Source organism: Bubalus bubalis, chromosome 21, assembly GCF_019923935.1.
Source record: "Bubalus bubalis isolate 160015118507 breed Murrah chromosome 21, NDDB_SH_1, whole genome shotgun sequence".
In the NCBI taxonomy this organism is placed as follows: domain Eukaryota; kingdom Metazoa; phylum Chordata; class Mammalia; order Artiodactyla; family Bovidae; genus Bubalus; species Bubalus bubalis.
Genome location: NC_059177.1, coordinates 50510923 through 51074562, shown reverse-complemented (window position 1 = coordinate 51074562; position 563640 = coordinate 50510923). Strand labels below are relative to the sequence as shown.

At 47.0% G+C, this 563640-nt stretch overlaps 27 protein-coding genes, 2 non-coding genes and 2 pseudogenes across 83 annotated transcripts; 11 read left to right on the top strand and 20 right to left on the bottom strand.

The window, feature by feature from the left end:
• Window positions 1–14380: 14380 nt before the first annotated feature.
• PRKAR2A (protein kinase cAMP-dependent type II regulatory subunit alpha) lies at window positions 14381–85182 on the bottom strand. Of its 2 annotated transcripts, none has more exons than XM_006065144.4 (11): window positions 84667–85182; window positions 58764–58799; window positions 46190–46242; window positions 43663–43746; window positions 37992–38098; window positions 35019–35172; window positions 28724–28825; window positions 27602–27676; window positions 21087–21152; window positions 18735–18876; window positions 14381–18259 (listed from the first exon to the last, which is right to left on the bottom strand). In XM_006065144.4, the coding sequence occupies exons 1-11, from the start codon at window positions 84917–84919 to the stop codon at window positions 18126–18128; spliced, it is 1206 nt and encodes a 401-aa protein (XP_006065206.1). In that variant the 5' UTR covers window positions 84920–85182; the 3' UTR covers window positions 14381–18125. The 2 variants fall into 2 exon arrangements, with proteins under 2 accessions (XP_006065206.1, XP_044789898.1); XM_044933963.2 differs by lacking the exon at window positions 84667–85182 and adding an exon at window positions 74969–75044.
• LOC102400791 (60S ribosomal protein L39) lies at window positions 82232–82423 on the top strand. Its single transcript, XM_044933965.1, has one exon. The coding sequence runs from the start codon at window positions 82268–82270 to the stop codon at window positions 82421–82423; it is 156 nt and encodes a 51-aa protein (XP_044789900.1). The 5' UTR covers window positions 82232–82267.
• A 5475-nt stretch (window positions 85183–90657) lies between the features above and the next one.
• On the bottom strand, window positions 90658–125744 carry SLC25A20 (solute carrier family 25 member 20). The gene is made up of 9 exons (XM_006065142.4): window positions 125526–125744; window positions 116347–116439; window positions 112977–113104; window positions 110050–110140; window positions 93980–94097; window positions 93146–93218; window positions 92663–92772; window positions 91941–92065; window positions 90658–91520 (listed from the first exon to the last, which is right to left on the bottom strand). Exons 1-9 carry the CDS (start codon window positions 125628–125630, stop codon window positions 91458–91460), a joined length of 906 nt encoding a protein of 301 aa, XP_006065204.1. The 5' UTR covers window positions 125631–125744; the 3' UTR covers window positions 90658–91457.
• LOC112581116 lies at window positions 119557–121989 on the bottom strand (annotated as a pseudogene).
• A 6944-nt stretch (window positions 125745–132688) lies between the features above and the next one.
• ARIH2 (ariadne RBR E3 ubiquitin protein ligase 2) lies at window positions 132689–170174 on the top strand. 4 transcript variants are annotated; one of them, XM_025272682.3, is made up of 16 exons: window positions 132689–132928; window positions 135617–135678; window positions 137051–137393; window positions 157621–157688; window positions 158188–158251; window positions 159449–159599; window positions 160505–160626; window positions 161780–161889; window positions 163203–163320; window positions 164261–164311; window positions 164402–164423; window positions 166436–166587; window positions 167422–167565; window positions 168161–168229; window positions 169307–169446; window positions 169666–170174. In XM_025272682.3, exons 3-16 carry the CDS (start codon window positions 137145–137147, stop codon window positions 169670–169672), a joined length of 1467 nt encoding a protein of 488 aa, XP_025128467.1. In that variant the 5' UTR covers window positions 132689–132928; window positions 135617–135678; window positions 137051–137144; the 3' UTR covers window positions 169673–170174. The 4 variants fall into 4 exon arrangements, with proteins under 4 accessions (XP_025128467.1, XP_025128466.1, XP_044789505.1 ...); XM_025272681.3 differs by having other exon boundaries at window positions 132714–132928; window positions 169363–169446; XM_044933570.2 differs by lacking the exon at window positions 132689–132928 and adding an exon at window positions 133013–133331 and having other exon boundaries at window positions 169363–169446.
• Window positions 143620–143692, bottom strand: TRNAG-UCC. The gene has a single exon. It is a non-coding gene; the product is annotated as a tRNA-Gly (tRNA).
• A 2710-nt stretch (window positions 170175–172884) lies between the features above and the next one.
• On the top strand, window positions 172885–186907 carry P4HTM (prolyl 4-hydroxylase, transmembrane). Its single transcript, XM_025272036.3, has 9 exons — window positions 172885–173512; window positions 173681–173762; window positions 181493–181683; window positions 182477–182573; window positions 183924–184086; window positions 184618–184803; window positions 185533–185623; window positions 185821–185944; window positions 186468–186907. The coding sequence occupies exons 1-9, from the start codon at window positions 173180–173182 to the stop codon at window positions 186686–186688; spliced, it is 1488 nt and encodes a 495-aa protein (XP_025127821.3). The 5' UTR covers window positions 172885–173179; the 3' UTR covers window positions 186689–186907.
• Window positions 186908–186977: 70 nt separating this feature from the next.
• WDR6 (WD repeat domain 6) lies at window positions 186978–195579 on the top strand. 3 transcript variants are annotated; one of them, XM_006053226.4, is made up of 7 exons: window positions 186978–187294; window positions 191117–193610; window positions 193691–193774; window positions 194036–194152; window positions 194241–194359; window positions 194451–195046; window positions 195178–195579. In XM_006053226.4, the coding sequence occupies exons 1-6, from the start codon at window positions 187024–187026 to the stop codon at window positions 194909–194911; spliced, it is 3546 nt and encodes a 1181-aa protein (XP_006053288.3). In that variant the 5' UTR covers window positions 186978–187023; the 3' UTR covers window positions 194912–195046; window positions 195178–195579. The 3 variants fall into 3 exon arrangements, with proteins under 3 accessions (XP_006053288.3, XP_006053286.3, XP_025127805.2); XM_006053224.4 differs by having other exon boundaries at window positions 195156–195579; XM_025272020.3 differs by lacking the exon at window positions 186978–187294 and adding an exon at window positions 188553–188773.
• On the bottom strand, window positions 195107–198995 carry DALRD3 (DALR anticodon binding domain containing 3). Of its 8 annotated transcripts, none has more exons than XM_025272031.3 (12): window positions 197892–198995; window positions 197517–197812; window positions 197131–197387; window positions 196947–197026; window positions 196735–196863; window positions 196419–196489; window positions 196265–196326; window positions 196080–196162; window positions 195796–195978; window positions 195600–195719; window positions 195429–195497; window positions 195107–195342 (listed from the first exon to the last, which is right to left on the bottom strand). In XM_025272031.3, the coding sequence occupies exons 1-12, from the start codon at window positions 198045–198047 to the stop codon at window positions 195223–195225; spliced, it is 1626 nt and encodes a 541-aa protein (XP_025127816.1). In that variant the 5' UTR covers window positions 198048–198995; the 3' UTR covers window positions 195107–195222. The 8 variants fall into 8 exon arrangements, 5 of the variants coding, with proteins under 5 accessions (XP_025127816.1, XP_025127817.1, XP_025127814.1 ...); XM_025272032.3 differs by having other exon boundaries at window positions 195600–195693; XM_025272029.3 differs by having other exon boundaries at window positions 195107–195497.
• A 2045-nt stretch (window positions 198996–201040) lies between these two features.
• Window positions 201041–202217, top strand: NDUFAF3 (NADH:ubiquinone oxidoreductase complex assembly factor 3). The gene is made up of 5 exons (XM_025272045.3): window positions 201041–201183; window positions 201262–201454; window positions 201613–201679; window positions 201774–201874; window positions 201953–202217. The coding sequence occupies exons 1-5, from the start codon at window positions 201107–201109 to the stop codon at window positions 202067–202069; spliced, it is 555 nt and encodes a 184-aa protein (XP_025127830.1). The 5' UTR covers window positions 201041–201106; the 3' UTR covers window positions 202070–202217.
• Window positions 202218–202996: 779 nt separating this feature from the next.
• IMPDH2 (inosine monophosphate dehydrogenase 2) lies at window positions 202997–207884 on the bottom strand. Of its 2 annotated transcripts, XM_025272035.3 has the most exons (15): window positions 207690–207884; window positions 207205–207253; window positions 206888–206989; window positions 206695–206769; window positions 206150–206356; window positions 205582–205669; window positions 205310–205509; window positions 205138–205228; window positions 204944–205039; window positions 204621–204692; window positions 203829–203972; window positions 203599–203743; window positions 203360–203503; window positions 203195–203278; window positions 202997–203093 (listed from the first exon to the last, which is right to left on the bottom strand). In XM_025272035.3, the coding sequence occupies exons 1-15, from the start codon at window positions 207785–207787 to the stop codon at window positions 203072–203074; spliced, it is 1617 nt and encodes a 538-aa protein (XP_025127820.1). In that variant the 5' UTR covers window positions 207788–207884; the 3' UTR covers window positions 202997–203071. The 2 variants fall into 2 exon arrangements, with proteins under 2 accessions (XP_025127820.1, XP_006053293.1); XM_006053231.4 differs by lacking the exon at window positions 204621–204692 and having other exon boundaries at window positions 202998–203093; window positions 207690–207883.
• Window positions 207885–208178: 294 nt separating this feature from the next.
• Window positions 208179–250668, bottom strand: QRICH1 (glutamine rich 1). Of its 4 annotated transcripts, XM_025272023.3 has the most exons (11): window positions 249819–250155; window positions 248955–249014; window positions 240838–241167; window positions 223919–224959; window positions 218725–218902; window positions 217985–218139; window positions 216734–216848; window positions 211437–211545; window positions 210929–211080; window positions 210508–210598; window positions 208179–209072 (listed from the first exon to the last, which is right to left on the bottom strand). In XM_025272023.3, the coding sequence occupies exons 3-11, from the start codon at window positions 241144–241146 to the stop codon at window positions 208880–208882; spliced, it is 2343 nt and encodes a 780-aa protein (XP_025127808.2). In that variant the 5' UTR covers window positions 241147–241167; window positions 248955–249014; window positions 249819–250155; the 3' UTR covers window positions 208179–208879. The 4 variants fall into 4 exon arrangements, with proteins under 4 accessions (XP_025127808.2, XP_006053289.2, XP_045019936.1 ...); XM_006053227.4 differs by lacking the exons at window positions 248955–249014; window positions 249819–250155 and adding an exon at window positions 250502–250668; XM_045164001.1 differs by lacking the exons at window positions 248955–249014; window positions 249819–250155 and adding an exon at window positions 250502–250668 and having other exon boundaries at window positions 223931–224959.
• A 1178-nt stretch (window positions 250669–251846) lies between these two features.
• On the bottom strand, window positions 251847–259369 carry QARS1 (glutaminyl-tRNA synthetase 1). Its single transcript, XM_025272025.2, has 24 exons — window positions 259208–259369; window positions 258916–259063; window positions 258437–258546; window positions 258219–258294; window positions 257942–258006; window positions 257337–257390; window positions 257151–257211; window positions 256739–256810; window positions 255735–255820; window positions 255472–255558; window positions 254931–255030; window positions 254738–254816; window positions 254554–254662; window positions 254324–254454; window positions 254125–254217; window positions 253879–254016; window positions 253704–253791; window positions 253471–253614; window positions 253256–253360; window positions 252999–253091; window positions 252757–252884; window positions 252597–252663; window positions 252397–252522; window positions 251847–251985 (listed from the first exon to the last, which is right to left on the bottom strand). Exons 1-24 carry the CDS (start codon window positions 259322–259324, stop codon window positions 251935–251937), a joined length of 2328 nt encoding a protein of 775 aa, XP_025127810.1. The 5' UTR covers window positions 259325–259369; the 3' UTR covers window positions 251847–251934.
• A 2207-nt stretch (window positions 259370–261576) lies between these two features.
• USP19 (ubiquitin specific peptidase 19) lies at window positions 261577–273032 on the bottom strand. Of its 15 annotated transcripts, XM_044933565.2 has the most exons (28): window positions 272823–273032; window positions 271042–271301; window positions 270734–270772; window positions 270423–270551; window positions 270204–270337; window positions 269821–270123; window positions 269478–269700; window positions 269195–269351; window positions 269036–269107; window positions 268815–268930; window positions 268493–268713; window positions 268214–268409; window positions 268004–268137; window positions 267748–267906; window positions 267553–267663; window positions 266989–267099; window positions 266803–266904; window positions 265951–266091; window positions 265726–265844; window positions 265384–265521; window positions 264975–265288; window positions 264765–264875; window positions 264456–264672; window positions 264222–264374; window positions 263965–264125; window positions 263706–263884; window positions 262469–262725; window positions 261577–262075 (listed from the first exon to the last, which is right to left on the bottom strand). In XM_044933565.2, the coding sequence occupies exons 2-27, from the start codon at window positions 271163–271165 to the stop codon at window positions 262498–262500; spliced, it is 4092 nt and encodes a 1363-aa protein (XP_044789500.1). In that variant the 5' UTR covers window positions 271166–271301; window positions 272823–273032; the 3' UTR covers window positions 261577–262075; window positions 262469–262497. The 15 variants fall into 15 exon arrangements, with proteins under 15 accessions (XP_044789500.1, XP_025127798.3, XP_025127799.3 ...); XM_025272013.3 differs by lacking the exon at window positions 262469–262725 and having other exon boundaries at window positions 268493–268707; window positions 272823–273031; XM_025272014.3 differs by lacking the exon at window positions 262469–262725 and having other exon boundaries at window positions 269484–269700; window positions 269821–270120; window positions 272823–273031.
• Window positions 273033–273187: 155 nt separating this feature from the next.
• Window positions 273188–287520, bottom strand: LOC102398665 (laminin subunit beta-2). 2 transcript variants are annotated; one of them, XM_044933564.2, is made up of 33 exons: window positions 287390–287520; window positions 287210–287298; window positions 286916–287088; window positions 286696–286831; window positions 286540–286613; window positions 285955–286143; window positions 285794–285857; window positions 285374–285576; window positions 285165–285285; window positions 284298–284486; window positions 283913–284092; window positions 283681–283793; window positions 283350–283429; window positions 283129–283261; window positions 282788–282946; window positions 282581–282708; window positions 278392–278524; window positions 278016–278208; window positions 277795–277938; window positions 277344–277575; window positions 277097–277260; window positions 276786–277010; window positions 276477–276694; window positions 276282–276378; window positions 275813–276185; window positions 275546–275730; window positions 275231–275472; window positions 274805–275153; window positions 274267–274474; window positions 274028–274169; window positions 273769–273945; window positions 273518–273677; window positions 273188–273436 (listed from the first exon to the last, which is right to left on the bottom strand). In XM_044933564.2, the coding sequence occupies exons 2-33, from the start codon at window positions 287295–287297 to the stop codon at window positions 273300–273302; spliced, it is 5409 nt and encodes a 1802-aa protein (XP_044789499.2). In that variant the 5' UTR covers window position 287298; window positions 287390–287520; the 3' UTR covers window positions 273188–273299. The 2 variants fall into 2 exon arrangements, with proteins under 2 accessions (XP_044789499.2, XP_006053306.4); XM_006053244.4 differs by having other exon boundaries at window positions 287210–287447.
• Window positions 287521–287596: 76 nt separating this feature from the next.
• LOC123330935 (laminin subunit beta-2) lies at window positions 287597–292096 on the bottom strand. 6 transcript variants are annotated; one of them, XR_006547221.2, is made up of 10 exons: window positions 291961–292096; window positions 291537–291793; window positions 291241–291405; window positions 290993–291131; window positions 289993–290182; window positions 289771–289912; window positions 289434–289607; window positions 289075–289231; window positions 288067–288800; window positions 287780–287911 (listed from the first exon to the last, which is right to left on the bottom strand). XR_006547221.2 is itself a non-coding variant. In XM_044933572.2 (9 exons), exons 1-9 carry the CDS (start codon window positions 291971–291973, stop codon window positions 287748–287750), a joined length of 1401 nt encoding a protein of 466 aa, XP_044789507.2. In that variant the 5' UTR covers window positions 291974–292096; the 3' UTR covers window positions 287597–287747. The 6 variants fall into 6 exon arrangements, 5 of the variants coding, with proteins under 5 accessions (XP_044789507.2, XP_044789508.2, XP_044789511.2 ...); XM_044933572.2 differs by lacking the exon at window positions 288067–288800 and having other exon boundaries at window positions 287597–287911; XM_044933573.2 differs by lacking the exon at window positions 288067–288800 and having other exon boundaries at window positions 287597–287911; window positions 289075–289222.
• A 185-nt stretch (window positions 292097–292281) lies between these two features.
• LOC102396042 (laminin subunit beta-2) lies at window positions 292282–304037 on the bottom strand. Its single transcript, XM_025272002.3, has 26 exons — window positions 303072–304037; window positions 302899–302987; window positions 302587–302768; window positions 302314–302440; window positions 302160–302233; window positions 301862–302050; window positions 301730–301793; window positions 300191–300390; window positions 299983–300103; window positions 299712–299900; window positions 299434–299613; window positions 299199–299311; window positions 298530–298609; window positions 298286–298442; window positions 297768–297914; window positions 297439–297597; window positions 297230–297351; window positions 296617–296737; window positions 295724–295916; window positions 295487–295630; window positions 295172–295403; window positions 294931–295094; window positions 294163–294402; window positions 293848–294068; window positions 293197–293293; window positions 292282–292685 (listed from the first exon to the last, which is right to left on the bottom strand). The coding sequence occupies exons 1-26, from the start codon at window positions 303332–303334 to the stop codon at window positions 292282–292284; spliced, it is 4272 nt and encodes a 1423-aa protein (XP_025127787.3). The 5' UTR covers window positions 303335–304037.
• A 152-nt stretch (window positions 304038–304189) lies between these two features.
• Window positions 304190–307973, bottom strand: CCDC71 (coiled-coil domain containing 71). Its single transcript, XM_006053241.3, has 2 exons — window positions 307870–307973; window positions 304190–305900 (listed from the first exon to the last, which is right to left on the bottom strand). The coding sequence occupies exon 2, from the start codon at window positions 305846–305848 to the stop codon at window positions 304463–304465; it is 1386 nt and encodes a 461-aa protein (XP_006053303.1). The 5' UTR covers window positions 305849–305900; window positions 307870–307973; the 3' UTR covers window positions 304190–304462.
• Window positions 307974–308047: 74 nt separating this feature from the next.
• Window positions 308048–316198, top strand: KLHDC8B (kelch domain containing 8B). Of its 2 annotated transcripts, XM_006053240.4 has the most exons (7): window positions 308048–311487; window positions 311899–311962; window positions 312420–312929; window positions 313988–314152; window positions 314482–314706; window positions 314808–314909; window positions 315340–316198. In XM_006053240.4, the coding sequence occupies exons 3-7, from the start codon at window positions 312554–312556 to the stop codon at window positions 315534–315536; spliced, it is 1065 nt and encodes a 354-aa protein (XP_006053302.1). In that variant the 5' UTR covers window positions 308048–311487; window positions 311899–311962; window positions 312420–312553; the 3' UTR covers window positions 315537–316198. The 2 variants fall into 2 exon arrangements, with proteins under 2 accessions (XP_006053302.1, XP_006053301.1); XM_006053239.4 differs by lacking the exon at window positions 311899–311962 and having other exon boundaries at window positions 308049–311487.
• A 705-nt stretch (window positions 316199–316903) lies between these two features.
• On the bottom strand, window positions 316904–355214 carry C21H3orf84 (chromosome 21 C3orf84 homolog). Of its 6 annotated transcripts, none has more exons than XM_025272041.3 (4): window positions 324800–325292; window positions 322833–322946; window positions 317736–317792; window positions 316904–317305 (listed from the first exon to the last, which is right to left on the bottom strand). In XM_025272041.3, the coding sequence occupies exons 1-4, from the start codon at window positions 324824–324826 to the stop codon at window positions 316910–316912; spliced, it is 594 nt and encodes a 197-aa protein (XP_025127826.3). In that variant the 5' UTR covers window positions 324827–325292; the 3' UTR covers window positions 316904–316909. The 6 variants fall into 6 exon arrangements, 4 of the variants coding, with proteins under 4 accessions (XP_025127826.3, XP_025127827.3, XP_006053307.3 ...); XM_025272042.3 differs by having other exon boundaries at window positions 317736–317789; window positions 324800–325291; XM_006053245.4 differs by having other exon boundaries at window positions 316904–317326; window positions 324800–324905.
• IHO1 (interactor of HORMAD1 1) lies at window positions 329470–357816 on the top strand. Of its 2 annotated transcripts, XM_025272027.3 has the most exons (8): window positions 329470–329530; window positions 334077–334147; window positions 339799–339973; window positions 341347–341510; window positions 350313–350361; window positions 350549–350636; window positions 356087–356190; window positions 356533–357816. In XM_025272027.3, the coding sequence occupies exons 2-8, from the start codon at window positions 334092–334094 to the stop codon at window positions 357688–357690; spliced, it is 1794 nt and encodes a 597-aa protein (XP_025127812.3). In that variant the 5' UTR covers window positions 329470–329530; window positions 334077–334091; the 3' UTR covers window positions 357691–357816. The 2 variants fall into 2 exon arrangements, with proteins under 2 accessions (XP_025127812.3, XP_044789504.2); XM_044933569.2 differs by lacking the exon at window positions 329470–329530 and having other exon boundaries at window positions 332589–334147.
• Window positions 357817–358129: 313 nt separating this feature from the next.
• On the bottom strand, window positions 358130–368903 carry C21H3orf62 (chromosome 21 C3orf62 homolog). 2 transcript variants are annotated; one of them, XM_044933578.2, is made up of 5 exons: window positions 368371–368903; window positions 367621–368068; window positions 366849–366949; window positions 365120–365381; window positions 358130–361857 (listed from the first exon to the last, which is right to left on the bottom strand). In XM_044933578.2, exons 1-5 carry the CDS (start codon window positions 368372–368374, stop codon window positions 361776–361778), a joined length of 897 nt encoding a protein of 298 aa, XP_044789513.1. In that variant the 5' UTR covers window positions 368375–368903; the 3' UTR covers window positions 358130–361775. The 2 variants fall into 2 exon arrangements, with proteins under 2 accessions (XP_044789513.1, XP_025127824.2); XM_025272039.3 differs by lacking the exon at window positions 358130–361857 and having other exon boundaries at window positions 364822–365381.
• A 146-nt stretch (window positions 368904–369049) lies between these two features.
• USP4 (ubiquitin specific peptidase 4) lies at window positions 369050–408897 on the bottom strand. Of its 4 annotated transcripts, XM_006053250.4 has the most exons (22): window positions 408668–408889; window positions 406764–406891; window positions 402393–402523; window positions 400904–401030; window positions 400163–400308; window positions 399971–400032; window positions 390465–390605; window positions 389331–389448; window positions 388038–388211; window positions 386160–386318; window positions 384784–385008; window positions 383757–383840; window positions 382780–382874; window positions 380049–380240; window positions 379307–379395; window positions 376094–376321; window positions 374498–374568; window positions 374128–374246; window positions 373645–373794; window positions 372513–372616; window positions 370014–370102; window positions 369050–369615 (listed from the first exon to the last, which is right to left on the bottom strand). In XM_006053250.4, exons 1-22 carry the CDS (start codon window positions 408766–408768, stop codon window positions 369457–369459), a joined length of 2892 nt encoding a protein of 963 aa, XP_006053312.3. In that variant the 5' UTR covers window positions 408769–408889; the 3' UTR covers window positions 369050–369456. The 4 variants fall into 4 exon arrangements, with proteins under 4 accessions (XP_006053312.3, XP_006053313.3, XP_025127807.2 ...); XM_006053251.4 differs by lacking the exon at window positions 390465–390605 and having other exon boundaries at window positions 408668–408890; XM_025272022.3 differs by lacking the exon at window positions 372513–372616 and having other exon boundaries at window positions 369477–369615; window positions 408668–408893.
• Window positions 408898–416715: 7818 nt separating this feature from the next.
• LOC112581307 lies at window positions 416716–416818 on the top strand. Its single transcript, XR_003105840.1, has one exon. It is a non-coding gene; the product is annotated as a U6 spliceosomal RNA (small nuclear RNA).
• Window positions 416819–418869: 2051 nt separating this feature from the next.
• GPX1 (glutathione peroxidase 1) lies at window positions 418870–420030 on the bottom strand. The gene is made up of 2 exons (XM_006053253.3): window positions 419690–420030; window positions 418870–419428 (listed from the first exon to the last, which is right to left on the bottom strand). The coding sequence occupies exons 1-2, from the start codon at window positions 419948–419950 to the stop codon at window positions 419072–419074; spliced, it is 618 nt and encodes a 205-aa protein (XP_006053315.2). The 5' UTR covers window positions 419951–420030; the 3' UTR covers window positions 418870–419071.
• Window positions 420031–421593: 1563 nt separating this feature from the next.
• RHOA (ras homolog family member A) lies at window positions 421594–471780 on the bottom strand. Of its 3 annotated transcripts, XM_044933903.1 has the most exons (7): window positions 471555–471780; window positions 467555–467633; window positions 440310–440428; window positions 431075–431232; window positions 426764–426884; window positions 422876–423006; window positions 421594–422371 (listed from the first exon to the last, which is right to left on the bottom strand). In XM_044933903.1, exons 4-7 carry the CDS (start codon window positions 431228–431230, stop codon window positions 422198–422200), a joined length of 582 nt encoding a protein of 193 aa, XP_044789838.1. In that variant the 5' UTR covers window positions 431231–431232; window positions 440310–440428; window positions 467555–467633; window positions 471555–471780; the 3' UTR covers window positions 421594–422197. The 3 variants fall into 3 exon arrangements, with proteins under 3 accessions (XP_044789838.1, XP_006053316.1, XP_025127770.1); XM_006053254.3 differs by lacking the exon at window positions 440310–440428; XM_025271985.2 differs by lacking the exons at window positions 440310–440428; window positions 467555–467633.
• A 156-nt stretch (window positions 471781–471936) lies between these two features.
• TCTA (T cell leukemia translocation altered) lies at window positions 471937–474012 on the top strand. Its single transcript, XM_006053255.3, has 3 exons — window positions 471937–472382; window positions 472726–472780; window positions 473761–474012. The coding sequence occupies exons 1-3, from the start codon at window positions 472160–472162 to the stop codon at window positions 473801–473803; spliced, it is 321 nt and encodes a 106-aa protein (XP_006053317.1). The 5' UTR covers window positions 471937–472159; the 3' UTR covers window positions 473804–474012.
• Window positions 474013–475336: 1324 nt separating this feature from the next.
• AMT (aminomethyltransferase) lies at window positions 475337–480037 on the bottom strand. Of its 2 annotated transcripts, XR_003105518.3 has the most exons (10): window positions 479588–480037; window positions 479317–479484; window positions 478708–478788; window positions 478265–478396; window positions 477793–477871; window positions 477365–477510; window positions 477098–477278; window positions 476700–476782; window positions 476330–476485; window positions 476086–476228 (listed from the first exon to the last, which is right to left on the bottom strand). XR_003105518.3 is itself a non-coding variant. In XM_006053257.4 (9 exons), the coding sequence occupies exons 1-9, from the start codon at window positions 479675–479677 to the stop codon at window positions 476050–476052; spliced, it is 1212 nt and encodes a 403-aa protein (XP_006053319.3). In that variant the 5' UTR covers window positions 479678–480037; the 3' UTR covers window positions 475337–476049. The 2 variants fall into 2 exon arrangements, 1 of the variants encoding a protein (XP_006053319.3); XM_006053257.4 differs by lacking the exon at window positions 476700–476782 and having other exon boundaries at window positions 475337–476228.
• Window positions 480038–480182: 145 nt separating this feature from the next.
• NICN1 (nicolin 1) lies at window positions 480183–484507 on the bottom strand. 2 transcript variants are annotated; one of them, XM_025271984.3, is made up of 6 exons: window positions 484268–484507; window positions 482864–482980; window positions 482479–482592; window positions 481974–482045; window positions 481553–481657; window positions 480183–481478 (listed from the first exon to the last, which is right to left on the bottom strand). In XM_025271984.3, the coding sequence occupies exons 1-6, from the start codon at window positions 484397–484399 to the stop codon at window positions 481437–481439; spliced, it is 582 nt and encodes a 193-aa protein (XP_025127769.3). In that variant the 5' UTR covers window positions 484400–484507; the 3' UTR covers window positions 480183–481436. The 2 variants fall into 2 exon arrangements, with proteins under 2 accessions (XP_025127769.3, XP_006053318.3); XM_006053256.4 differs by having other exon boundaries at window positions 482864–483040; window positions 484268–484501.
• A 7506-nt stretch (window positions 484508–492013) lies between these two features.
• LOC102403742 lies at window positions 492014–493862 on the top strand (annotated as a pseudogene).
• A 17532-nt stretch (window positions 493863–511394) lies between these two features.
• On the top strand, window positions 511395–560781 carry DAG1 (dystroglycan 1). Of its 3 annotated transcripts, none has more exons than XM_025272352.3 (3): window positions 511395–511546; window positions 545035–545436; window positions 555913–560781. In XM_025272352.3, the coding sequence occupies exons 2-3, from the start codon at window positions 545152–545154 to the stop codon at window positions 558313–558315; spliced, it is 2688 nt and encodes an 895-aa protein (XP_025128137.3). In that variant the 5' UTR covers window positions 511395–511546; window positions 545035–545151; the 3' UTR covers window positions 558316–560781. The 3 variants fall into 3 exon arrangements, with proteins under 3 accessions (XP_025128137.3, XP_025128138.3, XP_006053324.4); XM_025272353.3 differs by lacking the exon at window positions 511395–511546 and adding an exon at window positions 511580–511720; XM_006053262.4 differs by lacking the exon at window positions 511395–511546 and adding an exon at window positions 511727–511862.
• The last annotated feature ends 2859 nt before the right edge of the window (window positions 560782–563640 follow it).

The window sequence follows — 563640 nt, the reverse complement described above, 5'->3', positions numbered from 1 at the left end:
AAACAGTTAACTATAAAATATTTAGGAATAAAATTATCAAGAAAAGTATAGGAACTATATAGGTGAGAAACCTCTAAAATATTATTAAATGACATGAAACTTACAGAACATTATTAAAGGATAAGATAAGAACAAGTGGAAAAATACTAAATTCCTGATGTGGTGTGTGGTCCAGATCTCAACTCTCAGCTCTCTCTCTGAGAATGGTCCTCAGCAGAAGGCAACCACCTCACCCAAGGTTAATCACCGCCACCCTGAAGGTAACCCCTTGGCATCCTAGTTACTATTTCTCCTGCAAAGGTAACCACTATTCTGATTTTCATTACCATAGACAAATTTTGTCCATCTAAAATTTCATATAGATTGACTGATACAATATGTACTTTTCATAGGGCTTTTTTATTCAACATTATATCTGTGAGTTTCATCCATACTGTTGTGTATTGCTTTAGTCTTTTCTTTTCCATGTCTTCATAGTATTCCACTACATGACTGCATATATCACCATCATCCTTAGCTTATTGACTTTTGTCTTCATGCTTGTGGACCCAGCTTTACAAGGTGGTAATTGTCTCTCCAGACATCACATTAGTATGCAAAGCAGAAGAAAATCCTGCTGTTGGCGCCACCCACATCTTTCTCCTTTATCTGGTAAGCAAACACCTTTCCAGAACTCCCAGTAGACTTATATTTATTTCCCAATGATTAAAACTGGGTCATCTGTGGCCACTCCTAGATATAAGGAGATTAAGAGATGAGGGAATGAGGTCAGGGGATCACTTGGGACTGGACACTTGCTGCTCTGGACAAAATTCAGGTTTGTTAGCAAAGATCAAGGGGAAAAGGGTATTGTGAGGCAAGCAACAAAACCTTACAAAGTGAAAAGATGTTCAAATTCATCAGAAAGCAAGGAATGCAAATCAAAGTGAAAACTTTAACAATGGAAAAACTATGGAGACAGTAAAAAGATCAGTGGTTGCCAGGCATTTGATAGGGAGGGAGAGATAGGTAAAGCACAAGAAATTTTTTAGGGCAGTGAAAATACACCCTATGATACTATTGATACAATGGTGCTTGTTGTTTAGTCGCTGTAAGTCGTGTCTGACTCTTTTGCCACCCCCTGGGGTCCAGGGGGTTCTCCAGGTAAGAATACTGGAGTGGGTTGCCATTTCCTTCTCCAGGGGATCTTCCCGACCCAGGGATCGAACATGCAACTCTTGCATTGCAGGCAGATTCTTTACCCCTGAGCCACCTAGGAAGCCCTGAAATAATGGTAGATACACGTTATTAGACATTTGTAAAAACCTATGAAATGTACAACACAAAGAACAGACTCTGTAAACTATGGACTTTGGTTGATGATGTGTTACCACTGGGTCACTGACTGGAACAAACTATGATACTAGTGCAGGGTGTCGATGGTGAGCAAAGCTGTGTGTCGCAGGAGAAGGGGTTATATGAGGACTCTTGGTACTTTCCGCTCAATTTTGCTGTGAACCTGAAACTGATCTAAAAAAGTCTATTTTTTTTTTTAAGAGTAATAATGAGAATAAGTCACTTTAAACTGCAGGGGGCACAGGTTCAATTCCTGGTCAGGGAACTAACATCCCACATGATGCATGGTGTGGACAATAAGAAAAAACAAAGGAAAAAGAGAAAAAGAGCTACACCAGGTCTGGCTTTCAGGGATGTGAGGAAAAATATTTAGCAAACACTGTTGCTAAAGGTAAGATCAGTTATAGCCTTTTTGGAAAGCAATTGTGTGTGTGTGTGTGTGTGTGAGAAAGAGAGAGAGAGAGAGATGCCCAGGCTTAGTTGCTCCATGGCATGTGGGATCTTTCTGGACCAGGAATCGAACCTGTAGCTCCTGCATTGGCAGGTGGATTCTTTACCACTGAACCACCAGGGAAGCCCTGGAAAGAAATTTAACAAGCTCCAATAAAATAAAAATACATATGCTTTTGAACTCTAATCCCAATGTTAAGATTCTCCCTTATAGAAATAAGTATAGTAAAAAGAAAATTGCAAAGTGATGGCCCATCCATGGGCACCGTCGGGACATTTGGTATCTCCATAGTGTTCTGGTTACTAGGTTGTGTAATATATTACCCAAATTTAGTGGCTTAAAACAATATTTCAATTTTGCTCACAAACCTGTCCTTTGTGAAGAATTCAGTAGAGACTGCTCTTCTCTGCTGCATTTTAAAAACTAGGGCTGGAATCATTTGAAGGCTCCTCACTTGAAGTCTGGTGTTTGATGTTGGCTGTCAGCGAAGACTGTTTTCCTCTGGCCACGCTGCATGACTTGTGAAATCTTAGTTCCCTGACCAGGGATGGAACCCGGGCTCTCAGCAGTGAGCACCCCAAGTCCTAACTTCTGGACTACCAGGAAATTCCCTGTGAGTTAAGACTTTACCTGGAGCTGGAACACCCATACGTGGCCCCTGCATGTTCCCTGGGCTTCCCCCACAACAGGGTGGCTAGGTTCCAAGGATGATTGTCCCGAGAGAGAGGAAAGGAAGCCAGACAAAAGCTGTATCATCTTTCTTTCTTTTTTTTTTTTTTTGGCAAAAACAAACTTTGTATTGAAATATAGTTGATTTACAATGTTGTGTTAATTTCTGCCATACAGCAAAGTGATTCAGTTAGAGAGTCTTTTTCATATTCTTTTCCATTATGGTTTATCACAGGATATTGAATAAGTTTCTGTGCTATACCATAGAATCTTATTTTTTATCCATCCTATCTATAATAGTTTGTAGTTGTTAATACCAGTAATCCCAAACTCCCAATTTGTCCCTCCCCCTTGACAACCACCAGTCTTTCTGTACATCTGTGAGTCTGCTTCTTTCACCAGTGAACCAGCAAAGTCGCTCAGTCATGTCTGACTCTTTGCGACTCCATGGACTATAGCCTACCAGGCTCCTCCATCCATGGAATTTTCCAGGCAAGAGTACCAGAGTGGGCTGCCATTTCCTTCTCCATGTATCATCTTTCTAACCTAGACTCAGAAGTCACAGAGTCATTTCTGCTTCATTCTCTTCATTAGAGTCAAAGTCACTAAGACCAGGCCTTATCCAAGGAGAGGGAAATTAGACTTCACATTTTGTGGGAGAAGTATCGAAAAGTGTGGGGACCTGTTTTAAGTCACCATCAAAAAGGAGGACTTGGAATAAATAATGCCACTTGATTTAGGGGACCTACCACAAAGTTGAGATGAGAAAAGTAAGATAAAGAAAAATGTATACAAAAATGATCTAAATATGTAAAACAAAGACAAACCACTCTGTAAATGTGTGTATATAGTATGTATATATATATATACACATACTATATGTGTGTATATATGTATAGTGTATATATATATACACACACACACTATATATATGTGTATACATATGATTATATAAGCAAGGAGAGATATAGGGAACATATTCTGGTAACCACAGGTTCTAGAGAGTAGTGATGATAGAAGGGAGAGGCAGAGGAAGCAAAAGAGAGAAAGACAAGACTGTTCAAAACTAGCAGTGAGGATGGCTTCTCCTTTCTGCATTTAATTACAGGTATATATTTCACTGTATGAGGAAAGTGATTCCTTAGATATGTTTAGGTGGTAAAAACGAATCAAGAAAGTGATGACCACCTTACCTTAAAACTCAGGATAGAGCAGGAGGGAATGACTGGTGGGCCACAAGAGGGGCTGCACGGCCCTGACGGTGTCTTCATCTGGGCTGCACTCCAAGTTTCTGGCCTATGGGAAACCATTGAGTGGAATGTCTTTGTCTTGCACAGCTTTGGTATATTCCACATTTTTAAAAATTAAAGGGTGGTGGGAGGGAGGCTCAAGAGGGAGGATACTTAGAGCCAATTCATGTTGTGCAGTGGAAACTCTCATAACACTGAAAAGCAATTATCCTCCAATTAAAAAAAATTTAAAGAATAAAATTTTAAAAAGAAAAAAAAATGAAAGAAAAGCAAACCTTTCAGCAAGTTCCCAGTAGGAAGAGTGGAGAGCCAGGAGAAGGACCCTGACCTGGGGCCACCAGACCCTCAGATCATCGGATGTCCCAGGTGGAGGTCTAAATCCAAGGTGTTCAACAGGGAGGTAACACCCCAGGGCTGTCCCTGCTGAAACCTCCCAAGGAGGGAGAGAGCAGAACCCAGAGTGGAGCCCTGGGGCATTTCAACCTTTAACTATAACTATATTTAACTACATTATATTTCAACCTTTAACTATAGTCCACACCTGGCAATGGAGGTGGGAAGAAAACCAGGAGACCTGGATGCTCCTGGGAAGGTGGTTCTTGTGGTAGAAGGGAGAAGTCTGCCATGGTGGATCAGGCTGAGACTCCAGAGGGTCGGCTCTGTTCTCAACTGCTCAGCAGCTCTGTCCGCCCCGTTAGCCACCGGGAAGCGCAGAGCAGGGCTGGGCTGTGAGGGACGGGAGGTAGGGCGCAACTGCAGGCAAGTCTTAGGGCTTTTGCCAGTGAAGGGAGAACAGTGGGGCAGGAGCGAGCAGAGCATGTGGCGATCAGAGGAGGAGCCCGGCGCTTCCAACCCATTGCTTCTCTTTTCTGCCTGAAAATCAGGAGAGGCCATTGCTAGGGGAGGGTGAGCAGGGATTGCAAGAGGCTAGAGGACAGGGCTGGACTGTGAGCAGCGTGAGGGGCCTGGAGGTGAAGGATGGAGGGGAGGTGCTGATCAGAGACCTCATCTCAGGGACGTATAAGTAACCAGGCCCCAGGCAGGAATGGGCTGTGAGGTCAAAGAGGCCGTCCGAAGGTGCAGGGGACCAGCGTTGGACCAGGAGATCAAGGCAGCCCTTCTATGCTGGAGAGGACGGCAGCAGAGAGCTTGAGGTATGTGTGTGAACAGCTGTGGCGCCTTGTCTTCCCGCCAGCCCTGGGCTGGGGCTGTGAGGTAGCGCTCCTCTCTGCCAGGGCCTGGGCCAGGGGAGGGCCGGGGCTGGGAGTACATAGAGTTGTTCTGGAATCAGATGTCTCTTGGAGTTCCTTTCCCTTCTGGTTTCTCAAACTGAGCTGGCCATTCTCACTCAACCCTGTCTCCTCCCGCCTGGAGTCCTCCCAGGACCCCTAGTCCTCAACGGTTGGATGAGCATCTCTGAGTAGGGAACATGATGTTCCCACCCGGGCAGGGGAGGGGCTCAAATCCCAGATGTCTCCCTCTCACCCCTGGCCAGCCCTGGGATTAGGCCATGGTGGGAGGGACTGGCTGCAGATCACTCCTAAGATTTTTCTTTTTTTCCCTCAACACATACATCCTTGACACATACACCCTTGTCACCAGCTCATGCGGGGAGTAGAGAGTCTAGTGAGGCAGCTGGAAGAATTTCCATTGTGCTGGAAGCCAGGCTGGTCGGTCGTGGTGGGCCCTGCATCTCTACTCTTACGGTACTTTCACCAGCATGTTGTCAACCTGGCACTTCAACCTAGTCCGGAATGTGAGGCTCACCCTCCTGTTATAGTTTTACCCATGGATCAGGTATGAGGATAACTCACCCTAGCCTGAAATTTTGAGGTCAGCTCTGTCAGGGAGTAGGGGCTGCTTTTCCTGTGAGCTGGTGATGTCCAGCTTAAAGTGAGCACAGCGGGAGACCGCACCAGCCACCAGGCCCCAGCCCCTGACAGTAATTATGCCTTGGCCCAGCCCAGGCAGATGAGAGGCAAGGCTGGGAACCTCCTGGACTGTTGCCTGTGGGCAAAGCCAAGGGCAGGGGTTGTGTGGATGCCTTCCCATGAGTCTACCTCTTTCTTCACAGTGGAGCAAGCCAAGGCCCTAGATGAGGGCTCCAACTCACCGTTGTCTGGTGGGGCCTCGGGCAGGAGCTGTCAGCTGGGTGGAATCATCCTGAGTTCTCAGGCAGACGCAGTGCCTGAGTTTGGGGTCTGTGGGGGTCATATACCCTCTGTCCCCCAGCTCCATCCTGCTTGGGAAAGTGTTCAGGCTTCCAGAGCTGCCAGGGGGCAGAGCCTGTCATCTGGGGTTCAGGCCAATTCCTGGGGGCCTTTCAGCCCATGCATGGCCCCATTTCTCACCCTGGGCCAGCTGCACAGCTCTGGGACAGGACACCCAGGGGCCAAGGGGTCTCCTGCAGGATTCCGACTTGCCTGGAACTAAGGCGCATGTGCCTCAAGAGGCCTCTTCCCCCGCCTGTCCCGCAGGCCTGAGGCTCAGTTGCTCCTTCAGCTGCCTAGGATGGGCTGAGGGCAGGCCTGGGAATGTGTACTAACTACAGGTGTCCCTTCATGCCCAGAAGAAAAACGTCCAATTTAACCATGCTTGAAAGTGCTGTTTTTGCTTATTGGGTGGGCCTGGACTTTAGCTCTCCCTTTTCAGTTGTGTGTTAAAACAAACAAACAAACAAATCCAAGTGCACACCCCTCCTTCCTCTTTCTGGGGGTGGAGGGCCTGGCCAGAGAGGAGATTGCTAGATCCTTGCTCTCAGGAGCACACACAGTAGCCTCTGACCCTTGCCCTGCAGTTCTGCCGAGGGAGGAAGGGCCGTGAAGCCCTGGCCGATACCATCTGTTTCCATTGCCTTCCCCAAGAGTGGACTGGCATGCACCCATTCTTCCGCCTGCGGGGATGGACTGACTGATGAACAGTCAGGTCCTGCTGGCTTCTGAGCGTCGGGACAGCGCCCAGTCCCCCTTTGATTTCATGTTCCAGCCTACTCAGCCTCCAGCATTGTAGTCTTCAGATGGGCTGCACACTGCTTGACCCTGTGTACTTAAAGACAAGCCAGATGACCAGTTTTAGAGGATAGAAAGATTCTCCAGGATGGAGGATTCTGTTGGGGAAGAAGTCAAAGAGGAAGGGGAAGAAATGTCACACACTAAAGACACGGAAGCAACCAGGTCAGCAAGGCATCTCTGGCCAAATTTCATCTGGATATTTAGGGTGACTATGGACGGAGGAGCCTGGTGGGCTGCAGTCCATGGGGTAGCGAAGAGTTGGACACGACTGAGCGAATTCCCTTTCACTTTTCACGTTCATGCATTGGAGAAGGAAATGGCAACCCACTCCAATGTTCTTTTTTTTTTTTTCCACTCCAATGTTCTTGCCTGGAGAATCCCAGGGACGGGGGAGCCTGGTGGGCTGCTGCACCACCAGGGGTTGCACAGAGTTGGACACGACTGAAGTGACTTAGCAGCAGCAGCAGCAGCAGCAGCATGAAGATGACAATTTCTGAGAAGTCCTTACCTGGAGGGAGCCTTGCGTAAAAATCTTAAATCTTGTCTTTCTCTTTGGCCGGCTCCCCAGATGCTTTGGGAACCATAATCATGTGATGCAAGTCAAGGCAGTGAGGGACGCTGTGTGCTTGTGTGTCCAAACTGCTCACTTTAAGAGGCAAAGGGAGGGACTTCTCTGGTGGTCCAATGGCTAAGACTCTACTCTCGCAATGGAGGGGGCCGGGGTTCAATCCCTGGTCGGTGAACGAAATCCCACACGGTAAAACTACTAGTTCACCTGCTGGGACTTCCCTGGTGGTCCAGTGGCTAAGACTTCACACTCCCAATGCTGAGCACCTGGGTTTGATCCCTGGTCAGGGAATTAGATACCACAGGACACAACTAACACTCAGCACAGCCAAACAAGTAAACAAATAAAAGTAAGTATTAAAAAAAAGAGCCCACTTGCTGCAGCAGAGACCTGGTATATATAAATAAATATATAAATAACAATTTTTTAATAAATATTAAAAAAAAAAAAGAAAAGGCTGTGAGAGTCATATACAGAAGAGGAGCATGACCAAGGGCAACCACAGGCACTGGGAGCGTGATCATCCTTGAGGCAGGAGACTAGAGCTGCTCTCTATGTGAGTCCAGAAACACGAGGATAAGCTCCAGAGCACTGGAGGAAAGGTCCAGGAATGCCCTTCAGACCCCAGTATCATAACTCTTGATAATTTCTGGAATTTAAGCACTGTCAGGAATATCCACTGCAGGTAATCAAGATTTTGTTCCATGAGCAAATGAGCTGAGTCAGACCTAACTGTTGTTTGTTGTTCAGTCACTCAGCTGTGTCCAACTTTGCGACCCTATGGACTGCAGCACACCAGGCTTCCCCGTCCTACACTATCGCCTGGAGTTTGCTCAAACTCATGTCCATTGAGTTGGTGATGCCATCCAACCATCTCATCCTCTGTTGTCCCCTTCTTCTGCCCTCAATCTTTCCCAGCATCACAGTCTTTTCCAGCGACTCAGCTTTTCACATCAGATGGCCAAAGTATTGGAGCTTCAGCTTCAGCATCAGTGCTTCCAATGAATATTCAGGACTGATTTCCTTTAAGATTGATTGGTTTGATCTCCTTGCTGTTCAAGGGGCTCTCAAGAGTCGTTTACAGCACCACAGTTCAAAAGCATCAATGCTTTGGTGCTCGGCCTTCTTTATGGTCCAACTCTCCTGTACATGACTACTGAAAAAACCATAGCTTTGACTAGAAGGACCTTTTTGGCAAAGTGATGTCTTTGCTTTTTCATATGCTGTCTAGGTTTGTCATAGCTTTTCTTTCAAGGAGCAAGTGTCTTTTAATCTCATGGCTTCTGTCACCATCCACAGTGATTTTGGAGCCCAAGAATAAATAGTCTGTCACTGTTTTCGTTTTTCCCCATCTATTTGTCATGAAGTGATGGGACCAGATGCCATGATCTAAGGTTTTTTTTTTTTAATATTTATTTTCTTTTGGTTGGGCCAGGTCTTAGTTGCAGCACTTGGGATCTTGGATCTTAGTTGTGGCAGGTAGAATTTTGTTGCAGCATGTGGGATCTAGTTCCCTGACCAGGGATCAAATCCAGTCCCCCTGCACTGGGAGCACACTGTCTTAGTCACTGAACCACCACCAGTTAAGTCCCCATTTTAGTTTTTTTGAATGTTGAGTTTTAAGTCAGCTTTTTGACTCTCCTCTTTCACCTTTATCAAGAGGCTCTTTAGCTCCTCTTCACTTTCTGCCATTAGGGTGGTATCATCTGCATATCTGAGGTTATTGATATTTCTTCTGGCAATCTTGATTCCAGCTTGCGCTTCATCTAGCCTGGTATTTTGCATGATGTACTCTGCACAGAAGTTAAATAAGCAGGGTGACAATATAGTCTTGACATACTCCTTTCCCAAGTTGAAACCAGTCCATTGTTCCATGTCTGGTTCTAACTGCTGCTTATTGACCTACAGGTTTCTCAGGAGGTATGTAAGGTGATCCGGTATTCCTACCTCTTTAAGGATTTTCCATAGTTTGTTGTGATCCACACAGTCAAAGGCTTTAGCATAGTCAATGAGGCAGAAGTAGATATTTTTCTGGAATTCCCTTGCATTTTCTATGATCCAGTGGATGTTGGCAACTTGATCTCTGGTTCTTCTGTCTTTTCCAGACCCAGCTTGTACATCTGGAAGTTCTCAGTTCACATACTATTGAAACCTAGCTTGAAGAATTTTGAGTATCACCTTGCTAAATTGTGCGGCAGTTTGAACATTCTTTTTGGCATTGCATTTCTTTGGGATTAGAATGAAAACTGACATTTTCCAGTTCTGTGGTCACTGCTGTGTTTTCCAAATTTTATTGGCATGTTGAGTGCAGCACTTTAATATCATCTTTTAGGATTTGAAATACCTCAGCTGAAATTTCATCACATTCACTAGCTTTGTTCATAGTGAAACTTCCTAAGGCCCACTTGACTTCACATTCCAGGATGTCTGGCTCTAGATGAGTGATCATACCATCATGGTTATCTGGGTCATTAAGACCTTTTCTGTGTACTCTTGCCAACTCTTAATATCTTCTGCTTCCATTAGGTCCATACCATTTCTGGCCTTTATTTTACCCATCTTTGCCCTTCATATCTCTAATTTTCTAATATATATATTTTCTAATTTTCTTGAAGAGATCTCTAGTCTTTTCCATTCTTTTGTTTTCCTCTATTTCTTTGCACTGTTCACTTAACAAGGCTTTCTTATCTCTCCTTGTTATTCTTTGGAACTCTACATTAGAATGGGTGTATCTTTCCTTTTCTCCTTTGCCTTTTACTTCTTTTCTCAGCTATTTTTAAGTCCACCTCAGAAAACCATTTTGCCTTTTTGCATTTCTTTTTCTTTGGGATGGTTTTGATCACTGACTCCTGTACAATGTTATGAACCTGCATCCATAGTTCTTCAGGTACTCTATCAGATCTAATCCCTTGAATTTGTCACTTCCACTGTATAATCATAAGGGATTTGATGTAGGTCATATCTGAATGACCTAGTGGTTTTCCCTACTATCTTCAATTTAAGTCTGAATTTTGCAATAAGGAGTTCATGATCTGAGTCACAGTCAGCTCCCAGTCTTCTTTTTGCTGACTGTATAAAGCTACTTCCACTGGACATGGAACAACAGACTGGTTCCAAATCAGGAAAGGAGTCCATCAAGGCAGCCTATTGTCACCCTGCTTATTTAACTTATATGCAAAGTACATCATGTGAAATGCCAGGCTGGATGAAGCACAAGCTGGAATCAAGATTGCCAGGAGAAATATCAATAACCTCAGATATGCAGATGACACCAGCCTTATGGCAGAAAGCAAAGAACTAAAGAGCCTCGTGATGAAAGTCAAAGAGGGGAGTCAAAAAGTTGGCTTAAAGCTCAACATTCAGAAAACTAAGATCATGGCATCCAGTCCCATAACGTCATGACAAATAGACGTGGAAACAATGGAAACAGTGACCTTATTTTTTGGGGGCTCCAAAATCACTGCAGATGGTGACTGCAGCCATGAAATTAAGATACTTGCTCCTTGGAAGAAAAGCTATGACCAACCTAGACAGCATATTAAAAAGACATTACTTAAAAAAAAAAAAAAAAAGACATTACTTTGCCAACAAAGGTCTGTCTAGACAAAGCTATGGTTCTTCCAGTAGTCATTTATGGGTGTGAGAGTTGGACTATAAAGAAAGCTGAGCGCTGAATTGATGCTTTTGAACTATGGTGTTGGAGAAGACTCTTGAGAGTCCCTTGGACTGCAAGGAGATCCAACCAGTCCATCCTAAAGGAGATCAGTCCTGAATATTCAGTGGAAGAACTGATGCTGAAGCTGAAACTCCAGTACTTTGGCCACTTGATTTGAAGTGACTAACTTCCAGTCAACTTTCAGTTGACTCACTTCCAGTGACCCTGATGCTGGGAAAGTTTGAAGGAGCGAGGAGAAGGGGACGACAGAGGATGAGATGGTTGGATGGCATCACTGACTCGATGGCCATGAGTCTGAGCAAGCTCTGGGAGTTGGTGATGGACAGGGAAGCCTGACATGCTGCAGTCCATGAGGTCGCAAAGAGTCGGACATGACTGAGTGACTGAACGTACTAAGAGCTTCTTCATCTTCAGCTTCAATGAATATAATCGATCTGATTTCAGTATTGACCATCTGGTGATGTCCATGTGTTGTTGAAGAGGGTATTTGCTTTGACCAGTGTGTTCTCTTAGCAAAACTCTGTTACCTTTGCCCTGTTTCATTTTGTACTCCAAGGCCAAACTTGCCTGTTACTCCAGGTATCTCTTGACTTCCTACTTCTGCATTCCAGTCCCCTACGAGGAAAAGGACATCTTTTTTGGTGTTAGTTGTAGAAGGTCTTGTAGGTTTTCAATGAACTGTTCAGCTTCTTCGGCATTAGTAATTGGGGCATGGACTTGGATTACTGTTATATTGAATGATTTGCCTTGGAAATGAACCAAAATCATTCTATCATTTTTGAGATTGCAACTAAGTACTGCATTTCAGACTCTTGTTGACTATGAGGACTACTCCATTTCTTTTAGGGGATTCTTGCCCACAGTAGTAGATATAATGGTCATTTGAATGAAATTTGCCCATTCCCATCCATTTTAGTTCACTGATTCCTAAAATGTCCGTGTTCACTCCTGCCATCTTCTGTTTGACCACTTCCAATTTAACCTTCAATCATTGACCTAACATTTTAGGTTTCTCTGCAGTATTGTTTGTTACAGCTTTACTTTCAAACACATCCACAACTGGGTTTTGTTTCTGCTTTGGCTCAGCCTCTTCATCCCTTTTGGATCTGTTTCTCTGCTCTTCTCCAGTAGCATATTGGACACCTACCAACCTGGGGGATTCATCTTTAGGTGTCATTTCTTTTTGCCCTTTCACACTGCTCATTGGATTCCCTGGTGGCTCAGATGGTAAAGAATCTGCCTGCAATGCAGGAGACCCAGGTTTGATCCTTGGGTCAGGAGGATCCCCTCCGTGGAAAAGCGAAGGGCTGCCCACTCCAGTATTCTTGCCTGGAGAATTCCATGGACAAAGGAACCTGGTGGGCTATAGTCCATGGGGTCGCAAAGAGTTGGACACAACTGAGCAACTAATACTTTTAGACCTAATTACTGACATTCTAATTCAGAACTTAGATAACACTCATCTGAATTCACAAATGATTATTTAGTATGTTCCTGGCTGATGCTCTGCATTTCTCCAAACAATCAGATAACGGCATGTATTGCTGGCCATCATCTGTGATGGGACATTTGTCTTGAGAGAGAATGTGTAAAGAAAGCAAAATTCATATTTAACATGAATGATGTGAAACAACTCTAATCTCCTTTATCACATTATAAGTAATATAGTTTCAGTTCTGTTGTTAAAAAGTTGATGCACTAAAATCACTAAAGATATATTCAGTTAATTTGATGGCACAACTTTCTAGCTTCCTGTTAGAACATATAATAGAAAGCAAAGTCCTCATATAATGTTCACTTTTCAAGGCAAAGGCTGTGGACCATATGATCCTGTCATTTTCCTGGCACTTCTTAAGTGTTCATAGTAATACCACCACCAAAACCACAAAGGCCAAACCACATTTAATGTTTAAAGCCTCGAAACAAGGCCAGTTTGGCTTTGCATAGCTCAGCAACCAGTTTCTCAGACGCCTATCACGTGGGTGTTTTGTATATTCACCTGTTACTTAGCCCTTTTGTAATGTCAGGTGAAGGCAAGATCGATGTGGAACATGATTTTGTTATAGAATGAGCTTCCTTTGGTCACCAGGAAAGAAACTGTAAATACAGTGGGCTATCACAGAGGCGTTGCTAGTTCTGTTTGTAACAATGCTGTTGTTTAGTCGTTGTGTCTGACTCTTTGTGACCCTGTTGACTGTAACCTGACAGGCTCCTCTGTCTATGGGATTCCACAGCAAGAATAGTGGATTGGGTGCCATTTCCTTCTCTGGGCATCTTCCCAACCCAGGGATAGAAATTGTGTCTCCTGCATTGGCAGGCAGATTCTGTATCTCTGAGCCACTAGGGAAGCCAATAACTACGCTACAGAGAAGGAAGTAATTAATATTGTCAGATAGGAGATGTTCTCTACTGGGCTTCATTAGTGAGCATATCATTCCCCAGCAAGAGACATACTGGATGCCCTTGTATACCATCCCCAAATGATTCAAATAGCATGCTGTGGTGGTTTATTTTATGTGTCAACTTATGGGCCATGGGGTGCCCAGGTATTTGGTCCAACACTGTTCTGAGAGTTTCTGTAAAGGTGGTTTTGGATGACATTAACATTGAAATCAGGCTTCCCAGGTGGCGCTAGTGGTAAAGAACCTGCCTGCCAAGGCAGAAGACAGAAGAGACTCAGATTCGATCCCTGGGTTGGGAAGATCCCCTGGAGGAGGGCATGGCAACCCACTCCAGTATTCTTGCCTGGAATATCTCATGGACAGAGGAGCCTGGTGGTCTATAGTCCATAGGGTTGCAAAGAATCAGATACGACTGAAGCAACTTAACATGCATGCACACAACATTCAATCAATGAACTCAGTACAGCAGATTGCCCTCCCTAATGTGGGCAGGCCTCATCCAATCAGTTAAAGGTCTGAACGTAACAAAAAGCCTGGCTCTCCCAAGAAAGAGAGAATTATCCTGCCTGACTGCCTTCATAGTGGGATGTCATCTCTTCCTGAGTCTTTAACCTACTAGTCTTTGGATGAGAACAATGCTATTGACTCTCAGTTCTCAGGTCTTCAGACTCAGCCTGGAATTGAACTATCAGCATTTCTAGGTCTACAACTTGCCAACTCGCCCTGCATATCTAGGGACTTGCCTGTTTCCATAGCTGTGTGAGCCAATTCTCTATAATCTCTCTTTCTACCTGCCTCCCTTTTTGGCTGCAGGATCTTAGTTCCCTGACCAGGGATTGAACCTGTGCCCCCTGCAGTGGAAGCGCAGAGTCCTAACCACTGAACCACAAGGGAAGTCCCCTTTCTAATTTTCAAGAGCTCACACCCAAATCTCAATAATGTATCCGCCAGATGAATGCTGTGATGGCCTAGAGTCCTGAAAGGAGAGGACAAAAACAACACAAGGTTGCACCAAAGATTCAGACGTGATTTGTCAGCCTTTATTAACCAAGAGCAAAGCCGAGCCCTAGAGTTTCCTTTTAAAAAACCCAACCTTCTTTATGGCAAACAATGATTTTAAGTATATGTTCAATACTACAGAGCAAGAATTGATTACTTTCTAATCACTTATTCTTCAGAGATTAAAATACAAGTGTAAAACAGGTTAAAACAAGATTCTCCCCCGTGATTTAAAAATAATTCTAATTGAAAGACATTTCAAACAGTATGTGTAGAACTCAGGACCAAAAAGACCTTACAACATTTTTACCTTTGAGGTAGCACAATAATGCTGAATTAGATTTCTTTTACTACAATGAGCTCAGAAAAACAATGAGGAATCTACCTTTCACTCAAGGTGGCCTAAATGGTTTTTTGCAAATCCCCCATGAGTTTGGTGACAGTTTTCTCCTATTTTTTTTTTCCCTTGAAGTATAAAGATAGCCCTGCAGTGTGTAAAAGGAAACCCACGGGAAGGCTGCTTCCCATAAAATAGACATTAGAATCATTGAGCAACGTCAGCAGTCAAGACAGGAGGAACAAGAGGTAATTGTAGTGAAAAGCCAAAACAACTTGTATCTTGGCGAGATTGGTTTACAAGTGCATGTCAAGAACAAAAATTCCAACATTGGCCAACTGAAAACAAAATATAAAAGATGACATTCATGGGTCTTTTTCCTTTTGCTCTGTGCAAAAATGCTCTTTTAATTTCCATAAATGAGAAGATTGTTTGTACACTATGACAGGACATGGAGATGCTGTGTGTCCAGGGGGTGCTGGGCGCCAGTGGCACCTCACTGACCATTGTGACTAGAGAATCTGGGCAGTAAGAGGATGAACAGTACCTCTCCTGGCTGGAGAATCATCTCTTGACACTTCGCTGCTGAATTCACTCATTAAACCATTCAAAGAAAAGCTCCGCCCGGATTTCTGAGAATCTACTGCAATCATACATAACACATTAACATGTAAGTATGAAGGATTAAGAGGACAGGGAAGATGAAACCTTCCTTCAGAGAATACAACCAAAAGAAGAGGGTGAGGGGGGTGTGATAAAGTGGGGCCAGTTGGAAAAATAATACTGCAGATTAGACCTCAAGGCTCTCAGGAACAACCTCCACCATGCAAAATCAATAGCAAAGCCAGAACGGAGGGCATGAAGCTCTAACCCATCCTAGAAGAGAACGATATAAAACAATGATCAGAAAGATCTCTTCCCAATAGATGCTCCTCCCCGTGAGGCTCAGCTCTCAGCACAGGGCTTGCACAACATGGTGTGGACAGTAGCGTCCAGAGTCAAACTTGGTCTGCTGCCTTCGACTCCCCGTGCTGTAAGGAAAAACTGGAACACTGTCAGGCTCATGGTGCCTTGGTAACAGCTGTGTCCTTTTCACTCACACTGGTCCCTTGACTCCCTTCCTCAAGCCAGACCCTCAAGGGGCCCTAAAGGCAGTGAGGGTTTGGACTGATGATCCATATGTCCATCTGCAGTTAGAGCAGGAAGACTTAAACCTGATGAACTCTACTTTGTAAAACAGAAACCGTCAGTATGCTGGGGGTGTCACAGAGCTCCTATGAAGGGGAAGACTGAACTGGGATGTGAAAGAGGGCAGGACGAGAAGTCCTACCCCTAGCAGCCTGCAGGAGTGACTGGCTCAGAATTCACAGCTGGCCCTAACTAATGCTGGCATGGGGATAGAGTGGGGGGGTGTAAGGGGGCACGTGTTCACAGAGTCCTTACACAGTCTGGGGGGGGCCGAGATCTCTGCGTCACTCCTGAAGCCCAATGTACCTGTTACCTGCGTGAGAGACAGGCATGGCTCTTGTCTGCTAAAGTGCAATGTCTGCTTTCTTAATTTATGTGATAATAAAGCAATGCCATACAAAAGAAGAATGTTGGAAAATCATGGGGAAAAACCACACAGGCTTTCCCGGTGCTAGCTGCCGGTTTTGGAGTATTAGTTACAACCTTTCCCAATTCTGAGAGCTGCAACACAGGCTGCTGACTGAGAGTCTTTCTGCTTTCAATTTATGGAGAACAAGGAAAAGGGAGAACCGAGCAAGGCGATGATGAGCCGCCGCTCTAAAGATCTCTCAACTATACTGTCTGAGGCAAAAGCAGACAGCCTGGTTTAAGAGGGCAATGGTGACTGCATGGGCTCCATCGCTGTCTACAACAGGGATGACTTGAGCCCCAGCATGTTAATCTCCCAGGGATTCACTGAGATATACAAGTTTAAAAAATTAATATCAGAAAGGGCCTCTTGATTTAATATAAACGTGGCTATGACATCCAAATTTATCTTTAGGTAAATGTCACACTGCTCTTAGGATCTCTTGTAACATCTGATTCTAGGTCATTCTGAAGAAAAAAATTTCATTCTGAAATATATCTAGTTAATTATGATAATTCATCAGAACTCTACCTGATATAATCAAAAGGTTAAAAAAAGCTAAGTTACTTTCCTGTGGGATTAACAACTGGAACCCCAAATATCCCAATATCTTAATTAGAAAGGTCTTTGCAGTAATTTTACGAAATTGTACACTATACCAATTTTTTTAAAACAAAAAGAGTTGATCTTTAGGATGAATGCTTGAGTCAGCTGACAAACTGATATAAAGGAGTATGTGCAAGGGGAATTCTCTAAATAGAGGGGAAAAAATTTTTTTTTTCCATAAAGATAGCTGCTTTTTCTTTAAAGAGTTTAAAAATTGATGGTTCAACAGCAAAGCTACATAACCACTCTGGAGTAGAAGGGAAGGGCTCTGCCAGCACAATGCCATCAGCTGGTAGAAACGACTAGAAACGAGACAGGCAGGAGTGGCCCAGGAACATATTTAAGTCAGATACAGCAATGGCAGTCCCAGACCCTGGCTCTTTATAGATAGACAGCAATCCACTCATGCATACTGCACAGAGATTAAACAAAACGAAAAGTAATGTGCTAAAACAAAAGAAAACACACCCCTCAACCCAGAAAACCTTCCCTGGCTCTCTGCTACCTGAAGAATGTGCCAAACCCCAGTTTTCTGCTCTAACGTGGATTCCGATGACTGATCAGTGAGCTCTGGGGTGCTGACCTGCTGGGCCCTGGGCAGGACCTCTCCCTAAGCATCACTGAGAATTGGGGGACAGCTGTCGTGTGCCACTGTCCGCAGACAGTACAGTGCCACAGGCCCACAGGCCTCCATCACATCTGCCACCACTTTAAACGGTACAATCAAAAAGGCTACAACTGTGAACAAATGTGGACTTTCTCCAAAGACAGATGAGGAGACTGAAGGCTACAACATGTCCCTCCTTGAGAGAGGTTGGGGGAAGGTGTCTACAGTTACACCACAGGTTTGTGCCAACCTGTGGTAACTTTCAAAAGCCATAGTAGCAGCAAGAGAGGAAAGGAAGATGTTTACACTTTGGACTTCGTATCAGGCACTTAAATTGTTGGAGAGACATGCCATTTGGAAACAAAGATGTGAAGACTGGGTTGGAGTGATTGTGACGAGTGGTCTAACAACGGACTTTCAGAAGCAAAGTGGAGGTGTGGGTTGAACCTCTCCCATCCTTTAGTGCTGACTTTCAGGTTTTCTAAGTGCCCACGGCCATGGCAATGGCAGCGGTGGTGGCAACAGCAGGAATGGTTCTGTCATGTCTTCTGTTTGTGTTCTGTGGCTGACCGGAAGTTTCTGGTGTCACACTGAGAAGGCTCTGGGGTGTGGCACACCTACTGCCCGGGATCGATCAGATCCATGCTGGAGCCAAACATCTTCACCAGCTGTTCCTCATAGTGCGAGATGTTCCTCTTCATGATGTCCATGCAGGGTCCCAGCAGCCTCTCGAACGCTTGCACATCCATAACTGTATTGTTAGAAAGAGGTGAGGGAGAGAATGAGTTCTCCACACCAGCAAGTCAAAGTCGCTTCCCTCATGTAAACCTTTCTTAAATATGTCCATTCCTGTCGGAGGAATCAGACTACTGGATACTGGACATTTGAAAAAGACGGGGTGTTATGTGGACACAGCCCTGCTATTGAGACTTTGCGGAGCATAGCAGCACCCATTCTCTCTGTCCCCGCACAGCCCTGGATACCAGTCTGCGTCTCTGCTCTTTCCACACAGGCTGGGGGCTTCTATGCCAGTCTTATTCACAGGCTATTGTCAGTGCTCACGAATGTTTGCTAAAAGAACACATTCACCCATTTCTGGTTGGTCACACAAACTGTGCAAGCATAGATGTGAGAGCTGGTGGAGTAAGTCAAGGCATGTTGATGGGGAAAAAATACTGCATATTAGGAAAAAAATAAATAAATAAGGCACAAAGCATCTTTCTTACCTAAGCACTTCACATCTCCCACTGCATAAGCTGAAGCAGCTCTGGGTTTGTTGGTGACCAGTGCAAGCTCTCCAAAGTACTGCCCCTTGTGGCAGCGCGCAATCTCGACCTCCTGGTTCTCACCATCCTTGTTGACTTTAGTCTAGAATGGGTAGAGAACACGACTGATTCCAGAATCACAAGTAGGCACGCCCAGTTGCACATCCTTGTGGTCCCTTCTCAGTACACTTACCATGATTACCTAGAGATTCGTGTTGCAGAGACTGACTACACTGTGTAAACTGCATGGGCTACTCCCAGGGGCCTGGTTTAACCAAAGGAGCTGGCTTTTACCAAGAGGTGAGGTGTGTGTGTATATATATAAATATTATTGTAGTATATATTATATACTAATTTACATATTAATGTAATACAGTATATAAACCAACATATAATAGTATGTCAATATACTTTAACATATATTAAATGTATGGAATAGTTAATATATTATATGTACATTTAAATATATATATGAATGCAATCCATTTGGTAGATGCTGACTTCTGAGACACAAGGAAAAAGAAAAGGTCTTTTGCTAACTCTTCCTAAATAATGCCAATGCTTCTCTTGGTTAGAGTCACAATTCAGAGCTACTTCTTTTTGACTTAAGGCCCAGCAGGACTCAGACAATACATTACAGAGACCAATTTCATGTTTATGTACTTACATTACAGAGACCAATTTCATGTTTATGTACTGTCTGCATCTTAAACTAGTGGCCCCACTACATTTGTTTAGAAGAGTTAAGTAACTAAAAACTTATAGTAGTTTGAATTTTAAAACAATAGTTTAAGAAATCAAACAGGTTATATTTTGTGCTTTTTGAATTACTGAGAATAATGTACTATATTTTACTTACTATCTAGTTTTTTTTTCCTAACAAATCTATCTGCTAAGCTAAGCAATAACTTGTTTAAATGAAAAAATACTTATTAGTAAGAATTAGTTTCAACCTGTAAGAGCCACTTTATGGCAGGGGCAGATAAATAATTTTTTGAAGGTTAATTTAGCAAAATAAATAAAAGCACCATGCTCACTTACATGGTTGGATCTTCCCTCCTTCCACACTTCTGCCCTGACCTGTTTGCTCTAAAGCTGATCTACCCGTTCCGAGCCAATGCTCTCTCTCCAGTGTCTGTCGTATTCTCTGGGACTGCAGACATGCTCATGTCCGCCTAGTCACTTCTCTAGAGGAGCACTTATCCCACTGTATTGTGAACACCAGCCCCCTGTAGGTTTTGATATAATGCAGATTCTGATTCGGTAGGTCTGGGCAGAGAACAAGACTGAATCTCTGACAAGCTCCCCTTCTTTCCCAATCCAGTGCCACAGTGCTGTTGGACCTACAAACACAATACTATGCTGTGATCAATAGGTGTCAATAAATACAAGAAATGTACGAACATATATCAGTAGTCCAAAAACTATAAGTAAAAAAATTTTAATTAGGAATCAAGCCATCGTATGGCAGTAATCTTATTTTTCTTTCTCCATTCTTGCTGTTTAGTTGCTCAGTTGTGTCCGACTCTCTGAGACCCCATGGACTGTAGCCTGCCAAGCTCCTCTGTCTACAGGATTTTTCAGGCAAGAATATTGGACTGGGTTGCCATTTCCTTCTCCAGGGGATCTTCCTGATCCAGGGATCCAACCTGCATGTCTTGCAGTGGCCAGCAGATTCTTTACCCCTGAGTCACTGGGGAAGTCCTCTTTCTCCACACTTAACTTTTACAAAAAATATTCTGTAAAAGGTTTCACACTAAGTTGATTTAGTATCATATAGTAAGTCAGTATTTTTTAAAATTCTTTATTCTTAAAAAAAAACTGAAACAATATCTAATGATGATGAATTTATCGTAAGAATCACTCTTTCCACCTATAGGTCATTGTGTTTTCTGGGTCTCCCTATCCATCAAATGGCCAAATAATAACTGCCCTAGAGACTCCCTTCCTAGCATGCTAAAAAGGAAGCTTTTTCATAACTAACACTCACAATGTATTCTTTGTTATATATTCAATAATCTTCCAATTTTCTATTAGGGTACTTACCCTTCTTCTTATTGATTTATAGGTCACTACTTCTCATATCCTTAATTACGTAACAGAGGTAAAAGCAACAAAAAAGATATATATACTAAATATTTATCAATGAAAGGGCTTAAACCCTGGTCTGTCAGTCACATATCTCACGTAACAATTATGATTCTGGCACATGAAACACACTTCACACTATTAAAGTAAACAGTTACATTCTGTGCATATACCTGGCATCTGGATCTCCCCTGGAACAACCCACATCATCATACATAAACTCACCTTGCTTTTGATCAAGATGCTCACTTCACCAGACTCTATAATGTAAAAGCTATCAGCCTTTTCACCCTGAAAAGGGAGAGGAGGTGAGGTCAGAGCCATACATATGTACTAAGGGACACAGAAATAGACAATCTTCACATTGCCTGAGTTCCAATTTTATTATTTTCCAAACCTACAAACCAATCGATGGCTAACAATTCAGAACAAAAACAGGAGGATCCTGATCACCAGGGATGTCAGTCCAACTACGACTGACAAACATCTCTCCTTCCTAACATGCAATATTCCCATCTGTCTCTGTGAATATACTCAGGCTGGCAACTGCACAGATCATATTCTTACAGCTCATGTTGGTCAGCTAACGAGACCTATGATAAGGGGTAAGTAGCCAAGTCGGCTGCAGGCAGTATCAAGGTGACTCCTGGCTAACCCTGGGTCATGAAGCCCAGCGATGATCTCCACCATCAAATACAGCCTTCCAGAGGACAGCAAGGAGCTAGAGAAAGCACCGCCTTGGTGAGGCAGGTGTCTTCATGAAGGCTGATGTCACTCTTACAAGCCTCAGGCTTTGCTTTACTTGTTTTGATGTTAAACCACTTAGTTGAACCAGTTATTCAGGTAATTCAACAAATAATTATTATGTGCTAGGCATGAGAGATAAATCAGTGGATAAACAATATCCCTACCCTTGTGAAAATTACAGTCTGGTAGAGTAAACAAACTGTAAATGACCAACATAATGAATCAGTAAATTATGCTGCTGTACTGGAAGACAATAAGGGCCACAGGAAAAAAGTAGAGCAGGGAATGTGGGATCTGGAGTGGTGAGGGAAGAGATGTTATATAGCATACAGGAGCACCTCAGTGAGAAGGTGAGATGCGAGCAAAGCCTGGAAGGAGGTGAGAGGTAGGCAAGCAGATATGGAAGAGGAGGCTCTCAGGCACACATCAGTCTCTGACTTCTCAGTTAACTTCTGAAGCAAAGACCATCTACATTGAATAATCCAATACTAATCATGCGCTCTCATTCCATGTGACAGGTTGTATGTCTTCATAAGACTTCATGTCCTTCATGCATCACACAGGGACCACACACAGCTGAGGCTGACATTCCTGAGTTAATCTAGTCCTAGGTTACCATATAACTATCACTGCTCCATAGCCTTATAAGGGGCTGTCTGTGGATTTCTGTGTTGCTATGTTGGGTAGGTACCCTGCGTCCTTTGGTAGACAGATTAAACCATCCTTTGGTTTGATAGATCACACCAGTCCATCCTAAAGGAAATCAGTCCTAAATATTCATTGGGAGGACTGATGCTGAAGCTGAAGCTCCAATATTTTGGCCACCTGATGGGAAGAACTGACTCCTTGGAAAAGACCTTGATGCTGGAAAAGATTGAAGGCAGGAGGAGAAGGGGACGACTGAGGACAAGATTGTTGGATGCAATCACCAATTTGATGGACATGAGTTTGCGCAAGCTCCAGAAGCTGGTGATAGACAGGGAAGCCTCGCATGCTGCAGGCCACAGGGTTGCAAAGAGTCAGACACGACTGAGCGACTGAATTGACCCTACATCCAGCAGAACCAAATCACCAATAAGTTCTATTCGTGTAATACACATAGCTTTAGGATGTAAGTTGATGAAAGATGGGAAGCCATGAAAGAAACTGAAGAGGAGCCAGACACAGGGCCACCAAGAAGGAAAATCGTTTCTAGGTCCAAGAAGGGAGTTTCATAAAGGAAGATGTGATTACCAGTGTTCAGAGCTGCCAGGAGGTCAAGAGTAATAGTCAAATGTATGGAAACACTCTGGTGATCAAGACGAGAGTAGTGAGCGGTAGAGAACTGGAGAAGTGAGAAGTGGTCAAGGGCGGTGTCTGAGCCCTTTGTTTAGAAAGATATATAACAATCATAATTTAAAGTGCTCATTTCAATGCTGCAGCTTGATGAATTTTTACACTTCCCAGAATTTTTACACTTACAAAGTTCCCAGATGGTTGTTACACCTGTGTGACCACCCCTAGAGCAAATGAAAACTGCCTAGGTGACCCCACTTTTACATTCTTGTGCCCAAATTCCTACTCTTTTGTTTGTGTGTATGTGTTAGTCGCTCAGGCGTTTCTGATTCTTTGTGACCCCATGGACTGTAGCTCGCCAGGCTCCTCTGTCCATGGGATTTTCCAGGCAAGAATACTGGAGTGGGTTGTTGTTTTCTTCTCCAGAGGATCTTCCCAACCCAGGGATCGAACCCAGGTCTCCCGCATTGCACACTCTTTACCGTCTGAGCCACCAGGGAAGATACTCTTCTGTTTGAGGTATACCAGTGAGGAGTAAACCTGAAAAGCCCTGGGCACCACAAGCACCATCATCCCAGTAAAGGCAACTCCAGGTCAGTACATGCGCATGTATGGACTTTCCCCTGTGAACTCACTGTGCGGCTCTGGGCCTGCCCCTCAGGACCTGTGAGTAATAAACCTTGTTTTTTCAAAGTTCCCAGATGGTTGTTGCTCAAGGTGCATCTTGCAATCATAATAAGAACCAGAAGGGCTGGGCCAGCTATGGCGTTGGCTCTGCCAGGGTAAATGTTTGTGAAGGCTCACCGCAAGTATTAACAGCACGGGCAAAGATGAGTACCCCAGGCATTCCTAGCCAACAGCATCACTTTCAATAGGCTGAGGCTGTCCCAAAAGGCTCACTATTAAGATGTCAACTACTCCCCGAACTTATCTATAGATTCAACTTATGTAATCCCAATAAAAAAGCTCAGCAGGTTTTTTTGGTAGAAGTTGATAAGCTGGTTGTAAAATGTATACAGAAATGCACAGACAAAATAATTAAGACAAAGAACAAAAAATTTAGAGGGCTTTAAACTATCTGATTGAAAGATTTACTATATAAAGCTATTATAATCAAGACAACACAGCATTAACTGAGAGACAGGCATAGATCAGTGGAATAAAAGAGACCAGACATAGACCCAAACATATATGGGCGACTGATTCTCATTCCAAGTGTCCAGGCAGTGGAATAGGAAAATGGTGCTGAAGTAACTGGACAGCCATACGAAAAGCTCTAATCTTCTCTATCTTGTAATTAATTCAAAATGGATCACAGATCTAAACGTAAGATCTAAAACTAGGAGACCAGAATTGCATGGTTCAGTTTCGGAGCCACTAGTCACATGTCACTACTGGGCACCTGAACTGTGGCTTGTATAAATTCATAGGTGCTGTAAGCGTAAAATATATGTTGGATTTTAAAGACTGAATATCCTCCAAATGTAAAATATCTCATTATTAAATTGTTATATCACTTAGATGTTGAAATGTAATATTTTAGATACAGTAGGTTAAAATACCCTATTAAAATTAAAGTTCACCTGTTTTTTTTTTAATTTGGCTACTAAAATACTTTAAATTGTTTGTGGCTCACATAATATTTCTACAGAACAGTACTTGCCTAGAAGTTAAATAAGAGAAAATCTTATTGATTATGCAAACTTTTTTTTTTTAAGTAGGACATAAACAGAGTGAATTACAAGAGGAAAAAAATGATAAACTGGACTTGTCAAAATTTAAAACTTTTGCTTTTTAAGGTATTACTAATAAAATGTATTACTAATAAAATGAAGAGACAAGCCTCACAGCCACATTCTGGGAGAAATATTTACAAATCATTTGCCTGGTAAAGGATTTTTTCTCAGAGTACATAAAGAATTCTTACAACTCAGGGGATTCCTTGGTGGCTCAGTGGTAAAAAATTCACTTGCCAATGCAGGGGACACAGGTTCAATCCCTGGTCAGGGAATCCCACAAGTTGCAACTAAGCCCATGGGCCACAACTACCGAGCCAGTGATCCAGAGCCAGTGCTCCACAATGAGAGAAACCACTGCAATGAGAAGCCAGGGCACCACAATTAGAAAGTAGCCTCCGCAACAGCAGAAGGGCTGCGTGCAGCAATGAAGACCCAGCACAGCCATAAGTCAATCAATAAATCTTTTTTTAAGAATTCTTACAACTCAATATATTAAGAAGCCAAATAACCTAATTTAAAATAGGGCAAAAGGTGTACTTCACCAAAGAAAACATATGGATGAAAAGCAATCACAGGAAAAGATGCTCGCCATCATTAGACATTAGGTAGATGTAAAATAAAACCAAAATGAGATATTCACTCTAGGATGGCTAACACTAAAGACCTGGTACTAACTGCTGATGTAGATGCACAGCAGCTGGAACTCGTGAACACTGCTGGGGGAATGCACAGTGGTGCAGACATCTTAAAAAACATTTTGGCAACCTGTGAAACAAATATTTACCATGTGACTCAGCAATTCCATAAAAGCATATATCCATGCAAAGACTTGTATGTGAATGCTTATTGCAGCTTTATTCATAACTGCCAAAATTTGGAAAGACCCCAAATGGCTCTCAACTGCTGAGTGGAAAGACAAGTTATGGTATAATGGAATACTATTCTCCAACAAAAAGGAATAATCCTCTGAAACATACAACATAGACAAACCTCAAAAACATTATGCTAAGAGAAATAAGTCAGACATGAAAAAACTACGCATTATATGGTTTCATTTGTGTGAAATTCTAGAAAAGGAATTTCTAAAGTGATAGAAAGCAGATCAGTGGTTTTCAGGAATAAGTGGGTGGGTGAGGGGATTTACTTAAAATACAAACAAGCAGCTTTTTGAGGTGATTAGAAAAGCTCTACACTATGATTATAGGGGTGGTTATAAAACTCTCAAATTGTATACTTAAACTTGGTAATTTTATTTTATGTCAAATACAGGGTAACAAAGCTGACCAAACAAACAAGCAGACAAACAAAACAACATAAAGTATGGTTTTTGCAGTTGGTCTGGCGTGGGGCCCAGGAACCATAATTCCTAACAATTTCTAACATTCTGATATAATGCTAATACTGCTAGTCCTTAGAGAAGTCTTGGTCAAGAGACACTGCCAAAAGGGGTCTATCAGGTGGGTATCATCTTAATTTGTGTCCATTCTGCACCACCACCTAGCACTCCTAACTTCAAGAACACACATATCCCAGAAGACACTGTGGGTTTTTATACCTCTTGATATACCTCCTGAAGGCCTGGGGCTTTCAGGACAAAGTAGAGGTTCTATGGGGGTAAATTAAAGCACTGCAGGTTCAGAAACAAATGTGGCCAGTCAACACATTCCATCTTGGCAACTCAGCTGCATGTTCTTCCCATACCAGGACACCTGGCCTGGAACAAAGCTCACACCCATGGCCTTTGCTTACACTGTTCTCTTGCCCTGGAAGATCCTTTCCTGACCTCGACTGCTGAAAATGCACTTGTTCTTTCAGCTTAGTTCAAAGGTTGGTTCCTCTTTAAAACCATATGGAATACTTCCTTTTCTACATTCTCATTGTCATTCTTTTCCCTCTCATTATAGCACTTAAATCTGGTCCTACTTGTCTATCTTAACAAATACTTACTGAATCAAACCAACTTCTAATTAAAGGAATTATTAACAGTGGGGCTATCTGGAAAACAAAGGCATTTGGAGATGCCACTTAGACACCATTTATTCGTTAGTCCTTTCTCTCTGGGAGCATCTCTCTCTCCTTCTGCCACCAGTCTGATTAATTTCTGTGGCACTGGTTGGGTCAACTCCACCTCCAGGCCCCAAGGGTGGTCTGGGGATTTAGGTTTGTTCACTCTGAGTCTTCCTTCTATCCCCAAGTTGAGGTTCAAGGAGGGCACATTCCTCAACCCAGACTAACCAGATATCTCCCCAGTGCTCCTTTTGTTTTTTTTAATTAAAAAAAATTTTTTGGCTTCAGTGTGTGGCTTGTGAGATCTTAGCTCCCAGCCTGACCAGGGATTTAACTCATGACTCTTGCAGTTGAAGCATGGAGTCCTAACCACTGGACTGCCAGGCAAGTCCCCTTCCCAGTGATCTTGCCAGAACCACTCACAGAGAAGTTTATAATATGGAAACGGAAATATAAAATTATAGATTTGAAAAATCTATAATGCCTTTTACATATAACTTAAAAAGCAAACATAGTAGATAAGGAAAATTATTACACAGCACTCATTATAATGTTCAAGTCCACTGTGTGGCAATCCTTACAGTACCTGAAGTAACAAAGGAAACAACGGAAACACTAAAGGCACCATACACACCTGGTCAGTCACCGAAGCCTGCTGTGTACTGGGTTAGCTAAGAGACACTCTGGGCCAAACAGAGAGAGAAAATACACAACCCTCTGACCTCCAGGTTTTAACAGTGATGAAGGAGGCTTACTCAGGGTTAAAAGAAAGCGATATCCAAAAGAACAAAACCAGAAGCCTAGGAAAGGTGAACAGAGGCCAGAGGTGAACATCGATGGGCTTCAGAAGATCCTGCAGGAAGTGTACCTGAGTACCTCGCAGCATGAGTTCCCCAGGATGAGTGGCAAATGACACACTAGTCCTACAGGAGGTGACTTCCGAGAAAGGAGCTGCCCAAGGTCTCCACTCACCTGAGTGATTATGCGCTCTCCATCCTTATAGACCTTTTCTCCTATTACATCCACGATCTTCATTCGTTCTGACACCTGAAACAATGAACACACAAATTCTAAGGAAGAGACCTTCAATAAAAGTCACAAATACTGACAGTATCCATAAAACATTGAAATGGGCTAGAATAGTATGAATTACCATTTCATGCCAGTCAGAATGGCTGCAATCCAAAAGTCTACAAGCAATAAATGCTGGAGAGGGTGTGGAGAAAAGGGAACCCTCTTACACTGTTGGTGGGAATGCAAACTAGTACAGCCACTATGAAGAACAGTGTGGAGATTCCTTAAAAAACTGGAAATGGAACTGCCTTATGACTCAGCAATCCCACTGCTGGGCATACACACTGAGGAAACCAGAATTGAAAGAGACACGTTTACCCCAATGTTCATCGCAGCACTGTTTATAATAGCCAGGACATGGAAGCAACCTAGATGTCCATCAGCAGATGAATGGATAAGAAAGCTGTGGTACATATACACAATGAAGTATTACTCAGCCATTAAAAAGAATACATTTGAATCAGTTCTAATGAGGTGGATGAAACTGGAGCCTATTATACAGAGTGAAGTAAGCCAGAAAGAAAAACACCAATACAGTATACTAACGCATATATATGGAATTTAGAAAGATGGTAACAATAACCCTGTATACGAGACAGCAAAAGAGACACTGATGTATAGAACAGTCTTTTGGCCTCTGTGGGAGAGGGAGAGGGTGGGATGATTTGGGAGAATGGCATTGAAACATGTATAATATCATATATGAAACAAGTCGCCAGTCCAGGTTCGATGCACAATACTGGATGCTTGGGGCTGGTGCACTGGGACGACCCAGAGGGATGGTACGGGGAGGGAGGAGGGAGGAGGGTTCAGGATGGGGAACACGTGTATACCTGTGGCGGATTCATGTTGATATATGGCAAAACCAATACAATATTGTAAAGTTAAAAAATAAAATAAAGCTGAAACTCCAGTACTTTGGCCACCTCAAAAAAAAAAAAAAAGAAACCTAACAAGAGAATTGTTTTAACAGCTTTTCTTAAGTTCCCATATACAGACTCATGTTAAAATAGGCTTTACCTCTAGTGATTTAAGAAGCGGCACAGATTCAATAAATGATTCAAACATCTTCCTCTTCTTTGCATTGTTTTTCACTATGATTCTTCTAAATGTCACACGGTCCTGTAAGAAAGAATATGAAAATTCTGGTGAGTGCCCGTATAAGAGAGCATCTGTCATTTAATTAATACTATGCCACAGCAAAGATTAGAGGTCTTTGGGAGGTACTGGATCAACTTGAGTGTTTAATGATATTTCAATTTGAGTCATCACTGGAAGAAAAAGATCTGCAGCCTGGACAAGACAGATGTCTCATGTTGTCACTTGCTGTCAAGTACTCAATGAGTGCCACCTATAGGTCATAAATAAAATAAAAAATTGAAAAAGCTCATAGTCACTATTCAAGGTGAAAAGATACACCTTCAAAAAAAGGAGATAAGACAGTAAGATGGTTCTTGCCCTCAAGGACTTTATAATCTCAATGGGGAAGTAATACAAAATTTATAGGAATTAAAAAAACCACAGTTCAAGACTGCATATGAAATTTGCTAAATGAACTATACAGACAAAGTAAGTCCCATAAGAATTCTGAGGAGAGAGTGCATTCACAATAGTCTGGAGTGATCAAGGAAAATTTTGTTGCAAAAATATAAATTTGTTCAGTATCCGAAGGGGAGGTTTTATAAATTAATGGAGAGAGAAAGTAGGAAACTCAAGATGGAAGGCAGGTATGTGAAACATATCTTGACCCCAGCAAGTCAGGGATTCAAACTCGAGACAGCTAACCAGAGTTATGGTCAGGTACTTCTCCAATACATGTATGCGTGTATGGGGAGGGACATGAGCCAGGAGAATGTTAATTGCTTAGGCTCCTCCAAGGTTAGGCAGTTTTTTATACCTAAGTTAATTGCACCTTTCTTCTACCTTGGGCTCTCAGGAATAGAAAAAAAAATTTTTTGAAAGTATACTAATGACATCCTAAAGGCTGAAAGAATGAACAACAGTAAGGGGGTAAGGGCAAATTTAGGTGTAGGTTTGCTATTTTAGTATTCTTGATGACGGGGTAGGAGTTGGGTGGAGGAAACACATAGAAGACAACTGCGAAGAGATGTCTAAATAGATTTCACTGGCTCATACACCATCAGAGTTCCCTGGTCCACTCCCATGCCAAGTTCCATCTGCAGAAGTCACCTCCTGTGCCCTGTGCTCCTAGTGTAAAACGTGGCAGACTCCTACCCTCCCTTCCTAAACTGACGTACAAATGATGTCTGCTCTCTGGCATTAAGCCAGACTCTGCCTTCATTTTCTTTTCCATCTGTCTGCTTGCAAAGAGCCATGCAATCCCTGATTGCTCTAATGGGCTGCACCACTCGCCACTACTTTTTTGAAGTCCAAGGCTGGAGATGTATTAATATCATTTAAAATGTTACTACTGTACTTTGGAATATCACTCCATTATCTTTAGACTCAGTTTCCATGTGTTTTCTGGGCCAATCGAGGCCAAGGGTGCTGTGGAAAGAGAACACTCAAGATTGAGACAAGGGGAGTTATGAAGTTCCCTTCCTTATGTTTGAGTAGACATTGTCAAAAAACTAGTATTTCTAAATCCATTTATAATGTTACAAAGTGAAAGTGTTAGTCGCTCAGTGGTGTCTGCCTCTTTGAGACCCCATGGACCATAGCCTGCCAGGCTCCCCTGTTTATGGGATTTTCCAGGCAAGAATACTGGAGTGGGTAGCCATTCCTTTCTCCAGGGGATCTTCCCAACTCAGGGGTCAAACCTGGGTCTCCTGCACTGCAGGCAGATTCTTAGCCATCTGAGCCACCGATAACATAACAAAGATTACCAAAATTGCAGCAATGAACTGTATTTCCAGCTAAAGAGAAAACAACTGCTATCTCTTAGAGTGACTTATCTGTGTTCCAATCTTTCTGTGTATGCTTTTACACTTCCCAGAGCTCCCATGCTGAACAAGCCCAGCTCCTGTGACTGTGGAGGGTATAAAAAAGCACCACCCCAGCTTGCAGGGAGCTTCCAATGGAGCTGTGAAGAGGAAACTCCTACTTGTGAAATGGTAGCTCCCTCAGCAAACAGCCTTGAAGTTCAAAGAGAAAAAGAATGCCACCCTTTCCTTTGACTGCAGAAGTTCCCTGATAAAGATTCTACTGACTTTCATGCAAGCAAGACAAAGAGGGAAGAGACTAAGTGTAGCAGTTGCCCCTAGTAAAAGAAAGTGAAGTCATTTAGTCGTGTCTGACTGTTTGCGACTCCATGGACTATAGCCTACCAGGTTCCTCTGTCCATGGGATTTTCCAGGCAAGAGTACTGGAGTGGGGTGCCATTTCCTTCTCCAGGGGATCTTCCTGACCCAGGGATTGAACCCAGGTCTTCCGCCTTGTAGGCAAATGCTTTGCCGTCTGAGCAGTACGGAATCCAATCTGAGAAACTCAGTGGCAACACCAGGTCCTCCCTGCTTTAGCCACAGAAGGCATTTCCAAGACCTTGGGAGGCACAAGTGAGAAGTCACACTGTGGAGGACACTCTGGGGGTCACTCTCCTGAACAAAGTACTGGAGCATTGGAAGGGCTTGGACTGTAAAGCAGGAGAAAAAGACATCTAAAAAGATCACTTAAGGCAGCAGGGAGATGAATCTCACTTAAGATAGCAGGAAGAGGAAGAAAGTCTGCACAGGATAAGGCGAGGAACTAGAAAGGCAGAGCAGGGATCTTAGGAGAGGGAGCTTCAGGAAGAGAGGGGTGGGGAGAAGCCCCACAACCAAGGGGCGCAGGTGTCCCCACTCAGTAGCACCCAACATATGCCAGGCACTAAGGGAATGGCTTGTCTTGTGTCCTTCTGTTTAATTCTCATATCCCAACCAGAAGGCAAGCAGTTTTACAGTTCAGTTTTAATAAATTTCTATTGAGACTTTCAGATTACTTATGAATGGGTTAATTTCCAAGTGTTTGGAGATTTTCCTGTTATCTTTCTGTTACTGATTTCTGGTTTCATCCCATTGTGGTTAGAGAACAGTTCTTTTGAATTTGCTAACTTTTTATATCCCAGGATATATGAAGTTTATCTCAGTAAACATTCACGGGCTTGAAAAGAATGTGTATTCTCTGCTGTTATGCAACGTGTCTTATAAGTTTCAATTAGACCCTTTTGGTTAATGGTGGTGCTAAATCCTATAACCTTCCTGATTTTCTTTCTAGTTGTTTTATTCATTGTTGAGAAAGGGGTGTTGAAGTCTGCAAATACAGTTGTGGATTTATCTATTTTTTCTTTCAGTCTATCAGTATTAGCTTTACATATTCTGAAGCTCTGTTGTTTGGTATATACAGCTTTAGGGCTTCTATGTCTTCTTGGTAGATTAACTCTTTCATTATTATGAAAATAATAGGGTTAGAGTTTGTTGCTTCTGGTAATTTTCTCTGCCATGAAATCTACTTATCTGATACTAACTTAATTTCTCCTGACTTCTTCTGGTTAATGTTTGCATAAAGTATATCTATTACTGTCCTTTTACTTTCAACCTACCTATATTATTATATTTGAGTGAGTTTCTTATTAATAGCATATTGTTGGGTCATTTAAGATAATCCATTCTACCAGTCTCTGTCATTTAATTGGCATATTTAGATCATCTATAGTAACCAATCATATGTTAGGGCCTACATCTACCATTTTATTCAATGTTTTCTGTTCTCCCCTCTCTTTTCTGTTCTTCTATTTCACTTTTCTTGCCTTTCCGTAGGTTACCTGAATTACTTTTTAGAATTCCTTTTGATTTGTACAGCTTTTGAGTATATCTCTTTGCACAGGTTAATTTAGCGGTTACTCTAGCAGTTACTCTAGGTATTATATTTACATATGCAACTTACCATGGTCTACTGGTGTCAACATTTTAGAAGTGTGAGTAAAGTGTAGAAGCTTAACTTTCATTTCAGTTCAGTTCAGTCGCTCAGTCGTGTCCGACTTTTTGCGACCCCGTGAATCGCAGCACGCCAGGCCTCCCTGTCCATCACCAACTCCCAGAGTTCGTCCAGACTCACGTCCATCGAGTCAGTGATGCCATCCAGCCATCTCATCCTCTGTTGTCCCCTTCTCCTCCTGCCCCCAATCCCTCCCAGCATCAGAGTCTTTTCCAATGAGTCAACTCTTCGCATGAGGTGGCCAAAGTACTGGAGTTTCAGCTTCAGCATCATTCCCTCCAAGGAAATCCCAGGGCTGATCTCCTTCAGAATGGACTGGTTGGATCTCCTTGCAGCCCAAGGGACTCTCAAGAGTCTTCTCCAACACCACAGTTCAAAAGCATCAATTCTTCGGCACTCAGCCTTCTTCACAGTCCAACTCTCACATCCATACACGACCACTGGAAAAATCATAGCCTTGACTAGACGGACCTTTTTTGGCAGAGTAATGTCTCTGCTTTTTAATATGGCATCTAGGTTGGTTATAACTTTTCTTCCAAGGAGTAAGCATCTTTTAATTTCATGGCTGCAGTCACCATCTGCAGTGATTAGGACCCTTTGAAATATTTCCTCTACATACAGTGAGAATCACGTAAGAGAATGTTATAACTTTGCTTCAAGCATCTAATCTATTTTAGAAAACTAAAGAGGAGGATAGACTTTTATGTCTATCCATATGTTTACTCTTTTGGTTGTCCTTTCTTCATTCTTGATATTCCAAATCTCCTCTTATCACTTCCTTTCTGTTTATAGAACTTCCTTTAGTCATTCTTTCAAGGTAGGCCTGCTGGTGACAAAGTTTCTGAAGGAAACTTAATTTCTGAAGGATAGTCTCACGAGGTATAGAATTTTCAGTTGACAGTTCTTTTCTTTCAGTTCTTGAAAAATGCTGGGATACATGGCAATTAGTAAGAAAACCTGGGGAACTCACTGTTATATCCTTCCTTAAGTCCTGAAATCCCTCACCAGTCCACCTTCTTGCTTCCCTCTCTCAGGGTCACCTATGTTGGCCTGTTGTATGATATCCAGAGTTTTCTAGCTTTAACAGGGAAGACTAGGGAGGAATGGGGCTATTCTGTCTTAGCCTGGACTAGAAGTTGTCATCTACGTATTTTAAAACTGAGTTTATTTTCCCCCATTATTTCTTGATCTATGTTGAATATTTTAAGTACTGGGTTCCCAAATGTGTGATGTATTTTTCTTAAGCCAGTTTATTACTCATCCCTCAGGACCAATCGTTTTGTTTTGTTTTGTTTTTGTGGCTGTACCACACCACATTCAGGATCCTAGTTCACTGTGGGAACTAGGAATCAAACCTGAGTCCCTGCTGTGGAAGCAAGGAGTTCTAACCAGTGGACTTCCAGGGAAGTCCTGCTCAGGAGCATTCTTAATTCTGCACTGCTGCTGCTGCTGCTAAGTCGCTTCAGTCGTGTCCGACTCTGTGCGACCCCATGGACTGCAGCCCACCAGGCTCCTCCATCCATGGGATTCTCCAGGCAAGAGCACTGGAGTGGGGTGCCATCGCCTTCTCCACTAGTATAGCACAATAAAGTGCTTCAGTATGTCTTTAAAATGTGATTTCATTTGAGGAAATATGTTGATAATTTTAAGGTATACATTTAATTCTGCTTGTAGGAATTCTGCTTGGACTGGTGAGGGATTTCAGGACTTAAATGGAAACAAATTACCACAGAGGTGAATACGTTAAAAACGAAATCTGGAATTTGAACAAGAGGATGATTCTTTTAAGAAGGAAGAGAGTTTTATATTTTGAAGGCTTGATACTGAAGGATGCAAGGCGGGTCATCTATAATACAGGTTAGGACCTTAGCAGACCATGCCTAAGATATTCTGGGAAAGTTCTGTTTCCCAGAATACGGCTGTCAGCCTTTCTGGTCATCTAAATCTACTGATTATTGGCATGGACCAATGAATAAACAGATGGTCAAACACCATCTGTTAGTGAAAAGTTAGTCCTAGGATAGTTAGAGATGGAAAACACTTTCGGCAGCGCTTTCAACGACACTCATTTTTCTAGACTGGTCTCTTCTGTAGTTATCCTTCCTCTCTCTGCTTGTCTGATGAAAACATAAAGAGAAAATGCAATAAGAGCTGACACAACTGCTAGGCCACAAGACCCAGTCTTTTCCATGTAATTTGTAATAAGCAGTCTGTTGACAAATCACTTCAGGGAAATGGAAAAACACATTGGTCAAGACCTTCCAAAGTGTCTTTCAGATAATCAGCCATGAAACATACCGTGAACCAACAGCCAAGGACAGAGACCCAGAAGTAAGGGGGATTAATACCATGCTATGCAAGGAGGACCATTTCTCTAACTCACCAGTCCCCAAAGGGAGCCTTCTGAAGTGGCAACAATGGTAGCAGCTCTCGGGGTGTTGTACATCAGAGCTAGTTCTCCAAAACTTCCATGGTTGTCATACTGACCAACAGAGCGGGTTTGATTATCTTTTGTTACTAAAATATCATAGGTTCCCCTGGAAATACAATAAGAAACAATTTCATTTATAATGGGCAGGTATATATGAATAGAAGGTACATATGATATACAATATTGTTATTGGGGGAATTCCAACAGATTTTTTGCTGGCATATAGAAACATAATAGATTTTTGCATCTGACTTAGTATTATGTGACCTTGCTAAACTCATTAGTTCTAATGAGTGAACTTGGCATTTTCTAGAGGATCATGTCATCTGCAAACAAAGACAGCTTTATTTTTCTTCCTTTCCAACCTGTATGCCCTTCCTCCCTCCCGTCAGTTCTTCTTTCCTCACTCCCTCTTTCTCTTTGCTTTATTGCATCGGCTAGGACCTGCAGTGTAATACTGCATGAAGAGGTGAAAGCAGACATGCTTCTCTGGTTCTCCATCTTAAAGGGAAAACATTCAGTCTGTCACCATTAAGTATGAGGTTAGCTATAGATTTTTTAAAATAAATGCATTTAATCGGGTTGGATAAAAGTCCCTTCTATTCCTATTTTGCTGAGTTTTTACCATGAAAAGGTGCTAAACTTTGTCAAATGCTTTTCCTGTAGGTATTGAAATGACTGGTTGGGTTTTCTTTTGTAGTCTGTTGAAAACTAGGATGTAGAATTGATGAAAATTTTTTAAAAATACAATTTTCTCTCTATTGATTGTTCATTAACAGTGGCTAAAGAAAAACATTCACAATGGATGGCATTTGGAGAAATAGGCACTCTCAATATACCACTGAAGCAAATGGAAATTTCCAAATTTCTCCAAGATAATTAACAACAGAACAAATTCCTTGAAGAGACCCTTTTAACAGTAATTTCATTTCTAGGTATTCTAAAGGAGATAATAGAAGATACTGGAAAATATTTAACTGCAAGGATGCTCACCAGGTAATATTTATAACAGCAAAAATCACAATTTAATCTCCTAACAATAAGATAGGTCAAATATATGTCTATATTCATATTATGCAGTCAATATAAATGATGACATAGAATAATATTGTATCCTATGGCAAACCACTTCAAACAGATTTTTAAAATGAAGTCAATGTATATGAAAGCAATATATATATAAATTTAATAAAGAGTTAACTACATTTTACATGTTTGATTGTTATCAGCTTTGAAGCCCTACCACTCCAATATTTCCTCCCCTTCTGTCTCACATCTGGGAAAGTTGATAAGAAAACCTAGATGCCCCCTCATTTGGTGTTGATGGGAAATCCAAATCACACAAGAGCCTGCCCGTATACAAGAGTACTCTACCTTCTACACCATGAAATACCAAGCCAGTCACCTCTCTGTGCTGTCTTAAGTCATTTTTGAACCTCTTGGGAACCTACCCTGTTCGCCTTTAAAACACTCATTATGAGAATGATCAATCTTTTCATATCCTCTTAGTCTGTGTGTATGGTATGATCAGTCTTGATATCTGAACCAAATCTGGGGTAATGGATCTGACCTAACTGTAAGGCAAAGGGAGGAAAAAAGAAAGAATATACTCTGGCGATAAAATTAGGGCAAAATTACTTTCTTCTCTGTTTCGCTTGTTTTTTTTTCCTTAAATTTCGTACAAAGAGCCTCCACTTGTCTGATAAAAATCACTAGGTATCACATGTTACACAAGAAGCAAAAAAGTGGTGATATAACTTAAAAATTTTTTCTGCCACTACTTATAGAATTCTATGAAGGAAGCCTAAGCATGACAGATAAAAGTAAAAGACTCTTTAAGACGATATCATTTGTATCATCTTTCCTCTTTAAATAAAACATTTCCTTCCTAACTCTAATTGGAACCATTTGTCACGGTATCAAGGGCCCAAAGGTTATCCAAGGAATACATTCTTAAACATTTTTCTGAACGAGCAAAAGGCTTTGATAAGGAAAGGGACTAGTTGAATCTAGTACAGCTACTTGGTACAGATAAAAAGACCATTAAAAATCAGGGAAACAATTGGAAAGAATTGAGTAAGGTCTGCACAGTAGATGAGAGTACTGTATAAAATGTTAATATCTGATTTTTATAATTGGTCTCTGCTTATGTAAGAAAATGTCCTATTTTAGGAAATATATACATGTATTTGGAGATAAAAGGGCTTATACCTGCAACTTACTTTCAAACACAAAGCTAATCTGGTAAAACATTAACCCGGGAACCTAGGTTTCTAAGAATTTTTTGTACTGTTTGTGTAACAATTCCATAAGTGTGAAATTAGTTGAAAGGAAAAAATGAAAAATAACTAATGGAAGACACTGGTGAAGAAACATCTTATTGATCCTAAACTCTGGTGAGTGTTCTTTTCAGGACTGAGAGGGAGTCAGAGGGAGTCCCCCAGATATACCAATAGTAATAGCTCAAGAGGTGAGAACACACCAGGGTGAGCAGGTTAAACCCTCACGTTTCATGTCTCCCAACAGACCTAAACCTGGAACAGAGCCAAAAGGGGCCAGCGGTATGGAGGTTGAGGAAATATACCAAAGTGTAAAATCAGGCTAGGATTGAATGATCCAGATGACAATAAAGTGTCATGGAAAGTACTTCTCTTGGACACTTGCAAATAACATGTTTATAAAGCGCATCTTGCACAGCTCACCTAATTGTAGATAGTGGCAACCCAAGTATGCGCTGTACTCAGGACTCAGGACAGCAGAAGATAGAGAAGGGCAGGCTGTGGACAGAGAGCAGCAAACTTTGAGGAGCTTGTTAACCTGGCCCTAAGTCCTGTCTGGGCTGAACAAGGCACAGGGTAAAGCACTTGCCCTGAACCGCGAATCTTACTAAGTACAGGTGTACAAATGCAAAACACCATCTCCTACCGTTCAATGACATAAAAGTTGTCTCCATCATCTCCTTGGTCAATGACATGCTCATCAACTTTTACCGTCCTTTCAAACATGGCATCAAGGACTTGGGATAGCTGTTCCTGCAGGGAACACACAAGGAGAAATGGCCTTTATGTTTATGAGGAAAAAAATTAACTGTGTTTATCTCAGGTGGTGACTACATGGGAGAAGTCCTCACATCAGACTATCCCCCACATCCAAGCAGAAATGCAAGGGTCTGAAACAAATGCCTTCCTGTGGCCATCCAGCTTTGCATGTCCACATACACAGCCCAGTTGCCAAGCTCTCTGGGGCAGTATTGTTTTTGAAAAAAGAAAACAAAAACCCACAACATTCTACAATTTGCGTGAAAACAGCATCTAAACCATGGTGCCTATTCACCCAGCCACACAAGACTGTCACCTGCCTTGATGACGCATGTATAGCCATGATGGCTCTACTGTATCATGTGTAATGTTGTGACGCCACCTTCCTACAGGTGTTGATCTTAACAGGATCGTCGAATCTAACAGGCTGAGATGTTTCAGAGGTTATCTCATGCAGCAGCACAGCTGCCCTTCCTAGTCAAGCACGTCACTTAATCTGAGTCTGTTTCTTTATTACAAAAAAGTGTTTAATAAATAGCTTCCAGCTCATCAACTTTCATGACTAAAGGATAAAAATCTATGGAAAATATTTATCATATAATAGGTACTTAATAAATAAGCTCTATTACCAGGACTTAATATTGCTATAGATATTTATATACAACACATACAGTTACTTACCAATATCACCTGCAATAACCAGAAGGTAACTGTACCAACAAATATTAAAATAATCAAAACAGTGCTATTCAATTCTAACAATACAGTGGTCTCAGTCTAGGGCCAGCATCCCTCTGTCAGTGACTGCTGAGCGTATGTGCATGCTAAGTCACTTCAGTTCAGTTCAGTTCAGTCGCTCAGTCGTGTCCGACTCTTTGCGACCCCATGAATCTCAGCACATCAGCCTTCCCTGTCCATCACCAACTCCCGGAGTTCACTCAGACTCACGTCCATCGAGTCAGTGATGCCATCCAGCCATCTCATCCTCTGTCATCCCCTTCTCCTTCTGCCCCCAATCCCTCCCAGCATCAGAGTCTTTTCCAATGAGTCAACTCTTCGCATGAGGTGGCCAAAGTACTGGAGTTTCAGTTTTAGCATCATTCCTTCCAAAGAAATCCCAGGGCTGATCTCCTTAAGTCGCTTCAGTACCGTCCAACTCTGTGTGACCCTATGAACTGCAGCCCACCCAGGCTCCTCTGTCCATGGGATTGCCCAGGCAAGACTACTAGAGTGGGTTGCTGTGCCCTTCTCCAGGGGATCTTGCCACCCAGGGATCAAATCTTCATCTCTTATGTCTCCTGCATTGGCCGGCAGGTTCTTTAACACTAGCACCACCTGGGAAGCCCCAGTGACTGTTAGGGAGCACTAAAGACCAGTTTCAACTCACAGAAAGACTTTCTCTTTGGAGGATTGTGGATTGAAGGCCTGGCAAGGAAATAACTTTATTGCTGCATAATTCCATATGATTTAGCATTCTGCTACTTAAACTAATGTATCACCAACAAGCAGCTCCTTAGTTCCCTAGTCCCATGGGTGGTGAATACTGTACAAGCTGACAGATACCATAAAAGAAGTCTTGCTATTCGTGTGTCCACATTCATGTGGAGTGTGAGCCCAGCATTGCCTGAAATCTCCTATTTAAATACAGGTAACAAATTCAAATTTTCACATACAACACAGGCCAAACACATACATCTACACCTGGTGTGTCTGGCCTGTGGGCTGTCCATTGGCAGCCTCATGTTCTGAGTAACAAATCTTCTAGCCTAGAAGATCTTCAAAAACATCAGTGTCGTGAGACATAGAATAAGGTACGGGGGGAGCATTCTGGGTTAGAGGGACTAAAGTCATGCCACAACAACCAAAAGCAACATGTGATTCAGGACTGGAAAACAAAACGAAAAAGCTATAGAAAACTTCCCTGGGAAAAGCTTAATATGGACTGTATTTAGGTAATATTATTACAACAGTGTTAAATTTCTTGGGCTTAATAATGATAGTGTGTTAATGGAGGAGAATATCCTTGTTCTTGGAAAATATAACTTAAGGCATTTAGTGGCTAAGAGCCATGATGTCCTCAATATATTCATAAATGTCTCAGGACCTAAAAAAGCAGTTTATACGTACCTATATATGTGCATACATATACACATAAGACACAGAGTAAATGTGGCAAAATGTTAACAACTGGTCAATCTAGGTAAAGAATATATGCAAGTTTTGATTTTTCCATAAATTTGAAAATTTAAACACAAAAGTTTGAGAAGCAAATTGTTTTTAAAGTGGAAACAAATACACTCACTGGAATGACTAAAATTTTAAAAGACAGATAATATCAAAAGTTGGTAAGGATATAGAAAAACTGGGAATATCATATATTGTTGGAAGGAATACAAAATGGTAAAACCACTTTGAAAAAGATCCAGCAGTTTTTTATAAAATAAAAAATACATCTACCCTATGACTCAGGAATTTTTGTCCTCGGGTGTTTTACTGAAGAGTACAAAATGTCCACAACATTATTATCAAGAGTTAAAAAACAAGAAATAGACCAGGTACCCAATGTCAGAAAAATGAATAAGCAAACTGGCATCTTCATATAATGGAATACTACTCAGAAATAAAAGGGAATGAACTAACATCATGAACAATGACACATTGAATGGATCCCTCGACTTGATTCTCTGAGAAGGACACAATATAATTTCTATAGTAGTCTGGCCAAGATGTATAACCACATTTCAATCGTGAAGAAAGAGCAAACAAATTCAAATTGAGGTATATTCTATAATGTAACTAACCAGCACTCCTCAAACTGTCAAGATCATGAAATACTAGAAAGGACTGAAAACTATCACAAACTGGAGGAGAGTATGGAAAAATAGCAACCAAGTGCAATAAGGGATTCTGGACTGGATCATTAACTATGGAAAAAAAAACATTAGGGAGAAAACTGATGAAAGCTGAACAATGTTTTTAGTTTAATTAATGATACTGTAATAATGTAAATTCTCCGGTTTTGATAACTGTACCGTGGTTATGTAAGATGCTAACACTGGGGGAAGTTAGATGAGGGCCATATGGGAACTCTTTACTATGTTTACATCTTACTTGTGAGGCTAAAACTAGTTCAAAACAAAAAGTGAAAAAAGAAAATGGAATGCTGAACAACATGAAAGAATCTCAAAAATACTGTGCTGAGCAAAAGGAGTTTCTCACAACGGAGAGAAATATTGTATGATTTATTATGTGAAATCTTATATGATTTCATATCATGTATGATTCCACTTACATGAAATTCTAGAAGGCAAAATGAATTTATGGTAGAATAAATCAAAATAGAAGTTGCCTCTGTGGGGAAGGGAATAAGAGTTGATCATGAAGGGGCATGAGGGAAGTTTCTGAAGTGGTAGTAATATTCTGTGTCTTTTTTCTGGCTGCATACATTGTGTGGCATGCAGAACTTTAGCTCCCTGCTAAGTGCCTGCATTGGGAGTGCAGTCTTAGTGTTAGTCTTAGCCACTGGACCGCCAGGGAAGTCCTAAGTTCTATAATTCTCTTTCTTTTAAAAAAATATTTATTTGTATGTATTTGGCTGTGCTGGGTCTTAACTGTGGCATGAGGGATCTAGTTCCCTGACCAGCGATTGAACCCGGGCCCTCTACACTGGGAGTGCAGAGTCTTAGCCACTGAACTACCAGGGAAGTCCCCGAAATTCTATATTCTTGACAGGGGCTTGGATTACTTAAGTGTATACATTTGTTGAACCTAAGTGAATGTACATTTAAAACTCATGCATGCGTTTCATTACATGAAAACTTTACACTAAAAAGCAACAAACAAATACTGAACTCCAGTTCATGATATGAACACCAAAATATTTAAGGGAACTATACTGAGACTATCCAAAAAAAATAAGATGGGTTAATGAAGGGCAGCAAACAGCTGACTGTAAACATTTTACTGGAACACAGCCATACACTTTCATTTATGCATTGCCTATGGCTGCCTTCCTGCTACAATAATGAAGTTGAGTAGTTGTGACAGAAATGTTTCATATTTGCTATGGGCTTCCCTGGTGGCTCAGATGGTAAAGAATTCGCTTGCAATGAGAGAGACCTGGGTTTGATCCCTAGGTTGGGAAGATACCCTGGAAGAGGGCATGGCAACCCACTCTGGTATTCTTGCCTGGAGAATCCCATGGACAGAGAAGCCTGGTGGGCTACAATCCATGGGGTCCCAAAGAGTAGGACACGACTGAGTGACTAAGCACTGCACACATTTGGTTCTTTAAGCAAAAGGTTGCTAACCCCTCTGTTGAGGGTAGATGGTATATAACACAACAAGCATAGCAAAATGTTAATGTCAGAATCAAGGCAGAGGATAAATACATGTTCTGTAAAACCCTTCTCACTTCATTGTATTTGAATATTTTCATGACAAAATGTCAGAAAAATATAATTAAATCTGAAACTTTTATTTTTCAATACCGAAATGATAAAATGATGTTCTTCATCACTGAGAAAAATCTGAATACTAGACTGACATAGCAACTTCCTTTAGAACATCTGCTAGTATAACATTTGCAGGGGTTTTATTCACAGTCGATAAAGAAGTCCCTTTTCTATTGATACAGATGGGTCTTCCAGGGAAAACAGCACACAGACTAATATTTCTTACAACAGCCTTTCTTTCAACTCACTGTCCTTGTTTTATTCAATCTCAGACTAATAAATTTCTGATTAAAGTTCCAGCTATTCCTATAACCACAAAGCTACCAAACAGTCTGGTTTACAGACTCCAGGAATACATCATGGACTCATGTCTGACCAATCCAATTCCCAGAGGGCTGTGGGAATATCTTCAGAAGATTTTATTTGCAGGAACTGGGTAGTAAGAAAATTCTATTTCCCATCCCTCCTGTCTCTGCACATTCTGGGATTCCCTAGCAGGCCCAGCACTTCCGTCATCCATGGGCCTTCAGCACATGGCCCTCAAAGTACTGAAGAAATAGGAAATTTGAAGCATCTCTGTGCTCAGGAGGCAGCCCTATTCTCCATCTTCACCGAGAGAGGGAAGATAGGCACACACAGATCCTGTGCAGAGCCCTATAGACACATACCATTCTGTGTGTCCCAGGCCTGAGGTCTTCACTGAGAATAATCACAAGAGATGCCTCACACCAAGGAGGTGAGAAGCAGTCACCCATTTCCACTGTGTAACTGCTACCAGTAAGGAGGACACCACACTGGCATCTTTAGAGAAATTACTCTGCAGCATAAATAAAGACCCTCCAAACTAAGCCAGAGTCATGCAAACCTGAGCATTTCCTTTTGACATGACCCAAATGCATGGTTCACAAATGGTACTGCCTTGGAGGAAGTACCAAAGCAGGTCAGAGAAATATTAAAAGTCATCTGTGTTTAACTACAGTGCTAAACACAATGCAAAAGAAGCAGCTAAGGTTTTATTGCCTCATATGGCTGTGGCTAAGATGCTAAAAACTGTTAAAATGATGAAAAGCTAAAAGACAAAAATATTTTAAAAGTCAGTGTTACCGGATCAAGATTTTTGAAAAGAAGAATATCTTTGCAAGCTTCCTGAAGTCTGCACCGCTGTTGATCAGTTTTAGGATGAATCACCTGCCAATCGAAAGAAAACAAGGGAAATTTTAATATTCTATTTTAAAATATTACTTAACTTACAAATTAGAATATTTCTTTCTCCTAAAAATGGGAAAAATTAAGAGCACATTTACCATAATTTTAATTTTATACAAATACCAAGCAGTACCCTGATCGTGGACAGGCAATGGGATGGGGGTATGGCTGGCAGCAAGTCAGCTATCTGCTGGGAGCCCCAGAATCCCCATCCATAAAGCAGGAGGTTACATGTTCATTCATTCAATAAACATTTTCATCAACTAGGTGCCAGGCACCATCCCAGCTCTGGGGACAGAGCAGTGAACAGAAGACACAAACACCTGCTCTTACCATCAATAAATACATAAAGGATGGTAGAGAGTGACAGGGCTAAGGAGAAAAATACGGTAGGGAAGGGTGATTAAAAGTGTGTGTGTACGTGCAGGCATGTGTCCAGATGAGGCCTGAGAAGGTGACATTTGTGTCAAGATCCTAAGGAACTGAGGACAACCTGAGGGAATGAGTCATGTGGACATCTCTGTGAAGATGACCTCAAGCAGAAGGAACAGCAAATGAAAACAATATGATGGGTGAACAGCATGTTTGAGAAAAACCAGGAGACAGGTGTGACTGACAAAGAGCGAGGGGAAAAGATCAGGAAGAGACCTGGTTTTGGGCTTAGGTGGAGGGCAATGTAAATCATAGAACTGGAACTTTTCTCTAGTGACATGGGGGCACTGAGGAAGGAAAGAGATCTGACAGATGATTTTAAAGGCTTAAGTTGGTTCCTAAGTGAAGAACAGCCTTGATGGATACAGGAGCGGAAGCCAGGAAGCGTCTGTGATTATCCTAGTGTTAAACTGGGGATTAAGACCAAGGTGGTAGCCATGGAAGTGTTGAGAAGTACTGGAATTTTGGATATGATCTGAAGACCAAGCCCATTGGATTTGCTGAAAAATTAAATGTGGGTATAAAAAATTAAGAGGAGCTGAAGGTGACTTTAAAAGTGTGGACCTGAGCAACAGGAAGGATGGAGCTGCCATTTAATGAGCTGGGGAAGACTGTGAGTGAAAAAGAATGTCTCAGTGGAAATCATCAGGAGCTCACTGTAAACTGTCTGTTGAACTCTAAATGGAGATGGCAAGTAAACAACCACTATATAAGCTGGAGTTCAAACATCAACAAACTTAGTATTACCAGTAATAATACTGGTGCCTACAAAATCAGAGTTGCCATAGAATTAAATGAGCTGATACAGGCAGTGTTTAAAATAGAACCTGGCATTCAGTAGGTGCTCAAAAATTATTACTACTACCACTAATACTATAGATAGTCAATACATGTTTTTTGAACTAAAAAAGAATTATTGCCCAGCATTGCTGTTATAATTGAAAAACCTATTAAGCACCATCCTAAGTATTGTCTTCACCCTAAAAAATCTACATCACTTAATTTAGACCAGAAATAACAAGATGTCAAAAGTGCTAAGTAATTTAAATTTATAATATTAAATAGTCAGTTGAAAAAGTTTTAACTTTTAAAAGTCTTTTCAAAATTTTATAACATCAAGAATGAAAAATTTAAAAACCTACATGTCTATTATATTCACACAATGGTAGCATTTTATTATTAGAATAGTTTAGAAATCTTTTCTAGTCTGCTCACTTTAAGACATATTTGAAAGATCATTAAAGCTTCTTTATAACATCAATCTTTTTAAAAAGATGGTTCAAGTTTGCTTTTATGAAAGTAACTTGTTAACTATATAAAAGTTGAAAAATCTGAGTTTTTGAAAAAGCAACCCCCAAATCAACTGTAGTCTTGCAACAACTACTGTCAAAATCTGGGATGTATCCTTCCAGGCATAAATCTTTGTACAAATAAGTAAACAAGTAAATAGGTATGAAGATGGATAGATATTTAAAAATTTTTTATATTATAAAATGCTGTATAAAATGTACCTCAAATTTACATCATTCCATGTCATTTAAACCCAGTCCTGTACCATCATTTCCAATGGCTTCAGATTTTCTTGATTTGAATGTGCCATAATTCAACCCCTGGAAACCCCTATTTTAGTTCATTTATGTTGCTTCCATCTCTCACTATTATAATACTGCAATAACCTCCTCAGAAAGCATCCTTAGGAAGGACGCAACCGGTAGGCATGTTTTTCCTGCAGGTAACTGCTGAGTCAGCTGGCTCGACTAAGTGTAAAGCTGACGGCCACAGCTAGGCACCCCTTCTTACCATATCCTCAACCAATCTTGCTTCCTATTCTTCTTAATAATTGTCAGTCTGTTAGATAAAAGATGGTATCTTGCTGAGATTTTAACCTGTATTCATTTTAAATATCAGCATGATTAGCCTTGGTATATAGAGGAAAAGGGGAGTGAGTGGGGACTGAAATTATTCTACCTAATACCTTTGCTGTAGTTCTTACCCTTGGATCAGTATCTTCCTCTTCCTCATCAGGGTTATAGGTCTCAGCACAGACTAAAGTTGGAGAGAAAAAAATAAAGAGAAAAATGAATAAAACAGATGTGTATTTTACTGGAAAATAGGAAGTAAACATAGTTTCCTTTTGTTCACTGTTTCTAAAGCTATAATTAACTTTGCAACCCCTTCCTTCAATTAACAAATATACTAAGTACCTAGTAATGCCAGGCATTCTGTTTGTGATGAAAAGTCAGCTATCCAGGGGTTGGTAGACCAAATAGGAGAGAAACCATAAAAAACATCACCTACTAAATTCTATGGTAGTGGCAAGGATAAGGAAGGAAGTGCTGTCTCTGCTGAGCTATGAAGCAGGAACAGAAAACCACCAAATACAGTACATGCAATATAGACATATGGATATGGAATTGGAGTACTCACCAAAAAAAGCAAAATATCTCAACCTCCTTATGTATTAGAATGACTTAAAAGAATGAATTTTAACAAAATGAATATAATACTATTTGTCAGGCTCTGTTATAAATACAATATTATATAATTTAAAGCCAACTCGGTTTTCTTTGTAGGTAATCTGTGTTTGCACCAATGGGCTGCAGGACTTGTCTTTATCATAATTCAAAGATTTAAAAAATGTTAACCAAAAAAAAAAAAAAGCTAACCAAACAACTGTTTACAATACCAGAATATCATAAATGATGTAAGTATGCATTTGAATAATTCAGCTATGAGAAAGATTGAGAAAGACCCCCTCTGGCTAATTAACAGCCAGCTCTATGGGAAAAAAGGCAAAAAAAGAAGGTGAAGAATATACTATTAATATGTAGCAGACAGACTGTCCTTCCATAAAGAAGGACTTCCATGAGAAAGAAGGAGAGCTAAAAATGATGGGGAGAGGGAATAAATAAGTATGAATATATATATACACACACACACATATGAGAGAGATATATACACACACACATACACAAAAGTGAAAGTGAAAGTCACTCAGTCGTGTCTGACTCTTTGCAACCCCATGGACTATACAGTCCATGGTATTCTCCAGGCCAGAACACTGGAGTGCATAGCCTTTCCCTTCTCCAGGGGATCCTTCCCAACTCAGGGATCAAACCCCGATCTCCCACACTGCACTCTTTACCAGCTTAGCCACCAGGAAAGCCCATATAAAAAATTTTAATGTATTTATTTTTCCAAAAGGAAACAAGAGAAGGATAAACCAAAAAGTAGAAAAATTGCTTCTTAGAAGGTAGGTAGAAACAAAAAAGGGACAAAATTTTACATAGTTTTGACATTTAAGCCCTGTTAAAAGGCAGAAAGTGAAGAGGAACTAAAAAGCCTCTTGATGAAAGTGAAAGTGGAGAGTGAAAAAGTTGGCTTAAAGCTCAACATTCAGAAAACGAAGATCATGGCATCTGGTCCCATCATTTCATGGGAAATACATGGGGAAACAGTGGAAACAGTGTCAGACTTTATTTTTTTTGGTTCCAAAATCACTGCGGATGGTGACTGCAGCCATGAAATTAAAAGACGCTTGCTCCTTGGAAGAAAAGTTATGACCAACCTAGATAGCATATTGAAAAGCAGAGACATTACTTTGCCAACAAAGGTCCGTCTAGTCAAGGCTATGGTTTTTCCTGTGGTCATGTATGGATGTGAGAGTTGGACTGTGAAGAAGGCTGAGCACCGAAGAATTGATGCTTTTGAACTGTGGTGTTGGAGAAGACTCTTGAGAGTCCCTTGGACTGCAAGGAGATCCAACCAGTCCATTCTGAAGGAGATCAGCCCTGGGATTTCTTTGGAAGGAATGATGCTAAAGCTGAAACTCCAGTACTTTGGCCACCTCATGCGAAGAGTTGACTCATTGGAAAAGACTCTGATGCTGGGAGGGATTGGGGGCAGGAGGAGAAGGGGATGACAGAGGATGAGGTGGATGGATGGCATCACTGACTCGATGGACGTGAGTCTTAGTGAACTTCGGGAGTTGGTGATGGACAGGGAGGCCTGGCGTGCTGCGATTCATGGGGTCGCAAAGAGTTGGACACAACTGAGCGACTGAACTGAACTGAACTGAAAATGTTTTATATAGTCTTAACAATAAATTTGATAAGGATGGAGGAACCCAAAATTTGAATACAAAGAGAAACAAATGAATCTAACCACATATCAAGTTGATAACATAACAGAGAAAAGGAAAGGGGGTGATTTTAAGTAGCTTCTGAAAATAATAATCTGACCAGTGGGATGTATCCAATGACAAAAAAGAATTGATGTTGTCAGTGGTTCAATAATTCCAAAACTCCTCTGTGTACTACAGTTTTGAGTAAACAAATATATACTTAGTTTTTCACTGGAGAAAAGGGGAATATTAATACAAATACAGAACACAAGATGAGTTCGAATTGGAGATGTCAATACAAGTCATGCTTTTAAAATCTTACCCTTAGGGATGACAATAGTAGACACAATGAATTATGTAATGCATAAAAAAGTTAGTGTACTCATAGACTATTTTGTCAGGAATGTCTAGATGTGATCACTGGTGTTACCCAGAAAGTAACAAACCTGTTCCTTCCTCACAACAGCTTTAGTATACGTCATTATAGCTAAGGAAAAGTTTTTCTTCTAAAAAATCCTCAATTATTTGCAATAACTGTGTGACCTGGCTTGGTTTACTTCATATCTCCACCTTCTCTTCTGCACACTGGAGCTAACAGCAGTGATTCCCCTCTGAGGACTGTTGCAAGGATTCAAGTAAACAAGTGCCTGGCACACAGTAAGGAGGCAGTAAATGTCAACTCGTTGAACTATTGCTATGATCACATTTCATTTGTTCTGGTTTTCTGGAACTTTAATTACCATTATCTTGGTTCTACTCTCTACGTGAGCTCTTTCAACAACTGTGCTCTCTTCAAGGCTGGCTTGTATTACAGATTTTGCCCTTAAAATTTTTACTTCTCTTGCCCTCTCATGCAACTATGCCAAAGCCTTTGACTGTGTGGATCACAACAAACTGGAAAATTCTTTTTTTTTTTTTTTTTTACACCTGTGCAATGGCTCACATTTTTTTTTTTTTTGCTGTATCAACTTAAATATTAATCATTTGTTTATACATTTAAATTATTTTAAAAAGGTGAACATTTATAGCTCACAAATCAACGGAGTGACATTTCCACCCAGATACATTTTTCCATCTTAGTTCCCAGTTTTAACAACGGACATTCAGAACCAGAGGGACAGCACATCAAAGGTAAGTGGCAGCACCTTCTGTGAGCAGCGCCAGGGTGTCTGAGAGATACACTGAAGGTTTACATTCTTCATTAAATAAAAACAATTTATGCAGGAATATTCTTAGACCTATTTGCTTTGTTTTTACATTCTCTATGAGCTTGAAGTTCGGTGGTGGCATTCTGAGCATTAGACCTCTTACAAACGACATCTCTAAAAAAGTCTTAATTAAAGGTCATTATCACTGTCATATGATATTTTCTTGTATAACAGACACTCAGTCTTTCAGAAAGCAAAATAAGCAATTTTATTTGATTTTTCACCCCACCACTGATTTGCTTAATCCAGATCTTGTTAATCACTGTAGAAACCCTATAAGTCATTAGGAAGATGAACTTTGTTATCTACTAGGGGATTTTACAACGAATGCTGCCAAGTCGCTTCAGTCGTGTCTGACTCTGTGCGACCCCATGGACTGCAGCCTACCAGGCTTCTCTGTCCATGGGATTCTCCAGGCAAGAACACTGGAGTGGGTTGCCATTTCCTTCTCCTGGAAAATTCTTAAAGAAATGGGAATACCAGACCACCTGATCTGCCTCCTGAGAATCTGTACACAGATCAAGAAGCAACAGTTAGAACCGGACATGGAACAACAGACTGGTTCCAAATTGGGAAAGGAGTATGTCAAGGCTATATATTGTCACCCTGGTTATTTAACTTATATGCACAGAGTACATCATGCAAAATGCTGGGGTGGATGAAGCAAAGCTGGAATCAAGACTGCTGGGAGAAATACCAATAACCTCAGATATACAGATGATACTACCCTTATGGCAAAAAGTGAAGAGGAACTAAAGAGCCTCTTGATAAAAGTGAAAGAAGAGAGTTAAAAAGCTGGCTTAAAACTCAACATTCAAAAACTGGGGCATCTGTACCCATCACTTTATGGCAAATAGGTGGATAAATGATGGAAACAGCAACAGACTTTATTTTCTTGGGCTCCAAAATCACTGCAGATGGTGACTGCAGCCATGAAATTAAAAGATGCTTGCTTCTTGGAGGAAGAGCTATGACCAACTTAGATAGCATATTAAGAAGCAGAGACATTACTTTGCTGACAAATGTCCGTCTAGTCAAAGCTATAGTTTTTCCAAAAGCTATGGTTTTTCCAGTAGTCATGTATGGATGTGAGAGTTGCACTGTGAAGAAAGCTGAGCGCCGAAGAATTGATGCTTTGGAACTGTGGTGCTGGAGAAGACTCTTGAGAGTCCCTCAGACTGCAAGATCAAAACAATCAATCCTAAAGGAAATCAACCCTGAATACTCATTGGAAGGACTGATGCTGAAGCTGAAGCTCCAATACTCTGGCCACCTGACGTGAAGAACTGACTCACTGGAAAAGACCGTGATGCTGGGAAACACTGAAGGCAGAAGAAGGGGACAACAGAGGACAAGATGGTTGGATAGTATCACCAACTCAATGGACGTAAGTCTGAGCAAACTCCAGGAAATGGTGAAGGACAGGGAAGCCTGGCGTGCTGCAGTCTATAGGGTCGCAAAGAGTCAGACATGACTGAGTAACTGAACAACAAATCAGCATTTTGTAGTGGACCCTTCTAATCTTCATTCTTCTTATATCCTTAATCCACCAAGTTCATTTACAAGCCTTATGTTGTTTGTTAGGGTTTACGTCTTATTTGTGAGCAGGCAAGGAATATGACTAGTTCTTGACCCTACACTCCATTCTTCTGTATGATGGCTAAAAATCTCTATGTATCTACAATAAAGGGATGAGATGATATGTACCACTCTCAATCCCTGATTTCTGAGAGACATTTACTCCCCGCAGTGCTGGTCTAGCTGCCCTCCAGCTTCCTCCTTCCCACTGATTTTCTGAACTAATGGAATACCTGAGAAATGGTGACTCCCACATGAACTGCAGATAGGATGCCCTTTCTTGACCAGCCTATAGGTGTGGGCCATGCCTTCTGTGCTGTACTGCCATCAATACTCTGCCTAACAGGAAACCAGGATCCTTAAATAGATGGAGAAAAACTCGGGAGAAGGGAGTAAGAGAACAGACATCATTCTAATCCCTAAAACAGCACCAGGTAATGTTCTGTAGAGCGCTGCCGAACCCCTGGTAGCACAGGCTTTTGGAGCTGAGCCAGGTAAGGGATGGAATATAATGACTCCCTATCTTTCGCCAAGCCATTCTTGTTTCCACAAGGAAACACGTTTATCTCAGGTCTGTCCTAAAGATTAAGGCAGACACCTTCCTGAGGTCTTAGATGTTACTGCTGTCACTTTTCACATTTTCATAGGTATTTGGGTAGGGGGCTGAGGAAGCTGTGTTGAAGGCAGCTCTCAGATAGTATGTTAAACTGCAAACCTTTTGGTTCTCTGTGATCTTGATTAACACTGTCATTGTCAGCCCAGTTTTCTAAACTAGAAATTTGGAACTCACCATTACTGCCTTCTTTCCACCTGTTACCCAATGAATACATCAAATTCTGCCTCAGAAATATTCTCATACTTGACCTTTATTCAGTCTACCCTGTTACTCCTTGGTCCAGGATTTCAAAATGTCTTCTTTGAAAAATGCATTTTAAAAACCCTCATTTTGGAGATAGGTGGGTACACGGGGATTATTATACTAACTTTTTCTACTTTTGCATATGTATGGAAATTTTTCATTTAAAAAGTTGAAAATAACAAGTCTTTTAATGATGAGACTGACAGGATTTTACTGATAATGACACTTAGTCTTGAGCTCGCTTATTTTCAGGCTTCTTCTGATTTTGGAGGAAAGTACTGTAGCACTTAGCTCATTTTTGTACTTTTAGACATAAATGTAACTGAGGCAACAAATGTTACATCTTGAAGTCTTAAGACACAGCACTATGATTTAAACAAAAGCAATTATTTTCATTAAAATTATTAATATGTTTCCTATTTGTGAAAAATGGAGAAGGAAGTAGCAACCCACTCCAGTATTCTTGCCTGGGAAATCCCATGGACAGAGAAGCTGGTGGGCTGCAGTCTATGGGGTCGCAGAGAGTTGGACATGACTGAGCCACACAGACATTAGTGGAAAAACAGTGTATCTTTTTTTTTTAACTGGTTTGGATGTTTTCACTTTTTTGAACATCAGACTCAGCTCCTTTTTCTTCTTCCTCTGTTTACCTCAACCTCTCTACTTCTTCCTGGTCCTGATCCCAAATTACTTTTCTCATTTTCTATATAAAAATCTATTTTTAGGTCTCTGTAATTGCTGTCCCTTATGGTTCTAAATATCAGGAAGCTTATCTCAGTGTAAAAGTTACTTGGGGAGTCCCAGGGTCAGTGTGATCCCCTCTGCAGCCTCAAGAACTACACTGAATGTCATGAGATACTCAAAACCTACTGAAGACAAAAGCTAAAAGAGCAGCACAGCCTCTCACTTGAGGGTATTAACTTTGCCACCACTGTCCAGCAGATGTCACTAGTTAGTAATAGGGAAGTGTACAAAGTAACAATAGATTATCCAGCATAACTTCCTCCTCTAGATTTTAACTGCTGCTTTACTCATCCAGAAATGTGAATCACTAAAATGTATTTGTGAGAGAAAACCCCTTCATTTCTACCAGGCCTGGTCACTGGCTTCAGGCCCTATGGTGTCCTGCTGGTTCCTGTGAAGAGGTGATACAGCCTGGTATATTAGAGAGTTAGGGTTGCCATAACAAAACACTACAGACTGGGTGCCTTTTTAAATAGCAGTAATAGCGGAGACATTACTTTGCCAACAAAGGTCTGTCTAGTCAAGGCTATGGTTTTTCCTGTGGTCATGTATGGATGTGAGAGTTGGACTGTGAAGAAGGCTGAGCACTGAAGAATTGATGCTTCTGAACTGTGGTGCTGGAGAAGACTCTTGAGAGTCCCTTGGACTGCAAGGAGATCCAACCAGTCCATTCTGAAGGAGATCAGCCCTGGGATTTCTTTGGAAGGAATGATGCTAAAGCTGAAACTCCAGTACTTTGGCCACCTCATGCGAAGAGTTGACTCATTGGAAAAGACTCTGATGCTGGGAGGGATTGGGGGCAGGAGGAGAAGGGTTTTTGGTTTTCCTTTAAGTTTTTAAATTAACAGAATCAAACTAACGTTTCAAACTCAAGGACAGTCAGTGCTAATCTAGGATGAATTCAAGAAATCTGCCTTTAAAGAATTTATGGACTGTCTTCAATTGATGTATTCATCACTTGATGTAGAGGGGCTGTTCTGCTAGAATGTAGGACTTGGAAGCTGCAGGTTTTCAATTCCAGTACTTTGCAGGAGAGAGGAGGCATCAAAGAGGGGAAGGCCTCATCTCGGAAGCTACACACACTACAGTCTGGGAGTGGATCCATTATTCCACATTCACTATTTCTCTACGTCCCCAGTCCTTGGTCTCTTCAACGGTATAAGGGTGTAACAATACTAGAACCTTGTTAAAGGGTTAATAATAGGAGGAGACATTTAAATACAAGGCCTGGCTCAAGAACTGCTAGCTCTCCTCTGCTGCTTTACCTTCCAGGTTATTATTCAGTCAGACATCCTGAGTCATTGAATTCTCTTCTGCAGTGTCTGACAAAGCACATGTATTCACACAAATAGTTTAGCTGAGATCCTTGGATCATATCAGGAGCCCATTCCCTAACTCTCTTTCCAATTTATTTTATTAAAAATTTTTTTTCCTTTGGCTGTACCTCATGGCACATGCCGGAGAAGGCAATGGCACCCCACTCCAGTACTCTTGCCTGGAAAATCCCATGGATGGAGGAGCCTGGTAGGCTGTAGTCCATGGGGTCGCTAAGAGTCGGACACGACTGAGCGACTTCACTTTGACTTTTCACTTTCCTGCATTGGAGAAGGATAATGGCAACCCACTCCAGTGTTCTTGCCTGGAGAATCCCAGGGACAGGGGAGCCTGGTGGGCTGCCATCTATGGGATCACACAGAGTCGGACACGACTGAAGTGACTTAGCAGTAGCAGTAGCAGTAGCATGGCACATGCAGATCTTCCCTGACCAGGGATTGAACCCATGCTCTCTGCAGTGGAAGCAGAGTCTTAACCACTGGCCCACCAGAGAAGTTCCTCCAATTTTATCTCCTCTCCTATGGCCAGAGCAGCTGGGTCCCGTTTATCCTCCTTCAAGTTTTAAGACATTCTTCTACCTAGAATGCATCCTTCTTGGTACTAGCCCAACAGTAACCATATTTTTCAACTTCCAGTGCAATTTCCTCCTTCCAAGAAGCACTTCTTGATTTTTTTTCTGCCTACAATAATTTCTCTTCCTGATTCATGATCCTTCCTGATCTGGCCATATTTACTGACACTGTTCCAAATGTTAACTATACACCAGTGAACAAAACAGATGAAATTCCCTGCTTGACTGGCGTTTATACCCTTGCATAGTGAACTAGATGGTAAATGGGATAAGTAAATTAAAAAAGGAAGGGCACTAAGGAGAAAATAAAGTAGGGAGATAGGCTGTGTTTGTGTGCTGGGGAGGGGCGAGGATTTTAGGCCATACTTAAGGCCTGAGAAGGTATCCTTCACATGAGGGTCTGAAGAATGTGAATGAGCAGTCCACAAAGGTAGCTTTGGTGAGATATGGGAACAAAAGTCTGACTAGAACGGGCTCAAGAGAGAACAGAAGAGAAACGGGAAGCATGTATGGACCACTCTTTCAAGAGGTTTTGCTATAAAGATAGGCAGAGAGAAAGAGTGGCAGCTGGAGAGGGAAGAGTGATTTGTAAACGTTTTATTTTAAGAAGGGAGTGCCAATGATATGCTGCTGAGAAAAACCAGCTGAAGGATGAAGATTATGCAGGATAAAGAAGAGGTAACTGCTGCAAGGATGAAGGGTTGAGATCTAGTGTACAGGTGGACAACTGGACTCACAGGCAGGTGGGGAAGGACAGATGTGGGAGTCTATGGAAATTCTCTTCCATTATTTCTGTTTCTTTAGTTAATTTGAGAAGATTATCTGCTAGGAATAGGAGCGGGAGGAGGTGTTGTAGGTTTGGGGAGAAAGAAGGTATGAAAGACTCATCTAGGAGAACAAGAGAGTGAAAGAAGTATAGAAACAATATACTTGTGGTCATCAAGAGCGTACCAGACGTTAATGATCATGAACTGAGGGCAAGATCAGTCAGCAGGGCTGTGTGTTTTCCCTCCACCAAATACAGATGCGGTGCAGACACAGAATATGTGGGGAAGGGGTTTAACCAGAGTGTGGCTTAGCCAAGCAAATATAAAAGGAAAAGAGAACTGAGGGAAGTGGTTATAATCACTGATCAAGAAATTTAAGGTTAGTAAAGAGGAATTGAGAAAGAATGAAAAGGAGACAGGATCAATGAGCTGTGAGAGCTGGGGGAGGACAGCAAAGGAGCTGTGAGAAGGCAGCGGGCAGTGCTGGGAGGCCTGGACCACTGACTGAGAATACGGAGAGCAGTGATGCTGGTCCTACCACAGTACAACCACAGCAGTGAGTGGTTGAAGTAGGTGGAAGACCACAACCCCGGAGGAGAAGAGGTCAAGGAATGGAAGGACCAGACGCTGAAAGGATTATTTATGTGGAAATGAGAAGGAACCTGGGAGTTATTAGAGGACGACAACAAGGAGGGGCTGTGGCTGGGAGAATATAATGTGAGGTTTGAGGCTGAGGGCTTTAGGGAGGAGAGAGAGAAAGGTCTAGAAGCAATGAGGAAAAACAGAGACACTCACATCTGCCATGAGTGTTACAAGGAAAGGGAAAGAGACGTGACCTTGAGGGCAAGCCACGCTTTAGCTAGATTACGAAGATGAAGACCAAACTCAGAGTGTGGGCTAAGAAATTTACGGGATTTAGCTGAAGACTGAGCAAGAGTTCTAGAGGGTACAAGAATGGGTACTTAGGGATGGGAAGGTTACTACTTAGGCTTTAAGCTATCTTTGGGCATTTTATCACCTTGACTGCTTCAAGTTATGTAAGCTCTGCTTTGCCCCAGTTTCCCCACCTGAATAATGGGGTAATCAGAGCATGTAACTCATAGTGTTAGTGTAAGCATTATATTCAACAACACAAGGCAGGCATTTAGCAAGACCTTAAAAATGTGTACTGAGTACGAAGCCGGCACTCAAAAAACCATTAGCTCTTGCTAACAAGCTATTTTCTCTGCTGCATAATCATTTTTGGTTCTGTTAAGAATTCTTTATTTTCATTTAACATTTGAGTGATATTAACAAGTTTTAACTTTGCAGTAAGACTGTAAGAGTTAAGGGTAAGGGATAATACCAAGCACTTGTCTGCGTTCTGCAGAGTTCAAGGACTGAACCACACTGACAAAGAGCCTACGCAGCAATTCATCTGTGACCCTCTGTGACCTCTGGAGGAGGTGTCACTGCACTCTCCACTTCCTAGGCCTGTCCCACAGATGTCAACAGCTATTATTACTAAACTTTGGGTAAAACGAGGTGCAGGGAAGAACAGAAATGGGAGATGGCAGCTCATAAGTCTCATACTAGCCTTAATTCCTACTCTATTTCCTCTCCATAAATGACTTTTTTTTCTTTTTTAGCTGCACCTCGAGGCATAAAGGATCTTAGTCCCTTTTCACCCCCAACCAGGGATCAAACCCGTGCCCCCTGAAGTGAAAGCTCAGTCCTAACCACTGGACCACAAGGGAATTCCTATTTCCGTAAATGACTTTTTATAGTAAACAACACATTCTTCCATCTCCTTTCAACAGACTTTGGTGTACAGTCTTAGCAAAAACTTTCTGAAAACATAAATGAGCAGATTCTCTCAAAGAAAAGGATTAAGAAGTAGAAAAGGGATTTGGAGCTTTACTAGATATTAGGTCACATGACAATTTAAAACCAAGAAACTTTCCAGAACAAGGGGATATGAAAGAATGATGGGACACATATAGCTCGCATAGCAATTTTGAAACACATTAACATCCCAGCTATACGACCAAATAAACTAGATATATTCAGAAGCTTAGCATTTTAATTATAAGAAAAACTTTCAGAAAACATATTTATCAGCTCTGTGAAAAAATGGGGCCCTTCTCAGCTTAAGAACAATCATGAAATAAAGAGAGATGTATATCAGATCAGATCAGATCAGATAAGTCGCTCAGTCGTGTCCGACTCTTTGCGACCCCAGATGTATATAGTCAATACATATTTACTGAGTACTTGCTGTGTGCCAGGAAGTATTCAAGGTACCAGTCACAGATCAAAATTTTTGAGTCAATAAAAAAGAGCAAAATTAAATTATCTAGACCACACCAGTTAAATGGGAAATGTATTATTAAACTAGTTGCATATAAAAAAATAAAAATAGACTTCCTGTATTTGGAAAATATTCATTTTTTGTTAATAATCAAAGGAATGCCAGATAAAACAATCCGAGGCACTATTTTACTTCTAAATTAAAGGAGTACATTTGTAAGTCAAGAATATAAAAATATATTTAAAAAATAAATGAAAGGAGTCAGCACCGCCTATATTAGTGAGATGGAGGTGAAGAACAGGTCTTGGCAGGGCATCTTTCTCCCTGTAGCCTATTTTCTACTGTCTCTTGAAAGTAGTACAAAGAAGCAGCCAAGGCAATGCTCAGTCTCTGACCAGAGACTGCTACTCCCAGAGCTACAACTGAGGAAGTAATTTAAGGGGCTCAACAACATGAGCAAGAAGTTTAGGCTGACTTCCCTGGTGGTTCAGTGGTTAAGAGTTTGCCCGCCAATGCAGGAGACATGGATTCAACCCCTGCTCTGGGAAGCTTGCACGTGCCAAGCCTATGCTCCACAACCATCGAGCCCAGGCTCCAGAGCCTGCAAACTGCCACTACTGAAGGCCTGGCACCCTAGAGCCCCTGCCTCACAAGAGAAGCCACCACAGTGAGACGCCCACGCACCACAACACAGAGCAGCCCCCTCGCCTCAACTAGAGAAAGCCCACGTGCAGCAACGAAGACCCACCACAGCCAAAAAATAAAAATAAATAAACCTTAAAAAAAAAATTAACGGCAAGCATAATCTAGAATGCCAAAAATAGTAATGTGAAAAGTTGTTTTTAGAAGCCATAATTATGAACATGGAAAAATATCAATGACATAAATGAGACAAACTTACTTTAGTAATCTAAAAATAAGCACATATATATTTAAAATAAAATGAAACAGAACAAAGGCATCACAGGTAATTCTGATAATGTTCTATAATGCTATCAACTTACCTTATTAAAAAGATGAACTGATTTTTATTTAAGATAATCCCATCTTAAAATAGCATTTTAGTAGTATGTTATGAAAAAGAATACATACCTGACACTCGCCGATCAAATCTGCCAGGAATTGGAACTGCAGAACAAAAAAAATAATGTTTAGTCATCATTATGTCACACGACCCATCTTTATTTCCCCTTTTTGTAAAGATCTTTCATAGGAGAACCAGGAAACTCAATACCAAGTGGTGGATCAATTCATATTCTTTCATCATCAACCACAGACAGTGGTTCAACATGATCACATAAAGACAACCTAAAGAATATATATATGTCTTTGAAAACAAACTCTTTATAACTTTAACATGAGTGGCAATTTTATTTCTACTCACATTCAAGTTCTATCTAATTTGTATCACACCAGATAAGTAAGAAGTCTACTAAATTTACTGGTAATGTCACGATATCAAACATTTAAATTTTCTTCTTTTAAAAATAATTACAAGACCTGCTAACTAATAGTATTTACATTTCCTTTTAAAATAATTTAATGAGTATTACACTAAAATAAAAAAATGAACCATTAAGTTATACTCTCCTTCAAAATGGATGGGTTTTCTCTACCCATGGTCAGTGTATTAATTAGAAAAATGTATCACATGTCTTTAAGTTAAAAAAATTTTTTTCTTTTTGCTAATTTTTCCTGCTTCTCACCTGCATCATTCCTTGTGTTTGATGGTTATCTGAATTCTTACTACTGAACTATATTATTTGAACAAGCTGGGTTTTTCTATAGTTGAAGATTAATCTAATTTTAACAAACATACAGAATATGCCTTATTAATCTCCAAAAAACAGAACTTTGAGGGTTACTGAAAAAGAAATTGAAGATGGCTCTGAGAGCCAAACTCTAATGCAAAGTTTCTGAAACAAATACAGACCCAGGAAGGAGGGAAATGCTCACCTTACTAGGATTAGAATTATCATTTTGCATAGCACAGGGTCAAAGGTATGTTACTGGAACAAATAGGCAAAAATCGAAAGAAAATCCCAGTGGTTCCTGAAAGTACCTACAATAATTTGTCACTACTTCCTCAATAAAAGAGTGGATTAAAAGTATAAGCAGAGTACCTAGCACATGCCATGCAGTGTAGTAGACAATTTAGAAAACATTAGTGAACAAAATGAAGATCCCTGATTTTATGAAGCTTGAGAGAGATGCGGGAGAGTTGACTTTGATCATTTGAAAATACACGTCTCATCACTCAGGTAAACAGATGAAAATACACCAGCATAAGCCCTCAATCCAGGCCTCATGGGGTTTCCATAATTAAAACCCCACCAAATATTAGTATACAATCTGAAATTATAAACCACATAGTGATACAATTTAGCATGGGTGCTATCAGGGGATACCTCAAAGGGCTAGACAGAAAAATTATAGACTTATCATAAAATAAGAACTGTATGTTTAAAACAAAGACATAAAGAAGGAATCCAAATTTTTAAATGTGAACTTAAAATCACTATTTCCATCTATCATGCAAAAAAAGACAAAATTATTTTTTAAAATTCCTAAAGCATTCCCACTAACTGAAAGAGTTCAAAAGTGTTAAAAAAAAAAAAAAAAAGTTGACTTGCAGTGTAAAATGTAATTAAAAACAAGAGACTTAAGGCATTTAGCTCGAATGGATCACTGTGTGGATGAAAAGGTAAACAAAAGGGGCACAGACATGCTGCCTGATAAATCTATGTGTTATTTCATTTTAAATTAGTACATGTCTTAAAAACTTTTATAGGGTCAGAGGAAACAGCTGCAGTTGGAAGAAGATAACGCCAAGGCACACAGAGGATGCAGTCAATAACCACAGCAGTCAGAGACCACCCATTCTAATTTCACCACTGCTTAGAGAGCTCAAACACAGCAGATCAGACTTTATGTGAATCCAAGTATTCAACCAGTGTAAATCTGAGAAAATCTTCCAGCAGAAAACAATGCCTAAAATGCTCTCCTTTCTATCATAAACAAACACTGACAGGGAGTAGGAAAACTTAAAATTTAGGTTATCTGATCTGAAAACATGTGCCTCAAAAATATTAACAAATGCAGTCTCAATGGAAACTAAAAATCATTATTACTGATTAAATGAACTCCTAAACACAGACATACTCTGAAAATTAAAACATGGTTTTTTGAGCATGTAGAATATTTTATGTGGCAAATATTAAGAACATCTGGAGAATTTGAAAACATGTCCCAAAGTCTCTCTTAAATTAAAATATGACAGACAAGATAATAGAATTTTCCCATAGCAGGAAATGGCACAAAAGCCTGGAGAACAAAACCCAAGCACGATTAGGTAGCTCAGACGGTAAAGAATCTACGTGTAATGCAGGAGACCTGGGTTCAATCCCTGGGTTGGGAAGATCCTCTGGAGAAGGGCATGGCAACCCACTTCAGTATTCTTGCCTGGAGAATCCCACGGAGAGAGGACCCTGGCAGGCTACAGTCCGTGGGGTCCCAAAGAGTCGGATACGACTAGCGACTAATGCTAGAGCTCAGGATGAAAGATTCTGTGACTCCTGGGAAGGCAAACAGGCACACTCAAAGCCAGACTGGTAGGATGTTAGCAGCACCAGCTGTGTACAGAGGCAGAGAACAGAAGCAGGACATTAACAAGGGCCTTGTGTCTGGGGGATCTCAGCCTAGTATAACATAGCACAGCATAGCAAATCTCAAAAGTGGAATACAGAGCAGCTGTCAGAGCAGGCCCTTTAGCACGGTTAATCACAACATGGAGACTGCCAGGAAGGGCTGCCACCAAGGGTGACATTGTGCTGGGCCCTCATAGGCCAGGGGGTGAAAGTGCATCTCTGGGCAAAGCTTGAGGAAAGCCCCAAAGGCAAGGTTTTTGGATTGGATAAATATCCCAGGGTGCCTGGAAACAGATGAGGGAGAAGTAGGGTGTCAGGGGAGGACCACTCAGCGAAGCAAGAGAAGCCCAAGAAAAAGTGCTGGGTAATGGCTCAGTGGTAAAGAATCCATCTGCTGTGCAGGAGACACAGGAGACTCAGGTTTGATCCCTGAGTTATGAAGATCCCCTGGAGAAGGAAATGGCAACCCACTCCAGTGTTCTTGCCAGGAAAATCCCATGGACAGGGGAGCCTGGCAGGCTACGGTCAGTGGGGTCGCAAAGAGTCGGACATGACTGAAGCAACTGAGCACAACCCAATTAGAGACCCAATCAGTAAACTGTAGGACTCACTTTGGGTTCACAATTAAGAAAAAAGAGAAAAGAGAAGGAAAAGAGAAAAGATAAAGTATCTTCCATGAGTTCACACACAAATTAATTCTGCTTTCTCTGAGGGTCAGAAGAGGGAAAGAATGCTGCTATCCTTTCTTCACTTTTTCTTCCTAGAATCTTGTGCTGGTTGAACAAGGTACATGGTCACTGAAGTTTAGAGCAAAAACTCCAACAGTATGTTTACCCTGGTATGGTAGTTTCTGCCAGTACCTGTGACTATATGACGATAATGAAGTCCATCCTATTGAGCTATTTCTCTAGTCTGTCCAACATCTGATATCCATCTTCCCACAAGCTGCCCAGAGAGAACTCCTAGCAGACCCTGCTGGGCCTCTAGCTATATCATGCACATAAAGACTTCCCTCCAACATCAAACTTCTCAAATGAGCTGTTTTGTGAGCTGACCACTTTTTTTTTTTTTTTTGAGGCTTTTGCAACCTGGCTTCCAACTATTATTAAAGTAGCCTCTTCCAAAATCACAATTTTCCTCTATATTATTCTTCTGTATTGATTATTTCCTCTATCCTTGAGCTAAATAAAAATCATTCAATATTGGTTGGTGCCAAATACATATTCATTCATTCAACAAATAATTACTGAGCCCTTCTATGACAGGCACTGTGCGATCTAGTGGGGAAATATGAATAAAAGTGATTCAGATATGGCCCCTGCCCACAAAGATCTTGAAAGTGAAAGTTGCTCAATCATGTCCGACTCTTTTCAATCCCACGGACTATACAGTCCATGGAACTCTCCAGGCCAGAACACTGGAGTGGGTAGCCTTTCCCTTCTCCAGGGTATCTTCCCAACCCAGGGATCGAACCCAGGTCTCCTGCATTGCAGGCGGATTCTTTACCAGCTGAGCACAAGGGAGGCCCAACAAAGATCTTAGGAGCTATCTAAAAATGACCAATAATTATCATCATAATGATGTGATATCTACTGATACTACAACAAAGGCAAGTACAGAGTGCTCTGTGAGCACATACGAAGAGTGCCTACAGAAGGCCCAGGAGGGTCTGGGTCTGTAGTCAGGTCTAGGCATGGCTGGGATGGAAGCTGAGTGAACTGAGGATTTGGGGAAATGAAAGACATATGATACGGCATGAGCAGTGTGGGAAAGGAACAGAGATGTGGGAGAAGAGGTGAGCAAGGGTCATTTTGGAAGCCAATCTGTGGCAGAGCCATGTTCAGAAGTAATGAACTATAGTTATTTCTATGTCTTTTCTTTTTTGTTCAGCTGGGGGAGAAGAGCAGGAACAAAGATTTAACCTGATAAAGATTCCCTTGGATATGACTGCAAAACCAGAAGGGAATATATGGAGCAGAGTGACCAAGGCTTAATGAGAGAAGTACCAGTTGAGAGAAGAAGAAAGGATTCCCTATTCCAATACTAGGGAGTGGCAGGAAAGTCTTCTAGTAGAGAATAGCCGTCCCTTTGCTCCACTGATTCCCCACCTGAGGGCTCTCTACTTCCCCCCAGTCTTGAACACCTGTGAGACCAACAGAAAGAGGATGGGGGCTCAGCCACCCCCAGACAAGGTGGAGTTGGAGAAAACCACTTGGAAATGATCCCTGTGAGTGGATCAGCTGTGGATACAGCATTTCTGTTCAATATGAAGAAACTGGAGCAAAGGGAGTCATCACAGACTGGATTTTATAAAGATCACTCTTGACTGCAGCTGGTGGAAGGAGGTAGGGCACTGGTCAGATGTGTCGCTGCAGACAGAAGGAAAATAAAAGGAGTCTAATGATCTACAGAAGATTAAAATTTATAATGTTTAGTGATAAACTCAATGTTTGCTCCATAACAACATCAACTGAAGTTATACACCTACAATTATAAAAGAAAAAGTATTCAATATGTGCTTCAGTCAATCTATAAATAAGGGTGCTGCCATGGATCCCCAAGTTATAAAATGTCAGAGTGGCAAAGCATTTATGAATTCATCTAGTCTGGTCATGGCAAGCAAGTTTCATCTCACATGACAACTCTAATTGATGTCACGGGTGCACCTGAATCATCCTGACTCCTTCCTTTCTTTCATTACTCACATCTGCTTCATTAATAATTCCATCTGTTCTCCCACCCACTTTGTTTCTTGAATCAGTCTACCTTTCTCCATATCCACCCTAGCCTGAAGGGCATCATTTCTTGCCAGGATGATTGCAACAGCCTCCAAACCTGTCTTCCCACAGCCCATTTAGCTCTACATCAATCTATTCCCCACACAGTCATCAAAGTGATCTCAAAATTTTGGAAGAAAATCTGGCAGTTTCTGTCAAAATTTTTACTGTGAACTGCCTTTGACCTAGCAATAATTCCACTTTTAGGAATATGTTTTATATATGTATATAAAATACTATATGTAATACTATAATCACTATAGTATTTTAGGTAATAGAAAAAGTGAAAATAAAAGTTGTCTAGAAAAAGAAGTTAAGGATATACTGGTATAGCTAGAGTATGAACTTCTATGCACACATTAAAATTTAGGATGCTACAGATCTACATGAAGTGCCAGGGAGACCTTCAAGATAGATATACTGTTAAGTAAAAAAAAAGTTTGACAATCATTACATGAAATAACCCTAATTTTCTAAAAATCTTGTCATCAAACTTTAACATGTCATAAATTTAAAAGCCAGTTAATACTATAAGCCTGTAACGAAGAAAACAACGTCAATAAAACAGAGCCCTCTTCTAATCCGTCTCTCCCTACCTGCAATTCCTGCTCCCCAGGGGCAACTGCATCAACTCTTTTGGCTATGTCTCCTGAGATTTATTTTACCTTAACACACTTACACTACGAATTCTATGTGTTTTAATTACCCTTTGTATTGCAGCTCTGGAAAAGAAAAGGAAAAGGCTTGCAAAGTAGCAGGACATGGATCCCTAACCTCGTGAAGCCCTCTGTTCTACTGGTCCTGAACTTCAGGCTGCCAATTTTTTGCCACTTACAGACAAACCTAATCTTTTTCAAACTGAAGTATATATAGTTGCTTTACAATATTACATTAGTTTCAGCTGTATAATGGACTTCCCTTGTGGCTCAGCTGGTAAAGAATCCACCTGCAATGAGGGAGACCTGGGTTTGATCCTGGGTTGGGAAGATCTCCTGGAGAAGGGAAAGGCTACCCACTCCAGTATTCTGGCCTGGAGAATTCCACGGACTCGCAAAGAATCAGACACGACTGAGTGACTTTCACTTTCAACTGTATAACACCAAAATGATTCAATAAATTTTATAGACTATATCCATTTAAAGTTGCTGCAAAACATTGGCTATATTCCTTGTGCCACACATTACATCCTCATATCTTATTTACTTTATACCTAGTAGTCTGTACCTCTTAATTCCCTTCCCCTATCTTGCCCTTCTTCCCTCAGCCCTCTCCCCACTGGTAACCACCAATTTTCTATATCTGTGAGTCTGTTTCTGTTTTGTTATATTTATTCATTTGCTTTATTTTTTAGATTTCACATATAAGTTAAAACATATCATATTTCCCTCTCAGTCTGACTTATTTCACTGAGCATAATACCTTCCAGGTCCATCCATGCTACTGCAAATGACAAGATTTCACTCATTTTTATGGCTAATATTCCACTGGGTATGTGTGTGTGTATGTATACATCACATCTGTTTTTTTTTTTTTAGTCCATGATTCATGTGGGATCTTAGTTCCCCAACCAAAAATGGAACCTGTGTCCCCTACACAAGAGAATGCAGTCTTAACCACTCAACCACCAGAGAAGTCTCTGCACCACATCTTTATCTACATTCATTGGCTGATGGACACTTAGGTTGCTTCTGTATCTTGGCTAATGTAAAGAATGCTGCTGTGAACACAGAGGCGTATGTATCTTTCCAAATTAATGTTTCTGTTTTCTTCAGATATATATCCAAAAAACCTAATCTTAGTCAATACAGAAGCCAAAAGGAAATTCTGCTGATCCAAATAACAAACAATGCTGGAAATTATGGAGATGAAATAAATAAAAACATATAACATTTACGTGCCAGGATGGGACTTCCCTGGAAGTCCAGTGGTTAAGACTCTGCACTCCCAATTTGATCCCTGGTCAGGGAACCAAGATCCCACATGCATCTTGGTCAAGAAAAAAAAAGTTATGTGCCAAGATCTGCCCTGAACACTTCATGGTTATTAAGCCACTTAACTCTGATACAAACTTTATGAGGTACTATCAAACTTATGAAGTCATTAAGTACATAAACTTACATTACACTTAGATAAAGAATCTAAGGCAAGAAAAGTTAAATAACTCATTCTACTAACAAAGGTGGAACCAGACTGAGTGCAGGCACTCAGCTTCATAGCCCATGCTCTCAGCCATGGAAGGACAACATCCAAAATCAGCCCGGGGATGCCAGCAGGGTAACCAGGTTAACAATCACATCAGTGTAACTGTGTGAATGCACCTTCTTTCTTGAAATGTCTAAAATGTCTTTTCAAATGATGTTTAAAGCCTCCGGTAGAAATCTGCATTTGGAATCTTGACATGAGACTAATTCAGTTTATCAAATATTAGTACTTACCAACTAATCAAAATTTACTGATGAACCTGGTCCAAAACTGAGTACTTTTCTAAGATCAGCATTAACAGTTCTTTTAAAAACTTTTTTTTTTTCCCACTTAAGTTCACTTTAAGTACAAAGACTGAGTCAATATAAAGAAAAACAGAAGTAACCATAACTGTACTTAGCCATAGCTTAACCTCTCAGGGGGGCCTGGAATTGCAATAGCTAGAGATAAGATGGGAAGAAGAAAAAAAAAAAGCTTTATTTTTCTTAATGTGATAGCCTTATTGAGATATAATTCACATATCACATAGTTAACCATTTATACTATACAACGGTTGTTAGTATATTCAAAGAATTGTGTCTCCATTACTATAATCAATTTTAGATCTTTTTCAACACCTCAAAAAGAAACCCTATATCCATCAGCACTCCCTCCCCATTCCCCCCAATCCCCTTGGCCATAGGCAACCAGTAGTTTACTGTCTCTATAGATTTGCCTTTTCTGGACATTTTGTGTAAGTAGAATACAATATGTGGCCTCTCATAGCACCTTTTAGTACTTCATTTCTTTTTGTTGTCAGACAGTTTCATTGTATGGACATACCACATTCATCTATCCATTCATCAGCTGGTGAACACCTGGGCTTTTTCCACTTTTTGGCTATTAAGAATAACATTACTATGAACCTTCATGTATACACATTTTACACATTTTCATTTCTCTTGGGTATACATCTAGGAGTGAAACTGGTGGGCTGTATGGTAACTCCATACTTAAGTTTTTGAGCAACTGCCAGACTTCCATTTTCCACTCCTACTAGCAGGATGCGAGGGTTCCAGTTCTTCCACATCCTGGTCAACACTTGTTAATATTTTTTTATTGTTATAACAGTGGGTATAAAGTAGTATGTCATCATGGTTTTAATTTGCATTTCTAATGACTGATGTAAACAGTTTTATTTATTACTGCTAAAAATCCTTATTTCTGAAAAGCTAATGATTTTATTCACTATCATCTTAAAAAAAAAAATCCTCTCTCCTCTCCTCTGTGACTTGATGCTGAAAAACAGTTCTCACGTCCATGATCAGTAAGCCAGTCTGGACTTCACAATAACTGCTTTCTTGCTGGCCCTGAATCTTTGTTCTTCAAAGGATTATCTGTTACAATTACTGATAATAGGCAGAAGTTACTGTGATCATTTATTTTTCTTTAGAAACACTAAAGTTAAAATGTTTATCTAAATATTTGTGAAAACATCTGCAGGGGCATATTCATTCTCACTGATTAAATAATGGCTTATCCTGAACATCTTCATTTGCTTTGAAAAATGTATCACATATCCAGTAGGAGGAGGTGTGACAAAAACCACCATCCGACAAGAAAATATAATTCATTATTCAACTGTTTCATTAGCTTCCACTCTGCTACCATTTCTTTCCATTCCTTCAAGGTCAAAATTAGTGTGCATGCTACTTAGAACCTCGGAGCAAAATCTGAGATACGGGAAATGTTTAAGATCTGGCTTATAAAACTGTAGCCCAACAGAATCAAATTTGATCCCCCATGCCATTTTTAGTATAATGGTGATGTACCTCTGCTTCTATTTCCTTCTCTCCCTGCATCACCAAATACTCTTCTGGAAGACAAATGTTTAGGGAAACAGCTTTGGAGGAGGAACCCTAAAGAAGGTTTAATTAGATAAAAAATTCTTAATTATATGAAATTGGGCAGTTGATGATTATGTGAAAGCAGAAAGGCACCTTAGTACTCTCAATCTATCCTGTTCAATTTGTTCAAATACCCTATTAAGCAGAATTTCTATATAAGGTCAACAAACACTCCTCCATGAACACTCAAATCTAATTGAGTTGATTCCCAAGCCTACGTGGTGAAGAAATGAAAGCCTGCAGTGAAGGCACAGGACACCCACTCTCTGGCCTGGATGCCCCTGAGATGGACAGTGAAGGAAGTGCTGAGGCTAGGCATGCTGACCAAAATCGGAGCCGGACCAGGGCACATGTGCTCGACCTTTTTACAGACATGCTCCATTTAATCTTTTTTCTTGAAGACTCTCATCCCTAACGACCAGCTTCACTTCTTTTTCATTTGATAGAAAAAAAATTTACATGGAATGAGCTTTTTTAAAAGTATTAACTACTTTATTACTGTTTCTACCACTTTGCCACTTTTGTGATTGAGCTCATCTTGATTTTGTGGGGTGAAATTATAATACATTTAATGAACTAAACTAAAGGAAGTCAACTGGAAAGGAAGCAGGCAAAGTTGGAACACTTGTATTTTTCTACAGCAATGAGAGAAGTCTAAAAAGTATTCATGCTGACCACCTGTAGAAACTAAGTAACATGAAGATGATAACTCTCTGCATAGTGAGACTTTGTAAGATACAAAATAGATGTTTCTAAGCATTTGAGGTCAGCAAATTCAGAAGTAAATGTTCTTCATGATCAAGGCCGTTTGTCTGATAAAGCACTGTGGAGGTATCCACTGGATAGTAAGATTTCCTCCTGAGTAGAACTCAGACACCAGACGCAGTGGGCCGAGCTCCTCACTCCCTGGGAGGCTGGCGGCTCACCTTTCCTGTCTGTCCCTTCCTCATTCCACTGCATCTCCCTGACACCTACCATAGTTGGTGAGGGTAAGACAGTGAGATGGGTGGGGGACAAACCTGAATCTGATCAAGCTGACATAGCAATGGTCCTCAAACTTTAGGATACATCAGAATTATTGAGAAGACTGAAGGCCTCTTCTTCAGAGTTTCTGATTCAACAGGCCTGGAGTGAAGCTAAGAATCTGTACTTCTAATAAGTTTCCCAGATGATGCTGATGTTACTGATCCTGGAACCTCATTTGAAAACTACTGCTCTAGTGCCAATTATGAAATGAGAGGAAAAACAGGGGATGGCGAACTTTGATGCAAACATCATGGGGATGCAATCAGCCAAACTCTACAAAATAAACTTTATTCTACAAATAATCTTCAAAGGAAACAAGAAAGAGATCAAGAAAGATCCTACAGACTAAAAGAGACTTAAGAGATAAGGCAGTCAAATGTAATTCTTGACCTTATCTGAAGATGTGTGGAGAAGTGTGAACAGAGATTGAATATTTGATATTAAGGAATTATTGCTTATTTTAGATATGATGAAAGTTTTGTGGATATATTTTTAGAACTAGTCCTGAGGGACATAAACCTAAATACTTATGGATAAAATTATTTTTGATATTTAAAAAAAGTAATCAAAGAGGAAGGTGGTCTGAGTCACGAGCTGGGGTCAGGAGAGCTGATTCTGAAAATCTTTACCTAACTTCTTGTTCAGTGAAATTGTGTGGTAGCTTGATACTGGTATAGTAAATACATGGGTAAAGACTCCCCAAGAGAAATTAGCAAACATTATAAATCAAGTCACCGCCCAAGAGTTAACAGAGTTGGGGATAAATAGACGATGGGGGTTATTACACTATTCATTTTACTATTGTCCATCGACATTTTCCATCATCAAAAAAAAAGGTAGAAAAGAAATAACCAGCATTCCTGGGAGGGGATGGGGGAACCAGGGGACAGAGAAATTCTGATACAGTGGTCCATTTAACATCTCTCCAAAAACACTGCCCTAATACACACATCCAGCCAATAAATAGAGTCATTTATTCTGAAACAACCATTGGCACCCACAACCCCCTGTCCCCATCCACTGGACATCTCTCTGGTCCTAAAGTACCCACTGCCTAGAAAACCCATCTCTAACCCAGCCCCAGTGTCCTGCCAAAGAATGAAAATGCCATTCCAAGAGCTGAGATTCCTTCTCTACCACAGAATGCAAAAATTCCATGTGTCTACTACATTACATTAAAAACTCCTAAGGAATAAGTATGGGGACGTTCCTACCACCTTTTGTCTGGCACAGACCTTGTCATATACAGACACTAAATGTAGATGGACTGAATGTATGAGGCCCTAATAAGCCAGAAAGGACTAAAAGCCATGCCCCTCTTCCTGGGTATATCACCTCATCAACTCACATCTGGCCACTAATTTAAGTTGAATTATAACAGAAATATAAAACTACTCTGACACCAACTGGTAAACTTCAATACAATTCTGATGCTAACCCTCAGGGTAGCACCAGAGTCCACGTTTCAGGGACATGGTCCCCAACAAGACTGCCTTTACTCCAGTTGCTAGTTGCACTTTGGTGGTCCTGGGCCACCATCTCTAACCAATTGGCTACAAATTCACAGGTTCCCACAACTCTCAGGTTTGACTTGCTAAAACAACTCACAGGACTTTAGGAGATGGCAACCCACTCTGGTATTCTTGCCTGAAAAACTCCATGGACAGGGGAGCCTGGCAGGCCACAGTTCATGGGGTTGCAAAGAATCAGATACGACTGAGCACGCACTCACACATACCTATTCCTGGGGGTTTCCCTGATAGTTCAGTGGGTAAAGAATCCACCTGAGAATGCAGGAGACACAGGAGATGCGGGTTCTATCCCTGGGTTGGGATGATCCCCTGGAGAAGGAAATGGCAACCCACTCCAGTATTCTTGCCTGGAAAATTCCATGGACAGAGGAGCCTGGCGGGCTACAGTCCACGGGGTCGCAAAGAGTTAGATGACCGAACACACACAAGCAAGCACATACCTATTATTACAGTTTTATTATAAAGGATACAAATCAGTATTGGCTAAATGAAGATACACACAGAGCACAGTCTGGGAGGGCCCTGAACACAGAGTTTCCCTGTCTCTTCTCACAGAATCAGGGTGCTTCACCTTTCCAGCATATCATCAACCAGGAAGTTCTGCCAAGCTCTGATGTTCAGAGCTTTGTTGGGGTTTCATTCCATAACTACGATTGACTGAATCATGGGCTACAACATTAAATTCAATCTCCAGTCCCTCAACTTTCCCCAGAGGTCAGACTGGCTCAAAGCTCCAACGTTCTAATTACATGGTTGATTTTTCTGGTGACCAGGCCCCATCTTGAATCATCTCATTAACATAAATTCAAGTCTGATCCAAGGGGGCTTCAGATCAGATCAGATCAGATCAGATCAGTCGCTCAGTCGTGTCCGACTCTTTGTGACCCCATGAATCGCAGCACGCCAGGCCTCCCTGTCCATTACCAACTCCCGGAGTTCACTCAGACTCACGTCCATCGAGTCAGCGATGCCAATCCAGCCATCTCATCCTCTGTCGTCCCCTTCTCCTCCTGCCCCCAATCCCTCCCAGCATCAGAGTCTTTTCCAATGAGTCAACTCTTCGCATGAGGTGGCCAAAGTACTGGAGTTTCAGCTTCAGCATCATTCCCTCCAAGGAAATCCCAGGCCTGATCTCCTTCAGAATGGACTGGTTGGATCTCCTTGCAGTCCAAGGGACTCTCAAGAGTCTTCTCCAACACCACAGTTCAAAAGCATCAATTCTTTGGCGCTCAGCCTTCTTCACAGTCCAACTCTCACATCCATACATGACCACAGGAAAAACCATAGCCTTGACTAGGTGAATCTTTGTTGGCAAAGTAATGTCTCTGCTTTTGAATATGCTATCTAGGTTGGTCATAACTTTCCTTCCAAGGAGTAAGCGTCTTTTAATTTCATGGCTGCAGTCACCATCTGCAGTGATTTTGGAGCCCAGAAAAATAAAGTCTGACACTGTTTCCACTGTTTCCCCATCTATTTCCCATGAAGTGATGGGACTGGATGCCATGATCTTCGTTTTCTGAATGTTGAGCTTTAAGCCAACTTTTTCACTCTCCACTTTCACTTTCATCAAGAGGCTTTTTAGTTCCTCTTCACTTTCTGCCATAAGGGTGGTGTCATCTGCATATCTGAGGTTATTGATATTTCTCCCGGCAATCTTGATTCCAGCTTGTGTTTCTTCCAGTCCAGCATTTCTCATGATGTACTCTGCATAGAAGTTAAATAAGCAGGGTGACAATATACAGCCTTGATGAACTCCTTTTCCTATTTGGAACCAGTCTGTTGTTTCATGTCCAGTTCTAACTGTTGCTTCCTGACCTGCATACAGATTTCTCAAGAGGCAGATGAGGTGGTCTGGTATTCCCATCTCTTTCAGAATTTTCCACAGTTTATTGTGATCCACACAGTCAAAGGCTTTGGCATAGTCAATAAAGCAGAAATAGATGTTTTTCTGGAAGTCTCTTGCTTTTTCCATGATCCAGCGGATGTTGGCAATTTGATCTCTGGGTTCCTCTGCCTTTTCTAAAACCAGCTTGAACATCAGGAAGTTCACGGTTCACATATTGCTGAAGCCTGGCTTGGAGAATTTTGAGCATTACTTTATATTTCCATTACTTGGGAAATTCTAAGAGTTTTAGAAGTTCTGTGCCAGGAATCTGGGACAAAGGCCAGACATGTTCTTTATTATTCAACAAAAACAAACTGTGAAAACTCCCTAGCCAACTTACAGAAATAAAGCAAGCATGAAAAAAGCTATACAAGACCACTCATTTTAGGGTGTTAAATCCCTCTCTCACTTGTCGGCATTTCAGATACCAATCATCTGCTAGACCTACACAACACTTAAAAATATGGTATGCATTAAATTGAACCATACTCTGAGAATTATCTATGGATCACTATGAACAGGAAAAAAAACAAAAACCCGGAGCATCACCAATCAGACATGGCTTCTCTGTGAGTTGAGAAACGAACTCATTAGTTGAACATTGGACTCTTGGTTTGGTAACAGTAAGACAGAGCAGTTGCCCTGTTAATGATCACAGAGTCACCAAAGAAAAAGCTTTAATAATCTTTGTGAAGAGAATCATCAAGCATTCACAGCATGAAGCAAATTCTCCTCTAATGATCATTTTACTTTTGTTTAAAAATAATGGATGTCAAAAAAACACAGAGGTTTAATAATAACATTGCAGAAAAAAAAATAATAACATTGCAAACTGAACAATAATTCTCCAGCCACTGGTTTACCAAAAAAATCTTCATCCAAATCTTGACATCTTTAGTCACTGTCTTCACACACATTATCTTGTGTGTATCACATCTTAAAACGGTTGTTAACAAATTCCCTGGTAGATATCAGGGCTTGGACTAAAAAACTCAAGCCATCTATTTTTTAAACTTAAATTCACTTAAATAAAATCTCAAATGCAAAAGAAATAATATAAGATAAACATGCCTGTTTGTTTTTTTCTCCTGGCCTCACCTGCAGTAGAGGCATGGAGTCTTAACCACTGGATCACCCGGGAAGCCCCATGATTTCCTTTTTTTAATTTCAAACAGTCATACACTAAATTTTACACTAAACAGGAAAAAAATACTTACATGAGAAAAACATATTGTGACGATACAAAATACCAGAACAGCCCTAGCAGATGTTATCTTTTTTAATTTGAAATATAATTGACTTTCAACATTATATTAGTTTCACATGTATAACATAGTACTTTAATATTTTTATATGCTACAAAATAATCACTATAGTAACTTGCTACCAACTGTCACCATAAAAAATGATTATCATCTTATTACCTATATTCCCTTTGCTGTACGTTACATCCTTGTGAGTTACTTGTTTTATTATTAGAAGTGTGAACCTCTTAATCTCCCTCACCAATTTCACTCTTACCCTGACTTCACGCCCCTATGGTAACTACCAGTTTGTTCTCTGTATCTGTTAGTCTGTTTCTGTTTTAACACATTTGTAAATTTGTTTTATTTTTTAAGTTCTACATACAAGTGAAACCATACAGTATTTGTCTTTCTGTGTCTGACCTATTTCATACAGCATAATACCCTCTAGGTCCATCCATGTTGTCATAAATGGCAAGCTGTCATTCTCTTTTTTAGCTGAGTAATATTCCACCTGTAAATATATACCACATCTTTATCTATTCACCTAACAATGGGCACTCAGGTTGCATTCTTATCTTGCTTCTGTAAATAATGCTGCCTTGAGCACAGCGGTGTGTTTATTTTTTTGAATTAGTGTTTTTGTTTTCTTTTGGAAAAAACCCAGAACTGGGATTGCTCAGTCATACAATAGTTCTCTTTAAATTTTTTTGGAAAACCTCCCTACTGTTTCCCCTTAGCTTAGATGTTCACCTCTGAGATTCAAGTAAGTAAAAGACAAAGCCTTGAATTAAGAGTACACAGAAGTAAAACCTTAAATTATCCTTTAAATTAAATAACAGCTAAAGCAAATAACCTTCCTCTCCCGTTTCTGAATATGAGATGTCCCCACTTTTCCCCTCCATTCTAATCCACCTCCCCACCCCCGACTCTAGGACCCTGCTGCATCAGACACTAGCTCTCAACGGGCTCCTTTCCCTCTGCATGTGAACATGCTTATGGTGACTCTAATGGAACAAAACAGAATCAGAGACCTGCCTTCATATCTGTACTTCTTCAAGCTACCACCAAGTCCTTTCTTCTTCAAAACATACTCACCATTTTTTATCTCAATCTTCTGCAGGCTCTGTCTTCTTTCCTTCTTTATTCCCTCCTTCATTCCCTCCCTCCCTCTCTCTCTCTCTCACACACACACTCCCTGACCCACTGGCACCTGACCTCTTTCATCACGACCCCACTAGAGCCTCTATCCCCAAGAATCACAGCTGAGTCAATCATTTCAACACTGGCTTTATCCAGTTTGACCTCTTCACTGCTTCCAACACCACTGATGCCTGTTTCAGTCACCTTTATTCAGCATAGTACTGAAAGCCCTACCAGAACAATTAAGCAAGATAAATAAATAAAAGAGCATTCAAATCAAAAAGGAACAATAAAACTATTCACAAATTACATGATCGTATATACAGAAAATCCTAAAGAATCCACAAGTTGCAGGGTACAAGATCAACATACAAAAATCAGTTGCAGTTGCATATATTCACAATCAACAAACTGAATATGAAGTTTAGGAAAACAAGTTTTGTGTTTTTGTTTTGCAGAAATGGAAAACCTGATCCTAAAATTCGTATAGAATTGCAAGGAGTCCTGAAAATTCAAAAGAATCTTGAAAAAGAACAAAATAGTGGTGACAGTTACACAAAATAATGAATGTACTGAATGCCCCTGACCTGTATACTTTAAATGGTAACAGTAAATTTTATGTATATTCTACCAAAATAAACAGTATAATGGCATTAAACATAGCCTAAAGTCAAACCCTGCTTATTACATGGTCTTGGATAGTTTCTAGGTCTCAATTTCCATATCTGTAAAATGGAGATAATTATAGTCCCTGCTGCTAAGTCGCTTCAGTCGTGTACAACTCTGTGCGACCCTATAGACAGCAGCCCACTAGGCTCCCCCGTCCCTGGGATTCTCCAGGCAAGAACCTTTTTCAAAAGATTAGGAGGATTCAATGAGATGATGCATAATAAATAATTGAGCACTGAGACTACTAAAGAATAAAGGCTTAATAAATGCAAGCTGTCCTAATCGCAGAACAGTATTTATGGGTAAATTACGTAAAATGTAGAAAAAGAGTAAAAAAAAAAAGTCTCCTCCAGCTGATATTTCCAGAGCAAGATGGAGGAATACATAGTGTGTACACTTTATGAACAATCACGCTGCACATCTGTGATTTGTGCACCTTTTTGCACATATGTTTTACTTCAGAAAAAGTTTACCTGACTCAAAAAGAAAGGTGGCCGCACAATCCTGTGCAGGCACTGTACTGACAGCACTGAACTGTACGCTCACAGTGGTTAAAATGGCAAATTTCACATCACGCACAGCTCACCACGATTCCTTACAGGGAGGTAAAAGGAAAGAAAGCTGATTTTGGTGATTTGGTGATTTGATTTGGGTGGGAGACAGATGAGTGGGAGACCTACAGGATGCATCCAGTTAAAAAGCAATATAAGGACTTGCCTGGTGGTGCACTGGCTAAGATGCCATGCTCCCAATGCAGGGGGCCCGGGTTCAATTCCTGGACAATGAACTAGATCCCACGTGCTGCAACTACAAGTTCACATGCCACAACTAAAACCTGGTGCAGTCAAATAATTTTTCTCTTTTAAGAAGTAATAAAAAGCAAACCCAAGGCAGGGAAGGGACAGTAGGGAAGGAGAAGATGGGGGAACCCAGAGATCAAAATAAATGAAAGTGAAAGTGCAAAAGAGAGAAGAAAGTGATGGATTTCTGGGTTTCTTGCTGAAGAAATCAGAAAAAGGTGACTGCAGAGAAAACAGAGCTGTGTGACAGGTAAGTTAACAACATTAGTTTTAGGTATCATGCGTTTGAGAGATGAATGAGAGGTGACCAGCTGACAAGACAATCATAAATAGGGTGTGTGTCTAACAGCAAGTTTTGATTCTGAAAATTCAGGTTCAAGGCAGGTTCAATGCTTAAGAAGAGAACTGTCACTGAGGGAGAAACAGTAAACAAACCAAATTCAGGGGATCATCAACAGACATTTAAAGGACAGAGGTGAGAGAGTCAAGACACAGGGCAATAAAGACACCAATGCCAAGGAGGGAGAAAGTTTCAAAGAGGGCTGGTTCAACTGTGTCAAAATCCTCCTGAGAGACCCAGCTATGTGAACTGTAGAAATATTATTATTAAGCAAGTCTCAAAAAAGTTCCAATAAGGCAATTTAAACCAACTCCAATTGTTATGTGGTATATACTGTGCAATAAAAAATGCTGGGGAAATATCCTAAGGAATCCACTAAAAAACTAGAGAACTAATAAACAAGTTCAGCAAGACTGCAAGATACAAGGTCAATATCTTAAAAATTAACTGTATTTCTATACATTTGCAATGATCAATCTGAAAATGAAATTAAGAAAACAATTTCATTTACAATCACTTCACGAGAAATAAATTACTTAGGAATAAATTTAATAAAAGAAGTGAAAACTTTATATTCTAAAAACTACAAGACACTTGTGGTTCTTTAATTTAGAAATTATAGAAAATCTAAATAAATGAAAAGACATTCTATATTCACAGATCTGAAGACTTAACATTGTTAAAAGGCAATACTCGCCAAATTAATCTACAAATTCAATGCAATTTCTGTCAAAATCCCAGTTGGCCTTGTTGCAGAAATTGACAAGTTAATCCTACAATTCATATGGAAATGCAAATAGGCAAAACAACTCTGAAAAAGAACAAGGTTGGAAAATTCACATTTCCTGATTCTAAAACTACTACAAATCTACAGCAGTCAAGGAATGCAGGAGTGGCACACAGGCAGATATACAGATCAATGGAATAGAACTGAGAGTTCAAAATAGACTCTCGCATTTACAGTCAATCGATTTTCAATAAGAGTAGCAAGACAATTAAATGCGCGAAAGAATAGTTTTAATAAGTGGTGCTGGGGACTTTCCTGGTGGCGCAGTGACTAAGACTCTGTGCTCCTAACGCAGCAGGCCTAGGTTCAATCCCTGATCAGGGTACTGGATCCCACACGCTGCAACTAAGTTGCAACATGGTGCAACTAAGATCTGGTGTAGCCAAATAAATATATACTAAAAAAAAAAGTGGTGCTTGAAAAACCACATATAAAAGAATGAAGTACCTTACTTCCTAAACAAAAAATAACAAAAATGTACTACAACATAGGGAGGTCCCTGGCAGTCGAGTGCTTAAGATTCCACACTTAAGGGCACAGGGCACAGGTTTGATCCTTGCTTGGGGAACTAAGATCTCCTATGTTGCACGGCCAAAAAAACCCCCAAACAAACCCCAAAGTACTACAACCTAAATGTAAAGCTAAAACTGTAAAACTCATACAAGAAAACAGAGAGGTTAATCTTCATGACCTTGGGTCTGGCAATGGCTTCCTAAATAAGACACCTATGGCACAAACAACAAAAGACAATGATACACTGGACTTAGTAAAAATTAAAAACCCATGCTTCAAAAGACAATATCAAAAAAGTAAAACGACAACCTGCTAAATGCAGAACATAGTTTTTAGTCATATATCTGATAAAGGACTTGTTTAGAATATACAAAGAACTCTTAGAACTTAACAATAAAAACACAAACCAATTTTATAAAATGGACTAAGGACCTGAATAGACATTTTTTCAAAGGTACACAAATGACCAACACACACATGGAAAGATGCTCAATATCATTCAGTTCACTTCAGTCGCTCAGTCGTGTCCGACTCTTTGCGACCCCATGAACCGCAGCACGTCAGGCCTCCCTGTCCATCACCAACTCCCGGAGTTCACTCAGACTCACGTCCATCGAGTCAGCGATGCCAATCCAGCCATCTCATCCTCTGTCGTCCCCTTCTCCTCCTGCCCCCAATCCCTCCCAGCATCAGAGTCTTTTCCAATGAGTCAACTCTTCGCATGAGGAGGCCAAAGTACTGGAGTTTCAGCTTCAGCATCATTCCCTTCAAGGAAATCCCAGGCCTGATCTCCTTCAGAATGGACTGGTTGGATCTCCTTGCAGTCCAAGGGACTCTCAAGAGTCTTCTCCAACACCACAGTTCAAAAGCATCAATTCTTCGGTGCTCAGCCTTCTTCACAGTCCAACTCTCACATCCATACATGACCACAGGAAAAACCATAGCCTTGACTAGATGAACCTTTGTTGGCAAAGTAATGTCTCTGCTTTTGAATATGCTATCTAGATTGGTCATAACTTTCCTTCCAAGGAGTAAGCGTCTTTTAATTTCATGGCTGCAGTCACCATCTGCAGTGATTTTGGAGCCCAGAAAAATAAAGTCTGACACTGTTTCCACTGTTTCCCCATCTATTTCCCATGAAATGATGGGACCGGATGCCATGATCTTCGTTTTCTGAATGTTGAGCTTTAAGCCAACTTTTTCACTCTCCACTTTCACTTTCATCAAGAGGCTTTTAGTTCCTCTTCACTTTCTGCCATAAGGGTAGTGTCATCTGCATATCTGAGGTTATTGATATTTCTCCCAGCAATCTTGATTCCAGCTTGTGTTTCTTCCAGTCCAGCGTTTCTCATGATGTACTCTGCATATAAGTTAAATAAGCAGGGTGACAATATACAACCTTGACGAACTCCTTTTCCTGTTGTTTCATGTCCAGTTCTAACTGTTGCTTCCTGACCTGCATACAGATTTCTCAAGAGGCAGATCATGTGGTCTGGTATTCCCATCTCTTTCAGAATTTTCCACAGTTTATTATGATCCACACAGTCAAAGGTTTTGGCATAGTCAATAAAGCAGAAATAGATGTTTTTCTGAACTCTCTTGCTTTTTCCATGATCCAGTGGATGTTGGTAATTTGATCTCTGGTTCCTCTGCCTTTTCTAAAACCAGCTGGAACATCTGGAAGTTCATGCTTGGAGAATTTTGAGCATTACTTTACTAGCATGTGAGATGAGTGCAATTGGGCGGTAGTTTGAGCATTTTTTGGCATTGCCTTTCTTTGGGACTGGAATGAAAACTGACCTTTTCCAGTCCTGTGGCCACTGTTGAGTTTTCCAAACTTGCTGGCATATTGAGTGCAGCACTTTCACAGCATCATCTTTCAATAACATTAGGAAACTGCAAAGCAAAGCTACAATGAGGTAGCTACTACTTCCTACCCACTGCTGCTGCTGCTGCTAAGTCACTTCAGTCGTGTCCGACTGTGTGCGACCCCATAGACGGCAGCCCACCAGGCTCCCCCATCCCTGGGATTCTCCAGGCAAGAACACTGGAGTGGGTTGCCATTTCCTTCTCCAATGCATGAAAGTGAAAAGTGAAAGTGAAATTTCTCAGTTGTGTCTGACTCTTAGAGACGCCATGGACTGCAGCCTACCAGGCTCCTCTGCCCATGGGATTTTCCAGGCAAGAGTACCCACTAGGCTGGCTATAATAAAAAAGATAAAAAGCGTTAACAAGGATGGGGAGGAATCAGAATCCTCAATACACTACTGGTTAGAATATGTAAAATGGCACAGCCACTTCTGGAAAACAATTAGTTCCTCAAAATATGAAGTATAAGAGTTACCATATGGTGCAAGAATTCTACTACTGTGTATATACCAGAAAGAAATGAAAACCCGTGTCCACACAGGAACTTATACATAGGAGTGTTCACAACAGCATTATTCGTAATAATAAACAAGTGGAAACAACCTAAGTGGCCATCAACAGCTGAACGGACAAACAAAATGTGGCAGATTCACACAATGGAACAGGATTCAGCAATAAACAGGAATGAAAAACTAATATATGCTACAATATTGATGAAGTTTGAAAATATTATGCTAAGGTGAAGAAGCCAGAAGCAAAAAGACCATATATTTTATGATTCCATTTAAATTAATTGGCCAGGACAGGCGCATTCATAGAGACAGAAATCAAATTAGCAATTGCCTAAAACTGAGGGAACAGAGATGTGGGCAGGGGATGGCTGAAGTGTACGGGGCGTCTTTTGGGGGGGTGATAAAAATGTCCTAAAACTGACTGTGGTGACAGCTGCACGTATCTTGTAGCTACAGTAAACCAATGAACTATACACTTTAAATGGGTTAAGTATGCGGTATGTGGATTATGTCTCCATACACCACAAAAGAAAAAAAATGCTGAGACCCACAAATATAAATGTTTTACTGTAATTACAGAAGTGAATCAAGTCTAGATGCCAAGTTATTATTCTTAGGAGGATGCAGTCAGAGCAACTTATTAATAAGTCAATAAAGTCTGAACTCTTCAGGCTTTCCCAAGAATGAACTATTCATTCTAATACTTCATATTTGATGTGTTGTTTGATATCAAACGGTTGTTAAACTAAACCAATAACAATTAATGAAGCTTTTTGAGTGTTTCTAGTAGCATACAGTTTCATAAACTGAATTGGTAGTTAGCCATTCAGGACCTTACTAAGTAAAGTGAAAGTGAAAGTTGCTCAGTGGTGTCCGATTCTTTGCAGCCCCATGGACTATACAGTCCATGGAATTTTCTAGGCCAGAATACTGGAGTCGGTAGCCTTTCCCTTGTCCAGGGGATCTTCCAAACCAGGAATCGAACCCAGGTCTCCAGCACTGCAGGTGGATTCACCAGCTGAGCCACTAGGGAAGCCCAGGAATACTGGAGAGGGTAGCCTATCCCTTCTCCAGTGGATCATCCTGACCCAGGAATCGAACAGGAGTCTCCTGCATTGCAGGCGGATTCCTTACCAACTGACATTGCAGGCAGATTCTTTACCAACTGAGCTATCAGGGAAGCCCTACTAAGTAAAGTCTCTCTGATATATTATGGTTCTAAACTATATATATACTATACATATAGTATATATATACTATATATCCTATTTCTAATTTTAGGTACTGTGGACTTATATGTTCCTAATCACTGGATATGCAATGTGTTCTGTATGATGTTACAGAAAAGCCTGAATGAACTTTTCAGTCATCCTAGTATTTCTTGTCTTTTCAAAAACATGTTTTCTGCATAACATAAAATTTACCATTTCAACCATTGAAGTGTACAATTCATGGCATTAAGTACATTCACAACATTGTGCAACCATCACCCCTATCCAATCTCAAAACTTGGTCATCATTCCAAACAGAAACTCTGCCCTCATTAAAAGGTAAGTCCCCACTGTCCACTCTCCCCAGCTCCTAGTAATCTCTGTTCTGCTGTCTCCATGAATTTGCCTATTCCAGGTACCTCATATAAATGGATTCATACAATATTTGTCCTTTTGTGTCTAGCATATTATACTAGCATAATGTCATCAAGAATCATTCATGCTCCTCCTCTTTTCTCCGCCATCTTATGTGCAGTTGAGTTCTCTCCTCACCATGTCGTCTCACAAGACTTTCAGGATCAAGCGATTCCTGGCCAAGAAACAAAAGCAGAATCGTCCCATTCCTCAATGGATTCGAATGAAAACTGGCAACAAGATCAGGTACAATTCCCAGAGAAGACATTGGAGAAGAACCAAGCTGGGTCTATAAGAAGCCTCACATAAAAAGTGGCACACATGTTAAGACCACTTGTTTAACCAGCCAAATCACAGCGAGAGCATCACTACTGTAATACTTGGCTCCTGATGTTCTTTGTTTCCTCACTATCAGTCTATGAGACTCAGTAATAAATACGAAACGTTGGAAAAAAAAAAAGAATCATCCATGCTGTAGTATATATCAGAATTCCACTCCTTTTTAAGGATGAATAGTGTGCCATTGTACATATATACCACATTTTGTATACATACCACATTTATCCATTTATCTGTCTATAGAACACTTGGGCTATCTTTTGGCTATTGTGAATAATGCAGCAATGAACACCAGCATACAAGTATCTGTTTGACTCCCTGCTTTCAGTTCTTTGGGGGTATACACATAGTGGGATTGCTTGATCACACAGTAATTCTATGTTTAACTTTTTGAGGAAAAGTCAAACAGTCTTCCACAGCAGCCAGGACATTTTACATTCCCACCTGCAGTAAGCAAGAGTTCCAATTTCACTACATCCTCACCAACACTTGCTCTTCTGTTTTTGTTTTTTTTTTTTTCCATAATAGTCAACCACATGGGTATGAAGTGGTATCTCACTGTGTGCGGTGTATTTTTAGTCTATTATCTGTAAATAGAAGTTCACCTTGTGTTGACTGCTATAATTATACTTAGCACAGCCACTGAAGAGATATAAACAAAAAAATTAAATACCAGTAAAATAAAGCACAGGGTTACAAAGATTTAAGTCAATCCAACTTTGAAAAAGATATAAAAAGTGACCCCAAAATGAAGATATGAAACAAAACTTGGAAATTCGGTATTACTCACTTGGAACTAATAGCTAAAATAATAACATTTTGGGTAAACAAAGATTGTTGCAAAGCAATTTACAACTTTGTGATTTATTGTTACGACAGTGAAACAAATGCAGAAGTTACTCCTGAAGTAAATCTTTTAAAAACACATTTATTCCTGGGAGATTGTGGTCACTAACCCTATTTTAAAGATAAGCAAATTTGAAATGAGATAAGTTCCATGGTTTGTCTTAGACCACAATGCAGTTCTGTGGCAGGGGTTTGTGAAATAATCTCTGATTTCCAGGTTTAAGGTGAAAAACCCATAATTTAATGTGTATTAAAGCCAGGGTAACACGGATGAACAATTTCCATTCTTAGCATGAATAAACTACGGGAAGTTGTCCACAGCACTGAACCTTACAACCTCCAAGCGCAATGACCAATAATTAACTCCCCTGCCAGCCTAACTGACATGCCGATTTAACTCAAAACTAGGTTGTTGGGGTTTTTTTTTTCAGTGTGAGCTAGTAAACACTAAGTCTCTAACTTTGTCTCTCAGATGTTTTCATTGTTTTGTTAAATTCTGGCTGTTCAAAACTAGGGTAATTCTATCGTTAAACTGACAAAGTCTATGTTGAAGCCATCAAGGAAAATGGAATTGCTTTTTGACAATCTTGCTTAAATCAGATACAGAAGGGTTACTAGTCTTTCCTGCACCACATATGAGAAAAAATGTATTGTTGACCCTCACCACATTTGATCCAATCATTTTAGGCAAATTAAATATATCTTTATACATATACTGAAGCATCCAAGGCTGAAAGAAAGTGAAATCCTGGGACTTGCTTTAAAATACTTAAGCAAAGGAGAGAAGAAAAAAAGTATAGATGAAACATTTGTGACAGATATTTCAACTGTGTAACGTGGGTGACGGCATATAGGGAGTTCAGGTCACCTTTTCTATTTCTGTCTACGCTTCAAGTTTTGCACGATAACTTTTCACAAAATGAGTTCTTTCCCAAGTTACCGCCCTGGTTAGGAAACCCAAGTCGGTGTAGGCGAACGCCCTTGTCTTCGCAACGAAACCGGGCGAAGCTTCTCCAGCCGAGGTAAAGCGGCCGTGGGCTCCACGCCCCTCCGGCCCCGCGCCAGCACGCGGGCCGAAAGCGCGCACGTTTCACTCGAGCTGAATCTGACAACTCGCTCGCTGCTTTCCGGGGCTGGCATGATCGCCGAGCTCAATTTGGAAGTGGTGCACGCGGGGCTCACGCCGGCGGCTTCGGAAACCCGGACGAACTCCCCGCGCGGGCTCCAAAGTCCCGGCCCAAGGTGGCGGGCCTGGCCCCTCGCAGCCCCTCTCTGGATCTCGAGAGACCCCCGCCCCCCGGCACCGCTCCCTTGGTCCCCGTACCGCGAACCCCCGCCCAGCCCGCCGCCTACCGTCCAAGTCCTCTTCGTCCTCCGACTCGCTGTCCGCCACGGCGTCGGCGACCAGGCCAGCGCCGGGATCGAAATCCTGGGAGCCGGAAGGAGGGGCGGCGGGCGGGGTGGAGGCTCTGGAGCGGGCCTCGCGCAGGCGGGTGAAATAGTCCACCGCGAAGTCGACGAGGTCTGGTGGCCGCTGCCGCAGCACCTCCACGGTGTAGCCCTGAAGCAGCTCCGTGAGCCCGGGCGGGATCTGAATGTGGCTCATGCCGGCGGCGGCAGGCGGGACCGGGCCGCCGGCGGCCACCGCCTAGGCGGGTGCTCCCTCACGCCGGCCTCTCGCCCGGCGCCCCGCGAGGTCTCCTCACGCGCGACCCGGATCGGGCCTTCCTCGCGCCACGCCGCCCTTTGGCCGGGTGTGTGTCTCCAGGCCCCACCACCCTACGCTACTCCGGCCGGCCTGGCGCCGCCGCCGCTGTCACTGGGCAGCCGCCGCCGCCACCGCGGGCACCGACGAGCGGGCGAGCGGGACGGGCGGGGCGGGAGCCCGGGTTGTGACGCACGCGGCTGCGGGCGTGCGCGCTCCCGCCAAGGGCCGGCCCTCAGTGCGCTTGCGCCAAGTGGCCGTCTGCTCGCCGCTACCCTGGCGATCTCCAGTCCAGGCGCAAGGATGAGAGGTCTACCCGCTAAGCGGAGTGTTAGTGCCTCTTATCTTTCATTTCTTCTTTCAGCACACGCTAAGATCCAACCATCTGCCCGCCCTTACTGGGTACCAGGGACATAGCCGAGAGCCAGAGGCAAGAATGCCACCTTACCATCTCGGTGTGGTTCCAGATATGGTGGAGAACAAGGGGACCCTCTTTAGGGGGTGACATTCAAGCTGAGTCCGAGGCTTGGGCAAGATCTAACCACAGGAAGAGCCAGAGGAAAGCCATGTGGGCATAGAGGAAAGACCTGGGAAAGTCACAACCACCCTGTTGGGTGGCATGGTGGCATGACCATAGGACCCTCCAAAGTCTGGCAGGAGGTCTGTGAGATGTCAAAGAAAGAAGGCCTTGTAGACAGTAGCAGTTTCGATGATAGAATAATTTGGGAGCCACAGGCAGATAAATCTGGAAGAATGAGTTCGAAATATGTTGAGAAAAGGGAATAAAGCCTAGTCATAAAGCTTTATGACCACTGTGCCTGTTTCTCTGCTTGAGGATTCCCATCAGGATTCCCAGGACTAGGTCTGCACACCTATATTCTCCCCATACTCTGCCCTGGACCCTGGGCCCTGGGCCAGCATTGCTTGATGGTGTTTCAGCAGATGGCAAGGCACTGTTATCCTTTGTCCCTAGGAAGGGGCCTAGGCAAACTGGAGAGGCCATGCTATTTCCCAAGCTGCACTTTCACCTACAGCAGATTGGAAAGGAAGAGAAAAAAGTGGAAACCTTCCCAGTGTGTCCATAACACAGCTCAGGTGCTGACCAAAGTCCCAGTAAGCATGGGACAGCATTCTGTCTCTCTGCTGGGCCAAGTCAGAAAGTGACTAGATATAGCCTTGGGAATCTGAAAGGCATTTGGGATGGTTAAGCTCTGCCTGGTAATTACGCAGTATTAATTAAAGCCTCACTAGGACCTCTCATTTTGTCTTGGCACACATCCAGGAGCTCAGTGCTGCTGGGAACTGAGCATCTAGAAGCAGGAATACCTGATCCCCACTGGTGCAGAAGCCACCCAGGCCCCAGGCCAGGCAAGCCTGTGATTCCAAAGAGCAGTGTCTCCCTGGACAAGTTTCTTGACTCCTGGGAGAAGTCCTGAACCATCAACTTTGTTAGGGGTGGGGTAGTGTCCAGCTCATTCCCTGCTGGGGTCCTTATTGCACAGTCTTTCAAAAGATTTACTAAATAAATGAATAATAAATTTTCACACAGCAAGAAGAGCCAGTGAGACTGCTCTCCTGACCTCAGTCTCAGAACTAGGATCCTTTGATTCAAAGCTATGTGTCTGATCTCAGAATATAAAGACTTCAGTAAGGATGGGGCAATGAGAAGCTGGGGGGCAGGGTTCCTCAACTCTTCTCTGCTCCTGTGTAGACTGACCCTTCCAAGTTTCCCAGGGGTCAGTCCATACTCAGGAAATCAAGGTGGGACTCCCACTGCCCTGCCACACCTGGGGATATGACCCACTTCAAGAAATCCTACCACTAACCTTTTAGAAAAGCAAATTCGCAACTCCATTCTCTAGTTTGCTCATTTGTCAGGTTTTATACATTTGAAAGGGGGAAAGGCAGCTGTACAATTAGGACTCCAACTTCAGTTGCAAACAGGGTAGGAGGAAGCTACTCCAGGACTGATGACAGAACTGACTGTGGGCAGGTTCTCCCAGTCACCCCAAGGACCCCCTCTCAGCCTCTGCCTGAAGGAGGTTGGTCCTCCTGGCTTAGTCTCAGGTACCCTAGCTTGGCCAGCCAGCCAGCAAACATGGCATTCAAAGGCATCCTCAGACCTGGAGGAAATGAGGACCACAGAAATCGGAAACTGCATAGCTGCTCCTCACCTGTGTCCAAAGCCCAGCTTCAGAGGGAGGATGGAGAGCCAGCCTCCACGTCCAGCTTGACTCTCCTCCCCGTGCACCTGGTCTTCAGAGCAGTGATCCATCTCTGCCCCTCTGGGGAAACCCTTCAATAGCAAAGGGGAGTTCCCAGCACCTTCATGAGGGCCCAGCTGAGCTGGCAAAAGAACAGGGCCTTGGAACAAGAGAGAATACAAAAGGCCCAAGCCCCACATCTTTGATCCTCACCCTTCTGGCATTGCCTTCGTTCAAGCCTGTCCACTGGCACCACTGGGGGTTACCATGGCAACTGAACCCACAGGCAGCCAGTAACTGGGAAACAGCTGCCAACAGCCAGTAATGGTGGGTGGGAAAGGTCAAGAGCAGAGACCCTCGAAAGCAAGAGAAATACAGAGACCATGGTAGATAGAAGAGGAGGCCCCAGAGTCCTGCGAGGTGCTCTACTCAACCCAGATATACTCACCACCCAGAAGGTAGTCATCATTTTGCCCGGGCTGCCACACTACCAACCTCAGAACCGACATGGACACCATGGGGCCAGTTCTCAGAATTGTTTACAACTATGCTTACTCAAGTGGGGCACCTGTCTAGTCTAAGAGCAGTGAGTCTGGTGATAATGAACATGGGTAGGGTACCAACTGCTATTTCCAATGGAACAGTTATTTCCTGTGCTCTTGACAGGTTCATGATTTAAAAGGTTTTTTTTTTTTTTTCCTGACTCTTTCCAGGAAGAAGGGAGATGCTCATAGTCCCCTAGACTTCTCTGGAGGACACCCTGCTCTTGGCCCAGACCCCCTGGTTAACTCACTGTCTGCCCTCTGATGCCCTCCACCTGCTCTGAGGGACTCACCCCCAGCAGGAACACCTCCCTCTCCTCTGCCCCAAGGGGCTGCTTCTCTAAGCCTAGCCCAACCCCCACATCTCCTGGGACTTGTTCATCTGACCCGCTCTACATACCAGTCCCCTGGCCCAGTCTCCCTGCATACTTAGTATCTACCACCACCTGTTTCTATTTTGCATTAGAAGTGTCCATGAGCCTCCAGTGGCCAGAGGGAAGTAAGGAAGTGCACTGTTTCCTCTGCCCTCACCCAAGGCTCCATAGTGCATCCCCCATGAAGCCACTGCCTTTGGTCCAGTTATTTTAATAAGCATCCATGCTCAAGAGAGCAGTTAATTCTTGGGCTGCTTATTTCTGCACTTGTGAGCCATTTATGACCACCACTCCCCCCCCCCCACCCCCCGCCACCAACCCCAGATACTGTCCCTAGAAAGTGTCAGTCTCTACAGTGGACCTAGGGTCTGCCTCTGAGACATCTGAGAGCAAGGACAGAACCTGGGAAGCAAAGAAGAGCCCTGGCTGGAGAGCCACAGGCCTGCATGCCAACTAGAGCAAAGAAGGTAGAAAAAAGGAGCCCTCGGGGAGCCCTTGACCTTCCTTGTGTCTGCTGGGACTCTGTGTGCTGTCCCTGGCTTGACTCAGGCCAGCTGCCCAGGCTTTGATCCTGCAGTACAGGCAGGCTCTTGGAGTTTGGGTCAAGCAATCCCAGGACTGCTGATAAGGTCACAAGCCTTTCTTCAGGCCTGTGGACACTGAGACACCACTCTGTCAGCCACACTCTGATATCCACTTGGCGATGATCTTGGTAGATCAGTTTTCCCTATCTGAGCTTTGGCTTCCACATCTGAAAGTGGAGGTATAAATCCCTACCCATTAAACACTGAGTTTGTTGCTGTTTTTAAGTTGCTAAATTGTGTCCGACTCTTTGTGACCCCATGGACAGTAGCCCGCCAGGCTTCTTTGTTCATGGGATTTCCCAGGCAAGAATACTGGAGTGGGTTGCCATTTCCTTCTCCAGGGGATCTTTCCAACCCAGAGATCAAACGTGCATCTCCTGCATTGGCAGGCAGCTTCTTTACCACTGAGCCACTAGGGAAGCCCAAACACTGAGTTACATCAGGTAAAAAGATGAGAATGAATCCCTGAAGAGGTTAGGAAAGGAATAGGGGGCTCTAGCCTAAAAGAATTGTGGGTAGAGATGCTATGACCCTACAGCAGAAATGGTGCTATTGCTTCTAACAGGCTGAGGTTGGAACAACCTCCCCTTTGTCCTTTACCTTTGACCCAGTTATACTCCTCTTTGTGCTTGGATAAGGCTGTTCGCACTGGCTGCTTGTTTTAACCATTACTGGCTTCTACTTAACGCTGTCTGTAGCAGTCTAAGAAATTCCTTAAGGGGGCCCCAATTTCTCCCCTACCCTTACCCCCATCAAGGAGAGGAGAGATATATCAGGAACAGGTGGCATTTCAAAGTGCATCATAAACAGGAAGTGCCAGCCAGAAGGGGGTCACTCACCATCTGCTCTGCTCCCTTCACACATATGCCTCCAGGGGCTTCCCTTTTTTGACTTCACATCTCTTGAATCCCCAGAGGGGTAAAAGAATCCACCAGCACTAGCATCAAAAAATCAAAATATTCCACTTTCCAATGGAAGCTGTTTCAAAGGGCAAATTATTCAGAAGCAGGAGACTGTAAAAGTGATCCTGAGCCATGGGAATGGCTGGCATTTAGCTAGAATGCAAATGCACTCCCAGGGCCCCCCGGAAAAGGTTGAGGTCTCAGGACTGTCTCAAGGACTGAGCAGTGCCGAGAAGAGCTTCAGGAGACACCTCGGAGGCCATCTCCTCATCAGTGAGAGATTAAACAAAGATACCCTGCAGCATGAGACAGGAAAGCGTAACACTGAATTAATTAATCTTCCCAGGAAGAGAGCAAACAATTTTTATCCTTGAAGCAATTATTTCTTTTTTTACTTGACCATCATCCAGAAATATCTTCCCAGGAATAAAGCTTCCTTCCTTAAACCCCCAAATCTTCAGCTTCTGGGCAAATTGGCCACACCCACTCCCAGATGGGGGTGGGTCCCCTCCCCTCTCACCCATTTATGCTGAGTGATACCTCTGAAGCCAAAGTCCAAGGATCTCTGTGCAGCTGCAGTGAGGTGGGAAGTGCCAGCGGAAATGTGACTGCCAGATGGGACAAAGCCAGAGAAGCCCAGCTCTGGTAGCTTCTCCCTCCCCCAGCTAAGGACGGACTAGCTAGCCTGTCACTCTCCACTCTGACTCCCTCATCTCCCCTGGCTGCACCCAATCATCATCTTCAGCCTGATAAGTAAGGCCAGACATCAGATCATACAGAGACCCCCAAGTGCTATGGGAACAGTTACCAGTCAGATTGCCTTATCCCACCCCACCGATCTAACCCTCCAGGAGCTGGGGCCGGGACAGTCAGGGAAGGCCGGGTGGGCCAAGACTTCTTCCTCTTTCTCTTGCTAAAATTGCTGCCTGAATTCCATCCAGGGAAGGTTGCTAGATGCCTAACAGCCTCCACCGAGGCCCCTGGCTGCTTGCTGAAATGACCCAGAATCAAAAGAAAAAAATTTCACACGTTGTGAAAATTAGAAACAATATTTATTATTTCCTGTCCAAATAGGGCGCTCTCATGAGAAAAGAGTGTGCAAAAAGAGTCTTCCTACACCCTGGGCTTTCTCACTTTCTCACTTATCCTAGCAAGCTGGGATGGTCTATTCAAAACTCTCCTCACTGTGTAGGAGGGAAAGCTTTTCACCAACTCCTGGGAAATTAGGCTACTCTAGTTTTAATTCTGATTACTTGTATGCATTAAACAAAACAAAACCCGAGTGTTAACAGGCTCTCTGCCCCTAGGCACATTTGCTCAGTCTGCATAGACAGACAGATGCAGGCCTCAGGTCCACATTCCCATGTGGACCTGGAGCTGTGCAGGCCAGGATTAGAGGATACCCTGGTGGGTGTTCCTGGCTAGGGATCCAGGAAGGCCCCAGCTCCTAGTCAGCTGGCTGAAAACATGCAGAGTGTCTCCAGTGAGAGGCTGACAGTCCCTCTTTGTTGAAGAGTATTCTGGGTGTAGGAGGGCTAGTAGTCAACTGGCAGACAGCACCCTGGCCACAGGTGGTATGTGGTCTAGAAGCTACTTATTCCACCTCCAAGTCCTCATGAGATCCCTTAAATTGACAAGAGAGGATTCAAGTTGCAAAATGGCAAATTACACCAGGTAGAGGGTGTGATTAAGACAATGGTCTCGACAGGTCCATGCACAGAGCTCTCATCCCACCATCCCCCTCTCCTCACACCTCAGGACCACCTAGTCCTGCCCACTGTTCTTCCTGGATGACAGCTTCTGGCATCCTGAAGCCTGGAGCAGCCTTCAGCCTCACAAGTTGGGCACGGCCCAGTTAAGGAACTTCATGGCAACTTCAAAGCCCAGGAAACAGGCCTGAGAAGGGGTTGGAAGGAAGAGAAAAGCCAACAGGAGTTGTGGCTACTCACAGAGACCCCCAGCCTTGTGCTCAGCTGGCCCTGTCAGGACCAAAACCCGTTCCTAATCTTACCCCCTCCTCAACTCACGGAATCAAGCTGTGCTTTCTCATCCCTAATAGGGAAAGAAAATGCATGTCCCACAACTGGCCACTTCTGATGGCCATGCCAGGAAGTCAAAGCTCCTCACCTTGGAGAATCACAAAGGTAATTCATCTGACAGGTTTAGGAAAGGGGACAAATAAGGAGGCTCTGGCTGAGGGTGGGACTCCAGAAAAACTGAGCCCCCAGTTCAATCTCAGAAGCAAGCAAAATCAGACCACCTGCACTCTGCTCTGAGCCCCAAATGGAAAAAGCATAGCCCCCGCCAGTCACTCACCGCGTTGGCTGGGAAGGCTCGGATCATCACTGCATTGAAGCCCTTGTACAAGGATGTGATGCCTTCATCCCGGATCAGCTCCCTCAGCACATCTCTGAAACCATTAGGATATTTCCCAGGAGGCGCTGTGGGCAGAACCCAACCGTTAAGGCTTCAGGAAGCTTTCTGACCTGACCATGGTGACCTACATGGGGACAATTTTGTAGTCAAGTCTTCCTGCAGGGCCACAGCACCAGGGAGAGGCTACTGTGTGGGTCACCCAGGACCAGTCCACAGACAACACAGTTAACCCTGGAACAAACCAATGTCTGGATTATACTAGTGCCGAGGGAACGGGGAAAAGAATGAACAATGAAACAGTCCTTCCGCTCATGTGGGGGAGGAAGGCTGACGTGACTTCTTCTCTCACTTTTTTTGGGTCACATTGCGCAGCATGTGGATCTTCGTTCACCAAGGATTGAACCTGTGTCCCATCTAGTGGAGTATTAACACTGGACCACCAGGGAAGTCCTTCTCTCAGTTACTTTATCTTTAGGCTGACAAGAAAATGAGTCTCACATTCTCAGGACACAAATGACTACATGGGAGAATTCTGGCCAGACACTCGCTGAGGGCTACTGTGGAGAGGGAGTGTGCCTAAGACCTTAAGAGCTCCGTATCCCAGGGGCAGCCAGTTTGGGGGCCCACTCCAACCCCATCCACCCCTCCTCTCCCCTACTAACCAGTCTGGAAGCGGGACTTGAGCACGTCTGGGGGGATTGCCACAGCCCAGTTGAAGATCCCCGCAAAACCCCCAGCCACCAGGATCCGAGGCACGCTGAGCTCATTGACGCTGCAGAATATCAAACACAGCCCTGGTCACACAAAGGCTGTGAGAGTGGCATTCAGATCATCCCTCTCTGTGCAGACCTGGCAGCCACAGAGAAGGAGGAACTGGCTGGAGGGAGGTGGTCCAAGGCCAAGACTCCTGTGACAAGGTAGCTGCCATTCTTTGGAGGAGGTTTTCTGTACTTGTTTCAAACCCTTGCTCCACTGGGTGAGGCACAGAGTAAGAGGTATTGGTATTAGCTGGGGCTCAACAGTAACAAGAGGAAAGCAGACATGGAGACAGAAGCAGGTCCCATTTCTGCCTTCAGACCCACTAATGGGCAAGGGAAACCTACCGGTAATGAGGGAAAGTGGCTTCTAAGCTCTTCTGTTCTCACCTCTTTCCCTCTGGAGTGAAGATATTTTTCAGCCACTCATATGTCATGAAATACATGCCACTGGCTGGAACATCTGTTAGTGGCAAGAAAGATGTAAAATAAATGACAGAAAAGCCTCACAGATTTCTTGATCTTAGGAGAGCCAACCTTGGCATTGGACCCTTGAAGGTTTCCTGAGAAGTTCCTCAGCAGCACTTCCTATCTACAGTGATCAGAGGTGGCTCTGGGGCCAGCACTGGTGTCAGTGAGCACAAACAAGCATGACATTATTTCACCTTCAGAGGCCCTCTGAGTGGTCCCCACTAATATGCCCACTCCAAGCAGTTTTAACTGGAGCTAACATCCGGCCTTCCTCCGAGCTGCCATCTCAGGGCTATCTCTGGCGCCTGGTGCCACCCCCGTAGGACATGCCTCTCAAGCCAAATAGAGCTCCACTGTTACTAAGTCATTCTTCTTTTTCTGGCTACACCACATGGCACCAGGGATCAAACCCATGCCCCCTGCATTGGAAGCTTGGAGTCTTAACCACTGGACCACCAGGGAAGCCTCGTATGGTATTCCTTTTTCCCACTCATCCCTCCAGCCATGCTTTCCATCTACTTGCTACTGCCACTGTCATGATTTCCACCCTTGGGGGCCAGCCGACCAGAAGGATGGAAGGTCCCCCCATTCTCATGCGTGTCCATGCTGGCCAGAGGTGAAATGGCCTAAAAGCAGGACACACCGTGCCAGCCCTATCAGGGCTGTGGCATGTACGATGCCAAGGCTAATCCAGAGATCCAGGCAAGACCTCCCTGTGGCAAATCCACCACAGGTGGAGGGCTCAAAGGTTACCTCGCATGAGCGTGAGTACAGTCCCCTTGTAGATCCCTCGGATCCCAGCCTCCTTGTATAGCTTCTTCGCGCAGTCCAAAGGACCAGTGTACTTGGTCTCCCCTGAGGAAGCCTGAATCTGAGAGGGCGGAAAGAATCGTCAAGTCAGCAAGAGCAACATCCAAGTCAACAGACTCAGCAGGCTACGAAAGAGTGCATAGTGAGTGTGCCAGTGGTCATTATGCATTAGATCAATGACAGACTTCACTGGCACACCGACAGTTGTTTAGAATGTATAATGTTGGTGGAAGTCACTATGAACTAAGGCTAGGTGAAAATATGACAAAATACATACACACTGATTAGGAAAAAATAAAAAACAGCAGAGGAACTGGAAAGTAAGTTGAAAAATAAATTCCCAAGCATCTTTATCCCCAATAAACGTAGTTGGAAGTTCTAGAAAGGACTAGACAAATATTTCAGTCATTTACTTATTCCTTCAACAAATATCCATGGAATACTAAATCCATTCCAAGCTCTAAGTGATCATGAAGCTTGGTTAAGAGACGGTGAGCTGGAAATTGTATTCAGAGCTCTAAGTGCTTGGACAGAGGTCCTGTGCAGAGCCAGGGGAGGGTCAAGGAGAGGCCCTCTGTCCCAGTCTCTTAATTAATTAAGAAAATTAAATGTGTATTAATTTTTTTAAATACCATCCTTGTAGAGAAGGGCGACAAAAGGAAGCAAATGTAGAAAAATATGGGAAACCTATTGAAAATGTGTTCATTTCCCCAAGAACCTGAGGGCAAGCAGGAGGTATTCCAGAAAAGATCTGAAAGAAAGAAAGCCTGTACAGGATCCAAAGCAAGTACAGAGTCAAGAGGAATCTGAACATATGAGGGCATCAACCAAAGAGTAATTAAAGTTGGAAAGGGAGTTCATATTTAAGACTTCCCAAGGAGAAATGCTTACAAAATAAATATATAAATTCGACAATTTTTGTACATACCAACAACTAGTTGAAGAATAATGGAAAAGAATCTCATTCAAAATAACAAAATATATGTGCATCAAGCCATAGGATTGGCGTAAATAAAACTCTAAAAACTTTCCAAGGGATATAAAAGAAGAGGTGAATAAAAAGAGAGTAAGAGTTTTGTTGGGCTTCCCTGGTGGCGCACTAGTAAAGAATCCATCTGCCAATCCAGGAGACACGGTGTGACGCCTGGGTCAGGAAGATCCCCTGGAGAAGAAAAGAGCAACCCACTCGCATATTCTTGCCTGGAAAATTCCATGGACAGAGGAACCTTGAGGGCTACAGTCCATGGGATCTCAAAAGAGTAAGATGTGACTTAGCAACTGAAGAATAACAACAACAGTTCTGATTAGGAAAAGTTTTCAATCAGGAAGATGTCAATTTATCTAAAAATAATAAACTTAAGACAATATCCGGTTGAGTATCAATGGCTTTTAAAACAAAATATGACTTCCCCAGATGATCCTGCCACAGGTGAACCTGGTATGTCTGAGGGACGGCAGGGTGGCCCATGTTATCAGAAGATGCTAGAGTTGACTCACAGTGACCTGCGGGGACAAAGAGGATGGAGCATGGAGGTGCCATAGGAACAGAATCCGTTCACTGTAATGTATGGTATAGACCATAAACAGGAAACAAGTGAGGAGCACCTTACAGTCACCCAGAACAGTGAGGAAGGTGACCTGGGGCCACCGGTTTACAATGGAGGTGGTGGGAAGGAGTAGACTTGGGATACGGTAAAAGCCAGCTTAACTGTTCAACAAACAGGATGTGTTCAATGAGACAAAAAGGAATCTAGGAGGACTCTGGGGTTTTAGGGCTGAACAACTAGACAGATGGTATTGCCCCCAACAGAGCTGTAGAAGGCTGTAAGTGAAGCAAGGACTGAGGAAGGCCAGGAGTTCAGCTTTGCACATGGTGACTTTGAGGCGCCTATTAGTGTCCAGAGGGAATGTTGGATGAACTAGTCCAGAGTGCAGGAAAAATCTGTGCTGGTGATACAAACTGGAAAATCGTCATCATACAGATTGTGTCTAAAAGTCATGAGACAAGAAGAAATCATCGGTGAGATGAGTGTAATAGCACTGAGTCTCGTGCACGTGAACATTAAAAGATTGAGAAGATGATGATGAATCAACAAAGGACATAGAGAAGGAGCAGCCAAGTAGGTAGAAAGTCAGGAGAGAAGCCAAGTGAAGACAGCTCTTCAAGGAAGAGTAGGGGACCAGTTGAGTCCAATTCTGTTGATGAATCAAGATGGATCTATGTCCAGGTTCAAGAACTGAACACTGGACTTAGTGTAAAAGTCACTAGTGACCTTGATAAAAGTAGTTTTGTTAGTGTTGTGAGGCAAAAGCCAGTCTGATGTATGTTTAACTATTAGAGAAGAGGTACTGGAGACAACGAGTGGGGAAAAAAACAACAAAAATGAAAAACTTTTTCCAAGAGTTTCAATGTAAGAGGGAGTATAGACAGAGCTTCCCTGATGAAAGGATAAAGAATCTGCCTGCAATACAGGAGACAAAGGAGATTAGGGTTTGATCCCTGGGTCAGGAAGATGCCCTGGAGGAGGAAATGGAAACCCACTCCAGTATTCTTGCCTAAAGAATCCCATGGACAGATAAGCCTGGCGGGCTATAGTCCATGGGGTCACAGAGTCAGACATGACTGAGTGACTAAGCACCCGTGCATGAACATGCACAGAGCAAAAACAGGAAGCCCAGAAATGGAGGTGGAAGGTAAAAGAGAGAAGTCTGTATTTTTAAGGTGAAAACAGAAGCAGGTTCATGCCTTTATTGCCAAAGAGAACAATCTACTAGAAAGCAAAAACTGATGCTGACCTTTATTGCCAAACAGAACAATCTACTAGAAAGCAAAAACTGATGCTGAAGGAGAGAAAGAAGAACTGCTGAACAAGGTCTCTGAATGGGCAAGAGGGGTTAGGAGATGGGGTCAAGCAGAAGCAGAAGCATGGGCCATTCTTGGTGGAAACAGGCCAGGCAGCCACAGATGTAGTCAGGTGCCAGTGGGGCAGTGGAGGGCATCTGGTAAAGTTCTCTTCTGGCGGTTTCAGTTTTCTCTGTGGAGTAGAAAGCCAGGTCATCTGCTGAGAGGGTTGGGGTTTGAGAAGAGAAGAGAGGTACAAAGTAGCCACCCAGCAGAGTGGAGGAGTGCCCAGGGACTGTCTCATCTAGGAGCAGAAATCAGGGGGACTTCCCTGGTGGTCCAATGGTTGAGAGTCCGCCTGCCAATGCGGGGGATACGGGTTCAATCCCCGGTCTGGGAACTAAAACCCCACATGCCACGGAGCAACTGGGCCCATAGGCCATAATTACTGAAGCCCGCGTGCCTAGAGCCTGCGATCTGAAGCAAGAGAAGCCACTGCAACTAGAGAAAGCCCTTGAGCAGCAACAAAGACTAGCACAGCCAAAACTAACTAAATTAATCAAAAAAAAAGAAAAGGACTTCAGGCATAAAAGAAAAGGAAGAAGTCATGATGGAAAAGGCTAATGGACGAGGCTACTGAAAAGAAAATAAATATTCACTAACTCAAAATCAATATACAGACTTCTAGCAAGTCTTTATTCTTCCTGCTAAATACCAAACAAAAAAAAAAGCCCTAACATTATTTGTTTTAAACAAATATAAGAGGGCTCTGAGAATTTGGAGAGGAGACGCAGACTTACTAAGGACTTTCCGCCTTGAGCAATGACATCATGGTAAGTTCGCTGTATATTCTCATTTGGAATATCTCAGACTTGAGGCAGAAGATACTGGTGATCCAAGAATGCCAACAGGCACAGACTAAAAAGAAGGCCCAATGAAAGCCTGCATTCCCTAGACAAAGGATCAGAAAAGGAACAGCCTAGAAAGACAGAATATCTTTATACAAAAAACACTCTACTCCAGCCATACATCATAGAAAAAACTCACCCTCACCACATGAGCAAAGACCATGTGGGGAGCCCAACTTCCTCCTTCGCAGGGCTGTAACGAGGTACCCAACGGGCTGCCTGGGTGGAGTCAGAGAAGGCCAAAGAGGGAATGAGGACTTTCATCCCTGACAGCTGTAACCAGGGCTCTCCTGTCCTGTGTTGTCAGTGGAGCCACCAGAACTCCCACACCCACCCAACAGTGAAAAGCAGTGCCCCACCCACAAGCCTCAATAGAGGGCAAGTGGGGCCCCTGCACTTGCACTCACTTGGCAGTAACAAGGCAGCAGCCCTCGCTGCCTACTGGCGTGGTGTCAGAGAACGCCAACAGAAACAGGAAGTTTACATAGGATCCGAAATCTCAATAAAGTATGCAAATATCTGGGTTCCAACTGGAAATTGCACTAACCAGGAAGATCTCAAACGGAAAGAAAAAAGAAGCAGTAGAGGCCAACACCAAGACGACAGAGATATACGAATTCTTTGACAAACATTTTAGAGCAGGCATTGTAAAAATCCTTCAATGACGAATCGTGAATATGCTTGAAATAGATTCAAAAGATTAGAAAGCGACAGCAAAGAAAGAAAATCTTCGCACAGAAATAGAAGATATGAGGAAGAACCAAATGAAAGTTTTAGAACTGAAAAACAGCCAAAATTAAAAACTCAGTGGATGGCTCGCTCAACAGCAGAATACAGGGGAGAGATAAGGAAAAAAAACAAAAAACAAAAAACAAACCAGCATTAGAAGACAAAACAGTGGAAAGTATCCAATCTGAACAAGACACAAAACAAACTGAAACAAATTAAACAGAACCTCAGGGACTGTAACCCCATGGGGCTATATCAGAAAATCTTAATATTTGTGTCCTCACAGTCCCAGAAGAGGAGACAACAGGGTAGGACTTAACAAGTATTCAAAGAAGTCACTGCTGAAAACTCCCCAAATCTGGCAAAACATAAACACAGGCAGCTTCCCTGACAGCTCAGCTGGTCAAGGATCCGCCTTAGCCCCAGGCAAATAGCAGGGAGGGAACACAGCTCCATCCATCAACAGAAAATTGGATTAAAGATTTACTGAGCATGGCCCCGCCCATCAGAACAAGACCCAGTTTCCCCCTCAGTCTCAGTCTCTCCCATCAGGAAGCTTCCATAAGCCTCTTATCCTTTTCCATCAGAGGGCAGACAGACTGAAAACCACAATCTCAGAAAACTAACCAATCTAATCACATGGACCACAGCCTTATCTAACTCAATGAAATTATGAGCCATGCCATGTATGGCCACCCCAGATGGGCGGGTCATGGTGGAGAAGTCTGACAGAATGTGGTCCACTGGAAAAGGGAATGGCAAACCACTTCAGTGTTCTTGCCTTGAGAACCCCATGAACAGTATGAAAAGGCAAAATGATAGGATACTGAAAGAGGAACTCCCCAGGTCAGTAGGGGCCCAATATGCTACTGGAGATCACTGGAGAAATAACTCCAGAAAGAATGAAAAGACGGAGCCAAAGCAAAAACAAAACCCAGTTGTGGATGTGACTGGTGATAGAAGCAAGGTCCGATGCTGTAAAGAGGAACCTGGAATGCATAGGAACCTGGAATGTTAGGTCCATGGATCAAGGCAAAGTGGAAGTGGTCAAACAGGAGATGGCAAGAGTGAACATTGACATTCTAGTAATCAGCGAACTAAAATGGACTAGAATGGGTGAATATAACTCAGATGACCACTATATCTACTACTGTGGGAAAAAATCCCTTAGAAGAAATGCAGTAGCCATCGTAGTGAACAAGAGAATCCGAAATGAAGTACTTGGATGCAACCTCAAAAATGACAGAATGTTCATTTCCAAGGCAAACCATTCAATATCATGGTAATCCAAGTCTATGCCCCAACCAGTAATGCTGAAGAAGCTGAAGTTGAATGGTTCTATGAAGATCTACAAGACCTTCTAGAACTAACACCCCCAAAAAATGTCCTTTTCATTATAGGGGACTGGAATGCAAAAGTAGGAAGTCAAGAAACACCTGGAGTAACAGGCAAATTTGGCCTTGGAGTACCGAATGAAGCAGGGCAAAGGCTAATAGAGTTTTGCCAAGAGAACGCACTGGGCATAGTAAACACCCTTTTCCAACAACACAAGAGAAGACTCTACACATGGACATCACCAGGTGGTCAACACTGAAAACAGGTTGATTATATTCTTTGCAGCCAAAGAGGGAGAAGCTCTATACAGTCAGCAAAAACAAGACCGGGAGCTGACTATGACTCAGATCATGACCTCCTTATGGCCAAATTCAGACTTAAATTGAAGAAACCACTAGACCACTCAAAGTGAAAAGTGAAAGTAAAGTCGCTCAGTCGTGTCTGACTCTTTGTGACTCCATGGACTGTAGCCTACCAGGCTCCTCCGTCCATGGGATTTTCCAGGCAATAGTACTGGAGTGGGTTGCCATTTCCTTCTCCAGGGGATCCTCCCGACTCAGGGATCGAACCCGGGTCTCCTGCATTGCAGACAGACGCTTTACCTTCTGAGCCATCAGGAAGTCCAAGACCACTCAGGTATGACCTAAATCAAATCGCTAACAATTACACAGTGGAAATGACAAATAGATTCAAGGGACTAGATCTGATAGACAGAGTGCCTGATGAACTATGGACAGAGGTGCGTGACACTGTACAGGAGACAAGGAGCAAGACCATCCCCAAGAAAAAGAAATGCAAAAGAGCAAAATGGCTGTCTGAGGAGGCCTTACAAATAGCTGTGAAAAGAAGAGCAGCAAAAAGCAAAGGAGAAAAGGAAAGATATACCCATTTGAATGCAGAGTTCCAAAGAATAGCAAGGGGAGATAAGAAAGCCTTTCTCAGTGATCAGTGCAAAGAAATAGAGGAAAACAGTAGAATGGGAAAGACTAGAGATCTCTTCAAGAAAATTAGAGATATCAAGGGAACATTTCATGCAAAGATGGGCTCAATAAAGGACAGAAATGGTATGGACCTAAAAGAAGCAGAGGATATTAAGAAGAGGTGGCAAGAATACACAGAAGAATTGTACAAAAAAGATCTTCACAACCAAGATAATCACGATGGTGTGATCACTCACCTAGAACCAGACATCCTGGAATGCGAAGTCAAGTGGGCCTTAGGAAGCATCACTAGGAACAAAGCTAGAGGAGGTGATGGAATTCCAGTTGAGCTATTTCAAGTCCTAAAAGATGATGCTGTGAAAGTGCTGCACTCAATATGCCAGCAAATTTGGAAAACTCAGCAGTGGCCACAGGACTGGAAAAGGTCAGTTTTCATTCCAATCCCAAAGAAAGGCAACACCAAAGAATGTTCAAACTACCGCACAAAGGCACTCACCTCACATGCTAGTAAAGTAATGCTCAAAATTCCCCAAGCCAGGCTTCAGCAATACGTGAACCGTGAACTTCCTGATGTTCAAGCTGGTTTTAGAAGAGGCAGAGGAACCAGAGATCAAATTGCCAACATCCGCTGGATCATCAAAAAAGTGTGAGTCCAAGAAAAACATCTATTTCTGCTTTATTGACTATGCCAAAGCCTTTGGCTGTGTGGATCACAATAAATTGTGGAAAATTCTGAAAGAGATGGGAATACCAGACCACCTGATCTGCCTCTTGAGAAACCTATAAGCAGGTCAGGAAGCAACAGTTAGAACTGGACATGGAACAACAGACTGGTTCCAAATTGGAAAAGGAGTACGTCAAGGCTGTATATTGTCACCCTGCTTATTTAACTTATATGCAGAGTACATCATGAGAAACGCTGGGCTGGAGGAAGCACAAGCTGGAATCAAGATTGCCAGGAGAAATATCAATAACCTCAGATATGCAGATGACACCACCCTTATGGCAGAAAGTGAAGAAGAACTAAAGAGCCTCTTGATGAAAGTGAAAGAGGAGAGTGAAAAAGTTGGCTTAAAGCTCAACATTCAGAAAACTAAGACCGTGGCATCTGGTCCCATCACTTCATGGGAAATAGATGGAGAAACAGTGGAAACAGTATCAGACTTTATTTTTTGGGGCTCCAAAATCACTGCAGATGGTGACTGCAGCCATGAAATTAAAAGACACTTGCTCCTTGAAAGAAAAACTATGACCAACCTAGATAGCATATTCAAAAGAAGAGACATTACTTTGTCAACAAAGGTCAGTCTAGTCAAGCCTATGGCTTTTCCAGTAGTCATGTATGGATGTGAGAGTTGGACTATAAAGAAAGCTGAGTACCAAAGAATGGATGCTTTTGAACTGTGGTGTTGGAGAAGACTCTTGAGAGCCCCTTGGACTGCAAGGAGATCCAACCAGTCCATCCTAAAGGAAATCAATCCTGAATATTCACTGGAAGGACTGATGTTGAAGCTGAAACTCCAATACTTTGGCCACCTGATGCAAAGAGCTAACTCATTTGAAAAGACCCTGATGCTGGGAAAGATTGAAGGCGGGAGGAGAAGGGGACGACAGAGAGTGAGATGGTTGAATGGCATCACTAACTCAATGCGCATGAGTTTGAGTAAACTCTGGGAGCTGGTGATGAACAGAGAGGCCTGGTGTGCTGCAGTCCATGGGGTCACAAAGAGTCAGACATGACTGAGCGACTGAACTGAACTGAAACATAGAGATTTAAGAAGCTGACCAAAACCTAAACAGAATGCCCCAAAATAAATCCATGCCAGAGCACATCACAAATGAACTTAGTCGAAAACTGAAAACAAAGAAAGAAGCTTAAGAGTAGCCTGAGAAAAATAACACACATGGATGTGAGTTGGACCATAAAGAAGACTGAGCACCAACGAATTGATGCTTCTGAATTGTGGTGTTGGAGAAGACTCTTGAGAGCCCCTTGGACGGCAAGAAGATCAAACCAGTCAATCCTAAAGGAAAGCAGTCCTGAACATTCACTGGAAGGACTGACGCTGAAGCTGAAGCTCCAATACTTTAGCCACCTGATGTGGAGAGCCAACTCACTGAAAAAGACCTTGATGCTGGGAAAGATTGAAGATAGAAGCAGAAGGGGGCGACAGAGGAGGAGATGTTTGGATAGCATCACTGACTCAATGGACATGAATTTTAACAAACTCTGGGGGATGGTGAAGGACAGGGAAGCCTTGTAGTCCATGGGGTCACAAAGAGTTGGACATGACTTAGCAACCGAAGAACAACACTGAAATATTTAGAATGACAGCAGAAACTGGGGAGAGTAGAAAGGAGTGGCACAGTATCTTTCAGGAGCTGAAAGCAAAGAACTGTCATCCCAGGATCCTATGTCAAGTGAAAATATTCTTCAGGAATAAAAGGAAAAGCAGGCATTCTTAGATGAAAGAAAACTAAGCGACTTTGTCATTCGCAGATATATCCCAAGAGAATGGCTAAAGGAAGTTCTTTAAACAGAAAAGAAAGTTTAAAAGAAGGAACTCTGGAACATCAGGAAGAACACGGTAAGCAAAAATATGGAATATTATATAATGGTAATATGAAGAACATTTACACAGTGAGAAAAGGGCCAATCCACCAAGAAGACATAGCAATTCTAATTGTGTATACATTAAACAAAAAACTGCAAACTATGTGAAGGGACACTAATAGAATTGAAAGAAGAAACAAACTCACAGTAACAGCTGGAGATTTCTAATTCCTCCATCAACAAACAGAACAACTGGACAGAAAATCGTCAAGGATAAAGAATTCAACACCATCAATCAACAGGATATAATCGACATTTACAGATTATGCCACCAAACAACAGCAGCACACACGTTCTTTTTAAATGCCCGTGGCACACAAACAAGATAAACCATATCCAAGGCCATAAAGCAACCCTCAAGAAATTTAAAAGAATGTAAATGATACAGAATATGTTCTTCAATCACGATGGACTCAAACCGGAAATCAATACTCTCCAACGCTTGGAAACTGAATAACACTCTTCAAAAGCAATTCAAAAAGGAAGTCCCAAAGGAAACCTGAAAACACACTCAATTGACTGAAAACTGAAATATATTGGAGTTTGTGGGACATAGCTAAAGCAATGCTGAGAGGAAACTTTATAGCACTGCCTGCACACTTCAGAAGAGAGGAAAGGCTTCAAACCAATATTCTAAGCTTGCACTTCAAAAGCTTAAAAAAAAAAGAGAGAGAGAGAGAAAAGAAAAGCAAACTAAACCCAAAAACAAGCAAAAGGAAGGAGATCATAAAAACAGAAGCAGAAACCAATGGAATTGAAAACAGAAAAATAATAAAGAAAATCAAAGAGGGGAGTTCCCCGTTGGCCTAGCGGTTAGGATTCTGGGCTTTCATTGCCATGGCCTGGTTTCAATCCCTGGTCGAGGAACTGAGATCCTACAAGCTGCGTTACACAGCTGAAAAAAAAAAAGAGAAAGAAAAATCTTTTTTGAAAAGATCAATAAAAACTGACAAACCTCTAGTGAGTCTGACAAAGAAAAAAGAAAGAGAAGTCACAGATTACTAATACCAGGAATAAAACAGAAGATAATACCACAGACCCTGCAGACATAAAAAAGACAATAAAGGAGTACTACAAACAACTTTACACACACATATTTGACAACTTAGATAAAAAAACAAAAACTATCACAATTTTCCCAATATGAAATAAGTAATTTGAATAGGCCTGTAACTTTAAAGAAAGCTGAATTCATAATTTAAAAATTTCTTCCCCCAAATCTCAAGCCTATATGATTTCACTATAAAACTGTACCAATTCTACCAAATGTTTACAGAAAAATCAACACATATTCTATACAGTAGAAGTGGGAACAATTCCTAATTCATTTTATGAAGCTAGTATTACTCTGATATCAAAACCAGACAAAGACAATATAGAAAAAAAATGACAGACTAATATCTCTCATGACTATAGATGAAAAATCCTTAACAAAATATAAGAAAATAGAACTCAGCAATATATAAAGGGGAGTTTATTCCAGTAATGAGGAATTGGTTCAGTGTTCAAAAATCAATGGAAGTAATTCACTATATTAAGAGTTTAGGAGAAAAATCACACGATCACATTAATAAAGGAAGAAAAAACATTTGACAAAAGTCAATATCCATAAAACTCTCAGAAAAAGAGGAAGAGAAGGTAACCTTCTCAAGTTGACAAAGAGTATCTAGCAATGCGGGAGACCTGGGTTCGATCCCTGGGCTGGGAAGATGCTCTGGAGGAGGGCATGGCAACCCACTCCAAAATTACATCTGTGTCTCTTATACTGGCAGGAGGATTCTTTTCCACTGAGCCACCTGGGCTTCCCTGAGATTATATTTAATGGTGAAATGCTGAACACTTCCCCATAAGATTGGGAACAAGGAAAAAATATCCATTCTCATCAGTCTTATTCAACATGGTACTGGAAGTTCTAGCCAGTGAAATAAGGATATAAAAGGTAAACAGATCAGAAATGAAGAAATAAAACTGTGTCTGTTTGCAAATAACAAGATTATCTACATAGGAAATCCCAAAGAATCTACAAAAAAATTTTTTTTTAGAATTAATAAGAGCGTTCCTGAAGGTTCACAAGATACAAAATTAACATACAAAAATCAATTGTATTTCAGGCTTCCCTGGTGGTCCAGTGGTTAAGAATCTGCCTGCCAATGCAGGGGACACTGGTTCAATCCCTGATCCGGGAAGATCCCACATGCCACAAGGCAACTAAGCCCGTGTGTCACAGCTACTGAGCTCACGTGCTGCAAATACTCAAGTCCAAGTGCCCTCGAGCCTGTACTCCACAACAAGAGAAGTCACCGCAATGAGAAGCCGGCACACTGCAACTAGAGACTAGAACCCACTCACCGTGACTAGAGCAAGCCCTTGAGCAGCAACAAAGACCCAGCACAGACAAAAATAAAAATAAATAAATATTTTTAAAATGAATTGTGTTTCTACAAACTAGCTATAAACATGCAGACAACAAAATTAAAATTATAATACCATTTACAATGCCACTTTACAGAGGACTTAGGTGTGTAAGAAAACACATTAAGAGCTTATATGCTGAAAACTACACAATGCTGATGAAAGAAATTAAAGTTCTAAATAAATGGAGAGGTGTAACATGTCTGGGTATTGGAAGACTCAAAATAATGTGTTAATTCTACCCAAGTTGATCTATAGATTCAACATACTCTCAGCAAGAATTTTCTCAGTTTTCTAAATTATCCTAAAATTAACATGGAAAAAACAAAGAAATTAGAACAGCGAGAACAGTTTTTAAATTTTTTATTTTGCTTGGCTATGTTGAGTCTTAGTTACAGCATTGGGTCTTGGTTGCAGTGCGTGGGTTCCAGGGTGTGTGGCCTCAGTAGTTGTGGTCTTCAGACTTAGTTGCCCCGTGGCATGTGGGATCTTAGTTCCTGCACCAGGGATCGGACCCACACTCCCTTCCTTGGAAGGCAGATTTCCAACCACTAGACCACCAGGGAAGTCCCAGTTTTGTTTTGTTTTTAAAGAATAAAGTGGGAGGGATCAGTCTAGACAGTTTCAAGACTTAGCCAATGGCTATACTAATCAAGACTGTGTAATATTAATGAAGGGAAAGTTGCATAAATCAATGAAAGAAAACAGAGTACACAGAAGTAGACCCACACAAATATACTCAACTGATTTTTAACAGAGGTGCAAATTAATTCAGTAGAATAAAGGTAAATCTCCAGGAAATGGTATGGTGCAACTGGATAGCCCCACGGGGGGAAAAAACCCTCTGACCTAATTCTCATACATGATACAAAACTTAACTCAAAATGGACTCACAAACCTACATGGAAAAGGTAAACTATAAATAAAACTTTCAGAAAAAAGCATATAAGAAAATCTTTGGGATTTCAGGCTAGGAAAAGATTCCTTAAGATCTGATGTCCTAAACATCCAAAACCCTACCTATAAAAGAGAAATGATGAACAAACTGGACTTCATCAAAATGTAAACGTTTGCTCTAAAGACTCTGCTGAGAGGATGAAAAGACAAACTATACACTGGGAGAAAATAATATGCAAACCACATATCTGACAAAGCAATAGTATCTAGAATAAAGGACTCTCAAAACTCAGTAATAATAATAAAAAAATCCCAAATAATCCAATTAGAAAATGGGCAAAACACATGAACAGACATTTCACCAAATAGGATACACTGATAGCAAATGAGCACATGAAAAGATATTCAACACCTTCAGCTATTAGAAGAATACAAATTAAAATGAGGTATCACTATACATCTCTCAGGATGGCTAAAATTAAGAATAGTGACAACACCAAATGTTGGTTAGGATGCACAGAAACTGGATCACTCATACTGTGCTCATGGGAATGTAAAATGATACAGTTACAGTAGAAAAAGATTGGTAGTTTCTTTAAACATGCATGGAATTTCCCTGGAGGTCCAGTGGTTAAGACTCTGCACATCCACTGCAGGGGACATGGGTTTGATCCCTGGTCAGGGAGCTAAGATTACACATGCCATGTGGCGTGGCCATAAGAAACAAAAAAAGAAAACTAAACATGTAACTACCATATGACTCAGCAATTATACCTCTGGGCACTTATCCCAGAGAAACGAAGATTGATTTTCCCAGAAAAATCTCTGTACATGAATGTTTATAGCATCTTTATTTATAACAGCCCTAAACTGGAAACAACCCAGATGTCCTTCAATGGATAAAAATTAAACATATCTGTAGTACACCCATACTATGGGACTACTAAAAAGGAATGAAATATTCATACATTCCACAATCTGTACAACTCTCCAGAAAATTTACGCTAAGTTGAAAAGGCCAATCTGAAAAGGTTACATACTGTATGATTCCATTTACACATGTCTTGAAGTTACAAATTTATAGCAATGGAGTTCAGATTAGTGATTGCTGGGGTGGTTAAGAACTGGAGTGGAGGGACTTCCCTGGCATTTCAGTGGTTAAGACTCCTCACTTCCAATGTAGGGAGTGTGGATTCCATCCCTGGTCAGGGAAGGAAGATCCCACATGCTGTGCAGGCAGCCGAAAGAAAAAAGGACTGGTGTGGGGAAAAGAAAATGAAAGTGGCTATTCAAGGGCTACATGAGGCATCGATGGCATGATAGAATTGTTCTGCATCTTGACTGTATCAAATGTCAGTATTCTGGTTGCGATATTATACTACAGTTTCATAATACGTTACCTCTGTGGAAGAACGAGGTAAAGAGCATGTGGGATGTCTTTGTATATTTATTTCTTTTCTTCCCTTTGTATTATTTCTTACAACTGTAAGTGAACCTTTAATTATCTCAAAATAAAACATTTAATTTAAACAATGCACAAAATTAAATGACTAATGCAAAGCATGAAAAAGATTTGCCACATATGATAAGAAATTAATAACCTTAACATTTCCAAAGTGTTTAGGGGTGGAGGAGTAGGAGGTATTAATTATTGGGTGAAGACAGGCTACAAGGATGTATTGCACAACATGGGGAATAGAGCCAATATTTTGCAATAACTGTAAAAGGACTGCAACATCTAAAAATTGTATAAAGATTTTTTTAAATCAGGGACTTTCCTGGTGGTCCAGTGGTTGACTCCACACTCGCAACGGAGGGGGCACAAGGTTCCATTCCTAGTTGGAGAACTAAGATCCCATGTGTCGCGTTTAATATTATTATGATAATATTAAATCAAAACATGTCTAAAGCTTTTATAAATCAAACAAACTGACAAATGAGCAAAGAATACAAAGAGGTGTTTCACGAAGGATAGATATAAACAGCTAATATGAATCAAAGTAATTAAGCTCACCGACAATAAAAAGCAAGAAAAACTAAAACAATGCAAATTTTTCACACAACACACTAGCAGAGATTGTAAATTAGATGCTGCAGAATCTGCTGGGAAGTGAGAGCTCTTCTTCCACTGATGGGAATAGAAAGTGACAGACCTTTCTAGGAGGGCCACTTAGTAACCTACATTACTAACGCACATACATTATGTGCATGTACTCAGTCACCCAGTCGTGTCTGACTCTTTGCGACCCCACAGGCTCCTGTCCAGGGGATTTTCCCAGGAAGAATACTGGAGTGGATTGTCATTTTCTCCTCCAGGGGATCTTCCCTACCCAGGGTTCGCACCCAAGTCTCCTGCATTGGCAGGCGGATTCTTTACCATTAAACCACCAGGAAACCCCAACGTGTGTTGAAAATTCTTTTAAAACTGCGTATCTTTAAATATACTAATTTCAAGTCTAGACATTTATCCTAAGAAAATAATCAGGAACACATGCAGAGACTTATTCATAAAATCTTCACTATGATATATAATTTGGATTATCCCCGGATAAAGGATTATTGGGTAAATTACAGCCCTGAATTGAAATAAAGCACAGAAAATGATGTCTGAGAAAAATAATCACAAAAATATTGTGACAAAGCAAATGAAAAAAGCTGGTTACAAAACTATGGCAGTATGTGACCCCAATTTTATTTCAAAAGATAAATTTTTTTAAATATACATGTTTACTGAAAAGATGAAGAATTCACACAGAAAGTATAATGGTGCTTACCTCATGGGTGATAAATACATTGTTTTCTTTGTGCTTCTCTGCATTACCTAAATTTTTCTAGCAAAGACTATGTACTAAATTGCTTCGGCCGTTAGAAGAAAAAAGCAGTGCTGCTTTTTTTTTAAAGGGAGCCCTGTGTGGTAAGGCAAGCAGCCAGTTCACAGCCTTAGCCTGGGAACAAGCTCAGGCACTCTAAGGGCGCTGAGCCTTTGGGCAGTGGGTGCAGACAGACGATGTTGCCCAAGAGCAGCCTCCCTTCCACCTCTGAAGACACACGACTCACCTTTTGGAGTTCTGAAGTAGCTGCTAACAAAGGTGGATAAGTCTGAGTTGACCCATCACACGAGTGACATTTGGTTCATTTGTTACACTGTCCTGGTTCTTGACTCTAGTACAACTGCTTCCATGTTCCTAAAAACCTTGAAACTGTTTGCACACCTGATCTGAAGCCTTTATAAAGGGTAAAAGGACATACACATCCACCCAAAATTGTATACCCAGTAGAAAAGCTAGCTGCCTGCCTCCAAACAATATCTTCCCCAACCCTGATCACATCCTCACCTGTAGCAAGCACTTGATTCGCTCTCCAGGGGTCATAATTCCTGTGGTGAATACTCCAGACAACATCCCAGCTGCAAATATCTGGGGGTAGCTGTATTGAAAACAAAAACAAAAGGCAAGAACCTGTGACTAACTACTCAGAACAGAGGCAGCCCCAGCAAAGAAAAAAAAAATTAAATAAGTACTCGGACTGGGCGGAAGTCCAGCACAAATAGATTATGTTTCACACCAAAGCCAAGTTCTATGTATATTCTGACGTCAAATTTCCCAGGGCAGGGGTCTCAGTGCCGAGAACAATATGAGCTTGGTCACAAGGCCCACGGGCACACTCAGATGGCCTCAGTCATGGGAGAGGTTCTCCCCTGGCCGGCCATGCAGTGACTATGGATGAGTTTCCAGGCCTCTCTGAGCCTTGATCAGCAAAGTTCAGGGTTGTTGTGCGAAATAGCCTATAATCCAGGATGTAGACCTCAGTTAACCCCAGATCTCCTCCAATCTCCCCTTCTCTGGATCACCAAGAGCCTGATAACACTTTAAGCCAAGACTCACACAGGACAGCGTCAAGGCCAGGGGAATGGCTGTGGCCATATCCACAGGCCAAGTTGTGAGGTATGTGCTGTAAGCTGCTGGGAAATGCCCTGTCATGGATGGCACCCAATCAGGTGTGATGGGTCCTATGGCTTCTGTGCAGGGAATAGTCCTCCAGTGGCCAGAGATCTGGATCCTCACCGCAGCCCTCACAGAATGAACCACACTGAGTATGTGAAGGAACAGGAGGCTCCTAGCATCACTGCCTGTGCCGCCTCTGACCTCTCCTTTTCTTTCCGAGATTAAGGAAAATCTGGTCTCCAGGCAGACTGGTCTCAGAGGCAATGGAGCAGAGTTACAATTTTGCATTTCAACCGAGTTCCCACAATTGAGCACAAGTTGATGAAAAACTTCACCCTCTTGCCTGACCCTCAGGCCCCTCCAGACCCCAGGCCTCCAGAAGCCAAGCCTTTAGGACTATCCCACCCCACAAGGAGCCCAAAACCTGGAGAAGAGATGTCAAATGGAAATAGGGAGACATCCACTTCCAGTCCTGACATCAAGTTTCCCAGGGCGGAGGTCTCAGTGCCAAGAGCAATACGAGCTTGGTCACGAGGCAGGGCACTGGTCTCAATGGCTGTTTTTCCTGTGCACTCACCCCAGACAGGCCTCACACAACTACCTCAGGCGTGCAAGCCCAGCACACAGGCTGTTTGCTCAACCATTGAGAGACCTGCTTTCATGGCTGGCCTCCTTCACAGTTTCAGTTCACACTGCTGTCCCTGAGAGGTACCCTTTCAGCAACAGAACTTCCCCTCGTGAGACCAACATCTGTTCTTCCATGGATGCCCAGACCTTAGGCTGCACATATCTCCTGGGACTGGGGACGCTCCTCTGAACAGGGTCTCTGCATGTACACAGGGTACCATGTAGACAGCCTGCATGGATGGCCCATTCCGCCACCCTTCACTCACCCCAGGGAAGCATCTGTGAGGTCTGGACCCTCGAGCTTCCATCCAAGGTCCTGGTAATGTTCCTTTCTGTACTATGCCCAACACAACAGTGGGGAGGAGAAGGTGGCAGGGTTGACATTCAGGATTCAGAACATGGAAGGATTATGGGGCGGGGATTGGAGTGTCTCAACCTTTGCTCAGGCAGGAAGGGTACTTCTTTGAGCACTGAAGTGATGGTACAGGGAATACAACCCACAGCTGAGGCAGTATCAGTCACCCCATGAAAGTTCTTGGGCATGGCCCCGGTTCATGATAGCTGTGAGCTAGCACATGAGCTAAAACCCCAGGTGCTCAGAGAGGACATGTGTCCACAGTCTATTTGGACTATCACAGCCAAACACATGGACTTCCCTAGTGGCCCAGGGGCTAAGATGCCACATTCCCAAGGCAGGGGGCCCAAGTTTGATCCTTGGTCAGGGGACTAGACTCATCGCAGCCAAATAAATAAAAATATATATTTTAAAAAACAGTCAAACACAGCTTCCAAAGGACCCCGCCCCCTACACTCACATTTGGGGCCACCTATGGCTTTTTATAGAAGCTGGACACATTTAGCAAGTCACGGGGACTCCAGAAATAGTTTCATGTTACGAGCATTTCTATTTACGCCTCGCCCCTTACTCAGCCTGCTGCGGCCTGAAGCAGTGATCGAAATCAACCACAGGGCACCCTGGGCTTCCTCCCTTGAGCTCTAGAATCCAAGCCTAGCCAGCTGCTGTGGGTCCTGTGCTGTGTGCAGCCCCACCCAGGAGGTGTCATCCCAGACTGAGTGTGCCTTGTCATCCCGGTGTCAACTCAGAATGCCCCTGCATCCCAAGAAGCCCATTTTCATTCACTGCTTTGTCAGTTCTGAGCCCTAATTCTACCTCATCTGCCTCTCCATACCCAAATCCAACTTCTGAAAGTCTACTGGAAGGAAACATACTAATTTCTTTCACTGCAACAGAGACATCAATACTTGGAAATAATTATAATCATGTTACGAAAATGAAGGAAGACAGAAGCTGAAACCTTTGCTTCTCCCATCCAGGGGATGAGAAACAAGGCTGCTGCCGTCATTACTGTAGCACCAGCTACCTTCGTGGTATCTGACACACACTTTAGCATTCGGACCTCCCAGTGCTGTGGGGCTGGTATTACTAATATCCCCAGTAAGCAAGACTACTTCACGTAAGAAATGACAACAATCTAGTTAGGGGGGTTGGGGGAGGGCTTTGGGTTTATCTTTTCCCCTATTGGTCCACAGGGCAAAGGAAACTCAAGTACCTCCCTGATGTGGAGAAGAGGACAGCCATTGCCGATCTGACAGTTCTTTCCTGAAACCTGCATCAATCACATCACTGGCGAACAGCATCGAGTGCTCCGGGCTGGTAAGTAAGTACTCACCTGAGCACATCCTCTGGGTGTTTCTGTTGCAGTTTCTTCCCCAAACCAAACCCAAAGAAGCAGACAGCAAACATGGGGGTGACCCCGACGATGGGGGCAGCCATGCCCCGATATAGACCCCTGATGCCCTGCAAGGAAGCACAGGAGGGGAAGCTGTTTACAGACACTACTAACACCTACATCACTGAAGCAGGAAAGTAGCCTGTCCTCTGACCTGTGGCCTCCTTTCCCCAAGCAAGGAGAGCTTTAAAAGGAAGAATCTTCCCACACTTATCAGAAATGGCTGTCTTCTTATATACTGCTGGAGAAACTGAAAACAGCTTCTAGTCTGGAAGGCAAACTGGCAACATGCTGCTTACACCTCCATCAGAAAACTACCTGTCTAGAAACATATTCTAAGGGAATACTCAAAGATATAAAAAAGAATGGCCTCACGCATTTATTAAACACCGCATTTTGGAACATTCCCAAATAGGAGATTAATGAGACAAATTACGGAAACCTCATATTGGACTATCACACAGCCATACAATCACATTGTAACATGAGAAGAGATTACTAAATTGGGAAAAAAAAAAAAAAAAAGCAGGCTACAAAACAGAATGTACAATATGACTTGCTTGGGGGTGAGACATAGGTGCTTAAGAAATTTTTGTATTTCCCAAGAATTAGGACCTGAGGGGAGTTCCCTAGTGGCCTAGTGGTTAGCATTCTGGGCTTTCACTGTGATGGCCTGGGTTCAGTCCTGGGTTGGGGAACTGAGATCACTCAAACCACCCAGTATGCCCCCTCCCAGAAAAGACATAAGATTCTTATTGTTAAAAACAATAGCAAGACTGCACATCAATTTTCACTAGTACATTTAGATAATGAAACTGACTATGTAGTAGCCAATAAATAGACAGACAAATAGACAATCCAACCGAACAAGTTAGTACAACAAGGACAAGGAAGATCTGGGACCCAGAGACCAAGGGTTTGGCCCAAGAGAGGGGAGGGGTGTTCCCAGGAAGGTGTTGGGTACAGCAGGCCTGGGAAGAAGCCAGTCAACATGGGAGTATGAGACCCAGGACTCCAGGAGGAGTTTATTTGTTTTCTAAGAAAAACGAAGCAAACAACAAACATCGGAACAACGGATGATAACTGGCAGTCAGTGTGAAAAACCAAACAAAAAGGTATTCTACAGCACATTTAGGACACAGGATGACAGAGGCAGAGATTCAAAGAGACACAAGCAAAAGAAACCGACACAACTGTTCACCCAACCTCAGGAAAAACAAAAAGCTGTACAAGTAATGAAATGCGCCCTGAAGGACATTACTTTGTTAACAGAGAAAAAACATACATAAAGTTGTAATCATGAAAACAGTGAACTGTATTAAACCACAAAGGATGATGAAAATTACTGGGCAGAGCAGAAAGAGGAGCTAAGGAATGCAAGAGTTAAAACCATCTACCACAAACAGGTAGCTAAAACAGTTTTAAATGGATAAAATACGTGCATGCAGCTCGGTAGAAGACAGCATTAATAACTGAGAGAGCTGAGGAACTTCCCTGATGGTTCAGTGGTTAAGACTCGGTGAACTTTCACTGCAGGGGGCAGGGGTGCAATCCTTGGTGGGAGAAGTTCCCAAAAAGGGAGGAGGAAAAACAGTAATTGAGAAAGTAGAAAGTAGCAACTTCTAGAGGATTGGGGTGGGGGGCTACTTTCTTACAAGTCCTTCTGTAACAAACTAAGTGCTTATATCATTTTAATACAACATAAGGGCTAATTTTTAAAAACATGTTACAGTTGCTCCCCACAGGAACTGGCAGGAGAAATGGGCAGGGGAGGGGGATGCTACTACACGCAGCGGAGGCTCCACAGACCTAGGCTGGAGAACCTGCCTCACTGCAGACTCCAGGCACTCACAACCCATCTTCTTTCTAGAACTAAAGGGCACAACTGTACTTCTCAGCATTCCTCCCAGATCCTGCAAAGGTCTACCACTGCTACAGGCTATAAGCAGACTCTCCAAGTGCAATGTGCACAGAAGGTAAAGAGGGAAGGGTGAATAGGAAGAGAAGGTTCTGAGAAGGATCTGCAAAAGCCCCTCAGGACAAAACCCTCCCAAAGCCCCTCCCACAGCTTCCCACCTGGCTGAGAAGGCTGCCCAAGGCCGGAGGGCCAACAACTCCCAACTTCTCCAGCCTTCCTTTCACTGTCTGGCCCACCCAGTTCCATGCAGTATAACCAAGATCCGTCCAGTAGTACCAGAAAGTGAGCTCAATCTAGCACAGCAAAACCCAGAGACAAGCACAAATATAGACTGAGGAAGCCTTTTTGACGCTGCAGGAAGTTGGGTTTATACAAGCCATTCTCACCAAGCCTCCAGCACCCAGCACATTGCCGAGGCACTAAACAGGTGCTCAATAACATTTGCTGACCAGGGCCATATAATCCTGTCTCTCTGTGAGGGCAGAGAACTCTTAGCAGACTGGAAGCTCAAAGCCTCCACTGGACACTGATCAGACTCCATTCTGGGTTGATGAGAGAAACACAGCCTTACAGAAGAAAAGACGGCACCATCTCCAGCATGGATGATTGGGTAGATTCCACTTCAAAATCTTCCTCCCACACCTAGGTCCTGCAGGAGCCCCGGGGAACAGCTTCTCCTAGACTGAGTCCATCACTTACCAGCATCCCCTCTTTGTCTGGGTGATACCTGCTTCTTACTTCTGTATATTTAATAAAAGACTATATATATTTACTATTTATTCACATTGGAGTTATATTTTAGGCAACAAAGGAAAAGTTGTTAACAAGGTGTTGTTACCTATGTGCTAATGAAGTCAGTAATAAGCATCACTAGTCATTAAAACTTTTTTAAAATTCCATGTTTTCACTCTAAGAAATACCTGAAAAATGATTATACAATTCAATAACCTCACACCAATTTAGTTTCCTTGTCTATGGGTTTGAAGACTCTCTCTCTCTTTCACTCTCTCTTTTTCCCTCAGACAGGCTGACCTCTCCTCCAAATTTTATGTGAACTTCTGACACTGATCCCCCAACTTTGCATTTTCTTTTATTTCATGTCTCCAATTATTCCTCATGAACTCCCTGTGGTCTAAATTCTGCCTTCCAAGAGAGACAGAACCATTTTATTAGCTTCATTCATCCACATAAAACAGTAACTGGAACTCTCAAACACTCCGGAGCGATGGCAACAGAGGGACACAGGATGACATGGGGTGAGAGAGCCAGGCGTGTGGGCTGGACCTCCTGCAGAACCATGCAGTCCCCCGGGTCCCCGGGGAAGTAACACGCCAACCCTCTGAAAATGCGTTCCTCTGAATAGGAGAAAAGCCCAGCACCATGATTCTGTACCTCTCTCATCAGAGTCTTCCGGAAACAGTCAAAGGTGCCAGAATACATGGGAGGCTGTCCAGGCAAACTTGGGGGCTGCGTCTGCAGTCGGACCTAAAATCAGAAGTTAAAACACAGTCATTTCCCAGAAGCAGAACTGCCTGATGGGGGCAACGGCCTGACCATCTGCCAAAATCTCAACAGAGAAAGCAGCACCTGTGTGCACGTCTTCAGCATTCCCCTTATCTGCTGGATTCAGACTTCTCTTTCCTCCAGTTTATTCCAACCTTGTACTCACAAGTCATCAGTAGCATGCTTTTGAAGAGCGAGACAGTTCCTCTGATTTCCTCAGCCATTTACTTTTGCTATTTATTTCTTATCTAAAGGATCCCATGGTGACCAAATGGAATAGGTATGACCAGTTTACAAATGAGGAGACTGGGTTCATTGAGGTCCAGCGATGTGCCAGTAACTAGACCTGGCTGATGCAAAGCTCAGCTCAATTCTAGGCACTCTCCACACTCATCTGAAGTGCTTTGTTGGGGGTTAGGTAACATCCTCGACAAAGATATTTCAGAATGAGGTGGATTTAATATCCTGCTTTCCTTGGTCCTCATCCTTCTCCACCTTTCGGTGGATCCAATGCTTCCAACTTTCTTTAAACATCCCCTCTTAGCACTCCCTCCTTTGTCTCCTTTTCTATTCCAGGTGCCCTCCAAGGCTAAGCAGCCTACTCAGGGGGTCCACTATCCCTTTCAGAAAACACGTTCCAGGGCTTCAACTTATGTTCAGTGATGACTTTTACTCAGCCATCTTCAGACCTTCTCACCTCACCTTTTGGGCTATATTTCACTGCCTGGGGAAGCTCTCCCTACTCAAATCACCTCCAAAATCTCATCCTTTCGATGAATGTCCCATTTGTCCCAGAGCCACCAGTCTACCATTTCTCAGGATTTGAAACTCTAGCATCCAACTACTTCCTGTGTTTCTCCTCTTATTCATGTGGGCACCAAGGCTAATGGAAAGTTCTTTCAAGATGCTTCCAGGATCCTAATTTCTTCCTCTCTCCATCTGAAGTCTTCCTCCAGGCAAAGTGCTTGCCCATTCTTACCCAGTGTGGTAGTTTTCCAAAATGCCCATTAACTCTTTCATACTCTTGCCCTTCAGAAGCTAAACCTAAATCCCTCCCCCTTGGATGTGATCCAGACTCAGTGACTCACTTCTATCGAACAGAATGTGATGATATTGATGCTATGTGACTTCCAAGGCTAGGTGACAGAAAGGTCAGCTTCTGCCTGTGTCCATCTCAGGTTATTTGCTTTGGGGAGTCCGTCACTATGCTATGAGGATACTTACACAGCCTGAAGAGGCCATGTGTAGAGGAAACAAGGCCTTCTGACAACAGCCAGCACTAAATGCCAGCATGTGAATGAACCACACGGAAGTCAATTCTTTGGATGAGTACAGTCCTGCCCAACATCTTTTTGTTGTTTTTGACTGGAAGGGAGGGTTTTTGATTCAGTATTTTTTTAAAAAAACAAACAAACAAACAGCTTTATTATGATATAACTTGTATACGATAAAATTCACCCGTTTTATACAGTTGGAGGATTTTTAGCAGTTGCAGAGTTGTGCAACCTTCATTATAATCAATTTGAGAACATTTTCATCACCCCAAAAAGAAACACCACACCCATTAGTGGTCACTCTTCTCTTCTCTCAGCCACTGGCAATTACTAAGCTACCTTCTGTCTTCGTGAATTTCCCATAATCAATTTGAGAACATTTTCCTCACCCCAAAAAGAAACACCACACTGATCAGTAGTCACTCTCCTCTTCTCTCAGCCACTGGCAATTACTAAGCTACCTTCTGCCGCCATGAATTTTCCTATTCTCTACATTTCATATAAATGAAATCATACAGTATGTGGTCTTTCATACCTGGTTTCTTTTATTTAGCATAAAGTGTTCAAAGTTCATCTATGTTGCAGAATATATCAGTTCTTCATTCTTTTTATCGGTAAATAATATTCTACTACACAAATGAACTATGTCCTGTTTATCTGCTCATCAGATAATGACAAATTACATTTTTTCCACTTTTATTATTATGAATAATGGTGTTACAAACTTTTGTGTATAGGTTTTTGTGTGGACATACGCTTTTAGTTCTCTCGGGTGTTATATGGGTCAAGATTCTCCAGAGAAACAAAACCAATAAGCTATGGAGAGTTATTTATTTATTTGTTTGTTATAAGGAATTGACTCACACAATTATGGAGGCAGACAAACCGCAAGATCTGCAGTCAGCAAGCTGGAGACCCAGGAAAGTCAATGAGATAGTTCTATTTCAAGTGTTAAGACCAGAGAACCAGGACAGCTGATGGTCTAAGTCCCAGTTCAAAAGCTGGCAGGCTCAAGACCCAAGAGAGCCAACGTTTCAGTTAGAGTTCAAAGGCAGGAAAAGACCAACATCCCAGCTCAATCAGTCAAGAGGAAGGAGTTTTGGCCTTTTGTTCTATTAAGGCCTTCAACTGACTAGATGAGGGTCACCCACATTAGGGAGAGAAATCTGCTTTACTTAGTCTACCTTAAATGCTAATCTCATCCAAAAACATCCTCACAGATATACCCCGAATAACGTCTGACCAACATCTGGACACCCATGGCTCAGTTGACACATAAAATTAACCACAACAGGAGAATTGCTACGTCAGATGCTAACTCTATGTTTATTCAACCTTTTGAGGAACTGCTAGACTGTTTCCCAAAGAGGTTGCACCATTTACACCCCCACAAGCAGTTTATGAGTATTCCAAATTCTCCACATCCTTGCCAACGCTGACTGTCATCTACCTTTTTTTTTTTTTTTTTTTTAAATTATAGCCAGTGTTAGGTGGATATTAGGTGGTATCTCCCTGGGATTTTGATTTATGTTTTCATGATGGATAATGATGTTGAACATTTTTCATGTGTTTATTGGCCATTTGTGTATCTTCTTTGGAAAAATGTCTATTCAGATTCTTTGCCCATTTTTTCCTTCCCAATTTTTTTTCTGTCATAAAATACACATTAAATTTACCATCTCGATCATTTTTAAGTACACAGTTCAGTGATATTGGGCTTCCCTGGTGACTCAGCTGGTAAAGAATCTGCCTTCAATGCAGGAGACCTGGGTTGGGAAGATCCCCTGGAGAAGGGAAAGGCCGCCCACTCCAGTATTCTGGCCTGGAGAATTCCATGGACTATATAGTCCATGGGGTCACAAAGAGTCAGACACAACTGAGCGACTTTCACTTTCACTTTTCAGTGATATTAAATACGTTCAAAATGTTGTGCAACCATCACCATCATCCACAATTCTTTTTATCTCCTCCCACCAAACAGTAACTTCCCATTCGCCCTACATCCAGACCCTGGCAACCAGTCTACTTTCCGCCTCTAAGATTTTGTGTACTCGAAGTACCTCACATAGGTAGGATCATAAAGTACGTATCTTTCTATGAATGACTTAGTTCATTGAGCCTAATGGTTTCAACATTCATCCATGTGGTTGCAAGTATCAGAATTTCCTTCTTTTTAAGGCTGAATAATATTCTATTATATGTATAGGCCACATTTTGCTTATTCGTTCTTCCACTTGTGGACACTTGGGTTGCACCCATGTTTCGGCTACTGCGAATAATGCTGCTAGGAACAGGGTGTACAAATATCTCTTCAAGACTCTGCTTTCAGTTCTTTGGAGCAAATATCCAGAAGTAGAATTGCTGGATCATACGGTAATTCTATTTTCCCTTTTTTGAGATACTGGTATACTGTTTTCCACAGCGGCTGTACAATTTAACATTCCCAATAATAATGCATGAGGGTTCCAGAGTCTCTGCATCCTCCCTGACCCTTGTTATTTGGTTTTATTGATAGTAGCCATTCTATTGGGTATGAGGTGGTATCTCATTATACTTTTTATTTGGATTTTCCTAATGATTAGTGATACTGAACATTTTTTCATGGTTTTTTCCAATTATATATCTTCTTTGGAGAAATATATATTTAAGTACTTTATTTTTTCTTCAGAGCATGCGACAATGTCTTTTATTATATATGGGTTTTAAAAATTATTTTTGTAATATCTCCATACACAGGCAAAAAAAAAATTGTTTAGCATATTGGAACTTGCAAACCTGATCACTGCAGAGAGAAGGCAAAATTATCCCTACAGCATGCTTAACCAGGCCAGTTCATCTGCCGACCTTCAAGAACATGGAGATGAACATGATAGACAGACTGGCCCCCACCTGAACCTTCATTCACCACCATTTGATAGCCCTTCTTCAGGCCCAGATCAGCAGCACATTTCTTGCCAACAATCATCAAATGACCAAGAAGACTTTTCATCATCATCTGCTGCTGCAGAAATCTGGGATATATGTTTTTTGGGTATCACCAGAAAATGTGTCGGTGCTTGAGGGGAAATGTCAAGGAAAGCAAAACACTGGTCTTCCTTATAAATGATTTTGGCTGGGATTTCTTTGTGAATCATCTTCCTGAAGATGGTGTCGCTGCCAGGCCGGGCGACCTGAGCCTTGGTGATCTCATCTGCCATCTCTGCCTCCCTCCCGAGTGGCCGGCTGGGGAGAAGGTTGGGAGGAGGCTTTGCTTATTCTTAAATTGGGTTGTTTTTTGTGTTATTGACTTGTAATAGTTCTTTTATATATTCTGGATCCCAGACAGCATCTGCAACTTCACAAGAAATCCTTGAGCCAGACTACCCACCTAAGCTGCTCCCCAAATCCTATCTCACAAAGATCAAGAGAGTTAATGAATGCTGTTGTTGTTGTTTTGGCTGCACTGTGCAGCATGCAGGATCCTAGTTAACCAACTATGGATCGAGCTGGAACCCATGAACCCTTGCAACATGGAGTTGCAACCATTGGACTGCCAGGGAAGTCCGTATTGTTGTTGTTCTAAGCCACTAAGTTTTGGGGTTAAGTTGTTACATTGCAAGATAACTGATACACCCAGTCATTATATTTCTGCAGTCTTTTTCCTGGTCTGTGTTCTACTTCCTAATCCTTCTCAGTTTGCTATCATACTAACCTTTCCAAGACACCATTTTCATCATGCTGTTTCTCTATTTATTTAGGTTGGTGCAAAAGTAATTTTGGTTTTACTTTGCCATTTGATATTGAAATACATTCTTTTTTATTTTTTTTGTTTTGGAATACATTCTTAAATGTGGTTATGTTACACATCTTTAATGTACATTTGATGCTTTATGTTTTTTGCTAACAAATTGTTACTTGCTGTTTACTTTGTATGTATCTTAGACTATGCAAAAGATGTTAGACAAAAAGCAAATTTGAGTGATTTTCTTATACTAGTTCAACATGGGTCATACAAAAGACGAATCACAACACCAACACTGCATTTGGTCCAGGAACTGCTAATGAACACACAATGCAGTGGTGGCTCAAGAAGCTCTGCAAAGAAGATAAGAGCCTTGAAGATGAGGAGCACAGTGGCCAACCATCGGAAGTTGACAACGACCAACTGATGGGATTTGAGCGCTTAAGAATTGATGCTTCTGAACTGTGGTGTTGGAGAAGGCTCTTGAGAGTCTCTTGGACAGCAAGGAGATCAAGCCAGTCAATCCAAAAGGAAATCAGTCCTGAATATACACTGGAAGGAGTGATGGTGAAGCTGAAGCTCCAATACTTTGGCCACTTGATGTGAAGAACTGACTCATTGGAAAAGACCCTAATGCCGGGAAAGATTGAAGGCAGGAGGAGAAGGGGATGATAGAGGATAAGATGGTTGGATAGCATCACCAACTCGATGGACATGAGTTTGAGCAAGCTCTGGGAACTGGTGTTGGACAGGGAAGCCTGCCATGCTGCAGTCCATGGGGTCACAGCGAGTCGGACACGATTGAGCAACTGAACTATACTGAACTGAATTGAGAGGATCATCAAAGCTGATCCTCTCACAACTACATGAGAATTTTCTCAAAAACTCAAGGTCAACCATCCTACAGTTGTTCAGCACTTGAAGCAAACTGGAAAGGTGAAAAAGCTCAATAAGCAGGTGTCTCATGAGCTCATCACACACACACAAAAAATCATCATTGTGAAGTGTTGTCTTATCCTATGCAACAACAGCAAACCATTTCTCGATTGGATTGTGACATGCGACAAAAAGTGGATAGCATACAACTGGTGATGACCAGCTCAGTGGCCGGACTGAGAAGTTCTAAAGCATTTCCCAAAGCCAGCTTGCACCAAAGAAAGGGCGATGGTCACTATTTGGTGGTCTGCTGCTGGTCTGATCCACTACAGCTTTCTGAATCCTGGCAAAATCAGTATATATGAGAAGTATTCTCAGCAAATCAATGAGATGCACTGAAAACTGCAACACCTGCAGCCAGCATTGGTCAAAAGAAAGGGACCAATTCTCTGCGACAACGCCTGACTGCACATTGCACAAACAAAACTTCAAAAGCTGAATGAACAGGGCTACAAAATTTTGCCTCATTGGCCATATTCACGTGACCTCTTGCCAACCGACTACCACTTCTTCAAGCAACTCAACAACTTTATGCAGGAAAAATGCTTTCATAATCAGCAGGATGCAGAAAATGCTTTTCAAGGGTTCATCGAATCCTGAAGCATAGCTTTTTATGCTACAGGAATCAACAAACTTATTTCTCATTGGCAAAAATGCGTTGCTTGTAATGGTTCTGATTTTGATTAATAAAGATGTGTTTGAGTCTAACTATAATGATTCAAAATTCAGGGTCCGAAACCACAATTACTCTTGCACCAACCTAACAAATTTTTCATTCTTGATTTTGTGAGGGCTTTTGTTAGTCCTGCGCTCTAGGCAATGGAGGTGACATGCAAAGCTAAGAAATTTATGGAACATAACAGTAGACATATCCAGAGGCTCCCACTGCTTTACATCCAATATCCCTTACTTGGCCTTCAGATTCTCCATGGTCAGGCACAAACTCCTCAAGTTAGTAGGAGAGAGAGATGAACCAAAAGTTCTGACTGATACCTTTCTTGTGATTTTGTATAAACTCATACCTGCCTCATCATGACATCCATCATTTAGGCCCAGCAAGAACATTAAAGTCCTCCATGGCTGGTCTTCTTTTACAGCCTGGTTCCCACTGCCAAGCCTATATCCACCTTCACTCCTGCCTTCCCTCTGCCTGGAATATCTGGGTCTCCCTACTTCTCCAGTTAGAACTCAGCCAGCCCTTCACCACCTGCCATAAAATCTTTCCAAGCTGAAGAGCTACAGCTCCTGCCTTTCCAGACCACTGTTAGTCGCCTTGGGTCTCTGAAAGTGTCTCTTGGCCAAGCTTTGACCAGAGCCCACCTGGCTCCCTGAGGTCAAAAGGACAGTAGTCAGCAATTTGTGGGTTTGGCTTACATCAAAGGGAGAGTTTCTGATTATTAAAAATGCAGTGAGGGTTTCCCTGGTGGTCCAGTAGTTAAGAATCCACCTTGCAATGTAATAGACGACAGTTCGATCCCTGGTGAAGGAAGTTCCCACATGCCATGGAGCAACTAAGCGCTAGTGCCACAGCTACTGAGCCTGGGTGCTGCAACTAGTGAAGCCTACATGCCTGAGAGTCTGTGCTCTGCAACGAGAGGAGCCTCTGCTATAAGAAGCCTGTGCACTGCAACCAGGGAGCAGCCCCCACTCGCTGCACCTAGAGAAACCCACACAAAGTAACAAAGACTCAGCACAGTCAAAAGTAAAATTAATTAATTGATTTTTAAAAGATAAAAGCTTAAAAACAATGCAGTGAGCATTTTCAGTCATTTACATTTCAGTACACAGATCATCCTTCCCTTCCTGGGAGTGACATCTGATGGGGAGGAAGGGCAAAGGATATGGAGGTAGGAGCAACGCTTGTATTAGGGAGCAACAGGATTTTGTTTTTCTTTAAAGAGAGGCCCCAGATAACTAGAACTAACAAAATCAAGAGTAGAAAGAGAGGCCAGACAATTCTCCCCTACATCAGTGTTGCTTAAAACGACTACTGTTGGGGAAGCCCTAACACACATGGCATTTATCAACTACTGAATAAACATCTGATTTCATGTTTCACAGTGTTCAAACCAGCCCGATGGCTTTAATCTTAGTCTTGTGATAAAATGACCCCAGATCTTCTTCTAGGTGAAAGGTAGCAAAGAGCCTACTGCCCAAACTTGCTCAGAGAACATCACCAAAGCAATTTTCTTTGCTTTGGTGGAGGAAACCCAATTCAACAATCCAAGAATTCCTCTACACAGGCTTCCCACTCTGCAAGACTCACGTCTGCTCCCCATAGGCTCACCCTGGCCATGAACTGTCAACTTTCTCCAAGTGTGTGCAGAGATAAGGTTAGAAAACTGGGATGAAGCTTTGAATGCTAAGTCATAGGGTATGGACTTTGGTCTCCAGTAAGGCCTTGCTGTAAGTGCTGCAGGGTAAAGAGTTGATGTGCAATATGAGGATAACCAGGGAACAAGCCTTGATGAGTTTCCACCTTCCCAGAGCCTCAATCTGACCATGGCTTCCACACCAAGTTGTTGTGAGATCAGCCTGGCCCTGGGCAAAGCTGATCACTTGATTTCCTTGGAAGGGACTCGGTCACTGAGGGCACTGTCGCTTCCCACAGGAGACCGCTGAGGTTAACATGGGGTGAAAGACTGAAGATGGTTAAGAAAGGTGCAAAAGAGACAGTGGCGGAGCACTCTGGCCCCAGAGAAATGTGTCAAAACACGTATCTAGAGTAACCTGCTTTTAGCTCTCTTCCAGAAGAAGGATTTACAGATGACCTGTTTCAACCTTGCTGATGTTAGGGTTTGCAGAAGTTAGAACTTTGAGCAGGCGCTTTTTCTTTACCATCCCCAAAGTAGGGGCCCCAGATGAAAAAAGTTTGCCGGACAGAGAACTTTTTTAAAATCAAGAGTCTTCGGTGGGCGATTAGAGGCTTCTCACTCTGCGCCGTCTAGCTCCTTGGGGCGCAGGAACAGTTTCCTCCACACCCGAAAGGGTCGAGAGGGAGATTCCCCAGACTTCTCACGGAAGCTCCCCCGGACCCCACTTCTGTCCCGGACCAAGCGTCGCGAGAGACCCTGCTTTCCGCGCCCTGCTCGGTCGGGCCTCCTCCCTCCAGCCCGCGCGCCCCAGCCTCCTCGCACCTTGACAGTGTCCAGCGGGTGTCCCACGAACACCAGGCACATGCCTCCAAAGCCGCCGGCCAGCAGGTTCTTGAGCGGGCTAATGGGCTTCACCTCGTCTGCCATGGTCAGTCAGTCCGTCACAGTGCCTGTGGTTTCCCGGCCGGCTCCGCTCCACTGCTCCAGCAGCGGCGCCGGCGCCGCCGACCTTTCACCCACTTTCGGGTGGGCGGGGCATGAGCCCGGGGCAGGTCGGAAGGAGGGCCTAGACCGCTTGCCCGGCCCCGGCTTCCGCCGGCGGCGCTGCTTCCGGCCATAGCTCCTCCTCGATGGGCGTGGCTTGCGGGAGAAGGGCTGGCCCCTACGCCTTTTGGGCGGTATTTTGGAGTGGCGGTTGGTGGGGGTAGACTTCAGTTCAGTTCAGTCGCTCAGTCGTGTCCGACTCTTTTGAGAATAGACTTAAGAAGCAGGGAGACTTGAGGAGGCTAAAGGTCATAGTCAGAGATGCTGGATTGGATTGGATCAGAGAACAGCAGAGGAGGTGATGAGATGTGTTTGGATTCTGAATATATTCTGAAAGAAGAACCTAAAGGAATTGTTAATAACTATAACAATTAGGAGTTAAGTGAAGCCGCTCAGTCGTGTCCAACTCCTTGCGACCCCATGGACTGTAGCCTACCACGTTCCTCCGTCCATGGGATTTTCCAGGCAAGGGTACTGGAGTGGGTTGCCATAAAGGTGATGTTTATGTTTTTGACTTATTCACTCTCGGTGCATGGTATTCAGGTATCCACTATATAACTTGTCATTTCTGTATGTTTGAAATTTGTCAAATTAAAAATTTGTAAACAATAAGCATACCCCTACTCTGTAGCAGGAACCTCACTGCCCAGCTAACCTGATAGCAATCCTCCTCTGCAGGCACTCCCAAGCTAGGAGGAAGACTAGAATGGGGAGGATGGGCCATGTACACTATGGGTGGAAAGATTAGTGACAGGAACAAAATTGGGATCAGGAAGTGATGGGGCCTGACTGGGGCAGAAGAACCTGTAAAGGGAGTGGAAGGCAAGGAGGCTGGGGCAAGGCTCAAAAGTCTGTTTACCCTATGCTATAGGCTTTTTCTAGATGAGGATGGGGAACCATGGAACAATTTTAAGCACAGCAGTGACATGATCATGTTTGTTTTAGAAAATCGATTTGGGATGGATGAATCTGTGTTAGGAGAGAATGGAAGCAAGGAGAACAGTTAAGAGAAAATTACAGTGGTCCAGGCAAGAGGCAGTGAAGGCATTAATTGAACAGGGTGTTCATCACTGGATTGGCCTTATTGGAATGTCCAAGATTCAGGGTTTGGTAATGGGACCATGTTTATTTCACTTGTGACTTCTAACACTCCGGCTGCAGAAGAGGAGCTAACTTAGAGTCAATCTGCATCAGAGCAGCTTCAGGAAGAGGGGCTGTTTGTACAGCCCTCCTGATAAACTCTCCTGGTAGACCCCTCTTGGTAAACTTTGACAGTCCTGAACATGGACTCCACTCAAGCCCACCAAGTTCTATTAAATCTTCATAGGGTAACTGATGATCCCCCAAACAAATGGTCTTCCTGTTTCCTCATCTGATAAGCCTTTACACACTGCTAGAAAACTTACCTGAAATTTAACCCGACTGTCATTCCCTGGCCAAAAAACCTCCTCAGCTCCTCACTGCATCAGAATAGAAGTGGTTCAGGGCAGACAAGGTTTTTCATATTTCATGCTAGCTTACTGCTTCAACCGTGTTTTCCCCTAGACTGTATCTTCCTCTCTGAGCAAACTTAGCTTATACTGGTTTACCACACAGCCAGCCCTGTTATTTAACTGACCTCACCCTCCACCCCCCAGTAGCCAGGCCTTTACATATCCTGTCCCCTTCAGCACAAGGTATCTTTCCTCTCCCCACTCCAGGTAACATACTGATGCAGGAGATCGATACCAAGTTGCCCATATGCTAGACATTGTCCGACCAGTGGTTCTTAGCCATCTGGGAGGTGGAGAATTCCTGGCACCCTCTCCCCAGAAAAATGTACACATGCATATGCTCCTCCAGGTTTGCTATCAGTTCCACAAGCTTCATGTCGGGTGGCATCCCTGACTTGATGGACATGGGTCTGAGCAAGCTCCGGGAGTTGGTGATGGCCAGGGAAGCCTGGCATCCATGGGGTCGCAAAGAGTCTGAGTGACACGACTGTGCGACTGAACTGAACTGAACCACAAGCTTCACAAGGAATGTGAAGCTATCTTTGTGAGGCAAGAGGGCCCCGCCCAGGGTAGATACTGCAAGATGAAAATAGGAGGACAATTGAGGAAGGAGGCTGGGCTCTGCCTCAAGAGGAGAGGCCACTTATTTCTCATTTTTGAAGTAAGGTGACCTCCCTGACTACACATGCACAGAAAGGCTCCTTGGAGGTCAAAAGGGGGAGTGATGCTAGGTGATGCTAACTACCTCTACACCTCTAATGTAGAATCTGCCTTGGCTGAGACGTGTGTGCACATATAAGAGGATCCTAAGGTACACCAATTATGGACTCTGAGCCAGGGAAATCAAAATGGTTGGCCAAAGGAAACCCAGAAACAAACGCTGTATATAAGTGATCATACCACCACGAGGGCATGACTCTGGGACTCTGAGTCCACCCATGTGTCTATCCATACGTACTCTTTTTTTCCTCCTAATAAACACTTGACTTCTCTCACTACTTTCCGTCTTTATGGCAGTTCTTTTTCTGCAAAGCCGAAGAGCCAGGGCCTTGTCACTGACCATTGGTCTGGCAGCTAGGATTTGGTGCTCTCACTGCCCCTCCCCAGCCTCAATGTCCGGCCAGGGAACAAGGCCCAACGTCAAGCTGCTGCAGGCCGAGGCCATCTGAGATCACTTGGCCCTCTCTTGAGAAGCCTTCTTCCTAGACTTTGGGAATCAAACATGAATGAGGGGGACATTCCCTTAGGTCATACCCTTCCCAAGACTGTCCACACCCTGTGACTGAGCAAAGGAGAGATTTAATGCCTGACCACTCTGGCATAGTATCAGATACTCTGACAGGTAGTATTCACACTCCAGTGCTCTCTGCTGGGTTGGCTTCATTGGGCCTGCATCACAGTTTATCTGCGGCCTCTGCCTAATTCTGCTTCCTGCCCTCTCCCTTTACATACGCTGGTCCCTAATAAGTATCTTGTTCCCCAAGCTCCATCTCAGTACTTGCTTCCAAAGAGTCCAACCTGCAACAGTAGTATTCAACATCATTCCTTACCAAAAACAAGATAAAACCAAAAGGAAAAGAACATAAAACTGTAAATTTAAGATTTGAAGCAAACTCCCTTGTAATAGATAAAGAGTAACTACTTTTTTTTTTAAAGCAAACTAGTAACTACCATATTTTTTCTCAGCAAAACAATTTAATGGTGAACTATTAGAAGCTATCCTATTAATGATAGGAGAACAAATAGAGATTTTTTTAATCATGATTACTGCTTAACGTTTTACTGGACTTAGTAGCTAATGCAAAAATATCAATAGGGAGGGGGGAGGGAAAGAAATAACCAACTAAGGAAGAAGTGAAAGAAAGTGAAAGTTGCTCAGTTGTGTTTGACTCTTTGTGACCCCCATGGACTATACAGTTCAGGGAATTCTTCAGCCCAGAATACTGGAGTGAGTAGCCTTTCCCTTCTCCAGGGGATCTTCCCAACCCAGGGATCAAACCCAGGTCTCCCGCATTGCAGGCGTTTTCTTTATCAGCTGAGCCACCAGGAAAGCCCATAAGGAAGAACGAAAGAAGAGTGTGGGTTGCAGGGCGGGGGGGGGGGGGGGGGCAGAGGGAGATAGGAAAAGGAAGGAAAGTAATAAAAAATTTAAATATTAAAAAGTAAGAGTCCTTGGAACTTCCCTGGCAGTCCAGTGGTTACGACTCGGTTTTTCCACCGCAGTGGGTGTGGGTCTGATCTCTGGTCAAACCAAAAAAAAAAAAAAAGAGTCCAAAATATTCCTATTTTCAAGTGATCCAAATGTTTACTTTGAAAATTCAAGAGAATCAGTTGAAAACTGAGCAAATTTAAGTAAGGAGACAGATACAAGAACAGTATCAGAAAGCAATCACTTTTTGATCAGTTCAGTTCAGTCACTCAGTCGTGTCTGACTCTTTGCAACCCCATGAACTGCAGCACACCAGGCTTCCCTGTCCATCACCAACTTCCAGAGTCCACCCAAACCCATGTCCATTGAGTCTGTAATGCCATCCAACCATCTCATCCTCTGTCGTCCCCTTCTCCTCCTGCCCTCAATCTTTCCCAGCATCAGGGTCATTTCAAATGAGTCAGCTCTTTGCATAAGGTGGCCAAAGTATTTGAGTTTCAGCTTTAACATCAGTCCTACCAATGAACACCCAGGACTGATCTCCTTTAGGATGGACTGGTTGGATCTCCTTGAAGTCCAAGGGACTCTCAAGAGTCTTCTCCAACACCACAGTTAAAAAGCATCAATTCTTTGGCACTCAGCTTTCTTTATAGTCCAACTCTCACATCCATACATGACCACTGGAAAAACCATAGCCTTGACTAGACAGACCTTTGTTGACAATGTTAAAAATAACAGATCACAAACAGGAAGAATCAATCCTATTCAGAATAACAGCAAAACCCATAATGTATGCAGGACTAAACCAAAGATCCATGTGAATAAAGCTATATAAATTCATATACACAAAAGGCAAACAAAAGAAGTATAAAGAAACAGTAATATTCCTTGGATGCAAAGACTCAATAATAAGGCTATCAGTGCTACCCTTTAAGTTATTCTTAGAAATTCAGTGCTCTCCAGTGGATTTTCAAAAATGAAAACACATCAACCTGAATCTAAGATTTATACAGAAGAAAAGTTGTATGATATTAGTGAAGAAATATGAGTCTTCTAGATGAGGCCCCAGAGTTCAAGGAGCTAAGACCAATCATTCCCACTATAGGGAATGATTCTGTGACACAGAAACTGAGAGACATTGTATTTTGTTTACATATCTTATATGCAAATTTATTTTGAAGACAGAATACTACACATATCATTTCATATCCTATTTTTATCACTTAAGAGTATATTACAGGACTTCCCTGCTGGTAGAGTGGCTAAGAATCAGCTTGCCAATGTAGGGGACACAGATTCCATCCTGGTCCGGGAAGATTCCACATGCTGCGAGCAACTACTACTGAAGCCCATGCACCTAGACTTTTGCTCCACAAGAGAAGCCACCGCAAAGAGAAACCCGAGCACCAAAATGAGAGTAGTTCCTGCTCCCTGCAACTAGAGAAAGCCCAAGCACAGCAATGAAGGCCCAGTGCCACTAAAAATTTAAAAAAAGAACATTTTTTTGAAGAGTGTATCTCAGACACCCAAGCACAGCCAAAAATAAAAATAAAATAAAAAAAATGGTATTAGCAACAGCTTAATAAACATCTATATAACACAGTAATGTTGAAAATAAGGATGGATATGTGACCCTAAGAAACTCACCTTGGGACTTTCTTGGTAGTCCAGTGGCTAAGACTCTGTTCTCCCAATCCATGGGGCCCAGGTTCAATTCCTGGTCAGGGAAGTATATCCCACATGCTGCAACTACAGATCCTGTGTGCTACAACTAAGACCCAGGGCAGCCAAATAAATATTTAAAAAAAGAAAAGAAACTCACCTTCAGCAGGCAGGAGACAGAACAAATAAGGATAGTACCTGGGATTCCAATATATTGTACATTTGTATGCTTGATATGTGAATGTCCTCATTCACTATTTTGCAAATGCAATAATTATACAGAAAAACTGATTGTTCCCTTTTATTTATTGGGGAGGATTTATTACCAGTAACCTAGAACGAATGCACCTAATTAAAGAGATTTCATTAGCCGAAAATACAGTTTGGTTCCTTCACTAGTGTCATGATATAAAGGGCTATGTTTTGTTATAACAAATAAGTACATCGAACTACAGGCTTCCCTTGTGGCTCAGAGGACGGTAAAGAGTGTGCCTGCAATGCAGGAGACCTGGGTTAGATCTCTGGCTTGGGAAGATTCATCCCAATGTTCTTGCCTGGAGAATATTCTTGTCCATGGGGTCGCAAAGAGTGGCACACGACTGAGCAACTTATAGACAAAGTTTTACGTTGCTAATATATAAAATTCACAACCCTACAACATGTCACTCACTCATTGTTAGTTTTCACTCCAAATTAAGGTGTGTGTGTGGGAGTGGTTTTCTAGTATTTGAATGCACCTGATTTGGGTTGCTGCTAAGTCACTTCAGTCGTGTCCGACTCTGTGTGACCCCACAGACGGCAGCCCACCAGGCTCCCCCGTCCCTAGGATTCTCCAGGCAAGAACACTGGAGTGGGTTGCCATTTGGGTACATACTCCTAATTAAACAGGAAGCTGAAAATCATGTATACAAATACATGCAAGAACTGAAGAGAGTCCATTACACATCAATATCCTGAATATTAGCACATACACGACTCATGCATGGGTGGAAATGGTTTGGGTTATCTATGGACTTGCACAGCGAGGAAGCTCCCTAACATCACTTGCTTCACTCTGGCGTTTCCACGTTGTGCAGCAGCAACTTAAGTGAGGCTTCATGTCTGTCTATCCATAACACTCGACAAAGGCCCCAGAAGGTACTGAAAGGCATAATGGCACTTCCTATACTGTGTGAATACACTGGGCAGCAAGGTAGTTAAGATTCAATCTCGGGTGATTGGGAAGCCAAAGAAATTAGGCAGCGAACTAGGCCACGGAGAGGGAAGCGGAAGCCTGGCGTGGTTCTACGAATCGGCCTAGGTAGAAATTCCCGGCCCGGCTTGCTGACACGAAGACCCAGCTCTCATTCGATCAAACAGCGGCCATGAAATATCAGTCCTTTATCCACTCCACGAACGACTGGAGGTCTTCTTCGCGCCGGACACCGAGTACAGTGAAGTGAGGAGAGTCCGTCAAAAAAACAACAAAAACCCTGGTTGAAAGGATCCAGGCCGGGGGCGCTGGTAGGCGAAAGCCCGCGGCGATGCCGTGACAGCTTTCCAAGAAGCCTCTCCTTTGCTAGCCGTCGGCGCCAGCCGTGCGGCGGGCGTACTCCGGTCGCTGCGCTGGGCTGGAGAGAAGTGTCCGCAGAGAGGCGTTATTACCCAGCGCCTGTCGCGACCCCGGCGACCGCGGGGCGACCCCGGGCGGGAAGTGACGCAACCGCTCCGAGCACTTCCGGAGCTGCGGCGACGGCTCCGCCGGAGGAAGCAGCGCGGGCCTTGACCAGCGTTGGCCCGCCGCCTCCGCCGCCGCCGCGCCTGGGTCCGGTTCTTCTGGCCTGGCCCGACCTGGTCTGGCCCGCCCGGGCTCAGCGGCTGCGGGGCTGCGGCTCCCGGTAAGTGCGCGGCGCCAGTCGCGGCCTTGTTTACCCCGGCGGGCCGGGGGAGGGGGTGGGCTCTCCGCGCACCTCCCTAGCCCTGCCGGGGCTCCACCTTCGTCGCTGCCTGCGAGGTCCCGGCGCCCCCGGCATCTCGTACTGGGTCTCAGGGCTCTCCGCCATCCCGCTGATGAGCTGCCGGTGGCCGAGGCCAGGGCGCACCGGCGCCTGATGTCTCTCGGTCTTTCCGCCTCCCGCCGCCTGCAGTTCGCCGAGAGGTCGCAGGCCAGCGCCTCTGACCGACTGGTGCCGGGCGCATCTAGGCCCTCCCCGCCGGGCGTGCCTGGGAAACGCGGCGCCTCCGGGGGCTCCCCACTCGGGTCATCATCGGGAGCTCTCGCAGTGCTCCCCTCCCCGCGCGGTTAGTTAACGCCTGCCGGTGAGGGGCCCCCTGCGCGTGGGCTCCGTGTCCTCGCGGATATATTCCGGCGCCTGGGATTGGGACCGGCGGCCCTGGAGCTGCGTCGCCGCCTCACCGGACGCCGCTTGTGGTAGCCGCCGGAGAGGCGATCGGGTTCTCGGATGACTTCACCTCAGTACTGATTGTTACTCTGTCCCATAGAACTTTCTGCCACACTGGTCCTATTCTGTACCTTTGCTGTTCAGTAGGATAGCCACTAGCTGCTACACGTGGCCATTGACTTATGGCTAGTGCGACTGAAAATCCAAGTGTCAGGTTTTATTTAATCTTTGAGTTAAATGTAAATGACCACAAGTGGTTAGTGGCTACTCCATTAGACAGGGTTCATATTTTTGTACCAACGAGTTTTCTTCGGAAATGTGGATTTAGTAAATGACACTTAAGTGCTAAATATATCTGGAGTAAACAATGATATCAAAAAGTCTGTTGTCTTGTTCTTGTCAGCCTTATACTGAGAATTCTTCCGTTTGAATTCCTTAGCCCAGGATGGTTGGCAGCTCTTATGAACACGTGACTTTGATGCGGGGTGGGGGAGCGCAGTAATTTCTGTTACTCCTTGCCTGTTTGGGACGTAAGGCTAATGTTTAACATCCGAAGGAAATCAAAGCGTTATCTATCATCTGTTGTGTTAATGAAGCAATAACATACTGGCCCCTTGAAACAGTGTCAGCACTCTTTCAAACGGAATAGGGATATTTAACTTTGAAAAGATTAGTAATTAAGATTTTATTTAAATCTGGACCTAGAGCACCCAGTAAGTATGAAATGGTTTTCCCCTTTTTGGAGGGGAGCCTGAAGTTTTCCCCTGCTTCTTGAATATTTAGCTGGTGAGAAGCCCCAGTCCTGGCAAGAAATCCAGAGAAAGTGAAAACTGTGCTTTTTTTGTTGTGGTTGTAGGTAGCTTTGGATAGTATTCGGCTCTGTGGGAGGGTGAATGGGGCATTGTGAGTCCTCATAGATCATAGATCTGGTGAAAAGTATGATGCTGGATTCTACTGGTTGTCAGCACTGTGGTCCTGGGCAAGTTGCTTAATCTTTTTGAACTCTAGTTTCCTCATGTGTAAGAAGAGGACGATCGCCACTTTGTAGGGTTATAAACATTTAATGAGAATGAGTCTGACCTGAAATTGGCTCTCATTAAATGAAAGCTGTCTTTGGTAGTGATTATTTTATAGATGGGAGCAGTATTTGTAATGCTATTTATGCTTATATGCCTAATAAGCAGTATCTTACGTAAAAATGCAGATAGAAGAAAACAGACTTAAAAAATCAGTTGTTCCTCTACTATTTTGGAAATCGTCTTCCACAATCATTGTTTGGACTTTGGTTTTCATTTAGTTTATATTTGCCTGTCTGTGTTAGAAGTATTTCTTTGAAAGTTATCGCTGGTTTTCCAAGAAATTTAAAAGAATAAAAACATGGACCTAAAATTTTGGATTAAGTAAGTGAGTGGTACTTATTTAGTCTTTGATAGAGGGATCTGTAGCTCTGAGAAAGTCAAGTAGGCCTTGAGCATGTCAGAAGAGTAGTACAAAATGGGTGTTAATATTGCCTATTGGGTATTGTACTAGGAACATTTTTTTTTCCTTTTTTTTAAGCCCTAACCACTAGAAAACTAGGAAATTGCACCCTCCCCCCGTTTTTTATTTTTTGTTTTTTTAATTTTTGTTTTATTTTCTCTTGTGGACTTTTTTTATTTGAAAATAATTTTTCATAAATAAAGTGAGAGCTGAAATATTGACAGTATTCTGTAAGTGTTAGAGTACAACAATGGAGATGACTTTATGATAAAAGCCCAGTTCAAGTCAGTTAAAATTTGCTTTGTCAATCTCTGTCATTTAAGATTGAAATTGTAGTAGTTAACTTAGGAAATCTGAATGATACAAGTGAGGTAGTACACAGCACTCTAAATCAACTACACTCCAATACAAATGAAAGAAAAAAAAGTAAAGTAGTGGACTTTCAAACAGAGGGAATGCATGAGAGGGAACTGGTTACCCGAGGTTAGATTATTATTAGCTGTTTACTTTAAATACTTTCTTTTTTTAGAAGGCCATGTAACTCTTGTCAATATATAATTATGAAGTGGATTTCTGTGGGACTTATAAGAAAATAATTTCTGGTCCTTTGCTGCTTGTTCTTTTAAATGTCTTTATTTTTAAAATTTGTGAACGCAGGCTACCAATTTTACAGTATGTAAATAGATTTATCTTTTTTCATTTTAGATGGAAATTATATGAATGACTATTTAGGTGACATCTTCCTGCAAGATTTTCAAGAATTACAGGTATTTTTAATTTAAAGATTAATTCTTTCTCCTAAAGGAAAAATAGTTAAGTTCAGTTGTGATAGGTGGTTCTAGCATATAACACAATTTGTTAAAAGTCAAACTGAAAATATATTATTGCTCTCTCATTAGTGTGACTTTTTTTTTAATTTAAGCATTTATAGGTAAAATATCGGAGGTAGATTCACTGATATTTTTATAATATTAAAATGTGACTCTGTAGTCCTTTAGACTGGTTTCATATTCAGTAGACATTCATTTTAATCTTTTTTTCATTATTAATTTTTTGGAGAGATTATCTACTTCAAATAGGTTTTAAATTTACTTTGGTATTTCATCCAGATTTGGTTATATAAATTATCTCATTCCATTCAGTCTACATGCTCTTGCATTTTAAGGTCCTCTTAGTTTTAGATTTAAATCACTGTTTGATACTGTTCCTTGGAAATAGTCCCTTGAAATAGTTCTTGTGTAGAGAAGTTAATGGGTATTTGCCAAAATCGTCTCTAAGAGTTAAAATATGTGACTGTTTTACTTTTTCAACTAGTATTTTCTTTTCATTTATATGTAATTGAGTCACATTTTGATCTATGAGGATTTTTCAGTAGCTGTTGCCATTTGATCTTGTTTCTTTACTCTAGTAGATTCTGTTTTTCCCTAGGCTCAATCCTGCCAAAGCAGTATATCTGTAGTTTTCCTTCACTATTGGGTCAGTTTCTTTGCCTCTCAGTACCTCTTTTAGAGGATTAGTAGAACCCTTTAAAGTGGAAAAATCAGTTACCTTTGCAGACAAGAGGAGGATGTTGATGTTGAAGAGCTGTGTGGTTTTTATTTTTTCTTTACTATGCACTTTTTCCCCCATATATCTGAGAGCAATGTCTGTAAAACTCTGGTATTATTTCCCCAGAAATTGTAGTGGGATGGAACTGTGTCCCTATTTATGTTCTGTGTCACCACTCAGTAGGGCACGGTTGGCTGAGAAAATTTAAACATTGGCTCTTTAGCCTCTAGGATACTTCCACTCTGGGCAATCAGCTGTGGGAATGTGCTTCTCTCTTAAGGACCCTGGCAGGAAGGACAACTCTGTGGGAATTTGACTCCTTGACATGGAACAGACAGCCTTACTCTTTCATGCCAGACCCTTCATGTGAAGTTACCATTGTTAACTGCTTCTGCCCCTCCAGGAAAGGGTTTCCCTTTGAAAAGCCTGGGCAGGGAGATGATGGTGAGGTTTCCTGGATGAGAGGAGAGTTGGAATAGGCCATCATAGGGGTAGGACCAGTGCTGTGCCATTTTGGTTCCTGAATGATTTCTGTTACACCTTTTCACAGTGAAAGTAACTAACACATATTTTTTTCTTTTCCTCCCTTAGAAGACAAAAACACTAATGAGTTTGAGAAAGTGGTGAAGTTTGGGGGGAGGGAAAAAAACTGCTTTCCTGATCTGCAACTTGACTGGATGTTAAGATGTCTGTGGACATGAACAGCCAGGGGTCTGACAGCAACGAAGAGGACTATGACCCAAATTGTGAGGAGGAGGAAGAGGACGAGGACCCTGGGGACATAGAGGACTATTACGTGGGAGTGGCCAGCGATGTGGAGCAGCAGGGGGCCGACTCCTTCGACCCTGAGGAGTACCAGTTCACGTGCTTGACCTACAAGGAGTCCGAGGGTGCCCTCAATGAGCACATGACCAGCTTAGCTTCTGTCCTAAAGGTGAGCAGTGTTGTCAGCTCCCAAGTGTAATCCCTGAAATTAAATCTAAATATGAGCTGTTTTAAAGTCTCCTCCGGCCTGGTTAGATGGCCTGTAGCTTGAAACCTAACTGAATTATGTGTTGCATCCTCTGGACACATCTGATATATTTGCGTTGTCTAAGGTACATATCAGAGGACCTCAGCTTCTCAGACTACTAGGAATTAGAAAGGTGGGGTGGAGTGGATTTAGGGGAAATAGACCAGAAATACACAGAAGCAGAGCTGTGTAGATTAACACTTGTTTCAGAAAGTCTTATGAAATTTTATGAGATTTTATCCTCATAAAAGAGGATAAGCATCAGAATCACCCAACAGTGTGTGGGCGATTGATAAATATCTTAAGAGAAGCTCCTAGATCTCCCTGTTTGCTGTGAGGAATCAGTGCTTCTAGGCTAATGAGTTCATTTGTTTCATATACTGGTGACTAATGTCTGATGTTGAAAGGAATTTTAGCAGTAACTAAGAATAAAGTAAGTTCTCATAGCTTGTATTTCATTGATTTGAGGGGGTGTGAAATTGTAAGTAACAGAATTGATGATTATTTTTAACACTTAAACTAGCATGGTTTTCAATGTCTTGCACCTTAAGCCAGGTATTATCCTCACAATGGACATTTTGTATTACATAATATCGAACTAGTACAGAGTAAAACACACGGGACACCATTGACTGTGAATTATCATAGTCGTTTAGACAGTGTCCCAGCACGTTTGTCCTCTCACGTGGACCATCATGTGAAAGTGGGAACATTTCTCCTACTTTACTGTTTTCACTGACCTTCCTTTCAGGAGCTGTTGCATGGATTTTGTTGTTCGCTAAAACTGAAGATCAAGAGCACATTGGCATGATTTCAACCAAATAATGTTCGTTTTGGTATTGAAATGGAAATAACGAAGGTGTGCCGTACTGTAAAAGTTGCTTTATCCTACTAGTCTAGGAATTTTTTTTTTTCCAGGTGATCAGCAAATGTTAACTAATACCTTGGATTTGGATACTTAGGCCTTTATTAGCAGCTAGCTAGAAGCTGAAAGCTAAAGATTTTGTGCAACTCACTTCTAGAAATGGGCAGGTTTCTTCTCTCGCGCTCAGCAGAAAACTCGAAGAATGAAGACCCATTGGAACCTCTGGGTTAGGGATTTCTGCTCATAACAATAGCAGAGTTGCTGGGGCATTTCCCTGGGAGAAAAGAGATCTCAGATCTCTTCCTTTGTCATTATTCCCACCTCTCCCTCTCTGGTCAACTAGTTTCTTTTTCTTCAACCATATTTTACATGGTGTTGGTATTTAAAATTAGAGAAGGAATTGTCGGGTATGTGGTTCTGGACAGTATCAGTTGGCAAAGTTCATCAGGATGTTTCCACCTATGCACAGGAACTCTCAGTTTGTTAAGCCCCCGTGCCAACTTTCTTTCTCTGCTGGAGACAGCAGAGGGGCACAGGCCTTTTCCTCCTTTTTTTTTTAATTGTAGTAAAACCCATAAAATATACCATTTTACTGCTTTCCTTTTTATTAGGCTATCTTGTTGTGGGCCTGGGGAGGCCCTCTCCTTAATTGTTCGGACCCTCACGGCTCTTTCAGGCCTACCTTGTACCCTCCCTGAGTAAGCCTCCTTGCAACCTTCTAGAACACAGTGGTTGGCTTCTGTTGTGGACCCAGGGCCCACATGTTACAACCCAAGTCTATTAATTCATATAGTGCAATCTTCTAACTGCTTGATGTTGTTTTTATGTTTTCACATATTTGGGGATGTTCTCTTCACTGCTTGTCACTTGACAGAGGGCAGAAACTACTTTTTTATCTCGTCTCCCCCGTCATTCCTATCACAGTGTTCATCCATAGCAGGCATTGAATACTTTGGGGGCACTGTGGATTTTGTCAACTGCTGATGATGTCGCTGATTTTATTGGTATGAGCTCGATTCCCTAGTCCGTGCTGCCCGTCCTCTACTGTTGTAAAAGGGCATTATTCTTGCCTGCAAGATCAGGAAAAATAGGACAAAAAGAACCGGGAACAGAGATGAAGGAACAAAGAGAGAAGGAAGAAAGTTGAAACCCCAGGAATGGGTTAAAGGGAAAATAATGCAGAGAGGAAAATAATCCATGAAATTCTGGATGATGGTAGAAAAGGAAGCTGGATTTTTTTTTCCCCTCCCTCACTGAGGAGTGTATTAACACCATTTCCATTCTGGGCCTGGGCAGCCAAGGTCCTGGCTCTTCTGGTGGCTTGGCTGAGTGTAAGGGGGCTCCGTGGTGTTCTAAGAGGTGCAGGAATTTGACCAAGGAGGACAGGCAGAAACGGCTTGGTCAAGAGTACAGGAAGAAGGAATCACACATTCTTCCTCTTTCAGGCTGGCTAAAACCTAGCATTGGTTTTACTTGTGCATTTGAAATTTTTTGAGGTAAGAGGAAGTCATTGAAGTGTTGAGTTTAGAGAATGGTGTTCACGGGTGCTTTAGCTACTCACACTCCTGTTACATGTGTCTGTGAGAAAGGAGCTCAGTAATCGTCACCCAGATCACTGCTGATTTCCCTCACCAATCACGTGCTGTTTGCACACTCGTGACTTATTGAGATATTTCTTTAACACGGTTTAGGTGTTATTTGGCTAATAGGAAATGTGATGTGTGTGTAGTTTCACGTTAGAGCCTCATGAACAGCTAGCTGTCCATGAGCAAAAGCTGAGTTGGAGAAGTGGCATCAGTTAGCCACTGATCGGTGTTTTTTATTCTGTTGTGTTCTGGCAGTCGCCTGTGGATGAGCTGTAGACTAACTATAGTTAAACCTTCTGTTACCTTTTGGGATTTCCAGTCTCTTAGGCAGAAAATTCCCAGCTGTCTGGGACACTGGGCTTTTGGTTTAGTGAGGGCCCTTGCTATCAGAGGGTAACTTCCTATATGTATTCTGCGACCAGTTCTTAAGTAAGATCATTAATTGAGAAAAGAAAGTGCCCAGAAAAATCAAATTCAGGGCTGAGAATAGACAAAGGAGAAAATGCTTACCTGTTATGGGGTAGAGGGAAAACTGCTGATGTTCAAATAATGGCAAAACAGAAGCCTTGTTTAGAGAATGAGCTGTCATCCTACACGAATGGAATAGTTATGAAAGATGAAATGGTTGCCAGTGAGGTGGATTGTGATATAAGAGGGGGAAATCTCTGACGAATATTTTAGTGATATTCAAGTCTTCAAAAAATGAGCAAAGTTACCTGGTCTTTATATGAAACTTACACAAAAAAGTATTGTTGCTGCGATAGATTTGGGAGGCCTTCTCTAGTAATAACAGGCCCTTTTTATTACAAAATGTGGGCTTCCCTGGTGGCTCAGAGGTTAAAGCGTCTGCCTGCAATGTGGGAGACCTGGGTTTGATCCCTGGGTCGGGAAGATCCCCTGGAGAAGGAAATGGCAACCCACTCCAGTATTCTTGCCTGGAGAATCCCATGGACGGAGGAGCTTGGTGGGCTACAGTCCACGGGGTTGCAAAGAGTCGGACACGACTGAGCGACTTCGTTTTCACTTTAACTTGGAAGAATTTCATCATTCAGTGAATCCTGCTGGTACTTGTTCCCTGAATCTCAGGGGGCATTTGCTGTCAGGCTGCTCAAGAAGGGGCTCAGTCACGGTCCAGCCCCAGACAGAGCCCAGGCTGGCTTTGACTGCTGATGGGCTGGAGGTGCCTCCCGCATTGTGCTCCTTCTCTCAGCAGTTTGTTAGGGCTGTGGGCAGGGAAGGTGGGAAGTTGCTGCTCAGAGCCCCGCCCGGGCTTCAGAAAGGAGAAGAAAGAGTCCATTTTGGACTAGATCTGGTCCATAGAGCTGCCGTGAGCTCTGTGAGCTTTATGTTGTTAAGAGAACCTCAAGATGGGATGTGGCAGGAGTGGGAGTAACAGAATTCCCCGGGTCAGTTAGGCATGGGGCCGGGAAGTTACCTTTTGGGCTGAAGTGGAGACTCAGATGTTTAGGTAAAAAGGAATAAAATAGAAGATCATGAATGCCACCTAAAGTGTCTTTACTGTTGAAGGAAAGAATTAGATTTTTTTAAACTTCAGTCCTGAACTGTGCTGCTCACTTTTCTCAAGCCTGGTTTTCTTCAAATAGGGTTAGAGATATAAACTGATTATTGGGAGTGTTTTTACTATAGTTCTTGCCTCACAAATTGCTGTATTAACTGCAGTAGAGCTGGGGAATGTTCCCCAGAAGACTATTCTGCCACCCTCTTGCTTGAATTTGTTTTAAGATCTAGTGCTTGCTGTTCAGCAAATTGTGGCTGGAAAATCTCTCCAACTTCTTCTGTGGGTCATTTTTCCCTTTTGTGGGTGAATCATGAATTACCTTATATTTATCTTTTCTCTCAAGTAGCACTAAGTTCTTATATAACATCTGGAAAAGACTAATTGTATTTATTAAATTAACTTTCTTGTATCCTGGTATAGCTGAATATAAGAACATGTGTTAGTTTTATTTATACATTCATTAATTAACCCCAAGTAATGGTTGTTTTCATGTTACTGCTCATGGGAAAGTGTCTTTAAGCTGGGCCCAGTAACACTATAAATGTTTGTGTGCTGAGCGCCCATCTAATTTCTATTTTTATGATCTGATGTCAGGTTCCTTTGCGTGCCTCTATCTCACTAGAATCTAGATTAAATTCTTGTGTTTCAAATAGTTGGTCATTAGTGGATGTGTTGACATACTTCACCATGCTTTTTAGTCTGGAAGTCTGATAAGTGTTTTACTGGTGTGTAAATGTATTTTTTAAAGGGAGATGAGAAATGTCCAGAGTGACACTGAGAATTGCCTAAGAGCGACTAGTGCTAGAGTTATCCCTGTCTGGCCAGCTTAGAAAGGTTATTGTTATCATTGACTTTGTGCCCTCACTGTGTACCTGGCACCACGTACCACATGCTCCCTGCCTTTTGGAAAAGAAGCTCTCCATGAGATTCAAGGCCAGCTTTCATTCTGGTCTTTTGTTGTACTTGCACACTGCCTTAGGAACTGTGTGATCAAGGGGGTGATTCTAATTCCACTAAAGAATACCATTCATAATTTTGTTAGCCTAAAATAAAAGCTTTCCTCCTTGCTTATTATCCCATAGGTCTTGTCCATATTCACAGATATGTTACTGTTCCGCAATTCATTCATTCAGCTAGTATTTATTGAGCATCTGCTGTGTGTTAGGCACTGGGAAAATAGCTGGGAACAAAATGGAAAAATCTCTACTCTGGGTGACAGTACATTCCAGTATTCATTATGTGCATGTATTTATATATTCTGTCTTTAAAAATGTGAATTTCAAACACTTCCTCTTGTTTATACTTCATCCTCATATGTTGTTTTATGTATAACACATTGTCTTGTTTTTGAACCATAATTTGCTCCGGCTTTCCCCGTCAGGCATTTAGGGGAGTACTTGTGTGTCACAGTTGCGGGGACTGGTTATATTGCTGTGAGCATGTTCATGGGCGCGGCCCGTGTGTTGTTGAGTCTGCGCTACTAGTGGTCAGGCTAGCCTGAGCCCCGCTTCCTCTTCTGCTGTGTAATATAACATGACCATGGGCAAGTTTCTCAACATCTGTAAGCTTCAGTTTCCTCATCTATGAAGTAGTGATCATTAATACCTTCTTCACAGCATTAAGTGAGATAATGCACGTAAAGTGCCTGGCACGTGAGTGTTTAAACATGGTCACGGTAGAAGCAGGGCAAGAGTTGAAGAACGAGAATATTGCTGTCACATGTGTGCTGTGGTTCCTTGGAACACATTCTCAGGATTGTGCGTTTTGAGTCACAGGGTAGGAACCAAATTGCAGAAGGTTCTGGGTGATGTGTTACTGACTGACGCTTCTGAGTGTGCCTGCAGTACTTGGATCATGGACTTGGGGCTCTCTTGCCCTCATCCAAATACTCGGATGTCCTTCTCGTGGGGCCTATGATAAGAAAAGTAAAAATAACACAAACTGAATTTTGAATTGGGACCAGAAAGAGGTTATAGGGGAATATGGTCTTGTCTTTTGTTTCTGCATTTCTAGTTAACTGCAGTGTTGGTCTCGTGCCTGCGTTGATGGCACTCCTTGCTGAAGTGCTTAGCTTGCATAGCTTACTTCATTCTGCGATCCTTTACTAAGGATCCTGTTTTTAAGATGCCACCTTACTTTTTTTTTTCTGCCTTGCCACACACCATGTGGGATCTTTAGTTCCCCAGCCAGGGATCAAACCTGTGGCCCCTGCAGTGGAAGCACAGAGCCCTAACCACTGGACCACCAGGGAATTCCCAAACACCCCCAAGGACTTTAACTTTTGCTCTGCCCCAGTTTTGCTCCCCTGCTGCCCTAGGAAAATGTAAAGGATTTGATTTCTCTGTCTGAAAGAGGGAAGAGTTAGAGCAAAGATTTGAGAAGAGGTATAGACTGAGACAGCAGGAAGCTTTGCATCCTGCTTAACCTGAAATGTGTCCTGCTGTGGCTTGATTACTTAAACTGACATGAATTTCAGAATTCGAAGCTTGTGTTGTGTTCTCTTTTCTCTAGCCTATCATAACCCTTTATAACCATGAAATGGTTTTGCTGTGATAACCACAAGTAATCAATCATAAATAGAGGAAGGAACATGCAGGAAGAGCGAGATGTTTGTTTGGAGAGTTTAACAGGACAACAGAGCTGTTCTTATAGTCGTGAACAAAGAGTGGTCTCTATCTGGGAATGCTGCTCTCTTTGACTAGCAGTTTCTTTCCTGCCCAGTACATGCTCTACCCACATATTTCCTTTTTCCCTTGTTTTAGACTTTTACTGGTCTCTTCAGTGCGCTCACCATCATTTTCCAGTCTTGCTGCCTTTTACAATATTCCAGTGCCATCCAACCTGGCTTTCTGGATTCTCTATCTTTATCGGTGATACCACCATCCACCAGGCTGGAAACTGGGGACTTACCCTTGGCTCCCTTCTCCCGTGAAGCCCTCTCTGATCTCCAGGCAGATTCAGACACTTACTCTGCCCCCCTTTTTGCATGTTTCTTGATATATACTGATACTAGTTGTTTGTATGCCAGGAATTGAACTCTTTGAGATGAAGGTCCGTACTTTTTCTTTGTAAAAACAGCACTGAGCAAAAATGCCTGGTTATGTTTTGATCTCAGTAAGTGTTGCTTGTTGTTGATATGACTGTCTAAATAAGCCCAGGCCAATAATTGTAAAAGTTGAGCATCTAACCCCAAGGCTCTACTTCTGTATGTTTCCGTTTGACGATATGCTTGTTTAAGAGCTTCCATGATGCCAGCTGACTTTCAAATATAGATGGTATATACCTGGTAGGTGTGTGGTTCCTAGCTTGGTGTGCGTGTCAGATTTAGCTTTGGCAGTTCTTATATGGAAGACGTTTGAACTTCGTGCAGATGTAATAAAACAATCTTCAGAGGTGAGATGAGGTATTTGACATTATATTCCTGTGGAAATACAAAAAAAATTGTGAAACAATCCAGTTGAAATGAGGAGTGAGTAGTACATCTTCTTTTGGCTGCGAAAAGATACATCCAACATTTGGAGTGAGCTGGTTTTGTAACCAGAATGGGAGTAGGATGTAAACTGCCCACCTGTACTCACAAATTGGATAGGATTCCTGTGATATTTTTGATATCTAAATATAACTTCATATTTCCTTATCAAAATAAAAGTGGGTTCTTCTGTCCGCATTGATAATGAGTAGCTGTGAAAATGACTAATAGTATCTGCAATCATAAATACAGTGTGAATACTTTAAAGGCTTTTCATTTTATGACACTCTAGTAGAATACAAGTCTTTGCTTCAAGTTGGTTGGCTGCCCTCACATACATTTGTCCCTTCTGCATTTGTTTTTGTTTGGTATTTGGCTCTCTAGAGCAGTTTGATTTGCAATAGCCAAAAACTGGAAACAACCTAAATATCTACAAACAGATGAATGAACAAATAGTGGCTTACCCGCAGAACAGCACGCTCTCATCAATATAAAGAGAGTGGGGTGCTCATACAAGTACCATTGATAAATCTCAGAATATTCTGCATGAGGGGACTCAGGGGTGGTGGTGGGGGGGAATAAGCAATTTATGATTTCAATCATATAACATGCTAGAAAATACAAACTTATCTGTTTTAAAGGAAAATAAATTAATGATTGCCCAGTGAGCTGAGGAGGGCAGAAAGATTATTAAAGAGCATGAGGTAAATATGGAAGTGCTTCTCCATTTTTAAATACCATGAAAATGAAGGTAAAGGCAAATATATGTTGCTGCTGCTGCTACTAAGTTGCTTCAGTCGTGTCTGACTCTGTGCGACCCCATAGACGGCAGCCCACCAGGCTCCCCCATCCCTGGGATTCTCCAGGCAAGAACACTGGAGTGGGTTGCCATTTCCTTCTCCAATGCATGAAAGTGAAAAGTGAAAGTGAAGTCGCTCAGTCGTGTCCGACTCTAGCGAGCCCATGGACTACAGCCTACCAGGCTCCTCTGTCCATGGGATTTTCCAGGCAAAAGTACTGGAGTGGGGTGCCATTGCCTTCTCCGAAATATATGTTACAAACACAGAATAACAAAGAGAACATGTAGGGGGAGCATATGGAACATCATTGCACATGGGAGCCGGTTTGTCCAGCATGTCTTTGAAGAGGTTGTGGACTTTGATCTGACTGACTTAGACTGGAGAAGGTAAATGTGCTGCAGATGGGAGGATTAATTAAAGGTCTGTATGTGGGACAGTCAGCCCTGCCCCCACTTGGTCTCTCTCTTGGCAAAATAATCTGGATAATCTTAGGGACATAAGGCACTTAGAGAAGATCAGATTTAGCTATCTTTATTTGTCATTTTGGGAGCCTTTGAGTCTTGAATAATAGCTGCTTCTGATCGTTCACCCTAAAGAGAAGCCTGGCAGTTGCATGGTTCTGTTCATGTGCATAGAGTTAGGGTTCATTTCCTGAGACTCCCTTTTTACAAATTGTAACATCCACATAAAATTCACTTTTGAAAGTGTACAGTTCAGTGGCATGTTAATACACTCATGGTGTTGGGCAGTCATCTTCTTCATCTAGTTGCAGAACATTTTCATCACCCTCAAACGGAAACTTGATACCCAGTAAGCATGTATACTCTCCACTCCCTGTGTCTCTGGCAACAACAAATCTGCTTTCTGTATCTCTGGATTTACCTATATATGTTATAGAAATGGAATCATGAATATGTGACCTTGTGTGGCTGGTGGCTCTCTTAGCATAAGTTTTTGAGGTTCTTCCAAGTTGTAGCCTGGTATCAGTACTTCATCCCCCTTGTTGCCCTTCATTTTGTTTATTTTGAATGGTGATTCTAACCAAGAATCCCCAGACATTTGAGGAAAACATGCATAATGAAAGAGAAACAGAGAAATTGACTGTAACTGATGTAGACCAATAAGTAATTTTACTTGTTTTTAAAAGTGCACTATGTAGTATTTCGGAGAAGGCAATGGCACCCCACTCCAGTACTCTTGCCTGGAAAATCCCATGGACGGAGGAGCCTTGTAGGCTCCAGTCCTTGGGGTCGCTAAGAGTCGGGCACGACTGAGTGACTTCACTTTCACTTTTCACTTTCATGCATTGGAGAAGGAAATGGCAACCCACTCCAGTATTCTTGCCTGGAGAATCCCAGGGACAGAGGAGCCTAGTGGGCTGCTGTCTATGGGGTCGCACAGAGTCGGACACGACTGAAGCGACTTAGCAGCAGCAGCAGCATGTAGTATTTGCCAAGATACTCAAGAAGATGTGGCTTCTATAAAACAATCAGAGATGCCATCAGGAAGAAAATCAAAGCAGAAAAGAACCTGTGAAGATGAATTATGGGTTTGCCAAGTTAAAAAATATACCATAGATAGATCAGAAGATAAAACCAAGAAAATCTCTCAACATAAAGCCAAAATACAGGCTATATATATATATGTATTTGTGTGTGGGTGTGTGAAAAAACAGAGACATGGAGATCAATCCAGATACCCAGGATTTACCAGAATTTGTGGCAAGTGAGAACAAAAAAAATTGAAGGAAAGAAAAGATCAAAAAAGTAAAAGAAGAAGATTTCCAAGAGCCAGAGGGAGGAACAGTTTTTGTATTGAAAGTGTCTGTCTGTTGCCCAGAAGGGTAAAGAAAGAGCCATTGCCAGAATTGTCCCTATGAAATTTCAGAAAAACAAGAACAGAAAACCTTAAAGGTTTCCATAAAGATATACCAGGTCTCCTAAAAGACATGGGACTCATGTCTCCAGTCTCCAGCATTGACAAGCAGAAGACAGTGGTGCAATGGTCTTCCAAGTCCTGAGGGAAAAGAGTTTTTAATCTACAATTCTGTCATTGCAAAAATAAACTTATTTTCAGATGAGCAAGGACTCCAAAAATTTACTTCTGTACCTTTGCTGAAGTGATTCAAGATGAAGATCAAAAAAGAAAAATAATAATTCAAGAAATAATTAAACTAACTTGGCAGTCTAATGAAAAATCCCATGTTCTGCTTGTAGCAGGCCTGGAAAATGGTCAGCCCAGATTGGAACAGAAACTTGGTGGGATCCAAGAAAAATTTCTTCTGGAATAGGAGTGAGGTGGATTCCTAGCAATAGATAGAATGAAGAAGTTGGAAGATGGTGAGAAACCATAGAACTCGTCATAAGGGGGAAGGGAATTAGAATTCCCATGGAAAGCAGAAAAACTACACACAAAAATCACAAGTCAAATAAATACAAAGCGAACACACCATGTGGCACAAGTACGCGTGATTGGCAGCTGCTACTAATGTATTTATGCCAGATGTACAAACATTCTTTGAGTGGGCCACGGAGAGTGCCATTAGAAGCTCAGGGGTGGAAATGCAACTCTGGTCCTGTAAACAATGTCTTAAGATTACACAGGCTACAGATAGAGGAACTGAAAATAGTGATTTAAATATTCAGAAGTTGGGGCTGGGATGGGAGTGGGTAGGGAGTGGCATAAGTAGGCTAGGTCTGGTGGAGAATTACGGGCATGCTCAGTGATGTTGGTAACAACCAGAAGAACCCAGACAAGTGACTGGGAGAGATTTGTCCTGGCTAGGAAAACTGGGAGAGGATCAGGATGGGGTGGGATGGAGTGGCAGGTATTGTTCCTTTTCATCAAAATGCTTTTTATGAACATTTATTTTTTGTTCAGTGATAATTGGAGTAGGTTAAGAGTTTGCTGTAATTGGGATAGGTTGAGAATTTGATGATTCTCAATAAAACGTGTTTCTGAGTATCTTCTGTTGTTTTAACTTTTAGATAGATGCTAAGAAAGATGGGGGAAAGAACAGTTTAACCTCTACCATAAAATAATTTAAAGGTCTCTTGGCCTTTATTTTCTGCCTCCTCCTTTTTTAGAATGATAAGACAGAAAGCAGGTATGCATAAATAAAACCTTTTCTGCTTCTATTCCATATTTTCTGACACAGCCGCTGAAAACACTATTTTATTTTGCTCTGTTGAGAAACTTGAAGTGGTTTCTCCAGATTCCAGCCTGAACTCTTTCCTGCTCTGCTCCCTAATGTTTGATTTTTGGCTCCTCAAACCTCCTGTCAGCATCTCTGCCATTCCTGTCACATTAAAAGACCTCTCAGTTCACCGTCCTTTTTTTTCCCCCTTTAAACCTTCCTTTCTAGATCCGTATCTGGCCTCTCCTGCTAGATTGTGCACCCCCTGAGGGCTTGGAAGGCTTTGATGCCTGCCTGCCTGCCTGCCGGGGCTCTGGAGAAGGCTGTGGATAGGCAGTGATTTCAGCTGAGACCACAGGAGCCAGGCGGAGGGAAGTGTTAGAATATGGGACCTAGCCCTGGCACAGGCATTGTTCTAGGTCTTAGGTATGACAGAGGAGGGAAGTGGTGTGAAAAACCTCTTCCCCTAGAAAACAACTTCATTCCGATGGAGGTTTATTTACATAAACATATAGGTGTATAGAAACGTGATATGTTTTGAGCATAGTTAACAGCAGCAGTCAGTGGCTCTGTCTTTGAAACATGCTGTTGGAGTTTGCGGCTTTGTCACTAAGATATGCTGGGCTCTGAGGTACCCTCTGGACAAGAGAGGTGATCTGGCTGGAACTCCCTACAAGTGTCTGGTACTCCCTCTCCTTTGCCCTCCTCACAGTCGCCATAGCTGGAAGAGACAGTGCATCATTTGAAATCACATATAGACAAGATGGGCTTGTAGCTACAGGAAGATGGTAGGAGACTTGGCCTTTAGTCCTACTGTGTGTTATTCATTGGCTATGAGCTCCTATCTGCATTTCTTTTGGTTGTGATTAACGGATAGGACTTTGGTTCACTAAAGTAGTAGTCATCCTACCTGTATATGGCTCCTCCCTGAAAAACCATATGGAATTCTAGAAGGGGCTGTAATCTGCCTTTTGTACTAAGTATTTCCCAGAAGATTTTCATTGAAATGCAAACCCGAAAAGATATGCTGGCTGAGATTTACCTTGCAATAATCTCGAGGGTAGTGGGGTAGGTAGGGTATAGCCTGGTTCTGAGTTGATGTTGGAACTAGGTGATGGGTACATGGGTTTCATCATACTCTTCACTTATGTAGATGCCCAGAGTTTTTCATAATAAAGTGCCCTCAAGGTCAAGGAAGGGATGACTTTTGTATTTTTGTTTTATTGTATTTTTCATAAGTAACTGTAGTTAGTCAAGTCTTTAGATGTTTTTGGCATTGATTTTAATGATCAGAGACCATAACAGAACTAAATTAAGGTTAGACTGGAGAGAAATCTTCAAATTAATGTTCATTAATCAGATTTTGTAGAGCATTTATAACATGTGGGTGCCTCAATTACCAGTCAGCTCTCCCTCCATGGAGAGAAAATGCAAGGAAGCAAAGTTAGAATAAGGCGCCGGAGAGCGGACCTTTTAGAGCCCGAGAGTATGGAGGTGTGAAGTACGGGAGAGGTGAAGGCCCACCGCCGAAATTAGACTCGAGGGCTGGGTCTTGCCACTACCACCAGCACCGCTGATTTGCCCCATTCTGGCCTGGTGTTCACCTTCTGTTTTGTCTCTGTGCTTTAACCTTGCTTCTTTCTCTTATTCCTTCAGTACTTTCTCACCTCACCTTCTACCCTCCAAGACTTGAATCCATCCGTCTTGATCTCTTTCGGATAGTTTTCCCATATTACATCCCTTCCTACCCTAGACCCAGAAGCTGGCCAACAGTTCACTCCTTTCCTTCCTCTCTGCCTTTTGGTGAATGACCACTAGTGTTTGTTAACAAATGTGATTGGACCATGAAGTGGCTTAACAACAGGCTGAGGCATGGAGCCCTATTCGGGTAGCCTTAAAAGATTTCAGGCAGTTGGCAAGTAAGAATTCTAAATAAAAATTGAAACTACCACCTGTATTTTTTCAGGCCGTTGATGCTCTCTGCCATCGGCTGCATCCTCCCTATGGCACTGGTAAGTGTGGGAAGGGCTGGTGACAGTTCTGGTGGGCTGCTGAATTTCTGTTTTCTGGGGGAAAAAAATCTATTTGCAAGCTGTGCTGTTAACTCGTCCCCAAGGACTAGACAGCTTGAACCAACTATAGGAGATGAAGAAGATGAAGAAGCAACTAACGATGCTCAGGGTTTTCCTGGGGAGCTGTTGTCAGGAATGGAGGCTTTCAGTATGTGCCTCGATCCTTACATCAAACTAGCATGTCCTGTGCATTATTTGAACAATAAACGTATACAATCCAAGTGCTCTGGGATGTCAAGTAATAACGGTTAATTTCCTGAACTTCTGAATACGTTTTCCCCAAAGATAGATGCTGGCTGTGGATTAGAAAGGATCCAGAATGTTGTATGTACTGAGCGTCTCCTTCCATGGCAGGATTTATTTCCCTCTGGTATTTTAAGTACTTTGTGGTCAGGGGATCAAAAGCGTTTGTTCCAGTGATTAATTTATAAAATTCTGATACTCGAATTTTTCTGGGGAAAGAGTTTGGTGGAAATCAGAAAAGAAATTTGAGGCTCTCATGTACTAATGAACTTCAGGTGGACTCGGGGTCCTGTGATTTGAAAAACAGATTCACCACAGTCTGCTTTCTGCTTGGGGACCTAACAGAGAAAATACATATAAGAAAATTGAAACATAGAGTGAGGAGGCAAGTCATAGGAAGGCTAAAATGTAAGCCAGTAACCAAATTGCTGCTGGAGTTGTGTTTTCTAAGCTCCTGGAATCCTGCATTTGTCTCCTTGTAATGAGTGGGTCAGAGGCCGCATAGATCCAGAAGTTTTATCTTATCAAGATAGTCTCCATTCCAAGTTGACAGGCCCTAATTCACTATTTACACTGTTTCACTTCTCTAGTCTCTGAAGCCCTTAGATCACAGAAGAAAGTGTGTCCAGAATATCTTTTGAAATGCTGAGGTTGTGGATTTGTGGCTGTTAGCCATGTCAGGAATGGCTTGCTGATAACAGCAGTTAAAATCCTCATGTACACGTCACTGCATCTCTGTGAGAAAATCTTAGCTTCATTGGCTGCTATCCAGGATTTCCCCCTCAGGTCCATCTCCTCCCCACCCACTGCCCCAAACCCTGCTTGTGAAGCTGGAATAGAATTGTATGGACACTGTATATATTCTTTATTAAAAAAAAAAACAGAAAGGAGAACTTGACTCCCCAGCAGTCGTCTACGCCTTTAGGTGTCTGCACAGGTGGTAACTACTGGACATGTTTTGAGGGCCTGTATCTGGGAAGTAGCTTTTTAAAGGTCTCTCCCAAACACAAATTAGGGAGGATGACAGAAGTTTGCCTGCAACCTCTGGGAAATAGTGATGTCTAGTAGCCAAGTCCTTTTTGACATTCATGTAGCCAAGTGCTTCCTGAAATAAAGATCTGAAAACCATCTGAGGGTGTTGAGATTGTAAATGTCATGGCAAAGCCAAGCCAGATTGGATGGGCAATACAGAGCAGAGTCCAGGCTGGATGATGACAGGTGTCCCCACAGTCCTTTCAAGCTTCACGGAATGCTCTCCAGAGCCTTCTGACCCATCGTGGGTCAGGTTTGAAGGCACAGGGAATGAGAGGGAAAGGCAAGGAAGGTGGGCTACACTTGACCATGTTCTGACTCCATCTTTGACTCTGAAAGCCTTCTTTGGACCACCCAGGGACTTCAGGACCCTTTAGTGTTTGATGAACTGTATACCACTACTTTCCCTCCCTCCCTCGAGGCTTGGTGTGGGAGGTTTAGAGGGAGCCGGAGTGTTGTGAAGTTACTGGCATTACAGGCCTACTTATACTAAAATTCACATTGTCTAGTCAGTTCATCTTTGGTCAGAACTATGTATGTTCAAAACTCTTGAGGGGGATGTTTTCATTCTGAGGAGTACGTAAAAGATCAAAATGAACTATTTTGATGCAATGGTGTAAGGGTCAACTCTCTGTTTCTTGTGACATTTGTTTTTTCAGAAGATTGCCATTGAATTAAAGTTGGCAAACTTTCCCTCCAACTTCATGAAAAATTTAAAATACACAAAGACTTTTAAAGCATTGTACAGTAGGTATCCATTTATCTACCATCTAGATTATACAGGTGCTAACTTTTTCCTGCGTTTACTTTATCATGTGTCTGTCCATCGATCAATTTTATTTTTAGCATTTATTGAAGTATTACTTACATTCCATTAAACTCATCCATTTTAGAGTGTACCAGTAGAAGAGTTGTAGTAAATGTAAACAAGGGTACAGCCATCACCACAATCCAAGGTATAGAACATTTTCAGCAGCCAAAACGTTCCCTTATATCCATTTGTAGTTAGTCCCCTCTCCCAGCCCCAGGAAACTACTGATCATCTTACTGTCTGCACAGATTTGCCTTTCCTAGAAATTTCATATGAATTGAATCTTATAGTATGTAGTCTTTTGTGTCTGGCTTCTTTCACTTGGCATGTTTTCAAAGTTCATCCATGCTGTATCACATGTCAGTAATGCTTTCCTCTTACTGCCCAGGGAGGATTTTCCATTTTATGGATATGTACCACGTTTTGTTCATTCATTCCTTCATCAGTTGATGAACACTTGGGTTGATTCCAGTTCTTGGCTCTTATGAAATATGCTGCTGTGATGGTTTGTATAACAGAGTTTTGCATGGACATGTTTGCATTTCACTTGGATAAATATCTAGCAGTGGGATCGCGTTTAACATTTTAAGAAACTGCCAAACTGTTTTCTGAGGAGACTCTGCTATCTTACATTCCCACCAGCATTATGTAAGTGTTACAGGTTCTCCACCTGCTTGCTAGCACTTAGGTATTGTCAATTTTCTGTATTTTTCTGTATTTCTAGTGAATGTGAAGTAGTATCTCCTAGTTCTAATTTGCATTTCCCTAATGACTAATAATGTTGAGCTTTTTGAGTTGTGTGAGTTCTTTATATGTTCTGAATTAAGTTCTTTATCAGATATATGATTTGCAATTATTTTTTCTGTTGCAAATCATATATCTTGTGACTCGGCTCGTCCATTTTGTTAATAATATCTTTTGAAGAATGAAATTTAATTTTGATGAGCTCCAGTGTATCATATTTTTTCTTTTAAGGATTGTGCTTTCAGTGTCATAGCTAAGAAATCTTTACCTAAAAAACCAAGATTGCAAAGATTTTCTTCTGAAAGTTTTATAGTTTTCAGTTTCATGTGAACTACCTTGAGGTAATTTTTCTGTGACATGAACTAAGCATTTAAGTTCTGAGTTTTGTATAATGATGTTCAGTTATTCTGGAACCATTTGTTGAAAAGACTGTTTTATCATCTGTTGAATTACATTGGTACCTTAGTAGAAAATTAATCATAAGTGTATGAGTTTACTGTTCTGTTACATTGATCTGTATATATGTCTGTCCTTAAGCCAGTACCCCACTGTCTTAAATACTGTAGCTTTATATTAAGTCTTGAAGTCAGATGGTGTAAGTCTCTTCAACTTTGCTCTTTCAAGGTTGCTTTGGATATTTGGGGTCCTCTCCATACATTTTAGGATCAACTATTAATGTATACCCTAACCCCTGCTTTGATTTTGATTAATTTTGATTGCTGTGTTCTGTCTCTAGCTGCGTTGTCCATTATGGTAGCTGTGATCACATGTAGCCACTGGGCATTTGAAATGTGGCCAGTTGTATTGGTATGTGCCATAATTCTGAATACAATGGACTTTGAGCAATTAGATGGAAAAAAAAGATGTTAAATGTAGTTCATTAATAATTTTCAGTGCATTAACATGTTGACATATTTTAGATATATTGGTTTAAATAAAATATATTTATCAATACATTTTAGTTTTATCAATAAATTTTAATTTTTATTTGCCGCTATGTAGAAACACATTTGTGATTTTTATGTATTGGCATTCTATTTTTTTAACCTTACTAAACTTATTAGTTCTACTGGTAGTTTTGTGTCTTTTGTTTGTGTGTCCTTTTTTTTTGCCCTCCATGCCCTATTAGGGCCTTCAGCACAGTGTTAAATGAAATGATGAGAGTGGTCTTCCCTGTCATGTCCCCGATCTTAGCATTCACTGTGTTGTTACAGAGTATAATGTTTTCCTTAGACACCCTGTATTAGATTTAGGCAGTTCTATTTTTCTTCCTAATTTGCAAAGAATTTTTATCTTGAATGATTCCTTAATTTTGTCAAACGAGTTTTCTTGTATCTACTATAATGATCATTTGGGTTTTTTTCTGCCTTTACTTTGTTAATTCAGTGAATTGCCTTAGGCGTTTTCACATGTTAAATCAGCCTTTTATCAGGGTTATGTTAGCTTCATAAAGTGAATTTGGAAGAAGTATTCTTTCCTGCTCTCCTTTCTGAAAGTGTATTCAGAAATGGAAAAAAGCCTCATACATAAATAAGACTTTTAATTTTCTTATTACATGTTGATCTTAATAGAACCGCACATCTGTCTTGAACGTGACATGGTCATGTGTCCTTCCCAAGTCATTAGTCTATTTTGGCTATCAGTGGTTGTTTATCACCCTTTTTGGAAGAGGTTTGACCTCATTATAGGTTCTTCTTGGGGGGTTTCCCTGGTCCGGGCTTTCACCACCATGGCCTGGGTTCAGGGAACTGAGATCTCACAAGCTTTGTGGCACAACCAAAAGTGAATGAATGAATGAATACTCCTTCTTGATAATGCATACATACGTACATACATAGATACTTTTAAGTCCTTCTTGGTAATACATAATCCTAACTACTCACAGGTTATTAGTTGCTTGATCAAAACAGTCCAGCAGTAGTTTGTCTTGGTTCTGCTGGAAGACTTTTGTTCTCCCCAGTTGAACACATAAGAGGAGTGGAAGACCTTCCTCAGTTACAGAGTGGCAACTGTGATAGATTCAGAGTGTTGCCAAGCTCTTTGAGCATTGTGCAGGAAAATGGTATGAGTACTTGGCTAGTTCTTTCCTGAGCTCAGCTGTCTGCACTCTGAGAATGACAGACTTTTATCTGTAATGTTTTAATATCATATATTTGTCTTGGCCCTCTTGCTAAAGGTAATTTAAGTAGTGCCCCCTCCCCCCACATCACCTGACATCTCTTCCTCTGGGAGACCGCTGCGGGTGACAGTGGGTGGTGAAGTCAGTTCTCTCCTGTGGCCCAAATCAGGGAGGAGGCGGCCTCTCTTCGGAGACTACCTGTTAGCATAAAGTCTTCTAGGTACTCTTCCTTAACCCTGTGCTGCTTTTTGCTCAGAGGGCCCTTTGTATCCTGACTTCCCTGTAGATCTTCCTCGGTGTCCATTACGGGGCAAGGTGCCGTCATTCTACATTTTGCTTTAATTAACGGTCTCAAAATTCCTTCACATTCATAATGGATTAATTGGGGGAAACTGAGTCCTTGGCAGTCTGTGATACACTGTGGCCATACTGTGGGCAATCACAGTGCCTCCTGTAGGAGACTGGTGGGAGGTGCGTGTGCCTACAGTGTTGTATATATTGATGTATCCTCAGCAGTTGGCTTTGAAAGAAGAGATGGACATCTATCCACCTTAATAAAGTGCTAGACATGTATATATTGATGTATCCTCAGCAGTTGGCTTTGAAAGAATAGATGGACATCTATCCACTTAATAAAGTGCTAGACACATTGCTGACTCGATGGACATGAGTTTGAGTAAGCTCCAGGAGTTGGTGATGGACAGGGAAGCCTGGTGTGCTACAGTCCATGGGGTCGCAAAGAGTCGGGCACGACTGAGCGACTGAACTGAACTGAGACACATCCTCTCTTCACATTATCAGTTCTCACCAGAACTCTGCTGGAATATTCTGAGTTGGTCATTAGTGGACTTGTAGTCATCAGTAAAATTTTCAGTTTCAGCGGAGGCCTGTGTCGTATTCCATACATGGAGGGGCTGCACCTGGTATGCTAATTCTGAGGCTTTGTTGCTGTTGCTAGTGCTGTTGAGATCAAGGGATCAGACCAGGTATGGTGTTGAAGTTCTATTTCTTTGGGAAGGTCAAGAAATTTCATTTTGGGAATTGCCTGGCGGTCCATTGGTTAGGACCCCACTCTTCCACTGCAGGGAAGTAAGCTCCCACAAGCGGCGCACTGCAGCCAAAAATAAATAAATAAATAAAATACAACAGTATAATTTTCAGGTTGTAAAAATATAGTTGTAGCCAAAAGCTATTCTCAAGCAAATTTTAACATTTATACCAAATACTTTGTCTGTGTTTTCATGTAGTCTTTATGGATGAATAGTTTTGTTATAGAGTCAGAGGTTTTAACCAGGGGTGAGTTTTGTTTTGTTTTGTTTTTCTGGGTTTATATAAGAAGTTCAAGCCTGGAGAGCTTCTGCAAGTAACATGCCTACCTGGAGGTGCTCATGTATGGCCTCCTACAGCAGCTTCAGCAAACATAAATTACCTTAGGGAACCTACAGCTCTTCTGCTTACTTTGGATTCTAGGTCCTTATTTACTGTAGATAGGATGGTTTTGTGTAAGTTTGAAATCAAACTAATTTCTTTGAAGGGTTGCTAATGAAAACAAAGGTTGAAAAATCGAGAAATCCAGGAAATTGTTTAAGACTCTAAGAGTCTGAACGTAAAAGATAAAACAGAACCAAGAGGAAGATTTAAAAAATCAAGCCTGGACCTGCAGTAGAGAGGAATGTATGCATTTCTCAAAATGTAAGAGCACTCTGAAAAAAAAAATGCATTATAATTTGATTTCTTTTTTTCTTCTTTCTAGGTATCTCATTCAGTTGCTAAACTTATATTAGTTAATTTCCACTGGCAAGTTGCCGAGATACTGGACAGGTAAGGTGTTTTGGGGGAGGAAGAGATGGCACTGTCTGTAACTTCTCTCTGCCTGCCCACCCATTGGTAATAATTGTCTGTGTTATGGAGAATATCCTTACAATGTGCAGAGTACATTTTTAAAACACTGGGTCATATTGTATAGCCTTTTTTCTCTCAGTATATGGTGAACATTTTCCAATGTTTTCAGCATATTCTTTCTGTACCCCCAGTTTTAATGAAGGTACAGTGTTTTACCATATTGATGTTCCATCCTATTCCAAACTCTTGTTGTTGGACAGTGAAGTTAGGTCAGAGTTTTTATGCCGTCATTAATGTTAAATCAGTGCTCTTGTAGATAACACTTGGCAATATCTCCAGTTATTTCTTTCAGACACATCAAGTGGGATTAATACATCATGGCATAGTGCTTATTACCTTCAGAGAGAAAGGTCAGCTCATTTACCACCATACCTCCAGAACCGGAGCTCTGATTCCCTTTATGCTTTTTGTTTTGTAGATACAAGTCTAATTCTGCTCAGCTGCTCGTTGAGGCCCGAGTTCAGCCCAATCCATCAAAACATGTGAGTGTCCCTTCCTGATACACGTGGCTTTTGCTGTGGCTCACACGGTTATTGAGAACCGTCTTACTTTGTTTATCGTGCAGCATCCCCAAGATACTTGTTCCAGTATAGGCCTAAATCTTCTGTTTCCGACGTCATTTGGAAATTTTCCTCATAGGCAAGGAGTGCATCACTGCCTGCGCTCTCCAGCCTCACCCGTCTCCTGCACTTCCATATAGCCTGTACTCTGTCCCTGCCGTGTTCTTGGGGTGCCTGTTCACTGCATGCCTCTTTAACTCTGCTGGTGCCTTCCTTGGCGGAAAATGTCCAGATCCTGTCCCCATCTTTGCTCGTGAGAATGGAACACACCTTTAAAGACCCGAATCCAAGCCATCTCTCCCAAAACCTGTCTCCTGGGAACACTTCCCTCCAAACTCCTTTAATTATGTCTTTCAACCTTTACATGTACATTGCAGTGATTCACTCATAGCTTTTAGCTCCCATAGTAGACTGTAAGTGCTTTTTAAGTTTAGGAATCGTATCCCACAGTGTATACCAATTTCCTGTTGCTGAGAGTTCAGTCAGCATTTGTCAAATGAATGGGGGAGAATTAGGGCTCAGATCACCACATAACTTACACAGCCTCTTAGAGAATTTCCAGGAGCATACTAGACAGAGTATGGTCCTTTTCCTCAAATTATTTTCTGTATCCAGTGAACAACAAGAACCTCATGTTGGGTTTTCACTGGTTTATGGCTTTGGCTGGTGTCCCCAGACTGTCTTTGCCAGTTTGTGTAGCAGAGAATGGGTTCTGGAGCTATTAGAGGCTCACACTTCAGCCCCTAAGAACCTATTGGTTGGGTTTATAGTACTTGTTGAGAAGCAACTCTGTGCCATGCTGAATGAGGGCAGTTTTCAAAAGAAACCCAGTAGCCTCCAAAAGAAGGCAGATTGAATGACCTCTCAGGACCTTGACAGTTTGGAAATCCTGGTCTTTTCAGCCTGACCTTATAAACTACTGTAAGATCTCATTTCCATCTTCTCTCTCCCTCTCTAAATCTAGGGGTTCACCAAGCCTAGCTTCACTACCACCTCCTTCGGGAAGCCTTCCTGATAATATTTTTTTCCACTCAGAACTGGCACGCGCAGAGCCCACACATGGCAGTTGAGTTCTGACCCTTGTTGCAGGCGGGCTCACGTCCCTGTACCTCCCTCCAGGTGCCCCCGGCCCACTCCCCTCACCACTGCGCAGTGTGTATGCAGTTTGTGCGGAAGGAAAACCTCCTCTCTCTGGCCTGTCAGCACCAGTTCTGCCGCAGCTGCTGGGAGCAGCACTGCTCCGTGCTCGTCAAGGACGGTGTGGGTGTGGGTGAGTCCGCCGTAGGGTTCATAACCGGCTGGCGGGAACTGTTTAGCTTCAGCCCTGCCCCTTCTGCTACTCAGGTTTTCTTGTGAGCCTAACTGAAGTTTTCCAAATCAGAACCATTGGTTTCCAAAATGTCAGTCTGAACAATGGCAAAGTTTACCCTAGGCCTGAGCAAGATGCAAGAATTAAGGCTAATGTTTGGGCGTTTATGTAAATGCTGGTGTGACAGCAAGGCTACCTTCTCTTGCCTTTTGGGAGAACTGTCCTTTAAGCTGCCTGCCTTGTCTATCTTGATTCTCAAAGTGGTAGCCATACCTCAGAAACTCCTAGAGGGTTTACTGTGATTTAGGTAAGCACAAATCAGACTTAGTGATGAGTTAAAGGAGTCTTTGTTAAATTATGATTCCATGATATTAACATTAGCATTATATCTGTAAAAGCTCACTGTGTTGACGGTAGTCACATGCACATAATAGTAAACATCACAAAACTAAATTGTAAGTCAAGAACCTGCTGGGATTTTTTAAGCAGTTTTTTTTAATTGGTGCTCTTTGTGATATATACTATTTAATTGGTCTTGTTTTTGTTGTTTGGTTGGTTTTGGTTTTTGTGGGGTTTTTTTGTTATTGTTGTGCTGTGTAACTTACAGGATCTTAGTTCCCTGACCCAGGGCTCTGGCAGTTAGAGTGCCAAGTCTTGACCACTGGACCATCAGGGAATTCCCTATCATTTTAAAATTTGTAATAATATTTTAGTTGCATCACATTGATTTCTCTCTTCTTTGAATAAATTCTGATGCTTCCGGGGTTCCCTATGTAAAACGTGAATTTGTTGGGTGAACTCAGCAGGTGCATTATAGGTGTGTCTTCTGTGATACAGTTGTCCATCCGGTTGTCTTTGTTAAACAGGTGTCTCTTGCATGGCTCAGGACTGCCCACTTCGAACACCAGAGGACTTCGTGTTTCCGTTGCTGCCCAATGAAGAACTGAGAGATAAATACAGGCGCTACCTCTTCAGGGACTATGTGGAGGTATGCCCAGCTGCTGTTGTGCCTGGTCTTCCTGAGCCTCCTTTCGATCAGATGCTCACCAGTTACTGTTCAGAGGAGGCTGCCAGCAGATGCTTTCGATCTGAAGAAAGAGCTGCACAGCTTTTAAAAAGTTTGAAAACTCGAGAGCACTAGTAAATCCCAAGTCTGTTTCTTCCTCACTCTGTATCCTTTGACCTCTTAGATTCCTTCTCTGAGCCTTGGATTCTTTCCTGTGTAGAATGGTCAGGCACACCTGCTTTGTGAAAGTGAAAGTCGCTCAGTCATGTCTGACTCTTTGCAACTCTGTACAGTCCATGGAATTCTCCAGGCCAGAATACTGGACTAGGTAGCCTTTCCCTTCTCTGGGGGATCTTTCCAACCCAGGGATCAAACTAGGTCTCCAGCATTGCAGGCAGATTCTTTACCAGCTGAGCCACAAGGGAAGCCATACCCCCTCTACCTTCCGCAGAGTTACTTCAACAAGCTATTGTATGTCAGGGGGTAAACATAAGTCAGGCATATCTCAGGAGTTGCTGTTCTATTCCCTTCACCTTGTGGTTCAGCCCAAATAAGGGGTGTTGCTTCTTGGGCGATTTGGCAATTTGTTTAAGTTCTCAGAGTGGTCAGTTTTGGAGTCCTTCCCCTTTGTTGGGTTACCTATTCAGGCTTGCTGGCTCCATGCAGCATAATTTTGATCTTTGCCTATTATTCCTAAGCTTATTGGATTGACTGATGGTCTGGGTCGTCTCATGCACAGGCTGCAGGAAAAACAAAAGGCCTTGTTCCGGGTGCTGTTTGCCGCCTTTGGTAGATGCCTGAGGGTTGTTGAGCTCCTCAGAGTCTCATGCACAACTGACTGGGCCGTGTTCCTCTCCAGCCCTAGTCCCTGTGCACTTTCGTCTCAGAGACGCGATTCTGTAGTCCATTCTGTCATCTAAGCTTAGGTCATTCCGGTGAGTTGCTCCCTGGTTTAAGCTAAACATTCAAAGGGCATTTTCAGGACCTGCCTAATGTCTGGTCTTCATGACATCCATCATGAATTCCTGTAGCCCCTTGATGGAAGAACAGGAGGCGTTTGAGTACTCAGGGAGGTCTAATTTGGAGGCACCAGCTAGGGGACGTCCTCATTGTTCCCCCCTTGGTGTGTTCACAGAGTCACTACCAGCTCCAGCTATGCCCTGGTGCAGACTGCCCCATGGTTATCCGGGTACAGGAGCCCAGAGCTCGCCGAGTACAGTGCAATCGGTGCAACGAGGTCTTCTGGTAAGAGTGAGTGTGGATGCCGAGCAGCCCTGGCTGGTGCCTTCTCCTCCTCTCGAGCATCACTGCTGTGGCTCTTGTGAGGGCGGGGCTGGGAGAGGCAGGGCCTTTGGGCCAGAAGAGCAGCGCTGTTCCACGTGGGCAGATGTTTGATGATACTCAGTCTGGAGACAAGAAGGAGACACAGACTCTTAGAGGATGTGCTGGGGTTTATGCTACCAAGACTCAGGGCCCAGAGACTGCGTGTCTGTGTGGAGGTAGATCTATCTGCACAGATAATTCACATATTGCCGTATATGAAAGCTCCAGCCACCAGCACTTTAATCTTTCTCTCTGTTGGCCATTCTGCTAATTTTATAACACTGCAATTCATAAACGTGGTTTACATCTATCTGGGGTTTACTCTATTCAGTGAACATGATGGAACTAGCTGAAGCATACTGAAGGCTTACCAGCGGAGCCACTCTCTCCTGACCACTTTCCCTTCATTGTCAGTGACTGTGTGTGATTGGTACTGCTGTTCCCCTTTCTTATAGGTGAGGAAAGCGAGGTGCAGTAATGGCAGAGCCTTCATTTAGGTCCAGAAGAGTCACAGTGGGGCTTCAAGGAAAGTAGGGAGAAAATGGGGTCCGTGTGCATATGTGCCTGCCTTTCAAGGCACGGTCAAGGGAGTCTGTGACTCAGCAAACGTTAAGAACCACCATTGTGGTTGCTCTCCACCCTTTGTGTCCTACGTTAAGGCTTTCTTTCCCTAGGACATATGGTAGGCTACCTGCCTGAGAGCCTTTAACCAGAAAGTCACATTGGCTTGGACAGAAGGGGAATTAAAAACACAGGAGCCTGGCCTGACGAGTGTCAGGGTTTTTCTTTTCTGATTCTGAGTTTCAGGCATCGTCAGAGGTAACGTGCCCCTCACAGACTGCACAGGTGCCGACAGTGTGCATCCGGTGGGTACCTCGGACTCAGACAAGCCAGGGCTCCCAGGCCTGGATCTCATTCCTGCCTTGGGTTGGAGTTGAGTCCTCTTCTCGGAATACCCTCCCCGAGCCCTTTGAAAAGCTGAGTTCTGAATTTGATATCCTGTTAGGAAGGATTGACATCACCTAAGATATTTAAAACAAATGTCTCATTTGGGTTTATTGAGAGAAGTCCCCCCAAGACTTCAGAATAATCCTGGGTAAGTCAAGGTCTTGGACGCCACGAGAGGTGACATTTTACCTCTTGAAAAAGCTCTTAATTCCAGATCTGTTGGCTTGGACAGAAGGAAAAGGAAAAACACAGGATTTGACCTAACGGTTATCTTTTCTGGTTTTAAGTTTCAAGTGTCGTCAGATGTATCACGCCCCCACAGACTGCGCCACAATCCGGAAATGGCTCACGAAGTGTGCAGACGACTCTGAAACAGCCAACTACATTAGTGCCCACACTAAAGACGTAAGGACTGTATCTTACCTGTCCTGGGTCTGCCCTCCCTAGTGCCACCCAGGGCCATGGGGCTCGTGATGGAGGTGGCAGACCCTTGCCCCGGCACGGCAGAGTTTGCAGCAGTTGATTTTAGCATGCACCAGGCGCTTTTCTTTTAATGAAATGCTGAAATGCTTGGAGAAGTTTGACCTCAGGAAAACTCATTCGAGAAAAACTAGGTTTTACTGAATGCCTCCCCAGCGTTAACAGCCCTGGGAGGGAGGTGGTTGACAGCCACACCAAATAAGTAGCAAAACTCTAATGCAAGCCCAGGCCTGCCCAGTTCTCATTCTGGAAACATCCCACGGGAAAGCATGGCCCGCAGCCCCTAGAGTGGTGCATGACTCAGCACTTGGGGCCCTCGCCGGTGCCAGTCACACACTGAAGCGAGGCACCCTGCAGTGCAGCTGTGACCATGACATCATGAAGTAAGGTCCTCTTCATGGCCATGAAGCACCCGGTGTCAGACTGGTCCCCACTGCTGTCGTCTCTCAGATGGGAGCGAGCTTTAGAGGTGATTTCCGTGCCCTCTTCTGGAAGCCGAAGTTCAGGCAGGCTGAGCGGGCCCCAGCCCAGGGTGGCAGCTCGTAGGCTGCGCTGGTGTTCCTCCCAAGCCAGCCAGTTTTTTACTGACTCAGCTTGAGCTTAATCCAAGCAGCCTCCTGGCAGGGACAGATGGTGGCAGACTTAGCGCGGCTCAGCTTGGAGTGTTTCAGGGCCAAACCTGCTGACCTCATTTCCTTGAATTGCTGTTCCAGCCTCAGCGACCCGCCACATTTAAGTGAGAGGCTCCTCCCCAGAAGTGCTCGCACGATGAGCTGCTGGGCACGGGTGCCAGGAGCTTTGTGTAATTTGTCTTAGAACCGGCCTGATGGTGCGTGAGCCTAACGGCGCCCTTCTGTCTCCTCAGTGTCCCAAGTGCAACATCTGCATTGAGAAGAACGGCGGCTGCAATCACATGGTGAGCAGAGGCCTGTGCGTTTTGCTTGTGTGGCCTGAAGCCTTTGGTCAGCGTGCCCTTAACATGTTCTCTTCTGTTTCCCTCCGACAGCAATGCTCCAAGTGTAAACACGGTGAGTCCCAAGCTTGCTGCACCAGGCCCAACAGCACAGTCTCTGTTTCTTGTGCACGGGTCTCCACTGCTTTTTTTTTCCCCACTGCTTTTATGATACAGTGATCAAACACGGTGGCTTCCGTCACTTACAGTCATGAGGACCAGAGTACAGCAGCTCTAGGTTTGCTGATTTATTATTTCTTGGTCCCTTAAATAATCCCGCTGCCAACTGTGGGATGGCTCTTACACCCTCACATATCCTCAGTCATCCAAGAAGAAAGTTTTAGTGTGTTCTTTTGATTTTTGCCAAGGCAGGTAAGTAGCATGGGGCTTTTCTGTGCTGCCTGACGGACACCGTTTAGAGCAGGCTGCCCATGGTTCTCCTGGAAGCAGTCAAATCCTAGTTTGCCTTTGGGGTTTTATAAAAGTTTTCAGAGAGGGTTTCTGGCCTCCTTCATCTGGCCGGTGTTCCACAGAACCGTTGGTTTTGCTTTCCTTCCTGCCAGCTCAAGTAAAGAAATAAAACTCTTTCAGGTAGAATATGTGTCCAGATAGACTTCTTCCACAGCTGCTGACATGCCACCGAGCTGGCCCTGAGGGTTTCTTTTTGTAAGAGCCTGGCCACTGCTGTCCCTGGGTCCTCCCAGGGTCACACTGTAATCAGAGTAGTGAAGGCGAGGTTTTAGACGGGAACTGTGATGCCGAAGTGTAGAATGAAGATAGGCCAAGAGTAGCGGCGTGTTTCCTTGGTGAAATTCCACCCTGTCTTTTCTGCGTGTGTTTGAATGAGAGGGACGTGCACGATCCACTTAGAACAGTGCGTAAGACATGCATACAGTTTAAAGAGAAATGCCCGCATGCACACCCCAGCACCCACCCCAGTCCTGGTACTGAAGAGTCCTCGGTATGTCCTCTCCCCATCCTTTACTGCCCAGGGTTAACTACCATACCTCGCGTTGCTGAATAGTTTACCATCTGGATGGGCAACCCTAAGCAGTGTAGCAGTATTTAAGATAGTAGCAACCACAACTTAACTGACTGAGGCGAAAGCCGTATTGCACTCTTCCGTGAAGCCTTCCAGGAGAAGAGAAGTGAGCGACCTCTGGGTCTCTCGTTTTGGCTCTAGCTTCCCCAAGTTTTACACAAGCCCCTATACAGAAGTCAGTGAGCCAGCTTATGACAGTGAATCATGGGAAACAGTCTTTACTGCTGTCTGGGTCTCTGGCAGAGTCAGAACACACAACCATGATTGGCCCCTGTCCATTAAGGCACAGTAATTGTTCAGATATATGGCGTCCATAGGGGATCTCTGTTTTCCCCCCTTGGCTTCCTCAGTGTGGAAACAGAGTCATAATTCTGGGCATGAGCTATAGGGTAGCAGTGGGCTTGATAAAAATTTGCTTTTTCTCTTTTTTTGTTGTTTTTTGTTTGGTTGGTTGGCTTTTTTTCCATCACACTGGCTTGCAGGATCTTAGCTCCCCAACCAGGGATTGAACCTGGGCCCTGGCAGTAAAAGCACTGAGTCTTGACCACTGGGGAATTCCCATAAAAATGTGCTTTTTAAGGAAGAAAAAAAGGGGGGAAAGGCTTCATCCCCAGTTTCATGTACAGCACTTAGGACGGGTGTTGAGAGTGGGAGGTCGACAGGAGGGCAGAGGTGTTCTCTGAATGGCCCGGTGGGCTTCAGTTGGACACGTCATCCTGCTGCTCAGGAGGCACTGACGCAGCAGACCAGCGGCCTTTGTATGGTCAGTGTCTGCCTGCGTTGGATTAAAAAGGCACTAAGCGTATGTGTTCTTGAAACGGAGACCATCTGTAGGCTGTCGTTCGGATCGGCAAGGACCGGCTGCTGGGACCGTGGGCCGTGACAGGCATGAGACGTGTCCACGCCCTCTGGAAAGAGGCGGCCGGGGAGAGCTCTGGTCAGGAGACCCCCTCGGAGCCGGCTCTGTCCGCCTCCTGCTGTGCCTGTGCCTGTGGAGGAACGCGGGCTTGTGTCGTGGGTGTCAGTGCTGCGTTCTGTCCCTGCAGACTTCTGCTGGATGTGTCTAGGAGATTGGAAGACCCATGGCAGCGAGTACTATGAGTGCAGCCGGTACAAGGAGAACCCCGACATCGTCAACCAGAGCCAGCAAGCCCAGGCCAGGGAGGCCCTCAAGAAGTACTTGTTCTACTTTGAGAGGGTAGGTGTCCTCTCCTGCACCTGCTTCTCGAGGGTAGGCTTCTTCCACTTGGCCCTGCTGGGCGAAACTCCCAGTGACCGGTGGCCGCAGCGGCGTGTGCACACCGGAGTCAGGGCGTGGAGCGCCGGCCCGGCCCGAGTGCTGCCTCCAGGCGCGGCTCTCGGCTCCCCAGGCACAGCCAACAGGGAAGGACCTGCCAACCTTGTGTGACGCTGAATTGTGAAGGATAAGGAAGGACCATCAGGTGGTCTTTATCCATCCACTGCCACGTTTGTTGTTTGTCTTTAATTGAGGTATAACTGGCTTACAATGTTCTGTAACTTTCAGATGTACAATGTAGTGATTCAGAATTTTTAAGGGTTATACTCCATTTATCAGCATTATAAAATACTGGTTACATTCCCTGTGCTGTTCAGGATATCCTTGTAGCTTATTTATTTCACACACAGCAGTTTGTATCTCTTAGTCCCCAGCCCCCATCTTGCCATGCCCCCCAATCCAGTTCCGTGTTAATAGTCAGATTCAGAGGGCAGGTTTTCCCAGAAGCCCAGAGAGCATGGGACCTTTGGTTTCTAAGCACAAGAGACCTGGGAGTACCTAGCTTTGCTTTGTCCTCGGGGCTAGAGTCCTGTTGCTCTAAGCGGATAGAATGATCTGGCAGGCAGATAGTGGCTCTAGACAGGGTTGGTAGTGTGGGCTAAGGAAGGCCCCCTTGTGCGCTCCCGAGGACACACAGCCTCCTCAGCTAGATGAGGCTGTGGCCATTCTGAACGGCTTTTGAATCCCTGCACCTTCCTGGATGCCTGCAGCTTTCTCTCTCCTCTGACTCCACAGTGGGAAAACCACAACAAGAGCTTGCAGCTGGAGGCACAGACATACCAGCGGATTCACGAGAAGATCCAGGAGAGGGTCATGAATAACCTGGGGACCTGGATCGACTGGCAGTACCTCCAGAATGCAGCCAAGCTCTTGGCCAAGGTTTGTCCCCCCTCAGTCTTCCCATCCCTGGTTCTCTGTGAGGCCCAGACCTCTGAGGGTGGGAGGCACTGTCGGGGGCAGGGCTCACCCCCTGTGAAGTCCTGCATGTGCCTGCTCATGGGTCCACAGCTTCCTGGGCTGTGCCCACTGAGGACCCTGCCCTCCCCGCACATCCAGGGGACTCAGTATTCTGGTGCCTCTGCCTGTGGGGACAGAACCACAGGGAAAACGAGAGCCCTTCTCTTCTTTTGTCCCATCCATGCATCACTCAGAGGAAAATAAGAGATTGTCTTTGGACAAGTATTGAGATAGATGTGTGGACTCTGAGGTCCGACTCAAGAGGGAAGAGCCATTGAGGCAGCTGCTGGTAATAAATCTCAGTGTGGAGAGGAACCATGGGTGTTCTGTGACCATTTCTGATTCAATTTTTGCCATGTTGTCCCCCAGTTCATCTTTTATTTGCCTTGGCCTCATCTCTTTCAGGCCCATGCCCGTAGAGCCAGGCTGATTTGCATGGTGGGGTAAGACCTGTATCAGCACGTGAGGTCCATGGAGTTAGGAGTCATAGACACAGATCCCTTGTGTTCTGTTGCAGTGTCGATACACCCTGCAGTACACGTATCCATACGCCTACTACATGGAGTCCGGGCCCAGGAAGAAGCTGGTAAGGGAAGCCGTCCTTCTGCTCTGTCCTCTTAGCTTCAGAGGGGCCTTCTCTGCCCGCATCTTGCAGGCGAGCAGGGACCAGACCCCTGGCAGCTGGGAGGACAAAATCAAAACAAAACTGGCCACTGGAAAATTTTGTTCCTCGGGCCCCGACTAGGCATTTCCAAAGCAGATCTCAGGTGCTGCCATTTTGTGTACTAGGAAGGCAGGTGTACTGAAGCCATTAACAGCTGTATTTTTTAGGGTGGCTGGCTGAAAATATCTGTGACCACTTGGGAACCAGTGCTTATGTTTGGGAGGATACCCAGCATGCGTGTTCCTAAATACTGTGGAGCTCATTTGCATCTTTGTGTACTTTTCATCTTAGATAGGGATTTTTTCCTCTCCAATTAATAAGGTGATTCACACTGATTGTTCAAATGTTGAAAAAAATTAGGAAAACATTTACATCATCCATCATCCCCCCAGAAAGAAATGAGCACTGTTAGAATTTTCCAGCCTTTGAAAATTAGTACTGTTTCTATAATCATGGTTATATATATGACATTTTTTGTTACAACAGTTTTTGCAGCTGTCATTATTCACCAGGCTGGAAAATGCCATTTTTTAATAGTTGCATAGATGTCCCATTATATGGTCATACCATCATTTGGGGTATTTATTCTTTCTGTTTTTCACTATCACAAATAAGACATTGGGAAACCTCTTTGTGCAAGAGGCATATACTTACTAAGTGAAATGATTTGAAAATTTTGAAGACTCTTGATTTTCAGAAAGGCTGAAAAAAACGAAGTATTCAGGGAGCACAGTGTCAGTGAATGTGCACTTTGACTTGTGTTTGCAGCGGCCATTTCCCCGTATGTTGGGAGCATTCTCCTCCGTGGCTTCGGCCCTTCCCCTTTCTTTGGGGGTGCAGGGCAAGTGCAGCCTGGCCACCTGGCTGCCCTCCGTGGGCAGCCATTGGATCGGCCTCTGGCTCTGGGTACAGGAAGTAGCACTGCCCTCTGAGGACAGCATCCAGCTGTCTGGAGCTCCTGCGAGCCTGAGGTGCTGCCTCTGCCCCTCCCGTCTGCAGGCCCTGCCCTGGCTACCGTCCCCTCTCCTTTTGACCCTCCTGCTCTACCCATACAGTTTGAATACCAGCAGGCTCAGCTGGAGGCTGAGATCGAAAACCTGTCGTGGAAAGTGGAGCGGGCGGACAGCTATGACAGAGGGGTGAGTGACTGCTGTCCTCTAGGACCCTCTGGCAGGCAAGGGAGAGCTGCTGTGGTGATCGGTCCATGGCGGCTGGCCTGGGGGCTGGAGGCTGCCGCTGAGAAGGGTGGGGAGGGCCGTGCTTTTGACACCTCGGAGCCTGTGGCAGGGGGCGGCTTCAGCTAGCCCGTCCTCACGGGGCTGGGCCATGCAAGCCCGTGTCTTGCTTCCCTGGTGCAGGACTTAGAGAACCAGATGCACATAGCAGAGCAGCGGAGGAGAACGCTGCTGAAGGACTTCCATGACACCTAGACTGGGACTCGGGCGTGCCGGCGTGAGGACGATGTGGCTGCGAGGTCTCTCGGCTGCCGTGCTGGATGCTGCAGGCTCCCTGCCTCTCACGACCCCAGGCAACAGCCAGGACCCCACTCCTGAGAGACACTGGCCACACACCTCTTAGTCGATTTCTGGTTTTTTTTTTCCCCTCCTCTTTTTGCTTTTTGTTTCCACCAGGGTAGAGGCCCCGTTGAATTGGCCTCTTCTCAGGACCGTCAGTTCCCCCTGGATAGTTGCTGGGAGGGAAGGAAAGTTTTTCTGAATGACTATTAATAGTATTAGATCATTACAACTTATGTAATTTTCAAAGGTTGTACAATTATACAAAAAAAAAAAAAAAAAACCGGGGGGCAAACAAACCATAGAATGACACAGAACCCTTTTTAAAAATAAACTGGCATTGGAGTGTTTTACCCTCTAGCTATTTTACTTAGAATGCAACATACGCTGTCCACCCCCTTGCCTCAGGATGTCTGCTGCATAAGGGCCCCGGGTGGTACTTGTTTTCCAGATTCACACGCCTTTGGCCACAGCTGGAGCCCCAAGGGAACAGCATGGGTGGCAGATGGTGGAAAATGGGGTTGGCCTGTGTAACACTGTAGTGTGCAGAGAATCACGCCCAGCCTCCTGCCTGGTCCTTGGAGACCCTTCTGTGATCAGGGTACTGCCTCACGTTGGCAGTTAGGAGACATACAGAACAGAATCTTGCCCCCGGTATCATCATGTCCAATGGCACTGCGTGTCTGTGGACTCATTTATCTTGAAAGTGAGCTTTACCTGGGCCTGGCCACTTAGGCCAGAGCCCACAGCAGAGCGCATAGGTGAGCTGTGGTCCTCCGGCCCAGGGGACGTGAGTTCAGCAGAGTTTTCTTTTGTTTGCTGAAGAGAGAGATCCACTTTCAAAGGGAATAATTCCCCCAAAGCCTTGTTTTACCTCGGCCCCTTCTTTTGTGCCAGTGTTCCCGTGGAGGGACCCCGACCAGGTTGACACACAGCTATACCTGATGCTGGCCTGCTGCGCTCTCCTCTGGTGAATGTCGAGGTCAGAGTTCAGCAGAGCCATCCCTAGGGCAATGGTCTGCCTGGCTCAGGGGCTGTGTCTGCACAAACTGTTTTCATGTTAACCGGGAGTGTGTGTCTCCATGACCTGCTCTGGGGGTGGGGTGTGCTCCCCCTCGCCTGGTTTCCAGTGTTGGAGGGCAACACCTCTGGGGTCTGGACTCTGAGGCTGGTGGAGGAGGGGGGGTTCCTAATTTGTTGTCCCCGCTCCTATACCTGGAGGCTGGCCAGGGAAAAGGCCAGTCTTTTCACAGTGCAAAGGAACAAGCGGTTTGCATGGTATCCTACTTGTCCTGAACCTGGTCCTGTGGGCCTTTCAGAAGTTAAATCTGTGATTCCTGGGGTTCCTGCGGCTCTTATTCAGGGCCGCCTCGACCTCCTGGAAGAGTTGCTTGGAAATCTGTGAATAAATATTGTGTTGGGAATTCTTTGATATTCCAACATTTTCACCTCAGTCAGTAATTCCCCCAGGTACCATGTTAGTTGCAAACTGAATCGCTCTTGGAAGACAGAGAACAGTTGTAACTCTTGTGGTCATGGGGTCCATGGTTGGCTGCAGGCCCCCTTTCTCCCCAGTCATGTTTTGCCTCTTCCTGTCATCGCCTGCAAGGAAGGGACCATGGGGTGGAATGAGAGGACAAGTTAGTATAACAGACGAACCCAGAATTGGAAAGCGCTGAGCCAAACGAAGGAGGAGAGTGTCTACCTAGAGGTGGGGTATGCCTGCTCTTTTGGCACATGGAAGGTCCTAGCGTCTGGAATGTTCGCCTCTCCGTTGAGTCCTCTGGTCACCGCCGTGGCAGCAGCAGGACCTGAGTTGCAGCTCTGCACCTTCAGCCCCACCCTGCGCATTGTCTGCACTGTGTGACTGCCACGCAGTGCACTTGCAGCCAGCTGTGACCCCCAGCCTCCGGAGCTGCGAGAGGGTCTGTGCCCAGACCGCAGCCTGCAGCCTTTGACCTGTGGAGAACTTCCTTCCATGCCCCAAGTGGCTGTCTCTATCATCAGGAGCATGGAAAAAGTTCAGGCAGAATGCTTCTGCCCTGCAAAGGAAGGCACAGTGTTTTCACAAATTTACCATATATCTTTGTTTTCTTCAAAGAAAAAGTTGAGGCAATGTCATCTGCTCAAAGTTGAGTGGTTTACTCAAAATAAAGTTTCTGATTATAAAAGTGTGTGTGGCATCTAGAACTTACTTTGTTGGACAGTAGTTTCTCTAGAATCCTAAGGATATTGGTAAGATAGACCCTAAGGGTGACTTGACTGAGTGACTGGATGAAGCCATGTATGGCACAGTGATGAAATCTGCCATGTGAATAGAATCTTCAAGAGAAGGTGGGCCTGCCCCACTGAGAAGCCCAGAAACGGTACACATTACTTTTCTGAGAGGAAGTTGGAGGGGCTGGGGAGCCTAAACAGGGTAAGGAGAAACCACCTGTGGGGACCGTGTGAATGATGTTGCTCTTGTCTGCATATCTCCAGGGTAGGGGGGTGGGGGTGGTGTGGAGCAGAGCACTGGAGAAAAAAAAGACCAAGCTTTGGTATGTCCTCTCACCTCCATATTTGGGCATAAGCTGAGTTTAACTTGCTTCCAAGACGTTTAAGACTCATTTATGGAAAAGTCCCTTTCTCCCTTTCCGAATGTGGCAGCGGTGAGGCAAGGAGTGTTCCCTGTGCACCTGCTGCGTTCCTGCAGGTTACTGTTACCGGTGCCAAGGGTTCCTCCAGGATGCCCCCTGTGGCCGCTCCAGACCGGGTCCCCTAGTCTATGGGACCCCGCACATCAGACAGTTCCTAAAACCTGACTCCTGCAGACCTCCCTGGGAGGTTCACACCTACTGCAGAGTAGACCTTCAAGGCGCTCTTGACCTCCTGCACTGGCGAGCGTCAGTGTCGCCATGGGTCCCACACCATCACTTGAGCAGTAATTGGCCTCCAAGGCGCCCCAACCCGCCGCAGTACTGAGTCATATTTTGGCCCAGCCTCCTTATTGCCACCCGACTCCGGGAGCGAGAAAATGCAGACCATACTTTTCCCGGAAGAGGGAAGTGCGTCTTAAAAAGGAGAAAACTACCACTGGGGTTGCCAGTACCTGTGCATCTGCGTTTGTGGGGGGCGCGGCTTCTGCCCTGGGGAGTGTGCATCTCTGCCTGTCAACAACCCATCTCAGGAAAGAGACACTTTACTGTGGGTCGGGGTCCAGGGCCGGGAGATCTCGAGTGCAGCGCGGGCGCGGCGTCCCCTGGCACCCTCTCCCGGTGACGGCGGCGCGCGCCGGCTCCGCGGCCGTTGTCCTGGCGACGGCGAGGCGCGTGCGACCCGCGGCCCCTGCCCTGGGTGCGCGCGCAGCCTGGGCGCCATGGCGGCGGCGGCGGCAGGCCCGCGGCCTGAAGCGCCGAGTCCACAGTGGCCGGCACGGCATCACAACCCGGCCGAGGCTGCGGCGGGGCTGGGCGACTGCGAGGACGCACCGGTCCGGCCGCTGTGCAAGCCCCGCGGCATCTGCTCGCGCGCCTACTTCCTGGTGCTGATGGTGTTCGTGCACCTGTACCTGGGCAACGTACTGGCGCTGCTGCTCTTCGTGCACTACAGCAACGGCGAAGACAGCAACGACCCCGGGCCCCAGCGCCGCGCCCAGGGCCCCGCGCCCGCGCCCACCTTGGCTCCCCTCACCCGGCTGGAGGGCATCAAGGTGAGGCCCTGCACCACCAAGCCCGAAGCGGCTGGCGCTCTTGCCGGGGGCCGCTCCGTGCGCTGCCCCCGGTCTGCCGCGCGCACCCCCTCACTCGCCCGCCGCCGCTCCCCGGACCCGGGCTCCCTTCCCTCCTCCCTAGCTGCCCGCTGTGCCGCTTTCCCTTAGGTGGGGCATGAGCGCAAGATCCAGCTGGTCGCCGACAGGGATCACTTCATCCGAACCCTCAGCCTCAAGCCGCTGCTCTTCGGTAAGTTCGCCGGGCGCCCCCCGGGAAGGGCCATGGGCTGCGATTCGGTGGCTGCCTTCAGGCTCCTTTGACCACGTGACTTCTGTTTTGAAAATGGCTGCTTCAAAGTAGCCCTGTCTTTTCCACCCAGAGGTCGCCCCCAAGTGAGGTACCCGCCCCCACCTCTAAAATAGGGTGACCACTGACCTTTCTACACTCCCTTCTGTGACTTCTACTTTCTGCCGCTAATCCTTCCATCACAGGGCTGGGCCATGTGACCTAGAAGCTAGTGCCTATAAACCTTTTATTGAAACTGTCTTTGGACCCTCTCTGAGGTGGTTAATGGGGGAAGGGTTGCAGATACTGATAACCAGGTCCTAGCTGATATGAGGGGAAACTCCACTCCCAAAATGGGCCCTCTGGTCTGGTAAGGAGCAGGCTGTCCAAATGTGGATAAGCTGGTGCCCCCAAAACCAGCCTTTGCTTTCTGCGCTCTGGGATTCTTCTTAGGATGGCGTTTTCGTTCAGCCATTACAGTAGGCAGAGCCTTCCAGGGTGACCTCACTGGGAACCGGCACCATAGCTCACATTTTCTGAGCTCTTATGTGCTAGACTTCATGTGATCGTTTGGCTTAATTCTCACAACCCCCCTGTGAGGTGGGTGGAGATCCCACTGTCAGGCTGGTGGGGGTGAAAGCGAGGCACAGCGAGCCCCACTTGCTTGCAGGCTCACACAGCCAGATCAGGGCGAAGCTGGGATTCAAATGAGGCAGGCTACCCCTGGTGTCTGCGCTGTCGAGCCAGCGTGCTAGTTGTGAAGACTCTGAAGTCCTTCAGAGTCTAGTAGTATCAACAAGATGGGGGTCCCTGGACCTATGACCTTGCCCAGGATAGGTTTTCCCAGACCTCATCCTGGGTACCCAGCCTCAGTGACACACTTACCTGCAGATCTGAGGTGTTCCTGGCTCCTGGGGAATGGAGTGGGAAAGGGGTTGTCTGGAGGGAACTGGGGACCGAAGCAGAGCATCTGAGCACCGCTGTTACCCCTGGGACAGAGGGCACTGGTTGGGGATTATCCCAGACCTGTGAGAATGATTTCACACGCTGTTTGAGGGGAAATAGGTTAGGATGTGAGTCCTATGGTGGGAGGGGCTCTCAAAGATTGTTATTGTACAACGCTGAAGTCTGTGCAAAGCACTAGTCGAGCTGCTGGGAACACAACATTGGACAAAATAGGAAAACAAAAAGAACACCTGAAGCTGACATTCCAGCGAGGAGACAGACTAAACAAACACACCTGGTGTGTGTCAGATGGGATAAGTGGTCACAGACAAGTAGGGCAGAATTTCAGCTGGGGTTGAAACCCTGAGTGTGGTGGCCAGGGTGGGCCTTCCTGAGAAAGATATTTGAGCAAAGACCTGCAGGAGCTGTGAGGTGAAGTTGTCAAGGAACAAGTGATCCAGGCAAAGGGAACAACTCTCCCCATTACTGCTACCCTGCTGTGAGACAGACACGATGAGGTGGGTGTGCTTTCTTCTCTCATCCGCCTTTATTGGACCCGTATGTGCTTAATTCAGACGTATGTTTGGTTAAGTGAACCATGAGACATAACCCCTAACCCCCTAACAAAGTTGCGTCCAAGTCCTACAAAGCCGAGAGTGAGAAGCCCAGACCTGAAGTCACCTAGAGTACATGACAGGAAGCAGAAGAGATTTGACCAAAGGTAAACTGATTCTGGTTAAGCCAGCAAATGATGCTGCAGACACATTACAAAGGGCACGATTGGGAGAATCGGGCAGTTGCAGCAAGATCTTCCTGCTTCTGGTCCTCGTGTCCTCCGAATCTCCTACCCTACATCTCAGTCTTGGTGAAAGATGCCCCACATTTTACCCAGAAAGTCTGGGGGCTTTCTGCTTGGTGAAACGAGGCGAGACGAATCAAGAAGAGATCTGTGATCCGTGATTGTAAGAAGTCCAGTTGCGAGACAGGCCAGCCACAGGGGAGAGGGTGTCCAAGGAGAGGCAGTACCTGAACGCAGTGTTGAATGAACCCAAAGAAGGAAGCCTCACCCCAAGAAGGCACAGTGTCCGCTTTCTGGGCCTGTCTGTCTGTCCACTTGCTGTCGCCCTAGAGAAGCAGGCAGGGCCCAAGGAGAAGGGGCCTGCTGTCACCCTCAGGGGCCCAAGATGCTTGGGCTCAAGGGTAGGTGTTCAGGGTGTAAACAGGGGGCTGGGTTTTACCCCAGGGTGCCTCCACCTCTGTGGAGCATTTCCTGTTTCCCACCTCTGTTCTTGGAGACATTTGGCAAATGGGACCTGGGCCGCAGAAGGCCCATTCTGAGTTCCTGGCAGATGCCTGCTTGACTGTGGTAGGCATTTCCCAAGGGTTCAGAGCATTGTCCTGTTAAGGGAGGCATTCCAGTTCCGAGTCACCATCAACCTCTCTGCTTTCTCTCACGTGGCTTGCTTCTCCCTCCGCCTCACACTCATTCTGTATTTAAACAGCAGATCGGATCTGCTCCCTTCCTTAAAATCCTCCACGAGGCCCTCACCTCTCATCTCCCACCACCCCCCTTTCCGTCACTCTCTGTCCATTCTCAGACTCTGAGCTCGCTGCTGCCTTGGCGCCCTTGTATGCACTGTTCCCACCACCGGAAGGCTCAGGCTTGGTTCTCATGGAGGGTGCCTTTACCCCCATCAGGCCTCTGCTCAGGCCTCCCCTCCTCAGTGACCTCTCTCCACGTCAGACTGGCCTTAAGAGGTTTCCAGTCTCTCTGTTGCATCAGGCTGCTTGGTCTACTGTATTTATTTGGCAATTGTGTCTGCCCCTAAAGGTGAGCTACACACGTGGGAGGGCCTGATTGGATTTGCTGTGTGTCCAGTGGCCAGAGTCTACGGCCGACAGTTACTGGTCAGCTGGAGGGCTTCACTGGGTGCCCTCAGTCTCTCTGCACAGAGTGGCCGCCGCCACCACCCTGGGGAGGGGCCTCCTGATTCCGCACCCTCTTCGAGAGCAGCAGGGGGCACTCCCAGTGGGCCAGCCAGAGTTTTATTCCACTTTCTTAACCATCTAAGGTAAACGAGTCATTGACAGCCTCCCACAAAGCACTGTGTTTTAAAACCATGGCCTCTTTATTGTAGGGTTTCCAGACATATCCTTTTTTCAGCTTAAAAAAAACAATTCAGCAGCTACCTAAGACCACTGTGTTCTCTTGACAAGACACTGGACATGCAGAAATAGAGAAGGGATTTTAGTGTATGTGTATGAGTTCAGGTTAGTGAGGAGCTTAACAGTTTTCTGCATGGACCCCCGCCTCTGCTGTTCCACAGGCCTGTTGCTTGGCAGAACTGTGGACTCGGTAGAGGTCAGGAAGATATAACCGAGTCTATCTGGGGCTTGACAAGCAGCATCGTGCCTGGGTGAGCGTCACCCAGGGCTTCGCGCCTGCCCTCAGGCTCAGCGTGGGGTGCTGGTGGCAGTAGCAGGCGTCAGCCAGGCTGGCATCACAGGGCTGGGAGGTGCAGAAAGCTAGTTGTACCCGCCCGGCACACGCAGCTGCCTGCCTTTTACCCGGCAGAGCACTGCTGGTTCAGGAAGGGGCCCCTCATTCTGACCACAGAAGCGGGCTTCTGCCCTGCTCTTGCTGGTCTGGGCAAGCTTGGAGTGTCTCTGGACCCTGGTGTGCACATATCCCCAGAGGGCAGCAGCAGGAGGGGTCTGTGTGTCCAGGGGAGCACATGGTGTGCGGGGCCCCTGCACAGGCTCCAGCTGTCACGTCCCAGGCCCTCCCCACCTGGGTCGCCTCTGTTCTGGGCACTGACCCTGCTGCCGCCAGCACACGGCCAGCCGTAGATTGTGGCGGTCCCCGCTCCAAGCACAGGCCATGGTGACTGGCCGACAGTGACCCTGCACCTCCCCGGTCAGCACAAAGGTCCCAGCATGCCTTGCGTGCAGGAGGCCGTGCACACGTGGCATCTGGATGCTGCCAGCATCGCAGACCAGGCGCCAGCTCCCCAGGGTGGGTTGGGCAGCAGGCCTACCCTCAGCACCTCTAGCTGAGAGTCTGAGGGTCTTGGGACCCTCACCCTTGCGCTGGGAGAGGCTGACCTTCACAGCTGGAGGGATCAGAGGGGCCATGTGATGAGCCTGGCATTTCTGAGTACCCCCTCCTCCCCTCCACCTGGTGAACTGCCCCCTCTTGTCTGATGATCTGCTCTTGGGATCAGGGTTCTGGCGAACGCCTGTCCTCCTGGATGTGGTTGTGTTTGCAATGCCCCGTACTTAGGAAGAGAGAACCAACTTCTTTGTTCTCAGCAGGCACAACATTTGGGCATGCCCTGTCTCTTTTGTCTTAGTGCCCAGCCAGGCGCTGTAATGAACGCACCTGAAAGGGGTTGGAAGGGGTGCTGGACGCCAGGGTTCACCAAAATCGCTGGTGCAGAGTCTGTCTAGGACCTCCTTGGACCAGCTGGTGTCCTGCAACCCGCAGTCCCTGCAGCCGGCGCGTGATACTGGGGGGAGGGGTTGAGTGAGGCTCCCCTGGGCCCCGGGTGGAGGAGGGGAGCCCTCAGCAGAGGTTCCTCCCACTGTCCTCCCTTCTTCCCACCAGAGACCCGTTTACCTGATCCTGGGGAGTTGTGATTTGAAAGGGTGGATTGCAGCCCCTGGGGCCGAGCAAGGGTGATACCAGCCAAGAGAAGCAATGCAGAGACTCTGGTGGGCGGCTCGGGTGGGAGCTGTTGGAGATGACAGGCACAGAGGCTGTGGCTGGTGGGGAAGTGTCTGCAGGGCAGGATGGCTGACTGGGGGTGGCCGTGGCAGGCTTTGATGGGCTTGCAGCTGGCTGCGGCATGGGTACATGAACCTGTGGGGCAGAGGCAGTGGGTACTCAGGACCCGGTTCCTGGATTCCAGGCTGAGGCCTCTGGGTGCTCCTGGCTAGAGGCCCAGCCAGACACTCCATGGTTGCTGAGCAACGACACCCTGGTTACCTAGCAACAGCCCTACAGCTGGCCTGGCTCCTTTGCTTGCTGAAGTCTTAGCCCTCAGCCCATATCTCCCCTCCCAGCCTCACCCCTCCCCTCACCCAAGCTGCTTTCCACCTTTCTAGCGCACCCCCACCTCCAGCTCCAGTGGATGCCAAGTGCCTGGGAGAGGGGTGCGGGGGGGTGGGGGACCAGCACTCTGGGCCTTCACTCCTCACCTTGGAGGGAGAAAGCAGGGCCCTCCCTCGCGACCTGAAAGGCCTGCCGGACCCTGCAGTTTCCGGCCAGGACTAGGGTTGGCAAAGAGCAGAGGGGCCCCATCCTCAGGTTCTGAAAGAGCCCATTCTTGCTGCTGAGGCTGCACCCTGAGGCTCTAGGCAGGGCCCTGCTCTGCAGAGAAGAAACTGAGGGGGCTGCTGTTCTCAGGATAGGTGAGGCTGGGGAAGGGGAGTCAGTCGTGCAATCTCGGGACTCTGGCAGAGAAAAAGCCACCACATGAGCCGTGGTTCCATCTCTTGGCAGGATCCTGTGGGCAGAGTTTGCACACCTCCCTGGAGAGGGTGGTCAGCCCCACAGCCTAAAGCAGCCTGCTCACTGTCCCGGCCTCAACATTCAAGAGCCCTTGTTGATTTGCAGGTCCAGACCAAGGGTGCTAACCAAGGATAGTCCCCTGCCCATATCTCCTCTGTCCCCTGGGCCTCTGCTCCTTCTCTGCTGGCAACACCCTGACCAAAGAGTCCTTCCTCTGCCTGTCCGCCCCTGGCACTGGTAGGCACATGGCAGTGAGTAGTGAAGAGCTACCAGAACTGGCCCCCGCTGGGGAGACGCCCCCCACCCTTCCCTGGAAGCCTCTGCCCCACCTGTCAAGGCAAAGCAGGGCAAAGATGAGGCAGGAAGAGGCACGTGTCAGGGTGGCACCCCCCCCTGGCCAGCAGGGACAACCAGCTGACTGACTGCTGGACAGCCTTGGCCACCATGTCATGGTCCAGCAAGCTGGGTGCCCGCATCTCTGTGTAGCCAGTGCCCTGGCACAGCACCATGGCTTGAGGAGTGGGCATGCGCTCTGCAGGGCCCCAGGGAGCCCCTGCCCCGCCATCACCACTCAGCATCACCAGTGCCACCGGCAGCCGCAGCCCTCGCTCTGTCACCCGGTTTCTCTGCCTGGGTCTCGGTGGACTGAGGTTGGGAAGTTCATAGTGCTATACCCACCCCCCAGGAGCCAGTGTTTGCCCAGCTCCCATGAGCTTAGACCCTCCTGGTTAGGTCGTATGTGCTGGCCTGAACTGTTTGATTTGATTAGCACATGGCAGGGGACTGTAGAGAGAGTGGCATCTCCTTTGGGCCTGTGAATTACTGGCACCTAATAAACTGAAGAAACCTGGGCTTGTGTTTTCTTTCTCTGGTTTACTTTTCTTGTTCATTTATGTTTTAAAGCCATTGGGAGGTGACTCTGTGGATTAGCAGTTTGGTCTAACCCATTGTCCCGCAGCGCTCCCCCCGCTCCCAGTGCGTGGCTCACACCCTTTCCAGGTTCGCCAGGTTGAGGGGATCAAGCCGGCCAAGGGCGAGGGCTTGTATCCTGTCCTCGGTGTCGTTGGATCTGGGCCCTTCTCCATGGAAGCAGAATCCGGCTGTGAGCCTGGGTTCTGCAGGACAGCAGCCTGTGTCACCCTGGCCAAGTCGCCAGTGTCTCTGCGCTTGGGGCTTCTCTGGGGGAGGAAGGGTGAATTCGTGGGGCCTGGTTTTCTAGGACAAGGATACAGATTACAGAGTTGATGACGTGCTTAGGACAGGACACAGAGTCTGTGCTCCCTGAGTGTGATCTGCGGTGATTACTATTAAAAACAGCTCCAGTCCTGGCTGAGTGGCTGTTTTCCATCCCCTTGGCAACAACTGGAACTTCATGCTGAGAGAAAAGCCAGAGGAGCAGCAGGAGTTCTCGGGGGTCACAGCGGCAGCCCAGCTCTTTCTCCAGTTAGTTCCTGGGTGGGCCTCTTGTGACCTGTCCAAGGAAGGCGTCTCTCCCAGGAACAAGAGAATGAAGCGAGGCCCAGGCTCCAGCCTCTGGAAGTGCTGGGATATGGGCTTGCCAGGTGTGAGGTTTGCGATCCAGGCACCACTGAGCTGTTTGAGCCGCTGGGGTGGGGGCATCCAGACACTGGAGCCAGGGCCCCGGCCTGAGTGGCCTTTACTCGGGCTTATAGGCATGGAAGGAGGCGTTCAGTACACGTTTGTTCCCAAAGCAGAGAACACTGGGGCATCTTCTCAGAGCACATGCCAAAAACCCGAGTGACTCTCACTGACCTCCCAGCCCCCTTGTGCAGGAGAGTGGGGTGGGGTGGGGGGTGGCACGGCCAAGAGCACCGGGCGTATTCACTGTGAACACTGCTGAAAAGCATCAAGGAAAGCACACACCTGCCAGCATCCTCTCCCCGCTTAAGGCCTGGAGGTCAGCCCTCTGGCCCTCAGGTTCACCCTGGAGCCTTTGGTCCCACCCCAGGGTGGGTTGGCCCACCCCCGGCGTAGCTCTGGCTCTCCTCCCAGGACTCCCCCGGAACACACGTGTTCTCAGCATCCAAGAGAGAGGCCCCGTGTCCCAACGCTGGCCAGCCTTTGTAGGACAACTTGACCTTGGACTCCGAGTCCAGAGCAGATGTAAAGGGGTGTGTGAGGTCCTCCTGGCTGGGTGACCGGCAGGGGACAGGACCTAGCCCGGGCACCCTGCAGACCGGAAGGCCCTTGGCCTCACCCCCTCCTCTCCTGGCAGAGATCCCCGGCTTCCTGAGCGACGAGGAGTGTCGGCTTGTCATCCACCTGGCGCAGATGAAGGGGCTGCAGCGCAGCCAGATCCTGCCCACCGAGGAGTACGAGGAAGCGATGGGCACAATGCAGATCAGCCCGCTGGACCTCTTCCAGCTGCTGGATCAGAACCACGATGGCCGCCTGCAGCTGCGTGAGGTGGGGGGCCTTGAGGAGCCCCCTGCCCCAGGGTGGGAGCGCCCCCAACTTGTCTTTCTAGTGGCCGGGTTACACGTGCTGCTCTGCCCCAACCACAGGAGCCTGATACCACCTAACCTTGGGCATGAGCAGGGCCAGGGTCCTCCTTCCCTCCCAGAGGGCCCCCTGCTGCCCTGGGAACCCCGGAGGACAAAGGGGGCATCTACTGGGGCCGATGGCACTTACTGCCACAGTGCCTGGGGTGCCATGCTGTCTGCGCTCTGGTTTCCTTGCCACCATTGCTGAGAGCCCCACAGGATTCACTGTCTGTGAGGCGGCAGCAACGAGGAAGCCAGACGTCTGCTTGCCTCTCTACATGCCCCTCACACCCAGGCTTCTGAGAGAGGTCTCGGTGGGGTGTGGGCTCCCTTGCCTATACAGGGCGTCTCATAGAGTCCGATCTTCCTAAGGGGCCCCGTGGACAGTCATCTCCTGACCGTGCCTCTTCCCTCTTCGTACCAGGCCCTGGCCTCACCCACCTCACCTGGGGTGTGTGGGTGGGACGCCGGCCTGGCCTCCCCTTTGCCTCCAATAAGCCAACATTCCTCCGGGTGGAGCCACAGCTCCCCCAGGGCTGAGGATGCTCATGGCCCTCCGGTGTCTGGACTGGGAGCCCGGGCCCTGGCCTTCGTCCTCACCCACGTCCTGTCACCTGAACCCTCCGCCCTCCAGAAAGAACAGGGCAGCTGTGTGTGCCCTGGCGACTCTCCGTCACCGGAGCCAGCCCCCTGAGGCACCATCTTGTGCTGTGTAGGTCCTGGCCCAGAACCGCCTGGGGAATGGACGGTGGATGACTCCAGAGAACATTCAGGAGATGTACTCTGCCATCAAGGCTGACCCTGACGGGGATGGTGAGCTCATATCTTGTCACTGTTGTGTCCCAGAGCCTCCTCCTGCCCCCAGCCAGGTGGCCCCTAGGCCCAGCTGCTAGAGTAGCCGGAGGTGAGGGGCCAGCCGTGCCCTTACCCCAGAAAGAGGCAGGAGCTAGACCCACCCGCTCCCCCTTGGTGGCAGTCCAGAGGGCACCCTCTTGGCCTCGTTGGGCAGCATGTGGGGTACAGGAGGTATGGCTGCTGGCTGGCAGAGGGCAGAGCGGTGGAGTGGGAGTGAAGGAACAGTGAGGTCAGCTTGGCATCCGCTTATCCAGCCAGGCACATGGTCCCCGCCAGCTGACTGGTCTAACCAGGGTTCCCCTTGCCTGCCTCTTGCCTGCCTGGAGTCCTCTAACTGCCGGGGGTGGGTGTGGGCAGGAGAGCTGTCCTAGAAGCACCCTCCCCTTTGGTAATAACCCCCAGGAAGTATCTCAGGCGTAGTCATTTCCCTCATGCCCAAGTTCTGCACCAGTTGAAGAAACAGGACTTGGAAGGATGACCTTTCAATTGGTGAGCCCCGAGTGAAGAATCTGGCCCGGACCCGTGCCTGGAGAGGCACTAGGCTGCTCCCGCTCCCGCTGTGACACACTCACAGCCCTCGAGTGCCCCCACCCTCAGAGAAGCCCCAGCCAAAGCACGGGAGTGTGTCATTGGGATCAACCAGGGTAACTTGTAGCAAAGACACCAAGCCACTCTTCCGGAACCCCTAGAGGGTAGAGCCCAGCTTTGTGGCTTGAGCAGGAACAGGGGAGAGTGTTCTCTTTGGGGAGAGCAGCCTGACTGTCTCTGCTGAGGGAGACTGTCTAGCAGGCAGGACTGGCCTGGGGTGTTCCACCCAGGATGAGACCTGAGGTCATGAGAGAACTCCTGGGGACCGGTTCCAGCTTACATCCTCCAGTGTGGAAGGCCTGGGACAAAATCCAGCACTGAACACTCTCTTTCTTCACCCTCTACAGGACCGGAGGGTGGCCACCACGCTCTACAGAGCCAGGCTGGAGGGCCGAGGGCAGTCCTTGGCCTAGGGTCTTGGCCATATGGCCTAAGCTTCCTATGGAGAGCCCACTCTGGCCAATCTGACGGGGTTGGGCTTCATCCTTTTGGGGGCCAAATCAGGGCTTAAACTGAGGACACGAACTTCTCTGGGTCTTCCTGTAGGGCCTGATGTGACAGAAGCCAACTTCATCTGACCCGAGTCCAGGTTGGGGGACAGGTGCACATGGCCCCCAGTGCCTGAGGCCAGGGGTAGGTAGGAAGGTGCAGCCTCCCCACTCTGCCCTCCCCACACGGGCGTGGTGGGCATTGATGGTGGTGGGGGGATGCCCTGTGCAGGAGTGCTGAGCCTGCAGGAGTTCTCCAACATGGACCTTCGCGACTTCCACAAGTACATGAGGAGCCACAGGGCGGAGTCCAGCCAGCTGGTGCGGAACAGCCACCACACGTGGCTCTACCAGGGCGAAGGCGCCCACCACGTCATGCGCGCCATCCGCCAGAGGTGAGCACCCGAGCCTGGGCTCCCTGATGCAGGGAGGAGACCACGCAGGCCCCCACAGAGGTCCTTGGCTGGGACCAAGAGAACAGAGCTCAGGACTGGAACTCACTGGAGACAGGCAATTAACAAAGGCAAATTAGCCCTAATGGTGGGCAAACAATACACACGTGCGATTAGTACTAGATTGAATATTTGTTTTCTGCTAACTAGAGAAATGATCTCTTAACTCTGTCAACAGGACCCCCTGCCCCTGAGTAGCCAGGGGTTTTAGATAAACAGCATCTTCCTGGAGGGAGTGTCTCCCTCCCCGCTCCTAGGCTTAATGGAAATCTAATTTTTCCCAGCCAGTGAATGTCTCTGGTTCATCAGGAGTTACCCCTTCCTGCTCTTATAGGGCCAGTCCAGGGTGGCTTAGGGAGCTCCCAGGGGAAATAGGGGCAGCACTCATGGCGGGCTCTCGACTCACCTGGCCAGCTCCTTCAGGGTGTCACCCCTGGCACGGGGCCACCCAGCTGAATGCCTGCTGCCCACCAGGGTGCTGCGCCTCACCCGCCTGTCACCCGAGATCGTGGAGCTCAGTGAGCCGCTTCAGGTCGTGCGGTATGGCGAGGGAGGCCACTACCATGCCCATGTGGACAGCGGGCCCGTGTACCCAGAGACCATCTGCTCCCACACCAAGCTGGTAGCCAATGAATCTGTACCCTTCGAGACCTCCTGCCGGCAAGTACTCCCAACTGGGGGTGGCTCCCAGACCCGGCACCCCCCTGACACCAGCACAGCCCTGCCCTGTGGGTGTTCCCCTTGGTATGGGGCCAGGAGAATGCTGAGCATCCTGCTTGAGAATTCCCCCCACCACATGTCTCCCCCAAGGCTGTTTATCAAGGGCTCCAAAAGGGGTGGTCGTCTGGTCTCAGCGGCCAGACCAAGGTACCCACAGACACTGCAACTTACCCCCAGATCCCTCAGGAAGGGACAAGGCTGGACCCGATTCTTTCCGCCCCCCTCCCCAGGTTGTTAATCCTGCCTGCACTGCTGGAGACCTCAGCTTCTCTTGAAGCTGTGTCCCCCTCTTCCCCTGCCAAGGCATGGTTGAAGGTCCTCCCTCTTCATGCTCTGGCTCAGCCCCCTTCTAGTCGCAGCCAGCCGTCTGCATGATTCTGCTGCTTCTGCTAGCTCAACTTTCCCAGCAGGCCCTCAGGCACGGTCACATAGTTTAGCTAAGTGCATGCACCTGTGATCTTGGCCACACCAAAAAAACTGACACACAAAAAGGAACTGGGTCCATGAGAAGTATGGGCTAGGGACATTTGGTACAGACCTCCCCTGTTGTCAGTGATCCCAGCCTGCCCCTCCGGTCCCTGGGAACCTGGGCAGTTTATCCTGCCCACAGGTAAGCCCCTGGGAGCATCCACAGCTGGGGACTTGCTCAACAGCCCCCCTGCCTTACAGCTACATGACAGTGCTGTTTTATTTGAACAACGTCACCGGTGGGGGCGAGACTGTCTTCCCTGTAGCAGACAACAGAACCTATGATGAAATGGTAAGGGCCAACCGGGCTGTTCCTCTGGTGGGATGGCAGGGCCTTGGGCAAACAAAAATAGTACATACGCTGCCAGACCTGGGATGAGGCCTCGACTATCCCCTGGGCACATCCAACTGGTTTCCCTTGAGCCACCTTTGGCTGCCTGGCCCTACAGTTCAGGTGGTTTGAAAACCCCACCACTCTGCCGCCCACAGAGTCTGATTCAAGATGATGTTGACCTCCGTGACACTCGGAGGCACTGTGACAAGGGTAACCTGCGTGTCAAGCCCCGCCAGGGCACAGCTGTCTTCTGGTACAACTACCTGCCTGACGGGCAAGGTGAGGACCTTGGCCAGGCCAGGGATACCTGGAGGGAGCTGCCTTCCTTAACCCAGCCCTGATTGCTACCCTGGTGAGCTGGTTCTGGCAATCCCCCACCCCTTCATATATTTTCTGGGTTTTTTTTGCCCCTACTGCCTCCCAAAGACCATCCTCAGTGACTTCAGCAGGCTGCACCCATGCAGCCTCCTGGGTTATCTGGAACCCTGTGATTCTTTGATGCCCCAGCCTTTCAGCTCACTGGGGCTGAGGACACATGCCCCTTAGTAGCCCAGACTGGGAAGGGCTGTGGACAGGCCCTGCAGCAAGAAAGCTGATTTCAAAGGGCAGTGGTGTTGAAAAGGCATTCGTTGGAGAGAGATGCTGAGCCGCCAAGGAGGCCCTGGGGCCAGATGTTTGCCACGGAAGGTGTGCACAGCTGGGCCTGCCCTAGCCACGCACTTGAGCAATAGGAGGCCAAGCTCAGGCCGGCCAGCCCAGCCTAGATTCCCTCTGGTCCCCTCACACCATCCTCCTCTCCTAGGTTGGGTGGGCGACGTGGACGACTACTCGCTGCACGGGGGCTGCCTGGTCACGCGCGGCACTAAGTGGATCGCCAACAACTGGATCAACGTGGACCCCAGCCGGGCGCGGCAGGCGCTGTTCCAGCAGGAGATGGCGCGCCTGGCCCGCGAAGGTGGCGCCGACTCGCAGCCGGAGTGGGCCTTGGACCGGGCCTACCGCGACACGCGCGTGGAACTCTGAGGGGTGACCATCCCAGTCTCCAGCCGCAGGTCACCCTAAGTCGGGGGCCCTGCTGTCCCCCTGTCCAGCTGCAGGCTGAAGGCCTGGTCGATGTCTAGCCCTACCCCCGCCTCCTGCCGCGATTAGGGCACAGTCCCTACATCCATGTTATTTATTGTGTACAGACCCGTGCTTCCCGGACAAATAAAACTACGCGGCGTTGGAGCTGCAGGGCCGAGAGGCTCGGAGTAGACTGTAGGTACAGTGGGCGGGGCGGGGCGCCGCGGCCGGGGGTGGGGCTTGTTGTACGTCATGTGACGGGGGCGATTCGGCCCGGCCAATCCCAGCCGGACGGCATGGGGCGGAGGGCGGTCGTCATTGGACCTAGGCGGCGGCCGCCCCTGCCTCTGCTACCTGTTGCTACGGGCGCCGTAGAGCTGCAGCGCAGCAGCACGCGGGAAGGCTCGTATCGCGAGAGCTCTGCTCCTTTCTTGGCCGTGGCAGCTGCAGCGGCTCGGGGGACCGCCATGGACGCTCACGAGGACTACGTTTGGCCGCGGGCAACCTCGGAGCTCATACTCCTCCCGGTCACGGGTCTGGAGTGCGTGGGGGAGCGGCTGTTGGCGGGTGAGTTGTGGTTCGAGGCGCGGGCTAGCGGAGAAGAAACAGAACGCTCGCCTGGGGAGGGGCCTTAAGAACAAAGGGATGCCCCGTGTAGGAGGAGGACGGGCGGCGGGCGGGAACCCACGGCATGGCGGGGCTGAAGCGCAGCCTGAGGAGCCCAGGAAACAAAGAGCTGCGGTGGTTCCCGAGGCCTTTCAGAAACTGCAGGTGATGCGGAGAGGGCGGCTGGGGGCGGCAGAAAGGTGCAGGGAAACGCGGTCGGCGGGGGGGGGGCGGGGGAAGGGAATAAGAGACGCTTGTGGACGAGTCGGGCGGGGGCTTCATCGTTCCAGCGAGGATGCGGGGGGAGCTCCGTGATAAAGCCCCCAGTGGGCGAGTCCAGGGTCCGGGGCGTGGCCTTTAGGGGGTGGGCCAAGCCCAGAAGGGGGTGTGGCTTCTCGAGTGTGAGAGAGGGGTGAGTGATGCTCTTCCCTAGATGGTGGGGGTGAAGAGCCTCTGAGCAGCATGGAGTCGCGGGAAACCGAGGATGAGACCTTTCTGAGTAGGCCAGTGCTCGGGGAGGCGGAGGCTGAGGCCCCTCCCGAGATGGTTGGAGTCCAGGAAATCCCATGTCAGTGCCTCTTCTGAGGAGGGTCGGCTCGGGTAGCAAAGGACAGGGACCCGAGGCGACAGAGCCCCATAGAGCGGTGGAGTCCGACTGGAAGCTAGTGCTAGTGATTTATGTTAGAGCTGCTGAGTTTAATAAGGGTCGCAAGGCAGGGCACTGGCTGGCAAGCCTTGAGTGAGCTGCTCCGAGTCCTAAGAGGGGTGGATGTATGGGGGTGGGAGATTAGGGCGGGCGATGACCCAGTTTTGATTTGCTGTGAAGGCTCTGGGAGCCCAAGGTTCCTACCGTGAGCTAAACTCCTAAGGCTCCTGGAGGAGGGAATAGGTAGGCAGAAAACTGAAGAACCACAAGAGTAAACTCGGGGAAAACAGAATTTAAGACAGAATTTGCCACTTTATGGAAAAGAGGCCGTTCTTGGGAGGATTTAGCAGGCAGAGCGGAAGGGCTTGTCTAGGTGAAGAGGCTGGAGAAATGAGCAGAGACCAGTCCATTTCAGCCGTCGATCTGACTTACCTTTAGGGGCATAAAGCCCCATTGGTGAAGCCTGACTGAGAAGTTTTAAGCAGGGCAATGGCTTGTGAAATTTAGTTTAGTAAGCTTTTAAAGTGAATTCACCTACTTCCATTATTTCCAAAGTGACTTTTCTATTGACAGTTCTCAAATCCCACCCCTGTGAACCTATAGCCTGAATCCCCAGCCCTGTTCTCATGTGAGTGCCAGGCTCAAGTGCACAAGGGCCTACAAATTGGAATACTCCTGCTGGTGTTCGAGCTCAGGTGGGGGAATATCAGCCATGCAGGTGCCCAAGCCGGAGAATCTGCCTCTCTCACCCGCCAAGCCAGCCTGGTTGATGCTGCACTTCATACATGTAGCATGTGCGTGTCTTTTTCTACCTTTATTGCCATCATTTGAGGCCATGCAGCTATGCCTCCCCAACCCCCTCAGTAGCATTCTCTTGAGCTCATCCTTGAACCTTTTGTTTCCTGTTCTAGCCATGTTCCCCAAAGCTCGAGCTCATCTCAGGGGCCTCAAAATTGATGCTTCCTCTGGAAAGAAAGGTTCAAGCCCTCTCCCTCCTGCCTGTTCGTCCTTTGACTAACAACTGCTGATTCTTGATTGCTGCACCTAAATGTTATGTTCTCAAGTCAGCTTCCCCTGGCAGTCACCCAGTCTGCTTAGATTAGACCAGGGTTTCCCGGTCTCACCTCTAGTGATTTGTTGGATCATGTCATGCTTTGTGTGAAGGGCTGTCTACATTGTAGGATGTAACTGCATCCTGAGGCTCCACTAGATGCCAGTAGCACACACAGCTCCCAGTGTAACAACCTAAAGTGTCCTCAGACATTGCCATGTGTCTTCTGGAGGGAAAGTGTCCCTCTGTTGAGAACCACTAGAGTAGCTTTCCCATTTTGTTTTTTTGTCTTTTTGTTTTGTTTTTTTAATTTGGCTGCAGCGCATAGAGTGTTTGGTCTTCATTGCAGCTTATGGGATCTAGTTCCCTGACTAGGGATCGAACCCCTCTGCGTGGGGAGCACAGTCGTAGCCACTGAAACACTGGGGAAGTCCCTCCCTCGTTTCACATTCTTAAAGCAACCTATATAGTTCTTTCCTGGAACATATCAAAATGAGAACTATGTAGTGTACCTGTGTGATACTGTTATAGAGCTTAAATATTTGTTTATTTGGCTGTGTCAGGTCTTAGAAACAGACTGTGCTATACAGTAGGTCCTTGTTGGTTACCTGTTTTTTATATAGTAGTGTGTATATGTTAATGCCAAACTCCTAATTTATCCCTTGCCTACCACATTTCCCCTTCAGTAACTACCATGTTTCCCCTTCAGTATCCATAAGTTGGTTTCTGAAACTTGTCAGTTTCTGTTTTGTAAATAAGCTCATTTGTATCTTTAAAAGCTTTCTGGTTGCACCCTATGGCATGTGGGCTCTTAGTGCTCAGCCCAGACCAGGGGTTGAACTCAGGCCCTCGGCATTGAGAGCACAGAGTCATAATTGCTGGATCACCAGGGAATTCCCTGTTTGTAAAACTTTTTGATGATTATTCTGCCTGGTGTATTGATAACCTCGTTGTAGTTTTGATTTGCATTTCTCTGATAGTGATGTTGAGCTTTTCATGTGGGTTTTTTTTTTTTTTTTGCTATCTGTTGTGTGATAGTGTTTAACATCTGCCTAATCCTCAGAAGCAGGGTTTTATTCACTACTCCAGCATATTGTTCATTGTCTGGTTTATAATCAGACAATTAAATTTAAAAAATTTAAATTAAAAAAACAACAAACACCTTTTTTTTGGCTGGACCACACTGCTTGCGAGATGTTCCCCAATGAGGGATCAAACCCAGGCCCCAGCAGTGAAAGCTCCAAGTCCTAACCACTGGAATGCCAGGAATCTCTCAAATAAATGTTTATTGACTGTCAAAAGATTGAGATTGCAGGCTGGGAATAGCATGAGGGATTGCTACTGTCATCTCTAGTTAAGAGGTATGTCCTGGACCGAAGTCACTGTGGTCGATTGGATTTGCAAGCTCTTTAGAAAGTGAAATCTCCAGAATTTGGAGATTAGAGATGGGCTTCCCAATATGGGGCTGGGGTTGGGCAGAGGATGGTAATATTAGGTCACTGGGGTGAGGAGCATGGAGCGAACTTGAGGATGAGCTAGTAGATGAACAAGCCTGCAGGGCAGCCAGGCGGCAGCTGAGGCTCACAGGAGTGTCTGCTTCCAAACTGCGGGCTGCCTCTCCCCACTGTTATTGAATGTGCTCACATCTTCTGAGATACAGAGAAGCTCCTGGAAATCAGGAGGGGTTCTGCTGTGGTCCAAAGGTGGAATGCTTGACTTATCAGTGTGCCTGTTTCCTAGGGGAGGAATTAGTGTGAAGAAGGTCAAGTGAGGCCGAGGATTTGAGGACTAAAACTGAGGATTCCCATCTGAAGCATGAGAAGTTCGGTGGGATGAGGAGGAGATGGGAGTTTGACGAATTCATGGTTGAGCTGAGTGTCATGGGTAACTGACAAGGGGCTCAGAGAGAGCGCTGAGAATACAGCTGAAGCTGAGAGCAAACTCTGAGAGCAAGCTCAAGCCTGCAGGATTGAGTGACCTAATACGTTCATAAGCTACCTGCTGAGCAATTCCCTTGCTCCCTGTCTCTTCTTGGCCCATGAGAATTAGAGGAGGGGTTCTGATGTGGCTCTTCGCCTCTGTCCAGGTGAGGGGCCAGATGTCCTGGTATACACCTTGGATTTCGGTGGACATCTGCGGATGATGAAGCGAGTGCAGAACCTGCTTGGCCACTATCTTATCCATGGGTTCCGAGTGCGACCAGAACCCAACGGAGACCTTGACTCGGAGGTCATGGTGGCGGCGTTTGGCAGCAAGGGCCTCCGAATTGTGAAAATTAGCTGGGGACAGGGCCGCTTCCGGGAGCTGTGGCGCTCTGGCCTGTGGAACATGTCCGATTGGATCTGGGATGCCCGTTGGCTCGAGGGGAACATTGCCTTGGCCCTGGGCCACAACTCGGTGGTGCTGTATGACCCTGTGGTAGGGTGCAGCCTGCAGGATGTGCCCTGCACAGATAGGTGCACCCTCTCCTCGGCCTGTCTGATCGGAGACACCTGGAAGGAGCTGACCGTAGTGGCTGGCGCTGTTTCCAACCAGCTCCTGGTCTGGTACCCAGCAGCTGCTCTAAAAGACGATAAGCCCGTAGCCCCCGACCGACGGGTCAGTGGGCACGTGGGGGTCATCTTCAGCATGTCTTACCTAGAAAGCAAGGGCTTACTGGCCACAGCTTCTGAGGATCGAAGCGTTCGCATTTGGAAGGTGGGTGACCTGCGGGTTCCCGGGGGCCGGGTCCAGAATATTGGGCACTGCTTTGGGCACAGCGCCCGTGTCTGGCAGGTCAAGCTCCTCGAGAATTACCTTATCAGTGCAGGAGAAGACTGTGTGTGCTTGGTGTGGAGCCATGAAGGTGAAATCCTCCAGGCCTTTCGGGGCCACCAGGGCCGTGGGATCCGTGCCCTAGCGGCCCATGAGAGGCAGGCCTGGGTGATCACTGGGGGTGATGACTCAGGCATCCGGCTGTGGCACCTGGTAGGGCGTGGGCACCCAGGTTCGGGAGTCTTCGCGCTCTCCTTCAAGTCCCACAGCAGGCCAGGTGTCCTCAAGGCTGTGACGCTGGCTGGCTCGTGGCGAGTACTGGCCGTGACTGACGCAGGGGCCCTGTACCTCTATGACCTCGAGGTCAAGTGCTGGGAGCAGCTGCTGGAGGACAAGCGCTTTCAGTCCTACTGCCTCCTGGAGGCAGCCCCTGGTCCCGAGGGCTTCGGACTGTGTGCCCTGGCCAACGGGGAAGGGCGTGTCAAGGTTGTACCCATCAACACTCCGACTGCAGCTGTGGACCTGACCCTGTTCCCAGGGAAGGTGCACAGCCTGAGCTGGGCCTTGAGAGGCTACGAGGAGCTTCTGTTGCTAGCATCGGGCCCTGGCGGCGTGGTGGCTTGCCTGGAGATCTCTGCGGCGCCCTCTGGCAAGGCCATCTTTGTCAAGGAACGTTGCCGCTACCTCCTGCCTCCAAGCAAGCAGAGGTGGCACACGTGCAGTGCCTTCCTCCCCCCAGGTGACTTCCTGGTGTGTGGGGACCGCCGGGGCTCTGTGTTGCTGTTCCCCTCCCGACCAGATCTGCTCAAGGATCTTGGGGTGGTGAGCAAGGTTGGAGCGATCACCTCAGCGCCCAGAGCAGGCAGTGGTGAGGGGGAGCCCTCCTTGGCTGAGTGGGGCCCTGTGTCCACCCTCCCTTCTCTGCACGGGAAACAGGGTGTGACCTCAGTCACCTGCCACGGTGGCTACGTGTACACCACAGGGCGTGACGGTTCCTACTACCAGCTCTTTGTGCGAGGCGGGCAGCTCCAGCCAGTGCTAAGGCAAAAGCCCTGTCGGGGGATGAACTGGGTGGCTGGGGTCCGTATGGTGGCCGATGGGAACATGGTCATCCTGGGTTTCCATGCCAATGAGTTCGTGGTGTGGAGCCCCCGCTCACATGAGAAGCTGCACATCATCAATTGTGGCGGAGGGCACCGCTCCTGGGCCTTCTCTGACACCGAGGCGGCCATGGCCTTCGCCTACCTCAAGGATGGCGACGTGATGCTCTACCGGGCTCTGGGTGGCTGCACGCGGCCACATGTGATTCTCCGGGAGAGCCTGCATGGCCGGGAGATTACTTGTGTAAAGCGTGTGGGCAGCATCACCTTGGGGCCTGAGTCTGGGGTGCCGAGCTTCCTGCAGCCTGACCACCCGGAGCCCGGCGAGCCTGTCGCGCCCGGCAGTGAGGGCCCTGGCCTGATCGACATCGTGATCACGTGCAGTGAGGACACCACCGTCTGTGTCCTGGCGCTCCCCACAGCCACAGGCTCGGCCCATGCGCTCACAGCGGTCTGTAACCACATCTCCTCAGTGCGTGCAGTGGCTGTGTGGGGTGTTGGCACCCCAGGTGGCCCTCAGGATCCTCGGCCAGGCCTGACCGCCCATGTGGTATCTGCGGGGGGCAGGGCTGAGATGCACTGCTTCACAATCATGGTCACCCCAGACCCCAGCCCCCCAAGCCGTCTTGCCTGCCACGTCATGCACCTTTCATCACACCGTCTCGATGAATACTGGGACCGGCAGCGCCACCGGCACCGGATGATCAAGGTGGACCCTGAGACCAGGTGAGGTGCACTCCCGACAGCAGCGAGGGCTGGGCACGCAAGGCCAGGCTCCGAGTGACGTCTGTCTTTTGTCCCCGCAGGTACATGTCCCTAGCTGTGTGTGAGCTGGACCGGCCTGGCCTTGGCCCGCTTGTGGCTGCTGCCTGTAGTGATGGGGCAGTGAGGTGAGTGTAAAGCACTGGTCCCCAACCTTTTTGGCACCAGGGGCCAGTTCATTTTTCCACAGTGGGTGGGGGCAATGGGTGGGGATGAGATAGTTCTGTTCACTTCCTGGTCTGGTTCCTAATAGGTCATAAACCAATACTGGTCTGTGGTGCAGGGGCTGGGGCTTCTTAGTGTATAGGACCCAAGAAACCTGGAGGCAAACGAAAGGGTGTACAGATGTTCAGAGTGGCTTCTGAGCTGGACTACCCCCCGCACCCCAGACTCTTTCACTTGCAGGACTCTGGGCGGCGACTGCAGCTGCTGGCTGAAACCTTCCACCACAAGCGCTGTGTCCTCAAGGTGCACGCCTTCACACACGAGGCACCCAATCAGCGGCGGTGAGAGGGCCTGCGTGGCGGTCCCACGTGGGTTGGGGGCCTCCTGTTGCTTTCCGTTTCCCTCACTCAGCTGCTTTCTGGTTTCCAGGAGGCTGTTCCTGTGCAGTGCAGCCACCGACGGCAGCGTGGCCTTCTGGGACCTCACCACCATGCTGGACCAAGGCCCCCCTGCCCTGGAGGCTGCAGCGGACCCTGGGCTGCCCTTCCGTGAGTAGCTGCACTGCCACTGGCTGCGCCCGCACGCACTCAGCCGTGTGGCGGGCTGGGTCCCGACAGCTGTCCTCTCCTCTTCCTCCAGAGCTGGGCAGCCCCTGCCTGACTGTGCAGGCTCACAGCTGTGGTGTCAACAGCCTGCACACCCTGCCCACCCGTGAGGGCCACCTTGTGGCCAGCGGCAGTGAAGACGGCTCCCTCCACGTCTTTGTGCTTGCCGTGGAGATGCCGGAGTTGGAGGCGGCGGTGGGGGGTGCTGAGCTGCTGCCCCAGCTGCAAGTGCTGGAGGAGCACTCCGTCCCCTGTGCGCACGCTGCCCACGTGACAGGCCTCAAGATCTTAAGCCCCAGCCTCATGGTCTCGGCCTCCATCGACCAACGGCTGACCTTCTGGCGTTTGGGGCATGGTGAACCCACCTTTATGAACAGCACAGTGTACCACGTAGCAGATGTGGCCGACATGGACTGCTGGCCCGTGAGCCCCGAGTTTGGCCACCGTTGTGCTCTGGGGGGCCAGGGCCTTGAGGTCTACAACTGGTACGACTAAGACATCCCGCGGTGGCCGGCACGCTGGGCATGGGCCCTGCTCACAGACAGAGTGACTGTCTGTGCCCATGCCTGGTGTGCCCAGAGGGGAGGAAGAGGCAGCCGCGGGTCCCTGACTTCAGAGCAGGAGCTGAAGGTGAGTAGGATGCCACCTGGACAGACCAAGAATACGCCCCACTCCCACCACGGGACAAAACCTTGTCACACAATTTATTTTGGCTCCAGATTGCTAAAAACAAATCCAGATCTGCCCCCCGCCCCTTTCAGTTGCTGACTTGGTGGACATTCCTGGATTCTAAGGCCTCTGTGGCCTTAAATGTGACTCAGCGGAGGGAGACCCAGCATGGCCAGCCCAGCGTGGAGCACTTCTCGCACGGCCCGCAGAAGCTGCAGACGGGCAAACATCTGACCAAACAAGTGTGGCCGAGGCTCCTGGAGAAGAGGAGGAGGCTGCTGGTCTCATCCTTTGCTTTTCCCTGTACCACCCACCCCCATCTGCCCTTTTGCTGTGCACTTACCCCTAAGATGTGTACCCGGTTATAGTATGAGCTGAAGTCCATGCTGAGCTGGACCAGGAACTTGCATACCTAGACACAGAGACCAAATTGAGGCCCTGGCCCACCCCTCCTTTTGTCCCCGGATCAGAATAAAGAACAGTGTGTGCAGTGAGTCTGCTCTTCCGTCCTCACCGTCTCTGTGCGCGCAGTGATGTGAAGCCCTGGGGCGGTGCGGGTCAGGGTCAGGGCTGCCATCTGCCTCAGCAGGTCTGGGAAGGGGAGGATGCTGTTGAAGAGTAGCAACCACTCACCCTGTGGGGGAGAAGGGCGCTGGGAGGGAAAGGCCCGAGCTTCCTACACATGCCAGCTACCCAGGAGGGGTGCTCACCTCATCACGCAGCAGGGAGAAGTCTAGACTGCTCACAGGCGGGAAGGTGGGGTACAGACCTTGTTCCATGCTACACTTGTAACCCTCAAAGAGGGTGGCGAGACGTGCGCAATTATACATGACAAAGGTGCCACTTTTGCTGCCCTTGGTAGAAATGCTGCTGTCAGCCAGGGCCAGGTGAAGCTGAAGAATAAAGGCACAGCTGCACGGGGAGGACTGCCACCGCACAGCCTGTCCCCCAACTCCAACCCCCAGCCCTGGTCTGGCAAGATGCCCAGGCTCACCTGACTCTGGGGGGCTGTGCTGAGCATCTCAAATTTAACGGTGGCCACAGAGAGAACCCTGAAGATATCCGTCCAGGCTGCGTCTGAGAGAGTACGGATCAGTCAGTCTCTGCAGGCAGAGAACAAGGGGCATGTGTGCAAATGACCTCCCCCTACCGGAAGCACAGCAGGTCCCCCAGGTGCACCTTGTTCCAGGTCCTTGCCATGCTTCAGTGATGACGCCTTGCACACCTGGGTGTGCCGGAGCCTGCATTGAGAAGGGAATGAGGAGGACTGGTGGGCAGAGTCCCCCCACCTCCACCGGCCTGGCGCGGTGACCTGCCTTCCAGCCTCACTCACTCGTAGTACTCGGGGGCAGTCAGGGTGCTGGGCGCACCAGCTACTTTCACTGGGCCACAGACCAGGTGCTTCTGTCAGGAAGATAGCAGGGGTCAGCCACTGATGATACCCTCCAAGAACCTAAACGTGTTCCTGGACTCCCCGAGCTTCCAACCTTAAGACTCTGTCTCAAGTCCAGAGCCCTCTCCTAGCGCCTGCTGCATGTGCCTAAGGTCCCCGTCACGGTCAGGTGTCACCTTCTGGACCCATCAGCTAACAAGTGGGTTTTAAGGAGTCCTCTGAGGTTGCTGTGGGAAGGTTACCATCACTAACCTACCTGTGTGAGAGGAGCCTGATGATCCAACTTCCACCAGAGCAGATCCAACTTTTGTTGCTGGAACTCCTCCTCACAGCTCACTACGTGTAGGACCACGTAGCTATCTGCACCAGCATCTGGGGCTGCAGCCTGTGGGGTAGGACAGTCACTGTGGGGGATACACTACACCTGGATTGCCAGAAGCATACCAGGGTGGGGCAGCAGTCACTAACCAGGCCTAGGGAGCTGCCCACGGCCCCAGCCTGCACAGCCTCCTGGAGCTCGGCCAGCAGAGAGAGCAGATCCTCCGTCACTGGGGAGAGAACACACGGCTGAGGCTGGCCCGGGAGTGCGGGGGTGGGGGGGAGGGGGCGGTGGCGGCGTCCCGACTTTCTGGCCCCTAGGTCCCAGGCCTACCCAGACAGCTGTCCACATTGGGGTCATAGCCAGCTGTGCGTCCCCGTTCTTCCATTAGTTCCTTCAGGCACACTAGACCCAGGGTGCCAGGGGGCAGGGCTCCAGCATCACCGGCAGGGGAGAGCTCTGCAATCGCGCGATTCCTCAGGGCTTCGGTCGAGGCTTTCTCTGAGACCTCGGGCCAGTCCACCCGCAGCTGCTGCAGGAAAGTCGTCATGTGCGGGTCCCGCACAGCGGGGACTCGGCGCACACTCACCCTGCGAGAAGCGAGACGGCCGCCTCAACCTGAGCACCTGGCTCAGCCCGCTCCGACTTCCCATTCGCAGAGCGGTGCGGCCTGCCCCCGCCCAAAGCCATCGCGCACCTTCGTTCTGGGCCCCACTCACCTGTGAGTTTGCAGAATTCGCGCCAGGTGGTCCGCCACAAGCACGGCACGGAGCTGGCTCAGGCGGAGGGCGCTGGGGCTGCCGCGCAGCGCCGGGCAGTGCAGGACGATGCGCGGGGTAGGGGCGGTGGGGGCGGCGGGCGCGGCATAGGCGGCCACGGAACAGAGCACGCGCTCGAAGACCACGGACCGCTGCAGCCGAAGAGCCAGCCCCGCGGGGGTCGGCGCGCAGCACAACACTGGGGCCACGCCCGGACCCTGTAGGCCAACGATGGCGTGAACCACGCCCTCGGGCACCTGCGGGAAGCCAGGCAGGTGAGCGGCCGCTGCGCTCCCACCTGTCTCCGGCCCACGTCCCCGCCATGCGCGCGCCTACCTGGTCGTCCCCAAAGCGCGCCTGCAGTGCGCGGCGCGGTGCCAAGAAGTCTCGGGCACGCAGGTGGCGGGCGTGCGTCTCCTTGAACCACACTGGTCCGCCAGGCCCCAAGGCCGAGTTCAAGGCTCCCAGCGTCTCCTCTACCCCGAGGCGCATGGCTACCGGAAGGGGCAGGCGGGACCGGAAACAAAACGTCGAGGCGGGATTTCCGGGAAGGCCAATTGGTTGGGGCGGGGAACTGGCAGGGACTCCTGAGTGGACAGTGGACAGTTGCGCTCACTCCCCTACAGCCGCGTGGTCCACCTGACTAGTCCGGACTAGGGTAAGAAATCTCGGGGTCTACTCCGGACTTAGGGCTCTCTCGCTGTTGCCCGCAGTAGCAACAAGGGAAAGAATCCACGCAATCCGGTGGGGCCCAGGCAAGGTTCTCTCTATTACATTTATGTATTTGTATTACGTTTCATTTCCTCCATGTACACATGATCAATGGGGAAGGAAATAGCAACCCACTCGTTCTCTTGCGTGGAGAATCCCCATGGACAGCGGAGCTAGCGGGCCACAGTCCATGGGGTCACAAAGAGTCGGACACGACTAGTGACTAAGCACACATGATCAAAACGCCTAAAGTTACAAGTGGATTCTGAAATAGGGCAGGTAATATAAAAGCCACGTTCATGACCTACTGAAAAAAAGTCACATTTTAAAGGGAATTTGTGGTCTTCAGTTTCAGGTTATTTGCAAGCATTCCCTCCTTTGAGATAGGGGTTGTCTTACTCCTAATGTGTCCACTCTGATAGAATTGCCGTTTTTCTTCTCTTGAATCTTGAATAATTAGAACCATCATAATAGTTTCCAGAAGCTTTTAATGCTTCTCCTTTAACATGTTGTAGTGTAACAAGGACCCTCCCATTTCCTGGTTTAGACTACCAGCCATTGTGGGTCAAATAAGCAATGTGACCTGAAAAGACCCAGCTGAAGAACAGTTTTCTGAGCGTCCAATTCCTCTACCAACTCTTTCCTCTTTCCCATCAGGGCTGCTCAATGTCTTCACTTAACCGTTGTTCTCTCTTTACTTAATAGGAATGGAACGTGAGGCACTAGAGCACTGCAGCAGAGCACCGACAACCCCCTGACCTCTGCCCTGGAGCAGTGAGTACACAGAGCTCAGAATATAGAGGAACCCAGGGGCAGGAAAAGCCTGGCAAGAACCCCTTCTGCGCTAGGGCTGCAAGGCCCCGCTGGGAAGCTCCGAAAGAGCACTGGGCGGACACGACATTCCCGATGGCTTCTTGGGTGCCCACTCAACGGGAGTGATCGTGTCATTCCAAAGCGCTTTCCATACCTCGTGAGCAAGACCAGGGGATGGCTGCTAACAGGACTAGGGGTCTGGAGGCCAAGCTGGGGACTTCAGCTACTCTAAGTGCATTAAGACCGTTGAGGGTGGTTTTACCCCAGGAAGTGAAGGGCTATCTTTAGCGAGCTGCGGGCTGAGGCGGCCCTGTAGGACTCACCGCCACTGCAGCCCTATCCGGAGGCCCTGGGTCCTCCCTCCCTTGCCAATGCTATCTCGGGCTCCAAAGGTGGCCACCGCCTCGGTTCTCTGACGTCTACGCCTGTCAGTTCCAGCCTGAGGGCTCACCTGAGAAAGAGACGGAAACCAGAGCGACCCAATAAAGTATGTCTGGGGGTCAGGGGCTAGCCCACCCCACCTGAGTCAGGACGCTGCTCAGGCAGGAGAGCAGGGAACGAAATCCAAGCGCAGCTGGAATGCTCTGGAGACAACAGCTGCTTTTGGGATTCCGTTGCCCGCTGTCCAGCCATGGCGGGGCGGGGAGGGCGGGAGAGCAGTTTGAGAGGATTATCCTTCTCCCTAGGAAAATCAAAACCCCCCATTCCTATCCCAGGAGGCGGACCCAGGAGTAGACGGTGAAACCAAGACGAATGGGAAAAAGCCGCTCACCTAGGCCCCCAAACAACAGGTGTGGTGGTGGGGCCTTCCCTGGGATCAGGTCTCGATTCGGATTAGATCCGCAGGGTACAGTTAGCCCTGTTGGTCCCACGCCGGCAGGGCCACTGTAGTGACGGCGGTGGGGCGGGCTTCGGGATCAGCCAAGAGGGAAGCGCGCCCGTGGGGTCGGAGAGGAAGTAAACCCTCCTTGGGGACTCCCCCGCACCCAGGGCCCTTTGTCCGGTGACGCTGCCAGTACTCGGAGCGCTAGAGGCCCAGTCGGCCCGCACTGCAGCGACGGGACTCCCGGAAACCCCTTGCGACCGCCCTCGGTTGTGCCGAGCCTCCCGCCAGCCCGGCCCAGCGGGTAGGAGACGCGGCAACGTGCCCCTGAGGCCAACACACGGTGGGCGCGCGGAGATGCTGGAACCTGCGCGGGCGCCAGCGATTCTCACGCCAGTAGGCCTTCTGATTCGGCTCAAGAGGCGGGGCACGGGATTCTCGGAGCGCGAGCGAAGTGCGCGACAACAGGACGAGGCTCCAGCCACTGTCTACTTCACCGTCTGGTCCGGTCTGGCCCGGTAGTCACGACGAGCAGCTTAAACTTCCCAAGCAACGCGTCCCCTTCCGCTTGCTCCGGGCGCAGAGTTGGAGCCATTTTAAGGCGAAACCCCCAGCCACGCCCCCTCGGGCTCCGGAGAGGCCAATCCAGGCGCAGCCCCGCCCCGTACGACTCGCGGCCGCGACGCCAACGGTCGCGCGGGTGACGGTTAGGCAGGGGCGGGACTCGGAGGGCGAGCGACGGAAACCTGAGCTGCCCGCCCCGCCCTCGGAACCCGAAGCTCTAAAGCCGAGATTAGAGAGAGGCTGGGGGTTGTGGGCGGGCGCCACGCCCAGGCCAGGTGTGCGCGACTCCAACAGGTGCTCGGCCGCCCTCCCCCGGCCCTGGGAGCCCGGCGTAAAGGCTGAGAGCTGGGGGCCAGGCAGTGCCCTGCGGCCGGCCGCGCCTCCAGGTGTCCGGCTCCCCCAGGGCGGCCTGCGGGCACCCGGGACGGGGAGGACGGCAGGTGCTGACACCGGAGCCGCGCTGGGGGACGCGGCCTCTCCTGGGACCGAGGGCGCTGGCCCGCTCCCTCCCTTCTCCCGCGCAGGGCCGGCCGAGCCGCGCGGCGTCCTCCGCGACGCTGGGGGCGCTGCAGCCGCGCTGGGCTGCGGGACGCCGCGACCCCGTTGACCCTGCGCCAGCCTCCCTGCGCGCCGGTCCGCCATGGCCGCAGCGTTTGTGCTTCGGAACCTATACCGCGCGCGACCCGCGCTTCGCAGTCCGCCCTCGGAGCTGCCATGGTGAGCCCGGACGCGGTGTCCCTGACCACCCGCCCCACGGCCGGCCATTCCCGGCCCCCTGACAGTACCTCTCCGCAGGGCCCCGCGGCGGGGACATCGGCTCACGCCGGCGGATGACGAGCTGTATCAACGGACGCGCATCTCACTGCTGCAGCGCGAGTCCCCGCTCGCCATGTACATCGACAGCTACAGCAGCCGCGGCTTCGTGGTCAACGGGAATCGCGTGTTTGGACCCTGCGCGCTCCTCCCACAGTCGGTGGTGCAGTGGAACGTGAGCGCTTCCCTACAGTGAGGAAACCGAGAGCCCGAGTCACGGGCCTGCCTGTCCCTAGCAAACCTGGCTTTTCTTTCATCCCGCTCTGGAGCAGGTACAGGGTCTCTGGGAAAACCTACGTGGGCTTATATTTAACTTGCCGCCTTCCCACACAGGTAGGTTCCTACCAGGACATCACCGAGGAAAGCTTCTCTCTCTTTTGGATGCTGGAGCCCCGGATAGGTATTGGAGGAGGGGAGGGCTGAAGTGCTGAGCCCCAGAAAGGCACCCTCTCGACCGAGCTGGTTGTGGACTAGCCGAGCCTATCCTTTCCTAGAGATTGTTGTGGTGGGCACTGGAGACCGGACTGAGCGGCTGCAGCCCCACGTGCTGCGAGCCATGAGGCAGAGGGGCATCGCGGTGGAGGTGCAGGACACAGTACGTCCGGGACTGGGGATCGTGGAGGGGAGCCCAGGCCGAGCCCTGGCCCGGCTGACGCTAGCTTTCTCTTTGCAGCCCAATGCCTGTGCCACTTTCAACTTTCTCTGTCATGAAGGCCGAGTGACAGGAGCTGCTCTCATTCCCCCACCTGGAGGGACTGCACTCACATCTCAGGCCCAAGCTGCAGAATGAACAACCAGAACTTAACCCGACTTGTTCAGGAGGGCCTTGTCACCTTCTGCAGGATGCAGCGGTGCCCAGAGCTTTCACTAGCCCCTCCCCTTTGGCACTGTAAGACTTGTTTTGCTTACCGGCAAATTAATAACTTAAGCCGCTTGTCTGATTGTCTACTAGCTGTGTTGCTGGCCAGGAGCTGTTGGCTCAATGGGTTCTTGGAGGGGGTTGTGAACCAACCAGGGGGTCATGGCTTGGCCTCTGAGAGGCCAGGGGGCAATACAGGCACCTGTTCTAAACTGTAGGTCTATTTGCTCACATACAGATTTGAGGGGACCTCTGTGCTTCCTCCATGATGTCCCTTAGAGACTTACATTAGAGAATACGTGAAAAGTGAAAGTGTTAGTCACTTAGTCGTGTCCAACTCTTTGTGACCCCATGGACTGCAGCCCACCAGGCTCCTCTGTCCATGGAATTCTCCAGGCAAGAATACTGGAGCGGGTTGTCATTTCCTTCTCCAGGGGATCTTCCCCACCCAGCGATAGAACCTGGGTCTTCCACATTGCAGGCAGACTCTTTACCAACTAAGCCATCAGGGAAGGTTGAGAGAACATATGTGGGTCTAAACCTGGTCCCATGTGGCCAAACTTTGGGCTAGCAGGAGGTCCTGTGGATGCCAGTCCAAAGCCCCATGGACTTTTCCATGACCCTTTGTAAATACCCACAGTCAGATTCTCAGTGTGAGACCAAACTCTTGGGGGCTAGAGCTGGTCTGAACTGCCTTTTGAGTTACCCTAGAAGGAGCTTTTGAATCTAGTTAGCAACCCACACTTCCAGCTCCTTAGAGCATCCTTATCTCAAGGCTAGAGGCCTTCTGTGGAAGGACAGTGGTGTGTGTGTGTGTGTCTGTGACAGAAGCAGCTGCAGAGCCCCCCCTGCTTGTTGACCTCAAAGATCAGGCATCACTTTTTTTCAAACTTTTATTGAAAAATCGACAGGGGTGTGCTGTATAATCGCTTTTCAGAAAAGACGCTTCTCATACCTGTAGGCAGAAGAATCAGCTGTGAATTGAGGGCATGAGGATGGAGGCAGGAGAGAGACCTCTATCCCAAGGACAGAGGAGTAGAGAGGGTTGCCACTTACGAATGGAGGCTGTGGACACCACCTTCCACCTGGGCTGAGGATGTTCTCTTCTCAAACTTGAGCTCCCCAGAATACATCATGGCTCTGAAGAGGGGCAGATGTCAGATGTGGACAGCTGGCCCTGGGCCAGCCCCGCTACCCAAGGTCCCAGCTCCCTAAGCTTACCGAACTTGGGTCAGACTCTTGGCACCAATATCCTGGCAGGAGTGCTGGATGCCAGCAATCAGGTAGGGAACAAATTTGTGGATGGATCCTTTATCCTGAACAGCCCCAGACACCCCCTGGGCCACCTTGATTTTGTCTGCTTCACTGCAGGGAGAACCAGGGAAACATGGGTAAAGTCAAAACATGGATGATGATGCTGGTGCAAGATTAGCAAGGGGTAACTGACCTGCCTGTCCCACCTGAAATATCGGTTCTGGCTGCTGAGATGCTTGTCCATGGCATCAAGAGAACCCATACCACGGTACTTCTTTAGCCGGATTCCATCAGAGAAGAAGTACTCGCCAGGGGCCTCAGTGGTAGCAGCCAGGAGGGAGCCCATCATAACTATGGACAGAAGGAGTGCTGGGGGAAGACCCTGAATGGCATTAGGAAAGGAGTCCCACCAGGCTTCCTGAGTGTTGGGTCTCACCTGTGGAGGCTCCAAGGGCCAAAGCTTTGGCAATATGGCCCACATTTTGGATTCCTCCGTCAGCGATGACAGGAACACCAAAACGCCGCGCGTATTCTGACACCTTGTAAACAGCTGTTGCTTGGGGCCGCCCGCAGGCCAGCACTGTTGAGACACGGAGGACAAATGGAGGGCTGGAGTTAGTGGGGACAGACAAGAGGCTCTGGTGCCACAAATCAGCATCCAGGAGCTCTCAGCTCCACCTGCACCAGCCTGGTTGAGAAGAGTCTTGTCTGGGATGGCTGCTGCCCCATCTGCCTTAAATAATACAAATAGCTGTGATGGCCTCCACTCACCCTTGGCATGTGCGCGTGCATGTGTGCATGGCCCAGGGCAGCCTCAGGCACGTGCAGTCAGCAGCCGGGAAAGCCCCACCCAACTGGTATCAGATGGGGTAGGGGTCACCGTGCAGTTAGTACCCAGAGACCCACCCCTTGCTCCCTGCATGGTGGGCTGCTCAGGCAAGATCAGGGCAGTGGTCGTGTGGAAAAGGAAGCCCAGAGTTGGTCCTGAAGCTGTGCCTACTGCAGAAGATGTGGGCAGAGCAGGGCCTACCTGGAGAAGGGCCTGCCCTATAAACACCCCAGAAGAGGAGGGAGCTGTGTTCTTGAGCAGCTCCCAAAACCATGGTCTGTCATTCACTTTGCCTTGCCCACCCGTCAGCACCACAAACCCCGGGAGCTACAGCTACAGTCAACCAAGCAGCCGGGCAGTGGGCAGCTGGGCCGGGCCAGTGGGCCGGGCCGGACTTACTATAGCAGCCCGTGACAGTAGAAGGGCATTTGGGGCTGTGGGACTTTATGTCTGGAGGGATCTTGGGAGCCGCTAAATAAAACAAACAGACCAGAGTTTAGAGAGGGCACGGAGCAGGAGCGAGGAGGCCAGGCGGGGGAAGTGGCAGGTGAAGGACGAGAGCTTGTCTTGCTGTTACCCATCCAAGGGGCCTGTGTGGCCCTGGGGCTGCCCCTACTGGAGGACTCTGTAGCTCCCAAAAGAGCACTTGGCTCTGAGGCATGTGGGGCTAAGGGCCCTGCTAAAGCCTGGTCTTTGAGGCCCTTGCCAAAGCATTTTCTTACCTTCCTGAGTGATGCAGATGGAGCCACTGCCCATTCCCACCCGCAGGGCATCTACGCCAGCATCAATGAGGTTCTTGGCCTGAGCAGCCGTGACCACTATAGGGAGGAACAGGGAAAGGCTCATGTGAAGATCTACATGGGACCTAGCTCCCCAACTCTCGCCTCATATACATCAGTGCCCCCTCTTGTCTCACCATTCCCTCCAATGACTTGGAGACTGGGGTATTTCTCTTTGATGTACTTGATCATGTTGATCTGGAAGATGGAGTTTCCTTGGGAAGAATCCTGGGACAGAAATGTAGCCCCAGTGAGACTGTGGTATGGCAGCTGCACCTACCACCCCACCTTGCCTGTGCTGCAGCTCACCAAAACCACTACGTCCACACCGGCCTGGGACAGCAAGTCTAGCCGATACTTGTCATCCTCATGAGTGCCAATGGCTGCTCCACACAGCAGCTGCTTCTTGGCATCTTTGGAGGCCAGTGGGTAATCTCGGTTTTTCTTCAGGTCTGTCCGGGCAATGATGGCCACCAGCTCATCATTTTCATTTACAATGGGTAACTTTCCTGAGGGTAGGCAAGACATAAATCAGGACATTGGTCTTTGGTTCCTAAACCCTTCCTACCTTGAGGACTCACCCTTCTTGCTACGCTGCAGAATTTCATTTGCTTCTTTCAGTGTGATGCCTGCAGGGGCTACCACCAAGTCTTCCCTCTTTGTCATGATCTATGAGAAAGGAGAGTTATGAGGAGGGACAATAAGAGATCAAGTCTCACAACAAACTCAAGGGTGAGGTTCCAAACACCACCATGTTTAGACACCTGCATCCAGCCTACCCTCGTCAAGTAAACACAACAGTCTGTCTATTGGCAAGAGAGAGAATTTAGTAGAAACGACACCAGGTACATGGAGCACGTGACACAGAAATTGCCATACCAAAGCAATGACAAAGAAGAGGCTTAAGTTGGTCCTTGAACACTGGCCCCCTCTGGGAGTGGCAAAGAACTGGGGTATGCCTGCAAACATTTTGGCAGATTCAAAGCTTTTGGTGGGGAAGGGATGCAGGAGTCCTATCAAAGGGTCAGAAACTTGAGCATTCATCCTTCCTGAACACTAGCACCCTCAGAGATGCCACTTGGGCAACAGAATAGAAGCCTTCTAATCTTTAGCTCTGGGCTGTCAGGGTTTGGATGTGCTGTTACCCACCTCTCCCAAAAGCCGGTCATGCTCTTCCTCCTTGAGAAAATCAATGTCCCTTGAGGAGATGATGCCCACCAGGTGGCTTCCCATCCGGCCTGTGTCAGTGATGGGGATACCACAGAACCCATGCCGGGCCTTGGCTTCAAACACATCCCTCACGCGATCCCTGGGACTGAGGACCACAGGGTCTGTGATGAATCCCTGCTCATATTTCTGGAAAGGGTGGTGAAAAAAGGTACTTCTGAACCATTTTCATCAAGCTCTTGGTCTGAAGCCTGGGATCTGTGCCAACTCCCCCTTTGGCAGTGCCACAGGATCAAATCACAATCACACAAACACTTCAAACCCAGAGTTAGGAAACATGAGTGGACTGTAGGCACTGTCCACGTGGTCCTCTTCTGCAGCTGTAAGACACAAAGTCTCAGGCTCCTCCTCAGGAAATGAACCCCCACAGTGAGAAAAAAGTGAGGAGAATAGATCACCCATCCCCACCCCACTCCACCACCGTGAAATTCCCAGGAACTCATGATCATGATCCTTGCTGTTCTGACCTTCACTTTCCGAACTTCATTGGCCTGGAATTCTGGTGTACAATTGTGATGAATGAAGCCAATACCACCCGTAAGCTGCAGGATACACAGAAAGAAAACAGGGAAAAAGTGACCAAAAAACTGTGTCATGATTGTATGCCTCTGGGAAAGGCAGATGTGGCCCCTGCTTCTGCCCTCACACCGTAGTGCTCACCGCCATTGCTATGGCCATCCCAGCCTCTGTGACTGTGTCCATGGGTGAGGAAACCAGTGGGGTCTTCAGAGTGATCTTTTTAGTCAGAGCAGAGGTCAGGTCCTAAAGAAATAAAACAGACTAATGTGCAACAGCACTTTATATACCTCAAGGCAGTACCATGTTCCCCACAAAACAGGTGCTCTGTATGACCTGCATGCCAGTAAAACCCTTCCATAGGCATCCACCCCCAAACACAATCTACTGAGGTAGCCGAGAGGGACAACAGCACCTTATCCAACCCTGACACTCAGGATCCTGCTCCTGTCCATACTCACCACTTGGTCTGCAGTGAAGTCGATGTACCCGGGGAGAATGAGAAAGTCACTATGGGAGGGGAATTGGGAATAAGGGTTAGGCTTACGGCAGCCTGCGATGCCATCCTCACAGATCATCTCTGAAGGCATTTGAGCAGAAAGGGCAATGATCTAAACCGAATATCACAAGCAAGGCAGAAGTAGAGAACAAGGTAGAGATGGAGACCGGGGACCTTTTCTGCCACCAGCTGTCATCAGCACCCCTGGCAAACTGACAACTCCATGTGCCCAGAGAACTGAGTTCCTAGGCTGGAAATCCCGGGTGCTACCAAGATGCCTTCTCCATCCCGCCCGCTTCAGACCTGAAAAACCAAACCTCAGATACCAGTGGGAATTTCTGGAACCCTCCCCCCACGCCCAACCTAAGCGGGCTCAATGGAGGCCCCATCCGGCCTCCCTAGCGCGCCGCCCCTCTCCTTGCCCAGGTGAGCCCGCGAGGTCCGCACTTGTAGGTGAGGCCGTCCCCGCAGTTGAACAGCTGCTGTGCCGTGAGCCCGTCGTCCGGCACGTAAGACGTGCCCCCGCTAATCAGGTAGTCGGCCATGGCTAGGCGGGGAAAAGCCGCGTGTCTCCGAGGACTGCGCCGCAGAGGCCTCTGTCTTCTGGGCCGCGCGAATATAAACTCACCGATATCGTCACTGCGCCATGCGCGTCGCTTACGTCAGGACGCAGCACGCAAAGGCGGAGCCCATTGGCCTCTAGGGCGGGGCTGGCAGGGGGAGCGCATGCGCACAGTACGCCCTAACCGAGTCGCCGGGGAGTTCGACTGTTTCCCGTCGCAACCCCCTCCCGGAGGACCTTGCCCTGAGCAATTAAAAGGCAAGGCTTGGCTTCCACTGTCCCGCCAGACTCCTCCCAAATAAAGAGGCGTTGTTCACTAGCATGTTGAAAAGACGTGCTTGTCATTCTTAATAAACAACTAGATTAAGAATACATAAGAGAAACAGAGTGGTATCTTTATATGATACACAAGTGTATGTTACAAGAATTCCATCAGGCACAGAAGCCTCAGGTTTAAGGCCTCAGTGTTAGGCCAGGGTACGGGGGGAAAAAGGCATGGTAAAGTTTTTACTTTAACATCTAAAATGTCACTTGTCATAAAGGAGGGTGTAATAGAAATTGTCTTTAATAAATCATAATTGAAGTTCCCCTCATTTTCCTTCCATTAAGATGCTAGGTTTGTGTCTGAGCATGAAGAAAGAAAAGACCGTGGCTCCCCCGTGGTCAGCGAAGTCTGCCAGTCAGAGTGGAAGCCAGCTGGGGAGATTCCCTGGAGGGTCCATCCATCATTAATTCCATCTTTCTGGAGGAAGGGAAGGGGCCACATTTCTCCTAACAGTCCAAGCCCTTTCCTCAGGCCCCACACACAAAAAAAAGTCAGCCAGCAACTTTCCATGACATCTGGCTCTCAGGAAACCCTGAGCCCCTATGGGCTGAGGAGTCCCCACAGCAGGTTTATGAAGATGCACAAGGGGGCAAAGTTTCCTTTTACATTTGAAACAGAAGCAGTCTGAAAGGCTTCATAACTACACCAATAAAAAAGAAAAGAAAAAAAATGGAGGCCTCTTCTTTAGTGTGAAAGTCTGTCCGTTTTTTTTCCTGGATGGTCTCCCATGCACCATGGCTGAGGGGTCTCTCAGTGCATGGTGCTGGCGCTGGCCACCGCAATGGCCTCCTGAATTTCTCGTATCACCAGGATCCGAGTCAGCATCTGCCCCATCTGCTCTCTGCTGATAGGCTGGACTGAGTACCAGATTGGGCTGTTGGGGGCCACCACCGGCTCGGGCGTCAGGTAAAAGGTGTCATTCCGGCCTTTCACACTCTGGGGGCTGGAGAATATATGGGTAAAAAGCTGGGTAAAAGCGTCATAATCTCAACCTTCCCACCTTGAACCTCCTGGACAGATGCTATCTACAAAAGATGGGAAGTTCTGGAAAGAATGGTGGCATAACTCCTAAGCTCCCCACAGCCAGGGCACACTACCTCTAAGATGTCCCTACTTTCTGCTCCCCACCTCGCACGCTGAGTCTTCTGATTAGGCCTCCCCTGGCTCAGCTACTTGAGTCCAGCCGTATCCAACGCTGAACCAGTTTCACCACCTATCTATCTCCAAGTCTTTGCTTATGCTGTTTCCTCTACCCCATCCATTGATAATTTCTCAACTTCATCTATCTGACTTCTCAGCTTGCTGTGATGCTGTGGCCTCTACCTGGACTCACGCCCACCCCCAATGTTGTGCTGTACTTCTCTTAAGTACTTAGCATATGCCATCCTCTAACAGTTATTCATCCACTGATTCAAAGTTTATCAAGGGCTACTGTGTGCCAGGCCTGCACTAGGTGCTGATGTTAAAAGAAGTGAATAAGACCGAAGAGTTCCCATATAATCAAGTGTAGTTACAGGTAAGAGGGGAGACAGACAGCAATCAAAACAGTTACATAAAGACAAAAGAACAAGCAGTGGTAAGGGCTACAGAAGAAACAGCCAGAGGGAACAGGTAGGCAATCTGGAAATACTTCTCTAATAAAGTTCTTTTAGGAAGAATGGATAGGATGAATAGGAACTAACTGACCAAACGTTGGGGGTGGCATGGTGAGCCCAACAGGGAAAGTTCTGTACACAGGTCTTGAGGAAGGGAGAGTAAGATACCCTTCAGTAGAGAAAAGCAGTGTGACTAGAGAGCCAAGAGCTATGAGGACAAGAGGTTAGCAAGGGAGCGTGCATGAAAGGCCCTGTGGTAATTAGGGCAGTAATTAGGATTACTGTCTTTCTTTGTAGAATAAAAGGAAATCACTGAAGGTTTTCATCTAAGTAACACAGTAAGACCTACCATGTTGAAAGATCTGCTGGCAGTGTTGTGAGGATGATATGCCCAAGTGCAGAAGCAAGAAAGAGCAAAAGCCAAGAAGAGGATCTCCCCTAGACCTACGGTGTAGTGACCAAAGGTCAAGACCAGGAAAACACAGGGCTATATGCTCAATATGTGACAGAGGCAGCCTCTCTGTACCTTCCCCCCTTTACCTTCACCCCCTCTCCACCAAAGTGGACCAGCAGGGAGCAGCCCTGGGCACATGCTTTGGGAAAACCAGTAAGTGTGCTTCTATATTTAGCCTTTTGAAATCTGCTTTTACTTAGCCTGGGAACTGAGAATGCTTCTGTGAGCACATGTGTGCACACACACCCACACGCAGATACACACATGCACACACACACAGGCGCGCACATACCCACACCCACACCCCCAGTCACACTCAGCTTCCTCACCATTTAAAGAGGTAGAAATCGTAGAGCTTGATTGGGCATCTCAGTGGGTTCTCTGGATTTTCCGTCTGCTCTGCATACATGTCATCTGTAACTATAAAACATACCCCCCACCACAGACACGGCATCAGACTGCCTTTACTTAGGCTCAGATTAGGAACCTCAGGCTTTCAGCCATCCCAACTAGGAAATACTGGGAAGGAAAAGGGTATGAGGCATGGGCGGTGAATATGAAAGGAAAAGGCAGCTATCATTTCTGGGGCATCTCTGCTTCTAGAAGAGTTTGACGTCAGTGACTGGGGAGAAGGGAAGGGAGCATTCCTATCTGCAAATCCCCTAGAGACACTTGTCACTAGCCCCCCAGGCACGAGGACTGGGCAGAACTAGTAGCACCTGTTTCTGCAACCCCTGCCTCCTTCCCTACCTTTCTGGCCAGTCTGGTGTATCCCAAGTGCCTTCAGGTACCGAATACTCGTGCTTTTATCCTTGGGATTAGAGGGGTTCTTCTTTGTCTGTCGTAAGACCTTGGAGAAGGCCAGCTTCATGTGCTGGTCCACTGTCTTCAACAGGAAGTATCTGCACCACAAGCGAAAGCAAGGCAAAGGGAGGGGTGCCAGGAGGAGACCATGACTTACCCTCCGCCATCGGTGCTTCAGAGGAGCCGCTGCCCACATTCCCAGAATCTGGGCAGGCCCACACCCAAATACACTGTCCAGTGGAGGAGTCTCATAAAGACTGATGGTAGGGACCTGGCAAGGCTGTCTGCCTTACTGGTCGCCACACAAAATGTAGCCAAGTGGGGTGGAGGGCTTCACTAGCCCAAAGGCTCTCAAGCATGTCAAAGGATCTCAGAAATCCATCTGGATAGTTTCTACCCTCTTCACTGGGTAGATGCTAGCAGTGGCTAAGCATGGAGCCTCTGGAACACTTACTTGGTGTTAAAGAACATGAGGGTGGTCAGCAGGGTGGAAGGGGAGTGAGCCCCGAGCTGCTTGCACTCCCACAGCATCTCCTCAGTCACGTGGCTGGGCAGGACATAGCCTAGGAGGAACAGAGTACTGCTACAACAAGAGGATGGCAGGATGGGAGGCGTGAGGCACAGCGAGCACCACATGGGAGTACAAGTTTAACTGGAGAAGTCTTCCTGGGATATAGCAGAATCATCTGGAAAGCTTGCTAAAACACAAACAGCTGAGTCCCAACCCAAGTTTCTGGGGGAGGACCGAAAAATGTGTGTTTTCAACAAGTTCCTAACACCACACTCTGAGAACCCCGGCCCTCCATTATCGCTCTCACTGGATGTTAATTCTTCCTCTAATCCCAGGTTAATATCAGGTAAAAGGACATCCCTCAGAGAGCTGGCAAAGTATAAATCAACCTCTGCACATATGCAAACTTCTCTGAAAAGAGCATACAGAGCTTTCATCATAGCTTCCAAGGTGTCCAGACCAGGGCCCAAAGAACTGGTATACATGCCCCTGTTTGTCTTTGTTAAACCTCTATGTCATCCATTCTCATTCCCCTCTGGAAATAGAGGAGAATGATATTCAGATCCCTGATAGGTTTTACTTTCATGAGCTAACTGAAAGCTGGACAGGGACAAAGGCAGTGGTTTGATCAAGGGCTCTGGACACGCAGGTCTATACCAAAGATGACACAGGTTGATCACCAAGCCCCCTTCATGTGTTCATAAAACAGTCAATGTCCAAGTGTGTGTGTACCAGGCACCGAGAACATGGTGAAACAGCAGCAAACACCAGCATTCTCCTACAGGAGTTTCAGGATTCTCCAGGCAGGCACCAAGGGTGGCACTTTCTAGAAGCAGGGGAAAACATGTTCTGCCCAATACATTCCTTCTCTCTGGTCTTGACAAAGCTGGCCCTCTGATTTCATTAGTACCCTTCCACCTCTTTAGGGCTCGTCTGCCTCTACTCTTCCATTCTGTGGCCCAATAGCAATAAGATAAACTTCCTCGCTGCTGCTGTTTAGTTGTGAAGTTGTGTCTGACTCTGCGACCCCAACAACTGTAGCCCGCCAGGTTCCTCTGTCCATGGGATCTCCCAGGCAAGAATACTGGAGAGGATTGCCATTTCCTTCTCCAGGAGATCTCCCTTAGTCTCAGACAAATCTTAAGCAGGATGAGTGACAGAAGACGCTCTCCTTGGGGAAGGCTAGCCCTAGGAATGGTCCAGGCATACATTTAGGATTGCTCTATTTTCTCTGGGTTCTCTCTGCCACCTTGTCACTTCCCTACCTTTAATCACTTCTGAACAGCACAACTTAAAGTGAACTTCAGTATCTGAAAATCAGAACTCCTAGCGTGGGCGACAGGAGTTACAGATAGAAACAACATATAAAAGCCTCATAGTTCTGAATCTGAACTGTAAAGTATCAAAATGTTCTATTTTATATTTGTTTTTGTAGTTCTGCCTAGAAACTATGACCAACCCAAGAAGCAATGAGCACCCCTACCACCCAGATGGTGGTAATGAAATACCATTTAACACTGAAAGGAACCAGCCTCCATGGAGAGCTGATTGATTCCACACTGGGAGACAGAAAATGGCCAAGATAAGCCTGGAACATTTTTGGTGAACCAGAAATCAAGGAATACGTAGGGTCATGCCAAACAGACTTAAGAGCCAATTTAAACAGGCTCCAAATGGCCAGACAGAACAATTTGTACACCATTAAAGAAACCAAGTGCAATGAACTGAATCATTAAATATGTTTAAATTAACTTGCTCACAATGATTCTTTAAACAAACAAAGAAATCCCAGCTGAAGGAAGCTGGTAAACCAACTCATTACTGTCAAAACTGCTAAACAAAAAAAAAAAAAACAAAAAACAAAGGAGAAGAAATAAGCCCTCATCCTGCTTCTTCTATATAATCTCTACTGCTAGGAAATCAAAGAGCTGAAGAGGGAAATTTTCTCTTTGTATTTCAGCTAATAAGGAAGTAATAACATTAGAATACCAATGCTTGCAACTCCTAATGAACCAATGGATCCAGACATCATGGGCACCCACCTATGATGTAACCCTGCCAAGAAGAAAACACACAGAAAAACCAAAACCTGATTTATCAAGTCTTTATATGCAACTACCAATAAACTGTAAATACAGGGGACAGAAGAATATGTTAAATTACAGCATGGAGATATTAATAGCAAAAATTAGACTGTAATAATTTAAAAGCCTCATTTCTTCCATAAATAAACTGTAAGAAAAGTTAAGTTTATTTTTGAATTTAATTAAAAGTTATTAAATTAAGATTAAAACTAAACATTAAAAGGTATCTATGCAATTTCAATGTGTGGACCTTATTTGCACCTTGACTCAAACAAAAAAAAGTGACATTTATGGGACAATTGGAAATGTGAAAAAGGGCAGATTTTGATGACATTGTGGACTATTCTTTTTCTAAAAAAGTAAAATAATGGCACTGTGGTACATCAATTATGCTAAAATATTTATGGATAAAATGTCTGGGATTTACTTCAAAATAATATGGGAGGGAGAAACAGATAATGTATAAATGGAACAAGATTTGCCATGGGTATATGGGAATGCCATTATTCTGTTCTGCTTATTTTTATATGTGCTTGAAATTTCCTTAACAAAACTTTTAAAAAAGCGAATTTTATACAGCCACACTTGGTCTGAAAATCCGCAAATCATGTACAGAAATTCACTTACTCAGGTGTCTGTTCTAATGATATCTGCTTAGAGAGGCTTCCTTCCTAACGCCCTTAACACTTTCCCTTCTCTGTGCTTTGTCCTTTGAAGTACTTAATTATCATAAATTAACTTGATTATTTATACAGTCTCCCCATATTAGACTGCAAAGCTTCATTTTTTCACCACTGAATTGTATAATCTCCACCTGGAACCGCCTGGCACATAGTAGACACTCAAAAGACATTTGTTTAAATGATCCTTTTTTTTTTTACCAGTTAAGCAGTAATTATGATGACAGATAACTAGACTACATCGTTTCACAGTATCACCAACCGTATCAAGTCACTGTTGTACACCTGAAAGTACTACGTCAATTTTATCTCATTTTTAAAAACTTAATCAGTATACATTTTATTAAATGCCAGAGCCAGGATTAAAACTCAGATATTTGTGTGGACCTAAGTTTTTACATCATCTGGGTAAATAATAAGAAGCATGACTGGTGCTTCCTAAGGTAACATAATGTTTGGGAATTCAGCCATTCTAACAGATATATAATGATATATCACTGTATCCATGTATGTATGCACATATGTATCAATATTTATGCCAGCCGCTTGCTGAATCTCAGTTCCCCGACCAGAGACTGAACCCAGGCCACAGCAGTGAAAGCATCGAAATCTAACCATTAGGCCACCAGGGAAGTCCCATCACTGTTGTTTTAATTTGCAACTGACTGATGATATATGATAAGTATCTTTTCAGATACTTATCTGCCACCTTCTTTGGTGAATCATGTGTTCAGATCCTTTACCTATTTTTTAATAGGTAAAGGTTCTTTCTTTGTTTTGTTATTGTTGACTGTTAAAAGTTCTTTATAAATTCTGGATATGAGCCCTTTATCTGGTATGTGTTTTGTCAAGATTTCCTCCCAGTTTGTGGCTTGTCTTTCATTCTCTTAATAATGCCTTTCAGAGAGCATAAGTTTTTGCTTTTTAATTTTTAATCAAGTCCAACTTACCAATTTTTTTCCTTTCATACAGTATTCTTTTTATGTTGTACCTAGAAAATTACCACCAGACCTAACGCCACCTAGAGTTTCTATTTTACCTTCTAGGAGTTTTTTAGTTTTACATTTGGGTCTATGATTATTATTATTTTTTTTTTCAATGTGGTTGTCCAGCTGTTCCAGCAGTGTTAGTTGAAAAAACCATCCTGGGAATTTCCTGGAGGTTCAGTGGTTAGGACTCGACACTTTCACTACAAGGCCTGGGGTTGAATCCCTGGTCAGGGAACTAAGATCCCATGAGCTGCAAAGTAAAGCCAAAAAACAGAGAAAAAGAAAAAAGGACTATCCTTTCTCCATTTAACTGCCTTTGCCCCTTAGTCAAAGATAAATTGATTATACTCATGTGGCTTTATTTCTGGACTCTGTATTCTGTCCCATGGATCTGTCTATTCTTTCACCAAAGACCTGCACACAATGTTTACAGCTGCTTTATTTATAACTGCCAAAACATGGAAGCAACCAAAATGCCCTTTAATTGGTGAACAGAAAAACAAACTGTGGCACATTCATAAAATGGGATACTATTCAGCAATAAAAAGAAATGAGCTATCAAGCCATGAAAAGACATGCAGGAACATTAAATGTATATTGCTAAGTGAAATACTGAAGTATTAATCAATACTGAAGTATTCTAACTACGTGACATTCTGAACAAGGCAAAACTATGGAGACAGTAAAACAGATCAGAGGTTGCCAGGGATTCAGGGGGATAAAGGGAAGGACGAATTAAGTGGAACCCTGGGGATTTGAGAGCAGCAAAACTTGTATGTGATACTGAATTGTAGGTACATGTCATTATACACTGTCAAAATCCACAGAATATAAAACAGAAAGGTGTGAACTCTAATGTAAACTACAGACTTTAGTTAACAATAAGGTATCAAATGTTGGCTCCTCGATGTTAACAAATATAATACAAGATACTAATAACAGGGGAGACACGGTGTGATGGAATATATGGGATGCCTTGTATATTCCACTCAGTTTTCCTGTAAACCTAAAACTGCTCTTAAATATATTATTAAAAAAAATTATAATAAACAGCTCAAACATTCTCCTGTGAAACTCATGTTCTTTCCAACACAATATGCTGCCTAGGTTATTCATGGGTAAAGCAAAAATTATGTTCTATATATGCAGAGAAAAGCCCTATATGTAATATAATTAATCTACAGATGAAACAGTTCATAATTTGTAACTTTTGCAAGGATTCTAATTTTAATCAATAATTAAATAGAAAAAAATGGAGTAACCACTCCACAGTCCGCATGCCCCTGTGTCTTTGCCACACCACACCAGCCAGGTTCCCTGGTGAGCCATGCCCCTCCATACTGGGCCAAGCAGCACAGAGACCAACGCTGGGGCCTGCAATGTACAGCCTCCTCACCCACATGCTATTATCACAGCAAGCCACACAAGCAGCTCATCTTTTTTAAACCCAGGTTCAAAAGACATCCAAGGACTAGGAAGAGTCTTACCAAGTGGAGTGACTCGGGGCTGAACGTCCTTCAGAACTTCATGCAGCCACTCCGTAAATCGAACATAATAAAGATCGGAGAAAATGTCATCAACCCGTCCATTCTCAAAAAGATACTAAAAGGAAAATAATCAATAAAAGCTGTTGGTAGACTCTTGACAAGATGTTGAGGGAAGCAAATAATTTTCGAGCAGTACCCTCACATGTCCCTACCCATTCGTCCCCCATAAACAAACCAGCACACTGAGTCAAAACTGCCCAGTGCACAGCACTTCCACAGCATACTTCAGGATGGGAACTAACTCTCACAACACTCTTGAAAGTTGGCCAATGGAGCAGATTTCGAGAATGCTACTTCACCCAAGCAAGGCACTGTCTTATGGTAGCAAAAAAACATGATGCAGGCTCCAGGGCCAGTCTCTTACTAGCTATGGTGTAAGTTATGTAACTCACCTGAGTCTTTTAACTTTGGGGGCTCAGTTTCCTTGTTTGTAAATGGAGAGGACTATGCCTGCCTTGCATGAGTAAGAGAGCATGGAATGAGACAAAGCATATACCGTAATTCACCCAGTGCTCCCAGTGACTGCTAAGAAAGAGTAACAAAATGGGAGATGGGTTTTTCTCAGGCCTCAGCAACAGGGTGAGTCCCAGTCAGCAAGTGTTCTTCCATCACACCGTGGGCTTCTCTACAATAGCATTCAAACACTAGGAAATCCCCCTCTGGTCTCTGAAACTGCTGGTCCTAAAATGAATCTCCCTGTCCATCTTTGTCTTAGATATCTTGAAAATCTAACTACAGTTGTATATTCTAGCTAGACTCTTTCAAATAATTATTTTGCATTAATGCAGGAAACAATGAGAAAATGAACTATATGTCAGCACCAGACTGTTCCGGGAGGATTGCTTTTCTGCAAACTAGATGTTTAACAAAAAGTGTTACATAAATGTTTCATGATTTTTTTAAAAAGTCTCTAATGTAATATATCATATATTTTAACAAACATTTCTCCAGATTGAGGGATTATTTTATTATCTGATTTTCTAAAGTGAACATGTAGATCTTTTCCAATCTAAAAAAAAATACATTTAAAAACATTTCCAATTTTTTAAAAATGTACATTTAAAACCTCATTATATAGTTGGAAGAGAGTATCTTTATTGTTACCACTTTTGTCATATTACTAATCTGACTACACAGCAAATACCCAATGGGAACACAAGGCAAATAGGTTCCTATGAAGCTGTTTCCTACCTTTTGAATACACAGGAAAATATAGTACAGCACATCTGGGTCATAGGGTTCACCTTCTCCATTTCGAGCTTCCCGTGTCATCAGACAGAGCCCATAATTCAACTCAGCCACAGCAGAAGAGATGAGATCTTCCTGGAATCGTAGCAACTGACGCCCTACAACATAAGTCCCAAAGGTCAGTGAGGGTCCTGGCAATAGCCATTTCTTTACTGGTTTCTTATATCCCTGGAAAGAGGCTACAGAGCAGACACCACCCATCAAGGCACTGGGGTGAAAACAATCACTTGTATCTGTGATCAAAACTAGCCTACAAAGACAATAATCCTGTTTGCCCTATTACCAAAAGGGTTCCCTTCCCATCTCACATATCCCCCAATTATTAGGGCCAAGAAATGAAAGCAAAAACACAAAACCCACTCTCTGTAATATGAGGAAGTATGAGGATAATGCTAAGTAAGAGGGGCCCTAAGAACACTCACTAGTTCCTGTCTCCTCCCAGAAGTCTCTGCCCCAGAAATACATATGTACAAAAGTGCCTGATCTTGGGCACACCCCACAAATCCCGCTTGTTTATAGCAGGTCCAGCCTGCCTCTTGTCTTGGATTCAGCACACTATTTCAGATGGAGCGCCCAAGTGCCCAGAGCCAAGGGATACACTTTCCTGCCATCTGTCCTCCTGCTGCTTCAGTGCCACTGCATTTCACACAGAGTCCAACCCCCCTGCCCTCCCGAACACTTACTTCCAATGGGTGCCAGTCTGTTCTGAGCATCCTTCTCCAGCTCAGCATTCTTGGTCTGCGCCCAGTTTTTCCACACTTCAAGCCCTTCTTCTGGCTTCAGAGAATTTGGAAGCAGAAGTTCTGGTGAAGGCTGTGGCTGTGACTGCGGTTCAACTTCAGCAACCTGGACAGTCTGAGCCTGTGAGAGAGAAATCATCAAAACGTGTCAATACGTCATTTGACAAAACTGCCAGAAAAATGCTCTAACTCTTTTAACTAAAAACCTACACTTCTGCTTGCTGTCCTAAACTTTGGAGTCCTGTTCTTTATTTCAGAGACAGCAATGGCTAGTGCAAAGCTTCTTAATCTTAACTGTACTTTTGAATCTCTTATTTTAAAACATCAATACCTGAGCTCCACCCCAGAATCTCTTTTTAAAGAGGTATCAGTCTTTTTAAAATCTTCCCATGTAAAAAGGCAATTCTAATCTTTAGTCACTGCCCAGAGCTACTGGCACAAAGCACTGCTCATCAACTACAATGTGCAAATAAATTTTATTAAAACGTGGATTCTGATTAGGAAGAGCTCACGTGGGACCTGAGATTCTGCATTTCTAAGAAACCCCCAAGGAAGGGAGCTAGTCTTCAGACTACACTTTCAGTACCAAGTGTCCAGACTGTTAAACTTAGTTGCACCTTAAAATCATCTGGGCGGCTTTTAAAAAATATCCATGCCTGGGCCTTGTCCCTAGGGATCCTGATTTAATTGGTCTAAGGTGGTGGCCTGCCATCGGTATTTTTAAAAGCTCTCTGGGTTATTCTAATGTCCAGTCATGGTTGAGAATCATCATGTTCCTTCTCAATAATACTGCTTTGGCTCATAAGGACATTTTCTGAAGACAGGAAGCACTGTCTGAGCTTCCCGCCTCCAAATCAAGAACAGTCCCATCCTCAATGGTCTGAGAGCCAAACTGTGCAGACAAAAGGACAGAGAATGTCCATGACCCTCAATCACAGTCCCCATCAGGCAGGATAGACACCAACACAGATACAAAGCACAGGTTCTTGGGTCTCACAAACCTGTCTACATTGTAAAACAAATTCCCTTGAACAATTTTCTATGCCAGGGCCTACCTAAAGGGCTGAAAAATGCCAAATCATTCAACTTAAAGGCTAAACAATGAATATATGACACATACATTTGCTTATCAATCAATAAAAATAAAAACTGTCCTACTGGCTTTGATATAAGATACATTATTAAACAAGGAGATAAACAAGGAGATAAACAAATACCAGTGCCAGACTCTTAAATGTCTGTCAACCCTGGAGGTCCCCTCCAGACACACTTCTCAGTTCAACCACCATTCTTCTTGGTGAGTCTCCAACACTTGCCCCGTTAGGATCTCCATGTTTGTGGAAATGATTGCTAACTACGTGCCTCTAAGCTAGACCACGCCTTAATATACTCAATGGGTACTGTGTATCTCGGACTGAACATCCCAAAGCCACCTCAAACTACTATCTAGGGAGAGAATTCATCACTTTGCCCACCCAGAAGTATTCTCCTCAGACTTTCCTCTCTGTTGCTCAATGGCAACACTATCTACCCAAGTAAGAAATCTAGGAGTCTGACAGGGTTAGTAGGTGAGAACAGTGCTTCTCTACTGTCTTAGCAGCCAGGTTCTCTTCACAGTGTGCCTCCACTCACTACATGTAACACTCCCAATCACCTTGACAACCAGAATTCTTCCACACACATTCAAATGTCTATCAGTGGGTAGGGGAAACACAAGTTTCATCCAGGTTAAAAACTACTGATGCAAGTGCACCCCTGGTGTAGAGTTTTTCCTATTTAAAATGGAGCCCTTAAAGAGTTGGGAAGTGACATAATCTTACATTTTAAGAATATTATTCTTGATCTATAGAAAATGGAATAGTGGAAGTAGGTGCTTGTGGCCAAGACCAGGATGGTGGCAGTGAAATGATTTAAGAGATTCTGAGAAGTTTGGTGGCAGAACCAATGTGGCTTGTTGATGAACTGACTGTGAGGAGGAAGGGAATGCAGACTCAAGGACTCTGGCTTACATAACTAGGTAGATGATGGTATCATCTTTTGAGATGAATAGTTTTTGATAGTGGTAGAGGAGATGCTGATGAGCTGAGATATCTTTACCAAATGTAGGTAAATAATAAGTGGGCTGCTGAAAGTATAGTAAGGGTCTGAAGGGGAAAGGCACAGTCTAGGGATAAAGAGCTATGCGTCACTGCAGTACATGGACTGCACCCAGGTTAAGACATGGACTCAGGAGCCCACCTATCCAAGGCTGAATGTCAACTCTGCCACTTGCTAAAAGGTGACTTTAATCTCTGTACCTCAGTTTCTTCACTTGTAAAATGGAGATAGTAGTTAGTACATACCTCTTAAGGTTGGTGTGAGAATTAAAAGAGTTATTACATGTAACACTATGGACAGTGCCTGGCAGAAGGTGTCAGGGATTATTACCTTCTGCAGCAGTCATCTAGAGGATTCTGAAAATCATGGCAATGGACAGAAATCCCCTGGGGGGGAAAAGAGCATTAGTACTGAGCTCTGAGAAATACCAACGTGGATGGTTCAGACAGAGGAGATAGAGGCTTTAGCAAAGTCTCCTGAGAAGGACAAATAACCAGTAAGGTGGGAAGAAATAACACAGAAGTCCAGAGGAGAGTTTCAAGAAGGCAGGCTTGGCCTGCTCTGCTGTGTGTTGCTGTGAGTGAGATAAAAACAGACATGCCTGCTGGATCTGGCCATGGGGAGGCAGGTCAACAATGACCTTGACAAGAGCAGACCTGGTTGGTTATGAGCTGGAAGAGAAAACTGGTCAGCGAGTAGAGACAGCCTGTGCAGATAATGTTTGTGAAAACTCTGGGAATAAAGCAAAGTGGAGAAACAGGGGAACAGATGGAGGTGGGTGTGAGGTCAAGGGAGGGAGGTTTTGTCACAAATCTGGTTTTAAAGACAAGTTATAAAAAACCTTTCAAAAGGGGTATGCCAGGTGAAGGAACACATCAGCTTTCCCTAGGGTTCAACTCACATCACAGCACAATTATCTTCACATGGGCTATGAGGGCTCCAAAGGCAGAGGCTGTCTTATTTGTCTCTGTTCCCCAAAACCTAGAACAGAGCCTGATAAGGGGAACAGAGGGATATCTGTGGTGTAAATGGGCAAGCTAATCTTTCCTGCATGATGGGCATTCTTCCCAATATTTCTTTTCCTGGCAATAATCCTTGACATATGTCCCTATAAAGGGACATGTGTGTCTCCTTTGCTAAAGGAGATACAGCCTCTGAAGAACATGAAGAGCACAGGCTTATTAAAATGGACTCTAGAAAAAGATTTTCCAGTTGAAGGGCCCAGATGTACAAATTACTAGCAGAGCCCGCTGAGCAACAAAAGAGCCCTGAAATGCAAACTGGATCATCAGGCCCAGGAGAGTGGAAGAGAGGCTAAAGTTCAGCACAGTGCACCATGAGAAGTCTCTGGGTGGTCTCTCCTACACGTGCATCTATTCCACACACCACTATCTGATTCTTCTGAGTACCATCACTCAGGCAGGATTCTGGAAATTTTCCCACCACAGACCATACCAACTCTTCACTTCAGGAAGACAGTCCCTTTGCCCCCTCCACTAACTCCTCTCCCACAGTTTTCCCTCCTCTCATGTTAACCTAGGCATACCCCTTGTGCCCACCCCTAGCTCTGCATTCATGCTGCGCCATTCTGTCAATCTAAGCTATAAACAAGAGATCAAATGCCAGTTTTTCCACAAAGATGCTCCTGTTTTAACCCAGAACAATTTCTGAATTCCCGCCTGACTTTTGTGTGAGTAGTATACATTCACACTTGATTATGTTGCTCTATAAAGAGTTTATAAAGAAACGGAAACCATGCGTTCTTACTTCCACCAGATTATCAGCCACCTGAAGCAATGACTCTGTCCTATTCTACTCCTAGGCCTGACAGCTGGATTTTAACAGGTCCTTAATAAAGTCACCTAAGATTAATACACTGTTGCCTCTATGAAACCACTTGGCCAGCTGTCGCTTATCCAATCATTTACGGCTTGAGTTTCTGAGTGTGGTCCCTGGTCTGACAGTGCTTTGTTGGTGCCAGCTCCCTGAGATGCACTCCCAGAGCACCTGTGCTAAGGCACATTGCCTTCAGCAGTCTCATGAGACCGGAGGTTCTACATCTAGTCTAAATGCCTGCTAGACAGGGGACCAGAAACTTTACTAATAGTCTTAACAGGCGGACCTATGACAGCCTCAAGAAGACTAACAATTAGCAAAAAGAGCCAAGCAATTTTAAAATTAAAATTTCAACAGGTCTATTTTAGCAACTTATCTATAAATCTAAAATCATTTCAAAAGAAAAAGTTAAAAAACTTAGCTCAACATAGATGCCATGACAGAAAACTCATTAACCATGACTTATCTTAGTATTTTTAAGGAACATAAAAATATCGTTGGAAAGTCCCACTTGTAAAGGTTGCTTATTTAAGAGTCCCAAAGATAATCACTTTTTTCTTTTTTTCGGCCATGCTACAAGGCTAGAGGATTTCAGTCGTCTGACCAGAGATCGAACCCATGCCATTTGCAGTGGGAGCACAGAGTCCTAACCACTGGACTACCAGGGAATTCCCCAAAGATAATCACTTTTAACAGGCCCACCAAGAAATCTTTTAGATCTCCTAATTCACCTATACTGTGTCCAGTGTAGTCCATCTTTAGGTGACAACTAAAGAAGGAACAATTTAACAGCTTCTCCACTGTAATGAGTTTACAGCCTGTGTGTTCAACTACAGAGGTTCCACTAGATCTGTTCATTTGCGATGCAGAAAGCAGCTTCTGGGACAAAAATAACACTTGGGGTGACCCATTAGTCTCAATCTAAAACTTTACTTTTCCTAAAAAGAGATCACAAAAAAGCACTCTGAGCATTTACCCCCAAAGCAGTTTCTGGTCATTTACCTCCAGACACCAGGCTAGAATGCCTGCCTATTCCATAGCCTCACCCCGTTCCCTCTCCCCAATCCTAATTAAAACACTAAATACTGTATTACTACTGCAAGGCCAACATCACTCTAGTAAACAAGCCAGAGGTTGCCAGGCAAGTTCGGTGTGGCACTAGGCCCCAGGGAGGCAGGCTGCCCTACAGGTAAGTCTCACTTACTGAACAAGTAACCTGGAGCTGCTGCTGCTGCTGCTGCTGCTGAGGCGGCGGTGGCGTCTGTTCCTGGGGGGTCTGTTGCTGTGGCTGCTGCTGGGGGTCCCATATATGGACAGTCTGAGCTGTATTCTGGTATGTGCCTGCCACGGCCTGCACAGCCACTGGAATGTGGATGTTGCCATTCATGAACTGTGCTGGAAAGAGAGAGTTTGCAAGGGTCTGCACTACCTCTTCATGGGAGTTTTTCACTACAGATGTGGTGCCCACCATCTTCTCCTTGTCATCCTCCAGCTTCACAGCTGCCAGGGCTGTGGGTGAGCCACTGACGTGAACTGCGTTGTAGGCTTCCTGGGGAATGGCAATGTGGGTAATGCTCTGCTGCTGAGGGTCCCCCCGGGGCTGGGCAGAGTAAACAGGTATGGTCCAAGTTTCTCCTGTAGGGCTAGTAATGGTCCCAGTGGCACTGTACAGGTGGGCACTGTCTACCGTCAGTAAGTCGGGCCTCAAAGACACGTAACTCTGCTGCTGGCCCTGTGGAATGGCCAGTACAGTGGCCACTGGCTGCCCTGAGATGGCGTAGGACACAGTGATGGGCATGTCCACTTTGCGCTTCTTCACTGGCTGGAGGACACTGGCTGTGCCAACCCGCCGTTCCCCTTCCCGAGGTGAGCCCTGCTGAGACGGCGGTGGGGAAAGGGCACCCACAGTCTGGATTTGGATCTGCTGACCCCCAGCAAGAGACTGGCCAGCCACCAGCTGAGCCTGGATCTGCTGGTGCGGGATGTGCTCCTCCGGGATCTCTGGAGCCTGGATCTGCTGGGCCGCCTGCATGTGCTGCACCTGGATCTGGGCCGCCTGCAGCTGCGAAGGGCTGGGGCTCTGCAGAGATGGGGTCTGGATGGAGGGGGCTGCCGGCTGTGCTGCTTGGCCTTGGATCTGCACCTGGACGTGGATGGGCTGCTCAGCAGGCTGGTGAACGGTGAGTTGCGGGGAGAGCTGCTGAGCCGAGACCTGCTGCGGAGACTGCTGTACCTGTACCTGTACCTGCAGCAACAAGATGCGGCAGTGAGTGAACCGGACAACACGGAGAACCCAGTCCCGAAGGGCAGAGATCTCAGGCAGGAGCCCTGTGTACTGTGAGGAGGAGGGGTTGCCATACTCCAGCCTTCTGAGGAGGCCGTAATCTCGGAATATGCTGCGTTCAGAGCAACACACAGCCACCTGAGAGCACGCAAGACTAGCACATGAGAAATATCAAAACCCTTGCTCATTTCTTACCTTCTTTTTAAAAGTCAGCCCTTTTGTTTTCGCATACTCATATAGTAGTATAAGAATACAATGTATAAATATATACTTAGGTGTATATTCAAAAAATAGTTTATCCATGTGGTTAGTGATTGAAAGTGTGGGGACCTTGTTCTAAAGGCTCAGAAAGAGAAGTACATTCCACAGGCATTCAACTCCCAACTCAGGATCAAAACTACTCCCACCACAGACAAACCACAGTAGAGACAAAATACTTGAAATCCCTTTATGAGACATCTCCAATTTTGCTGCTGTAAGACAGGCACAGATTCTTTAGAGTGCTTATTTACGGTACCTTTATTTTACACGAGAAGCCACTCGATTCCTGATAATTTAATCTAACTAAGGTGACTATATCCCAGACAACACATTTCTGATGATAATGCAGTTCATGTCTTACTGCTGTCCTTCAGCATACAGAAAAGCATGAAAAGATGCTACACATAGTATGTAACTTTAAAATAGACCATATTTTTCCATTAGACATTTATCTAAATTATTCTGAATGCATGTAGGAATTAGGAAGGTAGAAAATAAGAAGGTAGATCAGTGATTGTATACATCACAAAAGATAACCAAAGATGATGCTGGGACAATTGGCTGTCCACATAAAAAGAATGAAGTTGGACTTTTTTCTCACATCACACACAGAAAATGGTAAAGGATCTGAACAATTCTCCCAAGATAAGAAAATGGCTGGCAAGCACATGAAAAGTTGTTCAACATCATTAACTGTCAGGGAAATGCAAAGCAAAAGAAGATACCATTTAAACCCACTAGGACAACTGTAATAAACAGATAACAGGGGTTTCCCTGGCGGTTCAGTGGTCAACACTTTCAATGAGGTGGGCATGGGTTCCATTCCTGGTCTAGGAACTAGGCTCCCACATGCTGTGTGGCACAGTCAAAAAATAAAATTAAAAAAAGAAAAAAAAAAAGACCACAATTTTTTTAAGAATAAAAGATACTGTTGGCATGTATGCAAAAAAAAATTGGAATTTTCACACACTGCTGGTGGGAATGTAAAATTGGTATAGCTGCTTTGGAAAAAAAGTCTGGCAGATCATAAAAAAGTTAAACATAGCATATGACAAAGATATGAAAAACAAACCCTATGACCCAGCAGTTGCATTCCTAGGTACATACTCAAGAGAAATAAAAACTATACTCACAAAAAACTTGGACATAAATGTTAATAACAGCATTATTTATAGTAAGTGAAAAGTGGAAACAACCCAAATACCCATCAACTGATGAATAAATAAAATGTAGTACTTCCATACAAAAGAATGTTGTCTAGTAAGAAAAAAATAAAATGCTGATAAAAAGCTACAACACAGATGAACCCTGAAAACATTATGCCAAATGAAGTTAATCGCAAAAGACTACGTATTGTATAATTCCATTTATATAAGTGTCCAAAATAGGCAAATCTCCAGAAATAAAGTAGATTAGTGCCTGTCCAGGAGATAGGGATTGGGGGAAATATGAAGTAATGGCTAAAGCCACAAGCTTTCTTTCTGGGATGATGGGAATGTTCTAAAATTGATGTGATAATGGTTGTACAACTCTGTGAATAGACTAAAAACTATGAAGTTGTACACTTTACATGGAAATGAATGAATTGATATGAGAATTATACATCAAGAAAGCCATGACTAATTAAAAAAAAAAAATCATAGGCAAGGAGGAAGTTATATAAAGAGCATAGACCTTGAGAGCTGACTTGAAATGCTGCTGTACTTTCCTGGCTACAAGTCCCTGAAGCTTCTGTTTCCTGAGGAACAATAAAAAGGGCCTACCTGCTTACCTCCTCACAGAGTGGTCATGAGCATGAAATAATCTTTATTGACATATAGTAGGTGTTCAAACGGAGAAGGCAGTAGCAACCCACTCCAGTACTCTTGCCTGGAAAATCCCATGGATGGAGGAGTCTGGTAGGCTGCAGTCCACGGGGTCACTAAAAGTCGGGCACAACTGAGCAACTTGATTTTCAGTTTTCACTTTCATGCATTGGAGAAGGAAATGGCAACCCACTCCAGTGTTCTTGCCTGGAGAATCCCAGGGACAGAGGAGCCTAGTGGGCTGCCGTCTATGGGGTCACACAGAGTCAGACATGACTGAAGTGACTTAGCAGCTTAGCAGCAGCAGCAGGTTTTCAAAAAGTTGGTTTTCTTCCTCATAAGCAGTATTTCTTTACACCACTGAGTCTCAAAATGTAGTTTCCAGGCCAACATCATCATCACCCATGCAACTTGTCAGAAATATACACTTTTAGGTGGAACAATTAAAACAGAATGGGATCAGCAATCTGATGCATGCTCAAATTTGAGAATCAGTGCTTTACACCAAGGACATAAAGGAAAGTATGAAGCCAATTACTAAAGAAGAGCTGCTTTCAAGTTTTCTGGTCTCAGGACCCTTTTAAAAAAATGACTGAAGACCCCAAAGAGCTTTTCTATAGATAGCAATATTTACTACATTAGAAATTAAAACTAGGAAACTTAGAAAAATATTAATTCATTAAAAATTACCATATAAACCAATAAAAATGTCAACATAAATCACAAATTCTTATGAAGAGTAACTTTATTTGCCAAAACAAAAAATCTGTAAGAGTTGCATAAAATTTACATCTTTGCAAACCTCTTTAATGGCTGACTTAATTGAAGACAGCCGAATTCTTTGTATTTGCTTTTGCAATCTGTTGTGCACAGGTCACACATGGTCTCTGCAAAACCCCACTGTACACTCATGAGAGAATGAGAGTGAAAAAGGCAAATAAATATCTTCATATTATAATAATAACAGCTTTAACTTTAAGGAATCACTCTTAACACTGTAAGAGCGATTAAAATTTCAGAGTGCTGGGAACTACCAGTCCCTGAACTACCCTTTAAGAATCACTGTTGTAGAGTTAAATACACAGTATGTTTTTTAACTATATTATTACTGGCTTAGAAACAAAAGTTCAAAATCTGGTTATTATCATTGAATTGTAGTTCATATTCTTAATGATTTTACTCTATCTCTTTACAATGACTTTTCTTAGAAACCATTTATCAATATTCAATCTTCCAACACAAACAAGTTAGCAAAGTACTAAGGAATCGGAACTGAAGGCATTTACCAAAATGAGGCATTTACTCAAATCAGAACAAACAGGTAAAGATAATCTGATGCTACTTTATATCCTAAGTAGTTAGAATTTACAATTAAAAGAGTAAAAGTTAAAGCACTTTCTGACATTTCCTTACCAATGTCAACATACTGTACAGGGTATCAATTATGTTTATAACCTTTACCCATTAAGAATCATGTCAATAAAAAATTAAATATTACTTGTAATACCTTTCATATCTTTATTTATATAAAAATATAACTTTTTATCTGATTAGGTAATTACTACAGAGTCACTGCAAAATCACTGCAGAGGGCAAATGCAACTATGAAATTAAAAAACACTTGCTCCTTGGAAGAAAAGTTATGACCAACCTAGACAGCATATTAAAAAGCAGAGACATTACTTTAGCCAACAAAGGTTCATCTAGTCAAGGCTATGGTTTTTCCAGTAGTCATGTATGGAGGTGAGAGTAGAACTATAAAGAAAGCTGAAAGTCAAAGAATTGATGCTTTTGAACTGTGGTGCTGGAGAAGAATTTTGAGAGTCCCTTGGACTGCAAGGAGATCCAACCGGTCCATCCTCAAGGAAATCAGCCCTAAATATTCATTGGAAGGACCCATGCTGAAGCTGAAACTCCAATACTTTGGCCACCTGATGCAAAGAACTGACTCATTTGAAAAGACCCTGATGCTGGGAAAGATTGAAGGCGGGAGGAGAAGGGGACGACAGAGGATGAGATGGTTGGATGGCATCACCGACTCAATGGACATGAGTCTGAATAAACTCTGGGAGTTGGCAACGAACAGGGAAGCCTGGAGTGCTGCAGTCCGTGGGGTCGCAAAGAGTCGGACACGACTGAGCGACTGAATTGAACAGAGTCCAGTGAAAATCTGTAAAGTCAGTGAAGTAAAAAAAGTTTTTTAATTTTTACTTGAACTTATGAGGAAATGAAATTAAAACTGAAGGAAGAGCTGAACTTTGAATATTTCTTCACACTAAGAAGCTCTGACAAGATTTCTCTTAAAAAGAAAAAAAAAAAAGACAAAAATCTAATACAGATATTCAGAGCTGATACTGTCTTTATTAACTACTTAATTTTCAAGGTAGGTAAACTGTCTCAGAAAACAAACTGACAGACTGAAACCTTAACAAAAAATTAAAGAGAAAAAAAAAGGCAGTTTGAAACTTAAGCCTAGATTTGAAATGATTCTAAAGAAACACAAAAAGAAAAAAGACCATCCCAAAGATATGCATGTACTAGTAAAGTGATATATTGATGGGGGAGAAGGACATTTCCGGAGAAGGTGAATTTGGTTTTATTGTTTTAAAAAGCACTATTTCTTACCTTCTATCAATCCCTCATAAATCACACTATATTTCAGTTCCCTTCACATCTGAATCCGTACTTTTCATTCAGCAACCCCCACCATCTTTCCCAGAGTTTTTCAATTGCTCTTCTTCCCCTCTGTTGATCAGAAGAGATACACTTTATTATCCATCTGGGCTTTTGATGACATAGTATGTACAATGCTAATTACTTTCTTCTTGAGCATTCTGACTTCCTATTTCAACCTGGACAGACTGCATTCTAAGTCTTCTGTACAGACTTAAGATTTAGATTTCAATTCTGAGCTGGTTCTGTTTCTTTTATTCTCATGACTTTTTAAAAAATTTATTTTTTAATTGAAGGAATAATTGCTTTATAGAATTTCATTGGTTTCTGCCAGACATCAACATCTCATGACTTCTTTCCTACATTTTTTTTTTTGATTGAGTATATTAAGTTTTTAAGATATGTTTGAATGTGGTCTTCAGATTAGCAGCATCAGCACCAACCTGGAATTTGTTAGAAATGCACATTTTCTGGAAATGAAAAAACTGCTGGACAGCTATCTGCATTGCCAAATTCACATCAGCATTATTTACAATGGCCAAGACATGGAAACAATCTTAAGTGTCTGTCAATACAATGAATATTATTCAGCCATATAAAGGGGGGAAATGCTGTCATCTGTGACAACATGGATGAATGGTGAGGGCATTATGCTAAGTGAAATAAATCAGAGAGAGAAAGACAAATACCACATGATCTCATTTATATATAAAAACCTAAAAAAAAAAAAAAAAAAAACCACCCCAACCAAACTCAGAAAAACAGATCAGATTTGTGGCTACTGAGGCAGAGGCAAAGACAAGAGGAATTGGATGAAGATGGTCAAAAGGTACAAACTTCCTAGATAACTAAGCACTAGGGATTTATTTATTTAGTTGGCTATACCAAGTCTTAGTTGCGGCATGTGGGATTAGTTCCCTGACCAGGGATGGAACCCAGGCACCCTGAGCTGGAAGTACAGAGTCTTTACTGCTGGACCACCAGAGAAGTTCTGTTCTAGGGATATAATGTACTACATGATAACTAGTTAACACTGCTGGATAGTGAACGTGAAAGTTAAGAGAGTAAATCCTAAGTTCTCATTACAAAGGAAAAAATGTTTCTTTCTTACTCTGTTATATGAGATGATGGATGTTAACTAAACTTATTGTGGTCACCATTTCATGATATATGTAAATGAAATAATTGAGCTGTACACCTTAAACTTATACACTGCTGTATGTCAACTATATGTCAATAAAACTGGGGGGCAGGGGGATATAAATTCTCAGCAGTGACCCCAGACCAGCTGAATTTGAAGTGGGAGAAGGATGGCCATTTCTGTTTTAAGAAACCCTCCAGGTGATTCTAACGTACCCTGAAGTTTGATAACCAATAGTGTAAAAGTTTTATTGGACCTCACTAGCTTAGGTTCTTCGGAGCAAGCAATGGCATCCCACTCCAGTACTCTTGCCTGGAAAATCCCATGGACGGAGGAGCCTGGTAGGCTGGAGTCCATGAGGTCGCTAAGAGTTGGACAGGACTGAGCGACTTCACTTTCACTTTTCACTTTCATGCATTGGAGAAGGAAATGGCAACCCACTCCAGTATTCTTGCCTGGAGAATCCCAGGGACGGGGGAGCCTGGTGGGCTGCCGTCTATGGGGTCACACAGAGTCGGACACAACTGAAGTGACTTAGCAGCAGCAGCTTAGGTTCTTAACCTGTTTGCAGATGAATAATCTATTTCCTTTTCCTCAGTGTCATTCAGAACCTAAGTAATACAGAGCTCAACACAACATAAGGACTAAGTACTCCAACTAAAAAGCAACGAGAAAAACCAAGAAGTAATACATGTATTACCCCGCTTAGGAATCTTTTCTTCCAATCACTGACACTAAAAACAGTAATATTTTTTGTTCTGTTCTGTTTTTGGCTACTTTGAGTATAAAGACAGTATTTTATGTAAGAATAAACCGGCTGAGTGTGCTGGGTCAATTCTGAAATTCCAGCCCATAAACAATTTTAAAAGTTACTTTCTTATTTCCACAAAAAAAAAGAATAAACAATTCTTCTCTCGTATTTCCCTAAAGCTGCATTTGTTACACATTTTTAGCAATCACTTAAAATGTGGTTAGTCCAAATTACAATGTGCTCACAAGTTCAAAACACAAAAAGATTTCAAAGATTTGTGCCAAAAAATGGTAAAATAATTTATCAACAATATACAACTTGAGTAATGCTGAAATAATATATTAGTTTAAATAAAATGTGATTTTATTTTTTTAAACGTGATTTTAAAAAGTCAATTTCACCTCATTCTTCCCTCTTTTTCCATTTAAAAATTTTTTCTTGAAATATAGTTGATATACATCTTTCCCCTCTTGTATAAAACAGGCTACTAAAAATTTTGGAGAAGGAAATGGCAACCCACTCCAGTACTCCTGCCTGGAGAATTCCATGGACAGAGGCGCCTGGTAGGCTACAGTCCATGGGGTTGCAAAAGAGTCAGATACAACTGAGCAACTAACACACACACACACACACACACACACTAAAAATTTTAGAATAACAAATGTGACTTACATTCAATTTCATCCTCTGAGTCTCACTGAGGAGGGACTCAGGAGAGGACAGTGCTCAGTGTGGCAGAAGAGATCCCACTAAGTGAGGAATCACAGCACCTGGTATCCAAATACACCTGTGCCTTTTAACAACTAGCCCGCAAATCCTTGGCTGAACTTCACTGTTCAAAAAAACGCTCTTCTGAAAGTGGTAAAAATCTTTATCCAAGTATCAAACATTTACCAAATTCTTATTATACAAATGAATAATCTACATATGGTGAGGGAAGAGATTTAAACATGGGTAAAAGGCTAACATGTCCACTGACAGATAAATGGACAAAGATGAGATATATATATATATTTATATATATATAAATACACACACACACACACCAGTATTACTCAGTCATTACAAAGAATGAAATAATGCCATGTGCAGCAACATGGATGGACCTAGAGATTACCATACTAAGTGAAGTAAGTTAGAGAAAGACAAATATCATATATATCACTTCTATGTGGAATCTAAAAATATGACACGAACTTATCTTCAAAACAGAAACAGATTCACAGATATAAAGAACAGACTTGTGGTTGCCAAGAGGGAGGAGGGGGGGAAGAGGCAAGTATTGGGACTTTGGAACTAGCAAGATGTAAAGTATTATATATAGGATGGATAAAAAAGGTCCTACTGGATAGCACAGGGAACTATATTCAATGTCCTGTGATAAACCATAGTGGAAAAGAAAAATATGCATATATATGTATGTGTATGTGTAACTGTGTCACCCTGCTATATAACAAAAACTAACATAACATCATAAATCAACTATACTTCAATAACATTAAAAAAGAAAAGACTGGACATGAAGGGCCAGAAAAGGCAGCAATAAACGGCCCACCAATCTGAAGTGATGATCAGGATCTCCATCAGCTCACAAAATGCCAGTGAGAGAATAGCTGATTTTAGTCCTCTATTTTTGGCTGCAGAATACACATTCTGACTTCTGCCTCCCCCAGGCAGAAACTGGAATCACTCTTTCAACATCTCCCGCAGCTAGAGTGCAGGCCTGTGACCAAGACTTCCCAATTTAGACACAGCATGAAATTTGGACTCAGAAAGGAGCAACATGAGGCAGCAGGAACCACAACCTCCTTTTCTGGTGAGAGCGGAGGACTGTGGCAGAAATGGAACAGATGGCATAAATCCCAATGAAAGACCATGGTAGGACAAGGACCTGTGCCCAAGGGTGTGGCTGCACGTCTTTGGCAAAGCCAGCCAGCAATGTGACCTAAGTCCTTTCCCGGCCCTGCAGCCTCCAAAATCCATTCTCTGACCCTCCTATAAATTTCCTGAGCTAACTACTACCCTTTAGCCAATTCTTCTGAGTAAACTAGGAGGAGGGAGGTGGGGGACTAATTGCCTGATACTTGTAACTAAAAGTCAAAACTCAGATGGATACAGAAAATATAACAAGTTGGAAACTTTAAAACAGTATTCACCTTAGGAGAGGAGGATGTGCAAAGCAGTACTAGAGATCTTAACTGCACCTGCAAAATTTTATGTCTTAAAAAAAAAAAGGCAAACTGCCAACACAGCACAAACACTTGTTAAAAGGTTTGTCTGGATACTTTTCAAATGTCTGAAAAGCAACTAGGGCCCTAGGTAGGAATGGAACTAATGAGGAGAGCAGGAAGAAAAAACAACAGTAGCTATGATTTATTTATTGAAGGCTTACTATGTGCCAGGCGGTGTACTTAAGACGTAGTATTTTATGTAATCCTTAAAATAACTACAATATAAATTATTTTATTCCTATGATATAGATAAGGAAATGGACTCAAAGAGGTTAAATCACCTGCCTGTGACCACATATCTAAAGAATCAGAGGAGGATCAAACTCATCTTTGTCTAAGAGCCAAGCCTGGCTTGTAATTACCTTCTTCCTCACTCTCAGCAACTCTACATGGTGGTGAGGGGTTGCTGCTGCTAAGTCACTTCAGTCGTGTCCAACTCTGTGCGACCCCATAGACAGCAGCCCACCAGGCTCCCCCGTCCCTGGGATTCTCCAGGCAAGAACACTGGAGTGGGTTGCCATTTCCTTCTCCAACACATGCAAGTGAAAAGTGAAAGTGAAGTCGCTCAGTCCGACCCTCAGGGACCCCATGGACTGCAGCCTTCCAGGCTCTTCCGTCCATGGGATTTTCCAGACAAGAGTAATGGAGTGGGGTGCCATTTCCTTCTCCCGGTGATGGGTTAGGGAGTGACTATACCAGCACAGAGGGAATGTGCAACAGCAAAAGAGGAAGAGGGACAGAAGTTGGGATGACAAATGAAGAAGAGCTGCACTTTGATCTATGAACCTTGAGATCTTTACTTTTAACAACAAAAGAGTTGAGTGCTAAGAAATCCCCTTCCTCAAAGCATCCTACATTGAGTAGGACCAGACTGAACCAGCCTTATCTGAAGCCTCAGTTCCTGCCCTGGAGAGAAATGCAGGGAAGAAACAACCAATTCTGTGGGTGCTAAGTAGAATCACTCCTAGAATTCACCAGTGGGTCTTCTCTCTGGCACACAGATTTAATTCCATGCGTACGCTTCAGGAAGTACCCAACTCAAGAGGGTTCTTGAACGTGAAGTTCCAAATGAACCATTTTCACCTAGCTCAGGCAGACCTATCCACAACAGGAAACTTAAACCTTTCCTAGTATTGTACAAACTGTTAAGGTATTTACATGAGAGTGCTACCTTTTGCCTTCAGATAGTACCCCCCTGTCTTAAATAAACATATGCTACTTGATATAATGAGAAATAACAACTTTTGGTCCTTTCTCTGATTCCTCGTCAGAGCTCCTAAGACCTTTGTAATTTTCGAAGTGATAATATAAATGCTAGGACCATATTATGTTCTAAGGAGGTGACTCTTGGTGGGTTCCTGGATGAGGGCTCATCACCTCAAAGACCAAGCTAAGACTAGAAACTTGATACTTTCAGCCCCACCCCCCTTTCTCTGGAAAGGGAAGAGGGGCTAGAAATTGAGTTACTAATCGATCATACCTACATGATGTAGCCTCCACAGAAATCTCCAAAGTAAGAGGTTTAGGGAGCTCCTGGGTTGGTGAATATATCCATGTGCCGAGAAGGTGGTACACCCTACCTCCATGATGAAAGAAGCGCCTGTGTTCACAACCCTTCAGAACCTCACCCTATGTGTATCTTTATCTGGTTGTTCATCCATATCCTTTATCATTTCCTTAATTATATAATAAACTGGTAATGTGTTTCCCTGACTTCTGTGAGCTGTTCCAGCAAATCATCAAACCCAAGTAGGGATAGGAAGAACCGCAACTTATAGCCAGTTAGTCAGAAGTACAGCTGAGATAATCTGGGACTGGCAACTCTGAACTGGGGGTGGGGGTGGGGGGGCAGTTGTGTCAAACTGACCCCTTAACTTGTGGGGATCTGACACCAACTCCAAGCAAATCGTGTCAGAACTGAACTGAATTATACACAAGCCAGCTGGTATGGAGAACTGGTCATTGTGGAGGAAACCACATTTGGGGGCCAAAACTGTTGAGGGTGGTAGGAACAGAGACTGAACAGACACAGTGAGTTTTACTCTGACAGCTACTCTAATTAACCTTTGACACACACCTTTCTCTCCCATCAATTCACTGTAACTATTCTAGGGATATAATTACTTTGTCAAATATTATGTGGCTGCTTCTAGACTGGAAAGATGAGAAATTTATGGGGGCAGAACAAACTCTCTGGGATGGTGACAGATGGTTTTAAAAAAGCAATCTAATTTTATCACTTTTTTTTTAAGGTAATCTAGAAAAGTGCCTCTGCCCTCAAAGCAATAAAGTGTTTTGAAATTTCAAATGACGTTAAGATAGGCATAATTTTACATTCTTATCAAAAGGGTTAGGTTGAGACACAATACTATGGGCAAAGAGTCTTAACAACTGAACTGAGAAGGCAGGCCTGCTCAGCTCCGTGTTTCAGTGGACACGTCGCCTCTCTAGTCTCATCCTTTTACTCAGTGCACTCTACTTACACAGCCATTCTGCTGTTTTTTCAAACGAGCAGGCTCCCCGCCTTAGCGCTTTCTGACTTCGAATGCTCTTTCCTCAGATAGCCATATGGCTCATTCACCAACTCTCTTTGGTCTTAACTCACATGTCACCAGCGTATTAAGGATCACCCTGGCCACCTGCATCTGCTCTGTTTCTCTTTTTCATTTATCACTATATAACAAGATTTTTTAAAATCTTATGTATCATCTTACCCCTCCCAGCTATAATACATGTTCCACAAGGTCAGGAAGCTTCATCTTGTTCGATGTTGTCCCTAAGCATCTAGCAAAGGGCTTTACACCTAAACACAAATACATGGAGGTGTCTAGGAAAGAGAAGAAAAGGTTAAAAAACCATAGTCCTACACAAGTTCAAAGCAAAATATTCCCAAGCAACACCTTTTTTTTTAATTACAAAGAAGTTCATGTTTAATCAAATAATTTAATAATTTAAATAATCAAATAATTTAATAATTCAAGAACTCTTTCTTAGTCTCCTACCCCTTCAATTCCTCTCAGGCTTTATTACTACTATTTAAAGACTACCACATTCTACATATGTTAAAAGCCAGTGATACTAAACTGCTTATAACACTCTACAATCTGTTAAACATCCCACTTTGTCAACATACATAGATCCACCTCATTCTTCCGGCTACACAGGACAATATACTACAGATGTATCATTATTTCCCATTTCCTTTACTGAAAGTGACTTGTTCCCAGTAGCACTACTATAAGTAATGCAGCACTGAATATCCTTATACACACATTTATCTGTGAACACAAATGTAAGGCCAAAGGTATGCATACTTAATACATTTGACAAGTATTGCCAAATTAACTGTCAAGAAAATCCCACTAATTTATCCTCTCATACCTTTACTGCCCTGGGTAAACTCTTCATAAATGTTTTCCTATCTAATAAATAAAACATATTTCATTTTAAAAACTTACACTTCCATAGTCACCAGAAGCATGAAGTGTCTTTTCATATGCTTACTAGTACAATCTGTATTTCTTCCTCCATGAACTACCTATTTATATGCTTTGTTCATATTTCTAATTATTTTTTCTATTTTGCATGTTCCTTGTGTAGTAGAACCAGTAGTTAGGAGCACAGACTCGAGTTAAAACAGCTTGAGTGCAAATGCTAGCTACGGGAAGATGAGTTAACCTTCCTATGTCCCATGTGCTTATTTTAGTTTCAAAAATATACTTTAAAGAAAGAATATATAAACCTATAAAAGATATCAAAAAACCAACATGTGTATAAAATAATTTTATAATTGCTAGGCCCATATTTGAGCCTGCTATCACTCAAAAAGAAAATGTTTTTTCAGTCTTACATAAAGTTGTATCTTTAGTCATATATTTATGCAAATCATCTGGTTTAGTTTTTTTTTTTTTTTAAAAAAACAAACAAGTTTTTATCATATTTAAGACACTCAGGGGGTTTTTTTGGCTGCACTGCATAGCTTGTGGGATCTTAATTTCCTGACCAGGGACTGAACTCAGGCCCTTGGCAGTGAAAGTTCAGAGTCCCTAACCACTGGACCTCTAGGGAATTCCCTTAAAAGGTCATTTTTAATTTTAAATATGGGAGGGGGGGACTGCTATTGCACATATCATATACCACAAACCATATCTCAGCAACTTTTACAGTAGAAATTTATAATAAGATTTTTAGGACTACTTGAATAAACAAAAACAAAAACCCCTTCAAATAGAAAAAAAAATTTTTTTTAAGGAAAAAATGAGGTTTACTCTAACTACACAAATAACTTGAATTAAAATCAATGACCTGTGTGAGAAAGGGAACCACACATAAAACGTAGCCTAACAAGTTAGCCAAAATGTAGATACACAGAAAAAAAATACAATTTTTACCAAAAGAGCATTGATAATTATTACTCAATTACTGTATCAACTGCTGATCAAGCTAAGATTCCATGAGCTGTATATACAATTAAGTTTTATGCAGGAGTTCCCTGAGACCTCAGAATTAGTTCAAAGATTCTTTCAGGGTAAAAAAAGACTGAGGAAAACTATTTTAGAGTTTACTTTCTTCCTTAGAAAGGCTTTTCACAACCTAAAAACCACAAAAACTTTCTATACTGCCCTTTCATAATTCATTGCTTTCTTTTTATCTGACTCTTTAACCCACCTGGACCTAATTTGTATTATGAAAGATATCCAACTTTATTTCCAAAAAAGGAGTAGATGCCTTACTCTACTAATAGAATATATCTTTTCCTCACTGATCAGCAGAGCCACTTTCATCCTATACCTGGTAGCTACTCATTATGTATACCAACACATAAACGTGCTTTGAAATCCTTGGTGAAGTTCCAGCTTCTCAGGTTAGGGGACCCTAAGAACTGCTCTATCTTTCGTAAAAGTTTCTCTCCTACATGAATTCCTCTATCACCTGATGCTGTTTGCTTTCTCTCTTGTAGCAATTTCTTAGATTTAGTGGATTAAAAAAAAAAATCATTCCCTATTATTTTTATTGAAGTATCAGATCAGTCGCTCAGTCGTGTCCGACTCTTTGCGACCCCATGAATCGCAGCACGCCAGGCCTCCCTGTCCATCACCAACTCCCGGAGTTCACTCAGACTCACGTCCATCGAGTCAGTGATGCCATCCAGCCATCTCATCCTCTGTCGTCCCCTTCTCCTCCTGCCCCCAATCCCTCCCAGCATCAGAGTCTTTTCCAATGAGTCAACTCTTCGCATGAGGTGGCCAAAGTACTGGAGTTTCAGCTTTAGCATCATTCCTTCCAAAAAAATCCCAGGGCTGATCTCCTTCAGAATGGACTGGTTGGATCTCCTTGCAGTCCAAGGGACTCTCAAGAGTCTTCTCCAACACCACAGTTCAAAAGCATCAATTCTTCAGCGCTCAGCCTTCTTCACAGTCCAACTCTCACATCCATACATGACCACAGGAAAAACCATAGCCTTGACTAGACGAACCTTTGTTGGCAAAGTAACGTCTCTGTTTTTGAATATGCTATCTAGGTTGGATAGCTACTATATAATTTTATAAGATACAGGTGTACAATATAGTGACTCGCAATTTCTAAAAGTTAAGTTTTAGTGGGATTTTTGATGGCATTTTTTGTTTCCAGCACGGATAGAAAAAAAATTTTTAAGTATCTTTGTAGTCACTAAGAATGGGAAAATCTGAGTCCATGATATTGGAACCTCTCTCATGGATTTTATTATTGTATTTCTTCGTCCATTTACAAGAGGTTTGGGTTACAATGATGATGCTAGTAAGTGATCTCAATTAGCCATCTTGAATATAAAGTCTCAAAAAACACATTAAAGTCAAATTCCAAACTATTTTAATCTTATGAAAAAGATCCAAGCTATAGATAACAGAATAATTTTTTTTTTTTAGAATAATTTCTTAAACTGACAAGTCAGCCTTCTCTTTTTACTTTTCCTGTATCCTTCCTTTCTCATAAAGATCAGAATTAACAACTTCATCCCTCCACGTGCCAGATGTTTTCCTGCTATCTCTTTCAGTCTCACTGAATGGTACTATCCCTACCAACACATGAAAAAACTGGAACTGAGAAGATTAAGATCATATTAACAAATAAGAGGTCAGGTCAAATTCAAACCCAGGAATGTAACGCCAGAGCTCAGGTCCTTCCAATACACCCACTTACTTTGCTAAGGAGCAAAGTCTTCTATCTTACCAAACACACATCTTCACACTCGGCCTCTCCATCATGTTCCACTTCCTATGCTATTCTCCTGGTAGAAATCATCGAGGGCAAAGTGATATGGAACCACAGTAGAAAGTAGCAAGAAAGCAGCATTTGTAACTGGAGGAGACTTTCAGTTTCATGTGTGAAAGTGTTAGTCAGTTCACATAAGGACTCCCTAAAGAAGACAACTTGTATCTTCTCAATAAATGTATTAAGTTTCTTCTTCTTCAGTAAGCTTATTATCAATTAGTATTATCTCTTGAGGCGTATATCAAATGCAGGCCTAGAAATCTATAGGTGACCTGAGTCATGGAACTATACAACTAAATGAAGGTCACTAAAATATAATAGCCTTTCCATTAAAAAAAAAAAAAGTTTAAAATATTCTACTTTTAGTAATGAGCTAAGATGAGCCCTCCTATATTCCTGATCGGCTCAGGGTGACACAGACAAGAAGGGAAGCTTTGGTCATATGCCGTTGGGACATATCCAAATCCAGTCCCAGAAGACCTCTTCATGTCTGTACTGCTCAATTCTCCAAAGTAAATGGTAAGTTCAGTTTACAGAAGTGCCAAATATTTTTAGTGTTAACGATGAAAGCCCTCATGTAAAATAATATGTTTTGAAAAATAGAATATTCTTCTTAGTGAAAATAACCTCTGACATTTGTACACAGATGTGATGCTTTACTAACCAAAAACGCAATGGCAAATTCCATTCAATAGGATGCACCTCAACAGTGATTTCCCCTTTACCTGAACCTGCTGTGGCTGTTGAACCTGGATCTGCTGTTCTGGCTGGGTTTGAGGCTGAACACTCGTGGTGACTGGACAGGCAAGTTCAAGCAAAGACCCGGCCACTTCGGTGCTGTCTGTGTAAATGCAGTTCCCACCCTGCTGGTACACCATGGTAGTGGTGGCCGTCTGCTGGAACTCCTGAAGGGCTTCTGGCCCCTTAGAGGCTAGCGAGTCCAGAAATTCCTTCATCCTGTGTTGCGGGACAGACCGCGCCTTCACTCGGATGTATTCTTCAAAGGAGATGGTGTTCTCCAGAGAATTATTCATATTGCAGAGTCCTCAGGGTTCCTAGGAATAAAATAAATGAACAGAAATCAAAACTATGCCATGGTTTTAACATACTGAAATGCACAGAGCAACCATTCTAGCATTGGATGGGAAATATTCAGGGCAGCCGCATACATAAGGAATCCGAAGTACAATTTTATTAAATAACCTTTTTTTTTCAATTATTGGCATCTGAAATTTGTTTCCATTAACACTTCTTAAACTATCATACTGAAAACAAAAAACAAAAGCATTTGTCACAGTACTGGATGAAATGGGCTGAAAACACACTCTCCACCCAGCACTTGGCCAGGCCAATCCCATCTTCTCTGCAGAATCAAGCACTAGACAGTGAAAGCCACAGGCAACACTACTCTGTAACCATCAGAAGACTCCAAGGAAGGTAGGAGCTGGGATTCCTACCAATATGCTCTAGTTCCACTGCCAACTATGTTTTACACTGAAGGGACACGTATGCCACCTAGCTGTGGCATGACCCTAGACACAAGGGATGTGTTCATCTCCCCCACTCCCTTAAACACCACAAAACCTCATTTTGCTATCAACTGCTCACACTCTTTTGTTGCATAGCTTACTGGTTAAGAGCATGGATTTTGGAGCCCAACTTCTTGGGTTTAAAACCCAGCTCAAACTCTCCTTTGCTGTGTTATCTTGGACAAGTCAGTTAACTATGGTTTTGTCTATAAAAGAGGGATTAAAATAATATTTGCACCATAGACATGAAGATTAAATATGTGTAACGCACTTACAAAAGTACCTGACATATAGACAGTGCCATATAAATATCAACTAATACCACTTAAATAAGTAGGAGACGGAAATTGAATAGTACCTTAAGTAACTAGGTCACTTCTAAAACTCAGAAATCAGTTCTGCAAGTTTTTCATCAGGGTGTTTACCTTAAGGTACAGGGGTGGATAATAGCCCTCAAGCAGCTGGGGGACAACCACGCAATCTATCCGTGAATGCTGAGTGTCCTGTACGCTTTCATACCATTCTCTCTTGACCACTACCACCTCCCAAACAGAAGCAATGAAAGGGTATGAAAGTAACATAAACCAAGTGAGTCTCTTTGCCCAATAAAAGACTCTCAGTCAATCTCAAATGTCTAAAAAAGTGATTTGTTCCCTTGAGCCATCAGACTAGAAATATCAGTCTTTCACTGCCCAGATGCTGTCTTCTGTTAACAGATACAAAGTGGGTGGGTAATCCTCTCATTATTATCTTCCACCTGGCTCTAAACTCTAGTAGACAAGACTGTATCCTGGTCCTCTCTGAATGGCTGACACACGTAGGTACTTATCTGTTGCATCTGGAATTCAGTGTGGAACAAGAAGGATTATGACTCTTTGTTCCTGTAACATGTATAACTTACAACAATAAAATTTTCTGCTTTTCCCTAGTAAATGGTTAATCTATACCCTGAAGGGAAAAAAAAACCCACTATATATTCAGGGCAAGAGACCAAAGGAAAAATATGATCCGTACTCCTATTAATTTCCTGACACTGGTAATACTTCTGTGGGATGCTGTTTAAGTATATAGTATACAAATTATATTCAGGTACTTTCAAACAGAACAGACCCCAGCAAGAAATCTTTTATTATGAGGCCCATAATACATTGCAAATATATTTCTCCATAAATAAAGAATACTATGTATACCTTATCCTGTCTAAGATGCCTAGACCACTACTCTCAGGGAAGCCTCCACACAACAGGAGTGAGGAAACCCCAAGCACAACAGAGTACAGAAAATGCCAAGTACAGGTCAGGGGAGTGAAAGGTGAAGCTGTTGCTGATGGCCTCTTATCGTTTGAAACTTAACTCCTATCTGTCCCTTTCTCATCTCTTCTAACTACCTCTCCTGCCCAGGTCTCCCTTCTCCCTGATGCAGAGACTCTCAGTTATCTTTCCCAGAACAGAAAATTAGGAGGTCTGCTACGAGACTTCAAGATTAAACTATCAATAATGCCCATGGCACATAAAACAGGGGCAGCATCAGGGTTTCCCAGGTGGTGCAGCAGTAAAGAACCACCTGCCAGTGCAGGAGACTTAAGAAACATGGGTTTGATCCCTGGGTTGGGAAGATGCCTTGGAGGAGGGCATGGCAACCCATTCCAGTACTTCTGCCTGGAGTATCCCATGGACAGAGGAGCCTGGAAGGCTATAGTCCATTGGGTGGCAGAGCATCAGACCCAACTAAAGCAACGGCATGCACACACTCAAGGCCAAGCACTTCATATTCAGAGCAGGCCACTCCAGCACAGGTGATCCACAGTCACTAACCACATTGGCACAGACAGTGTCAAACCTTCCCTCTGATGAAAGCATCATAACTGAAACTTCCTAACGAAGCATCTCTCATACTATAGATCTAATAACATTACAAAGTTCACAGTATGTGACCCTAATACTCAAGTACATACAACCTTCTGCTCAAAAAGGGATAAAGGAGAGAATTGTGTGAACCACCATTTACCAGTTCTTTACTATGCCGGTACATATTTCAGTTTTTCACCTCCATTACAGAAGACCAGCAGGGGGCAGCTGAAATTTACACTTCTCCAAATTCATTTTTTTCAATAATTAGTTGTATTCCTGTAAAATACTTAAGAGACGGCTTGAAATGTGAAGATTGTCTGTGCTAGTATGGTAGCTATTGTTTCAAAGCAATTTTTTAAGAAGTATAGAAAATCATGCCAAAAAAAAAACCCTTTTCTTGCTTCAAATCTGGGAGAAGGTAAGTATGAACAAGCACAAAGAAACAGAGTAAGTTAACTTTACAGAATCGGAAACCTTCACACAAATATCGCTTGGTAAAGGTAGTCCACAAAATCTTCGGAGTGACCTTGTTTCCCTTCACTCTTTCAAGTTTCAGTAATCAAGGAGGCTTAAACCTCATCTGAAGTCTGACATTAAGTACAAGCAGAATTATACCAACTCTTCTTCCCAGAATCAAGCTTTCTTCAGTTTTCAGTGTAGAATTCCATCTGGTTTTGTTTCCTATTTTTTGTCTTTGTTTTTTTGAAAGTGAAAGTGAAGTCGCTCAGTCCCGTCCGACTCTGTGCGACCCCATGGACTGCAGCACCCCAGGCTTCTCCGTCCATGGATTTTCCAGGCAAAAGTACAGGAGTGGGTTGCCAACCCAGGAATCGAACCCGGTCTCCCACACTGCAGGCAGACGCTTTAGGGGGGAGGGTTAAAGTAACACACCTATTGTTTTTAGGAAAACTGCTCAAATAGTACAGGAAGGTATAAAATGAAAAGTAAAACCAGCTAAGTATGCTATGACCTCTGCTTTCTGATCTATGAATTTTAAACACTCATCTATCCTCTAGGAAAGGTAAGTTTAGGGCATTTAAAACACCTTCCTCTCACTAACCTCTGCCAGCCATATTTTAGTTTTTGTCACGATCAGTTTCACCACAAGAATAGTCCAAATATAAATGTATTCCCTAAGCAGGACAGCAAATAAAACACTCATCTCTCAGAAAGAATGGGATAAAACCTTGGAAAAGCATCTGCTATAAAGCCTCAAAGTTCATTCTTTAAGTTTCCATCAAAAAAAAGAAAACACCAACAGTTTTAATTAGGAAAAATTCTATAAAACTTAGAAAATGTTGATAAAGGTTCATAAACAAGTTCATTATATTCTTCTCTGTTCTTATGAAAATATTTGAAATAGCCTATGACAAAATCACCTTTTGGTTTATAGCCAGCCATGTATTTTAAGTAGCTGAGACTCTCAAGTATAAAACCCTCTGCAGTGCTTCAAGCTTAGTCTATCGTTGGCTCTAAGCAGAAGCCATTACTTCCAATTCCCATTGCTTTTTCCTTTCACTAAGCTTCCAGAAAGTTCTTCACTGGCTATACAAGTGCACAGAATCATCTGAGAACCACTAAATCAGAGGAAGCTAAAGAATATTAACAAATAATGGATTCGATGCAGAACTTAAAAATTATATAATGGAAAAGCCCAATTTGAAACAACATTTCAATCTGCTCATTTATACACAAGGCTTCATTTCTTGTCCTTTTAACCTGCTCACTTGGCATTATCTACCAGACCAACACATCCCAATAATGAAAGTACACTAAGTCAGCATTTGACCTGATACAAAAGTACTGCTTAGAAGGGGGTGGAGAAAAAGGCTTCAGAAATACATTTAAATATTTGAGACCAGACAGTGATTAAAAACAACACTGAGATAAATTAAGGAAATTCTCAATAGTAGTGATATTTCTTTGTTTTTATGCTCAGAAAAAGTCCACCTTTACCATAAACTTATTCACCTACAATTTTTTAATTTATAGTATATCTTTTATCAAATGCTTTGATTTAGAATTTCTTTTGCATCACCTGAGGTAAAACTCTTAAGTTTATTTTTTTCAAAGACCCAACAACTTGTCCCTGTATCATTTACTAAATTACTGAAATTTCTTTGCCCAATGATTTAAAATGCAACTCTGATTATACACCAAATTCATATAAAGGTCTGTTTGCTTCCAAGCTTTTTGTTGATTCAGCAGATCTTTCTGTAACATAGTAACTTTAAAAAAAATTTTTAAAAGCATGTTAATACCTACAAGATCTACTTTCCCACAACCAAAATGTGTGGTTTCAAACTAAGAAAATGTAATGACACAGAAAGTACATTATGTGTGAAAAAGAAGGCTAATACAATTGTATTTATATATCCTGGTATGGCTTAATTATATACCTAAGAAGAAAAACTGGCATAACAGCAGCTATGCCTGGGTGATGTGGAATAACGGAAGACTTAAATTTCTTCCTGTTTAATACACTCCTGCATTTTCCACAACTTGTATTAAATTAAAAAAAAGTTAAAAAAAATAATCCTTTTTGTACAGTGGTTATACCACAGTAAGAGACACACAAAACAATTTTGGTTGATCATAGTTTGATTTCCCCCCCCCCCCTCAAAATCTGGAACTCTGAAAGACAAAACCATCAAGCTACATAAGTCTGCATAATAATGAAGACTGTTCACTTCAAGATGTTGCTCACAAGATACAAAAGGCTGAGCCTTGGTAACAGAGAAAGAAAAATGGATAAACTTTATGAAACTTCAACTTATAACTCCCAGAGAAACAAGATTCTTAATCAGCTTCAAGGCAAAGACTTAAGTGAGGAGCAATAAATAAACTGATTAACTAAAATAGTTCTGAAAAACATGAAGCTGGAGGGATAGTTGAGTACTCTCAATTTTTGGAAGTGAGAAATGAAGGGGGAAACACTCTGCAGCTCTTTGAGGTACAGTCTGTAACTAAGCATTTGCTTCTGAATGAATACTTTAAGTACAGCTGCTTTGCAAAACAATAAACAGATGAACCAACCCCCCACCAACAGACCCAGGAAATTTTCCCTATAACCGCACATATTTTTATGGGTTATTTCCCCTGTACTTCCTTCTACAAGAACTAAGAGCAGGTCCTCACTATACCACAGTAATCATCATTCCAATTACTTTACCTCTAGTCCACAAGAGGAAAAAGTCACTCCAAAGCAACAATTCTACATTTCTGTTTGCTGATTTTTTTTTTTTTTTTTTCTATTTAGGTACCACGGGAAGGCCTACGTGCTCAGGGGAATCACCCCTTCTTGAGTGCCCTCAAATCTGATAGCTCTTCCTGGCTCCCCCATGCAGCTCTGCAGAGTGGGTCTTGAACATGTGATGAACTAAGAGAAGATGCTCAGAGCTGCCTCAGAGCCCTCCTCTTCCTATTTACCCAACGGTCATGCTTCTGGGCTCCCTCTCAAGGCTCACATCTACTAGCAATGGATCCTGATAGCTTGGTTCTGGTTTGAAGAACACATTCCAAAGGAAAAAAAATCAATTTCCATTTTAAGGAGTCAAGAGTCACAGTCACATTTGTCCTAATTAACAACTAAGGAATCATTTCAAAGAAGTAAATTGGGAGACACTGTTCTATTCTTAAAGATATCAATCCACCATAGGGTTTGTGATAGAAATTAGCCCATTAGGACATTCACTAGACAGAGAAACTCCTCATTTAGGGGTATTTTCACTATGGATCTAGTTTTGGACAACACACTTTCAACCAGGAACTTAAATTCACATTCCTACCAACGACTGACGAAATGTAAACTGGTACAACTGTTTGCATTATCTAAGTGAAGCTGAAAATATGACCCAGCAATTCTATCCCTACATGTACACGACACACACCCATACAAAGGTACATAAACAAGAATGTTCATAACAGTATTGTTAACAGCCCCAAACTGGAGGGAATCTACATGTCTATCAATAATAGAATGAATAAATTATGGTTTGTTCGAACAGCAGACTACTACACAGAAATGGGAATGAATGAACCACAGCTGCACACAATGCTGAAAGATACAAAGCACAAGCACAATGCTAAAAGATACAAACAGCATGACTCCATTTATATAAAATTCAAAATTAAATAAAACTATGTTGTCGAGGGATACAAAGGTAGTAAAAAGAAAAACAAAGAACAGGATTATTACAGAAATCAGAATAGTAACTGTCCCTAGGGAGTGAGAAGCTATAACCAAGAAGGGACTCATGAAAGGTTCAAAAGTGCCGGCATTATTCTATTTCTTGAAGAGGTGCTAGTTACACAGTGGTTCACTTTAAATTTTTTCACTAGATTGTACACAGACCAACTGAATTAATATGTATAGATAGATATTTCACATACACATGCCAAAAAAAGAGCTTTCTGACACAGCCTAGCAGCTCTACATACAGTTGTGCACTAGCCTAAAGTGTGACACCAAAGGACCATTCTTGTCCCCTTTTCAGCAAAGCAAGGGGTTAATCTATCATTTCTTCATGCACTTACAATTAGAAAGCACAATGCAATGTGACAGGAAAAAACTAGCTAAGCATTTAAGTGAAGCCTGGACTTAAAACATCTGGAACAAAATGCAGGGCAACTACCTATAATGAAATGGAAAAGAACAGGAGTTCACCTAACATTTCATTCTGAAGCAAAGAAATAAAAGACCATTACAGAGAGAGGCTGGCCATTTAAAAAGTATACAAGCAAGATGCATGGCACATCAAAAACAAACTAGTATTTGATTCAACTTAAAGAAGGCATGCAAGCCTGAAGGAAGAAATCACTGATTCTGAAGTTGTCATGATGGAGGACAGCCACACCCAAAGCCCCTTAACTTTGGTTACCTTTTGGAGCAATTCAAATTTATATGAAACTTCAATCACTATTTGATCTTTTCTTTAAAATAGCAACATATGTGGAAAGGGGTTGTGGAAAGGCAGAGGTTCATGGAGAGACACACTAATTATGCATCACAGAGGAGTGGAAGTAGGACATCTTGTAATGGGGAAATTTTAGCTAATGAGCTTATGGAAAAGTATTATCTACAGACACCAATTTAAAATGCAGACTTCAAACGTAATGGTTAAAAATTTCAGAAAAAGTAGGCTTAACTGGTATATTAATATTTTTAAGTGTATCCTAGATAAATTTGCTGCTTGTCTTTGAAACATTCTGATCCTTTGAAAAGGTGATGCCTTGTCATGCTAAAGCCTGAAAGTTGCACTGACATAGTTTAAGAGGAAAAAACTGTTCAAGCAGCAAACTGGCTGGATTCGAAGATGCAGTTCTCCCACATACTCAATTTTCTAGCACCAAGTCGTTTCTGGCAGACAGCACCCAGAATGATTGGCAGGATTTGTAATGTTTCAATATTATCAGGAAAAAAACTGCACACATATTCCCAGCATATGAATAATTTTAACTCACCAGTCACCATGGTGCATACATTTCTGCTGCTTGTCCTGAGTTCTTAAGACTTGTAACATTCTGAAGAAGACAGAACAAAGAAGTCCTTCCATCCCCAGCCTCTTTTCAAATTTTAACATGTTCTTAAGATAATATCGTATATTAGGAAAAACTACCCCCATCATTTTCAAATTTGATTGCTAATTTTAGTTTCTCTTAGCTTCTTTTCCCTTAAATTTAATGAAGCAAGACTGTAAAACATAAACTAGCAGATAGTCCGACTTAGAAAAAAGAAGTGTCTATTTCTCTGAACAAACCTAGATTTTCCCTGGAACCAGAACACAGTGCAGGGATTTAAAAAAAAAAACAAAACAAAACACGCTGAAAAGGACTGAAATCCTAAAGTGAAATCAAAAGCGACTTTTCCAGGCAGATTTCAGGAATTTCTGCTGAGGATCTTCAGAATTACGAAAGAAGGCAAAACACTGACTCGGGTTGTTCAATTCTGTTCTGGGCAACTTTTTGGCTGAGCAATAGCGGGCCCTTTAACCTAAGAGAGTACAAGTAAGCCCCTCCCAACTACACAGAGGAAAAGGCTGCATTTCAGGATTTAAAGCGGCATTTTAGAGCTCGGGTAGTTTCACAGCGTCCACAGAAGCGGATCCCCTTCCGGAGCGCACAGAGGTGACGTGTAAGAATTGCGCTTTAATGAAGAATTACTTTCTAATGACAAGAAAACAGGTATCACTGACGGGCCTTCTAGGATTTGCCTTCCCTTTCCAACACAAAGCATCAAAACAAGGTGAGAAAAGTCGAGGGGTTTCGCTGCCCTCAGACAAACAGCGATCGGTTTCAGAATCAGGGTAGCACCCTCCAAGCACCCACCCCGCACATGGGCCTCGGGACACCGCATTCTGAAGAGTACCAGCAATCTCGCCCACTTCGCTGAGGAGCGGGGCCGCAAGCTAGCCCGCAAAGCAGGTTGGTTTCTTCTCAGGCCTAGGCCCCGGCGATCCGGGGACGTCACCTGAGCTGCAAGGGTCCAACCCACAACCTTCTTTAAACTGCAAGCCGCCCGTCCGCCCGCCGCCCCTCCCCGCAGCTGGGGTGTCTTGCGCGCCGTCGCACCGGTGCCGCCACCCAACAGCACGGCGCGCGCCTGCCCGCGACCCTCGACTTCTGGGCGCGCGCCCCAGGAAGCCGCTGCGGCCCACGGGCTGCAGCTCCAGGAGCCGAGATATCCGGGCCGGGAACGCGCACGTCAGCGGCCACGCGCACCGGGAGGGCCGCACAGCGCGCGCGCGCCCGAACGTATAAACAGGCCCGGCCGCGCGCGCCCACCAGCGCGCATTCGCGCGCCGCGCCCACCCGAATCCCCGAGCCGCCCCTCCCCCACCCAGGGGGCGGGGGCGCGCGAGCCCAGGGACGTTCTCGGCTCCGGAGCCGCCCCGAGGTCTCCTGGGCCCAGCGGCAGCGGCCCGCCCGCCCCCGCCCGCCGTTGTGTGGGGTGGGCCCGCTGTCTCAGGCCCGCAACCCCGCTGCATCCCTGCCCCCACTGGAGTCCTCACCCGGCGACGTCGCCGCCGCCGCCACCGCCGCCGTTCTACCCGCCGGCCCCGCCGCACCGCTCGGGGCCCCGGTTCTGCCGTCGCCGCTCCAAGACCGACAGGATTTTCCCCTCACAGCTCCCTGGGCGCCATCTTACATTCAACCCTCACAGCCAATGAGTGCCGAAAGCCTCTCTCGCGATAATTGGCGCGTCGAATCCCGCGAGAATTAAGGCTGCCTCCTGGCCAGACTTAAAGGGAACGCTTCTGCCGAGGAGAGAGGCCGAGCGTAGGGCTGCAGTAGCGGCAAGAGCCTGGGGTGTAAGGCGGAGCGCCCCGCCCTCAGACGCCCCTCCACGTGGGGCGGAGCCAGGGCCGGAGATCGGCCTAGCCTTGGAGCCAGGGCAGGCCGGGGCTTGAAGCTTAGTCTCAGGACCCTTCTGCCGCCTGCCCGGGCCTCCTTAGCGCAGCCTCACGCGGTGCGGAGAGCGGCCTCTTACTTAAGGTGGCCCCCACAACCTCTGACCTAGGCCCGGCGCCTCCAGCTGCTCAACCCACCTGGGAAGCCCCAGGTCACTCTCCTCCAGGACTCCCTAGCATCTGGGACCCACGCCTCACCCTCCATCTGCTGTCATCCTAATTGAACCTTCCGCAGCCCAGTCCACCTTAAAGCGGGCCTCGGGTAGTCCGGTGTTTGTATACAGGGAAAATGTGGATGGTGTTAAAGCTGCAGGCACATGTGGGCCTCACCAGTAGCCCACACTGCCCCAGAGGGGAACAGACTGCCATATACTCTTTCTTAAAAAGGCCTCTGGACCTTTGCACTTGTTCCTCCTTCCTGGCAAACCCCTAGTCTTTTGGGGTTCCCCTCAGGAGGCACCTCCTGAGAATAGTCTTCTGAGGCTCAGGCTGGATCAGGAACCCCGGATCAGTGTCACACAGGCCCCAGGGCCACGTCTTCTGCACAATGCCTGGTCACCCTCTGTCTCCCCAACTAGATGGTGGACTTAGAAGGCCACCACACAGGTCTTCCTCATTCTGCTGTGCCTGGCACATAGTAAGTGCTCAATAGTTTTGGATGATTGGACTAGGAGCCAGACCTCTCCATCTGCCTAGGCATGCAGGCAGACACAAACCTTCTAGGTTCCTCTGACACAGGGCTTCTAACGGTGCAGCAGCATCCAGGACCCACGGTTCCCTCAGACTAGGAGCAGAAGGTACCAGTCAGGCCCAGGCCTCTCCCTCAAGTGCACCGGTGATTTCAAAGCTGTCGGTACTGCTCTGTGTGCAGTATACCTTCCCTCCACCCCACGGCATGACTCCAAGGCCCTCGGGTGCTAGGAGAGCAGAGAGATAATACACAGACTCCAGGGGATTTAGCTGTTCTTTATTGACATGGAGTCTGGGTACCCCTAGCCTCCAAAAGGATGAGGTAGGTCCACAGGACTTGCAGTTCACACTTTTCCTGGGTCCTCCTTCAGTGTGACGGTTCGGTTGAAGACAAGCTGGAGGAGAGAGGGGCAAGAATGACCACCAAGCCCGAACCAGGCCAGGAGGCCCGGGTGAGTCTCACCAGACACCCCACTCCAACCCTCACTTCATCCCAGAGGAGCTGAGCGCCAAAGAACTCTAGTTCTCAGTAACTTTTTGACTTTAGTTAAAGGACTGGCTGGCTCTGGGTCTCCATTTTGTAAGAGTTATAACAATCCCTATGCCAGCCTCCTATCTTGAGGAATAAGTAAGGAAGGGTACATAGAAAATGTTATGCATAGCCTTAACCTCTGAGCCTATTTCCTCAGTGGAACGTGGATTCCACTGCAGGTGGGGAGGATTAAGTAAGGAAATGTCAGCATAGTGCTTGGCGTAGAGAATGGCGGCTACCACCGGCGTTGTGGTGGAAAGGTAGATTCAAGCACCTGTCCCTGGTTGCTGTCTGGATCCACAGAAAAGTAACCAAGGCGCTCAAATTGGAACTTGTCGAAGGGCTTTGCCAGGGCCACAGAACAGTCCACTAACGCAGCCTCCACCACTTGTAGCGAGGCCTGTGGGCAGAGAACTCAGGTGGCTATCGAGCCAGAAAGGCCCACCACCCTCACCCCATACCCCATGAGCCTACCGGGTTCAGGTCACTTAACAATCCACCGGGCACCTCAGCAGGATCCTCGGGGTTCTTGTGCTGAAATCTGTAGCCAGAGTGAAGGTCAGACTGCACTGGGCAGCCACAGCAAGCAATGCCCATCTCATAACCTGCCCCAACCCCAGCTCTGCTCACTCACAGTCGCTCGTAGAGGCGGATCTCACATGTCAGAGGCTGTGATACCCAGTGAATAAATGCCTTGGGCTTTTCACCAGCATCTGCGCGCCTGCAGGTCACCTTGAGGCTTTCCACACAGCCACTGGGGCCCTGGGAAGTCACGGGGCCTGTGATCAGACTTGGACCCCACTACCAGGACTGCACGCTGCACCAGATCCTCACCCCAGCAGGCACTGCAGCAGGAAGCCTGCAGCTGGCTCTCACCTTGACAACATGCTGCAGCTCGATGACGTAGCCTGTATGCCTCAGGCCCACGGGCTGGCCCCATGCCAGGCGCTTATAGCCTGGCTCTGGCTCCTAGAGTTAGGAAGGTGGAGAAACACAAGAGGCTACAAAGGTCAGAAACACAAGAGGCTTCTTCCACCCCTATGTCTGGCAGAGATTGGTTTGAAGAAGGGATGATGGGCCCTCAGGACTGAGCTCAGGAGCAAACCAGACCCTTCACCCCACCCCCAACTCACCTCTTTGAAGTCCGTCCTTTCAATGAAGACAGTGGATCCAAAAGGAACCTGATGGAAGCCCTTGGTCTCATCAGCTGGGAAGTTGGGCACCTGGATGTCCAAGGCCTGGCGCAGAAGTGTGAGTCACACTAGGCACTGGGATGCCCACACCCAAATCCAGGTGCACACCCCCTCCCCTGCCCCCCCCCCCCCCCCACACCTTGAAGGAGACTTACCTTGGTGGCAGGAAAATTGGTGATGACCACCTGTAACGGCTCCAGCACAGCCATGGCCCGAGGGGCTGTGTCATTCAGCACATCACGCACACAGGCTTCTAGCAGATGTGGTTCCATTGTGGTCTGTGCCACTGTCACTCCCACCTAGCAGGAAAGGTCAGCTTCAGTCGCAGCCATGACCACACACTGCTGTGCTCAGCCCCCAGCTGCCCACCCAGACCACTGGGCTATACCCGAGCACAGAAGTTGTTGATGGCCTCGGGCGGAAAGCCCCGGCGTCGTAAGGCTGTGAGCGTGAAGAGCCGGGGATCGTCCCAATCCCTGTGGGCAAGGAGGGGATGAGAAGGCCGCTGGCAGCACATGCTACTAGTGCCGCCAACCTTCGATAAGCCAAAAAGCCACACGTACCGCACAGCGCCAGCCGCCACGAGCTGGAGAATCTTCCTCTTGGAGACGACAGCATAGTGCAGATTGAGGCGGCCGTACTCCCACTGCACGGGACAGTAGACGTCCAGCGCATTGCACAGCCAGAAGTAGGAGGAGCGTCTGGGGGGGGCAGAGTCAGGGCTGGCCACCTCCAACCCAGGACAGACTGCCGGAAGGGCTGCTGGAATCCCACTGGCCCACCCCCCCCCACCGGCCCAGCTCCCTCACCGGGCCTGGAATTCCTTGGTGCAGAGTGAGTGGGTGATGTGCTCGATGGAGTCACAGAGGCAATGCGTGTAGTCATAGGTGGGGTAGATGCACCTGCAGGGCACAGGCAGTGGGCCCCACCATCCAGCCCCGCTCTGCCCGACCATGGCCCACCCCGCCACCCCACAACTCCGCAAGCCCACCCCAAGCTCACGCTCACCAGGTGTCCCCTGTGCGGTGGTGCGGCGTGTACTTGACGCGGTAGGCCACGGGGTCCATCTTGCCATCCTCCATCACCAGCTTCATCCGCAATGTAGCCTCACCCTCAGCAAACTTGCCCTTGCGCATTGCCTGAGCGGGAACAAGGGTTCGGGCTGCAACTCAGCCTGACGGCATCTCATTCCCAGCATTCTGGCCCACCCAGACCCAACTGCACCCCCAGATCCCCACCTCGAAGAGCAGCAGCGACTCCTCTATGGGACGGTCTCTCCAGGGTGAGGGCAGTGGGCTGTGGCCTTTGAGCTCCTCTCCTCGCTGGTGGCACACGTAGGCCTGATCCCTACGAGGAAGGGGTGTGAATGCCCGGCATGGCTGCACCCTGGTCAGCCTGTCTGGCTCCATACTGTGGCCTCACCTGCGGATAAGCTCCACAGCCCAGGCATACAGCTGGTCAAAATAATCGGAGGCATATGTCACCTTGTAAGGGGTGTAACCTGGGGGACAATGGGACAGTATTAGCAACCAGGCAGGAGCACCCAATGGCAGGCTGTGGCCCAGTGAGAGGCCCATGGATAATCAGTTTGGCCCAGGCCCTCCCCAGCCCATACCCAGCCAGGCCACCATGTCGTAGATGGCAGTGAAGAACTTTGCTTCCTCTTTCTCAGGGTTGGTGTCATCAAAGCGCAGGAAACAGATCCCATTGTTGGCCTAGGAGAATTGCAGTATCTGTGAGCTCCCATTATCATCAGCTCCTACGATCCAGCTCATTAAACTGGGACCTTCTCAGAGCTCACCCATGTCAGAATTGAAAATATCTTTCACTCACCTTCCTATATCTAAATGCCCTAAACAAGGCATCTCATACGAATGTGAGATACAACACAGTCTCATCCTAACTCCGAGAAGTGGCACTGGGAATTTCCCCAGATTTGAACTTACTGCCTCACCAAGATATTTTTCTCAATGAGCCCAATTGGGTGGATTCCGAGGTATCTGTCACACATTTCTAGGTATCCCCTTCAAGGCCTCTTTCTGCTCTGGGACACTTTATGGGAACAGCAAGAAAAGTAGGGACAGACACCCCTCTGGTACCTGCTCATGGGAGCAACAAGCAGTCATCCTGCTTGCCAGGTCCCCAGACACACTCACCTTGGCATAGCCAAAATTGAAATTGATTGCTTTGGCATGTCCAATGTGCAGGATTCCATTGGGTTCTGGCGGGAACCGGGTACGAACCTGAGATTAGGGGAATGGGAGCAGAGGAAGAGGAAGCAGGTCAGAGCTTAGACTACACTAAAGGATAACCCTTCCTGGGGAGGCCATCAGGACAGGTAAGGTGGAGTAGCATGTAGGCAGCCCAAACCGCAGGCAAGTGATGATGGCATAGCCTGCCTGCTAATACTGCCACACACCTGTCCGCCGGTGATCTCCAGGTGCTGCTTCAGTAGATCCATGGTATGAGGAGTGGTCACATAGCCCGGGGTCTTGTAGTTCTCACCTGCCAGGGCCAGAACAAGCCTGATGACACCAGGCTACAGCCCAGGGCTTCCAACCCCAGGGACTTGGCTATAAGAATTGCTACTAAGACCCAGCAATTGGTCTAAGACCTTGGAGGCACAAGAAAAAGAACCTCTCTTACAATATTGAGAATGTCAACTGGTGAAGCCATATGGAAAATAGTATGGCGGTTCCTCAAAAAACTAAAGAGAGTTGCATATGAATTAACAATCTTACTCATGGGCGTGTATCCAGACAAAACTATTATTTGAAAAGATACACACACCACTATACTCAAAGCATTCAATAGCCTTGTCTTGGTTACATTTAATAGCCTTACCCTGGCTACGTTCAATAGCCAAGACATCAAAACAGCCTAGATGTCCATCACCAGATGAATGGATCAAGAGGATGTGGTACATAGATACAATGAAATATTACTCAGCTATCAGAAAGAATGAAATAATGTCATTTGCAGCAAACATGGACAGGCTTGAAGAGATTGTCATATACTAAGTGAAGAAAGTCAGAAAAACAAATACCATATGATACCACTTACATGTGGAATCTAAATAACGACACAAACGAACATACCTACAAAACAGACTCACAGACACAGAGAACAGACTTGTGGTTTCCAAAGGAGAGGAGGGGAAAGGGAGAGAGAGAATGGGAGTCTGGCATGAGCAATGTAAACTGTAATACGTAGGATGACGAAACAACAAGGTCCTATGGGATAGCACAAGGAATTATATTCAACATCCAGTGATAAACCACAATGGGAAAGAACGTGAAAAAGAATATATAACTGAGTTGGTTTGTTGTACAGCAGAAATTACTCATTATAAATCAACTATACTTAATAAAATTGAAAAACAAGATCCAGCCCTCCACAGAGTTTTTCAATCTGCCTGCTCACCAGGTTTGTGGAACTTAAGTGCCTCGCCTCGGAGCTGCTCCATCAGAGACAGGGTCTGAACAACAGCCTCACCTGCAGAGAAGAAACAAGGAAAACTTATTCTCTGGATACAGCTATCACATCCAGCTCCAGGAAGTGCTTGTCAATAATATCCATATCCTGTAACCAGAACAGAACCAAGCAGTCCCCTCTTTCTCCAACCCCAGAAACAAGAGATACATAGCCAGACTCCTCAGGCCTCCTCTGGTTAGTTTCTGAGTAAAGGAAAGGAAGGAAACATCAGAAATTCCAGTCTTGCAGCAGAAGACAGACGAGTAAATGACAGCCTGAGGAGACTGGGCTGTAAGGATCCACCAGGTGGAAAACCCAGAAATCAGGGAGCTGAATGCAACAGGAGCCTCAAGCCTCTCACCATTCTCCACCACATCCTTTGCTGTCCTTTGGTCTGTCTCTTCTGGCCGAGCCTTTGCCACCTGAGAGAAGTTCAAAAGTTGGTCACGGTCTTAGGATTATTGGATTCAGATACCCCCTTCCCCAAACTGAAGTTTCACCCTACCCTACCTCCTCCCCAGGGACCCCAGACCGTGCTCAGTCCCACCTTGGGCTTCTTCTCCAGATCAGTCTCCGTCTTGGGACCCAGAAGATGGAGGACCTGAGCAGAGACCAGAGTCAGAGCTGGGACAGGACGCCATGACTTGTCCCACCCACACACCCACCAAAGGGCTCCTGGGCCTATTTACCGGCACCACCTTGAAAAACCTACCTAGCCCATCCCACCTCTGCTCGTCACATGTTTCTGTGGCCTCAAATACTCTTTCCCTCCTGAGGGTCCATATTAGGCTCAGGTGACAGAAACAGCCATTTACACAGAGGAACTGTGGGGCCAGCATCGAGGTAAGCCATCTACCTCAGCCATCACCCTCCTGTGATTCTCTGCCAGCATCCTGAGATGAAGGCCACATCACCCCTATTTACAAGATGAGGAAACTGAGGTTCAGAGTAAAGCAACTCACCCCAAATTAGGCATAACCCAGGAGCCCGGGTCTTTGATTGTTCGCCAGGTGCTCCTCCCTCTACCCTAGGCACTACTATCCACCATGAGAAGAGGAACAGGCTCTCTTCCCCTCCCAGCCCTGTGTACCCCTCAGTGGACTCGACATTCTGGCAGGGCCTTTGCCTGCTTCAGCTCAAAGAGGCACCCACCTGCATGTCTACTTCATGCTTGATCATTTTGCCATCTGCCCACTTGAGTGCAGCCCGAGCCTCTCCTAGAAACATGGACAGAAGGAGATGCAAAAAGGCAAAGCAGGACATTTCCCATCCTCTTTCCCAAGAAAAGGGCCTGGCTGACCTCAGAAACCAGAGCGAGACCACTTCTAAGGTGCTCCTATTCCTTCTCCCACCTCCCTCTCACTCATCCCCAGAAGAAAAGGCATGTCCATCGAGAAGAACATAGTCCCTTGCCCCAGGCCCTGCTCACCCATCAGCAGCCCCATGCTGAAATGGTAACGCTCTACCAGGAGCTTGGCTCGGTGGCGATTTATGGCAGCCTCCACCTACAGAAAGCCAAACCGTGTGGTTCAGAAATGCTCCAGGAACCCACACTCTCACCCTGGGGTCTTCCTGATTGGAAAAGCTGAGCCACTCCTGTTCAGGGTCAGTCCTAAGGAGGCAACTGATGGCTGGGGAAAGACTCACGGCCTCTTCAATCTGTTCTGGGGTCACCACAACGCCCACACCGCATTCCTGCTCAAAGTCCTCAGTGTTGATGGGATCCAAGGGATGACTCCGCACATACTCAAGGGCAGCTGAAAAAGAAGAGCGAACAAATTTGTGGCATCTCAGCTCCAAGAAATAAGAAGACAAGACCCTAATCCATCCAGGAAACCCCAACAAATTTGGCTCCTGGAAAATTAAGTCGTGCCCCTCTAGAGAAGCTCTGAGGCCTCAGGAAAGAAGCATGTGTTCTGAGGGAAATTCCTCATCAGACCTAGGTTTCTCTAAGTCAGTCTCACCGGAGGTGGCCCTCTCCATCTGTCAGTGCCAGGGCCTCGGTTTAGAGGGGAAGGCAGAACTAGTAATCTAGAGAGACACCGAGGGACTTCTCAGAAGCGACAGAAAGGGGTCTGGGCTGAGAGAAGTTTGAGGTGGAAGCGCAGGTCTGGGAGGGGTCTCACCGCTCAGCTGGGTCTCAGTGTGGATCTTCCTACTGGCTATGTAGCTCACGAGGAAAGAAAGGCGCCGGGGATCCCGAAGTCGGGAGGCCAATCCATAGAGCAGGGTCCCGGTAGCCTTGTCGATGGAGGAGCCCAGAGTCTGCTGCGCCTGGGGTCAGAGGAGTCAGAGATAAGCCCCACTCTCAGTAAGAAAAGCCTGGGCAAGACAAGGTGGGCTGCTTGGGGTTGGGACCCGACCCGGCGCTGCGCTGGGGCACAGTCGGCAGCCGGGGCCAGGGACTTAGGTTGGCACCTGGGTCGCCGCCTCGCGTAGCTGCGCGCTCAGAACCGTGTTCTTGAGCGTTTCGCGGGCCTTCTGCTCGCTTAGGCCGAGGCCAGTGAAGAGCGACAAGGAGTCCAGAGCCGCCATTGCTGGGACGCCGGAAACCGAAAGAAAACTTTGGGGCCAATCTGAACGTTGGCATTAGCCCACGGACCAATAGGAGAGCAATGCTGTCAGGGAGAGCCAATAGTGTCCTTCCTTGGCGGGAGGGGGTGGGGCTCTCTAGGGTTACTAGCTCCATTTAAAGGGCTGAGGGCGGCCTTTCCGGGCGCTTCGCTTCCGTCTTCGTAGTGGCGACCGGACTTTTAGGAGGTGCTTTGCCGCGGATCAGGAAACAAACATAGACACGGGCCTTTGCTCTTCGACTTTTCCCTTTCAGCCCTGGAACCCTCGTGACCATCCCAGTTCTGTTCTTGGGAATATGTGAGTCCCTATCATCTTTCTGACGTCGCAGCTTTGGAGTTGTCATGGAAACAGTTGAACAAAATGAAGCCCGGGAAATCCTGTCAAAGATTCCAGAGAATGTCTGAAATAGCCCATATGATGGGCCCCACTAGTCTGGCACTTCACTTCTTCAGCACCCACCTAACCACACACCTGGCCAGGAGGGACCTCAAAACGTTCTGTGATGATTTGGTTTAAAATCTTCTCTGGGAATTCCCTGGTGATCCAGTGGTTAGGACTCTGCAGCTCACTGGTGAAGGCCTGGGTTTGCGTCCCTGGTCGGGGAACTAAGATCCCACAAACCACGCGGTGAGGCAAAAAAAAAAAAAAAAGTCATACTTAGCACCCTTACCAAAGCATGCATGTCAGGAGGACCACAAGATCAGACCTTGAAATTCATATATAGATGTTGAACGGGATGTTTTATCAAAGCTGAGATAAGGTGGGACAGAGGAGGAAACAAGGAGAATAGCCTGATAATGCAGAAGTGGCAGTGGCCATAGTGCTGAGGCTCACAGAAGCCTTGTGTGGTGGCCCGGCCCGGGGAAGGGTCATGGGGCAGGCTCAGCAGCAGCAGAGCTATGGTCAGAGGGGGACAGAGCCCCTTGAGCAGTGCATCCAGCACATGCAGCCCACCAGGGTCCAGACACTTAGGGCTGCACCCAGTGAAGGCCCAGGACAATCCTGTTGCTGCCCACACCTAGCAGACCCTCCTCCAGCAGCCTGTCAGCACCAACACCCAGCTTAGCAATTCCACCGTTACTGCAGGGCCTCACACCCAGCTCTCCAGGCCCCTCTCCATGACCAGTAACCCCACGTGGTCCTTGTGCTATTATTCCAATAGAAAATAACCAACTCTGGTCACAGAGTTAGCTTTCTCCAGGAGCTCCTGCTCACCACCACCCCTAACTCCAGCCCAGGCTGAGGGGTACTAGCAGGGCCCACATGCTGGGCTTATCGTAACACTGACCCCTCAGGCTTGGGGGCAGGGATGGACCACTGCGGTTGCAGGGCCCTGCCCCACCCTTCCCTACCTTACACTCTTTCTGGCTTGCTTGAACACCTGCCTATGACTATTTTGTTGTTCCCCATCCCCCTCCAGCTGGAGATACCCACTCCTAACCCTGTGCAGTTGGAGACGGAAGTCTCACGAGACTTGCCCTTGCCTTGCAGTATGTGTGCACAAAGGCAAGTGTGCTGGGACAAGCCTGCTGACCCACTGTGGGCAAACAGCCTGGGATACCTGCCAGAAGCCAGTCTCAGGGAATCAAGGGAGGAAATGGCCTGGCAGGGGCCTGCACCCTCCCTTCCACAGGAAGCCAGCCAAGATTAGCTCTGGTCCTCTCTGCCTATCCTTTTGGAGCAGGGTCTCCTTCCCCCAAACCCAGTTTTTTTCCTGCTCTATTCTCCCAAGGGATCCAGATGTTTTGCAAACTACAGCAAAGAAATACCTGAGAAAAGGAGGGACTTCCCTCCACCCACATGTCCTTCCTGTTCCTCAATAAGTCCTTCCTGACCTGCTATCTGGTTGTCAGCCCCAGTGCCTACACCTTTTACTCCATGCTGTCAGCTTCTGGAGTTTCATGGGGTAGAGTCCACCTCTTGGGTCTGAGGTACTGATGTTGCCAACCATAGCTGCCTCCAGGCAGGACTCAGAATCAGTGGACTCAAAGGGCAGAAGTCAGGCCCCAAACATCTGCTGGCGCTGGGGGCTTGGCTTTATGACCCAAAGGGCCTGAACTGGAACCTCATCATCTTTCCTCAGACCAGAGCACTTTACAGGATCTTTGACACACACTCACTCACTTACTCTCTCTCTCTCTCACACACACACACACACACAGATGCTGCAAAGGGCAGGTGGCCACAGGACCTAGTGTATCACAGTGACTAAGTCTGCTTATTTGTCATTTATTTTTAAAATATATTTAAACAGCAGCAATCACTTCCAAAATGCCAAAAAAAAAAAAAATTACAGTTTTTTAGAATAAAATTATAACGTTTATAATGCGAGTGAGAAAGAACCGAAGGTACAACTGAGAATCAAACCACGCAGCACTGGGGGTGGCTGGAGAAGCCAAGGCCCACTGGTTGGGGTGGGGGGATGGGTCAAGGTGACAAGAGGTCCCAACTTGTGAGGCTTCCACCCTCAAATCATCCCCCCAACTCCCCATTGACGAAGCCAGTGTCCTCTAGGTTAGAGAAGGAGAAGCGGCAAAGAGCTGGCCCTCTGGGGGAGATCCCACAAACCCAGTCCCCCCACCAGCCAGGGACCTGCTAATCGACCTCCTCCATGTTGCTGTAGGTGGGGGCTGGGCGGTCCACAGAGGGGGCGAAGCGTTCAGGGGCTGTCCGCGTGGGGGCCACCTCGGGGGCCTGGCCAGGGCCTAGTCCCTGCAACAGAATATGAGGACAGGGGTTGGGGGCTGCCCAGTATGCCGCCTGGCATCCCGGGGGTGCTGGCTTGGAGCCCTGGCACCCAGGGGAGGGCCCCAAGGCAGGCGCAGACAGCAGCGGCGTTGAGACAGAGAGACGAGATCGGGCCTGAACAGTCTAGCTTTATTAACACTTTAAATACAAGAAACTGCTTGGATAGGGCTAAGCCCCAGGTCAAGGGTAGGAGCAGCAGGACAAATGGACAGACGGCTGGACGGGATACCCACCCTGGGATGCTCTGCCCCTGCAAGAGCCACAGTCCCCACCCTGTCCCCTCAGAAGCACCCACTGAGCCCCAAGTCAGTCCCCACCACAGAGGCAGGCATGGCCTGGTGGGGAAGGTAGGTGTACCAGCTCACAGCAGCTGCCTGCCGGTGAGCTCATCTCCAAGGGCTCTGGGATACCAGAGGATAGAACACGTTGAGCACAAGGGCCACCAAAGCTGCCACGGTGCCCAGAACAAAGTATCGGAGACAGCCCTCGTCTGGTGTGGTAGGGCCACGTGGCGGGGGGCCCACCCAGTCTTGGGGCCCCCAGGGACCCAGAGGCGCAGGCCCCTCGGGTACCGGCTCTTCCTCGGCCTCCAGCTCCTGCCAAATCCGGGAAGCCTACGGTGTGTGGAAACGGCCATCAGCGCCCAGGGCAGGGGTGAGTGGGGAGGGAGACCCAGTGTCCCTAAGACCCCTGGCCACAACAGTCCCACCCAAGGTAACTGGCACTAACCCCCTACATCCCAGGTCAGGCGGCACAGAGGGCAGGCAGGAGCCAAGTGGGTCACTCGCTGGGTTGTTGAGACAGAGCACCAACCATGACAGGTGAACCCTGAAGGCCCTGTGGCCTCAGGACACCCCCCAGTGGACATGCAGCTTCCCGCTGGGGTGCAGTTAGTGTTGGGGGTTAGCCGGTCAGTGTTTTAGCCCAGGCTCCCCACAGAGGAGACTGGCTCATGGAGGACATAAGTGCCAAGCCCAGAGTCATCTCCCGGCTCACAGTGTGATCACATCCTGATCACAGTCTCAGAGTCTGCGCATAGAGGGCTCAAGGGAGAGCAGCGCCAGGAGGAGACTAGTCCAGGAAAGAGTTGGGGCTGTGCCCACCAACCAGGCCTGGGACCCACGTCAGCAAGAGAGACAGAAGATCCTGAAGGCCCAGCAGGAACAGATGCCCACCTCAGAGAGGGGGACGGCCACACAAGGCTATGGACTGCTGGCGCAGCCCTGGCCTGAGTGCATGTCAGAACTCGGGGACAGTCATAAGGGAGGGTCTGTGGGCCAGCGTGTGGGGAGCAGCAGAGGGAAAGCTGGGAGTGCTGGGTACAGTCCATTCACAGCCCGGTCAAGTCTGTAGCAGCTCCTGGCCTGTATTTGATGCACACACCCCTGGCCACGTGTTGGTGTGTATGTGCCTCTGTAAGTGTCCCTACAGCCAATAATGGCTCTGGCTAAGGCTGCAATGTAAGGGAACCCCATCTGCGGCTTAAAAAGCCAGGGCTTTAGGGGCTGAAGGAGAAGAAGCTGTGCTCTATGCGCCGCCCCCCAACATCTGAGAGTTGGGCCCCCCTAGCCTGCGAAGCCTCCCCGTGCCTCACCTGGCTGGCAGCTGACTCAGCTGCAGGGCCCAGGTCAGGGTGGTGCTCAGAGTGACCTGCCCGGGGGGGCCTCTCCACGGGAGAGTTCCGCCGGCGGTAGAAGAGGACATAGGCGTAACGCGTCACCACCTGGCTCTCGTCTACCGTTGTCACCGTGCTATCGTCGAACAGGCGCCAGCCTACGGCAAGGCGGGGAGAGTGTGAACAGGGCCTGCGCCACCGCCCCTCCCGTCCGTCCTGTCGGCGTGTGTGCCCTCACCCACGTCGCTGCGCTGGCTGCTGCGGTCGTTGGGCAGGCGTGCGCAGGCGGTGTAGTGGCCGCCAATCATGCCCCCGTAGTGGTTGATGACGGCGTACAGGTCATAGCTGGGCAGCTGCTCCTCTTTCTGACCAATACAGAACTTGCCCAGGTCCAGGTTCCTGCGGGGCCAGCCCGAGAGTGGTCAGCCGGTCAGCAGGTGCCCCTCCCAGCCGCCACCACCAGCCCTGACCGCAGGCAGCAGGGCCCTGGCTCACCGGACGGGGAACTCCACCAGGTCGTTGATCTTGTCGCGCCAGATGAAGCTGCGGAAGGAGAAGCGCTTGAGCTGCACGATGAGCACGCTGGGCAGGCGCCACAGCAGCAGCTGCTTGGAGGCCTCGCGGTGCTGTTTGCACTGCGGGCAGTACCTGAGGGCGGATGGGGCACGGTCAGGGGCGGCAGAGCGCCTGGCGCCCCCGCCCCCCACCTGCCGGCCACCCTGGCCTCACCAAGCCTCCTCGGGTGCCAACACCTCCGGCCGTGTGAAGAGGTTGAGGCACTGGTCCAGCGTGAAGTGGCCGGCGCGGGCAGCCTCGCCGGCAGACCCAGGGTCCTCGGCGCACTCCAGCTCCTTGGAGGCCACCAGCACGAACTCCTGCAGGCGCTCGTTGTTGCGCCAGACCAGGGCCAGGCTGCAGTCGTCTCCCAGCTCCAGTGGGACGTCTCCTGAAAACGGGCAGGGAGGGGAGTCACACTGCTGTGGGGAGCCGCCAGCCCAACCCACGCCAGGGCTCCCCCGCCTGCCGGCCTCAGACAACCTTTGTCCTCTAGCCGCTGCTCTCGGTTGGACGCATCAATTCTGTAGATGAAGAACTGGGGAGTGTGGGCACTCAGGGCTTCACTTGGGTGTTGGTACCCGGGCACAGCAGCTGAGAAAGGACACGATAATCAGAGCTCTCCTGACTACCAGGGCCTGAACCAGCTCTCCCCTACCTTCCCTACCCCAGAGCCTTTTAGCAGACTTTTACCTTCAGGCCGGGACACCCTCTCACCAACAGTCAAGGCGCCAACTTCAACAGGCCCACTGGCCACCATCTCAGAAGAAATGCCGCTGGTGCTGGGCACAGGGCCCCGATCAGGGGATGCCCATGCCCGGGTGGCCCCAGTGTCCCCCTCAGCCACAGGGGTCACCAACTGGAGCTCTGGTGGCTGAATGGGGTCCCTGTCACTGTCCCCGGCCTCCAGGGAGCTAGTGGAGAGTAGCGTGGTGCAGCCAGGGCCCTGGGACTCCAAGGCCATGCGGCCGGGCTGGAAGGGCGGCTGGAACACACTCACAGAGTACCTGGCGACGGGCCGCAAAAGCCAGTAAGAATCCCGACCAGCATGGCTGGCGCCTCTGCCTTCCACCCCGCCTTAACCCAGGTCCTGGGCACTTACCGGGCATAGCCCTCTAGCAGCTGAGCAAGACGGGCGTAGGTGAGGCGTGAGGCGGGGACACTAACCAGGAAGGGGTAGCCGATGTTCTCGGGGCGGCAGAGGCCCTTGTGGTCAGGCCAGTGAGTTTTCTGACAGAGCCTGGAAGGAAAGTGGAAGGAAGAAAGGGGCTTCAGCCCTACCTCTGCACCAGGGCCAGCCCAGCTTCCCCAGGGGTCTGGGAGAGTGGCGGCAGATGGGGAAGGTAGAGGACTTAAGACACCCAGGTTTTACGTGAAGAGGGAGGATGGCAGGTGGAAGCAGGAGCAGGGACGGGGCAACACGGTTGTGTGTGGGAGTCCTCACTGGTTGCAGTAGCCCACGCGGTAGCACCGGGTACAGCGCTTCAGCTTCTCATCCTCTGACTGCTGCTTCCGCTGGCAGGCTGCACACTTGGAGATGGGGATGCTGGGCACCTGGGGGCGCTGGGGTGGGTGGCCTGGCTCAGCGAGGGCAGGCGGGGCAGGCAGGCCATCCCTGCCCCCCCCCCCCCCCCCAGGACCCTGGGTCAGCGGGGTGGCCCCTACTCACCTGTTGTACCTCTAGCACCACCACCCGCTCCTTGGCCAACTCTGGGGACAGCAACTCGAAGCAGAGGAGTGTGTCGGACGGGGACACGGTGTCCAGTGAGTGGGAGGGCAGGAACACACGGTGGAAGCGATTCTTAATCACCTGGGGATAGAGAACACACAGATCCGATGTGAGGACGAGCGCTTCCCCTAGCCCTGCTCCAAACCACAAGATCTGGCCTTGATCTTGGGTCACTGGGGACTTGTCAGGGATAAGAAATATGTGCCTCCACTGGCAGCAGCCTCAGTGCCCAATGGAGTAAGGAGCCTGGTGCATACAGAGGATGCAAGATCAGGATTGGGACAGCTATGAACTGTACCAGCTTTCCACACCAAGGGCCTCAACCCTGCTGTCACCCCCGTGGGCCCTGTGCAGACTGCAACGTGGTTACTCTGGAGGGGCCACCTTCCAAGAAGTGTGCCCCAACCTCTACCCCGCTGAGAAACAGGACACTGCCAGGCAGCAGCACACAGATCGGGGAAAACAGGAGGGAGAAGCACGATGCAGAAGAACCAGAGCTGGTGGACAGCTAGTCCTGTGGCCCAAGGTCCTTATCTAATGAAGAGCAGCTGGGGGCCACCACCAAGAGGGGGAATATATTCAGATGATGGCAGGGAACTGAGGGCACCTCACGTGCACCACCCAAGTGCCTGGTTTCAACCACGCCTCATCCCGCAGCACCCCACGTGTCTGTGGTCACATGCACGTCTGCGTGGACACATACAGATGCTAACAACTGCACACATGTTATCTGTGTGCTGCGAACACAGACACACGTCCCTGTGCAGAAGGGGCAGGGAAGGACAGACACACCTCAGCCAGACGCAGGTTCTCAGGCTTCACATGGACACTCTGAGATAGGGAGTCCAACACTTCGCTCGCACTGGAGTTCTCTTTGCTGACGCTCACCAGAAACTGTGGTGACAAGAGGAGAGTGTCCGTCGGGGAGGGAGGCCAGGGTCTAAGGCCGTAGCCCGGAAGTACAGGCCAAGTTCTCACCTTGATGGGCTTGCTGTGGGGCTCCCGGGCGAAATAGAAGACAGGGAGAACCTTTTGCTTCTGGGGCAAGGGCACTGGCAGGTACAGGAACGGGTCAAAAGTGATGGAGACCTGCAAATGCACAGGTACCACTGGGTGGCCGCACAGGGAGTGGAGGGGCAGGCTGCTGGTGCCCAGAGCGCCCGATCCAGGCCCGAGGATGGCTCTCGGGCCTCACCGCCCAGCCTCAGGCTGAGAATGTTGGATAGACCAGGAGAACCGGCAGGAGAGAAGGATCCCTGTTTCTGACACTGGAGGCCTGCTCCGCCAGGCCCCTCCCATGTGCCTTTCCAATTTTTCCCATACCCAACTCCATCTCAGGTCACCCAAAGAGTGCTTTCCCCTCAGTCAGGAAGCCCTTGCAGCCTGACCTCTGCAGCCCACAGGGCCTGAGGCCTCCCCCAAGCTTCTTTGCCCAAACTGTGCTCTGCAGCACCTAAAGGTACCTGTGCCTCTGAGCCCATTCTGAGTAGGCTAACCAGGACAAGCTGGGGGGTGCCTTTCTTTCTAGGGAGCCTGTCACACCTTTGCACACACGGGGCACACCAGCTTCGACTTGTACTGGCCCTGAAACAGGTCCACGATGAAAGAGTCGTTCCTCATCTTGTGCCGCTGCCAGGCTTCCTCAGCCACCACCTGAGGAGCAAAGTGGTGAGGGCCGAGGAGATCCGGGGGCCGGGACGGGCTGGACACAGGCGCACCTCTGCCCCCAACTCTGACCTCATCAGGCCGCCCATCTGAGTCCACAGTCTCCGTGTAGGGCTTATTCTGAATGCGGTTCAAGTCCTCGTGCAGCCCATCCAGCAGGAAAGCCATGAACTCCTGGGCATCGTGCTGGGCATAGCCTGTGAACTGGCTGGCCTTGCTCGCCACGATGGCCTGGATACATGGGCAAGGTGTGAGCCCGGAGCCCCAGCACCGGCTGGCTGGCCCTCCCTGCCCTCTCCAGGAAAGGGGAGGAGTGGCCACAGATCACCTTCAACTTGGAGGGCTGGAAGGCATGGTGGGTGCCCTTCCACAGCGCCCGGAGCAGCACAGCAAAACCGATGGCCAGACGCCCACCAGTCCCCAGCGGGTTGTTGTAGTTGATCTCAGCCTCGAAGGAGCGGTCTAGGGACAGCAGCCCAGCAGAGATGTGAGCGGGGGCAAGTGTCCCCTGTCCCCGGGCTCCAGGTGCTGCTCTCACCATGGAAGAAGTCCCGCAGCTCCCGCGTGTTAGACAGAGACTGAATGACGCTGTTCATGAAGCAGGTATTGCCTAGGTTGACGAGGCCGGTGAAGCCTGGCAGACACACCTTCTTCTCTTCCTCCTCCTCTTCCTCCACACTGTCTCCACTCACCGGGCTGTGGGGCATTGGAGGCACCATACATGTGGGCTTGGGCTGTGGGAGCAAGAGAAGCATGAGAGAGCAGCCCTGAGCTCTCCAGCCTCCAGCCCTAGCCCTCTGCACCCCAAGATTCTCACCGACGCCAGGTGTGGCTCTGACTTTGGGGCTACATGCTCCATGGGGGTGCGGGTGGCCACCCCATCGAGGCCTGTGTCCTCAGATCGAGCCTTGGGTTTCTCCTTCTCCACGGCCCGGGCTTCCTCCTGGCCTGTCAAGGGATGGGGTGTACCTCCCGGTGGGGCTGAATCCAGGGGGGATGGACCTGTCGGCACGGCGACCTTTGCACCACCCACTGCACCTTAAAAAGGGGGAATGGGGGGCTGGTGGTTAGCAGCATGTGGCAGGGGGTGGGGGTCCAGGTCCCAAGGACCAGGCAATGAAAGGAGCTCGTGGGCAGACCTCGTGCAGCCGGGGCCTCCAGGCCCCCCCAGCGCTGGCTCTGCCGCTTGCGGAGGCAGATGTCGATGCGCGAGGCCGTGAAGCAGAAGGTGCACTGCTCGGGCTCGATCAGGTTCCTGCAGGGGAAGGTTGCACTCAGGGCCTCCGGTGGCCAGACGGCCCAGGGACATGGACTGCAGAGCAGCAGGACAGGCAGAGGGGCGGGGCTGGGCACCACCCACCTGAGCTTCACCTGCCAACGGAAGATGGTGTGGGGTCCACAGCCCGGATGCAGTCTCAGGAAGTTTCCGTCCCTGCAGGGGCAGGGCACGAGAAAGAGCGTGAGGCACGCTGCCCTGCCTGAAGCACACTGTCTGCCCCGGGTCTGCCCACCCACCCACCTGGTCTGGAAGATAAGCGTGAAGTCCTGCTCACGGAAGAGCACTCGAGAGGTGTCCCTGCGGATTTCCTTCACGTACACGTGCACCACCACTGAGTCCGGCCCCTTCTCGTACGAATCATTCTTGACAAATGCCAGGTTCACCGTGGACTCGGGCTCTATATTGAGACCACAGCTCAATGCCACCCAGGACAAGTTCCAACCTGTTCCTATTCTACTCCCTGCCCACACACTCACCCACCCACCTTGCAGCTCGAGCTCGGCCTGCCCAACCCCAGCCCCACCTTTACCATCCACCAAGGCTGCAGCATCTGTGGCCACTGCCATCTCCTCCTTGGAACGATCGTCCTTCTCAGGGTCTCTGCTCCGGGCCACAGTAGGGGACACTGGGTCGCTCCTGGGGGCTGCTGCCTTCTTTCCTGTCAAAAGTGCTAGATTCTCCTCTGAGCCCAGGAGGCAGGTCTGGGGGGTCAGTGGTGGTACACGGAGCTGTTCCTCAGCCTCAGCCTATTCATGGCAAGATCATGGGCAGGATCAGCCTTGGGTCTGGCGTGCGGCTCCCTCTCCACTGGAGTCCACACCCTTCCCCCTCACCTCCCAATCCCCAAGCAGGCACCCCACTCTCACCTGGGTGGCCGGCTCAGCCAGGAATTGGGGGGCATCACCCCGAGGCCCAGGGCCATCTCTGGGCCCTTCCCCCTCTGGCCCTCTGCGGAGATGCACGGCCCTCTTGGCGCTGGGCCCTGCCTGGGCCCCAGGACCAGCCCCAGCGCCTACCTCACCACGGCCCTGGGCCCGCTTCTGGTTGCGGGCCTCCTGCTTAGCCCGCCGGGGCTCAGGGCCTGGCTCCAGGGCAACGGGAGATGGCTCCTGCCCATTCTCCTGGCACCGCAACCCTGGCACCAACTCCTGGGTCCCTAGAGGTTTCTTCTGCCAGAGATATAGCAGTCAGGCTCTGTCAACTACACTGGGGATCCCTGCCTCTCCCCTCCCACCACTCTGGGACTTACCAGCAGAGAGGGCCACGTAAGCAGAGGCACCTTCTTGGGCAGTGACAGCTGCAGGAGGCCACCTTTGCGAGCCTGCACTTTGGTGCAAGAACTCTCTATCTCGGCATAGAAAACACCACCCCACTGCCGACCATCTGGCAACAGAGTGGAGGAGTCAGCTGGGGCAGGGGATATCAAGGGGCTCACATACACTGCTGGCCTCGGAGCAGAGGGACGTACCTGGGAGCCGCAGCACACAGTCCGTGTCTGTGAAAGCAGCGTCAACTTCCTCCAGCCGCACGGGACCGGTTCCCACGCGCAGCTTGACAATCACCTCATCAGCACTCTGCCTCCAATCGAGCCCTAAGTCTATACAGGGAGTGACCAAAAGACTGTGAGGGTCTCGGTGAGCTTCTGGTGAGGATCAGCAGGTACCAGACACCAGCCCTAACGGAACTGCTCTAGACAAGGGCTATACCCCCACAGCGCCCACCACCACTCTCCCACCAACCAAAGCACTCTAGCATCCAAAAGGCCTATTCTTTACTCACCCTCTTTGGTCTGCTCCTCCCGAGGAGTGAATGCTGACCCTGACAACAAAGGAAAGAACAGGGAAACGAAGATGGACAGGTAGCCTCCGAGACTCGAACACCCCATCAAACACCATGTTGAGGACTTCAGTCAAGTACTACAAACTTCAAAGCTGATGCTGTACCCAGCCTGCCACTGATCCATCTCTCAGCATCAGATGAGGATGGAAGGAAGAACAAAAAGAGTCGTCTCCCAAACCCCCCATGTGTATGTTCAATAGGAAGGGAGGAGGAGAAGGCCACAAAGGCTCCAGGAATGCCACTCCCACCTCTCCTAGGATCGCCGTCTTTGCTCTCCTGGTTTGCTCGATCCTTCTGCTTTTTCTTACTGGTTGCCTCCTCCAGTCCTGGGGGCCCTCTCCTTGGGCCTGTGGCGCTGGCCCCACCAGACATCTTGAGCCGCTTGGTCGACAGCCAGAGTGCCCCGGGGTCGGCAACGGCGTCTGGGTCAGGGCTACGACGCTTTCTTCCTGGCCCAGCTATCTTGGCAACTCTTTGTGGACAAATTCTCCAGCAAGGAACAGACAGCCTAACGAGAAGGGGACCAGTGATCACTACCAAGGGCCGGAGTTTGCTCCCTGGTTACACCCAGGGCTCGGCAACCTAGGACATTTCTAACCCTCCAGAGCAGTGTCTCTCCAATACCTGAGGCATCCCTGGCTACTCTCAGACGATGCCTAAGGGGGACTAAATAATGCACGTAGGAGCAACCACTTCTGGCTGAGCCTCCTAGATGCTGCCACACAGACCCACAGAGAAAGAAGCCTCACTGAGGAGGAGCCAGGTCAGGGCAGCCATGGCCTGGGACCAGGCTCCTCCATCAATCTGGAGACGAGCCATGGCTCCAGCCCACAGGGCTGGCGCTCTGAACAGGGTGCTCACTTTTCCTTCACTCTCACTGGCTGCTTAGTCACCACCCGAGAAGTAGGAGGTGGAGGAGGAAGCCAGGAAAGGAGACAGACAATTAAACAGCAGGAGGACCAGGCATTGTAGCTGAAAACAGGCCCAGCCCAGGTGCTACCACTGCCCAGGCACGGTCTTCAGGTTAAGGTGCCCCACCTGCCACATGACAGTTTCCACCCTTCTCTGAACCTGGTTCTATGCACTGCTTGCTTTTGTTTTCTTTTTTCCCTACGTCTGAAGAGATTCTGCTCTCCAGCTGCTGTCCTATGCAGAGAGGGTCTTGCAAAAGCTAAGGTGAAAAGGGTATTCTGATGTCACACTTCCCTTTCAGCAATATCTTCACCTCAAGGCGCCCTGAAACAGACATTATCCCCTTCCTTCCCAGGTCCGCCCCCTCATCAGCTCTCAGCCAGAGACTTCTACCCACTTTCCCACAGACCCACAAAGGGATTCTGGGCTGTTTCTCCACCCAATATAAAGTTCTCAAAACTAAGATGAGGGTGGGGATGAAGAAGGCGTGTATCCAGGATCCCTGGCAGCCCCCAGCACGGCCTGAGACAGTGGCAGGACAGATAGTGACCAGTCTGTGTTCCCCAGTGTGAGTGTGGAGGGGGGGGGAGGTGAATGGGGGGAAATGTCGGGGGCGGGAAGAGATTCTTCTACGGGTCAGATGTGGACTGGTGGGCTGGATCTCCAATGACGACAGATCCAGAGTCGAGGGATGGACAGCCTCCGCCTCTTTGCTCCCATGCCCCAGCTGAAGGTCGCGTCCCTCCCCTATCCTCTTGGGACGTTGAGGAGAGAAAGGGGCTGCCTAGAGACCCAAGGTAGCCTAATCCGGCCGCGCCGGGTTACTGACCACAGACCAGCGCCCCAGCCGGGCTGCGACCCAGTTCCAGCCTCCGAACCCCGGGCCCACCACCACCTCCTCTAGGAAGCCGCCCTCACTCGCCGCCAGCCCTCTCGGAGACGGCCGGCCGGCCACAGGCTGAGTGTAACGGCCCCGCCTGCAGCAGTGGGCCCTGCAGGCCGCCAGACTCGAGGGGTGGAGACTGGACGGCCCGTGACCTTGAACAGGCCGCCCCGGGCCCGCGTTGCGGCCTCCCCGCTCCGGCGCGACAGGCGAGCAGCGGCCAGCCCCACTCACCGAGCGAGGCCGCCGCCACCGCCGCCAGCCCTCTTCGGGCCTTGGCAACCCGCTCTCGGTTCCGGTTCCGGCGTCAGGTCGGTTCCGGTTCCGGCGCGCCCCTCCCCCGTCCCGGCGCCGCCGCCACCACCTCAGCTGCTTGTTTTGTTTCGACTTCCAGTTACGGCCGCGGGTGGCTGCACGCAGGACCGGTGACGCACATCCGGCGGGAGCGGGCACGCGGCGCCGGGCAGCTCCGGGGGCGGGCCGAGCGGAGGGGGCGGGGCTCCGGTGCCTGGGCCTCGCTGGGGCCCGGTGGGTGGCCGCCTCTACAGACTCCTCCCAGAGACCCCGCCCTCCCCAAATCAGAGTCCAGACCACACCCGGGAATTCACACTGGTTTATTGGGGGGGGCCTTGCCAGGCTGAGGACTGTTCATGCACAGGCGATCATGCGTGCGGGGTAAGGCTAGGGACCGGGGGGCGCCTCGGGCAGGGGTCACTGGCAGGTGTTGTAGATCTGGACCTGCAAGTTGATGGCCTGAAGCACACTGCGCATCCTGGCCTCCAGCCCGTCCAGCTGAGCCGCTTTGCCCTCCAGCGCCCGCTCATTCTCCTCATAAGTGCCTTCCAGCTCTGGCAGAGACGGGTATCAGATGAAGGGTCCTTCTCCCAGAGAGCCTCACCTTTCTGGGGCCCTCCCACCCCCATCCTCACCTTGCAGCCGCTGCAGCTTGTCTTGAGCGGCCTGCAACAAGCCCCGAGCCTCGTCCCGCAGTTGCTCTGCCCGCGCCTGCGCAGCCAGCACACCCTGGGCCTTGCGCTCAGCCAGGGCCCTCACTGTCTGGTACTGGTCCCCCAGGGGGCCCTGCAGCAGCTGTGGATGTAGAAGCCGGGGGCTGGGTGGTGGCCCAGTGGAGGCCCAGCCTCTGTCCCCAGCCCTTCCATCTGGCTCTGCCTCAACGCACCTGTTCAGCTTCCCGGGCACGATCCTGGGCAATGCCAGCCGTTTCTTCGGCACTCGAGGCTGCCAGGCTATTCCCTGCTCGCTTCAGTTTCAGAGCCTCCAGGAGACCATCCAGTTGCTGAGCCCGCTCACCTGCGGAGCTCAGTGCCTGCTCGGCACCTGCCATCCTCTCCTGCACCTGCCGTGGGTGGGCCCAGGATTAAAGGGGTTTACGCGGTGTGCTCCTAACCTGGCCCCACTGGTGTCCAGGGAGGCCACACCTGGTGTAGGGTCTGCTCTGTGTCCTGTGTGTCAACCACTGCCCCCTGGATGGCACCCTGAGCAGCACCCTGTGCCCGCTGGGCCTCCTCCAGTGCTGCCTGGACTGTCTCTGCCTTCTGTTTCTCACCCTCAGCCCGGCTCCTGGGGAAGAGAGGGAGTCAGAACCTGCCAGTATCAGGATCAGGTGTCAAGGAGGGGGCAGCGGGGGTGCAGGAGGGTCCAAGGTTGGGGATCAGACCGTGCCCGCCGCGCATCGTTCAGGAGCTGCTCGGCCCGGCGCACGTCTCCCACAGTGCGCGCCAGGATTGTGTCCACATCTGCCAGGCTCCGGACCCTCTCTGCAATCTCACCCGCCAGCTGCTGGATCTGCTCAGGCGACGCTGGGATGGAGAGTTCTAGCACCCGGGTGGCCACCATCTCAATGCTATCAGGGTCAGCCCCCTCCTCTGTGGGGACACAGGCAAGGACTTAAGGTCAGAGCTTGGGCACAGGGACACGTGGGAGTATGGACTCAGAGACCACACATGGGGTATGGATTTGCTAGCAGGCAGAAGGACAGTAACCAGAAGCTAGTAACCACAAGGACAGGACTCTACATGGGACACAGATTTGGGGCCATGGACTTTGGGATGACATAAAGGCAGGGCTCGGGGTCCACACATCCTGAGTCCCTGCCCAATGGTGGTCACAAACAGAGGTGCTGTGTGGGCTCTGACTCAAGTATGAACACAGACACAAGGGAAACACCACGTGGCCTGGGCCACAGGGAGGCTCACGGCTGAGGAAGTCTTTCACATTCTGGATAAGTTGCCGCAGTTCCTGGTTGGCCTGCTCCACCTGGCCCCTGGACGCATGAGCCTTGTCCAGGGCTGCCTGGGCCCGCTGCTGGGCCTCGCCTGCCTGTCGACGGGTTTCAGCTACCTGGCTGAGGATGCCACCTCCTTCTGCCAACGCCCGCTGCAGCTCTGCCTGTGTGTGGCGGGCCCGACCCAGCGCCAGGTCCGCCATGGCTGCTGCCCCACTGCAGCTGAGGCCCCCACAGCGGGGCTCCCCCTCCTCATCCCGGCAGCCAGCACCCCCGCAGGGGCTCGTAGCACAGGGCGCATCTCCTGGGGACCCACACACCTGCCAGGCACAGAACAAGTCAGGGCTGGGGGAAGGAACAGCCACACCCACATGTCCCACCCCACACTGAGCCTTACCAGTTCGTTGATGCCTGTCAGACTCAGGGCGTGGGTATGGGCAGAGAGCTCGCCCAGGGCCCGCTGGTTGGCTATGTGCCTGCGGTTGAAATCCTCCCTCCGGGCACTCATCAGGGACTCTGTCCGGTGCCGGGTGTCTGCTGAGTTGCTCACAGGGCTGGGCACTATCAGGGCCGACATGTTGGCACGGCGTTCTGCCTCTGCAGACAGGCTGTGGGCCTGGCGGATGGTGTCATAGGCACCTGAGTTGGGCAGAGGCGGGCAGTCAGCTGAAGATCCACCCTGATCCAACTGCCTCGGGGGTCACCAACTCACCCAGGAAGTTTGAATGCTTGAGCAGGTCCAGATGCTGGTCAAGCTGCCGCAGCGTGAGATTAAGTGCAAGCCAGTCTCGCTCTAGACTACTCAGTGCGTGGTTGGCGTTGAAATTGTCATCCTGCACGTCTGTAAGCTCAGCCTCCAGCCGGGTCAGGTGCTCCGTGGCCTCCCCGATTTCGCGCCTGTGTGAAGTGATACAGAATTCAGCCCTGGCGCGTTGGGCCCCTGCCCCATCCCACCACTCATCCTCGGACTCGTCCGCACCGCAGCTCCTCTGTGGCCTCCACGAGCTGTGCAGTGGAGGCGGCGGAGGCATTTCGGGCAGCCACGATGCCCTGCACAGTGCCCAGCTTCTCCTGCAGGTGCCGGAAGCTGCTCTCAAAGGCACCCAGCACGCCCGTCTGCTGCAGCTCTTGCGTCCACTGCTCCAGGCGCCGTGTGCGGGCCGCCAGATCCTGCACCACGCGGTCCCAGTCCCCAAAGCACGCGTGGCAGGGATGGCAGGTGGGAAAGACTCCCGAGAAGCCACGGGCACACTGGTCGCAGCGCACGCCAGACACGCCGGGGCGGCAGCTGCAGTGGCCCGTGGAACGATGACACTGAGGTGTATCTATCCCACGAGGGTCACAGTCACAGGCTGTGTGGGCAAAGGACAGACCACAGGGTCAGGGTGCCAGTGGAGCATCCTGGGAAGCACCCCCCCCATCTACTCTGGCCCCTCTAGCCCCCTCACCTCGGCACTGCAACCCAGGGTCTCCCCAGTGGAGCTCCTGGCACTCAGAACAGGTCCGTCCACCGAAACCAGCACGGCAGTGGCACTGGCCTGTGAACTAGAGTGGGAACAGGCAGAGGTCAATCAGGTGCAGAGCCGAGACCGGAGGCAGACAGCTGGCCTCACCCACCCAGGGGTCCACAGGAAGTGCCCTACCTCGTCGCATGCGGGGCCTCTGGCTCGGCTCGGGTGGCAGGCACAGGGCTGGCAGCCACGGCCACTGGTGAGGTTCCAGAAGTTGGGGGCACAGCGGTCACAGCTCAGGCCCTGGACGTTGGGGAGGCATGGGCACTGCCCACTGCTTGGGTCACAGTTGCAGCGGTCAGTGGATGGGCACTGCCGGGGATCTGTGCCCAGCAGGTTGCAGGTACAGCCTGTGCCAGCCGAGATGGGAACACCAGTCAAGGGATGCACACCAGTCAAGGGGAGCCCCACCCAGTGGTCCCCTCCCATCCCCACACTCACGGTGACAGCTCTGTCGGGCAGCCTGCCCATGGAAGCCAGGCTTGCAGTGGGCACAGCGCGGCCCCTCCGTGTGGTGTAAGCAGCGCAGGCATTGCCCCGAGTGGGGGTCACAGGCATCCGGGTCCGTGGGGTCAATGTTCCCACTGCACTCGCATGGTTGGCACCCGCCGCCTGGCCTTGATGGGTCCCCAAAGTGCCCGGGGGCACAAGCTTCGCATCGCAGCCCTGCCCACGGTCGGAGGGTGGGGGGAGGCGTGAGTGCTCAGCCCAGCTGCTCCACCCTGGTCCCGCGCCTGAACCTCCTCACTCACCTGTGTAGCCTGCCCGGCAGTGGCACACAACCTGCTGCGAGTACCCATCCCTGTGGCAGGAAGTAGCAAAGTGCCGCCGGCTCCCGGGGCCTTCGGGGCAGGGGCAGGGCCGGCACTGGCCCCCGTAGGGCAGCCGGGGGTCCCCATGGAAGCCAGCAATGCACCTGCAGGGAGGAGAGGGAAACGCTGCATCCTCCCTGAGTGGCATGCCTACCCACCCGCTCGTCCACGGCTGCTCCAGGCTCACCTTTCACAGTGCTCACCCCCAGTGTGGTCCCGGCAGCCCAGGCAAGTGCCAGTGTTGGGGTCGCACTCGTCTGCGTGCCCGTGGCAGACACAGGGCCGGCAGCTCGGGAACCCCCACTGGCCTCGTTGGCAGCGGTCACAGCGAAGCCCAAAGGCACCAGCTCGGCAGGGGCACTGCCCACTGGTGGCATCACACAGGCCGCTGAGCGCCCCCTCGGGGCTGCAGTGGCAGGCTGGGGGCAAGGCGGAGACTGAGCCAGGGAGGGGCTTTGAGGGGAAGCTGGGTGAGGTCAGAGTGGAAGGTCAGGGGATGGAAGAGAAGGTCAAGTGATCAGGGCTGAGGATGTGGGGTCCGAAGCCAGAATGAGAAGGACGAAGTAGCGCCAGAAAAAGGAGGAAGGACAGTAGTGGGGAGGGGGGCAGACAACTGGAGGGATGAGGCCGGTGAATACCTTGACAACCCGTGGGGCCAAAGCCATAGTAGCCAGGGGCACAGAGGTCACAGCGGCGCCCAACCACTGCAGGTTTGCACCGGCACTGACCGCCATGGGGGTTGCACTCGGAGCTCAGGGAGCCCTGGGGGTCACACTGACAGGCTGTTGGGAGAGGGAACAGGGCAGGTCAGGCTGAGCCCCCACACCTCCGCCCCACCAGCCACACCACACACACTCACGCAGGGCTCCGTTGTAGAGCAGCGTGGACAGGCTGATGAGGAGTGGGGCACAGGCCTCAGAAGGAAGGGGCTTGCTGGGCATCAAACCCTCCTCGTGGCAGCGGTAGCGTTCAAAGGTGGCCCGGCGCTCCAGAGAGGCTGCGTCACCCCCGCTAAACATCTCCAGCACCAGGACACGGGGCAGCAGCACCAGCTTGAGAGATGAGAAGGAAGAGTGCGGTTCAGAGCCTGGACCACGTGGGACCACCAGGACACGAAGCTGGGTCCCCCCAGACCTGCCTGTTCCATCCCCAGCCCCATCCATCCGGCCACCACTATGGGACCCAGCCCACAGGCCCCACCATCTTGGTAGGTATGGGAAGAGGGAGGTGTTCACCGAGTCAATGAGTAGGCTGGCTCCGGAATAGGGGGCCTCAGGCTGGGCACTTCCTCCTGTTCGCACCAGCTTGAGATGTAGCTTGTAGGAGATGCCAGGCTCCAGGCAGACAGGTCTGGGAAACACCATGTGCCTGGGGTAGGGGAGGACAGGTATGGGGGTCACCCAGGGTTCCCGTATGCATCTTCTTGGGCCTCCCCATGCCACACCCAGCAACCAAACCACTGGCCAAGAAACAGACTGCACTGGGCCACTGTCTGGGCCACAGCTGACAGCCAGGCAGAGAATCTGTATAGAAGATTCCCATAAACGTGCCTTCACTGGGATCATCGCCTGTGCTGAAAATACTCCATATGGCCTTGCAACCCCACAGCATTTCCCTGGCACAAATATTCAGTTCAGTTCAGTTGCCCAGTTGTGCCCGACTCTTTGTGACCCCAAGGACTGCAGCATGCCAGGCTTCCCTGTTCATCACCAACTCCTGGAGTTTACTCAGACTCATGTCCATTGAGTCGGTGATGCCATCCAACCATCTCATCCTCTGGCATCCCCTTCTCGTCCTGCCTTCGATCTTTCCCAGAATCAAGGTTTTTTTCTGAGTCAGTTCTTCACATCAGGTGGCCAGAGTATTGGAGTTTCAGCTTCACCATCAGTCCTTAATACTTTCCAGTTTTTGCCCCATGTCCTTTTTACGCTTCCTCCAACCACCACCTCCAACCTTTGACCAAGGCTCCTCTTCACCAAGACTGCATCGCCTCCCCCTGCCCCAGGTCATTCCCAGCAGCTTCTAAACGCACCCTAGGGTTCTTCTTCGATTCTCCCTGAAAAAATCTTTACTCAAGATTCAGGTCTCCCTCAGCTGCTGCTCTGTCTTTGTTCTCCTGCCCAACACAGCCCTAAAATGTAACCATAGTCACTGCGTCCACTCTCTAAGCCTCCCACTCCCAGGGAGCCTGTGTCCCAACACGCCATGCAGTCGGCCTGTCCCAAGGTCACCGGTGACCTCCCTGTAGCCAAACCCAGCGGCTACTTCTCTATTCTTATCTGCTGAGGCGTCCAGCAGCATGCAGTGAGAACCGTACGCCTTCCTTCCTCAGACGCTCTTCTCAGTTTCTGGGACCTTGTCCAGACTCCTGACTTCTCCCCATCCCCCAGCTGCTCCCTCTCTACTGGGTTCTAACACTAGAGTACCCCAAAGCTTGCTTCTGCTCCTCCTTCCTTTTTCTGGTCATTTAATTGAGAACCACCTCTTTACAGATAAGTCTTACATCTCCAACGTGAGCCCTCCAGTAATTCCAGACACACAAATCCAACCACCCCTGGCCTTGTCCCCTCATGTCTCAGCATCTCAGAAGTGCTCCCCGCTAGGTCTCCATCTCAGAAAAGAGCCCATGCCACCCAGACGCCCAAGCCCCAAACCCTGGAGTCACCTTTCCACGTTTTCTCCCTTTCCTACATGTCTAACCTGTCAGCTCTGCCACCAGAACCCTATGGAAACGTCCTCTCCTTGCCACCTCAACTGCTACACCTGTGTCCAGCCTGCTGTCACTCGGCTAACTCAGTAACTTCTAGCAGAGCTCCCACCTTCCACCTGGGCCCTTTAGGTCTATCCTCCACTGGGAAACCAGAGGAGTCTTTGTTAAATGTAAAGTTGGCCAAATGTCCATGGTGGGTACAGCCAGGCTCATTATGCTATTCTCTCTGCTTCTATGTATTTCTATTTTTCAGTTCAGTTCAGTCGCTCAGTCATGTCCGACTCTTTGTGACCCCATGAATCGCAGCACGCCAGGCCTCCCTGTCCATCACCAACTCCCGGAGTTCATTCAGACTCACATCCATCGAGTCAGCGATGCCATCCAGTCATCTCATCCTCTGTCGTCCCCTTCTCCTCCTGCCCCCAATCCCTCCCAGCATCAGAGTCTTTTCCAATGAGTCAACTCTTCGCATGAGGTGGCCAAAGTACTGGAGTTTCAGCTTTAGCATCATTCCTTCCAAAGAAATCCCAGGGCTGATCTCCTTCAGAATGGACTGGTTGGATCTCCTTGCAGTCCAAGGGGCCTCTCAAGAGTCTTCTCCAACACCACAGTTCAAAAGCATCAATTCTTCGGCACTCAGCCTTCTTCACAGTCCAACTCTCACATCCATACATGACCACAGGAAAAACTATAGCCTTGACTAGACAGACCTTTGTTGGCAAAGTAATGTCTCTGCTTTTGAATATGCTATCTAGGTTGGTCATAACTTTCCTTCCAAGGAGTAAGCGTCTTTTAATTTCATGGCTGCAGTCACCATCTGCAGTGATTTTGGAGCCCCCAAAAATAAAGTCTGACACTGTTTCCACTGTTTCCCTATCTGTTTCCCATGAAGTGATGGGACCGGATGCCATGATCTTCATTTTCTGAATGTTGAGCTTTAAGCCAACTTTTTCACTCTCCACTTTCACTTTCATCAAGAGGCTTTTTAGTTCCTCTTCACTTTCTGCCATAAGGGTGGTGTCATCTGCGTATCTGAGGTTATTGATATTTCTCCCGGCAATCTTGATTCCAGCTTGTGCTTCCTCCAGTCCAGCGTTTCTCATGATGTACTCTGCATAGAAGTTAAATAAGCAGGGTGACAATATACAGCCTTGATGCACTCCTTTTCCTATTTGGAACCAGTCTGTTGTTGCATGTCCAGTTCTAACTGTTGCTTCCTGACCTGCATACAGATTTCTCAAGAGGCAGATCATGTGGTCTGGTATTTCCATCTCTTTCAGAATTTTCCACAGTTTATTGTGATCCACACAGTCAAAGGCTTTGGCATAGTCAACAAAGCAGAAATAGATGTTTTTCTGGAACTCTCTTGCTTTTTCCATGATCCAGTGGATATTGGCAATTTGATCTCTGGTTCCTCTGTCTTTTCTAAAACCAGCTTGAACATCAGGAAGTTCACAGTTCACATATTGCTGAAGCCTGGCTTGGAGAATTTTGAGCATTACTTTACTAGCATGTGAGATGAGTGCAATTGTGCGGTAGTTTGAGCATTCTTTGGCATTGCCTTTCTTTGGGATTGGAATGAAAACTGACCTTTTCCAGTCCTGTGGCCACTGCTGAGTTTTCCAAATTTGCTGGCAAATTGAGTGCAGCACTTTCACAGCATCATCTTTCAGGATTTGAAATAGCTCAACTGGAATTCCATCACCTCCACTAGCTTTGTTCATAGTGATGCTTTCTAAGGCCCGCTTGACTTCACATTCCAGGATGTCTGGCTCTAGGTGAGTGATCACACCATCGTGATTATCTGGGTCGTGAAGATCTTTTTTGTACAGTTCTTCTGTGTATTCTTGCCATCTCTTTTTAATATCTTCTGCTTCTGTTAGGTCCATACCATTTCTGTCCTTTATCGAGCCCATCTTTGCATGAAATGTTCCCTTGGTATCTCTAATTTTCTTGAAGAGATCTCTAGTCTTTCCCATTCTGTTGTTTTCCTCTATTTCTTTGCATTGATCGCTGAAGAAGGCTTTCTTATCTCTTCTTGCTATTCTTTGGAACTCTGCATTCAGATGCTTATATCTTTCCTTTTCTCCTTTGCTTTTCGCTTCTCTTCTTTTCACAGCTATTTGTAAGGCCTCCCCAGACAGCCATTTTGCTTCTTTGCATTTCTTTTCCATGGGGATGGTCTTGATCCCTGTCTCCTGTACAATGTCACGAACCTCCGTCCATAGTTCATCAGGCACTCTATCTATCAGATCTAGGCCCTTAAATCTATTTCTCACTTCCACTGTATAATCATAAGGGATTTGATTTCTATTTTTACATGATAAAAAGTTTAAAAGAAATAATGATTAAAAAAAAAAGATCCATGAAACAAATACGAACCCCCCAATATAATAAAAACCTTAATCAGGCCAGTTACATCCCTGCTCAGAGCACTCTGACACCCTCCCAAGCCCCTACAGGCACCCCCCATCCTGACACTGAATGGGCTCCCCTCCATTCCTGCCTTGGCCTCTGGAACTTGGGCCCCTGAAGGAGCAGGCCTGGTTCTCTCTACTTCCTTCCTCTGAGCCACACCATGCCCAGCAGCATCGGCAAACAGCAGCCAGGAGGAGCAGGCACTCAAAGGAACAGATGAATGAGCAGTGGGAGCGGAGGGCTGACCCACAACCCGCCCTCCAAACAGTGGTAGGTGCTCCCACTAGCGTCCTCACCTGCTGCCTGGCTGCAGGGTCCCTGGGATGTGGTCGTCTTGGGGCAGCACGTGCCCACATGGGCTGCGGGCAGACACAGGCCCTGGACGCTGCACGGTCAGTTCCATCTCCGCCCACTGCTCTGGCACCTGGGGGGACACGGGATGATGGAGGAGGTGCTCCCACGTGCAGAGGGTGAGCTCTGGGTTAGGTGTTGCAGGATCTAACCTGGGGCTCCAAGCGCAGCAGCACGTCGTAGTCCATGGCTCTTGGTACAGAGGCCACCATGAACTCCAGCACCTGGCCTTCCCGCAGCCTAACAAAGCCCGGGCCGGTCCAAGATGGAGTGCCCCCAGGGGTTGCCAGACGCTCCACCACATCGAGCACCTGAGAGGCAATGCAGCCGGGGGTGGGGGGCTCTTCTGCCACAGCCTGTCCCCAGGCCCCAGCTCTCCAGTGGAGGCCCTGCTCAAGGCAGACACCCTCCCTCCACCAGGCGCCACCCATAACCCAGCCTCTCCATCCATAGTGCCATCCATGCCCTGCCCCACAACAGTGCCCCCGCTTACCTGCCCCCGGGGTTCCTCAGCCTCCCAAGTTAGGTGGTCAAGGAAGGGCCGGAAGTAACCAGGCCGCACCTGCTCGCAGCGTCGCCCCACCATGTGCTGGCGGCAGCGGCACTGACCCGTGGCCTCGTTGCACCTGGGGAACACGTGGTTACTCCAGAGGCTCCGCCCTCCTGCCCAGGATTCTCTCCCCGCCCACCCAGGGCCCCTTATACAGCACTCACTGGGGATCCAGGGCACCACCGATGTCGCAGTCACATGGACGGCAGCCGAGCAGGTCGTGGCTCAGCCCCCAGTGGCCAGGCTGCGGGACAAGAGGTTGCTGAGGGCCCGAAACAGACTCCCCTCTCTGCCCAGCAGAGAGTCCGATGATGACTCTCAGCCTCTACACTCCTTGGGGAAAGCATGGCCCCCAGACCACTGGCTCCCACCCTTGGCCTCTCACCCAGGTTCAGGCCCTAAGCCCTCAGCACCCACCCAGGGGGGCATGGACACCACCCCCCAGCCCTGTGCTCTGAGGACAAGCGCAGAACTCCGGCCCCCCTCCAGTCGCACCAGGCAGCGGTTGCAGCCCTGGCCGGTCACCAGACGCTTGCAGAAACAGGCTCCGCTGTTGCGGTCACAAGGGGTACCCCCCGGCACCGTGCCCCGTGGGTCACACTGACATCCTGCAGGGAAGGAGACATCAGCACTGTGGGGAGCTGGGGCAGTGCTCATGTCTGGCTGGGTCAAGGGTAAGAGGTCCAGGGTCAAGGTCAGGACTGGAATCAGGACAGGAGGCACATACGCTGGCAGCCCAGGGGGTTGCTGGCGCTGAGCCCAAAGAAGCCGTCGCGGCACTGCTGGCAGCGAGAGCCCACCACGTGTTCTTTGCAGCGACACTGGCCCGAGACCAGCCCCAGGGCAGGGTCATCGTGGGGATCACAGCGGCCCCCGTCTTGGGAACCCATGGGGTCACAGTCACAGGCTGGGGGCACAAACAAGTGCAGAGTTACCCTAGGCCAATGAGCCCAGCACCAGTCAAGTCTCAAGCCCCACCCTAGATTCCCAGTCTGGCCCCACCACTCCCCCACCCTCCACCCCAAATCTCTGCAACTTGGCCATAGTCTGGCACATCCTCCGCTCTAATCCGGGGACAGCCTTCCTGCTCCAGGGTTCAGTTCCCGCCTTACAGCGGCACACAGCAGGGTCGCGCAGGTCCTTGGTTGGGTCCCGGTAGAAGAAGGGCCGGCAGAGCTCACACTGGCGCCCGGCTGTGTTGTGCTGACACCCATCACACACGCCTCCGCTCACATTGCCGGATGCCAGGTATATGGCCATGTCGAAGTGACAGCTGTGGGCGTGCCCGTGGCACTCGCACTCTTGGGAGAGGGGAAGGAAGAGAGGGCAAAGGTCACTGGAGGGACCGTGCCCTGAGAGGAAGGGACTTAGGGACCCCCAGTGCCACCTTAGGTCCCTGCCACCGGCCAGAATTTGTGGGTGGGGGTTCGGCTTTCTACTGGGCCCCTCATCAGAGCACGCTGTTGAGAAGGGTTGAAGGAGTCCCTGGGGGCATCGAGACCAGGATGAAAAGTGAAAGTGTTAGTTGCTCAGTCGTGTCTGACTCTTTGCAACCCCATGGACCGTAGCCCACCAGGCTTCCCTGCCCATGGAATTCTCCAGCAAGAATACTGGAGTGGGTTGCCATTTCCTTCTCTAAGGGATCTTCCTGACCCAGGGTCAAACCCAGGTCTCCTGCATCACAGGAAGTTTCTTTAACCATCTGAGCCACCAAGGAAGGCCCCTTCACAAATCTTTTTTTTTTTTTTTTTGGCCACGCCTCATGGTTTGCAGGATCTTAGTTCCCTGACCAGGGATTGAACCCAGGCCCTGGCAGTGAAAGCGCTGAGTCCTAACCACTGGGCCACCAGGGAATTTCTTCCTGATACCCTTCAGACACAATCTAGGTGTTAGGGACTTAACCAACCATCTCTAGGTTGTACCCAGGGCACAGCCAGGCCACAGAGTTTTGGGGCAGTGGGGGCTGGGGTCTCACTCACTCCTGCAGGCATGACTGTGGCGGTCCTCAGCCGGGTGCCAGGGCAAGTCGTGATAGAAATCCTGACACTGCTCACAGTTAAGGCCGCGAGTGTTGTGTTTGCAGACGCAGGCCCCATGAACCTAGGGGGGTGGGCAGGCGAGTGGTCAGCACGGCCCAGCCGGGCCCGCCCCTGCCCACAGCCCAGCTCAGCCAGCCGAAGGCTCTCACCATGCCCTCAGCGTGGGCTGGTGCCCCCGGGGCGGGCGCACACTGTGAGGCGTGTCCGTAGCAGAAGCAGTTGCCACGCACGACCAGCTCATAGAGGGCGTAATAGTACTTCTCGCGGATCTCCCGCCGGGGGTCAAGCAGGTTGTCCCCAAGTGTGTGTAGCCGTGTCAGGTTTACCCGCAAGTTGGTGATCTTCAGCAGGTCTAAGCAGAGGGAAGAAGACTGGGAACCCACTGGCCCACACCCAGCCAGGGGGCTGAAGCTGCCAAGGTCACCTTGGGAGACCTCCTGTCTCTAGCTGTATGAGCTAAACTGGACTTGGCACCTGCCCTAGGAAACACCCAAAATAGCTCCCGAGGCCCCAGATAGTTAGCAGCCGGACTCTGGGACTGTGCCAGGCTCAGAGAAGGGAGCACTCACTCTGGATCCGTGGGCTGTAGGGGTCTGGAATGGGGATGGCAGGGTCCAGCACCCGATAGATGACCTGGGAGGGCATGGAGGCATTGCAGACACTGGACCTGTGTCCAAGGGCACGCCCACCGTGCCCCCTCTCTGCCCCAAGCCCAGAGGCCAGCCCTCACCTCGCCTTCAGTGGATGGCTCAATCTCTGAGTAGCGGGACTCACAGACAACATCGTCCCAATGCCGTGGTGGGGCTAGCGGGACTCCAGGGAAGTCTGCCGCACAGTCATAGGAGAAATAGCGGTACACGCGCCACGTGCGTCCAAAGTCAGCCGAGCGCTCCACCAGCATGGCAGCGGGGCGAAATGTCTGGGTAGGGAGCACGGCTCATCAGCGGGCACCAGGACCCAAGTCCAGCCCAGGCCTGTCAAGAACCCTGTCCAGCTGGGGCCTGCTCTCAAGCAGCTCATGGAGAGGTAGGGGTGACCAAAGTGAGCCAAGAAAGAATCGGGAAGGAAAGCCACCCCGAGTGGGGAAGTCAGGAGCCCCAGGGAGACAGCGCCTGATCCAGCCTGGGATTGGAGCAGCGTGTACACAGGCCTGGAGGTGGGAGGCAACAGAACTGTGGGAGGTGAAAGGGCCTCCCATCTAGCCAGGGCACAGCGTATGAGTACAGAGAGGCTGGACTGAAGATCTGGGACTCTGTTCATGGGCACTGGGGAGCCAAGCAGGGTGCTTCAAGCAGGCTCCCAGACATGCGGGCACCTTGAAGGTCATGATGAGGTGTGTGAAATGGAACTCAGCCTCCAAGTCCAGCTGGATGGTGACCATGGGGACACCTGGGGCAGGAGTCAGAGGTCAGGGCCTTGAGGCTACTTGGTGGGCAGCCCTGCTCCCCCCATACCCCACCCGCAGCCTCACCATTCTCTGACTGCCACCAGGCTGCCCGGCGCTGTGGTGCAAAGCTGGTAACTACATTCTGGATGCGATGGCTGTTTGGGTTGTCTCTGGCAGAGAAGGGGTGCCGGGAGTCACACAGAAAGCATTTCTTCTCATCCTGGGTCGGATCAGGGTCAGGGTCAATGTCTCAGCCACTGCTAGTCCATCCTGACTCGGCCCCCCACCTCTACCCCAGTCCCACCTGCAGGTGACTGACGATGCAGTAGGGCTGGGGGCCGCGCAAACCACAGGTGGAGGAGGCAGTCAGTCTGTCAGCGCGGCCCACCAGCAGGTCGCCTGTGGCAGGGTAGCAGCTTCCCCGAGAACAGCTTGGCACATCCAGGGCTGGGGCCTGGGCCAGGGTGGTGACCAGCACTGGGAACAGGGGGTCAGCTGGTTCTGCTACACTATCCCACTCCCCGCAGCCCCTGATCCAGCTACCCCAGGACCCACCATCACATCCCATCCCCGCCAGGCCTTCACCAGGCCCTCTCACCGCTCAGCAGCAGGCCCAGCTGAAGCTGCCAGGGCCCAGGCTGTCCCGGCAGGTCCCTCCCTCGTCCCCCTGCTGCGACCCACTCCATCCTGAAGAGGAGAGGAAGAGGATGATGGGGGACGAGAGGCCTGGGGCCCGTGCCCTCCTATCCCCTCCCTTGGGGTCCCATGTTGACTCTGCCTGTGTGGGTCCTTGGCTGATTCCCGACTCGGTCCTCTGTCGGTCCAGCGGTCCCTCCACTAGCGCGGAGTCCAGCGACTTTGAGCAAAGTTGGGAAGTATGGCAGGAAGTAAAGCATGGAGCGGATCTCGGGCGGGAGCGCAGCTTCATACAGAAAACCCCTACCTCTCTGGGAACTCTCACTCTAGAAACTAGACACAGACCGGCTCACCCGGAAACCTTTATTGTGCCCCCAGGCCCAGGTCTGCACAAAGCCAGGGGAACACTGGGGTTTGGGGTCCTAGGCCACTGTAGTTCAGGGACAAACCAAGTAGGGGTTGTGGCATAAGCCAAGGAGAGGAGTGTCATCTTGGAGACCTCAAGGGGCCATGGAGACCGTGTCCCCAGTGTCCTCGGTGCTATGCGCATCTCCATCACTTAGGCTTTTCAGTCCCAGGGCTCCAGCATCAGGGGGGCGGTGGAAAGGCGCACTCAGGGTGCCAAGCTCCCCTCTTCCGGGACTGTGAGAAGCTTTAGGACAGCCTGACCGGAAGGACAGGACAACATGAGGGTTTGGGAGAGGTGGAGAAAGGCCATCCCCTGTCCAGGGTCTCTGCCTCCCCCAGTCACTACAACAAGTAGGCATGAGAAGAACTGTTTCCTGATATGAAAAAGGGAGCTGGGCACCGACAACAGACCAGAGCGGTAGCGAGTGAATCCAGATCTTCCGGCTATTCATCCACTCCGGACGTTTCGGCCCGCCGGGAGCGCCCAGATCCGGGCTTGGAATGCGGGCTGCGGGAGCGCGTGTGCCCCACCCAGGCCCCTGGGACCTCGGCGGGGACCAGACTCCGGGGTCTGTAGGGCCCTGTCGGGACAACTTTGAGCTTGCTACATCTGCGCCTACTGTCTTGAGTCAGCTGGAGAGTACCCTGGAGTGGCAGGCCCAGGGAAAAAAGCTGAGGTTCTTTAGGGGAAACATCAAGGTTCACCAGTTATCTGGAGTGGGGTCACCAGACACCAGGGGGGTCACGTGGTCAATCTAAGGGGCTCAGGGATACTAGAGGGCGCTCAGAATTATGGATCACTCAGAGATAAGGCTCTATCAGGATCTCGGGGAGCACTAGATGGCCTCAGGGAGTTGTACGTGACCCCTTCTATTTGTCAAGATCAGCGGACCACTAAATGACATGCTGTCACATGGATCACTCAGGGTCAGCAGGCACTCTGGTGTCTCTGGGCTCTCAAGGTCAGGGGATTCCTGGGTCACTGTGGGGTCATTTAGAGTCAGACCGAAGTCAGCAGGTGCCGTATGCCCTGGCCCACAGCTGCATGTGGCCCAGTAGCTCTGCTGCCCGCTGCTCAAGGGCCCACAGGGTGGCCACTTTCTTGCCCAGTGCCTCCTCGTTCTGAGCCAGGCGGCGTTCCAACCCTGGGGATTAAGGTCATCTGAGCCAGGCTCTGACCTCTGGCCCTAATCTCTGACCCTGGTCCTCATCTCCATCAAGACCCTGACTCTGATCCCAGCCCTAAATAAGCTCTAACACTAATCAACATTTGACCCCTCTGTTCTGGACTTTGACCCCAGTCTGATCCTCATATGAATATGGACCCAACCTGGATCCAGCCCTGACCCTCCCACACTATCCCTCTAACTCTGACCCTGACCACCCCCTGTACCCACCCATCCTGGCCCAGCCACATACCCTCCAGTCTTCTCCAGCTGTTCTGTACCAGTGTTAGCAGCTCTCGGGCCTCAGCTCGCACCCGGTGTGCCCGCTCTCCTGCATCCTGCACCGTGGCCACAAGGCTGTCCGTGCCCTCCTGCAACTCCATCACACCCAGCTGGGCCACCTGCAGCTCCTAGGGCAGGGCTGGCTCTGAAAGCCCACCCACCTGGACCCTACCATCCCAAACACACTGCCTCCTGAAGTTCCCGGGAGGAAGCGGGGCTTTAGAACTGAGACCCTGCCTCAGCCCAGTGTAGCCCAGTCCCACCTAAACTCCAATTCATGCTACTCCACAGGTGTCCCTGAGACCCTGAAGTCCGCTTTTCCCATCTCACCTGGCCCAGGCTCCTGGCCACGCCCAGGGCATGCGTGGCTTGCTCTTCTGCCTCCCGGGCCTGCTGCTGAGTCAGGGCCAAAAGGGTCCTGAGAGCCGCAGGTCCACTGGACAGATGTCCCAGGACTGGGGTCACATCCCCTGCCAGTGCAACCTGGGCCAGGTGGCTGGCCACCTGGGGTGGAGATCAGGGGATCACAAAGAGGTCACAGCATGGCAGGGTATTTAGCACCGTGTTGTCAGAATAGGTCAAGGATCTCAGGGGAAGAATAGAGATAGCAGCCTCTGAACAAGAGGTGTGAAGGAGCTGAAGGGCATGGGGGTGGGGTGTGGATCACCTCCTGTACACTGGCCTCCAGACCGTGAAGTCTCTGTTTCACCACCTGCAGCTCTTGCTCTGCAGCCCTTGCATGAGTTCCCGCCTCAGCCAGCACTCCCTCCAAATCCAACGCTTGGTGCAGAGCCCTGGCTGTACCCACCCTGAAGGATGCAGGCAATCAGTCTGGCATTCCCTTCCTCCCCACCCTCTGACCTCTACCACCAGCCTCCTGGCCCCTCACCTGGTCTGCTGTGCCCAGTGGAGGACACCTTCAGCTTTGGGCAACTCCTGACCCTCGGCATCTGGTGCAGGGAGGGCACCCTGGATCTGATCCAGCAGGAAGGCAAGGCCCGCTGCCCCATCTTGGGGGACGGGCACCACCAGCCCACGCCATGCCACCAGCTCTATGCTCACAGCATCCGCACCTTCAGCTGTGGGGATGGAGGTAAGGATCCTGGACGTGAACTCTGATCCCTGACTCAATGAGCCTTGACCCTAACCTCTCACTGACCCTGCCTCTGATATGACTATACTGTGTGCTAGAGACTGTGTGCATGCTCAGTCATGTCCAGTTCTTTGTGACCCCATGGACTGGAGCCCGCCAGGCTCCTCTGTCCCTGGGATTCCCCAGGCAAGAATACTGGAATGGGTTGCCATTTCCTCCTCCAAGGGATCTTCTCAACTCAGGGACTGAACCCATGTCTCCTGCACTGGCAGGTGAATTCTTTACCACTGAGCCATCTGGGAAGCTCATGCTAGACGCTTCCAACAGCCAATTGTTACATTTTCAGGAATTATATTAAGCACTTGTTAAATAATGTGTGTGTGTGTGTGTGTGTGTGTGTGTGTGTGTGTGTGTGTGTTCAGTCACTCAGTCTTGCCCAACTCTTTGTGATCCCTATGGACTGTGGCCCACCAGGCTCCTCTGTCCATGGGATTTCCCAGGCAAGAATACTGGAGTGGGCTGCCATTTCCTCCTCCAGTTGTTAAATAATAGGTAGGCTGATATCAGTCATGATGGGAATTACTCATACCATGGAAATTGACAAACGTTACAAATCAAGTCCTCCTGACCCCTAGGTCTAACCTGTTCAAGATTCGCTAGCACACTAATGCTCCCACTGGACCCCTGGTCAGCCCTGACAAGTTTTCCTCATTCTAGGAGTATCCTAGCAGGGTCCTGGAGACCCACCTGCCCCTGCCCTCAGCAGTGAACAGACATATAACCAGCAGACATGTACCCAAGAGGAAATGCTGGATGGTTTGCACAGTTGCTTGCACACGAGCCACGGTGGCCACGCCCCAGGGCCCCCTTGCACGATGCCACGTCTCCCAGGCCTGGATTCCTGTGGAGCTTGCAGTGGCCTGGGTCTGCCGTAGCTGGTAGGGGTGGGCCATATATGGAATGTGTCTCTTGTGAGCCCATGGTCAAGGCATCGTACCCTGTGACTCCCCCAGGCCCCCCTCCACAGACCCCACAGCTCTGTACCAGATGCTGGCACTGCTCCAAGGTGATGAATGCTATGTCCAGGCTATGGGAGGAGTTACGGGAGGCAATGAGAGCCCACTGGGAGGTAGGCAGGGCCCCAGGGCAAGAGGAAACACCAGAGGGCACAGGAACACGGGCCAGCCCAGGTCCCTGACCCCTGCATCCCTGCCAACAAGATCAGGGTCCCAGTGAGGAATTTATGTCCTGGATCTCGAATGGCCCTACATTCAGTTTAGCCCCAGGAGAGAGTCCTCTCCTTGGCAAAACATCCCCCAGTGACCCATATTTCCACCCACCACTCCAGCTTTCTCTAGCAGTCCCAGAAGCCGAGGGCTCAGCCTCTGGACCCTGTCGACCAGCCCCTTCAATTTCAGTCGCAACACAGCTGGCCCTTTGGGCCGGCCCGTTGCCCACAGTAGCTGCTCTGTCCACCGCCGGACCTCCTGGGCCTGTCCCAGGAGGCTTTCTGGTCCTCCAAGTGTGGCCACGACCTGGACTGTACGCAGGGCCTCTTGAGAAAGCAGGGCAGCTGAGGAGACCTGGGCCTTAGCATCTGTAGGGGATGGGAATGACAGAGGGGTGGTTCGGGGCTCCACTGGCTGAGGTGGGGTCCATCAGCCTCCTGGGCCCCCCAGATACATAAGCAAAGGCACCTATTCCCTTCCTCCTGGCCCAGCCTTGCCCCCACCCTCACCTGTGGCTCATCTACCTTGGCCTCACCTTGGGCTCCCATGGCCTTCCTGGGCCAGGCCAGGCCCTTGACACAGTCTAACTCCCGGAATAATTCTTCCAGATGTTCACACTGTCCCCTAACCCATGAGTCTCTCTCTGCCACAACCTGTGCTGTGACCCACAGTGTCTGGGCCAATGTGGTTCTTTCTGTCCTGTGGGACAATGGAATATCAGCCTGGCCAGAGATGCCCTTTTGCCCCTGTCTCCTCACTCCAGCGGACTCACCTCACTCACGAACCCAGGACTCAGATAGCCAGCCAGAGACCGTCTGAGTCCCTGACCCTGGGAGGCCAGCTGGAGCCCTCCTCCCTAATGACCCCAGACCCCTTGCCTGAGTCCGGTGATCCACTCTGTAAGTTGTCGCAGGGGACCTCTGGTGGGGGAAGGCGATTCCAGGAGTGTCTGGGCCTGCTGGAGTTTACCCTCCAGGGCCTGCAGCTGATCTCCCCGGAGCCCAGCACCCCAGCCAGGCATGCCCTGTCGCAGGGCGGCCACCTCATGGACCATGGTGTCCAGATGCAGCTGGAGGGGAGCCAGGCGTTGGTCCCAGGAGGCGAAGCAGGGAGGGCAGGACGTGCAGTGTGGGAAGCCGCCTGTGGAGCCACGGGCACACGCCTGGCACCTCGGCCCTGAGATGCCGTCTCGGCAGCGGCAGGTGCCTGTGTGCGGGTCACAGCTGGGCGAGATGGAGCCCTGGGGGTCACAGGCACAGGCTGTGCCAAGAGACAGGGTCAGCGCAGAGAGCAGGTGGCGCTCACCCCAGCCCCGCCCCCACCAAGCCTGGAAGAGGAAAACTGCCCTGTGTGAGCGTGGTGGTCTCTCCTAAGCCACTGCTCGGACGGCCAAGAGTACTGGCATCTACCCCGGCCAGGGGGCCATCCCAAGTGGCTGCCTTTGGGCAGGAAGACAGCCTGGGGCTCCAAGGGCTCTGCAGCCCAGGCTGGGGTCAGCTCGGGTCAAGACTGGCAGGTGAGGTCAGGAGAGAACCACCCAGCATGTCTGCTCCACAGACCCACCTGACATAGCCTTGCCTACACTCTTTCCCTATAGCTGTTTTCATGACTATTACTTTAAGTTTTGGAGGAAACAGCCATGAACACGTTGTGCACTCCCTCAGGTCAAGCCCAGGGTTCCCCTGCCCCTGCCACCCCACCCCAAGGGCCCTGTCAGGACGGCCTCACCCCTGGTGGTGGTGGAGTGTGTGAACCAGTGCGCTCCGCTCACCTCTGCACTCCTGCTCCGGGTCACCCCAGTACCCATCCCGACACCAGGAGCACGTGCGGCCCCCAAATCCTGCCCGGCAGGGGCACTGACCCGTGACCTGAGGGAAAAGAGTGTGGCCAGTCAGTGAAACAACGAGGGAGGGAGAAGGGCAAGAGGGCCCAGAGCAGCACACTGGTGCCGCCCCTCAGCCCTGTCCCAGCCTGGCAGTATCCACACTTGTGCTTGGCCGCAGGCTCCTCCCCTCCTTCTGCCTCTGGTCTGAGCCCCAGGCCAGCCCCCACTTTCCCACCGTCCCCCGACAGGCCCTCTGGGTTCTCAGCTCCTGACAGGCCCTTGTGTGTCCCGAGTCAAGCGCCCCGCTGTCTCCATGCCCTCTGACTCCCTGACTCCCACCCTGTCCGCACCAGGGACCCGAGAACACACTTCAGACCTTATCTCCTTCAGGCACCAAATGAATGGGGTTGGACCTGTGTGGTCTCAGGTTTGCTCACAGCTCACATCACATGAGAGCACAGACACACAGCTGTTCGCAGCCCTGCACACCTCTGTGTTAACACTCACACTGGCCCTAAATCACACCGTGTCACAGGCATGGACATGCACTCACACCCGGCCACAGCTACGTGCCACGCACAACACGGGCTGACTCACTGGGTGACACCCCGGCTGCAAAGAGTGTCGGGCGTGGCAGCTGCAGGGCTCACAGCCCCGGGGCCCCCCGAGGTTCCAGAAGAGGGGGGCACAGCGGCTACAGTCCCGCCCCAGTGTGTGGGGGCGGCAGGGGCACTGCCCACTGACCGGGTCACAGAAGCAGGCTTCAGCCTCAGGTGGGCACCTCACAGGGCTGGTGCCCCGGGGGTCACAGCTGCAGCCTGGGGACAGGAAGGGCTTGACAGGGGCTGAAGAATGCGAATCCACCCCTCCCCCACCTTGGGACGCCCTCACCCACCCCACCCACAAACTCACGCCGGCAGCCCCCTGGGCGCAGGGCACTGCCGTGGAAGCCAGGCCGGCAGTGGGCACAGCCAGCGCCGTGGCTGTGGTGCAGACAGCGCTGGCAATGTCCGCTGTGGGGGTCACAGGCGGCTGGGTCACGGGGATCAACATTGTTGTTGCACTGGCAGGGCCGGCAGGGACTCCTTCTGGGGTCATCTCCAGGCCAGGGGCGCCCAAAGTAGCCGGGGGAGCAGCGGTCACAGCGGGGTCCTGGAGTGGATGGAAGTGAGAGGGGGTTATATTAGGCGTCTTCCTATACCTTCGGGGCCTCTGGGTCCCACTTAACCAGCCAAAAAGTCTGCCATCCGGCCAGAAGAGCAGAGGATAGGATAGGCACACTGTGGCCCATCTTCTTGGCCTACAAGTTCTCCGCCTCTAATGCATTAAGAATGGGAACTCCTGGGACTTCCCAGGTGGTCCAATGGTAAAGGATTCACCTTCCAATGCAGGGGACGCGGGTTCAATCCCTGATCGGGGAACTAAGATTCTATATGCCCCATGGCAATTAAGCCCACGCGCCACAACTAGAAAAGCCTGCTCACTGCACCTACTGAGCCTGTGCATCACGACAAAGACCCAGCACAGCCAGAAAAAAAGAATGGGAACTCCTTGAAGAGAGGAGCCCAGCCTGTAGCTCAAACACACATGTGGCACTGGCAGAGATTTGCTTTGTGGACCTAACAGGACTGTGAACAAGTGAGCAGGGCCGTGGGTTGGTCACTGCCAACCGTGCCTCACCTGTATAGCCGGGGGCACAGAGGCACAGGACATGTCCACTGGTGCTGTCCACATGGCAGGAGGTCCCATGATAGAGGCCTGAGCCAGGGTGCCCAGGACAGGGGCAGGGCTGGCACCGCTGGCCTGAGCCCAGGGTGGGGTCTCCATAGTAGCCGTCCAAGCACCTGGGGGCAGTGGCATGTGGAGCGGGGACCTAGCCCCTCATCCTGACCCCTCCCCAACCCTTCCAGGGCAGCCTCACCTCTCACAATGCCGGCCTGTGGTGGCTCCGCGGCAGTCCTGGCAGACGCCTGTGAATGGGTGGCACAACTCGGCGTGTCCATTGCAGGCACAGGGCTGGCAGCGTGGGAAGCCCCACCGGCCAGAGAGGCAGCGGTCACAGCGGCGACCAGCGCAGCCTGCCCGACACGTGCACTGCCCACTCGTAGGGTTACAGACGGCACTGGCAGCCCCCTCGGGGTGGCAGCGGCACTCTGGGAAGTGACAGGGCGATCAAGCCACGTAGAGAAATGACATGCTGGTCCCAGACCCCACACCCAGGGCCCTGAAAGCTCACCACGGCATCCGGTGGGCCTGAGGCCAAATGTCCCAGGCAAGCAGCGGTCACAGGTACGACCTGTGATGTTAGGGCGGCAGGGGCACTGCCCCCCCAGTGGGGCACACTCGGTGCTCAGTGAACCCTGCAGGTGGCACTCACACACTGGCAGGAGAAATGGCAAGATCAGATGAACCCTGCGGGGCCCACCGCAACCCCCATCCTCCAGTCCCCCTCCAGCCATGGCCACACGCTCACCGAGGCCACCTCCATGGAGCAGGGCTGAGATGCTGCAGGCGAGGTGGGCGCAGGCCTCAGGCATGCTTTGGGGTGGGCTCACCCTCGCTGCCTCCAGGCAGCCCGCCTCATGGAGCTCCTGCAAGCGCCCCAGGGCCCCCGGGTCCACGGACCTCAGTCCAGGCAACTCTCCAACCCGCGGCAGGAGCACGACCTAGTAGGAGGGTAGAGGGTGGAGGGCAGAGCGCAGTAAACCCCATCCCACTTACTCACACCTGCGCTGGAACTTCCATTTGTACACACGTTGGCCTTCACACCCCCTTCCTGCCGCTTTCCTGTTTCTGAGTCTATTTCTCTTTCCTCTCCAGTGGCCCCAGGGATTCCCTGGTGGCTGAGACAGCAAAGAATCTGCCCACAATGCAGGAGATCAGGGTTCGATCTCTGGGTCAGGAAGATCCCCTGGAGTAGGGAACGGCTACCCACTCCAGTATTCTTGCCTGGAGAATTCCATGGGGTTGCAGAGTTGAATATGACTGAGAGACTCACACACACACACATCAGTGGCCCCAAACCAATCTAGGCAATGCCACCCTCACTCCGAATCACTGCATCAGCCACCCTCTAACAGTGTCTTCCCTGCTCCAATCCCTTCCAGGGCTCCCAGTTCCCCAGGACAAGCCCCTCCTCTGGCCCACAAGGTCCTGTGAGGCCTGGTGCCTGCCTGGCTGACCTGCCCTTGGCACATGCGTTTCCCCCTGCCTGGATCCTCCTCCCTCCCTCTCTCCACCTACCTCAGGCCTCTTGGTGCAACTCTAGGCCTCCATGACTCCCTGTCCCTGGGCCCGCTGCACCCACACTGTCCTGCTATAACTTGTGTCTCCCCCAGATGTGGCGGGGAGCCCCTAGGATCTCACTGAATCCAGGAGAATCGTGCCCCCCTCGGGTCTCCGCCCCTCCTTGGTCCGCCACAGCCGCAGGGTCACGGAGTAGCGTGTTCCAGGTTCAAAGCAGAACGGTCTGGAAAGAACCACGGCTCTGCAAGGACCAGGGAGAGGAGTAAGGGTGGGCTGAGGAGGTCATGATCACGCGGTCCAGGAACGCTCCATTTCCACTGTGCAGACGTGGGGTCCGGTGTTTCATCATACAAGCAGTGAAGAAAGATCAAGGTGGAACTAAACCCTGCCCTGTTTTACATTAGGTCCCTGTTTTGAATGTTCTATGACATGTTAGCTTCCCTGGTGGCTCAGTGGTAAAGAACCTGCATTGGCAGGCGACGCGGGTTTGATCCCTGGACTGGGAAGATCTCCCGGAGGAGGGCATGGCAACCCACTCCAGTATTCTTGCCTGGAGAATTCCACGGACAGAGGAACCTGGCGGGCTACAGTCTATGGGATTGCAAAAGAGTCGGACACGATTTATCAACTAAACATGTAACATGTTGGGTGTTTCCCACTTCGTTTGGGTATTGCTTCAGATGTGTTGGCTACTAATAGAGTCTTGGTTTGGGGGTCACAGGGTTCCCCCTACCTGCGTGCATGGGTCAAGGTCGCCTGGAACAGCTGCTCTGAGGGCAACGGAAGGGCACAGCGGGTACTGCGGGGCTGTGACTGGGCACGGACCCGGACTAATGCCTGCCACACTTCAGGTGCCTAGGATCAGGAGCCAGCAGTCAAGAAGCTGCCCCAACCCACCACCTGGCACCACCCACCTACCTGCCTGGCAACCATGCCACTGACCTCGGTCTCATAGCGTAGGACGATGTCATAGTCCAGGGCGCGAGGCACTGTCGGTGCCAGCAGAGAGAGGCCAGCCCCGTCCACCACACGTGCGAAGCCTGAGCCCCTCCCCAGTGCAAAGCCAGCTCCCTGATGCAGGGGCAGGGGCTTCCCTGGGGTCTGGATGCGAGACACAGACTCCTAGGCCCAGACCATTCCAGGACCGAGAACACTCAGGATTCAGGTTCCCATTCCTCTAAGATCCCAGTGACCCACAGCCCCAGGGCTTGGGCCCCTCCCTACTAAGACCTAGTGACCTATGACCCAACCCTGCCCCTCGGAGTCCTTACCCTGGGCAGCTGGTGGCTGTACCAGGCTTGCCTGGCACGTTGGAGGGCACAGCGAGGGTCACGCTGTCTCCAAAGTCGGGGCCCGAGCCAACCAGAGGAGGTCCCTGGGGCTGGTGTACAGTAGGGGGGAGCAGGCCAGGGGGCTCCCTGGGGGCAAGTCAATTGTCAGTGTCCTCCCATACTGTTCTGGCTGGGGATTTTTTTTTTCTTTTGGCCACAGCTTGCAACTTGTGGAATCTTACTTCCCCGAGCAGGGATTGAACCCACCACCCTCAGCAGTGAGAGCTCAAAGTTCTAACCACTGGACCACCAGGGAAAACCTGTCGTGGGAGTATGTTCCCACTCTGTTCAAGTCACCAAACTTCCAACCATGCTGATTCCACCCCTACCTGGACCTGCCTCACCTTCCTAACCCTGTCCGGCCTCTTATTCCAACTAGCTCTCTCTGGACGTGCTCTCCCTGCCCTGAGCCCCAAGGTGTGAGCTTTGATTTCCCCCTGCCCCTGCTGGACACTCACAGGCAGCCGGGGGTCAGCAGGCTGGAGGCTGTGGCCATGCTCTGCTTCAGCAGTGGCCTGGTCGAGGGTGGCACAGAAGTACCCAGACTGGAGTTCCTGGCAGCGGCGGCCATGCAGGTGGGGGCGGCAGAGGCAGAGGCCCTGCCCTGCAGAACACCTGGGCCAGAGTGGGGATGGGGATGGGACACAGTTGACTCCCCAGCCCCCCCCCGCTGGACCCAGACCCCCAGGCCCTGCCCTGTACCTGTTGCTGTAGGCACCCCCAAAGTCACAGTCACAGGGCCGACAGCCTAGAGAGTCACTGCTTAGACCCCAGAACTCAGGCTGTAAAAGAGGAAGGTGGGTGGAGGAAGGAGAGGAAGATGTGGGCAAGGAAAAGACCATCGGGAGCCTGGGGCTAAAAGTATATGGGGACCAGTCGTAGGAAGAAGCTGGTGGGGGAGCTCAGGGCTTGAATGCTCTTCTGTGTCCATCTTGGAAGGCTAGAGGGGCCCTTGGTGGACTCCTGCACGGCTCCACAGAGGGGAGGTAAGAGGTAAGAGGAGGAGGACACAACCAGGAGTAAAATAAAAGTTAAAGGACTTGTAACGTTCAAGGAGAGGCAAGAAGGGGATGCTCCGAGTGCCCCTTCAACCTCTTTTACTGTGAAACACCTTTAAACTCGGCGCACCATACTTGTGCCACTCCTTTTAACTGCTTTTCTTTCTTCTGTTACCAAAGCTCCCCCGTGCTGGCTCAGCTAGCCAAGGTGGCGCTGACTCTGGTGACCAGGTCAGGAAGTGGCACCGACCCACCTTCAAGGCTCAGTCTGCAGTCACACTTGTTACAGCCTGGTACTTGCCAGCTTCTAGAAGCTCAGCACCCCAATTCAAGGTCAGATCAGAAGCAGGGGGGTGGGGGGGTCAAGCCTCACCAGACAGCGGCTGCAGTCCCGTCCAGAGACAAAGCGTTTGCAGTGACAGGCACCGCTGGATGGATCACAGGCCTGAGTGCTGGGGACCCGGCCCCGGGCGTTGCACCTGCAGGCTAGGGCACACAGCTGTCAGGGTGCTTCGGGACTGCTGTGGGGGCCGGGGTGCTATTAGGGCAGTAACTGGGGACAGAGCAAGGAGGATCTGGGGATGGGGGTCACGCTGAGGGTCACTCACGCTGGCAGCCTTCTGACTGGGTGAGGCTCAGGCCATAGTGACCTGGCCGGCAGGAGTCACAGCGCTGGCCCCAGACGTGAACTTTGCAGCGACACTGCCCAGAGAGGAGACCCCGGGTGGCGTCTGTGTAGGCATCACACAAACCTCCTTCCAGGGCACCCATAGGGTCGCAGTCACAGGCTGGGTCAGGAGTCAGAAGTGGGGACAGAGTCAGGTCAGAGGTCATGTGAAGTTTAAGGATCAGGGTCACAACTGGGATCGGGGATTGGAGGGCTCACGTTTGCAGGAGTGAAGGGAGCGGGGGTCCTCCAGGGGGTCCCGGTGGAAGAAGGGCTGGCAGAGCTCACAGTGGCGCCCAGCCGTGTTGTGTTGACATGCATCGCACACACCTCCACTCACGTTGCCAGATGCAAGATACAGGGCCATGTCAAAGTGACAACTGCGGGCGTGCCCATGGCACTCGCATTCTGGAGCAGGGCAAAGAAGGTGGGCATGGAGTGGGCTGACCCATGGCAGGTGTGGCCAGACAGAGCGGGGCATGGCACCTACCCTGGCAGGTGTGGGGGTACCCAGGCTCTGCTGCCTGCCACGGGCGGTCCTGGTACAGGCCCTGGCAGCGTTCACAGTGGGTACCAGTGGTGTGGTGGCGGCAGACACAATGGCCATGCACCTAACAGGGATGAGGGCAAGATGAGTCGGCCCTGGTCCCCTGGCTTACCCTCCCACCAGCCACTGGTGCCCCTCCGGGAGTACTTACCATGCCTTCCACGCTGGGTGGGGACCCAGGTGCGGGCCTGCACTCGGAGGCATGGCCGTGGCACAGGCAGCTGCCTCCAATCACTAGCTCATAGAGAGCATAGTAGTAGAAGGGGTGGCCCTTGAGGCCCCTCAGGGGCCTATCACCCAGTGTGTGCAGCTTGGAGAAGTTCACACGGAGGTTAGTCACACGCAGGAGTTCTGGAGACAAATGGAGAGCCCTCAGGTGCACAGAGGTTGTGATCCCTCTATGCCCAAGGTGGAGGAGGCATTGTGGGGGGTTTCTCCCCTCTCTACATCACTGAAGCCACCTCCTCCAGCACCTGCACTGTGCGATTCTCCCACCCCAACCCCGAGTATACCGTTTTAGGATGACCACATCCCAGTGGCGATTATCCCACCTCTGAGCTGCGTCAGACCTGCCATCACCCCGGGGCTGAGACAGGCACACCCCACTGCTCCCTGGACACCCCTTTCCAGTACTGCTAGATACAGGAAACCTGCTTCCCCAGTGCAGTAAAGGACCCCATTCCCCAGCCTGTCACTAGACTCAGAGATCAGCTCTTCACCCAGCCAAACCACTTGAGGTATGTGTACTTATTGACTGCCCATCTTATTTGTTAAGTGAGCTCCAAGACAGTTACCCTGTTTATCCACTCCACTGAGCACTGCCCAGAAGATGCCAGGCCCACAGTGGGGCTCCACGGGTCCACGGCCCCCTTTCTCTACACAGCTTAACTCAGTTACCAAGCCAAGGCCACCTCCTGTATCTCTTTGCCAGAAGTCCCTTTTCTTCTGATCAGAGGAACACGCTCTAGGCCTTAGAAGGGTGAAAGGTGTGTGTGCACATGCATGCCCAATAGCTGGTAATAATCTAAGTCAAGGTGGGTGGAGATCGTAGAACATAGAGAAAAAGCTACTTTGGGGTTTGTCGTCCTGTTCTGGCCCTCTCCTGGCCTGGTTCTGGGCTGCCCTGCTGGGTTGTTACGTTTCTCTTGTCCTTGAACAAGATTTATTTCACAAGGAAGAGATCCCACCCAGAGACGCGCTGGTGCCACCTGGTGGCAGCTTCCGGAATGCAGTAAACTAAGGCGGGGTGGGAGGGCAGACTGGACCATGAAGGGGCTGTGATGGGGAACAGGACACTGGCTCACAGTTTATGGGGTACAGTGTGATACAAGTAGAGGTGGGGGATAAAGATTGGTCTGGCAGGGCCAGGAGTGATGGGGACCACAGTAGGGCCTCCTCACAAAGGACTTCAGTGATGGGGCAGAAATATAAACTGCTAGCGTGCTGGTCCCTATGCATTGGGCACAGGTATGGGGAGCAGTAACGGGACATGCACGGGGAGCCCTAACAGGGGCCACAGTAAAGGACCAGGATGCGGCAAGGCTGGGAAACAATCGCTGGGGGGCTGAGCTGGTTTGCCTGCCGCTCTGCCCCACTAGTGCACAAACTTGGGCAGGATCTCTCCTCCCACAGGTAGGTTTCTGGTTTTCCTGACACACAAGGAATCCAGGACTGACCGTGGGATAGTTACCCTGAATCTCCGCATTGTTTGTGTTCTCCGCCAGAAAGGTTGGGTCCAGAACTTGGAAAATTACCTGGGAAGAAGCAAGCCTGAGCCTCTGGCTTCATGCCAGGGCCCCACCCTCCTTCCTCTGGGCCTGACCTCTCCCTCAGTGGCAGGCTCGATGTCTGAGTAACGCTGGTCACAGACGAGGTCACTGACTCTGCGGCCAGGGGCAGGAGGGATCCCAGGAAAGAGGCCTGAGCAGTTGTGGGCAAAGTAGCGGAACACATGCCAGGAGTGGCCATGGTCCACTGAGCGCTCAAGGAGCAGAGCTGCTGGGCGGAATGTCTGGGGACAAGAGGGGGTCCTTGGGTCACCAGGGGTACCCATCAGTGGTGGCCATCGGGTCAGGATCAGGAGGCAGAGAATAAGACTTCAGGGTGGGGCACTGGGTCACCTTAAAAGTCATGATGAGGTGGGTAAAGTAAAAGGCATCTTCTAGGTCCAACTGGATGGTGACATTCTCAACACCTGTAACCACAAGGGCTGCTCAGTGGCCAGGCCTTGACCCGAGCCCAGACCTGCACACAGGGGCACACGAGGACCCTCACCACTCTCTGCTTGCCACCAGGTCTTTTTGCCATCAGGGTCACTCCGGGAGACCACATTCTCAATGCCATGGCTTTTCCCGTCCCGAGAATCACAAAAGCAGCAATTCTCCGAGTCCTGGAGAGGCGCCTGAGGAGAGTTACTCGTTGCAAAGTGCATGGTTGGCCCCTACCCTCCTCCAAAACTTCACAGCAATGACCTGAACTCCCGCAGGAGCTGAACTTGTCCAAAAAACCCAAAGATACCACCTCCAGAGGCCATACCCTTCTCCCTACCTGTAGTTTACTGACAACACAGTAGAGTTCAGGGCCATGGAGGCCACAGGTGGATGAGGTTTGAAGGCTCTGGCCACGGCCAATAACCAGATTGCCAGTAGGTGGGTGGCAGTTGCCACCTGAGCAGCCGGGCGGAGGCATCATGTCTGGTACCTCCTGGGCACTTGTTCTGGGAGCTGGGACTTGGAGGTGGCAGGGTCTGAGTAGAGATCCTAGGGGTACCCTCCCCCCACCTCACCCCATCCCCCAGGAAAGCCTGGTGATTTCTCCTCCCCCTCCAAAAGGCTCTCAGGGAAAAAGACCATCTCTCACCCATGGGTGGCAGCAGCAGCAGCAGCAGGGCTAAGAGAAGGGGGCCTAGCCCGGCTGGGGCTCCTGGGCAGTGGGAGCCAGAATCAGGCCTGAGAAAGAGGATGAAGAGTGGGCCCCTAGCTGGGCCGTCCCCAGGATCTGAGTGCAGCCCTCAGTCCCATCCCTGTACTCACATGGTAGCTGAACGCAAGGCTATCAGAGCCAGGGAGCATGCAGGGTGGGGCCACGGCGCAGCTGGGAGCAGGGAGGTCCCCAGAGCCGGAGAAACCAAGGGAGGCCGTGGCTGGGGACAGGATATTAATGGCGGCCACCAGATGCAGACGGAAGGTGGGGAGGGCGAGAGGCACACAGAGCTTCTCCGCCATCCAACGCAGCTGGCGCTAGTGGGGCCACGGTTCAGACTAACCCGCACGGGCAGAAAAGACCTGATTCTCATTCAAATGAGCTTCCACCCCAGCCCTGAAAGGCTGTTCTCCAGGAGCCTCTGGGGAATGTGTCCCCCTCCCCACCAGCCCCAGACGCTGCCTTTCAGGCTGGGCAGCCAGTGAAGGGCTGGCAGATGGGCAGGGAGCTAGTTTTGTCCAGGGCCCAGGGCCCTGCCCCCTCTCCAAAGCAGACAGAACCAATAATGTCTGAAACACACAAGCCCCTGTTGGAAAACGTGCTCAGACTGGACCTGGAAACGGAGCACTTGGAACCCAGGCAGAGTGCACGGAGAGGCAGTGTGCAAACTCTCCAGGCTCAGCAATCGCAGCACTCCACCCACCCAAGAGTGTCCTGGTCAGTGAGGAGACTCTGGCCCTACAACCCAGAGCCACCCTGACCTCTGACTCAACCCCCAACCCCTTGCCACCAACTGGGGAAATTCAAGCTGGACCCTCTCCAGGAAGGAGCAGAACGGAGAACAGGCAGAAGTACGTCAGCCCATTTAGGCCTGGCCCTGCCCCAGACAAGGCCCGACAAGGCCCCAAGGTTTCAGCCACAGTAGACAAGGCCAGCTGTCTGCACCGCCCCTTCCCTGGCCTAAAAACCTGTGGCTGCAAGCTGCCCCACGTAGCCACCTGCTGTCCTCCTCCAAGGGACCTATCTGGGCAACACACCAGGGCAGCCCCAAGGGAAGGTGTCCCACTTGAGTGGCTTGGCCGCCCCCCTTTCACTCACACCCACAATGTTCCCCAGGCTACCAGGCTCCTCTCTGGCATCCTTGTTCATGGGGCTACTTTTCCTATCCGCTCAAGCTGGCCTCCCAGCAGCCACATATGCGAAAAAGACCACAAAGGGCAGGCGGGGAGACTGGAAGGTGGAAAGGTATAAAACGTGATAGGTGGACAGCAGACATACAACTTGAAGAATAAATCACAGTGTGCTGCGCCATGAGACCGCCCCTCCCGTCTGCCCGCCCACCCCACCTCCTCCAGTCTCTGCAAGGAGGTCAGTGGCCCTCAGGGCCCTGGAGAGGCACCCGGAGTCCTCGGGCTTGTGGAATCCATGTGCATTGCACACTGTGTCACTGGCCACACACACAACAGGGCTTGGTTTCCCCAAACGTCGCTGTGTCAAGGAGTCAGGGTGCTGAGTGTGGTGGCAAAGGCTGCAGTCGTATTACAGGGGAAAGGTTCACACAGAGGATCTGCTGAGCCTGCTGCCGCACCTCGTCGTCTGAGGCCAGTCTGTCCACCTTGATGGCCCTGAACTTCAGCAGCCTTGCCGTTCCAGGTCCGAGCTGCACCTTAGGGGATCGGGGCCCAAGCCGTGTTCTCTTCCGGGGAGAAAGGTCCTTTGCTTCCTCTGTTCTTTTCCTCTTCTGCCCCACAGTCTCAGGGCAGCTTTTCCGGCTCCTCCTTGCAGTCCTGCCCTGAATAGACCCTTTTGGCCTGCCCCTGCCCCTGGGCTGGGTCCGAGCCACCTTTGCCTTGGCTCGCATGGCCTTGGCCTTGGCCCTGGCCTGCACTGCTTTGGCCTTGGCCCTGGCCTGCACTGCTCTGGCCTTGATCCGAGCTGCCTTAGCCTTGGCCCTGGCCCGCACAGCCTTGGCTTTGGCCCGGGCCTGGGTGGCTGTGGCCTGTGTTTGAGCCACCTTGGCCTGGGCACGGGCAGCTTTGGCCTGAGCTGCTTTGGTGCCCAGAGCACCGCCATCTTTCACTCGTGGGCCACCGAGAGACCCAGTGATTTTGCAGGTCTTGCTCTGGAGCCCAGAGCCTTGTCGGGGTCCAGACCTGGGGCCTCTTCGAGCCAGACACTTGGAGCCCTTGCTTGTGGCTTTTCTGGGAGCTTTGAGCTGGGCATTCCCCAGCCTCTTCCCTGGACCTTTCCTCACCTTCAGGGGGGAGTCCCCGAGTGACAGGTGCAGTGATTGCGCCTTGCGTTTGGCACCCAAGCAGGCCACAGGGGTTTTGATGGGAACTAGGGCCTCAAGGACAACGGAGAGTCGCATGGCAGGGTAAACACCTGGATAGAGGTGGGTGGGAAAGCCCACCGCCGCACCCTGGGCACGGCCGGCACTTGATTGCTTCAGGGAGCTCAGCAGCAGGTTGGTGGTAGCATGCTTGGCGAGGCCTGGGGTAGACGCTTTGGCCAGCCTGCCAGACAGTGGCATGGGGAGCAGCGTGGCCCGGCCCGCAGGCAGCCGCACGGCAGTTTGGGGAGCACTGGCTGGAGGTGATGCGGCAGCTGGGGTGGGGGCACGAGCCTGAAGTTTTGTCTGGCTTGGGGGGTTGGCTGTGCACGAACTATAGCCATAGACATCGCCGCTGCGCAGGATGGTAGGCTGGAAGCCATCATCCCGCAGGCCCTGCAGGAAGGCCACAAGCTGGGCCTCAGTGGCACTGAGATCCTGGCTCATGGGGTTGAAGACAAGCAGCGCTTCCTCCAAGGCCTTCTTCCCCGCCGTGGAGATCCGTGACCAGGAGTGCACAGCTTTCTCCTCCACATGCTGCACCACCACGCTCATGGCATTAGGCACTACAGGTCTGCCTGGAGATCCACAAACAAGCAGCTGGCACCTCCAAGGCAAGAGGAAGAGAGTCAAGAAGGGCACCACGAGAGGGGCCAGGACAGACAGGTCAATCAGGGCCAGCATTCATAATAATATCCATGGACACACAGGGGCCTGGTCAGAGTGAGACAAACACTCAATGGAGCAAAACCTCAAGCTTTTCCACCTACCAAGGTGAAGCGTGTGTTGGGAGGTAGGTGGTGAACTCATATGGGTCAAACAGTTTCTTCAGAATACATGCCCATAATCAGAGCCATCCAACCTACTGCTGGGCCCTTGGAAAGATCTGAGTTTGGCCAAAATCCTAGTACTAAACTCAACACTGGGAATACAGGCAAATACCTCTGTCTGCCAGGAGCCCTGTATAGAAGGCAAGATACAGATACCCTTAAGGTTCTTGGGACACACATCGGCATACAGCTCGGCTTGCCAACGGAAGGATTCCCAAGAGGAATACCCATGTGGCATGTGAGTGATGAACATGAAAGGACCACGTGGAGATGGTACAAAAAGGGGAACAGCCAATGCAATGGCTCCGAAATGAGAAAGAGTAGGGCAAACCTGCTATGACTTGAATCTGTGGTCAGGGCTGGGAGGGTCAGCTGGAAAAAGCAGTGAAAGCAGTGCAGTTCAAGCTTTGAACGCTGCCTGAATGTCAGCCTAAAGGCCCAGACTTACACCCCAAATTCATGACCATTTCTGGCTTTCAGAGTTCCCAGCCAAGGCACTCAGAGGTACAATTCCTAGCACTAGAGCCATGGAGAGCAACCCCAGAGAAACAGCCAGCCTCTCCTTCAACAGAAAGGAAAAAGATGATGAGTAGCAGGTACTAATAAATTATCTCTAGACAATCAAAGGACTTGAGTTTGAGCAAGCTTCTGAAGATGAAGGACAGGGAAGCCCGGCGTGCTGCAGTCCATGAGGTCTCAAAGAATTGGACACGACTGACTGAAAAACATCTAGACAATCAGGCAGCCTGGGGCCAGGCAGCCAGACCAAGAGCACAAAGTCTGACAGTGGGAGCCACAGACTCCAAGTAAGATGCTTAATAAAGTGGGCCCAAGAGATCTGATACTGCCCATTTGGAGCTTCTGGCAAGAACCAAGTTGTCCCAGGCTTCTCTGAAGAAGCTGCAGGCCGTCAATCAGGACTAATAATCTAGCCCAATCCGGCACTGAGGGGTCCCAGAGGCAGCTCCGCAGCTGCATAGGAGCATTAAAAGATCAGCTGGGATCAGGCAGGTCTCTGGAGCCAGGAGGTGCGTCTGTGCAGCTTCCTCCTCCACCCTAATGGAGCAGAAGTTTCAGAACTCCCTGGAGGAAGTGCCCTGGGGCCCTTTGTTTGGAAATATTCTTGGATCCTCAGGTGTCTCAGGCACTTCCCCTCTCCGGAGGCCATTCTCCAAGTACAGTCCTTGCACATGACTTTGGTTCTTTTATTACCCCACCCCCACCCCCGCCAAGGGGGGTAGTTCCCAGAACGGTGAACTGTACAATAAGGATGTTGGGGGTAAATTGGGGTTCTTCCGCCCAGGTTGGCCAGGGCCCTTGGGAGGGGTCTTCTGGGCTTTCCAAGAGGTTCCGGAAAACAGAGGCTGCAGCCCGACCCCTGACTTCTCAACTATCCCTGGGGCCGGCAGGAGAAACTGATGACAATTGCGGGACGAGAGCAGCCCCAACCAAGCGGAACCAGGGTAGGGAAGATCAGGGGCCTCAGGTTGGGAGTCCGCGTTCCTGGTGCCCAAGCCGAGAGTTGACGCGGGGGACCTTGGAGGCAGCGAAATGTACGGGTAGGCAGTGGGAGCCCGACCGGGTCGCACAGCCCGAGGGTGGGGTCTCTGGGCACGGGGTGGGGGGGTGTCTCATCCCGGCCGCCGGAGGGCGCTGGTCCCGAAAGAGCCGGCCACCCGGCCCACCGCCCTGCCGCCTCGTGGACGGCCCCTCCGCGGCGTGGCTAGGCCCACGGCCCCAACCTACCGGCGACGCCGCGGGGACCCAGGACGCGCCTCTGCACCGCCTTCGCTGATCCAACATGGCCGCCTGCTGCGCACCGGAAGTCACCGCGCTTCCGCTTCCGGGACCTGGCCCGCCCTAATGACCCTTGACCCCCCGAGACCCCGTTTCCCCCAAAGTCTAGGGGCCGGAGGAATAGGAACCAGAGACGACTTCCTGGAGGAGGTGGCAGCAGGGACCGCTCTAAACCTTTGGGAGCCTGTGCAGGAGTGTGAGGGGCAGAGGTGCTTTTAGAAGCCTATGGGCAGTCACAGAGGGTGTCTGGATGCTTCATCTGGGCACTGGTTAATAGCCCTCCTCATTCCCCATAAAACCCCAGGATCCTCTGGCTACTCTATGTTTCTCTGCCTATACAGAGGGGTCTGGGCACCCCTAAAGAGAACAACAGTCCATCCTAGGCCTAATCTTGTGCCCCTAAGCACCTCAGGGCCTCAGCCCTGGTGGTTGGGGTCCTTTGTGCCTTTAAGCATAGCCAATATATCCAGCAGGAAATGCAAACTCTCCTGCTCCTCTAGTCAATGCTTCTAGTCCCCTTGTGTTGGTAGAGAGAAGGAAATTGTGGGCTCTCAAAGGCCAGGGTCTCAGAGGGTGCAATCAGGAAGTCCCACCTTAGCACTCTCAGTCCCCAACTGTGGGTAAGCCCCATTTCTGCCCCATCTATGGTTGAGAATTAACTGTTCATTCTTAGGACTAATTCAGCCTCACCTTCTGCCCAAGTTCTCTTCCACAGCTTCTCCAAAGCCAGCAGTGTTGCCCTCTGTATGCAAGTGGGGCCGGGCCTGTGTAAACAGAATCCACTTCCATGAAGAAGCAGAGCCCAGCCTCCAGGGATGGCATGGGCCTAGATGTGTCCCGAAAAGAGGATACATCTTTAGTGATGTCCAGTCTAGAAGTCAGTGCAAAATGGAGGACAAAAAAGGGTAGGTCCATCCCCAGTCTGTATCCCTTCCAGACATTAGAACTAGGAGAATGGTATGGCTGAGGGAAAGTGGTCTGGGGTACCTAGTTCTCTGAGGGGAGGCTGATCCTTCTGTCTCTTGGCACCCAATATATCTGGGATGGAGCTCTCTGGGATCATTCATCAGGACCAAGTCTGACTTGACCTAGACTCTGGTGGATGCTGACTGGGATCAGATGAGATGAGGTTGAAGAGACCTCAGGGTCATCCCAGGATCCAGCCTTGCTTTCCACTTGGCATCTTTTAGCTATTTATTTGGCTGTGTCAGATCTTAGTTGTGTCTTAGTTGTGTCAGGTCTTAGCTTTGTGTCCGGCGCACAGGATCTTCGTTGTGTCATGCTCTTGTTGTGGCGCATGGACTCTCTGGTTATGGCACATGGGCTTAGTTGCTCTGAGGCATGTGGGATCTTAGTACCCTGAGCAGTGATTGAACCTGTATTCCTTGCTTTGCAAGGCAGATTCTTAACCACTGGACCACGAGGGAAGTCCCTCCATTTGGCATCTTTTCTAGCCCTGAGTGATGGCCCCTAGACCCATATCCACCAAAGCAGAGATCTGGTGAAGATCTAGATGTGAAGGAGGCCACTGGTCTTGAAGGGATCACCCCAGGAGGGAGTCTGTGTGCCAAGGAGGAAAGCTAAGGCTGGGTCTTGAGGAGCCGCTTCCTAGGGTGGGAGAGGAAGCAGGGCCTGTAAAAGACTCCAAGAGGCAGAACAAGAAACAGGAAAAAGCCAAGGTCACAAGGGGTGAAGCTTTGAAGATGCCAGCAAAATTTCAGTTACGAAAAAGATCACAGAGCCCCTCCCCCATTTTTTATGGTGTGCCATGGTGACTTTGGCAAGACCAAGTTTTGAGGACCAGTGGTAGTAGATATAAGGTTGACATTAAGGCAGTGGAACCTGTAAGAGAAGATGACTTCAAGAGTTTGATTGGAAGGAAGGGGACACTGGAGGGACTTCGGGTGCTGGGAGGGAGCTAAAGGTAGGACGCTTTCATGTGCTTAATTGCTGGAAAGGAGAGGGGGAAGAGGCCTGGAAAGGGAATAGTGAGAAATGTTAGAGGGTGTGCAGGAGAGTGTGAATACTCTGAGGAGGAAGGTACCAGTGGTTTGAGTGAGGAGCATGTTGAGAGAATGGAGTGGGAGGATGGAAGCCTTCTAGCCAGGATCTGTAATCAGCCTTGGCACCATTTCCCTGCCGGCCCTCTAACTTCATCTGCCAGGCCCTGAAAGGGACTGAAGACTCTCTGGTCATGGAGAAGGCAGGCTAAGGTATTCATGCCCCGGAGCTCCTCTCAGCCCATTTCTGATGGAGGTTTGAGAATCAGTACCTTAGCAACCCTTGCTCTGATTGGAACAATAATGTGAGGCCCATGTTCTGTGCTGGCTCCCAGAGTCCCCAGCAGGATTTGGTCGCTGTTGCCCAGAGTGGGAACTTGTTTGACACACCCTTAATTGGCTGGTTTCCCTGTCTTCTTGCCACTTCTCTGCTGGCGCTTCCTGTCCTCATTGCCCACATTAACTATGTGCATTTGTGTCTCAGTCTCCAGGTGTGCTTCTGGGGAAAATGAGGCAGACTGTCTATAAAATAGGGACAGGATGGTAGCAAGCACAAACATCCATGAGGACCTCTGCTCTTAGGTGACCACTGACCTGTACAAATGGGCCCCAGCTCACAGACTCAGCCAGTACTTTTAATGCTGAGAAGATAGGATGAGCCAGGGTCTGGGTCTAAGGTAGGTCGGCCTCTGTCACACCAACTTGCTTTGGCCTGACCCCCGAGTTGGCTAGAGGCAGGCACAGGACCGTGAGGATGGACAGTCACAAAGTGCCTTGGGTCCCAGAGTAGCCCAGGCCTTAGGCCCCACGGGATAAGCCCAGAGTGACCTGACTGGGAGGTCCGTGGCCTCTGACTCTTCATCCTTTGCTCAGGTACACTCCCCCACACAAACCGTCCCCACCCAGACCTGTGGAAGGGCCTGTCAAGTACTGAGGCTGGCACCTTCTGCTCCTCCACCCACGGCTAGCCTCGATGTGCATCACACAACCTCTTCTGTGCCCTGTCCGAGCTTGGGGAAGGGAGACCCAGCCATTGCCCCCGCCAAGTCCCAGGCCTTTCCCTAAGAGGCCTCAAGGGGGCGCCGCCGCAAAGCCTGTCGTGGGCTCTTGAGAGCGCAGTAGCGGTGGGCGGGCGCCCGCTCCCTAATTCCCCAGGTTCTCCTGGTCGGACCCTTCACGGGTGCTCCCAGGCTGGGTCCCGCTCAGAACCGCCCGCATTCTACACGTGTCGTGAGGCCCATCGCCGCTTCCTTTCTCCCCGCTGCCCGAGGTCGGAACCCAAATCCTGGGCAGGCCCAGTGTCCACGTGTCCGTCTGTCTGTTCACCCGTGTGTCGGTGACCATAGGTCGGTGCGCCCTGCTCCGGCCACGGCAGGTGCAGGGTTAAAGCAGGGGGAAGGGTTTCCCGAGTCGGGAGGGGGGACGAGGGGCGGACCCCGTCCAGCCCCGCCCCGCGCCGGAGCAGAGCCTGAACCCCGCCGGAGCCCGGCCTCAGCCCCAGCCAGAGCCGGCACCAGCGGAGCCAGAGCCGTGGACCCTGCTCCCGGCGGCGCCGGAGCCCGGGCCGGTGAGTCCCGCGGGAGCCGCGCTCAGGGGAAGTTTGGGGCGCGGGGTGTAGAGCCCCAAACACGCTCGTCAGGACCCGCCCCCCTTCCCCCCCCAAACCGCCCCCGTTACCCGAGCTGGAAGTTTGGGGCCAGGAGGCCCTGGCGCCAGGGGTCCTAGGAATATGGCCCGCCTTGGGAAAGGAGAAGACTGGGAACTTGGGGGTCTGCTGTAAAGTCCAGCTATCCATTCCTGCTGGCAACGCCCTGGACTCTGGGAACCTAGAGTCCAGTGCTCCTAGGTTCCCCAAATCACCCTCCTGCCATTTCCAGACATCAGGTCCCCGGGGACCGGGCATGGGCAGACCCCTGAGGATAGACCTTGAGGTGAAATGTGGGACTCTGGCCTCCAGCCCCTCCCCTCCCGGTTCCAGGACCCTGATCTTGGTCTTTTGTTGAGGAATGGATGGACTCTATGGGATGATTCTCAAACGGGATGTAAGGATACCGAGTCTTTTCTTTGGCAATAGGTGGGAGACCCCAATGGCTGTCCAGAGCACCCTGGAAGCCAGTAAGGGGGAGGGTCCAGTCTAACTCCACCGATGCAGAGCACCAGGGTGTGGACTGTTGAGGGGAAGGGAACGGGGCTAGTGTGTAAAGTCCTATTCTAGTTACTTTACCTCCCGCCTAGACTTAGATTCAACCAGGGAGCAGCTAGGTGAGGGCAAGGTATGGGAGGAGAGTTCCTCAAGCCCCAGAGGAAGCAGGGAAATTGCCTGGGTAATTGGGAGACTGCCCTCCTTCCCACTCCGGGAGGGAATCCACATCAGTGTGGTAGCCAGTGTGGGTGGGTCCTCCCTCTGCTTTTCCCAAGCAGTTTGGGGCCAGGGTGCTCATCAGTATCCTGGGGGGCTGGTCAGTGGCTCTGACTCTTCATTTTCCGTCTCTTCTGTAGGTGAAGACCAAGTCCCTGGACTGGCCCCACACTCCCTTATAGCCCCCTTAGAGTCAAGATGAGGCCCTATCATGCCTTTCACTGAGGCCTGCAGCCTGAGCAGATAGCATGGCCTGCCACTATAGGTGAACACCATGGCTACAGGAGGAGGCCGGGCCTTTGCTTGGCAGGTGTTCCCACCCATGCCCACCTGCCGGGTATATGGCACAGTGGCGTACCAGGATGGGCACCTGCTTGTGTTGGGGGGCTGTGGCCGGGCTGGACTGCCTTTGGACACTGCCGAGACATTGGATATGGCCTCGCACACGTGGGTGGCACTGGCGCCCCTGCCCACTGCCCGGGCTGGCGCGGCTGCTGTGGTATTGGGCAAGCAGGTGCTAGTGGTGGGCGGTGTGGATGAGGGCCAGAGTCCGGTAGCTGCTGTGGAGGCCTTCCTGGCTGACGAGGGCCGTTGGGAGCGTCGGGCCACTCTCCCTCAGGCCGCCATGGGGGTTGCAACTGTGGAGAGAGGTGAGTGGCCTCCCAGGGAAGGTCTGTCAGGTGCCCCAGTAGCCTCCATTCTTTCCTGACTTGGTCTGTTTACCTTCAGAGGCTGAGTGGGAGCTGTACATTTTGCCTAGGTGCCCTGGACATGGATTTGCCTCCTGTAGCCTTCCCTACCTAGCTTTGAGCTGGGCCAGCAGCAGGCCTGACTGAGTTTTCCAGCTGTGAGGTGGGACTCAGAGCCCTGGCTAGCCGCCAGCATGATGGGAGGGCCAGGCCGCCTCCCTGCCCCATTCCTCCTCTCTGAGACCAGAAGGGGTGGCCCAATAGCTCCCATAGTTATAAATAGTCTGGGAGGGGAGGAGGGGACCAGGGCCTTGGCTCAGAGCCCAGCGAGTGCTTACATTCCTCGCGCCACACAAACAAACCTGGGAGATGGAGATGGACAAAAGCCAAGCTGGCCTGGAGGCAGTTGCCATGGAAGCCCTTAGCTGACTGGCCATCTCCCCAAGGCGCTCAGACTTGCCCCCTGCTGACTCTGAGGCTGTCACGGGGCAAGAACCTTCTCTAGTGACAGGACAGGGTACAAAAGTGCTCGCAGGAGGCTCGTGGACAGCACCCTCATCCTGCAGGCCCAGGCTCCTTCTCCCAGTCCCCCAGCTGATCCCACACCCCCTCCCCAGTCTGAGCTCCCTGTTTAACAGATCTCCATTTGGCCCCCACCCCTGGCTTAAACCACTCCCCCCCTTCCCCCATGATAATTCCCACCTTGTGGCCTCCAGGTCTGACCACGGTCCTGCTTGGATGCCAGACTTGGTTGCCATAGCGTCTCCAGGGAGACGGAGACAGATTATAATTAGATCAACTGCCTCCTGCTCTTCACTTGAAGGGGGCCTGGCCAGAGTGGGGATCCTAGCTCTCCCAGCCCCCACACCACGAAGGCAGGAGGGTTTCTGCTGCTAGAGAGGGTTACTTACCATAAATAGGTGTGCCCCAAGCCACCCCCAGGCCTGACCAGGGCAATTGTCAGGGTGGAGGACTGTGGCCAGGCCCAGGGATAGTCTGTGTTACTCTTTTCTCTGCAGATGGTATGGTGTATGCATTGGGGGGAATGGGCCCTGACACGGCCCCCCAGGCCCAGGTTCGGGTGTATGAACCCCGCCGGGACTGCTGGCTGTCGCTGCCCTCGATGCCCACACCCTGCTATGGGGCCTCTACCTTCCTGCATGGAAACAAGATCTATGTCCTGGGTAAGGACCTGGGGATGTGCCAAAGTGGTTTGAAGTCCAGAAGCTTCAAATTTATCCCTATAGGTTAGTCTGGAATGGTGGGACAAGAGCAGCTTTGTTGGGTTGAGTCAGGGTTGCTCTGAGGCTCTTTCAGTGGCCCTGCTAAGGCTGGAAAACCAAAGCCCAGTGCCTAAGGATCTTTGGGGTTGATCCATTCTCTGGTATGCACACAGCTGGGTATGGGTGGCTGGGGCGGGCAGTGGTAAAGGCTCAGCAACCTGGTAAAAGAAGGGCCTGCCAGGCCCACCCCGACTAGGGCTGCCTCCCAGGTGCCCCAATTCCATTGGCAGGGGGCCGCCAAGGCAAGCTCCCAGTGACTGCTTTTGAGGCCTTTGATCTGGAGGCCCGTACCTGGACCCGACACCCAAGCCTGCCCAGCCGCCGGGCCTTTGCCGGCTGTGCCATGGCCGAAGGCAGCGTCTTTAGCCTGGGTGGCCTGCAGCAGCCCGGGCCCCACAATTTCTACTCCCGCCCACACTTTGTCAACACTGTGGAGATGTTCGACCTGGAGCATGGTGAGCAGTGGTTGGTGTGGGCTACCCTCCCACTCTCCATGGGATGGAGGGGTGCAGAGTGCGTGAGGGGGCTAGCCCTCACCTCCTCACCTCTCCTGCAGGCTCCTGGACCAAGCTGCCCCGCAGCCTGCGCATGAGGGACAAGAGAGCTGACTTTGTGGTTGGCTCGCTTGGGGACCACGTCGTGGCCATTGGGGGCCTTGGTAAGTCTCTGTGGGGCTTGGGATAGGAGGGGAGCCCGAGACAGGAAGCAGTAGCCCTCCACATGAGCACCACCTCCTGCCCTTCTCTACGTACTACAGGGGTCAGGACTTCATGAGTTTTCCTTTCCCAACCAGTCAGTGGGTAGTCTACCTGGCTCAGCCTTTGGGGTGTCTCTCAGCACCTAACTGTGGGTTCTGTAGTGGCAGGGGCCCAGAAGATAGAAACAGGACAAATGACCACTGAATGAATGGAGAAGTAGGAATGTGAATGAATAGATGAATGAGTAATGAAGTGGGGGCAATGGGTAGCAAGGCCTTGGGTATCCCATCCTGGGGCAGTGTATGCTGGGCCATGCTGTGGGCTTAGGGAGCAAACGAGCTACAGCTGTTGCAGCCTGTGCCCTTTACACGCTCTGTCTCCTTCTGGCAGGAAACCAGCCGTGTCCCCTGGGCTCTGTAGAGGGTTTCAGCCTGGCACGGCGCCGCTGGGAGGCCCTGCCAGCTATGCCCACAGCCCGCTGCTCCTGTTCTAGTCTGCAGGCTGGGCCTCGGCTGTTTGCCATTGGGGGTGTGGCCCAGGGTCCCAGTCAGGCTGTGGAGGCCCTGTGTCTGCGTGATGGGGTCTGAGTGCCTGATGGGACCTGTCCACAGGAGAAGTTCTGTGCCAGGAGCAGGTGTCTGTGGTTCCTTTCGCTGCTCAGAAAGCTCACTGTGGCTCTGTGGGGTGAGGGAGGCACAGGGCGGGGCACTTGAGATGCTGCCCCTGGGACGTGGGGGTGGCCTTCATCTTTAGCACAGGACACACAGACCCTTTGACCCACCTTTACTCCCATCCATTCGTGGACCATGATGCCCAGCTCCACCCTTGCTCTGGAAACTACTGGGCCTCTGACCAACTGGGAAGTGGGAGAGGGCAGAGTTGGCCTCCTGCCCCACGGCTCGGTGCCTGCCTGGAGTTGATCAGGCCCACCCCAATGGCTATTCCTGAAAACTCCTCGCTGTCAGCCTGCCTGGAAGACCCCAGTGGACCCAGAAGAGTTCAGAGAGGGCGGGAACACAGAGGGGTGTAGGCGTCGATGTGGGGACCTCCAGAGGGCCAGAAGAACATTGACTGTGGGCCCTTCACACTGCTGGCTGTGTGACTTCGGGCAAGTCACTTCACCTCTCTGTGCCTCAGCATCCTCATCTGTAAATAGGGACCTCGGGGACCTTCCTGCCCAGCCTACCTCACAGGGCTGTTGTGAGGACCCGGGGGTTCAGATGTGGAAGTAAAAGTGCTGCTAACTCTGGCTTGTGGCCTCTGCTGTGGACTCCTATGTTACCCCTGTGTCCCTGGCTCTCTTCTGGGGACCTCAGATTTCCTAGGGATGGGGGTCTAGAGGAGCCTTTAGGATCTGGCCTCAACCCTCAAAGGGTTCTGGTGTGTGTCTCAGCCCCACCAAAGCCTGCGCTCCTCTTCTGTGACTTGGATGACCACCCTCTCCCACTGCCCTGGGTGTTAGAGCTCACAGAACAAATACCATAGAATTAAGATGACCTCCAGATCCATGTCACACAGCATCACCTCCGTGGTGGTGGTGGGGGTGGGGGTCCAGTGGGGGTTGGGTCCTTCTGTACCAGCTCTGGGGAAGCTGTCTCTTAGGCATGGCAGTGTGGCCACTCACCAGATGCCCTGGAGGCAGTAGCCTCCCAGAAAAAGCAAAGCTGCCAGCCCCGGCCTCCTCCTCCACTCTTTGCTGCCCACCAGTAGGGGCTGCCAACTCTGCTTTCCCTGAAACCATCCTGATTGAGGAAGGTTCATGGTTGGGTTTGTGGCCAGAACGGATTTGGGGTCCTGGAACCCACCTGCTGTGTCCAAGGTAACCCTCATGGACCATTAGCCTGGGCCGTTAGCACAAGGTGCCACGGCACAAGCAACAGAGGAGGCAGCCAGAGGGCCCATCTTACTGTTCTCCAGCCTCTGAGACCTCTCGGGCTGCAAGCACAGACAGGCCTCTGGGTCAGCCATCCTTGTTTAATGTTCTGGACCAGTTTAGACACTCAGACACCCCAGCATGAAGATAATGCTGCAGCAGCTTGGGTCTGGGGATCCCCTGGAGGTCAGGCAGTGTGTTGGTGACTGGGGTCTGGGGGCCCACATTGTCGCTGCCACAGTGGCCACCCCGGGATGGCTGGCAGAAATTCTGCTGGTAGGTGGTGTTAACGTGGAGAGGCTGGATCTGCACAAAGTGGACAAGGCGCTGGGGGAGGTCCCCGAGTCCTGGCCCTGACCGGAATTCGGTCTGGTAGGAGGATTCGAGGGGCCGCGGCTGGCGCAACTCCAGTTCACAGGGTGCCCAGCGCAGGAAGGTATGCTGCTGCCACAAGCGCTCCAGGTCTTTCCGCCTTCCGATTCCCTGCAGCAGGCAATAGGGGCCCTTCTCAACGGTACGGGCCCTTGGCCCACAGTCTTGGCACCAGGTGATGCCTTGGGCCCCTCCTACACCCCAGCAGGCCTGGTGATGCCTGGCCTCCCTGGCCTGTACCCCAGACTCTCTGAACTGCATCCCAGCCATGCCTTCCATTCCAGAGTGAATGGAGCCCCAGAAAGTCAGTGGCCCCTAGGATGTTTGCACATTATCAGGCAAATTGGTGGAGGAAGCCAAAGCAGAGGGACCTCTGTTTGGGGAATGGCTGTTTGCCAGAGGAAAGAGGTTATCAGGCAGACAGACACTCCTCTGGATAAAGGAGCCTGCTCTGCCCACCAGGTCTTATCCCCTCCACCCTACCTCAATTTCAACCTAGGCTGGAGGGCTGCCCATTCTCCTTCCTCTCTCCAGCACTCACCTTGTCGAAGGAAGTGCGGTTGTCATGCTTGGAGAAGAAGTGTTGCTGTGGTGACTGCTTGAAAGACAGAAAGAAAGAGGGTGAATAGGGAAAAATGATGCTTAGCTGTCCCTAATATGCTACCTGAAGGTCCCATAATGGAGAGACGTTGCCAGGAGCCACCACCCCTAAACTGCCAACACCCTGAAAGGGCAGATACAAATTAAAGCAACAGCTTATTCCTGGAACATCTCATCCCAGCACTTGCCCCCAAAGCAGAAGCCTTTGGGGTCTCTGATTGAGAGAGCAGCTGAGGCATCTTACTGGACATTCTTCATCAGTGGGGCAGTGCTTTAAGTTTCACACCGGGCCTCTAACCCTAGATCGTTCACGACTAGGCTCCAGCTCTCTCCTCTTTTACTGTCTCATCAGTGACCCAGGCTCTTGGCCCTAAATATTATACTACCTGGAAACGGACATTTTTCTCGATAGCTTGAGCTCTCTCCTGAACTTCAGACTAATTAGCCAACTGCCTGCTCCATATTTCCATGTAAATGTCTAACAGACATCTCCAAACACGTGTCTTGGTTCTGGATCATTTCGCAAAACCACCCCACTGACAGGCTGCCCAAGCTCAGGTCATGACAGTTAGATCTTGCCAAACACCCCAGAGGCCGCTTGATTCTTTTCTTTCATACCCTGAATCCAGCGTGCCAGGAAATCCTATTGATACTTCCTTCAATATGTACCCAGATCAGACCACTTCTCATCATGGCCACTGCCTTCTCTGGTCTAAGCCACATTCTTCTGATGCCTGAATACTGCAAGAGCTTCCCACTTGGTGTCCCTTCTTCCAGCCTTGCCCCTCCAGCCTACTGTCCTCTTAGCAGGTAAAATAACTCTTAATATGTAAGTCAGATCACACTCCTGGTTTGCCAAAAATCAATAGTTCCTCATGTTTATAAAAGTCAAAGCCATCATAGTGGTCCATGAGACCCACATGATATTGATTTCTTCACTACCTCCAGCCACACTGCATCCTCACTGCTCTTCAAACACTCTAGCTACTTCCACCTCAGACCTTTGAACTACCTCTTACTTCTGCCTGGGACTCTTCTCCTGGCTGGCCATGACTCCCTCTCACCTGTTACTTGGGAGGCCTTCCTTGACCACTAGAGTTCCATCGCCCCAACCCTGCATTTTTCACCTTCTAACATATTGTATGACTATATATGTTGCTATTCATCTGATGCCCCTGACTAGAACACAAGTGCCTCATGGGTAAGGTCTGTCTTACTCACATCTGTAACTCCAGCACTGAGCTTGGCACTGTGCTCAATACATATTTGCTGTTAAATCAATGAACAAGGAAGGGACTTCCCTGGTGGTTCAGTGGCTAAGATTCTGAGCTCCCAAGGCAGGGGGCCTGGGTTCAATCCGTGGTCAGGGAATGAGATCTCACATGGGAACTAAGAGTTCCCATGCCACAATTAAAGATCCCACATGCTTCAGTGAGGGGCTTCCCTGGTAGCTCAGCTGGTAAAGAATCCACCTGCAACACAGGAGACCCTGGTTCAATTCCTGGGTCAGGAAGATCTGCTGGAGAAGGGATAGGTTACCCACTCTAGTATTCATGGGCTTCCCTGGTGGCTCAGCTGGTAAAGAATCCACCTGCAATGTGGGAGACTCGGGTTCACTCCCTCAGTTGGGAAGATCCCCTGGAGAAGGGAACAGCTACCCACTCCAGTATTCTGGCCGGGAGAATTCCATGGACTGTATGGTTGCAAAGAATCTGACATGACTGAGTGACTTTCACTTTCACATGCTTCAATGAAGATCAAAGGTTTTTTGTTTTTAATAAGATCTTTCATGCTGTAAGACACAGCACAGTCCAATAAATAAATGTTTTTTTTAAATAATATTATTTTAAAAAAGAACCTACTATATAGCACAGGGAACTCTAAGTAATACTCTGTAATGACCTATATGGGAATAGAATCTAAAGAAGAGTGGATATATATACATGTGTAACTGATTCACCATGATGTACAGCAGAAACACAACATTGTAAATCAACTATACTCCAATAAAAATTATTTTTAAAAAAGATTTTATAGATTTTTTTTTGATGCACCACATGGCTTATGGGGTCTTTGCTCTCCAACCAGAGATTGAATCCCGGGCCCTGAGCAGTGACAGGATGGAGTCCTAACCACTGGACCACGAGGGAATTCCAAGACTTTATAGATCTTAATACACACACAAATGGGAAATTTGAATGAGAGAGGTGGATTACATCCGTGTCAATGTCCTCGTGGTGATAGTCTATTATAGATTTGCAAAATGTTACCACTCAGGGAAACTGGGCAAGTCATAAAAGGGATCTCTCTTTACAACTTCTTCCAACTGCCTATGAATCTACAGTCATCTCAATAAAAATTTCAATTAAAAAATCCGGGGGTCTGGGGTATATTCCAACTGCCCCCTCCCCAGATTCTTCCTGCATCTCTATCCTTAGCCACGGAACTGTACACAGCCCTAGAATGTGGATGCCTCGGCTGTTGAAGGCAGCTCTGACTTTGGAAACTCACTAGTCTTACAGTGACAGGATAATCTATCAACTCCCACTGACTTGAGTTTTATTCTCACAACTGTGGGAGCCTGGTGAAAAGTGCAGTCATTTCCTCTCCGCCCAGGCAGTTCAGAGTATTCTTGTCCCCAAGGAGAATTTCATCTGCATCTTTGCTTCTAAACCACCAAGGGCTCCTTTTCCACTCGGGTAGTAAAGCCCATGGCCTCTGAGCAGATAGGGCTTGGGCTAGGATACAAGCTGAAGAGCCCTTAGGGGAGAAGTAGGTTTCCTGGATGGGTCAGTGTTTGCCTGTGGGAGGGCTAGGAGGCCCTGTGGAGGCTGAACAGCATGCAGTTAGGGGGCTACTGAGTTGGGGGGGGGGGCGCTCTGTGGCAGACTGAGGTATGGTGGGGATGGGGCAGAGACAGGGACACACAGCAATCACGGTATGACAGGACCTGCCTCCAACCATAAGGCCCTGGCATTCTGGTCTGACCTGGAGAACATATAAGCCCAGGATCACATCTCCCAAGAGTCAGGCAGGTGAAGGCTAGAAATAAATTAATCTGGTTTAGAAGAAAAAAAGAGTAAAAAGAAAAAAGAATTTTCTTGCATCTGAATGACAAAATTCATATCTGCCCCAAACTAAAGGTAAATGGATGCCACATATTGGAAAGGTTTTCAACAAGAATAGCTGCAGTCAGCTAGCTGACACCTGGTATATCTCAGCAAATAAGGGGGTATAAAATGTGCATCTTCCCAGAGCACTTCCACTAATTAAAACAGCTTTAGATCTAGAGTCAGGAGACCTGGCATTTGTACAACCTAAAGCCCAAGACACATAGATCATGCTATTTGGGGTTGATGATAATGCCAGCATATAACAAGTCTTGACTTTAATCAAAACAGGTCCCCAAATATGTCCCCTACTCTGTTCCTGGGGGGACAGGTTGAGAGGACATTCAGGTCTTTGGGATGAGAGCTACCGCTGAGGACTATAACAGACACCAAGCAGGACGTGCCCAGGTTGCCTCTGTCCCTGCGCTGCCCAGATCTCATCATTCTCTCAGGGGAGGTGGCCCCAGACTGGCAGTCTGGAGTCGCATTTGGGCCTGGCTCAGTACACAGTGAAAGACAGCCCTTCCAACTGAGCACGGTGAGGAAGCTCAGGCTCTGCGGCACGGCAGACTCCAAGACCCTGCTCCTGGCCTGGGAAAGCAATTTGTAGCGAATCCAGATGGCGGAGGGAGTAGGACCTGGCTGGAGGCCGGAAGCAAGAAGCTGCAGTGGGCGGGGCAGGTTCCAGGTACACCTCCAGGTCCCTCCTCCACCCTGCTCTTTCCCAGGAGTCTGATGTGAACTCAGTTCTCACCAGGCTGACTTCCCTTGGACCTGAAAGGAAGCCGGAGAGGAGATGGAGGAGAGGAAGGAGATCTTTCTTCTCCTGGCTCCCTTTCAGGACAGCCCTCCCTTGCCTGTGTCTTACCACTTCTCTCAGGATGGCCCTCTCCACACCACTCTCTCCTGGGTTCTAGAAGCCATGCCTTCCACTTGCCCCTTCAGGCCCAGCAGTACTGGCCACTTTGTTGTTACCACCCTGTGAGACTGCCTTCCCCTGAAGCCCCCAGACCTACCCCTGTATATGAATGCGCTCCTGAGTGCTCCCGTTTTGAGTTGGCTTTTTGCTGTTGGGCCACTGACTGACGCTCAACGCTCTCTCCTTGTCTCTAGGCCTGGAAGCATGGAGGGCATAGGAGTCCGGCACCCCTCTCCTGTTATCCGGAAGCCTCTTGCAGCCACTCTAGGTCACTTCTGCCATCACTCCTTCCAGTCCTCCTTGATCACACATGGAGGTGAACGTGTGCATGCGTGTGTGCTAACTAAATTGCTTCAGTTGTGTCTGACTCTGTGTGACCCTATGGACTGCAGCCTGCTAGGCCCCTCTGTCCATGGGAGTCTCCAGGCAAGAATACTGGAGTGGGTTGCCATGCCCTTTTCCAGGGAATCTTCTCGACCCAGGGATTAAACTTGGGTCTTCCACCTTGTAAGCAGATTCTTTACCTTTGGAGCCACTAAGGAAGCCCATAGGGGTGGATACCTGCCACTTTCCATGCTGTTCTCCTGATCAGAGGAGGCTTCCTTCTCATTCCTGAGCCCCTGGACTATGAGGCTGACTGTGAGCTAGGCCACTGACTTTTAGGGCATCAGGGAATTCATGCTGAAGGACAGTTGTCTGCAAAACTCAAGGCTTACTTCTTGGGTTCTGGAGGCTCTCACTCCATGATCACCCATCCCACCTTGGCCTTGATCCTTCCTCCATTTAGAAGGAGCAGTGAGCAGCACTGTCCAGCCCGGTACCAGCTCTTATGCACCCTATCTGTCGGGGGAAGATCTGACATTTCAGGGACAAGGGCCCAGGCCTCATGCAAGTCCTGGGGATAGGCTGGCCTTGGGTGTCAGTTCAGCTGTGGTTGGGCTGAGGATGTTGCTCTTGCGGCCTGAGAGCAGCAGAATGTGGCCCAGCTGCTTGCAGGGCTGCTTCCTACCTGACAGCGCTGCAGGAACACTGCTGGAGGCTGGGGCTTGGCTGCAAGGCGGTATTCTCGAGCACTGTCACTCCTGAATTGGCCTCTGTAGTGCCCATAGAAGCCACTGTTGTGCTGTAACAAGGCAGGCTTGAGGGTGAATCCTACCCAAAGCCCCCTCCCAAGTCTTAGACCTCCCAGGCTAGAAGACTTTCCTGGGCTTTCCTGACAGAATAAAAAGAATCAGAGGAGGAGGGACACCCTGGAGAGGAGCCAACAGAGGAATGTCTCCATCCATCATTAGAACAGTTGGCCTCAGCTGTGCTGGGCAACTTGGGAGGGTTATGTGTGTAAGCAAAGGATTCCTTCCTTTCTTCTTCTCACCTCCCTCTCTCCTCTCTCTGTCTCCCTTCCCTCCTTCCTCTCCTTCCTCTCTTCCTTCCTCTGTCTCTCTTTCTTCAGAGCATCCTAATATGGGCTGGCAACTTGCAGCAGTGAAAAGACAGAAAGACCCGGCTCCTGTGAACCTTTCTTTTGGGGAGGAAGTAAGACAAGTGACTAGAGTCAGGAAAGAAAGAACATGATGACTGCATCCAGAGTGACAGGCAGCAGGGGACTGCGTCTCATGACAATGGGGGTGGTACCTGAACGTGAGGAGGAATCAGTCACGTAAGGAACAAAGAGCATCCTATGTGTGAGAACTGCAAGTGCCAAGATTCAGAAGGCAGAGAGAGACTTGTGTTGGAAGAACCAAAAAAAAAAAAAAAGAGAGAGAGAGAGAGAAACAACAACAAAAAAAGGCCTTATTGACTAAAAAAGACTGTGAGCAAGACGAAGAAAAGTGAGGCGGTCAGGGAGGGACAGGGCCTGGATTGGATTAGGAACATGGATTCTAAGAGCAAGGGAAGACCTCAGTAATGGAGGGAACCAGATGGGTTCTGAGTTGGGGTGACTTAGGAAGCACTGAGCAGAGTTTTGAGAACAGGGACACTATCTAGTGGTGAGGTCCTTTCCTGAGGGATCTGAGAGGAAGTTCCCTTCCTTATTCTCCCTGCATTAATAAAGGTCACAGGTCCCTGAAGAGCAAAGATTAAATTGATCCATATTCTGCACCTGTTGATAAAGTCATGAACACCTGTTTGTCACACACTTTGCTATTCTGGGGCGAACAGTGCGCCATCTGAAACTAGAACGGATGAACTTTCCAAAAGAAGTACTTCACCAAAAGTGGATACTTTTGGAGAGAATTTCAGAGACAAGGACTGGCAGAAGACAGAAATGAGCACCCATCAGGGGTATAAGAAGCTGTATTGTACTGATGTCATGAGGCTTACAACATGGTTGACCATGTCTTGCCAGGGAAGTCCTGTGGCCCGACCTCATTGTTCTCAGCGCTCCCTGGAGAGGATAGTCGGTCTAGCCCACTCCACAATCACAGCCCTGAGCAGAAAGAACCTGTCCCAAGCTGGCCTCTGGCCATCAAAATAGGCTTCTTATCTTTTCATCCCACTGAGGGCTTAGGTCATCCAACTTGTCTGTCCATCCTTCTACTACTGTCAGACCTTCCTCTCTATTCAGTTTATTTCAACAGTATTTACTGGGCCTTGACTGTATTCCAGGCATGGGACATAGGGCTAGAAGGAAAAAGTCTTTACCCTCAAGATGTTCCCGGTCTAGAGAACAGTCAAACTACACAAGTTTTGGAAGATCAAACAAAAGACTGGGAATAAATGGGGTGGCAAGAGGACTAAGAGGATCACCTAATCCAGGCCTGAGACCAGGACACAAGGAAGGGGGCATGGTGTCAGGAAGAATAGGTCAGCTCTAGGGGGCCCACAGAATGGCAGAGCAGGAACGGGCAGTTGGGGGGTCCTCCTCTAGCCTGGAGGCTAGATAAAACCCTTCTCACTTTACTTCCTTGAGTCATTCAAATTTCAGGTACTACCCCAGGGCCAGGGGCTAGGATTAATTGTAAAGTGCATTCTTACCCAGGAGCCTACTAAAGCACTTTGCATCTTTCCAGGAAAGGAGCAGAAAAGATAAACTTTCCTCTTGTCTTTTTCAGGCTACTTCTGGAGAAGGAGCATCTCAGCAGGTCAATTTCTTGTTGCTTAGTGACAAAGGGAGGTTGTGACTACACAATGCTCCTGATTGTTGAGGCAGTGCCCAGCCTGCTACTCTCTTTGTGCTTTCTGCTTTGTTCTTCTCTTTGAGAGAAACCTGCCCCTCAGCACTAAAACCTGCCTCTCAGCTTGGGAGAGTTCTTATATTGAGAAACATATAAGGCTTCACAGTGGAGTCTGATGAACTCACAATGAAATAGCAAAGAACATTTTAGAGGCAAATCCTGTATTTTTAAAACTGTAACCATACTGCCAGGGATATAAATTTAGAATACATTTCATGGAGTCAGAAGAAATGCTAAAAGGACTGGTGGCTTTTAGGATAAAAATGCTGCTTCAGAATAAGGCTCCGTCAAGTTCTCAGGAGTTTGTGGTAACCGAGAACAGTAACTGTTGGCAGGTGAATGTTACAAGGTCCCAAGTGAAGGAGGAGAGAGCATAACAGTGGAGCAAAAAATATCTGCAGCATGAAAATATCTGACACCATGGTTCCATTCCAAGCTAGCCTTAGGCAGATTATTGTCTCTCTCATTTATAACATAGGCATGTGAACATTTCACTCCCTTTTCTGACATGAAGAAGCTAGTGATGAGCCTCTAAAAATGTGCCGGTGAAAAGTTCAACAACAGGAAACACTCAGTAGGGCTTGTGTCATTGGCACAAGCCCTACTAGCCAGAAAATCCACCCTATTAGTATAGTTACTCTGGAGATCCCCTCCCACATGTATTCACAACTACAGGAAGTTCATTGCTATATCTGTATAGGGGAAGAACTATAAAAAGCCTGAATGGTTATCTAGAGCACAATGAGAAAACTGGCCTATAATTACACAATAAAACATTGGAGTTGCCATAAATCAGCTACAGATACTTGAATCCATAGAGATAAATCTTAAAAATGGTAAGTCAAGTAGTTGTAGAGGGAATTCCCTGGCAGTACAGTGGTTAGGAGTTGGCGCATTCACTGCCAAGGGCCCAGGTTCAATCCCTCATAGGGAACTAAGATCCCATAAAAGGTGAGATATGGCCAAACAAACAAACAAAAAATTGTATCATTTGACACAATTTGATTTATGTATATACCTATGAAACATAACCATGATCAAGAAGCAAACATATCTTTCACCCTCAACTTTATTTTTGCCCATTGGTATTCCTTCTCTAGGGCATTCATTGGCCTCAGGCAACTGCTGAGGATAACTGTCTTTCTATTATGATAGATTAACTTGCATTTTCTAGAACTTTATGTAAATGGAATCATTCAGTATGTGTTCTTTTGTGAATTTGTCTTCTCACTCAGTATAATTATTTTGAGAACTATCCATGTCATTGTACCTGTCAGCTGTTTATTCCTTTTTATTGCTTAGTAGTTTTCCATTGTGTAGATATGCCAGATCTCTCCTCTTGCTCTTTTTTTTAATAATTTATTTTTTTAAATAGGTTTAATCTTTTAATTTTAGGCTCACTGAAAAATGGAGCAGAATGTCCACAGATTTCTCATATACTTTCTGCTCCCACACATGTGTACATTTATTATAAATGCTGATCCAAGAGCAACACATCATTATCACCCAAAGTCCAAGGATTACCTTAGAGTTCACTTCTGGTGAGGTACCTTCTATGGATTTGGACAAATGTATAATATATAATGATGTGTATGCACCATTATATTAGGTTGGTGCAAAAGTAATTGAAGTTTTGCATTGCTGAAAGTTGTCATTTGATATTGGAATACATTTTTAAATAAATGTGGTTGTTATACATCATTTTAATATGTATTTCTTCCTTTATGTGTTTTTGCTAATGACTCATTGTCATTTATTTTATATTTATTTTAGACCAGGGAAATGATGTCAGACAAGAAGCAAATTTGAGCAATTTTCTAACTCGAGTTCAAAATGGTTTGTAAAGCAGCAGACACAAGATCAATGATGCATTTGGCCCAGGAACTGCTAATGAACGTACAGTGCAGTGGTGGTTCAAGAAGTTTTGCAAAAGAGACAAGAGCCTTGAAGATGAGGAGCACACTGGTCAGCCATCAGAAGTTGGTAACTACTAATTGAGAGCAATCATCAAAGCTGATCTTCTCACAACTACACGAGAAGTTGCCCAAGAACTCAACATTAACCAGTCTATGGTCGTTTGGCATTTGGCATTTGGCAAATTAGAAAGGTGAAAAAGCTGAATAAGTGGGTGCCTCATGAGTTGACTGAAAATTAAAAAAAAAAAAATCTTCTCTTATGTTACGCAACAACCACGAACCATTTCTCAATCAGATTGTGACATGTGACAAAAGTGGGATTTTATACGACAACTGGCAACAACCTGCTCAGTGACTGGACCGAGAAGAAGCTCCAAAGCACTTTTTAAAGCCAAACTTGCACCAAAAGAAAGGTTATGGTCCCTGTTTGGTGATCTGCTGATGGTTTGATCCACTACAGCTTTCTGAATGCCAGTGAAACCATGACATTTGAGAAGTATTCTCAACAAATCAATGAGATGCACCAAAACCTACAATGCCTGTGGCAATGGTCAACAGAAAGGGCCCAATTCTTCTCCACAACACCTGACTGCACGTCACACAAACAATGCTTCAAAAGCTGAACAAATTGGGCTATGAAATTTTGCCTCATTGGCCATATTTACCCGACCTCTCGCCAACTGACTACCACTTCTTCAAGCATCTCGACAACTTTTTGCAGGGAAAATGCTTCCACAATCAGCAGGAGGCAGAAAATGCTTTCCAAGAGTTCCTCAATTCCTGAAGCATGGATTTTTATGCTACAGGAATAAACAAACATTTCTCATTGGCAAAATTATGTTGATTGTAATGGTTCCTATTTCGATGAATAAAGATGTGCCTGAGCCTAGTTATGACTTAAAGTTCACAGTCCAAAACTGAAGTAACATTTTCACCAACCTAATAGTATTATACACAATAGTTTCACTGCCCTAAAAATCCTCTGTGCTCCTTATTCAACCCTCCCGCCCCCTGTAGGCCCTGGCAACTAGTGATCTTTTTACTATCTTCATAGTTTTGCCTTTTCCAGAACGTCATACAGTTGGAATCCTGCAGTAGGTAGCCTTTTCAAGATTGGTCTCTTTCATTTAGTAAATAAAATGTATTTAAGTTTCCTCCATGTCTTGTCATAGCTTAATGGATAACTCTTTCTTAGTCCTGAATAATATTTCATTGTCTGGATGTACCACAGTTTATTTATCCATTCACCTACTGAAGATGAAATCTCAGTTGCTTCCAAGTTTTGGCAATTATGAATAAAGCTGTTATAAATATCTATGTGCAGGTTTTTCTGCATGCATACATTTTCAACTTTTTTGGGTAAATACCAAAGAGCATGATTGATGGATCATTGGTAATAGTAAGTTTAGTTTTATAAGAAACTGTCAAAACATACTCTGAAGTGGCTGTACATTTAGCATTCCCATCAGCAACGGATGAGACTTCCTGTTCCGCATCCTCACCAGCATTTTGTGTTGCCAACTTCTGGGTTTTGGCAATTCTTTTTGTTGCTGGGAAAGATTGAGGGCAAGAGGAAAAGGGGGTGACAGAGGACAAGATGGCTGGATGGCATCACCAACTCAATGGACCTGAGTTTGAGCAAACTCCAGGAGATAGTGAAGGACAGGGAAACCTGGTGTGCTACAGTCCATGGGGGTCACAAAGAGTCAGACATGACTGAGTACTTGGGCAACTGGTGCACAGTGGTATCTGTTTTATTTTGTTTCTCTAATGACATACACTGTTGAACGTTTTTCCTGTTTGCCATCAGTGTATCTTCTCTGGAGGGGTGTTCTATCTTCAAAGTTTTTTCCTATTGTTGAATATTTTGAAATACATTTTATGTACCAGTCTTTTATCAGCTAAGTCTTTTGAAACCACATACCAATCAGGTTTTTGTCCACACTACATCACTAAAACTGCTCCTGTCAAGGTCACCAATAGTTAATTCTCATTTTCCTTGATTCATTAGCAGCATCTGACACTTAACTTCCTCCTTGATGGATGGTCCCGGAGGCTTCCACAACTCCTCAGTCACTGCTGGTGTTCCTCCCCTATCCCTGACGACTCCTACTCTGACTCCTTTGCTGCTTTTTCCTCATTGAAGCCTCTAAACTTTGCGTGTCTTGGGACTCAATACAATCTGTTTTCCATTCCTACTCCTTCATTGGTGATCTCAAGCCACGTCACAGCTTAGACAGCCATCTATAACTATTGTGCATTAAGTTGAGAGCATCTGAGAGCGTCTGCATCAGCGAGGGGATTCAGGACAAGGTATGGGTGGACAGCAGGGTATGAGTATGCAGGTGTGAGGGTCCATCTCGTCAGGTGTGTGTGGGCTGGGTGTTGCGCAGCAGTATGTGGTGAAATGTAGGTCAGCGGACCTGGCCCAAGATTAAGGGCTTCACAAACTATTAGGACCGTTAAAACCGTTAGCAGCTTGCTGTGGCGGGAGCGGGCCCAGGGGAAGGGAAGTAACTCTCATTGGTCAGAGCGCATCCTGGGGGCGTGGCCAAACAGTTCAGGCAACCTCCTCTGGACCGAGCGGCCTCTGGATCAGGCGCGTGCCCTCAGAGGTGGAGGCAGGAGGGGGTTGGGCAGGGCAGGCTGGAGTGTGGTGGGTGGGGGGTGGGGAGTCGGGGGATGGAGGATGGGGGGGTCGGAGGACGGGGGACGGGGGCAGAGGGGGCGTCAGGGGACGCGGGGAGGTGGGGGGCGGCGGGGGATGGGAGGTGGGTGTGTGGTGTTAGGATTAGGGTTAGCCCTTTCTTTCTCTGTGAGGAAAGACCACCCTGGCTCTTCAAGGGACTTGACTTCAGCTTCCCTGGGGAGCTGTTTTCCTCAGGTTCTTTGGGGACGAAGGCTTCCCGGCCTGCCTCAGAGACCAGGAAGAGAGTCCGCCCCCGAAGTCAGGGTGAACCGGAACCCAGGGAAACCCACTGGGATTGGTCATTGATTATTATGACCAATTATTATGACCAAAAATTATTATTATTGGAGGGGTCTGGAAAGGACAAGGAATGACTTATTTAGTCTACGATCCCAGAGCATGTCTCCTGGTAGAAGAGACTGAAAATGAGAAAGAGCGACTGAACCGAGGTTGAGGCAGGCCTGGTGGAGGCCAGAAAAACAGACTAGTTTTCCCTGTGGCCAAGTAGAGGCACTTGGAGGACCCTGCACTGCGATCTCAGGATTCTCTTAGTTGAAGATGGGGTCAGATGGGAGGGCTCGGAGCCCCTCAGGACACACCCTCTTCAGCCATGCCAAGGCCCTTCTTGTGGAAATGGTCACTTGCACTGAAACCTTTCCCTTCCTTTTCTGCTTCCTTTAATGGGATTGGAGGATGAGAGAGGGAGGGAACTCAGCCCTTGTAAGGTGTTAATATGTGCGTTTCAATTTTCATTTACCTTAAAATAGCTAAGGTCCAACTAAGAATAACTACCTCTTCATTACTAGTGTTATGCTAGTATCTGTGAGGAGAGGGATTTTTGTAGATGGGATTTCTACCCTCTGACAATATAAAAGCGTGTATACAGATAGCATGGTGACAGGTGAATGCACAGAGGACAGGTAAACTGAGACTCTTGGCACATAAAGCACCAGGTGGCCGTTAAGCACAATTGGTATAACCATGGAATTTCTTCAACCATATTTAAGAAACCCCTTAAGAGTAAGTTAGGTCTGGAACCTGGGGAGTAGTTATTCTAAACCACAAACAACAGGTTATATAAATTACTCTACCAGCATAAACAGAAGTGAAAAACAATAGAGGATTTATCATCTATATGTAGTTTAAGGACCTTGTTAAAAAAAAAATGACCTTGTAGTGATATGTATAAAAGTGTCTAGATTCTAAATCTACACTTTAGATGGAGGAAATTCTGCTAGTGTGGATGGAAGAAAAAAAACACGGACTATCAAAAAAAACTCGGACATACAGACCCCATAAACTGTAGCCCGCAAGGCTGCTCTATCCATGGAATTCTCAAGGCAAAAATACTGGAGTGGGTTGCCATTTCCTACTCCAGGAGATCTTCCTGACCCAGGAATCCAACCCAGGTCTCTCCTGCATTGCAGGCAGATTCTTTACCATCTGAGCCACCAGGAACCCCCAAACATGAAGATCAGGAGTCCCATATTTACTTTATCTCCTTTATTAAAATATGTAATAAAGTCTGTGATGATCCAGGGACTTAAATGTAATAATTGAAAACAATGTGTTTTATGGATATTTGGAAAGTTTTGCTCCATTGTCCTAATTTAGTTCCCATTTACTCATTTAATAATATTTTGTATTATTTGCCAGCACTTATTATTTGCTATGCACAATTTGTAGATTCTGAGGGTATAGCAGTGAACAAAACAGACAAAAATTCCTATCTTTGAAGAGCTTAAAACTACATTCTGGTAGGCATGGGTGTGCATGCTGAGAGACAAAATATGATAAATTAATAAAATATATATTAGGATGATAGGGTAGAGAAAAAGCAGGGAAAAGACATAGTGATGATGATGATGATGATGGTTTTGGCCTCACCACTTGGCATTCAGGATCCTAGTTCCCCGACCAGGGATAGAACCTGTGCTCCCTGTAGTGGAAGCTCAGAGTCCTAACCATTGGACGGCCAGGGAATTCCCATATAAGGGCTTTTGTGTTTCTTTTACTGTGAACCATTGGCTCAGATGTCCTGACCATTTTCTGTAAGATTTGTAGTGTGATACAAAATTTTCTTTTTAAAAATGTTATGTAGTCAGATTTGTCAGTTTTTTTCTTCTGGACTTTTTGAGTCAAAGTTTTCCCCACTTCCAGGCTATAGAGAAATTTACGTTTCCTCCACCCCAGTGCTTTTATGGTTTCATATTTATTTTATCTCTGATTCATTTGTAATATTTTGTAACATATGGTGAACAGACTAGATCTGATTTTTTTTTCATGTATCTATTCAGTTATCCCAACTCTACTTTAAAATGTTTATCTCTCCCCAACAAATCTGAGATACTACCTTTATCATAAACATACATTTCCATTTTCAGAAAGATTTATTGCTGTGTTCTATTCTACTGGTTTGTCTATCTAATCCTGTGCCAATTTATGTGATGAGATGTGAGGAAACATCTTGCATTGTTCCTGATTTTAGTGGGAACGTTTTTAGTTTCTGACCATTAAGTGTAATGTTAGCACAATATTGTAAATCAACTATGCCCCAGTGAAAATTTTTTTAAAAAGGATGATGTTAACTTTGGGTTTGGGGGTAGATGTTTTCTATCAACTTGAGGAAATTTCTGTTTTTTTACTTTGCTGAGAGTTTTTATCATGAATGGGTGTTGGATTTTATCAAACACTTTTTTGTATCAGTATGGTTGTATACTTTTTCTTCTTTAGCTTGTTGATGCAATCAATTAGCAGTTCAGTTCAGTCTCTCAGTCGTGTCTGACTCTGCGGCCCCATGGACTGCAGTATGCCAGGCCTCCCTGTCCATTACCAACTCCTCGAGTTTACTCACACTCATGTCCATTGAGCCGGTGATGCCATCCAACCATCTCATCCTCTGTCGTCCCCTTCTCCTCCTGCTTTCAATTTTTCCCAGCATCAGGGTCTTTTCCAATGAGTCAGCTCTTTGCATCAGGCGGCCAAAGTATTAGAGTTTCAGCTTCAGTATCAATCCTATAATCCTAATGGATTATATTAATTGATTTTCAAATGCTGAACTAGCCCTGCTTGCATCTCCTGTTGTGTATAATTATTTCTATGCATTGTTGGATTCAATTTGCTAATAATTTGATGACTTTGCATCTATGTTCATGAGAGACACTGGTCTGTAGTCTCCTTTTTTTGTAATGTCTTTGGTTATATTATTAGCATAATGCTGGCCTTATAGAATGAGCTAGAAAGTGTCCCTTCTGCTACCTCTTGGGTGAGGTTATACAGAATTAGTATGGTTTTGTCTATAAATGAATTGGTAGAATTTACCTGTGAACCATCTGGACAATATTGCCAGTTTTTAAAATGAATTTTCTTCAGTTTTCATCTCAATGATCTAGCATAGAACCTATTTATCAAGAATTATTTAGAATTTGAGCTAATTATTTAGCCTATCTGAATCTTCACAAGCTTTTAAATGGGGATAACAAAATCTGCCTCACAAAATCATTAAGCTTATATTCTGCAATTGTCCAGCACTGTGCCTAGCACACAGTAGATACTGTGAAAGTAGTACTACCTTTAGCCCCTTGATTCTGTGGTCTATTGACTTAACTTTCTTGCAAAACAAATGCTTATAAACACACAAATGTGTGTAGTGTTTTAGAAAGTTAGAAAACTTCAGTGTAATAAATTTCTCTAAACAAGGTTGAATTATATTAATGTATACCAAACTACCTGTATTTGTTCAGAACTTATGCTTCATCTTATCTAGATCTATACTGGGGATCTCATATGTGTGGGTATCATTTTCTGATGCTCTCAGTGGTAATATACAATCTGATACATATGAATGTTCTGTGGGATCAAGGAGACAAAATTGAAAATTGGGCTTGTTTCATAAAATCCAGGCTTTATGATCATCATATGAACTGTATTATGTAGTATGTTAGATTGGCAGTGAGCGGAATAGGAAACTGCTGTAAGAGGTGTGGGAAGACACTTTTGCCCAAAGCACTTATTCTTCAACCAGCTTATTACTGCCCAAATTCCACAGCTTTCTTGGCATTCCAATATCCTATGGACTGAGAAGAACCAGTCTTTTCGGGAAAGGTTATAGATTAAGTCATTCATTGTATCAGGCAATGAAAGAGGGGTTTATTGGTCTTTTTCTAAAAGCAGATTATTAGTAGAGGTGGCAGAACAAGAAACAAGAAAGCAAAGGATGGCAGGCAAATTTACTTTTTTACAGGTGGCTGGGTTTGGGCTCTGGTAATGTGGGGAATTTGCATGCAATTTAACTGCAAGGAAAAAAAACACACAAAACCTATTTCTGGCAGATATGTAATGGGAATTTTCACCAAGTGGATGAGAATAGAACTGCTGAAATGCCCTCATCTACATATAACAGTCACTTTAAAGTAATCTTTGGAAAAGTACTGTATTAACCTTTTAAATGAATGTTCCTCTCTTTTTAAAAGGAATAATCATAAGACATGAATTTTAATGTCTGGAATATCAAAGATATGTTCAGTATCCCCTCAGGCTCTGGGTAAGTTTTCTGGTTATGTATTATTCTACTTGAGAAGATTGATTTCATGAAAACAGGCTCCCCTTCGTATGGGTTTATAGTAATAGAGTTACCCCGTATAGCTTCTTCCCCTCACTTGTCACCACTGTAACCCCCTCATACTGTCTTCTCCCTTTGCCTATTTTCTGATTATAAAATTAATATCAATTCAGCTATGTGTGCTAATTGAACAATGACTGTCCAGCACCAGACCTAAGGACTTATGAGGCCTGTGAGAGTTAGACGTGGTCCAACATCTAGAAACTCTAACCTCATTTGGAGCAATTGCTATTGGAACAGCAAGGAGCAAACTCAAGACACTGTATTCAGCTGTATTGTACAATTTGTAGGTAACCACTCCAACTGCTAACAGGGCTCATTGAAATATTGCTCCCTCTACCACTCTGCTGAAGTACTTAGATTGGTGTCCTCTACCCATGCAGAAGGGCCTGCTATTGCTAGCTTGGTGGGTGTGCCCCAGAAGTGGTAAATATGAAGGGATTTCCAATTGTTTTTGGCATGCTTTAATCTTTGCATAGTTTTTTTCCCTCCTAACACCTTCCTAAAGACAGCAAAAAACCTAAAACATTGTTCTTTTTTCCTTGAAAAGAAAAAAAAGGCTTACAGTTGATACAGAGTAGGGGAAAAAATATATGTTTAATTCCAGATTGTAGCTTGAAGATACAAATCCTACATGACTTCTGTAGGCTCACAGAGCTGTTTCTTTTCCAGCCCAGCTAATTATTCTCCTTGACCTAAGAACGGAGTCACAGAGAGCTATTTAGCTATTTTGAGCAATGATTATGCAAACCATATTATAATATATGTGTGTAGCCCATTACCTTAGCTAATCTTAGAAAATGATTCTATGAGTCAAAATAATTTCTCTTCTCTATTCTGAACAAGTAGGGTTTCTTTCTTTCTTGTATTAATATATAATGATTCCTTTGGCTTAGAATATGTACTTATGTGCTATCTATTTTAAATTTAGCATTTGGAAAAGGAATGATCTGCCTGTGTGTTTTAATGAAAAGGATGTTTTCTTGGGTTATACAACAGCATTAAGTAACATAAACTGTTATTGAGATGTCTTTCAAGTAAAAACTTGACTATGTTTTGTCTATCCACTTATGTGCTATCTCTGTGTAGACTCAGTACACTGTATTCAAGTGTGATTGTATCATTATCAATATCATTATCCCCCTCAAATGTGAGATTTAGACTGGCATAGGTATCCATGGGAAGCAAGTTGGGGGTCCACAACTAGAAGTATTTAAAACAAGCAAGGATAAGACACTAAAGTGTAAAAGGGAATAATACAGGGCTTAATGGATCTTTCTGTGTGCAAATCTGAGTTGATCATATTCTTCAGTCTGTATGAGACCTATATTAGTCTGCTTGGGTTGCCACAACAAAGTACAATAAACTGGATGGCTTAAACAGCAGAAAGTTATTTTCTCACAGTTCTGGAGATTGAAAAGTCTTAGAATTGAAAGTCCTATGCCAGCATGATTGGTTTTTGGTGAAGACTCCCTTCTTGGCTTGCAGACAATTGCCTTTTTCTGTGTCCTCACATGATGGAGAAAGAATGAGGGTAAGCTCTTTGGTGTGTGTTCTTATCAGGACACTAATCTTATCAGGAGGGTCCCATCCTCCTTACTTCAGTCGCTCAGTCGTGTCCGACTCTTTGCGACCCCATGAATTGCAGCACACCAGGCCTCCCTGTCCATCACCAACTCCCAGAGTTCACCCAGACTCACTTCCATCGAGTCAGTGATGCCATCCAGCCATATCATCCTCCGTCATCCCCTTCTCCTCCTGCCCCCAATCCCTCCCAGCATCAGAGTCTTCCAATGAGTCAACTCTTTGCATGAGGTGGCCAAAGTACTGGAGTTTCAGCTTTAGCATCATTCCTTCCAAAGAAATCCCAGGGCTGATCTCCTTCAGAATGGACTGGTTGCATCTCCTTGCAGTTCAAGGGACTCTCAAGAGTCTTCTCCAACACCACAGTTCAAAAGCATCAATTCTTCGGCACTCAGCTTTCTTCACAGTCCAACTCTCATATCCATACATGACCACAGGAAAAACCATAGCCTTGACTAGACGGACTTTTGTTGGCAAAGTAATGTCTCTGCTTTTGAATATGCTATCGAGGTTGGTCATAACTTTCCTTCCAAGGAGTAAGTGTCTTTTAATTTCATGGCTGCAGTCACCATCTGCAATGATTTTGGAGCCCCCAATAATAAAGTCTGACCCTATTTCCACTGTTTCCCCATCTATTTGCCATGAAGTGATGGGACCAGATGCCATAATCTTCGTTTTCTGAATGTTGAGCTTTAAGCCAACTTTTTCACTCTCCTCTTTCACTTTCATCAAGATGCTTTTGAGTTCCTCTTCACTTTCTGCCATAAGGGTGATGTCATCTGCATATCTGAGGTTATTGATATTTCTCCCAGCAATCTTGATTCCAGCTTGTGCTTCTTCCAGTCCAGCGTTTTTCATGATATACTCTGCATAGAAGTTAAATAAGCAGGGTGACAATATACAGCGTTGATGTATTTTCCACAGTTTATTGTGATCCACACAGTCAAAGGCTTTGGCATAGTCAATAAAGCAGAAATAGATGTTTTTCTGGAACTCTCTTGCTTTTTCCATGATCCAGTGGATGTTGGCAATTTGATCTCTGGTTCCTCTGTCTTTTCTAAAACCAGCTTGAACATCTGGAAGTTCACGGTTCACATATTGCTGAAGCCTGGCTAGGAGAATTTTGAGCATTACTTTACTAGCGTCTGAGATGAGTGCAATTGTGCGATAGTTTGAGCATTCTTTGGCATTACCTTTCTTTGGGATTGGAATGAAAACTGACCTTTTCCAGTCCTGTGGCCACTGCTGAGTTTTCCAAATTTGCTGGCATATTGAGTGCAGCACTTTCACAACATCATCTTTCAGGATTTGAAATAGCTCAACTGGAATTCCATCACCTCCACTAGCTTTGTTCATAGAGATGCTTTCTAAGGCCCACTTGACTTCACATTCCAGGATGTCTGGCTCTAGGTGAGTGATCACACCATTGTGATTATCTTGGTCATGAAGATCTTTTTTGTACAGTTCTTCTGTGTATTCCTGCCACCTCTTCTTAATATCTACTGCTTCTGTTAGGTCCATACCATTTCTGTCCTTTATCGAGCTCATCTTTGAATGAAATGTTCCCTTGGTATCTCTGATTTTCTTGAAGAGATCTCTAGTCTTTCCCATTCTGTTGTTTTCCTCTATTTCTTTGCATTGGTTGCTGAGGAAGGCTTTCTTATCTCTCCTTGCTATTCTTTGGAACTCTGCATTCAGATGCTTGTATCTTTCCTTTTCTCCTTTGCTTTTCGCTTCTCTTCTTTTCACAGCTATTTGTAAGGCCTCCTCAGACAGCTGTTTTGCTTTTTTGCATTTCTTTTCCATGGGGATGGTCTTGATCCCTGTCTCCTGTACAATGTCACAAACCTCCGTCCATAGTTCATCAGGCACTCTATCAGATCTAGGCCCTTAAATCTATTTCTCACTTCCACTGTATAATCATAAGGGATTTGATTTAGGTCATACCTGAATGGTCTAGTGGTTTTCCCTACTTTCTTCAATTTAAGTCTGAATTTGGCAATAAGGAGTTCATGATCTGAGCCACAGTCAGCTCCTGGTCTTGTTTTTGTTGACTGTATAGAGCTTCTCCATCTTTGGCTGCAAAGAATATAATCAATCTGATTTGGGTGTTGACCATCTGGTGATGTCCATGTGTAGAGTCTTCTCTTGTGTTGTTGGAAGAGGGTGTTTGCTATGACCAGTGCGTTCTCTTGGCAAAACTCTATTAGCCTTTGACCTGCTTCATTCCGTACTCCAAGGCCAAATCTGCCTGTTACTCCAGGTGTTTCTTGACTTCCTACTTTTGCATTCCAGTCCCCTATAATGAAAAGGACATCTTTTTTGGGTGTTAGTTCTAAAAGGTCTTGTAGGTCTTCATAGAACCGTTCAACTTCAGGTTCTTCAGCGTTACTGGTTGGGACATAGGCTTGGATTACTGTGATATTGAATGGTTTGCCTTGGAAACGAACAGAGATCATTCTGTCGTTTTTGAGATTGCATCCAAGTACTGCATTTCAGACTCTTTTGTTGACCATGATGGCTGCTCCATTTCTTCTAAGGGAGTCCTGCCCACAGTAGTAGATATAATGGTCATCTGAGTCAAATTCACCCATTCCAGTCCATTTTAGTTCGCTGATTCCTAGAATGTCAACATTCACTCTTGCCATCTCCTGTTCGACCACTTCCAATTTGCCTTGATTCCTGGGCCTGACATTCCAGGTTCCTAGGCAATATTGCTCTTTACAGCATCAGACCTTGCTTCTATCACCAGTCACATCCACACCTGGGTATTGTTTTTGCTTTGGCTCCATCCCTTCATTCTTTCTGGAGTTATTTCTCCACTGATCTCCAGTAGCATATTGGGCCCCTAATGACCTGGGGAGTTCCTCTTTCAGTATCCTATCATTTTGCCTTTTCATACTGTTCATGGGGTTCTCAAGGCAAGAATACTGAGGTGGTTTGCCATTCCCTTCTCCAGTGGACCACATTCTGTCAGACCTTTCCACCATGACCCGCCCGTCTTGGGTTGCCCCATGGGCATGGCTTAATTTCATTGAGTTAGACAAGGCTGTGGTCCTAGTGTGATTAGATTGATTAGTTTTCTGTGAGTATGTTTCAGTGTGTCTGCCCTCTGATGCCCTCTTGCAACACCTACCGTCTTGCTTGGGTTTCTCTTACCTTGGACGTGGGGTATCTTTTCATGGCTGCTCCTTACTCCATCTAACCCTAATTACTTCCTAAAGGCCCTATTTCCAAAACTCATCAAAATAGAGATTAGTGTTTCAACATAAATTTTGGGAGGACACACACATTCAGTCCATATCTAGGTCTATATTGTGATTGTGTATTATAGCGTCTTCTCTCCCTCCAGTCCTGCTCCTTTCTTTCCTGACAGACACACATTCTAGGGGAGTTAATGTATATCCTTCCCATTAATCTTCTACATACTCAATTACATACTTGTTTGATATGTATGATGTAGGCTTATAAATTACATTAATACATGAGAGAGTTCATTACATTTTTATTTTTATTCACTCAAAATTATGTTTCTGAGACTTATCCATGTAGTTATATGTAAATCTAGTTTATTAATTCTGACTACTGAATTGGTTACATGCATAAGCTGTATTTTATTTTTAATCTGTTCCCTTACTGATAAACAAATTCAACCTTTTAAAATGTTCTCTTAATCCCTAAAGATTTTATGACCTTTGATCTCCAAAATGGTGTTAAAGCCCATAATCTTGTTGTACAAGAAATAATGGTGTTAGTCCTTAATGTTTGAATTTCCATCTGATTGTTCCAAGGTTGTTGTAATCAAAATGTCTGGTATTCATAATTTCCTTCTTTCTTTACAGGTAGTACTGGCATGTGCAGGGGACTGGAAGGTCAAAAAAAAGCTAGCATTCTGCCCAGAATATTCTGAAATAATTTTGAATTATGGTTTTCATTTGCTCAGGATGTTTGTCTACTTGATATACTTTTATCTTCTTGCTTAATTTCAGGGCCACTAAGTCATCTAACTGGAATAACAATCAGACTGATTACTCCAGTCTCAGTGATTCCCAGTTCCTTTTTGGATCCCAGTTCTGTCCGGAAGGTTCACAGACCCTGTCAACACCCGTGGACTCTGAAGTCCACTTGAGACATCCAAAACAGTCACAACAGAATTCTCTGGATGTGAGTTTGAATTCCAGAATTTCTCTGCACATGTTCACAGTCACTATGGAGATAAACTGTAAAGATGACTTATTATGCTGCATTATATTTTAGAATTGTACACCTCTAAGGATCACTGCCCTAAATAGATTTGTGTTTGGTGATTCATTTGACTTGGTAGTCTGAAATGGAAAACATTTATATTTGCATTTTCTTCTATTACTAAAGCAACACAGAATATTTCCAGTACTTTGACCACTCCTAGGGAGTGCCAAATATTACATGACATTTTCTAAGGCTTGTCATATTATTGTTTGTAAATATTCAATAAGAAAAAAGAACTTTAGAAAAATAGGGACAAAGTAATATAAGTATTATTCTATATGGACATTTTTTTCCTAAGAAACATCAGATGCTTTGTAGATTTAGTCATTAACTCCTTGAAGGAGGAGATGAGGATACTGAGGCCTAAGTTGATGAATAAGGGCCAGAAAGTGTGAAAGTGAAAGTCACTCAGTCGTGTCTGACTGTTTGCAACCCCATGGGCTATACAGTACATGGAATTCTCCAGGCCAGAATACTGGAGTGGGTAGCCATCTCCTTCTCCAGGGGATCTTCCCAACCTAGGGATCGAACCCAGGTCTCCTGCGTTGCAGGTAGATTCTTTATCAGCTGAGCCACAAGGGAAGCCTGAGGGCCAGAATCTCTTGATTTTTTGGAGATCAGCTTGTTTTCTTTTGTGAGTCAGAAATATATTTTTAAAATTTATTTATTTTGGTCTAGAACCAGATTTAACTTTATACACAGACTTAACTGCATCAGATAGACTTAATAAGATTAGGTCACTACTGTAACTTAGTAAGGTATGCTCTGAGATAAGTATTTTAGTACAAAAATTGGTACCCAGTGATATGAAGGAGTAAGTGTACTACCTGAATGTTTCAGAGTAAGTTTTGCTTTGGAATGCAGGAAATGGCTTACCATGTGCCATTTACATTACATGTCAAACTTATCAGTAAGCCTAGTTCATCAGCAACTGAGCAACAACAACTTGAGTTAAACTTATTAATATAAAAACTTTAACACATTATCTCAACACAGCATAATTTTCTGTTGTTCCCTTTAAACTTATATACTTGATTATAAGCCATTTTAGCTGACATTTTAAATATCTCTGGGCCAGTAAGGCAGAAATTATATTAGTAAAAAGAATTGCTTTTCTTTAATATAATTTTCTGGTGCATATGAAATAAAAAGGAAATACTACATGCTGCATTGGATTTTAGTATTATAGTTTGCACTTAAGTGTAACTCTGCTTTGTATAGAAAATAGTGAATGCTATAAATATTTTTATGTGTGAAATGCTATGATGTTTTTCTTTTCCACTGAACAGAGTGAACCTAGTATTTTCACAAAGTACCAAACAAAACCCCAGCTGCTTGGAGGAGATCCAAAAGATGGAGGCTTGTTTCCTCTTCCTTTGTCTCTTGGAAAACCAAAAGGCCTCTTGGAACAGTTTGAGGAGAAAAAGAAAAGTGCAAAAGAGAAATGTGACAGGTACACAAAAACCCTTCAAGTGGATGAGACAGCTTCTCTTTTCTGAGTGAAATAGCAAATGGAATGTCAGTAGTTGAATAATTCAGTTTCAGCATGATAGCATTCTTACTTTTACAGCTCATCTAGTAATTACTCTTTATTTGCTTTCTTAGGCTGCCACAGTTTTGGTGTCTCTGATTATTAAGCTAAAGGACTTCTTAGAGAAATGCAATATTCAAGTAATGTGAGGTTTAATCTGCTTAAAATTCTGTCCTTTTTCTTCAGATCATCAGACTTAGGAAGTTAGTTAACATTTGTTTCAGGGTCAAGAATATAGCACATGAATTCTTAAATCGTAGTTCAGGCTGATTTTCTCACTTTGAAATGTTGGTATTTTTAAAGATATAGCCTAAATTTTATACATATTCTTATTTGTTTTATATATATAATATATATATATAAGCAAATTTAGGACTACTACATTAATTTGTAAATAAATAAGTTGCAGTCACTGAGGAAATTAACTTGTTCATTTCTCCATAGTAAGTTATTATGAGGACATCCTTAGTTATCACAGAAATTGTAACACCCAAGCAGAAATATACTTCATTATTTCTGTAACAGTAAAGCTGTGTCATTTAGCATCACCACTAATACTTTTATGTTGATTTTGTTGTTGTTCAGTTGCTCAGTCGTGTCTGACTCTTTGTTTTCCCACAGACTGTAGCCCACCAGGTTCCTCTGTCCATGGGATTTTCCAGGCAAGATTACTGGAGTGGGTTGCCATTTCCTTCTCCAGGGGATCTTCCTGATCCAAGGATAACTCATATCTCTGTGTCTCCTGCATTAGGAGCCAGGATTTCTTAAAGAATTCTAGATTAGGAATTATTTAAAAGATTAGGCATATTCTCCACCGTATATCTATATTCCTTTAGTGAGAAAAGCAAAATACTGTATTTGAAGTGTTTGATTCTGCTGGTAAGTAAACATTTCCCAGATGTTGACAGATTTCTTTCCTCTAGGAATCTAGGCTCTAGGATTCATAACAATGGTACAGTACTACATATGAGCAGGTTCCGCTCATCTTACTGCTTCAAATAAATTAGTCTTAAGTTTTTTGTTTTCTGGGCTTTTGGATTATATTATTTTGTTTGATCACAATTTCTGTAGCTAAAAAACTTTTGGAAACATTAAGTTCTTGATATTTCCTTCTTCCCTCTCTTTCCCTCCCTTCCTTCATTTCTTTATTTCATTTTTCATTTCCTTTGCTGTTTTGGTAGTGAAATGAGTTTGTTTATTTTCTTTTCCTTTTTTTTTTTTTTTGGTTGCATGGCTTGTGGGATGTTAATTCCCAGACCAGGGATTGAATCGAGGCCCTCAGCATTGAGAGCGTGGAGACGTAACCACTGGACCACCAGAGAATTCCCAGAAATGAGTTTCTGTTAACAATTATTTACAAGATGGCAAAAAAAAAAATAGTATTTATACAGAAAGAATAGATGATAAGGACACTGAAGATCCTCTTTTCCATTAAAAAAATTTCAAGTTTATGATATTGATTTAAATGCTAAGCAGAAAATCATAAATTTCATAAATTCTGGCAAAAACAAACCCCATTTTAGATTGCTGTTTTCTGTCAATAAGTGCTTGTCAGAAATGTGATGAAGAGTGAGAAAAGTTTAAATGAGAGAGAGAAAGTATACCATTGTAAATCTGGAAGCAGGAAAGTGATAAGGCATGGTACAGAGTTAACATAAGAGATGCTACTAATCAACAAAACATGTATTTACATATTGTGTTTTGAAAGTACATGTTTTCCCAAATGAGTAGAAAGAGCATATGAGGTTAAAAAAAATCTCACAAGAAGCCTTACTCATTCACGTTGCATTTGTTATAACTCTTTTGATAGCAAATAAACTAGCCTGGATAAAAAGGAGGATATATTAGTCCTCTTAACCAATCTGGGAAGGACAGGGAATGAAATGAAATCAAAATCTGTCTCTTTTCTGTGCTTCCCTCCCCATCTATGCTTCATTCTCTCCTACTAGAGACCAGCTTCCTACTAACACAGAAAAAGAGATTCTCACCCCTTAGTTACAATTTGAAAATCCTAGTGAAAGCTTCTGATGGATTTGTTTATTTGGTTATTGAGGGGTGAGTGAAGAGGAGGGTATGACTTGAAGTTCTCATCATAATCACTTTTTGGATGCAAAAAGAAACAATTCTCCATTAGAGGTGGATGCTGGGCATACCAGACAATGGGATGTTCATTACCCAGATTATTATTTTTTAATCAGTCATGTTTGAGAAAACAGATTAGTCTCATAACTAATGAATAACCTAAGGACCACAAGGAAATTATAAAATGAGCCATATTCTTTCAAGATTGGGGATCACCGCAGTGAAATCTGTTCATTCACTCACTCAATAAATGCTGTGCTAGGCCCAGTAGGGCACGCTGGGGATCCCAAGGGGAGGAATAATGGTACCTGTCTTTGAAGTTCACAGTCTTGTTAAGGAAACAGGCATGTGATGGATAAATTAACAAGTGAGCCAGAGTTAATAGTTGTGAGCAACAGAAATAACTATTTAAATGAAAAGGAATTTATTAAGAGGGTATTGGAATGGCTTCTGGTTCTGAGTAAGACAGAATAAGCATACAACATCCTATTGCTCCCACTGAATGCAACCAAGCCCTGATGGTGTGCATGTAGTATCTGAGGACTCTGAAAAATAAATAGTAGCAGATAGATTAAGGAAGGGAACTTGAATTTGAAGTATGATAGCCTACCCTTAAGATTTCTGGGGTTTTGTTTTTAACCAAAATGTAAGATGTTTGCTCTGTGACAGACACTGTTAAGAAAATGAAAAGACAAGCTACAGACTGGAAAAAATATTTGCAAACCACATTTTCAACAAAGGACTTGTATCCAGAATATATCAAGAACTCTTAAAACTCAACAGTAAGAAACAAGCAACTGAATAAAAAAATGGGAAAAAATTTTAGCAGACACTTCATCAAAGAAAACATATGGATGGCAAATAAATACATGAAAAGTTTCTCAACACCATTAGCTATTTTAGAAATACAAATTAAAATCACAATGATATTACTAATATGAGCAGATGATATTACTACTCATCTATTAATGTAACTAAAAATAAAACAGACAAAAATTGACAATGCTGGGCAAGAATATAGACCAAATGGAAATCTTGTGGGTGGATATGCAAAATGATACAGCCCCTTTGGAAAAGTTTGTCAGTTTCTTACAAAATTAAACAATTTACTATCTGCCTCTGCAGTTCTACTGCTAGATATATATCCTAGATAAATGAAAACATGTTTTCATAAAAGTCTATACAATAAAGTTTATTGTAGCCTAGTTCATAATCACCAAGAACTGGGCACAACCCAAATGTCCTTCAGTGTATGAATGGATAAACTATGCTACGCCCATACAATGGAACACTACTCAACAACAAAAAGGAATAAACTATTGCTACACAGCAACACAGATGAACCTTAAAGGCACTCAGTTCAGTTCAGCTCAGTTGCTCAGTAGTGTCCGGCTCTTTGTGACCCCATGGACTGCAGCACACCAGGCTTCCCTGTCCATCACCAACTCCCGGAGCTTGCTCAAACTCATGTCCATTGAGTCGGAGATGCCATCCAACCATCTCATCCTCTGTCATCCCCTTCTCCCGTGCCTTCAGTCTTTCCCAGCATCAGGGTCTTTTCAAATGAGTCAGCTCTTTGCATCAGGTGGCCAAAGTGTTGGAGCTTTAGCTTCAGCATCAGTCCTTCCAATGAATATTCAGGACTGATTTCCTTGAGGATTGACTGCTTTGATCTCCTAGAAATCCAAGGTGCTCTCAAGAGTCTTTCAAAGTCACTATGCTGAAAGAAACCAGTCCAAAGACTATATACTATATGATTCAATTTATATGACATTCTGAGAAAAGCAAAACTATAGGGATGGGTATTATTAGGTCAGTGATTACCAGGGATTAGGGGTGTGGGCTGGTCTTTACCACAATGAGACAGCCTGAAGGATTTGTTTGGGGGATACTGTCTCATATCCTGGTTGTGGTGGTTGTTACATGAATCCTAAATTTGTGATAAAACTCACAGGACTGTGTACACATACATATACAAATTTCCTATGTTAATTTAAATTTTTTGAAGTGTTAAACATTATTGAAAGATCTTAAGTGGTTCATTTTATTAGGATTATGTTCAACTGCATTGACATACGTACTCTCATTCTCGTAATAATAATAGAAGTATTTAAAAGATGCTTATTTTTCTTTAATGCAAAAAATCAGCCTGAAGTGTATGGTCCAGGGCTAGAATGGTAGCTCCATGGACCTCATGGCTCCTTCTAGCAGTGTGAATCTAGCAGATCCCTAAAGTATGATCCCTCTCCGTCCTCACAGTGCTTGGAGCTTTTATATCAGATTTCCAGACAGTTGATGGATGAAGGAAGGAAGAAGGGTATTTTCTGTTCCCTTTAGGATTTTGTTTTTCTTGGTCATGCCATGTGGCTTGCAAGATCTTAGTTCCTCAACCAGGGATTGAACTTGGGCCAACGGCAGTGAAGGCATGGAGTCATAACCACTGGATTGCCAAGGAATTCCCGAGGATGGAACATCATCTACCTAGGTGGCAGGGCATGGCGGATGGAGATTAGGAATCCAGTTTGCAAGGAAGAAAATGAGGCCAATTTAAGTTTCTGCCACAGTCATACAATTGCCAACAACTACCTACCATGGACAACTTGCCAAACAAAGTCTCAAAATCAGCCCCGTGCAGATTCTGCTGCCTACTAGCCTCTGCCCAGAGCGCGCTGGGCCCTTCACGCCACTGTTGTCTGTGTAGTCCACTTTCATCGGTCCCATGGGCTCCATCTTTCTACCATGAGGGCCACAGCCACCAGAGAAAGAGGCCACGGTATTTTTACCCTGACTCCCAATCTGACAAGGTGTATGTGAAAGGAGAGCCCAAGTTCAGGAAAAGCTCAGAAAGCAAGCCCTGGCACTCTCAGCCTCAAGAGGAGGAAAGGGACTCTGCTTCTTCCCAAGATCCCTGATCTGAGGAACTCCTCAAACAGTAAAGAGGATCAGATGGAGAACAACCTAAAATAAAGAAACTAGACTTTTCACTCTAAGTACAAATTTGTAAATGCTGTAGTAGAGGTTTCATCCAAATGCTTTGGGAGCCCTGAGGACAGGCTTCCAGTTCTGACTGGGGGCGTGAGGAAAAACTCCATCCAAGGGAGCACATCTAAACTGAGTAGGAGTTTTGGGCAGAGATCTTGGGTCTGTCAGATTCTCAAGTCTGCCTCTGAATCAGCTTATTCTGTGAACCACCATTAACACTGTTTTATATAATTCTGCTCTATTTTTGCATACTTTCAAAAAATAAAAATGGAATTGTTTCCTATGTATTATTTTCAATCTGTTTTTTAATTTAATAATATTGAACGGTTATATTTCTATTTCATCTATAAAATCATTTCGGTGGCTGCACTGTGCTCTTTTATATGGATCATTTAGAGGGTTAGGTTTTAAATGTTTAATACATATGAGAAATGCCAAGAATATACAGTGAGGTAATGATAATCTTTCAACAAATGATGTTGGGAAAACTGAATCCCTATGCAAAACAATGGAAAAGGATCTTTAACTTATACCATTCACAAATATCAACTCAAAATGGATTAAAGACGTAAATGTGAGACTTGAAACCACAGAACACCTAGAAGAAAACATAGGGAAAAACATTCTTGACATTGGCCTTGGCAATGATGTCTTGGATATTACACAGGTAACAAAAGCAAGAATAGACAAATGAAATGACATCCAAGTACAAGCATCCCTGAGTATACACAGAAGACTGGTTTCAGGAGTCCCTGCATATACCAAAATCCAATGATGCTCAAGTCCCATAGTCGGCCCTCTATATCTTCAGTTTTGAATGCACAGATTTAACCAATTGAAGATGGAAATTTCTGTCCATGTTTGGCTGAATCTGCAGATGCGAAACCCTGGAACGTAAGAGGTCCAACTCTATTTATTGAATGAAAAATCAGCATATAAGTGGACCCATGCATTTCAAACCTATGTTGTATAAGGGTCAACTGTAAAAAGTTTCTGCACAGCAAATGAAATCAACACAGTGAAAAGGCAACCTATGGGACAGAATATACTTGCAAACCATATATCTGATAAAGGGTTAATATAAAACATTAAAGGAATACCTACAACCCAGTCGCAAAAACAAAATAACCCCAAAATATCCTGATTAAAAGATGAGCAAAGGAATTGAATGGACAGTTCTCCAAAGAAGACATTCAAATGGCCATCGGTTATACGAAAAGATGCTCAGCTTCACTAATTATCAGGGGAGTGCTAATCAAAACCACAATTAGGTATCATCTCATACCTATCAGAATGATTATCATTTAAAAAATTAGTAACAACTGTTGGCAAGTATATAGAGAAAAGGGAACCCTTATACACTGTTGATGGGTGTGAAAACTGGTGCAGCTACTTTATTTATTTTAATTTTTTTTGCCACGTCTAAGGCTTGGGGGATCTCAGTTCCTCGAGGTCACACCTGCGCTCTCGGCAGTGAAAGCTCAGAGTCTTAACCACTGGACCTCCAGGGAATTCCCTAGTGCAGCCACTTTAGAAAACAGTATAGAGGCTTCACAAAACATTAAAAACAGAACTACCACATGATCCAGCAATTCTACTTCTAAGTATATACCCAAAGGAATTGAAATCAGGATCTTGAGGAGATATCTGCACTCTCATGTTCATCACAGCATGGCTATTATTTAAAATAGCCAAGAATGGAAGTAACCTAAATATCTATCAATGGATGAATGGGAAAGAAAAAATGGTATGTACATACAGTGAAATATTCTTTAGCTTTAAAAAAGAAGGAAATCCTGTCACTTGTAACAAATGAATGAACCTGAAAGACATTATGATAAATGAAATAAGCCAGACACAGAAGGAAAAATACTAATTATATGCTACCACTTATACGAGGAGTGTGAAATAGTCAAACTCATAGAAGCAGAGAGTTGAATGGTGGTTGTCGGTGGGGAAGGTGTGGGGGAAACAGGAAGTATTACTCAAAGGGTACAAAACTTCAGTTTATACAAGACGAATAAATTCCAGAGAGCTACTATACAGCATAGTGTCTACAGTTAACAATACTCTATACTTTAAATTTTGTTTAGAGGGTGGATCTTTGTTAAGTGTTCTTATCACTAATAACAATAAAGAAAGAGGGTAGAAGGAAACTTTCTGAGGTGGCAGATGTATTTATGGCATAGATTGTGGAGATGGTTTCATGGTTGTATACTTATCTCCAAACTTGTATATGTTAAATACGTACAGCTCTTTGTGTGTTAATCATAGGCCTCAATGAACTAATTTAAAAGCTGAGTCCTGACCACCGAGAAGAGACGACGACTGCAGGCAACCGGCACAGCTGTCATTGTACAAGACTAGGAGTTCTTTTTGTTCAAGATTTCTAAAGCGTTGCTCCACCACCTTCTAGATTTCTGGGTGCTTTTAAGCGGTCTGCTGCCATGCAGATTCCTGAGCCTGTATCTATCACCTGCTTTTTTTATTTCTGCAAATTTTTAGGACCTCATTATCCTTAGAGTTCTGAAATTTTACCGCACTATGGTTTGATGTGGCTCATCATGAACCCATGGCATGGAGGAATTCCTTTTGCCCTATAAACTTGTGTCTTTTGGTTCTGGGAATTTTTCTTTTATTATACCTTGGAAAACCTCCTATTTTCACTCTTCTTACTGTCTGGATCTCCAATTTTGGTCAAGCATTGAATCTCCTGCATTGATTCTCTAATTTTTTTTTTTTTTTTTTTTTACTATTTACTTGTTTATCATCTGTCTTTTTTCTGTTTTCTATCACATTTCCATACTGTATCTTCTGGTTAATTCTATTTGTTTAATTTCTGCTATTTTAATTTATAAGTACCTTTTCTTATTCTTATTATCTACTTTAATAATTTAATATCATTCTGTTCTTATCCTTAGTTCACTAAATTTTTCATTTTAGATTTTCATTGTTTTCAGGTCATGTCTTAATCTTATTCATAAAACTGTATGGTTTATAAGACTCTGAAATGGTACTATCAAATTCCTCTTTTAAAGTCAGTCTTATGGAGCATCCATAAGACTGTGGCATGAAGAGCTGTCCTATTGGGGTTCAAAAATTGATATATGCATTGTATAAAGAAACAAAATCTGTAAAAAATTTTAATGATGAGCCTTGTCTGATTTTTTTCAAAAGTGGGATATTTGAGGAATAATTATGGTAATTTATTTTTCATTAAAAATCAATATCATTCCCAGAATTATCTCCATTCTTACAGACAAAATAATAGTCATTAGACTAATATGTGTCCAGGAATTTTTGACTATCCATAGGAAGTCACTATCCTCTGAAGCCATGTTGCCATAAAAATGGAAGCTGGTGTGTTCTACTATAGAAACCACTTGAATTGCTAAAATTCAACCTCATTTAAGATCCATATAGAGTAAATTTAAAAAACAGAATAAAGTTTTGTTTCACTTTGGAAATGATCACGAAAAGTCAGTGTTCTCCTTTTCTAATCTGGGCACTAAGATTTCTCAGGGTTAAGTCTTCGGCTCTGATCAACCACTGTTTTGATGTTGCACTGGTAGAATCCTGCTTGTTCATGGAATCAGTTTTGTTACCTACTGTTTAAATATTTCGCAAAGGTTCACTTTCTTTTTTTCTTTCCTATTTTAGTGAGACTTTATACAACTTCATTTCCCATATCAAAGAAAGCATTCACAAGGTAAGTATGCCACATTCAAGGTGTTAAAACATCTTACATTTTAAGAAGTTTAATAATTGTATTGGTTTTTGTTCATGTAAAACGGCAGTATTTTAACTACCCTTTTTTTATCATTAAGTGACAGTTTGCCAAGTTAGTAAAATGAGGCAACAGTCTGTGAATTATTTCCTAATTTGGGGTTTCTTAGTTACAGACATCAGTGGAAGAGTCTGAGGAACATCTCAGTTCCAGAAGTCAGTCTATTTTGGATTCTTTGGAAACTGTGGCCAAGACATGTGAGTGTCTCGTGTTTGAGGTTATCTGCAGGGGGCACTGGTGAGCAGTGACCGTGAACTTGCTGACCCTAGTCAGGTTTCTGCCAGTGGTGAGGTTCCACAGAGTGTTTCAGATGAGAGAATGGGTACATAAGATGAGCCCTGAAGGGATGTGGAGCTGAACTGGGTAGCAGGCCCCAGCCCTGTATGGGAATGCCTGGTCCCTCCATGCCTTTTTTGAAGCACCAATCCCCTACCCAGTAACCCAGCTGCTTCAAGGCAGATGGTTCTGCCAGATTTCTAATCTCACCACCTGAAGTGAATCAACGGCATTCCTGAGTCTCAAATGAACTGCTGGCTGTGTTGTCTATAAGGGCTCCCTTGCTCCCTTAGGACTTAGAAATAAAGACACCACTCCTTCAGGAGTCAGAAACATTCCAGTCACCTACTGTTTTGCTTGCTGCCTTCACTTCAATGACAGCTGTTTTGTAGTGAATCACAGCATCTTTCTCAATTTCAGTTACAGCCTGTGGTCTGTAAAGTCCTCTGTTCGGTCAATTAGTGATTTACGTTTAGGTGAAACCATGGTTCAGGCCCTTATTCATCAGAAGGGAGCCATGACACAAGTTTCCTTAGATGAACACTTGCCCTGGCACCAACAGCTTTTCAGCTCAACAGCAAGCTGATGACTGCATCTGCACTTGTTTGCATTTGTCTCTGTGTTTATTTTTTTTTTACTTTAAACAAATTGAAATCAACTTATTCAAATGCCAAGGGATGGATTGCTCATGATTTACAAAAATTAATGCCTTTGTGTAACTTTGAAATTAATCCCCATCTGTCTGCAAAGAAGCACTGTACTGTCTGCTGGCTTCCAACCTGAGTATCCCACACACAGGGCCACTGTGCATTTGCTTAGAAACCAGTTCTGGAAGCCCAGACTGTTACCCTCACAAGAAGATGCAAGACAAAGAGCAGAAGGAAAAAGGCAGCTTCCGGTGTTTAACATGATAAAATAGCTCACTGTAAGTGCCGAAAAGCAGGCATTCTTTTTACTCCTTTTACACTCTTTTTACACGTTTAAAACTGGGTGAAATATTGATACAAAAAGGAGGACTGCAGCAGAGGTGTGGCATTTAAGGCCCAGAACAGGGAATGGAAGTGCTCAAGGCCACAGCACAGGGTCAAGGCAGAGAGAGGAGAACTGAGTCTGCAAAGGGAGACATAGGGATGCCTCGGTAGGCATAGGGATCCTGATTCTGCACTCCTGACAGTTCCTTAACTTTCAGAGCTTAAGACTGACCAGGCAAACAGTAAGACACTGTGGCATTATATTAATTAAAAGCCAGGTCATTTTTAAAAATAGGCACGCAAGTAGCCTGTCCAGAACCATTCCCTTTTTTGGTAGGTAGTCACTGATAGGAACCAGGTAAATCTGCTGTCAAATGGCTAGGCCCAGTCCAGCTCGCCTAGAGCACCGAAGCTGCCAGTCAGTGCATTCTGCAGGCCTTCAGTAGGCACTCACTGTGCTTGGAAGGGGGAAGATTCTATGTGAAAGCACTCTCTTGGTTTATTATGTAATTCCTGCCTTCACAGAATGAGGTCATAAAGTTTTTCCCCAGTCACACTATGCCTGCACAACCAGAAGGATCACTCAAAGCCATCTAATCTAACGCCCTTTCTTCTTCAGTTGAGGACACCAGAAACCAGACGAACAGAATGAATTGCCAAGGCCATCCACAATCCACTTACCTTGGGTTTAGGTGGGGTAATTAGTACACAGCAGTACTTTCAGCTAAGATGTATCAATTCTATTGAAAAGTATGGTCGTTAGGAGAATAAAAAGGAGAGGCCACTATCAAAATCAGGAAATAGCTCTTATGGAAAATAGGTAACTCCACACATCAAAATTCATTCCATAGGAATACACATGCTGTGTGGTGATTAAATCATGAATAGAACTATAAGAAGCATGAGCAACGTTTTTACAATTTTAGAGTGAGAAATGCCTTTCTGAGCAAGGCACAAGAAGAATGAAAGCCATCTATATGAACCATGTTGGAATGGAAATATTTATTACTTGATAAATGAAGATAGCAAGGTGCTTGTGTTCACATGGCTTGCTCCAGGACACATCTTATGGCAGAGAGAGATCAGTCAATGAAAATTGGGAAGGGTACCCTATAAAAAGGGAGGACTGAGCAAACTCCTCTTGTACATGGAGCCTTCCAGACCTTTACTCAGGTGGCTTTCATTAGCACAGCAGGGAGAGCAAAACTATGAAAGGGAATCACTGGCCGTCAGCAGAAAAGCATCAGCATACAACCTCATCTCAGTGGAGCCCTTGTTGAATCTCTAAAATAGAAATAAAATCTTTTTTGAGGATGGCAACAAGGTGATGGGGAGTAGAAGGACCTTCAGTTCACCTCCTTTTACAAGCATGCCAAAATCACAAGTAACTGCTGAACAACCACCAATAAAAAAGACGAATCTACCAAAAAAGGGGGGGTCAAATTTAAAGACATAAAAGAGAAACCATGGGATGGTAGGAGTGGCACACTCACAATATAATCAAATCCCATCCCACCCAGGTGGGCGACCCACAGTCTGGAGAATCATTATGTTGCAGAAATTCTCCCATATGAGTGAGAGCTCTGAGCCCCGTGCCAGGCTCCCCAGCCTGGGAGTCCGGCATGGGGAGGAAGAGCCCCCAGAGCATTTGGCTTTGAAGGGCAGTGGGGCTTGACTGCAGGAGCCCCTCAGGACTGGGGGAAACAGAGACTCCATGCTTGGAGGGCAAAAGCAGCGACTCCATAGCAGCGACTCCCTGCTGGTCTTGGAGGGTTTCCTGGAGAGGTGAGGGCAAGGGCGGTGGTGGGGGACTTAGCAGGGTCCTGCATGAACTCTGGCTGGAGGCGGACATTCTGGGTCCCTGGTACCAAGACCCGGCCCCACCAACAGCCTGAAAACTCCAGTGCTGGGACGCTCAGACCCCACAGAATCATCTTTATAAGAAAACAGAGAGCTTCCCTGGTGGTCCAGTGGTTAACAATCCGCCTGCCAATGCAAAGGACACAGGTTCAATCCCTGGTCTGGGAAGACTCCACATGCCAAGGGGCAACTAAACCTGTGCAGCACAACTACTAAAGCCAGTGCACCACGCACTGAAAGCCTGTGCTCTGCAGCAAGAAAAGCCACCGCAATGAGAAGCTGTGCACCGCAACAAGAGAGTAGCCCCCAGCTCATGGCAACTAGAGAAAGCCTTCGAGGCAAGGAAGACCTAGTACAGCCCCAAATAATTGAATAATAAATAAAATTATTTTAAAAGAAAATAGAAATATTGGCTGTATACTGGCAGTGCACTCAGGGGTCCTGCGGATCTGTCTCTTCCTTCAGCAGTATTTGGATGGAACAGACCTAGAGATGCCCTTTGCTCTCGCCTCTGACCACCCTCCAACTTTTTTTCCATTCACAGATTTAGAGTCAGCCACTCAGCTATCCTTGGCCACCAGGCCCAGCCAAGACCATTTTTTGAGATTCACTCCTTATTACCCATCAACCATGTGAGCTCCCAGATTTGTCACAATTATTCCATCAAGGTGGAGGCCGCTGTCAACCTCCTGGTCAACAGGCGTCTGCAGGCCTCGTCTCCTACCTCTCTCTAGAGGGTGCGGCACACTATTTTCCGCATATTGGCTGAGCAGAAGCACCAGGGTGTTAGCGTCTCTGGAAAATGCAAAACCAGTGTGGTGGCCACTCCCTGTTCCAGGACGTGCCGAAGCCATCTCAAGAGAAGTGGGTAAGGCCCATGACGCTTATGGAGAGGGCTATGTTCATGGAGAAGAACCGGAACCAGGCCTGTGTTGACCTTCGCGCCCTGGGCTCTGCCTCGCAGAACCCGCCTGTGGCTTCCGGGAGAGCCGCTTCCTGGAGAGGCAGGTGAAGCTCATCAAGAAGATGGCGACCACCTGATTAACCTCTGTGGGCCGGCTGGTCCCCAGGCAGGGCTGGGCGAGCATCTCTTTGGAAGGCTTACCCTCAAGTCTCCCAAGCACAGTGGCGTTTGAGGAGCCCCTGTGGTTTCCGCGCTTCTGCCTGAAGCCCCTCTCTGCAGCCACAAGGCAGCTTTTTAACCACCCTGGAGCCCTCTCCCAAGCCTTGGACCAAGTGTAAACAGGAAACCTTTTTGAAGAAAAAGAGATTGTGCCGAGTATGGAAGTGGACTTTAAATGGCATATTTTTCTAAAAAGCTAAAAATACCTGTTTATAACCAAAGCAGAAATGAAATGAGTCCTCTTCTCTGGAAGACACACACACACACATACACACACACACACACGATCTATAACCTATACGTGGGTATGCACATATATTAATACAAAACTCCAGAAAATGTTCATAATGCTAAATCCAGGAAGCGAGATCAAAGTCTACACGGGAGCGATTTGATCATTTTTCATTGGAAGCATTTTTATACTGTTACAGTTTTTAATATATGTTTACTGGCTGTGTCAGGTCTTAGTTGCCAGCACTTGGGATCTTTCCTTGCCACAGAATGGACTCTCTGGTTGTGGTGCCTGAGGCTAGTTGCTCCAAGGCATGTGGGATCTTAGTTCCCCAAGTAGGGATTGAACCCATGTCCCCTGCATTGCAGGGCAGATTCTTAACCACTGGACCATCAGGGAAGTCCCTATGCTGTGATAGTTATTAAAACAAACAAAAAAAATGGATAGATTTTGGAAGTAATGTGCTCAATACAAAAGCTCTTTAAAAGAGAAGACACTAAAAAAAATAAATAAAAAAGTAAAAGAGAAGACCCTGAATGTGTTTCCTAGGAACAAAGAAAGAATATGTGGGACCACAGACTGATGCTTACTGATTACTGAATCTAGACTTGAACACTTTGCTTGCCTTCTTCATTCTCTGCTTTTGTGGCTGGTAATGTTCACTGTTCCTAAGAAACATTGCTATTCATGAACTCATCTAGGGTAGGATAATTACATTTGCTTTCTACTACAAATATCAACATAGATGTCTGGAAAAATATTTCATTAACTGAGTTTAGGAGCAGGGATCCAGTGCTTGAAATAGGAGTAAACAGTCTTTTTCTAATTGGCCAACACATGGAATTTACCATGATCATAACTACATTCTAGGAAGATCACTCTGGTGACAGGGCCAAGAAGGCAGGCCAAAGATGACTTGGTGCCGTCACTGGGGGAGTAGGTTTCAGAGTCCCAGCAGGTGCTGAGGTTGAGTCTGCTTTGGCCAGGATGTCCTCAGGGACAGTGGGGGAACCATCCTGCTCTTGCTTTATCTCCTCAGCAAGGTTGATCCAGATAGGTGCTGGCAGAACAGGCTCAGGTGGCCCATGCCAGCTTCCAGTTCCTCCTTCTCCCCGCACAGCAGCCTAGGCAGGGTGGAGCATACCACAGTCTTCATGTGGTGAATTGTCATTGTTCTGTATTTAGGGCAGGAGACTGCAAAAGCTCAGAGTGGTCTGATGTTGGAAATAGTGCAGGACAAAGGCAACGTGGACCAGGCCATCCTTGAGTTGCAAAAGAGACTCGAAGCTGTAAGTGTTAGACCCTGACCCCTCTCCCCAAGTGTGTGTTTCTGGCTTTGTTACTAAGACCTAGAGACATCTTTAAAATTGCAAATTTTCAGCCAAGAACAGAGGCCACCACAGGCCCCTTGGTATCAGGCCAGGGGAGAGCCCAGCTTCCTTTCTCAAGATTCTCTGGCATGTGGACCCTAGGGCCCCTGCTCCAGAGTGTTGCCATGCTTCCACTCATAGTACCCAGTAGGGTACAAGGTTCGGTTCTGCTGGCCCATCCTTTGTTTTGTTCACACATTTTATTGTGCCTTCTGAGTTGCACTGTCCATAACTCCTTACTTTTTCACTGCCTTTCTTTAGAGACAAGCAGAGTTTATAGAAATGAAGTCCGACCTGAAGCACCTTGAAGTTTTGGTTACCCAGCAGAGTAAGGACTTTCAGCAGCTGTGTGAGCATCTAGGCCCGCTGAATATGCCCAGTGTTCTAGCAGAGTTAAAGCGAGTGACCTCCATCGCTCTGACACCCAAACACGTGAAAGACAGTGCCTCTCAGACCTCACCACCTCTGGCGCAGAGCCTTAGTTTCCCCGGGCAGGACAAATATACCTCTGAGAAGCCAGTTACGTGGCAGGCCCAGGCCCTCCCTGCTGCATGCAGTCTTAGTGTGGGCTCCCCAAGGCCCAGGGAGTTTGCTGTCTGGGGTGAGGGATCAAAGAGGGATGCTCTCCAAGAAGAGGCTGTGCAGCTGGCAGTTGGAACCGGCAAAAGAAACAGGCAAATCAAGGGCAGGGCCGTGCAGACTAACTGCCAGAACTCTGTTACTAAAACAGGCTCTGAGAACTGTGGCTCTGCCATCCTGGGTCACAAGGTTCCTAAAGATAGGGACCCAGTTTTCCAAGGAGACTCGCAACTTATATCTCGAGGATATAAGGACTTAAACAACTCTGCAACCAGCATTAAGAACACCAGCCAAAAATGGCAAGCTAAAGGCGCATCTTCATGTGACCCTTGTGAGCAAAGGCTGGTGACGGAACAGAAAGGCGTAACTGAAGAAAGAGGGAAAAAAGGCAAGCAGCAGCCCAGGAAAGCCCCCAGGAGGAGGTCCCTACGCAGGAAGCAAGAACAAATGCCCAGCAAAACCTGTGTTTCTAATTCTAAATATCCTAGGCCTCCAGTTTCCAGCCCACAAAGGTCCCCCTGGGGACAGCAGGAAACTCTAGCTCAGCCCCTGCAACTTTGGGGCCCTAGGAGCCCCACAAATCTAGTCTGCTCTGCTCAGGGAGGAACAGTCATGCCCAGTAAGACCACGAGGGCAGAGCAAGAGAAGCTCGTGCAGCGCAGCGGGCATTCCTCCCAAGACAACAGCCTGCTTTTTCCCAGTTTCCAGGGGGACCAAAAGATTAGCTGGTTCAGTGATCTCAATGCCCTCAACCCCAGGAGAGAGTCACCTCAGTCCCAGGAGTCAGGGAAGAATATACTCTATGACCTGGGTTTTGATAGCAGTGATGATGGCTTCTGACCAGCCCATAATGACTTTGGCTGATGGTTTTTGGTCTCGTTGGAAAAACAAATCACAGAACATTCCGGGTGGCTGATGGCAGAGTTCTCAAAGCCTGCCTGGAGTCTTCAGGGTCAGAGGCTGGACTTGGATGGGGTGGTGGTGGGGGTCAGTGGAGGGCTGGGGAGCAGATCTGGCATTCTGGGTACCGGGCACTCCCCAAGACAGAGCATAAGGGAAAAGTGCATCCTTATTCATGGGAGTGAAATGTGTGAAGAGGGTGTGAGGAGAGTTGGGGCAGCAGCCCGGGAATCAGCAGGAGGGTATTGGGTCTGGTACAAGGAGAACTGCCCTCCATACGGAACATCCAGTAGAAGGGCTCTCACAAAACTGTTGCTATGGCAGCAGGACTCCCAAACACATCTTTTTGGTCTTCAAAACTTTTCCTTCAGATGACTAAGATCTTTCTGGGCCTCAGGATTTTTTAAAAATTTGTATCCGTTTTTGCTGTGAGAACATGTCCATTTTTTGGGTCAGTGGATGTATTCTGGGGCACACACTAGGTCAGACTTCTTGTGAACAGAGAAATAACAGTGTTAAAGCCACGAAGGAAAGACAGGTGACTCACACTACATGCTGGGAGCCGCACTTGTCACAGCCACGGAGTCCCACTCTTCTTCCCAGCTGTTTTCCCCTGCCCTGTTTTCCACTCCTTTTTAAAAGCTAATGAGAGCTGCTGCAGGCCCTGCATCATTTCTAGAGAACAGTGGGCTTATATGAGACTTTGGCTTTCCATCTGTATCTTGTTAAAGTTTTTGAATTTTTGCAACACATATTTCTTTTGTAATTCAAAATGATCAAATAAAGATAAAACTTTAAAAAGCATATTTCTTTCATTAAGTTTATTGATCTCCAGTTTACTCAAGATCATCAAGATTAAGATGCATACCATCTTTTTATTCCTTCTCATAAGTTTTAATAAACCACACCCTACTCAAACTGTTATGAAAGTAAAAATGCTCATGGATGGACAGCTTCCAGAATTTGCCCATTTTCAATCCAGTACAGGGTTGAAATAGGGCCTTTTTTTTTTTTTTTTGCGGTGGGGGGGGGGGTGCGGGGAGGGGTGCTGTGCCCGGTGGCTTTTGGGGATCTTAGTTCCCCAACCAGGGATTGAACCTGGGCCACTGCAGTGCAAGTCCTAACCACTGGACTGTCAGGGAATTCCTGAAAATGGGGCTTCTAGGTGGATCATAATAGCTCCTGATTTTTATTTTCAGGGGTATGTATCCCACAAAAATTTGGTCGAGTTTAATTTGCCTGTGATACCTTTGGCAGGGCTACCAGGCAACCTAAGCTGCTTTCAGTCTCATTTCCAGACCAACGGCCTCCTGTGTTCTGTGGCCGCAAGCAATGGCAGCAGCCCTCTGTAAGGGCAAGAAAGTGAGACTTGGGCCCTGCCTCCAGCTGCCCTGGACTCTGCGCCCTCTGTGGATCTCTCGGGGCTATCTGTTCACCCCTCTGCTAGCCTCCACTGCCTTCCCTCCTGGTTTTCTTTGCTTATGCCAAGGTGGCAAGGGGAAATGGAACCCAGCCCTTCCCAAACAAGCTACAGCAGCTGTGCAGCAGTTACTCTCAGGCTTGTAGAGCAGAGCAGTCTGCATTTGGAAATGTTTTATTGCTCTAAGTTGAAAAGTTTAATCATTTTACTTCAAAGCTGAGAGCCTGTTGAGAAAACACCACCAACATTTATGACTGTGGCCTTCTCCTTGAAGTTTCCTTCCAACTTTAGAGTGCCAAGGCAGGACCCTCTATTCCTTAATTCTGCTGTGTTATGAAATCTTGTATTTCTTTAGAAGTATTTTATTTTGTTTAAAGTCAAAAGGCCAGAGTGACTCAGTGTTACATGAGCTGGGTGTTTTTGTAGAATAAGCAGTACATTTAACACCTAACAAGGCTGGGCTAATTAAAATTACACTGCCTGTCTCTAGTAATCATCAGGAAAGGATATTATATTTCTTATTTTATTCCTAAGGGTTTTTTTTTTTTTTTTAAAACAAACTATTGTGTTCCTGCCAAATTTGGTGAGCATGACACAGCCCAGCACATCCCTGAAGCAACAACATTTTTGGTTCTTTGGATGCTGATAGAGATGTATGTAGCTACACAGGGGCGGATGTGGTGGGAGGTCTATTGGCCCAGGGCCCACCTAGGGGCTCCTCCCTCTACACAACCCCAGCTCCAGTCTGAGGATAGAAAAGAAGCCACTTGCAGCACCTAACTGTCTTGACAGTCAAGTATCAATTTAAACATCACCTACAGAGAGCCCTCTGAAGGGGCCCGCCCTCCTCATTGCCCATTCCCTTACCCTGTTTTCATTTCTCTCAGGTAGTTCCATCTGAAATGATACTTTAAATCTGTATTTTTGCCCACCTTGCATAGTGGAATATAAACTCCAGAAGCAAGAACAGCAGCTGTAAAAAATAAAAGAACAGCATCCACCTCATCCCTACTGTATTCTCAGCGTCCAGGAGTGGTGTGCCACTAGGAGACACCTGACAAATACGTACTGAGGGCAGGGACAGCTTGCTTTTCAAACAGCTCCTGGCAGCCTGTCCTGAAAGTTGGGTCTCTCCAGTAGCCTTCTGCAACTTCCCTTTTCGTCTCAGATGTTCCAAAGGGCTCCTGACGACAGGTCTCCTGTAAGATGCCCATTCCTCTCTCCCAGGCCAGCTCCCACCCAAAGTACCCAGAAAACCACAGCCTTTTTGCCCTCAAAAAAGATAGCTGCTTCCTACAAGAGCTGATTAGGTTTTAAAATTATTTTTCATGCCAGGCCTTAGGCCAAAACTCTTCATCAAATCAGGCATTTTCCAGCTGGCCTAGCACAGAAAGTCCTTCCCCACTAGGGCTGCAATCCATTGTCAGTAGATTTCCTGAGTAAAACTTTGTTCCCTCTATAAATATTTAGCAGGAACCTAAAATATTAATGTTCTCCCACGTACCCCAGGGAGAAAGCAAATTACCAGAGGCTCAGATTGTCACCGGATGACAAGCCTTTTCAATAACGACCCACAAGCAGGTTCGGTGGCCTCCCCAGTTCCCCTTTCTGGTTCACTGGCCTTCTCTGCCGTATCAAACATCTTGTGCCTTGGTTAAGAGGAGGCTCCCTCTGGAAGCAGGTGAGCCCCTGGCCCGTCATTCAGGAGGAGGGAATCCTTTTCATCAATTTCTTTGACCATTAACAGCTCATGGCTTCTCCTGTGGCAGGATGGTGCTGCCTTACCAGCACATTCCTGGATGCCAAGGTGAGAGGCGCAGATCCCCAGGTGGTCTGTCTCCATCCTCCTGGTCTCCTGACCCCCTTGGAGTCTTCCCTGGGCTTGGAAATGCAGGGTCCAGCAGAATGTTAAGGAGGCAGGGCAGGTGGGCCAAGAGGTGGTTCCCCCACTCCCCTGGTGAGGGGAGCAGGGGGAGGGCAGCCCTGAGACTCAAGAGATGAGAAGGTAGGCTTGTGTGCCTGATTATGCTGGCTGAAGCCACACTGAGGCAGACGCCTACTGACCATCAGTGCCCCCAGGGCTTACCTGGCAAGAATTCAGGCTCTAGTCTTGATCTCTGTGGCTAGACGGCCAGGCCCAGGAATGTAGCGAAACACTGAAATCTGGAAGGGGCTGAGGGCGGGGTCACTGTTTCCAGTCCTTGGCCATGCTTGAATTGTCCTCTTGAAAGAACTGCTGCTCTACTCTCAAGCCTCAGCTGTGGCCTCTGCTCCTTGCTGGACCTTCACTTGGCATTTACTCATCTCTCCTCTTTCCTGTCCCTTCTTCTCCCATCTTTTCCTCCAGTTCCCAGCCTCTCCTTGCTTCTGCAGACCACCTCCTGCCCTAAGTTTTGTTACAAAGTTTACCAATACACCCACAGAGCTGGTTTCTAGTGATTTTGGCCTCGACCCTGCAGGCAGGATGCAGCCAGAGGACCTGGAAACCCCTCCTTACAGAACTGGATGGGCCCAGCTTCTCACATGCCTCATGCTGTAAGTTGAACTTGCAGTTGGCGACTAGCCGGTTCCAAAGCTCCTATTTATTCTTGAAGCTGCCTTGTTTCTATTTTGATTCTGCTAATCCAAACTGCAGTTTGGTGTTTCCACGGAAACAATCCAGTGATTGTTTGGCTTGCCAAGATGAACTGCGGGGGAGAGAACCAAATGACGTAAAACATTTTTAGTTTCTCAAATATCAATGTCTCCCCAAGAAGTCTTTGGTCCCAAATTTTATTAAAATAAATGTTCTAGGCGAATTAAAAAAAAAATCTAGGCTCCTGTTATTCCTCCATCTCAATCCCTAGAGACTGGCTCCCCAACCCTCTGCTCTGAGCAGATGAGCACGCTTCTGCCTGCTGCCCTGAGGAACGTGACAGAGGCAGGAAGATGTCCCTTGGGCACCTTGGGGAGCCAGAGACAAGAGACGGTGTCACCAAGGCAATGACCATGTGGCCATCCCAGCTACTCTGGGAGTGGCATGCCAGAGGCTCAGGGCTCACCTGCTTTACCCAACAGCTGTTTCTACAGTGAGGAAAAGCTCCTCCTTTAAGGAGTTCAGGCTGGATTAGTTCTTTAGTAAATCTGAATTTTCACACAAAGGCTTTGCTAAGCTAGAGGTATACTTGTCTATCCAGCCAGGAGAATCTAAAGCCTCCCTTCTGCCCCACCCCTAACCGAGGCTCGGCCCTCATTCCCAAGTGCCACAGTCCATGTTGCAGGCAGAAAAAAAGTCCTCTCATTTCAGTCTTGTAGGGTTAGCACTGGATCTCTGCTCCCAGCAGCCACCCCCTCTTGCAAAGCCTCTCCAGGGAGAACTAAGTGCTGAGAAACAGCTCTGTGAGACCTCGAGCTTCTGGCCCTGAGGGTCCAGCACTACAGGGAAGGGTGAGCCACTAGTGAGGGTCCTGCTGAGCCTCCCGTGCCAGCCCTGGACCTGCTGCAGTTCCCGGAAACTGTGAAGGTCACCTCTGGGCAGGTATCTGGTGAGGGATGCCCACGGCTGGCTGGCGGAGGTGAGGGTTTTAAAAACAACTCTAATTTCTTCTTTCTGCAGATGTGATTCAGGTCTACTGCAGCATAGACTTTTCAGCATAACTGAAAAGCATAGATAAAAAAGACTAAAACCCTCCTTGTCTTCCTCAGTAACAATGTCACAAACTTGGGATCAATCGCATTTAAAAAAAAAAATTTGCAAATTTTGGAATAAATTCAGATTTACAGGAAAGGTACAAAGATAGTAAGTTCAAATATATCCTTCACTTAGCTTCTCTTAAAGTTAACCTCTTGCATAACTGTGGTGTACATGCCCAAACTAAGAAACTAACATAAACATATTAACAACTAAACTTGAGCTTGTATTTGATCTGTTTTTCCATGAACGTCCCCTCTCCATTCTAGGACGCAGTCCAGGACACCACTGGATTTAGTCACTGTGTCTCCTCAGTGTCTGCTGCTGTGTGACAGATTTTGAGTTTTTCCTTGCTTCCCTGACATTGACAATCTAGGGTACTGGCCAGGCATCCGTGAGAATACCCCCCAGTCTGGGTTTAAAATGAAGCCCCCATCTTGTTGCATCCTGTCAGGGCTGGGTGAGGGGCACACCTGAGGAACACATGGGTGGGATGCATTCATCTCCTGGTTAAGTGGTGTCTGCCAGGCTTGTCCATGTCTCTGCTCTCTTCCCCAGCTCTCTCCCTGGAAAGTGAGTTACTAAGTCCAGCTCACTCTCCATGGGTAGTGATGGGCAGAGACTGGGGAGGATGGGGATTACTATGCCTCACCTCCTCTGTGGGAGACGATCCACATCAATACATATTATTTGGAACTCACTGTTGGGAGACCTGGTGTTCTGAATATCAAGTCGCCTGACATGTGTCCATCCAGACAGCCCCTTCTCCCGAATGCGGCAGCCAAGAGGCTGTAAGCATTTCTTCTCTCCTGCTCCTGTCCCGCCGGCTCAGGGACTAAAAAGTGAACCCCGACACCACCGTCTGCAAGTGTTTATTATCCACTGCAGGGACTGTCAGGTGGCTTGGGAGGAGCCTCTGGTTAGCCCCTCTGCCCTTCACCCGGCAGTGGAGGCCTGTCCCTGAAGTGGCCAGAGGCTAGTTCTCAGGGTCAGGCAGGTGCCTGGCTTTGCACCACTAGGAACTAGGTGCAAGGTCTCCACCTGTGGGGCGCAGATGAATCTCTAGACCTGTGGTGGTGATGGGGTGTTGCCACCAGCCCTGCAGCCTGCCTCGTGAAAATACAGCCTCGTGGGACGTCTTCGGCCCCCGGGCCTTCCTCCCCAGCTCTTTTGAGTTTTATGTTACAACAAACAGCTCTGCACCAGCCTTGTTGCCCCCATCCTCCCCTATGAGCCAAGAGGGTGAGCAGTTCCCTGACACTCAGCTTCTGGGAGATATCATACCTTACTCAACAGTTAATTAGCCTTCCCGGAAGAACATCATGGTTTTGAGAGATGGGTCCAAATAATCCCTGATGGTGTCCTTTCTCTCAAGTGGTGGGGCTGGAGCCAGCCCTGCTGAGCTGCTGCCACCACGCTGACTTCAGAGGGCAGTGGGTCAGCCCCTCCCTGCCCCCGTCCATCTTATCCCAGTACAGTCACTGTCATGGGAACCACCTGTGGCCTCCCAGAGGCCTGGAACGGGATGGATGAGGTTCAGGTATGAAGTGAGTGAGCAGGACCTGTGTTCATCCCTTCCTTCCCCCGTCAGCTGAGGGCCCAGATGTCTGATGTGAGTGTATGGTGGGCTGGCCTCACGGGAATGTCCTGCCAGAACAGGAGCTGGATGCTGCCAGCTCCCTGGACACAAGTAGGCGGCCTCTGATCTGGGCAGGGGCAAGGATGGAGGGACTGAGGCTCTGGCCATGAGGAGGGCATGATGCCAGTGCAGGGGACAGGCAGCCATGTGTGTGGTGTGTACAAATGTGGCAGAGGGCCTGGGGCCAAGGTCCCTCTTGAGGCCAGTTCCTCCACTGAGCTGGCCTGGGATGGCGGGGTCCCAGGGGATCAGAAAGCCCACACTGCTTGTGGAACTTGTACGTTTTCAGGGGCCCATGGAAAAGAACATCAAGAGACACAGCAGAGGCCCACGACCTGCACCTGCCTTGGGTACTGTGTATATTGAACAGCAATCCAAAAAACAGTCAAGACGTTGGGGGGGCGGAAAAAGTGAAAAAAGAAACATTTTAAAGCAACAGAGTTAAAAAACAAAACCACCACCACCAAAAAACTGAGCTGTCAGCTGAAAAAGGGACACCACTAGAAGTTAAAAGTTCATGGTAATTTGGATTCTGCTAAGCCTTTGAAGTGGCCCCTGATGATTGTGACTAACCTGCACAGACATCCTAACATCAGTCTCCTACTGTAAAGAATTCAAAGCTGAAGTCAACTGTCCTTACTCAATTTGGTATTTAAAAGAGGTCATCAAATTGTAGTCCTCTTCCAAGTCCAGAACAGTCTCCACGATATTGTGGTCATCGAAAGCCTGCTTGAGGCTGCCAGAGTCTGCATCCGGGGCTTTCTGAGGGCTCTTGTCCACCAGCAAGGCCCAGGCTTCCTCCTTGAAAGGCGAATCTTCCCAATGGCCACACACACGGTTCAACTCATTTTCAAATTCTAGTTTACCAGCCAATTCTTCAATAGTTCGAATGCTTGTATGGTCTTAAAAATAAAAACATTCAGCATTAGAATTCCAGTGGGAGAATTCTGAAGACATTTCGGGCAAAACTTAAAAACCACAAATGGGTGGCCGTCTCTCGGGAGCGTGCAAAGCCGGTGCTCCTGACCCGGGCTGGCAGGCTGTCGCACTGTGATGTGGGCTTGGTGCCCCCCTTTCTAGTGCAGGTATTTACTAAGTCCCAAATATCCACTGGTCTCCAAGGAGGGTGTACGTGGGAGGATACAGAGATGCATGTGTTTATTCTGGCTCTTGGGGAACTATTCCCTGACCTGAGGACACAAGACACCGTGTGGGGTCTTTTGAATAAGTAAAATGCTGCCTATTGGGATTTCCCTGTCGGTCCAGTGGTTAAGACTTCATAACCTCCACTGCACGGGGTGTGGGTTTGATCCCTGGTTGGAGAACTAAGATCTAACCTGTTCAGGTGGCACTGGTGATAAAGAACCCACCTACCAGTGTGGGATAGATAAGACATGTGGATTGGATCCCTGGGTCAGGAATATCCCCTGGAGGAGACCATGGCAATCCACTCCAGTATCCTTGCTTGGAGAAACCCATAGAGAGAGGAGCCCGGCGGGCTATAGTGTATGGGGTGGCAAAGAGTTGGACATGACCAAAGCGACTGAGCACAGCACTTAGCACAGACGGCCATGGACCACAGCCAAAAGGGAGAAAAATGCTCCCTGTAGATGGCAGGGGCCATGGAAGGAGGTAAGCAGAGGCAGTGATGACTTCTGTTCGCCTACTGGGACCATGGGAGGAGGCTCAGGTCACTAGAGCAATGGCAGGGATCTTGCTTTGTGCCCCAGGGCATGCACCACCCCTCACCAGACCGCCTCCTTTCCTGCCCCATAACCTGGTGACCCTTCAGAGCCAACAGCTTTGGGCTGCTCCCAAGGCTACATATCTCTTAATTAGGAGCTGTCTGGCCACTGTACATTGTGTAAAAATAGGGCGCATGAAGTTCACATACAGAATATACAGATGTGTGTATAGCAAAAGTGTCTACGCCAGGATATACCGCACTATGTCGCCTTTGTGGTGGATGGCAGAATTAAAGGGGAGCTTTGGGCTTCTAACTTTTCTTTCAATCTTGTGTTGCCACCACCCACCCGAGCTGGACTACTCCTCCTCTCTTCATCTCTGCCTATGTCCTGTTTCCGTCACAAATAGACTCATCCACCAACAGCGGCTGCGGTCCTTGGCCTCTGGGGATTCACTCTAACTGTACATTTATGAAACGTTTATGAAATGACTTGATGGATGTGACTCCTCCAGGCTATCAGCTCCATAAAGGCTCTCTGCATGGAGCCTGCTGTAAACCAAACAAATCTACCAAGCCAATGGAAGAGACGTTAAGTATTTTTTATAAGACACTTGCTGACTTGGGGGCTTGGGTGAAGGATCTATCCTTTCAGGGAGAGGATGGAGCAGCCCTCTGAACTCACCAATCATATCAAGCAGATCCTTTGTGACCTCTTGGCTGGAACCACTGAGTGGGATGCCTGTGTCAACTTTCAAATCCTTCTCTGTATCATTCCTGCAGCCCCTGGGAGAAAAGAAAAAGGCAGAGGATTAGATCCTCTTTCAATAAAGTATCGGAGGTGAACTCAGTATTAATCATCTTAAAGGCAAACACTAGTCCTTTAAATTGCCATTTATGTTGTGATTCGAAAACTGGGAACCACTAAGTCAGTGAAGTTGACTAAAAGCATCCTAATGCCCATTAATGTCTGTGAATAAGAGCACAGATATTTGTAATACTGAAACAATTAAATGGCTTCTTCAGTCTCTGCTTCCAGGGCAGCCAAGATGGCAGGAACTGGAAATTTCAGCCCACATGGTCCTCCTTGCTAAGAGATGATGCAAAAATAAACAAATTTTAATTAAGCCTTTAAAAGGTACCTAAGACCGGGCAGTTCGCAACCACCTGGGAGAAGACAAGGTCCAGGGAAGACTTAGAGCCCCCAGTGAGTGAAGTCGCTCAGTGGTGCCTGACTCTTTGTGACCCCATGGACTGTCTACTACCAGGGTCCTCTGTCCATGGGATTGTCCAGGCAAGAATACTGGTGGGTTGCCATTTCTATCTTCAGTAGAGCCCCCAAGGGGAGGAAAAATCAGTGTTATGGACCCAGCTTAGGATTTTCAACAACTTTCCCCCCCCCTAGATAGGAGATTCCCCCTAATTGTAGCTGTTTAAACCCATGAGATTGGAATCACCTTAGACTGTCTTTTCTCCAGATCTCCTCATCTCCTGCTGCTCGCCAAAACGGTCTTTCGGGTGCCAAAATGGAGGAACGCATCAGGATGTTTTCCTTGCTGCTCAGAGGTTTTCTTTTAGGGCAGAGCGCCTGGGGCTTTGCATTCACGGGGGCATGGTTTGGTGCAAAAGCCACATTCTCGTTCTCCGGAGCGCCAGGGACGGGAGAGAATGGAGCCGCAGAGGAGCAGGCTACCAGCGGGTGCCTCCGGCAGAGGAGCCGGTGCACCGGGAGGGGGAAGGAGAGCGGGGCGGCGTCGAGCTCCACCCGCGGGCGGCCCGAGCACTCCTGGGAATGGCTGACTCCTTCAAAGGCCCGGTCAATGGCTGCAGTCAGCTCCTTTCTGCATCTCCTCAGTTTCTCAGACATCTTCCCTACAAGCGACCGTGTCTTTATTACGTAATACACTGGAAATGCACAAAACAATGTGAGAATCGCGGTACAGATGAGGTTGTAAACCGCCCACGAAGGGGTATTTGTCAGTTTCCTTGAGTTTGAGCCACGCCACAGGTCAGAGCCGAGAAACCCACTCTCGGGAGATTTTCTCCTCGCGGGAACAGCTGCGTCCCCACTTCTCCACCGGAGAGGGAGGAACCCGCGATCGATCGATCGAGCCCGGCCCTCCTCCTCGGCTCCCGGCCACCCCCACTCCTCTCGGGCCCCACCCCGCGGCCGCCCAGGGCGGAGATCCAAGGCCGCGCGTCCTCACCCATCAGCCGGAGAAACCGCACCGCCGACCCCGCCAAGCCAACCCCACCAACGGTCGGTCGTCGTGTGCTCTCATCAGCTGATCGCGCGTGTCCGCGACTGACGAGCCCAACCCCCACGGCTCGGGTTAAAGGTCAGACAAGGGACGCGGATGGCCTCTGTTCTTTGAACCCACGCAGCGTGACGGGGAAGCAGAGGGCCCACGCACGCACGGAGGGGACAGCGACAATGGCCGTGAGAGTAGGCCCAGGGAAAGGGTGGGGAAATCAGACCACGGTGGCCGTGGCCGAGGGGCGGGGATCTCACTTCTAACCAAAGTCCCCGGCAGAACGGGAGCCCTTTCCAAGCCCAGGAAAGTTCCTATTCTGAAGCCAACACGGAGAAACGGTTGCAGGAGACCTGGTACCCCGCAGTGTCGTGTCCTGATATAAGTGAGACCTAATACAAGCGCCACACGATATCCAACTGCCTCAATTCATCAAGGATGCTGGGGAACAGAACTGCTAGGTTCCACAGGAGACTGAAGGGCAGGAAACCCTACCACCAAATAGCATTCGGGAGAAGGAAGCTGGAAATTCCTAGGTGACTCAAAGGGAAACAGGAAGGGGCGTCAGTGGCTATTTTTTAGGGTATTATAAACCCATCTCAGTCACAGCAAGGGAAAAGGGGACGACATCAAGTTTACTTGAGGTTGATTTACTGTGGGTAGACCACTGGGAGGACCAGCAACCAGCACCAGAATCCGAAATCCAGGAGGGCAGGGCGGCCCCAAGCTCCATGACAGTGTGTTCCCCTCCACTCTTTGGAATCCGTCAGACATTCTCCACTGTGTGCTCCCCACCGCCAACCCCAACTCTGCAGCTCTACCTGTTTTACAGAAAATTTTTACCACCTGTATAAAAAAAAATAATTCAGCCTCTTGACATAACCCTTCTGAGCAAACAGGGTCTTTTTTTTTTTTTTCTTCTGCTCATAAAAGAAGGAAATTTCCTCATCTGGTTTTTAGACGGAACACTAGCAGTCTTCAGTGTCAAAGGTGTCTCCTGGGGGACGGCACTGGTGCTGTGGTGCAGGGTCACTGGGCAGGTCAGTTGGTGTCCATGCTGTAAGTCTCGTCATCCCCCGTGCCCTGCTGTGAGCTGCTTGGTCTTGCACCTCCATCAGAAGAGCCAGGAAAACTGAGTGACGGCGTCTTATGAAACTCATCGTCTCGACGCTGGTAAAACAGCACATAAGCTGCTTTCGTCTAAACACAAGAGGTACAACATCCATTCACAGGTTCGAACAATCACCCATTCCCCCCAAGCTTTGCTGTCTGTTCAAAACACACCACCCTCAGGGATCCGCCGTCTTGCCCTGTGCATCCACACACTGAAGTGATGGTGAAAACCGTACCACCTACGGCTGGCTCATGCTGACCATGCCCAGGGAGTCGGGAAAGGTAGGAGCCCTGTGACAGACTCAGGAGAGTCAAGTGTCTCATTTAGGAAGGGTCCCGGAAGGAATGGTAGTGAATTCTTTCTCTACTGCACTTAGCTGCCACTGTCCCAGCAGGATGACTCAATAACCAACTAGGCTGGGAGACTCTTCCCAGCTCTAATCCCTAAAGGTAAGACTGGGAACCAGGTATGAGGGCCTACTCACCACTATCTGATCCTCACAGGCCAGGGACACATTGCTATCATCAAAGTAATACCACTTCCCGTTCAGTTTGTTCTTCGCGTATGCAGTGTCTGCCAAAGCAAGAGAATATGCTAGTTGGTCATCAAGAGAGGTGATCTGGCTAGCTCAGTAGGCTGGCACTCAACAGCTCCAAAACATGACACATATCAAGAGTCTGAAATTAAAGGTAATTTATGCTTGTGTCCTAACAACCGAAAAAGAACTCATCCTTAAAAAAAATAAGATCTTCCCTTCTCAAGAAGGCACTAAAAGGGTAAAAATGGAGCTGCGGGGGACTAAGGCTTTAAACTGTAATTTTGGGGAAAACAGCTATGAGCACTAATTCAGAGTTGGGGGACCCATAAAAGGAGCTGATATATTTTAAGATTTAAGCAAAAGAATAGTTGTCAAAAACATGCCAAGTCAAACATCCCCACTGGATCCAGGAAGGCTGTCTACTGTTGTCTCTCACTGCCTCTGTACCTGTGGGGTTTCCCAGTGAGAGACACTGGGGGCTTGGGCGGGCAGAGCTGGGGTGTGAACGAGAAAACTTAAATTTATCTGTCTTTGAAACTCTGAGGCAAGAATCTGTGGCTCAGTAACAATTCCTCACACCAGTCCAAGTATTTTCCAGGGTGAACACTTCCGGTTTTGATTTTACACTTTCCGAGCAAGATGTGTTTACAACAACAGTCCCAGCAGTGATACCCGATTCCTGCTCTACTCAGACTCTCAGAAATGACTGAATCTGATGGAGATCTGGTTTCTGGTCTCGACCTGCTGTGTGGCTCTGGCAAGCTGTTTAACCATTCTTCACTGCAGTGCTTACTGCACCAGGCGGTGGTGAAGAACACAGGACAAAGTGACAGCAAAGGTGCCAAGGGCCTGTCCCCGCTGCCCATGCTTGGCAGAACAGTAACAATGAGTGCTCTCCATCACGGTGTTCCAATTGTGGACCCAAAGTGGGTCTGCACACAACCAGCCTAACCTGGATAAGGAAACTGAAGCATATGGAAGCTAAGTAACCTGCCCAAGCAGTACATTTGTATGTCAAAAGAATTAAAAATGAATACATGGGTCCAGTATGCATGAATACAGATATCAAAATTAATTTGCAGAGAAAAAAAGTGCTATAGGATGCAGTATGATCACAGGTATTGCAAGTAGCCACTCTACAAGAGTCCCAGTTTTTAGACAGGCACAATTTTTCTTTCCCACCCGTTCCTACAGCTAGCTGGTAGTCCTGTGACCAAGCTATAGCCAATGAGATGTATGTAGAGGAGGGGGATTTCTGGGAAGTCTCCTTAAAAGGGAAGGTCATGCCCTTTTTCCCCCTTCTTCCAATGGCCTGGAATGTAGACCTGAGGGCTGGAGAATGAGCAGCCATCCAAAGGCAGGAGGTGATATGGTAAGAATAGAGAGGCAGGAGAACAGACTTGGGCCAACAGAAAAAGCTTACCAGTACAGGGGAGAAGACTGGGGTTTGGGGCAGTTCATAATCCACTGTGAGGGTAAATGGAACCGACACCTCCCATGGTGTCATCTCTTGGGGTCCTGACACGGGGTGTAGTGGCAGTTCTCATGGTGCAGATACAACAGAGGAGACGTGAGGAGACCCAGCTCCTTACTTCAACATCACTAACACCTTTCCATAAGCAAGTAACCAAACAGACTAGTTGAAGTATAAATGTGAAAGCAAACCCACATATTACAGAAATTTCGCAAAATAAAGTAGAGCAAAGTAAAAAAAAAAAAAAGTAAAACGAACATTTTGGTCCCTCTCTTTCTAGGCTGTCCCCTCTCCGATCACAGTTTGCCTTTTGTTTCAATGTACATAGTTGTGATACTACTTTCTGTAATGATGTGATTTTGTGTAGCTGTTTCCCCTGAACACATCATGGGCATTTCCCCACGGTATTAATAACTTTATTTTGCAATGGCTGTGTGCTCTTCCATCAAGCAGATGGACAGTAGTGCCAGCTGCTGATCACCAATGCTGTTACTAATTTTCCACTACTGAAGTTGCTCAGTTGTGTCCGACTCTTTGCGACCCCATGGACTGTAGCCCACCAGGCTCCTCCATCTATGGAATCTTCTAGGCAAGAGTACTGGAGTGGGTTGCCATTTCCTTCTCCAGGGGATCTTCCCAACCCAGGGAGCGAACCCAGGTCTCCCGCATTGTGGGCAGATGCTTTACCGTCTGAGCCACCAGTATAAATGGGTAAATATCTTTGTACATGAAGCTTTTCCCCAAAGTCCAGTAATTTCAGAAGGGTAGATTTACTGGAAGTAGATTATTGGATTAAAGGATATGAACCACCACCCTAGCAAAACAACTGAGGGGCAGCGTGCAACTGGAGGCCTGCAGAGCTGTGTAAGTTAAGTCCTTAGGGCAGTGGCTGGCACACAGGGAAGGCTGGTGACAGATGAGTGGCCAAGGGTGTTTCAACATCTCAGAGGGGAGCAGGTGCCAGTACTCACAGTGGCCAACCCCCATGGCTCCATAGTGATTGGACACAGCGATGAGATCGTACACATACGGCCTCGCTGATGGGTCACAGACAAACTCCGACATGTTCAGACCTCTAAGCACAGAAAACAAAAAGAACCCTTCAATACCTTAAACTGTGAGAAGTCAGAGCGATCTAGCCAGCCCTTTCATGCAACAGGCTAGAACACATGAGGCCCTCAGAGACTGCAGAAAGAACAGATGAAGAGTCCAGACAGAAGGCGCCCTGGGGTCTTGCTCTGACCACTGACATGTTAGGCTGGAGAAGGGAAGCCTCTTGGGGAATTCCAACCCCTGACAAGATGGCAAGGAAGGGCTCTGGGCACAGACATGAGGGCTGTTGCAACTTTGTAGAAATGGCTATTACTGTCAGAATCACAGTGCCATAAAAATGTAAGCTAAATACCAAAACAGGCCCCTCAAAGCATTTTTTCCCCTAATGTTTTATTTCTAAAATTTTAAATATACAGAAAAAAAGGATTTGACAACAAATACCTCTATTTGTTGACTTACTGCCATCTAGGTCCTCCCCCTGATATATCTACACTGCATCTATCTATCTACCCATACACCTGCCCCTGAAGAAAGCATTTTTAAATCTGCATGTTGTGGGCAACACCTACCTTGCTGACCGACTGTGTCACTTACACTCTGTACCCTGGGACCTGAGAGGACCCAAGCAGCCAGCCAGTCCCAGCCCCTGCCCCAAGGACAGGACTGCGGTGGATCTGCACCAACAAGGGCGGCCCCCAGCAATCCAATTCTCCCCAGCAGATTACTCCCTGGTTCCTTGTGCCCCTGCATTACTGTGGTGCAGCATGTTCGTGTGCTGTCCTACTGAGTCTGGGCTCCCAGGAACCAGGGACAGGTAAGAAGACCAGGTTAGTCAAGCTGCATAGGGACTCAAGAGGGGACGTGGTTCTACCAGAGAGACTTCCCCATACAAGGAGGGGAAATGAGCCTAAAATCCTAACTGCTCCGAGCCCGGCAACACACACATCTTAATGCAGGAAAGCCTTTGGTGGCAAAACACTCTATCAGTGCCCAGATGGTCTGCCTGGTTTTTAATTTTCCCCAAAATACCACTGCAGCCCAGGGACCCACCTGACTGGGAACTCCACGACTGTATCAAGCTTATCCCTCCAGTATCTATTGTAGGAGAAACGTTTGAGGTGGACCACCAGGATCTTCGGCAAGGACCACAGGTCAAACTTCTTTGTGGCCTGCTGGTGCTTCTTACAGTTGGGACAGTACCTGAAACAAAAACCTCTGCTGAGTGGGGAGGCGGGGAGCCAGGGAGCCAGGGCCACCTGGGCACACAAGCATGGGGGCGACCCCGTAACATCCTGTCTTGCAACCATCAGACTGCTTCAGGGCAGCAAGGTCTCTAAGCCACCTTCCCACAGAGGGTGATGGCCTTCTGAGGCTGGAAAGCACAATTCACGCAGAAACACCTGTGTTTCTCTGTCAGCCGTGTACAAAAGTGACAGATCCAAATGAAAAGGTTTGTGTTACACAGATGGCCCCAGCAGATCTCGGAGCCCCAGGGTGCCTGGACGCCCCTGCTCAGAGTGGGGAGCTGCCTACCAGGGGTCATGTTCCCCAAGGGTCTCCATGGTAGTGAAGAGCTCGATGCAGTCCCTCAGGGCCACCGCCGTCTTCTTTTTCTTCTGAGGTTGCAACATGCTGACGTGCTTCTCGTACGTCTGTGAGGAACAAAGTGCTGAGCTGGCTGAGGAAACAAAACCTCACCAGGCTAAGCCACCACCTCATGAGCTCTCGTGCCTGGAATATAATGTACTTTCTGGAGCTGCGAGCATTTAATAACAAAATCTTTCGGTGCTTTTCATTCTCAGTCTACAAGATAAGCTGTGAAGCCGGCTGTGGAACTGGTGAGAGAGACCTCCCCAGAGCAGAAACCAGCACGTCCCCTGACCAAGAGTCCTGAGTGACTTACCTCAGATTCCTGTTCGTTGAAGTAACGGCTCCGGGTCTCACTGTCCCAGTCGATGGCTAGTGTGGACCGAGCTGTGGAGGAGGACCAAAGTGTCACTCGCTACAGAAAGGCCAGCAACAGGAGAGGCTCCGCCAGCGACGGAGGGGAGGAGCAGCACGCTCAGGCTGTGTTCTAATACCTGCCCACCCAGCAGCAGCCACCGCCGAGAGCAGCGCTCTGCCTGGGGCCAGCCAACCCGGAACCCCTGGGCCCCAGAGCCTCTGGCAAAGACTTCCTCCGCATACGCTCTAAAGGCTATGATACGCTCTAAAGGCTGTGATACGCTCTAGACTCATGGAACGACACAGAAAGGACGCAGGTCAAGATGGAAAAACAGTGACTAGGTTTCTCCTCTCTTCTTAAACCACAAGAAAACCTGACAAGACAGATGACACAACTGTTTACAGACACTGAATATTAGGCAAAGCAAGAGTGAGATCCCTGAAAGAAGGCAGAAAATAAGGTGATGCCCACATGGCCCACGCTTACTGCCTGGAGGCATCTTCCAGGCCATAGCATAGCAGGAGAGAAAGTAGATTTGATTCCTGGGTTGAGAAGATCCTCTGGAAAAGGGATAGGCTACCCACTCCAGTATTCTTGGGTTCCCCTAGTGGCTCAGCTGGTAAAGAATCCGCCTGCATTGTGGGAGACCTGGGTTCGATCCCTGCATTGGGAAGATTCCCTAGAGAAGGGAACGGCTACCCACTCCAGTATTCTGGCCAGGAAAATTCCATGGACTGTGTGAAGCTGGGACACGACTGAGCGACTTGCACTTCACACTAAACAGAAGAAGCTGCCCAGACACCATGGAGCTACAGAAAGACTGACAGACATAGAGATCCAAAGCGATCTCAATAAAGCTGTTTCAAAAACTCAGTATTTTTAATTTTTTTTTTTTTTTTTTTAAGGGAAGAAAGCAAGGTAGCTAGCTGGAGGACATGTAGCAAATCTCTTCTCTAATGAAGAAAATTAAAGACACGAGATGCTTTTGCAGCTCCCTTCCTGACCCTGGGCAGGCACCTTCATCATCCACATGCACTTTCAACACACAAAACACACTCCACGTGGATGTCCCTTCTTGTCTATAGATCGAATCAGGCTCCAGGTAACAGCCTGTGAAATCCATGAGCATCCTCTAGATGGGCTGCATCTCTAGAGTATTTATTCTCATGGAACAAAAGAAATCTGCATTTATTCTATGTCCGGGGAAATGCTGCCACCTAAGGAGGGTCACGAGAAGTGTTATCACTGACAGCAAAGGTCCTGAAGGGTGGTGGGACTGAAGGGACAGCGTACTTCATTCTGAAGTCATCAAGGACTGAAGAGAAAAGCCTGACAAGAAGGCCAAAGAAACGGTGGCAGGAAGGGCTAGAGCCAGGTCCCGTCTCTGAAACGGTCTTTGGGGAGCTGCCAGCCAAGGATCACTCAAGTGTGTGTCCCCGGAGTCACACGATGACACTACAGAAGCCCAATGTGGTGAGTGCTGAGTACAAAGGATTTTCCAGTAGACCCTACGTCCCCCAAAGCCGAGTCTGCAAAGTCAGAGAAGGTGCTTACAGTTGAGTTTCAGTAGTTTCCCATCAGTGGCAAGGGAATTTATGTCAGCTGTGCCATAGGAGTTCACAAGGCTGAAGGTAAAAAGCCTTCTGGGGCAAGGCCGGCCTTTGTTCTTCTTTTGGGTGGCCTCGCTGTGGTCACTTCCCGGCTCATCGTCCCCACTGCCCTCCGTTTCTGAGAGCTGCTCTCTGCCTTCTTCCTGATGCTCCATTTCTTCTTCATCTTCACCTAGCACACAAATGAGAAGGAAAAAAAAAAACCAACAGTGTAGGGAATATGCCACTGTTTCAACCCTGAAATTTGTACTTCATGCCTAACTGTGGTGCCTCCTTCCAGGTTCTGTCCTGTGCATGGGAAACTATATACACTTCTCTGCATTTACAAGGCACTTAAATTCACACGGACCCTCTTCACAACCTGGTCAGCAGGCAAGAGGGCACTGCTATTCCACGAGGAGGACGCAGGCGCCCAGAGAGGTTCAAGGGACCAGGCGAAGGTACAAACCTCAGTCAGCAATCCTGCCAGTCCTAAATTTGGGCCTCTTAACACTTGGTTACTTTACTGGGCTTCACCTGACATAGTCTGACTCTTCAACTTGATCATCAGGCCAACAGAGAAAAGGACCAAATATTTTTTTTTTTTTTTTGGCCACACAGCATGTGGGATATTAGTTCCCTGACCAGGGATCGAATCTTCGCCCAGTGAAGTGGAAGCACAGAGTCTTAACCACTGGACCACCAAAGAAGTCACCAAAAGACCAAAATTAAACACATACTCAATACTCAGGAAGACAGGCTGGTAAGAAACAATTTAAATGCAAATTTTTAAACATGATAACACAAGTATTAAGTGAAAATCTTCAGTTCCTCCACAGGGAACCTGCTGACTCTCTCAGCAAGTATTTCCTGAATGTCCTCCAGGTGCAGCCGCCATGACAGGTACCAGTAACAGGGCATACAGGATCCTCCCCTCCTTTTTTCTCTTTATTCCTTTGGATTGCCAAGTTTCAGGAGTTTTAAGGGGAATTCCCTGGCGCTTCAGTGGTTAGGACCCAGTGTTTTCACTGCTGTGGATCAGGGTTGAATTCCTCATTAGGGAAGTAAGATTCTGTAAGCCAAGTGGCACTGCACAGCTCTCCCCCACCAAAAACGAGAGAGAGAGAGAGAGAGAATTAAAAAAAGAGAGAGAGAGCTTTAAGAGGCACTGTACAGACACATACTGATGAGTATTTTTCCCAGAAAACTGGCTGGTACATATGGCTGCAATAAAAAGATCCATGATCATATTTTTTGCTGTTGGGCAGCCAAAGGGGAAAGCTTAAGATATCAGGTACGTCATTTCAACAAAGATGGGGACAACTTCAAAAGGTAATGTAAAAGTAACAGGGGAAGAAAAGATTCAAAATAAGAAGTTTATATAATCAGGGAAATAGCAGTAGAAATGGAAACTGATGAAAGGAGGTCAGATGTATATTGTCCGTAAAAATTCACTTTCAAGGACAGTGTGTCTTGGGAGTGTTCATGAGGAAGGAAAAGTCGGGCCCAGGATAATGCAGCACAGTTCCCTGCCAGGCCCCAGGAACAGCAGAGCCATGGATGAGGGTGTGACTTGGGTCCCCATGAACAGTGCTCTGAAATAGCCAGTGTGCACGAGACTGCCAGTCCCAGCTGTCACAGAGATTCCTTCCCTAACCAGCTCACTTCACTCCTGGAGCAGTGGCACTGTGCCGTTTATACCCAGCCCTGCCAGGGACTCAGAGACTCAGCAGGGGACAGCCACCGTGGACCTAACAAGCAGCCATGACAGTAAAGGAGTCAGAATTATTTCAACATTAAACAAGAGTTTGAAGCCTACGCACCAAGACTCACTGCTGGGATTTGAAAGAAGGCAGTAATTCTTCCTAATTAGGAGAATGACAGATGGGATGTCTAAGAAACTAGGCTAAGTGTGTAACAACAGCAAATACTTACATGGTGCTATTATTAACTGAGCATCTAGCATGTGCCAGATACTCTAACCACACTACCTCATTAAACTGTAACTTCAACTCTGTGAAGCTGTTGTCATCATCCCATTTTGCAGATGGATAAACCAAGATTCAAAGGGATACAGCGACTTCTTGAAGTCCACCTCCACACCTCAAGCTGGGAGTCACAGTGCCACAACTTCCAGAGCACCAAGAACCTACAAGTCACCGCAGGACTACCCTCCAACATCTCTGCTTGTGGGATTTCTGCACAAAATACACTCCTCTTTGTCCCTAGTGGGATGAGAACATGATATTCTGGGCAAGAATAGGAGTATGATTATAATAAACACATAAATCACTAGAACAATTTGGAACATCCTGCCAGGACCTAGTCTATGGTTGTTACTTTTTTAATGTCAATTTCTCTTTTCGGGACCGTGCCTGTCATGCAGAAATGTGGGCATTTGTAACTGAGAATTTATATATTCAGCTCTTTGCGAAGCATAGGAATTGGAGGACATTTCCAGTTTTATAGGAATAAAGCCACCAAATCAGTCACCTAGGCCCCCCAAAGCAGGAAGACAACCACAATGCTGGTCAGACACAGCTTACTGTTCAGACAAGCTTGTGAGCACAAGGCCACAGGAAGACGGCAGCGAGGGCTCTGGGTTTCCTACGGTATGGTTACCCTACTGCTAATCCAGCTGTGGCTCTTCACTCTCACAGCAGGAGCTGTCCAGAGCTGGCCACCACCCGTGGCTTCCTGGGTAGAAAGAAACACCCAAGAGAGCCTGTCTCTGCCTTCTGACAGGCTGGGAGGACGCCTGGGGCAGCGGCTGCAGCATGGTAACGGGGAAGGGCCAGATAACAGCTCTGCAGACAAGAGCCAGGCTGTGGAGGCAGGCAAGTGTGTATTCAGCAATCCCAACAGAGCAGAAGCAGATCCTGGCTCTGCTTCAAGACCATGGGCAAGTCACTCGGTCCTATTAATGCTTATTGGCTCCCTGAGGTGAGACCCAGCCTCCACGTCTAAATTCCACAAGGTGTCAAAGGCAGACGATGGGCTCTGCCAGAGCAAAATGGTGCAGACACGGCTGTCAGGTCTGCTCTCTGGACTCAGCCCCCAGCACCCCCTTCCCCCCGCCTGCCCAGAGCCTCCCTCTCCCAAGTGTACAACACCTTCAGAAGAGGGAGGCCAGGAGGGGTTTGGCTAGTCACAGCCTCACGCCGAGGCGAGCGCTCACCTGCACAGCCGCTCCTGGAGCCATTGCAGGCCCCCAGCTCCAAGGGTGAGCTGCCTGACTCATCAGGCAAAGGCTGTTTTATATAGCGGCTTGAAAGAAGAAAGAAATCGTTAGTTGCAACCGTTCACTATTTTTCTCCTCTCCTCAGCTAGAAGTTGTTCCTATGTATTTGGGCATTATATATTCCCATATATTATATACTGAACTATTCACAAAGCAATATATGTAAATAAAAGGGCCTTAAAAATCATGGAATGGCTTAACACTTCAAGAAATTGAGAGGAATCCAAGAGATAAGATGTCTAACTACCAGGTCACTGAAGACTCTCAGAAAGTCTGTTCCTAATCTTTGATGACTGTTACATGGCACCCTCATGTAAAAAAAAAAATTCCCAGTAATGTTAACGATCAGCTTCAGAATGACAGTGGAGTACTTCAGAAACTGTACTCAAATATAAAATACCATCAAAGCACCAGACTTCTCAGGCAGGTGACTGAGAAGTGTGAAGACATGACTCCAGGGACCAGAGGAGCCTGAGGTGCTCGATGTCATGGTGCTTTAGGTATGCCCATGGCCTGTCCCAGAAGCACCTGCCCCTGCCCTCCCAAGGGTCAGCACAATGGTATTTCTGAGAGAAGGGAGCACAGCGGGGCCACACTGGCACTCTGCAGGGGGCAGTCGCTTCAACTACTGGACCTCTCTGATGTTAGAGAACCAGCAAATGGCATTCCCCCCACCAACCTGATGCGCTCACAAACCGCCTGGTACAAAGACTCGAGGGTGAGCTTGTGCTTGGGGACAGAAACCAGCAGTGGCTGCCCGTACAGCACTGCCCCGGTAGAAGTGCTCGACGGCCTAGATTTCCTCTCCCTGAAGTACACGGGAAGCGTGACACACTCAGAGCCGTCCGGGGAGGTGCTGCAGACTTCGTACCTGTGTCAATCACACAAGAGAGCACTTTTAACGGCAGGCTCCGGTGAGCGATGCAGATCCGCACTTCAGCTACATGGCGGCCAGGACTAGGGCTACTAGAACAGAGCGTTCTTCAGTACAGAAGGTGAATAAGGCATTTCCAAGAGGATGCTAGAGGCTGGGTCAGGAATTTCAAGAGGGTCACTGTCTGTCAACACAACGTGAACCTATACCACCGAGGCCCTGGGGCTAACGTGCTCCTCCTTCCCCCAGCCATGGCCTTAAAGTCTGTGCTCCTTCAACTGGGACTCAACACAGACTGCAGCTGGCATCCAGACCATCACCTCAGACACAAAGGCACATGGGGGGCCTGGCCATCAAGTTCATCTTCCGTCACCCACCAAGGAGCTCAACTTTTAGAAAAGGCATTCTTAGCGCCCTGCCCTTTGATCAAACCAAATACTGTACAAGGACGTATACCTAGAATAGAAAGCCAAAGACTCTTCATTTCAAATGAGGAAGCAAATTTATAAATCCGTTTGCCATCTTTGTTCAAAAACACTCAAGTAAAAGACTCAGATTTAATTTTTTCAAAAATCAAGATAACCAACGAAACTGCTAAAAGACCAACCAATGATTTTGAAAAATGTGTCTTACTTAGCGAATACATGGGAGATTTACAGATGTTTTATCCTGGAACAGATGTTACCAAAATTGCTGGCAACCGACTGTAGTCTTTCCCTCTTCCTATAGGGGGAGACACAAACTTACTGATTCAATTCTCGAAAACTAAACACACACATACAACCCTCCCCAGATGCCTGACAAACAGTCCTGACTGCAATATGTGCAGGAGTTCAAAGAAAAACTCACAAAGACGGCTAAGATGTGCTCTAAGGTAAGAACCCTGGGGTCCAGCATAAAGGTCAAGAACGAAGCCTTGAACCGGGAGGCTGGCTCGGGATCCAGTCCACCTTGCCACTCGCTGGCTGTGGGGACCAGGCCAAGCGCCTAAACCTCTGTTTATTCAGGGACAATGGGATCTATCATCTACCGTACAGTGTGGAGGTAGAAACTAAGTAACTCAGTCTCACAGTACCTCACATGCTCATGAAGTATTAAGTGCTCCAACTGTGTTTTCGTAAAACCATTATCAACTTATCATAACAATTTGCTTTCATAATGACTGGCCCTCAAGCCCTTGGAAAAATCCTCTGTGGGTGGTTCGCCAATCTTTCCACAAGGTGATGCCCCAGTTCTTCTCAGTTTAGCTATGTTCGAACATTAGTCTCTGGAGTTGAGGGAGACTGTGTTGAGGACTTGGGGTCAGAAGTGAACAGTCCCAGCTCTGTGGCCCCTCCATCTGTGAAGTACGGGAAGGTAGCTGGGAGTAGGGCAGCAGCCTGTGCTCCTGTGTGGACGGAATTAAGAATCTTGGGTGTGGTTAAGAACGCTTCCTTTTAGAGTGACCAGAAGTTACAGGCCCCAGAAACATAAAGGGAAGGAAATGCCTCCCTTGTGGACTGTATTCCTCAACCCAAACCAAAAACCAAAACCAAAACCAAACCCTGAAAACCTCTCTCAGCAGAGACAAAGTTCTGAGTGAGAGGGACTGAGGAATATGCAACGCGGGTGTGGTCCCCATGCAAACTGCTCTGACAAGCGGCTGCTGGGGGGTGCAGGCAAGCTTCCGCCCCACCCGGAAGAGGGACACACACACACACACACACACACACACACACACACACACACAGTCACACTGAGCAGCCCTGAGGCAAGAGGACTTGGAAGGGGCCGAGATGGGCTGCAGTTGGAGTGCACTATCCCCAAAGGGATGAGAAAATTCCATCTGCTGCTGCTGCTGCTAAGTCACTTCAGTCGTGTCCGACTCTGTGCGACCCCACAGACGGCAGCCCACCAGGCTCCCCCGTCCCTGGGATTCTCCAGGCAAGAACACTGGAGTGGGTTGCCATTTCCTTCTCCAATGCATGAAAGTGAAAAGTGAAAGTGAAGTCGCTCAGTCCTCCGACCCTCAGCGACCCCATGGACTGCAGCCTTCCAGGCTCCTCCATCCATGGGATTTTCCAGGCAAGAGTACTAGAGTGGGGTGCCACTGCCTTCTCTGACTTAAATCGACTTTCCCTGTTATTCTGAGATGGCACCAGTGTGAGGACCCACTACCTATGGCTCAGAGAAAGAAAAACTCCCTTCCTGTACTGTGTCCCTTCTCCTGTCTTCCCATGACCCCTCACAAAGCTGTGACTCTTCTTGAGAAAAGCATTTCTGACAGCAGGATCATCTGCAGGACCACTGAACGGGCCTTCTTAACAAGGAGCAACTGCTGACAAGAGCCTTGCCCATGCCGAGAAGAGCTATCTGGAATGCCTAGCTCCGAGTGCCCGCAGGCACTTAGCACTGGTGGCTGCCCACAGTTCCCTGAATGTCCATCTCATGCGCCCAGGGGTCAAGGCAAACCCACCAGCTGCCAGATCTTCACCAACTAGGCAAAGCCTCTGGAATTTTTCCGCTGACCCCACAGCAGAAACCCCTAAGTACTCACACAAAAATGTCATCCCGAGGCATGATGTGGTTTAAACCTTCATCCATTTGGAAAATCTTGTGGAACCGGTGATTATACACATCTGTGACCACCATCTAAGAATCAATAGGAATAGCGTACTTAATACTCAGGTGCCGATGAAAAAAAAAAGGTGCTGCAGGGATACTGCTTCCAGAGAGATTACAATGTAGCCAGGCCCAGAGCTCAGGGGTCAAGGTCTAATGGAGAGCAGCAAGGCTGTCGCCAGCAGAGAACATGCCAGTAACACCTGTCCCAAGGTTTATGACAGGATCTGCCCTCCAGTGGTGGGAGTGATGGGAAGTGGGTGCGGACCAGAGACCAGTCGTCATCCAGAGTGCTCTGGGGTGCTCCCTGAGGCTGGAGGTCCCCAGGCCATCCTCACACATAGCGGAAAAGAGCAAACCCCAACCACCAAGACCTACAACTTGACACCAGCAGGAGGTGCAAGGGGAGTGGGGAGAAGGGCATTGACCAGGGCTGGGACAGGGGAGGGGCTGGGGGGTCTCCAGGAGGAGGGGTCCTCATGCATGGAGAGGTCTTCACTTTCCCCACCTCCACGTGGGGCCAGGCTCAGGCAGAAGGGCCAGCATGAGCAACTGTTTTAAAATAAAGATTTCCTTTGGGACAGGAAAGAAGGTGAAGCTTCTCACATTACAGATGAGGTCAAGGTCAGGTAAGAAAGGGAGGGGAGGTGACAGCAGAGTCCCACTCCTGGCCCTCTGACCACAGCCAGGTGTCCTCCATGATGGAAAGACTGTTCCAAAGGCCAGAAGGGACAGTCTCAGCCACACTGAGCACAGTGAACGGGGACCAGGATGTCAGAGGCATCCAGATACAATCACATGTGCTGGCCCATAAGAACCAGCCCCCAAAAGTGACTAAAAGTTTGAAAACTAACTCCAAAGGACTATGAAATGCCCCCAATAGGCAGAGAGCCACAAAACACCCCGCCTTACGTTTTCTGCAGCAATGCCAGACAGTTTGGAGACAGCCTCACACAGGTCAGACACGGCCCCCATCAGTGGCACAACCACACGGTACTGCAGAGGAGAGAGAGGAGGGGTGACGAGGGTGCTCTGGAGAGGGGCGGGGAGATGAGCTGGGAGGAGCAGGCACCATGGAGGGTGGAGGTGCCCGTGGTGAGGACAGGGCCAGATGAGCTGCCAGAAGAGCGAACGTGCAAGTCTTTGGCCTCAATGTCTGTCTCTCTATTCAGGCAGCACCACGTAGAAGCTGGGCCATCTCTCTCTCTGCTACATATGGCTTCGTTTTTTTATCTTTTTGGAGATGTTCACTACTTCCTTTTAAAAAAAATGTTAAAATTCTACAAATTGCCAACCAGTCTTTGTCATCTTTCTTTAGACATAAGAAAATAAAACTAGAAGCATCATGCAGTGAGCCACCAGCTGGGCTGAACACCTTTCCATCTAGCCTTTTGCTCTGGCCAGGCTCTCCCAGTTGATTCAGGGGTGAACATGACCAAGGAACTGTTTCTAGTTCCCTAACATTCAGATTTAAGTATTTTGTAGCAGATCAGCCAGGTTCCTTTAGACAAATGAATGAAGCATGGGGGAAAGGGTGACAGCAGAGCCCAGAGGACCTCCACAATACACATTAAAAAAAAAAAATTCTGCATTCATTTGGCTGTCCCGGGCCTTAGTTGTGGCACCCGGACTCTACTCGTGGTGCATGAGCTTAGTGGCCCTGTGGTATCTGAGATCACAGTTTCCCAGGCAGGGATTGAACCTGGGAACCACACAGTGGAAGGCGGACTCTGGATCACCACCCGGAAGTCTCCATGATGCGCTGGAATGCCACGGGATTACACAGAGGTCTGATGGAGGACACAGGCACACGCTCAAGGCAAGCACCAAGGGGTTTCAGAGGCAGCTGATGGAGCTCCTGTGATAACAGATGGAAGCAGCCCCACTCTGGGTCTGTAGGCCTCTCACAAGGGATACGTGAGGGTGCCGACTCTCTTACCTGGGTAGGCCTGCAGCGAGGGTCGGCAGGAACTAGGAAGATCTCCATAACTCGGTCTTTCTTCAAGGGCAGTGGGAGAGTTAGATAGCAAAATGGGTCAAAGGTCACAGAAACCTTAGCACATTCTGGGCAAACCAATGTAGATTTGAAGAGGCCATGGAACGTGTCCACGATCACAGAATCATTCCTCAACCTATGATTCTCCCAGGCTTCCTTTGCCACCACCTGGAAGAAAGGAAAGCGGATAAATAAAACATTCTCAACATCTCCCAGTTCTTAACCTCTGCATCCGGAATGATTCACAGCAAAATCTGAGATGGACTGTGAGGCAGTCTGTGTAGCCAAGTACTGGGTCCAGGCCAGAGGGCCACGACTGCTCTTAGCACACCAGACTCACTGCACATGCCAGCCCAGTCCCACGTGTAACAAAGTGCGAGCGTAGGTTCTGGGACAGAGACGAACTGACAGCACTGTGGACACATGGGCCTGCCGGGGGGGACTGTCTCCTAAAGCTCCCAATAATTCAAAGGCCCTTCAGGGACTTCCCTGGTGTCCTGGCCTTCCAGAGCAGGTGAGTGTGGGTTCAGTCCCTGGTCAGGGAGCTAAGATGCCACATGCCTCTTGGACAAAAAAATAGAAAAACCAAAAACAGAAGCAACAAGTTCAATAAGAATTTTTAAAAAATGGTTCACATTAAAAAACACCGCTTGAATTAAAAAAAAAAAAAAAAAAAAAAGCTGCTTCATGAGCTAGCTCATGGTTTTTCCTTTTAAGATGTGAATTCTACTTTAAAGTATTCACATTGAGGGGACTTCCCTGGTGGCCCAGTGGTTAAGACTCTACATTTCTACTGCAGGGGTGCTCCAGCCTTGAGCCCTGGTTGGGGAACTAAGATCCCACAGGCTACACAGTGCAGCCAAACATTAAATAAATTAATTAATTAAATAAAAATTTAAAGCATTCATATTGATCATACCAATGTGATAGGATAACTTAAATACTAAATTCCCTCTTTAGAGATCCGAAAACCAAGGCAAAAAAATAAAAAGTGCCCTAAATAATATTATTAACAAAATATTTTAACAATCATAGTTGGATATTAATGAGAGGAGTAATAATCCCAAAGGCCCACACTACAGGCACTGTTTTCAGGGGCTTCCCTGGTGGCTCCAATGGTCTGGTACACCAACAAGGAGCATCAGAGGTAACCAGAGTTAGCCCCTCTGCAACACATTTCTCTATGAGACTGCATGTCCACGTCACCAACAACAGTGAGAGAAAACCAGGGCCCCGTCACCAATACTCCGAGACCAGAAGAAGGCCCCTGGAGGTGGCTTCTGTGGAATACTTTTGTCCAAAAATCTCCAGTATCATACCGCATCTGGCCGCCCATTGGCATCCTTCAGCTCTAGGTAGGGTTTTTTCTTCACACGGTTCAAATCTTCATGCAATCCATCTAGAAGAAAGGCTAAAAGCTCCTGAGAGTCTTGTTGTTGGTAGCCAGAAAACTGAGGGGCAAAACGTCCCACCTGAGTCTACAATAAAAGCAACCATATTAGAAGGTTTTCAGTTATAAAGAACCAGGGAAGTCAGATGGGAAACTGTCATCAGAAATAACTTTGCAGTCACCTAGGACCAGAAGGAAGAAGACCCTTGGTCCAGTCATCCCATTAACTTCGCAAGGGCCTAAAGGCAGGTAGTTCTCACTGGAGAGAAGAGGGCTAAGATCTGAAATTCAGAATGACTACAGATTGGGAACCTGAGCCACCACCCTACAAGTAGAGTAATCACTGACTCCCTAACTACATCTCCATGAATCCCTCTCCAACCTCCTCCTTTGGTTCAGTCTCCCTAAGAACTTCACAAATGGTACCTGCATCAGCCAGAGGAATCCTCCTGTACGTAAGAGCCCTCCTAAGGGATAGAGAGCTTGGCTAGAGAGCTTGGGATGGACATGTACACACTGCTATATTTATAATGGAAAACAAACAAGGATGTACTGTATAGCACATGTACCATGTTCCATGTTATGTGGCAGCCAGGATGGGAGGGGAGCTTGGGGCAGAATGGATGCATGTATAGGTATGGCTGAGTCCCTCTGCCGTCCACCTGAAACTACCACAACATTGTTAATCGGCTATATGCCAATACAAAATAAAAAGTTTAATTAAAAAAAAAAAGAGAGAGAGCCCTCCTGGCCATAAATGTCTGCCCTGTACTGTTCTACGTCACTGATCTTCAGAATGCAGTACCCAACCAGTGGCATCAGCAATACCTGAGCACTTGACAGAAATGCACGTTCTCAGGCCCCAGCCCAGACCTATGGAAACAGAAACTCTGGGAATAGTCACTTACACGTGTTGCCCAGGGATTAATGTGCCCAAGAGGATGGAAATAATTTGTTTTCAATTTTAATCAACAATATAAGGTTTTAATTTTCTGCTCGAGCTTAGGTGCTATTTTTTTCCCTCTGTGAATCAGATGCTTCATTAAGTCTCCTTGAACCAAATAGGATTCCCAGATTTCACTACATGGAGGCAAGCCACTTCTCCCTCGGCAGGAACATTCAGAGCAAAGGAAGGAAGAGCTGTTTCAAGTGCCCACTGCAGTTCACCCACCTCCCCATCTCCCTAACTGATGGATCCAAGTGAGAACTGCCCCTCACACCACCTTCCCAGACTGTCAACCGAATTCCCGACTTAAGGGCTCAACTGAAACCACAGCTGGTGTAAGTTCCAGTCTCAGAGAATCTGGAAGAACATCTCAGGTAATACTGGATATTAGGTTGAATTTTTATGGTCTGGCTTAGGGTACCAGCCATTTAAAGTGGCTCAACTAGTAAAGAATCTGCCTGCAATGTGGGAGACCTGGGTTCAATTCCTGGGTTGGGAAGATCCTCTGGAGAAGGGAGCAGTTACCCACTCCAGTATTCTGGCCTGGAGAATTCCATGGACTGTATAGACCATGCGGTCGCAAAGAGTTAGACACTACCGAGCGACTTTCACTTTCACTTTTTTCACCGTAGAATACCGTATTCTGAGCAAGCAGCTTACAATACAAATGATATCTGAAGAACCCTCATCCCAGAGGTGAGGGTTAAGTCACTTAAGGTAAGTATGTGCTAAATGACTGAACAGAAAAGAAGGATCTGACCATGCAGTCTCAGAGCCCATCTTAATGCCAAAGTGCAAGTAAGGGAATACTTCATTACAACATTAAATCACTCTCTCCAAAATAGACATATATCAACCTACTTTGAACATGCGAGGTGCCACATGAGCATCCCTGCCAGACCACATCTGCTTAATGAGCTCTGCGTAGGCCTCTGCAATTTCCCCTTTCATTCCCAGGGGGTTGTCCCTGTTGATTTCGGCTTCGTATTCATCTTTGAGAAAGTAGTCGGTCAACGGTGCTGTGTTGCTTAAGCACTGAAAGAGAAATGATCACAGCTCACACGCCTTCTGGAAAGCACACAGACACACAGGAAAAACCCAGTTCTAAATGAGCAGTGAAGGTCACTCCACAAAATGAAGGTCACTCCCTTCAGATTCTCTGGAGGGCTCACAACAGGAAGGCACAGTCTCTCAAAGGCCAAGGCTGGTGGCCACATAGTGATGAACCTTCCAGGAACACTGTCTTGAGACAAGCTCACCGCCTAAGAACCGTCTCTGAGACAAGCTGAGGGCAGAGGCCGTTGATCCCAAGTGCCTGATCACACAGTTTACTCCTTCACTGTCAGTATATTTACAGACACTGCTTAATTTTTCAGGTGTTTAAACCAGTCTGGTTTTCCTAACACAAACCCCTCCCGCTTGTTATGTGTTACTTTTACTTAGACCTTACTGATTTTGATTTGCTAAAATGTTATCTACATTACTTGCCGCTATTCTTGTGAGATATGGTCATCTGTATTCTTTCCCTATAATATACTGTAACTGTAAGGAGAATTACTTTCAAGTGAAGTCTATGAGTCTGAGCAAATTAACAAACTGAGGGTCATCTTTAGGGACCCCCAAACTTGCAGTGGTGTCAGAAATGAAGGCAGTTATTAGGGACTGTGCCCTCTTAACTTTGTAGCTGGGCTCTAACTTCAGCCCATGACCCCAACAGTCCCATTACACAGTAAGCGCCCAATAAATATTTGGTGGATGAATAAATGAGGTTTCAACCGGCATGAGCTGAGATAGCTCACTGGTGAAGATGGTCAGCCTCAGGCAAGAATACAGTGGCGTGGCGCCAGCCGCCCTGAGGTCTCACCCCATTAGAGACCAACCAGGCATGTACTCCAGTACTTTTTGACATCATTCTCTAAGGGTCAACAAAAGTCAAAATATTTTCACTATAAAACCAAACCAAACTGAGAAGACATTTTGAAGCCAGGAACACTGATGAGGCCATTCTGTACCACCCAGTGGCTATGCACTGGCAGATTCCTGAAGTACTAACCATGGGTCGTTAGGGACCCTGGAGAGGATCCTCCCAACCCACCCCAGCCTCAAGTACTGTGGAGACCCGGTGTTAACTGAGATGGCAGCTCTCCCCCCTACCTGCAAAGCGGAGTTCATGAAGCAGGTGTTCCCCAGGTTTCCGAGTCCGCAGAGCCCAGGTTGGACGTGAGTCAATGGGGACTCCTGACAATTATACGAAGCAGAGAAGCCAGATCCACTGGAAAACACAACCCAAACCAGCAATCAAGTGAGTGCTGCTCACATGCCCTCAAGATGCCTCTTGGGGCTTCACCTGGGCCTCTAGAATTCTCACTTGATAATGACCCCATGATATAAATTCTTTTTACTCCCCTCCCCAGCCCTCCAGCTCCCCCAACCCCCGCCTTGACCTGACATGCTGCTGCTGCTGCTAAGTCGCTTCAGTCGTGTCTGACTCTGTGCGACCCCATAGACGGCAGCCCACCAGGCTCCGCTGTCCCTGGGATTCTCCAGGCAAGAACACTGGAGTGGGTTGCCATGACCTGACATAATAGGTGGTAAGCAAATCCTTAAGGGGAAGAGATGCTGTTTGAATCCTCTGCTCTCTAGCTTTATTATGGAGAAAAAAATGGCAACCGACTCCAGTATTCTTGCTTTGGAAATCCCATGGACAGAGGCGCTTAGTGGGCTACAGTCCATGGGGTCGCAAAGGCTTCAGCAAATGCTAATTCTATATCCCTCCAGAGGGCTAACTGCCAGGTGATCTTGGGGAAGAGCACTGTGGTTACCAAGATGGAAGCCTGCACCTGCCACTACCCACCCGGCCACGCTTGGTCTTGGCAGTGCCTGAGTGTGTGTGCACTCTCTCTCTCGCCTCACCTTCCTCTACCACTCTATCTGCGCTCTATGGCAGGTGCTCTGACACCTGGAAGAAGGATCACAGCCACACAGAGGAGAAGCAGGCAGTCCACGCCCCACCCCCCTGCAGCTGACAGTCACCCTGATAGCCATTCTGCCAGAAGGCCAGCCCATCCCTTCACAGACAAATGCAGTGATGGGAAAACATCAGCTGGTAGGAAGACAAGAACACCAGAACTAGGAAGCACTCTTTACTGGGGGGATGAAATGGAACGAGAAGCCACGTGCAGCGGGTTCTCACGGGGAACCCGAGTCCTGCATGTGCTCAGGGCAGCAGCAGAGGAACTGTCAGGGAGGGCCCGGGAAAGGAAGGCAAGTGAAAGGACCTGCTCTTACCCCCTGCTGACACCGGAGCTGTGCATCCCCGAGGTGTTAGTGCTATCACCATTTGCAATGGGAGAGGCAGACACTGAGGAATAGGGACTTGCTGATGATTTTGGAGAGGTAGTAAAATTTCTGCTAGGCGCAGTGCTTGATCTGGGAGAGAGAAGCAGAAACAACGCTACTGACTTTGTGCACAGAAGCAAGTCCTCTTTAAGGCTTGCTTGAGAAGAAGGTGTCTTCTCAAGAAACACATGTTCTCCACATTCAGTTATTTAAAATTAATTGCAAATAGCCCGTTTTCATGCTACTTCAAGGTAAATTTTTATTGACTTGAGAGTAAAGAAATTAATTGGTCTTCCTGTCTCATTCATCCACATGGTCATACACTGAATCTTTCAGTGAGATAAACCACAAGGCTGACCTTCAGGGCATCCTGGTTTGATTGATAAATCATCAGCTTCCCTGAATTTTAAGAGTTACCAGTGAAAGAGAAAGAAAAATGGTGATAAGAGATGAATTATCTCAAAACTCTAGACCTAAATTAAACAGATGGCTGTAAGTACACCAGAACACGAAAATGGCAATTTAGTGTCACTGTGCTATTCCAGGCAACTGCTTTTGTTTCCTGAAATTTACCAAAGTGGAAAACCTCTCTGTTTCAAACTTCTGTTTCAGTATTTTTCAGTGTCTTATTTTAGATTTATTCCTAATTTTGGACTAATTAACTCAAGGACTAATTGCCCCAAATCTTAAATTGACAACAATTTTATCAAGTTTTCTACCAAAATCCACATAAGACAGGTAGAAGGAAATGAGTTGTCTGCAATGTTTCAAATACCTAGTACAATGATGATTTTCCTTCCAGATTGGGAGTTCTTTTTAGAATAGAGGAAATAATTAAGCTGTGTTGTCCCTGCAGAGAGCCCAGCCTCATGGGATCTGATGTCAACCAGGGCTCCCTGTGAGAAGTGGGGTGTGGCAATAAAGATGAGCAATCCTGTACCCACACTGTAGGCAGATGTCAGGGACTATTGAGGGGCCTCAATGGGTGTCAGGAACTGAGTTCTGCTTCACATTCTGAAGTCACAGCAAGGGAAAGGGAAAGAGGGCTCCCCAGGCTCTCAACCACCCACAGAAATGCACCTTCGCTAATCCTGAAGAGCATTTGCTTCACTGAGCCTCATCTTCATGCTGCAGAGAAGTCCAAGAACTATGGCAGCTCCTTAAGTGAGGCCTGACAGAGCCAAGGGACACACTCTTATGGCACACAGGGGACTTCAACGAACATCCAAGGCCTGTCCCGGGTGCTGCCAGAATGCCCAACCTCCTATGCAGACAAGTCGCTACTCAAGGCTGGGCTCATATAGCAGACTCTGTTAACTCAGGTCTGCAGATACTACAAGACAGTGAAATTCAATTTCTGACATACAAACCTCAAGGCACATGGCTTAACATTCCCTTTTTTAGTCATTGTTTACTGGTAACTTATTTTATTCTCTGAACTTAAGAGGGCAAAAATCCATATAAGGCCGTTACACGTATTCAACATCTGTCAACTTCTTAAACAGACAACTCTTCTGGTTGAAATGAAAGAAAGTGAGAAAAATTTTATTTGACATTCATATACAATGTTTCAGAAAATAGTGCCAGTAGTTTTCAGAGTAAACTCAGTCAAAAAGAAATCCAGGGACTTCCCTGGTGGTCTGGTGGTTAAGAATCTGCCTTCCACTTCAGGGGATGCGGGTTCAATACCTGATCAAGGAACTAAAATCTCACATGCCTTGTGGTCACACGCCGCAATGAACGATGACCCAGCTGAGATCCCACACAGCCATAGGTAAATAAATTAAAAGAAAAAAAGAAACCTAATGATGACTATCTAAGGATATATTTTATATGCCTGAAAACTTACATAATACAAAGTGCTCTTTGTTGTTTTTTAAACTCTACCTTTGACAGACAAATCAAAAAGTAAGACCTCTGTACAGAATGACTTGACCTGTACCTGGGAAACGCTTGGGCGCCTGTCACTTGTCAGGCAACTTGCGAGCACACCCGAGGGCGCTGCGAGCTGGGAAGCAGGCAATGGTAGGAAGGAGCTGACACGGGGCAAGACCTCACTACCAACTGTGACCGAGTCTCATGCCACGAACATTCTGAAAACAGAGGCTACGTCTCCAAATAATGGTCCCTCTGCTCCCAAAAGATACTCTGGCCAAGCCTCTGGTCTCCTGGCACCCTTCTCCTGGGGCATCTCCCGATCCCAGGCACGCCAGGTCGTTACCATCACATCGGAAACAGCACTGGCCCATGGCTCTGTAACACTCACGCCTGCCCCCCCTGCTCCGTTGCGCTCTGCCTGCCTCTCAGACACTCTCCAGGCTGAATGCTACGCTGAGGAGGAGTCCACTCTTTAAGTCTACCCTCTGAACCCAGAGCCCAGCATCTGGCATTATCCTCAAGACAACAACCAACTAGTAGCCACAATCCTCACTGCCTTCACAACATGCTAGGCTGTGATCTTCCCCACACACACCAACACTGTTAACCCTCATCTGAGTGCAACTCAAATCTCCATTTCAGGAACACTGGCCTCTTCTAGCTCTGGGCAAGCAGAGCTAGACGATGATGGAAAATAAATAAATAAATAAAGGGGACGGTAGTACAGAGCTAACTAGGCCTTATACATATCAGGCAAGTAAAGTTAGAATTAAGAGAGAGACAAAAAAATTGCGACCAGATCTACAGAAAACCTTGGCAGAACTAACAGAGAGGTTGGAGTAATCCACAGAAAAGGGGAAAAAAAATAATTGCAGATGCTCACAATTAATCAGGTGGCTCTCACGGGTGAAAAAAAAGCTGAATGGAAACAATTTCATTATGCTTTCCTCTTGCCAGGATACATGGAAAATTGATTTTATGAGTGGGTTGTTTTTCTTTTTAGAAAAAGGATTAAGCCAATCACCGACATTCCCTGTATGATATATTGACTTGACATACTTTTCACATTCCCTCAATTTCATCCTACATCTTCTCTGACAGACAACATGTTACTGAACATGATTTAAAAAAAAAAATTCAATTTGAGTTTGTCTTTTGAATAAGCTGAACGCATCTATAGGTATTCTAATTACTGTTATAGCTGGACTTAATTCAGTCTCCTATGTTTTTTAATTACCATACTTTTCCGTTGTTTTTTCCCCTCATTCTCGCCTTCCATCTCAATTTCCCTTTTAGATGACAGTTTCCTAGCTGCATCCTATGGCACCGTGATTTAGAACAGGAAATACATGCTTTGGTTTGGTGCAAGGTTCTTGGTACACAGCTTCTGAAACTGTTGCAATGTCTCAAGTGGTAAGAGGAATGGGAACATCTTTCGTTACATTTTGGTCTTCTATCTTTGGCTCCTGAAATTGCTCCAAAGTGATAAAGGTGAAAAGTGTCTGTTGTTCCTCCCAACACAGATCTTTCAACATCTCAATTTATGCATATGACTTTTGCAAACTTCCAAAGGATTGGTGGGGGTGGGGGGCGGCTTGCTGCTGGCCAGGGGAATCAACCTTGTGAGGAGAAGGTTGGCTCTTTTGCCCCTACCCCCACACACCCACCTCTGGAGAGGGGAGAGGGGCTGGGGATTGAGTTCTGCCACCAATGGCCAAGCAGTTTAATCAATTCTGCCTGCTTACTTAAGGGTCCACAAAAACCCCTGAAGCATGAGTTCTGCTGAGCCTCTAGGTTGGTGAACACAAGGAGGTACTAAAAGGGTGACTGCCTGGAGAAGGCACACAAGCACCTCACTCTTCTCCTGCATCCTTGCTATCCATCTCTACCACTTCACTGTTCAACAGTTATACCTTTCCATAATAAAGTGGTCAAATAGCAAGCTACCTGAGTTCTGTAAACTTGTTACAGCAAAGTATCAAGCCCAAGAAGAGGGTTGTGGGAACTTCTGATTTACAGCCAGTGGGTCATCAGAAGCACAGGTTAACACCCTGGCTTTGGGAGTGGCATCTGTAGGGGAGGCAACCTTGTGGGACTGAGCCCTGAGCCTGTGGGGTCTAATGCCATCTCCAGAGGAACAGTTGCAGAACTGAGTTAAATTGCAGGACACTCAGCTGGTTTCAGAGAATTGATGAGCATGAGGGAAAACCCTCACATACTGGGTGGCTAGAAGTACTAGTAGAATAAAGTTGTTGTTTTGTTTCTTTTTCCCCTCCCAATAGCTATTCTTCCATTCTTCTTTAGTTTCCAAATCCCGAGTTTTAGCTAGACCCCTTGCAACTGCTGAAAGGCATTTCCCAGCCTCCTTTGAAGCCACGTGTGGTCACGGAATTTGCCAGAGAGATACAAAGGGCCATCTTCTATGTGATTTCTGGGCAATATCCTTACAAGGAAGGGGTATGCCCTTTCTCCTGATTCCTCCTCAGCTACCTGAATGCACATATGATCGGTTCAACTAAAGCGGTCACCCTGGACACTGAGGTGACCACCTTGGAAGCTGAACCCACAAAGCAGTCACACGAGAGAGCAGCCGGGTTTCTAATAGCAGCAGTACTGCACTGTCCTCCTTAGAATTTCTTTTTGGAAAGATGTGTCTACCCTACTTAACAGACTAATTTTCAAGTCCTTCTTCACTGCTAGCAAACCTTTCCTAATCAATACATGTTAAACAAAAGACATAAATTCTACTTTTGTACTTCTGGTAGTTATTCCATTAACTTATTAGGATCTGTTAACTATTTTTCTCTTTTCCCATCAATTACTTCAACTTACTAACTACACTTCCCTGCAAGAGAAGTAGTTCAGGACATTTTCATCTCTCTTTACTGCCTCCTCTCCTCACCTGTCTTCCATGTCAGGATTACTCGGTATTTACTTCTGGATTGTTATTGATGCAGACTGCTTTCTTAAACCTTTCTTCTTAACTATTACTAAACTTTTTATTGAAGTATTATGTACAGAAATATATAAATCATGAGAGTAGAAAAGTGAAGACTTTCTTGGGAATTCCCTGATACTCCAGTGATGAGGACTTGGTGCTTTCACTGCTGAGGCCCGGTCTGATTCCTGGTTAGGGAATGAAAATCCCACAAGCCATCAGTATGGCCAAAAAAAAAAAAACCCTCAAAAGACATTCTTATCGAGTGATGGCAAAAATGTTAATTACTCAGTCATGTCCAACTCTTTGCAACCCCATGGACTGTACAGCCTGCCAGGCTCCTCTGTCCATGGAATTCTCCAGGCAAGCATACTGGAGCCGGTAGTGATGACCTCCTCCAGGGGATCTTCCTGACCCAGGGACTGAACCCGTCTCCTGCACTGCAGGCAGATTCTTTAGTGTCTGAGCCACCAGGGAAGCCATGCACCTATATAATCACTACTGCACTATCCCCCAGACCAAGAAGCAGGACAGCACTACCTCCCATGTGTCCTCCTCACGCTCCCTGCAGTCACAATTTTTTCCAAAGCTAACCTCCATGGTGACCTTGAGACGCACAGATCGGTTGTGCCTGTTCTTAAGCTTAATATCAGGGACTCATACAGTAGGCCATGTTTTGGGTCTGGCCGCTCTCATTGAACATCGCTGATGCGCCCTCAAGGCTGTCATGGCTGGAGAGAATTCTGTCATTTGCACACACCACAATTCATTCTATTTTGGGTGGCTATTTGGGTTAGCTCCAGTTTGTGACTATGACAAGCTGTGCTGTCATGAACATCTTTGAACGTATTTTTAAGTGAATGCGAGATGTATTTCTGTTGGTTGTAAGCCTAGGAGAGGCTCACTGGGCTGTAGAAGATGCACACAATTATTCATTTAGTGCTTGCTGCTGAATCTTCTAAACTTGCTATACCACTTTATACGCCCCACCAGCAGGGTCCAACACCTCAACCACACTTGCTACTACTCATCGTTTTCATTTAGCCATGCTGGGGATGTGCAGAGGCACCGCATTATGGCTTGAACTCACCATTTCTGGATGCTTGCCAAGGCTGAACGCCTCTCCGCATGCTCACTAGCCACAAGGATAACTTCTTTCTTCAAGTCACTGTTACAGGTTTTCTTGTCCCTTTTTCTAAAAGGGGTGTCTGACTTTTTCTTACTGACCTAAAGGGGTTTCTCTGAAATTCTAGGTATAAACAATCTGTCAGACATACACACTACGAATACTTGTCTCACTCTGTGGCTTGCCTTTTTACTCACGATGAACAGTCCTTAATTTAAAAGTCATCCAACTCGATTTCCTCCTCTACAGTTTGTGGTGCTGTGTCTTGTTTAAGCAATCTTTGTTTCTCCCGAAGTCCTTGCTTTCCAGTCAAGAGCACACTTTACTAGCTGTACTCTAGTAGATCTGTATGCTGGATTTTACTGCCTGCTCCCTACCGCCACTTCTCCCAAGAGGTTTCCAAGAGGACCTCTGTGTAGAAAACCTTCCAAGGTCATCTTCAGCCAGAGAAAAAAATTTATTTTATCCTCACATTTAGATAATAGTGGAGTAGCTTGTAAATTCTAGTTTTAAAGTTATCCTACTTAAACATGAGTTTGAGCAAGCTCCAGGAGATGGTGAAGGACGGGGAAGCCTGGCGTGCTACAGTCCATGGGGTCACAGTCATACATGACTGAGCGACTGAACGACAACAACTTTGATACTGAAAAAGTATTCCTTAGGTCCACAGATGCCACTGGGAAATTTGATATTAATCTGCTTCTCACTCATGACTTTCTCTTTCAAACAGATTTGACATTTTTGCTACATCTCTGTTGTTACATTTCAATCGAACCTGTCTTGGTGTGGGCTTTCTTTTATCTGTCGTGTTTAGCACTCTTTACATTGAAGATGTTTCCTCTTTCATGATTATGAAAAATTCATGGTCGCTCCTTCTAACATTTTCTTTCCCTTGCCCATCATTTCCTCTCTGCTCCTGAAATTCCTATTATCTGGACATGGGCAGTTCTACTCCCAGCCTCCACAGTATGCTTTTTTTAAAAAATTTACGTTTAATTGATTTACAATGTACTGCCAGCACTTTTCTATTATCTTCTACCTCCTTATCCCCTAGAATTCTTCAACCTGAGCTTTCGACTTTTACCTTCAGTCTTCAGCTACATTCCTTCTGCAACTCAACCCCGCCCTGAATTCTTTGTTCCCATGTTACTTCTCTCCTTGTTTCTGTTTCATATACCCATTTCCTCTTTTTCGTGAGAATTTTCAGCATTGACTGCGTCCTCCTAAGCAGCTGGGGCTGTGAATTCTGCTCCAACTAGCACCGCCTGTCAATCTATCACTTTCCTTCTATTCTGACTCTGGTTGTCAGCTTCGCACTGTGGCTCCCTGTCAGCCTTTCGCCAGGTGAGATCCACCCGTTCTCATTCACCACAGCCCTCCAAGGGGCTCCCAGAGGCAGAGGTGGAATCCAGCACCCCACACGGCTCACCTCAGTCCCGTCACTCCTCTGAGCCCAGCTACAACGAACTCCGGCTGCTCTTCAACCAGGCCCGCTCGGCCCCAGGTCTCTGCAGCTGCCGTCACCTCGGCCTCACAGAACTGTCAGCTCAGGAAGCACCCCAAGCCCTGCTGATTCCCTTGCCTCCTTCATGACCCTGTTCAAATGGCACCTCAGCGGGGCCTCACTATCATCCCATTTATAGCCAAAGCCTTACACTTGCTCATTTTTCTTCCTTGATTTTCTTCCCACAGTACTTGTAAATCTACAGACATGTGTCTTTCTTATTTTCTGCTTCTTGAGGACAGAAATTTTGTTCCCTTTATTGCTGCATCCCCGGCACCTAGAGCAGTGCCTGGCACTACTGGGGGAGCAGTAAGGTGAGCTGTGCCTTAGGAATTCTGCTCTGAGCTCATTCAGCACTGGACACCCTCTACCAGGAGACTCTAACATTAGGGTGTCTCAGTGAGGCAGTGCTCTTTCCCAAAAGTGGTTTCCCTTCACTGGAACCTCTTAGGTCTGAGGCTCTGGAAGGAGTAGGGAGACACAACAGGAGGAAGAGAAAAAGACCCAACTGCCAACAGTCTGCCTTGGCCCGTACACTTGGGGTCTTTCACTCCAAGCTGTCAGCCCTACCTCAGAGACTAGAATCCAAGCACCTTCTGTCTCCTAAAGACGTTGTCTCAGTTTTTATGTTATTTTCTCTTAGTTCTGTGGCATTTCCAGTTCCAAGAAGGGAGTGAGAAGGCTGCTGGGCTACTGTTACCTGTTTCTTAGGCTGCTGTCACAAATCACCACAAACTTAGTAGCTTAAACAACACAAGTTTATTATCTTATGGTTTTGGAGGTCCGAAGGTCAAAATGATTGTCACCGAGCTAACTCAAGGTGTGGGCAGAGCTATGTTCCCTGGTGAAGGCTCTAGGGATTTCTAGAGGCTGCCCAGCTTCCCTGGCTCACGGCCAGTCGCCTCTGTCTCACGTTTCATTGCTCTGACTCTGCTTCCACCTTCACATCTGACTCTTCTCTGTCTCCCTCTTCTGTTTATAAGGACCTTGTGATTATGCTGGGCCTACCCAGATAATCCAGGATCATCTCCCATCTCAAGATCCTTAATCATATCTGCAAAGTCCCTCCTGCCAGGAACCTAACACATTCACAGGTTCTGGGGATTAGGACATGGACTTTGTTGGAGGGGGTGGGGGGAGACACAATCACTATTCTGCATAACATAGCTATTCCGTCATCTTTTCAGGAATTGGGGATCAGAGTTTCTTACACTGAAGTAAGTCCATGGCTAAGCTTTGGCGGGGGGTCTATAAAACCCTTGAGATTGTTGGCAAAATGCTGCCTTTTCCTGTGTTTCTCAAGAGAGAGCTCGTAGCTTTTGTAAATTTCATAGAAGAGCTACAAGCCCATTACCACAAAACACTCACTGTCCAAAATCTGACTGAGGAAGACAGCAAAGACCAACATTCTCCCAATAACTACTGGGATACAGACACGATTCCCCAATCTTATACTGTATGAAAAATCCACCACTCCTTTCTGTCCCCTTTTCAGAACATGCATTAACTCCACACCACACAAGAACCTCTCCTGAAGACAGGGGTGCCTGGAGTCCCAGTTTAGTACTAGAGTAATTCCCCCAGGAAGTGACAAGGGCAACTATCAGAAACACTCCCTGGGGTAAAGAGTAGGATGGAATGGAACTATTACCTTTAAATAGTTAAGACCCTATGTCTGAGCCCTCTCTTCCTCCATCAAAGCCCCTGCCTATAGGCGGAAAAAATAAATGCCCTTGACAGAAACAAAGCCGCATCTTGGCAGGGCAGCATCCCCAGATCCCGGCCCCTCCTCTTCCCCATCTCCTCCTCAAAAGTAGAGGCTCAGTGCCTGGTTGACATGTCTGACAGCTTTCCCTGGGATGGCTGCCCAGCATGCTGGTTACCAAAAGCCAGGATTACAGACTTTGGATACAAAAGCAAATGTTTTCCATCTGGTTTAAAGCATGTTTTTCTCTGGCGTCTCTCTTATGCCCGTGTGCCCGGCCACAAGAGAGGACACGTCCACTTACTTGGATTGCTGGGTCTGCCTTGGCCATGTGCCATCTTCATTTTGGGGCTCAATTACTAGCACCTGAGTGAAAGAGGAAGCCCTATTAGGAATGTGCAAACCATCTCACTTGCTGACATGCTCAGGACCAAAAAGGTATCTGTCCACACATCCTGGTGGAGCTGTCTGCGGGGGCACGCCTGGGCCCTCCTACCTGACCCTGGTACAGCCCGGCATCCTGCACAGTGTTGTCCAGCTTGCTCAGCTGCTCGTAGGTGTTGCTCATGTATTTGTTCCACAGCCGCGTCTCACGCTCTGCAGGGATGTTGAAGAGCTTCCTCATCTCCTTCTCGATGGTTGCTGGGGACAGGGAGAGACATCACTCTGGGCTTTCTCCCGGTGCAAGGACAACAGCCACCACAGCAAGCTGAGGCTCATCTTCCGTCCTTTCGGACGGTCATGGGATGCTCAGGATCAAAAGATCTGACTGCCCTCAGCCCCTTGGTGACTCCTAAGGCTAAACATCTTGCATGGGGCATCCTTTTATACTCAAATACCCAAAGACAGCCCCTAGGCTTCTCATTATTTGATGATGTGGGTCCCCATTTACAACACAAAAGCAACATGGTATAGTTAGAAGACGAACCTCTGGAACTAAGACAGATTTGGTTTCAAATACTAGGTCTGCCATTTTCTCACTGAGATTTCTTCACCTTTATTACCATACCATAGGTTAAGTAAGCAGAGAACATGTGCAGTGCTTCTTACAATATGATTGCCAGGCTTAGCTGTCCACAAGAGAGTCCTGGAAAGCAGGCGCCCAGGTCAGGACAGGTCACCATAATCCGAGACTATCTGGCTAACAAGTCTAAAGAGGGTGCCCCACCTGCCCACTCATTAGCCACCATGCCCTGCATGCTCACTAGCTTCCTGGAATGCCAGCCAGGGGACTCACCGATGGTGTCTGCCTTGCTGAAATGGCAGCTCAGCACGTTGGTGGGGTCACTGTTCTCACAAAGCTTCAGTTCCAGCAAATATACCTCCACCTTGCAGTGCTTGACAAACAGGCCATGTTCTACCACCTGCGAACGAGAGCGCGGGTGAAGGAGCACTGGTCCCACACCGGGACAGTCTGGGGAAGCAACATGCCTCATCAGCGACAAAAGGCAGAGTCTATGTGACAATGAGTGTGAGCTTTAAAGTCACCGGCGTGTGTCTCAGGAGTTTAAAAATCTTATTTCCACTGGCCCCAGATAGATGAGGTGCCTAAGAAGAAATATTTTCAGTGAGCCCAGACTCTTGCATATTCCCATACAGAAAAGCATTACATTCCTTCACTTGAGATTATGTGGATTTCCTTTATTTAACAATAATCTTTCGATGTTCAGACTACCTGCCCTTTGTTGCAAAACTTCTCCATAACCTGGCTCCCCAAGCCTCACCTCCTCAGAGCAAGTCTCTCAGGGTCACTTGAGATACTGTCTCCTGAGGGCTTGAAGTTCTAAAAATTTCCACCAAATAAAACATAACTCTCAAAGGAAAAAAAAAGTCTTATTTCCACTCATTAGGACCAACCAAGAGCATCGTGATGGAACCAGAGCTAGCAACAAGAGGGCACAACAGGAAAGTCACTGTTCATCTCTAAGTGGAGATCGTGATGATTCCCCTTGCAGGGTCTGTGGAATCAGGGCCTGGAGAACACAGTTAAATCCTTCGGCAGTATGCTCACCACACAGCGGGACTGTCGGCATTAGGGGACACCTGTGAAAGCTGGCCTGCCCCTCACCATTTGATTCCTAACCCCTCTCAGAGTCCCAGGTTTCAGGTTGGAGAAAGAACGTATTCCAGCCCTGAAGAGCGACACTTAGAAGCTTGACCTCAGCACTGCAGCCCTTCCCTGCTCTGCTAAGAAGGGAAACTGCACACCATGCAGAGTGAGGAACGCACCCACTGCCTACTCCTCCACCAGAGGAGATGTCCCCCACGATGGGACAAGCAAACAACTGTGGCAGTCAGGGTGGTGGTATTCTTGTGAGTTCTGGCCACCAGAGCGGTTGACAAGCTGGGTTTCTCTCCCAGGGCCTGCCTTCCCTTATAGATTGTTCTTCTCTCGGCGATTAACACCTGTTTTCCGAGGTACTCAACAATGTGATCAGAGATTCCTAACTACAGGGGGAAAAGCAGTATCAGAAAAGTTAAGTTAAACAAGAAGCAGCACATTACTGTGTGTCCATATGCCCCCAAGTGAACTTTCCCTCAAAGAAGCTTCCAGAATGCGCTCTCACTGTACTTCTGGACACATCCCAAGCCACTGGGCAGCTGTGATGTTTGGAGGCCTCCATTCAACAGCTTAGGAACGTCTATACCCCAGGAAAGCAAAAGCAGTCAGTGCCAGGGAGCACTCACAGACACTGACCAGCGGGTGGGACAACGCGGGTACTCACTTTTCTGACAATGGGCTGCTGGCCTTCTACGCAGCCATACCAGTTTAGTAACTTATTCCAGGCCTCTGCTGGGACCAAAACATAGTCCAATTCATCAATTAAATGTTCCTTTAAGGTCTGACTCTCAGGATCTGAAAAAGGAAAACAGCACATAGCTCACTGCTCTTCTTCCCAGAAATGCTTGTTTTACATGATTCTCATCTACTTTTCAGAAACAAGAAAAGTATTTATGGGAACAAGTACAAAACTCCAAAATTCTGTCACTGGCTATAACATAGAGCAGACCTGGATGATTGTCTTTAGCTGTGATTTCTGAGCAGTTTGTGAGGAACTTGTATTTCTTCCAAAATTGGAGGGAGAAGGAAAGAGAAAAGAGAAAAACCCCGATTTACATTTTCAAAGTGCGTCCAGCTCCACAATTAAAACTGTTTTAATATTTAACAATATTCTGCTGAATGAAACTGCATTGAAATCAGGTATCACCTTTCTTTGAAAGATTTACTAAGCAAGCAAATGAACACGTCAATGAAGTTAAATTTATTTTTACCAAGAGTCATTTACCATTCTTAGTGTCCAAAACTCCAAGACAAAAACTCAGCTGGACACCAGCCATACAGAAAGAGAATTTCTTTAACATGCGAAGCATCCATCTTACACCCCCACATGGAGGCAACTGGGATTCAGAAAAGGACATCCATGGACTTCCTTGGTGGTACACTGCATAGGAATCTGCCTGCCAATGCAGGGGACACGGGTTCGATCCCTGGTCCTGGAAGATTCCACATGCCACCAAGCAACTAAAACCCTCGAGCCACAGTTACTGAGCCTGCGTGCTACAACTACTGAAGCCCGGGTGCCTAGAGCCTGTGCTCTGCAACGAGAGAAGCGACTGCAATGAAAAGCCCGTGCACCGCAACAAAGAGTAGTCTCTGCTCACTGCAATGAGAGAAAGCCCGTGTGCAGCAAAGAGGACCCAGCACAACCAAAAAAGAAAGAAAAGGACATGCATGGTCTGAAATATACTCTCTTAATGGAAGCCCACGGGACTGGATCAAGGGAAGACTGACCACCTCCCACCCAGGGAGTGTCCCTGCTAAGCCTGCGCACATCAACACCCACTCCTGCAACAGTGCCACTATTCTCTCCCAGACAAGTGAAGCCACAAAGCCAGGGAAGCAGACAGTACCCACAATGGTGTAACTCACCTGTACAAGGTAGACAATGTTAAAAATAAAAGCCAAAAACAGCACTCACAAGATGACCAGGGTTTCCTATCTGATTCACCTTTGCCTTTGTCATTTCCAAGGAAAAAGGAAAGACACTAAATAGCCTTGGAGAACAGGAATCCCAAAGTGAGAAGGATGCATGGATAAACAAAATGCCGTATATAAGCACAGTGGTGTATCATTTAAGCTTTAAAAAGAAAGAAATTCTGACAGGCCACAATATGGATAAACCTTGAGGACCTTATGCTGAATGCAAAAAGCTGGTCAGAGACAGACAAATACTGTACGACTCCACTTATACTAGGAATCAAGAGTAATCAGAGACAGAAAGTACAACGATGGCTGCCAGGGTCTGGGAGAAAGGAGACTGGAACTACTGTCTAATGGGTATGGAGATTCAGTTGCTGCTATTTTGACATTTGTATTTATTTCTTTAGGACATGCTGGGTCTTCACTGTGGTGTGCGGGCTCTCGCTATTCCATGCGTGCTTGGTTGTGGCATGTGGGATCTGGTTCCCTGGCCAGGGATTTCTCCCAGACCCCTTGCTTTGGGAACGCAGAGTCTTAGGCACTGAACTACCAGGGAAGTTGTGAGATTCAGTTTTACAAAATAAAAAAGTTCTGGAGATTGGCTTCACACCAATGTAAATATACTTTATACTACTCAACACTTAAAAATATTTAGATGGTGGTGTTTCCCTGGTGGTCCAGTGGTTAGGACTACATGCTTCCAATGCAGGGGGTATGGGTTCAATCCCTGGTCAGGGAACTAAGATCCCACATGCATCAAGGCCAAAAAAAAAAAAAAATTAAAAAAAAAAAAAAAATTTAGATGGTACAACTTTCCTGATGGTCTGGTGATTGAGACTCGGCACTTACACTGCAGGGAGCACAGATTCAACTCCTAGTCAAGGAACTAAGTCCCCATATGTCACAAGGCAAGGCCAAAATAATAGTAATAATAAAATAAATTTAGATGGTAAGTTTTATGTGTATTTCGCCATAATTTAAAAGGGAAAAAAAAGTGGCTCCTCACTGATGAGCCAACTGTTTTCCACAGCAGCTCTGGCACAATTATTCACACTGACAGATCATACGTTTTCTATTCAGCAACAGAAGGATGATCCAGGAGAAGTACTTGAAACAAAAGCTTCACACCTCAACTCCAAGGTCTTCTCTGATTTGCAAATTAAAACTCACAAAGGTTCTTCACCAATCTTACTTGGAGACATATACCTTCTTCATTTCTAACACTAAAACTATGCAGGTCTGGCTACCCATGCTGTGCCCAACAGCAGCCACAGACCTTTAAAGGTGGGAAAGGAGCCAAGAGTTTTTAGCGTCATTAACCCCAAGTACATCAGTTCTACAGGGCTTTCTCCTCTGAGGCTCAGTGACGATTTTCTCAAACATGTCATTCTTATGACACTCAAGGCAAACAAAGGAACTTAACTGGAATTTTCAATACAGTTCACCATTTTTCCTTAAAACTGCATCAGTCAAAGGGCATCATAGTAAAAAGCACACAGGGGTTTTGCGATAAGGACTGAGCCTTTGCAAATTTCTTCAACAGAGCAAATAAAGGGGAAAAAAATGAGAGCACAACTTGGTCTTGGCATAAGGATTCCCTCAGATATACAGGAGGGGCAGAAGTGGAAAATGAGAGAGGAAACGAGCAGACTACATTAGTGAGGATATGCCCTACCCACTCCTTCCCACTCGTTCAAGAGCCCCTTCTAGGCAACTCCCATGACCGTAGGCGGCAGGCAGCCAGACTGGGACTGGCAGGTGACTGAGAGTCCAAGAGCTAAGAGGGCGGCCCTCATTGGCTAGAGATAGGCCATTCCTGCTCTGTCAATGTTCCAGGGTCTGAACGGAATGTACTTCTCGCCTCCCAAGCACACAACAAATGTTTCCAGCCTAATCCAGTGACATCAAATTGAAAGACAACAGAAGAAATGCTTGCCCTCAGCTGAAGGTCGTACGAAATGACTTGAGGGTCCCTCCAGCTCTAGGATTCTCAACACCAATACTATTAAGAGCCTTAAGTGGGATGGGAGGTGGGATGGGAGGTGGGATGGAGGTTCAAAGGGGAGGGGACATATGTATACTTATGGCTGATTCATGCTGATGTATGGTAGAAACCGATACAATATTATAAAGCAGTATCTTTCAATTAAAAAAAAATTTTTTTTAAGCCTTAAGAATTCTCCTTCTCAAATAAAGATGGAAATGAACAAAGTGCAAATACAATACAATGATCCTTTGGGGCAACTTCATGGTATACTTCCACCTACAACAGGAAGAAAAGCCTGTAACATTATTATGTCATTCATATCTCCCCAAAAATAAGGTATACACTAAAGCACTGCTCGTTTTTTTTAAAACACCCAGGATAGTGTTAGGTATCTGAATCAAGCCTCATGCACTGTCTGCCTTCCTGCTGCCTTAACTGTGGGCCCAGGCAACAGATCATCTGTCATGCTTGCACGGGAATCTAAAAGCAAGGCAGAAAAAAGGCCGAGGAAAGGCCAACTGCCGTTTCTATGCATCCAAAGGCACAAGCCAAGCTCAGCCATGTCATACTTCACTTTTTCAGTCACTTCTTCCATGAGGAGCTGGTCTGTGTTCGTAACTCTACTAAACTTCCACCTCCCCTCACACTACTTCTGTGACAAACATGGCCACCACAGCAATGCCTGATGAATGTTGTCAGGTCAACAATTTGTCCCACTGCAAAGGTAACACAGAAAATTCTGGTTCCTAAATTTCAGATTCCAGATGCAGTTTCAAAATAATATCCTATTTCTTTCCATTCCATATAGTAATCTCAAATTTCTAGCAGAACTTGAAAAAAAGAAACGATAAAGAGGGACAGGCAGACATTCCTCCAGACATTCCTCACTAAGACATTTCTGCTTTTACTAAAAGGAGTTAATTCAGGAAAAAAGAAGCTTCACTTCTCTGTGAGGGCCTGCAAACACTTCTGTTATAGACCCAAGTCAAGGCCCCTTGTTTCTATCCTCTCACAGTAAGAAAGTCAGGTTCATGATACCTGTGGCAAAGATAAACACAACCTCAGGCCACCATGACCTCAGTTTACCCAAGTGGACATTTCAGTTAGAAAAGCAACAGGATACTGTACCTGAAAAGAGTCCGGAGTTATCTATCGGGCCAGGATACAGATTATGTTCACCCACATTGTACATATCCCAGCTGTCGAAGCCCACATACTTCTTCCACTGCTTGAACCACCGGCTGTCAATAAGATACCTAGAGACAGACAAAAATGGACTGTACCCAAAAACCTGAGGTTATACGTTTCTGCAGCTGCTCCCTAAATTTTTTAGGGTCCTTCCACTTGGGGGCAAGCAACCCTGCTAAAAAAACACACTTTCAAGAGCAGGAACAGGGCCAGGCCCTCTTGGGCCTGGAACAGAAAGCCTGGTCCAGGGGATGCACTGACTAAGTGAAACGGCTGTTAAAAGAATAAGTAAAAGGAAGGAAATGGCTAGCTTCAAAAATGCTTGCTTAAAGAAATTCTTTCTATGGGGAAAACCTTATTTGCTAATGACCATGTCATTAATTTCATAATGATCTTTACAGAGGTCCTTGTCTAGGCAGACAGTTTGGATACACTGCTTTGCTTCATGTGAAGAGCATTAAACCAATTTTCTTTCTAAAAATAAGGTAACAACATAACACACTTCAGTTTTCCTTTGAGGACCAAACGTGTGTGTGTGTGTGTGTGTGTGTATATATATAATGTATATATACACATGTGCACATATATACATACAGACTTATATAGATATATACACACATATATACATACAATGTCATGGTGTGTTTATCTTATCAAAAAGCATTATGTTGACCTGGTTATATTTTAAAAGTATCATCATGCTGTTTTATTAATACAATTAAGACAGAAGGAGGGGGAAACCTCTGTAGGGGAACAAAGCGTAACAGTTACATTGTTGAGTCCTTCAAATTTTATAACCAACACACTTCAGAGGAGACCAGGCAGCTTCCCAGAGGCCACAAGGATCCATAAATATATCCACATTCTAAAATGCTCTTTTCCCTCTGAACACTTTTACTGTGTCATTTTAGTCTATCTGAAACCTCTCTGCTTCTGCTGACTATTCTTCACGTGTCACCACGATTCGGGATATCAAGTACTTCTGCCTGCTCTGCCTATCACAGCTTGGCCAGCTCAAGGACACTGTAACGACTCAATTCCTAGTTTCTCTTCCCTGTTCGATTTCTCTGTCACTGTAATACAGCCATTATCACCACCACCATCGTTTCTTAAAAAAGGGTTGCTCAACCACATTCAGTGCAACGCCAAGCCCCAGTTTCTGTTTCCACACAATAATACCAGCCAGGAATCTCTTCACTAGCGGAAGTACTGTCCCTGGTACTAGATAATTTATTAAGAAAAACTTACTAACTCAGACTTGCTTGACTAGGCTCTAGGCTAACCCGCCTCTTTCACTCTGAAACGCTGCTGTCATTATTTTTAACATTTGCTACCAAAATAACCTGGGACTCTCAGACAATTGTTCAGCCCTGACCTTGACGTCTGTCCAGCAGCTTACAAGTTACAGAGTATCTACTTCTTATCTACACCTCAAGCACCTGAGGGGGAGGGCACCAAATATCGTTATCTTGATCTTAAAAATAAGAAGCCAGGGTCTGTGAGGTGTGGACGCCTTCGCCCAAAATCACAAAGTGAATCCTCAAAGGCAAAGGACTCTCCTCAACCGCAAGGTGCCCGGGAGTACTCCCCTTCTTTCCATCCCGTAGCCCCAGCCTCCGCTGGATACGCCCCCTGGGGCTCCAAGAAGACCGGACGACCCTCAGCTCCACCCACGCTTTCATCCAGTGCTCTCTTCCCTAAGGGGCGGGGAGTCCAGCCACTCTCAGAGTTACCAACATCTCCCCTGCCCAGCCTCTAGCCAAGCCGGGCAAGAGGGGCCGGGCCTGAACACCCGAGCGCCGGCCCCTGGCCCAGTGGGGCAGAAAGGCGGACCCGGCGCTCACCACTGCGCCCCTCGCTGGAGCGTGGTCCTCATCAAGGCCCCGAGCTCGGATTTCTGGGTCTCCGCATCCGGTCGCTCACGGTACCCTCCGCCTTCCGCCATCTCGTCCGCGGCCCCAGCCCAGCCGGCCCGGACATCCGCCTCGCGCAAAGCGTGCTGTGGACCGCGCCCACGCACGCACGCACACACGCACTCACGTGCGCGCACGCACGCCCCTCCTCGTGTGGCGGCCAGGGGCGCCGGCCCGCCTCTTGCTGTCCCCCACCCCTAACGGCGCACCACCACACCCCCCACCCGCCCTGGCCTCCTCCGCGCGTGCGCGGTGGAGCCGGGAGCGGGGCCGGAAGAGGAGGCGGGCGTCGGGAAAGAGCTGCAGTGTTCTCAGCCAGGCAGACGTCGCGGAGCCAGCGCCGTCTGGCACACCTTTCTGAGTCCAGCCCGGCGATCTCGAGGAGTCACACAACAGGCCCCACCGACCCTTCGGGTACCTCTTCTGGCCTGCGGGGTTATCCTGGTCTTAAATCAACGCAGCGCCAGGTGCGAGGAGTCCTGAAGCTACATTTTCTTGTTTTCACTCCAGCCATTCCGCTTTCAGCGGAGACCTCAGGCGAGCTCTTAGCTGCCCAAACGTGAACTCCTGATCCCTGTCCGGCAGGCCCTGCGGGAATATTCGTAATCATCACTGTCTGAACCCCAGAATCACTTGGCCCAGGCCGAATTCCACAAGCCCTCCAATGAGCTACCTACTTTATTGGGCAGGCAAGCAGCCACAGGGGGGCGATAGCAACGGGGGTGGGAGGAGCGGTCAAGGTATATTCTCCACATCAGGTACCCAGGCTGCTGCTTTGTTGTTGCAACAAAGTACAATAGCCTGAACACCTTATGGCTCCCACTCGACCGTGCCTACAAGAAACACAGCCCTCCTTCTGGAGGGCTAGACTATATGTGTCTAGCACCTCCTGCCCTCAGAAAAATTAGACAACTATGACTCAGTACCTGCCCTTATCCAGTAATCCCCATTTTTTTTTTTTTTTTTTTTTAGTTCTACCAGTTTATTGCTACCAACCCATCACCCTCCACCCTCATGCACACAGGCTCAGTCATGTAACCCCATGGACTGCAGCCCGTCAAGCTCCTCTGTCCATGGACTTTTCCAGGCAAGAATACTGCAGTGGGTTGCCATTTCCTTCTCCAGATCCCCATTTTTTTATGCACCAGGGGCCTATCTCGTGGAAGAACTGTTTTCTTGAGGTGGGGGGCGGAGTGTTGGGTGGCTTTGGGGAAGATTCAAGCGCATTACATTTCTTGTGCCCTTTATTGTTTTTACACCAGCTCCACCTCAGACGGTCAGACATTAGATCGCAGAGGATGAAGACCCCTGCTTTACCCAGTCTAATAGAGAAGAGGAGCGAGTCCACAAAAGCCCAGCACCAAGTCAAGTAGTGTGTGATAACCACCAGTAAAGGGTATAAATCAAAGACTGTAGACCCCGAGCTGTGAAACGGAGCGTTTCACTTGAGTACCTTTTGAGTGTGATCTTAAAAGCATAGAAATGATGGTGCATGTTAAAGGAGAGGAGACTAAAGGGGTTAAAGGAAATTTCTGGAACAAGCAGGGAAACTCATAGAGTGAAGATTAGGCCAGTTGAGCTGGACACAGACTACTGAAAGGGCCTGAGATCTCTGGCTAGAAGGGAGGCTGGTCCCATATATCCTGCATACAGATATTGTAGGAGGTTTGAGAACAGAAATAGCTGAGGGTACTTTACACAGAGGTACAGCCCACAGACCTACTAAGAACCCTTTGGAAAGATGTCTGTGAGGAAAGAGAAAAAACAGGTGCAGAAGAAAAAACTGGCCTGGTGAAGTTGAGGTAGGTCATTTGAACAGATTTACTACCTTTTTTAGGTTGAGTTTTGGCTAATTGAAATTAATATATTAAGCACTATCTCCTAACAGAGGCCTCTTGGCAGCTGGGTAGATAGTGGGGCAAGGTAATTTGGAATTAAAACTGCCTTGGGGGACTTCCTTTGTGGTCCTGTGGTTAAGACTTTGAACTCCCAATGCAGGGGGACCAGGTTCAGTCCCTAATCAGGGAACTACATGCCACATGCCACAACTAAGACCCATAGCAGCCAAATAAATAAATAATAATTTAAAAAAATGCCTTGAATAACTACATAGCAGTTAATCCTATGTGCATAAGAGTTACCATCAAATGATAATTCTACATCTCGATCCTGACACCCCCAAGTGCCCGTCTATGGAAGTTCTTTTAAATTGTTAAAATTGTGATCGAACCAGAACCACTGCTTTAGTCCTATTTATGGAAAATGAAAGCTGGGTTAATGGGCATGACTGAACCTACATTACAGTGTCTGCTTCCCTCTTCCTTTTTTAGCAGTTCCTCCTATACCATTTATGGCATGGGTCAGATTCTTAAGGAAGTAGGACAAGTCAGCACCACTAGAAAGGGGGACAAAACCTAATTATAAAAATGAAAACTTTGGAAAATCTTTTTTGAGCCTGGATCTCTTCAATGCTATTCAATAGCTGTAAAAAAAAAAAAAAAAAGTACACTAATTATGAGTAGTTCCTAAAAATTTATGTTCAAATAACCAAGTGTTGTAAGTTAAAATGCAGGGAATAAAGTGACACTTCATAATCAGAAGATCACCATTATTTCTAAAGTTTTCAAACTTTCATAGTGCGTTTGATTATTACACGTTAAAAACAGAACTAGAAACCATGAACATTTGCGTGCATGTTCCTGCTATTGTGGGAGTGACCCACGGATTTGGGAGGAAAGAAGTTGAGTAATTCAACTCAGGACACACCCTGGCCCCAGGACTGGATTCTCTGTTGGGCTGTTTCCCCTAGGGGAGGGGTATAGGCTTGGTAGGCCCCTCCGTTGGCCCGGTAACCAAACCTCAGAACAGAACAACTCACCCATTGCCATGGGACCTTGGAGCACAACAACAGGAAGGAAAGCAGGAAAGGGAACTAGAGGGAACAGGCCTGACTGACTGGTCACATACCCGCGATCTTGGATGGGGATGATCTAATTGAGGGTTTGTAATGTCTGGGTGTGTAAACTTTAAGCTTTATTTGGTTTCAAATCATAAAGTTCTTTCCTTGGCTGGTGCTATGGCTTACTCTAAACCTACTCCCCAGTCACCCTTGGTCTACACCTGCCTAGCAGTCACAGAGCACGTGTGGCTGTATTCACAAATATTGAGCACCTTTTGATTAGAGGTGGCATCAGGAGAGAAATATTTTTTGTTTCCTCCTTGCCTGTGCTTTTTTAGCTTGCCTGGGGACAGTGAAAAAGAGAAAGGCTCTAGAGATACATTTTAGAAGAATTAAATGTCTTATCTGTGACACTATCACCTCTGTGGTATAAGGGGTTGATTTAATGGGGGAGGGTGATGTTTTCAGGGTGGCTCAGTGGTAAAGGATATGCCTGCCAGTACAGGAGATGTGGGAGACATGGGTTCCATCCCTGGGTTGGGAGGATCCCCTGGAAGAGGAAATGGTAACCCCCTTCAGTATTCTTGCCTGGAAAATTCCATGGGAAGAGGAGCTTGGTGGGCTACAGTCCATGGGGGTCACAAATCGCTGGACACAACTGAGCAACTGAACACATACACCAAGGAAGGTAACAGAGGCAAAAAACTGAAGGAATCTCACAGAGAGGATGTGGGGTCATTTTTTCCCATGTTGGAGACTCATGCTGTTGCACAGATTCCATTCTGGTTATGCTCCTGTCAATAGGCAGCCCTGATTGGGCGAGGGAGGTGTTGCACCCCTGGGCCTGGGTGTGGCAGTGCCTTCTCTTCCTGCTTGAATTCTGTTACCATCAATATCTGAACCTTAAAAAAGTATTTAGGTATTAATTGTGTGTGTTTGCCCTTTGCACAGAGCAAATTCTCAGTAGGCATTTCTTGGGTGAATGAATGAAAGAATTATCCAGATAGTAGTCATTTTTTCCTTTGAGTAATAGTCTATTATGTACTAACAGCCCCTACCCTCCAGGGGTTCACAGCCATCATGGCTGGGGAAGATGTTTTCACGTGTAATTATAGTGCATTGTGTGATAAAAGTGCCAGGGGGGGAAAAAGTGCTAGGGGAACATGAAGGGTGATGCTGTAGACACTTGCCTAGGAAGAAAATAATGTAACATAAGCAACTGGTGTAGGAAACAAAGGTATGCTTAACATCCCTCCTGGCCTCTGAGGATGCATAGTGAGTCTGCCAAGAAATCCTCAGGGGCCAGGGCTTCTTTATTTTTCATTTTTTTAAATTTTTTAGAGAGCTTAGGAATAGGCTGTTTTATTTTATTTATTTTTTGAACCATGCCTTGGGGCATGTGGGATCTTAATTCTCTGATCAGTGATGGATCGAACCTACACCGCCTGCATTGGAACAACAGAGTCTTAACCACTAGAGACCGCTAGGGAAGTCCCAGACCAGGGCTTCTTTAGATTCATACACAGGTACCCAGGCACAGTCACAAGCTGGGGACAGAGGCCGGGGCAACAGATACTCAGGACTGTAGGACGCCATCCAAGGTGGGCTGCATGTGTGCCTGGATACTGCCTGACCCTAGGCAGTTGGATTAAGTGAGCCTGTTCTTGGGTCTCCTGTCTTGGCCTTGCTGGCCACTGCTACCCTAGACCTGGCAGGGGTGCTGGGAATAGGATTTCTATCTTCAGGATGAATGATGGCAAGGCTGCTGGACCTCTGCCCAGAACATCACTGTCATGTCCTGTCAGTTTCAATCCTTCTGGATGCAACTTACAGAATGCCCACCACCAAGTGACCCACTGTTGGGGGCCGGCGTGAGGCACTCCGCCCATGGCAAAGGTCATGAGGAAGGAGGCTTGACATACGCAAAGGCGGGATCGAGCCTCAGGAGTCCCCCTGGAAATCCTCGAGCATCTACCCCCATAACCAGAGCCTGCCTACTTTACTACTTTGTGCTCTCACCTACACCTCTGGCTTTACGGGGGGCTGTCCCCCACCACCTCTTTCGGAGAAGGAGTTAACTTCGAGCTCCAGTTAATAATAATTCCTGGGCGTGATAGGAGTGTTTTAACCTACAAACTCCTCTGAAGGTTCTCTAGCCTGCCTGACAGGCTTGTCCAGCCACATGTGATTGCTCACAGCCTCCCAACTGTGAGAGGCACGAGATGCTTTAAACCTTCTAAAAACAGGTTCTTTAGAAAAGTTAGAAAATTATTAGTATAAGTGTAATGGGCTGATTAGAAATTGTATTGGTGAAGGGTTTTTCATTTGTTGAGCCAATGTTTACTGCTAAGTCTCCACATCCCCTGCCCTTACACACATTAATGAATATATAGAAGAAATAAGTATTAACCTTTGATATTAATCACGTTAGACCTTAGGCTAAGTAAATTCTTTCCTTAACTAAAACCCAATACACCCTCACCCTATAGGAATGTAACTTTATTTGGGTGGTGTCTGTTTTAAGAATAATCACCCCTGGAGAAATAAGTGTCCTGGTTGACTGACCGCTGTCACAAGGAGAGGGTCGTAAATTGTCAGCAGGCCCCCTGGCCAGAAGATGATGTAACACCCCTAAGACCTCTGTATACATTTGTATGAAGCACCTGACTTTGATAAAAGTCAGGACTGCTGACCCCGCGTGACTTTTGCATAACATCTCAGTGTATAAAAGTAGACCATGGAAAATAAAGAATTGGGATCAGTTCCTCGAAAGACTGGTCTCCCCATGTCTCTCTCTCTCTCACTCTGGTTGAGTCTCCATCTGGAGCGCGGAACCCACCATGCTTACTAATTATGCCTGGGCTTCTAAGATCCGACCGGGGAGGCCTCAGTGTCTCCTCTCCTTCGGGAGAACGGAAGGACGCCTGCGGCCTACGTAAGTGGTGCAAGCTTCTTGTCTTGAAGTTTTATTGGTCCCCCGCGTAAACCAAGCTACTCAGCCTCTTTTCTCCACTGAATTTTCCTACTGAGCTATCCTCATTCTATTACTCTTTATATCCTTAATTAACGTTTAATTAAGCAGTTGTTCCCTGACCCTCGCCTACGCCGTCTATCCTTCGAATACCCTGGATCAGCTGGGGCTGGACCCCGGCAACCCACCTCGCTGGTGATTTTGTTTTTGCTTTTTCACGTGACAGGTCTGGAGTTGAGCTCTTGGGTAGGTCAAAGCTGAAGGATGTCCGATCTCAAGTCGGCTTCCCTATTACCCTCAGGGCCAGGGCCCATGAGCCCTCACTCCTCGGGCAAGAACCTCTCTCATCTGAGCTCCCACTTCCCGGTCCAGCAGTTCCCGATGCCCAGTAACTTGTTGAGCAGCGCCAGCTGGGTTTTATTTTAGTGTCAGCACAGGTGCATCACACCTCTATGAAAGCACGCTCTTCCAGCCTATTTGGTGACCATAGTAACAAAAACCTGCCAAATTTGGAGTACTCTGACCTGAATCCCTGTCCAGTCTTTATAAATCCATGCCATGGATGGATTTATTTCTCCTGGGGAAATTGTTAGCCAGTATTTTTCACTCAGTATTACCCCAAAGTTAAAACTTATGAGAGGGACTTCCCTGGTGGTCCAGTGGTTAAGACTCTGTGCTTCCAATTCAGGGGACACAGGTTGGACCCCTAATCTGGGAACTAAGATCCTGCATGCTGCAGGGTGCGCCCCCCCCCCAAAAAAAATAAAATACGAGAAAAGATTGATCAGGCCAGGAATGCCTCTCTGAAAATAAACTTGTTTTAAGTGTTGTCCATTAAACTCCATGGAGACCGAAGAAGGAAGTCATCTGATAAAGGGCTAATTGTGCAAGAAGGGCCTGACCAAATGGGTTGTATCAGATATTGTTTTTTCAGCTTTGCTGGGGTATAGTTGACAAATAAATCTGTAAACTATTTACTATTTAAACTATTTACTCTGTACGTAATGGTGCAATATACACATACGTGATTTACCGGATTTAATGTTTAGAAAAAGTTTAAACTAGCCTTTCTGGAAGAGCTTCTGAAATGGAGGCTTCTGAACCTGTTGCGTAACAGCAGGGCCCAGCCCTTCTCGGAAGACCTGTGGACTCAGTTCTGCTGCCTGCTCCACCTCAGGCAGACTCGCTGGGATTCCTTCCCTTTTACTTGTTAATTCGAGCTGCTGATTCACAATGGGGTGGAGTGGGTGCAGGTCCCAGCCAGTAGCAGTAGGGTGGTGTGTGTTTTCGGGGAAGAGGTCTAGTTTATGCGAAGAAAGATGAACCCTTAGTGGGGCTTTAAACTGAGTCTTCCTGAAAAAGAGAGTTTGAAAAGACAGTTAAAGGAGGCGGGCAACTTCCAAGTCTGAGGAGGAGTAGTCACCAGCCAGCGTCAGCTACATGGGGGGGATCTCAGAAGTTCCTTTCTCTTAGAGCTCAAGGCATAAACTGAAGAAGAAAAAAAAGTGGGTGATGAGGGGTGAGTCACTGGGCACCCAGACTCTCACCCTCTGGGGTGAGACAAGTCACTCACAGATGTCATCGAGTCTTGGTTCTTAAAGGGGCACAGATAGGGTGGGGTCTGAATGGGCAACGGAACTTCGCCTTTGGTCACCTCAGAGGGGACTCAAAAGCTGAGGTGGAGGGGACTTCCCTAGCAGTTTAGTGGTGAAGACTCCGTGCTTCCAATGCCAGGAACGCAGGTTCCATCCCAGGTTGGGCAACTAAGATCCCACACGCTATGTGGAGCAGCCAAAAAGTGAAAAAAAAAAGCTGAGGTGGAGAGGCCTTGAAGCCAGAGGGAGGTGGTAGGCCCATTGATGATGAAGGGAGAGGAAGCCAGAACAATTACTGCCCTTAATGAACTAAGGGCAGACGGAGGGGGAGAACAGCAGCAAAGCTTTCTGCTTAGGGTTGGAAGAGAAGTTCTTCAGAGTTGATTCCAACACAGCAGGGACTTGAGTCACTGATGTGACCATGAAGACTGGGACCCCAGAATCTCTGGACTACATTCTGGAGTGATAACGAAGTATCTGGGTGCTTGTCTGTCCAAACGGAAGCTTCATTGCAATGCTCACTTCGGGAGCAGATATACTCCAATTGCAGTGATAAGAGATTAGCATGACCTCTGTGCAAGGATGACATACAAATTCGAGAAGCGGTCCGTATTTAAAAAAAAAAAAATTGAAAACAATATAGAAGCAGCTTCACTGTGTACACCCCTGCAGAGTCCCTTGTACAGTGATAGGAAGTGGCTCCAGATCCGTCTGTCTCAAGAGATTACTGACAGCAGGGACCACAGATGGAGGGGCTGGAACTGAGCCACACCTGGGAAATGGCAGCTGGCCTCCAAGATATGCCTGGTCCTGAGCCTGGCTTTGAAATTGCAACTGCCTGGCAGGGTCAGAGCAACCAACTGTGTACTCTGTTGACTACCTGAGTGGCAGCAACCAGTAAGCACAGCTTCAGAGCAGACAGAAGCACTGGGTAGACCTATGCAAAGATCTAGCAGTGTTCTGGGGAAAGTTATGTCACATGAGCTGCCAACTGTGTAGAGTAGACTTATATGGTCCTAATACCTGGAGAAGCTATTACCAAAAACAGGACTGGCTGCCTGATGGGCATAGAAGCACCTACTTCTTTTATGTCTGCACTAGATCTTAGTTGTGGCACATGGGATCCTTAGTTGCAGCACCTGGGTTCTAGTTCCCTGACCAGAGACTGTACACTGGCCCCCAAGTTGGGAGCTTGGAGTCTTAGCCACTGAAACACTGGGGAAGTCTCTGGCATCCAGAAGAAGAGTTTTACTGGGAGGTGACCTTACCTGGGAGGTCAATGGGCAAGGACTCAGGAGGCAAGACTCAAATCCGTGTCCCTAATCCAAAATCACTGCAAATGATGACTGTAGCCATGAAATTAAAAGATGCTTACTCCTTGAAGAAAAGTTATGACCAACCTAGACAGCATATTAAAAAGCAGAGACATTACCTTGTCAACAAAGGTCCGTCTAGTCAAAGCTATGGTTTTTCCAGTAGTCATGTATGGATATGAGAGTTGGACTATAAAGAAAGCTGAGCGCAGAATTGATGCTTTTAAACTGTGGTGTTGGGAGAAGACTCTTGAGAGTCCCTTGGACTGCAAGGAGATCCAACCAGTCCATCCTAAAGGAAATCAGTCCTGAATATTCATTGGAAGGACTGATGCTGAAGCTGAAACTCCAATACTTTGGTCACCTGATGCAAAGAACTGACTCACTGGAAAAGACCCTGATGCTGGGAAAGATTGAAGGTGGGAAGAGCAGGGGATGATAGAGGATGAGATGGCTGGATGGCATGACCAACTCGATGGACATGAGTTTGAGTAAACTCTGGCAGTTGGTGATGGACAGGGAGGCCCAGCATGCTGCAGTCCATGGGGTCGCAAAGAGCTGGACACCACTGAACTGAACTGAATCTGGAGTTTGATCAAACTTTATTGAGTTAGGGGAGGATGGGTTAGTATGCAGAAGCGCTAGTGTGGCAGGTTTTGATTGGCGGGCATTAGAACTTGGCCATTTAAGGTATGGTCTTCCTGGACAATGGACCTTTCACTTTTCAAAGTGTTCAGGTTATGGTTATGTCCAAGTTCTTTTGATTCTATGTCAGGGAGGAGGGGTGGAGGTGGAGAAACTTTGATTTCAGGCATTATTAGAGGTTAAAATTTTTCTCCTCTGCACATGCTCTGGGCTGCATTTGTGGTTTTGTTCTGTTGTCTCTGAAGAACAACTCACTATCTTGGTATCAACAGAGGAGGGCCAGTTTGGGCTGGCTCTGCAGTTATAAGGCCACAAACTAAACAAATGTGAATGGGAGCCCAGGGTGTTATTTGTGAAGGTCATTTTGAGCTGAACAGATACTCAGAAAGGAGAGGCATAACTCCAGGGAGGAGGTTAGGCAGTTTCAGCCCTTGACTCATCTTCCTCTTTTTTAAATAAAGACTTTCTTTTGTAACAGGGCCTCAGGATGGCCCTGCTGAATGTCCTGGCAGAGGGAGAAACACTGGGAGAGGAGCCTGGATTCCCACAAAGGAAAGAGTGGATTCCACTGCAGACAGTGTTGGAATATTCATGTTTGGCTAGGTAAGGCCAGCTAAGAAATGGGGGCTTAAGCTCCCAGCCCTAGGACAATGAGATTAGTAGGAAAGGTGTCCCCCGCTGACAATGACACAGGACACACACACACACAGTTCTGCTCACATCTGGCACTTTATTCATTAGAAGCTGTGGTCTGGGAAAGGGGAGGCTGGGATGGATAGGACCAGCGCCCACCTCAGGGGATTTTCCTGGACATCAGGCATTCCTCCACGTAGGTTTAGAGGGAACACCTTCATGGGCAAAATCCCTGGAGAGCAGCGCTGACCGCCAAGCAGCAAGGGTGGGAGGGGCACCCTAGGCAGAGGCCCCCTGGGACAGCAGGGTTTCAATGTCAGGCTCGATGTCGATGGTCAGAAAGCGGCGGCTGTACCTGCGCACGGGCACACCGTCTGGGCCCACCAGGAACTTCTCGAAGTTCCAGGAGACGTCGTTGCGGCACACCGGGGACCAGGTGATGAACTTAGGGTCGGTCATTAGAGCAGTGGCGTCGTCACTTGGCGTGGGCAGAACCTCCCGAAGGAAGGCGAAGAGCGGATGCGCCTTCTCGCCATTCACCTCGCACTTTTCGAAGAGCATGAAGTTGGGCTCGAACCCGCCGCCTGGTCGGACGTACTTCAGGCAATTCAGGATCTCCTCGTTCTTGGCGTTTTCCTGCGAGAGGGGAGAGCAGCTGGGAACCAGGGCTGCGAGGGGGAAGGGAAGCCTAACCGCAAACCTGGAGTTTTCCATGAGTCACCCGACTGTGACCTTTCTTGCGTAACTCCAGGGTGGATTTGAACCTCAGCCGGGAAAAGCGTCGGAGTGCTGCGAGGCGAAAGCCCGCCTCTCCGCGCCCTGGGACCCGGCGGAGCACCAGCGGGCGCTCCTAACCCGGGTAGCACGCCCACCCCCGCTCCGCCCGGTTAGGCGCACCTGATGCCCAAACTGGTTGCAGGGGAAGCCGAGCACGACCAGGCCCCGGGGTCCGAGGCGCCGCTGCAGGTCATTCATCTGGGTGTAGTCCCGCACCGTTGTGCCTCAGAGCGATGCTACGTTCTCAATGAGCAGCACCTTGCCCCGCAGGGAGGACAGGTGGAAGGGCTCCCCGCCGGCCAGAGGGCGCGCGGAGAAGCCGTACACTGTGCGCGGGGCTGCCGCCGCCAGGGCGGCCGCCGAGCGCTGAGCGGCGCACATGGTATCCGTTCCCGTATCGAGAGCAGAGCGCCGCGGACTTGAAGAACAAGAGGGTCAGGAAGCTCCTGCTTTTAAAAGGCGGGCGACCGGGGATCACGTGGTGCAGGCACTTTTCCGGCCGCGGCTCCTCCCCGCCTGGGTCCCGCCTCATCCGGCCTCCGGCCCCCAGCTGCGGGCCCACGGGGCGGGAGGGTGCGGCCGTGCCGGATGCGGACACCGCCCAGACCGTGCGGCGGCGCGGGCGCGTTTGGTCCAGCCCAGGAAGTGCAGCGCGGGCACTGCGGTAGCGACCCGAATGATTCCCGCCCAGGGCCCAGACGGGCTCCGGATTCTTTCTCAGTGGTTCTTCAGGGATTGGACCTGGCCCCGGGAGGGTGACCAGCAACAGGAGCGTGTGCTGTCTGTGGCTGCACAGTCCACCCCGCATGTGCCGTATCACTACTCCCGAAGAACGAGCCCTATTGGCAGGCGCGGGGATGGTGCAGTTGGCGGCAGCTGCCAACGCAGTCTGGGAGCTTTGAAGGTTAAATTGCAGGAGGGTGGGCAGTGCTGCGGAGAAGGGGGCAGGCAGTCAGGGATGGGACTGCAAAAGCCAACTTTCTCCTATCCTTGCATTCTGGCGCAACCCTAGACTGTGCTCTCATCCTAGCCTCCGGTTTCCCGCCTACTTTGACACCCCCAGCGCAGCACTGCCTTTACACAGGGTTTCTGGGTCACTGTTAAGGCCCTGCTCCAGACTCCTGGAGGGGAGCCCAAAAGCATGCAGGGCCAAGGAGACTGAAGTGGATTTCAGACCATCCTCGTACCTAGTCAACTTCATCTGGAGCTCAGGCTTGCCAGTAAAAGACACTGGGAATGGATAGGTAGTAAGAAGAGCAAAGTATCACACTCCTGAGATTTGTCTGGAAGAATGGCTGCTTGGAATACCTCCTACTCCTCAGTAGGCTGTATTCCCTACTCCACCCCCCTCTGAACTTGAACGTGATAAAATACTCATTTCCACCTCCTTGGCTGAAGTCCAGGTTAGTGCCGGTTTGGGGGAGTGGGTGGGCAAGCTGCTACTTTGCCCCCTGAAGGAAAGGTGAGCTAGGCAGAATTCATCCTCCCATTCCCAGCCCTGGAGAGAGCAACACAAACACCAGGATACAGGAAGTTTAGAAAACTGCCTTTATTCTATTAGTAGTTGGAAAAATTAACTGGTACAGAAAAAAAGTTTAGTCAGCTGGAGAGGAGAGAGAAACTGAGGGCCGCCCAAGAGAACTGGCGGCTCCTCTGGGAGGGAACCTGGATACAGTGAGAAGAAAGAGCACTGTGAACTATAGAGCCAGACCCTGCAGTCCAGGTGAAACGGGTTATGCCACCTGAGTGTCTAAGTGCCTCAGGCAGAAGACTGAATTCTTACTTAGCCCAGCTCTGGGGAAGGGGGTACTGGAACATATGGGGCTGAAATGGGGGGACATGGCCATCTTTTATCCGAGAAACTGACAAAACGGGAATTTAAAAAATGAATTTTCCATCTGACTTTATTTTCAAATACACTTTCTTTAAAAAAAAAAAAAAAAAAAAAAAACCAATACACTTTCTGTGAAGATGACAAATATCAGTATTAGGAAATCCAATTATACAAAAAATACTACATCTAGTCTGGGGTAGATATATTTATTTTTGGTAACATACATTAAGCGGCACTAATTACACAGTAACTATAAGGTAACTAACATGAAACCACAGAACTGTAACTTGACCACAGCTGCGTGGATTTGGGCCTTTCTGGCTGAGCACATTTTCAAAAAACTGGATAGCCACCCAGAGTGTTGCCAATGAAATTTGTTAAAAGGAGTAAAGCTCTGAAGTGGTGACTCACCAGAGTACCTTGCAGCTGATAGATGACAGACGGGACATGTTAGTTATAAAGTAGTTACAGCCTAATTCACAAAAGTTACCAACGGTTTCTCTTTCTAGAAAGAAGCAAGAAGTTAAGAAATTCCTTGAATTAGCGCCTGGTGTGTCAGGTGGGAGTGCAGAGGAGGGCTGTTAAGAGCAGTGTCAGAAGGACCCTGGTGGGTCAGGTGGGTTGGACATCATTAATAATCATGGTTGGCTTCTAAATACTGGTAGCAAGATGACTTCTGATTTGTAATCTTAGGTAAATTATAGATAAATGAAAAAGGCCAGTAATCATACACTAAGATTAATAAACAGCACTTCAAAATTAACCGCATGAGGGCTGTGCTTGCAGCAGGGGTTTCACAAGACAAGGCACCCAGATTTTTTCTTCCCACGTCTGGCTTGCAGAGCAGCTCTCGTGGCCATTTCAAAAACCTCCCTCACTCCATCTTTGGTCTTTGCTGAACACTCCATGTACCCAAAAGCACCAATCCTGTTTGCCATATCTCTGCCTTCTTCGGGTTTTACTGGCTCCTAGCAAAGAGAAGAGAGCACTTTAGTTAACAGTGTTACATATAGTAAGTAGGTGCAGAGCATTTAAAACTCCGCTAAAAGACTTCAGAAGCCAAGGTGTCAGCCCCATCACTTTTAAAAGGCTATTAGGGGCTCTCTGTTTGGACTCCCAGGTTGCCTGATCCTTCAGTTGCCACCAATTTATCTCTAGCCTCATGTATACGAAGGTAATAACTGGACAGGGAGACTGAGAGCCTGATAAAGCTCCTGCATCTGACACACTGACTACCGCTGTGCTGGTCCCTTCTCAGGGAGGCAATCTGCACGAGAGAGGCCCCATCCTACAGGACTAGGGAGCCTTAGGGACCCTCTGTGCAGGCCCCAGTCCATGAGGCAGACAGAGGCTTCTGGGACTCTCGCTGAAACAGCCTGGCCTATGCGGGTTTCTGCCTCGTTCCCTGAATCTCCCATCGTGGGTCCAGCGTCCCCAGTGCTGCAGAAGACAGAGCCCCACCCCAGACCCACCTGCTTCATCTTGGCCAGCTCCCGCCTTGTGTGCTCGTCATTTCGAAGATCCTTCTTGTTCCCAACCAGGATGATGGGCACGTTGGGACAGAAATGCTTGACTTCCGGAGTCCATTTTTCTGGTATGTTTTCTGAAAGCAGCAAAATGCACATAATTATAATTCTATCATGAAGAATCTCCAGAAGCCCTAGTTAAATTGTGAAGAAACTTCAGCATCATGCTGGACATATGATGGAATTTCACTGGTTTCAAAACCATGAAAAAGGCAAAATCTAACCCCCTTTCTCTTAAGCACAGAATCACCAGCTTTTCTCAGTCATACCAAGGAGCTCATCTCCTCTGGAGGTGGTGCCAGGTGAAGGCTACAGAGGAGCAAAGGATTCAGAACACGGGGTGGCTCCACAACGGTGCCCCCTGCCCCACCGGCCGGCCATCCACGTCACTGTTGGATGATTCTGACCACAGCTTACAGGAGTCCCCATTCTGCGGCTGTGGCTACAGCTAGCCCAGGGTTCACACACTTTCTCTACACCTTACTCATGGGCCTTCAGAATGACCTACCCTTGGGTTACTGGAATTTCAAAGGGCTTCAGTGGCTTCTGAAAATGAATCATAACCAGTTGCAGCTTCTTGCCAATACTATTCTAATTTAGATAAGGTGGCCTGGGTTCAACCTCCCACACCCACCACCTTGAGCATCTCAGAGTCAGGGATGACGTTACAAAATGGAGATAACTGTAAGACTCCACATGAGGTTATTCTGATTCAATGTGTACAGCATACTTAGTATGATGATCATTTAAATGGTACTGAACATAATCTGACACTATGTTTTAGGTGTAAACTGTTCACTCTCTGACTTCAACACCAAAAGGCAGGAGTTACAATATGGAAAGATGCCCTGCCTTCTGGCTAGAATGTAGAGAAATTATATGAGTAAGGTCAGAAAACTCAATTCAATGCTCCACTCCTCAGCCCACAAGACAGATACTTTCCTCCTTTGCTAGAGCAGCTATAGCAGCTACAGTCAATCACTAATGTTACAACTTAAAACTCAAAGCCTTATTCTAGAACAAAGGGGTCCTTAAGAACCGCAGAGCAATAAAGACACAAGGGCCAGCATATCTGACACTGAAGCCCAACAGCCTGGGTGGTCAATCTTGCTCCTGGCTCTGCAGCCTGTGGTCAGTTTTCAGTGAAGCTGAAACAGTGATCACTTTAAAGAGTAGGTGAGATCACACACATCTCTCTCGTGTTCAAACCATCTGAGAGTTCCCATCTCTCTCATGACCAAAGGCGAGGTCCACACCATTAACCACATGGCTCTGCAACCCTCGCTCTCTGTACAGCACACTGGATTCCTTCCTTCCGCCTGGGGAGTCTTGTTGGCCTCCCTCACCTCTGCTCAGAGGTCTCCTTTTCAGTGAGGCTCCTGACTAGCAGCATGTGGTCATCTTCTAACACTACATACTACCACAGCCTATTCCATTTCCACCACCATGAATGTTATTTGTAACTTTTCCTGCTATCAGATGTAGATTTTGGCTCTTCTGTCTCCATCTAGAATATAGGTTCTGTAAGTAGGTGCTCAATAATTATTTGCTAAACATACAAAATTATTACTCTAATAGTGTCCCTACCTCCAGAATCCAGGACATGTAAAATAAAATGAACTGCCTCTCTTATGTTCACTTTTCATGAATAATTTTAAAATTTAATTTTTTTACCTTTTAATTCAGTAATGGCAATCACCTATAATTGCTCCTACCCTCAAAGTAATCTGATCATATCAGGACACATCACTTTACACAGATTTACAGTGGAGTGCTTTGGATGTCCTTGTGAATTCCATTAAGCTAGAGAAAAGGAATTCTTATCTAGATCCAGAGTCTACTTTTATAAGTCAAGTTTTACTGGAACAGAGCCAAGCTCATTCATGGATATATTTTTTATGACTGCTTTTGTGTTACAACAGTATAGCTGAGTAGTTATGGCAAATTCAGGAAATGCAACAGAGAACACATGGCTGACAAGCCTAAACTATTTACTATTTGGCCTTTTACACAGGATCGGCCAGCAACAGCGCTGAAACCTGCACACCAACATTCTGATTGCTGATCAAACTTGTTATTCTACACCCAGACTCTGGGCCATGGTCTAACATCTAACCATACATAAAAAGCAAATTGCAATGTTTGGTTGACATTAGCTTTTCATTTTCTTGATATAAACTTTTGAGTTCCCAAGACACATTTTACCGGGGCAAACTACCAGTGGAATTCTCTGCTACTCCCTAGCCAAAATAAGAGAACTTTTAAAAGGCCCTTGGCAAAACTAAGGTAACTCAGGTCAGCAAAGGGGCCCTACCTACCTATGATACTCCTGCCAAGACCACCAGTGAAGGCACAGCATCAGCCCCGCCCGACCTCCAGGTGTATCCTGAGAGGGAGCTCAATCTCTCTCTGCTTTCTACCTCTGCGTTCCTCCCTAGAACCTGCCCTCTGGGTGAGGGGATGGCAAAAAACAAGTCATAGTAAACAGACAAGAGGTCAAAAGCCGAAGATTTCCTTGAGACCAGGAGATACAGTGTTCAAAAAAAAAAGTAAGACAGAATAAGAGTAATATTTTGCTCTGAAGGTATTCTTGTCCCTAAAGGATTATACCCTGGATGAGGCGGCAAAGGATGCACACTCCTCATTCCTACAGGATTTAGGCTAAGTTCATCATGTGTATGTTTGAATGGAAGGTGTCCATTTTCTCTCTAAAGTTCAGCCTCAAGGGCCTTTGGAGAGTCCCACCAAAGGAAGCCAGATTAATTTGAAAACTGAAACTAAAACACAACTGTTGAACCAAAGTGAGACAATGGCAGGCAGTACCCACAGTCTCAGTCCTGGAAAGTATCACACAGGAGGCTCCATCTCAACTTGGTTCCTTGGGCTGCATGACGCTGAGCAAACGGTTCTAAGTCTCAGGGCACCCCTCAGTATTGTCATTTACGCGAGTACAAGCAGGACACACAAAGGGTCACTCCACCCTAACCCCCCAGGAACAGCCCAGGCCTCCAGCCAGCCCTCAACTGTCATTTGTGGTAATAATGACAGTGTCTTTGCCCCATCCACTGCCCTGTTAAAACAGGGCACCACAGCACCGAGCAAGACGTTTTATCATCTTTAGCACAAACCGAAAGCAAGTTCTGTTTCAGGCCCCGGTGCTCTGTTTTGCAGAATAAGAGATCAGCATCTTTCACACATCTTTTTTTTCCTTTGGAGGAAAGCAGCTTCTGTAACATGTGACCAGCTGAGCTGGTGTAATGTCAGGTTTAAGTCTCTATCCACGAGCTGAGGGGCTTTATAAAAGGGCTAAAACAGGGGTTTAAAAACACCACTAGGAATCAGCAAATCATCAGTCTAGATGTTGGGAGGCAGCAGGCTCAATATTAAGTACTGAAAAAAGATGTGGACACCCAAAAAAAGCCTTCCCCAAATCTCAGTCCAGAAAATAGCTTTGGGGAATGCCCTGGATATCCAGTGGTTAGGACTCCGTGCTTTCACTGCTGAGGGCACAGGTTCAATGCCCTGGTCAGAGCATGCTGCATGCCCCCCCGCTACCCCTGTCCCCTTTAAAAAAAGAAAGGAGGGCAAAAAATAGCTTTCTATTGGAACCCACCTACTTTACAAGGTGAACATGGCAGTCAAGGGAGACCAAAGCTGAAAAGGGATTCACGGCTCAGGGTCTACAGTCCTGAGACTCTAGGACTCTGGCCACTTATGATCTCCTCTGAAACTCATGTATGCTTTTCAGCCACTTGATGTCCAGAAAGGACCTGAGAAACCAAAAACTGACCACCACACAGGCAGCGACAAACGTCAGGCTGCAGGGCTACTCACCTAAACTATCAGGGCTGTCAATGGAGAAACACATCAGTATAACGTCGGTATCCGGGTAGGAGAGAGGCCTCAAGCGATCATAATCTTCCTGCCCAGCTGTGTCCCACAAAGCCAACTCTACCTATGACAGGAAAAATGAACATAAGAGTGCAGGTTAATCCCACTACTTACTTTCAGAAGAAGTGAAACCACTGTACCTTCAAATGATAGACTGTCCACATAGTAAAATACAAAAATGGTCAGTTTTATTAGTGTCAAGTCAAAAGTAATTTTGTAGCTTATAAGTACTTAATAAGTACACAAATAACATTCTACAGAGGAAAGAAAGTGAATGAACCATAGACAACATCCCACCAGGTATACAAGGCAAGACAGGGAAAAACCAGAACAAGTAACTTTTCTTAATACAGTCTCACTCAACCATTTCCTTCCCTTGTCTCATCACTCTGCTCCAATGAGGAAACAAGACTGTATTTGAATTGATGGATAAGAAAAGTGACCATCCTGGGTGTTGGGCAAGGTCTGAGCTGACAGGAAAGGCCTATGGCTCTGCTTTTACTGCTCAAAAAAAATGTCTCAATGAAAGCATCATACAGGTAGGGGGTACTGCTTTCACCTTGGGAACCGGTTCACTTTTCAGTGGGGGGAGGGCAGACACCTGGACTTAGACAGGACTCCACCACCCCCATGCCCGTCAGGGACTGTACTCAGCCCAGTCACTTCTTACAGTCACAGTGGTTTTTAGCGCTTGTGGCCCAAGGAGTTCTCCCTCCAATGCCTCGAGTAGCCTTCTCCTCCTAACACCTTCAGAGTGTTTCAGTATCTAAATATTATTCCTACCTTAAAGTTGATGGCTAATTATTTCTTCCATCCTCAACCTCTGCCCCAGGATGTGTCACTCACAACTTCCACAAGTCCCACTGTGCCTCTGTCACGCATATTACCGTCAGCTTGGTACAGGAATCCATAATATATCGATGCCCAACCCTCACAATTGGTCTGACCTCAGGATGCTACAGCTCATTCTCTCACAAATCCCACTCCCCTGGCACCCCCACACCTCATGAGCATTCAGTCAGACAGAAGAGCTAACTCTGTTTCCTGATAAATGATTCCAGGGTGCCAAGCCTGTCTCACGTCAGGGCCTTTCCATTTTTGGCACACCTATTCCCTGGCCCATAACCACCTAGAATCCTGGATGGCTCCCTGGGCTCTGTGGGTGCGTACGCTTATGAAAACATTTGCACGAGGCGCCCTCTCTCACCCTGGGGTACTGACTTGCTCTGAGGTAGGTAGCTAGGATATGATACCCTCTTCCAGATCAAGTACCCTTTTTTCAGGGTTCCTCTCCCTGGTTCAAGGGCTTTCATTTTGCCAGGGTCAGGCAGAGCAAGAAAGATATTCACTGATCATTCCTCAAGGTTTGTAAGTCAAAATCCCTATATTTCTTAAGGGTAAAAAGATCCTGGTCATTCCAAGACCCCAAGGCAAAGATGATGCTTCCAAGAGGACAGAAGAGCCAATAGTACCCCCCAAACATATACTGCCACAGACGGAAAAGACTTTCCCAACTTCTGATTGCAGACACATAGCAACCAACAGCTGTCATTCTCTAAATGACAAGATAAACATATAAACAATATACACAATATAAACATATAAACAATATACATTCAGTACACCTTTTGAGAAATGTGCTATGAAAACACCAACCTAAACCTGTTTGTTTCCTTCAAGCCACTGGGTCTTTCTGTGTGTATGTGTGTGTGTGTGTCTGTGTGTGTGGCTGTCTAAATTGGGTGAGAGGTCTGGTATGTGACAGCAGGCCCAAATTTTCACCAGCTTGTCAGAATTGGGCCCTGTCTCTACACAAAACCAATCTTCCTATGAAGCCCAAAGAAACCTGTACCCAAGCATCCACTCAGAGAACTGACTGAAAGTTGAACTGGCAACACTGATGGGCCACCTGCAGGGTATAGGACCCAGACAAAGTTCTCTTAGGCACGAATTCACTGTGGTTTTTTTCATCCATTCGTGACCAGAACGATGCCATGGGGTTCCTGATGGCCTGAGAGCATCCACTGTGGCCCAAATGGCTACTGGGGACACTATAATAGGGGGTGTTGAGTATGTTCTTGTTCAGTCCAATATGTCAAGTGCTTTGGTGCTTCCAAATGCCTTCAGTCACTTCACAGACCCTTGCTATCAACCGTAAAATGGCTTAAATCACTTTACAAATCAAAGTGGCTCCAAGATTAGACAGCTTACTCATGGTCATAGAAGTATTAAGGCACCCTGTAATGACGAACCCTATAATTCAAAGCAGCTGGCCTAATGTGCTTTCCACACACAGTCCCACAAAATGAGGTTAGGTAGTACCAGGACAGAAAGGGACAGCAGGAAAGCAATAGGAGAAGGAAGGAGACAGAACTGTGGAAGCCAATAAATTAGGTGCAAGCACCATGAGACATGTGACAGAATGCCTAAGAGGACTGTGTAGGAAAGTAGCCCATTGTTCTACTTTTCTTTTCAGCTAACCCATTTGCAATGAGAATTTCATTTCTCTTCAAAAGATGGACAGGGACCTGGATATTATTTTGACAACAAAAGGGAGGAGAAGAGGGAGAGACAATTCTAATTTCAGCAGTTTTGCTCCAGTCTTGCTGGTGGGCTTTCAGGGCAGACAGGAGGAAACACTGTCCTCACCGCCAGTGACAAGTAACTGAAGCAAATGCAGCAGCCTGCTTATGTTAAAGTCAAAAGACATTAAAAAAAAAAAAAAAAAACCTAAATGTGAGCATGTTGTTTAAATGTCACACTGTTGGTGGTACAGAGCCGTACAACCCTTTGAGAAGCATAATCAGCAAGAACACATTGACCTAGTAATCTCAAACTTCAGCATTTAATGAAATACTATGACAGAACCATCCATACAAAGGTTCATTTTAGTATTAACCATTTGGCAACAAACTAAATTTCAAATATAAATAAAGCTGGAAAGAACAAATATTCTAAGGCTTCCCCATGTGAAATACGCATGAATGTGGACATAATCTAGATGATAATAACTTAAAATGAATAAAATTGGACTAAGCAAGAAAGTTCCAGGAAAACATCTACTTCTGCTTTATTGACTATGCCAAAGCCTTTGACTGTATGGATCACAACAAACTGTTGAAAATTTTTAATGAGATGGGACCACCAGACCTGCCTGCTGAGAAATCTGGATGCAGGTCAGAAAGCAACAGTTAGAACTGGACCTGAACAACAGATTGGTTCCAAATAGGGAAAGGAGCATGTCACGGCTGTATTTGTCACCCTGCTTATTTAACTTATACGCAGAGTACATCATGAGAAACGCTGGGCTGGAAGAAGCACAGGGTGGAATCAAGACTGCCGGGGAAAATATCAATAACCTCAGATACGCAGATGACACCACCTTATGGCAGAAAGTGAAGAACTAAAGAGCCTCGTCATGAAAGTGAAAGAGGAGAGTGGAAAAATTGCCTTAAAGCTCAACATTCAGAAAACTAAATCATGGCATCCAGTCCCATCACTTCATGGCAAATAGATGGGGAAACAACGGAAAGAGCGAGACTTTCTTTTTGGGGGCTCTAAAATCAATGCAGATGGCAACTATAGCCATGAAATTAAAAGATGCTTGGTCCTTGGAAGAAAAGCTATGACCAACCTAGACAGAATATTAAAAATCAACAAAGGTCTGTCTAGTCAAGGCTATGGTTTTTCCAGTAGTCATGTATGGATGTGAGAGTTGGACTGTAAAGAAAGCTGAGCGCCGAAGAATTGATGCTTTTGAACTGTGGTGTTGGAAAAGACTCTTGAGAGTCCATTGGACTGCAAAGAGATCCAACCTGTCCATCCTAAAGGAAATCAGTCCTGAATATTCACTGGGAGGACTGATGCTGAAGCTGAAACTCCAATACTTCGGCTACCTGATGCGAAGAACTGACTCATTTGAAAAGACCCTGATGCTGGGAGGGACTGAAGGCGGCAGAAGGGGACGACAGAGGATGAGATGGTTGAATGGCATCACCAACTCAATGGAAATAAGTTTGAGTAGACTCCAGGAGTTGGTGATGGACAGGGAAGCCTGGTGTGCTGCAGTCCACAGGGTCGCAAATAGTCAGACACAACTGAGCGACTGAACTGAACTGAAAAGGCAAGAACAGATTTCTCATTTTAACTTTTTGTTGTTATGTACTGAAGAGACAAAGAGACCTAATTCTCTCAAGGCTCTATGAATAGCCTAACATAAAAAACAGTAGCAGTTATTCTGAAAAGTATACTCACCTGCTTTCCATCCACTTCAATATCTGCCACATAGTTCTCAAACACCGTAGGGACATACACCTCTGGGAACTGGTCCTTGCTAAAGACAATGAGCAAGCAAGTCTTGCCACAGGCTCCATCTCCAACAATCACCAGTTTCTTCCGGATGGCAGCCATTGCTGAAACAAGACAAAAATGTTGTCTAAATGCATGAGAATCCATGATAGCTTTAATCTATAGCACATACTTTCTGCCCACGGGGCAGAAGACTCTATTAGCACACTAAAAAAATAAGATAAAATGCTAGTAACACCTTTCCACGTGGCATCAAAAAGTCATACTAAAACCCCATAACTAACATTATACTTGATGGTGAAAATATTGAAAGGTTTCCCTTAAGAACAGGAACAAAACAAGAAAGTCCACTCTTGCCACTTCTAAGGGGGTTGTGGCAATTAGGCAGACGACAACATAAAAGACATCCAGACTGGAAAAGAAGAAGTAAAATTATAAAAAGCTATTAGAAATAATAAATTCAGCAATTTACAGGATACAAGATTAACATATAAAATCAATTGTATTTCTATACCCTAGTAATGAACAACCTGAAACTGAAATTAAGAAAGCAATTTCACTTACAACAGCATCAAAAAGAATAAAACATGAATAAATAACAAAAAAGCATGAAACATACTCTGAAAACTTTAAAAAATATATAGAGAAATAAAAGATCTAAATGGGAAGACATTCATGTTTAAGGACTAAAGGCCAATACTGTTAAATGGCAATACCCTCCAAATCAATCTACAGACTCTTACAATCTATCAAAATCTCAGCCAGCTTCTTTGCAGAAACTGACAACTGATCAGAAAATGCAAATGGAAATTCAATGGACTCAGAACAGCCAAAGCAATTTTGAAAATGAAGAGCAAAGTTAAAGGACTCAGCAAAGCTAAAGGACTGACACTTCCTGATGTCAAAACTCACTATAAAGGTACAGTAATCAAGGCCGTATTGCACTGTTATAAAGATATAAACAATTCCCTGGTGGCTCAGACAGTAAAGAGCACCTGCAATGCAGGAGACCTGGGTTCGATCCCTGGGACGGAAGATCCTCTGGAGGAGGGAATGACTACCCACTCCAGTATTCTTGCCTAGAGAATTCCATGGATGGAGGAGCCTGGCAGGCTCGAGTCCATGGGATCCCAAAGAGACACGACTGAGCAACTAACACTTTCATAGATCAATAGAGTAGATTTGAGAATCCAAAAATAAGCCCTCCCATTTAGGGTCAAGTAAATTTTCAAAGAGGATGCCAAGACAATCCAATGGAGAAAAAACAGCCTTTTCAACAAATGGCGCTGAGACAACTGAACAGATAACATGCAAAAGAAGGAAGTTAGAACACTACCTCACATCACATACAAAATTAACTCACGATGGATTACAGATCCAAATGTAAGAGCTAAAACTACAAGATATTTTTTAAAATGCAGTAAAATACACAGAAAACTTGCCATTTAAACAATTTGTAAGTAAATACTTTAGTGGCATTACATATATTCAACACTGTTGTACAATTATCACCATCATCCATTTCCAGAACTTTTTTCACCTTCTAAAACTGAAATTCTATATTCATTACACAATTATCGCCCCATCTCCCCTATTTCCACTGTTGGCAACCACCATTCCACTGTCTACCTCTATGAATTTTACTGCTCTAACTACCTCATGTGAGTGGAACCATACAGTATTTGTCATTTTGTGACTGGTTTATTGCACTCAGCATGTCTTAGAGGTTTCCTCTCTTTGTAGCATGCATCAGAATTTCCTTTCTTTTTAGATTGAATAATATTCCATTGTATGTACTGACTGATATATACCACATCTTATTTATCCATCTATCTGCAGACAGACACTTGGGTTGCTTCCATCTTTTGGTTAAAAAATACATTTCTCACAATGTATTGTGAACAGTGTATTCACAAATATATCTATTACCAAGAAACAAAGAAGAAAGATAAATTGGACTTCATAAAAAATTTTAAAGCTTTTGTGGTTCAAGAGATAGCATCAAGAAAATGAGAAGATAATCCACAGAATAGGAGAAAATGATATGGGACCTATATCCAGAATATACAAAGAACTCCTACAACTGAATAACAAAAAAGCAGCTTAGGTTGGTGGTCTGACTTGGGATCTCTCGTTGCAGTCAAGGTTGATGTGGACCCACAATATGTAAAGAACTCCTACAACTCAATAATAACTAGACAGACAATCCGATTTAAAACCGGGCGAAGGATCTGACTATATCTATGACCCAGCAATTCTACTCATAACTCCAAGAGAAATAAAAACGTGTTCACACAAAAAATTTACATGAATGTTCACAGCAGCATTATTCATCACCATCAAAAAGTAGAAACAAACCAAACATCTAACAACTGATGAATGGACGTGATTTATCTACACAATGGAATAGTATTCAACAATGAAGTGGGGGGATACTAATACATGCTACAACATGGATGAACCCTGAAAACATTACAATTTGTGAAAGAAGCTAGTTACAAAGAAACACATGTTGTGTCATTCCATTTATATGAAATGTCCAGAATGGGCAAATGCAGAGATAGTAGACTCGTGACTTCCAGGGGAAGGGAACTAGAGGAGGGAGGAATAGGGAATGACTACCAAAAGAATAGTGAGGTTTTTTATAGGGTGATAAAATTTTCCCAAAATGATTCTCAGATGGTTGCGTAACTTGAATATTCTATATACAACTGAATTGTAAACTTTTAATGGGTGAATTATAATGTGTGTGGATATTACCAAAGCTGTTACCAAAAAAATGAAAAGCATGAAGACTCCCTACCTCCACTTGCTACAGCCTAGAGGTCAACCCGAACTCTCACCATTACCCCAGAACAGCACTCCAATTTTTAATTGTGCACTTTGCTGCCCAGCTAAAAGACATTTCTTAGTTTCCCTTAGTCTAGATACAGCCATGTACAAACTCCTAGCCCCTGAGATGTAATCAGCAGTATTCTGTGGGACTTCCAGAAAATCTTCCTTAAAGTTGGAAGTCCCTGCCCTTCTTCATCTCCTTCCTCCTTCCTGCTGCTTAAAGCTGGAGTCTCTGGCTGCTTTCTAAACAGTCATCCTAGAATATGAGTGCCACACCCTGGAGTTAAAGGAATAAAGGATGGAAGGCACCTAGATCCCAGATATCGTGGGAGCCACCATCTCAGCCCAAGACTGCCTACTTCCATACTTCTTTTATGTGAATGAAAAATAACTGTCTTGTTTAAGGTAGTATTTTTCAGGTCCCCATTATCTATAGTCAAACTAATCCTCAATAATACATTCACTGACAAAACCATACTGTCTCAAGGGAACGTTTCTCAAACTGGAGTGGGTGACACAATCCATTGGGGTACATACATGAAGTAAACATCAGAAACTGTTTTTTTTTGGTCTGGAAAACATAGGAAATTTAGCTTTAAAATTTAATGCACATAAACTCATAAGGTTCTGTAATGCAAAGGGCTGACGCTGCTGTCGCTCATTTGTGAGTTCTGAGAACATTCGTGGTGTAGTGCAATGAATATGTGGCTGGCTAAGAATATACATATATATTACGAAGTTTTAACCAACTCACAATATTATCTAGTAATAGTTAAAGACTTATTTTCTGTGAAAAAGCAAAATAAGGATTAGGGACAATACTCCTAATGAAAGCACAATAACCAGCATATACATAAAAGGGAAATGTGCTCAATACAATTCTTTAAAACATAGGACCACACAATGAAAACAGTACTGTAGAGAGACTAGCTCTCTAAACCGTAACTCAGGGACAGAGGAGCCTGTTGGGCTGCTGTCTGTGGGGTTGCAGAGTCGGACACGAATGACGCGACTTAGCAGCAGCAGTAGCAGCACTTCTGACACCCATTCAGCTCCTATATCCCTCCCTCCATTTTTGTTTTTGATTCCTACTTGATTCACTTGTGTTTTGTCTTCCAACCAGACTGCAAATCACCTCAGAGCAAAGGAAATATCTTCTTATTTCTTCACAGCCCTATGTGGCTCCATACTTGAGTGGACATGTAGTAGAATTTAAGCAAGTGAAGGGTATAAAGCAAGTGGAAATGTACACCTTTTCTTTGAAACAGACCAGAGAGAGAGGAAGGTTAATAGAGGAAAGCATGGATGTGGGGAGGTTCCTTGTTTTAAAATAGGCACCCTGCACTTTATGGGAGACTCAAAGAAGGAGCCAATAGACAGGAGAGATGAGGGGGGTGTGGGATACCTATTAAGAAAATCCAAAAACAAAACATTTTTTCAATGAAAAAGGAGAGACAGACTACTTCATTTTCAGTCTCCTATGAAATAATCCAGGGCACAGACGCTAATTTACCTTTTTTAAAAAGTCTTTCCTCTATGTTCAGTCTGACTGCTAACATCTTGATAGGATTCACAAATCATTTTCTGTTTTTTTCTTATGTTCTCAAATTCATGTCACAATTTTACCTCCTAGGCCTATCTTGGTATTGGTGTATGCCCAAAGTCCAGCAATCAGGACCTTATAGGATGCAAACAAAATGTATCTGTAATTTCCCTAAATTATTAAAAAAGACTGCCATCTTTGAATAGTAGCCTTTCTAGAAAGTACTCAGTTTTTAAGAAGTTAATTCCTCTAAATCAAATACAGTTAAGGACACACAAAATAAAAATGCCAAGGAGCAACCAAAAAGGCTCTTGAATATTTTCCCTTAGGGAATATTCTGCCCAGGAAAAATATAAAACCATTCAGCTTCTACTGATGATAAAGAAATCACAAGTGATTATGGGACAAAATGAAAATGAAAGCCTATAATTACAAGGTGATTTCTGGGATGCTGGGAGTCTGGCAACACAACCAGAAGTTGTTGACAAGATGTGAAAAGTACAAACATCAGAAAATGAAACTCACTACTTTTTTTCCTGAAATGACCCAGGAATTTTTTTTTACTCTAGTATCTTTCCTTTCCATGTTGTTATAATCCAGCATCTTTTCAAGTAGACGGCTTGCCAGCTTGAGAAGGAAAATCACACTGAGCTCTCTCTGCAGTCGTATTATTTTCTAGACTCTGAATTGTTTCAGATATAATTCTTAAAAGTTTTGAGTAGACGTTTGTTTTTCCAGTAACAATCAGCTGTAAGATATCTATTTAAGTCACCTGTAATAGCATGCAAGTGAGTATATTTCTTTAGAGGAGTTATGGGGAATATCTGCATCTCTCACAGGGTCTGGCATAAGACAGAGGAATGCAGTGAGCAAGTTACTCCTACTAAGGTCTCTCCTGCCCAGGCCTAACCTTACGGCCTCCAGCACCTTTCAATTTATAGAGTATTGCCACCTGGGGTATCCCACACTCCCCCTTCATCTCTCCTGTCTACTGGTTCCTTCCAGTCCACCATAAGGTGCAGGGTGCCTATTTTAAAACAAGGAACCTCCCTTCGTCCGTGCTTTCCTCTATTAACCTTCCTCTCTCTGGTCTGTTTCAAAGAAAAGGTATATATTTTCAGTTGCTTCATACCCATTCACTTGCTTAAATTCTACCAATGTGCATTCTGCCCAAACTTCTACTGAAACCTTCTCAAAAGTCACCAATGACCTACCTTCACAAAATCCAGTCCTGATTCTCCTTGATATTTTTTTACCACCTTACCTTCCTATCCTTGAACCTCCCTGACAAAATATGCAAAAATAAGCACTGTTTATAATAGCCAAGACATGGAAGCAACTTTAATGTCCATCAACAGAGGAATGGATAAAGATGTGGTACATATATACAATGGAATATCACTCATCCATTAAAAAGAATAATGCCACTTGCCACATCATAGATGGACCTAGGGTGTATCATACTGAGTGAAGTGAGACAGAAGGAGAAATATCATGACATGCCTTATATGTCGAATCTAAAAAGAAATGATACAAATGAACTTACTTAAAAAAAACAGAGAGACTCACAGACTTAGAAAAGGAACTTTACGGTTGCTGGGGTGGGGGTGGGGGTGCGGAGGAATAGTTAGGGATTTGGGGAAGGTCATGTGCACACTGCTATATTTAGAATGGAAAACCAACAGGGACCTATTGCATGGCACATAGAACTATGCTCAACGTTATGTGACAGCCTGGATGGGAGGGGGCTTGGGGGAGAATGAATACACGTATATGTATAGCTGAGTCCCTTCACTGTTCACCCGAAAGTACTTTGTTAATAGGCTATACCCCAAAACAAAATAAAAAGTTTATAAAAGTCTGGAAAAAAAAAAAAAAGCCCCCAATTTTAAGTACATACTTCCTACCACCACTGTATTGCAGTTGGATCCTTCACATCTGAAAAGAGCCCTGTAAAATGCCATCAGAAAGGCAAGTAGCACCACAGCAAAGATACCTGCTGTTAGTGGTTACTATTAACAGGGGACAGTGTACCAAGTATATTGGGCCCAGTCCTGCCCTGTGATTTTTAAGGGCTCGAAAATTCCCAGGATTCGAACTACAGCAGTATCAGTGGTTGCTGCAACCTCTCAACATCAACCACAACAATGACAAATTAAGGTAACCTTGACTTACATGGAGATATTAAGAAGAGGTGGCCAAGAATACACAGAAGAATTATACAAAAAAGATCTTCATGACCCAGATAACCATGATGGTGTGATCACTCACCTAGAGCCAGACATCCTGGAATGCAAAGCCAAGTGGGCCTTAGGAAGCATCACTATGAACAAAGCTAGTGGAGGTGATGGAATTCCAGTTGAGCTCTTCCAAACCCTTAAAGATGATGCTGTGAAAGTGCTGCACTCAATATGCCAGCAAATTTGGAAAACTCAGCAGTGGCCACAGGACTGAAAAAGGTCAGTTTTCATTCCAATCCCAAAGAAAGGCAATGCCAAAGAATGTTCAAACTACTGCACAACTGCACTCATCTCACACACTATCAAAGTAATGCTCAAAATTCTCCAAGCCAGGCTTGAACAGTATGTGAACCATGAACTTTCAGATGTTCAAATTGGATTTAGAAAAGGCAGAGGAACCAGAGATCAAATTGCCAACATCCACTGGATCACAGAAAAAGCGATAGAGTTCCAGAAAAACAAATACTTCTGCTTTGTTGACTATGCCAAAGCCTTTGACTGTGTGGATCACAACAAACTGTAGAAAATTCTTCAAGAGATGGGCATACCAGACCACCTGACCTGCCTCCTGAAAAATCTGGATGCAGGTCAGGAAGCAACAGTCAGAACTGGACATGGAACAACAGACTGTTTCCAAATTAGGAAGGAGTACGCCAAGGTTATATTTTGTCACCCTGCTTATTTAACTTATATGCAGGGTACATCATGAGAAACACTGGGCTGGATGAAGCACAAGGTGGAATCAAGATTGCCGGGGAAAATATCAATAACCTCAGATATGCAGACAACACCGCCTTATGGCAGAAAATGAACTAAAGAGCCTCATCATGAAAGTGAAAGAGGAACGTGAAAGAGCTGGCTTAAAACTCAACATTCAGAAAACTAAGATCATGGCATCCGGTCCCATCACTTCATGGCAAATAGATGGGAAGCAATGGAAACAGTGAAGAGACTTTATTTTTGGGGGGCTCCAAAATCACTGCAGACGGTGACTGCAGCCATGAAATTTTTAAAAGACGCTTGCTCTTTGGAAGAAAAGCTATGATCAACCTAGACAGCATACTAAAAACCAACAAAGGTCTGTTTAGTCAAGGCTATGGTTTTTCCAGTAGTCATGTATGGATGTGAGAGTTGAACTATAAAGAAAGCTGAGCGCCAAAGAATTGATGCTTTTGAACTGTGACGTTGGAGAAGACTCTTCAGAGTCCCTTGGACTGCAAGGAGATCCAATCTGTCCATCTTAAAGGAAATCGGTCCTGAATATTCATTGGGAGGACTGATGCTGAAGCTGAAACTCCAATACTTTGGCCATCTGATGCGAAGAATTAACTCATTTGTAAAGATTCTGATGCTGTGAAAGATTGAAGGCGGGAGGAGAAGGAGAAGACAGAGGATGAGAAGGTTGAATGGCATCACCAACACAATGGGCACAAGTTTGAGTAGGCTCCAGGAGTTGGTGATGGACAGGGAAGCCTAGCATGCTAAAGCCCACAGGTTCGCCAAGAGTCGGACACGACTGAGTGACTGAACTAAACTGACTTAGATGTGGAGTCTGCCTTGCCTCTGCTGTATTGCTTTTGTTTGGGGAGTTTTCTGTTTACTTTTTTGGCCATGCCAGGTGACTTGTGCGATCTTTGTTCCTCGACCAGGAATCAAACTCAGGGCCCTGGCAGTGAGAGCACCAAGTATTACCCACTGGACATCCCGGGAATCTTCCTGTTGCTTTGCTGTGGTAACAGTTACTATTCTATAGGCAACAGGAAAGAACCACAGTCTTCCACTTATAGTCTCATTCACAAAGTTACTGATAACCACATCAAAAAAGCCAATTAGGCCTTCTGACTGTGTCCAGAGGCTTGATACTTTGAGTTACAGCAACAAGGTGAACTCAACAAGGCCACACAGTAGGGCTGTCTGGGCCTGGCACTCAATGATTTAGTGATTAAAACATAAAATACAACTAAAAAAATATTAATTCCTATTGTAAGGTTTCTATTAGGAAACTTCTGTTTTATTTGTTCAAAGACTCAAAACTTATCAAAGACTGGAACTCCGCACAGGACTGGCTGTGCTGCTGAGCAGCAGTGCTGGGAGTGAATTTCAAGAGGTCACCCTTCTGGGAAACCACCACCTTCCTTCCACAGGAGGAAATAAGGGCTGTCTGCACATAAACATCCTCCCTGAACAGCACTGAGGACAGAGGGCAAGAATATCTTTTTTGTAATGTGCAAATCCTGGCTGGCACAGTCTTAAGTACTTGGACCAATGCCCCATTCAAGGGTGACTCTTCTGCTGGTGCTGATGATGAAGCACTGTCCACGGCAGACTTCACTGGCCCCATCAGAGGCTTGGGCTTTTGGAGGACAACCACTGAAAAACACTTCACTGCCACATGTGACAGTGCTGCCTACCGCTCATCACAAGCTACTCCATTTCTGCCTCACCCCATTACCTGACACACAACTTCTTCAAAAAACACACTATGCTAATCATTCTTCTGGTTCTCCCTTTAATGATACTGTGTTGTAAGTTTCAAAATACACTATACTACAACAGATCTTACACTGTTTGATCAGCCACCATGGTCCTTTTCACTGGTGTATCACAAATCACTTGCTATACATTTGACAGGAACTGATTTGATTCTGAACTTCTCCAGAGGCAGATATATCCTTCATTGTACTAAGGAGAAAAGAAGCTTAGAGTTACTATATTTTACTGAGTAAAAGGCCACTAAGTTATTAAAATACATTTTCAAACCGGAACACTGTTCTAGCACGAGGTACCCAGTTTTTGGAGAGGTTACTGAAATGTAACTTGTGCAACTGGGATCGACAACAAAGGATTTACACTCATTGCTGAAGAGCCTTACAAATCAACCAAACTCCATTAGCCTAAATTTCTGCCAGTAAACATATAAATCAGGCCAGGTCTACTAAGCAAACATGTCACAGAAACCCTGTACTCATACTCAATGAAAGGCATGTAGTGTCCAACTGTCAGGGGGCAAGTGGAGAGGGAGAACGCGACACATGTGAAAAGCTATTACAGTATGCGTTACATGTGTGCATTATATAGTGGATATGTGTGTGTGCAACACACATATAAAATCTTTCTTAAAAATATCTCAATTGAAATAAAATTCACATACAATTTATCCACTTGAATTCCATAATTCTGGGTATCTAAGGTACAGCATAATGATTATAAATTATGATACTCTAACTTATATGCAGAGTACATCATGAGAAACGCTGGACTAGAAGAAACACGAACTGGAATCAAGATTGCCGGGAGAAATATCAATAACCTCAGATATGCAGATGACACCACCCTTATGGCAGAAAGTGAAGAGGAACTCAAAAGCCTCTTGATGAAAGTGAAAGTGGAGAGTGAAAAAGTTGGCTTAAAGCTCAACATTCAGAAACGAAGATCATGGCATCCGGTCCCATCACTTCATGGGAAATAGATCGGGAAAACAGTGGAAACAGTGTCAGACTTTATTTTTTTGGGCTCCAAAATCACTGCAGATGGTGACTGCAGCCATGAAATTAAAAGACGCTTACTCCTTGGAAGGAAAGTTATGACCAACCTAGATAGCATATTCAAAAGCAGAGACATTACTTTGCCCACAAAGGTCCGTCTAGTCAAGGCTATGGTTTTTCCTGTGGTCATGTATGGATGTGAGAGTTGGACTGTGAAGGCTGAGCGCCGAAGAATTGATGCTTTTGAACTGTGGTGTTGGAGAAGACTCTTGAGAGTCCCTTGGACTGCAAGGAGATCCAACCAGTCCATTCTGAAGGAAATCAGCCCTGGGATTTCTTTGGAAGGAATGATGCTAAAGCTGAAACTCCAGTACTTTGGCCACCTCATGCGAAGAGTTGACTCATTGGAAAAGACTCTGATGCTGGGAGGGATTGGGGGCAGAAGGAGAAGGGGACGACAGAGGATGAGATGGCTGGATGGCATCACTGACTCGATGGACGTGAGTCTGAGTGAACTCCGGGAGTTGGTGATGGACAGGGAGGCCTGGCGTGCTGCGATTCATGGGGTCGCAAAGAGTCGGACACGACTGAGCGACTGATCTGATCTGATCATATACTTGAAAGTTGCTAAGGAAATAAATCTTAAATGCTGTCACCTCACACACAAAAAATGGTTGTTATGTGACATGATGCAGTTGTTAGCTAATGCTTTGGTGGTAGTCATTTTGCAGTTTAGGTGTATCAAATTAATAGCATGCACCTTAAGTTTATACAATGTCAATTATATCTCAATTAAGCTTGGAAAAAAGTACAAAATAGTTTTTGGCATTTTACATTATTTTTAGAAGTTGTGATAATATATAGCAAAATTTGCCATTTTAACTATTTTATTTTAAATGCATAACTGTGATATTATGATGATTATAAGAAATACATATATGGTCTTTGTTCTAGCTCCTGGCACATAGATACTAAAACCTTAGTAACTTTCTAAGTGACATGAGTAATGGAGAGTTATTTGTTATAATATTTGGTCTTTTGTCCTCAAATAGCTTCAGTTCCTGAAATAGCTCCAGAATGATCAGGGTGAAGAATGTCTTGTTATTCATAACAAGTGCTTTTTAATCATACCTGAGTTTAAGTTAATGAAGTGACTTTGGAAAATCCCTAAGGATGGGGGCTGATTGCCAGGAGAATTAGATTGCTTTATAAACTCCAAGGGATTAGTGTTGTAACTTTCTGTCCACCTCCCATCGCAAGCAGGAAAGAGCTGCTGGAGGTTGATCAATCAATGCTGTTGTTGATTTAATCAATCATATCAGCATAATGAAGCCCTTCCCAAACCCAAAACGTTTCAGAGAACATCCAGACTGGTGTGAGAGTGACACACCCAAAGAGGATATGGAAGTTATGCCCCTTCTCTCATATCCTGCCCTATGCATCTGGCTGCTCTTTCGGTAAGAAACTGGTAAGCTAGTAAGTTAAATATTTTCCTGAGCTGTGAGTCACTCTAGCAAATTAACTGAACTCCAAGAGGGGGCTGTGGGAACCTGGGGTTTATAAAGCAATAAAAGCAGAGCTCTTTGGGTGTAAATGACAGATTCTCAAAATTAAAAGTTGACCTGATTCAGTACAAAATCTGAAACTTTAACCCAAACTTTGCCTGCTTTGGTAACTAAGTCAAGTTTCTTTCAAATTAAATTACTCACCCAACAAAATTCTGTTACTGTTTGTTATCTTTAACCTCAAAACATTAGGAACCCAAATCTAACTAACCAGCTTCACCTCCATATGTCTTACAGAGTGATTTACATTTCTTCAAAGAGATGAGATCTATATTTGGCCCAAGTTAAGGTCTCTGGAAGAATAGAAAACCTGCAACTTAAACCATCTCCATGTACACAGGACAAGAGCTATTGAAGGGTGCTGGTGCTTGTAAGTTGCTTCAGTCATGTCCGACTCTGTGCGACCCCACAGACGGCAGCCCACCAGGCTCCCCCGTCCCTGGGATTCTCCAGGCAAGAACACTGGAGTGGGTTGCCATTTCCTCCTCCAATGCATGAAAGTGAAAAGTGAAAGTGAAGTCGCTCAGTCGTGTCCGACTCTTCTCGACCCCATGGACTGCAGCCCACCAGGCTCCTCCGTCCATGGGATTTTCCAGGCAAGAGTACTGGAGTGGGGTGCCATCGCCTTCTCCGTATTGAAGGGTAATGGAAGACTGATTTGGCAACAGCCATTTAATATTACTAGTAGCCTTTAGCAAGAAAAAAAAAAAAGCTTTCTTGAAATTCATTTCAGGGCACGATCTATAGAAGTTCTCCCCAAATACAGTAGCCTGAGGTCTTACTGCACAGGACATCCAGGCCAGGGTCTAGCATTCCAACTTTTTTCTGGAAAATCCCATAGGCAGTCATCAAAGTAGCAGCAAGATAATCAGCTTACTCAAGCCACAAGCTAGAATTTTTCAAGCTCCTTGTGAGAGCCCAGATTCGGCAGCAGAAGACATGAAGTGATGCCCAGTAATATCTCTGGAAGATGCGTTCTGCTCAAGGCCTTATAGGTAAGAGTTTTAAATCTTAGTTTAGTTTTAAACCTTATAACCTAGGTTTACTTAGACAATTTAGGCTATTCCAGAGTTCTCTGGCTTTACCAGATTGTCTACGTAAGGACCTTTCCTTATGACACAAATGGAGTCAAGTGGAACCCTTGAATACATACCACAGCCTTTCTCCTGATTCTTTAAAAAACTTTAACAATGAAGTGAGAACCCCTTTACAGAAAGGGAAAGTCATTTTCTCAGAGGGAATGAAAGCAAACACACAAGCCTGCAGGCATTCTGCTTTTCTAAAAAAAATTCTGCCCCCTTCCCCCAAATCAATTCTTCTAATACAAATTTTTGATTCCCTGGGTCATGCTGTCAGCTAGGTGTGAGGAAAACCAAGAGTGTAGTAATAATATATGAAGTGAAAACACAAATAAATACCTAGTAGATGGTTACTTCATGAGAGATGAACCTTCCTTGACTTCCTCAGTAACTCTCAACTCAAATTGTACATGCAAAAAAAAGGGGGGGGGGGGGGGGGGGGGGTTACAAAAAAAAAAAAAAAAAAAAGAACAAAAACCAAATCTCAAAAGGTCTTGAGATGTCAGTGGGAGGCAATAAAGAAAACTGAAACAAAGTACAGGGAAAGAAGTTAATTTGGGGGTGGTGGGTAAAAAAAAATTTTTTTATAAGGAATTTCACAAAGTGAGCACATCCATGTAACCACCACCACAATCAGGAAACAGCACAGCCAGCATCCCAGAAGGTGCCTGTGTCTCCGTCCTCCTAAATCATTCCTGGACTAGTCTGGTTTCTTTCCTTGTGGATTGGTTTTCGCTGGGTTTAAATTTCTTTGCTGGATTTTGAACTTTCTTTGGAGTTATTTGAACAATCTTTCGGAGACTTCATCCAGATTGCTTCAATAGCATTTGGTTTACTTTCACTGCTGTGCTGTATTCTGCTCTTAACTGATGATTTCTGCCTTTTAGGAATAAATACTGTTACGGCAAATCTTGCACATGGCTTAGTATATTTACTAAACAATTTTGTGGGTTTCTACCTAAGAGAAGGTTTTGCTTTAGTACATACTACTAAACAACTTTGCAAAGTAGTTGTACACACCCACAAGCAGTAAGTGCTTTCCATTCAATGATTTTCTTCAAATTTTAGCCAACTTGGTGAGTGTGTAGTGATACCCCATTGTGCTTTAATTTGCACGTCTCTGATGATTAATGGTGTTGAACACCTTTTCCTGAATTGACTGGCCATTTTACAAAGCTGCTTTTGTGAAAAACGATTACTTTGAACTAAGAAATTTAATTTTACTAGGGAAATAAGATAGCTATGAAACATACGAAGATGTAGACTGAATTTTTTTTTTAACAGAAGCCAAGAGTAACAGAGTAGGTCAGACTATCAATCACTGAGAAGCAAATAAAACTATTTCAGACTTAGATTCAGTAAAATTTACTCGGGGGTAACTGGTAAATGGTGCTTCATTTTACTCCTATAGCACATACACTGATTAAGAGGTTCTCAAAATGTACCTTGCACCAGCATCACCTGGAGAGAGGGCTTGTTTAAACCCAGACTAATGGACCCAACTCCCAGAGGTTCAGATTCAGTAGTTCTGTGGTAGGGGCTGAGACTTTGCATTTCTATCAAATTCCATATTATGCTAACACCACTAATCTAGGGACCACTTTGAGAACCACTGAAGGCCGAGACAGTCGCCTTAATAGGATAATTTCATTAATTGAAGGCTAGACAGTCACCTTAATAGGACAATTTCATTAACTGAAGACTAAAGACTAAAAAAAAAAAACCAAGGGAGAACTAAACCAATCATGAGTGCCTTACAATATCTGCCTGCTAACCTTCAGTTAGCAGTTATTTTTAATTTCCAATTCAATTTAATCTAGAAGACTCCAGAATGTTGCATACTAAACTCTAGGCACTAAAACAGCTCCAGAAAGCCTTCAGGAAGCTACTCAGACAAAAGTTGAGTCAACATCATGGTTATACAAACATGAGGAAATCTCGGAAGACCGCTGTGTGAAATGAAGAGAACTGAATGTTAACGCATCGCTGCAGTTTACCTACCCAAGTGCAGGAAGCAGCTGAGAAATGTCTGAAGGACCACTCCCACACTGCAACAAGGTAAGCATGACAGGCAGGAGTGCAAACAGGCTGTAGTAAGCAGAGGGAATCATGAGACTTATAAAAAGAAGTGTGAGAAGAGCTGGCCACCACTTATCAGTCTAATTGTAGCAGAGCTTCCTGAAAGTCAGAAAGCTGCTACCCTTGCTTGACATCATCTGTCTCCCAGAGAGTAAACAGACTAAAACATACTAGAACTAAATCGATGACTTTACAGCAACTCAAACGTACTTGACATTTGGTAGCTCTCTTCCTCTGGTGTGTAAACGATAGTCTAAAAAGAATGTGTACAAAAAAATAATAAAAAAGGATAGAAAGATGGTGAAATGTGAACTATAGTGTTTACAACCCCAAGACTTTTGATCAAATATATAAAAAAACTCAGTTAAGGAGAAATGATTCAGAGTGATCAATCCCTCTGAGTTACAGATTAACTGATTCTTTCACAATATCACCAAGATTTGCTTGAAGAGGCAAGAGAAAAGGATACTAAAACCTGCAGGATTGCTTCTTGATGCTTGTGGGGGCAGAGAGGAGGGTGAGAAGAGCGTGTTTAGAAACAGTCTGTGGAACAAATTTGTTTATTAGTTCAGTGCCTTGTTCTGCCCCTTACTGGTTAGCTGTGTAACTCTGGACAAGTTAGCCTTTCTGTGCTTCAATTTGTTTTTCTGTAAAATAAGAATATAGACTCTAACCCGTAGGGCTGTTATGCGAGTTAGATGTGTTCATATAAAGGAAACAGTCTATAAAAGTATTACTTAAGTGCTTCCTATTTCTGGCAATTTTCCTTTTATTTTCTACAAAGTGGTGGAAGACAAGGCTTCTTTACCTTTAACTCAATGCCTATGTTTCTGGGTACAAGTATAGAGAAAAAGAAAGTTGGGAGAGTGGGTTGCAAAAAAGAAAGGTGATTTAGATAAATGGAAAGACATCTGTGATCATGGAACGTAGGTGGCAATACTCCTCAAATTGATCTATAACATTCAATGCATTCCTTATCAAAATCTCAGCAGGGTTCTTTGCCAGAAATTAAGAAGCTGCTCCTAAAATTCATATGGAAATAAGGGACTCAGAATAGCCAAAACAATATTGAAAAAGAAAAATTAAGTTGGAGGATTCCCTACTTTCAAAACTCACCACAAAGCTACGGTAATAAACCAAAAGGCAATTGGTACTAGTATACAGACAGACATAGAAGAGAGATCAGAAGTAAACCTTCACATATATGGTCAGTTGATTTCTAACAAGGGGACATTCTATAAGGAAAGGACAGTCATTCCAATAAATAGTGCTGGAGGAACTGGAATATTCACATGCAAAAGTCCAGACTCTGAGTTTACACAATAAACAAAGTTAACTCAAATAGGTAAAAGAGGAAAACCATAAAAACCTTAAAATACTGGGGAAAAATCTTGTCATTGGATTCAACAATAATTTCTTGGATATGACACCACAGCAAAGTCAGTAAAAAAAAAAAAAAAAGTTAAACTGAACTTCATCAAAAATAAAAACTTTTGTATCTCAAAGAGCACCATCAGAAAGTAAAAAGATGACGCACTTTTCAGGAGAAAGTATTTACAAACCACGTATCTGACATGGGATTAATATCCAGAATATATATAGAACTCCTGCAAAAAAATAAACAACCCAACTCAAAACTGGGCAACAGAAGATATACAAATGGCCAATAAGCTCATGAAAAAGATGGTCAACATTACAAATTATTAAGGAAATACAAATCAAAACTACAATTAAATACCACCTACATCTATTTGGATGGCCAGTATTTTAAAAAAGACAAAGAAAACAAGTGTTAAACAGGGATGTAAAATGCTACAGCCACTACGAAGAACAGTATAGAGGCCTCTCAAAAAATTATAAACAGAATTACCATATGACCCAGCATTCCACTTCTGGGTATTTACATCAAATAACTGAAAAGCAGGACCTTGAAGAGATAGTTGCACAATCATGTTCATAGCAATATTATTCACAATAGCTAAAACATGAAAGCAACCCGAGTGCAAGTGGTATATATACATACAAGGAATTATTCAGCTTCAAGGAAGGAAGGAAATTCTGCAGTCTGCTACAACATGGAGGACATCATGCCAACTGAAATAAGTCACAAAAAAATGAATATATGATTCCACTTACGTTTTAGTCAAAATCATAAAGATACAAAGGGGAATGAGTGGTGTTTGCCTAGGTCCAAGGGGAGAAGAGAATGAAGGATTAATATTAAATGGGTATAGAGTTTCAGATTTACAAGATGAAAAGAGTTATGGGAATAAATGGTTGTGACGGGTGCACAACAATGTGAGTTTTATTTGGCTGGCAGGATCTTTATTTCCCACCCAGGGACTGAACCTGGGGCAGGGCAATGAAAGCCTGGAATCTTAAGCATGAAGCCACCTTGGAACTCTTGACATGAATGTATTAATATTTAATACCCCTGAACTGTACACTTAAAAATGGCTAAGACAGGGACTTCCCTGGTGGTCCAGGGGCTAAGGCACCGAGCTCCCAATGTAGGGGGCCTGGGTTTGATCCCTGGTCAGGGAACCAGATCCCACAAGCTGCAACTAAGACCCAGAGTTGCCAAGTAAATAAATAAATAAATATTTTTATATTTAAGTTTCCACGATACTCTCTTTCCATACATCTCACCCTCTCCTCCCCTCTCCCCATGTCCATAAGTCTATTCTCTACGTCTGTTTCTTCACTGCTGCCCTATAAATAAATTCTTCAGAACCATTTTCCTAGATTCCATATATGAGTGTTAGAATACAATACATTTATCCTCCTCTTTCTGACTCACTTCACTCTGTATAATAGGTTCTAGGTTCATCCACCTCATCAGAACTGACTCAAATGAGTTCCTTTTTATGGCTGAGTAATATTCCATTGTGTATATGTACCACAACTTCTTCATCCATTCATCTGTCGATGGGCATCTAGGTTGCTTCCCTGTTCTAGCTATTGTAAATAGTGCTGCAGTGAACAATGGGATAAGTGTGTCTTTTTCAACCTAGGGTATATGCCTAGGAGTGGGATTGCTGGGTCATATGGTGGTTTTATTCCTAGTTTTTTAAGGCATCTCCATACTGTCTTCCATAGTGGCTGTATCAATCTACATTCCCACCAACAGTGCAAGAGCGTTCCCTTTTCTCCACACCCTCTCCAGCATTTATTGTTTGTTGACTTTTTGATGATGGTCATTCTGACCGGTGTGAGGTGATATCTCATTGTGGTTTTGATTTGTATTTCTCTAACAATGAGCAATGTTGAGCATCTTTTCATATGTTTGTTAGCCATCTGTATGTCTTCTGTATGTCTTCTTTGGAGAAATGTCTATTTAGGTCTTTTCCCCACTTTTTTGATTGGGTTGTTTGTTTTCCTGGTATTGAGTTAACCAATATCAGTAAACAATTAAAAAAAAAAAAAAGGCTAAGAAGGTAAAGTTTATTTTTTGTGTAATTAAAAAAAAAAAAAAAAAAAGGTGACCAGTAGGCCCCAGTCTTCACACTGATTTAGAAGACAGAAGCAAATCAGTTTTAATTTATTTTTTAAATATAAATTTATTTATTTTAATTGGAGGCTAATAATTTACAATATTGTATTGGTTTTGCCATACATCAACATGAATCTGTCACAGGTATACATGTGTTCCCCAACCTGAACCCCCATCCCACCTCCCTCCCCATACCATCAGAAAAGGAGGCTTCCCTTTCTATCTATAGTGACCACAGGCTGGCTATCAGAGGCAATCAGGCTGAGGGCTCCTGTCAGGATTTAGGAAATCTAATCTGTTTCACTTTGGAACAGGCAACATGTAACAAAAAAATATAGATCAAACAAAAGCTAGACTGGAAAAACATATGGCCTATCCTAGGCTCAGGATTTCAAGGAAGAGTTACAATGGCAGCCTTAGAGAAACTAAATAAAACTCTTTCAGGAATAAATAAAAACAAGTCAAGGTTATTAATATGAAAGAGATAATCAAAGGGGAAAATGGGGAATCAAAGTGAAAATTTTACTTAACAGTGAAAAAGTTACCGAGCAGTTCTTCAAAGAGCCCAAAGTGACAAGTGAGTGCAGCTAGCAACTGTTGCAAATATCACTGATTTGGGATTTTAAGAGACATAGCTTAATTACAGTTTATCTGGAACAATGCTGTCACTAAGTCTCATCAGACTCTTTTGTGACCCCATGGACTGTAGTCTGCCAGGTTCTTATTTACACTTTATCTAGAACTAAGGCAAGTAGAAAGATGCTTGAACTAAGGTACCTTCAGTATTCATGAGACATTTCAATGACAATATAGTAAGCACCTATATATGTTTATATACCAACAGTTAATTCCGCATAACTTCCTAAAAAGTTGGCTCTACTAAGCAATTGCTACTGCTAAGTCACTTCAGTCGTGTCCGACTCTGTGCGACCCCATAGATGGCAGTCCACCAGGCTCCCCTGTCCCTGGGATTCTCCAGGCAAGAACACTGGAGTGGGTTACTAAGCAATTAAGTTAACAGAACAAGGACTTCATCTAGAATTAGATAAGAAGGGTCATAGGACAGAAAAATCAGTTTATGGATCAAAGTTCAGAAATTTAATCCTGGATCACAAGGTCACCCACAGACACACACTTGGGTTTTAAGGACTGCGCTGCAGAAGCAACGTTCTCCAACAACCTTCTGTCATTAAAGGTGTAAAAGGGTCCAATTCACTCTAGGTCTATTCCATTAACATTTGCACCATGATAAAATTCTGTAAACAGTAAAAGCCTATTCTGGTCCTGTATACACTTCCCTTCTGCCCAAGAAGCCTCCCTACCTCTTCTCTATCAAATATTTACCTCTCAAGATGACAAAGTTACTTCTTTCCTGATCTCCTCCTCCATTTCCTTTTCCTTCTCCACAAATCTCCTTTATATATTTATAATATATATCCTCATACCTATTTATCATTCTTACTTAAATAAGGGGCTTCCCAGGTGGCAGAGTGGTGAAGAATCTGCCTGCCAATTTGCAGGAGACAAAAGGAAACATGCTTGTTGGGAAGATCGCCTAGAGTAGGAAATAGCAACCCATTCCAGTATTCTTGCCTGGAAAATTCCTTGGACAGAGGAACAGAAGAACCTGGCGGCCTATAGTCCATGGGGTTGCAAAGAGTCAGACACAAATAAGACTCCTCCTACTGACTGAAAGCTAACTTAGAGCAGGGACAGTTTTATTCATTTTTAGATGACCAAGGCCAAGCCAGACACTAGTAGGCTCTCCAAGTGTTTGCTGAATGAATGAACGAAAGCCACCATATAATTTAGCACATGGGCTGCTACACAAGAGAAATAAAAACTTGACTTCAACCCGACTTTGAAAGGAAGTACTAGTGAAGCTCTCCTCAACATGCTTAAGTAAGACTTCTCTCATATCTAAATTATTCATAAGCAGGAAGGAAGTCAAAGACTTCAACAATAGTTATCAACTGGAATACAAAAACAATGAAAAAATATGTTCAGGAAAGCAGAGTCATTGCCTGAAGCATGAATATGAGACAGAATGTTTGGTTTGCATTTACTCCCAAAACTGGTACTGTTACACTTTCAACACCCAACATGATAGCCACAGTCACATGTGACTAATTTTAATATTTTAATTAAATTGAAAAACTCACTTTGGTCACACTGGCCACATGTCAAACGCTCATCAGCCACATATGAGTACTGTATGAACAGACCGATACACAATATATCCATCATCACAGAAAGTCTACTAGACACAATGATTCTAAACAATTCTCCCATGGCTATTTGGTAGACACAAGATTCTTATTCAGTGTTCTGTATTTTTGCATGCTACAAGGATAATTTCATGTTACAGATTTTTCTGGAAAACATTACAGAAAAAGCATCAGGTCATTTAAAGATAAATTCTAGAAGGCACTCCCATCCAATCCCCAGTTAGTTACTCTTACATCCTTTAGTACCTACACTCTTACTACTGCAGCACAATGGTATCACCTCCCTGCCAGATCCAGTGGCCTTATCTCAATTCTTATTTCCCTTACCTTTGATCAGTCTAACCCAAACCGATAGTTTTCTATGGGCCATTCTCTATTGTAGGTGTTAGAGAGCAGACTTATTGAAAAACACCCTTACAGAAAACAAGACAGTAGAGAAGCGTTATGCTCTCTGGTTTAAATGGAGAGAAAAGCAAGCAATTCTGCCAGAGGGCTTCACAAAATGTAACATCTGACCTGACCTGGAAGAATGAGGATTAGTCCCCTGGGAGGAGCTGAGACGAGAGGTGGTGGCTCAGGAATACTTTCTAACATGAGGGAACAGCCTGAGCAAATGACCTTAAACTGAAACAGTCAGAGAGGAGACAATAAAGCTGGAAAGATGAGTGATGGTTCGACTTAAAGGTCCAGAATGTCATTTACGGCAACCTGACTTCTACTCTGTAAAAAGAGAAAACCAATGGAATGGCACCATCAGATCTGTGACTAACAAAGAGAGCCTTTCAACAGCATGAGAAACAGGTAGGAGGTGAAATGAGGGTAGAAACAAGAAGACCATGGTGAGGGTCTGGAGTGCTTTTTTCCTAACCCTACGCACATGTTCTCCCAACCTGATGAAAATGGCACTCAGACTAAGTTCTAATTACAGGTAAAAACAGCACAGCCTTCAAGTGTGTGGAATAGGGAGAGACAGTGATCTATCTACCCACAGAGATTGCTGCCAACATGAAAGAGGTGGACATGAGGAAGTCAGATTTTTGAGCAGAGAAGTCAGAAAGCTATGACAGAACCAGCACCAAGAGAAAAAGCATTTCAAGGAAATGCTCCATATTATACAACTAGCAAAAAGGGCACAGACACAGCCATTGGGTCTCCAGCAGCAAAGGGGTAAAAACCTCTCAACTGGCCAAAGGTGAGGATTACATTGGCCGCACTGTGGTAGATGGAGATGAGGGCGCTGAGGAAGGTAGGATAAAATGCTCTTTCAAGTTAGAAAATACATGTTACAGTATGGACGAACCTTAAAAACTTTATGCTAAATAAAGGAAGCCAGTCACTAAAGACCAAATATTATGTGGTTCCACTTGAAACGTCCAGGACAGGCAAATCTACAGAGATGTGGTTGCCTAAGGTTGGGGACTAGTGATAGGGGAACTGGAAAATGACAGCTGGAGAGTACAGGAGTTTCTTTTCAGGCTGATGAAAGTGTTCTAAAGTTGACTCCACAAATAAACGAATATACTAAAACACACAGACTTATATACACCTTTAATGGGTAAACTGTATGGCATGTGAATTATATCTCAATAAAACTGTTGCCAGCAAGTGGGAAGAAAAGTCTGGAAAGTGTGGCAGACCCTGCTCAGTGCTTCCCTCAAATCAGTCATTTTCTTTCCTGGTCAAATGGCTACCAACAATAAAAACTACATTCCCCGCCTCTGTGGCTGCTAGGTGGGGTATGAAGGTCTCATCAATAGACTGAATGTAGAACTGATGCAGGGGAGGGGAAAACTACTAAAGCAGAGTTCTGAGGAGATCAGAGGGGACTAGCACACAAGCGGCGGCTAGTCCTGGAAATGAACTATGGACTCCCAAAGGACCACGCCACGGGAACAGAGGAGGAAGCAGCCCCTGACAGCCAAGTGTAGGTAAGTAGGTGTAGTGGTGGACTCTTCTAATTGCTTCCATTTTCTCAATTAAGGAAGAGGCAAGATCACTGGTTGACAGTGAGGCTGGAAAAGGGAAAACAGGTTTGAGCTAAGGAGGTAGTGCCATATTGTCCTGAAAATAAAATAAATGGACTAAGGAATCTTAGTGGGATGGCTAGTCACTGTTTAACTTAGGAAAGAGCCACTTTTGAGGTTATGGATCCTGAGTTCAAAATGAGACCAGTCAGCATATCTTTCTCCTGCTCCTGACAATCAGTGAAAAGGGTAGAATAAATGAAGAGATGGATTCAACCAGGGCCGAGGTTTTGCCAGGTAAGATGAAGTGAGAAAGGATATGAGTTAAAAATATATAAAAGGAGGTGACTACAGTGAACTATGAACTCTGAGGAGGAAATTGGGAAGTGAAGAAGATTGAAGGGCAGTAAAAGGGTAGTAAGATCAATGGACTATAAACCCCAGTGGAACTGAAGGATTTCAGTATCTGAGTAGTAAAGGGATTAAGCCATTAAAAGAACACACTATTAATGGAGACAGCAACTTCTCTCTAGGGTTATTGGCAATATTAGAATTTAAACTGCATATATTGGGAATTCCCTGGAAGTTCAGTGGTCAGGACTCCACATTTCCACTGCAGGTGACATGGGTTCGATCTCTGGTCAGAGAACTAAGATCCTGCACACCTCAAGGGGTGGCCAAAATAAGTAAATAATAAACTGCATATACACTGCTTGAACCAGCCAATTCTACTTATAAGAATTTATCTCATAAATATATTCACACGGATGTAAATACTTATGTTCAAGAATGTCTACTTCAGCAATAGCTTTATTATTAATATATTAACAGAATATTAGAAACAACTTAGGGGTCCCTTTTGAGGACTGATTTAAGTATCCATACAATGGCATATGGTATGGACCTAACAGAAGCAGAAGATATTAAGAAGTGATGGCAAGAATACACAGAAGAACTGTACAAAAAAGATCTTCATGACTCAGATAATCACGATGGTGTGATTACTGACCTAGAGCCAGACATTCTGGAATGTGAAGTCAAGTGGGCCTTAGAAAGCATCACTATGAACAAAGCTAGTGGAGGTGATGGAATTCCAGTTGAGCTATTCCAAACCCTTAAAGATGATGCTGTGAAAGTGCTGCACTCAATATGCCAGCAAATTTGGAAAACTCAGCAGTGGCCACAGGACTGAAAAAGGTCAGTTTTCATTCCAATCCCAAAGAAAGGCAATGCCAAAGAATGCTCAAACTACCACACAATTGCACTCATCTCACACGCTAGTAAAGTAATGCTCAAAATTCTCCAAGCCAGGCTTCAGCAATATGTGAACTGTGAACTTCCTGATGTTCAAGCTGGTTTTAGAAAAGGCAGAGGAACCAGAGATCAAATTGCTGGATCATGATCAAACATCCGCTGGATCATGGAAAAAGCAAGAGAGTTCCAGAAAAACATCTATTTCTGCTTTATTGACTATGCCAAAGCCTTTGACTGTGTGGATCACAATAAACTGTGGAAAATTCTTCAAGAGATGGGAATACCAGACCACCTGACCTGCCTCTTGAGAAATTTGTATGCAGGTCAGGAAGCAACAGTTAGAACTGGACATGGAACAACAGACTGGTTCCAAATAGGAAAAGGAGTACATCAACGCTGTATATTGTTACCCTGCTTATTTCACTTCTATGCAGAGTACATCATGAGAAACGCTGGACTGGAGGAAGCACAAGCTGGAATCAAGATTGCTGGGAGAAATATCAATAACCTCAGATATGCAGATGACACCACCCTTATGGCAGAAAGTGAAGAGGAACTCAAAAGCCTCTTGATGAAAGTGCAAGTAGAGAGTGAAAAAGTTGGCTGAAAGCTCAAGATTCAGAAAACGAAGATCATGGCATCCGGTCCAGTCACTTCATGGGAAATAGATGGGGAAACAGTGGAAACAGTGTCAGACTTTATTCTTCTGGGCTCCAAAATCACTGCAGATGGTGACTGCAGCCATGAAATTAAAAGACGCTTACTCCCTGGAAGGAAAGTTATGACCAACCTAGATAGCATATTCAAAAGCAGAGACATTACTTTGCCCACAAAGGTCCATCTAGTCAAGGCTATGGTTTTTCCTGTGGTCATGTATGGATGTGAGAGTTGGACTGTGAAGAAGGCTGAGAGCTGAAGAATTGATGCTTTTGAACTGTGGTGTTGGAGAAGACTCTTGAGAGTCCCTTGGACTGCAAGGAGATCCAACCAGTCCATTCTGAAGGAGATCAGCCCTGGGATTTCTTTGGAAGGAATGATGCTGAAGCTGAAACTCCAGTACTTTGGCTACCTCATGCGAAGAGTTGACTCATTGGAAAAGACTCTGATGCTGGGAGGGATTGGGGGCAGGAGGAGAAGGGGACGACAGAGGATGAGATGGCTGGATGGCATCACTGACTCGATGGACGTGAGTCTGAGTGAACTCCGGGAGTTGGTGATGGACAGGGAGGCCTGGCGTGCTGCAATTCATGGGGTCACAAAGAGTCGGACACAACTGAGCGACTGAACTGACCGAAGTGACTGAGAATGGCATATTATACAACCATTACTGTTAATGACTGATCTCAAAGATAAGACTAAATTTAAAAAAATAAGATATTAAGTATTTACAGTCATGCCATTGTGTATTAGTGGGATGTACAGATATACAGAACAGAACCTGGCAGAGAGACACAATTAACATTCACCAGAGACAATGAACACTGGTATATACACAGACTTTCTCTCAAAAAATACACAAGAAATTCTTAATGGTTGCTTCTAGTAACTATACATCCTTTTGCATCGTCTCAATCTATAAAATGTATGGTTTTTCCAGTAGTCATGTACAGATGTGAGTTGGACCATAAAGAAGGCTGAGAATTGACGCTTTTCAACTGTGGTGCTGAAGAAGACTCTTTTTTTTGAAGAAGAAGAAGAAGACTCTTGAGAGAGCAAGGAGATCATATCAGTCAACCCTGAATATTCTTTGGAAGGACTGATGATGAAGCTCCAATACTTTGGCCATCTGTTATGAAGAGCCGACTCACCAGAAAAGACCCTGACGCTGGGAAGTATTGAGGGCAGGAGGAGAACAGGGCGACAGAGGATGAGATAGTTGGATGGCATCACGGACTCAATGGACATGAGTTTGAACAAACTCCAGGAGACAGTGAAGGACAGGGAAGTCTGGCATGCTGCAGTCCATGGGGTTGCAAAGAGTCGGACACAACTTAGCAACTGAACAACATGAAATGTATGTACTATGTTTTTTAAAATGATTAATGAATTTTAGTATTGACTGACTTGGAAAGGTCTAGGTAGTATATTAGGCAAAAAGGGCGGGGGGCAAAGCAGCACATGTGTAAGACACCATCTTGGAATCTGATTTCCTATATATTGAATCTAACAGAAGTATATTGCTCCCCTCTCACTTAACTTCCCTAGGCTAACCAACACTGTCCACCCTCTCTTCCCTACAAGGAGGTAAAACAAGATTATCTGCGTTCAAGCAGTTGAACACTGCCAAGGGCTGATTCACACTACTCATAACACTCCTCTTATCTCCTTTTAGGCCAAGTTACGCCCTCCCCAGAGATGACACCCTGGCTACTCCAGCACAAATTCTTCTTTAACTTCAAACTCTTACAGCTATTTCCCAAACAACTGTGTAAGCTTGCATCACTTGATGCGCTGCACTGATAAAGAAGGCTTCTGGAATCAGGTGCCTAGGGTACAAAGCAACTGTCAATCTCTGAGTAAGTTACTCAACTCCTCTGATCTACTTCCTCATCTGGCAATGGGGAAAATAATGGCTCTTACCCTCATAAGATAGTGCTAATTACTCAGTTAACACAAGAAACTACTTAGAATAAACAAGACCTAGCACACAACAGCCAATGCTTCACTATTGGATACTATTATTTGTAAGCTCCAATTTAAAAGAAAAAATAAAGACTACATAGTCAGCCCCGCTCTACAGTCCCCCTCTATCTATATGTTCTTCATCTATGGATCCAAAATATTCGGGGGGGGGGGGGGAATCCAGAAAGTTCCAAAAAGCAAATTTGAATTTGCCATATGCCTCCAACTATTTATACATCATTTACATTGAATTTGTGCTTCCCTCATAGCTCAGTCGGTGATAACACTGAATTTATGTCTACAGCTGACCCTTGAACAACACAAGCTTAAACTCCCCAAGTCCACCTATACTTGGCTCTTCAATAAATACGATACCACCACACGACCTATGGTTGGCTGAATGCAACTAACTGGGACTTAAGTATCCAGATTTTGGTATTCAGGTCAGGTCCTGAAACCAATCCCCATGTAAACTAAGGAACAAGTATTTACACTGTATTAGGTATTATAAGTATTGGAGAAGGAAATGGCAACCCACTCCAGTGTTCTTGCCCGGAGAATCCCAGGGACAGGGGAGCCTGGTGGGCTTCCGTCTATGGGGTCGCACAGAGTCGGACACGGCTGAAGTGACGCAGCAGCAGCAGGTATTATAAGTAATCTACAGATGATTTAGAGTATATGGAAGGATGTGCACAGGTTATATACAGATGCTATACCACTTTATATAAGGGATATAAGCATCTACAGGTTTTGGTATCTGTGAGAAGCCTGGAGTCAAATCTGTGAGGGATAACCATCTTCATTTCTATATTCCCTACAATCCCTAGCAAGGTCAAAAATATTACTGAACAGAAATGTGTTCACCAAATGAATTAATAAGAAACGTAGCCTTCCTAAGTTCATAGATAGAAATGACTTGGTATAAGAAAGGGTTAATTTTCTAACTTTTTGAAAGGAAACTTTCAAAAGCCCAAGTTACTAAAAATAGACATTACGCTTCAAATTTACTTCCTCTTAGTTACTTGCCTGCTTTCCTGAATTAGTCTTAAGTCTCATTCTTTAAGTAGGAAGTTATTTCTTTTCAAACAAGACTTATAATTAACAAACCACTGTATATAAAAACTCTGTAGCTAGCCCCTACATTCGTGCATGAAACAACACCGTAAAAGGAGAAAAAAGGGCTAAATGTCTATCTTACCACATGAGGTATGGCAAAAGGCCTTTAGCAAAAGCCCAATGCTCTGGTAATATTTTAGGGGGCATCAGTGTTCAACCAGGATGAAGAGATTCATTATAGGGGATCAGAAATAATTTGTTAATAATAGCTAAAATACTGAAGATACAAGAAATTTATTTTTTCCATAAATTAAAGCAGAGTCAAGGTTACCTGAATATAGTGGTGTTTTTTCCCCTAAAATGAAAAATTTCCTAATTCAGTACATGTTTTAAGGCCCATAAGCATTCCCTCCTTGCATTCTATTGAGTCCTTCCAAGCAGAAGGGGAAAAGGCCTGGAAACTGTGCATCTCCACTGTTATGTTACCTTATGAATAATCCTGATAATTCACTGTAGTTGGAGGAAGGTGTAATCACTTGCACTTTAACCCTTCCACCATCCACAGATTCAGGAAGGGGACAGCTGACACAAGCTCTCAGCATTCCAGTGATTCTGATCCACCACCCTTCCCAACCCAAAACACTCTCATCAATGTTATTTGATCAAACATTATTTTGGGGGTTCAACATCAGAGTCCCATCCTGGGTGTGTCTCACAAGCATTAAGCATCTACTATATGGATTACTACATAAAATGAGAAATATTCACTACATGGACAGGTCCCACCCAGACTAGCCAAAGAAAAGGTTCTTCGAGAAATTAATTTCCAGTTATGGGAAGCAACTGAGTAGAAAAAAGGCAGTTTACAGTAGCGGTAAAGGAGCTACATTACCTGGAAGTTATCTTACTAGCTTTGTGCCCCTTTACAATTTCCTTATCTGTCAAGTGAAGAATGGAACCTTCCAAACAGGACTATCATAAAGATTAAATAATATATTATACAAAAAGAGCTTCCATATATGGAAAATAGGTCAATGTTCAATAAATGTGTGTCATTATTATTTAGGTCTTATTTTATACAAACGGCAACTCTGTACCTTCAAATTCTATCTGTCCAGAATTTGAAGAACAGTTTATAACATGGCCTGATCTGAAAGGAATATTTTTCCTAAAATGAAACTTTTACCAGCTCAGCAAATAATTCTTTTTCCAAAGTGCATATCCCATCCATACTTCATCCTGCATTCTCCTTTCCCATTAAAGAAAAAGACTTAGCTTTTCCCTCACTGCCAAGAACTACAGATCCACAATTCTTCAACCAACAGTCTTGGGGTTAGATATTTCTAGATTCAGAATTGTTCATATTTAGAAAGGCAGTATGGTACAAATGCCAAATATTCTGTAACACACACACTGGGTTAACAGTTCTTCAGTAAAATAAATCAACAATCACACCAAGTTGGATGAAGACTATACAACTTCTCACCAGTTCAGTTTAGGTTTTGCCATCAAATGAGTCTATGATTTTTATAACTTTCTGAATGGCAATTATGAAATCCTTAACCAATGTCAATCTGCTATAAACACACAATCACATTCCTGTTAATACTTTCTAAGCACCTTTTGTAATGCACTAAAGTCTGATTTTTCCATGACCAATAACCATGCTGTTATCTCAGGGAAATAGATTGAGCGCCTCCTGATATAAAAACAAAACAGGCTTTAAATTAAGTGAGGAGGGGATTGGCTGAGTTATGACTTCAAGCTAAACTGTAGGGGCAGACAGCAATTTGAATGCTACAATGTAAATTTGCTAAATAATTTTGATAACTTGGTTAGGGACCACACATTTTAAAAAATTTTTTTTCTTAGATTCACAGGAAATCTGCCTCTGTGCAGTTTTTAGCAGATAAGGAGCCACCAAAGACTTTTAAGATAATGCTACCAGATTATAATGAATGCATTATATACACAGACATTTATTAGCCAAACATTCATTATAAGCAGGCACAAAACAGTTCTCCAGCCAAGAAAGAGAAATAGAAATAATTCAACTGAGTAACTGTACTGCTTCTGCTGGATCAAGATCTTTACAATATTTTGGAAAGATAATGAATAAATTTCCATGCAGAGAAAATAATCACAGCTTGAAAAAAAAATCACTAACTCAGCATACTTGAGAAAATTATTTTACCTCATAATTCTTCAAAGGGATTAGCTGCACAAAAGAAACAGTGATGACTACAGCAAGCTTTCTACAACCTCTCAATCACCCAAGAAATAAAAGCATATAACACCAGCACAGCTTTGGACATGACTTAATTTTTACTTTTGTACGGCATTCATTATTTTAAACACAGAGGACACAACGGATTAGAAGTTGAGTTCATAAGACTTACCTTGTTAGCATCCCTATGCCTCAATTATGTAATCCAGTTGAAATTTTATATTATTTCTCTAATGAAGTTACAAATCAGTTTTGTACATATTACTATTATAAAACCAAAAACTGTCTAGTCTTTTGGAAACTAAACTTGAAATTTTACAAGGAAAATTTAAGACTCATAGAAATCCTGTGAATTTCATTATGAAGAACAATGATCCTAGTGTACATATTAACTTACCCCCAACTTTATCTAAGTTTTGTCAATGTTAGTTTCTGTAGAAGGGAGTAGTGTCAATTCAAGAGGTGTAAAAAATATTTTGGATGAAATATGGGTACAAAATGTCATATTGCAGATAAGAAAAAAACTTCAACTCCCAAACCACTAACATAAAATTATAAAACCCAAGCATACAACCACCCTCAGCCAAAACAATATCCTGTAATTCAGGATATTAAGCCATGTTTTCTTCACTCTCCCCTGGATGTACATCATCCACCCTTCCCCCACTTAGATAACCTCATACTTAAGGCTAAGTCACTTTCTCTCAGGCCTTCCCTGACCCAATTTAGATCAGGCCCCTTAAGTACTCTGAATCTGTAATATTTCTCTCTACCTCACTCATCACACCCCTCCAAAGTTTCTTCCTGCCAAACTCCAATTAGTTTAAGAATCACATCTCTTATTCATCATTGTTGGACAAGCACAGGCCCAAGCGTGTAATAATTAAGTGTTCAAATAACAAATATGAAAAAATACATTTCACAAAGAAACTTTATATAACCAATTTGCTGTATGCAAATTTTTAAGAAAATGGTTACAAAAAGATCAGCTGTGTACACCAGTGGTGAGCTACCTTCTAAGACACAGTTGTTGTAATTTAAGAATACAGAAACCCCTCATAATATCAGGAACTGCAATTATCTATAGAAGGAGTGTTAAAACTCAAATCCTCCCTATGAACTTATTTGTTCTTATTTTAGCCAACTCCGTAATTCTAGCTGGGCAGCAGCTAAGTGCACAGCAGTTTATGAAAATGCATGCGTGAGTGAGAAAGAGGTGTAGCCTATGACAGGGAAGTAGAAAACCCTGTAAATCAGGCTCAGAAATGTAAAATGGGGAGGCAGAGAAGTGCCACTCAAGCCAGGCCAGAGTCCTAAAGCAATTCAACATACTCTAAGGACAGACCTTAAAAATCCTTTAGGAGGAAAGGATTACACAGGAAACCTCATTACACAGGAAAGCGTAAGGCCCAGACACAAAGAGAGAAAAAGATATTCACTATAGGAATAAAACAAGTTGTAAAGTTTAAAGATGCAAGCTTCAGTTATCCAGAACACGACAATACTATCTTGGTTTAGTATCTCAATTTTTCTATACGAGCCATATTTCCTGTCCTTAAACACACACAAATGAACGTTTACAGGATGCCCTGCAATGCACCATCCTGAAGCAAAGCTATCACAACTATAAAACTGAAAGTAAAAGTCAAAATACAGACTTTCCTTCAGATAGTCCTGAAAGTAACAACCAAACTAGAATCAGATTTTTCTTCAAAGAATAAACCTGGCTGAAAACAAGTGTAGATTTTCATAGTAAGCACTCCCTTCTCCAGTACCCTCCTCCATACTGCTGTTTTGGTCTTTTTGTTAAAATACACATACAAATGAATATAATACAAACTTCTTCCTTAAGTCAGAGGAAGAAACTATGTTTCAATGCAATGGGCAGAAATTGTCTTATCAACAATCTGGTTCACCCATATCTAGGACTGTGCTGAGCACACTGGAAACACCAGTAACTACTTGGGGAAGTAAACTGGAAAACCAGTAACTACTTGGGGAAGTAAACTGAAAACAAATCCATTTATGAACTACACTGGAAACCGGGTGGCAAGGAGGCCCAAACTACCATCTGTCCATTTGCTCAAAATGAGCTTGAGCCTAGTACTATCAGTATTATTTAGCCATCCTGATCAAGCAGTTGCCAAGGGTCAATATCAGTTCAAGAGACCTTGGAGACCAAAAGCAGCAGGCCGAAGGTACATAAGCAGAGAAAGACAAAGCCTCCGAAACACTGCCAACAAGGAATCATCCCAGATTTAAATTCTTTGCAGGGTAGGGGGCCAAGAAATACTGGGAGAGAACATACCTCCTGGCTTCCTAATAGGATCATTGTATCACTGACTTCAAAATGTAAATATTTCAGGGTGAACTTTAAATAGATGCACAGAATCAGAATTGGACTTTGTGCAACCTAATTCTCCACTGACATTGTCCCCAAGACAGTGCCTGACTTGAGAAATGACACACAGAGGAAAATGAAGCAAGAGCCCCAAGCTGCTCATGACCTGCTCAGATGTTTCAGCAATGACACTGCATAGCCAGGCACACTGCATTTTGGCCCAAAAACCACTATTCTTCTCAAGTTTCCACAACTAACAAACTGAAAACTCTTCAGGGTCAGGCCTCAACATATATTTTAACAAACAATTTTTTTAGTTGAGGTGAAATTCACATAGTATAAAGTTAACTTTCTAAAAGTGCATAATTCAGTAATGTTTAGTCTATTTGCAATGTTGTGCAACCACCAATTCTATCAAATTCCAAAACATGTTCATTTTCATCACCACCAAAGAAAATCCCATACTCATTAAGAAGTCACTCCTCAGTTTCCCCTCCCCTCAACACCTTACAGCCACCAATTTGCTTTCTGTCTCTATGGATTTATCTATTCTAGACACTTCATATAAATGAAATCATACAATATGTGGCCTTTTGTGTCTGGTTTCTTTTACTTAGCATAATGCTTTCAAGGTTTATCCATACTACAGCATGTATCAGTGCCTCATTTTTAAAAAACAGCTAATAATATTCCATTGTATGTATGTACACTGTTCACCCATTCACCTGTTGATGCACATTTGGATTATTTCCACTCTTTGGCGATTTGAAAAGGACTGCTATGAACATTTATGTACAAGCATTTGTGTACCTGTTTTCAATTCTTTTAGGTATATACCTAGGAATGGAATTGCTGGGTCTCACAGTAATTCTATATTTAGCTATTTAAGGAACTGCCAAACTATTTTCCACAATGTATACTTTCAACTATCTTGTCAAATAATTACCAAGACATATTGTTAAGGGGAAAGAACAGATGTATAACAGTGGGATGTGCATTAGTCTGTATATAAAAAAGGGACAGAGTATGACTAGAAGGATACATATGAAACAGTTACTTGGTTTATATACAGGAAACAGGTACAAAGGTTTTCTCTGAAGTGAGAACCTTGGGAGGCTGAGATGTGAGCAAGGCTTGTTGTTTTCAAGCTCAACCCCTTCTGCTCTGCACTGAACATCCACACTTTACCAACCCGTTTGCCCTAAAATACCTTTAAAGCTCCAACAGAAGCCCGAAGTCTGAGAGAAGGACTGCACAAAGTTTACTATCCTAACCATTTTTCAGCGTACAGTTCAGTGGTATTAAATACTGTCATAATGTTGCACAACCATCACCACAGTGTATCCAGTAACTCTCCATCTTGTAGTCTAAAACTATACCCACTGCACATTAACTGCCCTCCCCCGCTCGACTATTCTTCACCCCTCCCCAACCCTTGGCAACCACCATTCCACTTTATCTCTATGGTTCTGACTACTCTAAGTACCTCATATAAGTGGAATCATATAGTATTTGTCTTTTTGTGACTGGCTTATTTCAGTTAGCATGTTCTCAAGGTTCATCTATGTTGTAGCACACTGCAGAATTTCCTTTCATTTTAAGGCTAAATAATACTCCATTGTATGTATATAGCATAGTTTGCTTATCCATTCACTGGCTAGAAGACACTTGTGCTGCTTCCCTGTTTCAGCTCCTATGAATAATGCTACTGTGAACACACCTGTACAAATATCTCAAGACTCTGCTTTTAATTCTTTGGGGTATTAACCCAGAAGTGACATTTCTGGGTCATATGATAATTCTATTTTTTAAGGCCCTTTATACTGTCTTCCCGGAGATGGCAATGGCACCCCACTCCAGTACTCTTGCCTGAAAAATCCCATGGATGGAGGAGCCTGGTAGGCTTCAGTCCATGGGGTCGCTAGGAGTCGGACAGACTGAGTGACTTCACTTTCACTTTTCACTTTCATGCATTGGAGAAGGAAATGGCAACCCACTCCAGTGTTCTTGCCTGGAGAATCCCAGGGACGGGGGAGCCTGGTGGGCTGCCATCTCTGGGGTCGCACAGAGTCGGACACGACTGAAGCGACTTAGCAGTAGCAGCAGCAGCCTTAGGGACTATGGTAAGGATGCAAGGTGAGAACACTTAATTAATGGAAAATAATACTTCTAAAGAGTAAGTATGAAAGATAAATGAAGTTTGCATATAGTTCGTACAGAATAAATAAATGCTTTGTGATTGAAGATTCTTCAGCTACAGTCAGACACATGAATGTGTATGAGTTGGCATGGATTATATATTGTTCAAAACCCCTTCAGTTATAAAAGGCAGTGGCAGCAAGTAATAGAAAAAAATCTCCACCCCATGGATCTACTTTTTTGTCCATTTCGTGGAGAGTGCCATCTCTGCTGCTACTATTTACTGATGCTTAAGAGTAAAACTAAATGATTACATCGTCAGATAAAGGCAGAATCACTACTACAACCCAAGAGTGAATCTAGACAACTTGTGATTAACATGGTTTCATGTTTACCAAACTATTATTCATGATGTCAGTTAACATGTATAAAAATGATGGTGAAACCTTAGTCCAACATACTAACTCCTACAGTTAAACAAACAAAAGACAACAAACGCGTGCTTCGCCTATACGGTCAGGCGGCAGTAAAGAAATTCATATAACTAAGCTTCCTATCAAAATCCTCATCATTTCTGAAAGCAGTCACTATATAAATTCAATGCACTGATATCCTAGAAGAAAAATACACCTGAAGAATCTACCAGAGTTAGAACAAGTATTTCCACCAACGGAGAAAATTAACATGCATTGAGCACTATGCTCTTCACATATTACTTCATCTAAAACTCCTATGAAAGGGAATCTTCATTTCACAGATGTAGGTCCTGAGTTTCAAAGAAATTAAATAATCTGCTTAAAGCCAGATGGATAGCTAGCTAGGCAGGCAGGCAGGTCATCTTTGGCAGAATTCTTTTGTAATTATAGGGCCATCAGCCTTTCCAGTTTAAAAAAAAAAATTCTGATTTAAGCAAACCTACAGAGCAAAAGCATAACCTTACTTTTGTTTTTACCTCAATAATGTAAAAACTGAACTGAGAAAACCCTGAAACATAGTGTGTCCTTTTTTAAAAAGAGGCCATCAATCAAATCACTTTAAAGCATCACTCGAATCTGCTGAAAGGAGAAATTTCAAGCCTCATGGGACTGCAACAGAGCATCATGCCCAGCAGTGCTAGCCTAGCTGTCATCCTACGTCCAGCAGTTGCACTGGCTAATCTCTTGCCATAGGTCATCAGTATTCCCTACTAGAATACAAATGGGCAGTGCTACTAATGTGTTTGTGACCATTAACCCTGGATGTGCTTTCTACTTTCTCATCAGTGATACTGAGAAAAGCAGATGAAATGATTCAAAATGTTAATGTTTTTAGGAATAAAGACAGTGTAAAAGAAAGAAAAAACTATCTGAAGGCAAGGACCGCCTTTGTTTTCTTCAAATGTGTCCCAAGACAGCACCTGGCACATAGTAGCTATTGAGGAACTACTTCTTCAATGAATGAAAAATGACAAGCTAGCTTGGCCATTCCTCTTACCATGCTAAGAAGTTCAAAGCCAACCCAAACCATTACCATTATGTGACTTCCCTGCCAGGTAGCCCATCTCACCAAAAGAGAATATTCATCCTCTTAACAGCTCTCTTCTTTATATATAGAGTTCCCTCCGACCCAAGGAGAACAAGAAGAAGTAGTCAAAATACTACCAAATCAGGATACTTGATATCAATTAAATTAGATGATTCTATTTCCTTTATTTGTAATCAGTTTAAAATACCTGAATAGCCCCAGGATGGGCTGTTACACCTGCTATTAACACCACTCCCACTCAAACCAGTACTGCTGCTGACTCCTCTGGCAAGAGGAAGAATTATCCTCCAATCTTCATTCTCTGATTGAATTATTTTTTATTGACAATCAGACATACCCACAGCACAGGCTGTGGTAAGATGTGTGTAAGGTGACCGAACTATAGAAAAAATGAAAATGTAAAGACATTAAAAAAAAGAATTAAGATGAGAGTGAAACAGAAGTGAGAGAAGTATGTGTAAAATGCAGTAAACACATCTTAAAGATTAAGAGGTTAGAAAATATACTGTCAACTAAGGAAGAAATACTGTTAGACTAGAAGAGAAAAACAAAGTTATAGGAGTATCGTATGGAGAGACATAGGGAAATGAGACCAGAGGGGAAAGTTATGGAGTAAGATAAAGATCTCAAGGTTCGTGGAAAAGAAAATCATTAACAGTACTGCACCGACATTTCCCTAGAACTTACGTTAATATGTAATACATAATCATTTCTCTTCCATGGAGAAAGAGGAATGAAAGTTATTTACATACCTTACAAATGTGCTGCAAGACCCACGGCCTGTATGGCAGAAGTTCTACAAAGTGCCCTGAACTTCTCAGATGAAAGGCACTATAAAAACACACACAAAATAAAACGAAATCAGGAATTATGTCTATTCATTTCATGGGGGAGAAAAACAAAGCACAAGATGTAAAACAGGTTTGCCCAAAGACCTGGTAAGTAATTCAGAATCCAGAGGAGGAATAAATGCAGAATTTAATTTTAATTGACATACCATGAAAGTGACCACTTTTAAATGTTTTGGCCTCCTTCACTCAACAAAATGCACAGTATCAACCTTATTTTCTGAATGTTATAATGTTGCCCTTTTAAAAGTTAAAATCAAAAGAAGATGAATTTTATGTAAAATTTCCAAAATTATAAACATGCAACACACAGCACTATAAACACACAGCACAGGTAAAAGAATTTTACACTGAACACCTGTATGCCTACCACCCAGCCTACCATGAACATCTGAATGACCTGCTTTATCAAATTACATTTCCTTTTTAATACAGGCATTACAGAGACATTGCAAGTAAAAGACAACTGTCCAAAAGCCAATGGCTTCAAAAACACAGGTTGAAATTATTAGGCTAAAGACATTAATAATATGAAATCCTTCTGATACTTTTGTCAGAAATGAGCAGTATTAGTTTACTGTTTTGAAGGCAGAGTGGATTCAGACATATCCCCTACTCTTGGTGAATGATTCTAACTGTTTAATGTAGGATTGTATCATCATCCTCATTTTTAAAAAAAAAATCTGATGACTAAAATAAAAATCCAAAAACTTCCCATGTCCTAAAAGATCCTACATGATGTGGTCCCTGCCCACCTCTCTAATTTCATTTTACCTCCTACTTTTCCCTTCACTACACTGCAAACTTATTTCACTGGCTGCTTATGTTCTCTTTACTGGAATATTAAGATGCTATTATAAATATGCTTAAGCACATTTACTTTACTAATCCTCTTTAAAAAAAAAATCATTCTGCTATCAACTACAAACTGGCTCAGATTTAAAGAGTATCTCATGATTTTGATGATTATTTGCTATAAAAATGTATTCGAATCATGTGGAGGAAGCACCAATAAACTCAGACCAACACCCAGAATGAGCAGCTTCGATGTCTATCTGATTTTTGGTCACATGACTACCATAATTATGAGTATACAAGGCCCTTATTTAATACTACAGCACCACAGATTAAAAATGAGTCACTTGAAATAGGAATTTTACAGTAATTACTAACTTCAAACTGTCTTGAAAATTTTAATTTATTAATCTCACAAGTATTTAACAGTGAGCATGTCCCCAGAGAGCAGACTATAGGAAGATACATTAACACAAGTTTAAAATTTGGTTACATTAATGTGAAAGTGCAAGCATAAAGGTATAAACTAAGTGGTAAGGGAAGAAGAAATTCCCTTAATTCCTTTTTTCTCCTTTTAATTCCCTTTTAAACTACAAATATGTGATAAAATTCAGTGATTATGTTCAATCCCGTTTAAAATTATCACTACCAGCCACAATGCAATTAAATCTGAGGTGCTATCTATAGAAGCCCAGCAAATCCAAATTAGTGCTCTTAAAAGTTGAAAATATCAGTCTTTCTTCTGGTAAAGTTAACATAAATCTCTCAGCTCCAGGACAAAGTAGCAACCCACCTCCTCGAGTCACTGCCTGGACTCCACCCTCTGAACAAGAAACACCTGAAGATCTACCTTTTTACTCTCCTAATAACTTACACCCCCACATAGCCAGGTTAAACTTTTTTTTTCTGCCACACCATGAAACATATGGGATCTTAATTCCCTGACCAGGAATTGAACCTGTGCCCTCTGCACTGGATCTGCAGAGTCTTAACTCTGAACCACCAGGGAAGTCTCCCAGGTTAAACTTTTAAAAAGAGTTAACTGACAAACAAGCAATCAGGGCTGAAAACACTCCAGGAAAACCACTACCACATACATATGAAACTATATTCTTGATATATGCTTTTTCTCCCCATCACACCTCAAATCAAAAGAGCCCACAGTTGCCTATTAGAACTTATCAGGGCGTAATTTCATTGGATTTGGAACAGGGGAGCCTGGTCCTGCCTCTGGGAGAAGTTGGGTCCCTCGAAAAGGCCATAACATCTAAAACCAGAAACTACACCAGGCAGAAACCCTGTATATTCATTTACCTATTTCAATCAACTGCTATAGGACCATCCAAATTACAGAAAGGAGAGAAAAGCTAAAGAATTGAACTTTGCTTGAAAAAATTTTTAGATTCTCTCATTAAAAAAAAAAACAAACCAGCAATACATAAAAGGAGAAGCAATGGAATAAGCTGAAAGTCCTGACTTTTAGCTGACTCTAAGCAAGCTGTTTGGGAGGACATGGAGAAGATCTTACAGAGAAATAGTTCTGGCTGGCACCTGACTAGACATACAACTGTGGGAAATTTACTGAAGTCTCTGGGACTCAGCTTCCCATCTGCAAATAAGGTTGGTAATACAAGTCCTGAAGATTCCTTTCAGGTCTAAAATTCTTGATCAATGAAAAAAATTAGTGGATTCCTAATCTCTTCTTGCCTCTAGTATGGATTTTTATGAGAACAGAGGCTATAAATCTAGAGCTAGACGTTGACTAAAACCAAATTCCACGTTATATATTTTTTTGTTTGTTTTTAATCTTACACATTTTATGTCTCCAAGAGCCACCCACCAGTGCTCTAAAAAAAAAACAACAAAAAACTACCTAAGGCAATTTATCAAAAGAAATCTTTCTTAATTATCCTTTACAATTAAGAACTAATCTTGTATTTCAGTCCAAACAATGTCACTTGTGCCAAATGCTCAAAACAACATCTCTCGCAACTGAGCCATGTCTAAAGTGACAATCAAGCACTGGTATATAAACATTACACATCTGGGTGTGCGACACTAAGTGGCAGAAAAACTCTCACCACAAACAACATTTAAAAGAATTTTTTTTTAAAGTATTTTCCCCCCTTCAGATCTGGCAGGAATATAATCCCATTACACACCTGCAAGAAAGATTTATTTTAAAAGACTTAAAACACAAAGAGAGTCAAACAAGTTACCAACAGAGGTAAAAATGTTAAATCAGGACTATTAAGAAACACGAGTGAACCAACTCCAGGTAGAAAGAATGCAAATTTTCCATTATAAACTACTAAACATGGTTTTGACCAAACTGACTGCAAATAGTGCCATTTAATGAACTTGTAACTGGATCTAATAGGTAACTAAGCACAGATGTTTAGCTGATTCCTAATCAAGGTAGCAACTTAGACTAAGCAAATTATTACTTTATTGTGATCCCACAGAGTTTAAATCATGAAAAAAAAAGTTCCTTTCAACCGGAAAATTCCCTTCAATACCGAAGAATCCTAACCTCTAAGATTTCAACACTATGCTTTACTTACAAAATCTCAAAGAATACTGCATTAAAAAAGAAAATACCCAAAACATAACTGGACTTCACGCAGTATAAAACGGTGATTCATGTTTCATATTAAATGCAAAAGCCAAAATGGAGTTTTAAAGAGTTTCTTTCCCCTTTCAACTCCGACAGCCACGCGCGCTTCACAGGGGCCGGCTGCCCGGCGGGTCGTGGGGCCCGGCTCAGAGCCCCCGCCCTGCCCGGCTCGGCCCTAAGAGAGGAAGCGACGGGGACCGCGGGCGGGCGGCTTGGGCTCTAGCAGGCCTGGCCGGGCGGGGGAAGGGGCGCGGGAGGCCGCGGGGCGCGCTTCCGGGGACTGCGCGGGCGGGGCCGCCGCTTTGGGAAGCCGGGCCTGGGTCCCCGGCCTGGAGTCGGGGTCAGGGGCCAGGGTCCTGGTGCTGGTGCTGCCGGCTAAGAGCAGCAGGTGGGGCGCGGCCGCGGCGGGGCGGCGGCCGGCGGGCGGCCGGAAGAGTGCCGGGCGGGCGGGCCCGCGGCGCCGCGGCGCTAGGAGGGAACCCTCTCACTCACCTCAGGCGACGACTCCGAGTCCGGCCTCTCCGCGCTGAGGACGCTTGTCCTCGAGTCGCAAGCTCGAAGACTACGGCGGGTGGTTGAGGAGGCGGCGGCTGACTAACAAGACAACCGACGGAGAGCGACGGGCGGGGAGCGCGAGAAACCAAGAGCGGGCGGCGACGGCGGCGGGAGGGCGGGGAGCGACGTGCGCGCCCCCGCGTGCCCAGCGGGCTCGAGCCGGCCCCAGTCGCGGCCCCGCGCACGCGCGCGCACTCCCTGCTCAGCCACGATTGCTCAGGAGCGCGTCCACACCCTAAAGGCAAGGCGCTTAACCAATCATTGCAGCCGCGTGGGGCATCACGGGAACTCCGGGGCTATAAAAGACCTGGTTGCTATTTTATACTCCTCTAGTCACTCATCCTTTAAGTTAGCAGGGTGGGGCTAGGTGCGCGTGCGCGGTTTTGATACTCCGCCCCAAACTGCCAACTCTTCGCGCAAGCGAGGTAGACGCGCCTTGCTTAGGTTTACGCGTGCGCACTAGAGGACCTGGGCCCGGAAGACCAGACGCTTGCGCAGTGGGGACAACAGTGACAGTCCCCCGGGTGAGGCGCCGGCCAGTCATGGCGGAACCTTGGTCTGGGCAGTCCTTGCAGGCTCTACCGGCCACGGTGCTGGGCGCGCTGGGCGCCCTCGGCAGCGAGTTCCTTCGGGAGTGGGAGGCGCAAGACATGCGCGTGACTCTCTTCAAGCTGCTGCTGTTTTGGTTGGTGTTAAGTCTCCTGAGCATCCAGCTGGCGTGGGGGTTCTACGGGAGTACGGTGACCGGGCTGTATCACCGCCCAGGTGAGACTCCCCACCGGCTTCCGTGGGCCGGCCACACCCCCTCCGCCATAGAGTGTACCTTTGGGCTCTCCCGAATCCCCCCCAGACTACCACTGATCCCTTGAGAACCTCATCACAACTTAATGCTGTACCCCTGACCCATGTCAACATTCATTTCACACCGGAAACCCCACCAGTCCACCCATCAAGTATAAATTCCTTTGAACCCCCCATCAGACAATACCACTAGTCCCTTAGGGCTTCCACTACTCTGTCCAGCAAACAATACCTCTGACCTGGGCTGATAACTGCTCGGATACCCACCCCCAGCCTGTTGCATTTCTGGATGTGTTCCTGCCCCCAGGTCTGGGCGGCCAGAACGGATCCACACCTGATGGCTCCACGCATTTCCCTTCCTGGTGAGTAAATCTATTCTGATTTCTACTCCATGCGCTTAGTAGGCAGAAGCCACTCCTGAGCTGAGGACAGGGGAAGGGAGTTCTCAAGGTAGGAGTCCACCAGCTTAGTGGCATTCGCAGCACATTCCAGGGCCTGCAATAGACCTCAGGCTTCATGACACCAATGTCTTTATAGCCCATCCATAACCTGTTCAGTAACCTGTGGGGCAGATGGTATTATTGTCACAATTTCAGAGATGAAGTGGCAAGTCTGTAGGATCCCACTCCACTGTAAGCCCCTCAGTTGGAAAGGCAGGACCCTCTGTCCTTAGTGCCCCGACTGGCCTCCTCAGGATCAGCTCCTCATGTGTAAAACATGAAATCACTAGTTAGAGCATTCTTTCAGGTGATCTCTGAGCTCCTACCGCATGGCAGGGTCCCCACTGGGTCCAGAGAAGAACAACCCAGGCCCTGCTCAGAGGGGGAGCTAGAGATTTAAAGGAAGGGCGGGCAGCAGTGCAGAGGTGAGGGCTGTCGGAGCAGGTGTCTTCTAAGTCAGACACCTAAACGGAGAGCAAAGGCGAGGCAGTGTACCAAGCAAAGAGAATGGACAGAACAACGCCCGGAGGCAAGAACAAGGGTGACATATTGAAGGATAGACAAGGCTGTGACGTCTGAGGTCAAACATGAAGGCGTGGAGGGACTTGGAACACCCTATCCAATAGAGAGGGCACAAGGCCAGTTAGGAGGCCTGGCAATGCACAGGTTTCTGTCCCTGGCAACTGGTGAAGGATGGGAGCACCATGCACAAAGTGGAGAAGCAGGAGGAAGAATAAGCCTGCAGGTGAAAGGCGGGACTCCTTCCCACCGCAGTGAGGGCTGTGGAAGTTCAGCAGAGAGGTCTAGGTTATAGTGTGGCCTTACTGAGCCCAGCTCAGCCCCCATAAGTAGACTGTTGTACTGTCCATGGAATAATTCCTCTTCTCTTCTGTCATTTTCAGGGAAACAGCAGCAAATGAACCTCTCAAAACCCACAGAGAATAAAGGAAGCCAGCAGAGGGGTCTCCACGGCTATCACCGGGTCTGCTGGCTCCCACACTGAGTCCTGTTGCCGCCCAGACCCCAGGGACGACGGCAGAAGGGATGGGGTTGGGGGCAGGGTGTACCCCAGTGTTCGCAGGGCTGGGCCTCCACTACCCTTGGCCTTGCCTTCAGCAGCCCCAGGCATTGGGCCAGTAAAGAATTTGCCTCTACCCTGATCTGGGCGCCTTAAGGAGAGAAGACCTCCTCCTCCTTTCAGGGGTCAGCTCAGAAGCCTCTGTGGTTGGGGAGGCCAACAGTCCATTTTCTGTCTTGGCTTCTTCCTGTTCTTCCTCCCATCCCCCAGGGATGTGATCCTGTAGAGATTTGTCCCTGAGAGGAATCTTGAGGTTGATCACCTCTGAGATTTTTCAGGCAGGTCTGTTTTCGCCTGAACCTTGAGGTTGCTGTATTTCTTTGCTTTTGCTTTCCTGGCAGGGAGCCAGGGAATCCTGGCCTGGACACAGCCTTATATTCTGTGGCTACTTAGCTGTCCATTCTAGTATAAGACAGGGGGCAGCTGGCACCCTCCAGACATGGAGGCACCAAACATCCACCTCCTTTGACCTCTCCAGGTGGGAGTCGGGCTGTGTAAGTTCTTTTCCCAAGCATCATACTCATCCACCTCTTAATCCCTCCCGGAAGGAAGCTGGGTACCTGAAAGAGGGTGAGTCTCAGGGGTGACTTCCCACCCCCACTGCCTAAGTGCCCATGGGGTTGTGCATCTGTGCCCTGCCAGTCACAGGGACATACTAAGCAGCTAGTGCAGAGCAGCCCCATTGTGCCCTGCAGCCTCCCCACTTCCCATCTTTACCCAGGAGCAGAGGAGCTTCATCCTGACCGTACACTAGGCAGCCCTGCCACTTCCACAGTGGGCCACACGAGCTCCAGATGAGCAGTGTGGGCCTGGACCTGCCTCCCTCCCCGATGGTCGTACGTCTGCCTGCTTCTGCTGGGCTAGCAGCTATCTCAGTGTCCCACTGCCTGCTTCCTCTATGGTAAATGTCACTTTGCCATCTGGCAGCCTAGGCCATCTTTGCAGTGTGCACTGGAGTAGGGCTGTGCTGAGCTCGTGCATGAGGACTGGTGGTGGGATGATGGTTCTGCAGCCCCAGGCCCGCCTACTGACAACAAACACCGCACTCACAGTCGGTCTCACATTTCACCCCAGGCTCAACTGAGGATGTGGCTTATTAAACCTGGAAGTGCATCAAGTGTGTGGTTATTCAGACAGGACGGAGTGCGCATGCACAGCAGAAACTGGGGAGGGAACACCCTGGGGGCCGCTGCCCCTGAGCACCCAGACTTGCAGAGGTGGAGAGGGGATGCCAGCTTCCTACCAGCAGTGATGGTGTCCTATAGGGGCACCCCTTTAGTTCTTACAGAGCTGCTTGCCTCGAGGGGAACCCACCCTGAGCCTCGGCCAGGCAGGCCGGCATTAGACTGGCACCCCCAGGAAGTCTGTGGACAGAGAACAATGAAGCTAGAGACTCTGGAGAACAAGAAGGAAGCTCATTTGTTTATTTATTTTTTAGTAGTCTGTGGAGTCCAATAATAAGTCCCAGGGGTGAAGGTCAGCTCAGGATAAGGCAAGCCGGGGAGGAGGCCCGGCCTGTCCACAGCAGCCCTGGGGCTCAGAACAGCTGGTCAGCCTAGCCTGGCGTGGCTGGCTACTGGGCAGCAGACTGGGCCAACTGGAGAATGTGAAAGAGTGGATCCATGCCCGCCTCAGCCATCCCCGAGTTTACACATGGGCCCTGCAGCCCTCCTGGGCCAACCCTCTATAAGTCAGGAATCACACCCCTGCCCCGGAGAAAGCCAATGGCTTGCCTTCATGGCCAGTGAACTAGAGGAGGTAGCCGGCACTGCAGTGTGAGAAACCGTGGTGAGGTAGGTTGGGCAGGCTTTCTCCCCACTTGAAGTGAGCCTTTTGGAAGGATGAGATACCAGAATCAATCTTCTCCAGCAGGCAAGAGAGGGGTCAATGGCACGTGGGCTGGTCCATCACTCAGAAATGCGTTCTTGAAGATATAGTGGCAAGGGGATGAGGCAGCAACAGGTGGTGTGTCCCCACTCACCCAGACAAGAACCAGCATCCACCTAGCCACCCACCTTGGGTGTGTTTTTGCCTTAGCTTCCTGACTAACCCCTGGTAGAATGCCCTCCAGTGTGAGGCTCCTGGAGGGAAGGGCCCCATCCCCCAGTCATCCTCACTTAAGGATGTAGTAGTTTGTAGGCACAAAGGGCATCTTGCTGACCACGGCCGGCTGCTGCTTCCGCCGCACCTCTACCAGCAGCGGAGTGCCTGGCCGACTGTACTCGTAGGGTACATAACCCATTGCCACATTCTTTTTCAGGCAGGGTGAGGGGCAGCCACTGGTCACAGCACCTGTCCAGGCAGAGGCCGTGTGTCAATACCCACCTGCCAGCCCAGGGCCGCCGCCCTCCCAGGGGAGGGACAAGGCTCTCCAGCCTCCCTTGTCCACCTACCGATCACAGTACCCTCTGGACTCAGGATGGGACTCTGTGCCCGTACGGGAGCCCCGTCACACATTAACCCCACACGCCTCCGCTGTGCCTTGCTCTTCAGCTGGGGAACAATGACTGAGGCTCCTGGGAAGTCCATAGCAGCTCGGCGGCGCTTCCCTGGAGCATAACACAACAGATTTAAACCATTGTCCATCAGACCTCTGACCACAGAAGGTCCCAGCAACAAGGACCCCAAGTAACATCCCTCCAGGGCTTCCCAGGTGGCACAGTGGTAAAGAAACCACCTGCCAGTGCAGGAGACGTGGGTTTGATCCCAGGGTTGGGAAGATCCCCTGGAGAAGGTAATGGCAATCCACTCCAGTATTCTTGCCTGTAAAATTCCATGGACAGAGGAGCCTGGCGGGCTACAGTCCTTAGGGTCGCAAAGAGTCGGACACAACTGAGCATGCCTGCCTGTACAACATCCATCCAGCATCAAGGCCCCTTCATTCAGGCACCCCCTGGACCTGATTCCTTCCCCTGCAGTGCAGTTAGTCACCCACCTCCTGCCCCCTGGTCTTGAAGGCTCACCTGCCCACCTCACCTCTGTTGAGAGTCCTCAGCATCTACTGGGCAAAGCCCTGTGGCACCTTCAGAGAATGAAGGCTCAGGGAGGCTGTGTCCCTTGCTCTAGACTACACAGCCTTGGAAGCAGTCCTGGACTGGCTGGTCTCAGTGAGGGTCCCTCCAGCCTTCAGGATCCCCTTCCTGAGTGCTAGCCCAGCTCACCAAGTGTCCAGCTCAGGCTGCCTTCCACCGGTGTGGTGTGCTCGTCAATGTCGTTCCCATACAAGCAGAGGCCTGCCTCCAGGCGCAGGCTGTCCCGGGCTGCCAGTCCTGCCAGCTTCACCTCGGGGTTTTTCAACAGAGCTGCTGCCAGGTAGACGGCCTCCGCTGCCGGCACCGAGATCTGCAAGGGACACCAGACAGAGCAGGTGGGCAGCTGGCCCCAGAGTCCAGTGCCCGGCACCGCCCCATGCCCGCTTCTTGACACACCTCCACACCGTCCTCTCCTGTGTAGCCACAGCGGGTCACACGGCAGCCAGACACGCCAAACACCTCCATCACAGCGCTGGTCATGAAGGGCAGTTTGTGCAGATCATCAGCCACGCCAGCCTGTAGCACCTGGGCTGCAGTGGGACCTGGGTCCAGGGAGCCAGTAACCAAGTGTCCGGGTCGCAGTGCCCCAGGGAACTGGATCACAGCCCTCCGGGATAAGAACAAGCCCCGAGAAAGCCCCACCCTGTAGATGGAAGGAGATGCTCCTGCCCACAGAGCCTCATGGCAGGTATAAGGAGGGCATGATACCAAACACAGAATTAGGTTGCAACACCCTCACCTGCCCCCGGCACGGCCTTCATGCCAAGCAGTAGAGGAAACCTGGAAAGCGGAAGTCAACTGCAAGGCCAGCCTGGCCCACTTACCTTGCAGGGCTAGCAGAGCATTATCCATCACCTCCAGGGCCACATCACTGCCCTTGTTCTGAAGCTCCCTAACCTTGTCCTGAAAGGAAAGAAATATCCCATTAGCTCCAGGATCCCTTTCCCTGAGCACCTGCTGTGAGCCAGGTGCCACAGAGCTCAGCACAGCGGGCTCTCATCTTCCAAGGTCATATAACTACTAAATGGTAGGGATGACTCTAGCCCCGGTTTGCAAGCTCTAACACCAGGCTCCAGCCCTCCACCTTCACCAGAGGATGCTCACTTAGGGGCCAGGATCAGCTTCACCTCCCTACTTGCCCCCCACTTCTTCAACACTGGAGGGCCCACTCTGGCCTGCTTTCTTTCATACAGTCACTGTCTGAACCCCTTATCCATTCCAGGTCTGTCCTGGACAAGGATGCAACTCTGTGAATAAGGAGGACAGGGTACCTAGAACACAACAAGAGGGGCTTACCTGCATGAGGGTCAGGTCCTTCTCCCTGCAGCCAGCATTGGACACCACATACAGGTGTCCCTCGGAGGCACTGGTCACAATCAAGTCATCTAAGATGCCTCCAGCCTCGTTGGTAAACAGCGACAGTGTTCCCTAACATCAAAATGGAGCATCATTGCCTCCAGCTCCAAGAGGCCAAGGTCAAGTGTGAGGCAGACCACCCCTGGCCCCACCCCACCACCAGAGACTCATAAAGCCTCATGTGCAGGGCTGAGGGATGGCGGTGCAGGGAGCAAGCTGGGTCAGCCCAGGCCCCGTAGGGACTCCATCCCCCAGGAATACAGGTCCTGAGAAACTATGTCTGCTCCAGGTCTGTGCCCCCAGGCCTGAAGCCAGGACTCAGATGGGTTTGCTGGCTCGTATCTAAGGACGTTCACTGAGCAGAAATAAAAGAGGGGCCCCACCTGGTTTGGCTTCAGCTCTGCAATATCTCCAACCACTAGACTCTCCATCAGCTTCACGCGGTCACAGCCAAGTATCTTGGTCTGGGAAAGAGATCAAAAGGCGTCAGGTCACTGCAGTAGCTACAGTCTGGAAGGCAATGGACAAGGAAGCATCTTCCCTCCCCCCACAGCCCGGTCCAACTCAGCCAAAGTGCCTGACTAGTCTTTTTGTTCTGCAAGAGGCAGAAGCCCCCCCTTTAACTCCCCCACATCCGCAAACTCAAGAGATGCGCTGAGAGAAGTTAGGGAACTTGAAAGGGCCTGGCACCCTCCTAAAATACCCCCTTTTCCAAACCAACACCCAGAAGGTGGATGACAAGGAGTGGTAGCCCCAGAAACCCCCGGGATGTTGAGGTACCCCTAAGTGGGAGCAGGCTGGAGAGATGAGATGGGGAGATGAGCAGGAGACCCTCTAAACTGGTCTGACCATAGTCCATTATTACACCCTTGAGACCTCGAACTGAGAGGGCTGCTCGGGGCATCCAGCTCCCAGCAAAGAAGGCCAGGGGTTGCACTGCTGTGGATGGCAAGGACCCTAGGCTTGGCAGTCGGTGCCCTCCCCCAGCTCACCTGCAGCATGTGGGACACGTCAAAGAGCGAGCAGTGCTGCCGTGTATGCAGGTGTGAATTCACGTGGCTATCCCGGTACTGCATGGGCAGGCTCCAGCCCGCGAACGCCACCATCTTCCCGCCGTGGGCCAGGTGGAAGTCATAGAGCGGTGTCCTGTGGAGCACGTCCTGCGGGCGGCCAGGCTCAGTGCCACCAAGGCCCCAGACCCCAGCCCTCTCCCCTCCCCCACCCTCCAAGATTGGCAACACAACCCAGCAGCCTCCGGCCCACCTGCGCACAACTGAGCGAACGGCATGGGGCCGAGGGCAGAGCTTGCAGACGCGAGCCCAGACGGGACACCATGCTCCTAGCCTGCTGCATGTTTGCCTACAACTGGTACAGCCGACGCACAGAGGCCACCACTCTGCCAGGCACGCTGGGAGATGTAGTCCGGGCCCTGCTTAAATAGGTCTCTCTCCCCCCGCCCTGGGGGAATTACAGGAGAGAGTGGGCAGCCCCAAGGGCAGGCGGGGCTTTAGCACACACAGTGCCTTGACTCTTCTTGCAGAAAATAGCCCTGGGCTCTTCTTCCATCTGATCAGGGCAGATATGGAGCCAGTGAAGCCACTTAGAAATAGAGCTGGGGGCTAGACCTCCCTGGGCTGACCGCCCTGCCTCCAAAGGGCCAAAGTTCTGCAAAGGGCTGAAAGGCCTGAATTACCAGTTTGGGAAAACAGGCCTGTAAGGTCACCTGGGGGGAGGGGAAGGGGTGGAGAGGGCACAGGAGGGTGGAGCCAGCCTGGTAAGCAGAATACCACTATAACCTGGCCTCCTGGGAGGGTCTCCTGCTCTCTCCCTGGGCGAACATAGATAGCCAGCACAGGGATGCATTCCACAGGTATTTATTGATCTTGCTGCACACTAGGCCCTGTGCTGGGGACACAGCTGTGCAGGAGGTCTGCCATCCCAGGGACCTCCCCGCTCCCACCCATACACTCTGAGGGCTGCTACTCCTTGAGCACAAGACTGTGATCATTACCCTCTTAGCAAAAGCTGAATGGGGCTAAGTCAATGACCCTGCAGGCAGATTCCACTTGCAAGAACTCTGATGGTGGAGAGCAGAAGGTGACCACAAAAGGTGGCTGACCTTCCCCCAGAAAGCTGTTGAACCACACAGACATCCAGTTGGCCAGGTCCAACACATATTGCCGAACTGCCTCCCAATAGCCGCCAGAAGAAAGCCACGAAAAACCAGAGAGAAGCAGGATTTTCTCATAAGAAAACAGCCTGTCTTTTTCAACTGCTGGCCTGGGGTTGTAGGAAACCTCAGCTTCTCAAAAAGCACCATTGAGAACCCTCACCCAGACCCACCACCCCACCAAGGTTGATCCCTCATCACTCTGAGCATGGCTTGTAGAAGGGGGTGAATGGAGGAGGGGCAAGGATATGCTTTGGGCTCCGTCAGATGGCAGCCAAGTCCCAGGACTCATTTTCAGGCCCCAGCCTTGCTGGAGGCACCCGCCCAGACCCAATAGGTGGACAGACCCATTTGAACACACATCCAGGAGCCAGCTCAGGGACCAAGGGACTCAGGCTGCCCCACTTCCCAGCCCTGTGTGGCTCCCAAGGTGAGCAGCAGAAGGGTTTAGACAGGAATTTTTTCTTTTTGTGGGCATAACACAAAGGGAGAGAGACCATTAGGAGGTGCAGAAGGAAGAAATGGGGTTCTTGTTTCTCCCTCAAGCTTCCAAGCTATTAATTTAGCCAACTTCCAAGGTTCTGGGAGGTGACCCTAGCCCGCTGCACTCTGGGGTCAGAGAGCAGACAGAAGACAGGAATGTGCAGCTTGGCAGGGAAACAGAGGGTACAGAGGGATTCTTAGTGACAGAACTGGAGTGTTTTTGGGGAGAAGGAGGAGTTTCGGGTTGCAGTCAGCTGAGGACAGAGTGCATCGCCTCTAGGAGCTCATGCTAAAGCAACACAGTGAGCCCCCAGGAATCTTGACTCTCAGAACGTGGTCCTGACAGAAGGCGCATGCAGGCAACACTTGGAATGCATGGGGACGGCACTTCAGCCTCTGATGGGGGTCCAAACTGGGCCTAGGTGGGCACGGATGGCCAACGTCTTGACAAGCCACGGCTCAAGTGTAGGAGAGCAAGTTCAGGTCGTAACAGCCATCCACCTGCAACACAAAAGACCATCAGACCTGACCCACTCAGGCCAAAGGGAGCCACGCAGAGGGAAGCGATCACTCACGTCAAAGCGGCCGATCCTTGTGGACGTGTGGCTGGCCCGGATCATCTCTGTCAGCGCCCACATCTGCTGGACCTCGGAGGATACCCTGCTGGGGTCTGGGAGACCCTGCTCCAGAAGGAGGGGTCAGTGGCCATGGGTCTCTCCCCAGCAGTGCCCTCAGAACTCCAGAGAGGCCAAGCGGGGCTGTAGGGCCCTCCAGCTAACATTCCCAGATGACTTGTGAAACAGGACGATGGGGCCTGATGTGCAGTAGGTGGCCCAGCCCCACACAGAGATGCCTCAGATCCCAGAAGGGAGGTCCCACAGGGTGAACTAAGGGCCCTGGGTCCAGCCCCAGATTCTTGCAAAAAGGTGTCCCCTTGGGCTTGTACTGGACACCAAAGCTGTTCACACATGGTTCTCACCCAGGGCGAGGGCTTACCTCAAGAAGGGGAGTGGGCTGTTCACAAGGCACTGGATGGGACAGCCACTTGGGGAAGGTCATGGAAGGGCTCTGCAAAGAAAAGAGTACTGCCCTGAGAAGGGCACAGCAGGAGAGCCCTGGAACCAGAGCCCAAGGTCCTGACGACAGAAGAAGGGCCCCTGAGTCCCAGACACTGAGAAAATCCTTTTCAGGACCCAAGGGCACATAAACTACCTAAGTTCTTCTGCTGAAGAAGGAAGCCCCATGAAGACAAGGGTCAGAAGCAGATTCTGGTCCATGAAAGTTCCAGATATGAAAGAGGCAAGTAGCCCCCAAAGTCAGGAAATATGAGGGCATGCCCTCACCTCTCATCATGAGCTTCTAAAATTCCTACCTGGCTAATTTCCCTGTGAGTCTCCCCATCCTTACCCATCCACTGCCACCCACACCCCAGGGCCTTCAAGCCATAGCTAGGAGCCCCGTGGAGAAAGGACCAGCCAACAGCTCTGAGCTGGTCACTCACCTTTGGTCCCTGCTGGAAGATCTGAAGCTCCTCCACCGTGAAAGACAACCACAGTGGTGATGGCTGTCGCAGAATCAGGCGCAGTTCCAGTACTTGGGCCATGTCACACAGCATCTGACACATAAACACACAGACACACAGACACACACACACAAGGACCCAGAGAGGCCCCAGCTCACTGCCCAGGAGCCAACCAGCAATGAGCCGAGGGGCCTTCTCCCCAGGCCTTGGAGAAGGAAAAGTAGTTCCTCCAAGGCACTTACCAAAGAACCACAACCCAGACCAGCCTTGCCCACCCCTCTTCGCGCATATATCCTGGCCCAGACCCCAGGCCCCTTGGGAGCCCTCATCTGGGCTGCCCTGGTCATGCTGAGTCCCAGCTGACCTGGTGCTTGAACAGCGATACGTACTCCTGGGCTCCCTCCTCACTGTGCGGATCAGGCATCAGGCAGTAGTCCCGCAGGCAGGTCACCCACTTGGCTGGAGTGTGTGTTGAGGTGTGCTGGCGAACACGGATGGTCAAAAAGGCTGTGTAGTAATTCTTAAACATGATCTCCTGCAACTAGGGCACACACAACCCACCAAAACAAATCAGACCAGGGTCCAGGGCAGGAGGGGTTTCAAAAGCACCACCTCTTTTCTACCAATCTAACAGTTTCAATAAGAACCCACAGGGGCTTTGCTTTCCTAGAAGAACTCACAGTATAAATAAGCACATCACGCAAACAAACCATGATCTCAGGTCTTGCCGCACGTCCTTGATGCTGCCAGAAGTCAGAGCCCTACCTAACTCTAGAAGAGTCAGAAAATGTACAGATGAGTTCCTCAAGTGGACGGTCAAAGGGTAGAAAATGTAAAAGTAGCATATACAAAGGTGCACCAAGAAGCGAACCTGGCACATGCCTGTGCCAGAGAGTGGTTCAGCCTAGTTACAGTAGTTCTCATCACTGCATAGTCATCAGAATTAATCGAGGGGATTCCCTGGTGGTCCAGTGGTTAGAACTCGGCACTTTCACTGCCAGGGCTGGGATTCAATCCCTGGTTAGGGAACTAGGATTTCACATGCCACATGATGCAGCCAAAAAAAAAAAATACTGAAGGAAAAATTTTTTAAAGCATAGGTGTACAGGCTCCACCCCAGGCCTACTGAATCAGGATTACCAGGGTTGGGCACTTTAATGAAGTCTCCCAGCCTAGAGAAAGGAACAGCTTGAGTAAGAACCATACACTACAGGACAAAGTGGGTGGGGCCGAGAGGCAAGGAGGGCAAAGACACAAAGTGGCTCTGAACGTCAGGCCATTAGAAAGTGGACTTTGTCCTGTGTTGAGGGCCTGCGGTGTCCAGTTACTCGTGGAACTGGAGTCTGGAAACTGCAGCCACTGGGAAGATCCTGATGAGGTTTGAGTTGAACAGCAGGGTCTATTGGAATGGGCAGACAGCAGGTATGGGGGTAATTCATTGTCAAATGATACCTAGCCAGTGGCCAGGGACAAAATCACCTCGCACCTCTGTTTGGTTCAAAACTGTTATTTCGAGCACCTAGCCTACTATTCTGGCACTTCCGTGTTTTAACACCGTTCTGGACATGGGGGAGAGATGTTGAAGTGAACAGAAGAGGAAACTGCACTCTAATATGTGTTAACAAAAGGAATAAAGAAATGGTTAACTGACTATTACGGGCGAGATACCGCAAAGGCTTGCAGCAAACGATTCATTGCCTGGGACACGCCCGAGTTCCCAGATAAGCCCCGCCCAGGAGCCCCGGTCGCGCCCACAGGGCTTGCTCACCTCGAAGGGCGCGACGCTGGGGAAGGTGACATCGATGACCAGCACACCAGGCCGGCCTTGGGAGGTCCGCACGTCGCCCACCTGCAGGGCCACTGTACCTTTCACATGGCAGGGGACCGACACGCGGGACATGGTGGCAGCGGTCGCGACTACTCACAACCGCCGCTCCTGGCCTCTGCCCAATGGTTCTTCCCGGCGTCCTCAGCAGGGCCTCAGGAACTACAACTCCCGAGAGGACTCGCGCTAGGCCAGCCCGGCCAGTCACCGATGCTCGGGGCGGGCCGGAATTCGGAAGTGCTTGCGGAAGTGCTCCTTCAGCCAATCACTGAGCGAGCGAGCCGTAGAGGTCAGTCGCAGACCACGCCCAGGAACGGCCTAGCCGTCTGGATAGAATCTGTGCTGAACTCTCTAGGCGCCCGAAGTCTTAGTCCGTTTCTGCCTCTGTGCGGGGCTGACTTAATTTAGCGCGTAAAGTTACAAGCATGAGTGAGCATGTCTGGAAGACACTGATTGCAGAAGTAGATATTACGCCCTTCCCCCCTTTTTTTAAAGGGCAAAGGATTTGAAGAGATAATTCACAAAAGAAGATAAATAGCCAATATGCCCATGAAAAGATGCCTAACATGAGTATTCATCAGGGAAATACAAATTAGAACTTCCCTGCACCCACTGCTGCTGCTGCTGCTAAGTCGCTTCAGTCGTGTCTAACTCTGTGCGACCCCATAGACAGCAGCCCACCAGGCTCCTCTGTCCCTGGGGTTCTCCAGGCAAGAATACTGGAGTGGGTTGCCATTTCCTTCTCCAATCCTGCACCCACTAGACAGGCTACAATTAAAAACTGAGGAGAATGTGGAACTCTTATCCACTGATAATTTCCTGCCACTTTGAAAACAGTTTGGCCATTTTTTTATGGACTAAATTTATACCTAAAATATGATTCAGCCATTGCACTCTTTAAGTATTTACCCAAGAGAAAAGAGTTAAGCGTCCATTCAAGGGCTTTATTCATAATAGCCAAAGTTTGGAAATAATCCAGATGTCCAACAGATGAGCAAATGAACAGATTAGGTAATTGTGGTATAGCCATACAATGAAATACTACTCAACAATAAAAAGAAATGAACAAATCCACTTGTCTATCAACAGATGAATGGGTAAACAGTGTAATTACACAAAATGGAATTATTCAGCCTTGAAATGAAGTTCTGGCATAGGCTTCAACATGGAAAAACATTGAAAATATTACACTAAGTAAATAAGCCAGATATAGAAGAGCGAATATTGTATAATTCCACTGATGTGAGATACCTAGAAGAGGCAAACTCACAGAGACAGAAAGTTAAATAGAGGTTGCAGGGGCTGGGGAGGGAGAAATACAGAGTTGTTGCTTAACAAATACAGAGGTTTAGTTCAAGATGGATGAAAAAAAAAAAAAATCTGGAAATAGTGGTGAGAAGTACACAGCACTATGTACATAAGGCCAATGAAGTATGTATACAGTTAAATGAATAAATGGCAAATTTGATGTCATGTATGTTTTACTACAATAAAAAACAAATGAACAACTGATATACACAGTACCACGACTAGATTTCAAATGTCCTATATTCAGCAAAAGAAGTCAGACTCAAGTGAGTTCATATGGTATGGTCCCACTTACGTGAAATTCTAAAAAAGTGACAATTAATCTAGAATAATATAAATCAGAACAGTTTTCCCTAGGGCCAAGGGTGAAGGGAGGAGATTGACTATGAAGAAGTACAGGTGAGTATTTGGGGATGATGAGAAGGTTCTATGACTTGATTGGCTGTGGTTGTATTTCTTTAGACTTTTGTCAAAGTTCATTAAACAATCCTTAAGATATGTGCATTAAAAAAAAGTTTTTTTTTTTTATTTTTTGTCTGCCCCACAGGGCATGTGGGAATCTTAGTTCCCTGACCAGGGATCAAACCTGGCACCCCTGCATTGGAAGCATGGAACCTTAACCACTGGACTGCCAGGGAAGTCTCAATATATGTGCATTTTATTATATATAAATTATACTGCATTTGGGACTTCCTTGGCTTCCAGTGCTTAGGGCGTGAGTTCAATCCCTTGTCAGGAAAGTAGGATCCCACAGGCCACACAGCAGGGCCACAATAAATAAATATTGATTTGTTAAAAAAAAAAAAAAAGCATGCCTCAATAAAGAAATAAAAAATAAGATAATAATAAGAAAAAAGGGGTGGGGGGGAGGTTCAAGAGGGTGGGGACATAAGTATGCCTATGGCTGACTCATGTTGATGTATGACAGAAACCAATACAAGATTGTAAAGCAATTATCCTTCAATTAAAAATAAACAAATTTACAAACAAACAAAAGTAAGTTATACCTCAAGGAACATAATTCAACAATAAAAAAATTCACCGTCATATTTATCATCATCACCATCCTTCCAGATACCCGTGAAACAATGCCCCAGAAATTGTCAGTTAAGCCTGCTTTATGGAGGCCATAACAAAGCTGAGGCCAGACACAGTTCAGTGATTTCCAAAGCCAAGAAAGCAGTATGGAGTAGAGCTGGAACCAGAGCCTCTTTTGCATTCCTTCCTTATAAGTCAGAACTCTCCAGACAAACCCTCCACCTTTGGTGACCCGGGCCTTATCTGTGTGAGGTCTCCAAGAGACACAGGCCCAGTGTACCCATAGAATTCTTATAGTGGGGCATCAAACAGACACAAAACCACAATTCCAGGCCAGTCCAAGGAGCAGTCTGGAGGAGCTGAGCCTTCCTAGGCCAGACCTAGAGGCCTCCAGTGACAGAAAACCTTCCCTCCTTCATTGTAATTTGGAACCTTGGGCTTTCCAGACTGCTCCCTGCTATCCCCGTTTTGACTCAGACTAAAGACTCCTCGCCTGGGTCCTTCCAGGTTCCTGAGGGTTTCCCCTTTAGGGAGCAGCACTCCCTGCCCCCATACTGGAGCAGTGGCTTCCCTACATTCCAGAGGACTATAGGCCTCCTGAGAATCAGGAGGACACAGTCAGGTTGTGGTCTTCAGGACTCAGCTCTGACAGCAGACCCATGAGGGCCCTCATCACAGATGAGTCTCACGTCATATCTCTCCAGTAGACAGCTGCCTCTGCACCATATATGTATGGAGAGAGAGAGCTCAACTGAAAGATTAAGTTTATGAACTTACAGACTGTTGGTTCCCGTGAGTACAGAGGCTGAGAACTCCCACGATCTGCAGCTGGCAGATCTGAAACCCAGGAGAGCCAGTGTATAGTCCTTCTTTTAAAAATAATTTATTGTTATTTATTTGCTTCTGCCAGGTCTCAGTTGTGGCAGGCAGGGCCTTTGATCTTCTTGTGGCGTGTGGAGTCTTCATTTTATTTTATTTTTTAGTTAGCACATATGTGGGATCTAGTTCTCTGACTAGGGGTCGAATCCCAGGCTTTGGGAGTGCCACTGAAGTCACTGGACCACCAGGGAAGTCCCACCAATGAGTAGTTCTAGTTCAAGTCTGAAGGCATAAGAACCAGGAGAGCTGATGGTATAAATTCCAGTCCAATAGCTGACAGGCTTGGAGACCCTAAAAGAGCTGATGTTTTGGTCATAACCCAAAGGCTGGAAAAAAAAAATGTTCAAGTTCAAGCAATCAGATGTGAGGGTTTCCTTTTATACTCAGCCTTTTTGTTCTATTCAGAAATTCAATTCATTGGATGAGGCCCGCCCATATTAGGAAGGGTAATCTGCTTTACTCAATCTATTCAAATATTAATCTCAAAAACTAAAAAAAAAAAAGGAGAGAAAAGAAATAAACCAATGTTAATCTGACACAGAAACACCCTCAGACACACACCCACACACCTAATAAAGCTTGGCTAAATATCTAGATACTCCCTGGTCATTTCAAATTGATGTATAAAATTAATCAGCACACAGTATGGTTTTTTTTTTTTCCAGTATGTTTTTAAATTTCCACATATATAAGATTTTTTTTTCAGTTTTCCTTATCTTATTGATATCTAGTTTCATTCCCTTATGACCAGAAAGGAAAAAATACTCTGTGTGATTTCAATCTTTTTAAATTTATCTAGACTTGTTTGTGGAGAAGGCAATGGCAACCCACTCCAGTACTCCTGCCTGGAAAATCCCATGGGCGGAGGAGCCTGGTAGGCTGCAGTCCATGGGGTCGCTATGAGTTGGACACGACTGCGTGACTTCACTTTCACTTTTCACTTTCATGCATTGGAGAAGGAAATGGCAACCCACTCCAGTGTTCTTGCCTGGAGAATCCCAGGGACGGGGGAGCCTGGTGGGCTGCCGTCTGTGGGGTCGCACAGAGTCGTACACGACTGAGGCGACTTAGCAGCAGCAGCAGCAGACTTGTTTGTGGGCTAACACATGACTTACTCTGGAGAATGTTCCACGACCACTTGAGAAGAATGTATATTCTGGTATTGCTGGATAAAATGTTTTGTACATCTCTGTTAGGTCTCGTTGGTTTACAGTATTGCTTAAGTCCTCCATTTCCTTATTGATTATGTCTGGGTCTATCCATCATTGATAGTGGAATACTGAACTATTATTGGAGCACTGTGTATTTCTCCTTTCAATTCTGTAGATTTTTGCTTCATATATTAATATTTTGGGGCTCTGTTGTAAGATGTATGTACATTCATAACTGTTATATCTTCTTGTACCTTTTATTAATATTTTTCTTCTTTGTCTCTTGTAATCTGTTTTGACTTAGGTCTAATTTGCCTTACAATCAAAGAGCCACCCAGCCCTCTTTTGGTAACTATTCAAATGGAATATATTTTTCCACCCCTTAGTTTCAGTTTCTTTGTGCCCTTATACCTAAAGTGAGCCTCTTATAGATACATATAGATAGACCATTAAAAAAAAAAACATTCAGTCTGGGGAATTCCCTGGCGGTCCAGTGGTCAAAACTGGACTCACACGCTTTGGGCTTCCCAGGTGGCTCAGTGGTAAAGGATCCGCCTGCCAATGCAGGAGACGCAGGAGATGTGGGTTTGATCCCTGGGTTGGGAAGATCCCCAGGAGAAGGAAATGGCAACCCACTTCAGTATTCTTGCCTGGAGAATCCCATGGACAGAGGAGCCTGGTGGGCTACAGTTCACGGGGTCACGAAGAGTCAGACACAACAGAGCAGCTGAGCATGCAACTGTTTTCACTGCCAAGGCCTTGGGTTCAATCCCTGGTCAGGGAACTAAGATTCCACAAACTGTGCAGCATGGCCAACACATACATAATAAAAATACTATATATGTCATCTGAATGACCAAAATATATATTTCTCATATATATTTGATCTTTACCCACAGTTTCTGGTTCACAACCTTTCAAAACTCTTGGAATTTCCTGAGAGATAAGAGCAATGGGATAATACTTGGCTTCTTGTCCTCAAATCCTGAAAACCCTTTAGGGAAAGTGACTTTTGGATTCCACCCAAGGGTGGGAGCTGATTGCAGGAGAACTTTTAGTCCCACTCCCCAGACCTCAAGGGAGGGGAGAATGGCTGGAGGTTAAGTCAGTCACCAGTGCCCAATGATTTAATCAATCACGTAATGAAGCTTCCATAAAAACCCCAAAAGGACAGGGTTCAGAGACCTTCCGGGTTGGTGACTATGTGGAGATGGGCAGAGAGTGGTGCCTGGAGAGGGAATGGAAGCTCCACACCCCTTCCCATGCCTTGCTCTTTGTATCTCTTCTTCTGGCTATTGATCAGTATCCTTTAATAATCCTCTTAGGACAAATCAGTAATCTAGTAACTAAGATATTTCACTGAGTTCTGTGAATTGTTCTAGCAAATTAATGGAAATTGAGAAGCAGGCTTTGGAAGTTCTGATGTACAGCCAGCGGGTCAGAAATACAGGTGACAAAAGTTGAGATTGGCAGCATAAATTGGAGAGGGTTATTGTAAACTCAATATGTAGCCAGTTAATTAGAAGCACAGGTAACAACCTGGCCTTGTGACCTCTGTCTGCAGTGGAGGGCAGTCTTGTGGGACTGAGCCCTTGACCCATGGAATTTGATTCTATCTCCAGATAGATATTTGATGATGTTTAAAGTCTGTAGGAATTTATGGAATAGCTAACCAAGACCAACAAACAAGTTTAGTCTTTATGAACATCCGTATGCTCTAGAATTAACTACTGAACTCCCAGTGAAAAGTGTCAGGATAAAAAAGGCACTAAAAATTAATCAGATCTTAGTGATAATGGCTTATTATTCATTGAATATCATCTTTATTTCTAATAGGATTTGTTGCATACCATTCCTGAAATGTCTGTCTTAGAAGTACAGTTACAATGGAAGGATTTAATTCATGATAAAGATCAGTATATGTTGAAAACATGTAGTTCAGTTTGTTTCAGATTAATTTTTTCAGGAAAAATTGTTTTAAAGGTTCAAGGAAGCCATAGTTATAACTGAATAATATTATAGTTTTATTATTGTGATTTACACATTCTTTCTAAAAAATACGTTGATCCTTTAATTCCCAAAGAGATGGAGACCTCGATAATAACCATATTTAAAAAACCCATGTCTTAAAACAAGGCTTACTTACCAGACATAACTGAATGTAGAAAGCCCTTTTTCAACACTGTATGCAAATTAGTTAGGTTTTTGCATGCATATTTAAGACTATACTTCAGCTGATAGTGTTTGTATCTTCAGCGTGTATATTAATCAGGTGGTGAATTATTCTTTCAGTCTTTGGTAGTAACTGGAAGTTGTCTTATGCTTTTGGTATTGCTTTGTAAAAGATTTTCATTTCAGAGAGGAGTGTTCACCTTTACCATTTAGCATAGTGATTTAAGTGTTGATCATTCCATTCAAGGAGAGTCATAATTTTTAATGGTAACTAGGAGAAGGAACTGAGAAGGCAATGGCACCCCACTCCAGTACTCTTGCTGGAAAACCCATGGACAGAGGAGCCTGGTGGGCTGCAGTCCATGGGGTCGCTAAGAGTTGGGAACGACTGAGCGACTTCACTTTCACTTTTCACTTTCATGCATTGGAGAAGGAAATGGCAACCCACTCCAGTGTTCTTGCCTGGAGAATCCCAGGGATGGGGGAGCCTGGTGGGCTGCCGTCTCTGGGGTCGCACAGAGTCAGCCACAACTGAAGCGACTTAGCAGCAGCACCAGCAGTGAGGTTTTGGTGGCTCAGACGGTAAAGCGTCTGCCTACAATGCGAGAGACCCGGGTTAGATCCCTGGGTCGGGAACATGCCCCTGGAGAAGGAAATGGCAACCCACTCCAGTACTCTTGCCTGGAGAATCCCATGAAAGGAGGAGAGTGGTAGGCTACAGTCCATGAGGTTGCAAAGAGCGGGACCCACTTTACTTCACTTTATTTTCAAGATGGTTTCAAGTTACATTGTGTCCTTTCCATTAAACCTGAAAGACTCCCTTTAGCATTTCTTGTAGGGCAGGTCTCCTGCTATATTGTTGCTTATTTTAAATAAGTAAATAGGGACTTTCCTGTGTTGTGGTTAAGACTCCACCCTTCCCCAGCAGGGGGCACAAGCTGGGTCCCTTCTCAGGGAGCTTAGGTGGCGCTAGTGGTGAAGAATCTGCCTTCCAACGCAGGATACACAGGTTTGATCCCTGGGTCAGGAAGAGCCCATGGAAGAGGAAATGGCAACCCACTCTAGTATTTGTGCCTGGGAAAGTCCGTGGACAGAGGAGCCTGGGGGGCTACAGTCCATGGGGTCACAAAGAGCTGGACACAACTGAACGACCTGAAGAGCACAGGGAGCTAAGATTCCCATGTGCCTGGCAGTGTAGCTTAAAAAAAAAGTTTAAAGTTTCCTGTTTTATTTTCGAACACATAAACATCTACTTGAGAGAGATATAACTCATATAAAATCTCTCTTGAGTTGTCCTCGGTTATTTTAAGAGTGTAGGACAGAGGAGCCTGTCATGCTACAGTCCACAGGGTCACAAAGAGCTGGGCTCAACTTTGAAAAACCAACAACAATGTTAACACTACCAAGCAAATTGAAGCAGGGTGGTGGTCTCAAAGAGTCCTGGGTGCCACGTACAGCCTCTGACTCCACTCGGCTGCTTGTTAAAGAGGCGGCAGAAGCTGAAGCTAATTTACGTTGTACGTGCAAAGTGCGTTTTCCTAATCTGAACAGTTCCATCGCTTTCAGCTGTCACTCCGGATAAGGGTTACTACCAGGGTGGCAAATTTCAGTTTGAAACTGAAGTTTCTGATGCATACAACATGCTGCCTCCCAAAGTGAAATGCTTGTCCAGGATCTGGCACCCCCAACAGCACAGAGACAGGTGAAATACCCCAAAGTTTACTGAGAGAAAACTCAATGTTCTCAACTGTTTGGGGCACTGGCTGGACTCCCACGAGGACTGGGAAGGATGTTGTTTGGGGATTAAACTGTTTACTAATCTTTTGAGTTTCGATGATCCACTAAATATTGGAGCTGCAGAACAACATCTGTGGGACAAGAAGAACTTCCGGAATAAAGTTGAAGACTACATTAAACATTAGGCCAGCTGACAGGAGTAGCAGACTGCAAGGCCATGGATCGCGCATTAAGAAGCTTATCTCCAGGCTTCCCAGGTGGCTCACTGGTAATGAATCCACTTGCCAATACAGAAGACACAGTTTCCAATCCTTGGTCCGGGAAGATCCCACATGCCAAGAAGTAACTAAGCCTGTGCGCCAAAACTACGGAGCCTATGCTCTAGAGCCCAGGAGCCACAAGTCTTGAGCCCACACACCGCAGCTACTGAAGCCCGCTCGCCCTAGAACCCGCGCTCCGCAACATGAGAAGCCACTGCGATGAGAAGCCTGCGCACTGCAACTAGGGAAAAGCCCATGCAAACAGTGAAGACCCAGCACAGCCAAAAATAAAGAAAATCATATATTAAAAAAAAAAAAGAAGTTTGCCTTCAACTGAAAGCAGAAGGTTGTTCCCTCCCCAGTCGAGTAAAAATCGCTCCATGCCTGCCCATTGCAGTCAGAGAGTTACACATAAATAAAGGAAGAAAATGTGTTTGGGGTTCTAAAGAGCTGTCTGCTCACCCTAACATGTTTACTTTTTGGAAACTGCACTGTACAGGCTGTTGGTGAGGTTCCCGAGAAGTTGTAATGAGCTCAACATTGAGACTAGAGCTGCCTTTGTGCACTTTCCCAAAGTCAGTTCCCTGCTCAGGTGATGCTAACGATGTGTTCTTTGTAGCTTGCAGGTTGGCAATCAGAAACATGCTCCAGACTCTGATTGCACGCAAATTCTTTTCGCTCCTTCGACAAATGTTGGTCCTGCCTAGATGTTATGAAGCTTCCCAGAATGCACAGTAGATGCCTTAATGAAATGCATATTTGATTTAAGTATATTTTGGGACAGATTTGTTATTTGTAAAATTTAACACTGTATTTGTTTTTTGGTTTTCATTTAGTTTGTATTTTCATTGTATAGTGCAGACAGAAAGATGTTAGGTCAAGCAACTTTTTTGGGGGGAGGTTAAGCAACTTTTGAGAAAGAATACAGAAAAATATGAAAGGCAAAAAATAAAAAGAGTGTATGTGTTCTCAAAATAAAAAACTTTGAGATCCGCTGTTCTAGGGTTTATAAATTGTTAGATCATGGCTGTGAGAGAATGAATATTCTTACATTTAATCAATAACATCAAACTTCTTCCCCAAATGGTCCTTTGCTTCCCAAAATAACAATAAGCAATAATCTTTTTAAACTGCATCTCTGGCCCTCCCTTCCTAATCTATCTCTTACACTATTCTATTCCCTGCTCTGGCCACGTTAGCCTCCACATTATCCCAGGCTTACAGGTTTACTTCCACCTGTTTGCTCACTCTCTCTCCTTTCTCCTTCTCAGCCCTGATATCTCCTTCAGTTCAGTTCAGTTCAGTTCAGTCTCTCAGTCATGTCCGACTCTTTGTGACCCCATGAATCGCAGCATGCCAGGCCTCCCTGTCCATTACCAACTCCCGTCACTGAGACTCATGTCCATCGACTCAGTGATGCCATCCAGCCATCTCATCCTCTGTCATCCCCTTCTCCTCCTGCCCCCAATCCCTCCCAGCATCAGAGTCTTTTCCAATGAGTCAACTCTTCGCATGAGGTGGCCAGAGTACTGGAGTTTCAGCTTTAGCATCATTCCTTCCAAAGAAATCCCAGGGCTGATCTCCTTCAGAATGGACTGGTTGCATCTCCTTAAAGTCCAAGGGACTCTCAAGAGTCTTCTCCAACACCACAGTTCAAAAGCATCAATTCTACAGCGCTCAGGCTTCTTCACAGTCCAACTCTCACATCCATACATGACCACTGGAAAAACCATAGTCTTGACTAGACGGACCTTTGTTGGCAAAGTAATGTCTCTGCTTTTCAATATGCTATCTAGGTTGGTTATAACTTTTCTTCCAAGGAGTAAGCGTCTTTTAATTTCATGGCTGCAGTCACCATATCTCCTTACCTAACATCATATTACACGTTCATTTATATGTCTGACCACCCTTTGGAACTGCACTGTCGAACAGAAATAAAATGCAAGCCACAAATGTGAGCCCCATATGTAATTTTAAAATTCTCAGTAGTTATGTTATAACATTTAAAAAAAGTATTCTTAATATTTTGTAAACGAACGTGCAAAGAGATAGATTGGAATGGTCTGCAGTTGGCACCCTTCCCTAGAACAGGTCCCAGGAATCTGAGAAAACATCTCCTGGCTGGCAACCCTCTGACAAAATAAGGACACCACCACCATCTGGATGAGAGTGAGGGGCAATGCACTCATGAAAACCACGTCCCAGCTTTCTGCGAACACATCTCCGAGGCTGGCAGTTCAGTTCAGTCAGTCAGTCGTGTCTGACTCTTTACGACCCCATAGACTGCAGCACACCAGGTTTCTCTGTCCATCACCAACTCCTGGAGCTTGCTTAAATTCATGTCCATCAAGTCAGTGATGCCATCCAACTGTCTCATCCTTTGTCGTCCCCTTCTCCTCCTGCCTTCGATCTTTCCCAGCATCAGGGGCTTTTCCAAAGAATCAGTTCTTCGCATCAGGTAGCCAAAGTATTGGAGTTGCAGCTTCAGCATCAGTTCTTTCAATGAATATTCAGGACTGATCTCCTTTAGGATGGACTGGTTGAATCTCCTTGGTGTCCAAGGGACTCTCAAGAGTCTTCTCCAACACCACAGTTCAAAAGCATCAATTTTTCGGCGCTCAGCTTTCTTTATAGTCCAACTCTCACATCCGTACGTGACTACTGGAAAAACCTTAGCTCTGACAAGACGGACCTGGCTGGCAACCCTCTGACATAATAGGGACAACAGCACCATCTGGTGGGAAATGGGGGTAACACACCGATGGAAATCGGGTCCGGGCTATGAACATAGCGCCTTGCTGGCAACCCTAGGACATAATAGGGACAACACCACCATCTGGTGGGGAATGAAGAGTAATGCACCCATGAGAATCAGGCTCCAGGACTCAAGGCTGGTGGAGGGGATGTAAGGTGGAGGTGGGCTCTGGGTGCCTGGAACGTTATTCCTTACCTGTGTTTTGGACCCTCAATTTTCCAAAAATCTTTCTCATACCTTATCTCTTAGTATTACCAAAGTAACTATCATATTAAGAATTCTATCAATAATCAAAACAAGGAGACTATGCTAGGCTCCCTTTTGCCTGGTCTACTCCTGAACTCTGGAAATTACTGTCTGAAAGAGTATCCTACAACCCAGTCCTCTGCCAAATCCTTATTATCATTCTTTTTTTTTTTTTTTTGGTCAGCCTTGGCAGGTTGTAGAATCTTAGTTCCCTGACCAGGAATCGAACCTGTGTCCTCAGCAGTAAAAGCCAAGAATTCCAATCACTGAACTGCCAGGGAATACCTTGCCCAGTCACACACACACACACACACACATACACACACACACAAGCTGCTCTTGCTTGTAATGTTTGGGGTTCCAGAAAGAGTCCGTATGTATAAAATTGTGCTGAATGAATGGTACCCTTGTCTAATGGCATAGTCTCCAATAACAATCAAGTTTCTGACCCAGGTGGGGAAAGCACCTAGCAATGTTGAGTAAACAAAGGAGAATAGTAATAATAACAGTAATAACAACCACTAACATTTAGCATTTACTAAGTAAGGGCACTGGTCTCTTTATGCTTGTGTTCTTCCTTCATTCCACTCCCCTTCGAGGTAGAAATCACAATTATATATTACAGGTAAGAGAAATGAGTGGCAAGGTTGAAATACTTGCCCTAGGCCATATAACTGATGAGTGGCCAAACTGGGTTTCAGTTTTGGCAGAAGGACACGGTGTTGTAAACAGAATCTGGCTTCAACTCTATGATTTTGGTAATTTAATAAATACAAACTGAGCACATTTTTTTTCAACGTGGGCATACAGCAGTGAACAAGTCTCTCCTCTCATAGAATATTCATTCTTGTGGAGGAGATAAGACAAATAAATCAGTTTACATATAATGTCTACAAGAGATAAGCACTCTGAACAAAACAGCAAGTAAAGCATACAACACAGTCTTGCTAGGATTCAGCTAGGCTTTCTGTTAAAAGCCTCCAGGGGCATTCCCTGGTGGTCTAGTAGTTAGGATTTGGGGCTTTCACTGCTGTGACCTGGGTTCAGTTCAATCCCTGAAGGGGGAAGTGAGATGCCGCAAGCCCCATGGCAAAAAAAAAAAAAAAAACCCAAAAAGGCCACCTGGACCCTAGGGAAGACAATAGTTCTTTCCCCATTTCCTACCCTGGGTTCAGCATTTTGATTGGCAGCAGGAAAGAAAGTTTGTGGCAAGAAAGTGATTAACAAGGCCGGGCTCTGCTTAAAGGTGACCACACCCAAAGCCCTGAATGAGTAGATGAGGGATTCAGTTTCAAGATGAACCAATTGGGAAGGCTGAGCTGAGTGGACCTTGAAGGTTGGGAGGGTCTGAGACTCAGGCAAGATCCAGAAATAAGGCGTGATTTAAATTGAGCTACGCTTAGCTTAAGGTGTGGTACATAATAGGTGCTCAGGTAAGGTAGTGAATGACTGACTGATAGAGCTGATAATTGAAAGGAATAAAACAAAACCCAAGAAGGTGTGTTGATGGGTGTGTGTGTGTGTAAATGAGCATTTAGAGCTTCCAGAATTCTCAGAGGCCCACAGGTTGGTGGCCAGACCCATCTGGAACCAGGCAAGCGGGCAGCAGATTCTATTGGGGTGTAAATGTAACCAGTCCAGCCCTGGTGAGTGCAGCACAAAGTCCTCAGCTGAGTTTGAAGCCGCCCTTTCTTTCGCACCAGGCGCCCCCAACCTCTGGGCTGAGAACTGGTACCTCCTGTTAGACCAGCGACAACGTTAGAAAAGAAATAAAGTGCTCAGTAAGTGTAATGCACTTGAATAATCCCCAAACCATCCCCCCGACCCCCACCCTCAGTCTGTGGAAAAATTGTCTTCCATGAAATCAGTCCCTGATGCCCAAAACTTTTCAGACGGCTGTTTTACTGTATCTCCAATAAGATAATTTGAAGTTGCTCCAAAGAGGTGGCATGGCAGACCGGCCCCTTGAGTCTCCCTGGTCCAGCCTCTCAGGCTCTAGAGGGCAGTGCAAGTCAAGATGGCCAGGAGCTGGCCCACGGCTCAGCCACTTGGGGCGGAACCAGACTAGCATTTCTCTGACCTTAAGCACACTGCAGGGCTTTCTAGCCTGGAGGGCCTGCAAGCACTGCAGGATGTTCAGGGCCTTCTGTATTTTCTTAAATTATTTTTTTTTTATTTATTTTTGGCCGTAGTGGGTCTGGGTAGCCACTGCCAGGGTTTTCTCTAGTTGCAGGGCAACTCTTTGTTGCAATGTGCGGCTTCTCACTGCAGTGGCTTCTCCTATTGTGAAGCACGGGCTCTAGAACAGGGGCTCAGTAGTTGCAGCACCTGGGGGTCTTCCTGAACGGGATCCAACCCGTGTACCCTGCACTGGCAGGCAGGTTCTTATTTGCTGGACCACCAGGGAAGTCTGGATCTTTTTAAATGAGAGGCAAGATTGTGCGTTCAGGGAGTATTTGGGGAAAAGTGTCGATAGTTTTTTCCGATTACGGAGGTGAGGAAGGCTGGGGACTCTGCCACAGGGAATGAAATCCATGGTCTCCACTTCCCAGAGTTGGTGTGCACACTGGTTCTACACTTTCTTCCTAAAGGTTGGCCAGTAGCCCCAGGTCCTTTGGGGCCTGTGGAGGACACAGCTGCTCTCATCCAGGGAGCCTGTGTCCAATGGTAGGAGGGGGTGGCAGGAAATAAGACTTTCTCTAGTCCTTGGGGGCTGCTGGGTACAGCTGGGCACTTGGAGCAGCTTCCTGCAGCTGCTAGGGACAAGGAGCCAGGGAATGCTTGCCCGTGTTTCCCTGGCTTTCCTGGGACCCGCTCTCTTGACACTGAAGTCACTGGGCCCCACCAGGCCCCACTCTGGCCTCACCGTTGGTACATTTTATCCCATTATGAAAGGAATCTGGAACGAGATGACTCTAGTGCCGGGCAATGCAGGACCGACAGGAGGCTGCCCAGAGGTTTGTCCGGTCGGTTCCCCTCCCTCCTTCCCTGAGCTCCTCCGTCTCAGCCCCCACCCTCCATCCCATCCCAGAACCTTCTGTTTGGAGCCAGGCAAGTTTCAGCAGAGTCTAGGATGCCTAGTCAGGGCCTGCTCAGGCAGTCACCTCTACCCCATTCTCATCCATGTGGCCAGGCCTGGACCGGCTCTGATGCGGCCGAAGCCCTCCTGGGAATTCCCCAATCCAGCAGGAAAGACCCAGCTTCAGTGATCTCTCCTCCAGGTGCACTCCTAGCCTGGGCCAGGCTGCCTGATGCCCCCCTCCTTGATTGCAGCTTTCCCAGGGGAGTTGCAACACACGCTTCTCTGTTGTTCTGGCTGTGACTTGTAGTTCTCTGCCTTTGACCTTCTTTCATGTCTGGGAAAACAGTAAAGGACTTGGGGATTTTTTTTTTTTTTTTCTTTTTTGACCATGTAAGAAGCATGTGGGATCTTAATTCCCCGACCAGGGATCGAACCTGCACCCCTGCATTGGAATTCAAAGTCTTAATCATTGGACTGCCAGGGAAGTCCCTCTTTTCGCCCTTTGAAAGGGGCTGGCTGAACCTAGAGTCCTCTGCCTTTTCCTCACTGATTTCTCCCTGCCCTCCCTAGTCCCTGATCACTCCCACAACTCAACACGGTCAAGACCCCACCAAGGCGATGCCGTGCAAACAAAGGGAGAAGAAGACAAAGACCTGGGCCTGTTCTTCCAAGTCTGGAAAGCCCTCCCTCTTGGGAGTTGAGGTTTTGACCCAGCTGTATCCATCTGCTCACTCATAAGGGGAGCCTGGCGTGCTGCAGTCCATGGGGTCGCAAAGAGTTGAAAATGACTGAGCGACTGAACAACAACAACAGCTCACTCAGCAAGCGCCAGTGGAGCTCCTTATTCTGGGCTAGGCACAGTGAAGGCTATAACAGTGAACACAGATCCGAAGCTTGGCTATCGACTGGCTGTGTGACCTCCGGTGACTCTATCCTCAGGCCTCAGTTTCCGCATCTGTAACATGGGGCCAATAATAATAGCCTCTGCAGAGCGTTGTTGGGAGGCCAAGTGAGATTTTGCGTGTCCAGGGTGCAGGACAGAGGTCAGCGACGGCAGCTGTTATTATCAGGGATGTGTTTATCCTCCAGAAGCCTGAGGTCTCCGGGAAACATAGGGAGTCAGGTGCTGAGAAGGCTTGTGGATGCTGTTCTATGGAGTAGGCAGGACTTGAGTAGGTAGAGGAAGAGGGGCCCAGGCAGGTGGCATTCTGCAGTGAGTTGAAGGAAAGCGGTGAGACTGGCAAATCTTTTTTTTTGCCTGTGCCAGGCCTTAGTTGTGGCATACAGGATCTTTAGTTGCAAAATGTGAGATCTAGTTCCCTGACCAGGCATTGAACCTGAGCCCCCTGCATTGGGAGTGCAGACTCTTAGCCACTGGACCACCAGGGAAGATCCAAGACTGGGGCATCTTGACCACTTGGGGCAGGTCCCTATAGCCCAGGGTGGTGTAGAATGGAGTGCAAATTTACTCTGTAGGAGGCTAGAAGTCTCTGAAGATATGTTGGTTTGTAAGATTTGGGCTCCAAAATGCCAGTTGGACTCACTGGGAGGTCTCTTCAGAAGGCTCTGGGTCTCCAGCACAGTTTTAAGGCTCTAAGAGGCCTCTGATTATACAGTGGAAGTGAGAAATAGATTTAAGGGCCTAGATCTGATAGATAGAGTGCCTGATGAACTATGGACGGAGGTTCGTGACATTGTACAGGAGACAGGGATCAAGACCATCCCCATGGAAAAGAAATGCAAAAAAGCAAAATGGCTGTCTGGGGAGGCCTTACAAATAGCTGTGAAAAGAAGAGAAGCGAAAAGCAAAGGAGAAAAGGAAAGATATAAGCATCTGAATGCAGAGTTCCAAAGAATAGCAAGAAGAGATAAGAAAGCCTTCTTCAGCGATCAATGCAAAGAAATAGAGGAAAACAACAGAATGGGAAAGACTAGAGATCTCTTCAAGAAAATTAGAGATACCAAGGGAACATTTCATGCAAAGATGGGCTCAATAAAGGACAGAAATGGTATGGACCTAACAGAAGCAGAAGATATTAAGAAGAGATGGCAAGAATACACAGAAGAACTGTACAAAAAAGATCTTCACGACCCAGATAATCATGATGGTGTGATCACTGACCTAGAGCCAGACATCCTGGAATGTGAAGTCAAGTGGGCCTTAGAAAGCATCACTACGAACAAAGCTAGTGGAGGTGATGGAATTCCAGTTGAGCTATTCCAAATCTTGAAAGATGAAGCTGTGAAAGTGCTGCACTCAATATGCCAGCAAATTTGGAAAACTCAGCAGTGGCCACAGGACTGGAAAAGGTCAGTTTTCATTCCAATCCCAAAGAAAGGCAATGCCAAAGAATGCTCAAACTATCGCACAATTGCACTCATCTCACATGCTAGTAAAGTAATGCTCAAAATTCTCCAAGCCAGGCTTCAGCAATATGTGAACTGTGAACTTCCTGATGTTCAAGCTGGTTTTAGAAAAGGCAGAGGAACCAGAGATCAAATTGCTGGATCATGATCAAACATCCGCTGGATCATGGAAAAAGCAAAAGAGTTCCAGAAAAACATCTATTTCTGCTTTATTGACTATGCCAAAGCCTTTGACTGTGTGGATCACAATAAACTGTGGAAAATTCTGAAAGAGATGGAAATATCAGACCACCTGACCTGCCTCTTGAGAAATCTGTATGCAGGTCAGGAAGCAACAGTTAGAACTGGACATGGAACAACAGACTGGTTCCAAATAGGAAAAGGAGTGCGTCAAGGCTGTATATTGTCACCCTGCTTATTTAACTTCTATGCAGAGTACATCATGAGAAACGCTGGGCTGGAAGAAGCACAAGCTGGAATCAAGATTGCTGGGAGAAATATCAATAACCTCAGATATGCAGATGACACCACCCTTATGGCAGAAAGTGAAGAGGAACTCAAAAGCCTCTTGATGAAAGTGAAAGTGGAGAGTGAAAAAGTTGTCTTAAAGCTCAACATTGAGAAAACGAAGATCATAGCATCCGGTCCCATCACTTCATGGCAAATAGATGGGGAAACAGTGGAAACAGTGTCAGACTTTATTTTTTTGGGCTCCAAAATCACTGCAGATGGTGACTGCAGCCATGAAATTAAAAGACGCTTACTCCTTGGAAGGAAAGTTATGACCAACCTAGATAGCATATTCAAAAGCAGAGACGTTACTTTGCCAACAAAGGTCCATCTAGTCAAGGCTATGGTTTTTCCTGAGGTCATGTATGGATGTGAGAGTTGGACTGTGAAGAAGGCTGAGAGCTGAAGAATTGATGCTTTTGAACTGTGGTGTTGGAGAAGACTCTTGAGAGTCCCTTGGACTGCAAGGAGATCCAACCAGTCCATTCTGAAGGAGATCAGCCCTGGGATTTCTTTGGAAGGAATGATGCTAAAGCTGAAACTCCAGTACTTTGGCCACCTCATGCGAAGAGTTGACTCATTGGAAAAGACTCTGATGCTGGGAGGGATTGGGGGCAGGAGGAGAAGGGGACGACAGAGGATGAGATGGCTGGATGGCATCACTGAGTCGATGGACATGAGTCTGAATGAACTCCGGGAGTTGGTGATGGACAGGGAGGCCTGGAATGCTGGGATTTATGGGGTCGCAAAGAGTCGGACATGACTGAGGGACTGAACTGAATTGAACTGAACTGAACTGAACTGAAGAGGCCTCACTTTCCATCAAGTGTTCATTCACTCATTCCAATTTTACTGGGTACCTTCTAAGTGCCAGGCCCTGTCTCCAGTCCTATAGATTCCCAGGATGAAGCGCATAGCCGGACACAGGCCCTCTGTCTGTCCCAGGGATGAACTCTGCTGCTGCTGCTGCTGCTGCTGCTAAGTCGCTTCAGTCATGTCCGACTCTGCGCGACCCCATAGACAGAAGCCCACTAGGCTCCCCCGTCCCTGGGATTCTCTAGGCAAGAACACTGAAGTGGGTTGCCATTTCCTTCTCCAATGCATGAAAGTGAAAAGTGAAAGCGAAGTTGCTCAGTGGTGGCCGACTCCTAGCGACCCCATGGACTTTGTGGCTGCCACCCAAGGGCTGAGTTAGCAGTGGACCTGGCCCCACAGCGCCCCCTCCTGGCAGGCCACCGTGGATTTTAAAAATTATTTGTCTATTTTTTTTTTTTTTTTAATTTGGCTGCTTCAGGTCTTAGTTGCAGCACGTTGATTTTATTTGCGCCATGTGAACTCGTAGCTGTGGCATGTGGGATTCGGTTCCCTGACCAAGGATCGAACCCGGACCCCCTGCATTGGGAGAACAAAGTCTTAGCCACTGGACCACCAGGGAAGTTCCCATGTGGTTTTATGGGAGAAGGTGCTCGGGAGACCGAGGCCCAAGAAGACTAGGGGGATGCGAAGGGTGGGGGTTGGCACCTCACTGTCGGGCCGACAAGGAGGCAAGGGGACCTTGGCCCTGGAGGAGCCTGGGAGCAGCAGCAGGCAGCCCACAGCTGTGACGGGTCCCCAGAATTTGAGGTCAAGGACATCTGAACCACAGGGCTGTGGGTGGGCTAGCAGGGCCAGGGGCAGGGGAGGAGGAAGTTGTGGTGGTTCAGCGGGAGGCAGTGTCCTGCTCTGATCCAGCTGTCAGGGAACAGCTGCTGGCCCGGAAGGGGGAGGGACGCAGGGCAGCAGCAGGTGAAGATGCCCCCTGGCTGCTGGGCTCTGGGAACGGAGGTAGAGAGCCAGTGAGGGGCGGGAGGGCCTGGGCGGGGGCGGGGGGGGGAGGCGCAGCATCTGCTGCCCACGGTGGCCAGCCTGGCTCCAGGCTTTCAGAGGCAACTGGAATTACTCTGAAAAGGAAAGGCTGGGCTGAGTTTGGGGGTAGGGGATCATGGCCAAAGGATCTCCTCCGTGTTCCAGTGGTTTCCCCCCCACCTACCGCCCAAGCCATTCTCTTGGGCTGCACTAGCTCCCTCAGGAACCCTCTAGAATCCTCCCCCTCCCTACTCCCTGTTTTTTTTTTCCCCTTCTCCCCGACTCCTCAGCTCCTTGTCTGCACCTGTGCCTTGGCCCTTCTTCTAGGAAGGAAAGTAGACAACCACAACCAGTGTCTTTCAGAAAGCTCCGGCCCATGGGTCATGGAGAGAAAGGAGTTTGCCCAAGGTCCCAGTCAGTCAGAGGCCAGTGCCAGGGCCCCTGCCTGTGTGCCCCTGGCCCTTGGGGCCTCAGCTCTGAGGAGGTTGAGCAAGTAGGCCTGGTATCCACCCCCAGGCCAGGAACTGCCTCCTGTGGATTGGAAATTAAGCGGGAGTGAGGCTGGTCCCAGCGGTTGTAGGTGCAGGAATGAGGCTTGTGCGTTCCCACTCGTCTGCTTACCTCAACCCCAGGGCCTCAGGACCGCCACCGCCACTGAACCAATGGCTGAGGGTCTGGGTAGTGGGGTGGGTACATGGAAGTTTCAGGCAGTAGGCAGGCAGGGGGTCAGTTGAGGCCAGTGTTCTGTCCTGGGGCTCCGCAGCCTGAGAGGAGCAGCTGCTTGGCGCTTCTGTGAGGTCCAGACTCCCCTTTGGGAGCAGCCGTCTCTCCACCTGAGGTCCCCGATGTTGTGTTTTTCCAGCTGCCACGTTCCCTCAGACACTTAGGGGCACAGAGTTGGGATGGGGAGGAAATGTCTCTTTTTACCTTTTCTGTAAAAATTCTCCACGGATCATGAATGGGTCTCTGTAGGGCTCTTAGGTCCTGTCAGGGTGCAAAAAGTTACCGCCATGCTTACAGCCAGTCGTGCCCACAGCCAGAGGTCCAGCGCCCTGGCTTCAAGCTGGGGATTCTCTTACCTCAAGGGCCCATCCTGAGTCCAGTCCCCAGTCTGTCCCCTTACAGGCCTTGCTGATCCCTGGCGTTCCCTGTTAGGTTCAGGCAACAGAATCCATCCGATGAATACAGATCCTCTCCTGCCCATTTCCGGGTGACCCCAACCGGGCCCTCCGTCCATTCTGGCCAAGTGGCAGCTGCAGGGAGGGACCTTTGAAGGTTACGGGTCCTGAGTGGTGAGTGGAAGAGAGATGGATGGGACAGCTGGCCGAAGCCTCGTGCATTTGCCAGGTGACACCCCGCGTGTCCTGAGGGCCTCCTGCAAGCTGTGTCTGGCAGCAGTCCTAGGGGAGTTGGGTGGGCGGGTGTGTGTGTGTGTGTGGGGAGTGGGTATCGCCCCCCTGTCTTGGGGCGGGACATCCTCCCCTATTCCTATATTCTCTCCCCGCCTTCACCTGGACCAAGTCCACGGGCTTCCCTTCCTCAGGGAGAAGGTTCTAGGCCCTTTGGTGGGCTCTGCAGGATGTCTCCTAAAGCCTGCAGGGTAAAACAGGAACTGCTCAGGCCATTCCCCTCCCCACCGGCATGCACACTCCCCATTCTTCCTTCTCTGGGGCTGGAAGGAGAGGATGCTGCTGCCTCTCTGGCCTCGCTGCATTCCGGTGGAAGGTGGAGGCAAGGAAAGGGAGAAATTCGTCTTCTAAACACTTGTTCTGACTTGACTTCCCTGGCGCCTGGCGCCCCTCTCCTGAGGGACCCCCATCTCTGCCCCATCCCTGCCTGCTCATCCACCTCCTTTCCCACCTAGGGGAAGGACGGGCTCCAGGGCTGGGGCCAAACTGCCGCCCCCTCCTTCCTGGCCCCACTGCATTCCTTCCAGGAGGCCTGAGGGCACGGTCCCCACTCCCCTCCTCCTCACTCCCACCTCCAGCTTCCCTGCTGCTGGCTTCTGGGATCCTGTACTTGTTTCAAAGCCTAGCCTGGTTCAGTGCAGCTCCAGCGCCGGCTACCCCACCCTCCCCCAATCCCCGGTCACTCTTGCTCCCTTGTTTTGTGTTCCATTCACTGGTCAGGCCATGGTGACCGCCTGGTTTCCTCAGACCCGTCTGGCCACTTTCTCCTCTGCCTTCACCTCGGTGGCCGTTCCTTAGAAACGCCCAGGACTCCCTCCTTCACCTCCTGTGGCCTCTGCCTTCGAAGAAAGGGCGTCCCTGATGAGCTGTAGCACACAGCAGATCCTGGCCCCTCCCGGGTCTCTCATCCCCTGATGACTACATTTTTGTCTACTGTAGAGCTTGTTACACTAGAATCTGGGTCCCACGAGAGCAGCTTGCTCCTTCTGTCCTTTGCTGGGTTTCCAGCACACAAAAGGCTCAGCAGATACCTGCAGATCAACAACACACTGATGGGTGTTTCACACTGGCTCTGACTCAGTCCCCAAAAGTGCTGTTTTATCACTCTCAGTGAGCAGGAGGTCTGAAACCCGCATAGGAGGGCAACTGGTGCTGAGGGACAGGCTCAGAGAAGGCAAGTAGCTTCTTCCAGGTCACACAGTGAACTTAGCTCTGGGTCCCAGTGGGGGCTTATTCCTCATATGGACACACCTGGACATTTGGCCGATATGCTAACATCCTCTCTCTTTTTAAAAAAATATTTACTGAGTTTATTTGACTGTGCCAGGTTTCAGCTGGGGCATGCAGGATCTTCAGTTTCCCCATGTGGGATCTAGTTCCCTGACCAGGGATCGAACCCAGGTCCCTTTGCTTTGGGAACATGGAACCTTAGCCACTGAACTGCCAGGAAAGTCCCATCGCTCTTTACCCTTATTTATTTTTTGGTTGTGCTGGGTCTTTGTTGCTGTGAGTGGGCTTTTCTCTAGTTGAGACGAGCAGGGGCTACACTTTGGCATGGTGTGAGGACTTCTCATTGTTGAGAAGCTTCTCTTGCAGCTCTCTTGTTGTGGAGCACAAGGACTTCAGTAGCTGTGGCTCGTGGACTCTAGAGCCCAGACTCGGTAGTTGCGGCGCACAGGCTTTGTTGCTCCGTGGCATGTGGAATCTTCCCAGAGCAGGGATCGAACCTGTGTCCCCAGAATTGACAGGCGGAATCCTATCCACTGTACCACCCGGGAAGTCCCACTGTTTATTAGTGCCCTTCAAGATGTTTGGATGAATCCCTCTTATTCTTCCCCGAAATGCTGGGGATTTCCTAGACTACAGGTGAAGTTCCCAGGGCTCTGCCTGTATGTGTCAACACAGCTTAGAGCAAAGGCTATCTGTCCAATAGAGGTTCAATGCTTTCCAGTGTTCTAAGGACATACACATCAACCACGAGTGCAGAGTCAGAACCCATGGTTGTGGGGTAGCCTATTAATGTCTCTTGACTAAGAGGCCACTGAGAGGAGCCCAGGCTGATGACAAGCACAAGCCCAGATCACAGGCCTCCTCTGAGAATAAGAGGTCTTTCTGTCCTGGAGAAACTCTGGCTGAGCTCGAAGCCAGACATGGACATATGACTAAGCGTGGGGAAGGGACTCTCAATCTGGCTGAACAAGAAGAGTGTGGGTGGTGGAAACCCCCCGGCGGTTCAGTGGTTTGGACTCTGAGCTTCAACTGCAGGTGGCATAGGTTCCTCCCTGGTGGAGGAACTGAGAGCCCAGAAGCCACTCAGTGTGGCAAAAAAAAAAAAAAAAAGAATGTGAGCGACTTCCCCTAAGACTCTGGGTTTAGGGACTAGCGGGTCAGTGACTGAAAAGAATTAACAAATAGGTCCCTCAGCTTTGCTTGCCTCCACTGGATCCTCGGCCAGACGAGAACTAATCTGGTGTTTAGTCCAGTGCTCAAGGCCACAAGCCCAGCGTTTTGAGAATAATCACCCAGAGTTGGCCTTGGGGGACTATCTTATCCCTGAGTCAGAAAGGAGTGGAATGTGGCTAAGGGAAAGGGCAGCAGACATGTGTCCATCCAGGGGAGAGGTGACTTTTTTTTTTCTTAAGTCTTTATTGAATTTGTTACAATATTGCTTCTGTTTTATGCTTTGTTTTTTGGGGCCAGGAGGCATGTGGTATCCCCTGCTTTGGAAGGCAACATCTTAACCACTGGACCACCAGGGAGGTCCCGAGAGGTGACTTTCATTCATTCGACCAACCCTCACCCTTTCTATGGAGTTCCTGTCCCCACAGGACTGCGTGTTCTTGGAAGGCCAGCTACCTGGCTGGCTAGAGGATGGCCCTGGCCAGACACATATGAAGGGAAGCGCTGTGGTAGAGGGTCCTACAAGGGTAGGAACTGCATTCTGGGAAGGCTTGGTAGAGACCAGCAAACACGCCTACTGGCAGTTTCTCCCGGATAAACTTATCAGCCCTTTCTTTCTGCCAGAGCTGCTGGACAATCTGCCTTCTGTTAAAGCCAGACAAAAGGGACCCCTCCCTTGCTCTGATTTGGCTGTTCCTGCTCGCCAAGCCCATGGCCTCCGGCAGGCCTGTAGGCCCAGCATTTGTATGATCGGGCCTCCACCCTCAGCCAGCACTGACCCCTTCTCTTCTCCTTGGGGGCCTTGGGGGAGTATCAGGAATACCAGCCTCCCTCTCTCTGGAAAAGTCTGAGGCTGGGCACTGGCCCTTGGCCCTCAGTTCCTAGGGAATATGCTAGAATAATAAAGCTCTGGAAGCCTAGGACCAGAAGAAAGTTTGGTCTAGGTAGGTGTCTGCTGGATTTCACTTGAGCTAGAACCAAAGCCCTCGCTTCAATCATATCAGCCCCAAGTAAGCACTGGGTCATTTGCCGTGGGCCTTGTACAAGGCTTAGACTTTTGGGGAATAATTGCCAACCAAGAGGCAGCCAGCACTCCCTGATTCCTACCTTCCCAAACAGAAGTTGAGCCTCTATTACGCGCGTGATGTTAGGCGATCATTGCGACTTGGGATCAGGCAGGTGCACGTAACTGGCCTTGAGGGCTCATAATCTAGTGTGGAAGACAAACCTTACTTAATCTGATAATCTTCCCAAAGCCTCTGACTGGGGGTCTAAGTGGAGGGTGGAGGATGCACAGGAGGCTACACGGCCAGGCGAGTTGAGGGCCGACTGTCATGCCTGAAGGGTCTCATTCTCCGTCTCTTGATCAGTTCTCTCTGGGCGCATACCACATGGGGCCTTTGGGCAGCTGTTCCTGGGTGTGCCCTGGGCCTCACTCTTGGCTGTGCTTTCCAACTGGCTGTGAATACCAGGCCTGACCTACGATGGCTTAGGCACTGCTGGGGTTCCAGTATAATCTCCCAAGGGTGAGTCACTGAGGACCTTGTGCTGAGCCCTAGGGTGAGCTGTGAGAGCCCCAGGAGGGGAAAGGCTTCAACTTTCAGGACTCCAGGAAATAACAGGGCCTTGACTTTACAGCACCTGCCCAACCTAGGGGCCCATGAAGACTGTCGGCCTCTCTCTTTACTCTGGGGTGGTCTCCATGTGGGCTGGTTGGGCTCCAGTGGGGACTGGCTAGGCCCCAAGAGGCTGGCTGTCCAGGCCCCCTACCTTTGGGGCCTGAAGGAATAGGAGGTTGGGGGAACCCCACCTCCAGGCAAAAAAGAAGAAAGCCAGCAATGAGGCCCAGGGCTTGCAGCTGTTCTGGCCTTGTGGGAGGATCTGCCAAGGCTGGAGGACTGGGGGAAGGGAAGAGCATCAGCGCCAGCCTGGGACCACAGCATCACCAATGAGCCCCAAACCTGGAGAAGCAAGGACTGGAAAGATTTGGCTGTAAGGGTTTCAGGCAAACTCTGGCTGTTGCTCCTTTCCTCCTAGGACTAGGAAGGGCCTATCCCACCTTTTGGCATCAGCTAGTCAAGGTAGCGAGACCTTCTCTTGGTTGGAGCTCTGAGGGAGCTTGGGCATGGATGTGGTGCTGGGACTCTGGAGGCCAGATTGAAGCCTGGTGCCTCATCTAGCAAGACCAGTGCCAAAAATGAAGAAGGACTGTTACTCTAGCATCCATTGCTGGTCAGTGAAGACCAAAGAGCAGCTAGTACTCTTTGGGCTCCTCTGGTGGCTCAGATGGTAAAGGATCTGCCTATAACACAGGAGACCTGGGTTCGATCCCTGGGTCAGGAAGATTCCCTGGTGAAGGGAATGGCAACCCATGCCAGTATTCTTGCCTGGGAAATCCCATGACAGAGGAGCCTGGCGGGCTACAGTCCATGGGGTCACAAAGAGTTGGACAGGACTGAGCGACTAACACACACACACACAGCAGCTTCTGTGTAGATGCTATGAGAGATGAAGCCTGTACTCACTGCTGTCTTTTGTTTTGGGAAAACACACACACACACACATATATATGTAATTATATAGTCAGACACTAAAATACCCAGCAGAATCTCAAGCTGCAAAGCAGTGTCTGGTGTGCCTTTGTGGGTGGGTGGGAAACTCTGTAAGCTGAAGGAGTGAATGAAAGAATGTATTTTGTTTATAAACCTGAATAAATTCCTGCATTTTTAGCCTTTATGAAGCAGCAGAGTTTTAAAACTGGATTTGAGAGGACATCCATTTTTTAGGCTTAACATCCAAGGGATGATTAGGGAATTTGGGACTTTTTCCCGGTTTTCAGTTCTTTTTCCAGTTCATTTCCAGTGAATGAACCTTGGAGCCTCTGCATTTAAGTATAAAGAATCACAAACAGGTATGTGTGTTGGAGACAAGGCGTTCTTTTTGCTCTCTGAAATTTGCTTCTTCCAGTTCTCACTATCGAGGGGGAGAAAGCAGGGGAGACCAAGAGCTGTTGGGATTCTTTGGGAGGAATCCGAGGCAGGCAGCAGCCAGTTCTGTGTTCAGAATGTACTTGCTGACAAGAGTGCGGGCCTGGAATTCCAGGCTGGCCCCGGGCCCAGAAGGGGATGGAACCATCCTGAACAGGGTTTGGGGAACAGAGCCCACCTCAGGTCACATCCCCAGAGTCATCCCTTATCTGTGGAGTCTGGGGCCTTTGAGATAGTGGATCTAGGTAAGCCCTGGGGAGAGTGAGAGAGTCTTTAGGACCCTCTCCTTGAAGGGAGACAGACCTCAGCAGTAACTCCCAGCCCTTTATTCACCCAACTCCCTGAAAGAATGTGGGGCCTCGAGCGAGTGACCAGTGCCAGCGGGTCAGAGCTATTTCTGGTGGCTGAGGAGGCATCGGATTCCGGGTGTTCAGGGCAGGAGGAGGAGGATGGAGGAGGGTCAGGCCTGAGGCGCTTCCCGGACGCGCCGGCCTGCTGGGGGCTAGGCCCCCCAGAGAGGGGCCGGCTTCCTGTTCTTCCGGCCCTCGCCTCAGTTTCCCCATCAATATAAGAGTCGGGCAACGGGGCCATCATCGTTCCAATTTGGAGGACGCTTCCTGATTGTTTTCTTGGCTTACAAATAACCTGATCTGAGTTTGAAGGAAATCAGGAAGGCGGAAGGCAGACTATGGGTGGCCAGTTGCGGCCGGGCCAAGTTATCCAGCCTGACCACCCGGGTAGGCTGGATGTCTGTCAGACGCCCAAATGCCTGAGGTAGGGTGGGGAGCCCCTCCCCCACCCCAGTCCTGAGCTCTCCGGGCAACCCGGACGGGCCGAGGCGTGTCCCGGGGACCGACCCGGCTGGCCGCGGGCGGGATTTCCAGGATGGGGGCGTGTCCTTTAGAGCGGGGGCGTGGCGGGCCAATGAGCGGCGCGGCGCGGACGGGGGCGGGGCCTGTGCGCGGGTGCGGCGCGCTGCGGGGCGGCCGACGCAGGCAGAAGCGGGCGTCGCGGGGACTGCCGGTCGGCGCCGCGCGGAGCTGGCCGCGGGATTGGCTGCGGCACTCGCGTGTCAGGGGGTTGCTAGGCTTCGGTCGCGCGCCCCGCCCTCGCGCTCCGCGCCCTCTCGCCGCCCGGTACGTGCTCGCGCGGAGGCTGCGGTGCGGCGCTCGCGCTCGCGCTCCTGGAGCTCGGCGGCGGCGGCGGCGGCGGCGGGAGCTTCGCGCCGAGTCCCTGGGGAGCAGCGGCGGCGGCAGCGTGTCGCGGCCGGAAAGAGCGAGCACCTGCCGCGGCCCGCCCGGCGGCGCTCGGTGAGTGCGCCGCCCGTGCACTGCCGCCGAGCCTGCCAGCCCAGGCCCCCCATCTCCGTCGCCGGCGGAGCCTCCCGAGGAACACCTGCTGCTGCTCGCTGTTTGGCCCGGGGCGGGGACACGGTCGCGGACGTCCTTGCGGGTGAGGCGGCGGCGGGGCCCGGGTAGAGCCGCCCCTTGCTCTCGGCCCCTCAGGCACAGGCTGGGGGCGTCCAGAGTCCGGGCCCGGGCTGCGCGCCGCGGCGAAGGGCCAGGCCTCAGCCCGGCCCGCGCTCCCGGGAACGCGGGGCCTGCGCGTCGGCCGCGGGCGTGTGCGGCCGGCCTGCGGACTGCCTCCCGGGCTTCCACCTAGGGTCGCGCCTCCCAGCTTGGCCAAATCCCGAGGTTGGGGCGTTGAGCCCCCTCAGGAGGCGGGGAAGGGCGCCGCAGCCGCCGGAGCCTGAGCTCAGAGGCTTGGGGTCACCCCTTCACACACAGACACACTTGGGCTTCTTTGGAAGCCTGCTGCTACCTTTTCACCTTTTCACTTAGTCTTTGGAAAACCATCTTCACCTGCAGAAATATTTGGAAAAATGTCTTCGGAGAAATGGCTCTCTGGGTTTAGAAGGCTTCTGTAAATTTCAAGTTAATTTCACACCATCTCAGCTGCTGATTTAAAATGCGTATTTTAATCTCTATGACTTGAGAAGCTCTTCGACCTGTGAACTTCAGAATGAGTTTTAATGGTGACCGTGAAGTTTGGCCTTGGTGAGAGCTACACAGCCTGGGACAGCACGGTTATAGCCTAGAGTTCTAACTTAAGAGCCCGGCCTGCTGTTTCCCTAAATAAGCAAGTAGATGTGATTCCTGGCTTGGAAGCCAGACTTCTGTGCAGGGAGGTGGTGTTTACAGGACATCAGTTCAGAGGAAGAGTTGACTGTGCTACCAGGTGTATGGGAGTTTGGTGTAGATGGGTTGTTGTAACTTTATCATGTTGTTCTGTGCTTAGCTCTTGAGAGAGGTAATTTGGGGATGTCCTTTTTTCTAAAAAAAGAATTCAACATGGGAGGCATAGTTTGAATATGGAGAAGTTGAATTGAACTTTGCTGGCCTTGGAGCCAAGTATCAGAGCTCCTGGACTGCGTGCTTAAAGGAGATTGAGGAGCCATTTCTTGGAGCAGTGAGATTTGGGGACGAAGTTCGATGAGCTTGTTGAAGGCTTGCAGGATACTGTGTGAAAGGAGATGCAAGCAATGCAATTTGAGCAACAAACATCTGATTGGAACATGAAAGCTTGTGTTGCTGTGTACCTCTGTTGAAAGAGGCAGAGAGCCAGCCTTCACTGTTTTGAAAAAGTGATTTGGCAAAGTACGTTCATTTATTTAACCAATACTTGACTTCACTACTTACCAGATTCTGTGGTAGGTCCAGGGGACCCATGTATTGGGTTGGCCAAAAAGTTCATTGAGATTTGTCCTTACACTTTTCCAGAAAAGCCCTAACAATTTTTTTTATCCAACCCTAAGAAAGAGCCTGGTTCTGCCCTTATGGAAGTCAGTATGGTGGGCAGTGGGGGATGGAGGACCTGTGATTGATAGTGTCTGCCCACTCAGTGTGCTCAGATGGTTCTTGGGAGCCTGAGGAGAGAGGGAATTCCTGAGCCAAGGCTTGCAGGGCCAGCAGAAATTAGCTGGGGGACAGCAAGGTCCCGACTCAGGGAACCACATGTACATGAGTGCCTAAAATAGCACCTGTGAGTCCTCCAGCTTGAGAGGTGGGGGCCTCTGGCCTTTGTCTTGTGCCAAGGAATTCAGACTTCAAATTCAAGGTGCCAGAGTCTGGGAAGGGTTTTCCTTGGTGGAGTGGTGTGGTCCAGACCTATGTTTAGAAAGGTCTTGTTGGTGGCCACATAGGTGGTGCAGGGAGAGGATGGGAAAAGGACCTAGAGCTCTGAGTTAAACCCTTAGAGGACAGATGAGGGTGAAGGAGCCAGCCTAGGAGACTGGCTGAAAAGTTTGAGCAAAGGGAATTCCAAGCTGTGATGGGGGAGGAGGCTGTATTCAGGAATGTGTGGGCCAGAATATTTAACATGACCAAGGCTTTAAATCACCTTCTGTAAATTTGCTAGTGTCTCTTGAACACTGAATATGGTGGAATTTGGAGGGACCCTTGGGCCACTTAGACTGAGGTTGTTGTTTATGAAAGGAGAAGCATAGCATTCTTTTTTTGTTAACCTTAACCTTATTTCTCACTCGAACTGGGAGCATCGAACTGGGAGCATCGCAGTTTTTCTTGGGCAGGGCTGGTATATTAACCCCTGAAGTAAATAGATACGTGCTCATCCTTGTTGAGGCAGATGAGAGCATGTTCAGTCCTTTAACCTCACAGTCATTCCAGCCTTTCCTGAGCTCTAGATCAGTGATGCGGTGGATCTACACCAGCACAGTCTAGGGCCTTCTGAGTTTCTGCTCTACATACACTATTGTGAATGCTTCTGAGAGTCCTTTCCAGTGGCTTAGCAAACTGAGTCACAGATGAAGGAATGTTCCCAAGGTCACACAGCTGTCATGTGTCGGATTTAGGATTTGAACCCTGGTTGGATGTTTGGCTATACCCATCTGTGTTTGTGTTGTATCGGACTAATAATGGTGGTCTCAGTTGGGTCCTTCTCTGGCAAAGACCAAGCCCAGGTGTTTGGTGGTGGGCAGAATGCTGGGACAATATGAGAAAGTGATCAGTGATCCCACATGGAGCTCCAGGAACATGCTCTGAGGGGCTATTTTCAGAAATCTAGGGTTTATCAGAGCCTTCTTGAGCCCTGTGCTGGTGGCTCTGGGCACTGTACTAAAGTAAGCCAGTGAACTTGGGTCCTAGGCTGGAGAGGGCAGACCTTAGGGGAGAACTACATTTGAGCTAGACCTTCAAGAAGGGTTAATGGTTTGATTGGTGAAGGAGTGGTGGCAAGAAGGTCACAATTGCGTGGAAGAAAAAGAAGTGAACAGAGGAAAGGGGTTGGGGGGAGAAGGCTGGTCTGTTTTTCTGTATGTTCTGGAAGGTTGAGTTGGAGTCAGAAGGCCACATGGAAAAGTTTGATGTTACGGAAGAACAGGAAACCTTGGAGATCTCAAAACACAACTGTGATGGGATCACCTCTGGGTTTTCAGAAGTGAGCCCCCAGTGTGAATGTTGAGGTTGGGCTGGATTAGAGACAGGTTGGTTACTGCTGTGGTCCATTGGGGAGATAGTGGCTCTGAACTAGAACAGTGGTCAGCAGGGCAGTGGAGATGAAGAAGGTTCAAGATGAGCCAGTTCAGCAGATGTTAGGAACCTGAATGCTGCTGGTACCAGCAGGGATCTACCACAGACTGAGGCAGGAGGTTGACAGTGAAAAGATGAGGATATGAGGCTGCATTAGCCAAGCACTGATAAGGACTTGAGAAACTCCGAATAAAGAAGGGCCCCTAGGGAATTCCCTAGTGGTCCAGTGATTAGGACCCTGCGTGTCACTGAGGAGGACTGGGTTCCATCCTTGGTCGGGGAACTAAGATCCCACAAGGTGTGTGGCATGGCCAAAAAAAAAAAAAAAATTAAAAAGAAGGGCCCCTAGATTGCCTGCAGTGGGGAAGGCTTGAGTTTTTGTGGCAGGCAAGCAACAGGGCAAAAAAGAGGTAAACTTAACGAAAGAGAGCACAGCTTGTTGACCCACTTGGTAGGTAGAGGGAAGCATCTATACTTTCAGATACTCAGAATCATTGTGGGTGTAATGTAGCTTTAGACTGGATTTCAGGTAAAGAATTGCCAGTGACTTGCACATTTGACCTGTGCAAGGCAAACTAAAGGTGTCCCATGATGGTGTGACGTCAGAGCCCCTTTACCCCATGCTTCCTTTTAAGTTGGGTTTTTTTTTGGTCGTAGCATTTTTGATAAGAGGCACATAACTAGTAGAGCTGAATGGCAAGTGGTGATAGACTGATTTTGCGGGTGGGCAAGAATAAGAGTGAGGTCTTCCGAGTTGGTGTTTTTTTTTTTAAGATTTTGTTTATTTATTATTTTTACTTGGTGTGCCAGGTCTTAGTTGGCGCATGTGAGATCTATTCCCCAACCAGGGATTGAACCTGGCCCCCCTGCATTGGGAGAGTGGAGTCTTAGCCACTGGACCACTAGGGAAGTCCCGTCTTAAGAGTTTTTTTCCTAACCAGTGTAGGAAGTCAGCAATGAGAAGTTTGATTCAATATTCCAGGTTCCGGGGTACGTTGTTTAGATTTGAGCCACTGCAGAGGGTAACGGCTTGGAGGCTGGAGGCTTCCAGGGTATCAAAGAAGTAAGAAATGCGGGTGTGAACATGGAAGGGGACCCAGAGGGGGACTCGAGTATTGAACCATAAGGGAACTCTGAGTGAGAATACAGGTAGTGTGGGCTTCTAGGTGCTCTGTCAAGGATTTCTCCCTCCTCCACGTTCAGGAGTATTTCTGTGCCTTTCCAGTGTTACAGTTTGGTTGCCTAAGCCTCCATCTTTCTCTGCTTTTCCTGGGTTGACGCTCCAGTCCTGGAATAAGATGTTGGTGGTTTTGAATATGCAGGTAATTAATCTGGTCATTTCCCAGTAGGTCTGTGTGTGCCCATGCCTTTGGGCACTAATTTAAAGTAGTCTTCCTTTGAGTTGCATAACCTGCTTCGCCTTTTGACCGCCACTCTTCACTCTGATCATTAGTCAGTGATACTGCTCAGATAGCAATTTCTATAAATAGGATTTTAGAGTAGTTTACAAAATTACACCAGCCAGAGGGCTTAATTTAGCCCTAGTGAATAGGGTTTCCTATTTTCCCATTCCTTGGGTTTGAGAGAGCTAAGCATTTTCTTAGCTTTGCTCTGGGTCCAGGGTGGAAGGATGGATGGCCTGCCATGGTACAGTATTGTGAACTGAGTGTGTCTAAGTTGATGAAACTGTCCTGTGTTCTCTGTTGGAATGAAGTAAATCTGAATGAACTTTTGCAGTATGTTGACTTAATTTATATTTTACAAGTAGAATCCTAATGGGAATGATCAGCTGAATATAAAAAATCATTTTTATAACAGTGTCTTTAACCTACACATCCTGTGATGCATTTAATAGTGTTGAGGTTTTGCTTCTCAGTTATACCTTCTTGAGCTAATTATTTTTGAAAATACCCCTGTCTAAATTTTAGACATTGAAATTAATTTTGTATGTTTTGAAACTGTTTATAATTTTTTGATCCTAGATTGACTCTACAGAAGACATTTCATTTTCTCTGTCATCCTTTGGCAATAAAGGGTGACTGGTGGTGTGGGCAGATTGAGTGGCACGCCCCACTTCCTTTGGAGGTGGTGGTTGTGGTGTATGTAATGCCGCCTTGGTTGTGGACATTCACCAATATTGGTTCCTTCTTTTCCTGTAGGGCTTCTGCTCTCCAGGAAGATAAGGCTTTTTTTTTTTTTTTTTTTTTTTGTCCTTGCTGCACAGGATGTGGGATCTTAGTCCCCCTGCAGTGGAAATGAGGAGTCTTAACCACTGGACCACCAGGGAAGTCCCCTTAAGATAAGGCTTTTAAAGCAGCCTGGCACTAGAGCCTGAAGTAAGGTACTTGGAAAGGGAGGTTGCTGCTAAAGCAAGATGAGGGATAATCATGTACTTGGCAAAATGATCATGGAATTTTAAAACACTGTAGTTGGGCAAACGCTATATTAAATAATACATGTATTTAAAAAAAGAAACGTGGAAGATGAAAGTCGAAAGTGAGGGGAAAATCTTTTCCCCTTTAGTCTTCACCAACTTTATTCCTTCTTTAAATAGCAAATGCTAACAACACATGGTTAATCTCAAAAAGTTCTAAAGGATTTATGTACAGGGGAAAAAAATCTTTCTTCAATCTATCCCCTCGGTCCCTGCTTCCCCTCCCTAGAAGCAGCTGGCATCCCCTGATTCCTGGGTGTCCTCCAGAGATGGCCCTTGGGCAGCACTTTTACCGAGTTAAAATTTAATTTTTAATCTTGCTTTTGCCCTCCCAGCATTATAGTATTCATTGTTCTATAAATATAACATTTCTGATGGTTAACCTGTCTTCGGTTCTTACACGGTTGTTAATCTTACTTTAGTTATAGTAGATAATATTGCAGTTGCCATCTTTGTACGTAGTTTTTTTTTTTAAGAATCTTTTTCTTACCTCCACAATATTAAATATAAAACTTTTGGGAAAAGTGCAGTGTGACTTACAGTTTTGAAGGAGCCCATTTATAACATCAAGTAAGGCAGGTTTGTATTGAATGTCATTTTTTAAGCACTGTGTACATTTTCCCTAGTCCCATTTCTGTGACTTGCATGTGTGTGCAATTTTTGGAGCTGCCTGGAGGCCAAGACTCAATATTCCCTGCCACTGGGGGTATGTGTAGCCACAGATTCATTCTTCCTGAGGCAGTCACAGCCCTTGGATACCCTAAGTATAGGGGAGTGTGCCAGCTGAGGGAAGCTTAAGGACGAGTGAAGCCCTTGGAAGGATGTGTCACACTCAGGGAAGAAGAGGCCAGTGCCCATTTTTGTCTGTTTTGGCGTTTGCTCTTCATTTCTGTGGAAGTTGAGTTTTTGTATATGGAGTATGGGAATCCACAAATAAGAAGCGCTGCTTACAGGGTCCTTTCTAATAGCTGGTGTTAATGTATATGCATTGAAACAAATTCGTGGAGTTGGAAGATGCGTGTTTTGGCAAATGTTAGAGTTGTCTCTGTTTTACTTCTCACTGCACTGGGAACATTTCCCCCAGGAATTCCAGGGGTTGATAAAGGATTACTTAAGGAGGCTCCCGAGGCTGTCTGTGGCAGAAGTGAACCAGTTCTGCTTTGGTTTTTGGAAATGCCTCTTTTAATTAGCCTAGTTGTTCTCCAGGGCTGGGTTGATTCTTTAGCTGGTTTTTGCCAAGGAAAATGATGAAGTCAATGATAGAATTGCAAATACTATTTTCTTTTTATTTGGCTGTTAATCAGCACGTGGTACATCATCCATTTTCTGGGCCCTTACTATACAAGAAATGCTTTCATAAAGCATTCACCTCTCGTTGCTGTAAATATCCTGCTCCTGCTTCTGCTTGGGCTGGTGGATTGTCTTTGCGTTGCATCTGCTCTGACCTCAGGGAGCCTCACTTACTGGATTTTTGAGTAGTGGAGACTAGCCTGATGAGTAGTCCTTAAACAGGGGGGCATTCTGGGTCTTGTGGAAAATGAGGAAGTGTCGAGAACTTTGCCCCACCTGTTATGTTAAGCATCCTGGACTAAGTGTCTTTTATTTTTAGACTTTTGAGCAAGGTTGGGAAGACTGAATTGCCTGAGTAGAGAAACTTGGTAGGAGGAGACTAGAAACTCTTTATTAAAGATCTAAAAACAGAATTCATTAAAGTCACCGATATCAGAATTCCTGTCTCCTTTCCTTCTCTGGGTTGTTCCCAGCTGTTGTTTCTGCTTACCTGGAAAAGATCACAATATTTTGTCAGGAGGGTCAATAATATAGACTTAACACACTGTGTTTGCTAGTCTGAGTATGTGCTTTATCCAGTTTTAAAAGTAGTCTAAAAAGTGACTGGATTCCTGGGCACTGGGAAGAAATCTTTAGCGGGAAAGGTTGATTGTTCTTGCAGTAGGAGCCCTGGGCTGACGGTGACTGTGGGGTGCCTGAGCGTTTGTTTGTTGTTTTTTTCCTTCTGGTTGGACACTGTTGACCAGAGAGGGGACACCTGTGTAGGCCACCTCATCCACATGACTTAATCAGTTGGCACCTCAGGACTCCCTTCTGGTTTTTCAGGAGGGGTCCTTTCTGGCTAGTGCAGCTAGAAGGGAAAATGGCTGCTCAGGCTGTCTTCTTCCGCAGGCCTCTGCTGCCCTGGGCTGCCTGTGCCCTTTCCCTCCATGTGAGGGGGTGAAGGAATGTCCCGGCCTCCCCTCTCCCCTCCTGCCATGCACTTCCAGGGAGAATGGGGCCCATTGTGGGCTGTGCACAGCCCTCCACTTAAGTGTCCGGCCTGCCGTGGCCTCTCTTCAGTCTGCTGTGGCGACGGGATGCTGAGGGGGCCACGAGCCCGACGAGCCGTCATTTCCTCACAGGCTGCCCTGCCATTCAGGAGTGCTCTGAGCCACGGTGCCAGTGCTGTTTGCCCTCGGGGCTGCGCTCTGATTTTGTCATGTCTTGGTCAGCATTCTTGTGGACCCCTTTCCAGGGCTGAGCTCACTCTTGTGGCAGATCTCAGGCCATATTTGGAGAGGCAGGCCTGCTGCTCCCAAGGGTGACTGAGTGCTGATCACAGGAGGCTGGGGAGTTGCCCCAGGCCTTTGTTGTGTTCTGAATCCACTGGGAAGCATCAGATTAATCTATTTGTGAATGAAACTGGACTTAGATTCTTGCTTTTCAAATTTATTCTGGCCTTCAGTTGTATCTCAGTAGAGCTGGGGAAAAACTTAGGGAAAAACTTATTTTGGCCTTAATCAACTGTAGAATTTGCTGAAGATGTGAAATGCTGGAATATGGGATAGGGGAAGCCAGAGAGACTCAACTTAAAATGTGTGTGGTTTTTTTTTTTTAATTTGTCTGGTTGCACTGGGTCTTGGTTGTGACATGCAGAACTCTCAGTTGTGGCATGAGGGATCTAGTTCCCTGAGTAGGGATCGAACCCAGGCCCCCTGCGTTGGGAATGCAGTCTAAGCCACTGGCCCACCAGGGAAGTCCCGAGACTCAGCCTTTTAAGAAACAGGTTTGTTCTGGATACGGGAGCTCTCTCTTGATACCAAACTGCCTTACCCATCAGGTAGTTCTCCTGACCCCAGGCCAGTGTGTCCTTGGGAAAAAAATGTAAGAGATACTTAATGATTTAAAGGAGACCTTAATGACTTAAAGAGTGAACAGATAGAGGTGACTGGCTGCTTCTCTTTCGAGGGTGTTGGCTTCAGATAAGGAGCCAGGTCTGTCATCAGCAGTTGTTTAGCAGGTTCTGTGAAGGGTAGTTGAGCGAGCTGGTAGTGGAACGGGAGATGGAGAAGGCCCAGTCAGGCCTTCCTGGAGCTGGCGAAGGCCTTTTCTACATGAGGTCTATATTGATTGCCTGGAAAGCCACTGAGAAATTTGCTCCTCTAAAACCCAGGTAGGTTGACTTTGGAGCGGTCCTGGAAATTGTTCTTGGAAGGCAGCTAAGCTACCCACTATACCACGAATGTCTCGATTTGAAATTGTTCTTGATCATAGTAAAAAAAAAAAATCCATTCTTCCCATGATGCTTCAACATGCGCAATTTCTTTGTTTTCTGGGAAGTCTCTTGTGAAAGGAGCAGCTGGTACTTGCATTGCCCTGGATGTTTGCCTTCCTCCTACTTTTTTTTTTCTTTTATTACAGAAAAAAAAAAAATTTCAAGCCTATTTTAACCTGCTACCTGAGCAGAGTGATCTGCTTCCTTCTCTGTTTTAAGATTGGGAGTGGCACTCGTTTTTATCAAATAAAGGAATAAAACTTGCTGTGCTGAGATAACACTGCAGATGCCAGCTCTTTTTATAAATGATACTGAGTTTTCTAAAGGAGAGTTGTTCTTTCAGATAGTGCCTCATCATGCTATGGTCTCTTGGGTTGTGACCTCCCAAGAGGTGAGGTCTATCCACTAAAGGCCCTTGTTTTTTAGCAAGACAGGCAAGGACCTATGGTACAAGTTCGATGAGGTTGGACAGTGAAAACACTGAGTACCCTCAGCAGTAGAAACCTGAGCCTGAGAAGGGAATATACCAGAGGTCCTGAGCTCCCTTGTCCCCGCTGCCTCAGGAAAATCGGGAGAGAATCTCATCCCCGTAGGCTGCTGAAGAGAAAGTATAACTTTCTGGTAGTGAGTCCTACACCTCTCCATAATTGGTACCTGTTATTCTTACACTTGTACCTGTTTCTGGTATAAACTTGAGAGTCTAGTATTTAATAATTAAAAAAAAAGTGTTAGTTGCTCAGTCGCATCTTGACTCTTTGCAACCCCTTGGACTGTAGCCCGACAGGCTGCTCTGTCTATGAAATTTTCCAGGCAGAGTATTAAAGTGAGTTGCCCTTCCCTTTTCCAGGGGGGTCTTCCCAACCCAGGGATTGAACCTGGGTCTCCTGCATTGCGGGCGGATTGGTTACCATCTGAGCCACCAGGGAAGCCCAATATTTAATAAAGGCTGGACATATTTCTCAGGCTAAGTGATTGATTCAGGCTTTTTTAAAATTGTGTTTCATTTTACATATGTAATAGATTATATTTTATGTGTACCAAGTAGTATCTTATTTTTTTTTTATTATATTTTATGTGTACCAAGTAGTATCACATATGTTTTTAAAAAGCCTTAGGGTGTGAGCCCATCGTGCTAAGTCGCTTCAGTCATGTCTAACTCTTTGCAACCCTGTGGACTTCTGTGTCCAGGCTCGTCTGTCCATGGGATTCTCCCATCTGTGCTTCCCAAAAAGCAGCACTGGCTTGACTGCTCCCTGACCTGTGGAGCTTTGCGTGCTGTGCTGTCTCTCTTAGGGTGGGTGATCCAGGAGGGACTGGCCCCAGCGAGATGAATAAAAGACAAAAATAGTTTGAGGATCAAGGATTTTGGTAGCTGGACAGCAGTGTTTGTAAGGAGCTCCTTTTCGATGTGCCCAGCTTGTTTTCTTGAGCCTCACTGGTGCGGTAGAAGGAGCTCAGCCTGGCAAGGTTGTCATATGAATTGATTGACTAGAAGTGCTTGGTTTCCTTTTTTTTGGTATAATATTTATCTCTGAATGTTCAATTGCACTGCATGCCTGGTTTGAAAAGCCCTTGGTTTTCAAAGGGCTACATGTATGCTTTTTTTTTTTTTTAACATATACTTATTTTTTCCCCATGTGACCATATGACTTCTTGACTAGGGGACTTATAAAACTGACTTTTCAGCTAGCAGATGCATTTTAAGAGACTTGGAGCCAGTGGGCGCGCCTGGTTGAATGTTGGGCAGTAGCAGTTTCTGTAGCTGGAACATACAGTCCAGCTGAGCTGTAGGGCTGGAACTCTTTAGAACCGGAATTTATCCCAGGGACAGAGGAGCCTGGTGGGCTGCCGTCTATGGGGTCGCACAGAGTCGGACACGACTGAAGCGACTTAGCAGCAGCAGCAGCGGCAGCAGCAGCAGGATGAATTTAGTCTGGAATGTCAGAACCTTACTCTGTAAAGTCAGCATCTTTCCTAGAAACCTGAAGTGTTTGGGGCTTCCTTGACTCCCTGGGGGACAAACTGAGCTTAGAGCTGCTGAGTATAAGGAAGATAAGGGTACAGGCACTGTTGCCTGATTTCTGAGTGGAGGATAATTATCCTAAAGACAAAAATTGGGTTCCAGCCTCCAGATAATGAAAGCACCAGACTTTATGATTCTGTGTCCAGAGGGAGCTGCCTGTGGGTTCCTACTGGAGAAGGCTCCAGGTGATTTCCAGATAGTGAAGGCATTTGGTCTCTGACCTTTGTTTTAGAGGCATTGAGGATAAAACTGTTGGCTGTTATCAGATAAGAAAATGACATGATACCCCCCAGAGGGGAGCGGAAAATCTCTAAACGGTCACTAAATCCTCTGAAAGGAAGCAGAGCCCACAGGGCTTCTCCCAGCCTGAGAGTAGCTCTGAGTCAGGGCAGGGCCTCACAGAGGAGGCCACTGTGAGGAGTTGATGCTCAGGACAAGAGAAGGAAACCCTGCTGTGGAAGTAGTCCATTTCTATTGCAGGCACTACAGACTCCTTATCGTTGTGGGGGGATCATTGACCTTGGCAGTTTGATTTCAGATTTGGGTCTGGGGTGGAGAAAGCAGGATGCCCAGAGGTGTGCATAGTGATGTCCACATTCCTTCGCTAAGCTGCTCATTTAGGTTGTCTGAAGCACAGAAGTATTAAAACTATCAAGAGATTGTGGGTGACTGGATTAAGGTCATTTGTATTTTGTATATATATTTTAAGGTGTGTGATGTGAGGGATCGGGGAGAGGACCTCACAGAGCTGGCAGGCAGTAATAGGTTATTTTCAAAGCCAGGCTGACATTCAGGTGCACACTGACGTGTCTGTGACCTGTGGGGCTCTTTCCTGACCCTGATGCCATACCTTAGTCGTGATTCTGGCGGGGCCTTCGAGGTGAAGTTTCAGGGAGTTGGCAGAGTTGACTGTGGGGAGCCATTTTGGTGTGGTGCTGATATGGATGAGAGTGTGTATGTTTGTGTGTGGGAGGGCGCTTTGGGGATAATTGGGGAAGCTGCAAGAGGAGATGGGAGGGGAATTAGGGAACGTGAGCCTTAGCAAGAGGTCGGGAGGGAGAGGATCACTCCCAGTGTGCGGAGGAACCTTGCTCTGTTTGCTTTGTTAATCCCCAAGTCATCAGAGGAGGTGGGAAGCAGGGGTGCTAGGGGTTACTGTCTGGGAATGGTGAGGGGTGGGGACTGGAGGCCACCATGGGCCAGGTCAGCTAGTGGTAGCGGTGGGAGACGAGTATAGCGACTTTGGCCAATCCTGAGGTGACAGACTTCTGGCCGCATAGATAGAGCCAGCTGAACAGAAACAGAGGCTGTGAGGGTGGACTCGCCCCGAGTTGAGGGGCCTGAAAGGCGGTGTTGGTGTGCTTTGCCAAGGGAACAAGTTAAAAACCCTTCAGGCCCTGGGAGTCAGGAAAATCTGCTGTGAAGGGACTAATGACTAGACATGTCGGGATTTGGGGGCACCCAGTTTAAAAAAACTACACTACCTTTACCCTGCCCGGGGGAACCAGTTATGTCTGCAGTGCCAGCTTAACAAGCAGCAGAGCTATTGGAGAGTGAGCCGCCAGTGGGCTTCCCGAGGCTGAACCCCTGAATTAGAGGAGGTCCCCTCCCAATTGCCTCTGAGGCCACCCTCTCTTTTCCAGGCTTCCTGGTGCGGTTCACTTTCTGCAAATGCTGCTTCACAAAGCCCTCAAGCTCTTCCAGGACTGGTTTTATGTTTGAAAGTGAAAGTCACTCAGTTGTGTCCAACTCTTTGCGGCCCCATGGACTATACAGTCCATGGAATTCTCCAGGCCAGAAAACTGTAGTGGGTAGCCATTCCCTTCTTCAGGGGATCTTCCCAACCAGGGGTCAAACCCAGGTCTCCCGCATTGCAGGTGGATTCTTTACCAGCTGAGCCACCAGGGAAGCCCAGTTTTATGTTTACTTCATCTTATTTATTTATTTAATATATTTTTGACTTGGAAAAAACTTCACTAGTGTAAAAAAATAAAACAAAAATGGAGAAAACAAGAGCACCCCCCTTCAAAAAAAGTAGAGCTTAGTAAATTATAAGGTCAAGAAAAGAGCTTTATCTGTTCCCCCAGAGGCTTCTCGGCGCGCCCCAATCCTGCCACAGCCTGCTCTTTCCCTTCCTTTCCAAGGTGACCCCATCCTGTCCTTTTGTAGCTGTTTCCTTACTTTTTTTTTTAATAGTTTTATTCTCCCAAATGTCTGTCCTTAGGCACTACAGTTTAATTTGTGCATGTTTTGTTAATTGGCGTGTGTTTTAAGTTTCTTTATCTACCTTTCCCCGCTCTGTCCTGTTTCCCGGCAGTTATCTGCTGTAGAACCTGGGCCATTAGACCTGTGGGATCTCTCCCAGTCCAGAGTGAGCAGTTGTGTCCCAGGGTGCAGATCAGCACGCCCTTCTCTGTGTTTACTGTGAATCGGCAGCTGGATCTAAAGGCTCGATCTGCCTCAGCTCTGGTCCTTCTGGCAAGGCGGAGGTGGTTTGGGCCTTTGCTTTCCTTTTGTTCCATATCTTGCTCATAGGCAGGGACCCAGAGTGCCACTTCTGTGGCAGGACAGTGGGGCCTGAGGAAAGGCCAGGCCAGCTCAGCCTCTCAGTGGCTCCGCCGTCCTTGTCAAACCAGTTTCCCCAGCACAGGTGTGACAGGTGTGGCAAGGGGAAAAGGCTGGATGTGTTCTCTGGTCTGATTCACTGATGGGACTTCCCTGGTGGTCCAATGGTTAAGAATCCACCTGCCAGTGCAGGGGACATGGGTTCGATCCCTGGTCTGGGAAGATGCCACATGCCACGGGTCAGCTAAGCCCGTGCAGCACAGAACTACTGAGCCCCACTGGAACCCTTGAGCCACAACAAGAGAAGTCACCAAAATGAGAAGCCCATGCTCTGCAACTAGAGAAAAGCCTGCACTCAGGGACGAAGACCCAGCACAGCCAAAAGTTAGTGAATAAATAAATAAATGCAAAACAAGAGTCATGACTTTAAAAAAACAACATAATTCACCAAGGTGGGTTCACAGAGGGCCCTCTCAGGTCCTCTCTCCTTCCTCCGCACTGACCCTTCTCCCCAAGGCAGCGCCTCTGCCTTCTCCACGTAGGGCGCACACAGCCCCAGGGGTCAGAGCTTAGAGAGCAGCCAGACTCCATAGTCTTTCGCCATATCTGTGCCATCAGGCCACGGAGGTTGGGAGGATAGTGGGACCCTTTGTGGGCTGTGGTCGTGGCCTCACCTGCTGGTCTCCAGCCCTGGGTGCAGAGACTCGCCTGACAGGATGGGGAGGCATGTCAGCTGCCAGTGTTGTTGACTGGCAGCTGGAGAGGGGGGGCATGTGGAGGGCCAAGGTGAGTGTTGCTTCGGTGTGAGGGTAGCCTCAGGGTTCAGGCCCAGGGACTTGTCCACTAGTCTTGGCTTTCTTGTCTGAAGCCCACCCCAGCTTACCCCCAAAATTTGATGAGCAGCCTGAGCCAGGGTCTGGTGTGGGGCCAACCACGTGGTCACCTCAGAGCGCTGCTGCCGGGTGAGCTGTTGCTGTGAGGCCCTGGAGGATCAGGGCTCTGCTCACGGCTGGCCTCTACCTGTGAGTGGGGTTGGCTGAAGAGTTTGTTTGGGTTTTTCCATACGCTGTAAGGAAGAACCCATATGAGCTTTTTGGCCAACCCAATATATAGCAAGCCCATTGCCCTTCAGATGGTAACTGCCCCTGAGAAGAGGTGTCTTGTGATCGACGGGTCAGAATTGATCTGGCCTTCCCCTGCTATGACACTTCCCATGTGCCTGTGGTGTTTTCATTAAAGTCACACATTAAAAATTCCATTTATTTTTACACTTAAATACTTTTGAAGCCAGGTGCATTCAGATTTTTGCATCCTCTGTGTGCATCAAGGTTGTTTAGGCCTAAGGAGGCCAAGCAGGCTTTGTTTTCTTGCCTTGAATCCAAGTTTTCTGAGGGTTGTCCTTTAGGGAGGAGAATGTAAGGAATTCCAGAGTCAGGGAGGCGTGGGCTGTGCTGGTGGAAGGGCTGGAGAGGCTACTGGGCACTGCTCAGGAGCTGCCCGAAGGAGCCGGTGTCAGCAGCGGGCATGGCGGGGAGGGGAGTGCTGAATTTTCTGTATTCGAGATCTGTACCACTACATTTAAGAATTGAATTCCTTGGAATTTGGTGAGGTCCAGACTGCAGCTCTGGCTAGTTGCTTAGGTGGTGAAGCAGGAGTTAAAGCCATGTTTTCTGGAGTTGGCTGCTCTGGTGTCCTTCACTCCTAAGAGTGAAGGTCCTTAGAGGGAGTCCTTGCTTTTACCTCAAGTGTTAACAAGTGGCAGGTAGGTAGCAGACCCTAACCAAAATGATCCCAGGCCAGAGCAGAGTCATCTCATTCTTGAAAATCGATTCTGTTATAGATGTTGTTTCACTGAATCACTTGCTGACTATTAGTGTTTGATTTTATTTTTTTTAACTCTCACTGTTAAAAACAGCCGAGGCAAAATTTACATGTAGCAATATGCATAAATCATAAATGTATAGCTTGACAGTTTTATATATGTATAGACCACTAAGATTAAGATATAGAATATTTCCAGTAGGTTCTCCCATGCCTTTACCCAATCAGCATCTCTGCAGAGGTAACCACTGTTCTGGTCTTGAGCCTAGTTTTGCTCCTCATGACCTTTATTTGTTTGGCTGTGTTGGGTCTTAGTTGTGGCATAATTTTAGTTCCCCCACCAGGGGTCGAACTCACATCCCATGCATTGTAAGGTGAGTTCGTAACCACTGGACCACCAGTGAAGTCTCACACTTTTCTTGACCTTTATGTACGTGCAATGGTATAGAGTATGTATGTACTGTATGTACTTTGAGGTGCCTGTCTTTTCTTGCTGAATGCTAGGTCTCTGACATTGTTGTGGGTCTGTACAGCAGTTTGTTCTCTTTTGTTGTGTAGTATTTCACACATGAATATACTACAGTCTACTGCTTTTCCTGTTGGTGGACATGTGGGTAGTCTCAACTTTTGGCTATCATGAATAATACTGATGAAAAGCCATCCTTTTCCATGGCTTCTAACACCTAAGAGTGACTTAGGTACATTTCACATTTAAACTGCTGGGAGTTTTCTTGATATGCCTTTGTTGTGTTTTGTTTTTGGTCTTGTGGAGAATTTCAAGTGCACTCAAAGACAGAGTAATGTGAATCCCATGGGCCTGTCACCAGCCCCAACGTCCATCAGCTTCCATTCATCAATGGGCCAGTCTTGTGCATTTGCACTCCCGACTGTTGTCCCCCTGCAGCCGCCACTGTTTTGGAGCACATCTCAGACATCCTGTCATTTCATCCCTCAGTATTTTAATGTGTACCTGTAAAAGGTAATGGAGCCACAGCGGCTGCTGAAGGGCTTCCTGCTCCTCTCTGTCCTCACGGTAGAGTGTGGCTCCCGGTTCCTGTCTACCCTTCATCTTGATCGAGTTGCCTGTGTCACCTGCTTTTGCCGGCAGTTTTTGAACCAGGAGCCAGCATGGTGTAGAGCTGGGAGGGTCATCTTAGGACATTGGTATGTCCGTCACTGTGGTGGGCACCACTTTCTGTTGGATTAATTGTCATGTGTACAAGTTAGGCTGATCCGAGAGGAAGGTGGGAATGGACTGGTGAGTACTTCTTTTGTGCTCAGATACACAACTGCCTCTCCCCGGTGGCTGCACCGGTCTGGGACAGATGGTTCTTCTGCAGGGCTGCTAGAGTCTGGAGGGTGTGACCCCCAGGACAGCTGGGCTCTAGCATTCCTCCAAGACCCTGCCCCTCAGTTGAAAGACAACAGGCCTCAAACTTAGATTCAGCGATATGATTTAGAAAAGGTTAATGTTTTTCAGAAAAGTGAAGCTACAGTATGAAGATTAGACTTGGGAGCCCCCAGGTGCCCTCTAGCGTCCCTCTCCTGTCCTCCTTGGGCTCAGCACTAGTATTTGTGTCCCCACTACCCTGAGCCCAGAGTTGTTCCGGGATGGGCCCAAGAGGCACCCTGGCCCAGGGCTGGCCCACAGTAGGAGCAGAGAGCACCACAGATACCTTATTATTGGGAGTAATTAGCTCGTAAATTTTCCATAGCAGTTTCCCTGAGGTAGTCAAGTCCGACTAGAAAAACATAGTGCCATGTTGTGATTCATTAGTCATCTGGACAATCACACTCCCCTGTTTTCACACTGGCTAACTATGAAGCACCATTACTCCCAGCTGGAATTCATGACACCTGCTGCCCACTCTGCCCATTAATCCAACAGCATGAGGGGGGCAGGCCGTCTCATGCTCTTTCAACCAGTCTCTCCCTCCTTCCTCTTCCATCTCAGGTTATTAATAAAGGAGTTTAACAGTAACTCAGTTTTAGTGAAAGTAAGGGAAAAGTTACTCATCTCTTTCAGTTGGAATGTACATAAGAAGGGTATTTTGCCAGTCTCTAGTAGGTCTAAGGTACATAACCTTTGACCCAGCAATTCTACATCTAGGATTTTATCCACCAGTTTCTTGCCAGAAGCATGCATGTCTGAGAGGGGGAGCGCACCCTTCAGACCAGAACATGCAGGATTTTGGGCAGGTCCGTGCCACAAGCAGCAGTAGAGGGAGCAGAGGTGGATCTACTCACTCGGGCTGCGGTCTTCCAGTTCTAGTAAAGTGTAAAAAGTATTAGTTAGGAGCTATGTGATTCCAGTTGAACTTTGTAAGAATGAAATAAAAAGAGATGTCCTAGTTTAAGTGTTTAGAGATACTTTAAATGTGTCATCTGTGGAAAGCTGCTGAAGAAACCCAGCCTCTCACGTATGTACGTCGTAGGATATTGGTGAAATCTGTTTCACCTCCATGTGAATTACTTTTATTGCAGTAAGTCCAAAGGACCTGACAGCTGATGGCATCATTGCGAGGCTTACTGTGTGTCTTCTGTATCATGCCCGGGGATTGTTAGTGGGAAATCTGATACTGGGAAACTCTGGTTTCAGCCTGCCCAGAGCTTGTGTTTAGCTCTGGGGCCTCTGAACTTGGTGAAGGTCTGGTCAGGGGTTTTTTCCCTCCAGGAGGGAAGGCTCCTGGGAAGGAAGGATGAAACTATTTTTAATCTTGAGCAAACATAGCCCAGTGTAGTAATTTCAGGCCCCAGTGTGACATTTTCTTCCATTATCATCCGAGTCACTTTTAAAACAAATAAACAAAGTCCTTTTTTGGTATACTTTGTATTTGTGGTGTTTCTAGAGGGAAATGGTTTTAAGATACTCCCATTTCGCCTCACAGAGGAGGACGTAGGGGCCTGGTGGGCTGTGTTTTGAATCACGTAGTCACGGAGCTTGGGGCCTGGGGCGCTGGTTGACAGAGTGCAAGGGTGTGAGGTGAGTGGTCGGATGGGGGTTGCTTAGGCCCTCAGTGCTCACAGAGCCCGTCTACTACTGACTTTGCCTCACGACTGCTGATGAACATTGCTGCTTTGTCGGGGAAGAACTGAGGTCGTGAGACGAGAGGCAGACCATGCCCCACCTTCCTTTCTCTTAGCACTTATGTTCATGTCGCATAGCTTATATTTTTGTAACTCAAAATTTGGATACAACTTCAGACTGGCAGAAAAATTGCTACAGTGGTACAGGAAACTCCTAAATATGCTACCTTGAGTCACTATTTGTTTCTATTTTGCCTTCTTTTTGCTTTATCATTCTCTTTCTTTTCCCCGTCTATACATTTTTTCCCCCTGAACCATCTATGAGTGATTGGCAAACACCATACCCCTTCACTCCTAAATACCTAATCATGTATTTCCTAAGAATAAGGATGTTCTCTTACATGACCACAATATGTCTGTCAGTATGAGGAAATATCATATTGGTGCAGTGTCTAATCTGTTAGTACATTCCATGTTTAGATTCCTCAGTTGTCCAACAGTGTCTTTGATAACCAGCCCCATGTTAGTAGGTACACAATGCTGGTTTGTCCTGATGATCAGCCCTGGCTGGGAAGGTACCTAACAGTTTTTCCTCTGTAAAGTTGCCGTTTTTTCCTTTGCAATTAATAAGTAATTCATGGGAGGACACTATATAAATATCTTGTTCCTTATCAGACTTGGACCCTCTGCTTTCAGCATGCAGTGATGCTTCTAAGACCATCATTCCTTCTGTATTGTCATCTCACTCGAAGAGCCTTCTCTCCTCCATTCATTGCTTTGTGTATGTGATTTCACATTGATAACTTAGTGTGATATCACCCATTCTTGTCATTATTCATTTTGAGGCCCAGATTGTCCCAGGTTTGGCTAGCAGGAACACCGAGGCTGGCTCCTGTGTTCTTTTGACATGTCTCCATCATGGTTTGAGCACTTCCTGATTTTCCAGTGCAACAAGATGTTTCAGGTTTCTTTCCCTGGCCTGTAGTCAACCCTTTCCACAAGGAGCCTTGGTTTCTTTTAGTTAAAGTAGCAGTTAGAAACCAGGATATGGATACATATGGTACATATGTTTATTTACTAAAGTCTTTTAAAATAAATCTAATTTTGTATTCAGTTACTTAATCTTGTTGCAGTTCAATAAAGGCATTTCATGAACTGAATAAAGGAGTTCCAGTTCTTGATTTTTGCTATAAGTGGAACAAGTAAACACACAACATTAACAGAGTGAGATGGACTTTAGCAACAAAATAAAAGATTTCACCTGCTCAAAAATAATTTATTTCTGCTTAACTGTTAGAGAAATTAGCAGAACCACTGAGCTAATTTCTGAAGAGGAAGGATATACCTGAACATCGATGCTAGGGAGCCTTGTTCCGAGCTGTGGGCTGCCTGAAGCCCAGCCCCATGAGGCTGTGCCCTTCCCTCTGTTGTCAGAGCTTTGGAGTAACGGCGGTGTCCATCGAGGCAGTGAAGCCCGTGTGTCCTAGAGTGTCAGGTGGCCTATGACAGAGTCCCCCAGGTGGGTTCTAGTGTCGTGGGAGGACCTGGATCTGGCCTGTGTTCCCCCTGTGACATCGTTAGGATGATGTGGACAAATCAGATACGGCCCCTGGGCTGTCTCTAATCTGAGGATTTAATAAAGAAGGGAAACCATAGTGGAGGGTTAATTGGTTAATGGAGGACTGAGATGGGTGGGTTTCTCGAGGAAGCAGCATTTAGAAGGCTGGCAGCTCTCCACTCTGGACCGCTGCGACCTTTGGTAAGCACTGACCTCTTTCCTGTCCCATCCCCAGAGGACTGCCACATCTGAGGTTCTGTTGGGCAGGACCACTGCTTCCCTGTTGAGGTGTAGATGAAGTTAGAACATGTTCATTCTCCTTGAGAATGTTTCAGGTGTGATTCCTTTAAAGCCTGTTGTGCCCCATCCCACACCCGACTCCAGTACTCTTGGCTGGAAAATCCCATAGATGCAGGAGCCTGGTAGGCTGCAGTCCATGGGGTCGCTACACGACTGAGCAACTTCACTTTCACTTTTCACTTTCATGCATTGGAGAAGGAAATGGCAACCCACTCCAGTGTTCTTGCCTGGAGAATCCCAGGGACGGGGGAGCCTGGTGGGCTGCCGTCTCTGGGGTCGCACAGAGTTGGACATGACTGAAGCAACTTAGCAGCAGCCAGTGTTCTTGCCTGAAGAATCCCAGGGACGGGGGAGCCTGGTGGGCTGCCGTCTATGGGGTCGCACAGAGTCGACACTTCGACACGACTGACGTGACTTAGCAAGCAAGCAGCCCCTTACAGGCTTCAGTGCCCAGGCCCTCTACTCGTTGCTGTGGGTCATCCTGCAGGATGTGAGCTGCAGCGGAGTAACCAGTACCAGGCAGGTGCACCTCAGTCCTGTGTGAAGTGCTCACTGAGTCTCAGGTGCCTGTTGAGGTTCAGGCCGTGTTGCTTTCCTGGCTCTATGGTCAGTGTCAAAATCAAACACTTAATCGTCTGTAAAAGCAAGAGATAGCTGAGGTCCCTGGTTGCGTTGCAGGTAAACCAAAAAACGTATGCACGCTTTAAATTGCTCTTTGAACTAGCTGTGGTTGTTGACAGGGTGGACCCTCTCAGAGACCGCTGCTCAAGTTTGCAGCTGCACTAATCTTTGGGTATGAGAGGTGGCAACTCTGGTGTCAAGAGCGTGCTGGGTGACTTCCTGCTTCTTAGCTTTAGAGAGCTTGAGTGACTTGAGGTGTCTGAGGAGCATGAGTTTATAGAGAGCTTGACTTGAAAACAAAAAAGCTACGCTTTAGATAAATGCTCCTGATAACTGGTGAATTTACTCTCGGTTGTTCTTTGTCACAAAGAAGTCAGGATTTTCCTCTACTCATTTGCTGAATACAGCAGGCAGCGATCTCAGTGATCCAGGCAGTGATTGTGGCACAGGACTGGAGGGCTGCTCTCTCCCTTCGGATGAGAAGCATCTCCAAGGAGCTTGAGGCTCCGTTTGCTCCATGTCCAGTTCTGAGTCACGTTGATGGTGAGACATCTACTTGGGTTGTAACAGTCAGTGAAATCCCAGAAAGGACCCTACAAGAGTCATCTAGAGAGTGAGGACTGCGGTCTTTGTGGCCATTTTCTCATCTCACTTAAGTGTCTCCAGCCTAGCTTGCTGCCTTAGGATAAACAGCTTGAACAGGTTGTGGAGGGCACTCTTTCTGGTTCCTGTCGGTTGTTGTCCTGACTGTCTCTGCTTCACCCACTCCCCCGTACAGAAATCTTATCAAGGGATAACTAGGTGACGGGACACATGGAGAGGCAGAGACCAAGTCCTCACTTATCAGTCAGGCTCTACGGGGGGCAGCTTGGGTCTGAGAAGATAGAAACAGAGCTCCATCTGGTTTACTTACACTTTCTCTTTTGCCTGTGACCTTTCTGCCTTCCTGTCTCCTTTCCTGACCAAGGACGTTCTGATGGGTGGGCAGCAGCTATCCCTGTGGTTCTTTGAGGGGCCAGCCTGTTAGAAGGACTGTGTTGCCATGAATCCCTCACAGTGTCCGCTTTATCCCTGTGTAAGATAAATGCAAAGAGGTTCCTGACTCTTGATTAGCTCTGTTCTTAAGGCCAGCAGAACTTTTAAGGTTCACTGGATTTGGTATACAATGAGAAGACATGAAATAAACTTGTCATTTATAAAAGGGGCAGTTAGCTCCCAGCACAAATGATTTACCTAGAGCCTGGGAAGGGTGCAGGGTCCCTTGGTGCTCGCATCAGAAGCCAGTTGAAGATCCTTGGGAAAAGAATATGTGAAGAGTATCTGAAGAATGAAGCTATGGGCTGGTGGGAATCTCTGTTCATTCGTGCTGTGGGAGTCCACTCTTGCTTGATGGTGGCCCAGCTTGGAAATTTAGAAGATCTCGGCTCTGTTTGGAAGAAGAAAACAACACCTTCGTGCATCAGGAAAGGTTGGCCACTGCTGAAAAGTATGATACTGGGTAGCCGCTACTGTCCCCCCAGTACTTGGGAAGAGGTAAATTGTGTCTGCACCCTTTTGATAAGACAGACGGTCCTCTGCATTTGTCCTCCTCTTACCTGTTTTTGCTTTTAACTTTGAATCCTTGGGTTCTAAAAGTCAGGAAGGAATTTCCAAATAATTACTGCTGAGTGGACACCCACTTCTTCCTTTGTGCTCAGGGAGGGATCAAAGCCTGCAGAACGAGGAGGTAGAAGCAGTGGGAGGTGAGGACAAGGGCGTTTTCAAGGGTTTCTTCAGCTGTGTTCAACCCGAATGTAAGTCCGTTCCACTCCAGGCCTGATTCTGAGGTCACGCATGGCATAACCTTCTCAGCATTGGTCTTGTTCATTGCTTGACTGCCTGGTTACACAGTCACTGTGGCTTTCCAGAGCAGGGGTTCCCAGAGTCTGCAAGGCCATCTTCTGGCTTTTTTGCTCCAGCCTTTGGAAGCATACCCCTAAAACGGACCAGAGAAGTTTGTGATGATTTAGATTCTGTAGCTGTGGCAAGGCTGAGGTAGGTAGAAAGCCCAGTTGGACAGAGCCATATGTGGGAGGGAAGGAATTCTGCTAGCAAGAAAGTCTGAGCGAATGGAGTGGGTGTTACTTGTGTCTTGTCCTTTTGTAAACAAGGTTTGTTGATCTGGCCAATTCTGGCGTGATTCAAATGTTCTTGATGGTCGGGACTTAAGAATGTGGCCCCCCAAAAGATTATAGTCTAAAGCAAGTCATAGCTTTATTTTTTAATAATTATTTCCTTTTAATTGGACGATAATTGATTTATAATATTGTATTGCTTTCTGCCGTGCGTCGACATGAATCAGTCATTGGTATACATATGTCCCTTCCCTCTTGAACCTCTCTTCTACCTCTCACCCAGGCCATAGCTTTAATGCTGAAGGTTGCGTATTTGCCCAGATAAACACCCAGAACAATGGCATTTTCCTGTGAAGGTGCAAGAGCTCCCAGTCCCAGGGGCTGGGCCGGGATTCCCCTGTCTGGCTCCTGACGCCTGTATTGAGAGGTTGCTGGCGGGGTCAAGGGGGCTGCAGGAATGGGGGGCCTGAGGAGGGAGCTGGTAGTGGCTGGGGCCTCCCGAATATTTCATCTCACTCCTCTGTTCTGAAATCTGATTAGCCAGTTAGGTCAGGAAGGCCAGCAGTCAACTATCTTTTTCTAACCTTAATTCACTGAAGCCTAATTAGCATGTTAGTTTTGAGCCAGGGTACTTATTTTTAGTCTTTTGTAGAACAATGGAAACAAATATCAGAAAGCTCAGCTTTTAACTTCAAAGTGTGAAGTGAAGTGAAAGTCACTCAGTCATGTCTAACTCACTCTTTGGGACCCCATGGACTATACAGTCCATGGAATTCTCCAGGCCAGAATACTGGAGTGGGTAGCCTTTCCCTTCTCCAGGGGATCTTTCCAATCCAGGGATTGAACCCAGGTCTCCTGCATTGCAGATGGATTCTTTACCAGCTGAGCCACAAGGGAAGCCCTCAAAGTGTAAAGTCAGAAGATTATTTGCTTTGTGCTTGGTGGATCATTTTGGGGATTCAGTGGAAACCTTGTCACTATACCCTGGTATCTGCTCAGGGCCTGCTAGGCGCCTGCGGGGGAGGGGGGGGGAGAGGGCGGCAGAGCCTACGTGGCCCCAGACCCCTCCAGGAGGGGGACCGCTGCTCCTCCTTTTCCTCTCTAGGCAACACTTGGCGTCCAGCCTTGACCCGACAGGTCCCAGCCATCCTGCCCTTACAGTGTTATCCCAGCCCTACCTTTGTCCTGAGATGGGTTGGATAGCCAGAGGAAGTTTGGGGTATCATTGCAACTTGTATTTACTAGTAAGCACCTACTTGAAAAACACTTGTGTTTAGTTTATTGCCTCTTGTGTATAACATATAAGTATTTCATTTATTACCTCTTATTAGTAATGTATGTAAATCTTAATTGACTATTTTTGTATGAAACTTGGAAAGACTACATGCGTAGCAAATGAAGCCTCACACATAGTACAGGGTAGGTAGTTGGTAAACATGCGCTGAACTGTTAATTATTGTTGGGCTGTTTTGGGACGATTGTAATTTAATTGGGTTCTTGGATGCCACAAGGGTACGTGAATGGAGTAATTCACTCCTGCTTGTTTCTGCTGGGTCTGGCCACCCACCTCTCACACTTACTCCACTACTTCTACCCCACCTGCAAAGTCCAACTGCTGCAGCCAAACGGACAGTTAGGCCTGGTCCTTGTGTTTGGGCGCTCAGTTTATCCTTTTCCAGCCTTGGCGCCTTACCCGAGGCACTTTTATTTATTTTTTGGCTGTACCATACAGCTTATGGGATCTTAGTTTCCCAACTAAGGATCGGACCCAGGCTTTCGACAGTGAGAGCGCAGAGCCCAGACCACTGGACCTCCAGGGAATTTGCCTGAGGCACTTTTAATCAATAATTAAAAGTTGATCTAAGGCTCACATAAGTGTTTTTCCTAAAGTCTAATTGGTGTAACTCTTGAGTAATGTGGAGTTTCAAAAAATATTTGTAATTGTAGTAAAATATATATAACAAAGTTTGCCACCCTAACCATTAACTTTTTTTAAACTGTGATAAACAGCATAAAACTTAACCATCCTAATTGTTTTCGGTGTGCACTTGAGTACTGAGTAATGTTTAACTGCAGCATATGGAGTTCAGTGGAGTGTAGAAGGAGCTGGTTTTTCCGTGAGCTGTATCACATAGGATGTTAAAAATCTACCCAGGTTTGAAATCACAGTCTAGTGGAGAAGTGGCCATTTGGCCCTGGCTTCTGAACCTTGTCTTTCTCCCCTTCCTCTGGGATGTGTTTGCACCTGAATGGGTTTGTGCCCAGGTAGAAGACTTGTACTTCCTTCCTGCCTTTGTTGAGAAAACCACACCACCGTTAGCAGAAACCACTGCCCTTCCTGGACCTCCGCTTTTGGTATCTGTGATCACTGAACGTCTGCAAGAGTTCCCTGGGTGAGAAAGGCGTTCACGTGGTGTTTGTGTTTGATAGACTGTTGAGTAGTGCTTGCTTCTCACAATTGGTCATTTTTTCCTCCCACATTTTCTTTACTTTTATTCTTGCTGTGTATGTGGCCCCGGACGCTTGGTGCATTCCTGAGCTCCCTGCTGGCGTCTTTGCCAGGCTGCCCCCACACCTCTGGTGATGCTCCCATGGCACACAGGCCAGACAGGAACCTGCCTCGTGTCAGGGGAACCTCTCCTGCCTCCTGCGCGCTGTGAACAATTTGAAGGTGACACCTTGTGTCTTCACCAGTGACTTGGCTCAGCGCCTTCCTTATCTGACCAAGGTGTGAAAAAGGCCTGTTTTAAACTCAGAGCAGAGGAATCTGCCCATCTTTTTGGTATTTAAAAACCAAATAAACAGTGACTTCACACTATTGTTTTCCATTGTGTTGAGTACATCTTGTTGGTAGTCAGATTGAGCAGTTTTAGACTGGTTAACTTTCCCGGATTTTTAGATTAATAATAGACACATAACGTTTACTTTTAACTTCAGAGTGTCTGGACAAAAGCCTTCTTGCTGGATGGAACCTAAAGTGGTGGTTTCAGTTAAAATGATTCCTTTTCACCATTTAAAATAAAGTCATGGGATGTTACTACTTTCATTCGGTTTTAAAAAGACAAATCCCATTTTCCTTACATGTCTTAATTACCGTGGTGAATGGTAGCAACTGGGCAGTGCAGCCGCTATTTTTAGGTAACTAACTAGCTGTGGGAGATGTGGGGGTTCCTGCCAATGGTGGAGTAGGCTGCCTCTGCCTCATTTTGTGTGGTTAATAATGGGTTGAATCCCACAACTTCTCCTTCGTTCCTAGAAAGTAAAAACTAGTAGGGAGCCATTCTCTCAGAGATGTTAAGATTTTTTTTTTTTTTTTTAAACTTTACATAACTGTATTAGTTTTGCCAAATATCAAAATGAATCCGCCACAGGTATACATGTGTTCCCCATCCTGAACCCTCCTCCCTCCTCCCTCCCCTTTCCATCCCTCTGGGTCGTCCCAGTGCACCAGCCCCAAGCATCCAGTATCATGCATCGAACCTGGACTGGCAACTCGTTTCATACATGATATTTTACATGTTTCAATGCCATTCTCCCAAATCTTCCCACCCTCTCCCTCTCTCACAGAGTCCATAAGACTGTTCTATACATCAGTGTCTCTTTTGCTGTCTCGTACACAGGGTTATTGTTACCATCTTTCTAAATTCCATATATATGCGTTAGTATACTGTATTGGTGTTTTTCTTTCTGGCTTACTTCACTCTGTATAATAGGCTCCAGTTTCATCCACCTCATTAGAACTGATTCAAATGTATTCTTTTTAATGGCTGAATAATACTTTTTTTTTTTTTTTTTAAGATATTTTAAAGTTTCATTCTCTGTGGGTTTTTCTTGCATGTGAGGAAACATTGAGTTCACTATGAACTGTGTTAATGCCAGGTGTGCATTTGTTCCTCGAGTATTTTGAGTGGAAAGTTTTTATTGCCTGAGCCGCCTCTGTGTTGGCGGTACTTGCAGGTCTGATATCCTTAGTTGAACAGAACTGCTTCCTTGCTGGGGCTGAATTCCAGAGGGAGTCCTCTAGTTCCCAGGGATCCAGGTGTGTCTGGACAGGGTCACAGGATGCTCTGCCTGCCCCCTCCACGTGCTTCATTTGCGTAGAGATAGGGATTAGTGACAGGAGGGAGGCCAGAAGCATTCATTCCTGGTGAACTCTGCCTCCGGTGTCTGGGGCCCTCGTCTGTCATCGAGTAATTGCTGTTGATTCTCTAGTTGTGTCCCTGCTGCCTGATGTGGTCAACTTGAAGTGCACCTGCCTCCAAGGCAGGTTGGACGCATTTTGTTTCACAAAGGACACCACTTTGTAGACGACTGCTGAAAACTTGGCTTTCTGTTTCTGCCCATCACTGGAGAGTCCCCAGCGTCACAGCTGGAGAAAGGAAGTGTGCCCATTTCCCACACTGTATGCCGTGGCTGGCCAAGCAGGTGTTCAGAGTGCCAGGGGCTTCACCCGGGCTCTGGGAAGGCGCTCTTCACAAAGTTGGGTTTTGCTGGGGTCTGGAGCACTGCTCAGCTCAGACTCGATGGTGGACATTGCACTGGGGACTGGCACAGAGGAGTACGTTACCCAAAGCCACTACCCATTTCTCAGCAGGAGAGCTTCGGCAGCCTCCATCAGCCACACGGCGGTGAGTTGAACTAAGACGTATTCTTGGGCTACTGTTAGCATTTCCTGGTTCCGGAGGGTATCCTGTGAGTGTGCATGCGCAGTGTTGAAATGAGCAGCTGTGTCAGGGAGGCTGGATGACTCTCTCCACAGTCTTCCTCTGGTTCCTGGGCACCTTCTCCTCCCACCATGTTCTAACCTCAGGCTGTATGTGACCATGGTTGAGTGTTTACCTCTCTTTAGGCCTTGCTTCTGAAGAATGGGTAGGAGGACCTCTGTAGTGCCTCCACCTCTGGATGACCTACTATATGACTCTGTGTAAAAACCTCCGGGAGTTTGTGATGGACAGGGAGGCCTGGCGTGCTGCGATTCATGGGGTCACAAAGAGTCGGACACGACTGAGCGACTGAACTGAACTGACTGAAAAACCTCCCAGAGGGATGTCTGAATCCTGGTGTTTGGATCCAGCCTGACAAGTTCCTAGCACAGGGAGACTGACCCTTGTTTATAGGAAGCCAGTATCAGAACGATGCAAGGCCAATTTTCAAGAAGACCTTTTCTCCCCAGAACATGGAAAATCAACACATAGCAGCAGTTGGAGCTGTGCCCTGGTCATTGCCCGCTTGCTAAATGCAGAACACTTAGTCATGCTCATGAACCAGATACCCCGTGTCGTCATATGTCCGCAGATAGCAGACTGAGCCTGTGTTCCTGCTAGGAAAGGGTGTGTCTCATACTGTTGGCTTGTTTTCACATAAGCTGAGAATGTTTAAATGGAGAATTGGATCGGAAAAGTAAAAGATAGTCTGGATCTAATAAATAGAAAAGTAAGTGCACAGAAGAGTGAAGACATGGGAACAAGATTTAAACAAACAAACAAAACAACACCTCTTGTATCCTCTCCATTCGTGTATTAGATGTGTGCTTGGCACACATCAGTGATTGCATTCCCGCCCTTGCATTCCTGCCTTCCACAGCTTACAGTCTTGTGGGGGTGTTGATGAAGCTGCACCATTTACTAAATAATAATTACTATGTATAAGAAAGGAAAAGGCCATTGGAGAAAGCATTATGGAACAGTAAAAGAAACTCTCATGTTACAGTTTAAGATAGTATAAAACAGAAGACCCAGGAAAGTTTAAAAATTAAGTGATAAACTGTAAAAGGGGTACAGAAGCACAGACAGTTAAGAAACTGGGAGATAGTTAAAAACAAACTAGCAAACAAAAACTCAGAAAAGAGCTTCAAGAAAAGCTTTTAATTTGGGGCAGTTTATATAAGGGTCTCAGGAGAAGACCTCCACCCAGGGTGCAGTGAACACCAGCTGTTGGAGAGTTTGGGAAAAGAGCTTCAAGAAAAGCTTTTAATTTGGGGCAGTTTATATAAGGGTCTCAGGAGAAGACCTCCACCCAGGGTGCAGTGAACACCAGCTGTTGGAGAGTTTGGGTGTTTCCTACCTTGGCTTTCCTGGTAGAGAACCTCACTGGGAGTTAAGTTGTTCCTGGCACCAGTGCCTGCAGGACCCCAGCTTCTAAGTCCATGGTTATTTGGTATCCCCCTCGAGAAGTATGGCATTTAATACTGCTGGCAAGTCTGGTGGGCAGACGTGTTTTTCACGTTGCTTTAATTTCCTTTTCCTTGATGACTAGGGAGGTTGAGCATCTTTTTGTATGTTTGTTGCTGTTCAGATTTTCTGTAAAGTACTTGTTATCTCCTCAACCCATTTTTATTGTTTTAGGGTACCTGATGTATTTCGATAGGAACCCTTCAGCTACTGTATGCCCTGAAAAAGCTCTCTCCCAGGCTGTGGTTGGTTGTTTTTACTTTCTTTATGGTATCCTTTTATTGTACAGAAATTTAAAATTCTAATTCCGATTTCTTTTTTTGGGGACAGGTTAAAACATTAAAAAAAAATTGTAAATTCATATGCAGTTGTTAAAAATAATACTGAGAGATCCTCTGTGCCCTTTACCCATACATATTTCCCCCCATGATAACATCTTAAATAATATTACAATCTTACAAGCAGGATATTGATGTTTATATAGTCAAATACAGAATCTTTTTGTCACCAGAAGGATCCATCACACTACACTTTCAGAGCCACATCTGCTTTCTTTATGTCCTAACTCCCTGTTTAACTCCTGGCAACCACTAATCTGCTCTCTAAAAAATTTTTGTCACTTCAAGAACATTACATAAATGGGGACTTCCCTGGTGATCCAGTGGTTAAGAATCCACCTTCCGATGCAGGGAACTTGGGTTTGATCCCTGGTCTGGGAAATGAGATCCCTCGTGCCATGGGGCACCTAAGCCCTTGAAATGCAATTGCTAAGCCCATGCACTCTGGAGCCCGCTTGCTACGACTAGAGAAAAGCCTGCACACTGCAGCAAAGATCTGGAGTTCCAGTTCTGTGGGCCTCGCCACTGCTGAGCAGTGATGATAAAGTTCTGACTTTGACCAGTCCTCCTCTGACAGCATCCAGCAGGGAAGGGGAGAGGCTGCTGCTTCTTACTTGGGTGGGAATTTATAGAAGTCTAGGTTCCCAAATAGTTTCCACTGATACCGTGAGGCTGGAGGAAGAGGGTGGTGCATTGTTACTGGCCAGTGGGGATGAAAGTCCCAGCGCCCTCCCCAGTGGAGATATTGGGGGGGTCTTATTACAGCCTCCTGAGGGTGGAAGTCTAGGCTCCCCACTTGGCCTTCGCCAGCATGGGTGGGAGTAGGGCCACAGTTTTTTTCTGTGGTGTTTGGCTCGAATAGAGCTTTTATTGTCTAAATGTTTTCTGTCTTGCTAGCCTACCCCTTTCCTGCTCCTTTGGCTAAAGAGAACAGACTTTTGTTAGAATGTTTTTTGCCTCCTCTGTTGGCATTTCTGGGTTGCCAGCTTCTTCAGCTCCCAATTCTGGGATATATGAGTCAAAAAGAAGACCCAGGGAGCCCACTACTTTTATCATTCCTTGAATCCTGGGGTCCCTAGCTGCTCTGCCTTCTTCTCTTGACTTTTTTTAAGAGTCTCATGTTAAAAAAAAGTCTCATGTTTATTTTTTCTATATAGTGTCTAGAATTTTCTCTTGTATTTAGTGGGAAACTAAGGAGAAATACACCTCCTTCATCTTCTTGGAAGTGAAAGTCCATTTTGTCTTTTTAAAGTTTTGTGTTTTTGGAGATCTTTTAAAAATGAAATCCTTCCTTATGCTGATATTCTACTATATTCTAAAAATTTCAGAGTTCTTTTTACATCTGTGTATCTAATCCACCTGGGATTTGTTTTGTTTTCGATGGAGAAATGACAGAAGAACCTAACTTTTTTTCTATATAGACGGACACTTGTCCTGGCGCCTTTGAACATCTCCTTTGCGAGCTGGTTTTGGCTGTCCCTCTGCTTCCCTGGTGGCTCAGCTGGTAAAGAATCTGCCTGCAATGCAAGAGACCTGGGTTCGATCCCTGAGTTGGGAAGATCCCCTGAAGAAGGGAAAGGCTACCCACTCCAGTATTCTGGCTTGGAGAATTCCTGTACATGGACTATACAGTCCATGAGTTTGCAAAGAGTCGGACATGACTGAGCAACTTCCACTTTCACTGGTTCCGCAGTCTGCTGTCTGCTCTGCCCCACCTGATACAGTAGCTTTGTGATAAGTCTTGGTTTGGTAGGATAGGACTTCCAACCCTCAGGATTGTTACACTTTTTTGGCTTTTGTCTCATGAATTTTAGTTCAACAAATATGAACAAGAATAGCAAAATCAACATTGAAAAACTCCTTTTGGCTTTGGCTTGGACTTACACTGACTTTAGAGTATGCTGGCTGTTTCAGTGACCTTGTTTTCTTCAGCGTTTTTATTTACTTTTCATTACCCACGTCAGAAAGTATCACGTGGCCCCGAGACAGCTTGGCTCGGGGCAGGGCTTCTTCCTTTTTCAGAATGGGAAATTGCTTGTGATGGTTGTGGCCATCTGTGGGCACCCAGAAAGCCCCACAGTGCAGGTCATGAGCTGCTTGAAGCTGGTGTGGCGGACAGGGGACAATGTGCAGGGTTTTAGGCACTATTGGGGGTGGGGGATAAGAGAGTTCAAGTAAATTTTGTTCACTAGCACTGAGTGCAAATATAGGCAGTATTGGGGGTGTAAGAAGTGGGCAGTTGGCCACACTCCTCTGTGCAAATACTTGGTATTTCAGTTTTTCCAAAAGTATTTGTGGTATTTGCCACATTGTCTTATCTCTTTGTATACGTGCACACGCTTTTTTCCCCCCAGTGGACCATTTCAAAATGAGTTGCAGAGATTTTTGACACTTCATCTCTGAATACTTCAGAATTGAGGATGATATTATCAAGCCACACTGCCATATTTTGCCTAAGAAAATTAACAATAAATTTAATCTCCAGCCCACATACAGAATTTGTCAGTTATCCCTTTGGGAGCTGGTCTTGTGTGTGTGTTTTTTTTTTTAAAGTACCTCCAACACAAATGAACCTATCTATGAACCAGAAATAGAATCAGGGACATAGAAGATTGACCGGTGGTTACCAAGCTGGCGGGAAGTGGCAGAGGGTTGGATTGGGAGTTTGGAATTAGCAGATGCAAACTGGTATGTATAGAATGAATCAACAAGGCCCTGCTGTATAGCACAGGGAATGGTGTTCAGTATCCTGTGGTAAACCATAATGGAAAAGAATATGAAAAGACTGCACATATACGTAAAAGTATATGAGTCACTTTGCTGTGCAACAGTAATTAACACTGTAATTTAACTGTACTTCAATAAAAAATTAATTAAAAACAAAAGTAAGTCCAGGGTCCAGTCAAGATGTACACACTGCATCTGGTTGCAGTCTTCAAGTCTAGAATAGTCCCCTTATATTTAGAGGTGTCAGCATTTGGAAAAACCAGATCAGTTATCTTGTAGAAGGTCCTGTCATATATTCCAGATTTGTCTGTGTCTTCATAGCCCTGTGTTTCCTATAAATTGGAAGTTAGGTATAGAGCAGCACTACCCAACAAAAATATGATGTGATCCACTATGTCATTTAATATTTTCTGGCAGCCATATGGAAAAAAATAAAAATAAGCAGGTGGAGTTAATTTTAATCATGTATTTAATATTTTTATTATATACTATTTATTAATAGTTACTTAACTATATTAGATATTTTTATATCCAAAATATTATTTTAATATGTAATCAATATTTTTAAGGTATTAATGAGATATTGTACATTCCTTTTTTATACTTAGTTTTCAGAATCTGCTGTGTGTTTTATACTTAATGGACCAGCCACGTTTCCAGTGTTCAGGAGCCACGTGTAGCTGGTGGCTCTCACCCTGGGCTGTGCGGGGGGAGACTTAATCCAACTCAGGGTAGATATTTTGGGCAGGAACACTTAGAGGGTATTAACTGCCTGTGCTCAACTTGGAAACCGTGGAAGTTGCTGAAGTCTGAGTCTTCTCTTCTTTTTCAGGCTCTGGGTGCTCTGGGATGGAGCAGGTGTGCAGAGGGTGAGGACCCAGTCCTGGGACCACGTCGCTTGCTTCTTTTCTTGGAGAGACTTATCTGCCTGAACAGACTTGAACCGGGGATGAGGATGTCTGTGGGCTCATCGCTGCCGCTTCCCCTCTGGGGGAGGACCTTTCTCCTTCTGTTGTCTGTGGCCGTGACTGAGTCCCACTGGCCCAGTGAACCTTCGGAGGCCGTCAGGGACTGGGAGAACCAGCTCGAGGCGTCCATGCACTCAGCACTCTCAGGCCTCCACGAGGCTGTTCCCACGGTGGTTGGCATTCCTGATGGCACGGCTGTCGTCGGACGCTCATTTCGAGTGACCATTCCAACAGATTTAATTGCCTCCAATGGAGAAGTCATCAAGGTGAGACTGGATAGAAGCTGTAACTGAGGAAGAATTCTCATCTTGCAGTTTAGTTTTGATTTTAGTGTTAGTTTTAGGTTATTTTAGTTAAAGTTTAGTTTTTCAGTTTTCCGGCAATTCTGAGCTCAGTTCTTTCAGGACCTATTAAGTGGTCCTTCCTTAAGAAAGGGACAGCTGCTGACATTCACTAGAGGGTCCCCATGTTCCTCAGCGTAGCATCCGAAACCTTTATTCTTACTCCCATTTTGAGAGTGTCACTATTAAAAAGCTTTTACATCTGTTCTCTGGAAGATTTTTTTGGTCATCAAGTTAGGGATTCGATGGAAGGGCTTGTGTATAAGGAAGCGGTCTCCTTTCATTAACCCAAGAAATATGGAACTTTTAAATGCTTTGAAAATATTTTAAAAATATAAGGTATAAGTAAATATCAAGAGTTTTGCTGTGCTTGGGTGTTCTATGTTTACTAATATATTCAGTCCCTTAAGACCCAAAATTAGTACATACGTTTCAGCCTCGCCTCATTTCCTTTGTTCTCAAGCAACCCAGAGAACAAAGGAGCATGAGATCTCGGTAACAGAAGAGAGATGGCCAATGAAGGATGGGAACTTGGTGCAACCGGAAGCTTCTGTTGAAGAAGGACCATCCCTTTAGGCTTATGGAATTTCCCCTAACTCCTGAGTGAGGGTGCAAGGTGGCAGTGTGGGTGGGTGGGGTATACCCCTCAGGCTATGAGCATCTCCTAGAGCAGAGGTCAGCACACTTACTTTTTACAAAGTCAGAGAGTAAGTATTTTTTTGGCTTGGCTGGCTGTCCGGTTTCTGTTGCAGCTCCCCATCTTGGCCAGTGCAGTATGAAAGCCGTCGCCGACAGTGTGCACACGAATGCGCGTAGCTCTGTTCCAGTAAAACTGTACTTTTAAAAACTTGACTGAAACTGAAATTTTGCTTTCATATAATTTTCACATGTCAAGTAATGCTGTATCTTTTTCTGATTTTTTTCCCCCCCTCAGTCATTTAAAAATGGCAAAAAATATGTCTAGCTCATGGGCTGTACAGAAACGGATGGCAGCCCAGATTTGACTCATGGCCATAGTTTTCTGACCCTTGCACTATAGCATACTTTCCTCAGAGACGTAACTTGAATATGAATTAAAAATATTCCAAGATCTATACTTTGTTATGGTAGTTTTTATATCGGTTTTGTATTTAGACTTCTGCGTACATATAGTGTCCTGGAGATTTATTGGTATATTCAAAGGATCAAAAATAGTGGTTTGAAACAGCCAATTTGTTTTGTACACAATTTTGTGGCCAAGAATTCAGGGCTTTAGAGCTCATCTGGGGATCTCATCTCTGCTGCACTAGTTAAGAGTGGCTCACCTGGGCCTGGAGGATCCATTTCCAACATGAGGCTCACTCACGGCTGGCAAGCTGGGGCTGCCCATCAGAGTCTTTGGTTTCTCCCCATGTAGACCTTTCCACGGTGCTTGGATTTCCTCACAGGTACAATAGCTGGGTTGTACCTGTGTACAGGTATTCCTTGGAAGACTGAGTATTCCAAGATACAGGAAATGAAAGCTGCCCATCTTTTAAGGCCTGGGCTTGGAACTTCCTTTGTACTCTGTTGGTCAAAGCAGAGTGAGGCTCTAATGAGTCTTTACCAGCTTGCCTCTCTCTGACCCACAAACTCAGGGCCTCTAGATTAGAAATGGTCACAAATTCCATACCACTCTTTGCATTGAGAGGTGTGTCTCTGCACCTTTGAATCTGGGCAGACTCACTCCTCCCCTGACCCTCCTTGTGTTCTCTTCCTTTTTGGCCCCCTCTCTTTATGTCACAGCTTACTCTTAGGGTGGCCTCGTGTTCTCAGAGGTCATCATACTTCTGAAGATTCTAGCTCACTTCTGTGGAGCTCCTTCTGGCTTTTAGTGTCTTTGCAAAAGGTTTCCATGTTATCTTCATAATAGCCCAGTAAGCCAGATTCTAGTCTCACTATTAGATGAAGAATGGCAATTTTGGTAGTACATTTCTTACCCAGCATCACATTTCATCTTCGGAATATCCAAACCCTGTAGTGATTGATTACCTTTGTTCTGTTGGCCACTGGAATGTTGTACATGGATTAGTCTGGACCAGAGTTGCCTTGAGTTGATATAGCAAGCTGGCTATTTGCTATAGCTGGCAGAGAGATGTTTAACAGGCTTACTCACGAGGGGAGCAGAGATTTTATTAGGAAAACAGGATTTTATCTGAGCGTATTTATCTGTGGAAAGCAGACCATTTGGTAGCTGATTAACCTGTAGAAAAACAGATGAAAGTGTGTGACTCTTTGTCCCAAACAGTCTTAACATCAGGGTTGTGTGGGGTGGGAATCAGATCAGAAGGCCTGACTTCAGGGACTTCCTTGGTGGTCCAGTGGTTAAGACTTCCTCCACCTTCCAATGCAGGGGGTGTGGATTGGATCCCTGGTTGGGGAGCTAAGTTCCCACATGCCTTGGGGCCAGAAAACCAAAACAGAAAACAGAAGCAATATTGTAACAAATTCAGTGAAGACTTTAAAAGTGGTCTACATTAAAAAAAAAAAATCTTAAAGCTTGACTTCATTCCTGGAGCTTTGGTTTCCCTATGTGTAAAACAGGATTGAAAAGCCTTTACAGTAAAGGAGTTTTTTTTCACGCCGTTAAAATAACAATGTATAAATGTATAGGAAAGGGAGGAAAAAAACCTCTGGTGGTTCCTACCACTAGTGTACTTGTGCATCGTGTTCTGCATTCGTCAACAAGTATCCATGTCACATAGGCACACAGACATTTTAGACAGACCTGAAATCATATTTTTTAACCTTCTTTCATTCACTGTACTTTTGAGTTTTTCTCCTTTGTTATTTAAATATTCTTTGGGAGTATAACTTTTAATGGCTGCCCAGTATTCTTGGGTATGTGAGGAACATTTCAGATCTTGGTCCCAAGGAGCCTTGTTGGGGTGACCTCCAAGTCATATCCATCAACATTGCTATCAGCCAAACTAGCACTCGCTCACCTCTTCCCAGGCACCCTGCCTCCGTCTGTTCTCCATACCAAGGCAAGAGACATCTTTGTAAAGTTCGAGTCTGCTCAGAACAGGCCTCCCAAGCCCCCTGCACTTAGGATTAAGCCCTGTTTGATCTGGCTTCTGGCTCCTCTCTCCCCTTGCCCTGTGCATGCCATGTCTCAGCACAGCAGCCCCTTTCTGCCCCACAGATACGCCAAGCTCAGGACCCACCCCAGGCCGCTGGCTCGTTTTCTCTTCTGTCAGCATGGGTACAGCTGCCTCTTTCAGGCTCAGTTTTAGCATTGGAGCCCTTTTCCTCCACCCTGACGCAGGCAGATTTCTCAGGTCCTGTGGGGAGAGGTCCCACAGAAGCCAGCTTTGCCTTCGCTGGGCAGATCTGAAGCTGTTCCAAGTAGGCCATAGTGTAAGTGACCCTCCTTACTTCCCGCAGGATTGGCGCCGGCTCCCTAAGGGCGCCTGTCCTCTGAGTTGAGTGAGTGTAGGGATGGCTGAGGGCTTCCCAGGTGGCGCGAGTGGTAAAGGACCTGCCTGCCAAATGCAGGAGACATGAGACGTGGGTTCAGACCCTGGGTCGGGAAGATCCGTTGGAGGAGAGCATGGCAACCCACTCCAGTATTCTGGTCTGGAGAATTCCATGGATAGAGGACCCTGGCAGGCTACAGTCCATGGGGTCGCAAAGAGTCGGACACGACTGAAGTGACTGAGCATGCACGCAAGCAGGAATGGCTGAGGAAGGTGATTATATGACAAGACCTTCCAACCCCTCCTCTCTGGGGTGATCAGAAGTCTTTGCGTCTCACAGAACGATTGGGCTGCCCCTCTGGGGCCCCCCTCGGATGTTTCATTTTGGTAGTGCCCTCGAGGATGGCTTTTCATCCCTGCTTCCCTTCAGTCTCCTTGTCTGGAGACAATGTGGAATTTCTCCCAGCCCAAGATGTCGGCAGACTGGGAGCAGCCCTTCCTGGCACTGTGCTCTCAGCCGTTGGCATCGGCCCCCAATTGTTCCCCGCAGAACAATGGCCACTCTTTTTGGCCAGGAAGGGGAGCTCATGAAAGGAGCATTTCTTTGGATGCTTGAGAGCTTTGCGGCCACCCCGCCTGCGTGAGATGAACTGCAGTTTCTTCCTGCCTCAAGTGGGTGTTCCCTGGCTCTGAATGGCTCCCTTGTGAACAGGGCACACCGGGAAATGCGGGTTGGCGAAGGCAGGCATCCTTGGGGGTGGGTCGTCAGAATGGCATTTGCCCAGACACATCAGCTCAAATACTTACTAGATATGTAAGCATCTATGTTTTAGGGGGAAAAAAAATTACTGATGATGACTGAAAGAACACGACAGAGTGAAAATGGTTGATCTCAGGGCTTGGGATTGATGGACTGATTCTGAGAATTTACTAGTGGCTATAATTATGCTCAGCTGTCCCTTAGTTTGGGGGGAAAATGATGAATTCTTTTTTTTTAGATGAGAACAGTTAACATCAGGTAAAATGCTTCATAATTCAGACCAGAGGGGCACCAATTAGGCTGGACAAGTTGTGTTCAACATATGATCCTGTGGCCTTGGCCTCTGTGGTATTGGAAGTGTTCTGGTGTGAGCTTTGAATGTCACGCAGCAGGACCAATGATCGTGTTTCAGCAAAGCAAAGTGTGTCCACCCTGGTTCCTTCTCCTATGTGGGGGCAAAGCCTTGGCCCTTTGACCTCCAGCCAGAGGCTCTTCCTGTTGGCATGTGCCATCTCCCCACAGCCTAGCCATGTGACTGCCCACGTGCATCATTTGCAGAAGTTGAGCTTGGCCGCAGAGCAGATTTGTTTCATTGTCATAGTCCACGGCCAGACACAGGCTCATCCTGAACGTGAGTCAGTGCCATGGGGGGGCAGGGACTCAGAAACTGGAAGCTGAGTCCATCAGAAGGACAATTTCCTTCACCCCGAACAGCACAGGAGCCCACCACACAGTTGCTTCATGTGCCAGTACCTTCGGGGTGTTGCCTGTGGTTCCCAGCCAGACAGGTGGTCTGTAGCTTTTCTGAGGGGAGAGGGTCTGCAGGGTCCAGGAGCCAGTGACCAGGTCTGAGTGAAGGCAGGGGCTTAACCAGGGCAGGCTGCTCAGGGGCCCAAGCAGTGTGGTATCACAGGGCAGCAGTTTGTGCCTCTGGGAAATGGGCCTCTGAGAACACCCTCTGCTGGCACGTTGGTTAGGTATTCAGGGAAGGGCCCAGGCCGATTCCCTGGGACTGTCCTGGCTCAAGGTGTTGGTTGGAAGGTGCCAGAAGACCCTCCAAAATGTTTGTAGTGTCAGGGACTTCTCACCAAATGAGGAGAAGTTTCTTGATTATACTTAATTCCTAAGATCCCTCTTTGCTGTCTGTCATTAGCCCCTCCAAGTGACATGAGTATGAAAGTGCTCATCCATCTTTCCGGAGTCTTTGCTTGCTGTTTATAAGTCCTGTGACACCTGCATGGATAAGATACCACTTGGTGGGTTCTGAATGATAAAACTTAGGTTTTCTCAGTTTTAGGAGCCAGTGATCATAAGAGTTAATTAGGCCCTAGTGAGAGTCCAACTCCTCAGTTTTGTCTTTCAGGTCTGCCTAGCTCCACGGCCCCGACTGTGGGCAGATACCTGCTCTTTGATGAAGCGCGAAGTAATAGAAGCTCCTCTGCCCGTTTCTTCTTCTTCTTGTAGTGGAAGGATACTGATTTGGATTGAGAGACTCTACGTATGTTGCATGGTCTTACCTGCAACACAGGTCTTTTTTCATACTGCGTGCTTGACAGGCTACTGTGCAAGAGAAGGTACCAGATAAGCAATTGGAGAGAATGTCTGAGAACTGAACAGGAAGTCAGTTACTAGTCATTTGCTAGTATAGACTGAGGCGTGACCAAAACCTCTCTATTTGGTAGTTCCCCAGTCCTTGGTTGTGCTGATTAATTGCGGGCATCACAGGGCAGGTAGTCTTTAGAACTCCTTGTGGGTCTGCTCAGGTTTTGTGATTTTGATTCAGTGATTTGATTCCAATGTTTTTGGATGTACTTTATTGATCAAGACCTCTAAAACTGGGTGTATAGCTGTTCAAGATCTTGTTTTCCTCAGTGCCGGGCTTAACTTCCATCTCAGAAGTGTGGTCTCTCTGAGGGTTGCTGAAGCCGACGAGGTTTCTGGCTCTTTCTGGGTGACCTGTGATCTGGAGCCTGTGATGTCAAGTCAGGCTTCCTCCTGCCGCTTCTGCCTCCTGTTCCCATTGCCTGAGGTCTCCTTACTCTCAGGCTGTGCTGGTATTTAATGGTGGGGGAGTTTCATGTCCAGGACAGCCTGTCACCCTAAATACATGTGCTGCTGCTATGAGCACTTCACACAGAGCTCTGATTCCTGCTTCTTGCCTGCCATTCCTAGCCTAGCAGCTTTTAGGGGTTAGTCGTGGCTGGCTACAGTACAGTGAAGACAGAAATTTCTGTACAAGTAAATGAAGGTTTCCAAGGATAGTCAGAATCTCAAGTGCAAATGGGCCAGGATCAGTCGCACCCATTTTCGACTTAAAGGAGGTGAGTGCTGGCTGTGGGCTGTCACTGACAGTGGGTTCTCCCCACCCCCAGGCCCCCTCGATGTTTTCATCCACTCTTAGCAAACAGGTCTTAACAGGTAAGCAAGTCCCTGAGGGTCCCCAGCCTTGGCCTGCTTCCCTTAGAGGGTCCTGGCTTCCTCTTCCTCTGGCCTCTCCGCTCTCCTTTGATGCTTTGAGTTTCTGCTTTGGGCTATGAGCAGGGAGACAAGGCCTCAGTGTCTGCTGGGTCCGAGGCCAGTTGGGCAGGATGATTGGGGAGTGGAGCCTGGACACACCCTGGACCCATTCCTGTGGCTGTGAGCCTCACAATGTGTGCTGTGTCCTCTCTCAGCCCAGAGGGGTGGGCAGGGAACCAGCACTGACAGAGTCCAGCGTGTGCCTGGCCCTGTGATCACACAAGGTTGGCATCTTCCCCCTGTTTTTAGATATGAGAAAACTGAGGCAGGATGAAGCTGCAGACTGCCTGCAGCTGGGAGTCAGCCAAGAGCTCCTGAAGATGGGGCTTCCCCTTGGGTAGGGTGTTATTATAGAGATGAGCCCTGGCTTGTCACAGGCACTGTGTCTCTGAGAAGGAACTTTCACATCCTGCTTCACCCTCAGGCCCTAAGAGGAAAAGTGGTCTGGAAGTGGGAAGTTTTGAAAGCTGGGGAGGATGTCTGGGGTTCCTGTGGACTGGGCTGGGGGGTCTCCTGCTTTGTCAAGGTAGAGCAGGTGTTGCATCTCAGAGCATTTCCTTGACTGAGGGCCCTTGAGGGGGAGGGGCAGCTGGTGGAATCCTTGGGGACGTGGACACTGCCAGACCTTCAGGCATGTTCAGACTTCCCAGTTCAGGGACTTTCCCTAAAATGGCCTTGAAAATGCAGAGGTGCCAGCTTACCTGCGTCTTGGCTAGGTTTCTTGTGGAACTTGGATTTGTTTTGCTTCCTGTAGCCCCTCTATTAAAATGAATCAGTGCCAGCCAAAGTGCGGCCTGGATCTGATGTTTGCAGCGCCAAGACGCTCAGAGATGCATGGATTTCAGTCTGTGCACGTTAATGCCTCTCCTTCCTGTCTGAGGAGGACCCACGATGCTGGGAACTGTTTCTTTGGGCTCTAGATCCGGGAGGAACACCTGCCCTGTGGCCAGGGCTCTGGGACTCCGAGGAGCGAGAATTTGCAGACGGGAAGGCAGGTGCAGGTTGGAGTGACTTGGCTCTGTTTTTCTGACTTGGCTTACCCCACATGTCTATAAAGCTGTGGGTAGACCATAGTGAAAGAATTCATTTCCATAACCAAAATAAAGCTACACAGTCTGCTCTTCCATAGCCCAGTTTGAGATTGAGCATTATAACTTGCTTTTTGGTAAAACCTGGGGTTTTCTTTAATGTTTGTTATTTATGTTAACACATTGTTAACATGTTAAAATGTTAACTTGGCATAGTTTAAAGAAGACTGGCGTGTGGAGAGTCTTGGCCAACCTGGGTTTATTCCTTGGAAATGTCTGACAGCAGAACTGTGGCTCTTGGGGTCCGCAGAACAAGAAGCGAGCAGGCAGGGCGGCTTGAGGAGGTGGGCGCCCTTCTCTGTCATAGGCCGCCCTTACATAACCGAGACGGACTTGAAAAAGCACTGGGACTGCTCGCTCATCTGTGCTGCTGGAACGCGCAGGGCTGGGCGCAGGCCTAACTGCCCGACCACTGAGGCAGGCCACTTGGCAGCCACCTGGAGCCTCTCCTGGTCTCTCTTGCCCCTGTTGCATCTTCTCTACAGGCAGCTCCTGCTTGGCTGACCTCACCCAGAGCTCCGTTCCGGCCTCCCTTTCTCCTTTTTCTGTCCTGCAGGTGTGCTCTCATCCAGTGGTGGTCACTGGCATGGAGTGGGCTTAGGAGAAGTGGCCGTGGGTGGCCGGAGAGCTGGCTCTACACCCTGGCCCACCCACTGTCTTCCTCTCAGCTCCGCAGTCCCTGTGCCACCCCTGGGAAACACGTCATGGTCCCCTGACTGCTCCATTTGGCCTTACACCTTTGCTTCACATTTTTCGCAAATCTGGATCGTTCAGCCTTTGCTTTACATGTTTATATGTGGATGTGGCAGTTTTTGTATTTAGCATACATGAACTGAAAAAATTTAAAGCACAGGTTTTTCAGTCAAAGCAGTTGTAATAAGTATTTTTGTAGCTAAAAAGATTGTAAGGGAAGAATATATTTAGTATTTTCCATGGATTTGAAGACACCCATGTTTACAGTAAAATAACTATACAGTTATACAGTATATATTTTACTGTATATAACTGTATACAGTAAAATATATTTCCGAAATTGGTTGCGTTTGCAGTGCATGGTGAGTGATGAGATGGGTGATTCTTGATGGTACATTAATTAGGTGGAATGTGTTCACAGACCCTGAGTGAACTCAGTGGTTCAGAGAGTAGTCAGTGAAGGACAACTTCTAATAATGTTACATGTCTTCTCATGGCTTGTTTGTTGGAGGTGGAAAATCTCTTTAGAAGTGGGGTAAACTTCGGGTCTCTGATAAGGCTGATGGAATGGCGTGCCACATGAATGTGCACCTAGAGCCCAGCTGGGAAGAGTAGGTACAAGTTCAGGGTCTCCTCCCCAATCATTTAGCCACTTGGCTAATTAGGAGGAGGAAGCCAAAAAAAAGGAGGAAGCCTGAGGAACCAGGGCCCCTAGGGAACCCAGCAGACATAGCTCTGGCCTTCCTGCCACAGGGAGGGAAGCCTGTTGGGGTGTCCCTCTCCTGAGCAGCAATGACCATGAAGGGCAGTCCCTGGGCTGAGGCTGGCAGTGAGACATCCCGTCTGCTAGCCAGCGTGTCTCTGCACTGGACGAACAGGACAGTGGAGCCGAGTGCCTCGAGACAGACCAGAGAGTAGGTCCCCCCTTTCTTGCACGGGGGGCGGGAGCGGGTATTTCCCAAAGGTGAGAGGAGTCAGAGGTAAGGCCTGGACAAGAGGTGAGTCTCGTTTCCCTCTCGTCAGCTGACAGTGGAAGTTTTTATGGTGGCATTCCCTTGGGGGGCTTTACGTATCACCAGTCACGTCACGGTGGAAGAGGACTTCGGCCCTGAAATAAGTCTGGGAGGTGCTGCTGGGTGGAAAAGGGGATGAGTTCCCGAGGCCTGCTTCTGTGCTCCAGCCTTCCAAGGGCGGAGGTGAGCTCCGTGTATTTCCCAAATGAAGTGGACTACTGAACTCTCTCTCAGGCCAGAGGTCCTTGGGATGCCTTTGGTAAACACTCTTCTTAGAGCCATTGTTTCCATTCCCCCCCTCTCTGGGCATTGCAGTTTTGCTTGAGATTCGAAAAGCAGGGTTAATGGGGACATCAGCTACAGCTAACCAGATGTGCCCCACTGCACTGGAATGTAGCGTGGCATTTGTAAAATGAGTCACTTGGGGGCACTGAGCTGTCCCTGCACCCCGCTGTATTTCTGCTTCTGGGCAGGAAAGGCACTCCAGGCCAAGCGTAGGACGTGTGCAAAGTTGTGGTGTCTGTGGAGGGCCGGGGAGAAGTCTGAGGTGAGGGTGGAAAGGAGTGCTGAGGAGGGAGAGCCTCGGGCTTGACCCTGCAGGCACAGTGGGTGAGTAGGTGGCAGGCATGTCACTGCAGCATTCTTGAGCTCTGTGGCACCAGTCCTGTGTCAGCACTGCCCCACTGTGTGACTCTCTTGGGCGAGTCATTGGCCTTCCACGCTAGCCCATCTGGCGGCCCCAGTCTTTTGTGACAGGTGAAGCGGAGGTGGTTCCTCCAACAGGAATTCTGAATTGTACCTCAGGCCTGCCCCACAGGCTAGGCCCCTGTTAACTGTTGTGATCACGTTATGCAGTGAGCGTAGTGACTAACTCACACTGATGTCTCTCGTAGGTATCAGCCGCGGGGAAGGAGGCCTTACCATCCTGGCTGCACTGGGACCTGCAGAGCCACACCCTGGAGGGTCTCCCCCTTGACACCGATAAGGGGGTGCATTACATTTCAGTCAGCGCTGCACGACTGGGGGCCAACGGGAGCCACGTCCCCCAGACTTCCAGCGTGTTCTCTATCGAGGTCTACCCTGAAGACCACAGCGAGCCGCAGTCGCTGCGGGCGGCCTCACCGGACCCCGGCGAGGTGGTGTCCTCGGTCTGTGCTGCCGATGAGCCCGTGACCGTCCTGACAGTCATTCTGGACGCTGACCTCACCAAGATGACCCCAAAGCAAAGGATCGACCTGCTGCGCCGGATGCGGGGCTTCTCTGAAGTTGAGCCGCACAACATGAAGCTGGTACCCGTGGTGAACAACAGACTGTTTGACATGTCGGCTTTCATGGCAGGCCCAGGCAACGCAAAGAAGGTGGTGGAGAACGGGGCCCTGCTCTCCTGGAAGCTGGGCTGCGCCCTGAACCAGAACAGTGTGCCTGACATTCGTGGTGTGGAGGTCCCCGCCAGGAAGGGCACCATGTCTGCGCAGCTCGGCTACCCTGTGGTGGGCTGGCACATTGCCAACAAGAAACCCCCTCTGCCCAAACGCATCCGGAGGCAGATCCATGCCACGCCCACGCCTGTCACGGCCATTGGGCCCCCCACCACAGCCATCCAGGAGCCACCGTCCAGAATTGTGCCCACCCCCACGTCTCCAGCCATTGCTCCTCCAACCGAGACCATGGCTCCTCCGGTCAGGGACCCTGTTCCCGGGAAGCCCACAGTCACCATTCGGACTCGAGGTGCCATTATTCAGACCCCAACCCTTGGCCCCATCCAGCCCACTCGGGTGTCAGAAGCTGGCACCACAGTTCCCAGCCAGATCCGCCCAACAATGACCATTCCTGGTTACGTGGAGCCCACAGCAGTCATCACCCCTCCTACGATGACCACCAAGAAGCCACGAGTGTCCACGCCCAGACCAGCCACACCTTCTACTGACTCCTCTACCACCACCACTCGAAGGCCAACCAAGAAGCCGCGGACATCCCGACCGGTGCCCCGGGTCACCACCAAGGCACCCATCACCAGACTGGAAACTGCCTCCCCGCCGACGCGCATCCGCACTACCACCAGCGGGGTACCCCACGGAGGGGAACCCAACCAGCGTCCAGAGCTCAAGAACCACATCGACAGGGTGGACGCCTGGGTCGGCACCTACTTTGAGGTGAAGATCCCATCGGATACCTTCTACGACAATGAGGACACCACCACTGATAAGCTGAAGCTGACCCTGAAGCTTCGGGAGCAGCAGCTGGTAGGCGAGAAGTCGTGGGTGCAGTTCAACAGCAACAGCCAGCTCATGTATGGCCTGCCAGACAGCAGCCACGTGGGCAAGCACGAGTACTTCATGCACGCCACGGACAAGGGGGGCCTGTCGGCGGTGGATGCCTTTGAGATCCATGTCCACAGGCGCCCGCAAGGGGACAAGGCCCCTGCACGCTTCAAGGCTAAGTTGACAGGTGACCCTGCAGCCGTGACGAACGACATTCACAAGAAGATCGCCCTGGTGAAGAAGCTGGCCTTTGCCTTTGGGGACCGCAACTGCAGTACCATCACCCTGCAGAACATCACCCGGGGCTCCATCGTGGTGGAGTGGACCAACAATACCCTGCCCCTGGAGCCCTGCCCCAAGGAGCAGATCACGGCGCTGAGCCGGAGGATCGCTGAGGATGACGGGAAGCCTCGAGCCGCCTTCATCAACGCACTGGAGCCTGACTTCCAGGCCATGAGCATCACAGTGACGGGCTCTGGCAGCTGCCGGCATCTCCAGTTTGTCCCAGTGGCGCCGCCCAGGAGGGTGCCCTCGGAGGCACCAGCCACGGAGGTGCCAGACCGGGACCCCGAGAAGAGCAGCGAGGACGATGTGTACTTGCACACGGTCATCCCGGCCGTGGTGGTGGCGGCCATCCTGCTCATCGCGGGCATCATTGCCATGATCTGCTACCGCAAGAAGCGGAAGGGCAAGCTCACCCTGGAGGACCAAGCCACCTTCATCAAGAAGGGGGTGCCCATCATCTTTGCGGACGAGCTGGACGACTCCAAGCCCCCGCCCTCCTCCAGCATGCCACTGATCCTGCAGGAGGAGAAAGCCCCCCTCCCCCCTCCCGAGTACCCCAACCAGAGCGTGCCCGAGACCACTCCCCTGAACCAGGACACCGTGGGAGAGTATGCGCCCCTGCGGGATGAGGATCCCAGCGCGCCGCCCTACCAGCCCCCGCCGCCCTTCACAGCCCCCATGGAGGGCAAGGGCTCCCGGCCCAAGAACATGACCCCCTACCGGTCGCCCCCTCCCTACGTGCCCCCTTAACCCACAAGCGCCTGGGTGGAGGTAGGGGTAGGGCAGGGCCCTGGAGACAACACGGTGTTGTCTGTGGAGGCCGGTGGCCTGCAGACCAGCGCCCACTGGGAGCCGACACCTGACCTAGCACACACGGATACACACACGGGGCCTGGACAAGCCCGCCCTCTCTGGTCCTCCTAAACCCCAAAGCCGCTGGAGAGACTTTGGGGACATTTTTTTTTCCTTTTAATTTTTGCCTAACAGCTTCTTGTTTGTTCATAGAAAATCCTTCGCTGCGTTTTTTGAAGGCTGGCTGGCTCTGAAAGCACCGTTTGGAGTAGAGGTAGATGGAGGGAGCGAGGAACCGTGAATGAACTCGCAGGCAGTGCTGGGCGGCCTCCCGGCGGCTCTCTGCGTTTTGCCTTTAACACTAACTGTACTGTTTTTTTCTATTCACGTGTGTCTAGCTGCAGGATGTAACATGGAAAACAGTAGCTAAAGATTAAATTCAAAGGACTTTCAGACGTTAAGGTTAAGTTTTTACATTTAATCTGCTGTTTACCTAAACTTGTATGTATCATTTGGGGGTGGGTATGGGAAATTGCTTTGCTAAAAATAAGCTCCCAGGGTGTTTCAAACTTAGAGAAGACCAAGGGACAGTATTTTTTATCAAAGGAATCCTATTTTTTCACACTACGTAAACTTGGTTGCTCTGATACCCCAGAGAGCCCGCCTGGGGGCCTCCTGGCCCTGGCTCAGGGGCCAGGGCCCTGGTGCTGGGCTTGCTGTCTCACCGTTGCCAGGGGCTGGAAGCTGGAGGGGGCCTCTTAGGCCAAGGACATCCACACCCCCCACCCCATGCACGCTAGCGGCCCACCACCAAGGGGTCTTCATTTCCATGGAAAGGGGACTCCGAGAGGCGGCGGTGGCCGTGGCCCCCAACCTAGGTGCTCCAGGGTGGGCCAGCTGCTCGTGGGGACGGCTGGGGAGGTCGAGGAACTCGACCACATCAATCTGTTTTCTTTTATCCTTCTTCTGTGTGTGGTTTTTTTTCTCCCCCCACTCCCACCCGCCCCAAGGAATATCATGGTTTCTGAAACACTCAGTGGGGGACATTTTGGTGAAGATGCAATATTTTTATGTCATGTGACGCTCTTTCCTCACTTGACCTTGGCCACTTTGTCCCAACAGTCCACAGCCCCACCCTGACCCACATCACCCCTCTTCTCTGGCGCTCCAGTCCCAGGCCTCGGGCCTGAACAGCTGGGCAAGGTCTGGTGGCTGGGGAGGAGTGCCAGCAATAGTTCATAGTAAAAAAATCTGTGGGCTCTCGAAGCTAATTTTTTACTAAAGTTTTTATACAGCCTCAAATTGTTTTATTAAAAAAAAAAGATTAAAAATGGTGATGCTTAACAGCAGTTTGTACAAGCTCTTAGTGTTGATTCCATGGGACTGACAGCTTTGCTCATTTTGATTTTTCCCCCCCTTCTTTTCCTAATGGTTTAAATTCCAGAATTACACTGGGGCTCCTTTTGCCTTTTTTAGCAGAACGTCCGTCCATCCATCCGCATCTCTGTCCCGTGACTCAGGGGCACCCACTCAGCTTTGATTTTCCTCCTTTGGAAGAAACTGTTTTGAGCAGGACTTCTTGATGTCTGAGAGTTATTTTGGGTAGCTTTTAGGGAGGAATGCCTTTTGCAATAATGTGTCCCTTCTGTGATCAAGGGCAGGTGGGTGGACCCAGGCTCCCTGTGCACATCAAGCAGCCACTTCTAAGCCATATTGACCGTTTTGCAGAGGATTCGCGTGTGCTGCCTCAGGACGGGAGGGATGGTCAGAGTGGAGGGGTCTTCACCCTGCCCTTCTCTGGAGGGCGTTCCCCTTTGCACCTCCTCCAACAGGGCCCAGCCTCTCTCTCCTGCCTGGCCCGCCAGTGGGGTGAGCGGTGCCCCTGGTGGCTGGAGCCTGTAGTGAGGGCTCATTGGACCTGTGGTGACTGGTCCTTGTGCCTCCATGTCCTGATCCAAGCTGGAGTTCCCCCAGTGCCCCAGAGTCAGGAGCACAAGCTGGATCTGACCTGGTGGGATGATTTTTTTTTGATGACCTCGCCAAAAAATAAACAATTTCCAGTGTTCCAGGTGAGGGCTTTGAAAGGCCTTCCAAATAAGCTCCGTTGCCCCTAGCAACCCCACCATTGGGCACTGCCACGCAGAGACGTGGCTGGCCCAGAATGGCCTGTTGCCATGGCAACAGGAGGCAATGGGGCAGTGAACAGAATAACAACAGCAACAATGCCCTTGCAGGCAGCCTCCTCCCCTGAGCGCCTGGCTGGCAATGGTCTTTGGACTCTGTGAGACAGAGAGCCAATCTCACATTCAAGTGTTCACCAACCACTGACGTGTTTTTATTTCCTTCTATATGATTTTAAGATGTGTTTTCTGCATTCTGTATAGAAACATATCGAACTAAATAAAAGCAGTGTCTTTATTACAATGCCATTGCCTCCAAGCATCTATTTCCCTGGCCCCTACACGACTTGAGTGTAGGGTGGGACTGGAGTCCATGTAACAGAGGCAAAGAGGGGGCCCGGCTAGGCCCACTCAGAGGTGGCCTTTGAGCAGCTGTCCAGATAGCCTTCACATCCTTACCATTTCTGTGCCTCTGAGAGGGGTGGTGGTTGGCACTGGGAGTTCTGGCAACCAGTGAGCCCTCCCTAGCACCTCTTCTGCCTAAACCAGCTGAGACATAGCTTGTGCGTCAGTTTCCTCATCTGTAGTTGGGGGGTGGGGGGAAGAATAGGCAGGAAAACCCAGTGAGACTGGGTGGGAGGGGAGGATGGTGCAAGAGGTCTTACAGAGGAGGTCTGCCCCAGAGTGGGTCCCAGGCAGGGGTCTATCAGGCTGGGCCCCTTGCCCACCACCTTGTGGGGTTGAGGCTGGCCAAACCTCCCAGGGAGTCTCCAGGCAGTTTGGCCTTGGTCTTGAGTGGGGAGAAGGGGAGGGTGGTTTCTGGTCAGGCTGTTCTGCCCTCTTTGGGCCTATGGTTATAGTTTCTGGGGGCCTGCCCCCTAAGTGCCCCGCCGGGGGTGGACAGGCCAGCTGGGTAGGCTTAGTATGACTTAGTGCCCAGGAAGGGCCGGGTTGTCTGAGGACACTGCCCAGGGCGTGGGAGGCAGGGGATACAGCAGCTGTGTCTTCAGAGGCAGGATCAGGGGCCATTGGTCACGGAACAACTGGTGCCCCTTCTGGGCTCACTCCCACCGCCACAGGGCCCTCACCACCTACAGCCCCCAGGCTGCTCCTCTGCTCAGAACCTTCAAGACCCAGTGCTGAGACTGGTCGTATGTTGCAGCTAGAACTTAGTCCCAGAGCAGGGAGTTGGTCAGACAACTACTCAGAGGAGGAAAGTGAAAGTGTTAGTTGCTCTGTCGTGTCCGACTCTGTGACCCTAGGGAATGTAGCCCGCCAGGCTCCTCCATCCATGGAACTGTCCAGGCAAGAATACTGGAGTGGGTTGCCATTTCCTTCTCCAGGGGATCTTCCCGACTCAGGAACTAAACCCAGGTCTCCTGCACTGCAAGCAGATTCTTTACCTTCTGAGCCACCAGTGCCTCATACTAAATACCACACTGATAAATTCCAGGAAAAGCTGTCCCCAGGAAAGTTCAGAGACACATATACCTCACCCCAGGACCCAGCAGCAGGGACCTAGGAAATGACCCTGCCCTTTGCTCTCTTGGCCTCAGGAAGTTCTGCTTAATGTTTAACCTAAAGCCACTGGATTAAGTGGACTCACTCTTGAACTCGAGGAAAGGGATTTCTGGTTTCAGCCAAGAACAGTAAGATAGCGGGGTGGGTGCCGGAGAACCCACAAGTTTCTCCTGCCTCAGCCCTGCCTTTCTCTCCTTTAGGGATGTCTGATCTTGGCCTGGCGGGGCCCTGCCCCACCGCACTCCTGCCAGATCTCTGTGGCTTCACCTTGGTGGGGACAGGGACCATTTACTCACATTTTTTTTTCAAGCTAGAGCGGGTGGTGTAGGGCAGAGGCAGGAAAAAAAAGGATACAGTAAGGGAGAGGGAGCTGTCTGACCTACAGAAATCTGCCTTCCCCTCTGCCTCTGACCCAGGGCAAGTTCCCAGGATCTGTCAGGCCTGGCTTCCCCATCTGTGAGATAGGACGGTGCTGGTCTCCAAGGGATTCTGAGAAATCCTGGGAACCGTGGGGTGGAGTCGGGATAACAAGTCACCCCCAGTGCATCTGTCTCTAGAAAGGGCAGGGAATCTAAGCAAGGCTAGAAGACTCTTCCATCTCTCCCGGTGTAAAGGCACTGCCTCAGGCCAGGCCTGGGTCCTGGTGTTGGCTGCAGAATACTAGGGTGTCTAAGAGCTCCTAAGAGCCAGCCTTGTCTAGAACATCACCACTTTGGTGAGGATTGGAGGCTCCCCTTGACTCACCTTGCTCCCCACAGGCAGAAAAATCTCCTACAGGAGACCTTTCTCTGGCTCCTCTAAAGCGTGGAAAGCCCCACTCAGGCCCCACTCACCTTTCAAAGGCGTGCTTCATTTCTCTCTCTCTATTACTGTATCTTAAAAATACAGACCGGCTAAAGTTTTTAAGCTAACACTTCCTGCTATGCTTCCCTTCTCAATCCACCATTTTGAGGGCAAGGTCCAGGTACCGTGGCCAGTGCAAAACAGATTCAATTCTAAGTAGGGTTTTTTTTTTTCCCCTAGACTGTAAAATTTTGTTCCTATGGTAGAGCAGCAACAAATTATCTGAAGCCCCGTCCCCTCACCTCAGGAGATAGGGGCCCCCTTTTCCTTATGAGGAGGCTAGCAGACGCAGAGAAGGTAGGCAAGAGATTGAAAGTGAGGGTTTCCATCTGCTGGGAGTGGGGTGCTCCTGCACCTGCAGGCCGCTCTGCCCTCAGTTTCGGTGGTGGTGACCCTAGAATCACAGCTGAGATGGGGCAAAGTTGGTCTGTTTGTGTCCCTGTGAAGACTCTGTGTGTCCAGGAGGTGTCCCTGGGTGGTTTCTGGGCGGTTGGAGGGGCAGCTCTCGACTTGGGTGGTGATTTAGGTGTGTCCCGTGTGAGCCCCGCAGAGAGCCAACTGCCAGGCCCTCTGGGCCAAAGAGGAGGGACAGTGTCCACTGGCTCCCAGGAGGTGGCGCCACAGGCTGGAGTAAGCCTGACAGTAATGGGCAAGTCAGACTGTGGGCGGGGTTAAGTCACAGCTGGTCGGGGGAGAGTCTGGGAGCTGGGAGAGGCTGGCTGTGGGAGGGTGGAACCCCGCCTAGGGCTGGGCGAAGACGGCCAGGGACTGGACTGAGGTCTTGAGGAGGGCTAAGGCG

Bases quoted from the DNA above. Each gene is read 5' to 3' on its own strand.
- QARS1 (XM_025272025.2), bottom strand. From the start codon at position 259,324: ATGGCGGCTCTGGACTCCTTGTCGCTCTTCACTGGCCTCGGCCTAAGC. The intron at 255,031-255,471 runs GTGAGTGTGTCT...CAATTCTCCTAG, and splicing joins TCAATTTTGGCTATGCCAAG to GCCAACAATGGGATCTGTTT. The intron at 254,017-254,124 runs GTGAGGGAGCTG...TGCCCCCCCCAG, and splicing joins ACCAAGGAATTCCAGGCCCG to ACGCTCCTCCTACTTCTGGC.
- LOC102396042 (XM_025272002.3), bottom strand. From the start codon at position 303,334: ATGAGAATCAGGTCTTTTCTGCCCGTGCGGGTTAGTCTGAACCGTGGC. The intron at 298,443-298,529 runs GTACAGGGCAGG...ACTCTGGCCCAG, and splicing joins GGGGGTGCCTACAGCAACAG to GTGTTCTGCAGGGCAGGGCC. The intron at 295,631-295,723 runs GTGAGCGTGTGG...TTCTCCTGCCAG, and splicing joins GCTCCATGGAGGTGGCCTCG to TGTGTGAGTGCCACCTGCAG.
- RHOA (XM_044933903.1), bottom strand. From the start codon at position 431,230: ATGGCTGCCATCCGGAAGAAACTGGTGATTGTTGGAGATGGAGCCTGT. The intron at 426,885-431,074 runs GTGAGTATACTT...TTCCTGTCATAG, and splicing joins TTGAAGTGGATGGAAAGCAG to GTAGAGTTGGCTTTGTGGGA. The intron at 423,007-426,763 runs GTGAGTAGCCCT...TGCTGCTTTCAG, and splicing joins TGACAGCCCTGATAGTTTAG to AAAACATACCAGAAAAATGG.
- NICN1 (XM_006053256.4), bottom strand. From the start codon at position 484,399: ATGTCCCGCGTGTCGGTCCCCTGCCATGTGAAAGGTACAGTGGCCCTG. The intron at 483,041-484,267 runs GTGAGCAAGCCC...TGTGTGCCCTAG, and splicing joins CCAGCGTCGCGCCCTTCGAG to TTGCAGGAGATCATGTTTAA. The intron at 481,479-481,552 runs GTGAGTGATCGC...TTTGTGTTGCAG, and splicing joins CAAGGATCGGCCGCTTTGAC to GTGGATGGCTGTTACGACCT.
- LOC102400791 (XM_044933965.1), top strand. From the start codon at position 82,268: ATGTCGTCTCACAAGACTTTCAGGATCAAGCGATTCCTGGCCAAGAAA.
- C21H3orf84 (XM_006053245.4), bottom strand. From the start codon at position 324,826: ATGCAAAGTGCTTTAGTAGGCTCCTGG. The intron at 322,947-324,799 runs GTAAGAATGCAC...GCCTTGTTACAG, and splicing joins GTGCTTTAGTAGGCTCCTGG to CACAACAGTGGCTTCTATGG. The intron at 317,793-322,832 runs GTAGGAAGCAGC...CTGTCTTTCAAG, and splicing joins TGTTCCTGCAGCGCTGTCAG to CAGTCACCACAGCAACACTT.
- QRICH1 (XM_006053227.4), bottom strand. From the start codon at position 241,146: ATGAATAATTCTCTGGAGAACACCATCTCCTTTGAAGAATACATCCGA. The intron at 218,903-223,918 runs GTAAGTGAGACT...TCTCTCTCACAG, and splicing joins AGCTCCAGGTTACTTGTTCA to GCTCAGACTGTCCAGGTTGC. The intron at 209,073-210,507 runs GTGAGGAAGCTG...TATATTCTCCAG, and splicing joins GATTTCTACCTCTTTAAATG to CCCCCAGAGTGTGAAAGGCC.
- IMPDH2 (XM_025272035.3), bottom strand. From the start codon at position 207,787: ATGGCCGACTACCTGATTAGCGGGGGCACGTCTTACGTGCCGGACGAC. The intron at 205,229-205,309 runs GTGAGCTGCAGC...TTTCTGTCCCAG, and splicing joins GTGTGGACGTAGTGGTTTTG to GATTCTTCCCAAGGAAACTC. The intron at 203,973-204,620 runs GTAAGTCCGGCC...GTGTCTCAACAG, and splicing joins TACTGTCACGGGCTGCTATA to TGCTGGCCTGCGGGCGGCCC.
- PRKAR2A (XM_006065144.4), bottom strand. From the start codon at position 84,919: ATGAGCCACATTCAGATCCCGCCCGGGCTCACGGAGCTGCTTCAGGGC. The intron at 46,243-58,763 runs GTATGTATTCTT...CTCCAACTTTAG, and splicing joins ATTTGATCGGCGAGTGTCAG to TCTGTGCTGAGACCTATAAC. The intron at 43,747-46,189 runs GTAAGAACTACA...TTCGATTGGCAG, and splicing joins AGGAAGATACTGATCCAAGG to GTGATTCATCCTAAAACTGA.
- WDR6 (XM_006053226.4), top strand. From the start codon at position 187,024: ATGGGGCGGAGGGCGGTCGTCATTGGACCTAGGCGGCGGCCGCCCCTG. The intron at 193,611-193,690 runs GTGAGGTGCACT...TTGTCCCCGCAG, and splicing joins AAGGTGGACCCTGAGACCAG to GTACATGTCCCTAGCTGTGT. The intron at 193,775-194,035 runs GTGAGTGTAAAG...CCCGCACCCCAG, and splicing joins TGTAGTGATGGGGCAGTGAG to ACTCTTTCACTTGCAGGACT.
- P4HTM (XM_025272036.3), top strand. From the start codon at position 173,180: ATGGCGGCGGCGGCGGCAGGCCCGCGGCCTGAAGCGCCGAGTCCACAG. The intron at 184,087-184,617 runs GTGAGCACCCGA...GCTGCCCACCAG, and splicing joins ATGCGCGCCATCCGCCAGAG to GGTGCTGCGCCTCACCCGCC. The intron at 185,945-186,467 runs GTGAGGACCTTG...CTCCTCTCCTAG, and splicing joins CTACCTGCCTGACGGGCAAG to GTTGGGTGGGCGACGTGGAC.
- AMT (XM_006053257.4), bottom strand. From the start codon at position 479,677: ATGCAGCAGGCTAGGAGCATGGTGTCCCGTCTGGGCTCGCGTCTGCAA. The intron at 478,789-479,316 runs GTGAGCTGGGGG...TCTCTTTCCCAG, and splicing joins ACGTGTCCCACATGCTGCAG to ACCAAGATACTTGGCTGTGA. The intron at 477,279-477,364 runs GTGTGTCAAGAA...TGTCCCTTGCAG, and splicing joins CAGGAGAGGACGGTGTGGAG to ATCTCGGTGCCGGCAGCGGA.
- NDUFAF3 (XM_025272045.3), top strand. From the start codon at position 201,107: ATGGCCGCAGCGTTTGTGCTTCGGAACCTATACCGCGCGCGACCCGCG. The intron at 201,184-201,261 runs GTGAGCCCGGAC...ACCTCTCCGCAG, and splicing joins CCGCCCTCGGAGCTGCCATG to GGCCCCGCGGCGGGGACATC. The intron at 201,680-201,773 runs GTATTGGAGGAG...ATCCTTTCCTAG, and splicing joins GATGCTGGAGCCCCGGATAG to AGATTGTTGTGGTGGGCACT.
- DAG1 (XM_025272352.3), top strand. From the start codon at position 545,152: ATGAGGATGTCTGTGGGCTCATCGCTGCCGCTTCCCCTCTGGGGGAGG. The intron at 545,437-555,912 runs GTGAGACTGGAT...TGTCTCTCGTAG, and splicing joins CCAATGGAGAAGTCATCAAG to GTATCAGCCGCGGGGAAGGA.
- C21H3orf62 (XM_044933578.2), bottom strand. The intron at 365,382-366,848 runs GTGAGTTCAGAG...TTTATTTTTAAG, and splicing joins GGATCTGCTTGATATGATTG to ACCATACAAGCATTCGAACT. The intron at 361,858-365,119 runs GTAAGGACAGTT...TCTCCCCCGCAG, and splicing joins TCTTTTAAATACCAAATTGA to TTCATCTTGGCAAGCCAAAC.
- USP19 (XM_044933565.2), bottom strand. From the start codon at position 271,165: ATGTCTGGTGGGGCCAGCGCCACAGGCCCAAGGAGAGGGCCCCCAGGA. The intron at 267,100-267,552 runs GTGTGACAGGCT...GTGCATTTGCAG, and splicing joins TGTGCCCCGTGTGTGCAAAG to GTCTCCATCACTTTTGACCC. The intron at 264,673-264,764 runs GTTGTCTGAGGC...GCCCGTTTTCAG, and splicing joins GCAGCGGCTAGAGGACAAAG to GAGACGTCCCACTGGAGCTG.
- CCDC71 (XM_006053241.3), bottom strand. From the start codon at position 305,848: ATGAGCGTGGTGGTGCAGCATGTGGAGGAGAAAGCTGTGCACTCCTGG.
- TCTA (XM_006053255.3), top strand. From the start codon at position 472,160: ATGGCGGAACCTTGGTCTGGGCAGTCCTTGCAGGCTCTACCGGCCACG. The intron at 472,383-472,725 runs GTGAGACTCCCC...TCCTGCCCCCAG, and splicing joins CGGGCTGTATCACCGCCCAG to GTCTGGGCGGCCAGAACGGA. The intron at 472,781-473,760 runs GTGAGTAAATCT...TGTCATTTTCAG, and splicing joins TCCACGCATTTCCCTTCCTG to GGAAACAGCAGCAAATGAAC.
- ARIH2 (XM_025272681.3), top strand. From the start codon at position 137,145: ATGTCTGTGGACATGAACAGCCAGGGGTCTGACAGCAACGAAGAGGAC. The intron at 159,600-160,504 runs GTGAGTCCGCCG...TTTGTTAAACAG, and splicing joins CAAGGACGGTGTGGGTGTGG to GTGTCTCTTGCATGGCTCAG. The intron at 169,447-169,665 runs GTGAGTGACTGC...TCCCTGGTGCAG, and splicing joins CGGACAGCTATGACAGAGGG to GACTTAGAGAACCAGATGCA.
- SLC25A20 (XM_006065142.4), bottom strand. From the start codon at position 125,630: ATGGCAGACGAGGTGAAGCCCATTAGCCCGCTCAAGAACCTGCTGGCC. The intron at 93,219-93,979 runs GTAACCTTTGAG...TGCCACTAACAG, and splicing joins TGTACTCACGCTCATGCGAG to ATGTTCCAGCCAGTGGCATG. The intron at 91,521-91,940 runs GTGAGTGACTGG...ACCCCTTCTCAG, and splicing joins GAGCCTTCCCAGCCAACGCG to GCCTGTTTCCTGGGCTTTGA.
- IHO1 (XM_025272027.3), top strand. From the start codon at position 334,092: ATGAATTTTAATGTCTGGAATATCAAAGATATGTTCAGTATCCCCTCA. The intron at 350,362-350,548 runs GTAAGTATGCCA...GGGGTTTCTTAG, and splicing joins TCAAAGAAAGCATTCACAAG to TTACAGACATCAGTGGAAGA. The intron at 356,191-356,532 runs GTAAGTGTTAGA...GCCTTTCTTTAG, and splicing joins TGCAAAAGAGACTCGAAGCT to AGACAAGCAGAGTTTATAGA.
- DALRD3 (XM_025272029.3), bottom strand. From the start codon at position 198,047: ATGCGCCTCGGGGTAGAGGAGACGCTGGGAGCCTTGAACTCGGCCTTG. The intron at 196,864-196,946 runs GTTAGTGACTGC...CCTACCCCACAG, and splicing joins TGGGCAGCTCCCTAGGCCTG to GCTGCAGCCCCAGATGCTGG. The intron at 195,498-195,599 runs GTGAGGACGGAA...CTCTGTGTCTAG, and splicing joins TCACTGCGCGCACAGAGACG to GTATGCAAGTTCCTGGTCCA.
- USP4 (XM_006053250.4), bottom strand. From the start codon at position 408,768: ATGGCGGAAGGCGGAGGGTACCGTGAGCGACCGGATGCGGAGACCCAG. The intron at 380,241-382,779 runs GTGAGTACTTAG...TGATTGACACAG, and splicing joins CCTCGGGATGACATTTTTGT to GTACGAAGTCTGCAGCACCT. The intron at 370,103-372,512 runs GTGAGTACTGGC...TTGCTTTGGCAG, and splicing joins AGCCATGGGGGTTGGCCACT to ACACTGCATACGCGAAGAAC.
- LOC102398665 (XM_044933564.2), bottom strand. From the start codon at position 287,297: ATGGAGTGGGTCGCAGCAGGGGGACGAGGGAGGGACCTGCCGGGACAG. The intron at 284,093-284,297 runs GTAAGGCGGGAA...TTGTGCCCCCAG, and splicing joins CGACCCTGCTGTGTGCCGCT to CCTGTGACTGTGACCCCATG. The intron at 276,695-276,785 runs GTGAGTGTGGGG...CGGCTGGCACAG, and splicing joins TGCCCGACAGAGCTGTCACC to GCTGTACCTGCAACCTGCTG.
- KLHDC8B (XM_006053240.4), top strand. From the start codon at position 312,554: ATGGCTACAGGAGGAGGCCGGGCCTTTGCTTGGCAGGTGTTCCCACCC. The intron at 314,707-314,807 runs GTGAGCAGTGGT...CCTCTCCTGCAG, and splicing joins GATGTTCGACCTGGAGCATG to GCTCCTGGACCAAGCTGCCC. The intron at 314,910-315,339 runs GTAAGTCTCTGT...TCCTTCTGGCAG, and splicing joins CGTGGCCATTGGGGGCCTTG to GAAACCAGCCGTGTCCCCTG.
- LOC123330935 (XM_044933572.2), bottom strand. The intron at 290,183-290,992 runs GTACATGTCTGC...CCATCCCCACAG, and splicing joins CATCCAGCATTTCCTCTTGG to CTGAAGGTGCGGATGCTGTG. The intron at 289,608-289,770 runs GTGATCCACACC...TCTCCACCCCAG, and splicing joins TGGAGGCCAGTGTACAGGAG to GTGGCCAGCCACCTGGCCCA.